Here is a 456,890-nt window from a genome sequence, read left to right on the forward strand (position 1 = left end):
ATTTCACATACATAAAGCCAAAAATTCAGTCATTATTCACCCTAATGCCATTTCAATGTCTTACTGTAACTCTCCATCAGTTATCTGGAGCACAAGAGAGGAATCTTTTATGGTAAAGTGTTAGGGGCTGACAGCCTAAGTCGCTCTTTACTTTTATTGAATAGATAAGAGTTGCAGTGAATGATGACTGACTCTCAGTCTCTAACATTCTGCTTTCTTTGTTAAAGAAAAGTTGGAAACATGCCTGTATGTGTATGTATTTCAAGCTCAGATTAAAATATATTTATATATTGAAGAGGTAAGTTACTTTTAAATCTATGCACCGTGCTTTACAAATTTATTAAACAACCATTTTTGTCTCAAAGACCATCCAGCATCGTGAATTGCTTTAATGCATACTCTTTCCTTTCACCGTTTTAAACAGAAGTGAGGAACGTAAAAGTAAATTTGTGTTTTTTTACCTAAATTTAAGCTGGCACATTCAACTTTTCTTAATCAGAAATGAATCAAGCTTAATATTCAACCATTAAAACTTATTTTTCTATTAAAGACTGCAAGTAAATCTGAATAAAATAATAATAAAGTGCTTTACTATGTTTTTCTGGATTTTATGTAAAACAGTAAATTAAAACAACAATTATATTTTAGCAATAGAGATATAATGTGACTAAAAGCTTACACATACTGGTAGATTAACCAATAAATCCAATTCAGGTGGTGGTTTAATACTATTAATTAAGCACTATTGTTTTGCAATAACAAAATGTGTGGATATATAGTACACATGCACATTGCAGGAACTGAAAAACTGCCTAACCAAAATAAACCTGCCAAGTCAATCGAGCCCTAAGGCAAGGACATGAAACCAAATCGAAATGAATAAACGTTGACAGATTTTCATTTTGGTTAAACTATCCCTTTAAGCATTTTGTCTTCACATTTTCATTTATATCAGCTTAAATTTTCATCTAATATTGTTTTTCTAATTGTATATGTTGGGATATTAAAATTGTTTCAGTTTATGACCTGCGCTATTAAACTTATTTAATAGATTAACCCCTCTCTAATTAATTTTCTCTCCATTTAAGTAAAGGCTTTTATCAGTTCACTGTCCTCATATTAGATGGTAATTAACACATTGTAAAAGTAGTAACTCACAAACCATTAAATGCCTAAGTGAAAAAAATCAATAAGCCTTGATAATCTTTCTGAGCGAACCCAATACAGCCTAATGACACAATTTAGGACTTACAGTACAGGCCTTGTTTAACAAGGCTCAGCTAAAGCCAGGACTAGGCAAAAATGAAAATTCTGTCATCATTTACTCACTCTCATGTTGTTACAACAAACCTGTATAAATTACGTTGTTTTGATGAACACAAAGGAAGATATTTTGAGAAATGTTTGTAAACAAACCGTTCATGGACCCCATTTACTTACATAGTAATCTTTTTTCCTACTACAGGAGTGAATGGAGTACATGAATGGTTTGGTTGCAAACATTTCTCAAAATATCTTCCTGTGTGTTCATCAAAACAACAAAATTTATACAGGTTTGTGACAACACGAGAAGTAAATGATGAAAAAATTTCATTTTGGGGTGAACTCCCTTTAAGAAGTTTAAGCATCTTTTATAAAAATCCCTTAGAAAAAGATGTTACTGGTGTGTGAGACAAATCAATTGCACTGGATTATTTTTAAGATCTATTAGTGCTATTTAAAGTTATTTTCTGTTTCTAAGATACTCCAGCTCCAAATATCAAAATTACCCCATGATTTACACACCCTCAGGCAATCCAAGATACATATATGTCCATCATCTTTCAGACAACCACATTTGGAGTTATTTTAGTAAATGTCCTTGCTTTTCCAAGCGTTATAATGGTTGAAAACTGGGATCAGGGAACAACTTCATGGCTCTAATGGGTTAATAAAGGTCTTCTGCGGGAAAAATATCCAGATTTCAAACTTTATATACTGTAATAATGGCGTCATCTTGCACTGTAAAAATTATTTTGTGGCTTAGTAAATTTAACTAGATAAAATAAGTAAATTTAATTAAAAAAAAAAATTATTGTTTTTTAACCAAATTTTTGTAAAAATAACAAAAAAGATGAGTAATTCTAAATGAACATATTATTTAGTAAATTCAACTACATTCTATCATGTAAACTTTGTAAGAAGGAAATTAAATTAATAAATTTTGGTTGAACCTACTTGAATTATTTTAGTAAATATAACTAACTAGACAGTGGACAAAAATAATAGGCTGTATTTACGTAAAAATATAATTTTTGCATCCATTTTTTAAAGTAAATTTTACATGGAATTTTAAGCAATTGCTTTTTTGGGCATCAAAGTCAGAAGTTGTTCCCTGGTCCCTGTTTTGTCCCATTATAAACTTAGAAGAACAAGAATATTTACCAAAATAACTCCAAATGTGTTCATCTGAAAGATAATATGGGATAATTTTGATATTTGGCTGGAGAATCGCTTTAAGCCTCGTCTGTGAAACTCTGGGAAAGTGTTGACTTTTAATCTTAGGAGGACAAAAGCTTCAATACAATTAAAAAATAACTAGCCGTGTTGTTCATTACAAATCCCTATGATTAAATTATAATATCATCTTTGTCATTAGACAGTTTAAATACTTTCAGTACTGTTATGAAGAGGTGTGGTCATATTAGTGAACTCTTATAAAGCAATTATAACTTTGATTAAGTATAATAGCTAAATAAGCTATTAACAATACACATATCTATGATAATTATTAATAAATAGCTATCAAATCTGGATCTAAGAAATTTGCTGGTATTAAAGCAAGTCTTGCTTTGCTGATCGAAATCTTTCCGTACACAACTGCAGGTACTGATTTGCAAACTGCATGAAAAGAAGTCAAATAATATAAAAGTTGTGAGATAAAGAATATGAAAGCAAATCTATACATGTGTAAATATTTATAAAGGGTAGTGTCTGTTATCAGTATTTCATGTTATGTGTCCCTTTCCTGGAGATAAGCTTTCTAAAGTTGTGCATGAGAATTATGGGTAAATTCCATACACGTATAATAATACAAGAAGCCTTGCATAATAAAGAGAGAGCATGAGAGAGAGAGGTGTACTGTGTGACTTATGACTTGATAAACAGTTAACTCGCCCATAGGCAACAAGTGAACAATCTGTTCTCATAACTGCTCTCCAAGTGGTATCTCCTACTAGGTTCTTTTTATGGTATTTGGGAAGTCTCCGCCTCTTCTTCACACTCGTTCTGCCCTTCCTCCCTCCCTTGTGTTTTCAAAACAAAGCTCCAGTCAGTGAGTCCCATTTGGTCCGGGCGACGCCCGTCAAACACAAAGCCCCTGGGCTCAGAAAGTTCCTGGCAACGCTCCACCCAAAACAAAAGTGTTTATTTACTTATTTGACATTTTTGCTCAATAAGAAATATCACATGCACAAGCATACACAATCATTAAACATCAACTATGACCACATGTGCATGCAGAAAACTGCAGCTCTCCACAGGATGTTTATGTTTAACTGCTATCAATACCAGCTTTAGTTAGGGCTTTACAGTAAATTACCTCTGTGACCTCACTTTGTCTTTTTCTGATTCGCTTACTGTAATGCCAGGGAAGAAATACTCTGCTGAGCTTCCCCCTTGAGCTTGCTCTGCACATGTCTAGATATGCTTATATTTCGACTTCCCTGAATTTTGCAAATTTACCGTAAGCCAGGCTATGTTGATACCCCTGATAAATCCGTTGATTATTACCATCAAAGATAAGTTATATGGCTAATCTGCTATCATAAATCCTGAGGACGTAATAAACAAATGCATGTGCGTTCGTGCGTGTGTGTGTGTCTGACTAAATGACTGAAAGTAACGGGACTCCGGAGGGGTTGTGTGTGCTGGGAAGCCGTCCAGTACTCTCGTGTGTCAGTCCCATATTGTGGTTGACTTAACAGGAAAAGAATGCGAGGCCATTTTTTATACATCCTGGCCCTCTGCAGGGGCCCAGGGAAGACTTTGCAAATGTGCGTATGCGTCTGTGCACATAGGCATACGTGTGTCAGAGATGGAGGACGATAAATACAGACCTTGTTGGGAAACACGCTTTTGCGCAAGATCGTTGTCAAGTCTGCCTTTAATCACACAGAATCCAAACAGTGCTCATACCTTTGGTAAAAGTTTGCTCTCTTTTTATCTCTCTGTTCTTTCTTCTCTTATTTCCGCTTAAACAAATGATGTCAAGTGAGTCTCTTTGTTTCCGAAAGTACTTTTGTTGCCCTATGGTTTTCACTTCAGCTTCATGACATCATCATTATGGAAAACTGCAGGTCTTTGGTCTACTGGCAATAGACAAACTTTAGACATCATGACCTCACACATACGCACTTGCATTAAAATTCAGCGTGTGAGTTTTCCAAATGTCAAGTTTTGTTATTTGCATATTTAACAGAAAGTGTTAGCTATAAGCGTACCACAGCTGCTTCTGAACTGTACTGTTATTCTGTAAATCAAACACTTTCTCATGTTTTCCCAAAAGAAGATATATTCATCTAAAAAGCAAAATCGCCATATCTTTAATATGAGTGCGCATATTTACTTCACTAAACAAGTTTGCATACACTTTTATTGGTAGCAATACAATAAAGTTAGTAAATGCATTAGCTAGCATGAACTAACAATGAACAATATATTTTTCAGCATTTATAAATCTGTTATAATGTTACACAATTGTTTTTGTTAGTTCATTGTGTATTAACTAATGTTAACAGGTACAACTTTTTATAAAAAAAAATGTATTGGTAAATGCTGAAATTTACATGAATTTAGATTATTATTGATTACCCATGAGCTTGATGTTGCTATAGTGGCATATTCTACCAAAAACTTCAAAACTTGAGAGTGTCTTTGGTAATGCTAGTGATGTAGAAATTATACAATTTAAATCTTCCCCTAAAGGTGCAGTGCGTAAATTGTAGCGGCATCTAGTGGTGAGGTTGGGGATGGCAATCAATAGCTCAGTTCACTGCTCACCCCTCGCTTTTGAAACGCATAGAGAAGCTACAGTAGCCACCACCAGACAAACATGTCATCTTCGGAGACAACTTAGTAAAAAAAGGTTGTCCGTTAAGGGCTTCTGTAGAAACATGGTGGCACAAAATGGCGACTTCCATGTAAGGGGACCCTCGGTGTATGTAGATAAAAATGTCTCATTCTAAGGTAATAAAAACATAACGGTTCATTATAAAAGGTCTTTATACACCCCTGATAATATAGTTTTGTATATTATTTTGCATTTCTGCCTTCTAAAAATTACACACTGCACCTTTAATTTTGGGATGTTTTAAGGGTGCATTGTGTAATTTTTTGAAGGATCTCTTGACAGAAATGCAATATAATATACATAACTATATTATCAGTGCAGTACAAAGACCTTACATAATGAACTGTATTGTTTTATTACCTTAGAATGAGCCATTTTTATCTCCATACACATCGGGTTTCCTTACATGGAAGTCAGCTTCATATTTCTACAGTAGTCCTAAGCGTACAAACTGTTCTACAGAGTGCGTTTCGTCCATACATTGTCTCAAACGACGACATGTTTGTCCTGTAGCGCTACCATATCCGCTTTGAAATTGAGGGTTGAGCTGTTGGTTACAATTCATAATCTCACCACTAGATGCCGCTAAAATATACACACACCACCTTTAAATACTTTGTATATTACCAAATATCTTTTTCAATATACATATTTGGAAAATTCAGTCCTTGATTCTGCTTGGTCAATATAGAGGGTTTCATCGGATGCACATGCGTTGTCGCTGTTACGCGTTTGAGTGGAACTTAAATGGACACTCCGGGTCTGGCGGTACCACTTTTAGCATAGCTTAGCATAATCCATTGAATCTGATTAGACCATTAGCATCGTGCTCAAAAATAACCAAAGAGTTTTGAGGTTTTTAAAACTTGACTCTTCTGTAGTTACATCGTGTACTAAGACAAACGGAAAATTAAAAGTTGCGATTTTCTAGGCAGATATGGCTAGGAAATATACTCTCATTCTTGTGTAATAATTACAGACTTTGCTGCCGTACCATGGGTGCAGGAGGTGCAATGATATTACGCAGCGCCTGAAAATAGTCCGCTTTGAAACTTTCAATAGCAGGGTACTATTTTCGGGCACTGCGTAATATCATTGCGACTCCTACAGCGATGATACGGCAGCAAAGTCCTTGATTATTACACCAAAATGAGAGTATAGTTCCTAGCCATATCGGCCTAGAAAATCTCAAACTTCAAATTTTCCATCGGTCTTAGTACACAATGTAACTACAGAAGAGTCTCTTAGGAAAAAAATTGAAACTCTTTGGTAATTTTTTAGCGTGATGCTAATGGTCTAATCAGATTCAATGGATTGTGCTAAGCTATGCTAAAAGTGGTACCGACAGACCTGGAGATCAGCTGAATGGATTCCAAAACGGTAAAAATCTAATTTTAAACTTTAGGGGAGCTTGAAAATGAGCATATTTTTTAAAAAGTGGAGTGTCATTTTAACTTCCGGTCTCTATTTGTTTAATGGTTTAACTAGTTGCTAAACTGAACTTTGAAACAAGTACCTTGTTGAAAATAACAAATGTTTGGTTTCCAAAAGACAAGGGAAGACGGCGATCATGGATCAGCGCTATTTGAAGGGACGTTTGGCAGCTGATCTGTAGTTAAGATTGCATACATTACACATTCTACACAATAACGTTACCTCAGTGTAGATTTTAATACGCATTAGCTATAATTTTAACTAAGGTAATCTACTTGTTATTTATTTTGCTTGTTATCAGAAATAAACTACTCTAAAAGGGCCACGGTCTGTGTGTCACAGTGCAGCAACATAAACATACAGTATGTGAAACATTGGGTTGCCGTTCACAATCGGTCAGGGACTATTTTTTCCTGCGGAGAGGAAGACTTTTAGTGATCTTACCTGATTTTTTTGTTCTTTAATATTTGTATTTTGTGGTTACTCAAGGCTAGTACATTATCGCGAATAAGTCACGGCTGAAGGGGTTGCATTGACCCTGCTTTGCGTCATGCACACAGCCTCTCGTACTTTATTGCTCACATATCATCACACCACCCAAACAGACTCTCAAAAAAGTAAATAAGTTTAAGTTTGGCCACTAAAATATTTAAACATTCCTAAAAATTGTTAGTATAAAAATATTTAATAGCCTACACATAAACTTGTGAATCAAGTCAACCCTACACTAAAGCCGCAAGTTATTTTCTCTTCTGCTTTACTGCAGTGCTTTCTCAGAAAGATGGCTTGAGGTTTTGATTAGGTAACAGTTTACATTGTACAAGGGTTGTTGTTTGGACCTGTGTTCTCTGTGGAGTGGCATGTTTGACTGAGTAGGCTATCGGTTGGACTCATTTTCCCTGCAGGAGAGAAGTCCTGTGGGAAGTTATCGAATGCAGGCAGGAATAAAACGGGCCTCGTGGGACAGATTTACAGCAGGGACTTTGTGGTCAAACAGCTAATGGCTTGAGGAATTACTTGAGTATGCCTGAGAGAAAAAGAGAGAGAGAGAGAGAGGAGGGGTCACTGTGCAGCGAGCGAGATTCCCCCTACCCTGCTTTTCAAACAAGTCATGAACGACATTGAGACCGAGAGCTTGTGTTTTGTCGCAACAAAGACTCCAGTCTTCCCGCCGCGTCTCTTTCTTCATTTCCATCTGTTCCAGTCTCGTTCCCTCGTACACACGCAGTTGCAAAGTCCAACTATCCCCCTCCCCATCTAACACACATGGTTCCCATTCCCTTCATACCTTCAGTGCCATCAGAGCCCAGTTTCCAGGAAAGAGGCTCTTTAATTGAGTTGACTCTTTACTGCTCTTGCAATGTGAGCGAGAGAGAGAGAGAGGACACATTTAGACAGGAAGGGGAGGTGCAGAGCGGGAGCTCATGCACAAACTCACACGTTCTTTTACTGTAAGAACTCATTTCCCCCCTCCTGACTGCTCGCTTTCTCCCTGCACCCTTTCCTACTTCTGCTCAAATTTGGCTTTGTTTGGGTGAAGGTCTATTTTGACCATGCACATAATCTGTGCACATTCAAAATTGTACTGACTGTACACAATGCATTGAGATGCAAAGAGTGCATGCATAGTTTACTATACTACTTTATACTATACGAATGGTTCGTCCATTTACTGCAAATTGCAGCCTTATTAAGATGCAGGTATGCGTGGAGTGATGCTTTCAGAATAACAATAGGATACCGGAATTCCATTTATTTTCTCAATAGAGGAATTGATTTTTGGTGATAACGTTAAAACGTTTCAAGACCACCATGAGCTCTGAGGTTGTTAAGTGATGAAATGTGCTTCTGTAAAAGGCACAAGCGAATCTGATTTCAGATTCATTAGTTAAAATTTGGTATCAATATGTACCTTTAAGGTACTAATATGAACTCTTTAGGTGCAAAGGTGAACGTTTTAAAAGGGTAATGCCCCAGTGACAACTATGGGACCAGTTTTGACCATTTTTTCTGACAATGTAGCCTAAAGATTCGTAAAGATCCACAAATCAGAGAACTTTAGCTTACACTTTAAAAAATATGCTGCATTTTTGTCAAATTAACAAATATTTTAGTGTTACTTTAACTTAAAAATTAAGTTAAACAAATTGATTTGATCAACTTTTCACAAGCCAAAACTTAAAATGGACATTTTACAAGACTTTTTCCACCCACAGAGTACATATGTGAAGTTTTAGCTCAAAATATCATATAGATAATTTATTATAACATGTTAAATTTCCCACTTTGTATGTGTGAACAAAAATGTGCCATTTTGGGTTTTTCCTGTTAAATGTAAACGAGTTGATCTCTACACTAAATGTCAGTGCCGTGGTTGGGTTAAGGGGCGGTATTACCCCCTTCTGACATCACAAGGGGAGCCAAATTTCAATGACCTATTTTTTCACATGCTTGCAGAGAATGGTTTAACTGGGTTGATCTTTTTCACATTTTCTAGGTTGATAGAAGCACTGGGGACCCAATTATAGCACTTAAACATGGAAAAGGTCAGATTTTCATGATATGTCCCCTCTTAAGCACAGAGGCTATTTTGGGGATTTCCGCCTGGATTTGGCCTACCCAAATTCAAAAGCTTCCCATACCCACATGCAGAGGTTTACATACAAAGGTTTGGTATCATTTTACAGGAAACCCTTTGAAATGACATAAAACATTGTTTAAAGTGTTAAACATGGTTGTATGTGTTGTCAGTCCTCTAATAAACACAAAAATAAAAAGGCGCTTTTTGATGTTTTTCTAAAGTCTGTATTTGATAGTGTATAACTCTGGCCCTGGGTGCTCCAGCAGAAAATTTTGTTGAAGCTAATGTCAGCTTACAGAGGAAATTTTTTTTCCACATCATAATCTATGCAAAAGTTATTCTATTCCAACTGAAGGGAGGAATAATACCCTTTTTGTATTCAATTTCCACCTAAAAACGTTTGAAGTGTCCCCATAACCACATACAGTGGAATAAGTGCAATATCTTTATATCATTTTACAGAAAACCCTTTGAGTTTACATAAAAAGCTGCTGTTTGTGACAAATATTTTTATTTATGTGGTTTTTCATATGATGAAACACCAAATTTTCTTTTTTTGTGTTGTAAATGCTGTCTTTGAAAGTGTATAACTCTGGTTCTGGGTGCTCTAGCAGACTGCAGATAGTTCTAGCTGTTACCAGACAGCAAACACCCAAATAAAGAATGATCTGTTTAGCTTGTCGAATGCAAAAGTTATTCTTATTTTACTGAAGGGAGTAAAAATACATTTTCATATAAAAGTACTTTGTTTTGTTTTGCACATACAATAAATAGCAAGGGATTATTCATGCACACAACCAAAGAAAACGCTGTGAATGGACACATTTTTTAGAGTAGGACCAAAGATAAAAGATGGTGTAGCATTTGTGGCTTAAACGTATCTGTGATACAGATGAAGAATTTGAAAGAAATGCTCAGGATATGTGTCAGAGATTTAAAACAAGAGGTTATCAAAAAAGAACTATACTTGGAGCATACAACAAGGCTAAATGCCTCCCAAGGGAACAATTGCTAGTCTCAAAAGAGAAAAATCAACAAAGATCAGACAATGTATACTTTGTGACACAATACAGTAATCATGCAAACAAAATTAAACAAATAATTGAAAGAAATTGGGACTTACTGAATAGTGATAGTGTTCTTAGGGAAGCTCTCCCCGACGCTCCAACCATTAGTTTTAGACGAGCACCAACCTTAAATGATAAACTTGTTAAAAGTCATCTTTCCCCTATACAACAAAAGACATGGCTCTCTACCAAAAAAGGCAATTATAAGTGTGGACATTGCAATTACTGCAACAACATGGTTAATTCTAATTTTTTCATTGACATCTCCTCTGGACGCAGATTTAACATAAATGCTTTCATTAACTGTAATACTCCATATGTAGTTTACAGATTGGAATGCCCATGTGGCTGCTTTTACATTGGGAGAACTAAGCGTAAATTAAAGGTAAGACTTGCGGAGCATAAATATGCAATAAGATCTGGAAATCCTCAATATCCTATGGCAGTACATTATAAAGATGCAAACCATGGAAATTGCAACTCTCTTAAAATTATAGGCATAGAGCATATTGAAAACTCAATTCGAGGAGGTGACAGGCTTAAAAAACTCTTGCAAAGAGAATCATTTTGGATTTACACATTAAAAGCTACATGCTTTATATATATATATATGTATGTATATTTTTTGTAGTTGTTATCTTATTTCAATTTATAATTTTTTTTTTTTTTTTTTTTTTGAATTTACTAGGATGGATTAATGATTATAAATAATTATTGTGACACTATTCATTTAATCATGTGACTTCCTATCTGTTCAATTTGTTGAATCATGTGACTTCCTATCTGTTACCTTAACAGCTGTTATTGATTACTGGTCTTAACTAGGAAGTGAGCTGTTTGTCAAACATTTCAAGCCCTGACGAAAGCCTTGTTGGCTGAAACGCGTAGGCATGTTTTTATTCTACTTAGCCATGTATTAATAAAGGCTTTTTAATCTTTATCCTCCTGAGTGCCTCAGACCCTATTTTAAAATATATGTGGATCCCTTCACTGAAGAGCACCGGAGGTACTTACATACTTTTTTACACCCGAGAAGCACTTCCAGCATTTTTCTGCTTTTTGTATCTAGCATTTGTGGCTATCTGTGCTATAGTTCATGCTTAAGTTTCACTTAAATTTACAAGAGACCATTTTTTACATCATTATTCATTCGACGATTGTTGGATATGTGATGATAATAGAACAAAAACAACAATGTAGCCTTATTCCTGAGAGCTTTCATTTGATATAAGACTTGCCTGCAGAATGTAGAGATTCTAAGCTTTCAAACAGTATCTCATACTGGGTCCATGACAGACCATTAAAAATTAAAGGAATGTTTTATATTAAGCAATAATAAGTTATGTTATACCCGGGGCAGGGTTTACAGAAGTTAGGAAGTTAAAATAGTAGGTTGAATTAACTTGCAAAACCAAGTTGTTTTAACTTCATGCTGCGTTTGTAACCGTCAACTCCCATAAAGTATTGCGAAACACTTTTAAACAACTTATATCTTTGCATATATTAAAATATTATAATTATTTTATACTATTTATATTGTTATTAAGTTTCTGGTTCATTGAAAGCTTCGTGGGAACAGCAGGTTTTCTTCAAATGAGGCGTTATATACACATACCTCAAATTTTTCAAAAAATGTTTAGCTTCAAATTGCAATGTTGTGATTTATCTTGGATCTAGCTGGTTCGTTTTAAAACAGGCCTTTAATGAAAGTATTTTAAAAAATGCTTGTGGAAAAAATTTTGTAAAAACAAATACTTCTCGTACAGGCCACTGAAAAGTAAACAAAGTAAAGTCTGTATTGCGCCCTATGGCAGTCAGCTGTAATCTGAGTTTTAAACATGTTCTATTGTTTTGGGCAATACATGCTTCCTGCTTTGCGATAAAACTGACCTAAAGTAATTTTATCTTTTATGAATGTACAAAGAGGCACAAACAACCCACCTAACATGAGGTGCACTTAAAAAAGATTCCTAAATAAATATTGCAACATATTGCACTCATATGTGTGCATGTAGCTCTAAAAGCTCAAACTTTTGCAGTCCAAAAAAATTCCTATCCATTGTTCCAGGTGTCACGGTACTGAGTTCAGGTGACACTTAACAGTTATTCTGAAACTCTTGCCACATTTTTTTGTTAAAGCGAAAGCTGCATCTTAAACTTAATTGGAAGACTAGTTCACTGAAAAGATGTAAAGATCACCGAAACACTGAAAAAAGCGTTGTGGTGATGAACTTTGCAACCCTTTAGCTTTGAATTGTAAACACGAACAGTAAAACACCAAAAGTTCAAACAAAGCCAAACAACCAAAATGACACAGACAGCAAAAAAACAGAAAGAGATTGCAGAGCGTTTGAAAGATCTGAGGACAGGAAACCAAAGAAATGAGAGAGGTTTCCTGTCTGCTCAGTTGGGCAAAGAAAAGGTAACACCTGAAGGTTTTGTATACGTTCTTTAAACAAACACACACGCGATAGTTTGAATCAGTATGTTTTCGTGCAGAGAACAGGTTACATGTAGGCGTATTTTAACTGGAAGAAATTTCACCAATGCAATAAGAATCGCTCAGCAGACTCCTGCACGAATGAAGCTCATGTGAGAGTTAAAGAAGGAGGGGAAATAGAGAGAACAATTTACAAGAAATAAAGTTTGACTGGGGTCAGTAATTGGCATTTTCTTTTCTGTTTTACTTTGTGACCTGCAGTGATGGATTGGCAGTTTACTGGAACACACCCGGCGGTGGGTTTCCAAAGTCGGCATAGCTTTTTTCGATTTGAAGTGATATCTGATATGGTGTATAAGACATTCCTATAACAGTGACCACAACCCACATTTACAGTTTTAAAGAAAAACTTGGTTTTAGCCCTGTTTGAATCCTCATATTTCCTGAAAATATGAAACCACATCACAATGTGCTTGAACTGATAATGTTATTTCAGTTAGTTTGCAGGGCCATTCTTACTTTTGCTGGTTTTTGCTTTCAGCCAAGATAATAAAACAGTTAGGTTATAAACAAAGTCATAAATCGTATGATTCATCAGAACAACTAAATTCAAAGAAATGTCCAAGACTTTCATACTTCATGTAATCCTGTTTAAGCGCTAGAAGACACACCTTAGTTTGTCTAGTGCTTAAAGAAAATAGCCTTATACACAAAAAGCCATGCACTGGCCCGACTAACCTGCCCTTTATACTAAAGCAGAATTATTATGCATCCAGCATATCATTTATCTCTTATAACCATTATGTTTGTCAGAAAAGACCTTTTGAACTACTGTATACAATACAGAGCTCGGCAGAAAATCAAAGTGAACCCACATTCTGTGGTTTTCATTCAACATTGTATCTTAAGATGTTACAGAAGATTGACTCATTATTGGGTGTTATATGAGTAAGCGCTGTTAACACTTACTAGTGTGCAGACGATCGGTGCTCATCTCATAATTATGCTCTTCTGTTTGTCTCTACTGGAAAGTGATAACTCATATGCAACCCTGGACCACAAAACCAATCTTAAGCCACACGGGTATATTTGTAGAAATAGCGAAAAATATTTAAATAATCAATTAAGTCGAAATAATCAATTTTTATTTTTGGGATAGGATATAAGGAAATATCATGATCCATGAAGATATTTGATAAATTTCCTACCCTTAATATATCAAAACTTTATTTTTGAGTGGATACGGATATCTTTTAAGGCGATTTTCTGAACATTTTAATTTTTAATTAGTTGTATCTTGGCCATCCTATCCTAACAAACCATACATTAATGAACATCTTATTTATTCAACTTTCAGATTATGCACAAATCTTCTCACAATGATGCAAACATTTCAGTAATACCACCAACATATTTTACTGCAGAAGAAATTAACCTAAAACATGCTTTAACATGTGTTAATGATGAATAAAGGAACTGACTAACCAGGAACAAATATAACTAAACTACAGACATAGTGACTACTTAAGATCTCATGTGTGTGACTCACGTTACCTTTAGCATACTTTCACTATAGCTTTGTAAAAAATGAATCATGTAAAATCTTATTTTTTATCTAAACCATCTTTTATTAAAGGAAAACACAACAGTTTAATATTTTACTATGTTCTTACCTCAACTTAGACGAATTAATACATACCTATCTTTATTCAATGCGTGCACTTTTAATCTTTGTAAAGCGCATTGTGAATGTGTTAGGATTTAGCCAAGCCTCATTCATTCTTTAGGATCCAAACAAATATTTTATTTTGTGCCACTCATGTAACTACTTATGTAACAGTCTTTAAAGCAACACTGTGTAGTTTTTTTACCTTTAAATAATGTCTCTAAAATTTTTTCAGTGATATAACAACTTTTAACTGGACAAATTGTACTGTTGCTGCAACCTGAGCAGCCTCCTAGCTGCTACAAGCACACTCTGAAAGTGGCGGTGGAGGATAGAGCACCTAGCCCCGCCCCTCCCCCTGCCTGCAGAAGAGTGTCTGATACCAGGCACTGTTGCGCTTTTTAACCGTCATTTTTACATGGAAACTACATAGTGTTGCTTTAAATAGGGGAAACATGGAAGTGTTTGGTGGCTTCTAAATTCATCCCTGTTTGATCCCAAGGAATGAATGGGACCAGGCCAAATGCCAACACATTCCCGACGCGCCGTACAAAGATCAAAAGTCGCACGCATTGAAAAATATATAGGTTTGTATTAATTTGTCTAAGTTGAGGTAAGAACATAGTAAAATATTTTAAAACTTTAAGTTTTTCTTTAACTACACTGTCAGAAAGAAATGGTCGCTAGCTGTCGCTGGCCCAGAAAAGTACACCTTACTTTATTAGTGCCTTAGATGTACACACTGATACCAAATGTATACATATCTGTCCCTAATGGAACATATTACGACATTTTTAAAGGGTACTGCCACATTGACAGCTTGGGAGCATGTTTTTTAACAGTGTACATTTGATTATACTCACCTCTGAGACAGCAACTGTAAAGGTAATAAGCCACTATAGTATTTTACCATACATTATAAAGTTTTTGTCTCTTTCTTTGGCTTTGACATTATATGTCGATCCGCATATGTACAAGATTATAGTGATAATACAATGCTGCTCTATTATGTTCTGTAAGATTAGTACCTGATAGTTAAGAAGCAGAATAGTATCTCCAATGAACTGACTTCTTTTAAAGGGGACATATCGTGATAATCTGACTTTTTCCATGTTTAAGTGCTATGATTGGGTCCCCAGTGCTTCTATCAACCTAGAAAATGTGAAAAAGATCAACCCAGTAACTTAGTTTTGTTAAACCATTCTCTGCAAGTACCTAAAAAATTAGGTCATTGAAACTTGGCTCTCCTTATGTAATCCTGTAGATTTTACATTTAGGTTATTTACTGGCAACCGTTTGTTCAAAGTTAAATGAACATGAAACATTTTTAGTCTTTATCTTCTACAGTAAGTTACTGGCAACCAGCTGCATAATTACAGCAAATTTTTTACAGTGCATGTAGGGAGAACGGTCTTTGTAGAGATGGTGCTTGGCTCGATCAAGTCAAATCAATACATGTACACTGTGAAAAAATGCAGTATGAAGTTATAACAACTTTTTTTTGACATAAGTTATAAAAACAAGTTAAAATTGTTTTACTTTATGGGTTAAGTTGAAGTAACTAAAAGATAGACAAAAATGCTTAATTTTTTGTATTGGCACATGGCTAACAGTGAGAACATCTTTTCTGACACATTAACATGCAATAGCACACACGCAAGCACACACACACACAAACACGCACGCACGCACACACGTAGTCAAAACAAAGACACTTTCAAACTGTATTAATGCTGTGTCAGTGTCACGTCATGTTTCTGATGCATTTGTGTTATTGTATTTTAGGTCATGCTTAACAAACATGTTATTTCACAAAAAACAAATATTTTACCAGAAATAAACCTGGGAGTGTATTTGAATACCAATTTTGTAAATGCATTCATGAAATGCTGATTTTTCTTTTTGTTAGGCATATCAAAAAATCAGAAATCAAAAATAAAGCTTCCAAAAATTTTCATTGTCTGGTTGAACCTACCATCCACAGATCCTTTCTGTTGCACAAAAGGTTCAAAAAGGTAATGTTTTTTTAAAAGCCTTTGACTTAAAATTATCTTTGGAGGAGGTTCTTCTATGAAATTGTTGCAAAGAACCCTTTGTCCAAATTTCGTTTTTAGAACTTTTCATGTAATCGACATCACCAAAATGGCCCAAAGACGCTTGTGTCCTTTCTGTTGTTTCCCAATATCTGTTCCTCTTCTTTTTGTACTCTTTGTACGGCCACTGGAAAAGCGATTGCTGGTGTCTACATCTCTGACGCAAACGGAACAGCCATTAAACAATGTATCTTCCTTCCTGTATATATTCCCAAATATCCTAGACACAGAAATCAAAAATAGCCAAGACCTTATTCTACACAACAAAGACAACAAAGCAAGCATATTTGGGGGGATATCACAGGAAACCAAAAGGAAAAACAAGAACTGCCTCCCATTAAGAATGTCTGTCTGGCCAAAAATGTCCACCTGCAGATCACATGACCAGATGAAGTCTACAGGTTTATTTTTCACCAAGACATCAGTCAGTTCCTGTAGCTCAGGTGGTAGAGTTTTCCATTAGCAGAGGAAAACATTGTGGGTTGTATACCAGGGAACACATACTGATAAAATCTATAGCTTGTAATGCACTATAAAGCCCTTTTCACACAAAGATTTCGGAAAATACACAGAAAATGCATCCAGGATTTGTTAGGGATCGTTTGATTCTTTGTTTATTCACACAGCCAATGATTGTCCAGAATCTGTGCATGCATTCACACACATACCATTAAAATCCTGTAAAGCATCTGAGCTTCAGCACGGATAGTGACGAGCTCTCTAATCTCTGATTCATTCCAGTTTGCTGACATTTCTTCTCATGAATGTTGAACTGGGTGATTCTCACGAAATTATACTTATGAGGTGTCATTAAACATTTTGATAAAAAAGTAAATGCAAAGTAAGAGTAATAAAATAAGAAGCATACAGTTACAAACATCTCTTCACGTATTATATTGCACATGATTTCAAATGACATCATACAAACCAATTGTGTTGCTTTTCCACATTTAAAGGGGAACATTTTCATTACCGCAATGTGTCCATGACTGGATTTGGGTTCTTTGACATGGAAATATTTATAATTAAAAAAATCTAAAAAATAAAAGCTTCAGTGCATGTTATACTATAAACATTTAAAGTAAAGAAACATGTAGTATTTGGTGATCATTGGTAAATGTAGTGACAATAATAAGGAATATAAATGTGTACAAGAAAAATTCTCTCATCCTATGCAACAATTTTCTTTGTTTGATGCCTAAAGAAACTAAATTTTTAAAAAAAAAATTGTTGGAAAGGACATAATTGACTGTGACACTCAAGATGGCTACCAGGTAAGCAGTTCTTATTTTTTCTCTCCAGATAAACTTTTTAGTTCTCATTACCGAAACATGAGTTTGTAAATGCATATATTTAATGTAATATCATGTTGCAGTAATCATAATTTTTAATTTTTTAAATAATTCTATAGGAAATATTTTTTAAATCCTCTTAAAAGAAAGTTATAGTAACTTCAGACCTTAATCTTATATGTGCAAAAAACAAAACAAAAAAAACAATTGGCTTCAAGGGCTTTTTAAAAAAAAAATCTGATGCTGGACACCTTCTAAGTCTGGATTTCGTGAAATTCACCCAACTGTGTTTAAATCCCTGCATGTCAAATAGCTGAACCATAACTTCTTGTTGCATTGACACAAGCGTCTTCACTTTGGCACACCCTTTACGACATTGTTTCTGTCTCTTGTTCAAACACAATGCTTTCTGTGAATGTTAATAGGTCCTCATTATGGGAGCGATCCCAGAACATTTACGGGACGTGTTTGTGAGCTAACAGAAGCCTCTCTGACAATTTTACGGAAATGTTCTGGGACCAAAGTGCTGTGTGAATGGGGTTTAAGTCACTTTGTAAGAAAGCATCTACTCGGTTTGCTTTGAAGTTCATATTTAAAGTGTCTTATTTTCTAATATTGATATGCTTCTTCTGTATCCCAGCCTAATATGCACAAACAATGTACTGTATGTTTGTTCCCCAAAACAGTGTAAACACTGTAGCTCTATCACAACATTGCTACACAGCAACATTTACTTAACCAATAGAGTAATTGGAAGATATAGTTACACTTTACAATAAGGTGTCATTCATCATTATAGGCTAACATGAACTAACAATGAGCAACATATGTTTACAGCATTTGTGTTAGTTAATACTAATGCAATTGTTAATTCATGGTACATAGTTAATGTAGTTTTATGTATTGGTAGATATTGAAAACAAAGTATTGTTCATTGTTAGTTCATGTGTAATGTAGTGAACAAAAATTAACCACTGGAATCTTATGGTTAAAGGAACAGTATGTAGGATTGTGGCCAAAGCTGGTATTGCAATCACAAAACTTGTGGTCAAAACTGGTACTGCAATCACACAACTGGTGGTCAATACACAACATGACAACATAAACATCAGTTGAGGGCTGCAACTCCACTTTTTAAATGACAATATCCTGGCCAGACCACTGTTGTCAGTGATATAAGTATTTGAAATGAAAATGATTTCTTAATGTCTAGTAACATATCAGGGCCATTTTATGATTAAGTGATATACATTTCTTACATACTGCTCCTTTAAGTATAAAGGCAAATACAGAAAGTGCTCCATTGTCACATGGTTCACAAGACTAAAGGGATAGTTCACCACAAAATGAAAACTATCCCATATTTTACTAACTCTTAAGGCATCCTAGGTGTATCTTTCAGCTGAACACAGTATAGTGCCCCATTTCTTTAAGTCTTTCGAGGCGAAGCAATGGGTTTTTGTTAAAGGTCCCATTTTTCCTGATCCCATTTTTTAAACCCTAGTTAGTGTGTAATGTTGCTGTTAGAGCATAAATAATACCTGCAAAATGTTAAAGCTCAAAGTTCACTGCCAGGCGATATATGAAGAGTTTGGTTCCAAAACGCGATAAACACCATTTTTGAAAAAAACGAGTTACTGCCAAAATCAGTATTATATCAGGTCACAATTTAAAAGTAAATAATTAATTTTACACAAAATCCAATATCCGCCGTGTTATTCTGTCATCTTTTCTCCCTTTTTTCCCAAAATGCGATAAACGCCACTCCTAATAACGCAATAAATCCGTTCCACATATAGCGGACCATTCACGCAATGTAAACAAACATGGCGGCGCGCTGAGTACACGGAGTCTTAGTCTTCCTCATCTACTTTGTACTTCGTGATCAACAAACAAAACAAAATAATACTTTAATGGCATTGATAAACCTGTGATGGTTTTCTGTGACGGGAAAGATTGTCATCAACATCTAATAATTTACGCGAAGCACTCGGGAGACTGGTGCTTATCTCCCGACAGCATCAAGTTTCTCATGCTAACACATTGACCCCAGGGGATCTTATGAATAACTTTACATTATTTTACTCAAAGTCAACGAAAATCGAGCAGGACCAAAACATTTTACAGCTGATTGATGTGAAAAATGCTTAGCAACGGTGTCAAGTATAACCGCAGCAATATGACAGTGATCTTAATATAGCAAAGTAAGTGTTTTGATTAATGACATTAATGTTTATTTTTTTATCCATGTATATCACTGTTCAACTAAATGAACATATAATGGAAAAGATGAATGGACATTTATACATTGATTGAATAGATTTATAGCATTTTGAAAAAAAAAACCGTCATGGATTTATTGCATTTTGTGGAAAAATGATTCGTTTTTATAATAAATCTTTGAAAATCAAGTTATGGATTTGAATTTTTTATGTTTTTATAACCTAAAGATGCTATGGGAAAGTTTGTAACAGAAAATAGTGGTTTTCATCTTGTCACTTTCTTCGTATAGAAAACATTTTTTACCGAAATTTGTCAAAATGGTTTTATTGCGTTTTGGAACCAAACTCTTCATATTTTCTTTAACAGAATTCCTTTTTCAAAGTCTACAGCGAATGGCCGCTTTGGACTACAGCCCTCTAATTCCTGATTGAATGATTTAAATAAAAAATTTTTTACTAAACTCCGCCCACACTAATACGTCAGTTGCTAGCTTTGGCTCAAACGGCTCTGCTAAGCTTACTTTTTCCGCCAAAATTCAAATTTTTCAACTCGCGCATTTCCCGCGCAACGTTTAATTCGCGCTGAACTAGACGCGTGAATGAGGCGGAATCGCATCTACCGCGACGTGCTAAACCAGGGGTGTCCAATACGTCGCAAAGGCAATGCCGGTAGATCGCACATAAGTTAACTGTATATGATGCTCCATGAGCATCGGAAAACAGAGGGCGAAATAGGCATTATGAGAGGGGCGGGCCAATCACACCAAAAGCGTTTATGGCAGTTGCAGGCGCCTTTTTTGAATGATATTCTATGGACAGGGAGCGTTTGCGCGCTGTTTAAAGGAATAGTCTACTCATTTTCAATATTAAAATATGTTATTACCTTAACTAAGAATTGTTGATACATCCCTCTATCATCTGTGTGCGTGCACGTAAGCGCTGGAGCGCGCTGCGACGCTTCGATAGCATTTAGCTTAGCCCCATTCATTCAATTGTACCATTTAGAGATAAAGTTAGAAGTGACCAAACACATCAACGTTTTTCCTATTTAAGACGAGTAGTTATACGAGCAAGTTTGGTGGTACAAAATAAAACGTAGCGCTTTTCTAAGCGGATTTAAAAGAGGAACTATATTTTATGGAGTAATAGCACTTTTGGGAGTACTTCGACTTGCCTGAAAAGTCCGCTCCCCTTCTCACTCTCATAATGGAAGAGAGAGGGTGTTACTGCGCCGAGTCGAAGTACTCCCAAAAGTGCTATTACGCCAGTAAATATAGTTCCTCTTTTAAATCCGCTTAGAAAAGCGCTACGTTTTATTTTGTACCACCAAACTTGCTCATATAACTACTCGTCTTAAATAGGAAAAACGTTGATGTGTTTGGTCACTTCTAACTTTATCTCTAAATGGTACAATTGAATGAATGGGGCTAAGCTAAATGCTATCGAAGCATCGCAGCGCGCTCCAGCGCTTATGTGCACGCACACAGATGATAGAGGGATGTATCAACAGTTCTTAGTTAAGGTAATAACATATTTTAATATTGAAAATGAGTAGACTATTCTTTTAAGCTATGTTTATGCACGTTGAGCGCCTTGCGGTTTTTGCCGCCTGCCGCAGCACGCGTCTTTGAAGGAACGCTGAGAGTGGAGAAGCGCCCGACGTCATTCGCGTCTTTCCATTGTCCAATCGAATGAGGGGAGAGGCGGGCCTTACGTTGTGGTAAGGGAAGTTTACAGTTGCTTTGAAGAACCGGACTCCACTCGCTCACTCTCTCCTGTGTTTGTGCACCTCTCATCCTCAAACAAGGTTAGAGCAAGCACCCTCTCTTTAAAGTTTCTGCTAATATGACAGTTAACAGCAAAAGAGCGCTCACGCTTTAATATTTGATTGACAAGACAGCTGACTCGGTGGTTGCCTAGCAATAGAAAGACGCATCGCACTGCTCTTTTTTTTAAAGAGAGGCTTCTGATACTGTTGTCTTTTCTAGTTTGTTTCACTAAACTGCATCTCCGCTATTTTAAGCAGTACTTGACATGTACTCAATGACTTTTTTTAACTCCTCAAAAAGAATGGAGTAGCCTAATGGGGACAGCCTTAAATTCAATGTAGAGATATGCAGTATAGTCCTAATACGCTTTTAAATTGTCATAAAAAAATGTAACTGTGTTTTTTAGCAGGTAGATCTTGTCGGCTTTATCATTTTAAAAGTAGATCACCACACAAAAAAGTCTGGACACCCCTGCGCTAAACGCCTCATTCGCGCCGCAAAACCTCCAGATGAGCGTCAACGCGTCTTTACATTGACTTAACAATGAAATCACTTGCGCTTGACGCCTCTACCGTGGCTGGTCTGAATGCAGCATTAGAGAGTTGAGGTTAGGCGGGAAGCTGACCTCTGACCCAACGTTTGCACTTTAAGGATCTTTAAAAATGGGGCACTATCCAATGCCATTTTGTTTTTGAGTCAACTATTCCTTAAGCAATGATGTGACAAGTTAAAAAGACTTTTGTTTTGTGTTTATTTTCTGTCTCTATGTACTATTATCCTCATCTCCGTACTTGGCAGTCTTTTTTATCTCTGTTTTGCTTTGCTTGCTCTTTCCCCTTCACCCTAACCCCACAATCCACAATAAACAAGACCAAAATACAACTCGAACCATGTGTTTCGGGAAACACTGATCCCTAACTTTACCTGGTATTCCTCATTTTCCCACATGTTCCAGAACTGATATGACCAACAAACAACTGCTTTGATCTTTTCCTGTGGGATAGGAGGTCAGGATGAGATCAGCTGCAATCTGAATCACTGTGTTCACATGGTCTGGTAATTTGCCTCTGTTTTCCAGAGTATTGTGTGAGGCTTTCTGGTTATATTATGTGTCAAGTTAGGGCAAACAGAATTCTGTAATCCCGTGGTTCTCTGTGTGTGCTTTTGTGGGTGTGTGTATTGGCAATGACAAACATCTGACTGGTCTGAATTACCAGAAACATGGTGAAATCCTGGCCTCAGGGACACCCGTGGCACGCTTACTAGAAAACGTTTTTCCTTTCCTTTTAGTGACAATAGACTGTAAGCTGGTTAGACAGCAATTTGTGTCCATTTTACTGCACTCGAATTCATTTTGCTATAAAGCATTTTTCTGATAAGAATGAAAGTAAACCACCTTTATCAGTTTTATGATAGTGGAAATGTCTCTAATTTGGGTGCACTGGCAAAGCTTTGCTCCAGACCGATCAATAGCAGTAAACATAATAACATCATCTAGATGTGTTTGACTGATACTTTCAAGAGAATGTATGCGGAAGACACAACAGTACTGGAACAGCACACACATACAGTATCACTGTTGGCCTGGCACAGTAAGGCATGTCATCAGTCACCTCCACAACACCTCAATGAGTTTTTGTAGGTCAACTTGCATTACACTATTTTGACACCATTGTTGGAGAAGCTCTGAAACTGGCTTCCAATTCTCTGACAAGCTACTCACAATTAAATGTAGATTTAAAAATGTGTTGTCTTTAGCTGTCACTGGGATGGTACTCTATTAAAAAATACACCTCTGGATCTAAAGAGTGTACCTCAAAGGTTCGTATTAGTACCTTAAAGCAGGGTCGTTTGAAGGAATTTGGGGGCCCCAAGCAAAATGGAGGCCCCCCAACCCTCTAGCGGCCGTAGCTTATACAATCTGTTGTTACATTTTAAAGGTGCAGTGTGTAATTTTTAGAAGGACCTCTTGACAGAAATTCAAAATAATATACAAAACTATATTATCAGGGGTGTACAAAGACCTTTTTCATAATGAATCGTTATGTTTTTATTACCTTAGAATGAGACGTTTTTATCCACTTACGTGAAAGTCGCCATTTTGTGCTGCCATGAAGAAGCCCGTTAACGGACACATTTTTTTTTACTAAGATGTCTCCATCAATTACATGTTTTTCCAGTGGCGGGTACCATAGCTTCTTTATGCGTTTCAAAACAAGGGGTAAGGAGTGGACTGAGCCGTGGTTGCAATTCACAACCTCACCACTGGATGCCGCTAAAATTTACACACTGCACCTTTAAGGTTTTTGCCTTATAAATTAGATTAGACCAGTGCTTCTCAATTATTTTCTGTCACGCCCAGGAAGAGGTAAACATTTCGCGTCCCCCGCCCCCCCCAACTCTCCGCCGCGACTGTAAATATAATTTGCCTATAAAATTACACATCTGCAAAACATTGTATCCTTATTAACATTGAGAAAACACAAAAAGAAAACACAAAAAAAGAAATATCGATCAACTTACAACAAAGAATAACTTTATTAACATTGTTTTTTAGTCTGTAACAGAAAAGACTTAAAATGCATCAATTTGCCTGAAATAAAAAAATCAATCCTTATTTAAAGTATAATATTTTTTGACCATTTGATACTGAAAAATTAAATATAATCAATAAATAACACAAGCGGTTTACAGCGTGATTGGCTTGTAATGTCTTTAAAAATCACTTCCTGAAAAAGTATTTTCCCTTGGTGTCGCTTCGAGCCCCCCCTGGGGGTCCCGCCCCACTATTTGAGAAGCACTGGATTAGCCACATTTAATTTTGTGAATTTGTAAATCTAGAAACGGTTTTATAAACATTTATCGTTTTAAAGATATTTTGAAGCATCTGACCCCACCCTCACCCTTATGCTAAACCCAACCACTTCTCAACAATATAAAACAAAACACGCAAGTAAAATTACAGTCACAGGTATTTATTGCATAAAACAGCTTAAAAGCATTACAAATCATTCGCGTTGCAAAGCTTGCGAATTGAAGTCATACGATTACTTTATATGAAGAACTCTGTGATCAAAACGCACAGTCAGATCTCATTCAAACATAAACCAACATGACGTAGTCAGTCACAAGAGCCAATAGCGCTTCACATTCTTAGCTGACGTTTCATCGCTGCTTCTGGCGGCAGTTTTTCGGATCTGATATTTACAGCGAATCACTTTTGCATCTTTTCTTTAAATAAATCGATAGTTTGACCTCGGTACACTTGGACTATTTTAAGTTCATTTAAAAAAAATTGTATGCTGTGTTATTTGCCCTAAATACTTGAATAGTGCAATGTGTAATAAATGTGTAATAAAATACAATTAATCCTGGTGGTTTAAATTGAAAATCTTATCCCAGTACATGTCATCATAGCAAAATTATACCCCAAATTATCATTTTGTACCCTTATATATTAAGTTTCACCTGTTGCCGGTAGAGACACTAATTTAGTAAATGGATCTATAGACCCCTTCAAGGTTTAAAAACATTGAATGACTATCGGGTGCGCGCGCGCAGCATGGGGTCAAACTGTTCATACAATTTAGGCTTTCTACACTGAAAAAAATGACTCATTGAATTCAATCAATTTTTCTAAGGTAAGTGGTTGCAATCAACTTATTTAAGCCACATCCAAACAAAAAAGATTAGTAACGTTAAATGAAATATAAAACTTTTGTTTAAATGTAGCTTAAATAAATTGATTGCAACCACTTACCTTAAAAAAATTGATTAAATTCAATGAATCATTTTTTAGTTTAATCTAACAGAGCTGAAAAATGATGACTTATCTGAAATGAAGTGAGCACTACAAACACAAGCCTCTTTGATCTTTGCATTGTCCCAGTCTGCACGTTTAATTGCTTGCAGCCACAGATGTTGTATTTTTTGTTTTTGAGATTCTGCAGGAATCCCAAAAACTTAACAGCAGACCTGGTGCAATTTTTAAAGCCCACGACGCAAGTAGGCTTTTTTGACGATAACGAATAATACGCGACTCAATTGGCTGTAATGACTTTTCTGACCCCGAGATGCGCAGTGGGAACCGCCTGTGACGTGAACTGTGAAGGGGTCTATTGGTCGTATTTGGATTGGGTTGGAGAATAGGTTGGTTTTGGGAGGGCCTTTTTCTGTGTACAAGTCATTGACGGGTTTGGGTGATGTCATACCAAAGGTGTTCAGCTGGGGTCAGGTCATGGTTTTATGCAGACCAGTCAAGTTCTTCCACACTAGACTGAATCAATCATTTCTTTTATAACCTCGCTTTTTGTTTTAGAGGCATTGTGATCTTAAAATAGGAAAGGGCCCTGCCCAAGGTAATACTACAGCATATAATTAGATGCACGCAAAAAAGAATATCATTATGTGCTATAGCATTAAAATTTGTGCTTACGGAAATGACTAATGAAAGTAGTCGAACCTGTTCGTAGAAAGGGCAGCCCAATTATTTTGTCCATAAAGTGTATCTTAAAGCAGCTTGAGGTGAAATTACGTCAAGCTGACATATCCAGTGAAGTCATAGCCGACAGCTAAGCTGAAAAGCTATAATAATTATTTTAAACTTACTATTGTTGTGCAACAGGGTAAGGTATCTCAGATAGATTTTTTTATGTACTTGCTCAATAACAAATTTTTGCTTATTTTTAATTTAAAATTACAAATTCACTTGGCATTAGGCTATTACATGCATAAAACATTGAAATCCTCTATTTTCGGCTGAACCCCCCCCCCCCCAAAAAAAAAACATTCACTTCATGGACTCCATTTCCAGCTATGAATATGAATAAAACACTTTGACAGTAATGTAGGAGCTGGATGTTCAGCCTGATTTCAGTACGTATTTTATAGGGATGCACCGAATCCAGATTTTTTGGGTTCGGCCGAATACCGAATCCTACTCGCATCCTTATTCCATTAACACAGTAAAACACATTAATGAAGCACACAACGTCCACAGCTGTAATGTTGGTGCTTAAGCAAGCAGGCAGAAACTGAGAATCCAATTGCAGAGTTTATTTAAGTTAAAGTTAAAACAATCAAAACAGGCACAGGCAAACACAGACAGGAACAAGGCATTACACATTCAACGACCGACACCAGACAACTGAGACACTGGGATTATATACACATGGGTAACAAGATAACAAGACACACCTGGGAAACAATCAACACAAAGACCAATGAACAAAAGAACTACAAAGGACTACAGATATGGTAGACATGGACAGGACTTCAAAATAAGAGTCAACACAGGGGAAACACAGAACAGGATCATAACAGAGCCCTCCCCCTACGAGCGGCTTCCAGACGCTCCCATGGGAACAAAATTGTCCAGGTGGGTGGATGAATGGAGGTGGAACCGGGGGAGGGACGGAGGGCCAGGTGTTTGTAATGACCAAATGGCAGGAGACCAAGGCGGTGCAGGCAGAGCAGGAGGCCAAGGCGGTGCAGGCAGAGCAGGAGGCCAAGGCGGTGCAGGCAGAGCAGGAGGCCAAGGCGGTGCAGGCAGAGCAGGAGGCCAAGGCGGTGCAGGCAGAGCAGGAGGCCAAGGCGGTGCAGGCAGAGCAGGAGGCCAAGGCGGTGCAGGCAGTGCAGGAGGCCAAGGCGGTGCAGGCAGTGCAGGAGGCCAAGGCGGTGCAGGCAGTGCAGGAGGCCAAGGCGGTGCAGGCAGTGCAGGAGGCCAAGGCGGTGCAGGCAGTGCAGGAGGCCAGGGCGGAGCCGCGGGCGGAGGCCGGAGCCAAGGAGAAGTAGGAAGCCAGGGTGGAGCCGGCAGAGCAGGAAGCCAGGGCGGAGCAGTGGGCGGAGGCTGGGACCAAGGCGGAGCCGCAGGCGGAGACAGGGACCAAGGAGGAGCCGACAGAACTGGCAACCAGGGCGGAGCCGGCAGAGCGGGAACCCAGGGCGGAGCCGGCAGAGCGGGAACCCAGGGCGGAGCCAGAGGCCAGAGAGGGACTGGATACCAGGGTGGTGCTGGTGGTATCAGGAACCTGGGTAAAAGAGAACAACAGAGAGAGGCCCTCTGGGCCAGGTTAGGCAGGGCAGTAGGTTCACATTTAGTCATCTCGGACCAGACAGTGAGGGCAAGGAGCTTGAGGACTCCCATCTTGGGACAGGCCGACAGTTCAGCACTGGCCATAGTCTTAGCGACAAAAACGAGTCTCTGGAGCTTCAGGGTGACCACACCAGCTGACCAATGTGGCTCAGATGACTCACTCGGCTCAGATGACTCACTCGGCTCAGATGACTCACTCGGCTCAGATGACTCACTCGGCTCAGATGACTCACTCGGCTCAGATGACTCACTCGGCTCAGATGACTCACTCGGCTCAGATGACTCACTCGGCTCAGATGACTCACTCGGCTCAGATGACTCACTCGGCTCAGATGACTCACTCGGCTCAGATGACTCACTCGGCTCAGGGGAATCAGAAGACTCACTCGGCTCAGGGGAATCAGAAGACTCACTCGGCTCAGGGGAATCAGAAGACTTAGGGAACTCAGAAGATTCAAGGGAATGAGAAGATTCAAAGGACTCGGGGAACTCAGAAGATTCACTCGGCTCTGAGGATTCAGGAGATTCACTCGGCTCGGAGGACTCAGGAGATTCACTCGGCTCGGAGGACTCAGGAGATTCACTCGGCTCAGCACTAGGCATACAAAGGACTGGACTAGACAGGATTAACGTAGTGCATTCAGGCGTCCGTGGCTGCTCTGGCTTCGCATCCCACGGACCCCGATGCCTACTGCCCCCCCCCAAAAAATATTTAGGAGCGCCGTCCACCTCGACCTTGGTCACGGTGAGAGAGGACCCGCCCAACAGTAGTGCAAGGCTCACATAGTCCGTGAAAGACCCCACTTCGCGGGTATTGGGCATTATATACCTGATATTGTCCTCCAGCCCCAGGCGGAAAATGTCCTTAAGTGCTTTATCCCCGAAATCCACTTGGTTATCGAGGTCCAAAAACACTTCCACATATTCCTCAACTGGGGAATCCTCCTGGCATAAACAAAAAAGAATGTCTGCTGGATCCATAGTGGTCGGTCGTTCTGTAATGTTGGTGCTTAAGCAAGCAGGCAGAAACTGAGAATCCAATTGCAGAGTTTATTTAAGTTAAAGTTAAAACAATCAAAACAGGCACAGGCAAACACAGACAGGAACAAGGCATTACACATTCAACGACCGACACCAGACAACTGAGACACTGGGATTATATACACATGGGTAACAAGATAACAAGACACACCTGGGAAACAATCAACACAAAGACCAATGAACAAAAGAACTACAAAGGACTACAGATATGGTAGACATGGACAGGACTTCAAAATAAGAGTCAACACAGGGGAAACACAGAACAGGATCATAACAACAGCAGTGTATTTTTCATTTTATTTAATTTTAACTGTAAAATAAAGGATAGGCAACATTATGCCAGGATGACAAGTTGGAAAAACTATTTTGACAATTACCATAAGCCTATATGCATAATGAAAGCGATGCGTTGCGACATGCTCGTTTTTCCAATAAGCAAGCAGCTAGCGGGTTTTTCCGCGCTGAAAACCGGCGCTCGGGTTTTTTCCGCGCTGAGTGCCAAGAGTTCAAAAATATTCAACTTTGAGTGAAAAGCTCCGCTCGTCAATGTCAGTTTTCACACGGCCGTCCAATTACAGTGGAGGAGGGGCGGGACATTACCACAGCAACCAACCGGCTCACAGCTGAAGCATCACAGCTACCAAGCGCTCGGCTGAAAAACAGCTGGCATTCGGTGTCCTCAAGGCATTTTCAGCCGTGTTTAAAAGTTTTGGTGTGTCCAGCCCTAAGGCTCACCGAAAGAAAAAGCTCATCTCCACGTCAGCACCCGATGTGTGTAATCAACATAGCGCAAGCCTAGGGTTCGGTTCGGTGAAAAAAAATCTAGGATTCGGCCGAACCTGAACCCCGTCAAAAAGCCCAGTATTCGTCCGAATCTGAATACTAGATTCGGTGCATCCCTAGTATTTTATAAGTTAGCTCATTCATAATTGAATCGTACAAAAACATACAATTATCATAAAAAACAATAACGAAAAAACAATTACGAAACCTAATTCGTATATATTCGTACAACCACATTTATACATTTTTGAACAATTATGGGTGGCCTAATCGTTCAAAAATTTACAAATGTGGTTGTACAAATTTATACGAATTAGCCACCTTGAAAAATACATACGAATTGTCATAATATAGTTTTGGGTTGTTATTGGATAAGTTCCTTTCTTACAGAAACTTACTGTTTAGGGAAAAGTAACAGTCCACTAAAAGCAAACATTTTACCTTATAGACAATTTTTCTGCTAAAATTGTGATTTGTTTGTGGGCGGATTTGGGTGGAGGCAGAAAGACCACTGACTGCTTCACTAACGCCAGCTATTTCTTGTTAGTGTGTTTTAAACAATGACTGGACAAAATCCAATGTTATCTCATTACATAAGGTCACACACTGTCCAGGAATGCTATTTGAAAAAAGTTAAATTTAAAGGATGGAATCGTACTGCCTGACCCGTACATGCTCACTTAATGGATGGCCGATGTGACAGGACTACCTCCAGTTAATTGGCCTGGCATCTACACCAATCTCCTTTTATCTCATATAGAAACTGAGCATGTTTAGTACCGATAAATGATGCCTGTAACTATGTGCTTGATGGACATGTACAGAATATGAAGTGTGCGCTGCAAAGACACAAGTATTTTTGATAGTTTCTGACCAGTCAGCTCATTTCATTGGATTTAACCAAAGCTGTTTTTTGGCTGGCAGTGGCAGCAGGTATGCAATAAAATGACAAACTGTAGTCTGTACTAACACAACAAGATAATATTTGCGTTCCTTGTGTAGCCAACTCTATGCTAATTTGTATTGGCCTCCAGTTTTTGCTTCCAGCTAGTCCCATTACGTAATTGTGACGTTGGCACTAGAAAGGGTCAACATACTCACCCTCATATTGTTCAAAACCTGAATGACCTGTATGAAACACAATAGGAGACACTTTTAAAGAAAAGGGTTAGAGACGTTGCTTTTACACAAACTGCACAATACATGTGAAAACAAATCAGGGTGTTGGTCAGTAATGTTATTCTTTGGGCACTGCTGTTCCTATGATTTTGGTGAAACACAATGCTCAAAATTGTGACAGAAGTCCCGCCATCCAGTTAAAAGAACCAATCATAAATTGATAAAGACTGCACTGAAAAAAATTATTCATTGAATTTAATCAATTTTTTAAGGTAAGTGGTTGCAATCAATTTATTTAAAGGAATATTCAATTTTCTTAAAAGAAAAATCCAGATAATTTACTCACCACCATGTCATCCAAAATGTTGATGTCTTTCTTTGTTCAGTCAAGAAGAAATTATGTTTTTTGAGGAAAACATTGCAGGATTTTTCTCATTTTAGTGGACTTTGGTAGACACCAACAATTAACACTTAACTCAACACGTAACAGTTTTTTTCAACAGAGTTTCAAAGGACTATAAACAATCCCAAACGAGGCATAAGTGTCTTATCTAGCAAAACGATTGTCATTTTTGACAAGAAAAATAAGAAATATACACTTTTGAACCACAACTTCTCGTCTAGATCCGGTCCTGAAAGCGTCAGCGTGACCTCACGCAATACGTCATGAGGTCACAGAGGACGAACGCGAAACTCCGCAACAGTGTTTACGTGTGTTGAAAGAGGACCGTTCCTACGTTGTTGTATGTCAACTGATATTAATTAATGTCTTTGTGTCAGTTTATTGTTTACAATGGTCCGCAAATGTGCGTTTTATATATGTAACACGTGACCTCCCTACGTCACTACGCATGAACGTTAGGTCGCGCTGGACTGGACCTAGACGAAAAGTTGTGGTTTGGGGGTGCATATTTTTTATTTTTCTTGTCGGAAATGACGGTCGTTTCGCTGGATGGGACCCTTGTGCCTCGTTTGGGATTGTTTGGAGTCCTTTATTACACGGCTCTCTGGAATGCTTGATTCTGATTGGTCAGTTGAGACATTTGCAGGTTCGTTCTTTTCAAATAATAACCGCTCCAAAATAATAACGCATAGCCGGACTACTTGAACGAGTAAAATCGCTCCGCGCCAATAAAGATCAATAAAGATTACTGTCTGTTTGGCGCCATCTTGTGACAAACACTCGACAACCACGACAAGACACAGACAGCTTACTGAGACTGAACTTGACAAAATAGAGCATGACAGCTACGAAGCCAACACACAAAAAAATACAGAATGGGGATTAAAACTTCTCAAAGACTGGCTAAAAGAGAAAAAATGGAGACAGACAAGTATGAAGCAGAGGATCTTAATAAGGTATTACGATCATTTTATGCATCGGTGCAAAGTTTCGCGGAAGGATAAAAATGTTAATTTAAAACAAATATGCCAATAAAACGTTTCAAATTCATATTCATGTCCAGTTTTTTTTTCTTATGTGGCAAGTAGCCGTGTAATAAGCGGGATAATGCAGAGGCAGTCGGTAGTTATTGGGAAATAAGCCCCTTCAGTGTGATACAAGACCCTCCGCTTCGCGTCGGGTCCTGATCACACTGTCGGGGCTTATTTCCCAATAACTACCGGCTGCCTCTACATTATCCCTTACTTGAAACTCTGTTGAAAAAAACTGTTACGTGTTGAGTTAAGTGTTAATTGTTGGTGTCTATTAAAGTCCATTAAAATGAGAAAAATCTTGCAATGTTTTCCTCAAAAAACATAATTTCTTCTCGACTGAACAAAGAAAGACATCAACATTTTGGATGACATGGTGGTGAGTAAATTATCTGGATTTTTCTTTTAAGAAAATGGAATATTCCTTTAAGCTACATTTAAACAAAAAAGATTAGTAACGTAAAATAAAATATAAAACTTTTGTTTAAATGTAGCTTAAATAAATTGATTGCAACCACTTACCTTAAAAAAATTTATTAAATTCAATGAATCATTTTTTTTCAGTGTGACCATTCACATTTTAGCTTAATATGTGACAAAATGGGCAAAATGAGTCGGAATGAGCAAATTTTCCCAAAATAAGTTATTTATCCTTTGACATTCTTCATAAAAAACTTCAAAACAATGTATGATTTGTTGAAATCTGACAAAAAATCAGCAAAGTAAATTTTGAGAAAAATCAAGTTGCATCTATACCTTAAAGTGCACCTATTTCATTGCTTAAAACAATGTTATTTTGTGAATAAAGGTTTTTGTTTACATCATGTGTGTGTACTGTGAATAATAACTTTGTATAAATAAATACACACACACACACATGCATGCATGTATATATATATATAAGAAATGTTTACATGTGTATATACATTTGTACAATTATGTATAATTTATATTATATATAAATATAAATACTTAATATATAAATATATATTTTTTCTTAAAATTATACATGTATGTTTACATATTTATATTAGGGCTGTCAATAGATTAAAATATTTAATTGCGATTAATGGCATGATTTCATGAGTTAACTCGCGATTAATCGCACATTTTTATCTGTTCTAAATTTACCTAAACATCAACAGCCTGTTTACATTTTCAACAGAACCATCAGCCATAGTGTTATAAATGTTTTTGCCTTTAGAAGACTTTGTTCTTTCTCCATTTCTGTTTGCTGCTGCATCATTTGTGACCTGTGCTGCAAATTTAGTTGGGATGAGCAAATTTTCAAAAATGTGTCATTTATATTTTAACATTCTCTATTAAAAAACTTCAAAACAATTGGAACAATTGTTGGAATCTGACAAAGCATGACAGAATGACAGAACTATACCTGTTAACGCAGAGCAAAAACAATATCAATATATGTTACATATATGTTTTTCTTTTATTGTTTAAATTTTGACATTGTGACAGACCACTTTAAGACTGTAGGATAATGCAAGGGTTTAATATAATGACACAACAGATACTTTTCCTTAACAGTTAACCAAACATTCACTTCAGATATAACAGATTTTAGGTCATACCTGCGTGAATTCTTGTCAAAACAGATATTTTTAAACCTGTAATTTTGTGTTAGATGTTTATATATATCAGGGTCACGCACTCGCGCGTTTGTGTGCATGCGCTTCAGACGTCTGCGTCAGATATCGCTTTTGAGCCTTGTCACTCTTAATAACCCTTTTAACATCAATCAGATCCCGAACTTTATCTCTCTTAATAATTATTTTAACATCAAGAAAGTCCTGCAGTTTATTTTCTATAATTTCTGAATGCTTTAAAAACGAAACTAAAAAGTGAAAGAAGACGCATCTTTGCTTTATAAGGATTTGGGACGGTACACCTCACAGAAAACGTGCAGATAAAGAAAACTGCACGTGCAGAAAACGTGCATTTTAGATGTTTAATGACCATTTAGAGCATTGGATTCGCTAGACGAGAGCTTAATGTTCTTATTTTTATGAAAGCTCCGACTCATCTAGACAGTGCCGGTCACTTGCTGCGTCTCAATTCATCCAGCTGTGGGTCAAACAGAAATTGCGTGTTGCGTTAATTATGCGTTAATAAAATTAGTGCTGTTAAAATGAATTTGCGTTAACGCGTTATTGACGCGTTTATTTTGACAGCCCTATATACATAATTATTATTCAAAGTTCACACAAATATATGATATAAACAAAAACCTTTATTCTGCAATAGATTAACCACGATTAATCGTTATGCAACCCTAATTAACATGTACTAATTCAAACTTACACACCAAAGGAAATGTAAAATCATGAATAGGACGATAGTTGCTCTTTAAAATCACTGGTAAAAATAATAGATTTGGCATTGGCACTCACAAAGTCAAAAACAATATCTATAGGAAAATATGTGTTAAACATTTTTATTTCTGGTAACACTTTACAATAAGGTTCATTAGTTAATATTAGTTAATGTATTAACTAACATGAACAAACTATGAGCAATACATTTGTTACAGTATTTATTAATCTTTGTTAACGTTAGTTAATATAAATAAAGCTTTATTTGCTTGTCCATGTTAGTTCACAGTGCATTAACTAACATTAACAAAATTTTAATAAAATACTAGTAATTGTTGAAATAAACATTAACAAAGATGAATAAATGCTGTATAAGTGCAGTTCATTATTAGTTCATGTTAATTAATGTAGTTAACTAATGTTAACTAATGAACCTTATTGTAAAGTGTTACCTTATTTCTTTTATTGTTTGATAGACATTGAAGCAGACAGCACTAAGATCTTCTGTAATGCAAGGATCTAATATGATGTTACACAGATATTTTTTTCCAAATGGTTCCCAACCAAACATTCACTTAAGACATAACAGATTATATCTGCGTGAATTCTTGTCAAAACATTTTGTAAAGATTCTTTATAAAACGGTTAGTTCCAATCCTTGATTCTGATTGGTCAATAGGTGTGCTTTATTCATGATAAAACACTGCTATGACCGCTTCACACAACGGTTCTATTTAATATCACTGCGCCCTTAGCAACACCCTTAGCAACACATAAACATATAATGAGACAATGGCTGTTTCTCAATATGCGTTCTTCAGCGATCTTGCGTCCTCGTGTCCTCGCTCTACGTCATCATTTACGGTCGAAGTTCAATTCCAATTCTCAAGAACGCAAGGACAGAGGACGCATGAAAATACCCGGATGTGTTCTTGATATCGAGGATGCATGGAGTGCAGACTTGCTGAAATTGCCTTACGCCCCAGAAGTCATTGCGGCAAAACTTCCGAGTTCGTTCTTCCAAGGTCGCCTGGCAAGACCGATCTCCATGAGGACGCAAGTCCGTTCTTTGCGTTCTTGGAATTGAGAAACAGCCAAAGTCTGAGAACAGTTTGTTTTTATTTGAGCTTTCATGTTGTTGTTCGCAGTCAGGGACTTTTTTTTAGCGGAAGGAATGCTTTTATTGATTTAACTTCATGAAAGTTGCACTAATATTTGTTTTTACTTTAATATTGTGTGGTAACCGTTTTATAAAAGCAATAAGGTACTCGAGGCAAGTGCTGTATCGTGAATAAGTAACGGCTGAAGGGTGTTGTTAGGCACGACGCGAAGCACAGCCTCTCGTACCTTATTGCTTACAAAAAAAAACAATCTGTAAAAAATTCTGTAATTCTGTGTATATATGTATATAAAGGGATTGCGTGCTGGATCTGTCAGTCAGTGCGAGCAATATCATTTTCATGTCCTGCACTTTATTTTCTCATTCCTGAATGTTTTAAAGCTGAAACCAAAATGTCAGACGCGCATGTTGATTGACGCGCATGTTTATAGACACGCATCTTTGAATAAGTTAAGCATTTAGGATGGAAACGTACAACTAAAGATCATTTTAGATGTTTAATTACTATTTAGAGCATTGGGATCGCCAGACGAGGGCTTAATGTACATATTTTTATAAAAACATTAATTTCAACTAAAATCAACATTTATACTAAGTTTCTTTTGCCTGCAGCTCAAAATTAGACAGTGCGCATTCTGACTCATTTTGCCAGCACTGGTCACAAATGAGCTTAAAAAAAAAAGTTATGGAATTATACCTGATGTGATGTTTAATTGTTGGTCAGAAATATGTTTTTATTGTGATTTTAGCACATGATTTTAGAAATAGCTGTAATTCCCAATTCAAGTAAGATCATGCATGACTGAAATAACTGCCCAAAGGCATTGCAAACATGGCCGCCTAGTGGCGCGACTCCCCTAAAGGGCATTTGATTGTAGTTAGTTGGTCTCCAAAGTTTGGTATCATAATAGAACGCTAGAATTTTCTACACTTTTCTTAAACTCAGTTCAGAAAATGCCCGCTGCTTGCAGGGAATTTCACAATGAATGATGGTGCCTCTACACTCCTAAAAATAAAAGTGCTATAAAAGGTTCTTCACAGCAGTGCCAAATAAGAATTGTTTTTGGTTCCTCAAAGAACCTCTAGTCAAAGAACCATTTTATTAGTCTGTGGATGTTAAAGTTTCCTTATGAAACCATACAGCCTGACAAAGAAGAACCTTTTACAATCCTTTATTTTTTTTAAGTGTAGTAAGCTGTAGTAGTTCAAAAGCTACAATGGTGAGAAAAACTCTGGCATGTTCTCTGGGACACTGTGGTGTGGACAGCCAACAACAGCTGTACCTTTCCTTAAAAAACATTGATCTTACAGCAGTGAGTCCATTTATCCAGGAAAAGATGCAAACGCTCCAAAACAACACCGATGTTTCTATGGCGACGGCAGTCCCGGGCCAACAGGAACAAATGAGTTATATTTTATGTATTCATGCAGGCTGAGATTTCTTAACACACGGTTGAAGTATGAGCAGGCAAATTACTTTGTTTACTTAACATTTTATTTCAAAATCACAAATGGCACAACTTTCCCTGAAAGCTTTCTGCTGGAAAATTACTGCATTGCAGCATGTTGTGATGTATGTCGCAACACTTCTACAGCACATTTATGGGCACTTAGCAGCATATCACATCTAGATGTTTAAAAGCAATCTCTAAACTCCTCATTAAGTTAATAGAGATGTCACAAAGCAGTAAATGCATGGCAGCATTCAAAAAACATTTGCCTAAAGGAATGTTTTCAGATGTGTCTGATAAGAGACATCACTTACATTTAAGCATTTGAGCGTCTTAAAGGTAAGGTGTACAGTTTTGAAAAAGCATAAAATAATAATGTTTTCAACATTTCAGTTTAGATGCAAAATCCTCTAAGTGCATTTGGCATGTTTCCTTGTAAATTTGCATTTTTATCTTAGTAATATCACTTTAATGACAATGAAAAGGTTATTAGTCAGTAAGTGAAATGCCTTATTTTCACAAATGTGACTGTGGTAATTTCATTGGTCTTTCACTGCAAAACTCCCCACACTAAAAAAAGTCTCTAGGCACTCTTCACTGTCCTTTATGCATAAAGGTAAAATGCTTAAAGTGCACCTATTTCATTGCCAAGAAACGTTATTTTGTGTATTTATTATAATACAATGTGTTTGCATGGTATTTTCCACATACCGTATTTTTATAACTCCAGATTTCCCTGTTTTCCTGAAACGCACACATTTGTATAAAACTGTCCCTGATTGGCCAGCTAATCTGTACGTTGTGATTGGTCTGAATACTTCTGACGTCAGCCGGAAATGTGACGCGCTTGGGCACGTTTGACCCCCAAAGCCTGGTTCGTTTGACTAGTGTGATTGCTCTGTACCTTGGTGTACGCCATTGTTCATCCAATTCGCTTTCCGTGCACTTAGAGGACTTTGCTGAAAAATTGTTGTGGTGTATTTGTTGAACATGATGAATTTGTGTTGAAAGCATTCAGTCAATATCATTATCAATATTAATGGCGTTTAGTGGCTTTTGCATCTGTGCTTCTCAGATATTCCTGTACAAACATCCTGCTACTGGTTGAGCCAATGCTGTTATGAGGTGGCCAGTCAGGCTGCTTAAACAAACAGATCAATGCTTGACCTTTATTATTTTTCGTTTGCATTTTCCCATGGCATCGAAATGTGCATTGACATTTATGCTGTGGGGGTTCCCGGACAGGGTTTAAATGAATCCCGGACTAGGCCTTAGTAATTTTAGGACATTTAAGTAGTTTTTACAAACATACCTTACAAAAAAACGATACTGGTGTGCATCTTGAGACAAAAAAATGGCACTGATATATGTTAAAATATGTCAGTACAAGGTGTTTTTAAAATAAAGTAACTCAAACATGCATTTAAGTCTGGGACTAGGATAAGCCCTGTCTGGGAAACAGCCCCTAGGCTACATGTTTAGATTATAAGAGCGTAATTTAGATGCTGGTAGAAATACGATTTAGTTATAATTTTAGTTATAACCAGTTAAAATTAGATTTCCCTTCCTCAGGGTAAAATTAAAAAAAGGTCATACATGATGGCATAGAACCATATTTGACTGTATGGTTCCATAAAAAACACTCTTATAAATTTCTGTAGAAATGACTGCAGCTGTGTGCCAGTAACTTACGCTAGATTTAAATTTAGGTTATTTACTGGCAACAGTTTATTCAAAGTGAAAATGAACATTAAACATTAACAGAATAAAACTAAAATAACAGCTTTATGCAAAGCATTCATGGGAACCAAAATCTGAAGGAAAGAAACAGAAAAAAGTTGATGAGGTTTCTGGTTCCCAGAATGCTTTGCATGAAGCTGTTGAAGACTTGTTAATGTTTAATGTTTATTAATTGTTGCCAGTAAATAACATACATTTAAATTTACAGTAAGCTACTGGCAAACAGCTGCATAACTACAACAAATGTTTTACAGTAAACATATGCAGTACTTTTCTGTTCAACAAAAGTTTGTTTATAGTAAACATATGTAAGTTATTTTTTAGACTATAAAAAGCCAAGAAATCCTTCTCTTCCTTTTCTCTTCTATAGCATCATTGTACAGAACATTTTGCTGCATCTTTATTTTTTTTTTTAGGAGAGCAGCAGCCCATTCGCACTGAGTGTGCAGTAAAATACAACAATGTAAAATACATCAAAACAAAATATTGTAAAATGTGCGTCATTTCTGCAATGGTTGGCATTATGTTATTTTTCGATTCCAGTTTAGAGGTGAGCTGGGAAGCCTTGAGGAAAGCAGGAAAAGAGGATTGAATGATTAACTGAAACAGAGAATTGAAAAGATGCAGTAGATAAAAAGAATAAGAGAGAGAAGGGGAATGGGAGGGACTTCATAATGTTGATGTTAACAATGGCAAAGTAAAGCTTTTCTCTGACTAATTCTCGCACATGTGGTCCAGAGGTTCCAGACTGTACTCACTGAGTTTCATTAAGAGCCGTTGGTTTGTGAAGACCATATCTAAACCACCAAAAAGAAAGCAACTACAGACACTTACAGTAAATGTGGCAATCTTTACCAGACCACCCACAAAGACCTAGACTTCTCTATTGATAAAAGTTTCAAAGTTGGAGTGTTGCAATAACTGTTACACACACAAAGAAAAATAACAGATTAAGCTTTGTGTTTTGTCCTCAAGAAGACTTTAGGAACATTTGAATGCCCGGATAGAGTCATCTCACGCAGTCGACTTTAAAAGGTTAGGAGACTGCATGCAGTGAGAGCTGAAGAAGTGAGTCACTCTCAGGACCAGATGTGTCCTCTCACGATATTCATTTCCATCACCAGCGCTCACCCTGCCTTACTCTTTTTAACCCATCAAACATCTACTAGGCTACTATGGAATTTCAGCCCTACTGTGAGTTAATGATTTGTGAAACTCATGTCTATTACAGTAAGTGTGTGCATGTGTAAACTGGTCCAAACAAGGTGCGGTTTAAAGATGTATTCACACTTTCGAGCTCCTGAGATTTTTGGGGGGTTGGGTGCTGACTACTATATGGATATAATCTGCATATTATTTTCATAACGATACAGTGTTTTTCCAAATAAAAAATCTATATGGCTATGAGCCATAGGTTTGCATACAGGTCACAGGTAACCTTAACAGCCACTGACATGCTATTCATCTAACCGACAGATGGTAATTCCAAACTGTACTGCAATTCTTTTATTCACATTTATTCAATTTAATCCAAAACAATTTAAAAATAAGAAAGCATTTAACATTTTGTCCTAAGAACCAATAGAAAATAAGAGTTTTTACAGCAATATAGTTTATATGTACTCTAAAAAATGGAGAGTTATTTTCCACCCAGCAATTGGTCAAAAACGGACGAACCCAACATGTCGGGTTGTTATTTTAACCTATGCTGGGTTGTTTAACACAAAATGCTGGTTTGTATAACCCAATATGCTGATTTGTTTAACACAATTTGCTGGGATGTTTTTAACCCATTGTTGGTTCAAATATAAAAATTATCCAGGGTCATCCTTTTTTGACCAAATGCTGCATTTAAAATAACCCAGCATTTTTTGGAATGTACAGTACTGTGCAAAAGTCTTAGACCACCACCACCAGACTTGTTTTTGTAGAAGTTTTAATGTCCATCCATATATTATTTTATTAATATATTTTATGAAGATACTACGGAGCCCCTAAGGGGACATGTAGCAAAAATTAATTAAAGTTTAGTTTCGTGTGCGCACGTGAATGTATCGCTTGTGCGTGTGAATGTATCGCTTGCGCGTGTGAATGTATCACTTGCGCACGTGAATGTATCGCTTGCGCACGTGAAACTATCGGTTGCGCACGTGATAGTTTCACGTGCGCACACGAAAGTTTTACGTGAGCATGCAAAACTAAACTTTATTAAATTTTTTTACTTAATGTGATAGCTTCACATGCGCACACGAAAGTTTTACGTGAGCATGCAAAACTAAACTTTATTTAATTTTTTACTTAATGTGATAGTTTCACGTGCACGCGCGATAGTTTCACGTGAGCATGCGAAACTAAACTTTAAAAAAAAATTCTGCACATGGCTTCGCCTGAGCACATAAAACTAAACTTTAATTTTTTTTACTCCAATGTCACCTTAGGGGCTTGGTAAGATACAAACAGAAAATATGTACAAAAATCTTTTAAAAATAAATTTTCAGGACTAAATGTCTTCTTTAGGCATTGTTGGTGTTTAGTGTGACCTCTCTAAACACATCTTGGGCGTTTTTGAGCAGAATGAAGTAAAAAGACTAATTTCTTTAAAATTAGAAATTAGGGTTTCATTTTATTTAGGTTTAAGAGATCCTGCAGTTTCCTGCTATTGCTCAAGTGAAAGGGGAGTTTAACTTAAAAACTTGACACATCAGTTTACATTATACAAATTTTAATACTATATACACATTTCATTTATTTTCTGGATGTATTCTATTAAAGGAACTGAGAAACAATTATATATGATCACACATTGCAAAAACAACAAATCTAATTCTGGCATGGTGGCCTAAGACTTTTGCACAATACTGTATATTTAGGACTCTTTAGGGGTTTTAAAAATTCTGATGTATCATATATACAAAATATTTGAGATTCATAAATGACATAAATTGTGATAAAAATATTGTATTCTATTGAAAAGGCAAGCATATCCACAAGCTGTCTCATGGTCTCCACTTTATTACCTCAGGTAAAATATTAAATTGTCTGTTTATGCATGTTTATGTTTCTTCATCTATATCACAATTGTGTTTAGTTAACCTTTCTCCCTTATCCTTTCTAGCTTATTAATTATCCCCCATTCTCCTGTCCACTGACCTCTCCCTCATTTACTGTAACCAACAGTCACGTGAAGTGGTTATGTTATCTTCAGTCTGTTGAAATTGGGTCTGGGGTCATGCCTGCCCACAGAATCACTTCACTGCTGTCCGGAATCAGACTACATGTTTACCCAAGGGGTGAAGGGTTGGTAAAATATGCTTTGTATTTTATCACACAACAGCAACATCCAGGAAACCATCTGGGACAAAAAACAGGCACTTCTCGTTTTCAGCAATGTGTCTCGGCAGTAGATAACAATAACTGAATCTGACTTTGACTGATCTGCACAAATAAAGAACAGATGCTCTGACGATAAAAAAGAACAACTACTGTTATTCCTCTAACTTAGACAAACGTCAAAGACTAACTTATACACACATTCCTTGTATTGTTGAAATAGTAGTAATACATTTCTCACAGTAAAATAAAAAATAAGGATATTGGAGATAGCTAGGGACTTCATTGCTAAGGACTCCATTTGGACAACTTTAAAGGCGGTACCTTTTCAAAAAGTACACTTTTGCATTCAAGGAGTTTATAAGGTAACACTTTACTTGAAGGGGTGTTCATAAGACTGACATGACATCTTTATAATCATGACATGACACGTGTCATGAACATGAAGGAGATTTTATGCACATTAAGTGTCATTTGTTCAATTATGTAATTTTTAATGCAAAGATGACATTGTTTGAGATGTCTTTGTTATGACAACTTGACCTTAACCAATACATCATAACTTGTCATGACAACTTGACACTACCGAGACAACATAACTGACCACTTTTTACCTGTAAGACAAATATAATTTGTCATTGAAATGTCATTAGGTGTTAATACTCTGTTAAATATTTTATAACAGCGTCATGAATATTTTTCTTGACCTCAACTACAGTGTAACACATATAATTAGTTATTAAAATGTTATTAAATGTTAATACTCCGTCAAATAGTTTTATAAAAGCGTCATGAATATTTTTCTTGATCTCAACTACAGTGGTACAAATATAATTTGTCATTAAAATGTCATTAAGTGATAATACTCTGTCAAATATTTTATAACAGCATCATTAATATTTTTCTTGACCTCAACTACAGTGGTACAAATATAATTTGTCATTAAAATGTCATTAAGTGATAATACTCTGTCAAATATTTTATAACAGCATCAATAATATTTTTCTTGACCTCAACTACAGTGGTACAAATATAATTTGTCATTAAAATGTCATTAAGTGTTAATACTCTGTCAAATATTTTATAACAGCATCATTAATATTTTTCTTGACCTCAACTACAGTGGTACAAATATAATTTGTCATTAAAATGTCATTAAGTGATAATACTCTGTCAAATATTTTTATAACAGCGTCATGAATATTTTTCTTGATCTCAACTACAGTGATACAAATATAATTTGTCATTAAAATGTCATTAAGTGATAATACTCTGTCATATAGTTTTATAACAGCATCATTAATATTTTTCTTGACCTCAGCTACAGTGATACAAATATAATTTGTCATTAAAATGTCATTAAGTGTTAATACTCTGTCAAATATTTTATAACAGCATCATTAATATTTTTCTTGACCTCAACTACAGTGGTACAAATATAATTTGTCATTAAAATGTTATTAAATGTTAATACTCTGTCAAATAGTTTTATAACAGCATCATTAATATTTTTCTTGGCCTCAACTACAGTGATACAAATATAATTTGTCATTAAAATGTTATTAAATGTTAATACTCTGTCAAATAGTTTTATAACAGCATCATTAATATTTTTCTTGACCTCAACTACAGTGGTACAAATATAATTTGTCATTAAAATGTCATTAAGTGATAATACTCTGTCAAATATTTTTATAACAGCGTCATGAATATTTTTCTTGATCTCAACTACAGTGGTACAAATATAATTTGCAACCCAGTATCGCGGGGTTGCGTGACTGTTTCGCGCGTGGACCAGCGTGACGGTGTCGCGCTTTGCCGCGTTTGAGCGTGAGCATGTCGCGCTTTCTGTTTGTGTCGCTGTCACGTGTTGGTTGCTCAACTTTTTTGTCCTAGTTTCTTGCCATTGTCGCTTCGGTTTAGGGTTAGATTTACATAAAATGACACCCTTACCTAAACAAACTCTAACCCCAACGTCAGGTGACAATTGGTTAAAGTTTAGAAAATATAAAAGAATAAGTATTGTATCTTTTTATTTTATAAACCAATACTTAAAGTGACAAATACTTAAAGTGACATATAACACAAGCACCAAATCTAACCCTAAACCGAAGCGACAATGGTTTGAAAATAGGACAAAAAAGTTGAGTAACCAATACGTGACAGCGACACAAACAGAAAGCGTGACATGCACACGCTCAAACGCGGCAAAGCGTGACATTGTCACGCTGGTCCATGCGTGAAATAGTCACGCAATGTCGTGATATAGGGTTGATAATTTGTCATTAAAATGTCATTTAGTGTTAATACTCTGTCAAATAGGTTTATAACAGCGTCATTAATATTTTTCTTGACCTCAACTACAGTGTTACAAATATAATTTGTCATTAAAATGTCATTAAGTGTTAATACTCTGTCAAATAGTTTTATAAAAGCGTCATGAATATTTTTCTTGACCTCAACTACAGTGGTACAAATATAATTTGTCATTAAAATGTCATTAAGTGATAATACTCTGTAAATATTTTATAACAGCATCATTAATATTTTTCTTGACCTCAACTACAGTGGTACAAATATAATTTGTCATTAAAATGTCATTAAGTGTTAATACTCTGTCAAATATTTTATAACAGCATCATTAATATTTTTCTTGACCTCAACTACAGTGGTACAAATATAATTTGTCATTAAAATGTCATTAAGTGATAATACTCTGTCAAATATTTTTATAACAGCGTCATGAATATTTTTCTTGATCTCAACTACAGTGGTACAAATATAATTTGTCATTAAAATGTCATTTAGTGTTAATATTCTGTCATATAGTTTTATAACAGCATCATTAATATTTTTCTTGACCTCAACTACAGTGGTACAAATATAATTTGTCATTAAAATGTCATTAAGTGTTAATACTCTGTCAAATTGTTTTATAAAAGCGTCATGAATATTTTTCTTGACCTCAACTACAGTGGTACAAATATAATTTGTCATTAAAATGTCATTAAGTATTAATACTCTGTCAAATTGTTTTATAAAAGCGTCATGAATATTTTTCTTGACCTCAACTACAGTGGTACAAATATAATTTGTCATTAAAATGTCATTAAGTGTTAATACTCTGTCAAATATTTTATAACAGCATCATTAATATTTTTCTTGACCTCAACTACAGTGGTACAAATATAATTTGTCATTAAAATGTCATTAAGTGATAATACTCTGTCAAATATTTTATAACAGCATCATTAATATTTTTCTTGACCTCAACTACAGTGGTACAAATATAATTTGTCATTAAAATGTCATTAAGTGTTAATACTCTGTCAAATATTTTATAACAGCATCATTAATATTTTTCTTGACCTCAACTACAGTGGTACAAATATAATTTGTCATTAAAATGTCATTAAGTGATAATACTCTGTCAAATATTTTTATAACAGCGTCATGAATATTTTTCTTGATCTCAACTACAGTGGTACAAATATAATTTGTCATTAAAATGTCATTTAGTGTTAATACTCTGTCATATAGTTTTATAACAGCATCATTAATATTTTTCTTGACCTCAACTACAGTGGTACAAATATAATTTGTCATTAAAATGTCATTAAGTGTTAATACTCTGTCAAATTGTTTTATAAAAGCGTCATGAATATTTTTCTTGACCTCAACTACAGTGGTACAAATATAATTTGTCATTAAAATGTCATTAAGTATTAATACTCTGTCAAATTGTTTTATAAAAGCGTCATGAATATTTTTCTTGACCTCAACTACAGTGGTACAAATATAATTTTTCATTAAAATGTCATTAAGTGTTAATACTCTGTCAAATAGTTTTATAAAAGCATCATGAATATTTTTCTTGACCTGGACTACAGTGGTACAAATATAATTTATCATTAAAATGTCATTAAGTGTTAATACTCTGTCAAATAGTTTTATAAAAGCATCATGAATATTTTTCTTGACCTCGACTACAGTGATACAAATATAATTTGTAATTAAAATGTCATTAAGTGTTAATACTTTGTTAAATAGTTTTATAAAAGCATCATGAATATTTTTCTTGACCTCAACTACAGTGGTACAAATATAATTTTTCATTAAAATGTCATTAAGTGTTAATACTCTGTCAAATATTTTATAACAGCATCATTAATATTTTTCTTGACCTCAACTACAGTGGTACAAATATAATTTGTCATTAAAATGTCATTAAGTGTTAATACTCTGTCAAATATTTTATAACAGCATCATTAATATTTTTCTTGACCTCAACTACAGTGGTACAAATATAATTTGTCATTAAAATGTCATTAAGTGATAATACTCTGTCAAATATTTTATAACAGCATCAATAATATTTTTCTTGACCTCAACTACAGTGGTACAAATATAATTTGTCATTAAAATGTCATTAAGTGTTAATACTCTGTCAAATATTTTATAACAGCATCATTAATATTTTTCTTGACCTCAACTACAGTGGTACAAATATAATTTGTCATTAAAATGTCATTAAGTGATAATACTCTGTCAAATATTTTATAACAGCATCATTAATATTTTTCTTGACCTCAACTACAGTGGTACAAATATAATTTGTCATTAAAATGTCATTTAGTGTTAATACTCTGTCAAATAGGTTTATAACAGCGTCATTAATATTTTTCTTGACCTCAACTACAGTGTTACAAATATAATTTGTCATTAAAATGTCATTAAGTGTTAATATTCTGTCATATAGTTTTATAACAGCATCATTAATATTTTTCTTGACCTCAACTACAGTGGTACAAATATAATTTGTCATTAAAATGTCATTAAGTGTTAATATTCTGTCATATAGTTTTATAACAGCATCATTAATATTTTTCTTGACCTCAACTACAGTGGTACAAATATAATTTGTCATTAAAATGTCATTAAGTGTTAATACTCTGTCAAATTGTTTTATAAAAGCGTCATGAATATTTTTCTTGACCTCAACTACAGTGGTACAAATATAATTTGTCATTAAAATGTCATTAAGTGTTAATACTCTGTCAAATTGTTTTATAAAAGCGTCATGAATATTTTTCTTGACCTCAACTACAGTGTTACAAATATAATTTGTCATTAAAATGTCATTAAGTGTTAATATTCTGTGAAATAGTTTTATAACAAAATCATGAATATTTTTCTTGACCTCAACTACAGTGGTACAAATGTAATTTGCCATTAAAATGTCAATAAGTGTTAATACTCTGTCAAATTGTTTTATAAGAGCGTCATGAATATTTTTCTTGACCTCAACTACAGTGGTACAAATATAATTTGTCATTAAAATGTCATTAAGTGTTAATACTCTGTCAAATAGTTTTATAACAGCGTCATGAATATTTTTCTTGGCCTCAACTACAGTGGTACAAATATAATTTGTCATTAAAATGTCATTAAGTGTTAATACTCTGTCAAATTGTTTTATAAAAGCGTCATGAATATTTTTCTTGACCTCAACTAAAGTGGTACAAATATAATTTGTCATTAAAATGTCATTAAGTGTTAATATTCTGTTATATATTTTATAACAGCGTCATTAATATTTTTCTTGGCCTCAACCACAGTGGTACAAATATAATTTGTCATTAAAATGTCATTAAGTGTTAATACTATGTCAAATATATTCATAACAGTATAATGAATATTCTTCAGTTCATAATGTTTTTAAGTTTCCTCCACATGTTAGAGAAATAAAATGAATCATCCAATAATAATACTACTACTAATTAAAATGTATAATTTTTAAATAATTTTTTATAATATAAAGTACATAATTTGTATAATTATTAATATATATGTCAGAAAATTTCAGAACTCTCTGTGTGAGGAAGAACAAGTTCTGTTAGTTGTCAGTTTTTTTGTATTGTGCACATATATAAAGTTACCTACATTTTTTATAGGGTACTGCCATAGCTTGGGACCATTTGTGTGACCGTTTGTTATGACAGTGTGACATTAGACTCTTACTAGTTGTACACTCTAAATTCTGCTGGGTTATTTTTAACCAAATGCTAGGTTGTTGTTAACCCAACCATAAGTTGAAACAGCTCAGCATTGCATTGAAACAACCTAGCATAGGTTTATTTACTAACCCATGTTCTGTCCAATATTTACCCAGCATTGAGCAAAAAATAATGCAAATCCGGTGCACAAAACAAAACACACAGGTTTTCTTGATCATAAAGACTTAATTTCTCCATTTATAGTCCCAAATTAGATCCTAATAAATAATGAACTTAGTCTCCAGACATTGTGTTGTTTAGTCTGGCCTGTATAATTAAGCAGCAGTTAAAATGTTTATTTTGTGGCGGATCTCAAATGTCATATCTCAAGCAGCTGCATGCGTAAGTTAATACACAGAGACGTTACGAGATGTTCAAACAAGAAGAATATTTTTTCCGTCAATGACAGAAGTGACGCATACATCCCATTAGTAAGACCTCCTTCCTCTGACCACAAAATGTGCTTCAAACAAGAAAAGCTTCACATAGCCTGACACCCGTCATTGATTCATCATCCCAGAGAGGAACCTTTCTCAGACCTTCACACTTCTTCAATATCTCTCCTAATTCATGTTAATGGAAGTATGACTAAGAATTCTATTACTAACGTTTCCCAATTTTTCGTTTTTAGATGACCTAAGCAGCCAATAACTGTTCGACACAATCACCGCACAAAAGAGGAAACGCAACTTGTGTGGGCAAATTATGTGTCTGCTTTGATCAAATCTTTGTTTTTTACTATAGTAGATGGCATGTGTTGAATTATTATTGGAATGCGTTTTTTAATAAAGAGGGCATGCAGACACATTATTAATATACACAACGCTCAGCTGGACTGCACACAGCAACAGGGTCACTTCAGTGCATGAAAAAGCTTATTTTTTTTCCTCATACGATGACTAAGGCTGGAATCTGGGCTAGGATCATTGGTGAGCAAAGTGAAGATTTCCCACTTCCCTCTGGGCCGACCATGACGCATCCTTGATAGTCAGTGTTTATTCTGCTGGTTCTTGGACCTAAGTGATGTTCACAGTTTGAATTAGCGGCAATCAATACAAATAAAATCACCACAGCAACATTACTGCTCTCACATTGACCGAGGTGCATGGAGATCTCTGATGGTCGGGGAAAGCCTTCACTTCGGGCTCGCACCAAATAGTCGACCAAGAATCATGACTCATGACTTCCCTGCACTGCACAGTTTTGGCAAACCGTTCCATCGTCTGTAACATCTCGGTAAATGATTACAGCAGCCAAGGGACATTTGGCCAAAATTGCAATGTCTCTGACAACATCGACTATAAAAGTGAGTAAGATTTGTGAATAACAGCGATGAATTACTCAACAACTGTTCCATTTTTTAAATTTATGTGATCAAAGAATAGGCAAATGTGTAGTATGGGAAGAGTATCAGGGACAATGTGATATTTCCAGTAAATGAGCTTGTGCACACAAACAACGGCTCCATCCCAAAGCTCTTCATATCCCTGGTGATAAATCCTTGGTTCAACACTGTTGTTGTAAATACTTCTGCATTAACAGCAGAATAAAAATTGGATCCACAAATAATAAAAGTATTCCTTGTGTCCCTGCTCAATGCTTATACTGTAACTAGAGATCATTTAAGAACATCTAGTTGCAGTGTTGTAGGACTCAAGACCGGTCTTGGCCTCTAGACTGGTTTTGAGGCATTCATTGAAGATCTTGGTCTTGCCTCGGTCACGACTGTCTTGTCTTAGTCTTAGACTTGGACTTACAATATTATTTCAAGACCAGTCAAGACCATAGACTGTAAAAATATATGGACGTAGTGTCCGTGACGTCACCCATTGGTTTCCGAAGATTGTTTATAAAGCTTAAAGTAGGTGGTGCCTGACGTCGCCATCTTGGCTGCGCATCACTCACAGATATCTGAAAATGGGTAAAAAGGTGGGACGTGGGTGAAGCTGAGATGGCTGGTGGCTAGCTCGACTCTAGTGACAGCAGAGGCTGTTCAACCCCCACTCAAGTGGCCACGCCCTTAATTATGCAGAACTTTAAGGCTTAATATAATTTAAACGGATGAGTTACAAAAGAATGCATCGCCCTCACGGTTGTCATGAAGAGCAAAATACAGACCAAAAACTATTTATGTACCAGGCTGTAAACATAATATTTTCTACCGTAAAGTTGGCCATTTTAACATGGAGGTCTATGGGAATTGACTGCCTTTTGGAGCCAGCCTCTAGCGGCCGGTCGGTGAATTGCAGTTTAAATCACTTTCGTATTGGCTTCATCAGAGATCGGAAGGTTGCCCCTCGGTCAAGACCCAAACTTTTGGGATATCACTAAACTACTGGTGCATTGTATGATTTATTTGTTAAAATCATCAATGTGACTGAATATTAAACTTTCTGCTTCAAATGCAGTCGAAATAAAGAAACACTATGGTCTTGGTCTTCTCTACATTCTCGGAAAATATGGTATAAATGCTGCTGCTGGTCTGGTACCTTTTCAAAAATCAAAATTTTTTACTTACAGCGAGCATTATTAGTCCCTCAAAGCTACATATCGATACCTTAAATGTACACATCTTTACCTAAATGGTATTGGGACCTCAGGATCAGATGATGGTTTTACTACAGTGGTTTTATGGATCCACAAATAAAACAAAAAAACATGGTTACTGTAGTAAAACCTTGGTAACCACAAAATAACCATGGTTTTGACAACTATGGTTTTCAAAAACTAAATGGTTAGAAGAGTAAAACCATGGTTTTGCTTATAGTAATCAATACACCAAAAACCCATGGTTACTACACTTTTACCACAAAAAAAAACATGGTATATTCTTGTAAGGGAATAAGCAGAGAGCTCAACAGACATTAGCTCCTTAAAGGGATGCTCCATCATCTGTCAGATGAGCACATTTGGACTTATTTTAGTAAATGCCTGTGCTCTTCCAAGCTTTATGGTAAAAAACTTCTGACTTTAAACCCCGAAAAGTGCATTCATCCTCACAGATGGAATCCACATGGCTCCAAGTGGTTAGTAAATGTCTTCTGCAGGTAGTTAAGGCGATTTTGTAAGAAAAATATCCAGATTTCAAACTTTAAAAACTGTGATAAATAGCATCCGGTAATGACACCATCTTGGTTTTAGCGTAAAGAGCAGTGGCGCTCGTGACTGCTCATCCGATGGGCGCAAATTCAAAATAAGTGTTCGGATTGTCATGTGTGTTGCTCGTGTTTTCAAAATATGTGTCATGTGAACCATGTGCATCACATGTTTTGTCAGAATGGGTGCCTGCTGCACATGTGTCAAAACCGTTTATGACAAAAGACACGCTCACATTCACAAAATACCCCCAAGACACTCGCTTAACAGTAAACTCTGATTACGCAAGAGATTGTGTGAGTATCTGGCAAACACGAGCATCTCTGTTATCATAAACCCTTTAGACGCGTCTGCAGCAGGCACTTATTTTGACAAGACACGTGATGCACATAGGATTACTCGACGCGCAGAACACATATTTTGAAATTACGAACCACACACATGACGGCTACATACGTTTTGACGAACTTCGCATCGAGTGCCCTCGAATAAGTCACCGGCCGCCACTGGTAGTAAGCATTCGTTGCCATGGGTACGTTGCACATTGATGGCGTCGTTACCGGAAGCTAGTTATTATAGTTTATAAAGTTTAAAATATGGATATTTTTCTGACAATGTTGCATTGATTACCTGCAAAAGACCTTTATTACCCCTTGGAGCCATGTGGATCTTTACCTAAATTGTACATATGAGGACCTTGTTAAGGGTATGCAGTGATAGCCTTTGTACCTTTATTTTGACAGTGTACGACTAGTTGTACAGCTTTTACAAAATAGGCATAAGCCAAAGTCATTTCGTCATTAGTGTGCATACACCTTGTTTCATTCTGATGATACAGACCTTTTTAAGCCACACTATATTATTTACATTTTATAAATGCTGATATTTTTATTTAAAATTAAACTTAGTCATAAGCGAAAGGAAAAAAAAAATGATGACCACTTCTAATCTCCTCAGCCTCCTTTTCAAAACCTAATAAAAGAATGATCTGTTAATGTTTGCGGCTGGCTCATTTACACACTACGTCCCGGCTTACCACTTCAATCGAATTCACTATAGAGACATCCAGACAGATGCTTACAGCAAAGAAATGTGCTCGTAATATCGACTCGAGTATATGCAAAAACATCATCCACCGCTTATACACGTGTCCAACCACCACAAGCATGAATATCATATCCGTGTGAGTGCTGTCAAAACAAAAGGGCCCTCAGCAGTTCCAGTAACCTCTCTTTGTGGGCCCGATCTGAGGTAATTCCATTATAGCCTGATAAAGCCAGGGGCATTCCAGGAACTAGAGGCTTTTCAGCCACATTCCTCCTCTGAACGCCTGCGTCTGCCTGACTGGCTCTGCTCTGCAGCTTCAAATCGCTATCGTCCTAAACAAGAAATCCTTTCAAACGTCGCCTAATTCTCGTAAAGGAGCATCTGATATTGTTTGTCAGATTGAATGTTGCCTCTTGTCAACATGAATTGTGCGTTATCTCTTGTTCTGTGGAATCTTGTGGATCAGATGAAGCTAAAAGATGTACAGTTATAAGCGCACAGCTCAGCAGACGTTTGATCCTTAAAGGGATACTCCAGCCAAATATCAAAATTACCTCATGATTTACTCACCCTCAAGCAATCTGAGATACATATGTCCATCAACTTCTGACTTTAAACCCTAAAAAAGTGCATTCATCTCTCACAAAGATAATCCACGTTGGATTAATAAAGGTCTTCTGCAGGTAGTCGATGCGTTTTTGTAAGAAAATATCCAGATTTCGAACTTTAATAACTAGCTTCCGGTAACTGCGCAATCTTAGACCTTTTAGCGTAGTGAGCGTTCATTGTACGTTGCACAGTGACTCTCATGAATCGTGTAAGTCCAAGATGGCGTCATTACTGGAAGCTAGTTATTATCAGTGTTGGGGACAGTAGCGGCCAGTGACTTATTTTTTCCGCGAAGTTCGTCACAACATGTATGTAGCCCGTCATGTGTGTGGTTCCTTTATTCAAAATATATGTTCTGCGCTTTGAGAGATCCTATGTGCATCACGTGTTTTGTCAAAATAAGTGCCTGGTGCAGACGCGTCTAAAGGGTTTATGATAAAAGAGACGCTCGCGTTTGCCAGATACTCGCATAATCTCATGCATAATCAGAGTTTACTGTTAAGGAAGTGTTTTGCGTGTATTTTGTAAATGTGAGCATCTCTTATCATAAACGGTTTTGACGCGTGTGCAGCAGGCACTTATTTTAACAAAACACGTGATGCACACAAGATCTCTCAAAGCGCAGAACACATATTTTGAAAAAATTAACTACATACATGACCCTCCAAACACTTTTTTTGAATTAGCTCCCCTCGGATGAGCAGTCACGAGCCACCACTGGTTGGGGAAAGTTACTTTTAAAAGTAATGCATTACAATATTAAGTTACTTCCCAAAAAAGTAACTAATTGTGTTACTTAGTTACTTTTAATGGAAAGTAATGCTTACGTTAATTTTAAGTTACTTTTGCGTTACTTTTTCTTACTTGGCTTGATCTCTATCAGGCCTTGCAGGTGTTTTTTATGATCGCAAAAATATCAAGCTGTGGCCTGCCATATTAGTTTCTGACTCAAATTGTTCCCGCATAGAGTGCGTAATTCTACGTTACTATGTTCAGATTAATTCAGTCAGGGCCGGAGTGGGACTCATTTTCAGCCCTGGAGTTTCATGCCTTAGACCGGCCCACTTTAGTTCACGACTGAGTATTAAAATAATATCTTTAAACCCTCAGTAGTATAAGTCTGCAGTAGTGCACTGTTCTCTGCAGCCTTGCAATTCACTGTATTTTTCAAATATATAATTTCATATTCTGTGCAAATGCAGTAAACAATTATAATTTTTGCCATAATCATGCAGCCCTGCCATAAGGCCATAATATTACTAAAGTAAACTTATTCAAAAACTAAAGGAAACAAATGGGTTTGTGTTTTCCTCTATATTTCTATTTCTAAAAAACGGTGAGTCTTGAGATTAACTGTTGGGTTGATAACGTTTGGAAACCCCTGATATACAATACACAAGCAAGATATATCAAGTATGCATTGGAAACAAATGGAAAAAATCTGTATCTTTTTTTAGTACTTAAATCATGTCTATTGCTAAATAACGTAGGCCTACATTGTGTTAAAAAAAAAAGAAAACATCATGGATATACTTTTGAAACTACTTTTTTCAAATAAACTAATGAGTTTTGCATCAAATAGATTTTTGTTCCTCTTGCAATAAACGATGAATAATGACTATTCATAGAGAATTTATCTATGACTTGGATAAAAAAACACGTTTTGTAAATTCTTTTCCTTTTAGAGGCCAGCCCGTTTGTATTAAGACGCGCTCAAGTTTATTTAAATTATAATAGACGCGCGGCCGGCAAGCGCACTCAAAAGACGCGCTCAAGTTTATTTTAAATATAGACGCGCGGCCGGCAAGCGCACTCAAAAGACGCGCTCAAGTTTATTTTAAATATAGACGCGCGGCCGGCAAGCGCACTCAAAAGACGCGCTCAAGTTTATTTTAAATATAGATGCGCGGCCGGCAAGCGCACTCAAAAGACGCGCTCAAGTTTATTTTAAATATAGACGCGCGGCCGGCAAGCGCACTCAATATAGACGCGTCTGAAACAAAACTCGTGTTCAAATAAGCGCTTTGAAAACCAGAAGACAGCGGCACGTCCTGCGTTTCCCATGCGTTTTAGATGTCAATGAACCCTAATGCAAGAATTCTTCCAATAAGTGGTCGGGACTCGGGACACAATCAACTTGTAAAGCGGCGGGGACATCTCTCACCCGCAAATACGCGTCATCCTGGTGGCATGACAACACCGGCCCTCGTGGCCAAAAAAACAGACCGGCCCACCGGGAATCCTCCCGGTTCTCCCTATGGCCAATCCGGGCCTGAATTCAGTACATAACATTATTTTTAAATTGAATTAATTAAACTGAAAAGTAACTCGCATTACTTTTTTTTTAAAAAGTAACTCAAATATTAATGTGTATGTTTATAAAGTAATGTGTTACTGTACTCGTTACTTTAGAAAAGTAATATTATTACTTAATGTGCGTTACTTACTTACTTATTCATTTAGCTGACGCTTTTATCCAAAGCTACATACAATTGCTATATATGTCAGAGGTCGCACGTCTCTGGAGCTAGGGGTTAAGTGTCTTGCTCAGGGACACAAGGGTGTGTCATAGTGGATTCGAAACTGGGTCTCTCACACCAAAGGCATGTGTCTTATCCACTGTGCCATCACCACGCCCTTTAAACGCATTACTTGTAATGTGTTACCCCCAACACTGGGTCTTATAGTTTATAAAGTTAAAATATGAATATTTTCCTTACAATATTGCATTGATTACCCCCAACAAGACCTTTATTAACCCCTTGCAGCCATGTGGATTACTTCTGTGAAGGAGGAATGCACTTTTTTAGGCTTCAAAGTCAGAAGTTGTTACCTGATCCCCGTTTTCTCCCATTACAAGGAAACGTGTTTGTCTGAAAGATGATGGACATATGTATCCCAGATTGCTTAAGGGTGATTACACCATGGGATAATTGTGATATTTGGCTGGAGTATAGCTTTAATATTTACTGTAGTATTGTACTGTACTTTAAAAGGAGTGGTCAGTTTAGGTTAATACAAACGGCAGAATTATGAGTCTCATTACACAAAAGTTACAAAAGCTGTCACTGGGACAGTACCCTTTAAAAAGGTCCTAATATGTACCATTTAGGTACAGATATGTATACACTTGGTACCAACATTAACATTCCCACACAGCAGACGACTCCAGAGCTTCTGACTCTGGCGCAGATCTGGTGCGGATTCGGCCCGGAGTCTGCTGTCGGGTTTGAGGTACTAACATGCACTCTTTAGGTACAAAGGTGTACTTTTGAAAGGGTACCACCCCAGTGACAGTGTTTTCGAGAGTAGAGTATACTGCATTGTTGTTTATAATCGTAAAGTGACTTGTTTTATCACTAAATGCATTCCCTGCAAATCAAACCCACACTGTAAAAAAATTCCGTAGAAATTTCAATGTTATTGCAGCTGGGTTGCCGGTAATTTACCGTAGATTTACATTTATGTTATTTACTGGCAAGAGTTTGTTTAAAGTTAAATAAATTTCAAACATCAACAAGTCCCTATCCCCACAGAATAACACCATACAATAACAGCCTCATGCAAAGCATTCCGGGAATCAGAAATCATCATCAACCTTTTTCTGTTTTTTGCTTCAGATTTTGTTTTCCAGAATGTTTTGCTTGATGCTGTTTTTTTTTTTACTCGGTAAAGACAAAGACTTGTAAATGTTTACTGTTCATTTAACTTTGAACAAACTCTTGCCAGTAAATAACACAAATGTAAATCTACGGTAAATTACCGGCAACCCAGCTGCAATTTCTACGGAATTTTTTTACAGTGCATCAGTTGCTATTGGTTTACAGAGAACTGATTTAGGAAATCAGATTTTACTAATTGTAACTTTATTTTCCTAATTATAGCTATTATAAGACTGCCAATAAAAGTAGGAACATATAATTGCACTTACAGTAAATGATCTCACATTCTTACGCTAGACTACAGTAAGCAACATTCTTAAAGATCTTGTTTTTCAAAACAGTAAGACCTGCCAGTAAATAATTCAACTTGTTTGACAACTTGCTATTGGAATGGTGTCACCAAACAGGTAACCAATTAAGAGAAACGTTTCATGTTTGACCAGCAGCAATTCACTTCCCAGAAGGAGACGGTTTTATGTCGTTCCCAATGACATGTTTTAACATTCTTGTCTTATTATAAATTCCACTGATCACACAGACTAGGTCATTATCCACTACAAACAATACATTAGATATCATAAGACACAAAACTATCTAATGACTTTTAAAGTCAGTGTAACTATAATATATAATGATTGATAGTTGGTCTTTATGTGATAAAGCACATTACACAACACAGAATATTGTTGGAATAAAAGTGGAATACCGCTCTCAAACCCCAGACCGAGGCTGAGAGGATGGGAGAGGGAAGGAAAGAAAGTGTGTGTGTGATGGAAAAAAGCCACTTAAGCATGTTGGTTTGCTGGACAAAATGTAGTTCAATCTGAGGAGCGACTGGCCGGAAGATTCGTAAACATAGGGATAAGCCAAAACCAAGACTTCCATGTTGGTCAAACGATACCTCATCACAAAACCACAGCCTATGGCCTGTCAATACTTATCAACAGGATATACTAAAGGCAACAGAAGCCTGCCACTGTGTTTACATGGTTCATATTTTCAAGTCGGTCTACACTGGATTTTTCCAGTTTATTAATTTAACTTGTGTTACATGGATTTTCAAGGTTGAAAGAAAAGAGTACCGCATTATAAAGATTTCATCGTAACCGCATGAAAAGCTAATAGTCCTATATTTCTGAGAACCGATTATAGGAGTGATTCAGGCAACATTCAATGGCATTGTTCACGTAATGATGACCATTACAGGCTGAACAATAGATAAAACGGGTGTTGGACGTCTGTGTAGTTTGTGGCCAGATTACTGCTTTTTAAAAGACACACAATTCCTGGAAAATATTTATTTGCCTTTGTAGTGGCATATTTGCATTCCCAGAATAAAGGTATACCTGTTATGGACAAGATAGGCAGTTCTGTGTATAACTGCCCATATAATGACAACAAGTCTTTTGAATGTGTATGTCCTTTGTGTTATAACCAGCCTGAGCCAATGAAAATTGGTAAATATTATATGAGGTGCAGGCAAATTTGTATGAATTCAAAGCATGATGTGAATCGTACAAAAATGTATGATTGTTATGACGCTTTTCCATTGCATAGTACTCCATGGTTTGGTTTGGTTTGGTTTGGCTCAGGTCAGCTCACTTTGGCTTGGTTAGCTTTTCCATCCAGTTTAGTAATGCTTTGGAGTGGGAGGGATTATAGGCGTGTCGTTATATTTGCCCTGCCTACTGCTGTGACATCATACTAGTGAGAGGGTCGTTGTACATTTCCATGGATTTATTTATTTCTCAGTCCTCCACAAAATTAAAATTGACCACCAAAAATAGATGTTTGCACATTGCGTTTATCGCTACCTATGTCTCACATGACAGTTTCTGTACAAACACCCGTGTCGTTGGTCGACGCGCTCCGCCTCATTTAAGTTGCATTTAAGCATATATGCGGATGTGCGCATCGCGAATGTTCTGCCACAAATTGCAAGTCTGGAAAAAAATTGGTATGGTTTTCCTGATTCTCAACCTGTAGATGTTTTTCATCGCTAAAAGGGGTTTGGGAACTTATAACAGAGCACAGATGACAACATGTTTGCTTGAGACAGCGCAAGCTAGCATGAAGGTAAAGCTAATCTTTTACATTATAGAGATGATGCTGGTAGTGACGATTCTCTCAGACCAATCAGTGATCTTGCGTCGCGTTTTGGTATCAGTTCAGGTGCTTGGAACCCCTACCGAGGTGGTACTAAAAAAAGTATCGGGTACTAAATACTGCACCCAGTGGAAAAGCTCACAAAAGTAAGCTGACCCAAACCAACCGTGGGGTACTATGCAATGGAAAAGCACAATAAGAAACAAAAAAGCTTGACACCTCATTACTGGGGTGAAGCAGATGAAAGGTACGAACTAGATCGTACAAATTCATACATTAGTTATTAAAATACCACAAGATTGGCGTGGTTATATTATGTTGGCTTAGCTCCAGACGTATTTTTTCGATAGGACTTTAAACCAATCCAATTAGCTCAAACGTAAATCGTGACATTACAAATTTTTATTTGAAGCAAAAAATTAGTAAGACTTTAATCAAGAAGATTTTAAATGATGTAATCAAATGAGGTAAATGCTAAATTATGCGTAGTGTAGTTTTTATCAGGACTTTAAAAAGTTTTTAAACTTTAAAATAAAACAGAAAACATAGAAAAACCCCAGAAACAAACAAGATAAGAGTTGAGATACAGTACAGTGAGAATATTGCAAGATTGAGTTCATATTCAAACCTCAGACCTTGGGCTGCAGACATAAACAAAAGGGAAATTTTAGCAAAGCCTGATACGTTGTTTTGAGTCAAGTCTCAAACGCATGAAAGCTTTCAGAAGCTCTTCATTTAATTTAATTGCCGTCTAGAAGAAACAACCGAGATTGTGAATTTCCATCCTATTGTTAAGCTACCAGCAATACCCTTCCGAAAAGCCATTTAATGCCAAATAATTTGCGCTGAGATGCAGAATTTACCGACATTCGTGAAAAGGTTTTGCTATATGCTGCATAAATGCACCTGGCAATATTACCTCAGGCCGGCACAAAAAGTCACATGACGCTATCCCGACCAATGAACAGACTCCTTAAGCAGAGCATGAAAATAAATGAGGGCAGTAAGCCCCCTGCGCTCCACGCTTTATGGTGCTCCACTTCAGGGAAACCATGTGACTTTCCAGACGGGGAGAGCGAGAAATGGGGGAGGGAGAAAGAAATAGGGGAGGTCAATAGGCAAAAAATAAGGTCAAAGAGGGACATTTGAAGATGGATTTCTTGGCAAAGAACGGATGAGGAGAGAAAGGTGAGAATGCGGTATAAAGGAAAGTACAGTATAAAAATGGGAGTAACAATAGAGTAACTCTACTCTATGAGACAGTACAACAGATGTGGATACGATTTCACATTGTATACAGCTGAAAAGTTTTGACACGGTTCAGGTGTGCAACAATAACCTAGACACAATATGCATTTGTATAGTAGCTTGTAGATGATAAAGCACATGTTGTACTCTGGATGTTGTTTTCCAACAGGCTTTTTCAGTTAAAGGTGCATTGTGTAACTTTTAGAAGGGTCTCTTGACAAAAATGCAATTTAATACTATATATACAAATTAAAACTATATTATCAATGATGTATAAAGACCTTACAAAATAAACTTTGTTTTATCACCTTAAAATGAGATGTTTTTATTTACATACATGCATGGAAGTCGCCATTTGCACTTCATGTTTTTACAGTAGCCCTAAACGAATAAAAACGTGTTTTACAGAGCACGTTTTATCACTATGTTGTCTCAAACTATGACATGTTTGTCTTGTGGTGGGCGGCTACCGTAGCTTCACTGTGCGTTTCGAAAGGAAGGGGTGAGCTGTGGACTGATCCGTTGGTTGCAATTCACAGTCTTACCACTAGATGTCGCTAAATTTTACATACTGGTCCTTTAACCAGCCAAGGTTTCAGTCTACTACCTACACCAGCCTTAACCCTGTGATAACTAGCTAATACCAGGTTGGCCTGCCATGGAAATTAAGTGTGGCCTTAACAGTATGGGTTTTTATTAAAAGGGACACATAAAAATATTCAACCCAGTATCACGAAATTACGTACCTATAGTCATGTAAATGTGTGAGTCTTTTGTGTGACACTGACACGGTTTTCCGCCTTTTTGCGTGAACATGTCATGTATTTGTTACTCAACAGTTTTGTCCTATTTTCTTACCATTGTTGCTTCAGTTTAGGGTTAGATTTACATAAAATGACATCCTTACGCAAGCCCAACTCTAACCCTAATGCCAAGTGACAATGGTTTAAAAATCATAAAATATAAAAAATAAATCATGAAAAAAGGTATAAACCAATACTTAAAGTGACATCCTAACGCAAACACCAAATCTAACCCTAAACCCAAGCATTAAAGCAACACTATGTCTTTTCCATGTAAATATGCCTTACAGCTCCCCCCTGTGGTTGACCAGCGCAACAGGGCCTGGTATCTCCTGCAGGCAGGGGGAGGGGCGGGGCTGTGTGCTCTACCCTCCACCGCCACTTTCAGAGTGTGCTTGTAGCAGCTAGGAGACTGCTCAGGTTGCAGCAACAGTACAATTTGTCCAGTTAAAAGTTGTTCTATCACTGAAATAATTTTATAGACATTATTTAAAGGTAAAAAAACTACATAGTGTTGCTTTAATGTTTTAAAAATAGGACAAAACTGTTGAGTAACAAATACATGATAGTGACACATAAACAGAAATGCGTGACGTGTTCACGGAAAAAGGCGGAAAATCATGTCAGTGTCACGCAAAAGACTCACAAATTTATGTGACTATAGGTACATAATTTCGTGATACAGGGTTGAAATATTACACTGCAATATTACTGTGAAACTACAAGACATAATGACATCTGACAACTAAAATAAGCAAAAAACTCCCGTGGTACCTCTTGTAGCAGAAGACCTAACTTACCTATTTTGTGCTCACCTGCTTTGCATTTAATCTGTTTGGATTTTGCAAGTCTGAGGTTTTGTTAAATGGAAGGCATTGGGAAAAAAATGTGCACATGCTGATACAAGTACACAGAAGTACGCTTTATCCACTTCCCAATTCACAAGAAAAGTGTCTGATGATTATGAAATGTATAGACGAGAAAAAAGGACACAAATCGCTGAAATTTTGACAAAGAGGAAATCGAGTGGATGTTTATACACTTTCTACAGTAGCTGATCTGTTCTAGGCTTGGCTAAATAAACCTTTGAACGGGTCAAAGATGGTTAAACTCTGTTTTGAAAAACAAAAAAGGAAAACAAATAAAAACATGCATTTATCATCTATATGGCTCGCCTAGCATATTATAGTTTTACAACGTTTTTAAGGTTATTAAATCTTCCCAAGTCAGGACGATTTTTGACTATTAACATTACAATCAGTGACTATCACATAAACATTGACAATGCAGTAATCCATAAAACCCGTTTTAGCAGTGCCAGTCAGACTCTGGGGAGACGCCAATCATTGTATTGGCAAACTTGAGTTTCCGAGAATTTCTGGGGAAGTAAAATTAACCCCGTAGCATGACCTAGAGAAACTATGCTTGCAAAAACAGAAATGTCATGATTGATATTGCAATCTCATTTTAGTAATAAATGTGCAAAAAATAGTCTAAATAGAGATTTAGTCTTGTTTAACAAAATGTCTAAATATCCTTGAAGCAAGACTTCGGTAATCAAACAGTTTGCTTTCCTCATTAGTAAGATTTATGGTTTATGCTTCTCTAGTTAATGCTATTTGATTTTGGGATGTATAAAATAAATACTAGAATACTAAATTATTTATCGTACTAAAAATTATTATGGTAACTTTGTTTAATTTTTTGATGAACCAACCAATATTTTTGCACACCAATTAGAGATTTAGCAGTTTGCTTTAAACCTTAGCATATATACAGTCACTAATGGAAAGATAAAAAAATCTTCATGTCATAGTCTCGGGTCTGTTGCATCAAATTGTGCTCATTGCAACAAACATTTATTAGCCAAGAAGTCACATGACTGTTTCTCGACATAATCTTCTAACCGTAAAAGTGTGAGAAAACAAAGGCATTCAAAGGCACTAGCACAATCCTTGAGACCTGATGACAAAACTACCAAAAAAGCTTCAGGGTGCCCTTGTGGGCTGTCAGGTCTCCTTGCATATTTGACCCTGAGTGGTTTATTTTTTAAAAAAAGTGAAAAAACATACGCAATATAAACAAGTCACCTTAATGTTGCAAGACTTATGGGTGTTCTAGTTTCATAAGTGAAAACAGTTGACCTTTTATAAAAAGTTATTCGAAAAGCAATTTTTATTTGGATTTTGAATGGGCATGTGCACAAACCAAGTACATAGACTGTGAAGATTTCAAACAGCCATCTTGTCTAAGAGAATGAAAGACTTTTGAAAGCAGATGCATCCAAGAGTCCGGAGCGGATCCACACCAAAGGTGCCGACTTATGCCGACCCAAAGTCCATTGCTATCTAGGATGGGGCTGCTAGATTTGACTTAGTGTTAAGTTTGAACTTCAAACAGCGTTCATTTACAACACCATTTGAATCGTATAAATGTAACAGGAAGGCCTGACCTCTCACATGCGTCATTACACAACGCCTTCCTACTAATTAGGAAATGCTTATTTGACTTGCTTCAAAAAATTTCTCAATGTCTTCTCAATACAGACCTCAGGCCACCGTTTTAATTGCGTGGCAATTCCAAGACAGAATTGAATTTTATTAGTTGTGCAATCAGCAAACTTTGTCCTGATGGAGTAACACCTCATTTACCGTATTCTTACTAAGAGTGTGTTGACTTAAGAGAGATAGATTGCACCCTTGAAACAGTACGTAGAGGAACACCACCCTCCGTCCGCAAACAACAGCAGCTCGTTTGTGATGTACACATTTGTATGGTCTATTTTCAGCCCCAGGGTTTATGGTTATTGGAAAGGCGTTGCCCTCTCTCTCTCCTTTCCGAGAAGGAGTCAATATTTCTCTGTCTCTGCCTCCATTCACAGCTAATCCAATTTAATGTCAGAAAACGGCCCAGCTGAGAGCGGAGCGGCATATTTGTAAGACCCACGGGCCGGCGCGTGCACACGCACATACGTGCGCGCAGCGACTGCGTCTCCTCAGCTGAGTGCAAATGCGGGTTGACAGGCAATTCATCTTTAAACGTTCGTCCTATTGTCTTTCGCTGCAGTTTTGCCATCCGGTCTTGCGTGCATGGTATAGCCTCAGAAGCCGGATGCATTCGTAACAGGCTGTAACACTGCAATATGCAGATGAGACAAAGATCTTGGATGAAATAGAGAACTATCTGCAATGCCGGCAGGCTTCCTTATCATGGACAGTGTAACACTGGATCATATGACAGACTCTCTCTCTTTCTCTCTGTCTGCCAGTTCAAACACGCAAACAAACAAACATATCATCATACACGCACGCGCACGCACGCACACACACTGGCATTCCAGTAAAACTAGAAAGGCGCGCATTTTCCTTTTGATTGTTCTTGAAATAATAGTCAGATTATGATTGACTTAAGCATGACTCTGAATTACAGTCACATGTTCACGTGAGACTCTCACAAAGCAGACTTGTGACATGTGATCCTTCCAGTGTTTACTGGAATACCTGTTGTAGGATTCTGCATTCTACCGGGAAGGAAGTAAAGGCTTTAAAAAATATATATGCAATGCGAGAACAGTTTGTAAAAAAAACTTTAAATATGGGAGTCTATGGCAGATACCTTAATACAAACAAACAAACAAACAAACAATATGTATATATATATATATATATATATATATATATATATATATATATTTGTTTGTTTGTTAAGGTATCTGCCAGAAACCATACACTCCCATATTTAAATGTAAATATTTAAATACTTAAATATTTTAAAAAATTATATATATATATATATATATATATATATATATATATATATATATATATATATATATATATATATATATATATATATATATATATAGTATGAGGTTTAGATAAGATAGCCATGTACACTGTCAGAAAAAATTTGCACCATTGTACCATAAGAGTTCATATTAGTATATACATATATTTATTTATGAAATATATAATAAATAAAAATAAATAAATAAATATATATTATATTTCTGACAGTGTACATGGCTATCTTATCTAAACCTCATACTATACTAGTGAGACCTTAAAAACAATACAAAACCACATACACTGACAACACTTTATTACCACCATCTGTCACTTCAACACAATACTGTCACTTTCTTGTATCCTTTATTTGATTTATTTTGTATTACTTATCCTGTTCTTGTGGGGAAAACTAATTAAGAATTTCATTGTACGTAGGTACACATGACAATAAAGAGGTTGAATGTATGCATCTTTAAAGACGGGTGGTTTCCTGGACATGGCTTATCCTAGTCCCAGACTAAAATGTCTGAGCTACTTTCATTACAAAACATCTTAAACTGGCATATCTTAACATGTATCAGGGCCATTGTTTTGTCTTAAGATGCATATTGGTATTGTTTTTATTTTTTTGTAAGGTTTGTTTGTAAAAACTACTTAAATGTCCAAATATAACAAAGGCCTAGTCCTGGACTAATCCGAGAAACTGCCACATATGTTGTAAATGAAATAATAATATTAGGCAAAATAATTTTATATTCACTCTTTTGTTCTATTTCTACAATTGGCAAAGGTTAATTTTGGACCTTGCATCCACCTGGATACACTCAACACCCACAATTAGAAAAATGGTGCCCATTTTTAATCCAAAGTTAAATCTGATCCAGACCGTTTACACTGGGTTACAGGCAGCATCCCATGGGTGTTTATGTCTTGTTGCCGTAAACATCACAAGAATAGAATGTACGGATTCCAGGCTCTGTGATATCACCGTTCATGACGATTGTGCTAAATCCTTCAGTACTGACTATGTTTAGCAAGGGCATTCAATTACTCTAACCGGGAAACAATGAGCCTTAGGCTGTATCTGTCCATTTTAGGTTTAATGGCACATGCTAAAAGCTTGCTGGCATTGCTGTTGGTACAGTATGAGGGTCAATGACATGACATGCATATTTTTGTGTCCAGGGGCGTGATGTGCTATAAAAAATAACTTGATACATTTATGACATGGGTTACTTTATATAGTTTAAATATATTTTCTTTTTTTGGTATCACAAACTTGTAAAATGGGAGGTGGGGCAACCGTCCATACAGACGGTTTAAAGGGATAGTTCACTTTAAAATGAAAATTCTGTAATCATTTACTCATTATCATGTTGTTCTAAACCTGTATGAATTTCTTTTTTCTGAAGAACACAAAATAAGATTTTTTGAGAAATGATTGTAAACACACAACAGATAGTGACCATTGACTTCCATAATAGGAATAAAAAATATGATGGAATTTAATGGGTATAGTCAACTGTGTGCTTACCATCATTTATCAAAATATTTTCTTCATCATTTATCAAAATACTACCAAAATATTTTTTCGTACTATAGATGTCAATGGTCACTATCTGCTGTGTGTTTACCATCATTTCTCAAAATATCTTCTTTTGTGTTCATCAGAAAAAAAGAAATTCATACAGGTTTAGAACAACATGAGGGTGAGTAAATGATGACAGAATTTTCATTTTAAAGTGAACTATCCCTTTAAGGCAACTTTTAAAAATGCAGTTTTAAATTATTAAAAATCCAAAATAAGATTTAGATGATTTTATGCTTACAACGTTTCCTATAAACAAATTTAGCAAATATAATTGTTAGGATAATTGAAAAAGTTTATCCATTAAAGGTGCAGTGTGTAAATTTGAGTGAAATCTAGTGGTGAGGTTGCGAAATGCAACCAACGGATCAGTTCACTGCTCACCCCTCGCTTTTGAAACGCATAGAGAAGCTACGGCAGCCGCCACCGGAAAAACATATCATCGTCGGAGACAACTTAGTAAAAAAGTTTGTCCGTTAAGGTTTTCTGTAGAAACATGGTGGCACAAAATGGCGACTTCCACGTAAGGGGACCCTCGGTGTAAGTATATAAAAACATCTCATACTAAAGTAATAAAAACAAAACGGTTCATTATGAAATGTCTTTATACACCCCTTCTATAATTTTGCATTTCTGTCAAAAGATGCTTCTAAAAATTACACACTGCACCTTTAATTTGGGTGTTCTCAAATGTCAAGGTAGCAATCATGGGCCTTTTATTAAGACGTTATCATGATAAACATCATCCAGTTAACCCCAGGTCGTTTTTATGCCTGAATGAAAAATAATTCTCTCAAAATATAATTTCTCTCAAATACTAAAAAATAGCTTTTTTAATGTAATGGGTACACTGGTGTCAGGTGGTACAACTAATGTAAAACTAGAAAAATGCTAATTTAAAATTTTAATTGTATTTTAAAAAAGTATATTTTTGAATTTATATCACAGTCAAAAGCTTATAGCAGCTTATGCTTATGTTTGTTAAATGTAAATTCATTGCAGAGGTCAGGTGGTGCAACCAGAAAGTCAAATGGTGCTGCTATGAATGCTTTAAGAAATTAAAAAATAAATAAATAAAGTAAATTTATTTTTAATTTTTTATTTATTTTTTTTATTTATAATTTTAATAAGCTGATGTATTAGCTAACTGTTTTAGTTTTAATAAATGCATGCTAAAGGTTGTATATAATTGTTTTTATACTTGATATTATACAACGATTGGTTGTACCACCTGACATTTGTTTGAATGTGGTTTTCAACAAATAAAAAAAAAATCATTAAAACGTACTAAAATGTTGTTCAATAAATACAACTTTTTACTGTTCCTGTCTCAAAAATATGCATACCATCCATTTCTTAAAAAAAGTTTTAGGAGCTTGTTTTGTCACTCACAACTAACCATACAATCTGCATTTTAAATAAATAGCAAACATGCTAGTCAGATGGTTTCCTGACATTGTTATTAAGGATCCAGAAAAGCAAAGCAACCACAACGTGAAGCCTCTGCCCCAAAAGGAAACCATTTTTACACTATTCACAAAAAAGCAAATGCCACAATGCACGGCTTATCGGCACAGATCTGAACATAATAATCCTCATTCAGAACATACAAATAAGAACTATAACACACAAACGTCTGCACTTGCTGAGTTTTACCGAAAACCCCATTTCCCATCCCACTCCAGTGTAAATATGCAGCATTTACAATAACATACAGTCCGATCATGCATAGTTTTGGTCAGAGAAATATGCAATGAAATCAGCATGAGAATCTTAGCGAGGCAAAAAAACAGAAGAATGAAGGGAACTTATTCAAACTGACTTCCAGTAAGCCCTCCTCTTATTGCAATTACTCTCTCACAACAGGGAGCTGTTTCTTCAGTCAGGAAAAAGTCATTTTTATACAAGGGCAGGAAAAAATCATGTGTAGCACATTTTTCAGGCACCGAGCCAGCAGCTGCAGTAAAAACTAATATATAAGTACACAAACTGATAGAGGAGGAATGAACCATGCCTAAAATCAATCTAGGACTCTGTTTTATTTCATATTCTGGACTGGACGTTCTGTGATGTATGAGGGCCATTTTTTAAACACCATGAAATAACAATAGTTCAGCATTAACTTAGTTTGAACCCTCCAACCATCTCCTCGTATCAATCTAGAAAATCCTTCAGCTAACCTCAAAAGCCATGCTTACTCAAAGCAAAATATAATGGATAATCGTACAGAATGGATACCAAAAAAATGAATAACATATTGGGAGTCATGCAATCTCGATATAGTAATGCCCACCAGAGTGCAGCATACCAATGACATCAATGACAAATGCTCTCATTTGAATATAATGTAAGAATCGAGTGCCAACTGGCACACCCTGGCCCCCATCTACCCCCCTCTTAAGCATCTTACTGGAAACCCAGACAGCTGCTGGACTCACTTTCACAACCTCTCCTGACACCTCCCGCAGGAGGTTTTATTAGAGTCAGCCTGGCAAGATCAGTCGCTTGAAACAGAGCCCGTAAAGGCCAGGAAACCTCCGCTCTTAACCGTATGACATCACTGGAGGATGGGCCTTACGGGTTTGAGGCCTGAGTGTAAATAAGATCACGTTACTCCACACATACTAAGTATGTGCGGGCCACACTTCATTTGTAGCTAGCATCTAGACATTCTGAACATATTTGCTGAGTTACTCTGCATCTCTCTTCTAAATAAATAGGTTGACATATGTCGTGATGTTATTTTTGAAATTAAAAGGTAATAATAGGACATGGTTACAAGAGTCAAAAAAAGGGAGTGTCTTCAAAAACAATCAGAGACATGCACATGAACTCAGCAAACATGTTGAGCATGTCTAGATGCTACAGGTTGCTACAAATCTGAATTATGCAAAATAGCATAAAAATTAAACAAGCCTACTGTGTATTACTAAGCATGGCATTAAATGGAGGAGTCAAGGTTGCTATACTTGTTTCCCCACCCTTAAATTTGTATAACATATAAACGTAATTATGTTGTAATTAGCCATTTTATACTTTTGTTTGGTCAAATTAACTGTTGAATAACACAAATGTAACTTTGGGAATTACTGTATGTTGTGTCTAAAAAAAATTAATATTTCAAATTATGTTACATTTTGGCATTGTCAGTGAGATGATTTTTAAAGAGAATTTAAGGAGCTTATATCTATTCTGGGGTCTACATGGCTGCTTTACTTTATTATTCATTATTATGCATTAGGCATTCATTATTACTGTATGTATATATATGTATCTGTGTGTGTGCATGTGTGTGATGTAGATACTGTATTGCTATTATTTTATAAAAATATTATTATATTATATTTTATAATAATGTAATATTTTGATATTATTTTGCTTTCCAAAATTGGTTCATTTATTATTTATATCCAATTCAATGCTATTCATACCAATGCAATCTCTAAGTGTCCCAATACATTTTAAAGCCAGCATCCAAGTAAATCCCTAAAATGTGCATTTATTTTAGATTTGGGGGAGTAACAGTAAAATAACTAATATTAGTGGTATTTAATAAATATTGCATTTAAAAAATATTTTTTATACAACAGTCCTATTTAAAAGCACAAATGTCCAGTCCATACTTCAATGCCTGCTGCTAAGCCTCCATATATATTAAACATGAGCGCCCACGTGTGGACAGTGTATGACACCACAATTCAATTTCATTTGTCTGAAATACATCAAATTATATTGTTTGTTTTCCTTTAGTAAAAGTTATTATTTCCTCCTTGAATGGCTTGGTTACAAACATTCCTCAAAATATCTTTCTTCATGATCATCAGAAGACATTTTTACAGGAAAATGAGGACAGAATTTTTATTTTTGGACGAACTATCCCTTTAACCTTCTAAGAATATACGTGGACATCACTTTTTTGCACAACCTGTTGTGCACAAACGTGGACAATTACATTGCTTTATGTTCAAAGAAAACTATTTGGTTATTATATTTATTGGTTCTTCCTCTAACCCCAAATAGCTGGAAGAAATCTAAAATGCAAGCCAAACAAAAGCTCGGATCTTAGGAAGTTCAGGGTACCGCCTGGCCTGGGTACTGATTTTAAATATTCTAATGCAAGTTGATTATAAAGTGTTGCCAGAAAAATTAAGCTCATACCTGCTGGAAAACAATAGAAACCATTTAATGATTATGATGGGAATTGTATCGTTTTTAATGGAAACTATAATGGCCTCTGTGCGTCCCTGGTAAGGTGAGAAGCAGGATCTGGCAGATGGGAACCAATAAAAACACCATTGAATACTGGAATAGTCACAATAAAATAATTGTTATCTGCAAGGTTTCATCAGTTGTTTTATTAGTAGTGTTTATTGGTCCCTGTGTGTTTTAGAGCACGTGCATACCTGGACTAATGCGGTTTTGAGTCATGTAACGTTTAACTGATCGATGTCAACGAAATCCATTATTCATGTCTGAGAGCAAGGGTCTCTGAATCAATGATTTGCGACTAGAGTAACCCAAAGTTCAGTAAAGTCCTGTGCATGAATACCTTACTGTGGTATATAGCATAAGTGAAAAGAGAGGACATGGCCTCCAAAACATTCACGTTTTCAGCTCGTTTACTCCGTTATTGCTTACAGAAATATCCGCGTGTTTTGCGCGTGGATCCGGCTCGGCTGTATTACGGATCCCCGGCGGTAACATCAGGGTCCGCAGTCCGCACAGTGGACCTCCGGAGCGACACGGTCACCAAACCCGGACCTGCCATGCGCAGAGCCATAGCGGAGGCAGAGGTCGGAGATGATGTGTTTGGAGAGGATCCAACTGTTAATGGTTAGAAATAGACACAGTGCTGTGTGCTTACACAATTTGTTTTTCTCTAATAGTGATCATAATGTAAACGGTTCCATTCGTTTAAAGAGAGAGGTCATGCTACTAACATGAAAACAGATTTGATAGATGTCCCGTTGCTTCTTGGTTTTTTTTATTTTTACGTGCTGTTCCTGTAATGGCCACTAGAGGAGGTCGTTACCATGTACATTACTGTCCGTTGCTTTATCGCATGTAGGCTGCATGCGTCCTCAAGACGTTTTATTTCAAAATATTAACAATTATAAAGTTGACAATTATTATAAGTTAATCGTAAATTGTTGTAAAATGATTATGAGTGGCAAATGTAAGGCTCAGTTAATTCAAATAAACCAGGCTTGATGACGTATGCAGCCTGCATATGCGACCTCCGGAGGCTGCAGGCTTCGGATTGAGAAACGCCCACAGACACCTTTCTGTACCTAGTTTATTATATTTAAACAACATTGGCCATATATCATGTTTTTTCTCACAAATTTAAGATATAACACCATATTTTGGAATTACTGAAATATTGCAATCCTTGTGATAGATATATAAATATTTGTGGTCGCTACGTGATTCCCACACGTCAGTTGTGCTACTTAAAGGTCCCATATTGTCGTAATTATTTTTTTGTTTAAATGTTAGACTACATATTTATTTTAATAATTAACTACATTTTCATTTATTTACTAATAAAAATAATTAGGTCTGTCCAAACATTTGGCTGGTAGTGTATAATATATTTACACACATGCATATACAGTACAAACATAATATACATGATGCTTTTTGCCATTTTGCAGAATTACAAAAAGAAGCTGCTGATATGTTTGGTATGGAGGCTGCTTTATTTGTCCCCACAGGAACGATGAGTAATCTGATTTCAGGTATGTTGATGCCCAGGGCTATTAATAAAACTTGTTTACAATTGTAACTTGGTTAAAGCTTATGGACACATATGTGACCCAGTGTGTGAAAACCCAGCTAAAGTCATTTTTCATCCTGCATAATGTAAAGAACATTTTGTGAATTTTGTTACCGATAGCATGCATATCTTGCTCTCTCTCTCTCAGTTATGGTTCACTGCAGAGAACGAGGAGATGAGATGATAGTAGGTGACCTCTCTCATATTCACATCTATGAGCAGGGTGGATGTGCACAGGTATGAAGAGCGAGTCTATGAGTTTATTTTCTAAAAGTCCACCACGGTCAAAGTGCTTGTAGTCGACAAGTCACTCATTATCTGTTAATATGGTCTTGTCTTCTCTTGTCTTGGTAGCTTGCAGGTGTCCATTCTGTAACAGTGACCACACTAACCGATGGCACTTTTGATCTAGACCAGCTACTATCCAAGATCCGTCACGGTTACCCTGACCCGCACTACACACGCTCTCGACTGGTGTGTGTGGAAAACACCCACAATATTCAGGGAGGGCGAGTCCTTCCACTCTCATTCCTGCAGGAGGTTAGTGACCAGAACATTAGTTTGTGAAATGTGTGTGAGATAATCCTGGGGCTACCAGACACCTCGGGCTGAACCGTGAGTGGCAAAGTCCTTCAATTTGCACCATGTCTGGGAACACTCATGTAGTGAATAAGTGGATAAACATAGGACTGCTACAGAAACAGTTTTATGCATTGCAAGATTACTGCTCTTGGTTCTTCCTACACGTTCAAAACATTTGTGTTTAGTGTTTTTGACTAAAGAGAAAATACACAATATGGCCCAAAGCATATATTTGAGTGAGAGCAAATACTAGCAGCCATGTTCAGACATCTAGTGGAAAACCATCCTCGAACAACAGAAGTTGCTATTAATGCCAATTAATTTGAAATTCACATCAATGGCCACATACGTCTGACCATACAATGTACAATTTACTATAAAGCATTTTGAATGTAAATGTAACTGTAAGTGTATGTTTCTCTTGCTGAAAGCTTCGCTCTGTGGCTGATAAGTTTGGTCTGGCAGTGCATATGGATGGAGCGAGGTTAATGAATGCAGCCGTTGCTCAGGGTGTTCATCCATCTGTTATACTACAACATTGCCACTCCGTCAGTGTGTGTCTGTCCAAGGTAAGTGGTATTTTATATATAATTATGTAGCTCAGTTGTTCTGCTTCAGATATGTACACTTCCTATAATAATTTTTAATATAAGTTTGAGTTTATATATAAAGTCTAAGGTAATAAAGTTAATTAAAGTTAAAGGGATAGTTCACACAAAATTAAAATTCAGTCATCATTTACTCACCCTTAGGTTGTTTCAAAACTGTATAAGTTTCTTTGTTCTGCTGAATACAAAGGAAGATATATGTAAAATAGGAACCAGAAGCACCATTGACTTCCATAGTAAGAAAAAAATTCTACTATGGAAGTCAATGGTGCTTAAAAATGGTTTGATTACAAACATTGCTCAAAATATAAAATTCAATTTTATTTATATAGCACTTTTCACAATTTGTTAAATTGTTCCAAAGCAGCTTTACATTAATAAAAACAAGAGGAAACACAGAAAAATCAGAGCACAAATAAAAATAAAAGTAGCAAAGTCAGCGGCTAAGATTAAACTGTACCAGTGAGCAGAGTAATAATGTAACTTAAAGGGGACATTTCAAAAGACTTTTAAGATGTCAAATAAATCGATAGTGTCCCCAGAAAACATATGTGAAGTTTTAGCTTAAAATACCCGATAGATAATTTATTAAAGCATGGTAAAATTGCCACTTTGTAGGTGTGCATGAGCAAAACTTTGCCCTTTAAATGCAAAAAAGTTGATCTCTGCACTAAATGGCAGTGCCGTGGTTGGTTGGTGCAGATTAAGGGGTGGTATTATCCCCTCCTGACATCACAAGAGGGAGGCAAATGGTTTACCAAAACTAATTTACTGGGTTGTTCTTTTTTCATATTTTCTAGGTTGAAGGAAGCACTGGGGACACAATTGTGGCACTTAAACATGAAAAAAGTCAGATTTCATGATATGTCCCCTTTTAGTTAAGTTGACATTGAAGGGGTTGAAAAAATCTCCTAGAAAAACCTGTTGGGGAATAAAAACCCTTAAGAGAGAGCCAAGCTTATCCTATAATATATACTGTACATTGAATATTACATTATAAAATTGTACAATTATATAAAATATTAAACATTTTAAAAATAAAGTAAGCGATTGGTTGTCACTGGGCAGACTTAGGTGATTCAGTAGAAAAAAATACTATATATTAAGTACTATATATTCAAAAATACTATACTATAAGATTTAATAAGAATTTAAAAAAATTAAAGGGAATCGGTTGGTTGTCGGTGGTCAGACTTCGGCTGGGCACCATGTATATTTTCCTTTGTGTTCAGCAGAAAAAAATATATTTATACAGGTTTGTAAGAACATGAGAGTGAGTAAATGATGACAGAATTTAAATTTTTTAAATGAACTATCCCTTTAACAACAACCAAAATATAGTAAATAATAGGGTCTTAATGAGTTGAGTAATTTACAGAAGCTCTTTACTGAAAAATAAGAACCAGTTACCAATAAACCAATACATTTTAAAGGTGCAGTGTGTACATTTTCGCAACCAACGGCTCAGTCCACTGCTCACCCCTCGCTTTTGAAACGCATAGAGAAGCTACGGTAGCCGCCACCAGACAAACATGTCATTGACAGAGACAACTTAGGAAAAAAAGTTTGTCCATTAAGGGCTTCTTTAGAAACATGGTGGCACAAAATGGCGACTTCCATGTAAGGGGACCCTCTGTGTATGTAGATGAAAATGTCTTATTCTAAGGTAATAAAAACATAACTGTTATTATAAAAAGGTCTTTATACACCCCTGATAATATAGTTTTGTATATTATTTTGCATTTCTGTCAAGAGATCCTTTTAAAAATTACACACTGCACCTTTAACTTAAAAACTTATTAAACATGAATTGAACAATAGTGTAATAATATAATATTCTCGTTATTGTATGTTACAGTAATGTATGTTAAGAGCTACAAAATTGCAATTGTAGTAAAATGTCACACTCAAGTAAAGAGTATAATGAGGTTTTTCTAATGTGTGAGGTGCTTTTCCAGTAATTTAATGTCTAAAAAGTGCCTCTGTAGTACAAAACCGTACAAAACTGTACCTTTTCTGTCACTGGGGCTGTACCCTAAGTTTCCGTTTGGTACCTTTACATGAATAAAAACAGAATACAATTTTGGGTAGATTACCCGACCCTTTAGGACCTACATTGTTAGAAAAAAGTCAAAATATGTACCCTACCTGTCAGTGGGGCAGCACCCTTTAAGAAGGTAATTGTATGGACCATTAGGTACAGATATGTAAATATTTAGTACCAATATATACATTTGAAATACTAATATGTATTTTTGAGGTACTAATAAGCTCGCTTTGGTCCTAGTATGTACCTCTGAGGTACTAAAATGAAATCCTTAGGTGCAAGGTTGTACTTTTTGAAAGGGTACAGCCCCAGTGACAGAAAAGGTACAGTTTTGTACCTTTATTTCTGAGAGTGTTCCATCATTCTGAACACAAGATCAAATCTCACTTCCTCATCTCAGTGTCGAAAGACATTGTCTAGAGTTTCCCACAGGAGAGTAGTTTAAGTGATGGAGTCAATGATAAATGACCTTGTTGAAGTCGGTGCTCAAATACTTCATAACCTGAACACTGAAGGTGTGAAATCTCACACATCCATACAATCAAGCCTTATTTTTATTCATAGGATCCAACGTGTAATCTTTTTCTCTGATGACACGCATGTAATCATACCTGGAACTTGAAACGACACCCCTCGTTTATTATTCCCTATCATATCCGAGATCATCACCACACACACACACACAAAAATTGAAGTAAACCTTAAGGAAAAAACGAATCATTCCCAACCCTCAACAAAATCCTTAGAGAAGATGTCAACATTTGCATTTTAATTATCCTTCTTGTTTGCATTGCTCAGGAAGCGAGCTTTTTTCTCTCAAAGAGTATTTATCTTTCCTTCTCACTGAAAGACATTAAATGTATTTGGGGCTTATAAATATGAATATGAATAATAAATCTGTTATTATAGATGCTACGGGAAAGACTCTCTCAGTCCATCACTATTCCAGTTATTCATACCCAGATGCTTGTATACTCATACATTTCAACAGGTGCTACATTATATATTAAGCTATAATAATATTATAATTTGTATGTAAAAGGAAGTTTGCATTTGTGTTGTGCTTAATATTTAAATGTATAAATTGTATGTTTGGGGTGTTTTCTTGCCTTAAGCCTTGCTTTTTGTAAATGCTGGTCTATGTACACACGTTAGGGCATACAAAATAAAACTGTTTTATTACTATACTACAAATAAATTATGGACTTGTGTAAAGGTGATGTGTGTAAATTTTAGCGTCATCGATTGGTGAGATTGTGAATTGCAACCAATGACATTCGAAGCACATAGAGAAGCTACGGTGGCCAACACAGTTCAAAGATTTCCTCGTCTGCGACAATATAGCGACAAAATGCATTCTGTAGAGCAGTTTGTCTGTTTAGGGCTACTGTAAAAACACAGCGGTGCAAAATGGCGACTTTTCATTTAAGGGGACCCGCGGTGTGTGTAGATAAAAAAGCTCATTATAAGGTAATAAAACACAATGGTTCATTATGTACTGTGCAAAAGTTTTAGGCCACCTGCACCAGCTTTGTTGTTTTAGCAAAGTTCCATCCATATTTATTTTCTCTCTTTTTTAAGATTCAAACAGAAATACAGGAAATATGTACACAAAATTGAAAACATAACAATTTTCAGAACTAAATGTCTTCTTCAGGCATCAGTCAGTATTTAGAGTGACCTCTCTTGGCACGAAACGCACCTTGAGCTTTTTTGAGGAGACTGAAGTCCTGAAGTCATTCGATTAGAATTAGGATTTCATTTCATTTAGGTTTAAGACATCCTGTAGTTCCCTGCTATTGCTCAAATGAAAGGAAAGTTTACCCTAAATACCTGACACTTCAGCTTACTTTTATACTGTTTTTAATACTATATACACATTTCCTTTATTTTCTGGTTGTATTCCAATAGAGAGACTGAAAAATAATTATATATGATCACTATACAATTGCAAAAACAACACATCTAATGGTAGCATGGTGGCCTAAGACTTTTGCACAGTACTGTACATCACTGAATACATATGTCTGCACCAAATTAGTATGGAAAAAGCCTTTAAAATATCTTTAAAAACACAACATAAAACTTATTTATTCAATTTGAGTTTGTACATACAGTATTTATCGATTTAAAATATGCATGAAGTACATGTAAGTGGCCGAATGTTTTGTGTATGAAATGCATTTGTGGCTTCTGTGAAAAATTTCCTTTCATCAAATGCAATGCAGGAAAAATGCTTGCGTCAGCAGCACAAAGCTTGTGGATTTGAAGGTTGTAAATGTGTACAGACTGAATTGTATGTGTTTCCTTTCAGATTTTGTTTTTACTATGTCACTACCTTAATATACAAAATACAGAGACTGAATTGCTGTTTGGCAGGGGCTGGGGGCACCTGTAGGAACCATGCTTGGTGGGTCAAAAGATTTCATAGAGAGAGCAGTTCGTGCCCGCAAGGCACTTGGAGGAGGAATGCGCCAATCGGGTATTGTAGCAGCAGCTGGTAGGATCGCCCTGTCAGACATGATTGGCAGACTGGAAGAGGACCACAGGAACGCCAGACGCTTTGCTGAAGGTGACAGAAACCCACAGAGTTCCTTAAACCTTCAACATTGCACAAACACAATTATATTATCCATATAAAAGACTCTTTTGACAGTGGCTGCAAATTATTTAATTAGCAATAATTAAATATAATAAATATAAGTGATTTGGATTGGTTTCTATGATGCTTTTAGAGACTTTCCTGCACACAGCAACTCCTTGCACTTGAAAGGAAAGGAAAGTGATCTTAAGGACTCACTATCTTTTGTTTTTTTCCTTGTAGCACTTATACAGTGTGACCCTCCTCTGTACCAGCTGGACCTGGCCACTGTGGAAACAAACATTTTAAAGTTTCATCTTCAGGACCAGCAGATGAGCCCAAATGAGTTCTGTGAGCGTATGGCAAGGGTAGATGAGCAGGAGGTGACTGCTTTGGGTCAGGGGGTCCAGGTGCTGATGTTTCCTCATGTTGGAGGTGCAGTCAGGGCTGTGTGGCATCTGGGTATCAGTGAGGAAGATACTGAACTGGCTATAGAAAAGGCCCGGTTTGTGTCCCAACAGCACAGATGCAAGTCCGTCAAGACAGCATGAAAACAATAACTCATACAATCAGTTTTCTTAGTGAGTTTTTAAATAAGCATTTTCTGACTTCTCACTTAAAGTTTATTTCTCTAATACTAAAACTTTAAATTGTAAAGCACTTGCACTCCGGTTTGAAAACCCAACCAAGAATTGCACATGTATTGTGTTACAACATTTCTGCTTGGTGTATGTATTTACATAACATGTTTAAAAGTATATTGATGCTTTCTTATATAATTAAGCCTTAGTGACATTTCAGTATTTTAATGTTTTTTTATAAATTGTGATATGATTGACATTTGAGTTCTGTTTAATTTCATACACTGATCACCAGAAGACGTTTAAAAAGTAAAGAAAGCAAACAAACTATGTTTTTTTTCAAGGCTTATTATTTTCCATCAATGAGTTTCAGAAGTAAAAAACAAAGCAAATGTGACATTTAAAGCCTAGGGTATAGCCCAGAGTATAGGCTATAGTTTTTACGTGAACTGTACAAAAACATACGGAGCAAGGTTGAACAGCCGAAGTATAGTCGCAGTCTGATTTGACGAGAATTTATACATATTTTACAAGTTGGCTCATTCGTATGAATTCATACAAAGTTAATTGTGCAAAAACGTATGATTTTCATGAAAAAACAACAACTAAACCAAACACCTAACCCCAACGTCACAGGGGTCAAGGCGCAAATCATACAAAAACATACCAATGTGGTCGTATGATTTAATACGAATTAGCCAACTCGTAAAATTGGTATGAATTCTCGCAAGATAACGTATTTTACGCTGAAGCTGCGGCAGTGTTGGGTAAGGTACTCAAAAAAGTTATTAGTTACTAGTTACTAATTACATCTTCAATCATGTAGTTAGATTACTTTACAAATTACTCTCCAAAAAGTATTTAATTACTTTCTAAATCCTATTTAGTACATGATACAAGGATAGGCTTGAAATGGCTCTAAGAAATAATATATAAAATTACATCAATAATTCTGGTCCCACTTTAGGGTCCAATTCTCTCTATTATCTATTAACTACTTTTGCCTCAATATACTCCAACTACTGATTATTAATACTAAAGAAGTTGTTCATTTTAAGTATTGGTAGAAATGGGGAGGGTTAAGGATGTAGAATAAGGTTTTGCAGAAGCAGACATTAATTTGTGCTATTAAGAATTAATAAACAGCCAGCATCTCATTAATATTAAAGCTCCCGTTCTGTCTGTGATTTTGAAGCTTTGATTGTGTTTATAGTGGGCATTATAACATGTGTTCATGTTTCACGTGTAAAAAACGCTGTATTTTTCACACAATTTACTTATCTGTATAGCGCTGTTTTCACTGTCCTCAAAACAGGCTGATGTCCTCCTTGTTAATGTGAAGTCCCTCCTTCAGAAATACGTAACAAGTTCTGATTGTGTAGTTTGTTTAGTGTGCTGTGATTCGATAGCAGCTTAGCTTAGCAGAGCCGTTTGAGCCAAAGCTGGTGACTGACGTATTCATGTGGGCGGAGTTTAGTCAACGAACTGTTTTACTGACGTCATTAAAGCAGGAAATAGAGGGCTGTAGTCCAAACCAGCCGTTCGTTGTAGGCTTTTAAAGAGGAATTCTATTGAAGAAAATATATCGCCTGGCAGTGAACTTTGAGCTTTATCATTTTACAGGTATTATTTATGCTATTATAGCAACATAACACTCTAACTAGGGTTTAAAAAATGGTATCAGGAAGAACGTGACCTTTAATGCTAATAATCAACCAGTTAATAGTGAGAATTGTAAACTTAAACCATGTTAAATCCACTATTGTATTACAGTATACATAATTGTTTTAGAGTCCATACTGTCACGACTCGTGTAGGTGAACTGATGAGGACGAAGGAAACGTTCTCAAAATACACTTTAATATAATTACTCACAGATGTCATGATCCTGCCAGTTTGTCATAGTTATTCATAGTTGTTCATGGTCATGTGGCAGGATCGTGGTGGTGCACATGTTTTGTGTGGTAGCACATGGCCTTTGCTGTGTGCTGGTGTATCTTGTCTTTGCCCTGCCCCCTTGTTTACCTGTTAATTACTCATTATTGGTTAACTCCCCTCACCTGACCTTCCCTCGTTATCTTGTTTAGTTTTCCCCATTTAAGGCCCCAGTGTGTCTTGTCCTGTGCTGAATCGTTTTGTATTATTTGTGTGTTCTGGTTTGTTGCTATGTTTAACATAGTCGGCATAGTCAAGTCAAGAAAGTCTAATCCCGTATAGTTTTGTCATAGTGTGCTGTTGTCTTGTCTTAAGCCGAAAGTATACTAGGGACGTCCGCGTATGCACGCCTCAGCATGACGTCATTTTCGTCATCAGGAGGGTCCGCAGTCGGCCACGCGGACCATCCGCGTGCAGCCCAAAATTTGAGACCGCGCGGACAGTGCATGTACAGTCCGCGTACAACAGCTCATGCGCGTGAAAATATTTAGACAGGACACTCCACTACAAACAATTATACAAAGAAAAAGGCAGCATTTGCACACACACTATTGTGTTTCTTCTTTAACTTTTACTTCTTCCAAGAACAGAAAGCTGTGTAGCATGTTTGTTACCATAATGTTCAATTCCTGTTCTTTGTTGTCTTGTTGTTTGTTCTAAACTGTGTTTGCAATGGTGGATCGGTTACTTTTCTTCACCTATCCTAATGTTTTAATGTACTGTAAATGTCGCCAAATCAGTGCTGCCCTGACGGCCTGTTAGAGTAGTAATTTGAATAATACATAATTTCTATTGCGTATAGTGTCGAACGCGGCCATCTGCTTGTAGCCGCGGGGAGTATACTTGGAAAGCTGCGCGGACGCGTGCGCGAGCCGTACACAGACGCGTGCACGAGCTGTACACAGACGCGGAAGAAAGGTATACCCCGGCCTTTAGGCTTGTAGGTTATTGTCATCGTTTTGTCTTTTGCCCCCTCGTGGGCTCTTATTGTTATTAAACCCTTTTGAGTTCACCTTTACCTTTGCACTTGGGTCCCTTCCTTTTTGATTCATGACAGAAATTCTGATTTGAACTTTGCTACGCAGCAACCTATGACATATCATTGCACGAGTTAGCATTTCTGGTCTGCCCGAAAGTAAATGAAACGAAAAGTCTAGTTAGACTGCAGCTATACGGAAGGGTTCGTGTTCTTGTGATGCATTTTTTGTCATCAGAAAAGTGCGCGCACATTGTATGCGCATACCAGATTTTTTAAACTAAATCTTAAATTTTATGCATTGGTCGCTTATGCGCCTATAGTAGAATGTATTATGTCACAGGTCGGAGCGGACCACTTCCAACGTGAGTCACGCCCCTCCCTCAGTTTCCACCCAGAGGAGGTCCCAAAATGCCCCAATGACCAAACAGACAAAAGAGCAAGATAAAATATAACAAATCTTTATTAAATATTAAAAGAAGGGGAAGAGGGGAAGGGATTCTTAAAAGGGTGAGTACGGGAACTTTAAATAACTCTGAGTCGCTTCTGACTCTCCGGGAGATCACAGGTAAGTCCTCTCAACCTGTCTTTACCGTCTCGTGAATTGTAGGGGGATATTCTCAACTTCTACTTTTTGTGTCTTTCAGGTGGGCTCCTGATGGACGCTCCAACCTCCCTTCCTGGACGTAAAGCAGAGACAGGTAAGTACACTGGGGGGTAGGTAGGAAAATACCTTAGCAGGCCACCTCGTCGTGTAGAGGGGTACGCTGAGCTTGCAGTACGGCGTCTAGAAGGTACTCCAGTGGGTGCCTGTACGTAGAGCTGGAGATGTCTAGAGGGTCTACAAGTGCGTGCCTAGACTTGGAGCTGGAACGTCTAGAAGGTATACAGGTGAGTATACAAGGAGGTACACTGGACACTTGGCTTTGGGCGTACAGGTGAGTATACAGAGAGGTACACAGGGCACTTGGCTTTGGGCGTACAGGCTAAAAATCTGTAAAACGATAGCTCCGAATTCTTGTTAATCTGTTTTCGCCGATGTCATGCTGTACTGCCGCTTTGTCTTTTGCCACTCAGTGGGCGTAACCGCAGTCCCTCTAGCCGACGATGACGTCAGGTGCATACCCTCTATAAACACCACAGTCTTTAATCATTTTTTATTTTTCTACATTTGCACAATTATGGCGATATCCAGAGCTTACAGTCACTGTAGATAAAGCTCTTATCGTTGGTGATTTTAATATCCATGTGGATAATCCAAATGATGCATTAGGACGTGCGTTTATGGATGTTCTAAATTCTCTCGGCATTAAACAAAACGTGTCAGGGCCCACGCATACTCGTAATCACACACTAGACTTAATTCTGTCACTCGGACTCAATATTAATGACATCGAAATATCACCCCAGAGCGATGCCGTTTCAGACCATTGCCTTGTGTCATGCACAATACTTCTAGATAGGACCGCTCAGTCTACAACATGCTACAGATTAGCCAGAACAATAATTTCCACCACTAAAGATAGCTTTATTAGCACTCTTCCAGACCTGTCTCAAATGAAACATGTAGCAGATAATCGTGAAGATCTAGATATTATAATAGAAAACCTAAACAACGTCTGCTCTAGCACGTTGGATGCCGTTGCTCCCACTCGAAAAAAGAGAATCAAAGAAAAACCGCCAGCTCCATGGTATGACCATCATACTGCAGCCCTTAAAAAATTAGCTAGAAAAATGGAAAGAAACTACCGAAGCACAAAGTTAGAGTTATGGCGTTCAGCATGGAAAGAGAGTGTTCAACACTACAGACAGGCTATTAAAACTGCCAGATCTACCTATCTCAGTACGCTTATTAAAGAAAATCATAACAACCCTCGTTTTCTATTTAGCACAGTTGCGAAACTGACTAGAAACAAAGAACAAACAGAAACCAATAGTAAACTCCAACACAATAGTGATGACTTCATGAACTTTTTTACTAACAAAATTATGTTTATTAGGGAAAACATAGAAACTACGCAAGCAGCCATCACTCTACCCAATAGTACATTTTCCACTAGATTACCAAACGAACATCTTGAGTCATTTAATCCTACTACAATAGAAGAGCTCTCTAAACTAGTAACGTCATCCAAATCATCGTCCTGTATACTAGACCCCGTTCCCACAAAATTACTAAAAGAGGTATTTCATGTAGTGTCAGACACGGTACTTAATATCTTTAACTCATCTCTAGAATTAGGATACGTTCCAACAGCTTTCAAACTAGCAGTTATTAGACCGCTCATTAAAAAGCAAAACCTTGACCAGGGAGATCTTAATAACTTTAGACCAATCTCAAATCTACCTTTTCTTTCTAAAATATTAGAAAAAGTAGTGGCAAGCCAGCTACGCACATTCGTAGAAAATAATAATACATATGAAAAGTTCCAATCAGGATTCAGGCCCCACCATAGCACAGAGACAGCGCTGCTTAGAGTTACAAATGACCTCCTATTAACATCCGATCGTGGTGAAATCTCAATCCTTATATTACTAGACCTTAGTGCAGCCTTTGACACAATAGATCACACAATCTTACTCAATAGACTAGAAAACTATGTTGGCATCAGTGGTCAGGCGTTAGCCTGGTTCAGATCGTATCTAACCAATCGATATCACTTTGTTTATGTAAATGAGGAAGAGTCATATCACTCCCCCGTTAAATACGGCATACCTCAGGGATCAGTTCTAGGCCCTATCCTATTCTCGTTATATATGTTACCTCTAGGAGACATTATCAGGAAACATAACATAAGTTTTCACTGCTATGCGGATGATACCCAGCTTTACATCTCGTCGCATCCTAGCGAAACCCACCAGTTTTCTAAGCTAACAGACTGCATTAGTGATATTAGGGACTGGATGGCACAAAACTTTCTTATGCTAAACTCCAATAAAACAGAGATACTTATTATTGAACCGAATCGCTACAAACATAATATGTCAGATTACAAGTTGCCCATAGATGGCTGCACGGTGGTGCCATCTTCCACGGTTAAGAATTTAGGCGTAATGTTCGACAGCAATCTATCTTTTGATAGTCATATCGCCAACATCTGCCGCACAGCATTCTTCCATCTTAGAAATATCTCAAAAATACGCCATATGCTGTCTGCATCAGATGCAGAAAAGCTTATACATGCTTTTATGACCTCTAGAATAGACTATTGTAACTCGTTACTCGGGGGATGCCATGCAAATCAGGTAAACAAGCTACAGCTGGTTCAAAACGCCGCCGCAAGAGTGCTTACTCGATCTAAAAAGTATGACCACATCAGTCCAATTCTGGCATCTTTACACTGGCTACCAGTTAAATATCGTATACAATTTAAAATATTACTAATCACCTACAAAGCCTTAAATGGCCTAGCGCCTTCGTATATTAAAGAACTACTATCAGAATACAATCCATCACGTAAACTGCGCTCACAAAATTCTGGTCACTTAATTATCCCTAGAATATCAAAAGTGTCTAAAGGTGGTAGATCCTTTTCCTACTTAGCCCCTAAGCTCTGGAATGATTTACCAAATAATGTTCGAGTATCAGACACAGTCGATCAATTTAAATCTAAACTTAAGACATTCTTCTTTAACAAAGCATTCACATAAAATGTCCAGTAAATGTACATTTCCCGCGGTAGTTAGTTTGTCTAGAACAAAGCACTCACATACCACATATGGGTAATATACTATTGCCGCAATAGTTAGCCTGTCTGGAACCGAGCCGACTTGAACCACTATAATGTTTGACACTTGCATTGCATGCGAACGGCCCCTACGCTAATAGAATTCTGTTTTTCTCTCCCTGTCTCGTCCTCAACCACGAGGACCATGAGACAAACAGACCCAGTTCCGGTTGCTGTGAAGATCATTGCATCACTGATCCACTGGCTGTCCTTCAACGTGATGACCAGCCGATGCCCGACCAACGACCACCGGCTAAACCAGTTTAATTCGCCTACCCGCCTCCTATCCCTACCGTTTCTATATATATATATAAATATATATTAATTCCTCCCAAGGGTTTTTGTCCTTCTAGGACTTTTTCCCATTGGGTTTTTTTTCCTAGAGGGTTTTTAATCCCAGGGAGAGTCAGCCAACTTTGGCTTAACTTAGCACTTTACAGTATATGTTACATTATTAATATGCTCGCTTGTACGGTTTAACCGCTTTCTCTACTTCTTATATTATCTATTGATTTTCTGTGTTCTCCTCTACATCTTCTCATGTAAAGCTGCTTTGCAACAATTAACACTTGTGAAAGCGCTATATAAATAAAATTGAATTGAATTGAAATAAATGTCACTAAATATTGTTGAGTCAATAAAGATAAAATGTTCTAAGTTTCTACCTCAAATTCATAGGTCTGCTATTATCCACTAGATGGCGATTTTACCCAACTTAATCTCTGACGCATTCACTCAACACTAAAAACATTGTGTAAGTTGATCAGGCTCTGAATCTGATCTCTTAAAGTTCTTCACAAAAATAGAATTATCTCCGCCTTTAGCTGAAAGTTTGAGAGGTGATAAGAGAACAAATGAAAGTAGTACGTTTTTGAAAGCGGAGTGTCTGTTCTTTCGTTTTTTGTTTATTTAAAGGAGATCATTTTTCTGGAAGCCATTAAACTAAAACTGGGTGGCAACTTAAAAAAAAAAAAATGCTGACGGGGAAAGCGTTAAGCATGCTTCCAAGCATATTTGATCCACTTCAACCGTTGCATGATATAAATATTAATGTATAAAGATGAATGTTGATTTATAAAAATAAAAACCAGTCTTTAATCACATTTTCATTGTGTCTTTGCTGCGTCTGTATTGGTTGGGAACTGCGCTCTGTTGCAGCCACACTTGATTCTGAGGAACTACTTTGTTTGGCGGAAGAGTAATATCAGAACTAATATAATTACAACTTATATGTGTTTTATTTTACGAAATCCTGCTATGCATATGAAGTAACCATTTTACAAAAACAATAAGCCCCGCAAAGCAGTGGAATTACAGTGCATTTTCCGCTTTGCGTTGTTTTCCCCTTAGCTGTTATAAAATGCACTGGTAACCCCACTGCTTCTTGGGGCTTATTGCTTTATTAATACACCTGTGTTTAACTGGCAGCCAAATAATCTTAAAGCATTTGCAACATTATTTTCCTACATATTTTTATTAGCATTTATGCAACAATAAAATAATCTTGATAATACTGTGAATGATGGTAGGTTTAGCAATGTATGCATGTTGCATTGAATTTAGTCTCCGGGCAGCAGCCAGGGACTTCCTCCGGCACCTGTTGCTACGGCGACATCTTGCATCGGCATTTCTAGCAGCCAGGGACTTTCTTCAGCACCTGTCGATACAGCAGCATCCTCAGCAGCCAGGGACCTTTTCTTCTGCACCCAGGGGCGCAGAAAGATGGTTTAAGTTGGGGATGCTGTGCTTTGGCTATGGCCGTAACCAGCTGACTTCACCGAGGTCCAAACCACTGTAAATCTTTATGTAGCCCAGTAATATCATTGCGTCTGCTGCAGCCATGGTATGGCAGCAAAGTCCTTGATTATTACGCCAGAATGAGAGTATAGTTCCTAGTCATATCTGCCTAGAGAATCGCAACTTTTAATTAACTGTCGGTTTTAGTGCACGATGTAACTACAGAAGAGTCTAGTTTTAAATTGGAAAAACATCGAAACTCCTTGGTTATTTTTAAGCATGAATCTAATGATCTAATCAGATAGTCTTTATTTCACTTTTAGAAGCTAGTATTGCATCCCTAAGTTGATATTTCGAATTATAGTGCTGTCCACCTCACAGATCTTTCATAAAACGATGCACCACATGCTCTTAAATAGGTCTAAGATCAGAGGATGATGGTGATATAATACCTTGATTTCTTTATTATTTAATGCCCATATGAATGAATCAGTGATGCTTTTTGCAGCATGGGATTGTGTATTATCCTCCATGAAAGTAAATTCATTTCAGAAGACATGAAAAAACATCTTTTTAGGAACTCTGCATATCTTCTAGAAGCTCTTTTGACCCCATCAGGGACCCTAAAGGGACCTACCATATTACTTCCACTTTTCCAGCCCAAATCAATACTCTGCCACCTCTCCCTAATGTTACAGTCTTGTTTGAATATAGTGGCTATTCACCAACATTATTCAGTGTATAATGGTATGTCAATGAATAAAACTATGTGAAAATAGTCTTCTTGTATTCTGAGCTCACACAAATGATTCATTTTTGCAAGTTTTGGTTTGTGGGAGGGCTAGAAATACAGCTTTATGCACTAAAGGATCCCGTGTTGAAGGGGTTTTGGGGATTTCAGAGAAACTAGCCCATTTAAATACATGTTTGCTTCTTAACGGTGGCTTTTAATTGCTGCCTTTTCCTAATATTTAAATATTTTAAGAAAATATTTTAAAAAGCCTTCATATAGTCAAATCTTTCTGTACTGTAAATCACTCACTCATAAATCTTATAACAGTTCAATAATTTCTGTTTAGATCCATCAAATATAAATTGTTATAGGAAGTAATTATATATAATGCACACTTTTTTTTGTATTTAGAAAGATCTTTTTTATACCCATATTGTAGGAGAACTACAACTTGCTTAATAATATGAAACAGAATTTTTAAAGAATCTTTTAACATTTTAATTTTATTAGATCACCACTGTTATAAGTGTTGAGGGTAAAATAAAATTTCTAAACTTACTGACTGTATTGGACAAATAAACAAAACATTTTTTGGAACCCGGTGTATTTGCAAAAAAGTGGAGTGTCCCTTTAAGCTACGAGTTACCAGCTACCAGTGGCGGCTGGTGCAAAATTTTTTTTGGGGGGATGCAAACAAACTTAAAATCGAACTTTTAATGCAAAACAGTAAATAGACATTTATCAGGTGATGAATAATCATTACTGCTTAGCTAAAATGCCTAAAATGTTACTGTTAAAGTCAACTGTTAAAGCATGAAATAAATGTACTATGAAGTATGAATCTGTGAATTTGTGTATAATATGGGTTTATTATCAGTAACAAACTAATCAAGGTAATCATTCAAACGCACTTATGTGCATACACACACACAAAAATGCACACCAAAGGTTGCGTAAGACGTTTTCACTTGTAAAAATTCTGCCATCAATTTATTATCCGTCAATTCATGTTTTAATGATAATAATTGTTTTTCGTTCACATGTTTATTTCTAATCATGAACCTACAAGACGAGCATACAAGTTAAAATGTTTTGTTTTATTCACTCTTAGAAAGGATGTGTTGAGTTTTTAACACATCTTTTTGTGTTAAGCTTTTAACACATTATGTGTAATTTTGTGTTAAAATAAAACACATGTTGTGTTAAAAGTAACACAAAATGTATTGTTCAATAATAACACAGAGATAAGTGGATTCTGGGACAACGCATTTAGGGGTGGTTTCCCGGACAGGGATTAGCTTAATCCAGGACTAGGCCTTAGATTAATTAGGAAAAATAACTAGTTTTAACAAACATGCCTTACTAAAAACATTATCTGTGTGCATTTTGAGGTGAAACAAAGAGCACTGATGTATTTTAAGATATGTCAGTGCAAGTTGTTTTCAGTTTGGACAGCTCTTAAAAATGTTTTAGTCTGGGACTAGTCTAATCCCTGTCCGGGAAACCGCCCCTTAGTGTTTATATTTAATGACATTTTAATAGCATATCAGAGCTCCATTGGTTAGATAGCGAGGGCGCCCTTTAACACAAAACAGGAAATCTGTTTTGTGTTCCTCAAGTGTCACATTATGTAAACTGCATTTATAGTAAGAAAATATGCAGATGTCCTAGCAAATAGCTGTAAAAACACACACCTTTCTCTTCTGTAGTTCACTTCTCACTCCGCACTAAAAACTAAAGACGTGGCACAGCGAGGGAGAGAGGGCCCAGATAATTGGGTTGTGCATGCGGCACAGTCAATGGCTGGGGACTTCAAATGTTTATGGGCCATTGGAATCGTCCTAAGCATCCCACCTTACGGTGCCCCCTCAACACAGGCAGGCTCTCCTTGTTTTGCTCGGTCCTGTTCGTCTTTGGTGAAGACAACGTGCAGTTAAAAAAATAAAAACAAACGACTTTGAAAGTGGGACTTTTATATCCCATTGTGAAAAAACAAAAATAAAGGGACCCTACCACCTTACTTCCCAATATTCCCAAATCATTACTCTGCCACCTCTCCCTAGGGTTACAGTCTTGTTTGAATATAGTGGCTATTCACCAACAATCCAGAATGGCATTTATCTACATTATTCAGTGTATTATGGTATGTCAATGAATAAAACTGTGTGAAAATAGTCTTCTTGTATTCTGAGCTCACAGCAAATGTGTCATTTTTGCAAGTTTTGGTTTAAGGGAGGGTTAGAAATACAGCTTTATGCACTAAAGGATCCCGTGTTCTTGGGATTCCAGAGAAACCAGCATGTTTAAATACATGTTTGCTTCTTAACGGTGGCTTTTTATTGCTGCATTTTCCTAATATTTTCCTAAGAAAATATTTTAAAAAGCCTTTATATAGTCAAATCTTTCTGTACTGTAAATCACTCATAAATCTTATAACAGTTCAATAATTTCTGTTTAGATCCATCAAATATAAATTTTTATAGGAAGTAATGCACACTTTTTTGTCTTTAGAAAGATCTTTTTCATACCCATATTTTAGGAGAACTACAACTTGCTTAACAATTTGGAACAGCATATTTTGCATATTTTTCAATAATTTTACAATTGTGCATGCGGCTGAGTCAATGGCTTGTGACTTCAAATGTTTATGAGCCATTAGAATAGGCTTTATGCCCAGCTGCACTACTTCCTGGACTTCAGCCAGCTCCTTGTTTCCTGTCTGCCATTATTGGACAAACTGATTAATCCAGGTGTGTCTGGTTATTGTTGTTGTGACTACTGAGGTCAGGCACACCTGGATTAATCAGTTTGTTTGTGACTACTGAGGTCAGGCACACCTGGATTGATCAGTTTGTCCAAAAATGGCAGACAGGAAACAAGGAGCTGGGTGAAGTTCATGAAGTAGTGCAGCTGGGCATAAAGCCTATTGTCCTAAGCATCCCACCTTACGACGCCTCTTCAACACAGGCAGACTCTCCTTGTTTTGCTCGTCCTGTTCGTCCTTGGTGAAGACAACGTGCAGTTAAAAAATCTAAACAAACAACTTTGAAACTGGGGAGACACGATCGTGATTTAAAAAATTGGGGGGACGTGTCCCCCTCGTCCCAGTGGAAATTACGCCCATGCACAGAGATGATCACGTCTGACTGGAGCTGGACAAACCGCAAGTGCGTCTGTGCTTACAGAAAACTGCTCATTTTAGCGCATTTTATGGTTAAAATGTGTAAAATCTCTTGAATGTTAACATTTGCAAGCCTTTGAAACATGATAAACTTTTCCCTATTTAAACATGGGTCGTAATCCATACGGATCAACTGCGATCTGTCACAGCACTGATCATAAGACTTACCTCTATACTGGGCTTCCTTCTTATCTCCTTCCTTCCTCCATTTTCGTCCGTGTCCGCCAGAGGGTTTAGTAGGCCGCTTCATTTTAGATCAACGCGCCAGCAGCTGAGGACCTGCCTAACGTAACGCAACTCCCCTTCCCCCCCAACACCAGAGTGCACCGGTGCCCCCCAACACATTTGTCCCCCTAGGCAACCGACTAGTACGCCTATAGCAATCACCGGCCCTGGGTGTTTTTCAAAATCTTTCGAGTAAAGAATTCTTCCGAGTTGGTTCTTCCAAGGTTGACTGGCAAGACCGGTCTCCATTTATGAGGGATGTGAGGGCATTTTCCCACTGTAAATCAATGTGTGACAAACCCAGTGATACCGGTTAAAATCGCGGCAGGGGGTTTAAATTGCTTATAAATACCCCTGTGCGCCTTTCATGTTTGAATTACCTATAACTGCAACCATTGGGAAGTATAAGAGTAGTTATAATTTGCCAGCAATTCATTTTTTTCAGCACAACAGCTTGCCTTGAATTCAGTGAAGCAAAAATTTATTGTGGGATATAGCGTAATTGAAGAGAAGACATGAACTCCAAAACATTTACTTGTTCAGCTCGTGTATTCCGACACTGCTTACCCAAACATCGGCGTGTTTTCCACATGAATCCTGCGCGGGTGTTTAGTGTACTACCTCAGGTGAGCCAGGGATTAGGTGTGCGCACCGTGGACCTCCGGAGCGACGCGGGAACCAAACCCGGACCTGCCATGCGCAAAACCATGGCGGAGGCAAAGTTCGGGGATGATGTGTTTGCAGAGGACCCAACAGTTAATGGTTAGAGATGACTTTACTTAATCTAATGTTTTACCACTTATACATTTCTGAAATACTTTGTTCATTCATTCGTTATTTTTATATAGACTTTTAAAAGCAGGTGACTCATATAACCGCTGAAAATGTGTTATGTTGGTTAGCATCTACTAGAAAATATCCCACCAATAACACCCATTGCATTAGAGACACCCACGAATAGTTTCCATTAAAACGAAAACAATTTCTAACCACTAAATCCAAATAAAATTTCCGTGATGGTTTCTATTGTTATTTTCAGCAGAGAATCTGATGACTCCTTAAGGGAATTATAAGGAATAGTAGTGATCCCCCACCATGCCGTTTTTATTGTTTTGTTTTGTTTGCCATCACACACAAAAGCTTAATAAGAAATTTTTTGTTTAAACATATAGGTTAAAGATACATTTGGCAAACACCTTTTAGCAAAAGCAACTCACTTAAGATGTACATTTAGGCAGTGACTACCGGTATTTATTTACACTAAATACAAGTAGCTCGCTTTGTTTGCAGAGTCAAATGTATGTATATACACTTATTACAGTGTTGCATCGTTTCAAAGCAGCTTTACATGAAAGAAGAATTCCCTGGAAATACAACCTTTGTGCTTTTAATACAATGCTTTACAAGTTGAGCTACAGAAACTTCATGTTTATACTTAAACAACTGAACAACATTCTTTTTCTACAGAATTACAAAAAGAAGCTGCTGATATGTTTGGTATGGAGGCTGCTTTATTTGTCCCTACAGTAACAATGGGTAATTTAATTGCAGGTAGGTTTGGAGCACGATGCCGAGAGTTATTAATATAACTTGTTTAATTTTATTCTTAAAACTTGTTTAATGTAACTTGGTAAAAGCTTCAGTGCTTTGTGGTCTTTGTCTTGAGCAGCATTACGCTAAAAATTACACTTACTTGTTTTAATTGAAAAAAGATTTTTCACAAAATATATATGTCCTTCAAATTAAATCAATTTAGTGGGGTCATGGTCACCACAATTTAGTTGGTTCCGGTTAAATTAACGTCAGGGCCGGTTAGATATTTGGAGATCCTAGGCAAAACTTATGTTGGAGGCCCTTCACACCCCTCTAATTTTCAGAATAATCTGAGAAAGTGTTTTTTCTACCCTGTAAGGGGCCAGTCACACCAAAAGCGTTTATGGCAGTTGCAGGCGCCTTTTTTGAATGATATTCTATGGGCAGGGCGCGTTTACGCGCTGTTTATGCGCGCCGAGCGCCTTGCGGTTTTCTGCCGCCTGCCGCGCACGTGTTTTTGAAGGAGCGCTGAGAGCGGAGAAGCGCCTGACGTCATTCGCGTCTTCCATTGTCCAATCGAATGAGGGGAGAGGCGGGCCTTACGTTGTGGTGAGTGAAGTTTACAGTTGCTTTGAAGAACCGGACTCCACTCGCTCACTCTCTCCTGCGTGTTTGTGCACCTCTCATCCTCAAACAAGGTCAGAGCAAGCGTCCTCTTTATCTGCTAAGTTTCTGCTAATATGACAGTTAACAGCAAAAGAGCGCTCACGCTTCAATAGTTGATTGAAAAGACAGATGACTCGGTGTTTTCTTTTCAATATGAAAAGCCGCGCCGCACTGATCTTTTTTTAAAAAAGGCAGTGCGTCGCCCCTTGCGTTTGCAAGCGTTTAAAGCGCTTTTGGTGTGACTGGCCCCTAAGAAATCATACAGTGATTAAATACAGTATGTTTTCCCCGTTACGTTTTTATCAAGTTGAAAAAATTATGCAAAACTACATGTGTTAAACATGTGTATCAATGAGGCTGTTTACACTTGGCATTAACATGTGTTTTCGTTGATCGGATCACAAGTGGACGACGTTAATGGCAGGTGTAAACGGTGTCCAAAACGTTTTGAGCTCGTCCATTTTTGACCACTTTCAACCACATCCAGAGGTGGCCGAAACCACTTTCGATCGGATAGCTTTGGAGTTGCGGAACGCACATGTGGTTGAATGCGTTCGAACAGCCACACGCGACCGCCTTCTCTCCGCCCATTTATCTAATCTGAGGTATTAAACACAAGTTTTACGTCTTTTTTTTTATTCTGGCGTGAACATTCGGTGAACAGCGCTATTTTTAGCATTTCATTGATAAAACTGAAGCGTCTGATCTCAGTAGTTTCGTTTTGAAAGCGTGTGAAAGTTGCGCGATCCTATTTCATCAATTGCGCTGAAAATTCAAAGAAAGCTCTTAAATACTCATGTACAAAACACTGTGCAGCATGTTTACTTGCTAAACAAGCAGTGCACTCCGACATAATATTAGTTTGCGCCATATAAACTCATAATTACTCCCGCTCGGGTTTGAATGACAGCAGAGAGACTCGCCCACCGTCTCACAGACCACCCCCTCATAGTATTCAGCACAGAAGCGGTCAAAAGTGGACAAAAGAGAAGGAATTTAAATAAATACCAGGTGTAAACGTCATGTGTCTCTCTCGTCCACTTGATCCGATCGACAAAAACACATCTTAATACCAAGTGTAAACAGCCCCTATTAGACTATGGATATATTCATTTGTATTTCAATACTCTTTTATACCTTAAATATCCATCAGCTGCCACTGGAAGTTAAACAGACAAACTTCTAAGCAGAAAAATAAAATAAAAAAATTCAATAAATATGCATCATGTTTTCATGATTTAAAAACTATAGTGTAGAGGACTTACAAGATATACAGACAGTTACTTTATGTAACGCCATTTTTGTTTGCTGTTAGACAATAAATAAAAACTTTTAAACTTGGCTATTTTGATAGTCAGCTACCCACACGATGCTATCGTGCACACGCATTCAAAGTGTCTAAACACAGAGTCAGCAGCGCTCATGTTTGATCTGTCCTGAAATGACGTTGATACACAGAACAAATCAAAGTTTATTTTTTAAATGCATTATTTCAATATTCCTGCATCATGTACTGAACTGTCTTTGCAAGCCGCTTTTGCTAAGCAGGAAGGACGTGATAGCCACTTTCAGCGTCACTCAAAGTCTGTCAGCTGCAGAGATTTGAATGCTGTTTTATCAAGGCTTCTTTAACTTCATGAGGCACTGCAAGAACCGACAGGTGGATGATATCAAAACACAGAGAGAGCGAATCGAGAACTCATACAGAGGATTGATGTAATCCGCCAGCGGTTCTTGCGGCGGCTGCACAGCATAAGATCGAACTCCTTAAAACGTTATTTATTACTGTCAGTAGTGATTGTCAGACTAGGGCACATGGATTTAGCAGTTATGGAGGCCCCCCTCCAAGCTTGAGGGCCTAGGCATTTGCCTACTCTGCCTATAGACGGTTTCATCGGACGCACGTGATACACGTCTGGATCCAAACCTTACTTCCGGTTTTGTTTTTTTAATGGTCTGACTAGTTGCTAAACTGCCTCGTCGAAAATAACAAATGTTTTGGTTTCCTTGGTAATCTATGTGTTGTTTTTTAGCTTGTTTTATATATAAAACTATGTTTAAAGAACTTTGTTGTTATTTATTCTTAGCGGAGTTTACCGGAAGTTACGTGCGGACCACGACAGCCGCTTGTTTATGTTGTTACTGCTGAAACGGTCTATAGGTAGTGTGGCTTTGATTGATGTATACACTGCACGACAAGGAAACACAAAAAAAAAAACACTTTAAAAGTTGGGTGCACTTCCAACAGAGTGACTGGTGTTGGCACATTGACACTCTCATTAGCGTGTTAACATCGACTCTGTAAAGAGTTAAAAAAAAGAAATTAAGTGTCATTTTCAGGAGGATCTATTAACATAAATGCAAAATGATATGTACAACTGTTTTCAGTGGTGTATAAAGACATTACATAATGAATCGATTGGCGTTATCACTATGTTTGGACACCAACTGAATAAAATACAATTGCTTAAACTTACTCTGCGTCCAAAATTGCATACTGTGACAGTGTACTGAATTAGATGACTTCATCAAATGTTAAAACAGTAGTAACCTACTTTATAGTGTGAATATGGATAGTATGAATACATCTGGACGTACTACGTCTGTATTACATTTTTGAATAACATCAGATTCGGGTACTCTCATTTGTCACCTATTTACTCGCTAGTGGCAGTTAACGCTAGTTTGTAACCCTAGTAACAAGAATGGCATAATAACTACCTTAACGAAAATTAACCATGTTTTTTGACGTACTGTTTTCTATTGGCAAATTGGTTTTATTACAGTTTTCATTGTGCATTTTACTACAGTAGCTATTCATGGTTTAACAAAAATTAAAATAAAATTTTTCGTTATGGTTAGAGGCCAAAATTTATACTAAGTATACAGTTGTGTTCAAAATTATTCAACCCCAACTGAAATTTATTGTTTTGGCCGGTTTGACATTGATTTTGATCATTCAGTCATCCTGCTTACAATTACATCAAAGAGGCATGTGTAGGTCAGACAAATATAACATAACATTTATAATGAAATAACCACAAATGTCTTTTCTGTGCTCACATCATTTTCAGTTTTATTCAACCCCCAAGTGACATTCAATCTTAGTACTTAGTACAACATCCTTTTACAGTTAAAACAGCTTTTAAACGTGAAGCATAGCTTGACACAAGTATCTTGCAGCGATCTACAGGTATCTTCGCCCATTCATCATGGGCAAAAGCCTCCAGTTCAGTCACATTCTTAGGCTTGCGCACTGCAACTGCTTTCTTTAAGTCCCACCAGAGGTTCTCAATCGGATTTAAGTCTGGTGACTGCGATGGCCACTTCAAAATGTTCCAGCCTTTTGTCATGGCCGGGGCGGACCCGAGATAGCTAACAGGCCACGCCCCTCTCTACTTTCCACCTCGAGGAGGTTCCCAAGACCACCCCAATGACCAAACAGAGGAGTATACTACAATTAAAAGGTATCTTTATTAAATATTTAAAAAGGGAAGGGAAAAAGGGGAAGGGCAGCTTAAAAACAATCTTTTCGCCTCCAGGACGAGTTGGACCAGGGGATGGGGGCCAAGGGTCTTCTTCCTTGTTTCTCTTGAACTCGTGGCGCCCTCCGCTTCCTCCTGGAGGCAAAACAGGGAAAGTACAATCAATGTTGGTCTAGCACCGGGTCACAACTTATCTGACCGTTATTTCTGTCTCTCTCTTGCCCTCAGGTCACTCCGTCTCGACCCCACTGGACGCAGGGGATCCACCACAAGGCTGCAGACACAGGTAAGTTACACTCTGTACAGGTAGGTTACTCACAACACTGGGGCCTTTGGTTCACTCCAAAGCCTTCGTGGAGACAGAGGGAAGGTGATACACTGCACAGGTAGGTTACTCACAACACTGGGGCCTTTGTCTCCACGGATGCTTTGGAGTGAACTAGAGGTAAAGGGTTTCTCACTACTGACACTGCTTGGTCCTCTTCGAGGCATTGCTGCAAACACAGGTAAGTGATATACTGCACAGGTAGGTTACTCACAACACTGGGCCTGTAATACACTCCAAAGCATTCGTGGAGACAGAGGTAAAGGGTTTCTCACTACTGACACTGCTTGGTCCTCTTCGAGGCGTTGCTGGAAACACAGGTAAGTGATATACTGCACAGGTAGATTACTCACAACACTGGAGCCTGTAATACACTCCAAAGCATTCGTGGAGACAGAGGTAAAGGGTTTCTCACTGCTGACACTGCTTAATCCTCTTCGAGGCGTTGCTGCAAACACAGGTAAGTGATATCCTGCACAGGTGAGTTACTCACAACACTGGGGTCTTTAATACACTCCAAAGCATTCGTGGAGACAGAGGTAAAGGGTTTCTCACTACTGACACTGCTTGGTACTCTTCGAGGCGTTGCTGCAAACACAGGTAAGTGATATACTGCACAGGTAGGTTACTCACAACACTGGGGCCTTTAATCCGCTCCAAAGCAGTGGGGGAGACAGAGGTAAAGGGTTTCTCACTACTGACACTGCTTGGTCCTCTTCGAGGCGTTGCTGCAAACACAGGTAAGTGATATACTGCACAGGTAGGTTACTCACAACACTGGGCCTTTAATACAGTTTCTCTCCTCTGGCTCGGGCCTCAACATGCTATTTTCTTCGCACAATTTGCACAGGGCCCGGGCGGCTTCGTTTACTGTCAATACAGCACACACACAGCAAGCTTAGTGAAACACACGATAAAAGTCACACTCACCACAGCACTCTGCACACGCACTCCACGTGAAGTTTAAGGCTTGGCCGCCTAGGTTTTGGCTGCTCGAGAGGCGGGTTGGGCGTTTGTACACGCCAGAGAAAGAGAAGATTCCACAGGTAAATGTTCAACAACGCCCCTCTATGTCTCCTGGTTACTTCTTCGGCTCGCCTACGCATTCCACCTCCGCAGGGCCGGTAACCTTCAACACCCCCAAAAAGATAACAGTAACTCCTCTTCTGGATAACACAGAGCGTTTTGTTGTGATTGTTTACTCACGTTTGGTTGTCCAACTGATTTCCCAATATGCATCCACCAGCGTCGTGTTTGCTTCTCCACATCCAAATCACACGATAACTTCCTTACTCCAACGTCTCCAACCTCTCGTCTTCCCTGAGGGATAAATGTGAGTCAACCCAGCCGATCTCCACCGTAACAACGAGCACAAGCAACGTATGCCCAAAGTGCCACCAACAACAACATCTGACATCTTCAAAGCTCTTTATATTCTCAACCTTCTCTCCTCTTCAGCCTATCAGCGATCGCTGTGTTGATCGCTCTCACCTGAACGATATCAGGCTTGATTAGAGTTTTGGGGAAACCCCGGGAATTCCGGTGTTTTGCCTCAGTCGTCCTGACGGAACCATCGCCGGGCGGAACCGATCTTACACACTTTTGGTTCCGCCCTCACAGATCGTCACTTGGTGACACTTTTTTCTGCAACCATGCTCTAGTGGATTTGGAGGTATGCTTGGGATCATTGTCCTGTTGAAAGGTCCAACGTCTCCCAAGGCTCAGGTTTGTGACGGACTGCAACACATTGTCATCCAATATCTCCTGGTACTGAAGAGAATTCGTGGTACCTTGCACATGCTGAAGTTTCCCTGTATCTGCAGAAGCAAAACAGCCCCAAAGCATGATTGACCCCCCACCATGCTTCACAGTAGGCAAGGTGTTCTTTTCTTCATAGGCCTTGTTTTTCCTCCTCCAAACATAGCGTTGATCCATGGGCCCAAACAGTTCTAATTTTCCACAGAACACTTTTTCCACTCTACGCTTCAGATAGCGCACAGCAGTCGCAGTTAGCATCTTTTTTCTGCCACGACCAGGAAGCGTTTCAACAGTGCCCTTTGCCTTGAATTTGCGAATGATGCTTCCTATGGTGTCTCTTGGTATGTTTAACATCTTTGCAATCTTCTTATAGCCATTGCCCTTCCTGTGAAGATTAATCACCTCTTCTCTTGTCTTCCTGGACCATTCTTTTGACTTCACCATGTTTGTAACCACACCAGTAAATGTTTAGAAGGAGTTGAGTATCACAGTCATTTTAAAGCTGCCTAATTGGTGCTTATTAGGCTTTATTGCTGTTCCCTGACATCCATAGGTGTTTTCAATACCTAATTGAAAACACTTCAATGAACCTCTGTTCTTCAGAGTGGTAGTTCTTTAAGGGGTTGAATAATTGTGTCAATGAAGAATTCACAAAAGAAACATTTACTACTATATTACAAAACCAATTGATGTCATTTTAGTTGCATATGGTTCTTTAAGAAGTCATTGTAGGATTTCATTCTGAATACAATTACAAATGTCCCCTAATTTCCCTAAAACCCTTAACAGCATTGGGGGTTGAATAATTTTGAACACAACTGTATATCTTTCCAACACATATTTTGATCTTACAGCCACATCTCTCTCTGTCCCTCTCTCTTAGTTATGGTCCACTGCAGAGAAAGGGGAGATGAGATGATAGTTGGTGACCTCTCTCATATTTATATCTATGAGCAGGGTGGAAGTGCACAGGTATGAATAACAGAGTGATACATTTCTTCTTAAACATCCATCTTCTTTTAAGTGTGTCATGAAATGACAAATCTAATTTCACTTGTTCTTTTGAAAAAGTCTTTGTATCATTAATACTTCCAAAAAGTCCATAGAGGGCCAAATGTTCTATAGTCGACAAATTGCTCATAAAATGTGCTCTTGTTTTTGTAGCTGGCAGGTGTCCATTCTGTAGCAGTGACTACACTAGCCGATGGCACCTTTGATCTAGACCAGCTGATCTCCAAGATCCGTCATGGTTACCCTAACCCACACTACCCACGCTCTCGACTGGTGTGCATTGAAAACACACACAATATTCAGGGAGGGCGAGTCCTTCCACTCTCATTCCTGCAGGAGGTTAGTGACCAGAACATATATGTTCATTAATTGTTTGTGAGAGAAAAGTTCTGCGTTGTCTGATATGATCATGTCTGGTTACATTGTTTTAGTATGTGCAAGTGCATAGTGGTGGACCGATATTGGTTTTTTTAGTGGCCAATGCTGACTGAAAAAGCAACATTGGGTAATAAGATTAAAAATATTTGTGGTAATGACTCCTCATCTTTATGTTCTAAGAGGGATAAGATGGATTGTAAAAAATCAATTTGAAAGCATACAGGGCAGTGGTAATATGCCAACTGGTCTGTGCAGCACCTCATAAAGTCAAACACACCTAGCGAAAACAACACGTGTATCTGAGGAAGAGCCAGTTATGGAATTTATGTTGTCTGTAAGATTAAATGTTTTCATTTTTTTATTATATCACATCTGTGTACTATGTGCTATGGACCCGATGGCAGTTTAAAAAGGCTTTGCATGCAAGAGTGTTCCTGTGTGTAACCAGTGTTGGGGGTAACACATAACAAGTAACGTGCATTACGTAATAATATTACTTTTCTGAAGTAACAAGTAAACGCATTACTTTTTAAATGTACGCATTAATATTTGAGTTACTTTTTTAAAAAAGTAATGCAAGTTACTTTTTTACTTTAATTAATTGGATAAAAAATATGTACAAAATTAAACTAAATGTACACATTATGCACTCTATGTGTACACGCCTGTGTGGGAACATTTCAAAGCAGGAACAGAAATGGCAGGCCATAGCTCAACATTTTTGTGATGAAATGTGCAATTTCTGAATGCAGAACTTTTCAGTCATAAAAACACCTGCAAGGCCTTAAAGAGATTAAGCCTTTGCCAAAAAAGTAACGCAAAAGTAACTCAAAAGTAACATAAGCATTACATTCCAGGAAAAGTAACTAGTTATTAGTTACTTTTTTAGAGTAACTTAATATTGTAATGCATTACTTTTAAAAGTAACTTTCCCCAACACTGTGTGTGTAACTGCCTAACACTAAGATTTTCCAGGATTGTTTGTTGCTCTAAAACTGACGTGAGATGCAGCTTTGATCTGACGTCTGAATAAAGTCATTTCATGACAGTGATTAAATGAATGAATGAAAAAACTTTAGCACTCAAACTAAAATGCACACCTATAATAAAATTCATTGAGTGGAGTTGTCAGTAATCGTATTTGATTAAAATAAATGCCTTTTATGTCCAGTAAAGTTTGGAATTATTTAAAAAAGAATGATATAAAGCGCTTCCACAAACGTGGGGCCATATTCTTTAAACATTTTATCTTTCTAGTAAGTTCTCATGAACAGCAGTAAAGTTTTCTTAGGTAAAAGTTAAAAAATTAAGATTTTCAAATGAATGTGTTTCCATATTTAAATAAAGATTTTCAAATGAAAACCTTGCCATATTCAAATAAAGCTAAAAAAGTTGCCATAGTAAAAAAGGGTTTAAAAATTAAAACAGCCAACATTGCCATATTCAAATAGTTGCTCAGTGGGTAGCATGTTGACCAGCAAGTAGGTCTCCGGTTCGAGCCTGTGCTGGGTCAGAAGATCTTTTCTTGTCAATTCAAGTGAAGTCTGTTATGTCAAATCTTAACCATAACTTAATCAAACCACAAGATAACTAATAAATAAGCATAACTAAAAAAACTAAAAAAAGACTAACTGTAAATGTATGATTCTCTTGCTGAAAGCTTCGCTCTGTGGCTGATAAGTTTGGTCTGGCAGTGCATATGGATGGAGCGAGGTTAATGAATGCAGCCGTTGCTCAGGGTGTTCATCCCTCTGTTATACTACAACATTGCCACTCCGTCAGTGTGTGTCTGTCCAAGGTAAGTGCTTCTTTATAGTCGTGTAGATCAGCTGTTCTGCTTCATACACTGCAAAAAAATTCTGTAGAAATTGCAGCTGGGTTGCCGGTAACATACCGTAGATTTAAATTTGTTTTTTACTGGCAACATTTTGTTCAAAGTTAAATGAACATTAAACATTCACAAGTCTTTGTCTTTACAGAGTCAAACAAAAAAAAAACAGCATCAAGCAAAACATTCTGGGAAACAAAATCTGAAGCAAAAAACAGAAAAAGGTTGATGATGATTTATGGTTCCCAGAATGCTTTGCATGAGGCTGTTATTGTATAGTTTTATTCTGTAAAGATAAAGACTTGTTAATATTTAACATTTATTTAACTTTGAACAAACTTTTGCCAGTAAATAACATAAATTTAAATCTACGGTAAATTACCGGCAACCCAGCTGCAAAAACATTGTAATTTCTACGGATTTTTTTTACAGTGTATACGTACACTTTCTATGCAAATTTAATTATAATTTTGAGTTTAAATATTATTTGAATTAAATAAGGCAAGTTAAGTTTATTATCCCCTCTGCTCAAGATTAAGAACAAAGTCAGTGGTTATATCCTTCATCATAATATTAACAACAACCAAAATACAGTAAGAAATAGAGTAAGAAATGTATTTAATTATTCAAGATTCAGGAATCTTTATTATCCACGAGGGCCAATTTGTTGTGCAGCAGCATGCAACACACATTACACAAACAACAACCATCAACAAAAATAAATTAAATACAGAAAATGGATCAAGGAGATCCTGGACAGCATTCATAAGTTCATCCTTCACGATCCTCTCTAATGTCTTCATATTGAGGGACGTGAGCGCCACAGGTCTAAAATCATTAAGAGTCTTCGGAGTTTTATTTTTCGGCACCAGAACAATAATTGAGTCTTTCCAAATGCGAGGGACAGTGTGCAGATGTAAGGACATTTTGAACATAAAACAAAATATGTCTGCCAGCTGTTCAGCACAGTTCGTTAATATACGGCCTCCAATGCCATCAGGGCCAGGACTTTTCCTTTCTTTAATACCTCTGAAGATTGTCACAACCTTGTTCCTGTCAACCTGTACTTTGCCATGCCCAGGGACAACGTTATTAAAAACTGACAGCTTCTCAATTAAATCATGAATGCTAAACCAATTATAAAAACTATTTAAGTCATATGAGAGAGCAAGGTCTGACGTGCTATTTAAGTTGCACTAATATTTTTTTTTACTTTAATATTGTGTAGTAACCATTTTATAAAAGCAATAAGGTACTTGAGGCAAGTGCTGTATCGTGAATAAGTAACGGCTGAAGGGGTTGCAGGCACTCCGCTTTGCGTCGTACCTTATTGCTTACATACAACCCAGTAAGCGCGCATCAGAATCTAAACTGCGGCTGATAAGTCCTTATCAATAACTTTGTATATTTTATTGTGCTTGTGAGGTTGCTCTTACATATGTAACGTTACATACCACAGATATAAGATAAAAAAGCTTTGTTGAGTGTTGGACCTTTCAAACGCAACTTGCCTAAAATTCTGTATACACGAAGTAAGCGGGCATCAGAATCTAAATTGCAGCTGGGAAGTTCTTCCTTATCACTAACTTTGTATATTTCTACCGTTATATTACAGTCGTATTGTTAAGTGTTGCACCTTTATTAATCGTTTAATGTTTTTAGTGAATTAAAACATACGTGTTTAGACATGGATGTTACAACAGGACATCTCTTACAAAGTGAAACGCACTAACGTTATCTTAAATAAAGTAAAAAATGTTTTACTTACTGTGTATACTGCTGTGTTATTTTTGTCAGATCCAATATTAGTGGTGCTTTTAATCACTGCAAATCCCGCCTCGACTTTTGGCTTCTTTAAATGATTCCGCGGTACACAAAGTAAACAAACACTCTTCTTCAAAAACAAACTTTAACCACGCATTCCTAATGTTATGTTCCGAGCATACGAGTTAAGGTATACAGCTTCTGTGTTGTTCCCACGTGGTTCTTCCACAACCGAAGACTCTATTTCCATGGTTACTCATAACAGATCACCGAGTCAAAATAAAAGTCCCTCAGGAAGAATGTATTTAAAAGTAATTTTGGTTACATCTGGCAATCTTTAAAGACATGTTTACTGATTGTTGAGACACTGCATGGTTTTCTTTGCCCCTGGCCCCCACATGTGTCACGCGAAGCTGTGGGCGGGGCTACAAAAGTGGTCGTTGTATTTGGGTTTGGGGAGGTTTCAATTGCTTCAATTCTACTCTGACGTCATATTTCTCCAAATTCCTCAGTCAGCTAAAAACTGTTATAATTCAGTAGCACGGATGTTTTCAGTTCTGAAACTTGCAGGACGTTTATTTAAGTATGATGACCTCTTATATAACAAATTATCAAGCTAAAATTGAGTATTTGATTCACCGCTCCTTTAAATCTCTTTATTAGAACCAGTCAGAGGTCTTTTAACTTAAAGCTTAACATTAACATTAAACTTAACATTAAAAAACATGAATTGCACAATAACATATTAATCATAACTCTAGTTATTATGTTACGCTGATGTATATTCATTATATACCGTATAAATTTAGGTAATTATTTTAAATGTAAGTCAATGGTGCCCTCTGTTGGTTTGGCATACCAATATGGCTGCTAGAGCACTTGGCTTGACCCCTTGTGGTTCCCATTGGCGCAATCCAGTCGTATAGAGATCAGTACCTAAACGCATGTTGGGGTGTATTTAGTCAAAATGCTAAATTATTTTCAGTGTACCTTTTCAAATTTCAAACATTTTACACCTTTAAAAACACATCTTGAGTCAAGACGTTGTATTCAGTTTTATTTCCAATGTTTTTCAGATGTTAAATGTGCATGCAGTTCATATTGAATGTTTTTGTATAAAATGCATGAATGCAGCTTGTATGGAAATGGATATCCATTTAATGCAATGCAAGACTTTCAAAAAGCTGTAAAACCCAATACAGCAGCGTAAAAGCTTATTTGATCTAATTTGCTGTTTGGCAGGGGCTGGGGGCACCTGTGGGAACCATGCTTTGTGGGTCAAAAGATTTTATAGAGAGAGCAGTTCGTGCTCGCAAGGCACTTGGAGGAGGAATGCGCCAAGCGGGTATTTTAGCAGCAGCTGGTAGGATCGCCCTGTCAGACATGATTGGCAGACTGGAAGAGGACCACAGGAACGCCAGACGCTTTGCTGAAGGTGACCAAACCCCACTGAGTTCCTTAAACCTTTAACATTGCATAAAAACTGTAAATGTGATGCACTACATCTTGATTAAGAGTCTGAATGAATATCTCTTGTTTTTTTCCTTGTAGCGCTTATACAGTGCCACCCTCATTTGTACCAGCTGGACCTTGCCACTGTGGAAACAAACATTGTAAGATTCTGGCTTCAGGACCAGCAGATGAGCCTACATGAGTTCTGTGAGCGTATGGCAAGGGTAGATGAGCAGGAGGTGAAGGCTCTGGGTCAGGGGGTCCGGGTGCTGATGTTCTCTCATGTTGGAAATGCAGTCAGGGCTGTGTGGCATCTGGGTATCAGTGAGGAAGATACTGAACTGGCTATAGGGAAGGCGTGGTTTGTGGCCCAACAGCACAGAGACAAGTCCGTCAGGACAGCAGGAAAACAATAATTCTCATCCAAGACAAATGTTTTTACAACAGTCTCAGTTTATCTCAAAAATACTCCAGAGGAACTTAAAGGGACACTCCACTTTTTTGGAAATATGCAAATTTTCCAGCTCCCCTAGAGTTATTTCATTATTTGATTTTTATGGTTTTGGAGTCCATTCGGCTGATCATTGGGTCTGGCGGTACCACTTGGTAACTTTTAATAGCAGGGGATTATTTTCGGGCACTGCGTAATATAATTGCGCCTCCTGCAGGCGTTACGGCGGCAAAGTCCTTGATTATTACATCAGAATGAGAGTATAGTTTCTAGCCATATCTGCCTAGAAAATCGCAACTTTTAATTTTCCATCAGTCTTAATACACGATGTAACTACAGAAGAGTCAAGTTTTAAATAGGAAAAATATTTAAACTTTTTGATTATTTTTAGCGCGATGCTAATGGTCTAATCAGATTCAATGGATTAGGCTATGCATAAAGTGGTGCCGCTAGACCTGGAGATCAGTTGGATGGATTCAAAAATGCTACAAATGTGCTCTAGGGGAGCTGGAAAATGATCATGTGTTCGGGAAAGTGGAGTGTCCCTTTTTACCCTCCACAAAAAAAGTGTACATTCAAGCCAAGACTTGCACTATTATATTATACTAAGTGGTGTTGCAATAATTATGCCTGTGTTTATTTACAATGAGCAGTTTTCTATACTTCAACCTTAATGACAATTCAGTGTTTTTAAATGTTTTTACAATAAAATGTGTAATGATTTGACTTCCGTTTAATTCCATACAATGAGCACCAGAAGTAGTTTATAGTGGTAAAAAAAGGAAAGCAAACAACATGTGACATTTTTCTAGGTTTGTTATTTTCATCAAGTGTTACATAAGAGCTTCCCATAATGATGAGACAGTGCAGAGAGACATCGTCATGATGACAAAGAGGCAATTGCGTTCACTACAATAGACATCAAAAGGGGACCAGGCCACTGTCTAGTCAATATACAGTCAAACTTTTTTCTTTAATTGCTAATGCAACCTTTTACACCACAGACTGAACAAAATTAGGCATTGCTTGGTTATTGGTTGACCTAAATTGGTATTCTAATTGTGTGCTTATATTTAACAGCTGACAGCTATTCAATTCATTAATGAGACAGTCTACTAGAAGGATAGCCAAAGTTAAATATTAAATCAAGTAGTTTAACTCTTGAGTTCGTATGATATTTTATTACCATTATCTAGTGAATAAACTTTGATAATGTGAGAAATGTTGAAGGTGTTTAAATAAATTCTGGTTTGACTGTATCTTTTAAACATATGTGGGTGGATAATTATTCTGTCACCTATTTACTGTATCTTTCGAGTCCAATGTTCATTAATATGAACTTTTAAGAAACAGTATCATCCTGTTAACAGAGATGTTTATGTGTTAATTGCATTAAAGCACGTTCTTACACCATGCATAAAGTAAACCCAACAACAACAAAAGTAATATGTTGATTGGACCATATGGTTTACAGCCAATAAAGTGATTTTAGGATTCTTTGGAGTGAAAAGTACATTTATAATGTAAACATTCACCATAAATCACCAATTAGTTTACTGTCGATCACTTCTTACATACCAGAAAGTATGTTGCCTGTTAAAAAACAAACAAGTCAGCATCAAAAGATGAAATATTGACGACAACTTTTGATCCTAAAAATGTAGCCTATTATTAAAGGCTGAACTTAGCATGAACTAAAATAAATAAATTGTAAAAACCCATGTCTTTATCTAAGGAAATCCAGTTATTTGATATAAAAAATATTTATACTAGTGTTTTGTGTAACCACAGTTCAATGTCATGTCCAAAAGGTTACATCCACAATTATGTTAAGAGATATTTAAGAGACTCTGACTGAGAATAATGTTTCATGATTTCCATGAACACGTTATTTTTCAAGAGTACTTAGCAAATAGATGACAACAGAATCAAGTTGACGTGAAGTGCAGTCAAGACTCAAAAGGTACTTTGTACTTGGAAATGGAGAAAATGACATCAATGAAAACATCTTATTAACAAGAACATTATTCAGCATTCACTAAACCAGCAACATCTAATCTCAGACATTGTGGGAGTTTTGTACTGGAGAGTCAGTGGGTCTCCAGGAACAGAAAATTACTGCACACTACATGATGGTTTAAGGAGTCATTTAAGCTGGAAATTGATCCCAACCCAGTGCAACGATGAGGTCTACAGAAAATCACATTCACATTTGGGCATTTAGCATTTAGCTTTTATTCAAAGCAATTTACAAAGTACAAAGAGTATGAAACAATATATAGTGATTTGTCATAGAGAGGCAATAGGGGAGAGCGGGGTAAGCCGTCACACTTTTCACACTGTCTAACATTTACTGAGCACCATACATCAAAATGGTATAAATCTCATACCAAATGAAAGAAGGAAGTCTTGGGCACATATGTTGTATTCATAACATCTTTATATCTTATCTCATTACAGAGTTGTAGACTGTTGAATAGTGACTGTGCACTTGTGACAATTTGCCCCATCGGAGGGTAAGTTGTCACACTAGGGCGGGTAAGTTGTCACACTAGATTATCTAAAAATAAGAACACAACTACTTAATTGTGAATATTGATTTTAATTTTTAAACTCAAACCAAACTGGAAATATAAACATCCGTGCCTGGAGAATCTGGAAAAACAATTATTTCAATCCAAATAATGCACATTTCAATTAAGTGGCAAGACCACTTTACTTTGAACTTTGGTTCAAATGTTCTATGGCTTTCACATAAAACCAGATAACTGAATGGAACGCTGCAGATAACTTGCTTAACTTAACATGTTTAACCTTTGAACAAAACAGATGCCCTGTATGACTAATAGGACTCATCTCCAGAATCACAATTCTGACACACATAAATTGCCTAGCCTGAGGTGCAAGCATCATGGGCCCAATTGTTGCATTTTACACATTTTACCCAGGTCTCCTTTGGACGACTCTTTGAAAATGGCTCTACACAGACGAGGCAGAAGCACTCTTCATCATCTGATGATGACTCTTGCATGATTTCTCTTCTTTTAGCTGCCTTGTTTTTCATAGGTCCAGATTTCTGCTTCCCTTTCTTTTGAAACAGCTTTTTGCTAGATTGAGGCTTATTCTTTTCTATATCATGTTTTCTGAGCATGTTCGATGTGTTTGTTTGTACAGGGGCAAGTTGTCAGATGTGACGACTTGCCCCAAAGTCATTGAGACAACTTGCCCCATACTTACTTGTGTGCTAATGTTGTCTAAATCTCAAGTTTAGCTCATCATATCACTTTAGCTAAAGTATCAAAAGACACTTTACGGTCTCCTCTATTTTGTGCAAAATAATCATTTTAAACATTCACACCTAACAAAGTTGTATTGCATAAAATGTAAAGTGATTTTTTTTTACTTTTTAAGCAGAAAAATAAGAAAATTGTGCTAACCTCAGATTACAGTGATCTTGACCACATGTGAACAGGAAGTTCACTATAGAAGAAGAAGTCACATAAAGTGGCTATTTGATTTTTGAGATAGAGCCTCTAGTGTTGGAGTTATTAACAGTGTGACAACTTACCCGTGTGACAACTTACCCCGCTCTCCCCTAATGCAAGTAGTGCTTATACCAAGTTACATGTTTTCACTATTCCAAAACAGTACCTGTTGAGAGAAATGTAGTAATTTTTTCATCTTCAGGACAAAATCTATTCATTTTTAATTCATCATTCAAATCATTTGTGACTACTGCATTAACACCATACAATGCATCCAACATGTGCAGATGCAGTAGACCTTTTGGTGAACTAGATAACCCAAAATAAAATCACACAGATAATAGCCCTCTCTTGTTATTTTTACTGTCTATTATTATGTGTATATTATTGTTTGTATAATATTATTGTTATTGTAATGATTATGATGATGATGATGATTATTGTATCAATATAACAACAACAATAATACATCTTGGCTGTAAATTTGTAGTCAGTATGTGTTTGTCGATTTTAATTAAAAGACTTTAAATCAGTTTTTTAACTTGATAACAAAAGGTTTAATCAATAATGCACTGTAAAAAATTAGGCTACTCTGGAGCTGTTAAATACAACCAATGAAAATTATATATAGTTAAGTATTTGAGCTAGCGAGTAAAATACTAAATAATGGGTACATTCGACCTATATATTTTTTAACAGTAATAACTGCAACACTAAAATTATACCCCAAATAGGTTACACCAAAACCCTAGCTTTGGCACCGCAAAGTGTGCATGCGTCAACATCCGGGACTCGGAGTCACCGTTTTCCATTGGCGTGGCGGCAGAACCGCGTTTTGTTGAGATACGGGTAAGTTTTTATCTAACTTGTTGAATGGAAATGTTAAGTTGTTTAACGGTAAAATCTACCAGAAGATTAGTCATTTGCCCGCTTCTCTGTCTCGGTTGTAGGGTGACAGATTGACAGGTTAAGGCCGGGGTATACATTTTTTCCGCATCCGCGTCCGTGCAGCTTTTCGAGTATACTCCCCGCGGCTACACGCGGACGGCCGCGTTCGACACTATATGCAATACAAATGATTTCTTATTCAAATTATTAGTCAAACAGGCTGTCAGGGCAGCACTGATTTGGCGACATTTACAGTACATTAAAACATTAGGATAGGTGAAAAAAAAGTAACTGATCCACCATTGCAAACACAGTTTAGAACAAAAAACAAGACAACAAAGAACAGGAATCAAACAAACATGCTCCAGGGCTTTCTATTCTTGGAAGAAGTAAAAGTTAAAGCTCACGTAACACACGCTGTTTCTGCATTTCTGATGTTAATCTGGAGTACCTATAGAGTAGTATGACATCCTTTATATCTCTGAAGAGTCTTTAGGTTAATCAGATTTATAAAAGAAAGATTAGCTTTACCGAATCTATCCGATAACGTACGAAAAAATGAAGAAGGAGGAGTTATATCGCGGGAGGAGCGAGTACGAGTCATACAACACTATACAACACTGTTTTAACTTATGATTCACTACATGTTCGTGTCATTTGATATAATATACACGCGCCTATTTCCAACATAAGACAGAAGTCTTACTTACCACGTGTAACTCGTCATGACCCGGTTCTGAAAATCCACCGCATCAAACACACACGCAAAACTCCGCTGTTAATCCGGATAATAAACTATATCCATTGTTTCCATAAGGCTGGATGTCTTCTCCTTACATCCAAAAACACACTTCTTCTTGTGCCATTGTTGACTTTTGAAATTAAACAAGGCTGAGTGGCGTGATAAGCTGTTAGCAAGCTCTAGCGTCTCCCGCTGACTGACGGCTGGGCGGGGTTTTCCGGCGGAAGCCCATATAAAGAAGTGATGCGTATCGAAAACCCCTGAAACGTCAGTTAGAACCGTAATCGAAAAAAATTAGCCGAAACTTGTACGAACCCTGGCGAAGTGCATTCGGCACAGAGATACTCTGAAACACGCCCAACTGCATTTTTGACACTTTGCCTACGTTTAGCATGAGGAAACAACTCTATAACTGTGTTAATAAGTCAGAATGCTTGAAATACCATTAAACCCCCCTCCCTTTAAAGAAGAAAAACGATAGTGTGTGTGCAAATGCTGTCTATTTCCTTTGTATAATTGTTTATAGTGGAGTGCCCTGTCTAAATATTTTCACGCGCATGCGCTGTTGTATGCGGACTGTACGCGCACTGTCCGCGCGGTCTCAATTTTTGGGCTGCACGCGGACGGTCCGCGCGGCCGGCCGCGGACCCTCTTGATGACGAAAATGACGTCATGCGGACGGCGCGAATACGCGGACGTCCCTAGTATACTTTCGGCTTTGCACTGTCAGGGATGGGGGTACGAAGCTGTCACTGGGGCAGAACCCTTTAAAAAAGGTCCTAATATGTACCATTTAGGTACAAATATGTACCTTTAAAGGTACATTTTGGCAGTTCAAAGTACTAATATGCACTCTTTGGGTACAAAGGTGTACCTTTTTGAAAGGGTACTGTCCCAGTGACAACTTTTGTACCTTTATTTCTGAGAGTGTATAATGGGTTGTCAGTCAGGTTAGCATTGAAATCGGAATAGCTACATTGTCCAGTTCTTGCACCTGCGAATACGAATTAAAATCTATATTTATGATTGAAATAAATTGGAGGATGGTTCCGGTGTTTGGCACTTTGGGTCTCGTTTCTGGTTTGTTTTGGATGGGCTGCAGTGGTGGATACGGGGGTTTTGACGGTGGGTCGGGTCTTGACTTTTCGGCTCGTTTAGAAGCGTCTCTTGACTGCTTCAGAATGGAAGTCAATGGCCATGCACAAACATGTCATTAAAACAACACTTAACGTTCATTTTCAAAACTGTACTACTCACCGAGTGGTTCGTGGTGTTCGTTGATGATTAAAAACAAATATATTGGCGCAATGTATGATTTCAATCCGTGTTATTTGCTATAGTGGAACTATTTTTTCAGATACCTCACAACCGCGTTTATACTTCCGCTCTATATTTGAGTCTGAAGCATGAATAAACGTAGTCCAACAAACTGTAATAAAACGGTAGCATACTTTCAAAATCAAGTTTATTTATAACAGTTACACCATCCAATATGTTTTTTTCATCGGCAGAACAATAAAAAAGATATTTTGCAGAATATTCTGGTCCAGCCCTACAAATATGGGAAAAATTTCTTCTGAGAGAAACCGAGCGAAAAAACAACAACCACATGTAAACAGTCCCTTTTCTGTTTCCCGGCGGCGGAGTGATATATCAGCGAGCAAACAGTCTTCCAAGAGAAGTCAATGGAATTTTACAAAATGCCAAATAAAACACGACAGAAACTGTATTTCGCTACACAACTTGTTTTTAATCATCAACGAACACCACAAACCACTCGGTGAGTAGCACAGTTTTGAAAATGAACGTTAAGTGTTGTTTTAATGACATGTTTGTGCATGGCCATTGACTTCCATTCTAAAGCAGTCAAGAGACGCTTCTAAACGAGTCAAAAACTCAAGACACGACCCATTGTCAAAATTTCTGTGTCCATCACTGTAGTTCATCCAAAACAAACCAGAAATGAGACTCAAAGTGTTAAATACCGGAATTATCCTTTAACTTCCATTAATTTATGGGGGGGGGGGGGGGGGGGGGATGGGATATTCTGCGTTCGGGCCCATTTCCGAGCAGAGCCCTCTCCCCGGACAGCACGCCAAATACGTTTACTAATTTAATCTATCCAATTTATTTGTAAGTGTAAACTCGTGAAACAACGGTAAAGCTATAAATAATTAACGTTACTGTTAAAGTTTTCTTGCATTATTCTGTTGATGAATTAAGTTTTGTGTTAGGAATCCATAAAGCCATTTTATTATTATTATCATTTACAGATTTATAATGAACGTTTGCCTTTCCAAGTGCGTTTTTAATTTAATGTCTGTTTAAAAAATATTTCGGGGTTGTGATTTGTATATGAAGCTGAATCACTTAAAATTGAATGTTAGTACGTTCTTGTCGTTCAATTTTTTATGTACATGTGCTGAGTGTGTAGGAAGTTGTATTTTTTGCACTTAATTAGTTTTATATGTTTGTTTGTATCCATATAGCATGCCAGTCTACTGAAGTAAATGAGATCAGTTTCTCCTCTCATTTCAGTGTCTCCTTTCATTTTCTAATGATAAAGTGACTGAGGAAACAGTATTTAGGAATATTGCTTCTAGGCTATTTTGACATCTCATGAAGACTTTGATTTATTTTTGAATGGAATATGTTCAAGAAGCTTTATGTAACACTATGATATGTTGTATTTTACTTGAAATGTATTGTAAGGGGTTATTTACTTACATTAATTAGTTTTAAATGTTTAGGCTACATACAATAAATAAAGCAATTTATGCAATCCTGTGTCTGACTATTTTTAAATTCAACCCTCCCTAAATAAGTAATGTGTATTTTTTTCTATACGGACCCACAGACAAATTAGTCAAAAGTTTGGATACATGCCAGGGTTTGTGCTATTATATGTTTACTTTTTTATTACGTTTCTTGGAAAAATGAAGGGACCTCTAGGCCTAACAGGTTTTTGCCGAAGGCCATTTAATGTCTAGAACTGGCTGGGTAGCTTGCATGCTTTTACAGTATAGGTCCAGATCTATCAGTTTGATAGCAGAAACTGTTACGCATATTCTTTACATTCAGAGCTCTGACTTCAGTAAAGCAAAGTTCACCAAAGTCTTATTGTGGGATTTTGCGTAACTGAAAGAAGACATGACCTCCTTAACATTCACACGTTCACCTAGTTTACTCCACCGCTGCTTAATTAACTATTGGCGTGTTTTCCGATGGATCCGGCTCGGCTGTAATATGGATTTTCACAGGTGACTGGGTCGCCAGGTGTACACACCGTGGACCTCCGGTCCGACGTGGGCACCAAACCCGGAGCTGGCATGCGCAAAGCCATGGCGGAGACAGAGCTCGGAGATGATGTGTTTGCAGATGACCCTACAGTTAATGGTTAGAGATTACTTTCCTCAATCTAATTGTTTTTAATTACTGCCATACTGAAATAAGCTTTCTAATAACTATTTTATCATTCATTCAAGTGTTTAAGTATAAAGGTTACACACTAGTCAAAAGTTTAGACACACTAGCCTATGTCTTTTGTGATCTTTAAACTATACACTGAAAAACACTTTTTAAGAAATATACGTTTTCTTAAAAATATTATTTTTTTACGTTTTTGGATCTACGTAATTTAAGTACACCAGTTCAACATAATTGAATCAAGTTTTCTTAAAATGAAATTAATGTTAATACACAAGCAACTAACAGAGGTCTCAAGGTTTACATTCATGCATGCTAAACATTTTTTTTTAAATTAACAAGTGAAGAGTTTCGTTGCAAAACGAGATAAATCCATTTTTTTACATTTTTGTCAAAACATGTTTATTATTATCTTATCATGTTATTATTTTGTTTTATGGTGCTACTTAGCTGTATTTTGTAAGTTATGAAGGTTTAAATCAAAACAAGCCAACTGCAGTTGAATTGAAATTATTTGGAATGCACAACCAAAAAACAAGATTTCTGAACAATTAACAAAACGGTGGTTATCTCGTTTTGCAACGAAACTCTTCTAGTTTAAAATAAGTAAACTGGACAAGGTGTATTAATGTATTATTTTGAATGTCTGAGCTTCTTGACTGAATCCTAGCCTTTTAAAATGAAAACATAAGACGAGTTAAGCCAAAAAGTTCTTGTTAAATCAAAATTAAACATCTAGGTAACACTTTACAATAAGGTTGTATTTGATTACAATTAGTTAATGCATGAACTAACAAAGAACAATACTTTTACAGCATTTATTAATCTTAATTCATGTTAATTTCGACATTTATTAAAAAAATTATTAAATATGGCAAGTGTTGTAACTGTTAACATTAATTAATGCACCATGAACAAACATGAATAACTGTATTGACATTAACTAACATTAACAAGAATTAAAACATCCTGAAAAACTATATTGTTTATTGTTTGTTCATGTTAGTTAATTCATTTAGGCTATATGTTTACTAATTACAACCTTATTGTAAAGTGTTACCAAAATTGAAATAAGTGAACAGCATAAAACAAACTTTTTTAACCTCCTAAGACCTGGATGTGCACCATAATAATTATTGATGTTTGCACCATAATAATTAATTCTGTGTGACTGGAACCTGTTTTACACAAACATGGACAAACATGTTCATTGGTGGTGGTTGAGGAGATTCCCGCGTTCATATGTAAAGCGCTTTGAGTACTGAGAAAAACGCTATATAAATGTAAGGAATTATTATTATTATTATTAACATGTATAATATTTGATTTATTATATTTTTTGGTTTGGTTCTTCTGAACCTCAAATAGCTGGATGCCACTTTTAAACTTTTGAAATGTGAATAAAAACTTGGCAACAAGAAGCCAGCAAACATGAAAAAAATCAGTGTTGTTTTAAACATCGCATGTTTGGAAAAATATACAGTATGAACCTGCTAATCAAGTTGTTCAGGGCTACCTACAAAAAATAGGTTGGGGTTGAAACCTAAAGGATAGTTGTCCTCCAGTAACGGGGTTGAAGAACCATGCTATAATACATGTTGAACAAATTTTGGATACATATTTTTGCCATTCTTTCTACAGAATTACAAAAAGAAGCTGCTGATATGTTTGGTATGGAGGATGCTTTATTTGTCCCCACAGGAACGATGGGTAATCTAATTGCAGGTATGATGCCCAAAGCTATTAATAAAATTTAGGAATAATATATAACACTATTCTCTCTCTCTCTCTTAGCTATGGTGCACTGCAGAGAAAGAGGAGATGAGATGATATTAGGTGACCTCTCTTATAGTCACATCTCTGAACAGGGTGGAAGTGCACAGGTATGAACAATGGAGTCATACTTTATTCCTTTAACTTCTGTCTCTTCTCAGAAAATATTATTTTATTCAGCATTCTTGTAATCTTATATCAATTTTACTTTTCATGACACCGGTGCCAGTATTCTTCTGTGTGATGCATGTACATACCGTGTTGAACCTTGTTTTGTAAGAAATGAAAGAAAATAGTCAGTGTGTTGGAAGTGTGTATTGAGAGTTCATTTTCAAAAAGTTCATCAAGTTCAAAAGCACTTGTAGTTAATGAATCGTTTGTAAATGTGTATGTAAATGTGATCTTGTCTTGGTAGCTGGCAGGTATCCATTCTGTAACAGTGACTACACTAGCCGATGGCACCTTTGATCTAGACCAGGTGATCTCTAAGATCCGTCACGGTTACCCAGACATACACTACCCACGCTCTCGCTTGGTGTGTATTGAAAACACACACAATATTCAGGGTGGGCGAGTCCTTCCACTCTTGTTCCTGCAGGAGGTTAGTGACCAGAACATTGTTTCATCAATTGTGTAAGAGAGAAAAATCCTAAGTGTTGTAACAACCCTGTCTGGTAACATTTGGTGTCCATCAAAGTGTTTTTTCCTGAGGCAAGCAGACTTGGGAGGGTAACTTTTTAAATGGATTCCGTTAGTTACAAATTACTTCATAAAAAAAGCATTCAGTAACTTAATCCAAGCACCAAAATATAAAAGTAAAGTAATCGGATTACTTTTGGATTCCTTCAAGGTCACATATATTATATATATTCTGTTTTATTTCTTAACATGTAAATAATTATAGTTTATTCCAACATTTAAAAAGTCTACACAAAGTCTTCACAATTTACAGGTAAATATGTTTATTTTAAAATGCTGACTGAAGCCGTAATTTGGCCTGGGACGTTGGCAGTGGTAGTTCCCCTACAGCTAACATCTGTTTTTAACATGTCTGGAAGAAGATATTGAGAAGGGACATCGTGAGTAGACTACTCATGTTAAATTAGAGTAATAAACCAAGTGAACCGATCAAAACGTTGTACTGAGCATTTTGTTTTGTGTAAATGTGTTTATATTTTTGCATTATTCTTTCTGTTCCACATTTACAATGCTATGAAATCAGCTGAAGTAGTAACTTAGACGTAACTTTATTGACACTTAAATGATTTAATGTCGACTTAATGTTGTAAAAAGGATTTTTTTTACAGAAATTAATTGAATTAGTAACCCAACAACTATAACAAAAAACATTCAAAAAGGTTTTGTCCTCGTTTTTTTATTCGTATGTGATAATAAATAAGATTTTATTGATATTTTAACTATTGAACTTGGGCATGTCCCCGATTTTTTTTTAATCTTGTCACAGTCAAGCAGTGCAGGAAAATCAGTGTAAACCTTTGTAATCCTGAAAGTATTCCCATTTTTTACTGAATGTAACTGTAATCTGATTACTATGTTTTTTACTCAACTGTAACGGATTACAGTTACTAGTTTTTTGTATCCTGAATCCCGTTAGATGTAATCCATTACTCTCCAACCCTGCATGGAGGCAAGCATATTTTTTCTTTTTCTCCAAACGACGAATGCAGCCTGAATCTGATGTTAAAAGCAGGATGTTACAGTAAATGCATTAAAAAACTTAATGTGGTGCTTTGGAGTGATTGTATTTTAAAGGGACATTTCACTTTTTTGAAAATATACTCATTTTCAAGCTCCCCTAGAGTTAAACATTTGATTCTTACCGTTTTGGAATCCAGATTCAGCTGATCTCCGGGTGGGTCTGGTGCTAGCTCTTTTAGCATAGCTTAGCACAATCCATTGAATCTGATTAGACCATTAGCATTGCGTTAAAAAATAACCAAAGAGTTTCAATATTTTCAAGGACTTTGCTGATGTAACATGACTGCAGCAGGCGCAATATTACGCACTGCCTGAAAATAGTCCCCTGCGTTTGAAAGTAACCAAGGGGACTATTTTTGGGCAGTGCGTTATATCATTGCACCTCCTGCAGCCATGTTACAGCAGCAAAGTCCTTGATTAATACGCCAGAATGAGAGTATAGTTCCTAGCATATCTGACTAGAAAATCTTAACTTTTAATTTGCAGTCGGTCTTAGTAAACGATGTAACTAGAAGAGTCAAATTTTAAATAGGAAAAAGATCGAAACTTTTTGGGGTTTTTTTTTTGCGTGATGCTAATGGTCTAATCAGATTCAATGGATTGTGCTAAGCTATGCTAAAAGTGCTAGCACCAGACCCAGAGATTAGCTGAATGGAATTCAAAATAGTAAAAATAAATCTCTAGGGGAGCTGGAAAATGAGCATATTTTCAAAAAAAGTGCAGTGTCCCTTTAAGAAAGAATTGCGTCTTCTGCCCCTAAGCACAGTGAAGTTTGGAATTATTTTGATCAACATGCTACAAAGCGTTTCAAGAAACTTATCACCAAGAGTTATCCTAAATCTCAGACCTATTCTTACTGACAGCTTCGCTCTGTGGCGGATAAGTTTGGTCTGGCAGTGCATATGGATGGAGCGAGGTTAATGAATGCAGCCGTTGCTCAGGGTGTTCATCCCTCTGTTATACTACAACATTGCCACTCCGTCAGTGTGTCTCTGTCCAAGGTAAGTGCTATTTTTATATATAATTACAAAATCAGTGGTTATAATATAAATTCCAGTTTAATAACATTAACACCACTAACAACAAAGAACAAAATACAATAAAAATCCAAGCCACAATAAGTCACTGAATTGAATATCTCATATCTCTTTATTGAACATATGAAGCAGTCAGAGGTCTTCTAACGTAAAAACTTACAAAATGTGAATTGAACTATAGTGTAATTAACATAACTCTAGTCATTGTATGCTGCAGTAATTGCTACAAAATTGCCCTTGTGAAGAAATGTCAGGCTCACCTTTAAGTCCAATACAGAGTAGTTAGGTTTTGTGTGAAGTGCTTTTCCAGTAATTTCATGTCAAGGAAAATCTTCTGTAGTTAGGTTAGGCATACTGAAAGGCTGAGAACCTTGGTCGCTTTAAAGCGCACATATAATGCTATTTGAAAGGTTCAACACTCGCTCCCTGGCCAATAAAGCTACACTTCTGAATGACTTTATCTTCGAAAGAAAGTTGGACATACTACTACTCACTTAATGACTTTATGGAGCTTAACCTGCTGACTTCTCTTCCCAGGTGAAAAATAATTCTATTAAAAATATACTTTTAAAAAGTGTACTAAGTACATTTTCTACATTTTGTCCTATTCATTCGTCAAATCCAAGTATAGTTATATATTTAAGTGTATTCAATTATGTATTAACTTCAACTTAACATCTATTTGACTCACTTTAGCAGTGGTGGCCGGTGACTTCTTTTTTTCGAGGGCGCTCGATGCAAACGGCTGTTTCTCAATATGCGTTCTTCAGCGATCTTGAGTGTTCTCGCTCTACGTCATCATTAACCGTCGAAGTTCAATTCCAATTCCAAAGAACGCAAGTACAGAGGATGCATGAAAATACCCATATGTGTTCTTGATATCGAGGATGCATCGAGTGCAGACTTGCACGCTGAAATCGCATTACGCCCCAGAAGTCATTGCAACAAAACAATGGCACAGGTCAGGTGACCAACAGGAAGGTCGCACACATCTCAATTCTCACAAGTGCATTCTGTGTTCTCGCGACCTTCTGAGTTCGTTCTTCCAAGGTCGCCTTTCAAGACCGATCTCCACAAGAGTTCTTGGAATTGAGAATGCATGTAGCCCGTCATGGTTCCTTTTTTTAAATGTGTTGTGCGCATTGAGAGATCCTGTTTGCATCGCGTGTCTTGTCAAAATAAGTGCCTGCTGCAGATGCGTCTAAAGGGTTTATAAATATAAAAGAGATGCTCGCATAATTCCATGCGTAATCAGAGTTTACTGTTAAGTGAGTGTCTTGGGTGTATTTTGTGAACGTGAGCGTCTCTTTTATCATAAACGGTTTTAGTGTGTGCAGCAGGCACTTATTTTGCCAAAACACGTGATGTACATGGTTTACATGATGCAACAAACACATATTTTGAAAACGCAAGCAACACACAAAACACTCCGAACACTTATTCTGAATTTGCGCCCCTCGGATGAGCAGTCACGAGCCGCCACTGATAAATAGTATACCCAAATAAAACAACTTTTTTAAAACTTCAAGTACTCTAAAATACACTACTGAAAATCAAGATTCATGAGCAAATTTACAGTACAATTGCATTGCATCGCCATTCTAATGGAAATACACTTAAAAAGGCATTGCAGCGCTAATAATAGTTGTTTTTAAGTACATTTTGTGCATACACTAAAAGTATACTTTTAAAAAGTACTTATTAAATACTCTTCAGGGCTCAACGCAAATAATTTTTTATACTGGTCCGGTCGGGCCAGTGGTTCAGGTTTTCACTTGCCCTGCCAAAATTTCAGTGTCTGTCACATATTTAAAAATAATAATTCATAAAAATGATAAGTCAAATATAATTGTATACATATACAACAGACATGTTCCAAATTCAATTCAATTCAATTCAATTCAATTTTATTTATATAGCGCTTTTCACAATACTCAATTGTTTCAAAGCAGCTTTACATTAATAAAAGCAGTAAAAGCACAGAATAACGACAGATAGCATAACATAATACACAATAGCATAAGCAGTCAAATTTGCTGCGGCTATGACGCGACATTATGAGCGAGCATATTACTAATGTAACGTCGAGAAGAAGAAGCTAAGTTAAGCCCAAGCAGGCTACCTCCCCGGGGTAAAAAACCCCCTAGGAGAAAAAAAACAAAAACCCCGGGTTGTTTACCCGAGGAAATAAAAATAAAAGTCCTAGGAGGGAAAAACCCTTGGGAGATATACATGTATATACACACATATTAACGGATAAGGAGCTTAAGCAGAGATTAAGCGGATATTAAGCGGATATTAAGCGGGTCCTGCCGGTGGTCGTTGTTCAGGCATCAGCTGGGCATCACATTGAAGGACGACCAGTAGATCAGAGGTGTGCCGACTTTCACATCTACCGGAACTGGGTCTGTTTGTCCCATTGTCCTCATGGTCAATGGGACCCAGGGACGAGACAGGGAGAGAAAAACAAAATCATATTAGCGTAGGGGCCGTTCACATGTAATGCAAGTGTCACACAGTGATGTGGTTGAATCAGCTTAGTTTCAGACAGACTAACTATTGCAGCATAATTATATTATCCACAGTTGAGGATTTTGCAAATTGGGGGCCCACTGCGACGGTATATATGGTAACTAAGGGTCACCTTCCGATTTTTAAGAGAAAATGAAACCTGTCGACCCGTTTGACTAAGACCTGTAACCCCACTGTCGTCGTTAATGCAGGTTCAGTGGTAAACGGGTCTATATTGCATACTATTTACAAGATCACGAAAAAACGCCAACATCGCAACCTGACCATACGTGTCAACCCGTTTGACTAAGGCTGGAGGCCCCACTGTCGTCGTTAATGCAGGTTCAGTGGCAAACGGGTCTGTATGGCATACTATTCGCAATAGAAAGAAAGCGCCAAAATCACAACCCAACCATACGTGCCAACCCGTTTGACTAAGGCCAAAAGCCCCACTGTCGTCTTTAATGCAGGTTCAGTGGCAAACGGGTCTGTATGGCATACTATTCGCAATAGAAAGAAAGCGCCAAAATCACAACCCAACCATACGTGCCAACCTGTTTGACTAAGGCTGGAGGCCACACTGTCGTCGTTAATGCAGGTTCAGTGGCAAACGGGTTTGTATGGCATACTATTCACAAGAACACGAAAGTTCCAAAATCGCAATCCGACTATAGGTTAAGATAAGATTTTTATTTATTTATTTGGTTGATCTGTGTTATGACCGCGAGTGCTTTGTTCCGTACAGATAACTATTTCGAGTTAAGTACTTTTACTAGACAAATTATGCGAATGCTTTGTTGAAGAGAAAAGTTTTAAGTCTAGATTTAAAATTATCGACTGTGTCTGATTCTCGGACATCGGTTGGTAAATCATTCCAGAGCTTAGGGGCTAAGTAGGAAAATGACCTTCCACTTTTAGACATTTTTGATAGTCTAGGGATAATCAAGAGACCAGAATTTTGCGACCGTAGTGTGCGTGATGGATTGTATTCTGATAGTAATTCTCTAAGATATGAGGGTGCTAGGCCATTTAAAGCTTTGTAGGTGATTAGTGATATTTTAAATTGTATGCGATATTTAACTGGTAGCCAGTGTAAAGATGCCAGAATTGGGCTTATGTGGTCATACTTTTTAGATCGAGTAAGTACCCTTGCGGAAGCGTTTTGAACTAGCTGAAGCTTGTTTACTTGATTTGCATGGCATCCCCCGAGTAGCGAGTTACAATAGTCTATTCTAGAGGTCATAAAAGCATGGATAAGCTTCTCTGCGTCAGATGTAGACAGTATATGGCGTATTTTCGAGATATTTCTAAAATGGAAGAATGCTGTGCGGCAGACGTTGGCGATATGACTATCGAAGGATAAGTTGCTGTCGAACATCACACCTAAGTTCCTAACCGTGGAAGATGGCACCACAGTGCAGCCATCTATGTGCAACTTGTAATCTGACATATGTTTGTAGCGATTTGGTTCAATAATAAGTATCTCTGTCTTATTGGAGTTCAGCTTAAGAAAGTTATGTGCCATCCAGTCACTAACATCGCTAAGGCAGTCTGTTAGCTTTAGAAAACGTGTGTGTTTCGCTGGGATGTGAGGAGATGTAAAGCTGGGTATCATCCGCATAGCAGTGAAAACTTATGTTATGTTTCCTGATAATGTCTCCTAGAGGTAACATGTATAACGAGAACAGGATAGGACCTAAAACCGATCCCTGCGGTACACCGTATTTAACCAGGGAGTGATATGACTCTTCCTCGTTTACATAAACAAAGTGATAGCGATTGGTTAGATACGACCTAAACCAGGCTAGCGCCTGACCACTGATACCAACATAGTTTTCTAGTCTATTGAGTAAGATTGTATGATCTATTGAGTCAAAGGCTGCACTAAGGTCTAATAATATAAGAATTGAGATTTCACCACGATCGGATGTTAATAGGAGGTCATTTGTAACTCTAAGCAACGCTGTCTCTGTGCTATGGTGGGGCCTGAATCCTGATTGGAACTTTTCATATGTACTATTATTTGTCAAGAATGTGCGTAACTGGCTTGCCACTACCTTTTCTAATATTTTCGAAAGAAAAGGTAGATTTGAGATTGGTCTAAAGTTATTAAGCTCTCCCTGATCAAGCTGCGGTTTTTTAATCAGCGGTTTAATAACTGCTAGTTTGAAAGCTGTTGGAACATATCCTATTTCTAGCGATGAGTTAAAGATATTTAGAACCGGGGTTGACACTACAGGGAATACCTCTTTAAGCAGTTTTGTGGGAACGGGGTCTAATATACAGGATGATGATTTGGATGATGTAACTAGTCTAGAGAGCTCATCTATTGTAGTAGGTTTAAATGAATCAAGATGTTCGTATGGTAGTCTAATGTTAAGTGAACTAACGGGTTGAGTGGTGGCTGCCTGGGTAGCTACGATGTTTTCCCTTATAGACGTAATTTTGTTAGAAAAGAAGTTCATGAAGTCGTTACTATTGTGTTGAAGTTTACTATTGGTTTCTGTTTGTTCTTTATTTCTAGTCAGTTTTGCAACCGTGCTGAAGAGGAAACGAGGGTTATTATGATTCTCATTTATAAGCCTGCTAAGATAGGTAGATCTGGTGGTTTTAATAGCCTGTCTGTATTGTTTAACACTCTCTTTCCATGCTGCACGCCATACCTCTAACTTTGTGCTTCTATAATTTCTTTCCATTTTCCTAGTTGCCTTTTTGAGTGCTGCGGTGTGATGAACATACCATGGAGCTGGCGGTTTTTCTTTGATTCTCTTTTTTCGAATGGGAGCAACGGCATCCAATGTGTTAGAACAGACATTGTTTAGGTTTTCTATTACAATATCTAGATCATCAGAGTTATCTGCTACATGTTTAATTTGGGACAGGTCTGGAAGAGTGCTAATAAATCTATCTTTAGTGGTGGAAATTATTGTTCTGGCTAATCTGTAGCATGTTGTGGATTGAGTGATCCTATCTAGAGGTACAGTGTATGACACAAGGTAATGATCAGAAACTGCATCACTCTGAGGTGATATTTTGATGTCATTAATATTGAGCCCGAGTGACAGAATTAAGTCTAATGTGTGCTTACGAGTATGCGTTGGCCCTGTCACGTTTTGTCTAATATTGAGAGAATTTAGAACATCCATAAATGCACGTCCTAGTGCATCTTTTGGGTTATCCACATGAATATTAAAATCACCAACGATAAGAGCTTTACAGTGACTACAAGCTCAGACAGGAAATCTGCTATTTCTTTAAGGAAATCTGCATGGTGGCCCGGAGGTCTATATATTGTAACTAAGGCAAAAGAGAGCTGTTTGTGGTTACGATCGGTTATTTCCATATTTAACAACATTAGTTCGAATGATTTAAATTTTACTTCAGATTTTTGGTTTACTTTAAAAATTTTGTTGTATATTGTAGCTACACCACCCCCTCTCCCCTTTAATCGAGGTTCGTGTTTATAATAATAGTCTTGTGGGGTGGATTCGTTTAAACTAATGTAGTCGTCTGCTTTAAGCCAGGTTTCTGTTAAACAGAGTGCATCTAAGTTTTGGTCTGTAACTATTTCATTGACAATAGGTTCTTTATTGGTAAGCGATCTAATGTTAAGAAGGCCGAATTTTAATATTCGAGGTTCATCTGTTAAAGTATTGTTGTCTAATTTTATATTAATCAGATTTGTACCAGATGTGGCAAGCGGTGCTCTGTATTTATTTGTTCGGGGAACAGATACAGTTGAAATGTGTTGATATTCTGGTAAGATTGACTCGAAGTGCTGGGCTATAAGTGATCTTGACATATCACGGCAGCTAACAGATGGACGGTTAAGCCGATCCGTCTGTTGCCTGACTTGTACCCTGGATAGTCAGACTGTATTCGAAGTTATGCTGAGGGCACCATTTTGCCCTCAGCATAACGTAGGGTTTATAGACAATTGGAAGCATTTTTGGGGGAGACCTGACCTGCTAAAGAGAGATGGCCTCCATCCATCTCAGGAAGGAAGTGCGATTCTCTCTATAAATCTGACCAATAGTCTTACTTCGAATACAGTCTGACTATCCAGGGTAGAGGAAAGGCTTTTCTGCTTTAACTGACAGCAAACAGTTTCTTTTGTCGTGTTTTATCCAAGTACATGTCTGCTTCTAAAATGTTAAATAATATATATATTGATGAAAATATATTTTAGTGATTGAGGGTGAAGCACTGACCCGATCGGGCAAGTGTCAAAACTTTTTACTGGCCCGAACGTCTCTCACGCTTGCCCCGGGCCACTGGGCTGTCCTTTATTTTGAGCCCTGCTCAATATCGACTTTCATGCTGTTATTAGCTTTGAATATCTGTCGTTTAAAGTTTCTGGTCCCACACCATTCTTGATTTTACTGATCTACAGACCACCTTAACATCATGCAAACTTTCTTTCTGATTTCTCCGAGTTGCTTACGATTGCTTGTGCTCAATATAATAATATTATTATGCTTGGTGATGTCAATACTCATGTGGATTCTGATTGTACTTCTGCTTAAGATTTTATGACTGTATTGGACTGTTTTGATTTAACACAGCACATTGATTTCCTTCACACTGTCATTCTCATACCCTTGACTTAATCTGCACTGTTGTAATTAATAATGTGTGTGTTCAGGGTCTCGAAGTTGGCATATCTGACCATAAACTCAATGAAATTCTTCAATATCATATAAAAACCTGAAAAACATAAATGCTGACAACTTCTCTGCTATTGTTGCGTCTTCCCTGCCTCTCCCTGTTAATCTCTGTTGTCCTGATATGATTCTGTCATCATATAATGAAGCTACATCTATTGTCTTGGAAGCTCTGGCCACAGTAAAGAGAACCAGAACTGTCCCATTAGCTTATTCTTCCCCCTGGTTTACCCCAGAGTTCAGATTAATGAATACGAAGGCTAGGCGTCTTGAACGCCTCTATAAGAAGACCTGTCATACTGTTTATTTTACCCTCTATTCTGAATTCACAATATAAAAAGCCTAACACTGCACACGCTACTTACTTGTCTAATATTATAAACAGAGCAAAGTGTAAACCCAGGATCCTTTTTTTCAGAGATCAACAAACTCATTAAACCACCATCTCCACCTCTTTTACACAAAATTGACAACATCTATCAATCATTTTCTTATTTTACTTCCTCAGAAACTTCTACTTTCCAGATACCTCTAACTTTACTCTCACCAACACGTCTGTGGTTGAACAGCTGATTATGAGCTCCAACTCCTCCACCTGACAGTCCTTTAACAACACATCTAATCAAAAACTTTCTCTCTTCCCTCATTTCACCTATCACCCAAATGACAAACAGTTCCCTTATGACTGGTTATGTATCATCTGGAACTCCTGTGTAATTCAACCAATCAAAGGACGGCTTTGAATTTGCTGTAGTGTGTAAGGGGAACAGATTGACCCCATCCATCCGTTTGGCCCAACGACGGAATCCAAACGAAGGGTTATAGCGCGTTCGGTCTTTTCCGGCGCTTATCAATGACGTTTTAATGTTACGCAACTTTACATCTGACTCCAAAGATATAAAACGTATTGTAATATGAATCAAATTGATGTAATTTTGGAATATGGATAAATGTTTGATCATTCTATTCACTCATGTTTACATTGAACTCATTCATTCGATTACCAATGTCATATCAGTCCACACCGGCCATTGTGTGGGTACTGAACACAAACTCGACCGTACTAGAGGTTGTAGCTAAAGCAATTTAACAAAGTCAATCTCTTGTTAAAAGGTCCCCATGTAGCTCTCAAAAATCGCCTATTAAATATAAACATAAGACCATAATCAGAGGTTCAATCTAGCTCCTTCTAGACGCATATAGTTGAATCATAGAACTATATAACAACTTAATTATGAAGAGGTAATTATACTTACCAAATGCGATTACAAAACAACTTAGTTAAGGTTAAATAATTAATCTGACCATACAAAAACTAGAGGTTATGGCTAAAGCAATTTAATGATACCGCTTCATGTTTACGTGCTCTCATTAAATAGTATCCATATAGCCCCCACAGTCGCTTACACTATAATCAGAGGTTCAATCTAGCTCCTTCTAGACGCATATAGTTAAATCATAGAACTATATAACAACTTAATTATAAAATGGATAACACTCTGGTAGTCCATGCGACTGCCCACCAACATAGTTAAGAGGCAGAATCTAATTAACATGAATTAACCCCGATCAAAGATTTGTGGTAACAAAGGATATCGTAATACTTTATAGTAACTTAGAAGAGTCAATGATACAGAGCAAATTAGAATGAATGCAAACGTAACAATTTATTAACCAGGTAGGTAGCACATAATTCAGAAGCCAATTTACATTCCAATTCAAATACGAAACAAACGAAAAACCGTTGCATACCTGGTAAGGAGATGAGGATCTGGTTACAGATTCCTCAGAATAAAATAAAAAGAAACATGATGCTGTATCAAAGATACAGCATCATGGGGGTGCATTTCTAGATATTGAAAGTCCCCCCTAAGTCTTTTACACATCTCCTTAAATAACCAGACAACAAAGCATATAGGAGTTTGGTATTGATTGGTTGTTGTAAAATCAGGGGTGTAGCCTAATATACATACAGTGGGTGATTGGTCAACATGTCTAAGTTAGGAGTTGTCTCCCAACATTAGGTTAAGTTTACTTATTTATTGTCACAGATTAACATTGAATCCTGTTGTCATATTAACAAACCCAAATGTACCACTTGCATTAAAACACTTCATATAACACCAAACAAAACCAGTTTCACATTCTTTGTACATGTAGAATGTATTGCTTTTATAAAACATGGGGAGAGGGGGACAAGAAAGTGTGGTCGGGTGTGACTCTGTCCCACACCAGGGGGTAACTGTCTTGGGGGGTAGATGTGAATTCTTTGAGGAAGGTTTCGGGGTAGATGTGAATTCTTTGTGAAGGGTTTCAGATGATAATTCAACAAGGAATTAGGAAGCGGTTTCCTGTGGATTCAGCCATTTGTTGCTGGCTTCAGGAAATACCTTTTGTCAGGGTTTGGCACCACCATTCAGCTCTTACAAGTGTATAAGTGTTCTGAATGCATCAGACATTCAGCTAACGCTCTGAGGTTACATCAGTCATTCTGAACACAAGCACAAATCTCAGTTCCTCATCTCAGGGTCGAAAAACATTGTGTAGAGTTTCCCACTGGAGAGTAGTTTAAGTGATGGAGTCAATGATAAATGACCTTGTTGAAGTCAGCACTTCACCTGAACGCTGAAGGTGTGAAGTCTCATACATCCGTACAATCAAGCCTTATTTTATTCATAAGATCAAACGTGTTATCTTCTCTGATGACACGCGTGTAATCATACCTGGAATTTGAAACGAAACCCCTCATTATCACCACACAAACACAGTCAATTGAAGAAAAACAAATCATTCTGAACCCTCAACAAAATCCTCAGAGATGTCGTCCATTTAAATATGGCGCTTGTTTGAATTGTGACAGAAAGAAGCTCGCTTTCTGAGCAGAGTATTCATCTTTCCCTCTCGCTGAAACACATTAAATGTAATTTTGGCTCAAAGACAAATATGAATATCAAATCTGTCACAGATGTTATGGGAAAGACTCATCAGTCCATCACTACTCCAGTTATTCATGCTTGAATACATTTTTAACATAAGTTATTATACACTCACCTAAAGGATTATTAGGAACACCATACTAATACTGTGTTTAACCCCCTTTCGCCTTCAGAACTGCCTTAATTCTACGTGGCATCGATTCAACAAGGTGCTGAAAGCATTATTTAGAAATGTTGGCCCATATTGATAGGATAGCATCTTGCAGTTGATGGAGATTTGTAGCGTGCACATCCAGGGCACGAAGCTGACGTTCCACCACATACCAAAGATGCTCTATTGGGTTGAGATCTGGTGAATGTGGGGACCATTTTAGTACAGTGAACTCATTGTCATGTTCAAGAAACCAATTTGAAATGATTTGAGCTTTGTGACATGGTGCATTATCCTGCTGGAAGTAGCCATCAGAGGATGGGTACATGGTGGTCATAAAGGAATGGACATGATCAGAAACAATGCTCAGGTAGGCTGTGGCATTTAAATGATGCCCAATTGGCACTAAAGGGCCTAAAGTGTGCCAAGAAAACATCCCCCACACCATTACACCATTGCATTAATGAGAAATTGAACAGGTGTTCCTAATAATCCTTAAGGTGAGTGTAATTGCGTGATTTTTACGTATATAATACAATACACAGCTGTAAAGGCTTATTTGATCTGAATTGCTGTTTGGCAGGGGCTGGGAGCACCTGTAGGAACCATGCTTGGTGGGTCAAAAGATTTCATAGAGAGAGCAGATCGTGCCCGCAAGGCACTTGGAGGGGGAATGCGCAAACCGGGTATCTTAGCAGCAGCTGGTAGGATCGCCCTTTCAGACATGATTGGCAGACTGGAAGAGGACCACAGGAACGCCAGACGCTTTGCTGAAGGTGACCGAACCCCACAGAGTTCCTTAAACCTTTGCACAAACACTGTTAATGTGTTGCACTGCTCCAATAGTTAACCTGCATATGGAGAGCTTTTATTACATATAATTATTATAATCTAAGAATAAGACAATTATATGGACAATATTAGCCACATAAAAGACTCTTTTGACAATAGCTGCGACTTATTGAATTATCAATTCCATCAGGATTGTGTTAGTCATCTAATTACTCTTAATTTCTTTTGGCAATAATGTTATTGAAAACTGGTAATGTATTTTGAGCAACTAAACAAAAGATCTGAATAAATCTCTCTTGTTTTTTCCTTGTAGCGCTTATACAGTGTCACCCTCCTTTCTACCAGCTGGACCTTGCCACCGTGGAAACAAACATTGTGAGGTTTCATCTTCAGGACCAGCGGATAAGCCTACATGAGTTCTGTGAGCGCATGGCAAGGGTAGATGAGCAGGAGGTGAAGGCTTTGGGTCAGGGGGTCCAGGTGCTGATGTTCCCATACGTGAGAGGTGCAGTCAGGGCTGTGTGGCATCTGGGTATCAGCGAGAAAGATACTGAACTGGCTATAGAGAAGGCTCGGTTTGTGGCTCAACAGCACAACAGTCAACAGTCCGTCAGGATAGCAGGATAACAATAACTCTCATCCAATCAGTTTTTGTCAACAGTTTAGATCAGTTTGTAAAAAAAATTTGGGAGGGGGCTCAAACTCGGGTCGCCAAAAGTGCGTCTGCACCATATGTCGGAGCACTGCCCACTACGCCATCTGTTTGTACGTTTTTAACAAAAAAATAAAACTTAAAAGTCTAATTCTCCGGTTTGCAAACCCAACAAGACTTGTGCGTTATACAGATATGTTACAATAATCCAGCATGTTGTATATATTTATAACATGGTACTTGGACATATTTTCCCATACTTCAGCCTTAATGACAATTTAGTGTTTTTTTATGTTTGCTTTTTTACAATAAATGGTGTAATGATTGACTGAATTTGACTCTGTTTAATTCCATACATTGAAACCAGAAGTAGTCTAAAGAGTTAAAGAAGACAGCAAACAACCTGTGACCATTTTTTAGGTTTATTATTTTGGAGTGTTATATAAGAGCTTCCTATAATGATGCGACAGTGCAGAGAGACATCGTCATGACGACAAAGCAGTGATTGCATTCAATGCAATGGACATGAAAAGGGGAACCAGGCCATTGTCTAGTCATAACAATATACCTGTAAAACATTTGGGTTGATGTTTATTCGGTTGCATAATTAACTGCTTCCTTCCAATTATTGTATCTTTTCAATTTCCACTGATGTGTTGTGAATACTGTAATGTATGCGTTAATTGCATTACAAGACAGAAAGCATGTTCTTACACCATGCATAAATGAAACCCAATGAGTGATATTTGGATTTGGACCATTTAGATTTACTGCCAATAAAAGCATTTTATTGGCGTTTTTGAGTCAAAAGTGTATTTATAATGTGCACTTTTACGATACTGTAGTGTAAATATTTAAAAGATTAGTCAATTAAAAAAAATCTAGATAATTTACTCACCAGCATGTCATCCAAATGTTGATGTCTGTCTTTGTTCAGTCGAAAAGAAATTATGTTTTTTTTTTAAAGGATTTTTCTCATTTAAATGGACTTTAATGGACCCCAACACTAAATAGTTTTAATGCAGTTTAAAATTGCAGTTTCAATTCAAACAAGATCTCAAACAAGGCATAAGGGTCTTATCTAGCGAAACGATTGTCATTTTTGGCAAGAAAAATAAAAAATATGCACTTTTAAACCACAACTTCTCTTCTTCCTCTAGCTGTGTGACCAGCCAGCGCGACCTCACGCAATTGCGTAACGACGCTGAAAGGTCACGTGTTACGTATATGAAACGCACATTTGAGTACCATTTTACACAATAAACTGACACACAGGCATTATAGGCGGAGTCCACGATGTTTGAAAAACGCTTTGGAAAAGGAGACGGGCCGACTACCAAAACACACTTATAGCCAATCAGCACAGCAGTAAGGAGCGTGTCTACTAACCGACATCCTTGCCGGGTTGCGTATTTGGGGGGCGGGTCTATCAACCGAAGATCCAGATTCTATTGGGGTAGGGGCGTGTTTGTTTAGGTGATTTCAAATATCAACATTGGCTTTCAAACATTGTGGACTCCGCCTTTAATTAGTATCATTCCACATACAACAACGTTGGAACGGTCCTCTTTCTCCACACTTGTAAACACTGGGGCATAGTTTCGATACGTCATCTGTGACATCTTTACGCGATGACGTATTATGTGAGGTCGCATGACCGCAGGAAGACAAGAAGTTGTGGTTTAAAAGGGCATATTTTTTATTTTTCTTGCCCAAAAATGACAATCGTTTAGCTAGATAAGACCCTTGTGTGTCGTTTGAGATCGTTTAGAGTCCTTTGAAACTGCAATTTTAAACTGCATTAAAACTGTTAAGTGTTGGGGTCCATTAAAGTCCATTAAAATTAGACAAATCCTGGAATGTTTCCTCAAAAAACATAATTTATTTTCGACTGAACAAAGAAAGACATAAACATTTTGGATGATATGGATTAATCTTGATTTTTTTAAAGAAAATGGACTAATCCTTTTAACAGTTACTTATGATCAATTGACTGTATCAGTAACGTTGTCATCTCATTAGGAGTAATGAATTGTTTAACATGGTGCCTTAAAGCATGTTGCATGTTTCAAAAAGCAGAGTCAATAGATTACATACATTTTATTAATTATGGAGGATGACTAAACAACAGAAAGGCTTCAGCAGAAATTGTGTATTGAGGTTTTAAGTGCATTGAGTATGATCTCTCGAAAGCATACTGTAGCATTTCTGTATAATACAATTACATATACAAATGTTTGAAAAGCAGTGGCTTAAAATGCATCTCACTGTTTCTTCAAAGGAAATAGGTGTAATTTACACAAATCATATCACAGCAAATCAACGATCATGAAAGAAGCATTGATTCCTGTATTTTGCTTCTTTGAACAAAACAAGGCATTTTAATGATTTTAAAAGATCATTCACCAATTTTCTTTTCACACATGAAACTGAATCTGAATGGTTTCTTGTCTCCACACGAAAGCAAAACCTCTGTCTATGGTCACTGTTTTCCAATTGTTAAATAATTAAACCCACTGCATGACTTTTATTAGACAGTACATATGATTTATAAAATGTCTCAAGAGTGCCAAAATGACCTGAATTCACCTAAATCACTGCCAATGTCTCTGTAATGTTACACTTGTGCTGTGGTTCTGTGTGTAAAACAAGAACTATTATAGCTGTCCCTGCTGTTACTATTTGTCTTTGTCAAGGGAAATCCAGCTGTTTGAAATATAAATGATTTATCTAACATTTTACTAAACAAAGGTGCACAAAGATCACATCTGAAAGGTCACATTCACAATTATATTTTGAGATAACTGACTGAGAACAGTGCTTCCTGCTGTTGGCATGAATCAATATAAAAAACATGTGACATGAAATTTCCATAAACACTCGTTTTTACAAGATCTGACAGATGACAACAGATACAAATCAAGCCAAAGTGCAGTGAAGTCTGGACTTAAAATAAAACCTACTTACTAAAGTGAAATAAAGAAAATAAAGCTGAAAGCAAAATCATGTTAACAACAGCAGTATTCACAAAACATTTCAACATCGGCATCTCAGAGATTGTGGTAGTTTTGGTAGTGATGTGATAAACAAATACGATTAGATATGATCCATCTTAGCACAGATTTTCTCAAAGCAGTCTGATCCTTTTAAATAAATTACAGATAGCCGGCAGCCACACGGTTGAAAAAGCAACATGTGGAGAACACCAGTCACATTGGCAGACTACATCAAAGCGATACGAACTCAAAATAAAGCATTTGAAAATGCAGGATTTCTTTCAGAAAGGAAATGCACTCATTTACCGAACATGCAGACATAAACATCTACAGTATTAACATACGGCACTGCTTCTATTCATAAAATGAATACAGTAATAACTGGAAGAGTGCAAAACATGAATACTTGAAAACAGAAATCCAGCAGAAAAGATTATACATAGACACACACAAAAGAGTTCATTTACTAGTAATTACAGTAGCAATTATGTACAAAAGGTATGAAAATGAGGCAAGTATATTTAGCTGGCCAATTAAATTATCTCATATGAAAAGACACAAAAAAATGGGAGTTCGGTGGGGTAACAGTTGAATGAGAATTTTCACAAATATCCTACTACAATATGTACAGAAGTGACAACCTATTCTCCAACCCATACATTTGCTTTGGTCGTTTGTCCATTTTCACCAAATACGACCAATAGATTCATTTACTAAATTAGCCCCTCTACCGGCAGCAGGTGAAACTTCTAAAATTTGAGAAAATCTCCGCTATAGCTTTAAACAATTGAATCTTACCATTTTGGAATCCATTCAGCCGATCTCCGGGCCCGGCGCCAGCACCCCCAGCATAGCTCAGCACAATCCATTGAATCTGATTAGACCATTTGCATTGCGCTAAAAAACAACCAAAGAGTTTCTATATTTTTCCTATTTAAAACCTGACTCCTCTGTAGCTACATCGTGCACCAAGACCAACAGAAAATTAAAAGTTAAGATTTTCTAGGCAGATATAGCCTGGATCCCAGCCGATCTTAGCCCCGCCCACAAGATTTTGAGAACAGGAAGATTGGTCTGGGGTTTCTGCGTTGAGGAGCTACTATGCTAGACCCAAAGCTGGTCGAACCAATCAAATTGTCAGGGCGGGCTTTATACGATGATGGACAGATGATCAACAGTAACGTAATGAACCACGTCACCAAAGAGCGCGTGTGTTGAATCTGTTTACAACGAAATGGCTGCAGCTGTAGAATTCAGATGTGTGGATTCTGACATTGAGTCTGTTGTAAAAAGATATCGACAGAGCATTAATTTTTAAAAGAGGAACAGAGAAACGCGAGCAAGGCATGATGTTTTTGCCGTCCTTCCTACGGGATTCGGCAAGAGTTGGTCGCAACTGAAACTGGTATCAAGGCGATGCAACTTGGCGTGCATGACGAGATGGATATAATTAGCGGTCGTTGCCAGCTTCTTTTCGGAAGCCCGGAATCGTGACTGCTGAATAAGTGGAGGGACATGCTAGGCTCCAATATTTTTGTAATGGGTATCATCGTGGATGAAGTTTACCTAACGTACAAATGGTAAGAGATAGTCTTACTGTATGACTTAGTAAATACTTAATGTTGTGATATAAACGAAATGTTGTAAACATAGTAGGTGTTGATGTACGTTCTCTTAGACTTAGTATAATCACAATCTTAGAGTCATTGTAGCGAAATAACTAGCAGTTCGGTCCCGCTGCAAAAGACGTAACGTACGTCACACACTCCGATGCTCTGATTGGTCATAGGTCTAACCAATTCAGTGCAGAGGCATTATTCCGTTGAGACACGCCTCATAATTATAGCTCAATGGAGCGGTATCAGACTCAAATTCTGACTAGAATTGAGTATGACAACGTCAGGCTAAGGCAGATATGCTAGGAACTATACTTTCAAACTGGTGCAACAATCAAGGACTCTGCGGCTGCAACATGGCCGCAGCAGGCACAGCGATACCACACACCGCCCGAAAATAGTCCCCTTGGTTACTTTCAATAGCAGGGCAATATTTTCGGGCAGTGCATAATATCACTACGCCCGCCGCAGCCATATTACAGCCGCAAAGTCCTTGATTATTACGCCAGTTTGAAAGTGTAGTTCCTGGCATATCTGCCTAGAAAATCTTAACTTTTAATTTTCTGTTGGTCCTAGCACACGATGCAACCACAGAAGAGCCAAATTTCAAACATGAAAAAAATTGAAACTCCCTGGTTACCTCTTCAGCGCGATGCCAATGGTCCAATCAAACCCAACGGACTGTGCTAAGCCACGCCAAAAGTGCAAGCGCCACACCCGGAGATCAGCCGAATGGACTCAAAAATGGCAAGATTCAAATATTTAACTCTAGGGGAGCTGGAAAATGAGCATATTTTCAAAAAAAGTGGAATGTCCCTTTAATATATTAGGGTATAAAATTATATTTTGGGGTATCATTTTGCTATGATGACATGTGCTGGGATAAGATTTTTTATTTAAACTGCCAGGATTAATTGTATTTTATTACACATAACAATATTCAGGCATTTAGTTCAAATAACGTACCCATTTATTTATTATATGATATAAACACAGCATACAAAACATAAAAGCATACAGTGTACCGAGGTCAAACGATCGATTTATTTGAAGAAAAGATGCAAAAGTGATGACAATCCGCTGTAAATATCAGATCCGGTTTACACCGATTCAAAAACTGCCACCAGAAGAAGCGATCATACGTCATCTATAATTGTGAAAAGGCTTTGGCTCTCGTGTGTCTCGTGACCGATTGCATTATTACGTCAGCTAAGAATGTGAAGCGCTATTGGCTCTTGTGACCGACTACATCATGCTGGTTTATGTTTGAATGAGATCTGACTGTGCGTTTCGATCACAGAGTTCTTCATATAAAGTAATCGTATGGCTTCAGTTTGCAAGGTTTGCAACATGAATGGTTTGTAATACTTTTATGCTGTTTTATGCAATAAATACCCGTGACTGTACTTTTACTTGCGTGTTGTGTTTTACATGGTTGAGAAGTGGTTGGGTTTAGGGTATTAAATGTGTCTAATTTGATGTATAAGGCAAAAACCTTAAAACATAACAACAGGTTGCATAAGCTACTGCCGCTAGAGGACACTAATCCCTTAATACGTCACTTTCCGTCGTAATAAGGTGCTTGCAAAAGACATTATTTTTGGAGGACAGTCTCCTCAGATGTCTGAGCAGTGCAATCTTACAGTTCTCACAAATTGCAACACAAAACAAGGACAAAAAGAATCAGAATAACAATCTACAAGTCAAAATGGTAGGTTTGCTAGGTGATGCTGACTGGGGGAATCATCTGTCAATCAATATATACAGTAAATAACCGTGTTCACCTTGGAAATCAATAAAAATGGTATAGCTGCAGCCTGGAAATCTCCAAATGGGGCTCCAAATCAGCATGGCTAATCCCACACCCAAACATACCCTCTTACATAGCTGAGTTATACCCAACAATGAGTTAAAACAACCCAGCATAGGTTAAATTACAACCCAACGGGTTGGGTTCATCCCTTTTTTTTAAAAATATCCCAGCATTTGTAAAGTGTGTCCTTAACCCTACCCCATTAATTTTAAACGTACCACATACTTTTGGAGTTCATGCACCCATTTGGAAATCGCCAGTCTGCAATTATATCTACTTGATTTCAAGAGCCATAACCGGTTACAGGATTCACTCTGCATTCGTATGAGCCACACAGAGTCAAATTAAAGAACCTTAATATAAACACCCCACTCACACAGTATGTGTGAGATTTTATAAAGACTTTTTTTTACATATACACCAAATACACATGCGTGGGTGGCAAAGTGGCTCAGTCGGTAGCACTTTGTTCCCTCACAGCAAGAAGGTTTTTTTCCAGTTGAACCCTGACTGGGTCAGATGTCAAATTTCCTCTCCCCCAACATGTGTATCAATTAACTTGTGTAGGATTAAGCAGTTCTAGCAGTGAATATATAGATGTTGGAATAGCGTTAAGAATAAACAAACTCTACTTTTTTGGCACAACAAACACACAAGTGGAGATGTTCTCTTTGTAATAGTTTGAGCACGTGTCTATTTCAGGTAAACAGTTTATATGGGTGCGACAGAATCTTCATATTGGTATACAGGCACCAACCTTGCAGCCAGCAGTAGGAGCAGCCCAGTTATCACCTCCAGAAGAAAGGAAAGCCAGGCCATGTCCATAGACCAGCCGAATGATGTGTGTACCTGAGCCATCTGTTCACGCCCCATCCGCTTTTCTGTCTCCTCCATAGCCGTCTGAGAATACCTGATGTACAGACTCACCCCAGAGAGAGTCAGAAGACCTGCAAATTCACATGCGGGAGCACGTATGAATCCATCCACACGACCAAAACCAATTAAGTCCAATCATTAAGACTGCATCTTGTTTTAATCAATGTTAATTGGAATATGGCAGCAAGATGTTCTTTATTAAGTACCACACCGATGCATATAAAAAGACATTTAACAATTAAGTCTTGGATTGCTTACAACTCATTCGATTTAATTTGGCAGATCTGACGTGACCACTTAAATGGCAATCAAGATCTTTATTGCACATACTAATATTTTTTTTAAACAATTACATGCAGCTGACAGTACATTTACAATGAATGTGATATGTACATCTATAATGCCCCATGTATATCCATATTTAGTTAAATTCAGTAAAAAATGAATCATAAGAGCTATCCAGGCATGTAGGCTTTTTGTGCATCATCTGGTATAAAAAAGAAACAATAGCTTGAGCTATTTGGTGAACACTTTTGAAAAAGCATCCTAAGAGGGTTATTATCAAGCGGCATGGTTCCATAAAGAAATTTTACATCAGCGGCACCTTTCTGTTGCACAAAAAACCCTTTATAGTAAAAAAAGGTTGTGCAGAATATAAAAGGTGAGAAAGAATTGGTTCTTTTTAAGAATCTGAAAGGATCGTTGGGGAACCAAAAATAGTTCATGACACCGAAGAAAAAAACCTTTTATAATCTATTTCAGAAATCAAATACGCACATGAAACAGAACCTCTGTGTGCCTGACGTCGATTTTAGGACTTGAGGCAATATTACCAAATCTTCATTAAAACTGAATGTGCTAATGTGGATCCGCAGCAGCAGAAATCACATCTAATTAAACACTGACAAAATGAGAATGGATTTCTCCATTGGCCATAATGCGCACATAAAATTAAGAGCCAATAACGAGAGAGAGAGAGAGTGAGAGAGAGAGAAAGAGCGAGAGAGAGAGAGAAAGCGAGAAAGAGCGAGAGAGAGAAGAGAGAGCGAGAAAAATCGAGAGAGAGAGAGAGAGAGAGAGAGAGAGAGAGAGAGAGAGAGATTTCTGCCAAGAGTCTAGACAGTAAGAGAGTGATGTGTTTTTTCTCTCACATTTGCCGGTTCATTTAGAGTAAACAGCTTGTTGTATGCATAAACTGCAGATGAAGTTTCTTACAGAATTGCAAACATCATCAAAAGTCCAAAAATATTTTTTGTAGTGACAAACATACAGTATTTGACTGACAGTAGTGATATCTTCATGTCATCTTCCATGACCCATCACTTGATAAAGATTGTTGCCCATTTTAATGCAACACAATTCTTCATATTTTCTTGCAATCCAACTGTAAATATACAGTAGCAAGAAAAAGTATGTGAACCTTTTGGAATTTCATCGGTTTTTGTCATAGGATGTGATTAGATTTTTGTCTGGGTCAGGGTTATTGGCAAACACAATGTGTCCAAAAATAAGTATGTGAACCCTTAGAATTAATAACTGTTTGCCCCCCTGGCAGCAATAACCTCAACCAGGTGCTTCCTGTAGCTGTGGATCAGACCTGCACATTGAGGAGGAATTTAAGCCCATTCTTTGGCAGAACTGTGTTAGCTCTGTCATATTTTTTGGACGTCTCATGTGTATGTCCCTCTTCAAGTCAATCCATAGCAAATCTATTGGGTTGAAGTCTGGGCTCTGACTTGGCAACTCCAAAAGGCTTTAGTTTTTCTTAAGCCATTCTGTTGTGGACTTGCTCCTGTGTTTTGGGTCGTTGTCCTGTTGCATTGCCCACCTTCTACACAGTTTCAGCTGATGTACAGACAATTTCACATTATCCTGAGGAATTGTCTGATATATTTGGGAATTCATCTTCCCGTTAATTATTGCATGCTAGAAAGACCATGATGCAGCAAAGCAGGCCCAAATCATAATATTTCCTCCACCATACTTTACAGTTGGGATGATGTTTTCATGATGATATGCCATGCCCCTTCTATGCCAGATGTAGCGCTGTGTGTTTGTTGCAAATAGTTCAATCTTAGATTCACGGGCGGCAGTGGCTTAGTGGTTCATGTAGGTCAGTGTTCCCCAAATCTTACCCTGGAGGGCCGGAGCACTACAGAGTTTAGGTCCAACCCTAATCAAACTTACCCACCTGTGATTTTCTAGTGATCATGAAGAGCTTGATTAGCTTGCTCAGGTGTGTTTGATCAGGGTTGGAGCTAAACTCTGCAGTGCTCTGGCCCTCCAGGGTAAGATTTGGGGAACACTGATGTAGGTTGTCTACAACAGTGGTTCTCAACTCCAGTCCTTGGGACCCACTGCTTTGCATATTGTGCATGTCTCCCTTATTTAACACCTGATTCAGATCATCAGCTCATTAGGATAGATTCCATGAACTGAACTGAGTGTGTCAGATATGAGAGACATCCAAAATGTGTAGAGCAGCGGGTCCCGAGGACTGAAGTTGAGAACCACTGGTCTACAAACCGGAAGGTCCCCGGCTCCACCTGACCAAGCGTCGAGGTGAGCAAGACAACTAACCCCAGCTGCTCCTGACAAGCTGGATGGTGCCTTGCATGGCTGACACCGCTGTCGGTGTATGAATAGGGGAACTGGTGAATGTGAGGCAAACTGTAAAGCACTTTGGATGGCCATGGGTCTATGAAAGCGCTATATAAATGCAGTCCATTTACCATTCATTAGATCAAAAAAGCATTTTGCCAATACCACTGTGAAGTGTCAATGTGCTCTTTTGCAAACTTCAGGCATGCAGCAATGTACTTTTTACCAAGCAGTAGTGGTTTCCTTCTTGGTGTCCTGTCGTGGATACCCTGCTTGTTCAGTGCTTTACTTGTAGACTCATGAACAGAGATGTTAGCAAGTTCGATGCCTTCAAATCTTTGGCTGTCATTCGGGGTTGTTTCTTTACCTCATTGATGAGTCTTCGTTGTGCTCTTGGTGTCATTTTGAGTAAGCGCCCACTTCTTGATCGAGTAGCAACAGTCCCAAAGAATCTGCATTTGTAGATTGTTTGCCTAATTGTAGACTGGGGAATTACTAAAGTCTTTGAAATATTTTATGTAAAGCAAGAATTCTTGATCGTAGCTCCTCTGAAAGCTCTTTTTGGTGAGGCATGGCTCACATAAGCGTTTTCTTCTCGTGCAGAGCAAACTCCAAAAGTTTGAAGGGTTTTTATCAGTCAAAGTAGCTGTAGTCCACACCTTCAAACTTATTCTCTTAACAAGACTCCAGGTGTGCCAAACCTGACTCCAAATAGCTCCATAACTCAAGGGTTCACATACTTTTTCCAAAGCACTATGAAGTTTTTTGGTTTATTTTCAATAAAGACTTGAAGGATCAGATTTTTTGTGTTTTATTTTTAGACTCATCATATTTGTCAATACCCTTGACTTAACAGGAAATGCTCCCAAATATACCAGACAACTCTTCAGGACAATGTGAAAATAAAGCTGAAACTGTGTAGAAGGTGGGCGATGCAACAGGACAACGACTCCCCTAAACACAGGAGCAAGTCCACAACAGAACGGCCTCAGAAAAACAAAACCCGCCTTTTGGAGTGGCCAAGTCAGACCCCAGACCTCAACCCAATAATGATGCTATGGATTCACTTGAAAAGGGCCATATACATGAGACGTCCCAAAAAATATGACGGAGCTAAAGCAGTTCTGACAGGAAGAATGGGCTAAAATTCCTCCTCGATGTGCAGGTCTGATCCATAGCTACAGGAAGCACCTGCTTGAGGTTATTGCTGCCAAGGGGGGGTCAACCAGTTATTAATTCTAAGGGTTCACTTACTTATTTTTAGACACATTATGTTTGCCAATATCCTTGACTTAGAGGAAGATCAGATCACTTTTTATGAGAAATGTATTGTGAAAACTATGAAATTCCTAAAGGTTCACATACTTTTCACTGTATCTGCCATTTTACTATTCACTATATTTTTCTGTGAACTTGAATCAAAGGAAAGACCAATACCTGAATAGCAGTACACAAGAGAATAACAAGTAGGGAGATTTCACTGATTCACATTTCAACTTTTACTGTATTAAAAACACCTTTCATGTGCTTCCTATTATCACAGTAGTAACAACAGGAGATCCTTGACTGACTCTTTTCTATTTAGCATAAGGAAGCTTTTATTCAAGTTATAATCCTTCAGGATACCTAGAGAGAATACTCAACTGAAGGCTTTTACATGCTGTATGCATTCAAGGTAAAGTGCAAGCCAGCTGTGTCTCAGTTCATACACAAGAAAACAAGTCTGTGTGCAAAAAGATAAAAGCGAACTTCTTCTGTCTTTGATATTTATATTGATTTGGGATCACAGCAGCTGAGGCTGGTTGTGTTCAGCTAAAAGGATTCTTCTTTAATCTATATATTGCCTTCATATTTTTTTCATGAAGAACAAAAGCAATAAAATAAGTCGCATTTAAATAAGAGTCTGATTCATGATTTATTTCTGAGTAAATCAGACTGACTGGAGGCTGTATTATCATTCTCGTAAATCTTCCAAAATCTTTTTTGGTTAGTCGTCGCTTTCACCTTTAGATTGCCTATTTCAATCACTGAAATTGCTGGAGGGACGTTCTCCATTATCCTTTCTATTTCACAAGAGGAAAGCGATGAACCGCAATAACTTCAGTCCCATAAGGCGTTGACATAAGAATTGCTCAAGGTGAATTTTAGCCCTTTTATGCCCTTTATGACATTCACAGAACTGCACAGCCAAAAGTTTTAAGATGAGGTGTGGGATAATTGTGCCAGTATAAGCAAATAATTTTATCAGACATGCTTCCCATCAACCTGCAAATGAATGCATGTAAATGACATAATGAGACACAAAAACTTAAGAAGAGTGCAGATGCAAAATCCTCCAAGTGCGTTTTCTTGAAAATTAGCATTTTTTTTATCAGGCTCTAATGTTAAAGTTCAGTAATTTCACTTGAATGGCAATGAAAAGGTTATTAGTCAGTAACTAAAATGCCTTATTTTCACAAATGTCACTTTAGTCATGGTATTAAAATTTTTTGCATGCACTCTAGGATGTGTTCATTTTTTACACATTTTTGTGTTATGCTTTAAACACATTATGTGTCATTTTGTGTTGATTTTGTATTAAAATAAAAGACTAGTTGTGTTAAAAGTGCAACAAGTCCTTTCACCTTTCCTCAAATACGACCAACAGAGGCGTTTACTAAATAAGCGCCTCTACCGGCAACAGGTGAAACTTAATATATTAGGTTATGAAATTATATTTTCGGGTATAATGATGACATGCAGGATTTTCAATTTAAACTGCCAGGATTAATTGTATTTATTATACACATTAGACTATTCAGGCATTTATGGCAAATAATGTAGGCCTACCCATTTAATTATTATATGATAGAGTATAAAACCCAGCATACATCACAACTATTTTTTTAAAAGTACTTCAAATATTTAAAGGTTTACGGAGGGTGGGGTTAGATGGTCCAAAATATCTTTAAAACCATACATGTTTATGATTTCTACATTTACAAATGCAGAATATAAAATGCATCTAATGCAGTGGTTCCCAAACTTTTTCAGCGTGTGGCCCCCCTTGTGTACGGTGCATTCCTTCGCGGCCCCCCAAAATAAATTTGTGACAAAAACTTGTTCTAAAACTCAACATTTTAAAGGCGGAGTGCACAATGTTTAAAAGCCAATGTTGATATTTGAAATCACCTAAACAAACACGCCACTACCCCAATAGAATCTGGACCTTCTTTTAAAAGACCCGCCCCAGACATACGCAACCCGGCATTTGATTTGATTTGATTGGCTATAAGTGTGTTTTGGTAGTCGGCCCGTCTCCTTTTCCAAAGCGTTTTTCAAACATTGTGCACGCCGCCTTTAATAAAAAAAACATTAAATTATACAAAAAAGTAGTGCTTTTGGTTAGTAGCCTTATTTTTTTAGGTTTAATTACAAAGAATTCATAATAAATTAATGTATTTCATAAAATATCATAAAACTGGGGCCCCCCAGTTTGAAAAGCACTGGTCTAATTTGACTTATAAGGAAAAAAACTTAAAACGTAACCACATGTCATATAAGCTTTGGCTGCTAGAGGGCACTTATCCCATATACGTCCCTTGATGTCGTATCATTATGCTTGCACAAATCAACTATTATGTTATTCCAATAATAAGCGTGTATTCTGGGACAACACATTTAGTGTGTTTTCCCTAAATTAACACTGATTAACACATCTGTTCTAAGAGTGTGCAAGTGCATGCAAGCTTTTTTAATTAAAAACATCCACTTCTTTGGACAAGACATGGTAAACAGTTGCAAAATCACTAAAGATGCAACTATGAACATTGCAAATAATGAAAATCAGAATGTAAAAATAAAGCACCGGACCAGAAATTGGGGCGCTGTGATGCAGGACAGATGCCTGCCACATTCTGGTTGTATTCAGGTCCAAGTACTCATAAGGAACCCAGGTTCAAATGTTGTCTACAGTTTAAGAACTTGTCATGCTACAGAAATGCATGTTACACATTCTTTATGGAACCATACAGCCTAACAAAAAGTTTTATTGAGAAAACTTTGTTTAGTGTCTTCATTTTTTTCTTATTCACACTGTATATTGACTATTGTCTACAGAGGAATAGATAAAAACAATCGTCTGTGAATACAGATGACAATAAATATGAGTCAGACTTACTGCAGAGCAGGAAATATGAAGCAGATGCAATCAGCAGTGTGCGACTTCTGGCTAGAGAACTGACAAGGCTACAGATGCCTCCAAACACCAGCATCACGAGACTCAAGGGTAGTAAAATGGCAATCACCCTGTGCATGACTTAATGAAGCAGAGTACATTAAATGTCACACTACAAAGAAAATAAAAAATCCACAATCTTTAACTTAATTGTTATGTACAATCTTTACAAATTGTTTTAGAGCATTAAATGGAAATAATGGCTGTTGAGTTGCTGCAGCCTAAAACACTCACTCTCCATCTGCTTCTCAGATTCTGAATGTCTTGAAGGGTCTTTTGTATGACTTTGGTCATCTTCTACAAAAGAAAAACGGCAGATAAACACTGTAATTTTCCCCATGCACACAATAGCTTTCAGTGCCATCAACTGTCAATCAATCAGGGCTTCATCACAATTTCCAGATAAACAAGTTAGATTTTTAACCCATTTTCAGTTCTGCATGATGTCATTGAAATGAATAAAATCCTAAAAAGTCATGATGTACTCTATAGTTTTTTTCTATTTTACATTTATTTAGCAGACGCTTTTATCCAAAGTGCCTTATAAATGAGATAACATTATTGGACATTTTGTTGTAGCCTAAGCTAAAATAAAGTGCCATTTACAGTCATGTTTACAAGTATTATTAGAGACTAGCTGCACTGTGAGAAAGATTTTCAAAAAATGGTCCCTTAATGTCACTGAACTGAGGTCAAAAACTACACAGCTCATACCTCAAAGGTTCACTGCAATTTGGAACCAAATAATTCATATTAGTACCTCAAACATACATTGAAACCAAATGTGTACATATATATAGGCTACCTAAATGGTTCATATTAGAACTTTTTAAAGGGCATTGTCCCAGTGACGGCGATGGGGCAATTTTTTTTTGTGAACCACAAGGGTCAGTCACAAGGGTCAATCATCTGAAAGCCGAATAAATAAGCTTTCCATTGACTATTTGTTTTGGCATTATTCTTTCTGGCATTATATAGGACGATATTTGGCCACCTATTTGAAAATCCGAGGGTTCAAGAAAAAAATTTAAATATTGAAAAAAAAAAAACTTTAAAGTTGTCGAAATTAAGTCCTAAACAACACATATTACTATAAATAAATACACACATATACATATATGGTAGGAAATTTACAAAATATCCCCTCAGAACATGATCTTTACTTAATATCCTAATGATTTTTGCATTAAAATTCGATACAATGTATTTTGGGCAGTACAAATATAGGCTACCTGAGCTACTAATGGTTTTGTGGTCCAGGGTCACATTTTTTCTGACAGTGTAATAGTACGGCGAATAACAGAGATTCTCGCGGCGCGCGCAAAGAGACAGATGCGCAGTTAAACAAAAACAAATTGAGAGTTCAGATTTGCACCTTATCTTAATAGAATGCATTTTAAAATTACCCTTTAACCTGAAGACCGAAATTGTTTACTCAAAAGCTTTGTGAGCCTTCCTCAATGATGTGCATTGTGCCACAGGTTCAGTTAAAGCTCAGCGCATCTGACTTCCCGATTATAATAACTCAGTAACTTGCAAGACAAAGGTAAAAGATTGAAAATCAGCATCATACCATCTGTAACTCCCCAAAGTCCAGAGTGCATGTGCGGTGGGTCAGTGTGGTTTGTCCGTTTGTCTTCAATGATGTACCAATATTCACTTCCAATGGCGAGTGTCAGACAGCTGAAACTGAGCACACCCGTTAAACCCGCACCGACCACAACGTACCCGAATGTCATTTTTATACGTATATACTGTTCCGAAGGAGTGACCCAAAAATTAAGCACAAAACGATATCATTGCCCTTGCGTCGCGATCGGACGCTGAAGAGTCCCAAAAGCAAACGCTTAGAAACCTTTTACTTTCCAACAGCTGGAATAAGTGATGTTGTTTGTCCGTCAAAAACGATAATATACGTTTCTATGATGAAAGAAAAGGGACAGTGCATCCAAAGAAAGAAAGGTCTGCAGTCTGAACATTCAATCATGTGTGTGCATTCGGTGCCCAACTCATACTAGGCGCAAGATTACGCATGACTGATGGAGACATGACGTACAGTACATAACCAACACCCCTCATTACAGTATGCAGACATTTATCAATTTATCTTTTTTATATATAAATAATTAAACAAACATCGTATGCATTAATCATCTATATATTTTTAATTATGAAATAAAACGTAATTCAGCATACAGGCACAAAGCAATTTTGCATCTATTTATGGCACAGGCACATTTTCCCCAAGTGAACAGCAATTCGTTGTTTATTAAAATGTAACAAAACATCCTTGTTACAAAACACATGCCATCGGAGAGTTGTTTCAGTAAGCTTTTAGTTTAAAATAAATACCATCAAGTATGAAAACAGTCTATGTAAGATGATTAACATGGGTGATGTAGTTTACAGAATTCAGTATGGAACACATTTACAAAGGACAGACAATATGATAAAGATTGAAAGATAGGTGAAATGAAAAAGTAAAAGCAGTTCTTTATTCTTCCTCCATCGCAGACTGGACGATCTGAGCCCTCTTGAGCTTCACAGCCTCTTCAAATTTATCAATGGCTTGGCCACACTTTTTTTTCTGAAAGAGCACATAGCATCACTTAATCTATATTTATGTATATACGTGAAATATTAATAATAATAAACATTATTAGAATATCTATATGAAGTTAACTACAACAATTAACACATATACACATAAACAGTGAAAACAGTCATTTCTCAGTATATTATGGTTTGCTATATGCATGGGCCGGTTACCGATTTCAAGGTATACCGAGGTTTTAAACAGTCAAGGTTTCAAAACCACTAAAATGTCCTGTGATACTGTCTCCAAGGTATGAGCTGTTTATACAAAATTCATTAAATCATTAAGTCATGTGACTGATTTGATGTTTACATTTAAAGGTATTGCGGAGGATTTTCTTTTTCCGGGTGGATCATCAAGACTATTGGTCCTCCTAGTTGTTAATCAGGAGTGTTCAGTGGCGTAGCGTCTGGGCATGCAGGGTATGCACGTGCAAATGGGCCCGGGCCAATAGGGGGCCCAGCCCTGTGCCCGCCCCAGCTTTTAATAAAAAAATAAAATAAAATTTTTATTTGTGGCAGCAATAAATATATTTTTGTATGCATATCATGTGTAGTGATTTCTTATTTCTTCGTAATGTCTAATTTCTCTGTCATTTCTTGTTTGCGTTTATTATTTTTTTGCACTCTGCGGATAATTTTTTTACATGACGCATCACCGCGCCAAAAAAAGGACAACACAGTGTGAGAGGTTACTATAGCAGCTATCTACATGAACATTAAGGATGGACAATATAATCATAAAAGTGGGGCCTCAAAGAGAAAAGAGAAGGCGGAGAAGTTAGTCACGAGTCATAAACTACCCAAAACATTTCGTTTTTCTTTATTTAAATCTACCCTTTAAAGTAAAAAAGTAAAGTAAAAATATTTGACTACCTTATTAAAAGTATATGTTCTTAACAGACCTGCGCGCCACAGTTAACAGTGCCAACAGGCGAGGTTGGGGGGGCTTTGGCTTAAGGGGGCCAGTAATTTTTTTTTGCATATGGGCCCGGGACTCACTTGCTACGCCACTGGGAGTGTTGCACAATTGCATTTTTATAAAAAGTGGAGAAGGCGGTTCTTTTTTTAAAATTTGAGAAAATCCTCCACTACACCTTTAATATACATTACGAAAATATGTATAATTCAAAGGCTTTATTTTTACCTGCCATTTGAAAATAACACATTTTAGTGTTGCAATGGCAATACCGCAACACTGTGAAACCGTGGTATTTTGCCAAAGGTTATCATACCACCAGAATCTTATATTGGCCCATGCCTAGTTTGCTACATAAAATCATCCTACATAATGTAAAGGGGTTCTCAAAGACGGACCAGGGACCCCTGGTGGTCCTCAATACTTAGCCTGGGGGTCCGTGATTTTTTAAAAATAAATTATATAATTGTGTTGTATTATGTTAAGGGGATATATGCATCTAAGAACCAGTAGTCTTGCTACTGTTGATTTCATGAAAGCTTTTAAGATAATTTAAAAAGTGTATCTGTTGAGTCCAAATGTATTTGAACAAAACAACACTACAAAGCACATAAGTTGAATCACTATAAAACAATTGTAAAAACGTACTTTAGGTAGAAATATACTTAGTAACAGTTAAAATTTTCAGGGATGCTTGGAAATGTTCTCCCCTGTAAAGGATTCCCTGGCCACAAAAAGCTTGATAATATAACCTTGATATCTTTAATATTGACCTTACGAGTAAGGTCATGCCAAAGATTGTTTTGGTTACGCTCGGCGCAACTTCGGAGTTCCTCAGGCGATGTGCGGAGTAAAAACATTCTTGAAATTGTAAGACATTTAGTTTATTTGCTAAACTACAAGTGAACGAACAACGACCACGGTAGTTTTACCACTCACAAAAAGGAAAACAAGGGACAAAATAAAATGATGACTTTCAGGTTTCAAATGGCCAGTATTTTGTTGTTCTTGAACCCATAAACATGGTCTTGTTGTCATTTTAAAGGAATTTTCAAGCTCTTTCAATCTGAACAACTAGTTTTAGGATTTAACCATGATGCAATATTTACTCACATACCTACTTAGACGCTCCTTATCTCATAACTAGTTTATGAGACTGCACTCACATACAGGATCATGTATGTATGTATGTATGCATGCTTGCATACATATATTTGTGTATATGTATGTATGCATGTGTGTGTATGTATGTATGTATGTATGTATGTATATGTAAGGAATAATTGACGACGGGCCATTGAATTATAAGAAAATAATGCACACCAAGGTGGTAATGCATATATATACATACATACTTCTATATATTCTATACATTGTTCTGTACGTGCTCATTACTTACAATAATAAACTTCTGTCTTTCTTTCTGAAGTTTGAGAAACTCTTCCACTGTCAGGCTCTCCATTTCTTTCTTCAGTAAGATAAAATCACACGTAGGTGAATGTGCTTTGTGCTCTTTCCTGAAAAACAAGCAACAGTACGTCACATCATACACAACTACTTGAAATACACAGTGAGCTTACTTCATTATATTATAACACATTAGAAGGAGGCGTCGTCTCCTTAATGTGTGAAATGATGAAAAGACATGAGCTTACTCAGGGTCATCATCGGGTTCCCATCCTTCCAGCTCTTTCAAACAGAAAAAACACTGCGCTATATCTGGACTATTGTCCGACGGAGTGTGAATAAATCCAGCTTTGGCCATCTATAACACATTATGACATCCATGAAGCGAAAATCATCGCATTTAGGTACTTATAATATAAAAGAGCCCCGTGGTGTTTAATGTACTCACGTTTTCTGGAGTGCAAACGCAACCCTCTTCAAACGGCCACCCGACAAACGTTTGCAGTCTGTTCTCATAAACGTACATTTTAGTTGGATCGTCATTTGTACAATCCATTTTCTTTGAATGTGGGTTAATGTTGAAGTACAAAAAGAAAGAAAACGCTGCGTGACTGTTTGTTGCTATCGATTCTTCCGGTTGGAGTTTCAAATTTAGAACGCACGTTTTGATTGGCTATCTGTGGCACGCATGCGCAGATCGAGCAACATACGCCGTACTCAAATTACTTTCCAGTGAATTATTTAGTTTTTTTGTGAATGAAGTGTTTGAAATGTCACCCACAGAAATAGCTATTTCATTTGTAATTTCATGGACTGTGGTGAAGGGAATATAGATATATATATATAAAAAAATGTAAGCATTGGCACATGCTTTTATCCAAAGAGACTTGCATCCCCTGGTGGTTCGCAAGGAAGTTGCAGGGATACGTCAGTTGAGGAAAAAATAATTAATTAGCCTACCACAAAATTTTAAAAGACACGTATTTTCTTGTAAAATTATTTATTTTGCTAGCCAAGTTTTTTGTACAGAAGTGTATATTTTTATCTGTCAAACCTCTTTTTATTATTTTCTGCAATGACTTGAACTCTTATTTGAGTACTATCTCTTCTTAAGCTTTAAAGTCAGATACATTGTGCACAAAGTATAATTTTTATTCTTTTCTCGAGGCACTTTTATCTTTCTCTAACTTATTTCAAATTATATCTTTTCCCTGGCTAAATTTTATTTTATATTATTATTATTTTTTTATTACTTTTTATCCTTTTACTTAATTTTTGTCTATTTTATTTGCTTTTCACTGTACTCTTTCTTCATCTACTGTTTATAATTAGTATTGTTTTTGTAGTTAAAATTGTATTTGCTGCTATGCTTGTTCAATAAAAAAGCCTACCACAAAATCATAAAATACAAAAAAATTAAATGTAAGAAAACCTAAATTAAACACTTACTATAAAAATATATATTTTATTTGTTTAATCTGCATGTCATGTGACCACTACACAACACTGGAATAGCCTATATCAGAAAACTGCCAACTCACACAAAATAGACAGATACGTTTTATGTATAAAAGAAAATTATCAGATGAAGGTCCAATAATAATAATGTTCATGTACGAATGATAATATCTATGTAAAATACTAGTATTACTATTAAATTATTGAAATATTTTCTCAGGGGGTATACTTCAAGTAAAGTATTGAGGTAAGTGGGCTTTGGCTGACAAAAAAAGTTTAAAACTTCTGATTTTAGGTATAGGCCAACATTGTTTAGTAAGGCCCATATACACATATGTGAGGTTTCCCGGACAGGGATTAGACTGATTCTAGAATAAAATAAATATAAGAGATGTACAAACTGAAAACAACTTGCACTGACATATTATCTTAAAATACATCAGTGCCCTTTGTTTTGCCTCAAAATGCACACAAGTAACTTTTTAGTAAGGCATGTCTGTTAAAACTAGTTATATTTCATAATTAAAATAAGGCCTAGTCCTGGCTTAAGATAATCCTTGTCCAGGAAACCACCCCATAATGTATATTTTCACTGGGGTTTCAAACCCGCAACCTTTGCTAATGCTACATCAGTGGTTCTCAAACTGGGGTCCGGGGCCCCGAGATGGTGCCAGGGGGGCCCCAATTTTATGACATTTTATAAAATACATACATTTATCATAAATTCTGTGTAATTAAACCTTAAAAAAAACAAGCTTACTAACCAACATCACTACTTTGTATAACTTAATATGTTTTGTTTAATTAAAATGTTACATTTTAGAACAGTTTTTTGTCATAAATTTTCTTTGGGGGGCCGCGAAGGAATGCACCATACACAAGGGGGGCCGGAAAAAGTTTGAGAACCACTGCGCTACATAATACTATTTTGTATTAGACTGTTGTTGTGTGGCTGTTCTGAATTTTGTTTGGAATTGCAATTCAGTAAATTGCACCCTGTCTGTTAATTTAACAACTTGATGGCTGAATTTTCCAAATCACAATTCTCTCTCTCTCTCTCTCTCTCTCTCTCTCTCTCTCTCTCTCCCTCTCTCTTATATTAATACCTGTCTCTCATATTAATACAGTGGTTACTATGCAAAGCTCATGATGCCAAAACCAGCTGACAATAGCCATTCAAAATGGAAATTTGAAGATCTTCTATCTGAATGAAGCTACTAGCAGACACTTTAAATTAGTCAAAGACGACACTTAAACCTTAACAAACAACGCTGTGATCTCTCTGCTGGTAGCAATAAGTACCCTGCTCCCACCTGTGGAGTACACATGGCAACAGCACACACTGCTGGGACACAATTCTGAAGCCAATTAAATTTAAAACAGAATCAATGAATTTAATTTAAAACCAGGATACAGTAAATGAGATTAATTCCCACAAAATTCAGAGACGAGAGTTTATTTGTAATCATTGTTAAATCTTTCCAGATGGATAAAAGAAGAAATAAAAGGAAATAAAATGGATTAATACTGATTCCTCTCATTAGGACAGACTGAAGTAATTACTGTGTAGCCTGCTTTTGCCCTGTTGTTTTATTTCTGTGTAAGTTTATTTCTAGAACGCCTAAAGAACACTTATATATACTATGTCATTATAACAAACACAGCAGTCTGTCACCCCAGAGTACAAAATAAGCTTTCCTGGAACTGACATACATTGACAAAAGGTAACAAATAATAAAAGACAAAAAGACAACGGGTTATAAATAACATAAACAAAGAAAAACAATACATTTAAATTTCCATGTGTAATACATTAATGGTTCAATTCACATTCTCCACAAACATATAAGCATGTAACATGTACATACTGAAACTACATCAAAACGCTGACTGATGAAAAAGACAGAGATGTCCAAACTGTAAAACTTCATTATACCAAAGGGTTGCCCCACAACTGTACATCCAAAATGTGACACAGTAACAGTTCCTTAAATGTCCACATGGTGTCAGTATTCCCAGAGAGAAGAGCTGTCTGCCATCTCCCCATCCCCTTTCAAGTTGCCACCTTGGTCTCCGCGGAGGTATTTGCCATTTTTTGCCCTTATAGCTATTCGTCCGTGCTCTAGGAATTCAAAGCAGAAATCTTCTGGTGTGTCTCCATCAGAGCACACCAAACCACTGTTGGACACATACCAGAACTTTCCACCAACACCTGTAAGAGAACAATGCTGGTTTTTAAGCAATATATAAACTATTAACTATTGTATCTGATGCATGCACTTTGCGCTCACCTTTAATGTGATATGCACCGTCATTGAAGTCCAGTGTAAATATGTCATAAACCGAACGATTGGCGTCCAGTATATTTGAGTTCTTGTGGTTGCACACATAGCCGTTCTCTCCTCTAAGAATCAGAATGGGCCTATTGATCAGTTTAAGAACCAGTTGCTCATCTTCACCTGAAGCAAAAACAATATAATGCAAATGAAGAGACGCGTGAGACTTCCAATGCCCAAAAGTACACGTATGAACGATTAATTTTAAAACCATTTGCATGAATTCCTCCCATTGCTGCTATAATAGCTTCCACGTTACTGGGAAGGTTTTTCCACTAGATGTTTGAACATGTCTGCTGGGATTTGAGAGCATCGGTGAGGTCAGGCATTGATGATGGGTGATGGCAGAATGCATTCGGCATTCCAATTCATCCCAGAAGAGTTCAGGTTTGGGCTTTATGCAGGTCATTCAAGGTGATTTCCACACAGGAATCACTCAATATTTTCTTTATGGGGTTGTGGCGCTTTGTACACGGAGGTATTTTTTTAATGCATGGAAAGAAAAGACTCCACCTCACAAGCTTGAAAGCACACAACTCTCAAGAATGTTATTGTATGTTTTAGCATTAAGATTTGTCTTCACTGGAATAACAGGAATAGTCAAAGCTGTTTTTAGAAACGGGTGTCCACATACTTTGAGAAATGCATTGCGTGTTTCTCCAACTCGGCTTCAATAAACATTGAATTTTATTTCTTCCTTTTTTGTTTCATTCAGAGCATTCACGGCTACATACAGCACTGTATTATTGTACATTTTATAAACACCGTTATATCTGATTTATGGGTACAGTCGGGTTTGTACTCACCCACAGAGTCGCTGACTGCAGCAAGCTGGCCGTTTTTCTTGGTGCAAATATATTTTCCATTGCTGGCTCGCAGTGCCACCCGTCGACCGAGCCACACTATGTCAAACATTGTGTTGGCACCACTACACACAGATGGGGTAGAGAGATTGTGTGAATAAAACATTGACATAGACCCACCCATACAGATATAGGTTAAGCGAATGTTTCTGTGTTAAGCTGCTTTGGATGTTCATACAAGCATGCAAAGTGTTTACACTTTTAGGACAATCAACCTATAAATGACTTACTAAAAGTTATCTCTGTTTATTTAGCTGGGATACAAGAAGGTTGCATTTACCTAATTTATCACTCGTAGACACATATTAGGATTGTTTATGTTTCATTTAAAGGTCACCTAAAATTGCAATTTTTCTAATAAAGGTCATTCCTAATATGGTGTCCCCAGAATGTGCCTTTGAAGTTTCAGGATCAAATATCGAATAGATCATTTACTTTATCATGCTGAAAAGGCCTATTTTTGGGTGTGCAGGAAAAAGTGTTGTTTTTGTGTGTCTCTTTGGGTACTTTCACACCTGCCTTACTTCTACCCAGCCTCACAAGGTTTCGTCATGTCTCACAAGGTATAGTCACGTACATTTTTGATTCTTTTTTCATATTATCACGAAGTTCCGTGTTTTTTCGTGATCTTATAACGAATTCATGTTTTCGTGTGATTATCACGTATTGGTTACTCAACTGCTTTCAAACCATTGTCGCTTCGGTTTAGGGTTAGATTTAGCTTGCATTAGGATGTCACTTTATGTTTTGGTTTATACAATTTTTTCTGATTTATGTTTCCGGCGTTAGGGTTAGAGTTGGGTTTGGGTAGGGGTGTAATTTTATGTAAATCTAACCTTAAAGGACAAGTTCGGTATTTTACACTTAAGCCCTGTTTTCAGATTGTTTATGATGAAATAGAACGGTTTTGACTGAAATTTCGACATATGATGCTGCCCCGAGAATTTTTGGGTGTTTGTTGTTTCACCTCCCACCTCTACAATGGCTGTAGAGGTGCACTGGAACATTCCTTCCTAAAATGCATTAAACTTTCATTTACAAAGACGTGAAACTCACCGAGGGGTCAGGGGTGTTCACTGATATGCTCACACAAAAATCACTGCAAAATACGCATTCCAACAGGTTTTATTGTAGTTTTTGCCAACTCCATTGACTTGTATTAGATGTGCTGTAAGGTACGGTATTACTCCGTGCCGGGAACGCTGTTTGTATTCTTGCAATTGGCGAAGGTGGATTATCGCCACCAACTGGGCTGGAGTGTCTTTTATTCAAGCTCTCAATGGAAGGATATACGGGTGTGTGGCGTTTGGAAAAATAGGTCCACAAGTTTACAACGAATGCTAAAACACCTGTTGAAAAGCATCTTTTGCAGCGATTTTTGTGTGAGCATTTCAGTGAACACCCCTGACCACTCTGTGAGTTTCGTGTAAAATACTGAACTTGTCTTTTAAACCGAAGCAACAATGGTAAGGAAATAGGACAAAACAGTTGAGTAACCAATACGTGATAATCACACAAAAACAGGAATTCGTTACACGATCATAAAAAAAAACGCGGAAATTCGTGATAATATAACAAAAAAAGAATCACAAATTTACGTGACTATATAACAAAATTTCGTAAGACTTGGCTGCTTATTGAGTTCGGTTGGATTGTACCAGAGTTGTATAGCTCACTTGGTGCGGTTCGTTTGGGCAAGTGAGAATGCAGCAATCGAACTCGGGTGTGCACCAAAAGCGGACCAAAAAGCGGGCCGAGACCTCCTTGAAGAGGAGCGGTTTGTTTGTTGTGAGAACACGATCCGAGATCTACAAGACCAAACTGCAAAAGTACTGCACATTTTTGGACTAAACCAGCTGCTTAGTCAGCTGCGCTGTGCATTATGGGATGAGGAAGTGTTTGCTGACGTTTTCTATTACCAATATTAGCACAATGACAGATCGCGGACATACCTGGAGTTGCGAGGAGGTGCGAAGCCTCAGAAATTTGTTGGCTTCGCAATTTGCAGTGCATTAAAATGTTGTTTTCAAGCCACATCCGTGCTTTATTCTGTAAATTAACAGTTTGTCTAGAGTGCTGTATACAAACTATGTAGTATATAACAACCACGAACATAATTACACATGCAGTCATCTCTCCATGGTGTCTGCTGTAATTTCCTCTTTATTGTTTACTTCAGAGGTTCTGTTGGAATTTCCTACACGTTGATTCTGAAAAATCGAGGATCAGTTTAGGAAGGCATGTGGCCAATAAGTGATGTGGATGTTATCACATGACTGCATTTTGGTTCGTCTCAACTGGTGCGGACCAGAGCAATCAGTGTGGTGTGAAAACTTAAAGATACCAAAATTGCTAAAAAGCTACAATGTATTTTTTTTTCTTTGGTCCGGACCAAACGAATTGAACTGCAGATGTGAAAGCACCCTTTAAATGCAAATAAGCTGCTTATTTCCACCCTGTTCACTTTTATCTATACCAAAACATGCACTGTTTTTAACTCTTTTCCCGCCAATGACAAGTCATCATCTCGTCATACAAGAGAAAATGTTCTCCTGACAAAGACAAGTTTTTACAACAATCCATATTTCCGCTGTTATGCAGTAGGTGGCGCTCTTACCTAACTTATAAAACACCACAGCATATACCGGTGATTCTCACGAAAACTTGGTTTTAAAAATGTCAAGCATGAAAATGTAAAAATTGCTTAAATTTACTTTTTTTCTCCTCAGACATTGAAAAACAAAGTCTGGAGTAAATGGGAACATTAATTTAAAAACTTTTACTTATCATTTAACACTTTTTGTAACATAATTTAAAAAATTAGTCCTAAAAAATCTCATTACCGCAACAGTCAGAAAACATCAACACTGACATATTTTCAAAATGACATGACAAACCTGAAAGAACATAATTTGGAGATTGTGCACATGCATTTAAAATCAAAGTATTATGCTTCTATTAATTAAATTAACATTTAATAAGCATCTGTTGCGGTAATGATAATCAAAATGTTGTGTAAGCATTCTGACAAGACAATATTTCAAATTAACTGTAAAAATATGATCTTAGTTACCTGGTAGCCATCTTGAAGTAACTGGTCCATGTGCTTGGTCACTCAAAATCAAACTTTATTAAAATTCTGTATGTGTGCTTAAACTGTTCTCAAAAAGTGTTGCGGAGGATGAGAACATCAGGCATGGACACATCATTTTCCTAATTTTTCTTCATTATTATTATACATGAATATTCAGTAAATACTTTTTCTGTCATCTAAAGTAGTCTAGCAAAACATCCATTTATTTTTTTTCTTAATATTTTTGTGTCAATATGATTAAATTACAACATAACGCATGTTCAAACACAGCCGGACACATTGCGGTAATGAGAATTTCAGCAGAAAATGAGATAAAATTTACAATTATAAATTCTTATGTTGAAATCACACATTGTGCAAGGTAGAACACAGTATTGTGTTAATTCTGATGCTTTTTAATGTTACTATATTACACATTTTAAAGCTAAAATCATTAGTGCCGTGGTGTTTCAATGGTTTCGTGAGAATCACCCATACGGATCCATAAGCAGTAAATACTTTGTGTTTGTTTTGTTTTGTTCTGAATCTGATCTTTAACAAAAGATCTTTGCAAAAATGCAATTATCTTTTTGAAGAAACCTACCCATATTAAAAAGAGAACAAATTAAGATATAATGAAGCATTTTTTGTTCATAAGCAGAGGGTCTGTTCTTTCATTTTATATATTGTATGTTTAAATATTTAAAGAAGAACATTTTCTGGAAGGCATTAAACTTTTGTGAAAATCATAAAAAATGCTGTCTGGTAACTCAACTTTAATCCATGAAGATTGAATCATTGATTCGTGAAGGTTTAAAATAGAAATTATGACGTAACTGGGGTTTTTGAACAGTAGTGGGCGGGGCCTGTGCAATATGTCATCAGCTTGCTCAGAAAACAACAGCAGCTCATTCATTTTTTAAAAGGAGCGGACAGATTTTATCATTATATGGTGTTTGTGCACAATTATGTTCAAACAACATATTAAAAAAACATTATATTAGGTGACCTTTAAAGTGTTTTTAGAGAAGAAGAGATTCTTACACTTCTGTGGCTGTTGACTGAATGCCTCCATGAGCGACCAGCGTCCAGTAATTTCCTTCGTTCGTTCTGAACGTGCACTTTTTCGAATCCTTGTCGATTTCCATTTGAAACGTCTCCATGTCGGTCTCATCGTCCTGATTGGCCAAGACGCTCACTCCTGCAGCATGCAGACAAACGCACATGACATAACATTGCAAGTCTTTGTTTTTGATTAAAAAATACATTACGTATGCATATACAAACAATAATGAAAACAATCATTCTCGTTACTGCGCTCGTACTACTGTGCACACTAACGCAATCCCACTGATTTTGATCATTAGAACAACGTGCATTTCGAAAACCACTTCAAATGGATCTGCTTAAACAAAACAGCATGTGTTTGTCCTGAACTTTTCCCCAGTTTGCAATCCTGGCTGGAGACAATGCAACATGATTAATTTCCCTGCCACACACAACAGGCACAAACCTGACTCTGAGCCCTGCTTTAGCGTTTTACAGAAGACCGTGTTTATTTAAGACTCACTATCTTTAGTTAATGGAACCCAAACATGTCACTTTAGTCTGTTTACAAACATCCTTTATTTCAATTCAACCCTCAGTTCGACCATTGTTGTTTTAAAATGAGGCGTACTCAATATTCGCGATGACAGATTTATTCTGCACGGGATTATTTGTAACATTAACAACAATTACATAAGAAGACAACTAGCTGCGGTCTAAACATTTATATATCCAAGTCATTAATCTTGATTAAGCATTGCTTGTATAACATATGTAGACTCTTATAGACCGTGACAACCAGAAATTTTGTGTATTTTGGCCTATGTAGGTAAAGTATATTCATGCATTCATAGTAAAAACAAATCGTGTATTACAATTCAGTGCAGTAGGGCAAAGATACTTTTTTTAGGGCACCAGTAAAACCCTGCCACAGAAGTCCCGACCTTGGCTGGACAGAGGCCTTGTTGCACCCAACTGCGTTTCCATGCCAATTAGTCCAGGGATTGTGTCATGGCCGTTTATTGGATTAAAATGCAATGCATGGCCACATTTAAAACACGTCTTGAAAACAGGTGATAAAAACTATAGTATAATACACAAGAGTTCACATGTCAGCCGTAAAGGTATGGTCAAATTCATGCTGTCTTTGTTCTCTGTTCATTCCTTTTTATTTTTTCATTAAGTTTTGTTTATGTTGAATGTTACCGGTTAAAAACATCACATTTACATCTTATATTTATGCATTTGGCAGACGCTTTTGTCCAAATTGAATTACAGTGCATTACAGGGTATTCATTTTATCAATAAGATCAAACCCATGACCTTTTAGCTTAAAGGTACAGGAGATTAAAGCTCTGCACACCCTAGTTCCTATGTATGCTGGTCACTTTGTAGGCTACATATATGTGTGCAGTTTATTTAAAGGTACAATGTGTAAAAATTTTTATCAGGATCTAGCTGTTTTTATCTATATACACCGAGGGTCCCCTAACATTGAAGTCACCGTCATGTTTCTACAGTAGCCCTAAACAGACAAACTGTTATAAGAGCGCGTTTTGTCACTACGTTGTCTCAAAAGATGAGATGTTTGACTGTAGCTTCACTTTGCTTTTTTGAAAAGGACAGGTGACCTTTAGACTGAGTCGTTGGTTGCAATTCACAGTCTCACGACTAGATGCTGCTAAAACTCCCTGATTGCATCTTTAAAGTCGCCATGAAACAGAATTATTGATTGTCTTATTTTCCCCGTCATGACGTATATATCTGAGTGTAAGGCTTCTGAAATGAACAAAAGGTAGGGTGGGATTTGAATTCGTCCGTCGAGAATGTTGCAAATTGCTAATCGCTGCAATCTTTTCCCGGACCCCACCCAGGTGCCATAGCTCCTGACCGGAAGTAAAGAGAGATCGTTTTGAGAAGGGGAGGAGATTAAAGGAATAGTCTACTCATTTTCAATATTAAAATATGTTATTACCTTAAATAAGAATTGTTGATACATCCCTCTATCATCTGTGTGCATGCACGTAAGTGCTGGAGCGTGCTGCGACGCTTCGATAGCATTTAGCTTAGCCCCATTCATTCAATGGTACCATTTAGAGATAAAGTTAGAAGTGACCAAACACATCAACGTTTTTCCTATTTAAGACGAGTAGTTATACGAGCAAGTTTGGTGGTACAAAATAAAACGTAGCGCTTTTCTAAGCGGATTTAAAAGAGGAACTATATTTTATGGCGTAATAGCACTTATGGGAGTACTTTGACTCGGCGCAGTAACACCCTCCCTCTCCCATTATGAGAGGGAGAAGGGGAGCGGACTTTTCAGGCGAGTCGAAGTACTCCCAAAAGTGCTATTACGTCATAAAATATAGTTCCTCTTTTAAATCCGCTTAGAAAAGCGCTATGTTTTATTTTGTACCACCAAACTTGCTCGTATAACTACTCGTCTTAAATAGGAAAAACGTTGATGTGTTTGGTCACTTCTAACTTTATCTCTAAATGGTACCATTGAATGAATGGGGCTAAGCTAAATGCTATCGAAGCGTCGCAGCGCGCTCCAGCGCTTACGTGCACGCACACAGATGATAGAGGGATGTATCAACAATTCTTAGTTAAGGTAATAACATATTTTAATATTGAAAATGAGTAGACTATTCCTTTTAGGTTTTGATTAAAGAGTAACTAAACCTCTGGTCAGAGCCTGACTCCATCCACTGGCAATATTTGAAAAATGCAAGAAAGTGGGCAGACCCCAACGGAGATAGAGGGGACGAACTGAGCTCGTACCAAGGATGTGGTGAGATGGTAAAAAGGTGAGCTTGAACTTGCTTACGTCACGTTGTACCGCTTATCTCACGTAGTACCGCAACATCCAATAGGAAAATTCAACTGCGATAGCCACCGTTCAACCTAAAGAGGGCAGCACTCAGACGTTTTTACACCATATATTGTAGCATTGAATCCCTTTATACCCAAATGTCAAAAAAGTTACTCAAATCAATGAACAGCACTAATAAAGCCCCATTCTTACAGATCATTAACTAAAAAAGTTGGTTTAGCTAGGGGGCGTGCACACCAAAGCTGTTACGCCTGCGGCCAGCGCATGTTTTTAATTGATTCCAATTGAAACTCTGCGCTTTTCAAATAAGCCGGCGCTCTGCGTTTTTTCCGCGCTCGGGGTCGAGAGTTGAAAGAGATTTAACTTTGGGTGAAAAGCTCCGCCAGTTCTCACATGTCAGTTCTCACATGGCCGTCCAATCACATTTCAATTAAACTTGTTTTTAACTTTTTTTTCAGTTTTTAATTTTATTGTATTGTAACTTTAAATGTACAAAATAACAGAAACACAATAGATTTCAAGAATATACTAAAAAGCATGAGCATTTTTTCACAGGTAGTCTATAAACAAAAAAATAAACACTAAATATATAAGACCACATACATTTTCTTGTGTTCCTGTAGCTCAGTTGGTACAGTGTCAGGAAAAATTGTAAAAAAAAAATGGTATCAAGCTCAAGTACTGGGGAAGTAGCCTTTAAAAAGGTCCTAATACTGTAGGTACATATATGTATACGTTTGGTACCAATATGTACCTTTGAGGTACTAATATGAACTCTTTTGCAAGAATATCGGTCCAGTGACAGCTAGGGAATTTTAAAAAAATTCTGTCAGTGTAGAGTATTGAACTAGCATCCTAAAAGTTATGGGTTTAATCCCATGGGAACACACATACTAATAAAAAATGTATAAATTGAATGCACTGTAAATCGCTTTGGATAAAAGCATCTGCCAAATGCATAAATAGAAATGGTAAATAGAAACCTAAACGTCTAAAACTAAATGAATGAATGAAAATCTTAAACAAAAGTGCTGGTATCGTGCATCGGACAGATTGTAGTGGCTAAGACTTAAAGTGGATATGTCTCTGAAAATATCCCTTGATCGTTATCTTAATCCTCTAACAGGCGTGATCCTGCAGTCTTATTCCCTTCGACTTTGTCATCCTTCCTGCTCCTCCCGTCCCAGGCTGTGACCTCTCCTAATTCTCTGCATGTAAAAAGACACAAAGCTTCGTTGTAGGGCCCAATAAGCAGCTTTTTTGAGCGCCTTATGTACAATCACTGCTGCCCAGAGAGGGGTAGAGTAAAATCAGTGGGGAGGCTGCAGTAATACCTCTGTTTCTACGGGCCGCCGTGGGGTGTCTGAGACACACTGGGGAAAAAATAACAAGACTATCAGCAGAATCTGCAGGCATTGATCACTCCAGCATAGATTGCATTTTTTTGCTGTGATTTAGTGCTGCATACTAATATTTTTCTTTAGTTTCTTTTGTTTGTTTGTTTTTTAACTAATCATTATGATCTTTAAATAGATTTCTGTGTTTGTAATAAGGTTGCAAAATTCTGGGAATTTTCAAAGATGGAAACTTTACATGGAAATTAATGGGAATATATGGGAATTAATGAGAATTGATGGGAGTAAATGGGAATTTGAAAAAAATGCAGAGTTGCCTATAACAGGGAACTTAACTCTTTCCCCGCCAGCCTTTTAAAAAAAAGTTGCCAGCCAGCGCCAGCATTTTTCATGATTTTCACAAAAGTTTAATGCCTTCCAGAAAATTTTCTTCTTTAAATATCTAAACATACAATATATCAAATGAAAGAACAGTCCCGCTGCTTTAAAAAAAAAACCTTTCATCATACCTTCGTTAGTTCTCTTCTTATCACCTCTCAAATATGGGTAGGTTTATTCAAAAACACCAAATTTTGAGCAAAAAGCTGAGATAATTTAATTTTGTGGATAGTAGCGGTATTGCTGAAAGCCGGAAATACTCGTCATTGTCAGGGAAGCGTTTTCTCTTAAAGGTGCTCTAAGCAAATTCACGCGTTTTAGACCATAAAACATTTTTTGTTACATACAGCTAACATCTCCTCACTATCTGCTTGCTGCCTGTCCGCTGATCAAACTGTAAAAAAACGCGATCTCTGTAGACAGCCTAGGCTCCACAAACTGCAATACAAACAAAGTGGCCAAACCTACTACCAGAAACGATAACAAAGTGTTCCAGCCAATAAACGACAAGAATGATTTGGGGGTGGGGGTTAGGCACGTTCATGAAAGCACGGAAGGGAGGGGGAGGAGTTAGCTACGCTCCGCTTGTATGAAAACAGTTCAAACATCAACAAAAAGTAACGTCACACGGATTCGCTTAGAGCGCCTTTAATTGAATTAAATGTAGTTTAAAAAAATCTTGCAGCATAATTTTGTTTAAAACAAAAAGATTTAATGCACTTTCAGTTGAATTTCTACCCTGTACAGTTCTCACATGCACACAGCACACTGCTACTGAAGGGCGATTGAGGCCACACACCCTGCACGTACTTGCATTCTTCCATAACATGCACAGATAATTTCTTGATAGTTTCTTCTACATTCTGCTAGCCAGTTTTCTGTTATCATACAAAATTACTGTACCACCCAAAAGTTTGAATACATTGATATTTTTTATGTTTTTGAAATAAGTATCTTATCAAGCATGCTTTTTTTGATTAATTAAATTGAGGCTTGATGAATGCAAGTATCAGGATTCTTCAAGATTTGTATTACCTTGCATGCATGTCTGCGTTTAACCAAACTAAATGTTTATTTATGTTTGTATATGATATAGTTTATATTAATTTCCCCAACTTTTCAAATAATTACCTTAAATTCCTCTTAAATGTCCAATTTGGAATATTTCCAAAATTACCCAGATTAAATTCCCATTGAAAGTTTCTCGAAATTTCCCCAAAACGTTCCGCCTCTCTGGAACCCTAGTTTGTAAATTGGACTCTACAATCTGATTCCTAATGTCTTTAAGTAATTGACACATGATCTGATATTAAAGGGATAGTTCACCCAAAAATGAAAAAAAAAATGTCATTAATGACTCACCCTCATGCTGTCCCAATTCTGTAAGACCTACGTTCATCTTCGAAACACAGTTTAAGATGTTTACAATTTCTGACCCTTAAGGTATACTGTCCATGTCTAGAATGGTAATAAAAACATCATCAAAGTAGTCCATGTGACATCAGTGAGTCAGTTAGAATTTGTTGAAGCATTGAAGATACATTTTGGTCCAAAAATTATGACTTCGTTCAGCACAGTCTTCTTTTCGGGGTCTGTATATCGTACATAGTTTTTCAATGCTGGTTTAAACCTGTACAAGAAGATATTTTTTGAAAAATGATAGTAAGCACACAGTTGATGGGACCAACTGACTACCGTAGTATTTATTTTCCTACTATGGAAGGCAATAGGTACAGTACAGTACCATCAATTTTGTACTTACCATCATTTATGAACATATCGTCTTGATATGTTTCTTAAAGAAACACATACAGGTTTAAAAAAAAGCATCAGGGTAAGTAAATGATGAAAGAATTTTCATTTTTGTGTGAACTATCTCTTTAAGACAATAATGAGAAAACATAGTATATGCGCACCCCTACCCTTACTACCAAATCTCAATTGTTTCTCTTAAATAGTAATAAAATCATCACAGACTTGAACTACAGTGTTTTTGAAGAGATCTCGGGAATGTCTCAAGCTGTGCTCAGAACAAAAGTCAGACTAGAGTCTGAAATCAAAAGCAGACATTTCAAAGCAAAATTATTTGAGCTATGCAACATACTTAGCTTTGTACTGTATAAAAAAAGTCTAATTTGTTTCTATTTTTACTCCTCGTGGCGAATTTTAGGAGAAATATAGGAGACTCAAACAGAGAATGCAAAAATCTCCCGAGCTAAGAAAGAGCAAACCTCTAAGGCTCCAAAAACAAAGTCAGCTTTCTAATCAAGACAAAATCAGAGGATAAAAAAGAAACAGCCTCAGATGTTTTTTTTCCAGATCAAGCATCACTCTGCTGCAGTGGTTTTCATTTCTGTGGCCCGTTACACTTTATTTTCCAATTTCACGTCTGACTCTGCTTTGGTTTTGCACCAAAGATAGAAGAAGAGAGGCCAGCTGGGCCAGGACACTCTATCTCCTCTTCTGATCATTCCTCATCCACGGCATTGTGATTACTGAGCCCAATCCTGAACTCCAGAGAGTGACCTCACTCCCATCACAGGACGCTCCCTCTCAATTTACCAACCCATTTCTGTCTAATGTAACAGTATCCAGAGACATAGAGACAGATAAAACTGGGGCATGTAGATCACTGCATGCGGACCTGGTCAAATACCTGCGGGAGTACACAAAACAACCCAAAAGGCGAAGTTTGGTTTAACCTAAACGAGTTCATGGGTCAAGATATGTTTAGGTTTAGATGAAAACTGGTCAAATCGATTCTTCTCTGAAAGGTCATCATCATATAGTATTATTCAGCCCAAAACTAAAGCGGTACTATATAAATGTACAACGACAGTTACTTGGAGATTAATTTTTAATGGTAAAGTGATATCTCAATCCACTATCGCTTGTGGATCACTGTTGCCTTTCTTTTTTTTCTTGCCTTCCTTATTTTTTTCCTCTCATCTCCTTGTTACTCTCCTCCTGATCGCAATTCTCCATGGAAGATTGTGGAGGTGATGAAGAACATGGTAACAGATATCTGACCGTATGCCATCTTTACGACTTAACTGCAACCGTGCACACAATCTGTTGCAAGAAATCGTTACTCAACAGGCACCAAACTCTGACCCAAACCAAAATAGTTAGTGAAAATACTCATTACTGATAAACAGATCATCTGTGTTGCGCCCTTGGGTGAGGGCTTACTGAAGCTCAGACTTACAGAGCTGATTGGCAGACCTGTCTGAAGTCATCTCTTGTTCCCTTCATCATGAAGAGACTCCGAAAGAAATGAACTGCTTCATCCATTAGCAGAATTACTTTACCTAATTGCTTTTTGCACAAAATGAATGTGCAGTAGATGGAAAGAAACGCAGCTCGCTCATTAAGAACAACTGTTCCATCTGGTCTGTGTCATTTTGACTTGTCTTTTTTTACCCATAATGAAATGCCTAGGTTTTGGTAATATGTTGATCTATTACAGTCCTAATGTAATACTTTGGGATTCAGTGCAGTTACATTGTCACTTGAGATCTAAATTGTTCTTATTAAAATTGTGAATAAAAATAATGGGTAAGATGTTTAAAATTACAATGCATTTGGTAGATGCTTTTAACGGGACAGTAATAGGGTTTTAAGTGTTTTATTAATCAAAATCAATGTCTTTATTCATAAATATGTCCTTGTTGGTGTCAAATGACCTCTTCCAGTGATCTGACTTTTCTTTGTAAGCTTAGAATGTCTTCTATTTACTTACATTGAACGGGTAAGTCCAAAGAGGCTTCCATGTCGTTCCGCCATATTGATAAACTATAATAGCAGAGAGGGACAAAAAGCACCAGCCTAGCAACGCATTTCCACAATGCGTTTTCATTCAGAACACGCGAACTAGCTGACACGGACAAGGAGATCAGTGATTACATAACAGCTACCTAGTTGCAACACGCATTTGGAAAAGCGAGGCGCTAGAGAGCCCTATTCGTTAAAATGCAAAATACAATTTCACCACTAGATGGGGGTAAATCCTACTTATTGTCCCTTTAAACAAAGCTACTTACATTAAAGCTATACATTTTTTGTGCTCACTGGGATTTGACCCACAACCTTTTTGCACACGAAGTTACAGGAACACCTGGCAAAATACATTTAAATAGTAAGCAAAATGTGTAAAGTAAAAACATTTGAGTTCATATTCATTCATTTCACTGCCATTTTATAAATTCTATGTATCAGATTTTGAGAGGTTTATGCTTAAAAATGCCAATGATAAGAAAAAGACACTAAATATAAGACATTTAAAGACTTTTTTAAGATGTCAAATAAATCTTTGGTGTCCCCAGAGCACATATGTGAAGATTTAACTCGAAATACCATATATATAATTTATTATAGCATGTTAAAATTGACACTTTGTAGGTGTGTGCAAAAATGTGCCGTTTTGGGTGTGTCCTTTAAAATGCAAATGAGCTGATGAAATTCAAACACTGATCACAATGATGGTGGTTTGTTGCTATTTAAACTCAATTGTGCTTTTCTCTGCAATAAATGGCAGTGACGTGGTTGGATAGTGCAGATTAAAGTGTGGTATTATTATAATAAGAGCTCCTTATGACATCATAAATGGGGCCAAATTCCAACGACCTATTTTTTCATGTACTTGTAGAGAACGTTTTGGTAAACCAAAGTTACTGGGTTGATCTTTTTCACATTTTCTAGGTTGATTGAAGCACCCAATCATAGCACTTAAACATGGAAAAAGTCAGATTTTCATGCCATGGCCCCTTTAAACGGGTATAATTGGCACAGTTTTGGTTATCATACAATCTTTTATTTTTAAAAGATGTTTGAATAATTTTTGATTAGTGGCCTTTCAATTTAGGTCACATATTTTTTATATAATAGCTGCCTTGTAACTAAATCATATTCTTTATGCTCTCAATAGGCTCGAGGCTACTACTTTTGCTTTGAATGATCTAACTTTCTGCTGTTAAATGTCTTTATCCCATGGGTAAGCTAAACACACCATACAACATGATGTCCTCCCTGAGGATTTGCAGCAAACCTCTATGATTTATGAACTTTTAACAGTGACAACGACAAAAAGCGGTACCGTCCACCTGTCCACACCCATAATGCTTTATGTCTCAGTCCATTGTGTACTGTATCTGATCATTCTTGTGCTCTTTTCTGGTTTACTTTCACATGCACTTTCCATTGTCTATTTTTCTCCTTATTGGGTTTTGACCCATCAGCCTAAAACCCAACTGCTCCCTGATTTTGTGGCTTTCTGATTTTGCATCCAGCTCCCAAGATAAAGAAAAGCAGCGGAAGGCTTGTGTTTCTGAAAGCAGACTCCTCCATCATTGAAATGCCCCACTCAATTATTTATCACACCTTGCCACCAGTGTGTGCGAGTCTTTGCATGTGTGTGTGCGTGTACATGTGCATATATCAGTGTTTGATGTTTTTTCTAAATAAGGCCAAAAGGAGAAAATTGTATTGGTCTGTGAAAATGTGAGATATGTTACTGAGCCAGCTTCCCTATTGTGGATATTCAAAGCCGTTCAGTTTTCCCAGTAATTTATGTATTGCAGGTGGCTTTAAATGCTTACCAAGAGTTCTGTTCTGGAGATAATGGATAACGTTACAGCATGCAAGATTTACATTTCAGAACTTAGCTGCCCAGTCAAGACAGGAAACTACAATTATGCAGTATGTTTGTTAGCCAGAGGATAAGATTCGGCTATGTGTGGCGGATTAATATTGGCTTACTCAGCTGAAGAGACAGCTGCCGTATATTATTTCTGTGAGGTCATGCTCATAGGCGTGACTCAGTGGTCACCTGCTCTCCACACTGGTTTCCATACATCTGACTATGTGTGCATAGTTTGCCATGCAGCTGCAATTTTGCATGCAAGTTATTTTCGTGCCATGCTTACATACAAAACACAAATGGGGGGTGAGATTGATAGGGGTTCAGTGAAGATTATGGCCAGACTACAATAATCTAATTTATTATACGGTAAGTCTATGAAGCAATTGAGATATATTTATACTTTTCACCTTATCTTTACATTGAAGGGAAGCCATGGTGGAGCACAGATGCATGCGTATTTTTATTCATTCTACGTGCCTGCACGCCATACTCTAGATTTCTAGATTTGGTTATCCAACAGGTATTAGGGATACTTAATAGGTGGAATGAGGTCTCTCATACATCTGTTACATAAGACACCACAGGAGTGCAGAAAGAGAAAGGGATAACCCCTTGATTTGTTTAATGTGTTTATACAATATCTAAAAGATTTTGCAGTATACTATACTGCTGTATCTGATTCTAGAACAGAATTATAATGCTAGCTCCAGTGGTGTCTCTGTAACCAGGGGCCTGCATGTCTTTACAAGGCAATGTCAAAAACTTCAAAAATGTCAACTTACCCTGTCGAATAGAGACGAATCTGTTGTTGGCAGACTGAAACACTACTTGTGGATGGCTCTCCTCAAGATCAAACAGTTCATCTTTGCCAGGCTTGGAGCAGCGTCCGGAACGCAGGGTTCCAGTGGGACCCATGGGTGTCAAGTATTTCCCCTCATAGTCCTTGAAGGCCAACTTGCCTGACTTGAGTTCCAAGGTGTAACCTGTTCCACGGCCGCTTTCGTTGGACAGTTTCCCATCATTGCTCAAGAAACGGCTGTCACTGGTCTTAAGACAGTATTTGCCATTCATGTACACAAGAGTAAGAAGAGCATCCACACCCCATGGGATGTTGCTGTCCACAGCGATCTCTCCCTCAGGGGCCGCCAGATGGGCATAGCGTTTGCGGGCCACGCTGAGCAGATTGGCCTGGGGGTGAAGGGCCAGGTGGACGGCCCATAGTTCTGCTTCGCCGATGGTCTGAGCAAAGCAGGATAGGTAGTCATCTGAACCTCCAAAGAAACGCAGATATGGCTCGGACTGCAAGGCCCAACGTCCATCCGACTGAGCCACGATTAGAAAGCGGCAGTCGTTCTCTTTCGTCTCAGCCTCGCAGCTCACTTTTCCATCTTTGTCGGAGGCCAGGTAGCGACCTAGGTGACTACGCAGGAAAACCACCTGGCCGTCCCGCTCATCCTGCTCCAGGGTCCATATCTGCTTCTTCTTGAGACTTGAAGCTGAAGCATTTACTTTAAAGCCGAAGGCTTCGGCCGTTAAATAGCGATTCTCGTGGTTTATAAGCCCGAATTGCAGCTTGAGGGCTTTACTGCCATTGGGGGGCATCCTGGCTTAAAAACCCAGACCGAAGTCCCAAGAAGAAACCGAATCTATCAAAAGCCTGCAGACTTACAACGTTAGACCTCTAATGTGTCCTGATTTATTTGCTTCGTGTTAGGGACAGCCAGTAAGAAGATAAAGTTCTCTTCACTACAGTATAGACTCCTTGTCTGCTATCCGTAACTTTTTAGATATAGGCCTAAAGTTTTCTTTAGACTCCTAAGTAACTCAGGTCCTTTGGTTTTGTTGTCCTCTCTGTAAACGACGTCCTGCTCCCCGGGGAGCTTGCAAATGCTCTGGAGATTTTTTCCTCTGTTTCCTAATCAGCTCAGATTATAATCAGGAGGACTCAACGCCTCAATCCAGAGGGCCGTTGACGTCACCCTGATCCCAATGGTTCCACTTCCTCTGTGCCTCTTTCACCCCCTTCCTTTTTCTCATTCCCTTTGCTTCTCAATTTACCTTCGTTTCTCTGTCTCTCGTCCTCTCCAGTGGCCGCCGTTGGGATTATGGGACTTCTGATCTCTTAAAGAGATGTTGCTTCCAGACCAAGCTGCTTCACGATGCCTCGCCTCGGCCCTCCTGTTTGACGTTTGATTAATTCGTCTCCTCCTTGTCCGCTGCTAAGTCATTTCACTTCAGTCACATCTTGTGTCCTTTAGAACGGATGTCTGGCTTTATTTGTGTCTTTCAAATAGACACATCATTTAAATGGCTTTCCTTTGAGATCTCAAGGAGCAGTGGCATGTCAGTGCCAAAAAAAATGCCCAATAAGACTCCAGGTTGGGATATGCAAACACCTCTATCTTCTTATCTTTCTTGTTATGTCTTCTCTCGTCTCTCTATAGTCTTATACTGTAGTCTCTTTCTAGAGGCCCAGTAATCCACCCGCTCTATAGTCTGCCAGCTTTTGTCCTCCACCCAGTCTCTAACTCTTAGCTGATGCCGTTTTGACACAAAGCTGGGTAACCAGAGCCCTCCCCCAGCACCAGTCGTAGTGGCCTGAGAGGGGATCAGCTTTCTAGTGCACACTCAGTATACAGTTACATGACTTCTCTGATTGCAAGCTCTGTGGGTCATCTTTATTACGGCAATGTGTGCATAAGTGTGTGAGTGTATTTGAAGGTTATGTATACAAACAGATGCATGCCTGACTTTTTATTTACAATTTACAGTGACTGATGTTGCGTGCTTAGCATTTCAATGGCTATATTGTTTGAATAAATGCATATCGACAATTTATTTCAAATCCTAGAGATGTCTGTCTCCTATATGGCCCCTAATCTGCCTTTCAATTAACCAACTCTTTTATTAGACCAATCTAATCCATAGGAGCCCCCAAACCCCTCCTTCTCTCCTTGGGTGCGTCTTGGACGCAAAACCTTCCATCTGTTAGGGACTGACCGCATGCGAGACGGGTAAGCCTGCAACACACACACACACACGCGCGCGCACACACACACACACACACACACAGACTCGTCCTAAGCACAGGAACAATAAGACGTTCATTAACCATTATTGGCTTTGGCAAATCTATTCTTTGTTTACTTTTGATCGAGATCCTCTAAGCAGAGATGTTAACCTTAGACATGCCCTCTGACCTGTATAATTTTATTTACACTTTTATGTGCTTGGCAGGCAGATGCTTTCATAAAAAGCAACTTAGAAGAAAACGCATACATTAAATTTGATTGCTGCTGCTCAAAGCTTCAGACGAAACTGTAAAACGTAGCCATGCAGAACACAGTAGTCATGCTGTCAGTTAAGTGCTGGCATAACACCTTCCAGAAAACAAAATACAAAACACATAAACTAAAAATGATGTCCTATTAGGTTCAGAATAATAGTCAAATTAACACAGGGGTGATCGAAGTGGTTCACATAACATGCCCCATAATAGCTCCAAGAAATATGTTTTATGTAAAGCGGCTTTGAAACAATTGCAAAAGTGCTAATTAAAAAACATCAAATTAAAATAAGTTTTTGTAGATTATTCATAATTAAACCTATTTAGTGCCAGCATTAAAGGTGCCAAAGAATACATTGAAATAATAAGTTAAATTGTTCTCTGATATCTACTGTACATAGACGGTTTGTGGCTTTATTAAGTGCAAAAATTATACAGAGATTGTTTTACATGTCAATTTACAAACATAGGATTTGCCTTAAAGGATTAGTCCATTTTCTTTTAAAAAATCCAGATAATTTACTCACCACCATGTCATCCAAATGTTGATGTCTTTCTTTGTTCAGTTGAGAAGAAATTATGTTTTTTGAGGAAAACATTCCAGGATTTTTCTCATTTCAATGGACTTTAATTGACCCCAACACGTAATAGTATTAATGCAATTTAAAACGTTTCAACGGAGTTTCAAAGGACTCTAAACACTCTAAAAAGTGCATTTTTTTCTCGTCAAAAATGACAATCGTTTCGCTAGATAAGACCCTTATGCCTCGTTTGAGATCGTTTAGAGTCCTTTGAAACTGCAATTTTAAACTGCATTAAAACTGTTAAGTGTTGGGGTCCATTAAAGTCCATTCAAATTAGAAAAATCCTGGAATGTTTTCCTTTAAAAAACATAATTTCTTCTCGACTGAACAAAGAAAGACATCAACATTTTGGATGACATGGTGGTGAGTAAATTATCTGGATTTTTTTTAAAGAAAATTGACATATCCTTTAAAAATGAAATGGTATATTATTACCTTATTTGAAAGGGTCATGAATAATAATGTTGAGCTCTGCACTGATTGGCTGTTTCACAGAGCAGCTCCTTTCAGTAGCTTTGTGTGTGTAAACAAACCTTATGTTTGAGCCTGTATAAGACGAATATATGAAATTTTAGGAATAATCAATTGTTTGGAGATTGTTTATGGACATATCTCAGTGTAAAGTTTGTGGGTTTATATATATATATATATATATATATATATATATATATATATATATATATATATATATATATATATATATATATATATATATATATATTTATTTATTTATTTATTTATTTATTTATTTATTTATTTATTTATTTATTTATTTATTTATATATAGCATCAACTAGCATATGGCACTAACTCAGCAGTCAAAACTTTAGCATTATTTAACATTGTACTTAATTTAATGTGAAATTTCATGTTGGGGTGTATGTCTTATGTTGAGATTGTCCTGTTTTCCAGCGGCATGCACGAGATTTACATAAGAAGGAGGAAACAATCGTGTTTAAGGCTCAAGATATGTTATAACCATGTACTCTTATTATTCATTTATGCCTAGATAAATACAGTTTTACATTCTATGGCACCTTTAATTAAGATACCCGTAGAAAGCATTAAAGCATTACAGTAGTAGTGCAAAGGCCATGGATTTGATTCCCAGGGAGCACATATACAGACAAAATGTATAGCTTAAATGCACTTTAAATTGCTTTAGATAAAAGCATTAGCTAAATGCATAACTGTAAATGTAAAAATCAGATCTCCTTTCATTTAGGTTCTCTTAAATGAGTTGAGAGCTTGTCAATAGCAGATAATCCATTCACAGCTTGACTGACAGTTTGGAGCTTTGCTCTTTCAAAGTGAAAAGCTATTGTAACCTGGGAGACAGGTTCATTCTTCTGACTGCACGTACAGTGGACATAAGTCACAAAACACATATTTGTCTATACAGCTACATCAAGAATAAAAAAAGGTCTTCATATATAAGAATTTGTTTAGAACAGAAAGTGCAATAAAATTGAATGTTGAGTATTATGCCAACCCCTGAGCAACTTTCTGAATTAAAGGAATATATGTGTGCCAGCAGAGGGCGGCAAAGTGACATAAATTGACCAGAAAAAAACACAAAATGTTGTAAGGAAAGTGAAGTGTGGTAAAATTTGATACAGTAATCTGTAAATATATAGCACACAATATTGATTATCACCATTCAACCTATGAACATATACTTTAAAGACCCAACTTGAAACATTAAAACCACATTAGATACAATGTTACAGACTATGGGAACACAAAAACGGTGGTCTAATTTGAATTGCGGGAAATACAGGTTAGTTATACTACAAAAGAGAACTATCGTAATATAAACAGAAGAAAATAACACATTGAGATCAAATATACATGCAAGTCTGCTTATTAATAACCTGATTTCTTATGTTTGTCTATTTCCAGTCTCCAGTCCTTATTATCATTTACTGCTTAAAACAGCTACCCAAACCTCAACATTATTACCACTTTTTTATTTGTATTGGTATTCAGCACACAAGTTCATTCTCATGGTCCATTACCTAAGTCAGGCATAGCTCTATGCACTGAGCGTGTCCATGCATGAGTGTGCTTACGTGTGTGTAGTGTGTGCAGTGGTACCTCTTGATAGGCAAGCAGATGTTTTTGGGAGGCCAGCGCTGCCAGGTTGACTCTGAAATGGTTCTTTAGAGACCATTACCCAGCTCTTCTGATGGCAGTCAAATAGCTATCATTACTACCCAGCCTGGGGAGGGAACACGATTGTCAGAGAGAAAGTTCGAGAGAGAGCGAGGGAGAGAGAGAATGGAGAGGGTGGAGGGAGAAAAGAAAAAGCTTGAGTTTAAAAATGAACATTTCGGATTTAACAGCCCCCCCCCCAGCTTTTTCTACCCTATTAACTGCAATGCTGCTATTCCACTGCTCTGTTGGGAACAACCCTGCCACTCTTAATACCACTACTAACATATGTAACAGTCTCTTTTTCTCCTTTCCCTCCTTCTTTATCTATCTCTCACTCTTCATCATCCCTGCCATTCTTATCCTGTCTTCCACTCTCATCTTAATCCGTAATCTTCTCTGTCCCTCCTTTCTTAGTGTATCTCGCTTTCTTCTCCTCCTGCCCTTTCCACACCCAATGCTCAGTCTTCTTAATTCTGTATCAACCTTGTTATATCCTGCCATTCGCATAATAATATTGTGTTTTTGTGATGATGTGGTGGTGTTCATTAGTTTGCATGAACATCCATTTGGCTCTCCTTTCAAATGCTCTGTGATGCATATGTATATTCAGTCAGTATACCATCCAGATGATATTTGCTTTTATTCAATTTTTTCCCTTACCTTGTATATTTCTAGTATTTAAATGAAATTTGGTAGGAATGGTAGCACTTAACTGACCATCTATCCAGGGTATTTCCTGCCTGTGGCCCAAGATGCTGAGATAGGGTCCAGCCCTCCTGTGAACCTGCAGACGATAAGTGGGTTTCGAGAATGAAAGAATGAACGAATGGATGAATGAATGAATGGTAGCAGTGCTGTTTTGGAAAATGACAGCTTAATCTGGTGCTTTTTCCAAATAGACCTACTGTTGTTTTTACAGTGGTGGTGCACTTGCCATCGTATATGGCGAATGGCTGTATCTATTTAGGTCCTCTATAATGCAAATAAAATTAGTCCCAGATCTAATTTTGCATTTACATTTAAACATATATTTAACTGAGAGGTCAGCATGTGATTTTGGACCAATATTGTGTTTTTATGCACATGTAAATTTCAATTTTATTTATATAGCACTTATTTTGACAACGTTGCATTGTTTTATATAGAATAGAATAGAATATTGGAAATGTTATTGTATATTGCTGTGGATAAAAGCTAAATGACCGTATGTTAATGCAATGTCATTTGCTTTCTTTCTAACGTTACCCAAGCAATCCAAACAAAGACATCACCTGAGCCTTAAAGTACAGCTGTGGTAGCCATGCGGCTGTGGGTGACCTCTGCGTCCACCATGGGAGCAGCTAAACTGTACGTCTGTTGCATAATTCATCGAGGGTAAACGGGAAGGCGCACCTTCCTTCAAACGTAGTTCTTCATCTGACCTCTAGGTGTCACTATCGCTTTACGCGTTGACTCGCAAGGACCACCAGAGTCCCTTCATAAGAAAATAAGAGATTAATGCTCGGTTTGTCAGACGTGGTGCCTCTGTGACTGTTTGCATGATGGGATTATACTCTCTTGACTATTTTTAATCTTTGTTTTATAGCCCCCCCTGCCCAAACGGGACTTTCCGGTTAAAGAAAGGTGCGAAACGGGATTCCAAATGGTTGCAACATGTACCTAAATCATTAAAGCAATTAAAAGTCCTCAGTGTGGGCTACTAAATGAATCGGTCTTCTTTTAGATCCGCCGGTCATTTTCCCACGACTTTGCTGAATTTATGGGGAAAACGCTAGGGAGGTATGGCGCTAAATATTTCCATCAACAATTTGGCCTGTTATTATTACAACCTAGGAATAGAGCCATGCTTCCCCCTCAATCGTGGGGTATTTTTAGACCGTACATCCGTCTATTCAATCAGTTTATTAAGAACATTTCATTTTGTGCGTGGGTTAATTCACACATCCGTAACAACAGGACTTTTTTTAGCTCAAGACTCGAGCTCATGTAAATTTCATCCAAATGTAATCAAGCTAATGGTTTATGGCCTAATAGATGCTGATTATAAAAGAGAGGATGGATGTTTTATATACAATTTGCACCTAAACTTCGGGACATTTATTTTGCTGACAAGAAAATGCCTCTCCCAAAAAGGGACGTGGATGAGGAATGTGAGCCAAAGTAAAAACGCGTGGTAGGAATGAGTTAACAACGGGATGAATAAAGAACTGTATGAAACTGCCAGCCAATCCGCGTTGAGATTAACACTTCGCACCCGCGTGATTGGACAGAGCGGATGCGATGCATGTTCGTTGATAAGTACAACATTCTCGACCCACGTGGGCCGTGTGACCGTTGCGGAGCTGTCATTGGCTAGGATAGGTTCGCGAAACCCCTCCTCTTCGCTGTGATTGGTCGAACGTTCCAGCTTCGCGCTTCTCTCCCTCTCTCGTGCTCTGTCTACGGAAATACCCTTGCGCGAGCTGGGAGTCAGCGCGAGCGCCTTCGGCTCGTCGCTTCGCATCTATCAGAGAGCGCGTGAAACTAACACGGTTCTGACATTTGGTGCCGCACCTCTTAACAACCTTAATATGATTTCCTTTAAAAACATGATTATTAGATATGATATTTAACTCTGTATCCTTTCCGCCTTTGCCTGTCTGGAAAGCCCATACGTGTAGCCCGGAGTGTTTTATTTTAACCCGCAATCCTTTCGTTCTTGGCCAGTTGCTGGTTATATTTTCTATATAACCAACAAATTAAGTCGGACACCATTGAATGCATCACTGTGCGTGCACATCAACGTTAGACAGTCGTTTAGATTTAACTACATATTGAAAACACTCATCCCACGTCATCCATCTGCTCCATCCATCCAACCATTTGCTGGACAGCTCTGCTTATTCAATGCTTTGTACACCGGAGAAACCCTATTGGTTGTTGCTTGGGGTCAATAACCCGGGCCGGGTATCCAGACTCGGTCAGTCCTAATAAATGATGCTGTTCTGTCCGTCATGCCTGTCAGTTGTAAGGCCTATCCCAGGTCTCATACTATGACAGTATTATAGTGCTGGTGGGATGCATGGCCCAAGGTCTACAATGTACAGTATATTTGCTGTGATGGTTGCCGTGGTGATCATGTTCATTTTTTTCCAGTGTCCACTGGCCAGCAGGGTTTACATCATGTCCAACCAGTGGCGATGGTCCTTGCAGAAGATTTTAAAGCCATGACTTCCTGCCATGTGGGTAAGATTTTATATATATATATATATATATATATATATATATATATATATATATATATATATATATATATATATATATATATACTGTGACTTACTATATAATATTGATGAGAAAACACTCATATTTACATAAACATCTATTCAGAGGTACACATGATAGTCTGCCTCATTATGAAACACACACACAACACACACAGTCTCTGCCCATGCATTATCCATATCTTGGCTTAGACACTCACATACAGTATACACACATATGCGCACACTCCCAGATGCTGCCCTGCTGTGATGCCTGAAGCTAAGCAAGCCCGCAAGATTAATAACGACCCCTGCCTCCCGAAAGGCAGGGCAAAAAATACACTGTTTGCTGAGGGTCGAGGAGAGAAAGAGAGAGAGAAAAGAGAGAGACTCTTTTTGTTGGCAGGTTAGTGCCATTCACTACCTCTAACACTCACAGATCCCCACACCCCCTACCTCCCCGGGGGCCGTCGACATGGATTAATGTGTTTAGTACAATTATTTCATTTATTACTGTCTGGGGCTTTTTTCAGATAAGAACATTTTTCAGGTTGCTAACCATTATTACCTCTAGGACTTGCCGAGCGCAGGGGCTCGCGGTCAGAAGCTCGGCTCTTTTGTTAATGCTTCTCGCCAGCATCTGTTTCACAGCTTCGTTAAAAGATTGAGAGGACGAGAGCTCCATCTTTCTTTCTCATCTTTTTCTAAGACGTCTAGGCGTTCGCTTTTACAGTACGTTGAGCTGAACGAAATCCCATTGTTGTACGTACTGCACAATTATTAGAGCGTTTCTCTGACAAACTCTTTCTGCTCTTTATGCTTTCTCCAGTTTCAGTAGTGTAGTGTAGATTATGATTATTTGGAGCAGCTGTATTACTGCGGGAATCTCAGCAGGTAGCACTATAGCGCTCGCCGTACGACTGCCACTCTGAATGATGATACCTGCTTCAGAGAGTGGCACAGTGCTTAATCTATCACCCTATCTAGCCAGCAAATGTTCTCCTCCTCCCGCGTGTGTCTGTGTGTTTTCTGCCTCAAACCATTTCCAGTATTTGGCCCTGACTCTACTTGAAGTACCATGTTGCTTGTTGGGTTCCTACAATATATTAATTTATATTCACCTGAGCGAAAAGTTTACCGTCTATCGGCATCTGACTGTCAAATCAACCGTCCTACCAGCTTCATTGACTAAGATTGGTGATGACGCTCCTCAACCCTTCCCCCTTCATTCAACCTCTCTTTATCAACATTCATTCTTTTCATCTGCCCCTTCTCCTCATACCATACAAAACACTAAGAATGCACAGTGGCCTGTTTTTACAGACACCTCTCATCCTGAGGGGCTTGATGTGGTTTCGCACAATCCGCTCTTCCTTATGTGCTAAGGAAAGTGTTTATTGTGAGGAGAAGAGAGTACTGTGAAGAAAAACAATTCGAATTAGTATGAATGGAGATGGAAAATCCAGCTGGTAAGTATGGGAAAAGTGATGTGATGCTCTCCTCCCCCTGAATTGATGACATCATCAACAATGGCTATGTCTGGGCTAAAATAGCATTTCTAGGCGGTGTACGAAAGGTAGGAAGACAACAAGGTACACACAAATCTAATGTTTGTGTCGCATCCTGCTGCGGAGATGCCTTCATCACGTCAAACTAAACAGACTGTAATAGTAGAGTGACCATACGTGCCATTGTTCCCGGATGCGTCCTGTCCAGGATTTCGGGTGCGTCTTACGGAAGTCGTATTGCTCGACCGCATACTTGCTCGTATAACGACTATGTTATAGGCTACTGAACAAATAAAAAAATTTACTTGCACAGATCCAATAAAATGTCTAATTGTCTGACATCTACTAAGTAAATGTATGTTTTGATAAAACATTTATATTCATGAATATCAGTTATGTGACCTTTTACGTCATTCCAGTTGCCTGCCGCCATCTTGAGTACCTACCGAGTACCATAGGCTACTGACAAGCATTGGCTAGCTTGCTACGATTTACGGATTTCTTATCTTTTACTGTCTATGATTCTTACGGAAATGGCTACGAAAGACAACATTTCGCATCTCGACTGTCATGAAAAGAAATGCTATTTAAAGGTGTGATGCCTACTCGATCAATGATGCGTTCTTCCAGCCGCTGGAAGTTGCTACCGAACTACCACTATTTTTACAACACTAAGAAGGCATGACACAACATGAAACTTTGCTCGAAGTATCACCTGGATTTCTATACATGAACGTGAGCATTGAGAACATTGTTTGTGTACACAGAGTTTACTAAAAAGAAAGCTTTTGAACTACTGACTTTGGCTTTTATCGTGTCCGCTCGCCATCTTTGCCAGACATAAAGAATCAATTTCCGAATACGAATGAATGAATCTCATATGAGGCTCCTTTTTCAACTAGAAGGTCAATATTGTCTTTCACTTGCGTCAAAACAACGAATTATCTTTGCATTTATAAGGAACTATGCTTTAGGAGCTATCCATCTTTACTCTCCTCGCTCCTTACGTCGCATTCGGAGATCGATACATCTTGACTGGCAAGATGGCGGCGAGCGGACACCAAACAACTAAAGTCAGTTGTTCAAAACCTTCTTTTTAGTAAACTCTGTGTACACAAACAATATTCTCAATGCTCGAGTTCATGTGTTCGAGCAAAGTATCATGTTGTGTCGAGGCTTCTTAATTTTGTAAAAATAGGGATTTTGATGCTCACAACATATTGAAGGCATAGCTTCTAGTTCTTTTGCGACCACTTCAGGTACTCAAAATGGCGAAAGACAAGTTTTAGATGTGAGTGACGTCAGCTGATATTTATGAATACAATTTGCCTGCCTGTTTAGTCATTGGCTGGGCAGTAAACTACCTTTGGTTTTGGACATAGCCCATGATTTAACAGCGTTTTGCTATGGCTTCGATGGCACTTGTAGTGGCCCCCTTTTTTGGATCCTAAGGGTAAAGGGGCATGTCCAGTCTGGGGTCATCTCATCGGTGTGCATGTGAGGTCATTTGTAGGGTAGAGGTGAGTTTTTAAGATAGATATGTGTTTGCACATTAAAAGAGGGGGCATTTGAGTGATGTTGGGATAATGCTTTGTCCTGTGCTTTGGACTGTGGCCGTCTTTCCCCTGCGTTGATTGAACAGGGGTCACTGATAATGAAAGACACACAGTGCCACCATCTATCTCCCTCTGTTGTTTTGAAGAACCCCTCAAACTATCTGTCATGATCACCCCGTCCCCTCCCCTCTCTCTCTTTTTCTCTCTCTCGTCCATCTTTTACATTAATCTCCCTGAAAAGCCCCATCATATAACATTAGCCGCTAAAGGGTCATTCCAGGCCTGTGGAAATAGTTCCATATCTGTGCCAGGGGTATCATGATCGTTGGCATACAGTAGCATACTTCGAGCACTATAATTAGAGTTCTTGTTTTCACGTTCAAACAATAAAAACTGCTTACCCACATGGCAGGAAGTCATGGCTTTTGCTCTGAATGAGGAAAACGGATTGCAGAACACGAAAAACAGGTATTACCCAACAATGGAAACATTGACATGACACTGGCTTTCACCACACTCCCTGCATGATTAATTTCCTTTTGCAACATACATTGCAAGAGTTGACTTGCTCAAAAACCAGTAGATCAATCTTCTTTAGTTGATACTGTATCAAAATTAAGGATGTATGCTGTCATCCCTGCTATTTGTTATGTAGATGTATTCACTAATTTATATAACAGGATTCTTATTCCAAATGGTATCGCTTGGCGTCATGAAATGCATTTTTTAAATAATGTTCTTTGAGGTCTACTTGTAATGTAAGCAAGATGATCAAAAAACATCATAATGGAGAAGTAAAAGGCTCTTTTACCTCTATACTACACTTGACCCTCTTTAAAAAATACCATTTTGATAGGCGTGTCGCATTCAAGTCTTGAAAGGAAATGATCATTGCCATGATTTGCATATTTAATGCTGCCATGGTGTATTCTGAACACGGTATAAAACATTCGACCACATGTGCGTTTACACTACAAAAGCTTGTCAAGCAGCATCGACGATTCTATTTTTTAATTCGAAGTTCGAGGTTGTGACTTAATTTTGACCGATTTGTGTCACCCTTAGTGTACGCGTGTATTGCTTTGGGGATAGGGTTGTATTAGAGGTAAAAATTTATATAAATACTGTTTGGTTTCTCGAACAAACCGATCGTTTCGTGGCCTGGGATTGAGCTTTTAAACATAAAATTTTTTTTTTTAAGATGAACCAACGCTTTAAAACGTCATAAAAAACCTTTTCCTAATGCACAACGCTATTGTTTGTTGCTCGAGTAATCCTGTGCTTGTGTCTCTTAGTGGGTGGGGCTAAAGAGACAATGATTTAGAAGTAGGCATTGATCACCTTTAATGCTACGTACACACCAATCGCGGGGCATCACATTACTTGCTCTAGATTACTCGCGGGATTTAACTTCGAATTTTTCGCACGAGTTGAATATTTTCAACTTGGGCGAAGATGCGTTTGAGGCGGATAGCGGGTGTTTACGCGGCAAACGCACCACCCATATCGCATCATTCGCATTGCCCCGCGTGAGGACGCGTCTGATCGCGTCTTTGCATTGACTTTGTATGTAATCTACTCGCGCAAATCGTTAAACTCGCATTTGGGGTGTATGCCCTATTACAGTGTCTTGTCGCACTATGATTTCATACTTAGACAAAATCTGACAAGCGTTGATTTCCATAAAAGCTGTTTTTGGACGACCAAGACAGTTCAGGGTGATCTCTTGTCAAAATTTGATTTCTCAATTCATGATCCCTTTAAGTACAGTTTCTCAACAAGGAAACGGTAGGATTACACGCCAATAGAGAATTAAAGCACATTCCAATTGTCACAACCCCGTTTGCTTACTCCCACATGTACATCTGGCTTGCTGAACAACAGCAGTTTGAGATAATGGCAAGAAAACAAGCGTGCCTACAGCACAACAACGCTTTTGCGTGGACCTACTAGGGTTTTCTTTTCCCATCCTCTGTTTTTTCCTTTCCGACTTGCTTCCTTTTCCCTTTAACTCTCTCTCCAGGCTTGACGTCTGTCACTGTGAGGTAGATAGACTGCACTCGTGTCTTCTCGGGGGTCTAAATGCCACCTGGCACCATCCGCGAATGGGCCAATCTATTCTCATTTTCCCTGCATATGCAGGGGGGCAGGTGGGTACAGCGGGAGGGCCGCTGCCTAAAAATTCAACAGATAATGATGAGAAAATGGCGTTATAAAAGAAAAGGTAGCAGAGGAATGAACAGACATTGGTTTTTCATATGCGCACACTTTGTTGCATCGCCGGATGATTTTATTGGTATGTGATTATTATGACACGTCATGCAGTTAAACTTACATTTAGCTTACACTTTTTAAAACACCTGCTCATATAAGGTGTCTCTCAGCTGCTCTGTGTGGAAATCAAACGTAAGATATTATTATTATTATTATTATTATTATTATTATTAGAACCAAACTGTCTGATAAGAATTTAGAGCCATCGTATTTCTGTAAACGCCGTGAATGAGAGAGAATTGTAAGCATGCGATTTCTGTTTATACTTTTCCATCTGTCGTTCTGAGCGAGATTCTCGTTCAACACTCACGCGGAGACGCTTGACTGAATTCCAGCACTTGCCACAGCTGACATGCTTGTGCCATTCAAGACCACAAGCATATGGGTGATGATAGCCTATGAACACGCTTAAAATGTTCTCCATACTTTTGGCCCTCGCACAAAAAAGCATCGGAGGCGCGATCCACTCCACTTCCATTGAAAACAGAGTTACGGTGCTGAAAAGCAGCATCTACCGTCAGCCCTCTGACAGCTAATGGCCGCCAGCTACAGTCCCTCAATAGGCAACACCGTTGTGCAACGCACACATTCAGCATTTATGCACCTCGCCGTAGACTTACAAAAGGTTCCCTGCCCCCTACTCAAATATCTGTCTTTTTTATGCATATACATGTATTTATTTAGCTGATCAATGCCTATGTATGTTCATCAGTGCAGAACACCACCCGACCTCACACACAGAGACGCAGACGTGCACTTGCTGTAAAAGATTTATTACGTGGTGTAATGGGGTACCTGGCTAACAGCATGAGCTGGTAATTAAATACAGGTCTGTAAATGTCACCGTTTTTAATACCATGGTAGCAGTGACGCTGTTTTATTTTTGTTTGGTCATAATTGTCACCGGTGGTACGCTTGTTAGGGCCGTCCCTGCATTATACTACTAGCTCGTCCTCTCTGCCTCTGAATGACAGAGTGTTTCAGTCATATTTCAAAAAAATCTGTTCAAAGGCCTTTGTCAGTTTCACACAGGGAATATAAAACGGAAAACCGAGGCTTGAGATGGAAGCAGAAATTTGAATCAGCCGAGTGATTATATTAGAGCTCTGGATGTCCATTAAAAGCGAGAGACAGGGCTCGAGGACCCTAGATTATCTGGTGGGGAAGAGAAACAGGTTGTGGAGATGAGCGCTTGTAGCTTTGAAAAGCACACTGAGGTTTGTTTGTTTTTAGCCGTGGACCTGAGACAGAGCTGGCCATTTGCCCGGCATCAAATAGAAATGGTAACCTGCAGCATGTGTTGTGTGTTTAAGGGGCAGAGCGTGTAAAACAACCTCGCATTGCTCAGAAGGTCTCTCAATCTTTTCTTCATAGACATTTCTGAGATGGATATACTGTATATATACATAATTAAGACGACCCTGTAGCTCAGTGCTTCTCAAATAGTGGGGCGGGACCCCCAGGGGGGGCTCGAAGCGACACCAGGGGGGGCGCGGGAGACCCCAGGGAAAATACTTCTTCAGGAAGTGATTTTTAAAGACATTACACCCCAATCACGCTGATAAGCCGCTTGTGTTTTTTATTATTATTTATTGATTATATTTAATTTTCAGTATCAAATGGTCAAAAAAATATTATACTTTAAATAAGGATTGATTTTTTTTTCAGGCAAATTGGTGCATTTTAAGTCTTTTCTGTTACAGACTAAAAAACAATGTTAATAAAGTTATTCCTTGTTGTAAGTTGATCGATATTTCTTTTTTTGTGTTTTCTTTTTGTGTTTTCTCAATGTTAATAAGGATACAATGTTTTGCAGATGTGTAATTTTATCGACAAATTATACTATTTACAGTCGCGGCGGAGAGTTTGGGGGGGGGGCGCGAAATGTTTACCTCTTCCTAGGGGGGGCGTGACAGAAAATAATTGAGAAGCACTGCTGTAGCTCAATGCAAAGTTATGGGTTCGATCCACAGGGAACACACATACTGATGAAAATGCATAACTTAAATGCCAACATTTTTCACCTGAGCGCTTTGGTTGCTCTGCTTTGTTGATCAGTCGCTGATTGGTTATTGTAATATTTGTCCCACCCCTCCTCAACTGTAATTGGATGGCCGACTGAGAAGTGACATTGAGGAACTGAGTGTTTCACCCAAAGTTCAATTCGATTCAATTCAATTTTATTTATATAGCGCTTTTCACAATTGTTAATTGTTGCAAAGCAGCTTTATATGAGTAAATGTAGGGGAGAACACAGAAAATCAATAGATAATATAAGAAGTAGAATATTGCGGCTAAGGATAAACATACAAGCGAGCGTAGTAATAATGTAACGTATACAGTAAAGTGATTAAGTTAAGCCAAAGTTGGCTGACTCTCCTGGGGACAAAAAAACCCCTAGGAGAAAACCCAGTGGGAAAAAGTCCTAAGGACAAAAAACCCTTGGGAGAAATTAATATATATTTATATAAACACGGTAGGGATAGGAAGCAGGTTAAGTGGATTAAACTGGTTCAGCCGGTGGTCGTTGGACGCTGAGCGCGGAAAAAAACAGCCAGCTACTGGCGTTTTTGAAAAGCACGGCACTTCCATTGGAAACAATTGAAAACATACGCTAGCGTAAACGCTTTGGTGTGCATGCTACCTAAGTCACTTTGGATAAAAGGATCTGCCAAATGTGCACTTGAACATTTTGGTTTTCAGTGATGCATTGTAAATGATGTAAATACTCAGAAAGGTAGTTTTAAATTGACACATGAGGTTCATATTATGATAGTCTTGGAAGTTTTGTTTATAAAAGGTACTAAATGAAGTCAATGAGCAATGTTTAAAGAGGACATTTCACAAAACTTTTTTAAGATGTCAAATAAATCTTTGGTGTCCCCAGAGTACATACACTCTTAGAAATAAAGGTACAAAAGCTGTCACTGGGGCAGTGCCCTTTAATAAAATTACACAATTGTACCAAAAGGGCCCGGTGCATATAAGTATCTTAAATTAACATACTGGTACTTCAAAGATACATATTATGCATTAAAAGTACATATCTGTACCTGAATGGTAAATATTAAGATCTTGTTAAAAGGTCCCATCCTAGTGACACCTTTGTACCTTTATTTCTGACAGTGTATGTGAAGTTTTAGCTCAAAATATCATATAGATAACTTATTATAGCAAGTTAAAATTCCCACATTGTAGGTGTGAGCAAAAATGTGTCATTTAAAGTGCAAATGAGCTGATCTCTGCACTAAATGGCAGTGGATAGTGCAGATTAAGGGGCGGTATTATCCCCTTCTGACATCACCAGGGGAGCCAAATTTCAATGACCTATTTTTTTCACATACTTTTGGAAAATATTTTACCAAAACTAAGTTTCTGGGTTGATCTAAGCACTGGGGACCCAGTTATAGCCCTTAAACATGGAAAAAGTCAGATTTTCATGGTATGTTCCCTTTAACATCATGCCATAGTTTTCCAGTAAAAGTTTATAAATGCTACTACTGCAAATAAGAAACAGTTTATAGACACTTTCATCGGACGCACGTGCAGTCACGCGATTAAATAAATACCTTGTCGAAAATAACAAATGTTTTGGTTTCCTATGTAATCTACGTGTTGTTTATTTTGCTTGTTAAATAAATAAACTACTTTAAAAGGACTTTGTTGTTATTTATTCTTAGCGGAGTTTACCAATAAAGAAACAATTGAAAAACATTTTTAAAAAATTATCAAAACAATGTGCTTTTTTATGGTGCAGCAAGAAAAAGGTTGTCAGGACAACTAAAATGAAAACTGTAATATATAAACATGGCCAGCAAAAATTACCCTAAGGTTAAAAACATTAAAGACATTTGTTGATGGTAATGAAGAGACATGTCTTCAGTATGGTTCATAGGCTTAGATACCTCAAGTTTGACTGATCCTCAGGTTGCTAACCTGCTCGAATTTCTCTTTTGCCTGCCGGTTTGCATTGTGTGTCTGTTTGCCACATATGTGCCTCGCTATCATAAACAGTATTAACCCTCCATTTTGTATTTGTTTACTCCAAATGATAATGTGATTTTATATGAAACAACATTATTGAAGCAGTCTATATACCCATCCCTGTGAAAGACATCAGAAGCAAGAAAGACCAAATGAACTGCAAAATATTTCAGAATATATTTCTAACATTACATCACCACCCGTTTCTGTCATTGTCCTGTGCAGCTTTGTCCATTGTTGTCATATGACAATATAAATCATTACAAAAGAATCGCCGTGTTCCGCCATCTCAAACCGGCGAAAAGACAAGATTGCTTTTGTCCGCTCCCCCCGCTCACGCCTAAGCCCCCACCCCATGCCAATTAACTGTGTGACCATAATGGATGTTGTTTGGCATGTTTTGCTGTGGGCAGATTGAATTAGCAGCCGGGTGGGGCTCGACTCTGAGCGATTTGAATGATTATCTTAACGTCTCTTAGAGCTGTACTGAAACACAGTTATACGCCGCCTCGGTTCTGTTAACAAAAAAAAAAACACACCTGAGAGCCAATTCCTGATAAATCAAGCCTACGTAGTGAAAATGAGAGGTGAGGGAGGAAGGGGAGGGGTGCTAAGAGAGGCGAATCAGAGGATATACAGAACAGATGGATCCTTCGTTCAAGCACTTGAGCTCCTGATGAAGTGATTTGATTATGAAATACCCCTTTCTTCAAGCTTTGTGAAATATCCAATTGAATAAATATATCTTTTGGGGGTATCTGTCTTTTTTCTCTGCTGGTTTAAGTTAAACTAACTGGTCATAAGCTGGTCCATAAGTTGATCATTAGCTCAGATGATGTGATGTCTTGCACAAGGATTTTTTTCAAAGTGAAACAAGTATTGTTGATGGATGGTAATTTAACCCTCTATACTGTAATTAGATCTTTGCTGTGTCTTTCCTGTGTGCTGTTTGTCTACCAGCATGGACCAGCTAATGACCATCCTGGGCCAACTAATGACCAGCTCAAACCAGCTAGCTACCACATCCTCAAAACACAGCTACCAGCTTTAACTAAATGATCCCGCAGTGATGGCTCTCTAATCTTTCTCTGTCTGTTTCTATTCCCCTCTCTCTTTATGTTCAGTCCCTTGTCTAGCCCTGAAACGTCTACTCTTTCTTTCTTTCTCTCCCTCTCTCTCTCTCTCTGGAAGAGAGGAATATAGCGATGGCTCGGAATTGACGATAACGCAGCACCAGACACAGTCCAACAGCTTTTAACTTAATTTTGTTTGCATATGAGATCAATTAGCTTTTCAACAGAGTTGTTTCACTGATTATTCATCCCTGCTTCCAATTACACAACGCTGCCACAGGATTTGCAAAAAAAACAGCGTATCCGTCAATGCTGAGTATGATTTTGTACCTTATGCCTTGATTCGAAGGAGCATTATGCCTTCTTTACGTTGACAAGTGTCTGCTTTCTCTTTTTTGTCATCCGCAGTATTGCTAAAGGAGAAAAGTTGCCTTGAGCGAGAGCCCAGCGTTGCGTGCTAATTCAATTCACTTTACCCAGGATAGTATGCGGCTGTCTCCTGGGTATTGGGATAATGTTGACACTTGTTATTTTATGATTAAAGCAAATGTTGATATTTTGTCTATTAGTTTGCATATCATTTTTACCATCTTCCAAGTTTAAATAATTCATTTAAAACAGTAATAAATCATCACCTTTAATGGATCTATAAAGAAATCAATCAGCCGTGTTGGCAAGTTTCCATACGAAATTCCGAGTTTCATCCGTTTTTGTCATGCATTAAGTGCCTCTGTTCGACATAGTCTCACAGCTCGTTCCCTGGCTTATAAAGCACACCATGTTGCAGATTTAGAGACCCGAAACATACTACAAATCAATCGTTATGAGCACACCAGACCTTTCATGGCCTCCCGTGCATATCCTTTCTCACATTACGCTGCGGGCCAAAACGACAGGGTTGAGAATGAGTTTGTGTAGATGCGCACTTTGAAATAGTCATTTACCACTGATAACTGTATAGAGATAAGTTTTGTACGGGCATTTGCATAGGTTCAGGGTTTATCACGTGCTTATTTTATGAAGAAAAAAAAATCCACGTAAATATGTGTGAGGTGGGTGTATATGTACATATTCAACAAAACCATGGCAAAGGTCGACAACTGAAAGTTGGTTTTGCTTTTATGGTTTTGGCTGAAACTCAAGGAGAGGATTGGGGGTGCAGTTTTGAATGTGTAAGCCGGCTGCCCGGGGCATCGCTGCCATTCTCCTTTGGCGTGCCCGCAGTTTCCCGACTGACTGTCGGTTAGGAATATACGAATGGTTCGTATTTCTTTAGAACTGGAGCGTTTACTAGCCTCTGGCTCTACTGTCATCAGACATTTTTTCAAAAACAGCTGTAAATCAAAGCAGTGTTTACTCGTAAGAAGCCTTAATCATTGAATAAAAGACAGAGACAAAATTATGAGCATGTACGTCTCATATTCTCATAGAGTTCCATCTTGTGGTCAGACATGTGGGCTTACTTTGCCAGTGGAGAGATTATGTGTGCATTTATTCCTGAGGTTTGATAACATTCCTTTGAATGAAGGTGTGTGTGGTCAGTAAATGTGTGCATTGTTGGTTTCGTCTACTGAAAGCCGACCGCACTATCAAGATGTAATTTTCCATTGAAGTCACCTGTCCAATGCTGGGTCTTTGTGCAGAACAAAGTGAAGACACCCACAGTCCCTCATTGTGACGACATTTGAAAAAGACCTGCAGAAATAGAGTATCAGGACGTTCACCCAGCCCACATAAGACACTAAACAGGTGTAATGATCCAGTACTTTTCTCACTGCTGGCGTGTTGAACAGCATCAGAGCTGCTCGATACCATGTGAAAACAGACTGAGCGGCGACCGGCTGGGACACAAAGGCTCAGAATGACAGTAACAAGTGGTGGCGTGGACAGTTGGTGTTATAATTACATCACGAACAGATCATTAGCAAAAGGTCAGCACGTTCCGACACCGCACCTGCCGTCGGACCTGCTGTAAAATGACTGGGAATGATTAACGCATGCTGAACGCACCTTGTTCCAATTCATTGCGATGAATCTTAAAGATTCCTCTTTAAAAAATCATTAAGACCAAAATTAAAATACTACGATTATGAATCATCAAGTGTCTAAAGGTGCTCTTATTATGGGCAAAAACAACCCACATGCATCCTACTTTACTTTTATAAACAGATGCCCGGTTTATTGGATGCCACACACCATTAAAGCCACGCCAGACCTGACTGGACCCATGAAGGTTTATTGGCATCACTAAATGAAGAGATAAAGGTAAATTACACATGCAAGGATGCTCTCAGTGGACCTGACATCTGGATCTGAAATGGTTTTTATTTGATGTGAATTTGTCATTTGATTTATGCAAAGTGATAATCATGGTCATCCATATCGATTTAGTAGCAAGGTTAATATTCTAAAAGAACAAGTATCGTCCATCTAAAACAAGAAGTTGAACAAAATAACTTTGTAAATAAAAAAAACTAAATTGTCAAAAAAATCTAAAGAATAACCAGAACTATTCTGAAAAAAGTCTTTAACAGCTTAAAACCTGAATATATTGGTATAATATACATTAACACTTTACAATAAGGTTGCATTTGTTAACATTAGTTTGGGAAAACTAACTGTGGGTTCACACCAGATGAGAGTTCAACGATTTGCGCGAGCAGATTACATACAAAGTCAATACAAAGACGCAATCAGATGCGTCCTCGCGCGGGGCGATGCGAATGACGTGATATGGGTGGCGCGATTGCTGCGAAAACGCGCTATTCGTCTCAAACGCATCTTCGCCCAAGTTGAAAATATTCAACTCGACACGAAGGTAAATCCTGTGAGTAATCTAGAGCAAGTAACGCGATGCCCCGCATTTGGTGTGTACGTAGCATAAGGGATTAGTATCTTGTATTGACGATTGTAAGACATATCGCAAATAGCAGGCTTTCATGACGGTAGTTGGCGATGGTTTCACATTAACATGCGCATTGCGTGCTTTTCCTAGCATGAGATGGTTTGTGGGTTTCACTTTGCGCAAGAGAGCCTGTAACGCACGCGGATACCTTCTCGCACGCACCTGGACTTAATGCGCGCGTCTTGGACTCTTATTCGGACCTGAATAATGACAGTGTTGCCTTTGCTTCTTTTTTGTCTATCAATCAAGCGACTAAACAAATAAATACATGCGTAAGTACTGCCCCGTCCCCCGATACTATCGCGTATCTCAAATAATGTAATAATGTAACGCATAAAAAAAGTTAAGTTAAGCCGATGTCAACTAACTCCCCAGGGGTTGAAATCCCCCCTTAAGAGAAAAAAACTCCTGTTTTTTAGACAGGTAGGGAAAAGTCCTATGAGGGAATAAAAACCCTTGAGAGAGAGACAGACATAGCTGATTGTATAGCGAATATTATATAATAGGTATGATTATAATAAAGATTTAACGAACTGATAAACTATATTAATTAATAATAAATATTAATAAACTGGAACTATGTTGCTCATTGTTGGTTCATTTTAGCTAAATAATGTTTACTAATACAGGCTTTTGTAAAAGATGTGAAGGAAAATCAGAAACATATATCAGAAATATTTATATGAAATGCATTTTTTTTTTCTTTAACATACAGGGCAGATGTGTATTCTTTTTTTACGAGAGAATGGGGGTTAAAAATGTATTTACATCAACAAAGCCCTTTAACCTGAACATTCCCTTTAGATTTGGAGGCATGGGTTTCCATGGAGACACACAGTTGAAGCCACAGGAGATTCCTCAATTGTGATAGCGCTATTAAAATGGTAACGTTCCCAAACGGTTACATTTCTATTTCGCAAAGGTTATGGTTGTTTAATCTGAATCTCCTTTGATGGACTGCGGTGCGATCCAAATTATTTCATCTTCCCCTACCGTTCCAGAAAATGTTGTGATCGCTCCGTCATAAAACTGCTTGCACAACATTCACGCCTCCGTATGTGATAACATTTAGTGAAACCAGTGACGGCTTATGGATCAGGCCTGTCATGTTGTTTCTGTGAATTAATTCTTTGGTTTCACACATATGCACAAATGCTCATCAAGGTTAGTGGTTACACAAACCCATAGCCCAAAGTACTAAGCTTCATTTAACCCACACTGTTTTTGTTACAGATATGAATGACAGGTCAAATCATGTTGCTTTGCAGAGTAGCTGTGCGCATTTTATAAGATCTGAACCACATCTAACAACCAGAATGTCATATAGACAAGTGGGTGTGCTCTTTTGATTCTGCCAAATAAGCAAGCACACCCAATAGCAACAAGACAAGGTTGCACCAGAAAACACTTAAAAGATCTTTAGCCACCTTTCCATTGTACATGACATTCAGACACGACTGTCAGAGTTCACCTCGTAATGGCAGTCGTAATTAAATTTCAGTTTAATCGTAAATCCATGCCAACATGGGAGAGAATGCGTGCCATATTCACCATAGTGGAATAAATAAATGAATGCAAATGAATCAAACAATAAACAGCTATATGTGACAAAGACCGCCAATTAAAAAATGACGTATAAATATTAAATAAATAATTTACTACTTATCAGCAATCAATCGTTTTTTAAAAAAAAGATTCAAGTGTTACTGATAAAAAGAAGGATGAATAATTTTCACCTCGTAAAGTGTTTTGATTAGCCTGGGTTTCCCCATGCTGCCTTGCTCGCAAATTTATTCACGCTGCAAGTCTAGCATGGAAACCATGGACCTATTTTCCCCCTGAAATAGGGAACCAATCACAGAAAGGGGAGGGGGCAGCAAGACGATGACGACGTCTATGCGACACAACGAAGCAGTTTTGTTTATCCAACACGGCAGCAGACACGAAGTTACTTTTCAATGTAGCATTAAGGGGGTCGCACACCGGACACGAAGCTCAGCACCACGCAGCGCCACGTTGAGGCCACGTAGGACAACTTGGAGGTATCGTAAACCAGAAGTGCACATTAAATAGCATGAGCTTAGTCATATAGCGTTTACTTCAAGATGCAAAATATACATTAGCAGGCTATGTTAATCGTTAATGATTTGTGACAAATATGATGTTATTTAATGTTAAACTATGTGCCGCTCTGTGGCGCGACAGGGATTTGAGCAATTTCCTAAGTCAAACTGGGCGCCGCGGACAGGCGCCACCTGTTGGCGCCAGTGTGCGTATACTTATATAAAACAATGTATTAGATTTTTTAGGCTTTTTTTAGGATTTTTTTTAATGGCGCGGTGCTGAGCTGCGTGTCCGGTGTGTGACCCCCTTTAGATAGTGTTCTAAGTACTTTTGAACACAAGTTTATTTTAAAAAAGAGCAACTTTTGGCGTTAAACAATTTCATATCCAAGAAGGATGTTTGGATATGGCAAGACATGATAGCCACGGAGTTTTATAGGACCAACCTGCTAGGCATCGTCGTTGACAAAGTACAATTAACTTAATATCATATTGTCATTATGCCTGTACTGTGGTTTTCACAGAGCCACTAAGTTGTGTTGCTTTTCAATATCAATATACAGCTACCGGTTTAGTTGCGTAGTTTCAGCTGTGTGCACACGTACCGATAAAAGATGTTGATGCTTAAATTTGTGTCGCTCTACATACGTCATCTGGTATAATTGAAACGATTGGCTATGAGCTACATACAGATGCATTTCATAGACATTCGTCGCGCCCAATAAACGTCTCTGAGCATTGGTAAACCACGCCTCAAATACGAGAAAATTAGCATGTGGTTCCCAGACCACGTCTCATTCTCTATTAGACTGGTCTGGTGTTAGCCAGGCTAGGTTTTGATTGGAATACACTGAAATACATCACTTCCAGTCGGTGTATTGCATTGTCGTTTAATTGTTTTAATGCATCTAAAGCTCAAATTGGATCTGAAAATAATGCATCCGCAAATGGTCGGTACCATGAAGCCCCTTTGCAACTCTCCATAGGGAATGAATGACTTCCGGTTTATTGGCGGTTGTTTGTTGTGTATAGTGGAAAGGCAGCTTTAGCAATTTTATAGCGGAGTAATGGCAATTACCCCCTGAGACCTATTGTCTGCACCCTTTCTCCCAAAGCAGACATCCTAAAAGTGTTCACATACTTCCACAGAGACCAGACGCGCAGACAGTGGGATGTACAAGTGCTAGGTATACAGGGGATAATGACAGCGCAGCAGCAAACTGGTTTAGTTTGTCTGTCTGTCAGCCAGTGCTGCCTCAGGCCCCTTGACACACCTGTGTTATGGTTAAATGTAAAGCCTGTTTTCGGAGCGCGAGCGTATGCGGGGATTTGCTTAAGGGGGTTTGTGGGTCGGTTGTGCAGGAACTGCTGAAGTGGCAGGTGGGAGCTTTCAGTGACAAAACAAATTCACTGCGAATGTCTCGTCTCAGCAGTCCATTCGCTCTCTCTGCACCTTTCACTATCTGTCGTAAGCCTCCACGTTTCATTACTTCTCTATCTTTCGTCTCTTCGACTCCCCCTTTTTCTCTATAGTGTATGTCTATCTTTCCTTCTTCTATATTGTGACTTAATCTTTGGCTCCATCTTTTTTAACTGTTTTGTCTTGCTTCTCTCTCTCTCTCCGTCTCTCTCTCTCATTGTAAAGCCTGAGGAGGACATTGACAAAGAGCGTTTACGCTTCCCCACCACCTCCTCTCTTGCCTGCGCCTCCCTGAGGCGATCTCCTCCGCGGTCACCCCCCTCCGTTTCTTTCTCCATTTTCCAGCACCACTCCCCCTGCCAATCTCACCAGGGTCCTGTCTCGCTTCTTCCCCTTTTTTCTCTTGTTCATCAAACCCCCCTCTCTCCGTGTGCCCCCTTCCCTCCCGCAGGTCTGTTGTTCTCACCATCTCACGCCCTCCGTATCTATCGTCTCTCGCCCCGTTCCTCACTCAGTGTCACCAACACCTCTGCTCCCTCTTCTCTCTCTCACACACACAGCTAAGGGCAAGACATACAGTAGATGTACCATTTAAGACGCAGTAAAATAAATACAGACGCAGAAATTGTTTTTTCTTTCTTTGGTTGACTTTTTTTGCTAAAACAGGCAGGATATACTGAAGGGCTAGGATACAATAAGCTAGTTAAAGAGATAAAAATTATGTCATTATGTACTCATCATCATGTTGTTCCATACTTGTATACATTCCTAACTTCTGCTGTACACAAAAACATTTGCTTGTAACCAAACTTGTTTTTAGAGCACCATTTTTCAAAACTTGTTTTTGGGGCACCATTGACTTCCTGCTTGATTACAAATATCTTCAATTGTGTTCAGCAGAAGAAAAGAAATTTATACAGGAACAACTTGAAAGTGAATAAATGATGACAGAACTTTTTTTAGGTGAACCTTTAAGTCGCACCCTCTGTCCCAATAAAAACAACGGTATATACCCTACTGAAAAATCCAGCTAAGACCAGCATAAGCTGGTGAGCTGGTTTTAGCTGGTCTCCAGCTTGGTTTTAGCTGGTTTTGCTGGTGTAGGAAGCTGGTCTAGCTGTGTTTTGTTCACATTTTAAGCTGGTCTAGCTGGACTTAGCTGGTCAGGTTGGAATACCAGCTGGCCTACCAACATGGCCAGCTTTGTTAGGCTTGGAGGACCAGCGTAAACCACCTTAAACCAGCTAAAACTACAGCTTATGCTGGTTTTAGCTGGATTTTTCAGTAGGGTATACTGTTTTATATCAAAAACACATGAGATTAAGAAAGTTAAATGAGTTGTAAAGACCATTTCAGTTTGCATTTTAAAGAATAGTTTACCCAAAAATAGTCTTGCGTAGCTGGGAACCATAGCCACATTAATTGGCCATGGACCAAGAGGCAATATGATGACACGTAAAGCAACTAATCACGTTTCACTTTATGCCATGTCATGTTTAGAGGTGTGTCGACTCCACAATAACAGATAACGATGTGCAACGCAACCAATAACCAATAACAAATGACAAACACATTTAAAAAAATCAATTTTAGATTATATTAATGGCTTTAGGCTAAACTCTTGGATGTTGGTCTTTTTAAAGGGGGCATTTCAAAAGGATTTTTAAGATGTGAAATAAATCTTTGGTGTCCCCAGATGTGAAGTTCTAGCTCAAAATATCATATAGATAATTTATTACATCATGTTAAAATTGCCACTGTGTAGGTGTGAGCAAAAATGTGCCGTTTTTGGGTGTGTCATTTAAAATGCAAATAAGCTGATCTCTGCACTAATGTCAGTGCCGTGGTTGGATAGTGCAGATTAAGGGGCAGTATTATCCCCTTCTGACATCACAGGGAAAGCCAAATTTCAGTGACCTCTTTTTTCACATGCTTGCAGAGAATGGTTTACCAAAACTAAGTTACTGGGTTGATCTTTTTCACATTTTATAGCTTGATAGAAGCACTGGGGACCCAATTATAGCATTTAAACATTAAACATAACATTTTCATGATATTTCCTATTTAAAGACTTAATATTTTAAGGCAGAAAATAAAATATTTTAAGTAATGTCTCAGTGGTTTCCATAAAATGGAAGTCAATGGGGGACAATTTCTTCAAAATATCTTTACTCATGTTCACCAGAAAAAAAGTCATACATGATTGGAATATGAAGGTGAGTTACTGATGAATTTTTTTATTTTGGGGTATCCACAACTATCCTTTTAAGCTATACCTATATCTGTCAGTTATTGATTAACTGACCAGCTGTCCATCCTTCAATGGATGACACCTGAATGAATCAAAAGTGTGAAAAAAAAGGAAAAAATCATCCAGGCACGCCATTACTCGTACTGATCAACAGTTTGGGTCATATTTCATCACCTGCACTGTAAAAAAAATATTGTGTGCCTTAGTAGATTAAACTAAATAAAATGAGTAAACCCTATAAAAAATTTTAATTCTTATTTTTAACCAAATTTTGAGTTAAAAATAATATAAAAATTTAAGTAATTTGAGTAGTTCTAAACACATTATTGAGTAAATTCAACTTAATTTTATCATATATAATCCACTTAAATTTGTAAGAAGAAAATTAAATTAATAATTTTGTGTGGAAACTCCATGAAGGATTTTGGTAGACATAAGTAACTATGCAGTGGACTTGTAGTTCCCATTTGTATGGGACTGCATTTGGAGAGTAAAATCAGGGCTCAACGCAAATAATTTTTTATACTGGCCCAGTCGGGCAAGTGGTTCAGGTTTTCACTTGCCCTGCCAAAATTTTCACTGGCCCCAATAAAAAAATGTCAGTGTCACATATTAAAAAATAATAATTCAAAAGTCAAATATAATTGTATACATAAAACAGACATGTTCCAACGAAAAAAGGCTCCAAACCTTTCAGCTTTACCTGTAAACTGACAGCAAACTGTGCAAAATATTGCATAATTTCTTTCATCATGTTTTAACCAAGTAAATGTCTGCTTCCAAGATGTTAAAAAATATACATTGATGAAAATATATTTTAGTGACTAAGGGTGAACCACTGGCCTGATCGGGAAGGTGACAATACTTTTTACTGGCCCGAACATCTCTCACGCTTGCCCCGGGCCACCGGGCAGTCCTTTATGTTGAGCCCTGAAAATGTTTAATTAAATGCTATTTTATGTGTTTTTAACTATAATAAAGACTTGTTAGTGTTTAATGAAGAGTTTCTGTTTCTTCTTTGAGTTTTGTAGTTACCATTGTTTAGAAGAGTGGTGCTTGTGTTTAGACTGTAAGTGACACAATGGAAATCATGATGTGTTTTAATTCACTCAATGAGCAATAACTGTGCTAATGCCAGAACTGAAGAAAAGTCTTTTCTTACTCGCTTATCATAATGTGGTATATAATAATAAATATGTAAAGAAAAAAGGGTAATTTTGCATGATTAAATCAGGAAGATTCCATTAAAAATGGCAAGCCTTTAAAAGTACATACAAATATTATGTAGTGGAGCAAAACTACATTTTAAAAGATGTTTTAGAAAGAAATATATTTTTACTGTGGTCAATAACTCACAAGTGTGGTCTATCAATAACAAGTGAAATTTTGAATAAATACAGTATAAAACGACTTCAGTATATTTTCACTTTGAACATAAGTAGTGCATTGTTGCTTTCTGGACCTACACACGCAAAACAATAACAAAATAATGTGATATTTGTCAGCTCTGTCAAAGGTTGCGTGCTAAGATGCTATCATATTTCGATTGCAAATGTAGTCAGGGCTCTGAGAAAATGGCTTTTTTACTTTCGTCCCGACAAGAACTCCTTACATTTAATACCGATTTACTCTTATTTGAAAAAACTTTAGGATGTGTCACAGCACTTAGTAACCTGTATATTGATCAGTACTGCAACACATGAAACGAAAATGCGTTAAAAATGTTAGGAATTTACTTATTATAGTCGAAAAACCCTACTGAAAAATCCAGCTAAAACCAGCATAAGCTGGTAGCTGGTTTTAGCTGGTTTAAGGTGGTTTACGCTGGTCCTCCCAGCCTGACAAAGCTGGTCATGCTGGTAGGCCAGCTGGTATTCTAGCATGAAAGTCCAGCTAGACCAGCTTAAAATGTGACCAAAACACACCTAGACCAGCTTGCTACACCAGCAAAACCAGCTTCCTACACCAGCAAAACCAGCTAAAACCAAGCTGGGGACCAGCTAAAACCAGCTCACCAGCTTATGTTGGTCTTAGCTGGATTTTTCAGTAGGGAAAGCTTTCTGGACCTACATGCGTGAAACAATGATGAAATAATGCGATATTTGTCAGCTCTTTTAAGGGTTGCGTGCTAAAGATGCTCTCATAGTTTCTAATGCACATGTAGTCAGGGCTCTGAGAAAATGGCTTTGTTACTTTCGTCCTGTGTTACTTTCGCCCCGGTTCTCCCCTATAATATTGTTACCAAAATTATTTAAGTAAATATCACTTTTTTTCAAGTGTAATTTTACTTACCTTTGTTAAGTAAATTTACTTAATTTCCATATGTTGCAAAATTAAAATTAAGTAAATTCTACTTATTATTTTGTTAGTGTGCTTTATTCCACAAAGAAGATTGGCATGTTTCATAGCACACATGAATATATTATAGCCTATGTTCTAAACAATATTAAAAAAAAATCAGTCATTGTATAACATTGACATTTTTTAAGGTATCAGTTTGTGCCAGGTGTGCCTTCATATCCACAGCATCATTTAGACTTTATGGATTTAGCTGACAATTTTATCCAAAGCGAAAAAGGAAAAGGTTTTATCAATATGTGTGTTTCCCAGGATAAAACCAATGACTTTTGCACTGCTCTAAGGCAATGCTGTACAATTTAAGCTAACCCATTCAGATTGCACATAAGAGTGACACAGATGTGGATTTTTGCATTTGTCTGAGGACTTGTACAGTAGCTGAGCAGAAGTGATATTTTAAAAACTGCTGTATAAATCTAGAGACTGTACAGCAGTTTAATTTAGACGTGTGTTGGGCAGAGGGGAGTGCTGAGATGGGCTACACTGGGCTCAGACAGCGCCAAGACAGGACAGGACAGGAGATCAGCAGGTGGTGTGGGGTCTTAGTTTCAACCCCCTGAGAGCAAATGATTGACAGCTTAACGTACTCCCATTAAAAAAGCTGTGTGACATGTTCCACATGCTTGCTGTTGGGGGTGGAGGGAGAGGGGGGCTGTGTTTGTACGGGAAGACAGACTGAAACCCTAGGGATGGCCAGACGGTTTGAAAAGACGAGAGCGCCGAGTGGGGGGATTGAGACAGAATAAGCCATGGTCAATACGAAACCCTATCACCCATTTCCAAATACTGTACATAAAAACTGAGACCACTGGATGTTATGTTAAAAAAGCACAATTTAAAGCCCACACACAGAGATGCTATTGTTTACAGTCTGCAACTATTGGCATATTAATAACTCCGGATTGTAAAATCCTGTATAAAGTTCAGTCAATAAGAAATATGATCATTACACCCACATGTATTTCCAGACTTTGGCAAAGTTTACCCTTTATTTGAAACACGAGACGGTAATATTGGTAACATTTTGAAAGCTTAGCTCCAAAACACAATGCCACTTTGTTACTCGTTCATATTTACCAAGTCTCTGGGGAGAGATGCTGAACAATTTCAACGTAACAGAATTATTCCCAGTGTCCCTATGAGGGGTTTCTACAGTTTTTCCTTTGTTCTCATTTAGTTGTGCAATTTTTTGTTCTTGTGCTTCTTTGTGGAACCAAATAAATCATTTTTAGTATATGTATATGAATGCTAAACATCATGTGACAGGGTTAATATAATATAAGGTTTAGGAATGATAAATAACTGTTATTTTGCAAGGATGTAACCACAAAAGTAGGGGTTCTAGTTTAAAAGCACATATTTGGGGTAATAGTTTAGCAAACAGCCATTGCAAAACACATAATGTTTGACCACTAATCTGAAGACTAATCTCCTTCTTAATGTCTGTATTACAGGCAAATATGTTTTCTTTAATGATGAGCAATAATGTTTCAAATTGAACTACGAAAATACAGTGCATTTGGAAAGTATTTAGAACCCATTCACTTTTGTGATCTGATACAATAATTTAAATGCATGCACCTGAGGTACATTTCAAGTGTTGTTGCAGAGGGTCTGACTACTTTTGTAAATGTGTAAATGTCAGTTTTTTTCTTTTTAGTACATTTACAGACACACTGTAAAAAGTGAAAGTTGGACTTAAACAAATTACTTCAATTGGTAACACCTAAAAAATTAAGCTTTTTAACTTAAATTTTCCACTTAAAGTAAAAACATTTTTAGCTGATACCAACTGATCCCAAAAAATCCCAATAATTTACTCACCCCCACACTGTAAAAAATACTTAAATTTTTTTGTTAAATTAACTCAGATTTATAAGTCATATGATATCAACAAAGATGAGTTGTCACAACTTATAAAATTAAGTTGACTTTTCTCAATTATATTTTATTAGTTGTGACAAAGTTATAACAACTTATCTCTAGCCAAGATAAATAATAGTAAGTTGAAATGACTTGTAAATCCGAGTTGATTCAACAAAAAATTTTAAGGCAGCAAAGTATTTTTTCCAGTGCATGTCTTCTAAAATGTTAATGTCTTTCTTTGTTCAGTCGATAAGAAATAAAAATTTTTGAGAAAAACATTCCAGGATTTTTCTAATTTTAAAAGATTTTATTGGACCCCAACACTTTACAGTTTCAATGCAGTTTAAAATTGCAGTTTCAACCAGTGGCAGCTCGTGACTGCTCTTCCGAGGGGCGCAAATTCAAAATATGTGTTCGGAATGTTGTGTATGTTGTTCGTGTTTTCAAAATATGTATTTGTTGCGTCATGTGAACCATGTGCATCACGTGTTTTGTCAAAATAAGTGCCTGCTGCACACGCGTCAAAACCATTTATGATAAAAGAAACCCTCACGTTCATAAAATACACACAAGACACTCCCTTAACTGTAAATTCTGACTACACATGAGATTATGTGAGTATCTGACAAAAGCAAGCGTCTCTTTTGTCATAAACCCTTTGGGCGCGTCTGCAGCAGACACTTATTTTGACGAGACACGTGATGGACACAGGATCTCTCGACGCGCAGAACACATATTTTGAAATTACGAACCACACACATGACGGGCTACATACATGTTGTGACAAACTTCGCATCGAGCGTCCTCGAAAAAAGAAGTCACTGGCCCCCACTGGTTTCAACGCAGCTTCAAAGGACTCTAAATGATCCCAAAGAGGCATAAAAGTCTTTTCTAGCGAATCGATTGTTATTTTTGCCAAAAAATTTAAAATATGTACTTTTAAACCAAAACTTCTTTTCTCGCACTATCTGTGTGACGCGCCAGCGCAATCTCACGTAATTCATCATGACGTCAAAAGGTCAAGCATGACATATGTGAAACTACCGCCCCAGTTTTTACAAGTGCAGAGACGTTCTGACATTGTTGTATGTGGAATGATACTAATTAATGTCCTTATGTTAGTTATATTTTTTCAAATGGTCCGCAAATGTGCGTTTCACATATGTAACCCATGACCTTTCGGCATCGTGACGCATTACGTGAGCTCGCACTGGCGCATCAAAAATTTTCTTGCAAACAATGGCAATCACTTTGCTAGATAAGACCCTTATGCCTCGGTTGAGATCGTTTAGAGACATTTTAAACTGCATTGAAACTGTAAATTGTTGGGGTCCAATAAAATCTATTAAATGGAGAAAAATCCTGGAATATTTTCATCAAAAAACATAATTTCTTCTCGCCTGAACAAAGGAAGACAGCAACATTTTGGATGACATGGGGGGTGATTAAATTATCAATTTTTTTAAGAAAGTTGCTTAACCCTTTACAGTGAAACATTTTTTAGGTGTTACCAACTTAAGTATTTTTTTAAGTTAATACAAGTTTCACTTTTTACAGTGCATTTCTAAAATTATGTTCATGATGGGGTTCTGCGTGTGGATAAATGAGAAAATAATGAATTTAAATGATTGTAGTATAAGAAATTTAAAAAAATGAAGTGGGTCTGAATACTTTCTGAATGCACTGTACTATTGCTACTGTAAATAAAGGATACAGAATAAAGAATAATAAACTATTTTAAATAGTCTCTGATGCTAAAAACCCCAGGGGGACATTTTATAAAATACATTAATTTATTAAAAATTCTATGTAATTAAACCTCAACAGCACAATATTTTATAATTTAATGTTTTGTTTAATTCAAATTTTAAGTTTTGAAATGTTTTATGTCATACATTTTCTTTTGGGGGGCCATGAAGGCATGCAGCCTAAAGGGGGGCCGCACGCCAACAAAGTTTGAGAACCACTGATCTAATATGATCTGATGAGAATTGTGTTGCGATTTAAAACTCTTCTACAAAAAGTGCTTAATTATTTTGTCTGACACATTGCAAACGTCAAATGTACTCTTCACAACATCTCTGGAATCCACCAAGCAAGCCCAACCTGCAGAAAGGAAATGACTCATAAATTAATGGTAAACTATTTGCGTGAGAGATATGACACTCAGTCGGTCTTGCATCAAGAACAGTCTCACACTCCCTGGTGAAAGTACGAAGCGTGATATACGAGAAGGTTACACAGATTACGATGATGACAGAAATGCTGTTTGTTTAAAGGCTGACAACGGCTCAAATCAAGCTGACAAAGTTTTGTTCTAATGAATAAACAAACTCGCTGTAGTCTCGCTGCAAACTCACGAGCTAATAGATTTGATCTAATGAATATAAATGACAGCACACAATATATACATTTACATATACAGGGGACACCTGAAAAATGTTTGGATGTTATTTGCAGAATGCATTAGTTTTTTAGTATTTCACAAAAGAAAACAACTAGTATTTAGTAGCCTTCCAGTGATCAATCTTTGCACAACATGTACATAGTTAATGTAATGATCTACACTTAAAAGGACACCTGTGTGAACTGATCTTGGACGGCCACTAAAATTAAGACCAGCTGGTTAAAAGTAATTGCAAAAAATGCTGAAATAACGCATTTTTTATTATGCGCAGATGCTGTCTGGTTTGACATTTACAATACCCTGACTGACATGTGCTGTACACATCCAAATAGTTGCTGGGAGTCACTCTATTATACATTAAACTGATTTTTTCCTTGGTCTTATAAAGGAATTACTGTAAAACTATAGTAAAGTGTATGATTTGTGTAATAGGGGAGTTAAAAAGTTAAAGTATAAACCAGTTTATGGGCCAGCCGTGGTCACACCACCATTACAGCAAAATAAAGAAAGTGTGTTTCCTTCGGAGGGGAGATGGCTAAAGCCCCATGAGGGATCTTTATTCCTACCATCATGTTTGCTGGTATGTTGCCATGGAAACTGCTCATGGTGATGGCCACTGCTGAGTGGGAGTTTAATGAAGGAGGGGGGTGCAATGGTTTCTCCCATACATTACAATGCAAGCATCATAACAACAGCACAACATAGAACATCTCTACCAAGAGCTTGTGTGTGATTGTATTCATGCACGTCTCTGGTGGTAGTTCATGTTTAGGTGTGTTTGTTCATTGTGTGAATCATGTGACTGAGTATTGTGTGTGTGTGTGTGTGTGTGTGTGTGTGTGTGTGTGTGTGTGTGTATGGACAGATCTTATCATTCAAAGCTGGACCCTTTGTTGATGAGAAGACGTCAGAAGGAGTGATTGATGGAGCTGTGAGTGATTCAGTAAGATGAAAGGATGGAGAGTCCTCGCTCGCCACACACGCAAAAACATGCACACACACACGGTGGAGAGCGCACACACACATGCACGATGACTGATATGGTTCAGACCTGTGACCAACTGCAGCTTGCGGTACCGATAATCCTGTCGTAAATATAGCTGTTTCGTTCTGATGTTATGAATTTAAAAGATAACATTTCCTCACACTTACATGGTTTTGAAACTTCCTGTTTTGTAACACAAAATTAATGTTTATTTCTAGCAAAAAGTGAAAAGCTATGTGAATAGTAACCACAGCTGTCTCATGTCCTCATTCACTTATATTGTATGGAAACATCAGCATGACAAAGACATTTTGTCAATTATCGTTAATTATAACTGGCATGATTTTTTAATATCATGTTAAAGGGACACTCCACATTTTTCGAAAATAGGCTCATTTTCCAGCTCCCCTAGAATTACACATTTGATTTTTACTGTTTTGGAATCCATTCAGCTGATCTCTGGGTCTGGCGCTAGCACTTTTAGCATAGCTTAGCATAATCCATTGAATCTGATTAGACCATTAGCATCGCACTCTAAAATAACCAAAGAGTTTTGATATTTTTCCTATTTAAAATTTGAATAGGAGGTGCTATGATATACCAAAGTTACCAAGGGGACTATTTTTAGGTGCTGCGTAATATCATTGCGCCTGCTGCAGCCATGGTACGGCAGCAAATCCCTTGATTATTACGCCGAAATGAAAGTATAGTTCCTAGCCATATCAGCCATAATCGCAACTTTTAATTTTCCTTAATTTCCTTAGTACACAATGTAACTACAGAAGAGTCAAGTTTTAAATAGGAAAAATATATCAAAACTCTTTGGTCATTTTTGGGCGCGATGCTAACGTTCTAATCAGATTCAATGGATTATGCTAAGCTATGCTAAAAGTGGCACCGCCAGACCCGGAGATCGGCTAAATGGATTACAAAATGGTAAAAATAAAAGGGGAGCTGGAAAATGGGCCTATTTTCGAAAGTAGTGGAGTGTCCCTTTAAGAAGTTATCATTTCTTAACCCTCGTTTTTTTTTCAAAGCTTTTATGTTTTGTCACACAAAATTAGTTATGTAGCAGCGTTGTTTTTCATAAATTAATGTGAATAGTAAAGATTGCTGTTTCCAGTCCACATCTACTTATACTTTCCACCAGCATAGAAATTTTGCTAAGCATTTCTTTTAATATTTTATGCAAGGTTTTGAATGAGGGGTAGTAAATGAAAACATATTTGTAAATCATTTCTGGAATATGTTTTCAAGGTCAGTAATCTTGCCACAATGCACACACACATATATATTTCTATATCTATATATCTATATATCTATATCTATCTATCTATCTATCTATCTATCTATCTATCTATCTATCTATCTATCTATACACACACACACACACAACAGCAACCATACCATGCTCACCTGTCATACTGATACTGATTGATTATACAGCCCGAGAGTGAGTCTACCGACACCAAAGAGCGAGAATGCATTTGAATGGCTGAGGGCTTTACACGGTCTGTACTGACTCAGCATGCAGACAGAAACACACACACACACACACACACACACAAACACATAGCCCACCCTTGTCAGCTGAGAGCAGAGCGAACCGCAGACGACTGGAGGGTTTCTACACTGATGCTACTGCCACATTCTTCATTAGCTCAGTGTCAGCTGCATACAAGCGCACAGATGCAACAATACACGCTATTCTCTATCTCTCACTAGCTACTTGTGTGCACTAGCTATATTTACATTTATGCATTTTGCAGATGCTTTTATCCAAAGTGCATTACAAGGTATACCCCGGGGCATTGCTAGACATAAAGTTGTACTGGGGAACGTGCCTGCGTGCAGAAGTGCTGTGCAGCACAATTGCTTAACCCACTATCCATACACTGCAACGAATACTAGAAAATTTTACATGTATGCATTAAAAATAGAGGTTCTCGGTCATATATAGTTACTGCCAACTGTTAATGCAGTGTTGTTAAGTGTTTAATTCTTAGTGAATTAAAAATTTCTTATCTAAAAGATTATGCGGCTCAATCTGTCATCTGGACTTCTGTGTGCGCGGCTGCGTGGGTTGCGAGTTCTGCGTAACAAAACCAACCCGATGGTCTTTAAAAACTAGCCCAAATGACCATTCACAACCCAAATTCCAACTTTAATCCACTGAAACTCACGAAAACACTTTAAAAGTAGCCCAATTCTTAACTTCGCCTAAAGGCTGCAGCCCTGGCAACCCACAGTCGCACGCGAACATTGGGTCTCATTCACTAAGCATGCGTATGCACAAATTTGTGTGTGAGATGTGCATACGGATGTTTTCACGAACAAATCGTGATTCAACAAATTGTGATCTTCTAAATCTACGCAAAAATTTAAGAAAACCTAAAAACCACTCGTACGCAGTAATCAAGTACTTTACTGTATAATCAAATACTAGGCTATAATTATAATGTGTATGATAAAGTTGATATATAAAATTTACTTGATTATATTTGATATTATAATATTTTCTGTATTATATATTATTATACATGATCTATATTATAAACATATATACATTATATTAAACATTATTGTAACCTACAAATTTTTTCTACACATATAAAGAAGATGCACGTAATGACACATCTTCACGCTTTCCTTCCTCACTTTTTAAAATTTAAATCTCTATATAAAAGTGTCTGCTTAATGTAATGTAAACATCATGTAAATGTAATGAGAAGTCCACACGTCAATCACTTGATCTCCTGTCTGTTTTATTTTAGATACAGATGCACGTCTTATCTTAATTAAACGTCATATTAATTAAATGTCATATTTGTTAACGCATTAATACGAAAAACGTACACAATTATAAGTATATGAGATCCATTTAATTTATCTGTCAGTTTTTGTGATGTGATTACTACTATTTTTCAATGCATACAGATTCAGTTTTTTTGTGCCGCGATTATCAATGTAAATGAATACACTGACAATTAAAGCAAATTAAATAGTTAAAATTTAAACTTCAGATTTACACTGGGGCACGTGTCCCAGTATAAGGGGTCTAGCGACGCCTCTGGTCAAACCCATGATCTTTTGCACTGCTAATGTAATGCTCTACCAACTGAGCTACAGGAACACCCATGAAATACAGACTATTTTGGCGCTTTTTCATTGAATAGTACCCCACGGTTTGGTTTGGGTCAGCTTACCTCACCTCAATTGGGCTTGGTTAACTTTTCCATTGAGTTTAGTAACACTTTAGAGTGGGAGGGATTATAGGCGTGTCATTATATTTGCGCTGCCTACTGCTGTGACATCATACAAGTGAGAACGTCGTTGGAATGCTATACATCGTACATTCATTTATTTCTCAGTCCGTTGCAAAATTAAAATTGACCACCACAAATAGATGTTTTCTGTACGAAAACCCATGGCGTCAGTTGACGCTCTCCGCTGAGCCTCATATAAGTTGCATTTAAGCATATATGCGGACGTGCGCATCGAGAATGTTCCGCCACAAACTGCAAGTCTGAAAAAAACTGTTATTGTGTTCCTGATTTTCAACCTGTGTATGTTTTCATCGCTAAAAGAGAGTTTGGGAACTTATAGCAGAGCACAGATGGCAACAACATGTTTGCTCGAGACAGCGCAAGCTAGCATGAACGTAAAGCTAATCTTTTCCATTATAGTGATGACGCTGGTAGTGACAATTCTCTCAGTGATCTACAGTGTTTTTGCATCACGGTTTGGTATCAGCTCGGGTCACTTGGAACCCCAACCGAGGTTGTACTAAAAAAAGAATCGGGTACTATGTACTGCACCCAGTGGAAAAGCCCCCAAAAGTAAGCTGACCTGACCCAAACCAAACAGTGGGGTGCTATATGCAATGGAAAAGCGCCATATATATATATATATTCTTACAGAACTGGTTTTGGAATTATAACGAACATCTCAAGCCCCATTTATACCTGATACACAGATCCGTCTAGGGTGACATCATCATCACATGTGGTCAGGTGAGACACATGATCATTTTACAAGGTTCTGACTATCTGACGGCATAATATGTCAATGCAAAAAAGTCAAAGTGAGCAATTTAAAGGGATGATCACATAATTTACGTTATAGCAAAATATTTTTTGAAGTCGTCCAGGATGCATCAAAACGGATTAGCAATAACACTACAAATGCGTTGTGGTCAAATGTGTTTTAAACTACATCTATATACTGTATGGTTTTAAAGATTGGATCATAAAATGCTTTAGATCCTTCTATTTATCGCTGTCCTTGTAACAGATCCTAACCAAAGAATATTCATACATCAACATGAAAACATTCATAAGCTCAATTATATTAAACCATAAGGATCTTTTATAGAAAAAATTATCTGTATGTCACTGTTGAATCGCTTTAAGAAGATCCTTATTACTTTCAATCAACACTCTCTTAACACCTACTCATTAGTCCGGTCCAGATGTTCTACGTATTTGTTTTCTGTTTGCATACATTTCTTTCCTACACATGCATCACCAGCAGCCATCTGTCTCTCATAAGGGGACTCGTAGGTCCATCTCTTTTCTCCATCACACACACACACACAACACGTGACACACACCCTGTCCCGAAGAATGCGGTAAGTGGAACAGGATAGCAACAGCTGGATACACGGGAGAGAGACAGTAAGACAGATAAACATGTGGAACGATAAACAGAGAATATACAAATCCTTTTAAGGCTTACAAACACAGAGACGGTAAACAAAGCCAAGATGACCGGTTTATTAGCCTTTTCTCCAATGTGGAAATTCACGCAAGCAGACTTTGATCAGTCTGGACACTTATTTACAAAAAACTGATTGCTAGTCTGGTTTTGTTGTGACAAGTGTAAAAAAAACTTGCGATTCGTCCACACTCTGTCAGCTTAACCTAATTATGTTGTTTTGACACAACCAATCAATCCATCCAAATTTTCGAATTGTAACTTTTAAGCTATCTCCACCAAACTTGGCATAGTCCTTTATCCCATTTTGACTGAAGCTGCTATGACTTTTCTATCAGATCGCATTTATGGTTTACTTTAGCAAATATCTAGTTGAACTTTTATTGAAAAGTTCTGATCTAAACAATACTAAAGCCTTCAGGCCACGTCAAATTCAGTAAAGTGCTTCGGCCTGTTTTGACTAACTGAGCTGTATTTTTATGTTGTATAACAGCACTTAGACATTTTAGTTCGTATCACTCCACTTGACCGTATTCACATCCCAGAAAGCCCAGCAAGCAATGTTGCATTTTAAAGACGTCTAATAGCCATCCAAACACAGCCTAGACGTCTAGGCTAACACAAGGCTGTCAGTGAAAATTTAACAGATGTCTAACCATAGTGCAAAAATAAATGAAATGAAATAAATAAATAAATGAAACCCCTTGTAGTCACTGTTGACTTTGCTTACATCATCAAACATCTCGCAAGTTATTTTTGCAAAAACGACATGTAATCAAATTCAAGTTTATTTTGGCTAGAAGTGGTTTACTCATACATAGCCAGACTATATGTGACCCTGGACAACAGAACCAGTCATGAGGGTCAATTTTTTAAATTGAGATTGAGATACATCATCGGAAAGTTGAAGTCCATTGAAGTTTGATTTGTTAGGATAGGATAATATTTGGCCGACATACAACTATTTAAAAATCTGGAGTCTGAAGACGCAAAAAATAAAAATTCGAACAAAATCACCAAATAAAGTCATTAGCAACTGAAAAAAAGTTTTGATATAGGAAATTTACTAAATATCTTCATGGAACATGATCTTTACATAATATTCTAATGATTTTTGTCATAAAATATAGTGGCCCATACACTATATTGTCGGCTATTGCTACAAATGAAAAGTTTGGTTCCAAAACGCAATAAATCTATTTTGACTAATTTCGGTAAAAATGTGTTTTCTATAGACGGTTTCAGCAGTAAGAACATAAACAAGCGGCTGTCGTTGTCCGCACGTAACGTCCGGTAAACTCCGCTAAGAATTAATAACAACAAAGTACTTTAAACGTAGTTTATTTATACAACAAGCAAAAAACAACACATAGATTACCTAGGAAACTAAAACATTTGTTATTTTCGACGAGGCATTTGTTCAAGAGATCAGTTTAGCAACTAGTCAGACCATTAAAAAAACGAAACCGAAAGTAAAGTTCGGATCCAGACGTGTATCGTGTCAGCGCACGTGCGTCCGATGAAACCGTCTATACCAAGAACACTGAAAAAAATGATTCATTGAATTTAATCAATTTTTTTAAGGTAAGTGGTTGCAATCAATTTATTTAAGCTACATTTAAACAAAAAAGATTAGTAACGTAAAATAAAATATAAAACTTTTGTTTAAATGTAGCTTAAATAAATTGATTGCAACCACTTACTTTAAAAAAATTGATTAAATTCAATGAATCATTTTTTTCAGTGAAAGGGATCAAGATGAAAAGCACTATTTTCTGTTACAAACTTTCACATAGCATCTTTATGTTATAAAAACATAAAAAAAATTCAAATCCATAATTTAATTTTCAAAGATTTATTATAAAAACTTATTTTTTCCGCAAAATGCAATATATATTTTTTTTAATTTCATAAATCTATTGAATCAAATGTGCATTCATCTTTGCCATGTTATATTCATTAAAATAAAAAAATAATAATAATAAAATAAACATTAATGGCATTAATAAAAAAAACACTTACTTTTTCATATTAAGAACACTATATTGCTGCTGTCATCCTTGGGATGTCGTTGCTGAACTTTTTTGACAGCGATCAGCTGTAAAATGTTTTAGTCCTGCTCGATTTTCGTTGACTTCGAGTAAAATATTGGAAAGTTTTTCATAAGGTCCCCTGGGGTTAATGTGTTAGCATGACAGAAGCTTGATGCTGTCGTGTGAGAACAAGCAACAGTTGGCATTTTTCCGTCACCCGAGTGGCTTATGTTTCTTCCCCGCCACAGAAAACCACCACAGGTTTATCACTGCCATCAAAAGTATTATTTTGTTTTTGTTTATTTGTTGATCACGAAGTACAAAATAAATGAGAAAAACTAGGATTGTGTATTCAATGCACCAAGATTGTTGTTGACAATGCGTGGAATGGTGCGCTGTGATTTGTTGAGCGGATTTATTGCATTCTGCAGAGAATGAGGACTGGCGTTTATCGCGTTTTGGAAAAATATGGAGAAAAAAGATACATGATAACACAGCGGATATCGGATTTGGGTAAAACTAAGAATTTATTTTTTAATACTGACCTGATACAATACTGATTTTAGTGGTAACTCGTTTTTTTTTTTTTTTTTTAAATGGTGGTTATCGCGTTTTGGAACCAAACTAATCAGATATACCCGAGCGACTTAAGAAATAATGGTCTATAGTTAACCTAGAGGGTGAAATGACAGCTTTGCTTGCTGTGTAGTATATGAGTGGTGTGGACTATAAGCACAAGTTTTCCTGACAGTTGGTGAATCTGTATTTTTCTTGCCCTGTCTGTCCACCTATTGATTTTCCTCTTAACATTGTATATCCTAAAATATTAAATGCACAAAGCGTATAAAACCCTCAACATTCAAAGCTTCTTAAGTGTTTTTATATTTCATTAAAAAAATCTCAACAAACCTTTACATTTTCTAGTTTATTTCTAAAGGGTCTGCATTTTGTTAAGTGTATAAATCAAGATACGCTCTTCTCCAATGTGAACTGTTGCACCAGCAGCAATGTGCTGTTCATAGGCAGACGTCTGGGAAAGCTTATCTGGGCCGGGTCGAGAGATACTGTGTTTACAAGATGCTTTTGCCCCCACTGAGCATCGCATGGCACTGCTGGGGTAGCATCTAGGCGTAAACTAGACTGTACCAACATGTGTAAGTGGTTACAAAGATCAGCTACCACCAGATGAGCTTAACACGGGTAGTACTGATGCCAGAGGCAGACGCTTATGTACACACACACACAGATGCCCCGTCACGAATGTTGACAGATTTGCACCCATTTTGTCTATATATTTTCTCAAACCCTCAAGTAAACAAACTCTCTTTCCCTTGTCTGAGCAAACAATATGATATACTTGTTAGTGTATCAACACAGATAAGATAAAATATACAGCAGTGTAAACAAATACAAACAAACACAGTACGGCTTTCCACTTGATCCTTTTGACATAAAACTGCTGTGGGACGTTGTGTCCGTAGAAAATTTAAAGACTAGAAGATAAGATTAGATTCATTAATATACTGTATATTATCTTTTTGCAGAGTACAGAGCCAATGAAATGCAGTTACCCGATTGATATCTGTGTCATGGTACAGAATAGACTGTGTTTTACTGCAAAAGTAGTTTCAGCTTCTTACACACAGCTTTGGAGGACTGAAAAATAATGTAGGTCTAAACATCACATGGACTACATTTATGATACCCTAATGATATTGTTGCAGAATTTTTGGAGCTTAACACTTGCATGTAAAATCATTGAAAATATAAACATCCTTAACACATCTTCCTTTGTGTTCACGGAAGAAAGAAAGTCATACTCGTAACGATGTAAATAAACAATGTAACTAACGCCAAAATTAAAATTTTTGGCTAAACTCTGTCTTTAACCGAAGACAAGATATTTAAAAATAGTCATATCTGTGATGTCATGCGCATTGTTTGCTGCTTCCTGTGGGGAGTGTATTTCCAGTCTAAGTTTACGATCAATTTATTTTTAGCTTCAGAGATAAGCGAATAGGGAGGGGACAGAAGCAGAGGGCCAAGGTGTGTTGATGGAGCTGCAATTCTGACCATCCCCTGGGTAGCATGTGGAGTTACAGTTACATGGACGCGGAGTGTGAGCGAGATCAAATATTCACTTGTGAAAAGTCCGCAGAGGCTCCAGCCTCCTCCCGTTAATATCGGCTTCCGTCTGGATTTTGTCAGCCAAACCAAGTGGGAGGAAATCGTCTGTCATCAGGCACGTACACATGTGTGCTCTCATATACAATCACGAGCACACACATACACACAAACTGTACGCGATGAAAGGAGAGGCATGTGGCGCGCAACGTCAATTTGAGAATTTCGCACTGTCAGAATTTTATATGCATGATATCATTCAGCTGTCAAATGTAGGTGGTGTGTCAATGCAGACAAGCCCCGCCCCTTCCTGTCACTACAATATCAGGGGGGGTCATGATTTTGGTTACTATTGCCAGTTAGCCCTTAATGGTAGATGTTGAAACTATAACAATATTCTAGTAAAAAATATACAGTAGCCATGTTTCTGAAGAAATACATGAATACATAAATATGTGAATCAGAGGATACTTAAAAACATGCAATAAACTTATCAACACTCTAAAAGTTATTTTTAACTCGGTGAGCCAAAAAGGGACTAACCCAACCTGTTGGGCTGTAATTTGTTGGTTGTTTAAACCTGGCACGATTTCCACTGTGGCTCCCTCTATTGGCCACAAGAGGCTTTGCTCCTTGTACTAAGACTGATTACTACCACACCTGTTTCCTATTACATGGACTAGGTCTTATTTCCTAGAGCCTCCTGGACTCTCTGCCTTGGCCAAGATGGCCATACCCTGGTCCCTTGCTCCGCTGGCTCCTCCTCGTTTTCTTTCTCCCCCGCCTCCTCCTTGGTCCCTTGCTACCCGGGTCCTCCCTGGTCCCTTGCTCCGCCCTGATCCTTGGCCTGTTGGCTCCTCCCTCAGCCCTTGCCCCACCCTGGCACCTGGCTCCACCAACACCACCCTGGCTCCCTGCCCTGCTGGCACCACCCTGGTTCTCCACCTTGCAAGTTCCGCTCTGGTCCCCCACCCTGTTTTCCTGCCCTGCCGGCTCCGCCCTGGTCTCTAGGCTCTATCCCTTAACATGTGCCTGGCCATGCGTTCCTCCACCTGGTCTGCTTCCGCTCCACCGCTTCACCACCCACCTGAACCATTTACTTCCTACAAGCCGCTCTTAAGGTGTGTGTGGGGGAGGCTCCTTGTACTAAGACTGCCACACCTGTATCCTATTACGTGGACTAGGTCTTTTTTCCTAGACTTAGCCAAGATGGCTGCTCCAGAGCCTTCTGGACTCCCTGCATTGGCCAGGATGGCTATACCCTGGTCCCTTGCTTTCTCCGGCTCCTCCCTGTTTTCTTGCTCCCCTGCCTCCTCCTTGGTCCCTTGCTATGCCGGGTCCTTCCTGGTCCCTTGCTCCGCCCTGATCCTTGGCCTGCTGGCTTCTCCTTGGTCCCTTGCTCCACCCCGGGCACCTGGCTCCACCAACACCGCCCTGGGTCCCCGCCTTGCTGGCACCACCCTGGCTCTCCACTCTGGAAGTTCTGCCCTGGCACCGCCCTGGCCTCCTGCCCTCGCCGGCTCTGCCCTGGTGTCCCGCCCTGCCGGCTCTGCCCTGGTCTCCAGGCTCTATTCTTTAACATGTGCCTGGCCCTCCGTTCCTCCACCTGGTCTGCCTCCGCTCCACCGCCCACCTGTACCATCTACTGAGGAGTGTCTGGAAGCTGCTTTTAAGGAGTGGGGGGCTCCTTGTACTAAGACTGCCACACCTATTACCTGGACTTTTAAACCATGCTCACACTTTCACTGCAAAGTACTGTTAAGCATGTTTTCTGTCTCGCGTTCCTGTTTAGACCTTAGCCTTGATTATGTTTGTTAGTTGGATAGTGTTTGTTGTCTGCCCTGATCTTAGCTCGGACTCGTGACTCTGATTTTTGGATTACCTTTGATGCAGTGTTTGACTGGATATTCAACCCATGCTAGTTTATGTTATATTTTGTAAATAAACCTTATTTAGAATAGATATTACCTTGCCTCAGCTGTCTTTTTCTGTGTTAATTGAATGTGTCTCTATTCGACAAAACAACATTTGCACTAGTGTTCATTTATGCTCAAGAAAGTGCACGTTTTTGTTGCCTTCAGCCAATCAGTGTTATTATGACATCTTTCTGTATTTATGACTGAGGTGCTCTGGAAAATTGAAGTGCTCATGAAGGTCACATACTTCTGGGGCACAAACTCCAGCTGACCAACTGCCATACAGATGGACGTAAAATCTAATGGATAGTTTTTTTTCATTATATAGTCCTGCTTTTTCACTTTAGGATGAAGAGTGCAGGATAAAAGGACACGTGTAGAGAAGAACTGTAACAGTAGGTCTGTAGTGTTTTATATTCCTCTCTCATCCTTCCTTTTATCCATAACTCTCTTGCTTTAACCCACTACATGCAAACATATATATATATATATATACACACACATACAATGAGTATCAGATGGTGCATTGGGGTTTTGCCTGTCTGATAAATAGTCTGTTCACTTATGTCAGAAAAAATATGATGGATTGCATTAGCCACCCTTAAGCATTATCTATAAGATACCTGCCAAACTCACACAAAGCATGTTACTTGCTAGAGAAAATGCTCACGTTGCACACGTAATGCCATAAATGCACACTAAAGGTGCCATTCGAAATATTTTTAATTAAATCAATTATTTTGATTATTCTTATATATCATAATCTTCTAACAAACGAATGAATGATAAATTGTGTTTCTTTATAATATTACTAAATAAACAAGTTCATTGACAGGCCTAATAAACACAAAACATCCAGTGGACATCACATGCATTACAACGCACCTGCACACCTGATCTGCCGCCTGCCCGCAGGAAACAGACTGCTGTGCTTTTATGCGTCTCCACAACCTGAGAACACACACAAAGAATAAAGAGAAATAGTTAGAAATTTATCGCTTTGTTTTTGCATCTCTTAAAACGCAGAGCGGTGAGCAAAGCTGAGTGAGGTTTCCGTGGTCACACTCATATTGTCACAGAGACAAAACACAGTCAGCGCATGCTGGTCCGTCTGACGCCCACAGTTACTGGTTGAACGAGCAAACACATCAGCGGAGAGACGGAAAGATGAGACGAAATGAGACGAGATGAAGAGATTATGCTGGACTGCCGTTGGCCTCTTGTTCATAATTTCAAGAAAACAAATCCTGAAGCGCACACTGAAGGCAGCCCGAATTGTGAATTGTAAAAATACATTTCTGCCATTTACTATACTTGCCCTCATGACATTTAAAACTTTTGATTTTCCGTCGTCTGTGGAATACAAAAGGAGATATTATGAAGAATGTTTAAGGCACGCCACTCTTTTAATACAATTCAAGTAAATTGGGACACACAGACAAGCTCAAAAGATGGCTAAGGTTATACTGTAGTCTGTCCTCTGTTGTAAAAGTTCACAGCGTTTCTCCAAAACATGTTTTTGTTTCCCAGACGTAGGCGAATAACAATACTAGACGTATTTCTTCATGCGTAATAAGCATATTTGTATTTAAGCAAATAAATTAACTTCTCCTTTCCTTGTCCTTCACCTTTATCAGTTCCTGTTGCCCTCCAGTCATCTGCTCCACACTATCAGTAAATAATGGTCCAAAAATGGTCACTACCCTTCAAATGCAGTAGCCTTTAAAAGGTCCTAATATGTAGCATTTAGGTACAGAGATGTATACATTTGGTATACAAATATGCACCTTTGAGGTACTAATATGCATTTTTTGGTACCAATATGACCTATTTACTGTAGGTGCACTGATGTACTTATTTGAAAGGGCAGCTTTAAATATCCAATTGTTTTGACAGTGCAGTTCCCATAGAAAGACCCCTTCACACCATCTCTGCACCCTTCGCTGTCTCAGCGGGACTTGAACCTCCTGGCCGAGAGACATGGGAAAATCTGCAAAGCTGGTTTGTCTGACAGACGGATATGTGTGTTGCTTGGTCAAAAGTGGCATGTGCAAGAGTGCCATGGCTGCGCTATTGCTGCCCGACTGTGCCAGCTCCCTAATTTCTGCGTGACGCCTGCCTGATTTACAGCCCCCTGCAGGGGTTCCCAGCTGCCTGACGCCCACCCTGATACCAGTGTGCCTGCCCAAGCTCCATATAGAGTATAGGAACAAACACCTGCTTATATAGAATGGTTGTAAAAATTTAGTAGGAATGATGTTTACAGCAGGGGGTAGATATGCACATATTTATATAGGTCTTTTATTATGGGAGTTGTTGGCAGACGTAAAGAGTTATGGTGGAAGGGATACTGAGGATGGGGGGAGAGAGTCTCGGATTCCTGATGGATTATGTGTGCAGGTGAAATCCCAGCATGGTTCTTAGATTTACACATATACTGATAACTAAGATCATTTGTGTGGGGTTGGAGAAGTGGTCTTTCCAGAAGTGCTACTCTGCCTTGGAGACAGCATGTAAATGTGTATTTATAAATGCAGATTGTAAAAACGGTCTGCCACAGATGGATGCATACAGGCATACTTCAGCTACAACCTGTGGTGATTCCAGGGTGTGGATTTAAATACACTCATATCAAAAGGACACGGGAAAATGATTCACCTGGAGACAGGCGGCACCGGACAAGTGTCCATCAGATCACCTCAGTAAACAGCAAATTAGTTATTTAAACAAGATGTAAAATCCAAAAACAGTTGACTGGTCTCTTCTGATAAAGTTGCAGAGAGTAAAGCAGAAAAACAATGCCACAGTAAATGCCCCAAACCCTATAATTGTAGTTAAGATAACATTTTAGATCAAAGTTCATGGTAATACTAAAGAAAAAGTAAATTTCATTTACATTTGTACAGTAAACAAATTTGGGTTAACATGATGTCCAATGTACAGTCGGGTGAACATAAAAAAAAAACATACTGTAAGAGCGCCTGATCACCTGTTCACTTTAAATCAAGTATTACTCACTTGAAAAACGTGCGACAGCTGAGGGATGGCAGCCATGGATAAAAAATAAAAACAGGAAAAAAGAAAGGGGGGCAGAAACATCAACAAATGCAGTTTTGTGCAATGGCAGCATGCAATATAATTGCTGGCACGTCGTTCAGCGCACTGACCTAAATGTGCACCTTGAATGTGCTGTGGATGGATATGTTGTGTGTACAGGGGCCAGAGGGGCCCCGGTTGTATGAGGGATGGATAAGGTGAGCTGGATGGGTTCCATGCCCTTAATCCCTCCCTCAACCTCAGCAGTGTTGGTCTGGATCAGCGTGTCCAGCATTATCATGCATGCAGCTGACAGCCATTTATTTACACATGTGGCTTTAAGAGATGACACACAAAGTTGTGCAAGCTGAGAGAGAAAGAGAGAAAGAAGAAATTTGATTTTGGCCTGTCCCATCACTGCAAAAAATGACTTCCTTACTTAGTATTTTTGATATGTATACAAATATCTAAAAAATCTTAAAGGATTAGTCCATTTTCTTAAAAAAATATGCACTTTTAAACTACAACTTCTTGTCTATCTCCGGTCCTGTGACGCACCAGCGCAACCTCACGTAATTGCGTAATGACGTGGAAAGGTCACGTGTTGCATATATGAAACGCACATTTGCGGACCATTTAAAACAATAAACTGACACAAAGACATTTATTAGTATTATTCGACATGCAACAACGTCGAAACGATCCTCTTTCTCCACACTTGTAAACACTGGGGGGTAGTTTCGCATACGTCATCCGTGACCTTTATGATGACGTATTACGTGATGAGGTATTACGTGAGGTCGTGCTGGCGCGTCACAGGATCGGAGGTAGATGAGAAGTTGTAGTTTAAAAGTGCATATTTTTTATTTTTCTTGTCAAATGACAATCGTTTTGCTAGATAAGACCCTTATGCATCGTTTGGGATAGTTTTGAGTTCTTTGAAACTCTGTTGAAACTGCAATTTTAAACTGCATTAAAACTGTTACGTGTTGGGGTCCATTAAAATGAGAAAAATCCTGGAATGTTTTCCTCAAAAAACATAATTTCTTTTCGACTGAACAAGAAAAGCATCAACATTTTGGATGACATGGTGGTGATGAATAAATTATCTGGATTTTTTTTTTAAGAAAATAGACTAATACTTTAAATCAAGATGCATTTTCTTGATGAGCAAAATAAGTTAAGAAAGTAAGTCTAGTTTATAGACAAAAATCGAATTAAAATGAATTTGTGCATAAAACAAGCAAAAAATCTGCCAATAGGGTATGCAATTTTTTCTTCAAATTTTCTTAAAATGTTTAAGAAATAAAGTGCTTAATTTACCTTACTGGCAGATTTTTTGTGCTTGTTTTATGCAAAAATTCACTTCAATTTTATATTTATTATATAAAAACTAGGCTAGGAAAGAAAGTCATTTTTTGCAATGATCCTGAAACATTGTCATACTTTTAAAATAATCTGTTGAAATAATATTCCGCTGAATTCCTATAAGTGTGAAATTTAGGCTAAAGTCTCAATCTAATTATTAGATGAGGATTATCAAATCATAAAAATTTACTTTAGCTGGGGTTTTACAGACAGGGTCACATATTATATATACTTATTGTAGTAAAACCAACATTAAAAACTTGCATATTTATATAAGGTCTGTATCCCAAATGTTTTGCACCAACCCAATGCAGCATGATTACACCTAATTACAAAAAATGCACTGTATTTTTACACTAGTACATGAAACAAAATTTTCGCAAATCCACAAAAGCCTAAAAAATTATCAAATGACTCTGATGTGCATATAACACTCTAGAAATGTCTATTCAAGCATTAAAGAAGATCTAGCCAGCATATCTGCTCAGGAAACAGCCTAATCCCATGTAATTCCAGGTTAAAGGCATTCAAAAATCCGGAGCATCAGAAATTCAGTAAATGTCAGAAGTGATAAGTGGCAGGTGGATAGTGGATTTAGGGAGTTAGCAGTTTAGTGAGAAACAGTGTGGCTTGCATGAAGCACTATGGGATCCCTCAAAGGCATGGAAAAGCACTATTTCAAAATATTATAAAGCTACAGAGAGTGCTGACAGATGATATAAGGATTGGGGATTTTTTCTAGTTTAGCCGGCCAACACATGCACTCATGGTTTTATGCCTGTGCATTCACTGTACCATATTTAACCTCTTCATTTCAAAATATTGGAGATATACTGATTACAAAAGCATAATTTGTGCATAAATCGAATTTACAGTGTCTGTATTGTTTTCTGCTTGGTATGAGAGTATCCAACACAAAATACTTTCAGGAAGCTGATATGTCTTGTGGTGTGACATGCTATAGTCCAACCAGTTGAGCAATGGGCTTTCCTGTCGCCCAACTGGTGGAGCTGCTAACAATGCCAAGGTCATGGATTTGATCCCAGGCACATGCTTTTAAAAAGTAAAGTCTGAACTGCAAGCCGCTTTTGTATATAAGGCGCTGCTAAATGCCAAAAATCAAACATTATTATTATAACTAGTATGCATACAGCTTTAAAGGTGCCAAAGAATGCATTGAAATAATATGTTAAATTGATCTTTGATATTTAAATAGAAAGTATGTAACTTTTTGAAGTGCAAAAATTATCCAGAAATGTTTTTACATGTCCATTTACAACCCTCGGATTTGTCCTTTAGAATTAAATGGTCTGTTTTTACCCTATTTATAATGGTCATGAATAATAATATTGAGCTCTGCTCTGAATGCTCTGCTCTGCGGCTCATGCCAGTAGCTAATATAAGTAAACAGATCTTATATGTTTGAGCCTTTATCAGACGAAAATCCAGATTTTGAAAAACAAAAATTGTTTGGAGATTGTAAACGGACATTTCTGAGTGTTAAGTTTGTGTTGTTTTTTTAGTTCGAACCTGCAAAATGTAACTGTAACTCTAAATAGCATATAGCATTAATTAGCATGTATAGCTAACTCAGCAGTCACAACTGTTTTTAGCATTTATCAACTTTTAATGTGCAATTTAATGTTGGGGGCGTACATCTCGACTGTGACATCACGATATGTCATTACCACAGACCTCTTATTATTTATCTATGCCTAGATAAATACAGTTTTACATGCTATGGCACCTTTAATGACTTCATATGAATTGAGAGACCTGAAATACAAAATATGAAAGTTTTGTCACTCTGCCGTAAATGGTGATGACTGGTTACAGAACTTCAGATGCCCAACTTAAAATTGTGATGCTTATGGACACATTATGCATCATTTCCCCTTTTGCACGTATTTGAATTGCTGTAACAAACATAAAGTAAAAGGCTTTTCTGGTTCACCAAATTTCACTAGCTCTGTTCAGGTCACATGACATTTGTATTAGTCCAGAAAAGAAGGATGTGAGCGGCCGTATCTGCTTCCATTGAAAGCATTGAAAGAAAGTGACAAAAAGAAAGCATTGCTGTGTGCCATGATGCGATTCCTCTTTTGCCCTTGGTGCATCTCTCTTTCTCTCTCTTCCAATGCTTCAACGTGTTTTACTGGCATGACAAATTATGCTGTATTTGTATTGCACAAGCAGGTTAGACTCTCTCTATCTTCCCCCGTCACATTCACACACACTCTTCCTCACATCCATGTGTAGGTCTCTGAGCTTTCACACACAGACTGGTTTGGGACCCTTTAGCAGCAGGACACCGTATGATGGATGAGCTCTTGGACCTTCAAACCAACCCCACCATAGGAGGGGTCTGCGAGGGCTCTCCTTCTCAGCACCAGCACCTCATTCAGAATGCCAAACCCCCCACCCGTTCCCCGCTGCACATACCCGATTCTCGTTCTCCTGAGAGCCACTCAGCAGGCGGGCCAGAGGAGGTCATGCCGAGGGCAGGACATTTATGAGGTGTAGATATTTACCTTCTCCCACAAAAAACACCTTAGCGCTGACACGGCCCGGCCTCTGCACCGATACCAAGAAAGAGGTTTCGGGTTCAGGATGTTATTATGCTTTGTCTACTACACAACTACGAAAGCACAATATTTGTGTCAGTTTTCATGTCAGTGAGCTGAATCCAATCTACTTTTGAACATAATATGTATCATCAAAAAATTTCAAGCTGTTTTAGCTCAAAATAACATATAGATAATTTATTATAACATGTTAAAACACATTGTAGGTGTGTGCAAAAATGTGCCGTTTTGGGTGTGTCCTTAAAAATGCAAATGAGCTGATGAAGTGCAAGCACTGATCACAATGATGGTGGTTTGTTGCAATTGAATCTCAATTGTGCTTCGAATTATTTTTTCTCTCTTTCTTTTTCTCTTCAGTAAATGGCAGTGCTGTGATTGGATAGTGCAGATTAAGGGGTTGTATTATTATAATAAGAGCTCCTTATGACATCATAAGGAGAGTCAAATTTCAACAATCTATTTTTTTATGTGCTTGTAGAGAATGGTTCACCAAAACTAAGTTACTGGGTTGATCTTTTTCACATTTTCTAGGTTGATAGGAGCACTGGGGACCCAATTATAGCACTTAATCATGGAAAAAGTCTCATTTTCATGCCATGGCCCCTTTAATCTCTTCCTAAAACCAGGGATTTGAAAAGCTCTCTTTCTCTGATTGGACAGCTAATCTGTACATTGTGATTGGCCTAAATACCTCTAACATCAGCTGGAAATTACGCTCCTTGCCATGTTTGAAAGATTCGGTCACAATGCAATGCTAACAGGAGTTAACTTACAGGCTATGAGTCCAAGCGGGAGGAATTATGATAATGTCGGTCTTGTCTACATCACCAGGAAGTAAACTGTTGCCTACAATCCGTGTGTTTGTTGTAGTCCAAGAAAAGAGATTTACGTTGGAGACGATAATTCGCGCCATTGTTTATTTTGGGGTTTGTAACTTTTGCATATTGTAAACATGTACTAATACACACTTACACACCAAAGGAAATGTAAAAACGTGAATCAGACAATAGGCGCTCTTTAAGAAAACGATTACAATATTATATATTTTACTACTATATTATTTTTATTACACTTATTTTGTTAGCATCACTAATATACATTTTCCAAACCTACAATTAATTGTACAGCTAGTATTGATATTAATTTACATCGTATGAAAAAGTAGCAATTTGTTTTTTTCCTTATGTCTACACAGTCTTCTTTACTAATATTTATTTATTTATTTACTGTAAAGCTGCTATAGAATAAACTGAAATTAAAGAATGTCTTTTAAACTTTATCTTTTTTTTTTACTAAGGTAAACATGTCATGAGTAAGAGTCACACTACACTATGTTAATACTGTACTATGCAATATACTATAAATAACAACAACATTCGTTCCTAAAACAGCTACTAGCCCAGTAACTCCGTTTTATTTACTTGTCAATGACATTTTTCATTCGCATTACCTGAAAACACACAAACTAATAAAAAAGTCCTCGCCAAGTGGTTTCATACCTGTGATGCATGGACGGCCCTGCGGCTCTGCGCATGACAGATGTTGCGGTCAGTCAGTCTGGTGCTCCAGTACCAAAATAGTATTGATAGTGAAAAGAGTACCTCATCCTTTCACCTAGTGTAGCTGACGTGTGTCTGTGCTTTTTTCTCATACCCACCTGGGAAACAAAGGTTAAGTGACAGTAAATGGAAAAAATAAAACAAAAACAGCAGTCTTATTGACTTTTCAGGCTTGTTAAGTCGTGTCATACCCAAAATGAACGTAACTCAGATTTTCTTGTTCCAGGTTTCACAGCGTTTACACGTAAGTAATTAATCAGTGGTAATCAGGGCGTTTGAACGCATGTAAATTATTGTTTTTGGTTTAATTTGCATATTTATAAAGTTAACGTACAACGAACAAACGACCTGTCACCAGATTAACCGCTTGTCCAGCTGCCTGCCACATAAATACCCGTCTGTCATGAATCTTCTGAAATGAATAACAAATAATATTTCTCTTCACGTCTCTTCTTGTTCGACATTTTAACCTTTTGCTTCAGTTGAGAAGATGCTAAAACTGGCTAAAATCTTAACACAGCGCGTCACGGAAAGCTTATGAATATTTGATGAGGCAAGGATTAGGACGTGTCTGATTGGTCGCTAGCCTAACCTTGTAAATAGCGTGAAAAATTGTTTTACCCAGGCTTAAAAATAACCGTCTATTAATATACGCCTTTTTTATTACATCAATTTATAAAAAATAAATTATTTTTATATAACATATATGACTCTTATTTTCAGAACCATTGTTTTTTTTTTTTCATTTTATGTTTACATTGGGGTTACTGTAACACAAGCACATCGTTAAATATTAAATTTGTAAACAAACATATATATATATATATATATATATATATATATATATATATATATATATATATATATATATATATAATTATATATAATTTAATATACCTGTTGTACGCCGTTGCACACCGTTTCCAAGAATGTCGTTCAACCCGGAATCCGTAGCAAACCGTTGCGCACCGGTGTGAGATTGAACGTGCCCCAGGTTTGCTTAGTTTTGTTGGTTTGATTATTCGGACCACACGTTAGCGATCGCCTATGGCAGATCCAATAGTTTTAAACTTCAACAGAGGACCCTCCTTAACGGAAGTAACGCTTTGCAATGGAGCGTGGCCAGACTCTCTGTACAAATTAAATTAATGTACGAGAGTCTGGTTGGACCAGGCTAGTAATGTACCACTATGTGTAGTATATTTTCAGTGTCCTCCGTTTCACCTTACCTTTCTCTCTCTCTTCTCTAGGATATACTGAAGTAAAATGACCTGAATGTTCATGACCTTATAGTATAGCAGCTGTCTGCTCTTTATTGTATGTAGCAAAACTGCTGAGCACAAATCTGACAACAATGAATCAGTACACTGTACAACGTTTCACAGATTAATGGTGATTGTAACAAAAATACTATTTGAAGACAAAGATCTATCTAATAATACTCACCTATGAGCAAGATACTTCTATTTTTAGAAATTTTTTCAATATATGCATCAGTCAAACTTGAGAAAAAAATACAGCGAGGCATGGTAATTTAGATTTTTTTAATTAAATGCAACATGAATGCAATAAAATTAAGATAAATAACGTTTTAAGAGTGGAAATATCTCAGAGTTATATTTCCCACAAGGTCAAAAAAGATCATCCACCATAAAAATCAGTTCCAAGTGGGTCTCAAATTCAGGTTACACAATGATTCAGTTTCCTTTGAGGCTGAGCCAACTTCCTGGCACGCTGGTGGTGCCAGCGTCACCATATCAAGAGTTGCGTCAATCCAGTGTTTGTTACAAAAATACCATTTTCATTTTTTTTTCTCATTTTTTATAGACCCAGAAAGTGACGTTACATTTATTTTCACATCATATTACTTAAAGCTTTAGCTTCTGCAGTGTAACAGCAACAATGTCATAAAAAAGTAAGTCATCCTTTAGGATTGAAGGCATATCCTTTCACAATTCCAACAAGGAACAATCTGTACAGGCTTGCATATCGAACAAATAAAAGTACAACATTGACAATGGAAAAAGAAAAGATTTTTGGCAAAGCAGGAAGAAAAGTGACGTATTTTAGATTTGATCTGTTTTAAACTGCCCTCACTAACAGGTAATGATTGTCCTTCATGATCACGTGACATAGGACAGCAATAGGAAGTGCTGAAAATTCTCCTCTAAAACGTAAAACCCTTGCTGAAACCTTGCTACAACATTTCTGAAACATACTGACAACGTTTCAGGCAAACATGAAAGCTATCTGCAAAATTAGCTGTTAAAAACATTGCAAGTGCCCCTAATTTATGATTCAGTCTACATATTTATTGCAATTGGGTTTATAGTAATTCCACAGACATACTTTGGTTTGACACTTTGGAGGCCTGATTTCTTCAGTAAGGTTTGTTTAAATGTCATTTCAGGATGGTCATGCCACCTCTAATGTGCATGCTGTATGGTCCGGGTACTACCGACTTCAAAAAGTCTTTAGCACAGCCGAGAGCTTTTCGTTTGATTGGTTAATGATTATATCACAAAAAATAACGCAATGGAACATGAAATATTTCAAAATAAAATTAAACAGCACAAGAAAGAAACAATGACAATAATGAAGTGGACACAGACCGCCTGTTTCCTCTTTATCACCTCATTGCTAACTACTAGACTGCATGGTGTCGATTCCCCTCCTAATCCTCCTCATGCACAACAGCGAAGAGGATATTTGGAAACTAAGGTGTCCGAAATCATGCCTGTCTCTAAAGCAAACTTCCTAAACAATTTTTAAAAAAATAACACGATCAAGAGCAATAAAGAGGAATAGAGTTCTCTCTTCATTTATATTATATTTACAGTTTGTGGTTTTTATATATATATTTATATATTTATATATGTACACACATCAGATAAATCAATTGTACAACTATACACCTGAATGAGAAGATAAGCAAGAGGTACAGACGTGTATGGCTTGACTGGAAAATCATTCCTTTTGTGTTTGTTTGTTTTCGCACAAAACTCAGTTCATAAGCTGACGTTTTAATACACCGACTTTCCGTTATCTCTTCGTCAAAAGAGTGAAAATAAACCAATAAAAAAATCCCTGGAATTGTCAAAAGAGGTCATCAGACTGTACACGTGTGAGAGCATCGTTCACTTTAGAAGAACGGAGCTCTTCTAATCTTCAGGTCAACACCCGTTCCTGTTTGTTTTTCTTTATGTGGCTGATCTCTGCATACGCACATGGTTTTTCACATATTTGCATACTGCAAAAGTACCATCTCATTCACATCTCTCACGCAAACACACAAACAAACAGATCATACCACATCTCGTAGTAACAGTGTATTTGGTCCTGCTGGGATAGAAGTCCTGGAGACATCAGTTTGATGTGAAGATCTTTCCTAAAGATCTTTCGGCAATAAAGTCAGTGTTTCACACCTCCCTACGATCCATGTTTGTAAGTCTAAATATCCTTTTCCCAACAAGTCCAGTGCTTTACCATTTCTCAGTAAAAGATTTCAAATGTATTCCATGACTGTGAAGCCTTCATTGATCACCACGAGTTGTTCTCTTCGTAACATATGCTTACTCCATAGAGATAAAGTTGCTGCATAAACCCACGGCTCCACATCGTGCTAGAGTTGTATATCTTCTAGAAGACTGGCCTGATTGTCAGCCATTTCTTATATCCCCCATAGAGAAACTGTGATTTCAGTAGTGCATCCAGCCATTTTCAAACCCTAGCAGACGATGGACTCCCCCTCAGCGGTCACGAGCTGGCCAGTGGTGGGGTCGTAAGTTCCAGCCAGGTAATAGAGATCTTGACTGTTACTGTTAGGCTTCCTGATACGACTCAGACGCTCGTATTCTGCTCGACTCACCACCTGGCACTTATGGGAGATGGTTTGGACGTCATTCTCATCCTCATGGGAACTTTGGTATAGTGCATGCTGTAAAAGACAAGAAATTTGAGTGTATCTACATTTAAAGAAAATCAACAGCTCTAGGCCAAAGCAAATATGCAATATGGTGATTACCTTCCCATCCCGGTGCCTTTTTCCAAGTTTGGTCTCCTCAGGGTGGTAGAACCACTTCACCTTGACTACCATGTTGCTGGACCAGGATTCCCAGAGACTCTCAATGCGACCAACAAAAGGAAGGTGGGGTCGACCGGCAGAGAGAAACACGGCACAGTCACCGACTCGGACTGTGTCTTTGCCACGAACGATGGCCTTGTAGAAGAGCTTCCTAGCTTTACCTTTCAATCCCCGTCTCTGATGACATCGAAAAGAAAACAGCACAGCGTAAAGGACTTGAAGAAGATGCATACAACCGTTAATGTATCACACTCAATGACAAAACGTACCTGAGTAGGGTTACCCGACCATCTCCACAGCTGCCGTCCCGGCATCAATGAGGATGTGTTCAGTGGACTATCTGAAGATGGTATCTTCTGTTTTTTAGGAAAGTCTTTGGAAGATTTGGATTGGACCACAGAGGCAGAGTTGTTGGCAATGTCTTTTCGTCTCGGAGGTTTGCCTGTACTACTATTGACGGCGACCTTTGAATTTGAGATGCCGAAAGCATGACGTGGAGGGGCAGTAGGAGGTTCAGAATGCTGCTGTTGCTGAAGCAATGAATGATGAGAGGACAGACAACCCTGAAGCAGAAGCCGTGATGCTTCTTCTTCATCTGAACTGTAGGAAGAGTCATTATCAGATGAGCAAATACTTGAGCTGGACAGTGATCCCGAGCTTGATGCGCTGGAGGACCCCGAGGACGATGATGAAACAGAAAGACGAGACAGAAAGCGTCCGGTGGTGCGCATCGCTGCTCTTCTCGCATCTTCTTCCTCATCTTCATCTTCGTCCATTTCCGAGTAGGAGCTTAGGCAGTCGCTGTGGCAGTTAGGTCCATAATCTGCATATTCTCTGAGCCCAAGACCCTGATGGTGCTTACGGATGTCTGATGAACCTTTGAGAAGATTTCCGCTGTTTCTTTTGGCATCTTTAACTAGGAGAACAGACTGGGAGTAGCCCATACTTGAGGTCAGTTCTCCTATTCCTTTGGCTCCAAAGCCTTTCTCCATCCGTCCGGCTCTAGAATTATGCACTTCTGGATTTCCAAGAAGCAACAATGCTTTTCCATTCTTAGTCTTAGGGGATGTTACCCCTTCGTGGTCCAGTTTGACCAGAAATTCCTTCCTGTCTGCTATCTTTCTTCCCCGTAAACTAGAGGTTCCCTTGTGACTGACTGACAGGCCTGTTGTCAACTGCTGATTCCCGAAGGAAGTGCAACCATTTGCAATGCTACTGAAAGAATCAACCTCAAAGGAAGTGCTAAAGATGCCTTTGGCTGGGGTGGCCATGGTGGAGCTAAGTAATGGGAACATGTCGGACTCCTTCCCCCTAAGAGCTTTCTTGGTTAACCCGTTGAACTGGAACAGATCCATGGAGGGCTTCCTTCTGGACGTGGTGGCAACCGGCCAGCTAAGAAGCGGAGATGCAGTTTCCATCACATTCTCAGCCACACAGCTCTTTGATGAAGAATTGGCGGATTTTGGCCTTCCTGGAGAGCGAGACAAACAAAGATATTATGATGACGACACCCACCCTCCAAGTAGTCAAGACAAAGTATTGGCGTATTGCATCTACCTTTAACCCCTCAGAGAAAGCAGATACAAACAGATAAGCCTAACAGCTTATACAACAACTGATGGATTTATGTCATCGTACAGATAACATCTGCTGAGTTGGAGCTGTTGGACTGGTAGCTCCAAAGTTTTGAGTCATATCTGCATCAGTTAGACTCTATAGTTAAGTGGCGTTCAACCTTGACGCCTGTTACCCTCATCCAGCTTACACATTTGTTTAAACACATCTCATTCCATTAGTCAACTGAACATTGATCTCATCAACACTAATGTGGGCAGTCATTTGAAGAAAATGTTTCTTATATTAATCGCACTAAATTTCACCTTTTCCCTCCTTTATGAGATAAGATTTCTTGAGAAACATTAAAAACATCACTGTTTGGTGTGTTCCAGGAACCAGAAGCGGGAAGCTAATGATGCATGTCCTTTTGAAACACGTTAAGAAACACCTACCCAACAAGGCCGACCTTGTGTTTTAGCAACTAAAAATGAGTTTGGACTCTTGATTGATAGATATGTCCTAATGTGTCTGTTGTAAACAACATGTTTACAACCTTCAAACCAAGTTAACTGATACCTTAAGCCCAGAGTATAGACAGTTTTTTACGTGTATGCGAACATACATGCACGATCAAACGCACAACCTTGCAAAGTATAGTTTATTTGACTCGTACGTGCACACAGACGTTTGACGCATACGCATTGCGACAAAATGCAATGCATCTCCTGGGCTACATACTACATTTTCCTGAAGGCGCATTCATGACCTGTGCGGATTCGAAAAAACGGTGGTGTGCGTACTAGGGCTGGTCGGAAGACCAATTTTTGAGCTTCGAAGCTTCGGTAGTAATCAACACAGAATATTCGAAGCTTCGGAGGGAGAGGGCTGAACATATTCTTCTCTCTAATAAAGGCAGGAATCTCTGTAGGGCTTTTCACACTGAGCTTAACCCTGGGTTATCTTCGTTTTAACACTGCTTTTAACCCTAGGTTAAGGATCGTTTTACACTTGCAATTTAGAAGAACAAAAAGAAGATCTTGCAGAAACCGTATTGCTCTGTCATATAATGAAAGTCAACGGATATGCCACTTTGAGAGCTCAAAAGCAGATGTTTCCAATACAAAAGTAATCCCCATGACTCCTGGTGACATACTCAAGTTTTGTGAAGCAAGTTGATCTGTTTTTGCAAGAAATATTACGTTATTGACAACATTATTAGCATTAATGCAGAGCCTCTGCCAACAGCCTCTAGCCAAACATGAGTGCGATCTTGTTCTTGTGGTGTTTGGTGTCTCTCAGCACCACACCGCCACCTATAGAGTGGGAGCTTAAAGCGCACTTTCTGCTTGGCAGTCTCTGTATATAATGTTGAAAGAAAAAAATTTTCGAATCTTAAAATTGAAAATCGAATGTTAACCCAAAGAATGAATATCCGAAAAATCTAATATTCTGGTCTTGCCCTAGTGCGTACAGTACAGTACTTGTATAATGCAGAAAAATCTCACTTTAAGGTGTGCAACCTATTTTTTTGTTAAATTTAAATGAGGCTTTGGTAGGGATTTGGAAAACTGCGAATGTGTACAATGCAGCTGTTGTCTCGCACCTGGCTTGTTTTTAATAACATTCTTCTTGGTTTCTGTGTTAGCAACATCAGCCTGCTGAGTTATCTTGTCTTGAGTGGAGCTCTTCCTTTTGCGGCAGGTAGGCGAGACCAGATGGGCTGGTGAAGGCTCTGCACCTGTAGTACAAGAACAAGTGAAGAGCAAGGCTTACAGGTAGGCAAGCACGAAAACTGCAATGTCTAGCATTGTAAGCATGAGACGCTTTCTTTATGTTGCTGGTTTCACGTACAGTGAATTTGGTAGCCTGGTGGTAGCAATCGGATGTTTTGGAGAGAAATCCATCCCCGGTCTCCATCATCAAATTCAACCATGACACTGCCCTCCCTCTGTTCCTCACCTGGTCCACCTGTAAAAACACAAACATTGAAATGTAATGTAACCAACTTAATTAATTTTTTTTGGCTTTGGATGGGCATTTTTTCTGTGCATGTATGTGTGCAAGGTCTCACCTCTACGGACATATCCAGGATAAAGGCATCGTGAGCGTTCACTCCAGTAGGCACACACTCTTGTGCCGGCCGTCAGTGTTTCCACCGTTTCCGACTGCACATCCAAAACCTAAAACATATGGATAACTTTAAAAAAACAACCTGTATGGACAGGAAGCTTATGCATGTTCAGATATATGTCAGACAATGTTGGAAAAGTGCCACTACAAGCAGATGTTGGAGACCATAAGTATTTAGTTTCCATATATAGCCTCTCATACCGAAGCAGATTAAAAAGATAGGAAATCAGGATCAGTGAACAGAGCATCTGCCAGATCTCCTCCCACTACACAAGGCACTGAGGACTCTTTAGGACCCAGTTCAAACTGCCTCTTTTGACAGCAAATGGGGAGCTGTTTTTTGGCCTGGATACTGTTCACGGATAGTGGTACTAAAAGCGAACCAAGTAATAAGAAATTTGTAAGGTGGCACAGGATCACTATATTTGTCATTTTTGGTGGTTTGATCAACACTTTTGCTGTGTTAAAATATTGTCATCTTAATGTGCATTGGGAATTGCGTTTGCCAAAAACTGTAAACAATGTGGCTTTTTGGCCAGAACAAAACATTGCTTCGATATGTTTGTTTGAGCCAACACAAGCATCCAATGTCTGTACACCTTTTGTTGGGCGAAACAATGAAAGTAAAAGAAAAATCTGTATTTCTTTCGGTCGGTGACATGAATGGTGCAGAAATGAAATAAATTTACATCACATATTATCATATATACCGTATTATTTCAAAGTGAGTAATTCAAAACGGCAAAGTGGGTGTGGAATCAGATGAGAGAAATTACACCGACATCTGTCTGTGCATTAAAATGTGCGCGTGGGAGTGTATTATTAAGTTTATGTATGTAAACCATATTCCCATTTCTACTTCCAATAATGCTGCTATACAAAAACTCACATCACAGGGATCAGACTACAGCTGCATCAACAGTAATATGGGTTCATGTGTTAGTTTATGAAGCGAATGTTACACATAACTTTATCTCTTCTCTTTCTCCCAAAACTACACACACATCCAGTGCTGACAAGAATGACGGTCTCCTTATAAGCAGGATTGTATCAAGAAGAAATCTCTTTAAAAAAAAATGGGAAAGCTGGGATGGAGCGGGGCATGCGTTAGGCGGCCCTAGGCAGCGAGGCACTTTTTCATTCCCGAAACAGAGATGCTTCATGTAATGTATTCAAATGAATGCATGTCGACAAGGAGCTGTTGGTTTACAGTGTGTAATCAGCTTCTACTTTCCCCGTCGGCTTCGATAAACTATGCGTGTAAGTGTAACCAGCGATTCGGGCTCAAAGATGTTCCTAAATAAGAAGATAAACTACTATAAAGGGATAAAACATGTTTTTCTTTACGTCTTCCCGGAAGGGGTGGGGGGGGGCGCAATGGAATAACAAGAAACAGTCATATTCAGTCATATCCTAAAACTTTATATGGAAGAATGAACTGATGGACTGCATTAGGCATAGCTAACAGGCAATTGCAATTGGCAAAGGCGGATTATCGCCACCAACTGGGCTGGAGTGTCTATTATTCAAGCTCTCAACGGAATGTACGGGTGTGAGGCGTTTGGAAAAATAGGTCCACAAGTTTACAACGAATGGTAAATCAACTGTTGAAAAGCATCTTTTGCAGCAATTTTTGTGTGAGCATATCAGTGAACACCCCTGACCACTCGGTGAGTTTCACATCTTTGTAAACGAAAGTTTAACGCATTTTAGGAAGGATTGTTCCAGTGCACCTATGCAGCCACTGTGGGGGTGGGGGGTGATACAACAGAAACTGAAAATTTTCGGGCCAGCATCATATGTCCAAATTTCAGTCAAAACCGTTCTATTTCATCATAAACAATCTGAAAACAGTGCTTTAGGTGTAAAATACCGAACTTTTCCTTTAATCATTTTCTCCCATAATTCTATGCGTGTGTGTGTGCACGCGCGGGGAATGTGATTGGTCGAGCCTGGTCGAGTTCAAAAAAATAAAATGGCGGCCCAGAAAGTGGCTGGAGTACAAATTTAGTGTGAATAAGGTTATATTTTCACTCTGGTTTGCATTTCTAGCAAGAAATTAGTATTGCAGTTTTCAAATATGGGAATAAGTTTTGACATTTCACTGTAACAGCAAAATAATTCAGTGTTCCCCTATGACAAACGTCTTTGAGTACCTGTAACGATGCTGAAAAGTCAATAAATCATAAATCATAAATAAATAAATCATTAGTTATCAGAAAAGTGCTCTCTGTTTATATTTTAAACAGAATTCCATTATGCTGCCTGTGAAGGCTGTCTGAATGCGTTTCCCTGAGCTGCCTTCATGCTACCGAAGTCATTGCCTCATGAGGCAGCGAGGCAACCAGTCAGCTTCCTTTGGGTTATTACATGCATATTATCATTATTATGATGACGAAATTTGCTTCATGCACCCTGTTCGCGAACTCTCGGGCATGAATAAAAATGGGACTATACAGTACTTCTAGTGTTAAGAGTACACTGTGTGTATATAGGCTCGAATCTTTCCTATTACTTTTTGCACAGATCACTTATACAAATTTGAAAATGCAAAGAACGTCTACAATTTATTCTTTAAAGCAAGCCCTTCAAAACAGTAGTAGTTTACGTGTGTCATGGCTAAGCAACTTTGGCAAGCAACTCTATTGGAGCACACTCGCGCACACGCACAAAACCCAGATGATATATTGTGAATTGTTCTGGCAGTGAAAGTCAAAGAGCTGGGTTGAGTCCAGCCTTGAGCTGACGGGAGTCTCGAGGGGGAAACATGGGGTCTGTGAGGGTGGGCTACAGGGCTTGTTCGGCTCATAGCGGGAGGGATTCACAGTGCTAAGTCTCCAAAGAAGCTTTTAAAAGGGTCTCACCGCTTCTTTCAGCAGCTGCTCTAGAGAGTAGATCCTCGGTCTGTTTCCCCGCTCCCCCTCGACGACAACACTGTATCTGAGGAGAGAGAAATATCCCTTAAAATGCTGGCAACACAAAGCTTTTCAACAGTATGGTACTGTATAAAAATAAGGAGCAATGAAAATATACGGTAGTGACTTACATATCAGGCAGGTCCAGTGTATGTACATAGGCAGCATACAGTAACTCATCCTCCTTTGAGATTAACACTTTCAGTCCATCCCTCAGGATTTCTTTGGTGAGAGTACATTTGGGCAGGGCTGGTAGTGACAAAGACAGATTAAAGTGAGAGGTCATCCTCAATTTTACCACATGCATATCTTGCCCCAACATGCAATACAGCATTTCTCACCTGGCGGTGCATTACCCAACAGCTCCAGTTCATCTTCTTCCTCCTCCTCCTCTCCTTCCGAAAAGCTGCTGTCGTCATCCATACGGAAACCCTCGTCGGCAGCAAAGCTCTCCAGCAAACGACTGACTGCTCGTCCCTTAGCCTGCGAACAGCCAGAATAGGTGTGTGAGTGGCACACATACACTCTCGCACACCTCTAACAGCCCCAGAGAGAGCGATTCGGGACTCCAAGAATCATTCAAACTCCCATACAAATATATCATAACCTCTCACACCCTTAACAGGTCACACAGCCTTTGGTACTGAACATTGCTCAACAGAAGCTGTCATACATTAATGCGTTTAATGCGATGGAGGGTTTGGATGATGCTGTTGCGCTTACATTTTACTTGCGTGTCTGACAGGTGAGCCGCGGGTGAAGAGTGATGTGCGTTTTAATATCATTCTTTAACAAAGTGGGAAATTTCCCCACCTTCTTACTAGGCAACCAAAGTCCCTTTTGCATGCCTCGGCGATGACCTCACAAGGGCCGACGGTGACAGCCTTGACACCTATGGTGTAAATCTTTTCAAAACTATCGACTGTTTTATTTAGACGATGCATGATTCAGCCTGTGAATTAGCAGGCGGAACCCGTCTTATCTTTTATTGCGAGCAGATTTACGAGAGGTCTTGGCAGGACAAACCACACGAGATTGCATAATCCCTCTTAGTGAGTTTTTATAGGTGCCAAGAGGGCAAACCAGATAGATCTGGACCACTACGGTCTAATTCCCTATGTGGCCTCGATAGTTCAGACTATCGTTCAAAAATAACGCTAAAAATGACAGCATGGTGAACCATCCTGTACCTGCTTGTTTCTGATTCGCCTGCTCCAAGTGATGTCATCATACTGAGACGACAGCGTTTCCAACCAGCAGCTTCTGACCCTCCTCTGCAACAACACGTGAGAACATGTTAAACAAAATACACCTTCAAGGAGCAATCAGAATTGTTAACAAATAGACCCAAGCGGTACCCTTAAAAAAGGTCCTAATATGAACAATTTAGGTACAGATATGTATACATTTGGTACCAATATGAACCCTTAAGGAACTAGTACATACTATTTGGTACCAATATGTTAAGTCGTGTGGAAAGTGTTGGCCCCCTTCTTGATTTTTTTATGTTTTTGCATGTTTGTCACACTTTAATGTGTAACACAAGATAACACAAGTAAACACAACATGCAGTTTTTTTTATGTAGGTAAAACAAAATCCAGAAACACATGGCCCTGTGTAAAAAAGTGTTTTCCCCCTAAACCTAATAACTGGTTAGGTAACTTAACAGCAACAACTGCAATCAAGTTTTTGCGATAAAGTCTGTTACAGCACTGAGGAAGAATTTCGGCCCACTAATCTTTGACTAATTGTTGTAATTCAGCCACATTGAAGGGTTTTCGAGCATTAACCACCTTTGTAAGGTCAATTGGAATAGGACTGAGGTCCGGCCACTCTAAAGTCTTAATTCAGTTTTTCTTCAGCCATTCAGAGGTGGACTTGCTGGTGTGTTTTGGATCAATGTCCCTGCTGCAGGACCCAAGGTCACAAACATGATGGCCGGACATTCTCCTTCAGAATTTTTTGGTAGACAGCTGAATTCATGGTTCCATTTATCACACCAAGGTCCTGAAGCAGCAAAACAGCCCCAGACCATCACACTACCACCACCATATTTACTGTTGGTATGATGTTCTTTTTCTGAAATGCAATGTTACTTTTACGGCAGATGAAATGGGACACACACCTTCCAAAACGTTCAACTTTTGTCTCGTCAGCCTACAGAGTATTTTTACAAAAGTCTTGAGGATCATGAAAATGTTTTCTGGTAAAACTGAGACGAGCTTTTATGCTTAACAGCGGTTTTTGTCTTGGAGACCATTTTTGTCCAGTCTCTTTCTTATGGTGGAGTCATGAACACTGACCTTAACTGAGGCAGGTGAAGCCTGCAGTTCTTGTGGATGTTGTTGTGGGGTTTTTTGTGACCTCTTCACTGCGCTCATGGGGTAATTTGGGTCGGCAAGCCACTCCTGGGAAGGTTTACCACTCTTCCATGTTTTGCCATTTCTGGATAATGGTTCTCACTGTGGTTCAATGGAGTCCCAAAGCTTTAGAAATGCCTTTATAACCTTTTACAGACTGATAAACCTCAATTATTTACTTTCTCATTTGTTCCACAATTTCTTTGGTTCTCAACATGATGGGTAGCTTTTAAGGATCTTTTGGTCTACTTCACTTTGTCAGGCAGCTCCTATTTAAGTGATTTATTGATGGCAAACAGGTATGGCAGTAATCAGGCATGGGTGTGGCTAGAAAAAAACTGAACTCAGGTGTGATAAACCACAGTTAAGTTATGTTTTAACAGAGGGGCAAGCACTTTTTCCACACAGGGCCATGTGGGTTTGGATTTTGTTTTCCCTTCATAATAAAAACCTTAATTTAAAAACTGCATGTTTTGTTTACTTGTGTTCTCTTTGATTCATTTTTAAATTTGTTTCATGATCTGAAACATTAAAGTGTGACAAACATGCAAAAACATAAAAAAATCAGGAAACGGGCCAACACTTTTTCACACCACTGTACCTCTGAGGTACTGATATGAACTATTTTGTACCCTTGAAATAATAATATAAACTATTTGGTACCTCTGAGGTACTAATATGAACTATTATGTACCCCTGGGGCACTAATATGAACTATTTGGTACCTCCGATGTACTATTATAAACTATTTTGGACCTCTGGGGCACTAATATGAACTATTTTGTATCCCTGAGGTACTAAAATTAAGTATTTAGATGCAATGGTGTACTTTTTGAAAGGGTACCACCCCAGTGACAGCTAGGGACCATATTTTGACCAGTTTTTGACAGTGTGCCCAATGACCATGCTACAAAGACCATCATAAACAAATATGACTTTATAAAGAAAATGCTTGTGCTGGTTTAGAGCTTGTGTGGCTGGTGGACAAGCCATGCTGTTTACTACTAAAACATATCTAGTAAAGCTGATAAAGCTCTTTTGATGATACTAGTTACCCATGGACAATTACAACATTTAAGTAGTTATTAAGAAACCTGATGTTGTTTTAACACATGGTTGGGTTAATTTAAACCAACTCTTGGGTTTGTCCATATTGTACCCAACAATGTGTTAAAAAAACAACCCAGAATGTTTTCAAATGTACTGTAGATATACCTTGCCAAAAAGCATTGCACTTTTCCTGGTGGTTCTTTCTCGTGGAGTAGGTGAGCTCTTGAGGACCCTAATGTGGTCAAAGGTGTTCTCCCTTGACCCCTCTCTCCACCTGGGTAATGTCAGTCTCCTATCTTCCTCCATTTCTGAGTGGCTATTGTCAGCACTGACCAGGGCTGGCCTACACGGGGCTTTCCTTCTCATCTTCGTGTCTTTAGTGCTGGACTCTGGAGGCAAAAAATTAAAGACAATGACTGACAGGAAGACAGTGTTAGTAGTTTACAGCAACAGTTCTCAGTTTAATGTACGCATCTGCCATGTTTTTTTCCAAAGTGACTTACAGTACATTCAGTCCTACCTTTATTATTATTTTTGATGGCATTGGTGTGGAAAGCAAACTAAATATTTCATTTTACAGTAGAGGGAATTGTGCATATAGCAACAAAGGCTTTGAATCTATACAATTTATAAAATTTCCCTGGGATTGAACCTTTACCTTTATACTGCTAAAACACAATGCTTTACCAGTTGAGATACAGGAAAATGACACCTTCCAAGTCATATGAAGTCAGCTTTTAAACACATACAGCATATAAATGCTATTTTACACACCAAAGATTTTTTTTTAAATAATATTAAGCTGACTACAAACACCATTTTCATTTTTAGGTGAACATTTCCTTTAAACCCCCTCAATCCCAACCGCCTAATTAAATAAGGATGTAACATTTACCGAATCCTTGTCTTTCCGTCTTGTTCTTGGCTTTCTGATTGGCTTCAAGCTTCACAATGGAGCAATGTGAAGGACGGCTGGCTCCAGACAGCTGCTCTTTAGATGATAGATTCTTGATGCCCTCTGCCCCTTCCTCACTGTCATACATGCAGTCATCATCCTCCTCTGTGAAAATGATGGATCGATTGAATACATTGACTTCTCGACTGGACCACAGTTCACTGCGGACATCTGAATCGGTCTGACGGTTGCTCACTGTATGATCTGTTTGATATTAAGCAAAGTTCATGCGTTCGGTGCCAAATGGCTGTGACTGTCAACGTTCGCAGGAACTGCAGTGGTCAGAGGTCCAGTCACTCACAGGTTTGGCCATCAAAGTTTTGCTACAACTATCAGCCCTGACTTCTGCGCATACGGACGCACACTTCCGCATTACGGATCTGTATCGGCAGATGCCGTCTGTGGGCTGCGTGTCTCTCATAGAGCGGAGATGGCGTGGTGGCAACAGTGTCGGATGTCAGCATAATGCTGACACACTTGTCACTTACAGGGTGCTCGTCAACACTCTCGCATGCTTGCGAAATGTGAAAAGGATAACTTTCAGGGCAATTACCAGAGCGGCAACAACACCGACTAGCTTAACCGCAGGCTTAGCTTACATTAGACTGTTGTGACAAACTCTACATTTGTTCACTTACAGTAATGTGTCTGGGTTTAAAACAAGTAGTGAAACTAGGGAGAAGGAAAGAGTGTACGCTTTCGATCACGGAGGTGGGACATTCCAAACGTAGCTGGAATCAGGCTAACATTTCATCTCGGATTTTGGCCAGTGCGTGTCTGAGGAGGTGACGGTAATTTTTTATTGGCACAAAAGCCGAGCAGGGAAATGAGAGGGTCCCTCGCTCTCTGGATGGCCCATAACTCACCCGTGTCACTGTCGGAGGGAGAGATGCCCTTCTCGGGAGCTTCTAGCTTGCTGTCGGTCATGGCCTTATTGCGCTGAAGCTGCTGAGTTTGAGATGGGAGGGGTGAGGAGGTGCAGCTTAGGAAAGCCTTTGACTTCGGACCTCTCCTCACTGTGGTCTGCTTCCCGTCTGATCCTTGGTGGACTGCTGCCCCACTACCTGCTGGGAAACATTAAGGTTTAAGATTTTAAGGTTTTAAAAGAAAGTTAACAGCTACAAGAAAAAACGCCTGTGTAACATTATATTTGATCTGGACTTTGGTCTTACTGTGCGTTCACACCAGACGCGGTAAAGACGGCAAAAACAAGCTATTCGCACGTAGTTGGGCCCTTGAACATTTTGAGTTGACTCCCTTCATTCACGTGTAAATTCTAGTCATTCGAGACATTCACACGGAAATTCGCATCATGGGAGGGGCTTCTGCGACTCTGCTCGCTTTCTGTAATCATGTCACTATTAGAGCAAGCTCCTGATTGGTTAACACGGCGCAATTTTCCGCCAAAGTTCAGTTTTCCAACTCGCGCGTTTCACGCTGCAACGCTCAATTTGCCTAATTCGCACGCTAAACTCCTCATTCGTGCCGCAAGACGTCCAGACACGCGTAAACGCATCTTTACATCTACTTAACATTGAATTAATTCGCGCCAGACGCTCTATTCACGTTTGATGTAGGCGCAGCATTAAAGACGAAGTTACCTAATTTTGCTCCTGTCTGTCACTCATGTTTATCATACAACATTGAAAGAAAATCTCTTACTGCTCTTGACTAAACACTTTTCTACCTAAATTTTTTAATAAAAACATATCTTTATCATAATATAAAATGAATCCTTTCGTGATTTTAATCATATCGCCCACCAAAGCGATTTTAAATCAGACTGCCTTTGTCTACTTAGTAATGGCATTGAATGGTTTTAAAGCATATTAAAAACACCACATAGATACTGTATATTATGAACAACATCAAAAACTTGACTTTCACCACAGGAAGACTTTAAATGCCATTTATGACAATGTCAAAATATGCCATTTTGTCCCTTTTAATCTGGAAACCAACTGGCATTGATATACTGTAATATTCTGGAAATATAATGTGCATGGTACCTACACGAATGGTATGTGTGTACTGTATTATCTTTACCCGTGTCACTGTATTCTCCAGTTTTATTACGAAGCGCATGTTCTTCTTTTCCACCATCAGCTCTTGACAGATGTTTTGTTGCGTTACTCTCTCGGTGACATAACAGCTTCACCAGTCTCGATCCACGCTTGGCTTTGGCTTTCTGTTTCAGCTGTGAGCAAGCCTTCTGCTTAAACTTAGTGCTCAGCAGTCTCGGTCTTCCTCTCGGCCTGCAGTGAGCCTTCAGAAAAAGAAAGGAAGAGAAATAAGTCTATGAAAACATTTAGTTTGCTTTATAATAACACTTGCGGGGCAGCTCTGACTTGACACAGTGTTTAATTTACAAAGAACCAAAGTCTATCCAAGCACCCGTATTTCCTTTAGGAAACGCATGTTACCTAATGCCCATGCGTATGCATTACCCTTAAAAAAAAACACATAAACAACTATTGTCAGCAGCGAGAAAGGATTAGCTACGAACCTGTGCGCTGCCGAGATGACGGTAAGGGCTATTAGACATCCTCTTCCTCTTCCTGTCTCCGCCTCCAGCCAACTCCTCAGCTGTAAGAAGGCCTGGCCCCGCCCCCATCCCAGCCGACCTGTCCATCACAACAGAGAGGTATTCATGAGGGAAGAGAGGAACGAAGGATGAAAAGGAGAGATCAGAGGCGAGCAGAGGGCTTGCCTTCCCTCTCCGTGGCTCTCTAATAACCTTCTTTTCAAGCTTTGATGAATGGAGAGGCAGGGGCCTGGTTCCCCGCTGCACGCTTGAAAAATTGGGATCTGACGCCAAAGCGAGAAATATCTGAGGGAAGTGCTGGTAAAGCAACCTCCCACTCATAATTTTGTTTGTTCTTTTTTCTTCCCTCGCGCTCTCGTTTCAGTCTCTCCGTCTTTGCTTACTCTTTCTCCATTCTGTGCCAATGGTTTCAGGGCTGTGAATTCCAGCATTACATTAATAAAAAACCTTCTCTGACTTATTACCATATCAATGCATCTGTTCCTGCACAAAGCAGTACAATGCATTGGCCTTCAGGGGGGCGACTGAGAGTGTGCGAGCGAGGGAGTGCGTGTAAATGTGTGTGCATGTGGACGACCATCCAGCAGGCTTATTAAACTGAAATAAGGCAAATGCATTCGCTCTGTGACTACCGGTCTCGAGTTTTGCATCTGTGTTTTTACTTCTGAGCAACAGACAGTGACTTCAAACCCACCACGGGGTGCCTTAGTCAGTGCCTGGGGCGAGGGGCGGAGCTACAGACATCAGCCAACCGTCAGTCACTTTGATGACTGACAGGTGAGTGTCTGAAGCGGTGACAGTGTGTGGCTTTTGAATTAAAGCCGCTTTTTCCTCTAGAAGAGGAATCGTAAGAAACACAATGATTCTAACTTCAATTCTTATTCAACTTATTTCTGATTCCTTAGCACTTTTGAAGAAGGGGGTGTGTAGAACAAAGCGTTTAAATATGGCTTACAAAAGGCAGTCGGACGCCAACTGCTTGCTACGCCCTTTGGTTGTTATGACACTTCCGTTTTGTTTATCAGTCGTTGTACGATGCACCGGTTGGTTGTTGCGGTATTTGTCCCGCCCATCATCCACTGTGACTGGACGGCTGAGTGAAAAGTGACATTGGCGAGCTAAGCGTTTCACGTTGAACATTTTTCAACTATAGGTGCTCAGCTTCCATTGGAAACAAGTGAAAACAGACACCAGATGCAGGAAAAACCGCTTTGGTGCGCACGCGTATATTTGGAATCATATTTTCTTTAAATACTATTTATTACGGCAAATCTGTTGCTACATCCCTTACATCACTGGTGCAAAAGCAGATTATTAGATTACGAGACTTTTGCCTGGATTTTGCCAAGGTCACAAATAGTTACGAATTGCCTAGAGATTGTACTATATGGCAGAATTAATGACTTGAGTTTCAGTAAGTGAGATGTTAATAGCCGACTAATTCATTGAGCGAGCCAAACATTTGGGACCATTAACAAAACAAAATGTTCTGAAATCATTCTTCTACTTCTGAGCTAATTCTTGATATTAGTCACAGAGATGGTGCGCGTTTAAAAATAAATCTTTTTTGGCTGTATGGTTTTAGACAGAGCCTTTAACATCCTAAGAACCTTTTTAATTTACAAAGGCAAAATTTTGGGAGTAATTCCGCTAAATGATCGTTCCATGTGTGGACAGAACAAGACTTACTCCCGAAACCACAATGATTGACAAGGAGGTAACCATAGCAATGTTCTGCTGTCTCGCGTGGTTATCATTCACAGCTTTGACCAAAATATTATTACATCGTTATGTTGTGCAATAAACCACTGTCTTGGCTTTGTGTGTTGTGCGCATTTGTGAGGCTGCTTCTCTTAACACTGTCTTGCAGTGTTGCCAGGTCCTCTTCTTTTTTGCACTTACACACCGCTGTGGCCTCCAACCGTTTATGGCTGTTGGCTCATAAAGCGAAACAAGTCCCTGGTGCCATTCAAGTGAGAAGCTGCCGGCCCCAACCTTTCCATCCTTGAGGCAAAGCATTTGGATTTATTTGGATTTATTATTGGATTTTTCTTGTTCGCTGTATTTTTTGTGAAAGATCTGGCAACATCAGTCAGCAAACACTTGTCCCTCTGTCATTTTCTATAACGTAAATACAGAAGACTTTTCCCCCTTCTAGGCATTTATTTCTCCAGAAGAGAGACCCGTCATGTCCACGACGCACATCCGAACACTGTACCAACAACTAGCTGTTCAGTTCGGCCATGAACACACCACGCAAAGCCCCTGCAAATCCAGTGGAATTTTGCGAGAGATAATTTGGTTGATGAATGCGGTTATCAGTCCCGTAAATTACTGAAGTGTGTGTACACAACAGGTTTAAACACTAAAAGGTGAAGTGAAAACCAAATTTAAATGCATTGGTCCTGTACACACTGCATATTAATTCGGTTGTCACTTCACCTTTTAATGCTTAATCCTGTTCTGTACACACAGAGTTCAGTAATTTACGGGACTGAAAACCGCATTCTACAACCGAATTAACTCCCGCAAAATGCAGGTAGTGACAACCGCATTTACAGAAACTCTGCGTAGTGTGTACATATCCGAACCGAACAACTAGTAGTTAATAAAGTGTTTAAATGTGCATCATGCACATGACGGGTCTCTCTTCTGAAAAAAGAAATGCTTAGAAGGTCTTCTGTAAGCGCGGTGCAGAAAATGACAGAGGCACGAGCGTTTGCTAAATAGTGTTGCCAGATCTTGCACAAAAAAACCAGCGAACAAAAAAAAATCCAATAATAAACCAAAACAAATCCAAACGCTTTACCTCAGAGATCAAAACATTGGGACCGACAACTCCACACCCCAACAACACCAAAATCCTGATCGCTTCATCAGCCAAAAGCTTTAACGGTTAAGCGTCAAAACGGTATGTACGTACAAAAAAGACGAGGACCTGGCAACACTGCAAAAATGCATACAATGCACAACGCCAAGACAAAGGTTTATTGCAAAACATAACGCTGTTGAATTATTTTGGTCAAAGCTGAGTGACAACCACGCGAGACGGCGGAACGTCGCCACGGCCACCCCTGTGTCAATCATCACATTTTCTGGAGTGAGTCTTGTTCCGTACAAACATGAAACAAACATTTTGACTAAATGTTTTTTGGGAACTTAAAACTTTTTTAAATTGCAGCGCAGTGAAGAACTTTTCAGAGGGCCATAATTTTTAAGAGTATGCATGTTAAGAGTTTCATATAAAAGTGCTTTTACATTGCATGGATATGAAAGGTGCAAAGAGAAGTTAAGAAAGCAGTCATATAAAATGTCTAAAAGACCTGTACCAAATTTATAGCACGTGTATAAAGATCATTCATGTACACATTAACCGCAAAGATCCTAGGCAGAACTAGCCGTGTTGTGTTCCCCTCTTCCTTTCAGCTGTCTGAACACTGGCTGTTTGCCCTTTACTCTGGCCAACGCTGTCAGAAAGAATCAGTGTCCTCAACACACAGACCCCATCCCTCCTATTCAACACAAAGAGCCCCTGCTTCAGTTAGAGATGGTGGGGTGCCCAGAGAGAGAGAGCGAGAAAGAGAGAGAGATACACATCACCAGGACAGATGGGTGGAGGGGAGGGAAAAACCTGGACCATGCTCCAAAACCTCAGTAATAAAGCTCCTGTTCTGTTTAGACGAGTTCACTTTCAGAAAGCAGTTTGTTGAAGAGGATTAAACTTTATGATGTTCAACAAAGTGTTTGGACACTTCTTTAACCCACAACTGAAGTATAAAATTTTAGAAATTTAAAATGCGCTTCCAAAATCGTGCCTGCTCAATTACAATATTTATGAAACCTCTGAGCGATTATTATAGAAAAACACCCCTCTATTTCTCTATCATGAACACATCCAAAAACGTTACACCACAAATTAGAGATCAGGATTCAGTAGTAGACCCAAATAATACCATAGAGAAAAATAAATAGCACACAATAGAGCAAGTAGAGCGAGAGAGAGAGAGAGAGAGAGAGAGAGAGAGAGAGAGAGAGAGAGCTTTCCAGTAGGAGCCAGACGCCTGACCATAGCTTCAGGGCTTGATCGATGGACACTAACCTCTATCGACTCAAGACCACATGTGACACGGACAGACCCGTCTACAACCCTTTCTGCACATCTGCATCCAATGAATACATCCAAAAATTACCATATTCCCCGCAATGCACATTCCTCTCTTAAAACACAACTGGAGATAAATAATTGCTTTCTGGGAGAAGATGCTTCAAGCATACATGGATTTCTCAGACATAACAGACCTGAGGGGAAGTGAAGGAAAATCTTGAAGAACAAAGCATTACTGAGAGTAAACCGCTCAGCTGAACACAGTAAGAGTTTTGAGTGCACTTCGGTTTCTCCTCCTTGTGGCACAAGTATATCTATCTACAGTTCCTCAACCACAGACCAATGAACTCATTAAGGACCTTAATAGAGGCCCTGTTTTGGTCAAAACAAAGAATAAAGCCTCGGTCTGTAGCGGGAAGGTATTTTCTTCCTGACTGTGTGCATCTGCAATTCACTTCTTCTGCATTCAAATGCCACATAGTCTTTTAAAGCCCCCGAGGCCTGGGGAACAGGTAACCGTGGAAACCTGATTAGCAACCTGACACTGGGTTCGGCGTGGCTTGATGAGGACTGTTGCACGGGCGAGCTGAAGTTCCCCCCGCCCTCCACTCGGCTCTGCCTGTCGCCACCCAAAGATGACCCTTTCACCTCCCGACCCTAAAAGGCCGCTCTAGTCCTTGTGTCAACTCCATGTCACATTCCTGCTGTTAAGAGAGAGAGTGTGTGTGTAGACTGGTAAGAGAATTCACAGTCCTCTAATTACAACCCCCTTCCCCTCGGAGGGGTCAGGATTACACAGTAATGCTATTCAGAGAAGGGCATCGATTAGCAAGACACAATCATCAAGCAGAGAGAGAGAGAGAGAGAGATAGAGAGAGAGAGCGCGCAAGCAAAAGGAAGACTACAGAAGTGTTCCTGTAGCTCAATTGGTAGAGCATTAAAGGAATACTCCACTTTCATAAAAAAATCCTGATAATTTACTCACCCTCATGTCATTCGAGATGATGATGTCTTTCTTTGTTCAGCCAAGAATAAATTAGGTTTTGAGGAAAACATTCCAAGATTTTTCTCATTTTAATAGACTTTATTGGACCTCAACAGTTCACAGTTTCAATGCAGTTGAAAATTACAGATTCAACGCAACTTCAAAGGGCACCAAACGATCCCAACGAGGCATAAGGGTTTTATCTAGCGAAACGATCGTCATTTTCAGAAATAAAAATCAAAAATATGTACTTTTAAACCACAAGCTCTCAATGTGTGACGTATCTGCGTGACCTTACGTTTTTACGTAATCACGTCGAAAGATCACGCATGGCGTATGCGAAACTACCGCTCCAGTGTTTACAAGTGTGGAGAAAGAGGACCATTCCGACGTTGTTGTATGTCGAATGATACTAACTAATGTCTTTGTGTCAGTTTATTGTTTAAAATGGTTCGCAAGTGTGATTCGCGGGTCAATGTATAAACAACCCGCACCCGACCAACGTTTTCACCTAACCCGCCCGCAACTCAGACCGCAAAAAAATAAAAAATAAATATTGTAAACCGACCCGCTCCCTGGCACGCATTTTTTAAAAGTAGTAATTGTTTAAAATAGTTAGTTGGCATCTTCATTTCAAACAACCCGACTGACCGCGAAAATATTTTTGAAGGACTCGTAACCGCGGGAGACCGAAGGTTGTGATTAAGCAATGCGAAAAGGTCGCGCTGCCGCATCACACAGGTAGTGCAAGACGAGAAGTTATGGTTTAAAAGTACATATTTTTTATTTTTCTTGCCGAAAATGACAATTGTTTTACTAAAAAAGACAATTTTGCCTCGATTGGGATTGTTTACAGCCCTTTGAAGCTGCAATTTTAAACTGCATTGAAACTGTGAACTGTTGGGGTCCATTAAATTGAGAAAAATCTTGGAATGTTTTCCTCAAAAAAAAAAATTATTTCTTTTTGACTGAACAAAGAAATACATAAACATTATCTGGATTTTTTTATAAAAGTGGAATCCTTTAAAGTTAACAGCACAAAATGTCCTGGGTTTGATTCCCAAGGGAACATAAATGCTGATAAAATGTATAGCTTAAGATAAAAGTGTAGGCCAAATGCATAAATTTAAATGTAAAAAAGCTGAAAATAATTGTGCGTATTTCTGTCGAAACAAGTAAAATTTTAGCATGCTGCTAATATTTATCAGCAAGTGAACACAAGCACAGTGGCCATCATAACCGACGTCAAGGTGAATTTAGGGGGTCTACGCATTGACCTTCCCTTGTTTTCATGCGGTCACAGATACCTTATAGTCTACTTTTTGGGCTCCTCATGCCACAACAACCCGTCAACACCCTTAACCTTGTCTAAAGACCCCTGACCTCTCACATTCAGCCTAATGTCAAAGTCTGCTACACAAACACATATGGAGAGTGAAGAATTTATAATGACCAGCTAACAAACAAAAAAGCCTCTCCAACACGAAACCTCAAATCCAATAGTGGTACGGACACGCTAGTAAATGCATAACAATTCATGGTGTCAACCATCCAGCTGATGTAAACAATGATTGAAAAGTCAAACCCCGGCATTGCTCCGACATTCCCTATAGGCGCTCTTTTTACAACTCGGATAAATTCTAGTGGCGGGAAGTTGTCATTTGTTTTATTTGGCAGGGGGGGCTTTATTCACGACAGGGATAAATGCGTGCTGGGTAAAGCGTGTGTAATTAAGCTAAGGCCCCTGCTTTTCATTAGCACGCTGCTAATCAAACAGGTTAGTAATAAAACGGGAGTTTTGTTAATCAGGTAGGGTAAACTTGATTTGACTGAGTTTATCAAAATGTCTGAGGCCCGGCGTAAACAGAGATGCATCTCAGGGGGGTTAAGCGCTCATCCGTCAGGATGATAACTTAAAGCTCTGACTTTGTGCAGGCAATTGGTCTCCGTGTTTTATCAAATTAATATCGCCGTCGCGGGTTAGAAGGGAATCGCAACACTTGTAGATAATCAATGGAAGTTGTAAATATGATTAATGACGGCTCTTTGCACTGATTAAGCACTTAGTCTGCCTTGTTTGAACTGATACGAGCCATCTACACTTATTTACGCACATACACAGAATCAGATCGTACATACGCAAGTTCCCAAACATAATATTTCACCACCTATCTACACTTCATTGTTTCAATCTATAGCTGGGTTTGAATAAACAAATGCTGGGATGTTTTAAAGCAGTGGCGGCCAGTGACTTCTTTTTCGAGGGCGCTCAATGTGAAGTTCCTCACAACATGTATGTAGCCCGTCGTGTGTGTGGTTCGTAATTTCAAAATATGTGTTCTGCACGTCGAGTGATCCTATGTGCATCACGTCTTGTCAAAATAAGTGCCTGCTGCAGACGCGTCTAAAGGGTTTATGATAAAAGAGACGCTCACGTTTGCCAGATACTCACATAATCTCATGCTTAATCAGAGTTTAATGTTAAGGGAGTGTCTTGCATGTATTTTGTGAACGTGAGCGTCTCTTTTATCATAAACGATTTTGACGCGTGTGCAGCATGCACTTATTTTGACAAAACACATGATGTACATGGTTCACATGACGCAACAAACACATATTTTGAAAACACGAACAACACACATGACACTCCGAACACATATTTTGAATTTGCGCCCCTCGGATGAGCAGTCACGAGCCGCCACTGTTTTAAAGTAAGGTAAGTGGACATTTTCTAGGTTAAATTAATTCAACTGTTGCGTTTGTCCTTATTTTACCCAACCAGGGGTTGGAAACAAACACTTATTTTAAGAGTGTAGACTTTATTATAAATAAATGTCATGCGTTTACAGGTCAGGAATTGTTTTCTCAAAAGCTAGCCATATTATTGGTCCCTAATTTAATCTCCACTCTTTCTCTGGAAACACAGATGAACGTGTTTATATTACTCTGCAGGATAAGATCCTGAAAAACAATGAAACAACAACACTTTATTTGCTGTTTGTTGAGATTATGCGATTATACACACACCAGAGGCGTCATGCCCATTCAAACTGAGGGGGCACGTGCCCCCTCGGTTTGTTGAGCCAAATGGATTTTGCATGCAACCTCAAAATCAAAGAAGCGTCTATTAATCTGTTACTTGTCTTTTAATCTGTTTAATATGCACAATATTATCAATTCTGTGCTGCATCCTTGTCACTTTTTAGAGATTTAGCGGTTTTGATAGTCTTTTGATCATGTTACATTACTTTATTCTGGCGCCAGGCGCTGCAGTCAGCGCAGTCGCTGCAGTCAGCTCAGTCGCAGATGTCATCAGCGTCTGAGCGCGCTCACGAGCTCTTTGCTGTTGCTGCTGCATTTTGCTATCTGAGGAATTAAAACGTGTAAGAAACGCTCACAAAATTTCCAAACCCCAATAATGTGCAGTTAACCTCCTCTGTTTAGAAAATGTATGGTTCAAAATGTGACCGTCTAAAATTCGCCAGAGATCACGGGGGCGTGGAATCACACATGCTCACATATAAGGTACATTTAATGCAAAAATCCATACCTCTAATAATTTTATCGAAACATATATTAAAATCAATCACGTGGCTAAAGCTTATGTCATTTTCGTGTTTATATACTTTATGGATTTAAAATTACATTAATTTATATGATAATGCAGTTGTTGTGCAAAATGCATTAAAACACAATTAAACAATTCATTAAATAAAACGTAAATAAACACAACATTCCATTTCAGATGTAAATATGATGCCAATATGTCATTATTCCAATTGAATAGTATTTTAAGTTGTTACAAACCTGTTTCAATTTCTTGGTTTTGCTGAACATCAAGGAAAATATTTGTAATTAAACAGGAACCAGAACACCATTGACTTCCATAGTAGGAAAGAAAAAATACTATGGAAGTCAATGGTGCTCAAAAATAACTTACAATGCTTTAAATATCTTCCTGTGTGTTCAGCAGAACAAATAAATGTATGCAGGTTCGAAACAACATGATGGTGAATAAATAAAGACAATTTTTGGGTGAACTATGACTATCCCTTTAACTTGTGAGAATTCATACAGCCGTCTACGTTCGTTTAATTTAGAATAAAGAAAACTTTCTAAATTTAAACAAGCAAAATGTGTGTGAGGCTTAAAAATCATTCATTGCCATACTGTTAGTGTTACTAAGTGTCAAAATGTACCCCCCCAAAAGTATAAGGACAAACACTCACTTGATTTTTTTAGGGGCGTCTGTTGTAACAGGGGGCGCCGACGTGGACTTGCGTTTCCGCGGCCTTCCGGGTCCTCGGCGAGCTGGACTGCGAGAGGTTTCGTCTTTCCTATAAACACACACACACAGAGCCGTCAATCACGCTAATTCACACTAATGATTTTGAACGGTACGAAACGCTAAGCCACACTAATTGTGAGAGTGGACTGGTGGGAAGACTTAAGCCCGGCTCAAGCTTCTGCTAAGAGGTCTCAGCACACACTGGGTGGTCTCAGGAGCGCGATACGGGGGACAGAAAAGGCGCTGGAGAGAGAGTATGTGTATGTGTGTGTGAGTTAGAGATCGAAGAGCTTTCGATTTCAGCGCACGTGTGTGTAAATGGGTTTTAAAAGGTGCGCAGAGGTGTGGGCGAGTCTGTGAAAGCGGTCTGTGGTTCACTCACTGGTGGTCATGTTTTCTCTGTAGCTTTGCCAGCTCCCTCTGTTTTTCCTTGTAGAGCCGCTGCAGTTCCGCCAGTCGCACGCGCATTGCTAGCTCCTCGCGGTCCAGCGTTTCCATGGTACCCTTAACAGGACACACCTACACCGACAAACTCCAATCAGTTTACAGTATGTGCTTTTACTTTGATACATAGAAAATAATATGAACAATGATTATTTTTACACAACAAAAGCATTTGTCAATTTGAGAATGGACTTGTGATATACAGTACTATGCAAAAGTCTAAGGCCAACTATTAAATTTGTTTTTGCAATAGTATTATAACATAATATAATGTTTATAAGAATACAACCAGAAATACAGTTAATGTAAAAATAAATTTTGTGTGAGCTCCCCTTACGCTTGTGCATTAGCAGGAACCTGGAGGCTTTCTTGAATTTAAATTAAAAGAAATCCTAATTTCTAATCTAATGACTTCAAAACTCTCCTCAAAAGAGTTTAAGATGTGCTTAGTGCCAAAGGTCGTCACACATAATACAAATGTTTTCCAGAAGTAACTATTTTGTTTTGAAAATCGTGTTTTTTATTTTGTATACATATTTTCTATGAAAAATAGAAAGAAAAACAAATATGGATGATCATAAAGCTTTGCTAAAATAACAAAGCTGGTGGTGGCCTAATGCTGCGTTCACACCAGCCGTGGTAGAGGCGTCAAGCGCGAGTGATTTCAATGTTAAGTCAGTGTGAAGACACGTTAACGCGCGTCTGGAGGTTTTGTGGCGCAAATGAGGCGCTTAGCGCGGCGCGGTAGGCGGGATTCCGACTCATTCGCACGTCTAGATAGCGTTTCCGCGGCAAATGCGCGAGTTGAAAAATTTGAACTTTGGCAGAAAAATGTGCCGCGTTAACCAATCAGGATCCTGCTCTAGTAGTGATGTGATTACAGAAAGCGAGCAGAGTCGCAGAAGCCCCTCCCATGATGCGAGTTTCCGTGTGAATGTCTCGATGACTAAAATTTCACGCGTGGCTTTCATGTGCGAATGAAGCGAGTAACCTCAAAATTTTTAAGCGGCAAACTAAACGCGGTAGACACTCAAACACAGCTGACGTGAACCCACGGTAAGACTTTTGCACAGTAGATCAGTGGTTCTCAAACTGGGAAACCGTGAGATTGTGAAAGGGGACCCTATTTTTATGACATTTTATAAAATACATTAATTTATCAAAAACTCTTTGTAATTAAACCTCAGAAAAATAAGGCTACTAACCAACAGTTTTGTTTAATTCATTTTTTTATGTCATACATTTTCTTTAGGGCTGGCACGAAGATATGCACCTACATAAGGGGGGCCACATGCTGAAAAAGTTTGGGAACCACTGGTGTGGCGTGCGGCCCCCCTTGTGTACGGTGCATTCCTTTGCGGCCCCCCAAAGAAAATCTGTTCTAAAACTTAACATTTTAATAAAAAACCATTAAATTATACAAAAAAGTAGTGCTGTTGGTTAGTAGCCTTATTTTTTTAGGTTTAATTACACAGAATTCATGATAAATTAATGTATTTCATAAAATGTCATAAAACTGGGGCCCCCCTGACACCATCTCGCGGCCCCCCTGGGGGCCCCGGCCCCTAGTTTGAAAACCACTGGTGTAAATCACAAGTTGATGTACAGTATAAATGTATAAACAACCAAACGTATAAAATAAACATACCGGTTCAGGTCGGGGCGTCCACTTGCATTTCCTGCGCAAATTGAGGATTTTGCGGAGGGGTGGGGTGGAGTCTGTTGTTGTGGGCGGGGCCAGCTCCAACGCACGAGCGGCAGCTAGGGTTGCCAAACTTTGAAGATCAAAGGTCAGCATGTCTACTGAACAAAATAAAGGAAAAAAGCTTGCATTAAATATTAAATTATTTATTGATTGATACATCTTCTGCATACTACACATATTATAGATTTACATCATATTTTGCAATATGCATGTTTTAGACCACCTCCAAAGGTGATGAGATCCTAAAATGTTGTTTATATTATCATTGTCCATATTTAAATCAAATTACTTGTGAGACATGTCAATATTGGGTGTAAACGTAACCGCTCCCTATGTACATTTAAAGCAATTCAGACATCTAGTCTGTCCCTACAGATGCAAGCAGAGAGGCCTTAAAAAAAGAAAAAAATAGAGAGAAAGCCTAAAACGATACAAGGCCGCTAAGCACGCCGCTGTTTCCTGACAGCACTTTGTGCTTTCAGAGCCCGAATGAGCAATGATGATAGCTATTAACCAGAGAGCTTATCTCTGTACATGAGGCTTAGATGCCAGGAGCCATGTTACAGAGAGAGCGAGAGAGAGAGAGAGCAAGAGAGAGACAGAGAGATGAAGAAGGGGAATTTCTAAACATTTATCACTGTCATTAGGGCAGGCCACATGCTCCGACTCCACACAGCCAATGAGGCTTGAATATTCATGACAGCCAAAGCTAGCCTGGGGACACTGAGAAGACTATATGAGCGAGAGTGTGTGAGAGAGAAAGAGAGAGAGAGCGCTTGTGTCCGTGTTAGAGAGCGAACGCGGCTCACTATTCAGTGGCGTCACAGGGGGCACAGAATGGGTTCGTCAGGGAGAGACCGCAAGGGGGAGGGAGGACAATAAGAAGTAAAGTGCTTATTGAGTGTTTATCTATTTATTCGCAAACATCTCCTCATTACCAACATGGAAAGAATCCAATTTTCTCATCCGGGGAGAAATGCACAGCGCACGAGGAAACCCGCACGTGGAGGTCAGAGGAGAACGAGACTACAAGAAAGGACTGGAATGAAGAACATTTGAGGGAAAACTCGTGGAAACTGTCAAGAACAAATCCATGTTTAACAAAAAAAATTTTGCATTATAAAAAAATGAAGCCAACTTTAGTGCCATTAACATTTACATTGTGAATTATGGCAATTAAGCACCCACCCCCGATTTCTCATTATCAAAATGCGTCTGGACATTTTACTGTTGAGTTGTTTTGGAATTGCCTTTCTCAATGCTTTTTATTTAATTTGCATAATCTAGGCAGCAACACAAATACTTTTAAAATTGCACATGACATACTTCTAGTATTTATTTCTAGTCTATATAAAAAATTCCACTAATGTAAGAAGAATGAGATTTTCTATCACAACTGTCCAGATATTGTTTACCACTACTGTAATAAAATAAAACATTTTACTAGTTTTTTCTCAGTACTGTAACAAGAATAAGATTTTTACCACTATTGTAATAGAAATCTGATTTTTACCACTACTGTAATGAGAATGTGATTTTTTATCTCTACTGTAATAAAAATAAGATATTTTACCACTACTGTAAAAATGAGACTTTCTTTTAACACAAGAATGATTTTTTAGCACTACTGTACAGACAATGAGTTTTTTATCAGTACTGTAATGAGAACGAGATTTTTTTACCATGACTGTACAGAAAATGGACGTTTTATCACAACTGTAATGAGAATGAGACTTTTTAACCCTTACTTTAATAAGAAGGAGATATGTTTTACTAATACTGTACAGAATTTTTTTTTATCACAACTGTAATGAGAACAAGAATTTTTTACCACTACTGTACAGAAAATGCGGTTTTAATCACTGTAGTAAGAATGAAACTTTTTTACCCTTACTTTAATAAGAATGAGCTATTTTTACCACTACTGTACAGCAAATTAGTTTTTTATCAGTACTGTAATGAGAACGAGATTTTTTTACCACTACTGTACAGAAAATAGTTTTTTTATCAGTACTGTAATACGAATGAGACTTTTTTTACCGCTACTGTAATAAGAATGAGCTATTTTTACCACTAATGTACAGAAAATATTTTTCTTAATCAGTACTGTAATGAGAACGAGAATTTTTTTAACACTACTTTACAGGAAATTTGTTTTTAATATTAATGTAATAAGAATCAGATTTTTTACCACTACAGTAGAGGAAATGGGTTTTCATCAGTACTGTAATAAGAATAAGACTTTTTTACCCCTACTGTAATAAGAATGAGATATTTTTACCCCTACTGTAATGAGAATGAGATATTTTTACCACTACTGTACAGAAAATTAGTTTTTAATAAGTACTGTAATGAGAACGAGAATTTTTTACCACTACTGTACAGAAAATGGAGTTTTAATCACTACTGTAATAAGAATGAGACTTTTTTACCCTTACTTTAATAAGAATAATTTAACCACTACTGTACAGAAGAATGTAGTAAGAATCAGATTTTTTACCACTACTGTACAGAAAATTAGTTTTTATCAGTACTGTAATAAGAATGAGATATTTTTACCACTTATGTACAGAAAATTAGTTTTTTATCAGTACTGTAATAAGAATGAGATATTTTTACCACTACTGTACAGAAAATTAGTTTTTTATCAGTACTGTAATGAGAACGAGAACTTTTTACCACTACTGTACAGAAAATGGAGTTTTAATCACTACTGTAATAAGAATGAGACTTTTTACCCTTACTTTAATAAGAATAATTTAACCACTACTGTACAGAAAATTAGTTTTTATTACTACTGTAGTAAGAATCAGATTTTTTACCACTACTGTACAGTACTGTAATAAGAATGAGATATTTTTACCACTTATGTACAGAAAATTTGTTTTTTACCAGTACTGTAATATGATTGATACTTTTTACCCCTACTGTAATACGAATGAGATATATTTACCACTACTGTGCAGAAAATTAGTTTTTTATCAGTACTGTAATAAGAATGAGATATTTTTACCACTTATGTACAGAAAATTAGTTTTTTACCAGTACTCTAATATGATTGATACTTTTTACCCCTACTGTAATACGAATGAGATATTTTTACCATAACTGTGCAGAAAATTCGTTTTTTTATCAGTACTGTAATAAGAATGAGATATTTTTACCACTTATGTACAGAAAATTAGTTTTTATCAGTACTGTAATAAGAATGAGATATTTTACCACTTATGTACAGAAAATTCGTTTTTTATCAGTACTGTAATAAGAATGAGATATTTTTACCACTACTGTACAGAAAATTAGTTTTTTATCAGTACTGTAATGAGAACGAGAACTTTTTACCACTACTGTACAGAAAATGGAGTTTTAATCACTACTGTAATAAGAATGAGATATTTTACCCCTACTGTAATACGAATGAGATATATTTACCACTACTGTGCAGAAAATTAGTTTTTTATCAGTACTGTAATAAGAATGAGATATTTTTACCACTTATTTACAGAAAATTAGTTTTTTACCAGTACTGTTATATGATTGATACTTTTTACCCCTACTGTAATACGAATGAGATATTTTTACCACTACTGTGCAGAAAATTCGTTTTTTATCAGTACTGTAATGAGAACGATAATTTTTTACCATTACTGTACAGAAAATTTGTTTTTACCACTACTGTAATAGGAATGAGATATTTTTACAACTACTGTACAGAAAATTAGTTTTGTATTAGTACTGTAATGAGAACGATTTTTTGTTTACCACTACTGTACAGAAAATGGGGATTTTATCACTACTGTAATAAGAATGAGATATTTTACCACTACTGTAATAAGAATGAGATTTTTTCCCCGCTACTGTACAGAAAATTTGTTTTTTATCAGTACTGTAATAAGAAAGAGATTTTTTACCACCATTGTACAGAAAATGGGGTTTTTATCACTACTGTAATAAGAATGAGACTTTTTACCCCAACTGTAATAAGAATTTAAGAATATTTTACCACTACTGTAATAAGAAAGTGATTGTATTACCACTACTGTCAGAAAATTGGGTTTTTATCATTACTATAATAAGAATGAGATTTTTCCATTACTGTAAAGAAAGTGAGTTTTTATCAGTACTGTAATGAGAACGAGATTTTTTTTACCACTACTGTAGATAAAATGTTTTTTTATCACTACTGTAATAAGAATGCAAAATCACATACTACTATACAGAGAATACTATACCATATATATTTTTACCACAACTGTACAGAAAATAAGTATTTATAAAATAAAGCCTGTTCTTGATTACTTTTAAGAGTGAAATTTGACCCAGACATGTCCTTGACAAGTTTCAAAAGATTCATTCAAAAGGAAACGAGATGAGAGAGAAATACGAACAAGTATAGGCTTTAAAAAATTATAGCAGCATGACGAAAACCTCTCAGCCGAAACGGACAGAGATGTGAATAAAACGAGAAAAAGCAAGACAAGATGAGGAAAACTGGATTATGCTGGCCTGGGAGGGTCTTTGGTTTCCCACCTGGCTGAAATCATCGTGCCACTTTTAGCCTAGTGGTGGTCTTTGTGAAATCGATGCCCATCCCCTACTGTAACAAGACCAGTGCGGACAGGAGCCATGCAACGCTATAGCGATAAAAAAAAATACTGGATGAAAGCAAGAATCACGAGACAGATGGAAGAATAGAGGTCCAATAAAAGAAAAAAAAAGATAGAGGATGAAAGAAAGAGGGGGGGAAGACAAATTATGCTCTCCGAGTGATAGCTGAGAACATTTAGCCCAGATAGCCAGGAAAGACTGAGTGGTAATATTGTATGCTGTGGTATCACTGACCAATCAATAACAACTACCAACAATACTTCAAAGGACCTCTCAAAATCCATATAATTTTATCACACGTTATTTGTCCGCACTTCACGGCGTCCGTAACACCGCGAGGAACGTTAGCAGAGCGCTTGAGATGTCTGCAATAGATAAGGTCCTTGCAATCAAATCTGTAAATCACTGAAGACTAAACCCGATCGCATATGAAATCTTTAGCCGGCGAGGGACCTGGTCCTGACAGCCAGCGGGGGCTGTCTCACCTCCAGTTCTTTAATAATTCAACGCCGGGCGTGTTTATTGATGGCTTCTTTCCTGCTGCATCATATTCTCTTATTAGTCCCTTTAGTCGAGCTTTCATGGGCAAGAATTACACAGCAGATTGCATCCCTGTTTTAATAGGGGTGGACAAGACAGCGTAACACAAGCAAATACACGTCTAGAAAATCCAGCTTAAGCCGGTAGAAGGTGTTTTGGAGCATTATAACTGGTTTCTAGATGGTCTAAGCATGTTTGCAGATCAAAAAAAGCTAGCAGTTGAAGACCATATGAAACCACTTGACAAGCACAGTTTTCTTTCCACTTATAAATTTTTAATTTTCTTTAAAAACAGAGACCATAAATTTTACCATAAATGCATGCATCTTCTAAATGGTAGCATGATAGCTCATACATATAGCCTGCCAAATTTACATTTCATTGTCTTTAAAGGAAAACACCACCTTTTTTCAATATTTTACTATGTTCTTACCTCAATTTAGACAAATTAATACATATCTATCTTTTTTTAATGTGTGCACTTAATCTTTGTACAGCGTGTCGTGAATGTGTTAGCATTTAGCTTAGCCCCATTCATTCCTTAGGATCCAAACAGGGATGAATTTAGAAGCCACCAAACACTTTCATGTTTTCCCTATTTAAAGACTGTTACATGAGTAGTTACACGAGTAAGTATGGTGGCACAAAATAAAACTTTTGTTTGGAGCCATAGGAATGAATGGGGCCAGGCTAAATGCCAACACATTCAAGAAGCGCTACACAAAGATTAAAAGTGCACGCATTGAATAAAGATAGGTATGTATTAATTCATCCAGTTGAGGTAATAAAATAGTGAAAGATTGAAAAACTGTGGTGTTTTCCTTTAAGCTGGACTTTCAAACAGGGCACAACAACAAAGTGCCAAATGCATTTAAAAAAAAAATTCAACAAGCGTTTGAAATTCCTCAGCTGCTGGCTTAAATAAAAACATCCTTTGGCAGCGAGACCCTAACTGCTCCCTGGAAAAGCAACAAGCGGTGCTCACAACAATGGAGCCTAATTAGTCGACAAAACCCGCTGTCGTCCTGAGAGGAAAAAGATCAGCTGCTTTTACTGTACTATTTCATCAACTTTTTACCATGGGACGTCGGTGAGCTGCGGGAAAGCGTGGGGCCTTTTTTCCATCTAAAATGAGGCTTATAAAAGTGATCAAACACAGGTTGAGGAGCAGGGGCAGGGGAGGCATCCCTTAAGATGACTGAGTGGACACAGTCCAATCCGGCAGACCCGGGGGGAGCCAGCGATCATTAGAGCTGCCTTTTAAGACAGGCTAAAGCCCTTTAAAAACACTGCCCCCTCCTTCCAGCTGTCTTAGTCTCTCCCTTAGGAAGAGCTGAACCCCGAAAGGCTGAGGAGCATTTGATCTTTAGGCAGGAAAAGAAGCCAAGACTCAGTCAAGTGAGTGAGTAAGTGTGTGTGTATAAGCTATAGGAAAAATGTGTGTGTATGTGTGTGTTCCTATGAAAGTGTTAAGGATGACAGCCAGGTGAATGTATATGTATATACTGTATGTGTGAGTGTCTGGGGGTTTATAGTTGGAAGGGGAGGGGTCCGTGTTATCTTTATTTCACACAAAGCCTGGAGATGTGGCTTGTCTGAAAGCCCTATTTTTGCATCTCTTTAAGTGGAGGAGAGAAAAAATGAAATGAAAGGCTTTTCCGTGGCCTTCCGATGCTCCCTGTCTTACAGCGCTATAGCATAGAAAGGCGACAAATAAGAAAGGGCACAACTGCTTTTACCTCACTCATGTAAACCTGTTGGAAATGTTACAATATGAAGAGCCATCAAAACTGTGGGTTCATGAAATGTTGCTATATGTCAGCAAAAAGGCATCTTAAAGGGATAGTTCACCCAAAAATGAAAATTATATCATCATTTACTCACTCTCATGTTGTTACAAACCTGTATACATTTCTTTGTTCTGATGAACACAAAGCAAGATAATCTGAGTAGTGTTTGTAAACAGGGTTTAAAAAATTAACTTTCAAACTCACCAGCTAATTTGGCTACTAAATTTTTAAGTTACCGGCCATTCAGAACGTCTAGCCAAAAAATAAATTAAGAAAATAACCAGATGTCACATCTTATCTTTATTCGGCTGAGCGCCAAGAGTTGAAAAAAATTCAGCTTTATGTGAAAAGCTAATCTCATCAATGTGAGTTCTCACATGGCCATCCAATCACAGTAGAGGAGGGGCGGGATATTACCACAGCAACTAACCGGCTCACAGCTGAAGTATCAGAGCTACCAAAGCGCTCAGCTGAAGCGTCCTCCTGGAAGTTTCAGCTGCGTTTAAAAATTTTGGTGTGCACGCCCCCTAACACATTGCTCTACCAACTGAGCTCCAGTACAACTACCGCACTGTGTACGTGTTTGTGTTTAATATATTACCTTCATTCTCCACCATGTCATTTCTTTGTTGTTGGGTTCGCTCCAGCTCAGCCATTTCACTCAGTAATGCTATGCCGTAATTAGGGGCCACCACATTAGCAGACACAGACGCAGGGGCCGCCATGCGGGCATCTCTCGTGGCACACAAAGCTGCTGCGATGAGCAGCTCCAGACTCCAAATGCAGCTGCCTGGGTACAGATTTCCCAGGGCTGAGGGCACGGGGCAGGGGGACAGGGGTGGCGATGGGTGGGCAGTCCCTAGGTCACTGGTTGATCTGCACTCATCTTCAGCCTTCCTCTCTGGGTCATTCTCAATAGACTCCTGGATGGTGGTCATAGTAACCTTGACTGGGTCTTGTAGTTCCTCATCATTCTCCTTGTTATCTGGTTCTGAAATCTCTATTTTACTAACTTGGCTGTTGGGTATTACAGTCGCTGTAACTGAATGAGGGTTCGAAGGAGAATCGGTACCGGGGCAAAGGTGACCACAGGTGACCCCCGACTCTCCTTCATCAACCTCACTTCCTTCTATTACTCCGACATCTTCTTCGACACGCTCGACTTCCTGGGACATAGTAGTAGGAGAGCCCACTCCAGTGTGACTAACAGGCTCCTCCCCTTTTGGAGTAAGGGGGTGGGGCTGAGGTGCAGGTTCAGCAGGTTCCGCTTGCTCCGCCTCCAAGTCTGCATGCTCAGCCAACTGGACTTCTTGAGGGGAGGGGCCACCTTTGTAACCCATGGCGATGGCTGGGTAAGTGTAGCCGGGAGGGAGATCTAAAAGAAAAATAGAAATAAAACTGATTGAGTGTTTCCATAAACACTGATGTTGGTTTAGATTTCGCAGCCTTGTTTGAAATCATCCTATAACAAGCATGAAGATTTAACTGCTTCTGAAACGCACTTCACTGCACACTAGCAGCAAGCCATTACCATTCATTTGTTGTACACATCACAATATGACCTTGTCAGTTAAGGGGCGCAGACCCCTGCCGCTGAAGTGCGGAGACGGGGTGAAATATACTGTGTATGGAGAAGCATTAGCCACAGCGAGTACCATTCACTGCGTTTATCTAGTATAGCACACACATAATGGAGCCGGCGCCATAAAGACTATAACGCAGGCATGAGCGAATTTTCCATGAATATTGAATTATGTTCGAGTTGTTATAGATGCTGTGTGCCAGTTAGCGAGAGAGAAAGATTGCACATAGGAATGTTTGTGTATAAATTAGTCTTAAAGTGAGAGTGTGAATTCAGATCACAGCCATGCGAGAAAAAAACAGTTGTGCGTTGTCTGGTTGTGTGTGTGTGTGTGTCTATATGAGATTCGAGGTTTATTGATGACAGCGTGGTGTCTGAGTGTGATTGCAGAGCTAGCCCTGTCACCTCCGCACCACATTATTGATGTGTCCGTCCGCCAGATGAATGCATATCCCTCCGCCAGCCAGCATTCAAGGACCCCTGAAGGATAAGAGAGGCCCTGTCTGCTGTCTCACTGACCTTTCTCTCACGGCTCACCGTGGCCCCTTTAGCTTTTTTGCACATACAAATACATTGATACAATTGTCAAAAATGCGAACGCAAAGCCAAAATCATGAGCTTGCGCTTTCGTTCACATTAATAAACTGATTGTCTTCTGTGATCAAAAGTCCTTCAAAGGCCCATTGTATCTCACTGTATCTGTGGTCTACTATCTCTCTCTTCATGACCATGAGCTTTTTCTGCCCCTCTATCTCTTCTTCACTTCATCGCCTCTCCCCCAGGGGTTTTTGGAGCCAGGCGCAATGGCAGGACCTTAACCTTGAGAATGAAATGTTACAGTGTCGCTGTTTTTCTGACTAAAATGCTCGGGCGTAGGAAGGGTAGAGATTTAGAGAAAGCACTGCTCTGTTTTGTTGTTGTTTTTTGGCTTGTGCAAAAAAGAATTATCCTAATCAGTATTTTGCCTTATTTTAATGCTGCGTTCACACCAGCCGCGGTAGACGCGTCAAGCGTGAGTGATTTCAATGTCAAGTCAATGTAAAGACACATTAATGCGCTGCGTGATAGACGCGATTCCGTCTCATTCACACGTCTAGTTCGCGCAAATAGTGCGAATTGAGCGTTGCCGCGAGTTGAAAAATTTGGCGGAAAAACGCGCTGCGCTAACTAATCAGGAACTTGCTCTAGCAGTGACGTGATTACAGGAAGCGAGCGGAGTCGCAGAAGCCCCTCCCATGACGCAAATTTCCACGTGAATGTCTCGATGACTAGAATTTCACACGCGGCTTTCACGTGAGAATGAAGCGAGTACACTCAAAATGTTCAAGCATCCAACTACGCGCAGTAGACGCCAATTTGACGCCTCAAACGCATCTGTTGTGAACCCAACATATAGATGTTTAAATATTTTAAAGAAATATAAGAAGTTAAGTGTAAGGTAATAAGATTTAATTCAAGAGTTCCTTGAATTAGGGGATTTTTTTCTACCCATTGGCAAATTTACAAAAATTCTCACAAAACTTTTATTTAAATAAATACCGCTCTTTCCGGAATATAAGCCGCACCGGAGTATAAGTCATAAAGTCATTAAGACGAAATAACATATATAAGTCACGGTAGACTATACGTCACGTTTATTTAGAAAATTATTTCACAAAATCCAAGCCGAAGAACAGACATTTAATCTGGAAAGGCAAGTTATTCAACTAAACAACAGCAGACAGAACAGCAGGCTGAATAGATTAAAGGTATATTATCAGTTATTTAAACGATAAAGCATAGCATACAGAACTTACCTGGAAGGTTGAATACTGTAGGCTAAATTAACCGAACAAGCCAACTAGCGTGAAGTTCACATACTCGTCATTCCACATTACTGAATCCATTGAATTACAAAAATACAGAAGCAGCACATGGCGGACTCTCACGGCTGTAGACGGTTATGTTGCCTCTTGCCTCATAAATGTCGAAATTAATTCATACTGACTTACAAGGCGAACCTGACTATTAGACGCAGCACCAGCCAAGTTATGAAAAAAATGCGGCTTATAGACCGAAAAATACGGTAAAAAACAAAATATTGTTATAACTTTCACTAAAAACTATTTATTTTTTACAATTTACCTAGATCATTTAGTGCCTTCTTTTATTGGACCTTAATTATAACATTAGAAGAAATATGTCACCAAATTAATATTTATGAGCCAATCCAACAGGTTTGGTGATGGGCCCGTCCCTTCATTTTTCAGATTGTATTCTCCTCTGCCAAATACTATTTCCCACACACACAAACGCATACACATATCTGAACTTTAACCTCATTTCTGTATACATTCCCCTCCATACATCTTTGTTTCTAAATGTACACTATCCACCATATCATCCTCTGAATCCTCTGTATAAACATCATTACACACAGAAAAGCCAAACACTAGTGACAAGACCCAAATGTTGCAGTTTTCTCTTACCAGGCTCCAGAGACTGGGGGTAGTCCTGCGGGGGCTGCCCCTCGCCTCTCTTGTCCTGGGATTCGGCAGGCTTAGGCAGGTGGTGTGGGGTGGCGTGGGGGCTGAGCGCCGGTGAGCGGGGAGCAGCCACGGCCGGGCTGGGCTCGGGACAGGGCGTGCTTTTGAGGTGGGACCGTGGGGCTGGTGAGCGACAGCAGGGTGAAAGACGAGAGGCGCAGCCCCCCGGGGACGAAGAGGGGGGAGGCGGTTTGCTGGAGGGGCCAACGGAGAAGGGCTTGGTATGCTTGGGCATGCGAAGCTCAGACGATCCCTCAACCAAATCGATGGGGGGATCCTCGGGTTTCCTCTGCAGAAAGACAGGAAAAACAGGAGATCCAAACTGTGTTACTTTATAATTCAGGCAACAACAATGGGCAGTCAAACACTATATATGCTACAGTAATACTGTTTACTAGATTAATTACATGAAAAACATAAAAACTACATGGCATTGCTTTAATTTAACTTGTTTATATTATATAGATATATAGGTGGGTATTGTAAGTAGGTAGGTAGGTAGATCACAAAACGTTACTAACATTCACAGCCATTGTTTCTTCTATTCTCACATCTGTATCGCATTTTTATTAAAAACTTTGTAAGCTATCTAGCTAGTTGTAATTTAGTCGTCTCAGGTTTCCCAGTACTATTGCATAAGTAGACACCTGACATGTCATACAATGGGTGCTAATGATCCTCAGTTTACTTGCATTCTGCTCTTTGACTCTTTATAAAGCTCTGGGATAAAAGCTTAAATTTTGGCCTGTAAAACTGCACTTGAAATGTGCTTTAAAAGTGAAAGTTGGCTTTTAGTACAACTGCTATACATTTCTGAAAAGCAGGAACAACAGGCCTTTCACAACACTGGGCGCTCCGGGTAGGCCTGTTGAAAGACACATGGGCTTCGGTAAAGCAATATCCATTGAGAAATCGGCCTGTGGGGTATGAGGAAATGCATCTAAACTGTATTAACAATCATGTGTATCATCTAAACATTCATGTGTGTCACCTGTGAATGGCTGTGTCTGTGCGCTAGCTCCAAAGCCTGCGCCGCACGATGCTGCTGGTGCTGATGCTGCTGCAGCGCATAGAGCTCCTGTTGCCGTAGAAACTGGGAGCGGGAATAGACGGCGTGATGCTGCATGTGTGAGGCGGGCCCTCGGGCTCCATAAACAGGGGGCCACAAACCCTGCTGCTCCATTACATCTACAGAGAGAAAGAGTTTGGAGAAAGAGTAGGAGAGTGAGAGAAAGGAATGAGAAAAGTACGAACAAAGGTTTTTTCTCTCTCGCCCTAAGGCAGGTCTCACTTATCGCTCTGAAGGCCTATTGATTTACGGCTATAAGATTCTCTTTTCTTCCACTCTTTTCTTCAGAAAAGTCATCCGCCGTCCCCAGGGCAAAAACTCCCATACTCACATTTCCACATCCCTTTCCTCGTCTCTCCGCGGAGGCCGAAACGCAGCTCACCCAACCCACGGGCGGACCGAGAATGCAAACCGCTTCCTCTGTCACATGCATTCACCGTTTGCTCATTCATACCTCAGCGGATTAACGCAAAACGATGGTCACCGGCGAGCTAACCAGTCGTACTCGCCTGATCTGTGGCTCGCGCGCGCCGCAGTAGCAGTCAAAACGATTCAGCACCGCTGTCTCGAAATGTCACATGAATGTGGCTTTTCTGACAATCCCTGCCTGACAGCCTGCTGAGAGTGGGCAAAGTGAGTCTATTCCCAAATGGCTCAGTCAGTCAGCAGAGTTTGGGTTGGGTTATTATGGCTCTAATAAGGGCTAGGTGATGGGTGCGCAGATGTTATATCGAGGGACAAATTCTTAAGGAGGGAAGATACTGTCAGCATCAGATGCAAAATGCACATTGCTAAAATTATTTTAATGAAAAACTAATCACTGGATTTTCCAAAGCTTGCAAAATAATTGAAGAAAAAGTCAAGTTTTCTAGATAAAATCATCCAACATACAGTAATATAAAGAACATTCTGTAAAAGCTTTGTTTAGGAAACTTAGTATCAAGCTATCCAGATGCCCACCAAGACACACAGTGCACTTTCTATTCCGATTTATCTTTTAGGTAAATCCTAAATTGTGATCACAAACTCTGCACGCATTTTTTAGTCATTTTATCTGTGTTTGTTGCACAACTATTTGCGGAGGCTGAAGGAAAGCGAGAGAAAGAGAGAGAGAGAGTGTAGAAGGATAAAGCACAGCTGTGTAAAGCACTTAGTCTCAGCCTTGAGCCTCAGCCCACAGAAATTTCAACACAATATGTTTTTCTTTCAGCCATTGGGTTTTGCATGCTGCCGATTCCCCGCCCCTCCTTCCCTGATGTATGGCAAGGACCTTTGTTTGGGAAAGATTACTGGGACAGGGTTATGTTTCCCTAGGGAGGGATCCAGTGGATGCACTTCCCCTCTTTGTTGCGGAAAGGTAGTGTGACGCTAAGGAGCAGAGAGCTAATTAAATTTCACAGCCAGCGTGGGGAGGAGGAATGCCAAACAGAGGCGCACAGCACAGGACAGCACAATACAGCGAAAAGCCATGCAACGATGCGCGGCACAGCACGGTTAAATATAACACGGTGGAATGGCACAACAAATCAAAGCACAATGGCAAACTGTGCAGATACGATGTCACAGCAGAGCGCAGTAAGGCACAGTTTGAAACATAAAAAGCGTTTTACAGCAGATTCTGTTATATAGCAAAGAATAATGTGTTAAATAAAAACATGGATAAGAACAACACTGCTACACGAGCCTTGAGTCCTATAGTCCTTGTATAGCGTGGCGCTAGCTTTGAAAAGAATTAAAGTAGTGATAAAATGTTTATCTTTTTTATTGTACTGTAGGATGCTTTGGATAAAAGCATCCACCAAATGCATTAAAGTGCAAACTGTGTACCGTGAACGAATCAACACGTTTATCTTAGTAAATAATATTTGCCGTTGTGATCTTTCATCAAGATGTGACAACGTGCTTCGTCTCTAAAACGAATTTCCTTATTTGAGGCAGTCGGATGTGTTAACATTCCCTTGGACGTTGTTTAAGCAAATTCGCATTCAGGTCTGTCTTTACTTCTCACAACCTAAACAATTCCCGGCAGATAAAGTAAAGTCTTATCCTCCATGTATTTTTCTCAATGAATATCCAAAAAGGTTTGACGTTACGTAAATAAAGTAGGTCGAAAGGGACGTATCATGTTGACTTTAAGCAACCGACTAAGAAAAAAGCAAACAAAAGAAAACAAAACCACAAATTGTGCCCCTAAATTGCTACCCTTCCCCGTGGCTCTCACCTCCTCAGGCTCCACGTATTGACACAATGGAGACAAACGCCTTAGGCCCACCTGGAATAATTTTACTGCTGTGCAAACAGTAACATATTCATACAAATTTAATCTAAACCAACAGACCCTGAAAGCACACCCACACAGTGCCTTTACATCACCATTTCTACCGCTCGTGCACGCTTATCTATCCCCCTCCCCGCGCGCACACACACACACACTCAAAGTCAAATACGCAAGCTATCTACTTGAAATGATAATTTGTTTAAACAGTTTGAATAATTCCACTTTGCGCATTCAGAGTGTGCATTAGGGTCGCTTGTGAAACTGCTCCCATTAAGTCTATACTACAATGTGCTGTAAATGCCTGCTTGGCTTAGTGAAGCGTTTCACAATAATGATTACAGAATGATACAGGGCAGAAAGGGGATGAGATGGAACCGTGCATGGGGGAAGGGACACGAGACCCAGGGGAAAGAAATTTAGCATTGGAACAACGGATGGACCGGCCGGAGCTGCTGTGGCCGGCAGTTAAAGTCTGGGTCCATTGTGACTAAACCACACAAAAGTGTGAGGTTTTTGTATACAATTTTCGTACCAAAACTTTTTGGATATCTGAATGAATTTTTCAGACTCCAAAATAAGTATTATTCAAAATTATTATTATTTTTACTGGCGATCCGAATTTAAGTACCGGCTCCTGTCCCTCTCTCTTTCCTCCCATATCACTTATACAATAACATCACTCTACACTCTACTAATAAAATAAAGCTGTAATGGCCAAAAATATATATTTTTAATTGTAATAATTAAATCGGTAACCCGTAACTTTTTTGGACAAAACGAACAAAAAACATTGCACAAATACTTAAAGGATTAGGCAATTTTCTCACCTCCATGTAATCCAAAATGTTGATGTCTTTCTTTGTTCAGTCGACAAGAAATTATGTTTTTTGAGGAAAACATTCCAGGATTTTTCTCATTTTAATGGACCCCAACACTTAACAGTTTTAAATTCAGTTTAAAATTGCAGTTTCAAAAGACTCTAAATGATCTCAAATGAGGCATAAGGGTCTTATCTAGCAAAACGATTGTCATTTTTGGCAAGAAAAATAAAAAATATGCACTTTTAAACCACAACTTCTCGTTTTCCTCCGGTCCTGTGACGCGTCAGCGCGACCTCACGTAATACGTCATCGCGTCAAGAGGTCACGGATGACGTATCCGAAACCACACCCCAGTGTTTACAAGTGTGGAGAAAGAGGACTGCTCCCAAGTTGTTGTATGTCGAATGATACTAATTAATTTCTTTATGTCAGTTTATTGTTTAAAATGGTCCGCAAATGTGCGTTTTTATATATTTAACACATGACCTTTCGACATCATTACGCAATTACGTGAGGTCGCGCTGGTGCGTCACAGAACCGGAGGAAGATGAGAAGTTGTGGTTTAAAAGTGCATATTTTTATTTTTCTTGCCAAATATGACAATCGTTTCGCTAGATAAGACCCTTATGCCTCTTTGAGATCGTTTACAGTCCTTTGAAACTGCAATTTTAAACTGCATTAAAATGTTACGTGTTGGGGTCCATTACAGTCCAGTAAAATGAGAAGTTTTCCTCAAAAAACATAATTTCTTCTCGACTGAACAAAGAAAGACGTCAAAATTTTGGATGACATGGTGGTGAGTAAATTATCTAGAAATGGACTAATCCTTTAAAACATCAGTGGTAAAAATGGTCTCAGATTTTACCCTGTTCTTACCCTTATTAACAATGGTAAGTTTATAATATGACAAATAATTTATTTGCAGAATTTGTCATTTTTACATCATTTAACTTTAACCAAGTAAATATGAGTAATCTGCAATTTTATGTTTCAGACAGAGATGGGGATAGAGAGTCAAAAGTTACAAATTGCAGCTTTAAAAATAATCAACATATTTGTTTAAAAAAATATATAATTGAACATTAGCGTGAACGAGTTTATAAAAAGTTTCATTTAAAAATGTGCTAATTGTTCTAAAAGCTGGTGTAAATATTTCAGCACGGATGCTAAAATATATCTAAGCCTATATGACAAAACATATTATATATTTAGAAATGACGGATAACATACCAAGGTGGTGGGTGGCAGGGTGGGCTGCTGGCTCGGTAGGTAGAACCACCAGGGCAGCAGAAGGGTCCTGAGGCAGAGGCAGGACTGGTTGCAAGGGGCTGGGCATAGTTGCAGAAAAGCCTGGGGTCAAATTCTGATGTAATGCTGCATGACTGAGACCTTAACAGAGACAGAAAATGCTTCTTAATGATCAAATATGTAGGTTTAAGTTTGAACCCTAAGGGGCATTTCATTTATAATTTAATAGCGTAAACTTATTTACTAACTTATTAACTCAGAGTATTTTATGCTTATATAATGAGACGCTGTAAATACAGATGGTGATCGACTTACCATAGGAGTGTCCCATCCAAAGGGAGGGACTTCCTGTCCGAGGCATCCAGTGATGATGGGAAGGGTGGGCATGAGCAGATGGCTCAGTGCCTAATTGGCTGCTGCCTGGCACAATAAGGTGTGAGGTCAAATCTCCATGGCAACTACTGGAGGGGTGGATCCTGGCAAACTCAACTCTGTCTTTGTTTTCCCTGAGGGGATGCAATAAAAACGGAAAATTTGAGTCTCTAAGGTATTAGCCTCAGCTCTGTTGACTTGGTAAAGGACTGGTTTTGTTTGGTTACAACATGGCAATTTTAAATTAAACGCAATAAAAAAATAATGAAAGGTAAAGTGTGAGAGTTAATTAATGTGCTCAGATCATCCGGTCTTGGAAGATGCACAAGATTGTAAAGATTGTATCCAAGATTAAACTATAATTCATGATTTTTCTATCCTATGAGAAAGCATCTGTAATAGGGATTAATATAGCACTATGGGGCATAATGAGTTGAGTACCTGAGGAGGAGATCTCTCTCTCTGTCGAATGGAGGCAGTCCAAGATGTTCCTCACACACTCTTTTCCTTTCCTCATCCACCTCCCGGTCCATCTGGTACATGGGCCGTCCAATACCTACATGTAACCCAAGTTAGGACCACAAACTAACAAAGTACCAAAAAAAGTCTGATCTAAAACAAATTCAGCAAAACTTAAATTAATATTTAATGATTCAAAGTCCAAAATCAGGAGCAAAGACACATCTACACTGCTTTCAAAAAAATATATATTAATAGACAGGGTGTAAATCAAATATTGAATTGAGGCGCTGAATTGCCTTGATGTTTTCCCTTTTCCAAATCTTGCCTGATAAAGTAATGTTTAGGATTATTTAGGGTTTGGAGCCAAGGTGAAAGCAAAGCAGTGTTTTAAACAGGTGGCTATTAATTGTCCTCCTACATTCATGCAATTTTGGCATGTGCTCAGCTGAACAGATATTGTCTATTATGGCCTACTGAAGATATAAGAGTAATTTGGCAGTCACTGTAACACCTAAAGCATGCAATCTGGCAAGGCCATGCTTACAAAACCTCAAAATAGATTTCCATGTTGATAATTATGTGATTTGGATTAATAACCAAGAATATTTCATTGGAGACTATTTCTATAATCTTTTTCAACAAGTTTTTAAAAGTTCTTCAAGAATCTCCATCAAACTGCAAACTATATATAGCTTGCTAGAACACACAATTATGTACACACGCACACACACATCAGACCTCCTGCTGGTCGCCGCTTACCCTTCATGCTGGGCATCACTCTGCTGTGGTGGTTATGGGTGGGATGCCCGTCTGGCAGGCGGCATGGGGGCTCTCTCTGCCTGGCAACGGCCACTGCTATCCCCACAGGGGGTTGCCGCACCTCTCCCTCCCCCTGAGCCTCCCCTGAGTCTTTACCCATCCGCTCCGAGCGCTCGCTCTCACCAGATGATGAAGATCTCCTGGGGGGCAGGGTCTGCTTTGCCTCCTGTAAAGCACAGCTCGAACCGCTTCCACTTTTGTCATTTCTCTCGTTCCTCTCGGTTCTCTCCCTAGTTACCCCCTGCTTGAGGCAGCCCAGGCCACCAAATGGAGTCTTCTGAGAGAACAGCAAGGGTTGCTGGGTGCTGTACTTCATCAGACTTCTCATGGCGTTGCTTTCAGGTCCTTGAGGGCCCAATGTTTCCTCTTTATGGGCCGTTAGAGGTTCCCCTTGAGAACTACGGGACCCAGCAGCGAGAGAGTTGCACGCCTTGTGCTGTTCTTCATCTGACCGAGCCTGGTGTCCCCAGGGGGGATGAGTGCCAGTCTGATGCCCGCTGTATCCCTGTGATGCTGTCTCCATTTCCACCTTCCTCTTCTCCTGTGCAGTGTTGCTAGTCTCCAGTTCTGGGCCTTGTCCCCCAGAGCTAGCCCTGTTTCCATGTTGCTGATGACGAATCCGAGCAACTCTCTGACTGTTTCTCTGAAGAGTACAGTCACTCTCAGCTCCATTTTTACCTTCAGATGAAGCCCTGTTTGATGGACCTGAGTGGGAACAGTCCCGGAAAGGTGGAGTGCTGGCATATATGTTACTTTTACCTTGGTGGCCACCCTTTGTCCCTTGTGGCAGAGAGGGCCGGAAGGCATCAGATTCGTCACTGCTGTCCAAGCTACATGAACGAGCCGAGTGGGAATGCTGAGTATGACTGTGCTGAACCTCGTGCATGCCAGAATGTGGGCCTGAGGGCCAATCCGGGCCTTTGTCTGCTTTGCCATATACGTGTTGCTGTTGGGAAGATTTTCTTTGGCAGCTACCAGGAGGATGCAGTAGGGGAGGTGCAGGAGGAGGTGCTCTACTTCCACTGCTGCTTCTCTCAGGAGTTTTGGTTTCTTTCCCTGTACCTCCTCCAACAGCCACCATCCCACCTCCCACACCTCGACAATGAGAGTTTCCCAGTTGAAATGGTCCACTGGTTTTGTCCCCCAGTGGACCCACGGAGGGAACAAAGGTGGGTCCCGTCACTTCGGAGTCCCTGCCTGCTCCGGAAGCTAGGCTCTTTTCCTGAGCAGTGGGCATGGTTAGTGGAGCAGGGGGTGGTGGACAGAAGAGATCTGGATGGGGATGATGAGTATGGTGATGGTGTGGATGACTTGGATGTAACCAGGACCCAGAGGTAAGGGCCAGGGGAGGGGGCATGGAGTAAGGTACTGGATGGGCATGGCCCAGCATGGCACTGTGCCGAAGACAGTCTGAGGGTGGCTCGCTAATTCGCATCTCTCCACTTACCCCCTCCTTACAACAGTGACTGTCTCCACTTTGCCGGCCAGTTCCCAGACCTGAGGCCCCTGGCCCCACACAACTAGGCAGTGAGCCCCTAGCTGTGGCTCCTGGGTCAGAGCCATTTTGGGTCTTTGTACTAAGTAGGCAGGAGCTAAGGTGCTTGGGGTCGTCTTTGTGCCGGAGGTCATCTTCTAGGCTTGGATGATGGTGTTGTGGATGGTGATGGTGGTGAAGGGTGGGTGGTGCTGGTCCATGGTGCTGGCGATCCAGCTTGGACTCTTGTTTAGTCTTTTCTTTTTCTTTTCCTCCAGGTGTTACTCTTCTCTCTGCTACACCTGTCTCTTTTGAGCTCTTCTGGGATGATGTGCTCCCAGACTCCCTCTCACGGCTGCAGGAGTCTAGTGGGTGGGTACGGGCAGTTCGAGATAGAGACGGGAGACTGTGATTGGTGGAGAGAAGATGGGGCTGCGACGGAAGGCTTCGTAGATAGAAATCTTAATGAAACAAATACACAAAAAACATTTTGGTTACTGTGCCTGATGATGATGATGTTAAAGCTATACAGATACTTCTGTATTTTTACTGGATTATATGTTGACTGTTTGCTGAAGCCTGAGAGGAATTGAACCTAACACACCTTTCTGAGTGTCATAGAAGCGATGTTGTCCATAGAGTACGCTGCTGTTGCCATGGTGATCCAGGGGACTCATGGGTAGGAAGGTGGGGGCTAGACTCCCTGAAAAGCGGGGATACCCTGGGGCTGAGAGAAAGAGAATGGAAAGGGAGAGAGAACAATGTCAGGATAAACAAATGTAACAAAAGAAAGTGACAGTTTTGGCCTTTCCCTGTACTATTGCTGGACGTAGGTTCATGAAGCCCTACAGCATGGCACAACCTTTTCCAAAGAGCCCTGCAACTAAATTCAGTTATTTACTCTGCATTTATAAGTACCTTAACTAAACAAGAGCTTTATAACTCCTGTTTACAAAATTATAGCCTTTCTTATAGAATTTTACTATTGGTCATGCATAGTGTTGGGGATTTAAAGAAACCCAAAGTACTACACTTTAATGGACTAATCATATACATAAGATATGTTAAACTGAGGTAATCCAATCTTGGAAAGAATTTAGTCAATTTCAAAGATTTAAAATAGCCACACAAACAGTAATACAAGATATTCTTTTCTAAAACTGCCCACATCTTGAGGGTTCAGAGAAAGGATAAATGTCTGCTCTGCTTGACTCCGCATCCTCAAGGACATTCAACTGTGTCCTGGGATATGGAAGGCTGCAGTGAGGGCAGCAGTGGGGTGTATTTATGTGTAAACTAAGCACACGGCTGAAACCCAACCACAGAGAAGCAGAGGTCAATGGCTAGGCAGACAAGGGTCATGCTCTTAAGCCGCCCACAACACACAGCTATTACAGCCATCTGTGGTGTGTGTATGTGTATATTTTTTGTGAACTGGTAGCCTAAGTGAGTGTTTCTATTCTGCCTGAATATTCTAGTATTTTTCCAGTGTGTGTTAGTGGACATGTACTTGTTTGAGACACCCTGTAGTGTGTCCTTGCTCAAAGTTTAATTGGTTGCAGTTAAAAGTTTAACGGTCTGGGGCCAAAGTAAACAGCAGTCCATAATGCTCATCCTCAGCACTCCACAGAGCCATTGTCCCATAGCCTACAAAACACACACACACTGTCATGACCTCTGTTAGTCCTAACACAATGGAAACCCCTGGATGACGACAAACGGACATGCAGACGCAGGGTAATGAAAGACCAGTATAACTGAGCCCAGTATTCGTTGTGTTTTGGATATTGGTGAACTAGCAATATCAATATAGGGCGGCAGTGGTTAATGTAGGTTGTCTACAAATCGGAAGTTTGGTGGTTCAATCCCCGGTTCCACCTGATCAAGTGTCGAGGTGTCCTTGAGCAAGACACCTAACCCCAGCTGCTCCCGACGAGATGGATGGCACCTTGCATGGCTGACACCGTAGTCGATGTATGAATGTGTGAGTGAATGTGAGGCGCTTTGAATGGCCATTGGTCTATGAAAGTGCTATATAAATGCAGTCCATTTACCATATGTCATCAAGCTTACCAGTTAAACTCTGCTAATAAACTGGTATGTAGTACTGTCACTTTTGCATGAGCATAAAGGAGTCAACAATAAGCATAGTCTACACATCTTAAACCACACGTGTCTAAAAAATTTTTGGCAATACTTCTGTACAACTGGCATCATGTTGTTTAGTCAAAGGTCTGGCTTAACCAGACTAACTACATTACTATATTGAACTTGAAAAGCTAAAACAACTATTCATTTCCTTACGACTGCTGGAAATATGTTAACGCACTCTTCTTTGAACTTTTAAGAATTACACTAAGAGACATTCAAAGGCATGAATTAAACCTTTACGTGACACGTACATCAATAACACGCGAGAGGGTGAAAGTGAGAAATACACGAACGATGTGCGATAGTGACAGAGCGTATCATTTCGAAAGGCGAGACAGACAGTAAATGTCTGCGTAGGTACATGTGTGAGTTTGTCTAAAAAAAAGAAAGAGAGGGAGGGCGAGAGAAAGAAAGAGAGAGAGACAAAGGGAAGGAGATCTCCCCCACTCTCTGCCTCTCCTACTAATTGACACCAGCCGAGCGCCCCGCTGACAGTGACATCACAAGGGAGTCCAGATGTGTAATATCAGGCCTTCTGGCTGCACCTGTTTCCTACTGCCACAGAATTTTAATTTCATCGACGCACACATGTGTGGTGCTCATATGATCTTACAGCGAATGCAGATGCACACGATTGCTATTAACACACACGATAGATTCAAATGTGTAAACTTGTTTTGTGCACGCATGTACTGTATACTCTCTTGTCCTGAGGAGGCTATAGAAAAGAAGGCGAGAGATCAGGAGATGAAAGGTGAAGAAATCGGATCAAATGAAACAAGGTAAGGTGCAAGACAAGGAGATGAGAAATTAATATTCATTATCTTCACACACCATAATGATATTTATTGTATATATTAATTTATCTACATGTTCCTCCAATTTCCACTGATATTTAGCTGTTATAGTTTCATTTGCTATGCGTGTGCTTTGCACAAGTAATCTAAAAGACAAAATGAGACAGGAGGCGGTGAAAGGAGACAAGGATGAGAGAAGGCAAACAATCACCACAATTAATTTAAATGCCAACAATTAGAGCAAAGCAGAACGGCAGTCTGAAAGTAATCACGCTGTAATGATGAGCAATAAACACAGTCCAGCACATCCTATTGCAGGTCAGATAGACACAACACACACACACACACACACACATATATACAAAAACAGTCAAACACATAAACCGATAAAAAAGGCACTCTGCGTTCGCAGTCAGAATGAAAATTGTATTCGTCTAAATGACGAATGATAGAGCAACAGGTCAAGTAACAGTGCCAGATCAAACTGAGATGGAGGTAAGAAGCCAAGACACTGTTTTTGTTCAGTAAGATTGAGAAGCACTGATGGGGAGTGTGGGACTGTGTCCAAACAAAGTTAAAACGGAGCTGTGGTTTCCAGAGAGAGAAAGACCAAATGGAGCCACATAGGACATATTCAAAATCACACAAACATTTACGTTTGGGTTATGCAGGATCATTTCTCTTTGGTCACTTCATTGCTCTCTCTCTCTCTCTCTCTCATTTTCAAACTACTTCATTGTTATACACACTATAATTCCAAAGCATCGATTCAAATAACAAAAACGGTGAAAATAAAACTTCAAACTTCACAAAGCAAGCATCTTTCTCTCATTCCCCTCTATGCCATTTTCTTATTCAAACATGTAATTGTGCACTACCTCCAATGTGCATGCATCTGTCCTGTTTGATTTGTGTTGAATGGTAATAACGGCTCGAATTTTTAAGCGGAGTTTGTGGTGTAACTCTATATCCGCTCCCCCAGCACCCCAGGCACAATCATATAGCTTTACATTCAAGGTAAAATACACCCTACCAGATTACAGCCCAGTGTGTGCATGACAAACACACTCGCATGCAGGTACAGTACAAACCCCAGAGCACGCTCGGCATCTTAATGGAAGACAATGGACTCACACACAAACACACACACACACATTGATATCATACAAACATTCATGATACAAAAGAAAAGGCGGGTATCAGTTGCTTAACATCTGTTCATTACAATGATTTGCATATTTACTTTATACATTTTTATAACGTACTGTTTAATTTATAACGTTACCACCATAGTTTATTATTTTGTGAATTTTACTTGCTAATTGTTTTATATTATATAATATGCGACCATGTGTGTGACATCCACAGTAAAGTCTCAATCTAATTCTGAGATTACATGCTTCAAAGTTTGATTTCAATCATTGATTTCAATATTTGACATGCCAAAGATATATGTTTTATACATTATGTAAGATGATTTTATGTAAAACAAAAACCAAAAATGACTTTAGCTGAGTTTTCACCGACTGGATTACATATTCAGGGTTCCCACACCTTGGTTAACTTCAAATTCAAGGAACTTTCAAGGACTTTCCAGGTCCAATACCCTCAAATTCAAGGACTAAATGTGGGAAAACGTTTTCAAGTGAGAGCAAGGTTACATCATGTTACCTTTTAAGATACATTGTTACAGTTCCCATTTGAGGGAACTCGCGCTGCGTCACTGCGGTGACACTTTGTGGACGCCTCCAGGGGTAAGTGCGTCTGAATGTGTGTATCAAATTCAACCAATGGTGAGGCTTAACGACAAAGACAAGGGACGCGGGAGACAAAGTATATCACTATCTGAATTATTGCCAAAGACGGCGTTACATGGACGGAGAAAGTATGGCAAAGAAGACGCAGCGTCTCGTTCCCTTCTCAGGGAACAACAGTTTCATAAACGTAACCCGAGACGTTTTCATGGGTCAAACACAACTATGCAAAAAAGCATTTTGGTATGATTTGCACATACAGAGAATAAAAGCATTTAAAGCGAACAGTTTAGCACGTGTGCTTAAAAAGTCTAGAATTTTTATCATATCCTACACTACACAGGGAATAATATGGATTTTTTTCCAGGCATAAAATAGATTCAAGCACTTTCAATGACCTGTATCTATGTATGTACATTTTCAAAAACTTCCAGTGCCTTGAATCCCCCCCCAGATTCACAAACTTTCAAGGATTTCAAGTACCCGTGGGAACCCTGCATATTATATTCTATATTTTATTTGTTGAAACAGTTGCACTATTGACATTTTTATTACATATCTATTTTGCACTGCTTTGGCAACATCAATGTACATTCATGCCAATAAAGAACAACAAGCCGTAGTAATTCATATGGGGAGGCTACAATATAGAAAAGAAAACAATGCAGAATAAAACGTGCTCGTATAACACTGTAATTGAAGCGAAGCGACGGAATGAAGCAGGCAGACGGAGGGAGGAGAGAACAGAACAGAGAGGCTGAAGAGAGGGAGGAGATCTTGTCAGCTCTGTTAATTGCGAGATGTGCTGAATCAACGGCTGCAGAACGCGGCCACCGTGACGGCAACAAAGAACAAAGCAATAAGCCACGAGAGGCTAGGCGCCGAAGAACGCCCCATTATCGGCCTTAAAAATCCCAGTTCGCATGGCCTCAAGTGTCTTTGCTTTTATAAAACAGAAGCGACTGGAATATAAGACACTCGTTTTTAATATAAGGAATATTTATTATATTAAAAAATATATTTATAATATATAGAAATAATATAATTATAGCACCAATACAAATGTGCAGTCAGTCCCAGTAACACGGCTATAGGCTATATAATAAGGAATAAAAGGTAAAAGAGATGAAAAAGAGATAATGAGGGATAATGGGTTATCGGTAATCAATAGTAAAAAAGTGATAGATCATCAAAGGGACAAATGAGGTAAAAGAGGCCGGATGAAGTTGAAGAGCAGAGAGGGTGAACAAAAAAAGAGCAATATAGAGTAAGAGTGGACTGGAACATCAAGGAGAGAGTAGTCGGGTATGGAAGGAGTGAGAGATAAAAGAAAAGGACAATGAGACAGTGAGAGAGTGTGTTTGCGTATAGAGAGAGAAAGAAAGAGAGAGATTCGGGTGGCAGATCTGTGTGTTGGCTGGGCTCCAGACGCTGGAGTTTAGCCAACTGGCAGCACGCCGATTGGGGCTTCCTGGATTCAATCCCTAAAAACAATCATTTGGACAGAGTGTGTATGCGTGCGTGTGTGTGTGTGTGTGTGTGTGTGGGAGAGCATGAACATATATTTGAGCGGGTGTACACAAGCTACTGTAACCAATTATTTTCCTCTTCCACTCTCATTTATTATGAAATATACAAACTGTCTCCTTGTCTTTTCCCAGGCTAAACACCCTCTCCACACACACACTAATAGTCACTTCATGCAACGTGCCAAGCCGAGCCTGGCTTCCTCCACCAGCTGGGACTTCAAAGGTGATCCCCTCTCTGTAGCTCTGAGCCAACTCTCTCTCTTTATGTCTCTCTCTCTTTCTCTCCCTTAAACCAAGTGCGCAGACCTACCTACACTTACACACGTTTGGAGTATAAACTCTTAGTGTTTTTGCAGTCTGACTTCTGTTCTACCTGCTCCAGGCGTTTTACATTAACACCCAGTGAAACATTCAGCTGTGTGGTTAATGTCTCACACAACACTTGTTTAGAAAATTTAAAGAGAGCAAATGTGTGTGCGAGAGAGAGAGAGAGAGAGAGAGAGAGAGAGAGAGAGAGAGAGAGAGATAGAGAGAGAGAGAGAGAGAATAAACATGAGCATCCTTTGGTCAGGCACAATCAGAACCTGATGTTCCTTGGAGAGCTCACACAGATGGGAAAACAGGTGTCCAGTTTGCTTTCAACTTGTACACATGCATAAACACACAGCATAACGGTAGTTTTACACAAGATCATTTACAGATAGAGAAACAATATTTATTTGTTAAACACTCTTAAAGGGGGGACTTTTTCCATGTTTAAGTGCTATAATTGGGTCCCCACTCCCAGTGCTTCTATCAACCTAGAAAATGTGAAAAAGATCAACCCAGTAACTTAGTTATGGTAAACCATTCTCTGCAAGCATGTGAAAAAATAGGTAATTGAAATTTGGCTCCCCTTGTGATGTCAGAAGGGGAATACCGCCCTTAATCTGCACCTTAATCCAACCACGAAGCTAGGGCTGCAACGATTAATTGTGTGTCCAATTAAAATGCCTCTGAAATTGATTCAGAATCAATTCTGTGTTTCATGCACAGCTTGTGCGGGTACTACTGCATTTGGTCAGTAGGAAGTCCTTATCAATCTAATATCATTATGAGTCGTTTATAACGTGCATTTAAAAAAGCAACACAAATCATTCAAAATATTCTTTATTATCATGAAAATACCTGAAACAATTCAAAGAACAGCGATATAAATAGTCCCATAGTAATGTTACGTTTCCGTTTGTAATGCTACTTCTTCTGTGGCACAAAGGGAGTTTCTGCACGAGAGCACCCCCTGGCTTTGGTGGGATTTCACCGTAATTCATTAAAATTCATTCATTGAGAAAATGGACATTTGCACGATTAATCGTTACAGCCCTACATGGCGCTGCCATTTAGTGAAGACATCAGCTCATTTGCATTTTGAAGGACACACCCAAAACGGCACATTTTTGCTCACACCTAAAAAAGTGGCAATTTTAACATGCTATAATAAATTATCTATATGATATTTTAAGTTGAAACATCACATACGTTGGGGACATGAAAGATTTATTTGACATCTTAAAAATGTATTGTGAAATGTCCCCTTTAACACACATTGACAGGTATTACAATCAAATAGTTAGCTTCTCTGCAAATGGAAATTTTGTCACCAAAGAACATGGAAAACGCTCCAAAACTGAAGTTGTACAATATTTTTAAAATCTGGTAAAAATGGGACTAGGGATGGGACGATTACCGGTTTCACGATTAACCACGATTAAATGTCCTGACGGTTAGTATTAACGTTTAAAATTTAGTTTTCATTACAACCGTGTTTGATTACCGTGATTTTGAAAACTTGCGGTAAATCCCATCCAGCCACAATCAGCTGGCGCAGGCACGCACATGCAACATAGTTTTTTGCCCAAGAAGGCACACTGCAAAAAATGATTGTCACGAAAACATTTTCAGTAAAAATATCAAAAAATTTAATTAAGATGCTTTTTCTTGATGAGCAAAACGACCCAAGAATATAAGTCTAGTTTTTAGACCAAAAATATCAAATTTAAGTGATTTTGTGCATAAAACAAGCAAAATAATCTGCCAATGGGGTAGACAAAAAAATCTTGAACATTTTTCTTAAACACTAAATTTAAAAAAATTAAAGAAAAATTTGCTTACCCCATTGGCTGATTTTTTTGCTAGTTTTGGGCACAGGATCACTTGAATTTGGTGTTTTTGGTCTGGACACTAGACTTATTTTCTCGAGTTGTTTTGCTCAAGAAGAAAAAATCTTTTTTGAAAATCATTTTTTGCAGTGCATTTAAGAGATAATGTAGTGTATTCATTCACCATAAACTTATTAGACAGATTTGTTTATTTTTTACCACAGAAATAATTTCATGGACATGAAAATAAAACTTGTTCAAATGTTCAAATGTGTGTATTAGTTCTTTTCTAACATTTCCATCTCATTTTAACAAAACCTTGATAATACTGATAACCGTGATAACTTTGGTCACTATAATCATGATATGAAATTTTCATACCGTCCCATCCCCAGACACAACATGTAATTTCATATCTTGTGTTTTTCTTCCTTCTCTCACAAATGCATCTCTGGCTAAGTTGTCTTTCATAGGGCGGTTAAGTGCAGTTATCTGGTCATCAGTCAGGCTTGGCCAGTGTGTGGCTCATCGTTGTCCTATTTCTATGAGAAGACTACAAAACATCTATTATTACACACACACTAACACAAAGACACACACCTGACTGAGAGAGATAAAGCAGGCCCCAAAAAGCGGGGCCTGACCACAAACTGTTCATAGCCAAAAGAGGAGCCGAGGGGCCAACAGACAGGGAGGACACACACAAACACGCTCGGCAGGTTCCGGAAGCTAGCACCTCCCTGTGGTGATGCCTCTAACCCTCGGCATCTCTCAGTTAAAACCGCACGCACGTACCCACAGAAATACACACACAGATGCACACCACGTGTGTGTGTGTGTCTCTCAGTTGTCTGGGGAGGAAGTAGACCGTTGCAGATGGGTTTAACCGTGAGGGTCACAGGACCCCTAGCTCTGGCTGAGGAAACCCCACATCATCCACCGAAAAACAGACAACATCATAGCATTCCTGATGTTGAGCGTGTATGTCACTGAGGTATCGCAAACGTTTCTCGCAGCGACCACATTCCCTGTGAAATCCCTTCACAAAGACATCTGCATGTCTCCTTTTATTTAGCTTTTAAATGCAATTTACTAAATTGCCAACAGACATTACCATGCCACCCATATAAACTTGATAAATATTAATTAACAATTTCCCGGACCACACAAGAAATCCTGCCGCATCAAATCAACTAAAGCTTTTCTCTCGTGTCCTCCCCATTTAACCCCCCTGGCCTAATGGGTCAGGTGGGGCGTCACTTCATCGGGTAAGCTGGACTGTCTCCCGGGGAACGGGGCTGGGGTAATTGCTAGGCTCGTTTTGATGACACGCTTTTTATGCAAATGAGACGGGGAGCACAGAGACGCGGCTGGGGGAAATCGCAGCCGTCCAATCAGCTGCTTCGAGGGGCTAAGCACAATTAAAGACTGATTTCGATAATGAGCTCTTATCATCACGATGGGCCCATTTGCATCATTATAGACACATTCTATTATTAATATTATTGTTATTATTAGTATTTTTATAGTGACAATCAGGACCATCATCATTACAGCTATGATTATTGTTATTGTTTCACATTTATGTAAAGCTGGGAGTTATCCGCTAAGTCAACTATGGCTCGGTATTTCTCTCTCGCTGCGTCTCGCGCGCAGATTTGTTCAGTCATTCAGTTACAGTAGCGCTCAGTGCCAGCAGTAACACCACTGTGTCTGCTGCCAACCACAATTACTGTTCCATTCTGCCAGCTGCCAAGAGCTTCGCAGATACAGAGCACTTAACCCGCACTGATACACACACACACACACACATAGACACACACACACACTTGTGAAAATACCGATAGCAAGTGCTCAGCTATTTAAAAAGAATAAACTTGGACACGTACACACACAAACTTAAGACATTAACATTTATATAAAGATCTATAAACCTTCTGTGAACCCTTTAGTCATTTATGTGCAGCCTATAGATTAAAATATAAGCACACAGGGTGAAAAACACAAACACGCTCGTATATAAAAGCCAGAAATGTAGGAAATGTAAACAGAGTGACTGATGTGAATTAGAGTAACAGATATGAATAAAACAGCACAGCAATATAGCACAGCATAATGCAGTCTGTGTGCGTTTGTGTATGTTTGCTTATAACAACAGTAGAACGCATTGTGATATAGAAAAGAAAATGACATTATATAGACACAGCACAATCCAGAACACTTAAAAAAATGAATACATGTGACCCTTTGTACATATGGAAATACAGGAAGGATACAAAAAATACAGATAAAAGCTGCATTTCCATTGCGCACAACTTTAGCGTTATTTTCTAAATTGCAAAATGAAGGTGTTTCCATCAACCAATGATATGCAACTGAAACATAGTTTTTCCTCTCGTGATAAGTCTTTCCAAACATCACGTCGACTGATGTTGGTAGGTTTACTAATATCACATCCACCGCACTAGGCGTTATTTTTAAACCGAAGGAGACGTAAAAGTATTATCCAAATATTAATGTAGAGAAAAGCTCCTTATACTTAGGAGGGGATCCTTTTTGGTGTTAATAATAAAAAGAGATGTATCCAAACATTATTGGCAAGGAAAGGCTCATACATGTATACTTGGGAGCAGACACGCATTGAGGTGTTTCTGGGAGGTTTTAGCACATAACTTGGTAACACTTTACTTGAATGGGTGTTTATAAGACTGACATGACACCTTCATAATGATGTCATGACACGTTTCATGAACATGAAGGAGATTTTATGACAACTGTCATTAAGTGTCATTTGTTCAATTATGTAATTTTTAATGCAAAGATGACATTGTTTGAGATGTCTTTGTTATGACATTACCAAAACAACATAACTGACCATTTTTTACCAAGGATACAAATATAATTTGTCATTAAAATGTCATTAAGTGTTTATACTATGTAAAATTGTTTTATAACAGCGTCATGAATATTTTTCTTGACCTCAACTAAAATGCTATAAATATAATTGGTCATTAAAACGTCATTAAGTGTTAATACTATGTAAAATTGTTTTATAACAACTTTATGAATATTTTTCAGTTCATAATGTTTTTTAGTTTCCTCCAGGTGTTTAAAAAAATTAAATAATCCAATAATAATACTTAAAAATTGATACAATTATATTTTATTTCTTATAGAGACCGATTCACCTAAAATTAAATGAAAATAATACAGTAATGGGTTAAGCCATGCAGTGTTGGGTACATATCGCTGGAAAAACAGTTAATTACATTAAATGAATTAAATGTTTTGTTTTTTCTTCTGTCAGAAAATTTCAGAACTCTCTGTGTGAGAAAAAACAAGTTATGTTATTTGTCAGTTTTTTATGTATTGTGCACATACGCAAAGTTAAGTATAGACGGTTTCATCGGACTCACGTGATACACGTCTGGATCCGAACCTTACTTCCGGTTTCATTTTTTTAACGGTCTGACTAGTTGCTAAACCGATCTCTTGAACAAATGCCTCGTTGAAAATAACAAATGTTTTGGTTTCCTAGGTAATCTATGTGTTGTTGTTTTGCTTATTATATAAATAAACTATGTTTAAAGTACTTTGTTGTTATTTATTATTAGCAGAGTTTACCGGAAGTTACGTGCGGACCGTGACAGCCGCTTGTTTATGTTGTTGCTGCTGAAACCGTCTATAATCTTATGGGGTGTCTCTTGCATTTTTGTTTAGGTATTTAAAATTATTTGACATAGTATTAACACTAATTGACATTTTAACGCAAAGTTCAATTTGTACCACAGTAGTTGAGGTTAAGAAAAATATTTATGATGCTGTTATAAAACTATTTGACAGAGTATTAACACTTAATGACATTTATTGATTTAAGGATAATTTTTCTGCTAATTGATACAATTATATTTTATTGCATTTGGAGAACGATTCACTTAAAATTAAATGAAAACAAAACAGTAATGGGTTGCAGCGTTGGGTACATATCGCTGGAAAACAGTTAATTACATTAAATTAATTAAATGTTTTGTTGGTTTTTTCTTCTATGTCAGAAAATTTCAGAACTCTCTGTGTGAGAAAAAAACAAGTTCTGTTATTTTGTTGAGGTATTTAAAATTATTTAACATAGTATTAACACTCATTGACATTTTAATGCAAAGTTATGTACCACTATGTACCACTGCAGTGTAGGTCAAGAAAAATATTTATAATGCTGTTATAAAACTATATGACAGAGTATTAACACTTAATGACATTTTAATGACAGTTTAATGTAATGTTAACACATAAAGCTAGGTCATTTCTTAAATTTGAACAATTTTCTGCTATGTCGTGTTTATGACAGAGTTATGATGTATTGGTTTATGTCAAGTTGTCATTACGAGAACATCTCAAACAATGTCATCTTTGCATTAAAAATTACATAATTGAACAAATGACACTTAATGACAGTTGTCAAAAATGTGCATAAAATCTCCTTCATGTTATTATTATGAAGGTGTCATGTCAGTAAAGTGTTACACCTAACTTCAAATAATAATTGTGTGACATGACCTGAAAATGTAATAAAAGCAGTTAAGCGAAATATAACTTTTTCGCCTAAAAACCACCTCATGCGAGCGTAAAAACTTTTTAGCGATATTTGGTAGTTTTTGCACAATTGATGTGTTTGTTTCCATTGGCTGTATTTTCAATTCGCAATGTCAATTTGTGCAATTTAAAGTGTAATGGAAACACAGCTAGAGAGAGGAGATGACATAGGAGATAAGAAAGCACTCACCTTCATGTGAGTGGGGAAACCAGATCTGTGACGGGGCCGTGGAGTGGGGTCCGGTGCGATAGGGTGGAGAAGAGGGGGATGATGGCGGTCCGGAGGGGTGCGAGGAAGGCGAACCCAAACTGCTGGCCAAAAATGTACCCATGAAGGAGGCAGAAGAGTTCCCTATCAATCCACTCCCTAAGAGGAAAAGAATAGGAATTTAGAAAGAACAGACAAATCTTCACCAGTACCAAATTATTAAATTATTAAAAATTATTAAATGTAACTGCCATAGAAATAGTCTTCCAATTTTAAAGAGGCAATAAATGAGGGTTTGATAAACGTCTGTGATTTTTACCGTCAGACATCACTCAAAAACCATTTCAACAAAATTAAGACTGCAAATGTGGGGAGAAGACTAAATGAATTGGAAAATTGAAAGAAAAAGGAAGAAAAAAAGAGATACTGTTCAGAAAAAGTAAGTCGGGGAATGGGAAATGGAAGAGGAAAAAAAAAAAAAAGATTTTGAACATCTAAGTGTGCAGCTTGTTATAAGACACGGTTACAATAATTAAGTCTCTGTGATCTTTCTGCAGTAGTCTATCAACCCTCTCTCTCTCCCTCTCTCTCCACACATACACAACAGCGCACACACACACACACACACACACGCACGCGCCACACATACAGTCATTCACACAGGACACCTACATCAGCCTCACGCTGCTAAAATCACAGAGAAAATAAAGAACACAAATTTGACAAGATGGTGTGTTAGATATGGAGGAGAAGACACCCGTCCAAAAACCTTAGCAGACTTGCCTTACGCAATACACCCGATACACTGAACAAGGGTTAAATCCAATTCATTACATTCATTACGCATTACATACATACAAACATATGGCCAGTCATTGGATTTCTGCACACATAATCTATCAATTGTTTTCTCACCAACAAAAGAAACAAAACAAATTTGCAACGCTCCAATAAATTTGATTAACCTGAATGCTGCAGAGGAATGGCTTTAATAAACTTCAGTCAATATAATTTAAATATGAAGCATTCACCAAAGACTATTTGCACATGGTGTGACACGGCATATAGAATAATCAAATCAGTCCATTAAACAAGAGTTTAATAGAGCGATTTGTGCTTAAGATGTCGAGGTACCATCTGAATAAAATTTACAAGATTAACAACACACTGTGAATTCGTTGCAGATGAAAAAAATACCACGCGCACGCGGTGTGTTGTTCGTTTCGCCGCATGCCGCTGCGGTTTCCTGTGCGTCTCGCCTGACAAAGACCCTGCCCTTGTGTCCCTGAAACAACAACAACCACCACCAATTAAACATGGAGGTGAGGGCAAATGCGGTTTCATTTCCTAAACTGATAAAAGTTAATTAACGTGGGTGAGAGCGATGAGGTTAAGGAAGACGTTTATGGGTGTGAAATTACTAAATGACTGCTCTTACAAGATAAACAGAGCACAAGGCCACAGCTCGAGCCCCGGGCTGAAACCCCAGTGACTGACGAGGGCGGAAAAAACGTGGAGAAACGGCAGAATTACAGGTTTGAGAAGACGTTACGCCGCCGCTGCCGGGGCGGATTCTGGCTTTTTTGGGATCACAACTGACAAGACACTTCATCTTTCACCCACTCGCTCATTCCCCTTGAAGTGATGGATGAAAGTAGCCTTTTGCGCTAGGAACCGTTTCCTCCATCATGGAACGGTATAATCCAAGCCACGATATTATTCCCACAGTATAATTCCCAGCACACATTACTGCTATCCTTTTCCTCCCAAGTGTCCCTACCACCTTCCCACGGGATCCAATACTGAAATAAAAAGCCTGTGTTCTCCAACGCACTGCAGCAAGCATGCAATGATGTATTGTGGGTGTGGTCTCCTCAATTTTGGTAACACACACCCATAAATTTAATTTTTTTTCAAGAAAGCAGAAACGATGGGTGCCGGTTAGTGATGTGCAACTGTGGTATTAAGTATTGCTTAAAATATTAACAAATAGAACTATAAAATAATATAATTTACAAATGATCTACTTATGGACTTCAGATCACAAAGTCTAAACACCATTTAATTCGATCCTGCTATTAAAAGCTTTACATCAGTGTATTATTGCGCAATCCTCTAATTCAGTGCTTCCCAATCCTGGTCCTCGATGACCCCGTAAACATGTCTCCCAAACAAGCTTATGAGTTAAATCAGGTGTGTTAAATAAGTAGACATCTAAAACTATTTAGGAGGGGGTCCTCGAAGACCAGGATTGGGAAACATTGCTCTAATACAGCACCAAAAAACCATAAAAAAAAGTAAACCATGCTTGGTCACTTTATATGTCTATCATGTGCTTTCTGTAAAGAGGAGAGTGCTTCATTCAGTGATTTTTGGATAAAAGCATCTGCTAAATGCTTAAATGTAAATGTTTCGTCCTGTCTAAGCGGGTGAATCTTGGCCGGAATGAGCTGCAAAGTGAACCAGACTATGCCGCAAGTCAAACGTCTGGCTATGATCCCCAGCCGTACACAGCCTTCTTCTCAAGAGCACATAAAAGCTCTCTCTCCTCCTCTACGCCCTCCGCCAACTTCCCTTTAATGAAACGTTTCCTCTTGTTTGCTTTTCTTTATTGACTTTTTTCTTTCTTTCTTCCTCCGTCTCGAGTATGCCGGTGGGCCGAGCATCAGCTGCAAAGGGTGAAATTATTGCCTGCACCCACCTTACCACACTCCCTTCCCTCTACAATCTCTAATAAACCAAACTGGAGAAATGAAATGTCGTTGATCCTGGAGGGAAGGGTGAGGTTAGGAAAGAATGGCGGGAGGTCTATAGACTATCCCCACGAAAAGACACCCATGTGCCAAGGAAAGCTAACAGCGTGGGGCGGCACGCTGAACCTGGGGAAGCCCAGTCGAAGAAGCGGCGGTTGAGTCATTGCGCCTGGAATACTGCGAGACATAAAAGGATGATGCAGTCTCATCAGACGGATCCCCAAAGGGAGCATGTTTATTTACGTCCGCTGCGCGAAACTCGCCTGGAGGGAGAGACCGACTCCTGCGCGAGCGCTTAAGGAAATCGGGTCATGTGCATACTAATCGCCCGATTCCAGGCTCGGAGCGACATTAATCCAATTAAGGAATTAAAAGGAAGAATCCAGAAGAGTAGAAGTCCCGAGTGTGTTTGCCACACACACTTACGAAACTGCCAATTGCACAAGTGCATGTTCAGCCTTGTCATCAGATGAGAGTCCCCGAGCGCTGCACTTCAGCTGAACGTGTGCAAGATAGAGAGAGAGAGAGGGAGACAGACAGAGGGGTTTATGAGGGAAGTCAGAGGTTTGGATTATGTGTTACTTGTTTAAGTTCAGTCTTACAGAGGTCCAAATGAAGTGCAATCCATCAGCACGTAGAACAGCTCTGGGTTCTAATGGGACTGTGTGTGTACATTACAACAGATGTCTCTCGCTCTCTCTCTCTTTCTCTTCACAGGAGGATGTTTATGTCTGCCAGCGCTGAGTACTCGGTTCCACACACAGAGATAACACAAGTGCCGCTTTAGCCACGGCGGAGAAAGACGAAACATTGAGAGTAACACAAACAGATCTAGATTTGATGTTTGATTTGGCCAGTTGGTAAGAGGGTTGCGTATATGCGACCTATGAATAAGAACATTGTGGGTACTTACAAATAATTTACTATATTTTATCATTTAGCAGATGCTTTTATGCAGAGCTGTGGGTCCATTTAGCTCAATTGGTAGAGCAAAAGAACATGGGTTCAATTCCAGGGAACACACATAGGGTGTTTTAACACGTAGTTCGTTTGAGCCCTCCAAATGCTCTCGGAGCAGTTCAGGGTGTATATGTGAACAAAGTGATCTCAGACCCCCCTAAAAGGACCCACAAGTGAACCGAACTCAGACCACGTCCAGAGTATGGTTTGCTTTTGGGTTCTTTTGTGGTTCGATTTCTTTTTAACATGTGAAATCAATGAGGTCCCGGTCTGCTTCATGTGTCGTTTAGACATTATATCAAAATAAGCTGATGTGCACAGAAAACTGGGGTCTGAGTTCTTATGAAGCTGTGATGTGAACAAAAAAAGGGTCTGAGACCACTTCAGTTCTAAAAGGGACCAAAAAAAGAACTGTGTCCTCTTTTGAGTCCACTATATACCAAAAGGACTGAGGTCACATTCGGATACTTCCTTTACTGGTTCACTTTAAGTGAACTGGGTTTGGTTCTTTTAGGGTGTTTTCACACCTAGTTCATTTGAGCCCTCCAAACGCTCTCGGAGCAGTGTGTATATGTGAACAAACCAAGTGATCTCAGACCTCCCTAAAAGGACCCAAAAGTGAACCGAACTCAGACCACGTCCGGAGGTGGTCTGAGTACCGGTTAACTTTTGGGTTCCGTTTTGGTTCGATTTATTTTTAACAGGTGAAATCAATGAGGTCCCGGTCCGCTTCGGGTGTCGTTTAGACATTATATCAAAATAAACTGATGTGCACAGGAAGCTGGGGTCTGAGTTCTTATGAAGTTGTGATGTGAACAAGAAAGCGTCTGAGATCACTTCAGTTCTGAAAAGGACCAAAAAAAGAACTGGGTCCTCTTTTGAGTCCACTATATGGTGAACACCAAAAGGACTGAGATCACATTCGGCTAGTTCCTTTGGGTTTGCGTGTTGTTTGGGCATTGTATCAAAATCAACTGCTGCACAGAAAGTTGGGGTCTGAGTTCTAATGAAGTTGTGATGTGAACAAGAAAGGGTCTCAGATCACTTCAGTTCTGAAAAAGACCAAACTGAAAGGAACTGGGTCCTCTTTTGAGTCCGTGAACACCAAAAGGACTGAGGTCACATTCGGATAGTTCCTTTACTGGTTCACTTTAAGTGAACTGGGTTTGGTTCTTTTAGAGTGTTTTCACACCTATTTCGTTTGAGCCCTCCAAACACTCTTAACAGTTCAGGGTGTACATGTGAACAAACCAAGTGATCTCAGACCCCCCTAATAGGACCCAAAAGTGAATCGAACTCAGACCACGTCTGGACCAAAAAAGAACTGTTATTGTGAACACCAAAAGGACTGAGGTCACATTCGCCTAGTTCCTTTTCTGGGTCACTTTAACACCCATAGGCTGTGTCCGAATTCGCATACTGTGATGGTACTGAATTAGATGAAGTATCTACTCATCAACTGTTAAAATTTAACCATAAGCGACAGCTGTTTAATCTATGCATTTGCATTTGAATAGAGCAGCTTTACCACTTTTGGATATTTTTGAATAAATCAATGCATCTCCTTCTTCCTCATTGGATAACTCCTCTACTGTACCAGTGGCTCAGGGGATAATAAAGGGTCCATCGAATGAACACTTCGGGATCTTGCCAGAGCAATAGGTCATACGGGTACATTTCACATCCTATTTTTGGAAAATTATGAATTACTACTCGCTCTACTGTTTTTCGCCTATAATATAGTATGGAAGTAGGTGGTTTCGGATGCAGCCATACTGAAACAATGTATAGCTTGAATGCACTTTCGATAAAAGTGTTGCCAAATGCATTAAATGTAACATTTTGAGGAGCCAACAAAAAGCATAGTCTAGTCTACAAAGCCAATTAGTCAAATTGTGGCAATGTAAGGTCAAAAATTTGAACATTTTCAAGCAATATTTCACATCCACAGATGAACAGCCAGCCAATTATCATAGCAAAATAAACCACAGCAGGATAAGGAGTGTACATTATCTCTTACCAAATGTTAATGGAAAGTTCCCATTTGCGCATTTAGACAAACGTGTGTATGTGTATGGAACATGAACAAACTTTACAATGCGTCGAAAAGACAAATTCAAAAGTCCATCTTTTATCACAACAATTATCACTCACATGCGTTCCCACACACACACGAATGTTACAGCTGCATCAGCACGAAAGCTGGAGCATGTCATAGATCACGGTGCGAGTGGAGGATGGGCGTGAGAGACTTCATATTAAGGGTTTCGTCAGGGGAGTGGTTACCGCATATGTGTGTGCGACCGGGTGTGTACAGAGGGGGAGTCTGAGACTGTTTACACAGCTGGGTTCAACACTCTCACACAACCCCACGTCTCGTTGTCCCCCAAAAACATGTGCCACTCCAAAAGCAGAAAACCCCAATATTTTCTCTCTTCACAGTCATAATAAATAGGCTTTGGGAGGGAAAAGGGGGGCTGGAGAAACAGCGCACTTTTCTCACTGCGTGTTTGTTTTGTGAGTCAGAGAAAAAAAAAAACGCCCTTTTGGGTTTCTGCCGTACGAGAGGATATTTTTGAAGCCTCTTGGTTTTGGCCCGATCGCCTGTGTCAGTGAGTCTAAACCAACATGGGACTATTTAGGGTAATCCACATGTAAAAGTAGCATTAGTCATTAATCATTTCTGTTTCTAAACACAGAGAAACGGCAGAGACAGGAAGGATTTAAATGAACGTGGCATTGAACATATAACGCTGGAGGTCTATCCCCCGGTTGCGCTCTAAAATTACATCCGTCAGCGTGCCGCTGGAAGGGTTTTTGGCCAGGTGTTACATGTGCTGCGTGTATAATGAGCCCTCGGATTTCTGAAGAATTTAGCACATCCCAAATTGTTTTTCTGTTCCAGACTGAGTCTTAAAGGGATAAGACATTTAAACTTGAACATTGAGGCATCATGTACTTCCTGTGACAGTTTCTGTCAGCATTTACTTTTATTGCATATTCTTATTTTACTTAATACAAATTTTTTGTTATTCAGAGTGAGTAAATCAGGATGATTTTCAATTTTCAATAGTTAATTTCGAATGAATTATCCCTTTGAGAACCAAATAGAGAAGATCCGTTTTTGTTTTATTAAAGGATTAGTTCATCCAAAATAAGTATTTTTTTATTATTTACCCACCCTCATGTCATTCAAAGCCCATATGGCTTTCTTTGTTCATCAGGAAAACTGTAAAAACTGTTTTTTTTTTTAGGTTTTATGGTTTCAATGGGAGTGGATTGGAACCAGAGGAGTAAAGTACTTAAGTATTTTAAAAGGATAGTTCACCCAAAAATGAAAATTCTGCCATCATTTACTCACTTTCATGTTGATCCAAACCTGAATAAATTTCTTTGTTCTGATAAACACAAAGGAAAATATTTTGAGGAATGTTTGCAACCGTTCATGAGCCCCATTCACTTCCATAGTATTCTTTTCCTATGGAAGTGAATGGGGCTCATGATCGGTTTGGTTACAAACATTCCTTAAATCTTCTTTTGTGTTTATCAGAACAAAGAAATTTATACAGATTTGTAACAACACGAAAGTAAGAAAATGATGACAGAATTTTCATTTTTGGGTGAACTATCCCTTTAACTTTACTCAAGTAATTATTTTGAGTATCTGTACCAACATGTAAGTTGTTTTTTTTTACCTTTAATACTTAAATGCTTTAAAATCTAGCACTATACACTTTTACTTTACTATATAAACTTTTACCTAAGTACTAGATTTATGTATTATTATGTTCAATCTGGAATGTGGTGGAATAAAAACTATGATATTGTGTTTTAAAATGTATTGAAGTAAAAAAACACTCTAATAAAGTACAGACACCTAAAACATTTTTTTTAATTTATTAAAATAAAAATACTTGAGTACTTTACACCTCGGATGGATCTCTTTTCAAGCTTCAAACTATGCAAAAGCGTCATTAAATAACTTGTGTTGTATATTTCAAATGTCCTGAATGCATACAAATCTGTTTGGTAAAATCCATTATTTAACAAAAGTCTTGATCTGTTCCTCTTTTTTAAAAAAAGACTTGTTCCTTTAATTTTTCTATTAATTTTAAAGTAGTGAAACTTCAGAAAATGAAAAGGATCTTAATGCCAGTTTTGCAATATTACAATTTTTATCAAGACAAATCCAGTTATCGTAATTGTGTTACTTTCACTACTTGTGTGTGTATAGATGTGGCATTCTTGGTATTCCTTCATCATGAATTAAATTATAACCCTTCCCCTGGGAACCCAAAACAGCCAGCGTGTGGATCTGCAAATGTGCAACACTGCATCTGTGTATTTAAATACATGAGGTCAAACTGGAAGTGAGTTAATTCCCGGAGGACTGGAATAAGACACACCCAAGAACTGCCAAAGATTTTTGGCAAAGTGAAGAGGACGTTTGCAATGTTGCATGCATGCAAATTTATGTCACGTGTGACTCATCACAGGTTCATTAAACAGCTATGCAGCATCTCTGGTGAGACACATCAAACTGCACTAATAACTCACAGAGAAATATGAAATGTTGCAGAGGACGAAAATACAAAGAGTAGGAGGTGGAATTTCAAACCAGCACGGCACAAAGCACAAAACTAAAAGCCTAGAGATCTGTGGCTCGGGGTGTTTGTGTAGGCATGGACACCACAGCTGGCGGGAACAACGGAGCACCGTTTGCTGGACAGTAAAATTGCATCGTGCATGTAAAGAAACGGAGGACTGCCAGCCACCCAAAGAGAAAAGGAAAACAATGACGGATAGTCTGAGAGCAGCACCATGAAGTGAAGTGAGAAATGCAAATTTGTAAAAATAGAAATAGTACGATGGCCAATTTTTAATGCAATGCAAGTACACGTTGCATCATTCAACATCGAAGCAGGGGCTACACTGGGCATTACCGCATACGGTATGCTTTTACCGTCAGCCCTTTTCTTTTACCGCAACAGCTTGAAAGAATCTTACAAGCAACTACTTAAGGTTAGGTAAAATGTTTAAAGCTAGCAAAACTGATTTTTTCCAGTTTAAATGGCACATGCATTGGAAGGTAACTCTATCGTCCTCTCGAGTCCTGAGGTTTGTTAACGCCACAGTGCCGCCAGAAAGCATGTACGACAAGACTGGATTTGTGCCTGCGTACTTTCACCGAGCACATTTCTGTAGACCACAAGCTAAACGCATTAGTTAGCTGGCATGGCCACAATACACTGCTGAAATTAAAAGGTTGTCTGACTGTTTTTAAAAATTAGCGGGTGCTTTTCATCACCTCCAGATGATTCAGACTACATATAATTTTGGTTTGGAAAGCAGGAGGACTTGTCCGACCGCATTTTCAGATGTGACAAATAGCTGTTCTGTCTCGACTGCGGATCAATTAAAAGCATTTCTACCGGTCGGCGCTCACGCAGGTTTCACTTTAAATCACAGACACGTTTTCAAGGGCCTTATTAAAACCTCTAATGAATTCAAAGGGGAGCCGTCAATCAAATAAGGAAGCTAATGCAAATGCAAAAATCTGTGTAGGTATCAAGTGCGTATATGCAAGGATAAAGTGCGATGAGAGTCAATCATTGCAGGCTAAACAATAGCGGTGATGAGCAGACATACACACTTCATGACACAACACACACACACTGCACCCCGCTGGCATTGCCGCCCCTCCGTTTCCACGTATAAATGTTTGAATCAACCCCCCGTGTGTCAAAACAACCCTCTATGATCAGCAGGTCTTTAAAATCACACAGAGAGAGGAATAAACACAGTAGTGAGAGATCACAAAAACTATACACACATACAACACAGAGAGACACACAATGCTTTACAATGCAAAGGCAGTCTGGGTCAACCTAGGGTTCACACTGGTTTCACACATACATACACACTTACACACAGACAGAGACTTGTTCGGAAATGAGTTTGCATAGACATATTAACACACTGACTAAACGTTTTCACTGCTAACCACAATATGCAGAGAGAATACTAGGTTAGGAGAGGTAAAATCATCTTTAAGGTTTAATGTTATACAAAACAAGCAAAGACCAAAAATATAAGGGGTTTTATTTTGTGTACTTTGTGTAATGCAATGTGCCATTATTGTTGCTCCTCTATGTGTTACTCCAAATTTTTACAAAGCTTTGTTTTAGAAAAGCATGGTGTGCTCCGATTGGCCAGCTATTCAGTGCGTCTCCGCGACATGGCTGCGGTGGAAACGATACTACAGCGAGAATAAAAGTTACGCCTTCTGTCTTTGCGTGTAAATTTGGGCGGTGTTATGCAAATCTTTCCACACAGTGATCAACACAGATATGTGGAGGCGTGTTTGAATGAGGTGTTTTAGGAAGGGGTAGATGAGCCTTCACTTTTATGCAGGGTTCACACCAGCCGCATTTGAGGCGCCAAAGTTCAAATTTTTTAACTAGGCGCACAAATTAGGCGGAATCGCATCTACCACGCCACACTAAACGCTTCATTCGCATCGCGAGACCTCCAGACTAGAGGTCTTCACGGGTCCACTTAGATCTGAAAACCCGAGGTCCGACCCGAGACCCGATCGGGTTGGGGTCTAAAAGTTTCACATGTGCCTCGGACACGGGTCGGGTACAATAATAGCGGCATCGGGTCTCGGGTAATTTAAAAATGAATGTGTTTTTTCTGAACGGACCCGAGAAGACCCGAACTCTCTCGTCTGTGTGCGTCAATGTCCTTTTCAAACCTCTCATCTGTTTGCCAAGAGCGCTTGTGACATTGTGTGGTTGTCGGAAGGTTCATTTTCGTTGAGACAAACATGTCAGTCAATTATAAATGTACATTTTAGCGGTTACGTTGGTGTCGTCGTCAGATAACAAAGTAAAACGAATGGAGCAGCTCGCCAAATTGGTGCAAGGCCACCGGAGTTTCTTTCTGTCTGACTGCTGCGCGTGGGTCTGCAGAATGCACACACGTCAGTGCCGTTTACATTCGGTTCCAGTCGGGTTAAAAAAAATGTCACTAGTTCGGGTCGGACTCGGGTCTAATTTTCTCGGGTTTGTCTAGGGTCGGGTCTTTCTTTAAAAAAATATTATTTATGCACGTCGGGTTCGGGTATGAAGTGATTCGGGTCATTTCGGGTCGGGTACATTTCTTTGGACCCGAGAAGACCTCTACTCCAGACGCGCGTCAACGCGTCTTCACATTGACTTAACATTTAAATCACTCTCGCTTGACGCCTCTACCCAGCTGGTGTGAACGCATTAGAAAAAATATATTTTTGTGTTTGCAGCTTTAACCAATGTGACTTTACTTTGGGATCTACTATATGCACAAACATCTTTTAACACTCCAAAGACAAAAAAAACATGAAATCGCATCATATGACCCCTTTAAAATATGCCGATGTTTGGTTATGACCTCGATAATCAACATAAACATAAACATAAACTCCCTTACTTCATTTATTTGCCCCTTTCTTTTTACTACTAGGTGTTGTTTTTGGTCTCTTTAAATATTTTGTTATTCTTTTTTCCTGACACATTTACATATTTTGCAGACGCTGCATTAAAGGTATTTTCAGTTGTATGTGTGTAAGAATCGAACCTACAACCTTTGCGCACTTATAACATCATGTTGAGTTGTTTACCTTTACATTAATGCATTGGGCAGACTTATCCAAAATGACAATAAATTCTGTACATTTTATCAGTACGTTTCATCCTGTAATCGACCCCAAGGCCTTTGTGCTGCAAATGCAATGCCCTACCAAGTGAGCTACAGGAACATCGTATGTGACACATATTCAGATCAGTAGGTCTACTTGGCCATCACCCTCCCTCCAAACCATCCAAGACCTTAATGAGGAAACTGTGCCCTCATCCTCTAGTTATGCATCTTGTCCCCATCACTTCATTGTGCTACCTCACCAAACAGAAGTGATGTTGTCATTTTTGCTCTCCCTACCTCATTAAATCTCCCTTCCTTCCCGCGGCTCCTCTCCTGCTAAAAATGCTGCGCTGGTGGCTAGCGCTCTCCGCTCCAGCGCTTACGGTAAACTCGCACACGCTCTCGCGCCCTCGCAGACATATGGATGCTGTCAGCCTGCCTCGGCTAGGCTAATTACATGCAACAAGCAAAGCCACCATTTGTTCCAAACAGGGAACGATTCAATTGTCTGCTACGAGCATTTGTTTTCATGCTAATCGGCCTGTTGTCACGAGAGCACTTTGGCTCAGGGGCCGAATATCATTCCACGTCCCCCTCCAACCACCCTTTCTCTCGTTCACCCTCTGTTGTATCCTGAGTGTCGGCATGGGAGAAAGTGAAGGATGTATATCAGATGGGGCTCCACGGAGCTCTCGGTATTAACTAATGACAGGCTGCTGTCCAAAACCCAGGGCTCAGCGAGAGCCACTTCCAAACCCAAGGGGCCGGGAGCAGAGAAGCTGGGCGGATTTCACATGGAGACTAGCCCTCTGGATTGCCCCGGCATTCAATGACTCCAGAGCTCGGGGCAGCGAGCGCAGCCTAATAGATCTCAGTGGGCCACCGGACAGGCCAAACAGGTTCTGGACGGGTGATCGAAAGACGTTTCTAATCGGAAAAGACCTGCTAGCAGCGCTATGGCATTCCCAGTACAGGATTTCTGGAATCCCAGTCGAGGATTCGTAATGTAAAGACCAGCAAGTGCCGTCTTCCCAGACTTCTCTCTCTCGCTCCGCTCCAAGCTGCTTGTTTTGATTCCAGCTCTTATTTTTCCGTTGGCGCTGTACAGAGAAAATCATATTCCCTTTCCCACTGGGCTCATGCAGTTGCACTGATATGGAAAATTATTTCAGATGCAGCCTGAACCGTAAACGCTATTTTTTCCCCTTTCTTTTTTCCCCTCTCACACCCCCTTTCTCTTACTCTTTCTCCATTACTTTCATTCTCGGTAGGGAGGATATACTCCAAGGCCTTGAGAGCGCACTCAGCAAGGGCGATTTGGCGGCTCTGTCCGTTTCACAAAGAATGAGAGGTGAGAAATCCATTTAGCATGTACAATACCCTTCAGATACACCTGAATCACACCAGGTGCGTGCTTTTAAATCGACCGGCTCTGCTGACGCTCCTCCATTCAGCGCATTCATAAGGCGAGAGTCGGTCTTGCCGTGCCTTTCTTGGCTGGATTATGTTTTATATCATCCACGCCACTGGTGGAGAGTTTGACCCACCGTAAGCAGAGAGTCTATGGCAGGTCAGAGCCGCCACCCGTGGGCAGTCAGACTCCGAGACTGGAGAAAGAAAGCCGCTCTATTTCATGGGTGGAAATTCACACGGCATCCAGCGAGACTGGAAAACAGGCCCAGTATGAGACTTATTCCTGTAATAGATGACTAATGCATTTGCTTATCCTCACGCCACTGTGTGTTTGTAGATGTTGGCAGGTCTCTCTTTGGTTTTAGCTCAATTGCATGCGTGCATTAAATTCCTCCCTCTGGTTTTATGAGCATCTTTGCACATCGATTTATCTCTGCTGCAACCATTAAAAGGATGCCATGTGAAGCACCTCCTATAGGAAAATCACATGTGAGATCTCTTTAATATCTCAATTGTTTCCATTTCGACAAGATTCATTTGAGAGCAAAATCTTTGTTTGTCAAATTATTCTACTTAAATTAAAGGCAATTGGACATTTCCTGTACATTTTCAGAAGAGATCTTGCTACAAAATTGTGCTTGGATTTGCCAAAGTCTGCAAAGAAAATGTAAAAATGTACAAAGACCAAATTATGTCACAGTCGTGGCAACAGAGCTTTGGGCAACCCGAGACTGAGTCTCTCTCTCCTAGCCTATCGATTCCTGACGTATCAACTGTCCCCTCACAATAAAGGCAAAATCGTTTAAAAAAAAAATTATCTAAGCTACACAATTCATATTCATTTTGGATTCATTACATCCAGGTAGAAATGTTAAGAAATAATTTATTCAGAAAGTATCATGAATTTTCTTCTAAAGATGCACACAACAGAGACATCCCAAATGAATACCCACATTAGCCCACTTTGCCTGTCATATCTAAAGTCTTGGGATCAGGTGGCTGGGTGGTCTAGCTGGGGAAGCTGGGACTTTGAGATGGGCTAGACTGTCAGCTGGGTGGGCTCCCAGCATGAAGCCGCAGGGGCCAATCAGACAGTACACACACACACACACACACACACACACACACACACACAGTATGTCCAGAGCACAGGACTTAATTCTCCCTAAGGAACAACATGTTTCAACAGCAAGGACAAACTCAGTCTCAACAAAGAGAGAGAGAGAAAACAAGTTTGATTGGAGGCAAGGAATTAGAGTTTTAGTAAAATATGCAAAGAAAAGTGTTGGCACGTAACGTTACAGTCAGAGAGCGGCACTGATCAATTTATCTTTAACTTCCTTGCTGTCTGTTTCATTATCATTTCAATCTTTCATTTTATTTCTTTTTTCCCAACAGCCCTTGCCCTTGCCATCAGGCTGACTCTCACACACGCCATATCATCATTGTTTTTAATCAATGTCCATCCTGATTATTATCAATGTCTCTGTTTGTTTCCTTTACCAGTCCTACCAAGAGCTTTGGGTGCATATGCCCTCTTTCTTAGTACTCGTTATATATTAAATACTTATAGAATTTCCATCCATCTTTTTTACAGTCTATGGTTCGAACCCATGACTTTTGCAATGCTAACGCACTGCTCTACCACTAAGCTATTCAGGAGCAAAGCTTGACTTGCGCACAACTATCACGAAGATTCAAAATTTTTAAGACAACACATAATATAAAGAACCAAGTGTATAGGAATAATTTGTTGTATAAATTCAATTATTTTGTCTTGTGGAACACATACAAGCATATACTTTACTACTACAGATTCTGCAAATAGTATATAACCATATAAAAAGTGATCTGTACATACAGAATAAACCATGCAAGCATGCAAATATGGAGACAGGGAATGATTTATAGAGCAAATAACAAAAATCATTTTAATCAAAGCAGGGGTCTACGAAGGAACATTTTATCATAGTTTCCCAGACCTCTTTTCTTTGACCCTGGGCCACGTCATCACTCCAGAGGCCTTTCTGCAAGTCTGCAACCTCACAGAGGAACCAAAGATCCCACACTGCATTGACAACTCAGTGAGAAGTCATTCCTACCCTTGACTCACAAGACCTTCCAGAACTTTCCATAAAGCTGTAAAGACTGATACAGGTCAAAGGAATCTTGAGGGAGTCGGTACGCCTGTGGTTTAAACCCTTGACAAATCACCATCGGCCAATATTTACCCGAGCAACAAAAATCCATGAGCAGATGTAAAATAGCACAGCCACTTCCAAAGACCAAAACGTTAAGTTAATGAAAACCCATCGTATCGAGAAGTAAACAGGACATGAGACGACTCTAGAGTTTTGTCAAAGTAATGACCAATTCCCACCATTAACATAACATTTACGCAACTTTGAAGCCAAATCAGTTTTGAACCGACAGTTAACATTTACATGCCCTGCGCTGGTATCAAGACCCGAGCGTTCTCAGGGCTGCTCTCCCACTTCTGTGAGTGAGAAGATCCAGAGCAGGCCCGCAGACAGAAGACAGAGCTGACCACGACTGCGTCTGCTCAAAGCCCAACCTTCTCCCCAGGGGCGAGCTCGGATTGAAAGCAGAACTGAGAAGATAAGTCCTCGGGCTGCACTGGCCAAGGACTTTCCGCCCCGTGGTGCAAGGCCTTGTGTTGGCGTTTACTCTGGGGGAGGTGAGGGAAGATTCTTGGAGAAAGAAATATAGACAGGAAACGGGACAGAGGAAGAGAGAGGGAGGGTAAGAACAAAGAGAAAGGAAGGGAGTAAAGGTGACCCCTTGGGCAGGAAGATGACCAGGTGCAGGAGCCACAATCGCTTGTGGCGTAAATGTGAGTGCATGCTTGCGCTTAAATGAGAGTTTGAATTGGAAAGTTATTGTAGCTTTTGTTTGTATGCATGAGCTTTTGCATGCATTTGTATATGCCCTTGGTAAGAATATACAAAAAAATTCAAAGAGAGATCGCTTCAGTATCTCAGATGTTTCTTTTAGGTGGCAAAGGGAAAAAATGCAGACTTTACAAGTCTCACGCTTCAAATTTATCAAATGTATCTCCTCTAGAGTTTCAGAGACGTTCTCAATGTCACAGACTGTGCTGGACAATTTTCTCAGCAGATTCAAATGCTATCCACGTTTCAAGTTTTTGCTGTATGTCAGCAACTGTCTCATTGTCGGCTAGCCTACTCAATTTTGGATACATCTGAGATAATGCTGCCTCCATCTAATCTACTTATCCCTGTATATATACATATATATTATGTTTTAATCCCCATAAAATTGGTAAAAATCATACTTATTATATAATATATCCTCTATAGAATCAGCTATGTCTGGCTCTCTCTCAAGGGTTTTTCCCTCCTAGGACTTTTCACCCACAGGGTTTTCTCCTAGGAGGTTTTTTTTCAACCCCTGGGGAGTCTGCTGACATTGGCTTAACTTAGCACCCTCTTACAATTGTGAAAAGTGCTATATAAATTAAATTGAATTGAATGTTGATGCATATTAATAAAATTTGTACCTTGAATGCATTGTTCATAACTTTGTATAAAGCTTCTGCCGAATATATGTCGTGTGCGAGAGGCAGGTATGTGTGGAAAGAAGCCATACAGGTTAAACACATGCAGAAGAAAAGGTTAATGTATTGCTTCAGGATGATAGAGATCAGTCGTCTTATCTTTCTCTCATCACCCCTCTGCTGAGGCCTAAAGATCACCCCCTAATCCTTACAGTGAAGCAGTCCTCTTTCATGTTATTCCAGCCACTGGACTCTACCACTCAGGGGCCGAAACGGGGTGGGGGGATTGGATGCTGGTAAAGCATTACCAGAGACACATATGAATCTACCTCACACTAAAGTTGAATTACGCCCTCCATCACACAACCGCATTCATCCGTGGCGTTCTGATGTCTGCTGGACATCTGGTGAAATAAAGCAGCAAGCCTTCCCAGCTGGGGAGGGGGTAAAATTAGGGAGCACTTCCTGTAATCTGTACTCTCACAGCAAAGGTCATCTTCACAGGAGAGCGCGCACAGACAGAGGCGTCATTTGACCCCGTGATGTCAGTGTCGGAGAGATGTCAGCCAATGGCTGCACAGCTGACTGGGTCCAAAGTTGGCAGCTGATCAGGTCAGCATAAAAGCTCTAGGTGATAAAGAATGAAGATAGGACAACATTACGGCTCAGAGATGGTTTTTTATAACATAATAGAGACATAATGGAGTTCTCAGTTGTAATTTAATTATCAACCTATTAATTAACTTTTTCATCTGTACGTATTTAACCTGTGTGGTTTCCACACATATCTGCAATCACCCAAAGACAAACGAAGGAAATTGCATGTCTCCGAGGTTGCGCTTTCATTACTTATGAGACATTTTACACTAATTTTGGATTGTTTCAACCCATGGTTGGGTAAAATATGGACAAACCCAGGAAAGTTTAAACAAACCAGTATTTTGGGTTGAAACAACTCAGCAAAAGGTTATTTAAACCAACAGTTGGGTTTGTCCAAATTTATGTTGAAACACCCACGCATTTTAATATTAATTTGTCAGTGATGTTCTCCTTACAGTTAAAAACGAAACAAATGAGACAACTGTTGACATATAGTAATGCACGTTCTAGACAAAAATCCCGGTTTAAATGACCCACCTCTGACCTCAAGGCATTCCCATTTAAAGAGCACAGAAACAATGATTTTTTTTATTAATACAACTTACAAGAGAGACATAGTTTCATCATTTTGTGTTGTGAAAATACTTTGACGTTTATCATTAAAGATGCACCGATATATCTGCCAGTAATAGGCTTTATGCCCAGCTGCACTACTTCCTGAACTTCAGCCAGCTCCTTGTTTCCTGTCTGCCATTATTGGACAAACTGATTAATCCAGGTGTGCCTGACATCAGTAGTCACAACAACAATAATCAGACACACCTGGAATAATCAGTTAAGTCCTTGATAATTATGCAGAATGAGAGTATAGTTTTAGCCATATTGGCCTAGAAAATCACAACTTTTAGTTGGTCTTAGTACACAATGTAACTACAGAAGAGTCAAGTTTTACATAGGAACAATATCGAAACTCTTTGGTTATTTTTTAGCGCGATGCTAATGGTCTAATCAGATTCAATGGATTATGCTAAGCTAAGCTAAAAGTGGGACCGCCAGACCCGGAGATCGGCTGAATGGATTCCAAAACAGTAAAAATCTAATGTTTAACTGCAGGGGAGCTGGAAAATGAGCCTATTATGGTCCTTTAATGGTCATTATATGAATGAATAACATTCTAAAAATGTAATCTTAAGAATTTAGTTACTGTACGTATAAATTTCCTATCTATCGGTATAGTCAGATATCAGTCTAAATAATCCGTATTGGTGGAAAAATGTAATATCAGTGTAATATCACTTAAGTTTTCATGTTTTCACCATAGACTGTAAAAAATATGGACATAGTGTCCGTGAGGTCACCCATTGGTTTGTGAAGAGCTTTTTCGAAGCCAATAGTTGGCGGGGCTTGCCGTCGACATCTTCGCATCGCGTCACCGTGCATCATTTGGATAACCAAAAATGGGTAAAGAGGCGAGATGTGGGTGAAGCTGAACTGGCTTGTTGCTGAAACCACACCCACCTACCTTAACGATAGTGACAGCAGTGGCCACACCCTAATTATGCAGACCTTTAAGGCTTAATAATAGATGAGTTACAAAAAAAAAAAATCACCCTCTCACAGTTGTCATAAAGTGCAAAAATGAGCTATATAGACCAAAAACGTCTATGGGAATTGACTCACTTTTGGAGCCAGTTAATGAATTAAGTCACTTCCGCATTGGCTTTACGATAGAGATCGGAAGGTTGCCCCCTTGTTCACATAAGGTAGCTAATTTCACTGGAAGCATCTTGAACACGTCAAATGAAGCGTTTTGCCTAGGTCAGGGTTAATCGAGTTCAGACGTCAGATATCGGACTTTGACATTTGAGGTGGGGGATATTCAAAATGTGTGCATAAGAATAAAAAATCATAAAATTATTGTGAATAGCAAAGCTCTTCTTGATAAGTCTGAAATTTCAATTTGAAAATGAACTTACGATTTCTTAATCTTACAAACTATGCTTACATTTTTTAAGATCTCATCTAACATGATGATAAAAAGCCTTTAATTCTCTATGCTACTTGAAAAGTCTCAATTTGTTCTCCATTTAATCTTACTGCTGCCTAGAAGAATCAGTTGAGATATTAAACCAATCTCATTTATCATTTTCCTTCCTACAACAGGACTGACTGATCAGACATCAGTCATTTAAATGCACAAAGTGGGAGTTTTGAGAAAAGACTGGAATTGTGAAATTCGAATGGATTCGCTTGCATCACACTGTTCAAAAGCTCAGCTGTGTCATCGTCAAACTGAAGCTGTCTGAACTTTTAGACAAATCCTCTCTCATTTGTAAGTCACTTTGGATAAAAGCATCTGCTAAATGAATAAATGTAAACCTAAACTGACTGAAACCAAACAAAGTACATTCACAGGCAGTGCATGCATGCACACACACAAACACACTCTCACTGTGTGCTTAGACGTGATGGCGAACGATACTCTGCATATTCGATCCCCAGCCGATCTGGAATCAATAGCTGCCAACGTACTATTGTCACAAATGCCAATGAACAGGGTCTCTACAAATGCTGACTTGTTCATACAACCCTCGCTCTCTTGTTCTCACACACAGACATGCAGCACACACACACACTACCTGTGCCGAGTTACCGCATGCTTCCAGGCTTGCGAGGAAAAATAAATCAGATGAAATAAAGTGGGAGGACTCGAGCTGGTTGCAGTAATGAAGAGAAAGCGCTGCCATATTTCACCGGAAGAAAATCTCTGAATCTCCTTTACAACGTATAAAAAGTCAATTGAAAACACAATAAAAATTGGCGTGTTGTGCCTTTATAAGCTTTTCCGTACCTGACCGAAGATATGTGTGTGCGTTACAGACTGACAGCCGAGTACGGTGCACTCGAACCAGCAGCTTCCCCAAGAGTTCAACCTTTTAACAGGCTGAGCTCCGCAGCCACCCAGAGACTTGGCAGCGTGCTGCGTATAGACAGTGCGTGTGTTAAGAGTCAGAGCGCGGTCCCTGCGTTGAGATGTTTTGACATAGAGCAACAACACAAGTGACGGGTACTTACACACACAGACACACAGAGGAAGCCTGATCTCATACGCTCATACACACACTTAACGCAATAGACTTGTCAACACCGGACTGAATTCCTATTAACACCAACGAATCCCTCTGTTAAGAACACATTTGCTGGAATCGAAACAAAGATGTTAAGACAATACGTGATACAAAAACTGTGTCCAAATATTGTCACAACGACATCAAAAACCTCACGCGGGCCTTTACGCCAGATAAAAGAGCTGGTTCGGATCCAGCGCGGTTCAGATTTGTTATGTGAAGCTATTTAAAAGGATGAGCTGTGCTATCAGCATGTTGCAGGTTTTGAGCGTGTTGATCTGGCTGGGTTGGTTCTGGCCCGTAGCCCTGAACGGTTAGCTAGATCATTAACTAATATCAGCATGGGTCGCACGCTGTATTCACTATATGGACAACTTTTTCTCACACGCATACTCGTGCACACAAAGGATTCCTGTGTTAGCGATGTTTATTCAGGACTGACCGTGCGCTGTGCTCTCTGATAAGGGAGCAGTTAAGTCAACAGTGGACAGCGGGTCTGCCGTGAGCATGCTAGCCGCTGTTTGTTCAACAATCTGCTTACAGTAAACACTTTGACCGCAAGTCTGACCTTCTCACACCTTGAAACCTACAGAGCCCTCTGGCAGAGTGTCGCCCCCTATTGATAACAGCCTGGATTTGCACGTAAAAACGAGGGAATGTTTAAATTTCCAAATTTCCAAGAAAAATGCTATGCACTACCATGATGACTTTAAAAACCATTTAATCTAACTGCTTATGCTTAAACAGACCAGGGTGTAAAAGAAGAGTAATCGGCGAATGTAAAAACAGATCGCCTCATGAAGAAAATGTGTGCAAAGTGTTGAAAAATCCTAATTATCATAGTTATTTCATAGTTTATTAAATTTACATTTATTTATTTATGTACATCATTCAAGACATCTCTGTTCAAAGCAAATGACAAATATCATCACAAGGAGCCTTGACATCGTCTTCGAGTCTAAACTGCCTAAATTTATAACTTTCACACATGTTAAGTATAAACAAGTGCATCAATGTTTGTAAATGGTACATTTCATTATAGCTGAAGATAGAAATTATTTATGAAAACAGCAATACGGATTCTGTCTAGTCATGTCAAGTCCAACCAAAATACTGACATACACAGAAATAGATTAGATGACTTTGCCCTTTGGTAAACAATTCAAGAAAATGACTGGGGGACACGACATTGCACCTGTTTGTTATGACATGACATGTTTATATGACTCACATTTAGGAGGCTCGCTAACATTCAAGTTGAACATCTTCACAAAAAAAGCTAGATAGTTTTTGGACGAAACAAGCACAGCTGTGGATGCTGCAAACAGATGTGCATGCATACAACAAGGCGGTGAAGCCAATGCATTGGGTCGGCCGACTACGCTGCATTTCTTGGGTAAAAAGAAATCAAAGAAGAAGGGGCGAGAGAGAGACCGAGAGAAAAAAAGCACTACTGTTTAAATAATGTAGAGACGAAATGAGAGTCGCTAACAGGACAATATCGCCCAAATAAACACACTGGTTCGTGTCAAAATTGTGTTCTCGTCAGCCCATTTTTCCCATCAAGCCTTTTTATACTTTCCAGTCTTACATTCTCATAGTCACTGAGAAAATAAAACAGGAGAAAAGAAATAGGAGGCAGAGAGTAGCAAAAAGGCTAGAAACAGAAGAGAAACGAGAATGAAAGAAGGAAACCGAATAAACCATTGCAAATGACAGAATTCCTATGAATCTAGAAACGCATACAATCAGCCGTAAAGCTCCTTGGAATTTGATTTTGACAACACAAACATAAACACACAGGCGGTTCCTGTGAGGGAGGGCATCCCAAAGGGAACACATTTTCCCTAGCACTGAGACGAGGACTCATAAAATCACTCTCTCTCTTAGAAACAGCATAAAGTTTAAAATCAGTCATCAGGGGCCTCCATAAACAGGGGTCCGGCTCCCATGTTAAACTAACACAGATACACTTAACTCAGGGGATGTTTACATAAACCCAGTTTTCAAATAAAACTAAAAACATTTTTGCATTATGGCCGTTCATTTGCACAAAAACAACGTTTTGAAGCCCTGAAAGGCGAACTTTTGAGGTTTCAAAATGCAAAACGATACCATCTCTGTGAAACTTACATTTCTGAAAATGGTGCCGTCACATGCATGCATATTATGTGTTCAGGTATTTTGTGACATTGCCAAATACTGGTCTGTCATGCATAATACAACATTTTAGAAGGTTTCACGGATCAGTGTGAACGACAACAGTTTTGACAACATTGTCGTCTGTATGCGAAACAGAAATTTTTTTCATATTTTAGTACACTGTTGTCGTGTAATCTTTCCCCTTTAATATTAGGAGGAAGCAGTGGCGGCCGGTGACTTCTTTTTTTTGAGGGCGCTCGATGCGAAGTTCGTCACAACATGAATGTAGGCCGTCATGTGTGTGGTTCCTTTTTTCAAAATATGTGTTCTGCGCGTCGAGTGATCCTGTGTGCATCACGTGTTTGTCAATATAAGTGCCTGCTGCAGAAGCGTCTAAAGGGTTTATGATGAAAGAGACGCTTGCATTTGCCGGATACTCGCATAATCTCATGCGTAATCAGAGTTTACTGTTAAGAGAGTGTCTTGCATGTATTTCTTGAACGTGAGCGTATTTTATTATAAACGGTTTTGACGCATGTGCAGCAGGCACTTATTTTGACAAAACACGTGATGCACATGGTTCACATGACGCAACAACACATTTTTAAAACACAAGCAACACACTACACTCCAAACATTTATTTTGAATTTGCGCTTCTCGGATGAGCAGTCACGGGCCACCACTGGGAACAAGTATTTTAACATTGAAACAATTATGCGCATCACCTTAAAGTGCATATAGTACTCCAAAAATCAGATTTCATATCAACAAGAAGTTCAAACATCATCATGCTCACATTTATAATAATAGATGGGATTGAACGTGATTACATTGTTTATGTGCATCTAATATTCACTTTTTACCACTGCAACACTTAAACAGTTCTTTGTTCCCAATCCCCATTAATTCTTGCTCTCCATCTCGATAGAAATTTGTATAGGTTCAACAGCTGTCAATCAAACCTTCCTGGCACCAGATTGGAAGTTGAGAGAGTTCACTGCAGGTATCCGCCCCTACACTCTCACAGACTGCTACTGAATCCATTCAGTCCTTCAAGCGTTCATCTGTCTGCCTGTCAACAGACTGAAGACACCCCAGACTATAGAGCTCAGAATTCTCCAGAGAGAAAGAATGACAGAAGACAGAGAGAGAGAGAGAGAGAGAGAGAGAGAGAGAGAGAGAGAGAGAGAGAGAGAGAGAGAGAGAGAGTGAGAGGTGAGTGCCAAAGAAGGGAGGAGTCAAGGGTGGATGAGTGTGTCTGGGGAACGCTCTCACATCATCAAGGGCAGAAGTGCATGCTGCATCTCTCTAACACACACCTTAAAGTGTATGTGTGCCTAGACGTGCATGCACACACACACACACACACACACACACACACACACACACACACACACACACACACACACAGACACGAGAAGCGAGTCAATTTACACTATACAGAAATGCAAAGTTATGCACTTACAAATACATCAACATGCAGGCAAATGGGCACACAATGCATACAAACCTAAAAATTCACCATTCAAAAAGAATAAACATGATTCATGCAGTAAACCCTACGCGCGCACACACACAAGTACTCCCAGTGGCCATAAAGAGATGGTGATTGGCTGACGAGCCAGCTGGGTTTATGTTCTTCCTGTGATGGCGGAAGAGGGGAACCAATCAGGGGCAGCTGCGGGGGGCCAGGCACCAGGGCTGATTAGATTCAGCAAAATGACAGTTAACACATGAAGGTAATCATAACTAGTCCATTTCCTATCAACATGACAAAATTCACTGCACATCAACACGACCGTGATGCAGGCACGCATCATATGTTCACAGGAACATTGCAACAATTCCGCATGTTTTTAAAGTTTATGGCTTTTATTGAAAGGACGGATGGAGACGGAAAGCGGGAGGAACCGGGCTGGAATGCTTTCCGAGTCCAAATAGCTGCGTATCAGCATTACATGTATGACACACCTCTGACAATGACCGCAATTTGTAATCAAAGGTCATACAACTTTATACCGTCCCATTGATTGTAACAGAACCCTTATACAGTGCCTTAAGTGCAACAAAAAGGAATTGTGGATGTTAACGGTTCATTATGGAACCATAAACTTCAACAAAACCAATTCTTTATTTTTAAAAAGCACCTATTTGATTGCTAAAAACAATGTTATTTTGTGTATTTGCTATGATACGTGTTCACGTGGTTTATAAAACACATTATTTTCCACATACCGTACATTTTTGTAGCTCCAGATTTCACTCTTTCCTTAAACGCACAGATTTGAAAAGCGCTGTCCCTGATTGGCCAGCTAATCTATACGCTATGATTGGCTTGAATACCTCTGACGTCAGCAGGAAATGTGATGCTCCTTACCATGTTTGAAAGATTCGGTTGCTAACAGGAGTTAACTTACAGGCTGTATTTCAGAAGCGGGAGGAATTATGATAATGTCGGCCTTGTCTACATCACCAATCCCAAGAAGTAAACTGTTGCCTACAATACGTGCGTTTGTTTTTGTCCAAGAAAAAAGATTTACGTTGGAAACGATAACTCGCGTCATCGTTTACTTTGGGGTATGTACCTTTTGCATATCGTTAACATGTACTAATACAAACTGTCACTGGGGCAGTACCCTTTAAAAAGGTCCTAATATGTACCATTTAGGTACATATATGATTACATTTTGCACCAATATCTAATTCTGAGGTACAAATATGAACCCTATACAGTCCTTCCAGAAAAACACAGTTTTTTTTCTTGTGGCACGTTTTCTTAAAAAAGCGATGGAATATGCGTGATATTTACCGTATTTTTCGGACTATAAGCCACACCGGCGTATAAGCCGGCGTCATTCAAAAATGCGTCAGTCAGACGAAATAACATATATAAGTTGCAGTGGACTATACGTGGCATTTATTTATAAAATTATTTCACAAAATCCGTGCAGAAGAACACACATTTCATCTAGAAAGGCAAGTTATTCAACTAAACAATAGCACACAAAACAGCAGGCTGAATAGATGTTCGTACGTAATCGTAACATTATCAATTATTTACACGATAAACAATAGCATACAGAACATACCTGGAAGGCTGAAGAGGATAAATTAACCGAACGAGCCACCGAGCATCAAGTTTGTGGACTCGTCATTCAACATCACTGAATCCACTGAATTACATAAATACTGGAGCAGCATATAGCGGACTCTCGCAGCTTTAGACGGTAATGGTCTCGCTTGGTTTATAAATGTCAAAATTTATTCATACTGACTTACAAGGTGCACCTGACTATAAGACGCAGCACCAGCCAAATTATGGAAAAAACACGGCTTATAGTTCGAAAAATACGGTATGCAAATTTATGCAATAAAATTGCGGAAAATTACAAAAACTGCGGGAACTTGCAAAAACTGTTTGCAGCTTTTGCAGCTTTTCAATGCGGGGATTATGAAACATACAAGCATGCCCCGCATTGGCTGATTATGCATTGAATCATGCGATCGCATAATCACGTTTTTCTAAAGGCACTGTCTATAGGTGCAAAGGTGTACTTTTTAAAAGGGTTCCACCTCAGTGACAGCTAGGGATAATTTTTTGACAATTTTTTTCTGACTATGTAAAGTGAAATTATATATGTATGATATAAAAGTGATTAATATTTTGGGCTTTTTGATTTATATTTAGGTGAACTTATCCTGTAAGTCTGTTTGTTCTATCAGAACCTGCCAAAAAGAACAACTACATATTCTTACTTTCATCAGAGATGCTGTATACATCTGTCCAACCCATCTCCTTCTCGTGCAATCCAGCCAGCTAATTTCACGACTCGTCTGAACATGCCACAAGAATCGGCTATCAGAATTTACACCGGCAGACATTGCCATCTATCACAGCGTTGGCAAAAACGACCAGAGAGAGGCAAGACAAACATCTGCCTTCGTTTCATACGCTTGAGTCATACGAGCAGAATGTAAACCCTGCGGAGATGCACCTACAACACATTCGAGACAAACGGCAAAAACAAAAGGAACTGTGGGAGAAGTCGCATTCAGCGTGTGTGTGCATGCGTGTGTGTTATGATAAGACTCTGATGGTGCTGAAGGCGACCAGGGGTCAGACACCTCATTAAACCAAGAGGAGGGGGAGGAGAAAGGGCAATTAGCCTTGATGGGGGAGAGGAGAGCAAACACACTTCATTCACTCATACTCGCACACAAATATGCACACACACACAAAAAAAACCCAAACAAAACAGGAGTGGCTGGATGGGCGCTGATCATTAATGAGTAATCACAGAGACAAATGACTTTTTCCGCTGCCCTAGGTATGTGTCCACTTACACACGCACACATCCAGGGCTTGTACAAACAGGCATGCGGAGACCTGCAGATGAATTACTCAGAGCTTGTCTCATTCAGTCGCACTAGTTAATTCCTTTAGGTTGTGCTTTTACTGCTTTCTTCTTTGCTTTTTTATGCCAAAATAATATTTCATTTATCATCTTGATGTATTTGCGTTTGCACCAAATTTGTTTTTAGTGCATGTGCTTAGGTTTCTCAAAGAGGAACTTGCATAAATGTTCTAAAAAATTTAAAAACTTCTAAAAATGTTCTCAATGGAATATTTATATTCAATTCAATTTTATTTATTTAGTGCTTTTCACAATTGTTTAAGTATTTCAAGCAGCTTTACATTAATAAAAGCAGCAGAAAACACAGAAAATCGATGGACAACATAAGCAGCAGAGTACAGCGGCTAAGATTAAACCATACTAGCGAGCATAGTAATAAAATGTAACGTATAGAAGAGGATGCTAAGTTAAGCCAATATCAGTTGACTCCCTATATAATTATAATGAGTAATGGTTTCAAATAAAAACTATTTAGGTACCTAAGTATATTTAAATTCATGCAATTGTCAATCTATATTTGCAAGGGAATTTTAATTTGCCTCTCCAATTCACCTAACCAGTATGTTTTTGGACTGTGGGAGTAAACCCATGCCGACAAAGGAAGAACGTGCCAACTCCAAACAAAAAGACTTCACAATACCAGTTAAAAAGTCAAAAATAGACATCTATATTAATATTAAATATTATATTACATAAAAATAGATGCTGTGACTTTCCTCACTATTATGATGAACCAACCATGAACCTTAAAGGTACCAAAGAATGCATTGAAATAATGTGTTAAATTGTTCTTTGACCTTTCCATAGAAAGTATATAAATTTATTAGGAGCAAAAATTATCCAGAAACATTTTTACATGTCCATTTACAACCCTAGGATTTGTCCTTTGAATGAAATTGTCTATTTTTGCCATATTTGGAAGGGTCGTGAATATTGAGCTCTGCTCTGATTGCTCTGCTCTGAGGTTCATGCCAGTAGCTCACATTAGTAAACAGACCTTATATGTTTGAGCCTGAATCAGACAAAAATACAGATTTTTGAGGAACAACTAATTGTTTGGAGATTGTTAATGGACGTTTCTGAGTGGTAAATTTGTGTTATTTTTTAGTATGGACCTGCAAAACGTAACTGTAATGCTAGCCTAAACGCTAGCATATAACATTAATAAGCAAACTAAGCAGTCACAACTTTGTTTTTAGCATTTTATCATCTTTCTAATTAATTTAATGTGTAAGTTAATGTTTGGGGCATACATCTCGACTGTAACGTCACAGTCTGTGTTATGTTGAGATGGGCCTGTTTTCCAGCAGTCTTTTACATGCACGAGGTTTAGAGAAAAATTAGGAAACAAACGCATTTAAGGCTCACGATATGTAATTGTCATGTACATACAGAGCTCTTATCTTTCATCTATTCATAAGTAAATACAGTTTTTTTATTCTATGGGACCTTTAATATACACAATACACTTTCCCTCCAATCTGTACAGGAGTGGTTCTCATACACATAAATTGGACAAATCTTATTATGTTATATATTACAATCTAATAAATATTATTATGTTAGTATAAATAGCACTGATTCTATGGGAAGCTCTCACTGTTATAACACTGTGTGTGTGTGGGGGGGGGGGGTGTAAAGAAAAGATATCAGTACAGGCCAAAAGCTGAACATGATATTAAATTGCCCATCTTCTAACCATAAGCGAAACCAAACAATGGTCGTTTTTGCAGCTCTGTAAACAACTGGGAGAGTACAACAATGTAGAATGAAAAGAAGAAATGAGAGACCACAGAGAAACAAAATATGGAGAAAACAACAGCTTCTTGCTCTTTGACTCCTGTTAGTACTGCTCACTACATCAAATATGCACACACACATCCTTACACACAAATTTCTTTCATTTCAACATTAATGCATACACCGTAAAATCAATTTATTTTATCTTATTTACATTAATTCATCTGCAAGGACATCTCAAAGGATATCTACTTTTTCATACCAAATTAATGATATTTTCTATCCACTAATGCTTCCTCAACTCTTACACAAACTGATTGACAATCAACAGTTCGACTGTATCTGTGCATTTTCAAAAATGTACTGTAGCCAAACCTGTACACACACCCACCACACAAACTCGAAACCCCTTGCTAAGCTAAAGCCGCATGGCTGGTTTCCTGTTGGAAAGTGAAAATAGCAACACTTGTTTCAATGGGGTCTAGTCTGGTCTGGTCTGGCTCCGTTATGCAGCCGCACTAGTACAAACCTCTATATTTGGCTTTTGCAAGCGAGCGTGAAGCACGCTTAAAACCCCAAAGCTGAGGTACGGCAAAGCCCTCGCCCTCCCACGTTCAAAAAGATGATAGGGAGGGAGAAAAGAGGAGCAGTTTTTTGGGGAGAGTTTTGACAGACGGGTAACCCAAAACCACATCTGTTTGGCGCATTGAATACGCATGTAAGCTGAAATCAGATGGAAAGCGGCTGTTTTGAGTGGGGGGGGGCACATTTGAATTGTTCTAGTGTGGTTTAGGGTCAGAGAATGAAGGAGAAAATTGAAAAGTTAGAGTAAAACAGTTACACAGCAAGCCAAAGTGCCTGATTCTATGCTAAAATACAATTTTTTAAAATAAATATTTTTTTTTTATTTTTAACATGATCTTTTAAATGTCACTCATCATATCAGAGGCACCTGAACAGGTGATGCTCCTAAGCTGATCTGCACCTGCCATGATCATGAAAAGTAAAAAAATACACATTGCCACTTTTTTGCATTATTGCATGAGGCCTATTTGTCATTAAAAATGGTCAAAAATGGTCCCTGTCACTGAGGGGGCACCCTTTCAAAAAGTACAGCTTTGTACCTAAACAATTTATAATAGTACCTCAGAGGGTTCCAAATAGTGCATATTAGTACCTCAAAGGTACATATTGGTAACAAAAGTATACATATTTTGGTATATGTACCTAAATGTTACCTATTAGGACCTTTGCAAACAATACTTCCCCCTTTGACAGATAGAGACCACTTTCACGGGATAAAAACGTTAACCCTTGATGGAAGGCTTGTCTGAAGACTTGCCAACAGCCAATCACAGTGGCCGCAACACATGCTCCAGTTTTCCATAAACGTAATTGGATGGCTCTGCCTAGGTTATTTGCATAAGGCTATCTGATTGGCTGACGCACACATTGCCGCTTAAAAAGTTGAGAACTTCTGCCGCGAGCAACAGCACTGACGCGGCGCAGACGGATCCACAATTCAGTTCGGCAACATATGACGTCACCCATTAAAAGTGAATGGGATGCGTTAACGTTTACGCCCTGTGTGAATGTATCGTAAGTCCTTGTAGCCACCCTTCATCATCTCTTATCCTGTTTCGTAAACTGTCATAAAAAAAACTGTTTAAAAGTGTGGTTAAGTGACTTAGACTTAAAAAAGGTATCGCTCTATATATTAATAAAGTCTGACACCTCATTTCTGTTTTTTTTTTTTTGCTTTTCACGCTAAGGGAAGATCAAGAAATTACAAGGAATGTCAATATTTACACTGACGTAAAAATGTATTCATACTTGTTCACACCGAAGTCACTTTGAAAAAAAGAAATGTATCTGAATTATTTTAACATTGTCAGATTTGAACATGATCATGTGGGCTGTGTCAGATATGTGCAACATGTGGGGGGAATCCAAGATTTGGGACACATTCAACTGTAGCATGTGAATGTGGCGAGAGAAAGAGAGAGAGAAAGAGAGAGCGAGAGAAAGAGAGAGCGAGAGAAAGAGAGAGAGAGAGAGAGAGTGAGAGCAAGCGAGCGAGGGAGAGAGAAATAGAGCAGTCAGCAATCTGTGGTGTGAATCACTCCTGATAATTCTGTCTCTGCTTTTTGAGACTGTGTGTGCGCGTGCGTGTGTGTGTAGAATGTGTGTGTGTGTGTGTGTGTGTGTGTACAGTGGTTAATAAGGGTCAGGCTACAGTTGAGTGGTGACGGTGAAAAGGTGAAAGTTTCCACTTTAGACCACTGCTGCCTCTGACAACCCAACACCATCCTACTATAATCACACACACACCACACACACACACACACACACACACACACACACACACACACACACACACACACACAAGCCAAAGTCTTAACCAACTTCTCGCAGTCTAAAGCAACCTCTCTCTCCCACTTTCTCGCTCTCACTTTCACTGAAACAGTTCTGTAAACTATCCTAATGCAATGCACTACAACCAATCTTTCATGCATGTATTTATGTTGCCTATAAGTATACACATCACCACACTACAAATGACTCCTAAAGGTACAATGGTATCGTGCCATAGTACTTGGAAGTGACATTCAAACATTAACTACAGATGAATTTATATCATTTTAATACAAATTCCAGCAGAAACCATATGCAAAAGTGGCTGATTTTTAATTTTGTAATTTGTTATGGCATTTTAGGTCAGACTGGTTAGAGAGGAGATGACAACTTGTGTCAGCAGGTCAGGGGCTTGTTGACCCAAGTTGTCAGGGTCAGCAGCAGTGCTCAACGCACTCTGTAGAAGACTGTACACATAGGATGTGTACTTTATTTAAAAAGTACACAAAGCACGACTGAGTGGAACAGAACACGGTTTATGACACCTTCAGCTAACCTGTACTTTTTTCTAAAGACAATTCTAGTTTGTTGAACTCTGACCTGCAATAGCTAAAAGATTATTGACCAATGAATGATCATAATGAGATAAATTATTTGCTTACAACATAAGCTTAAAAAACATTTAATATACTATAATGTGAGAACATATCGCTAAATCACTGTTTATTAAAAACAAAAGCCCAATACGTAAGGAATAATTGACGACGGACAGTTGAATTATTTGAAAATAATGCACACCAAAGGTGGTAATGCGGCATGAGTGGAGTGTGCATTATTTTTTATATTAATTCAAATGACCAGAGTCAATTATTTCGCTTATACCACGGTTACCACAGACATTGCTAAGAGTGTGGTAGTTATCTTAAGACATTTGACAGGTTAAGTGTGCTTTTGGGGTGCACCGATAAATGCCGATATACACTAATAATACGTGGCTGATACCCATTCACAGCTATTTCATGTACTAAGGCTTTTGATCAGTAAGTCCTTATCGATCTGAAATCACTTTTAGTATGAGTCGTTATAACATGCATTTGAAAAAGCAACACTCGTCAAACAATCATTATACATATTCTTCATTGTCATGAAAATACCTGAAAAGATTTGAAGAACAGCAATATAAATATATCCCTAAGCCATTTCCTGAAGCTGCGTATGGTTCTTCGTCTGCAGCGCATATTAAGTTTCTGCATGAGAGCTCCCTCTGGCTTTTGGATGTTGCTGCATTTCACCGTATTTTGTTGAAAAGCATAGCAAGCATCATTGGCCATATCGGTGCACCCCTAGTGTGCTTTATTGAAAAATAATGCATACCCATGGAACATCTCTCAACCAATCAGAATAAAGCATTCAACACCCCTGTGGTATAACTTAATATCCTGTTGCTGATATTCATTTCAGTGCACCTAATACAGAGACGTAAGCAAGAGGAATCTGCTCTTTCCTCCAGCACGTCCCAATTTTCTCAACATTTCCTCCTTTATTCTCCTACGTTCATTCCTCTCTCCATCCGTCCACTTCCATCTATCTGCCTTCTAAATCAATGTGTCTAATAAAGCCATCAGCTGCACTGAAATATTGGGCAAACATGCACTCAATCAATGCATGCAAATGCCAGCCATCCATTCAGGACCCTTCTGAATATCGACAACGCTGTATGGGCGCGCCGTGCCGGAGGTTTGTGTATGCGTGTGTTCGACAAATAAAAGCAGAAGGAAGGACATATGAAGGGTTGAGAAAGAAGGGAAACTCAAGATAGATCGGTTTCTTTGCTCCAAAATGGAGAGCGTGTACAGCAGGAAAACGGACTTCCTCACAATTCAACCTGCAGGCCACAGACACTGCCCTGTTTGAACTACTGTTAAAGCAAAAAAACTACCGTTTCCTGTACAGCTATGCACATCTTTTCTGTTGAATGAGGACGGGCAAGGCCAATCCCAGAATCTGTGGTTGAAAACTTTGCCAAGTGCAGTTTTCTCTCCCGTGTTGACGTATTTCCTATTGAAACTGGAAGTTTAGACAGGATGTATTGTAGTGCATGATGAGTCATCACTACATTTTGGTACATTTTCCAGGAGGAGTATGTTTTAAATGTGTACATCTGCCGAAAGTTCATTTCATCATGTTTCAGAAGTGCATTAGGGTAATGGGCATAGACTAAAAAGCACTTTTGTGGGTTTATTTACATGCATCTGAAAATGTTAAAATTGGAGTGTTATGCCACCATTCTAACATTGAGCAAACCCAACCACAAACACACACAAATCGCTTCATGTAGGTAGGAAATATGAGGCTGTGTGTTCGGCTAAGCACTAATGAGGTAATTTCTTCCCTCATTCAAACATAAACCTCCTCTGTGATTGTAAAGAGCAAAGTAAGATTCATTAAAAGCAAGGGGAGCTCAAACTGCGGAAATCCACAAGAATACTCCAACAGCATTTGCCCTGCCATCAAACACCAAATATCATGTTTAAGATACATTAACCCATTGTAATCTTTGCATTTTACCATTAAACATTATAGCCAAAAGTAAGGACTTAGGTTTCAGCAACCCTATGGAAACCCATAGAAGCAAAAGCCAATGTAAGAACTCTTTCCGAAACCCTGACCCAGAGTCAATGGCTGAGAGCTTTCTACAGTAAAATCCAGCAGTGCAATTCATGGCAACAAAACTAGATCGCTTTTCTGCGAAGCTTTACTACAAACGCAAAAAAGGCCTTTTAGGCTATCTCAATGTTACAGTCAAGATGTTCGCACCATTTTGATACCAAACATTTGCATCATTTTTCGCACCAAACATTAAATTACACATTATATTAAATACAATGTTGTTACAATGCTAAAAACAAAGTTGTGTCTGCTATGTTAGCGTTATATGCTAGTTAATGCTAACGTTTAGGCTGAAGTTCTACTATTGACGTTGCACTTACGTTTTGCAGGTCCATACTGAAAAAAACAAACTTACCACTCAGAAACGTCCATTATCGCCAAACAATTGATTATTTCTGTATCTTCGTCTGATACAGGCTCCAACATAAGGTCTGTTTGCCATATTTTCCAGACTGTTTTTTTTTTCATATTTTGGCTGGTGCTGTGTCTTATTCTCAGGAGGGCCTTGTAAGTCTGTATGAATTAATTTTGACATTTATTAGGCAAGAGAGGCCATTACCGTCTACAGCTGCGAGAGTCCACTATATGCTGCTCCAGTATTTATGTAATTCATTGGATTCAGTGATGTAGAATGACGAGTCCGCAAACTTGATGCTCGGTGGCTTGTTCGGTTAATTTATCCTCTTCAGCCTTCCAGGTATGTTCTGTATGCTATTGTTCATCGTGTAAATAACTGATAATGTTACGATTACGTACGAACATCTATTCAGCCTGCTGTTTTGGGTGCTATTGTTTAGTTGAATAACTTGCCTCTCCAGATGAAATGTGTGTTCTTCGGCGCGTATTTTGTGAAATAATTTTATAAATAAATGCCACGTATAGTCCACTGCGACTTATATATGTTATTCCGTCTGCCTGATGCATTTTTGATTGGTGCGACTTATACTGTGGAGCGACTTATAGTCCGGAAAATATGGTACACACACACACACACACACACACACACACACGTACTGAAAAATAAAACTAAAATAATCTGGAAGGTATAAGCAGGAATAATAGTAGCAATATTAAGAGGGAAGAAATTGAATCACTTTTGTAAATTGTAGGTTAAGGAACAAGGCTGTAAAATAAAGGTGTGTTTGTGTCAGCACATGTATTAGAATATGAAAGTGAGAGCGATAAAGCTTTTAATTATGAAATCCAACACATGATGCCCCAGATATCAATTTCAGATATCACTGAAACTGGTGTCAAACCCATCTTTACAACAGCTCTAAAAGGTGTGGCATATTTTAGCCAATAAGAAACAGTCAGTGCTCGTCCATTATTTTCCAGGTTTGTCTTTGGACCCCTGGGATTTTTATCCGAGAGTGCACATACTGTAGCAGAAATCAGCGAAATGTAATTATTAGACTAACAGTTGGAAGTGAATAGAATAAAGGTAACATTAGGCAACATTAATACAGCAGAGAGAGAGAGAGAGAAAGTGAGAGAGAGAGAATGAATGTATAAAGTGTTTCCCTTACTGGAGTCACAAGGAGAGTTGACTCGGAGCCAAAGGGAAGTGTGTGTATCAGCCAAAGTGTAATCATAGGCCGGTCTCTCGGCTATTAGGAGAATTAAAGGCTGATTGAACGATTTTTACAGTGGAAACATAACATTGGGCTGCCTCACCGTGTTTGTCTACTTGCTACAACAGCTGGCCGAAACACTCCTCTGCCCCACCGAGAGCAAAAGAGAGGAGAAGAGCCAAGCTGGGAAAAGAGTTTAAATCATTAAAAAGACATGAATCACTAACTTTCCCCGGACTTGTACCAACCAACATTCGTTCTTGTATCCTGCTGCACATTTGGACCGTCATTCCTTAGACATCTATCAAGGAAAAAGAGAAAACGCTTTTGGCACCCAAGTTGAAGAATCACTATAGCCTCGATTCAAGTCTCACATCTTAGTCTCTTTTTTCAGCCTGGACCGGTTCCACGTCCGTACCGTTCTGAGCGCATTTGTGTGTGCGTGTGTGAGAGGGGAAAAGGATAGTGGAGGACTGTGAGACTCTGACTGCTTCTGTGTTGTGTCCACAGCTGTGTGAAAGGCTCCTGACCTCCAAACAAAGCCTAGCACTGAGGAGCCACTATCTGGCAGGCATTATAGAGGACAGGCCAGCCAAGCCAGACGTGCCGAGGGCCCGACCGTAAAGCCGGAGAGACAACACAGCACCCGCAAGGCCTTTGATAACCACTACTGACTGAAGCCAGCACGACAGGAATACACTGACTGAGATTCACCGCGGTTTTACAGACAGGCAGACACAATAAATGCCTCTGAAACAAACGCATTCATAAACATACAGACCCTGACTTTACTTTTTACAAGTTTGTGTCATGTTTATTGAGCTATTTGGAGAACAAATGAAGACTTTGTCCTGAAATCATAGGAGAAGCAGGAGACTTCAACAAACTTATCTGAGTGAGGTAGGGTATCCGATTTGAAAGTCTCCTCACATCCTGATAGTATTGTTAAACTGCTTAAATGTATTTGTATTATATGTCATCTGTGAAAGGTGTAGGACCAAAAAATGTTCAACAAATCATTGAACTCGGACCAAATGCAATAATTGGACGCATGCAATTTTTGCTCCTCTTCTGTAAATGTGTTTTGCATGCCACTGCGCACCCTGTTTACGCAGACATCATGCGTCATCAGCGCCTTCACGTGCGCTCTGTAAACTGAGGCAAACAAACTTTCCTACTAAATTGACAACCTTCACAGAAGCCACAAAACGAAAGACATCTTTTAAAACAACAACAAAAACCGTCTGGATCAGCAGAATTAACATTGATAACTTTAGTGCGTTTCCACGAGATGCAAAGGAAAAGGGGCAAAGGATCTTTGCAGTGTTTCTTTTGGAAGGGTAGGTACGCGGTATGATTCTATTTAGAATGATTCAGATATTTTGGTAATGTTATTTACTTTGTACTGGGCGGGATCGTGATTTCAGTGCTTGTAGGCTAAAGTTAATTTTTTTTTAAATCAGATACTCTGCCTTTAATATTATAATGTGTCGTCTCATTTGTCTATTTTAAATCACACTTGAATGAAACAAGCGAGTATCCCCTGAGCTGTGAAGGAGTTAAACTGTGGGTTCACACCAGACGTGTTTGAGGCGTCAAATACGCGTCTACCGTGTGTAGTTGGATGCTTGAACATTTTGAGTGTACTCACTTCATACGCGCGTGAAAGCTGCGTGTAAAAATTCTAGTCATCGAGACATTCACGCGGAAATTCACGTCATGGCAGGGGCTTCTGCGACTCCGCTCGCTTCCTGTAATCACGTCACTACCAGAGCAATCTCCTGATTGCTTAACAAAAGTTCAAATTATTCAACTTGCGCGTTTCCTACGGCAACGCTCAATTTGCGTCATTTTCACGATTGAGGCGGAATTGCGTCTACCGTGCTGCACTAAATGCCTCATACCCTGTACACACCAAACGCAGGGCATCGCGTAACTGGCTCTAGATTACTCGCAGGACTTAACTTTGCGTCATGCGAATTTTACACTTGACTTGAATATTTTCAACTTGGGCAAAGACGCGTTTGAGGCGAATAGCGCGTGTTTTCGCAGCAAACCCGCCGCCCATATCGCGTCATTCGCATCGCCCCACGCGAGGACGCGTCTGATCGCATCTTTGCATTGACTTGGTATGTAATCTACTCGCGCAAATCGTTAAACTCGCCTCTGGTGTGAACCCACAGTCATCCGTGCCGCGAGACCTTCAGATGCGCGTCACGCGTCTTTACATTGACTTAACATCGCTCGCGATTGACGCCTCTACCGCGGCTGGTGTGAACGCAGCACAAGGCTCAAAGACAAAACTATAGGAAAAACAAGGTATGCAGCTGGGTATTGTCCTTGCACTGTAAAAAATGTCTGTAGAAATTACAGTATTACTGGGTATTACTGGCAACTAGCTGCCAGTAACTTACTGTAGATTTTACATTTATGTTATTTATTGGCAAAAGTTTGTTTAAAGTTAAATGAACATGAAACATTTTCTGTCTTTTTCATCTACAGTAAGTTACTGGCAACCAGCTGCATAATTACAGCTAATTTTTTACAGTGTGTACACTGTAAAAAAAGAAGTGGGTCAACTTAAAAATGTAAGTCACTTGGTTTTGAATATTAGTTGACAATTTTACACAATATTCAACAAATATTTTTAATCAAATCAACTCAACTCTTAAAGGCAACCAAGTAACTTAATGTTTTAAGTTGAACCAACAAATCATTTTTAACAGTGTAGTGGTGATTGGCAGGATTTTAAAAGCGCACATTTCTTGTCCTAAACATTTTATTTCAGGACACAAACCCTACCGCACACAATAATTCACTAAACTGCAGACAAACTACTTACACTCTTATTGTATTTCATTTGTACCTGTTTTCCATCAGCTCCCTAAGAACCACCTATTTTCTCCATAATCATACGCAGGATGTTTATTTGAATGAAGAGAAACAGGAATACTAGAATTAGAAAATCCAAATTCGCCTGATGAATGCCATAAAATGCAGATTGCAGTGGGTTTTCATCACAGTAAATGTGGCATTATATGAAGTGACAGAATGTAAAAAGCATCTCACGTAAAAGCATCTCATAATTACATTAACATTTTAGTAATAAATGAACACTGTGAGAATAATGGCAAAAGGGGTAAACCCGTGAACAGGACGCCTCGCATTATTAAGCATGCACTGCTGCTGATGTCATCTGTGCCAGAGATTAGAGAGTCATTATTCTTTCTACTGTTTTGCCATTCTGCTTGTATCTCCAGCTCTCTTTCTCTCTTTCTCTCATTCATTCTTGTTATGTCTGTACCTCATCTTTCACAGTTTCTGTTTCATTGTCTTTTTGACTATATAGTCTTTCCTACTTTCACTTACATGTTTTTCAGTACCCCATCCCTTTCTCTCTCCCTTTCTCTCTCTCTCTCTGCAGTGTTTAATGTGCCGGCAGCGTTTACACCCCAGACAGCGGGTGCAGCACTTTAATCTTGGTAGTGTCTACATGACATCAGCACTCTCGCTGGAGCATAAACTATAGTCAAGGGAACACACACATATTCACTTACATATACAATATACTCACACATATCTTATCTGCTTGCTTGCTTTCTTTCATTCTCGCCTCTTCCTTCTACTTATTCTTTCTCTCTGTTCATCTTGCCTTCTTCATTTTCACATCACTCACTTTATCTTCTTCCTTTCTTCCCTTTAATTTTATTCAGCAGTTCTTTATCTCCATTCTTCTCTTTTCTTCTTTATTCTTCATTCACTCTTTCCATCTTCCTTCTTTGCTCCCATGTCCTTATTTCTTCCTTTCTCTCTCCTCTCACCCACATCCCTGGTTTTATTCTGGGGTCCACTAAATGTTAAATTCCTCTAATCCCACTAACCAGCCAGTATCAGTGTGAGACCGAGAGCCCAGAGAGGAATTACCAGCAGCCCTGAGTCTAACTCTTTTCCCTGTGAATTCAGACTCGCAATTCAGACATATCTTTCATGTGTGGCAACCCCATAAGCCATACCGTCTTCTTAATATATTAAGCAAAGCATCTGCGTATAATTAGTTATCTGTCAATGAAAAGACGCTCCTCATTCATAGCAATTCACAGCATATTAATTACAGGTACAGTCCTGTTAGAGCAACCCGGATGAACTGCCCCGCAGTAATTCTGCACCCCTATCTACCATCACACCTGTTTGCATTACCAGCCCACAGCTATACGGTAATCTCCACGCTACAAACACCCTCATATAGGTGTACGAGTGTGAAGCTTAAATTCATGTAATATTAAAAACAAGTTAAATGACGTTAGTTTATTCACTTTACATCCTAGATGTCTGTTTATAAGTAAAGAGTGGTAATATACGGGCAGGCTCATATAATGTGTATTCATGCGTATGTATTCATGCATTCTTCTTTAATTCAAATCATACTCATTATGTTGCCATGCTGATGCACAGCATGTTTGTATCCTAATTGGGATGACTGTGACCACAGACCTGCTCGCATCTATAGCGCACCTGATCAGAGATCAGCATCATGGGCTTAGCTACATAAGTAAGGTGAATGCACATGTCTATGCAATTTAGTGTTAAATCTGTGAGTTTGGGGCAAATTGAGGATTCAGATTACTGGTATGAGACCCGCATGTTTTGACATGTCGCTCACTTCGCAGACTCTTGGGAGGAGCGAGGCTGAGAATTCATGTGGTCAAATAAGGCTTCGTTTTTCTGTGCATTCCGGGTAAAAAACGGCAAGGTCGGGGTCCAGAAATAGAACAGAGGTTATTATGGGATGCATGGAAGGGTGGCTCTGTGTTCAGGCATGACTGTGTGGTCACGGCGGTCACGGCAACTGTCTTTCCCCACAGCTAACCAACCTCCTGCCGAGTCTGAGAAACACTAATCAGAACCAGAGAGAGAGAGAGACTGTGAGAAAGAGAGGGAGAGAGGAAAACAAGCAAGTTCCTGCCCCAAAAAAAAAAAAAAAAATCAGGAAGACGATTAGGGATGGATGAAAGTGAGCAAGGAAATCTCAACGAGCAATCAAAGCACGGGCCAAAGACAAAGACGACACGTCAACCGTAGTTTTGTTTTAATCAGGGAACATGAAAATATTCAGACATGTGGCTGGTAAGCAACAAGTCCCACTCGAATTAAACCCGCAGCTAGAGAGAGACGAGAAGAGAGGCAAGAAAAGAGATAGCGTGTGTCCCTTGAGACTGATTAATATTGAATTCCTGATGCTAATCTTTGTTTTGTGCCTTTTCTCTTTACTGGTGTGGAAGCCGAAGCGTCTTTAAAAAGCATGCTGTATGTATATTTAATGAAGGCTCGGCATACATTGGGAGCGCTAGTCTTGCTGTGTGGCATCCCACCCTGGTAACATGCTTCAAACATTGCACTATACGACACGCCTTTTGTAATCGTCGTATGTAGTGTGAACTAAATTTATTTTTACAATGCAAATTTGTGACAGGCGTAAAACACATACTGATAAGTGCGTGAATGACATATAGTCATTATCGGGTTGCATGGATTCTTGGCACGGAGATGGGTGTACACCTGGTACATACAGGTGTAAAATGTAAATGCAGCAAGATACTTGATAATAAGATGTGATATAATCTGTACTTGATGTTGATGAGCAACAATGTGTCCTAACTATACGCGGTGCGATGATTCCAGCAATAGGCAATTTGTCTGTACACACTGAACGCGATAAAGTGACATGCAATCAATCACAAAACAATTATTTGATCATAACTCTAATTAACATTTAAAAAACTATTTTAAGGACAGGGTGTAATGGCTTAAAGTTGCCAAGGAGAGATAATCAGACCTCATGGAGGACGTGCAGATATTGAATAATTATTGATCACTGGACGCACATACATTACACACACATGCATAAACAAAACAATGTAAAAATTATGCAGCTCTCATGATTCAGAACACACATTTCAATAAAAAAGTCCATTTGATAGGTTCTTCTAAAGATCCTGCAGTGTACGAACCGAGTGGTTCTGTTTTTGCAACCCATTTAAAATGACATTTCTCTCTCGCTATCAGACATCAAAGCCCATGCGGAGGGCTTTTATTTTCTAAGCCAAATCCCAAAATTGTTTCTGATTTACAAAAGCTGGCTGCAGGCCGAGTCAAAGTTTGGACTTAATAATGACGGCGATGCAAGAGACACTGTGAGCCAAGGAAAAAAAGAGAGAGAGAGAGATTCTCCACATGGTTCAAATATGCTGTGTTGGTTGAGTCCATCAGTTGGGGTGTCACAATAAAAACATCTCACAGGATGTAGCAAGCGGCGTGCAAGCGCACACATACAAGAGAGTACATTTATATGCATAACTGTATATTGTGTATAAAACCAATGAATATGGATCAGAGATCTCTCAATCACTTTCATACAGCAGCTCATCACACAAAATTCAAAACCTTAATAATAAACATATAACCACTTTTAAGGACACCAGTCGAAATGAATAAGACAAAAGCAAGAATGAAGACACAAACAAAACAATTAAAAAATAGAAAAGATAAAAATCCCTGGGTGTTAAACTGATGAAATCCAGTAATGTTGACAAGTCAGGAGGGCTGTTTGCTTGTGAACATGTGAGCCAGCAGGAAACAGAGAAGAAAGAAGAGGAGGAGATTAAGAAAGGGAGGGAGAGAGAAAGAGAGAGAGAAGGGGGGGTCTGACAGCTGTATAAATGAGATCTGTAGCTCATGGCGCCCCAGAGTACTGCCTCATTGTTGTGCTGATCCAATGCACAGCAGATGAACTCAGGGTTTAAAAGTTGAACTGCGGTGTATGTGTGCAAGCGTCTGTGTCTGACCGCTGCTCTTTTGCATCCTTTATTGAGAAGTTTGCTTCAATGTGTTTGTGTGTAAATGTGCGTCTGTGTACGAAATACAAACTGTCTTCAGTTTAAAAACGAAATCAATGAATAAACAAAAATGTGAAAAATCTATATAATAAAAAGCAGTTATTCTAAGTATCATGCATTATAAAATATTTTTGATACAGGGTTATATGTTAGATGTAGAGAAGTGGGCCAAAAAAGTCAGAATTTGAACAATTTTTATAAAATTTTTGCTTTTTATTTAAAGATATTATTAAAGATGCATTTTTAAAAAATTCTGTATTTAGTACAAACTGTAGCTCAGCTTTGAAAAGAATTTAGGGAGGCTTGGCAAAAACAACACGTGCAACGTTTATAAAAATGAACTACATTGTACAGACAATGACTACAAAATAACACAAATTAGGATCAACAAATATTAATAATAAAGGATAAAATTGTAGTCAAAGTATGCTTTATTACCTGTAAGGCTTTTTGTTTTTCTATTATTTTTTTGTGCATTCTAATGAAACCTAAATTTGCCTTTTTGCCAAATTATTTTTAATAAAATTATTTTCAAATTATTATTGTTATTTAGTATTATTTTATAAATACCTAAAGCGGCAGTTTCCAGGACAGGGTTTAGATTAATTCAGGACTAGGCCTTAGTTATATTAGAACATTTAGGTAAACTGTAAAAAAATTGCTGTAATTATGCAGCTGGTTGCCAGTAACTTACTGTAGAAGACAAAGACTGAAAATGCTTCATGTTCATTTAACTTTGAACAAACTGTTGCCAGTAAATAACATAAATGTAAAATCTATAGTAAGTTACTGGCAGCTAGTTGCCAGTAATTCCCAGTAATACTGTAATTTCTATAGAAATTTTTTACAGTGTCGTTTTTACAGACAAACCTTACAACAACAAGAAGAAAAAACAATACTGGTGTGCATCTTAAGACAAAACAATGGCACTAATATATGTTAAGATATGTCAGCACAAGGTGTTTTAAAATTAAAGCAGCTCAAACATGCACTTTAGTCTGGGACTAGAATAAGCCCTGCCCGTAAAAGTTTAGTAAATTTGCCAATTTTGTACACCTCATATTTTGATATCTATTTGGTCTAATCTAATCTGAGGGTCTAATCTAATACTGTACAAATTTCCACCAGACATCAATTTTGGTCACCACTGTACTGTATGTCTATGTGCTAATGCAGTGAATATCTGTGTTTGCGTGTCGAGGAAGTGTGTTCTGTGCCCTCGCTTCCTCATTCAAACCCTCCTGTTCTGCATTAAAACTTTAGTAAACTGTTTTTGTTTGTAAATGTCTCGTACGCTTGTCAGCACAAAACAAGCACATTAATTAAACCGTATAAACAACACCAAAACAGACTTAAAACAACACATCCCAAGCTTTAAGAAGACCGCAGGTGAGCATATGCGGCTAAACGACTCCAGCGCATTTGGAAAGCACCACGCCACCCCTCACGAGGGATCTCATGGCACTGTGCCTTTGGGAAACGCAAGCCTGATCAATAGTCACAGCATAGAAAGTGATGATATTCTGGGAGCCACAGCGGGTGATACATATTTTATAGAAGCACATAAGAAGGTGTACGTATCAAATATTAATAAATGATTTTCTGCCGGCATTAATGACGTGTGGATGTGTTGTTTGAGGGACGGCCGTGATGGGTGCAGCCGGGCCGCTTGGACTCTCTCGGCCTACTGAGGCACATCAAACGGTGAAAGAAGAGACTGTGGGGTGTAGGGAGGGGGGAATTATACCACTACTGCCAACAAGGCTGTGCTAAATCACACACACACACACACACACAGAGAGCGTCGTACAATCGCACACAGCACTCAGCTGGCAGGCATAGTGAGTGGCGAAGGAACACGCCAGGCTCTGTGCTACCAAGCAGAGGTAATTGGGCCAGATTACCAACCAGGTGGAAACATTCAGCGGCTCTTTTTGCTCTTCATTCCTCTTCCCTCTCTCTTTTAGTGCCTTTTTGTACATATTTTCCCCTATTTCGGAGCAGCGGACCAGTGGCGTGCTATTTAGGATGTCTGAGGACAGATCTGAAATCGGCAGCTTACTGAACAGCGATGGAATCAAACAAAAACAGTAAATTCAATAAGAACTAGAGGACTTAATCAATTTTCCATTTATAAAGACAAGTGATACGTTAGATGTCTGTGATGATACAGAGACAGCTAACAGTGAGAGAAGGTGAATGAGAAAGACAGAGAGATACTAACTAGACTCAAGCAAGTGTACCGTACTAATTTAAACTACAAGCTCTATCAAAGGCAAATGGCCCGAGGGCAGCAGCACCTCTGTGCTGAGCAGAGCTACACCACAGGAACAAGACGACGACTGGACGGGGAGAGTGAGACAGGTTTGGATCAACAGCAGCGCAAACACAGCATTGTTAAATCAGGGCTCAAGGCACGTAGAGGAGAGAGAAGAAAAAGTGATATGAAAGAAAGCCGACCAAGTCCTGACAGGGCATACCACTGCTTTCTCAGAAACATGACTGCTACGGCACAAAGATTGTGCAGGCAACAAATAACTCCCTGTAACGCTGAAGTTGGGGCCAAACGGCCATATGGATGTGTGTGACAGACAGGCCAGGGTCCCACCTAACGCACTGCTGTTTGTTGTATTAGGCTGCAACTGAAAGCATCCTGTTATTAATAGCATTCTTTCTGTTTACCAATCTATACGAATTTTTCTGATTCAAACAGCGGCACTGGCTTCAAGAGTAGCACAATGCATTTCATATTGATTTTCACAAACATTCAAGGCCTTTTAAACATTCCTCCTCCATCCACATCTCCACTATAAGGATATCTGTCTGTCTGTCTGTATGTGTGAGTGAGTCTCTGCGTGCTTGTGTGGGTTTGTGTTTGGGGTGATGGGGTTGTGGCCAATGATAAAGACAAAAGTGATAAAGCCGACGCAATTGAGGAAAGTGTGTGTGAATAACTATAAATGTATGACTGGCATGTTTAAACTTGATTTGTTTTGCAAGAAAGGCGAAAAAGAAACAATCTCTAGTATGTTCATACGCTCTAAAAATACTGAATTGTTTCAGCCCATGCTTGGGTTGTTATACAAACCCAAACAAATTTTCTCGGTTAATTTAACCCATCGGTTGGATTTGTCTATTTTTTTTCCCATTGATGGGTTGAAACGGCCAACATTTTTTAAGAATTTATTTTAGATTATAGTCGTTGTTGTGTTTAAAATATTTGATTTTAGATATTTCTTAATTTAATTTTTGGTTCATACTTTTTTATATGCTTATTTCTTTTAATAACTGCCTGGTTGTTTCAACCCATAGTACTTAATTTAACCCAACGGTTTGGTGTGTCCATATTTTACATAATCCTGGGTTAAAACAAGCATTTTTAGATTGTATGCAGATTAAAAATGTCAAGATCTAAGATCTAAAATATAAATTAATTTTATGGTGCAAAATAATACACACAGTATCAGCTCATACTACCTGGTCTGTATGAGCAGAAAAGACACCTGTGTTGATAAAAAAACCACAGCGGAAGAACAAGAAATTGATACGCGCGCACACACACACACACATACACACTGACACACACACACACACACACCGAGAAGCAATGATGCACCTGTATGGCATGAGCTGGCGTCCGCCTTCAGGCATACGTTACAGACATCTGCTGAGGATATGGAAGAAAGAAAAGAAAGAAAGAGAGGAAAGAAGAAAAGAAAGGGAGAACCTACTGTACACACTATCACCGCGCGCTGCCGGAGCAGCATTTGATGTGCACGCGAGACCGAAGCAACACAACACAATCCATCAATCTCCGGCGGGAGCGCCTGTATTCAGCTCTACGACAGTCGTTGACGAAACATACGCGATTCAATACATTCAAGTTGATAAAATAGGCTTCAATAAATACTATGTGCATTTGTTCGAAAGCATATGTAGTGAATGATATCGTGTTTTATAGTTTATCGACTATAGTTTATATTTGTGTAGTCTTTACGGCACGGTGTGAGGTAATTTTACGTAGTAACTCAATAAATAAAACTACATTTGGAAGGTTGTCTGTAAGGGTACAACAGGGGCCAATGAGAAAGACAGTCGCCAACAGACTCGATGGTACAGACGCATTCAACGGGAGCCGCGCGTGCAACCATCGGGGTTACGCATTCTGAAAGAACTCGCTACTAGTAAAAAATATTTCAGCTGAGTATAAAATAGGCCTACTAAAAAACAGCGACTGTTAACTTTTTATTCCAAATCATCTCTAATTTGAAATCAGCTAAAATGTAACTTAAGAAGAATGTCAATTTCTTGATATGAATATTGAATGGTATGTAACAACAAAATTATAGGAATGGATAAAAAACATTTGTCGCGTAAAGTCATAATGTCTTTACTCTTTAAAAATGTTGGGTTGTTTCAAACCATGGTTGAATCAGCAATGGCTTAAATCTAACAAAACATTTTAAATATTTTACAGGAACAACACCAAGGGGAACATTTATTTGTCCATTTATTGTTCAGAACTACTGAAATGTTGAAATTGCTGAGCACATGCTTTAAAACCTAACGTCAGCCAAAAAGTGTCTCTCTCTCAACCTTGTGAAACGTTGACAGCATAATAATATTAATACTCACTCATATCTAAACGTGGACGTCTTAATGCACTATATTTTATGCATAAAAAAGACATTAACATTTATGAATGAATGTATGATGCATTTTTAGAATTCTTTGCATTCAGGTAATTGTTTTATCACGTGCACCTATACGAACTTGTATTCCATTAAGACCCAAAATGCGAAGTGTACCTTTACCCCAAAGGTACTTTGAATGCTGGCGACACTTGGTAAATCTAATGCATGCACTGTCAACTAATTCGCACCCCGACACATCACCGCTCAATATAGAAACCGGATTTTCTGGTATTACAGACGCCTCTTTTAGCACACACACATACGCATAGAGCTACTGACCCTAATCTTGGACATTTCTCATAGAACACGGCGCAGACACATACACAAAGCCAAAGCTTGCGTTATTAACTTAAAGTAGGCTACCTGCGGCAGCAAAACGCTCAAATATGTCCAATCATAATTAACAGAAAATCGTGTGGCATTACACTGAAATAGACACTACAAAACAAGTTTTCTAAGCAAAGCAACACATATGAATGAGTACGAAACAAAGAGAGTCACCCATCCATAAACGCACAGACATCCGCGCCTAAATAGTTTATAAATACCAAGCCGTGTACGTTAATCATCATAGACAAATCAATACAAAGATCTTAATTAACATTTTCTTTTAAAAAAATGCTGAAGTTTTAAGATAATTTTCTTTCTCCGCATTCATAAGAAATACATTGCTCTTAACAAGACGAGAAGCCTTCGTGCAGCTCATGTTAAAAATTGCACAGTTAAATAAATGTTAATTCCGTCAGGTTTTATCATATGGAGTTCATATTAATTGCGTATTTCCAGATTGCCCTTAATTAACTGTACAATAAAAATATAGAGATGCTTATATGTGAAGTTAGTGAGACTTCAAAGCAAACATTTCTGCTCAAAGTATGTTTTAACGCACAACTTGTCGACAGAACAACACAAACATTACACTTACCTGAATGTGAGGGCATCGGTATGTGCGATGGGTAATATTTCCCAGGCTGGAAGTGACCGGGATGCTGCACTGTCGTATGCCCGGTAGGAGTGATCCTCGAGGCGGCTCTGTGAACCAGAGCGCCTCGGTCTGCCAGAAGGTGCGGCGGAGGTGCGAAATCCCGGCCTTCCATCCCGATAAAAAAACGATAAATCCGAAATCCAGAGCGGGAAACCAAGAGAAAGAAACCGAACGCCGTACAGATGTTATAATCCCGTTAAGAGTTTCTCCTACGTCTTGCATTCAGCACAGTTTTGGCTTTGACGGCCAAAAAAGTATGCCCGAGTCATTTTTTCTGCAACACACAAAAAATATATGTTTCAATTACAAACCAGTTACTCGAGAGTGATGCAAATCCAAGAGATCGTATCATATTAGTATCCTTTAAATGTGCAACGATAATCCTTCATTGAAAACACCGATATAGTGTTATAGTCCATTGCTGCGCCTGCAAGTGCTGCCTAAACAAATTCTGCGCTCTTTTCTCCCATCTCACCACAATTGAGCGAGCTTGCAGCACACCTCCAGATTTACACAGAAGACTCACTGCAGGCTATGTATAGACCAATTCACAGAGACATGTCGGGATCAATACAATTTTACTGTATCCTTACGCTTATATGGAAAATTAAGGACGTTTTCAACAAAACGACAATAGACAAAGCCAAATTAGTCTTTATGTATTTCATTGGCAGGGATGCATAACATTAAGTAGCCTAACCTATATGATCATTAGTATTCGTTATGGCTGCTTTCATCACAAACTCTTATTTATTTAAAACGTTATATAATTTAGTTTTTATGTTAATTTTTGGTGCAATTGAACGCTTAAACTGCTACGCTCATTTGAATTCTTATTTTCTGTAGCCTTTAAATTTTGGGGTTTGGAATGATGGAGAGTGTATATATATATATACACAAAGCAATAATATATGATCTTACTCTGGTGCAAATAGATACATTTGTCATGTTAAAATTGTGTGTGTGTGTGTGTGTGTGTGTGTGTGTGTGTGTGTGTGTGTGTGTGTGTGTAACTAATGCATACTTTTGTTTAAAAACGCTCTAATAAACAGGTTTGCATTGAGCCTCCCCCAATATTGGAAAGTCTGCCCCCCAAAAATTAAAAGCGCTCGTGCGAATTGTGTTAAGTACATTCCTTATCACACTGCATCACATAAGACAAAAAATGCCTTTTAAACAAGTTTAAATCTCCAGCTGTGTTTTATATTTATTTTTAATTTCAAACTAGATTAAAGACATTCAGGTTGTATCTTCTGATATTTGACGTGTAGGTCTGTGGACGTCTCGACGTATTGGTGAACGAGGCCTTAAAACATTGAAAGTTCCCCATTTGGAGTGTGAGACAAATAGCATTACCAAAATTCTGTCGTCCTACAGCTTTACTCAAAACTGAAAGAGAGAAAATTTGCAGAAAACTGAGCTAAATCACGTGCCCTGAATTAGTAATAATACCAAAAATACTTACGGACGGATGGGAGGTGAGGAGGCGCGGAGGACAAAACAGGTTCCCTTAAGATTCATTTTAAATTAAAGAAAATGTCCATTCAAGCTCTGATTAAAGCCAGATAATTTTATTTCTTACAATTGTATTATTATTCATCATTTTGCATGTCTGTATAATATAAATACAAGAAAATTTACAATATTTGCCTAACAATCCAGTAGGCAGTTAAAATTTCATAAATTACCCATAAAATTATACCAATTGCAATTCTACATGTAAACTGCAAATGTAGAACGTATAAACCTTTGTCATCACGTAGTATATCATGCCGTTTACAAATGCATGCCGATTATATTACTTTAAAAATTTTATTAGTCACATATGTTTTTTTTATCCTTTATTAATCAATAAGTCAATAAGGTTTAGAAAAAAACTAAGCAGTTTTCCTTTAGTGAATAATAAAATAGTTGGCTAGTAGGCTAACCCTACTTTAGACAAATCTCTAAGTAATATTATTTTATTGATCTTACAAATAAATATAAATTACAAAATAAGACGGATGCAAATTAATGGTTATTGCTTTCACTCAGTCTCCATAATTTTGTATAACGCCAGATGTTCTTAAAAAAGGTAAGAACAGCTCGTGAAGGCAAATGTTTATTATTGCACGCAAATAAATGTATACAATATAAGCGAATTACTTACTGGTAAGTTATTCCTTGCAAAACAATAAACGGGTTTTTAAAAAAAACATTATATAAAAAGAGGTAAAAGAGATCAGAAGCAAAATAAAAACATGTGGAAATGGTTACATCCTAGAGTCTGCTGATTGCAGTGCGTGTGCAGTGCAGAAGTTCGAAGATGCACCGTAGTAGTGTGAGCGTCTGCTGAATCGAGCCCCGTACAGGCAGTCACAGCTCTTTCCTGAATCTGCTAGTGCCACTCAAGGAGAAGAGGGGGAGGTGACTGGGGGAGCAGTCGCACCCATTGGTCTAATAGCTACATGTCAATAAGCTCGTGCAGCGCGCCCCAGGATAAACAGTGGCTCCGATTGGATAGCGCTCTGAGCCAATGGCGTATCAGCTGGATCAACTAAACAAAACGGCGGGCGCTTTATTCGAGTTTTCCTGTCTCGACGAGTTGTGCGCGAGGCACGACCACATGTCTGCTTATGCAGCTTGGAGTAGCATTATTTTGATGACATGTGACAAATAAGGACACGCATTTTACAGCATTAAAGTTTTCGAAGCGGGACAGGCTGAAAGGTAAACCTAAATGCTGATGTTTATTCTCGAATCATATATAAATCATTTTAAATGGCAGCTACAATACGTCTTCTGGAATAAAAGATCTTTAAGTGAACAAACAGAAAAGAAGGCAACGAACCAGTCAAATGTCAACAAACTCGAAACCAATGAGAGATTCCTGAAGTTTATAATAGTATGCAGTATTAATCAATTTAGATATTATTTAGATTGCACGTAAGGTTTAACGAGTTAGAAATCAAAGAATGTTCTAATCACACAACCACATTAAAGAACAGTCACATTAAGCCCAAACGTAAAACCCAAACTATAGTTCATTGGCAAATGAAGGGTTAAAAGCTTGGGCCTCGTTCTGAAAATGGTTTGATTGGCTGGCGTGTTGCCAGAGCCCTGTCAATCATAGAATGTAAACAAGGCTCTGATTGGCTGCTGTCCAGTCCGCACTGGGCTGCCTGAAAAAAGCAATTACTGGCCTTGCGGTTTCAAGGCGGCCCAGAGCTGGATGATGAAAGGAGATAAGGAAGGGCGGTTTCAAGGCCTCCCCTAGGCGAACCTCGTTGGCCCTAAAGCTAAAGGAGAGTCAAGAGTGACTTAATCAAAGGGAATGCGTTAAAAAGGGGGAAATTACATGTTGTATTAAATTTAAAGTATAGATTCTCGGATTAATATCGCCTAATTCAACAGTAACATGATAATTCGAATACATGGAATCTAATACACTCACGCGGAGGCTAGAATCGAAGACAAAACCTACAAAAGAGTACGTATTGAGAATTATTTACGCTTGTTTTAAAACGATCACCGTAACTGCGACTTAAATAGACCTACTTTATTTTTTTTGAATTGCTATTTAATGAAGGTAAGTCGATGCGCGCAAAACTAATATTAATTTCCTCGGTTTAAATTCAGGAAAGCCTTGGTGAATTAAAAACTGAACAAATACAAACTTACATTTGTATTGGTATATATATTGTTGTTTTTGCTATGTTTGTCATTTAATAATATAGTATTTTATTTACAATAATATATAAAAATATTCTATAAGAATAAATACGAGGTTCCCAACTTGAACATTTTAAATAAATAGGCATTCAATTAAATAATAATTTATAATTAAACTATGTTTGTTTCTCAATTATTTATACGAAGTTTTTTCTATTTGTTGTCTTTAACTTCACCCCAAAATCCAACCGGCAAAACCTTCCGCACCATCATAACACAACCTTGATGGCGAATTTAATTAGGCCATTGGAAGACTGGAATTTTATAAACGTGTTATATGTGGTGTATTGTTACTATCGTTCCATACAGGTTTTCTTATATATACTAATCATTAAAAATAACTAACATCACTATTTCTAATAGAAATATTTTTAATTTTATATATATATATATATATATATGGATTTACAGACCTAGGGTAAAAGACAACTTACCTGGATTATATATAATGTAGCCAATATACCCCAGCAGGCTTATCCTATAGTTTAAATAATAAATAAATAATAAAATGTTCTACAAAATAACAATCAATTATTAACAATTCTAAGATTCCTATAATTTGTGATCATGATCATGTGTGGGGCTTGTCGTGACACAAAACACACACAAAGATAAAAAGAGAAGGCCAGTCTGTCAAAAATGTACCAATGTACAAATTCAACAGAAAAAAATCTCAGCCTTAAAAGTATGAAATTTGCCAACGACCCTTAATCAAAAGCCCATAATATGACAAAGTATCCAGTTGTTGTTTCAACCAACGCTGCAGTACAGAGGGTGTGATATGCCCTGCCACCGACCCTCTTGTCCAAAAAAATGCTGCCTGGAAGAAAGCAATAACATTGAGGTAATAAAGAATCCTGTTCTGCAATATACAAAGAGGTGCAGCGCTTTAAGCAGATATCGGCACTTAATTTATTTAGTGACAAGAAAGACTCTTTTATTGTTGGGTTTTTATTGGTTCCTTTTCGCAATTTGAAAGGTGGGGGTGGGGTACATTTTTAGTGGCGTACAGATAACACACACACACACACACACACACGCACGCACACACAGTCAAGCAGCTAACGCAAACACACATTTACACACGACAGCATGTAAGCAGTTTCTTTCGCCCTCTTTTGTGCATAGGCTGCATCTCGCAAACATACACGTATTGAACACAAACTCAGAGTTTCTATCTTTCTGTCTTTCTCTCTTACACACATACATACATACACACACGATCTCCGCTCCCCACGCGCACACTTACATTCTTTTTTCTTTCTTTCTCTCTCTCTCACACACACACACACACACACACACGCGCACAAACAGACACACACTGTCCATGTGCCAGCGCGAGCTGCCCCACTGTGGGACGCAGGGATAATTAATGCGGAGTGACTGATTGCTCTCGAAACAGACCAGTCCCGCGAACGGCATTGTCCGTGATCAATGAAGCGTCTCTGATTGACACTTTCCCTCCATCTTCCAGCCACATTCAAACTACCGGAACGGGGCGTTTGTCACCAGCGTATAGGCCAAGGGTGCGCCGAGACCCAGTTATTGTCAGGCCGAAGTTGCACACCAGTTTAAGACAGTCCCTCCAGTCTGCCTTTGGCAAAGAATAACACATACAGTACGGCTGAATTCAAAGGCCACTCTGATGTATAAACGGTGCTTACTTGCCCCTACATGTCTATATGTAACTTAGGGTATTTATTTTATGTACGCGTCCGATGGATGAATCATTGCGACAATGCACTCAGTTGCTGGTGACGAGGACGAAGCATGTTCAGTCAAGACGTGCACTTTTCTCACAGCTTAATAATACGCTATAATCACACCAAAGAGATTTCTCCTGAGAGAACTTCACTATAATACTTTATTTCAAAACAGCTTTGTATTAAAATATTAACTTATTATTATAATTGTATGTTATACCTACACTGACAGTGCAAGATTGCTTCAATTAACAACTACGTCCAAATGAGCACTAATAAAAATTCAAGCAAGTCATTGTGTGCAACACCTATGCAATTTTATTAAACTGAAAATTTTTTAACTGAACAATATTTAAATTAGCCTATAAATATTATTGTACTATTTTTGTAAACTGTTTACATACTTGTCTGCCCTGCGTCTCAACGCAATCTAAATTAGATTGATTTTTATTTTGTTACCTCTTTTATCTTTTAGACAAAGACCCGGGTCCTTGTAAAATAAAGATCTTGGAACCATATTTAGATCCACCAGACTTTTAAAAGTTATTATACCGTTTTGTGAAATAATTTGGGCTCTTTTAACTGTTAGGCAAGTTGTATGTTAATTGTCTCACAGCGCGTCCAGTGGGTCACAGGCAAATGCGGGACATGTACACACACACACACACACACACACACGCCTAACATATGTAGTTAAAGACCATACCTCTTTAAATTAAGGTATTGAATATTATTTGTATGCGTGAGTGTGTTCGTTATCATACTTGACTTTTATCTATGCCCAAACTTTACAAGAAACATCAGTAATGTTTTATGAAATTGTGAATAATGAGACGGAAATCAGTGTAACAACTCGCGATATAAAATAAAGGTGCTTCACGATGCCACAGAAGAACCTTTTTTTGTCTAAACGATTCTATAAAAACATCCAAATAGTCATTTTGTTTCACTTAAGGTTCATTGTAGTAAAAAAAATCTTTATTTTATAAAAAAAAGAAAATATGGTTCTTTGGTAAACCAAAGATGTTTTTATTATGAAGAACCTTTTAATAATCTTTATTTTTAAAAGTGTAGGACAGTTGATTTGTAGTCCTCCTAATAGTCCCAGTTGTGGCTTTACTGTCATAAACGACAAAGTTGTTGACTTCTAACCAAAACTTTAACTTAAACTGTTAGGTTTTTGACATGGATGCATTACATAAACGTAACTAGATTATAAAAAAAAGTGTCTATCAAGACTACAGTTTAAGGTGGTACAAGCCCAGGGATAAATTGTGAATGATAAAAACACAACTCCCAATACCGACCAGCTGCCTTTTATAAAGTCCAAGGAATGGCGTTATCGATAGAAAAAGCCCATCTGTGTCTAATTAAGGGAAGTACTGCTTCACCCCCATAAATGGCACAAACCTACCTCATTACGACCTGTTTTATTGTAAAAGCTAGAAGTCAAACTATAGAAAGGTAAATAAGTGTAACAAATGACAAAACTTAAACTATGTTGATTTGTTTAAAAACAAAACGATAAAAAAACATTGGCATTACCTTGCAAACATTTCAAGATAACAGTGACAGAAAACGGAAAAGATGGGGCAACTGAGATAATATTGAATCTGGGGGGGGGGGCATGACAAATATTGTAAGGTAAATATACAGTAAACGCGATTTACTTTGTGTTTTTTTGCGTTTATTATACGCCAGTTCTTGACGGCGTATTAGAAATAAATAAGAGTTTTATAGCCACCTCGTGGTGCTTCATTAATGAGATTGTCTTATACATAACTCCGTGAAAAATCTTTGATAATTCATGAAATTGTCATTAAATGTTTATAGCCAAAATAAATTTACGTGACTAAAGAAATTGAAATTTAAGCGGATGAGTGAACTAATTACTCGTTACCAATATGGCACTAAAAATTGTGACTTATACTGTTAATACCCATTGCATAAAATCTTCGCGTTGTATCGTTGTAGTAGTCAGTGAGTAAAACTGCAAATTTTGCGAGAGTAAATCACAAACACATCGTCTACACTGCATGCATTATCCTTAGAATTGTTATACAGACTCAATACCTAAGAAATCCTTGGGGGGATGCATCTAAATGCTTTTAAAGAATTGTCAGTGGCCCTCTCAGTTTTAATATGGGACACGGTGCTGTCTTGCCCCGAATGTAGCCGTGTATATAGAGTATATGCTTGTATCACAACCTCGTGAGTGTCAGATCCTCTCACAGGTATGCATTAAATGTGTTGCACGTTGTTATTAATCAGCGACACAAGCAAATCTACGTTTCAGGTCCATCCGTAAAAGCTGAGGCCCACCATACGTGTTACTTATTAATGCATTAAACCCAAATGCATTTAATTTGGTTTTATAAGCAAACATATGGTATTAAATTTCTGTAATTGTTTAATCTAAACAGACTGAGAACAGAACATTAAATCAACTAGCATCATTACATGTTTCGTAGGACAGCAATAATGTTTTGACCTTACGACCTAGTAGACTTGCTGAGCAAAGCAATATAAAAAACTAAAATAAAATTAATTTATTGGTAAATTAGTTAAGGACGATACTAGAAATACACTTGCAAATTCTGTATACTGGTCGTAAAAAATTCACTTGATTTCTTAAATGTTTTTAAAACTATAAAGACTTACATGTATGCAAACTTTTCTTGTTCAATTTACAGAGTTCACCAATAATATCAAAAGTTCAAACTATTTATATTTTACTTTACGTACTTTCTGTAAATTAGAAAAGTTAGATTTGATGTAAAGAAAAAAAGATCTGAAACTGTAACGCAAACAATGTGGAAATGTCAGAACAATCAAATATCCGGTGAAAAGGCCTTGTAAACAGCTTTTTTATATCGATAGTACCCCAAAACCTTTGAGAAAGAATCATCATGTCTATAACCAAATCCAGTGTCAACCGTACATACAAGTGTTTAGTTCTAGATTTAAAAAGTTAAGTTTAAAGCAAATGTAATTACCCGTTCTGCTTTTTGTTGTTTTTGTGGTGGTTGTTTTTTTGCGTCATTGTTCAAAAATGTGCAATTAAAGTCACCTTTCCACTGACCGCCTTGGTCGAACGACGTAAATTTGACAGACATAAGGGTGTATTTTAAAGTCAAAAACAACCCTGTATGAGGCCACTATTAATTTCTGACAAGCCATATATCTTCTGCATAAAGGACACAAACAAACGAGTAAACATGTCGAGCCTGTCCTTAATACTTCTGCAAAAGTCTTGGTGGCTGCGATAAATCAAAATCAGATTAGCAAAAAAACACCTACCTATACAAATGATAGTCCATCCGGAGAGCAAATCTTTTAAACAAGGACTGTCTATCGATTTATGCAAAACTGAGCAAAAATGGGAAAATGCGTCAGTGCTCTGGATTCATATCTTTGATAAAGAGAAAGCCTTCTGTCGTGTAGTCTTCAATCCTAAAAAAAATCTAAAAAAAAAAAATCCCACAATCTAATTATGATCTATTCCGATATATAAAGAAAAACTCTGTAAAGCCTTTAAATTTTGTATAAAAGATGACTTGGCGTTTGTCTCTCGTTCGAGATCTATCTGAAGGTGCGGAGCATATCCGTCCGAATAGAGCCAACTGCTTCCTCGAGCCTCTATAATCACAAATTTATGGCTGGATGACGCGTCCTCTTCTCCCACAATGGAGCTCAGTGACATTAAACAGAAAATTGATGGAGAGACGAACGAAATTTAATCTGCTTTCATATCCAGACCATTGCATTTTGCCTCATTTAATTAGGGGAGAGGGCACGTGTCTCGCGAGCATACCCCAACTCCTTAACGCACATTGAACTATTCTACTTTTTGCATGTTTGGGACCTTAAAGAAGACTTGACGACCCTATATTCCCTCCTCTCCGTGTCGTGAAAACATTGGTTGTACTTAATCGGGTCTTATTCAGAATATACGAATTTAAAAACGCGCTTTTAAACAAAAAACAACCAAAAGCATTTTATTTGATATTTTAAGGATATTGAAATGCATCGCCTGCAGACTCGAGATGATCGTGAGCGCTAAGACTTTAAGACACTAACGAAACGTTTACAACCGACTGTAACAATTTTGTACATTTGTGTTTTTTATAAAAGGATACATTGGATGTTAAGATACATTTTGCGATGACGGTGAACTTACGCTATGCAGTGCATTTGTTAAATGTAATGCCTACGAGCCGAAAGCATGTAGAGAAGTGGTAAGATCAGTTGCAGAAACAACACAAACACACATTCGCTTCGAAAAATTGTTTACTTAAAGAACTACAGATTTACCTTGAAGAAACGGTCAATCCATTACAAAACACACACACTGTCCTGAAAGAAAAGCAATGCGCTACTTTTATAAACAATTCAGAGCAGAATAAGTATGTTTTTACATCCAAAACAGGCTATTTGCTTAAACGCGAGGCGTATTTCCCACTCATCCCTGGAGCAAAAATTCGCCCACCCCCACCTTTAAGGTCACGCCCCGGGAGCGGTGACGTCATACATTTAACGCTTTCGTTCCCGTGAGCATTGCATGAGTAAAACCTTCTTGGTAATGTAGAAAAGCGTTCGGTGGTGTAGTATTAGTGTTTGATATAAGTCACAAGTGGCACTATAAGTAAAAATACAAAATACAAACATTAAAATGGGCAACAAATATGCTGCTTAACAGGCTAGCACTAAAACATCATTCTCGTATTATTAGCAAACTGAAAAGTATTATTGGTGATCTATTATTTTTTAATATTTACATATTTGTTATGCATCTTGGCAGTGGAAATGTGTTTGAAAGACATTTAGAACTAAAACAACCTTTCTCTTAGATTTATTGAGTTCAGGAAGTACAGGAAGGTGCTGAACCGAAGAGTTTTACTCATCACAGTCGTCACAGCTTATTTATTAGACGTAGACCTCAGTGATCAAGTCTGCCACAAATGGCACACACTTCACAGACTATCCTCTAGCAGTGCTTACAGTGCAAACCCATAATTAACAGTCAAAGGTGTCTAAGTGTATTTAGACAGTTGTGACATAACAGACAACACAGCACAAATGCACATTCCAAGATATGTGGCTTTTGTGGATGCTCACATACTTACATGAATACATCTTGAAAGGGAATCAATCAGAGGACAGGAAAACTCAGTGGTCATAAACTCATTACCCTCAAATGACCTTAAATGTTTCATTAAAAAGTGTCACTGGCCCGCAATGCTAAAAATTATAACTATTGTTTCATTTGGCGCTGAATATTCTTAATGAATGTTTTGGATATACCTCTATTTGTTGCCTTAACATAACTGCATGTATGGTTTTGAAGAAAAAAAGACGGAAATAATTAACACTATTGTCTGTACTATAAGCAAGCTTCAGGGCAGCTATGAGAAGATTAAAGCATGGTGTACCTGAATCTCTCTATATTCATGAATAAGAGTACTTGCTAGAATCTCTTGACCTTCTTTCAAAGTCTTATTGTATGTAGTGTGTGTTAATTAAAATTACAGTATGACATAAGACTTAAGATGCATGCTTCATAAATTTTCCACAGTATTAGGACAGAGTCCTACGGGAATTTTATGTCAACTCGAGTGTCAGATGATGCAAATATGTGACTGATATTAGAATGCTTTAAAGCACACGCTCATCTATTTCAATTGGAATGTAATCTAATCAGTTCCTCCATTCAAAGTTTTATCCTGCCCTCCCCTCATATATTACATATTTGAAACATAATGCATAAATCTATTTAAGATGCTATTTAATATAATAATTTCATATAGGAGAACAAATTCTCATTGGCTTTTCCAATAATTATTTAGCCTCTCTTGTCCAGCACTGAAATGATGAGATTAACCGATTATTGAGAATGGTGGGTTAAAAATATATTTTTTAAAATAGGCAAATAAGAAACAACAACATTTTATACTTTTAAAATCAGGCCTTGGACTAAATGTATATGTGCAATAGCTTTAATAAATATAAAATCAATAGTATGTGAAGTAATCAGGGAAAATAAGGAAATCTTTTAAATTTGCTACAAAAATGTACAGTGCACTTTCTCTACTCTGGTTCACAAATTCGCCTTCGGACAATTTATCATGTTAAGGGTGCATATCCCCAGTGTCCAGTGTGGTCATGGCTAAAATATATTTTGTAAAATAAATTCCTACAGCAAGCTTTCGGCCTGAATCCATTGACAATCAAGTGAATGGAGAACCTTTTAAAGGCCATGTCTAAAACACATGTATACAATCACTAAAAGGGAGGAAGAAGTCGGTTAAGATAAACCCGTATGGTAAAACAGAAAATTACTCTTTACAGTAATCCACTGCAAGAAAAAACACCCTATGTCAGGTTTTCCAGAAGAAGTAAAGCAACGTGCAAGCAAATGACAAACGCTTATGCGCAATTTATCCATATAAGTATGGATTAAAAAAGACTGATAAAAATGAGGGTAGAGCAATGCCCATACTTTCATCTTGAGATCAGAGCTAGAGGTCTGATTTAAACCCTTACATACATATGCATGAAGCATTAGATGTAGTACAGAGAGAATGGCAAACAGAGACATCTCTTAAAAAGTCTGAGGCCTACAGTTTCCTTTTTTTAGGTTTTTCAAATAAGCTCTTTATTGCAGCTGTTAAATACAGCAGCTGGGACAGAGATACAAGGACAGTATTGTGACCCTCACTTCGTATCTGACGCATTTGCTTTTTGCCCTGGTTGTTGAACGAGTTCTCTCACCAAATCTGTAGCGCCATCACGTGGCAGGGCAGGCAGCTCCTGTGACCCCCGAAGCCATGGTTGTTGTCAGGAAGAAGAAAGACAGTTTGTGAGGGCATCAGAACCCAGCTGCAGGGTTGAGGAGTGCCACAGTCATCAAGTGATGGGACTGGCCATCCAACAATGAACCATCTCTTTTCCTCTCTCTCCCCACACTATCCCTCGCTCCTTTATTTTTCACATTCTGCTGCCTTTTATCAGTTCCTATCTCCAGGCCTTGGGCATCGCTTTCTTTTTAAAGATGAGCAGAAAGAACTAGACGACCCTGTGTTCACCCTCTGATATACGGCAAGGTCCCGAGACCACTGCTGATTTGTTTTTATGAGAAGAATGAATAACTGAGTCCATCAGCCACAAAATGGATGGGAAAGACAATGGGAAAAAAAGGGAGAGAAAAAACTGCTTGCACCTCGCATGATCATCCTGTGAAGGTCACTTAAGCAAAAATCTATACTATAGTGCTAAATATTATTGTTTTATCATTTATTGGTTACTTGTGGCAGATATAAAACAATAAAGTCGCAGTGCTGTTTCACTTCTATATCAACACACTCATGTAACACCTATCATCCAATCAGATTGAGGACGGGAACTAACTGTTGCATAATTGCTTATATCTCACTTTAAAAACCACAAAGTGTCACTTTAAACACCAAAATGGGCTTTCGCATTCATGCATTAAAGATTACGGCTAATGTAGTGTGCATGAAGTTGTTTTTAATATTCACCTAAAGGAGAATTTACATGACGTGGAATATTAAACACAGCAGAGCTTAAATGATGATTCTTGTTCTACATCACTTGTCCTCTGCAACAGGTGTCCAATACTTTAGATCGGTTCCAAATCCTGGCGCCTCTTTTATCACTGGACAGCAAGAACTCGGGTGATATTTCATAAGGAAGGCTTAAAGGGTGCCCAGACACTGAGTTTTACAAGCTAGATCAGCAAATGCCCCCCTTGGCAAAACGCAATGGTGCTGTTATACACATATGCGCGCACACATGCACACTCCATATCCTGACAATGTTAGCTGGAAATAAAATTTTAGTACCCCTGGTAATAACACACAAGTCGTGCAGAAGACCAGGAGACAATTGTACACACACGCAAAAGCAAGCTCTCACACGTCTTGGTCAAACAATAATTTACAAATAAGGTTTCTGCATTTTACTACAGGTTTGAAAGTCTCAAAAACACTGCATTCAAAAACAGATCTACTGTCTGATCCTGAAACTTCAAATCAAATCCAAAATGCCTCCCCATGCCCCTCTTTGCACGTGCTGCTGTGTTCTTTATAGCTTTTAAATGGGGCTCCTTACAGACCACCACAGGGGGTGTGCAGCTAGCTCTGGGGTAAATGACGGCCATGTTGTGTTTATCAGAGTTAAAGTAAGAGAATTTTAATCCAAAAACCTTATTGGCTATTTATTGTACTTCAATGCTAACCTGCAGAAATGTTAAAATGCTGCCAGAATTTAAAAAAATAAATAAGAAAGAACTAATACATTGACAACTTTAATTGAGATTCTTTACTGACTGTTTAAACAAATGAATGCATTAAAGTGAAAATTATACCGATTTTTAAGCTCAGATCGTTGCGCTCTTTCCCTATAAATGCACTAATAGCTGATTACAAAACTAATGTTGGAGGATCACACTGTCGACTGTCTGTGACTGGTAGTAATTCTCACATTTAGGGGGTGCACCAAATGTGCATCAAATGATCAATTGTCATGTAGCTGGTGACAGACGGACTACGAGAAAGGCAGATCAACCCGAAAGTCGAGTAATCGCCCCACTACGGAGTTATCCATTAATTCAGGGTTAAAGTCTATTTGCATTTAGACAAAGAGAGATCGTCCATCCATCACCGAGTCAAGGGTACGAAGGAGGGGTAAAATAGTTCTCTTGCAAATAAATCTGTTGCCCTCCGGGGTGCGTTTACATAGGTGTGAACTGCGACTGTTGGAAAGCCGAGAGTAATTCATTTGAAATGCGAAACCCCAACTCACACAATACTTTCCAAAAGAACCGAGGCTCGGCCTTTACAAAAATAAACTTTATAATAACTCTAACTTGCATTGATATAGCCTATAACGAATGAGATGGATTGCGTTATGCACTGCGTAACGTAACAGATAATCGTACGTAAGCATTGTTCACATTTTATTTATGTTAATATTTGAATGTTTACTACATATAGACTGTTATTGTAGTAGCTTGTAAAAACTTGTACGTTTTTAAAAAGAAACAGCTTTTTTGGCCAGTGTACTTTAATTATAAACAAAAATCCTACAAATACTTTTGGTTTTCCAAAAAGCGTCCAAGCAGAACATCTTACCAAGACACTAAACACCATCACGAGCTCTCTCCATTTAAAGGAGTACGACCTTATGTTTTAAGGTGGACACGATATTAATCTTCAAAGCAGTCACATGTATATTTAACACCTGTCAAGTATTAATACTGCTGCCACACTAACTCCTTTAACATTGGAGATTAGCATTGGAGAAACGCGCGATGTTTTGGGGTTTTTTGCAGAGAGGGAATATCTTAGGCTATTTCTAAATTATGTTGCTACGCGATTCATTCACCATTATCTCTGCAACAACCTCTGCAACGTTGTGTTTTTATAGGTCTAAATAAAATTCACGCACAGGCGAAACGCACACATACGCGGCAGTTGTTTGCGTCGATCGAGTCTGCGGATCCCCCTTAAATCTGCGCTAGGTTTGGTGGGAATTCCATGTAACGATTTTTGCGCGCCTGGCCAAGGGCTCCCTCCTGTAGTTCCAATGGGTTTCCCCTCCCCCTCTCCACCTCAGCTGCTGGGCTGGGGAGGGGAGATCCCCTTGCACCACTCTTTCCCAACCCTGCTACCTAAAGGCGCCCGTGAATTTGCGTTAAGAAGAATGGCTCGCCTCCGGTGCATGTGCTGTGAAAATGGATGACGGTGCACCCACAGTGGATGATAGGCATCTGGGGATATGCAGCACGCACAATGCCATGCGTTTTTTTCGAAACTTATAGGTCGTTGTTGTGGAATACAGCAGTAAAGAGGATTACAGAGCGGACTGTATCGTACGACTGGAACAGAGGAATGGCTACATAGCTTACTGCACTCTCTCGGTCTTTTCATTTTAAAGCGTTCAATGGCAATACATTGCAACTTCTACCGCTAACATGAACGCTTTTAACCGCGTTGCACACTTGTGGCTTCACAGTCTCGACCCGATTTTGAAGCACGGCGCTTACGAATGTCCACTATTTGTAAATGCTTCCAAATTGCGCTATGAGATAAGCTCGAGCCACAGCACTGCTGCGTCATAATGACCAACAAGAGGATGACGAATCTGGCGCGAGTTTTGAATGTCGCCCTTCTTGTTTTCTTCTACGTGAGCTCGCGCAATCATATAATAGTTTATCTAATCGCACCAAGTTTGAAAATTCGAGTTTTTGTGTTGTTAATCAAAATCGTCGTACTCACATTGAGGACGTTGTACATGGCGGGAATATCTCAGAGGTCGCAGTATCATCAAGGTGGGCTACAACGTTTTATTTATTAATGTAACTTATTTTAAATACAATGCAGAGTATTGTCAAAAGCACATACAACCCATTGAGTAGCCACAGGTTTTATAGAGGCCAATTGTTTAAAATTGTTAAAATTGTTTAAAATTGTTTTTTCATTTACATATGCTTTAAGCAAGGGTTTTAGACACGACCTAATTTTACAGTCGTACGTAGATTAAATCTAGATTAATTATTTGTGGAGTAACGTTAAGGTAAGCACACTGCATTGTATTAGAAACATGTAAATTTAACGTTAATTACTATTTTTACCTTTCTACTTCCACACGATAAATTTAAAACAATGTGTTTTTTTTACTTTTAGATCGCGCTTGTTTTACAGTTCTGTTTTACAATTCACTGTATTTTAAATTAATTAAATCTATCTACATTTAATCCATAAACGTGTGCAGGAACGAAAAAAAATGTAATCATGTGTATTTTTTAGTTATCTGTTTTGTTAACCCACATTCTTTTCTCTAAAAGAAATAAAGTATTGCATAGTATTGTTTCGTTATATTTATTTATTTACAATTTTATATGCCTTTAAAAAATATATACGGATTATTTACATTTTTAGACAATCTATTAAACGATGCCCTTTATGTGAGTGGACTTTATTTTTCTTATTTGTATGTATAAAATAAATCTGAATAAAAAATAACTTTTGTTGGTGAAGTTCTTGCTAGCCAAAGCATGATGTTTTAAAGCTGGCAACATTTAAATTTGGTTATGTGGTTGAAAAATAGCTAAAACAAATAAAATGTATTTCCTCGTGTGTGTGTTATTTGCCAAACTTTAGATCATATCTGAACATAGGCTATCTAAACATATCGCCTATATAAATATATATTGCATATAAATTAAAAGCAAATATTTACATTTTATTATGTAAACCTTGATGAAGTAATTGTTTCTTTTCCAAAAATAACATTTAGAATATCTCAGATGTCCTGCCCAAGATATGTTTAGCCTACTCTATAAGCTTGGTAGAATATTCAACCAACTGTTATATATTTATATTACAGCTATATATATATATATATATATATATATATATATATAATGCATTGCCTACATTTTGTGCAGTTTTGTAAATAGAAATTTTGTAGATTATCTTTATAGTTACCTTATTCACATCCTTACCGGTTTACAGCACAAACTTGGCGAACAAAAAAGAAACAAGCAGACAAAAAAATTATATTTTTTCATAGTTAACTCTTTACTATTTACTAGTTACTATTTTTGTCAATTTAATTTAAACTGACTTGAGCAGAAGGTGTTTTTATAAATATGATGACGGAGATATCACGAGCATGTACTTGAACTAAATTAATATTTTTTTAATAAATTAAAACAGTAAATATAAGGATTTTTGTTGTGTCATTATGGTTAACGCTGTGATTCCCAATTGCTTAATCTATTCTATAGGCTACCTAAAATCGCCAGGCCAAAAGCCTCCCCAAGCCACAAAACGCCAATGGCCAAAATAGGATTTTTAAAAAAACAAAAAACACATCTGTGTTGTGTAGATTTTCCAGATTGACGTAGTTACTTAATGTACAAAATGTTCATTAATTTATGCAGCCCACTGGCCAGTGGGGCCTTCACGTAGTTCTATCGGCCTTTTCACTTATTGACAACACGGTCAACTATAAATTTAGGTATTTAAAATACAAAACACATTTTATTTTCATAACATTAAAAAAAATCGAATTTGTGTAATGAGCTGAATTTATGTAAAAATATAAGCATGTGGGCCATTTTAGATTCGCAAGAGGCACACTTAAATTTATTTGTTTAGTTTTTTCTATTCTAGTAGACTGTTAACACGTGTATAAGATAGCAGAGGAGTTAATGTGTGACATTTCATATAGACCGAGTCATATAACAGGCTATTTGTTATGTAAGCGTATGGATCCACGCTGGCCTTCCACACTTATTACTAAAGACTTAAATAAAAAAGCAATAAATTGTATTATGCTAATAAATTATAAAATACAATACAAAATAAGGAGAATCTTCACTTAATTTATTTTTTACTTTTGGCGTTAGTACAAATGAATAACTTTTTTTCTCAATTAAAGTCTGCTTCCCCAAATTTTAATTATGGCAAATTCAATTCGAATGAAACAATTTATTTGGTAAATTCTCAGAATATGATACATAAATTGTATACGTAAAACTTAAGTACAACTTGTGCAACTTATCATCTAGTCTTTAAAATTTGACAGCTACAACAACTGATGTCATATAGGCTAATTTATAAAATCCCCAGCATTTGTAATTCTTTAATGTTTCTTGGTGATATTTGTCATTTTAAAGTATGCAACGATCGGATAATGTAGCCTACCATATACATTAAAGCCAGCATACAAGAACCTCGGATTTATAGGCTTACTTTAATTTAAATTCAAAACTGAATGTGCTACTGATTTGTTTGCTAATTAACTATTATTTAAAGTTAGTTTAAAATGTTATAAATACATTTCAGTAGGCCTGACAGACAGATTAAACGTATCGTGAAGTACCCAGAGAAGCACTGAACTTTCACAGGAGACTCTCTCGCCCCCCTGAGGCAGCTTTATACATACCTTCCCCTTTGTGTCTGGGATGCCCAGCTGAGAACTAAACATATCACGTCAAAATGCTTTCTAAAACTCTTTTGAATTTCTACAAAATTTAATGGACAACAGAAAACAAGCAGCCTGCAATAGTTTAAAGTAAAATTACGACTGAAAGCGTCAAGCTGAAAATCTAATTTAGTAAAAGCCTATCTGAGAAGTTAAAAAACATGATATGTTGATGGAATATCAAACCAAATTGTTCAAAAATGCAAACATGAACATAGGTCTTTTCAGCAAGTTGTCATATGTCATCAGCAACGTCAAACACAACAATACTAGGAATTGCTTTGTATATTATTTCAGCAACTTTTATTTAATGTCGCTGATAATTTTTTATTTTGAATGTGTTTTATTTACACAAAATACAATTACAAAATAACAAAATATATAATATAATAATAATAATTATTTAAAAACTCTAAAAAATAAAACATAAAATCTAGTTAAATATAATAAATAAATAAATACTGTTAATAGTAAATTCAATAATTAAAAATACAAATATTTGTATTAAATCTATTTAATTAAATATATAATTATATAATTAAAGATAATTATTCTCCAGGCACATGACTTTTTCTTGATGTTTGAATGTAGACTACACCTAAATGCTAAACACATAGGCCCTATATCACTTTTGTCCATAAGTCAACACAATCCTGTGTTGCAAAACAAAAAAGAGCCTGTTAAACATAAGTCCAAAGCCGCCATGCTCATTTAGTTGGCTATTTAAAGTGAACCGTTTTCTGAAAACATGTTTCTTTCATTATTTTGGCTATGGGTTTTAAACATCTTTGAAGCAACATGACTGAAAATTGTAAGAAAAAGAAAAACTTTTAATTAGAATTATGTGTGCATTCAGTTTTCTGTCAAATAAGGTGTGAGTTCAGATTAAATGCTAATAAAGAAAATGGCCCACACAGTCACAACAACTAGTAACAACAAGTCATAACAAAGTCTGTTTACCCAATAATGTTTATCAGTAACATACAACAATACATGGTTCGAAATAAACTTTTTAGTGGATATTGAGGGTTTATTTTGTAAAAGTTTTCACTGATGAAAAACAAGCAGTTTTATGATACTGTCAAAGAGAAAATGTGACCGAGTGATGCACACTGAACATGTTTTCTCTTGTGCATGTGTGTACGTTTTCTCTCTTCATAGTATTTAGTTTCCTGTGGTTGTCTGAGCTCTGTACGTAATGACCAATGAGAATCTGAAAAGACTAACTGCAGGGATTCTAGCAGTGCAGTGGCAATGATGAATGAAGATTCACAAGCCCTAAATTCTTTCACTGTATTGATACAGACTATCAGATGCTGATCTGGGGATTATTACATGTAGTGATATTTCTTTTCATCGGCATCTCCTTTCTTTTCTCTTCCTCCTTCTCATGTTTGTCTTTTAAATACCAGAAAAGGCACACCTTTGTGTGGCATTGTAGGCTTTTCTGCACAACAATTTATCATGATTTGGATGAGTAATAAAAACAATTATGTCAATCCTTGAAAATTTAGTTTTGCACTGATACTTAAATGGAACGATAGTAAAAAGTATTTTTTAATTTTATATAATGAACAATTGTTGTAATTCTTATCATATCACCAATAATGGGCTGGGGTCCATTGTTTTCTCCATCTCTACAGGTGTCCCAGCAGATGACTGTGCCCCTGATTTTTTTTTTTTACTAAATTCTGCCCTATGCTGGGTCCCCACTGAAAATATCCCACAGGCCTGCAGAGACTTGCAAAGAGTCCCAGACTTGTAGGGTACTGAACACATCCAAAGACTCAATGCCTTTTCGCTGCTCTTTGGTCTCGCATCTCTACCTTCAAGGCCTATGGCTATGACAGACAGACAGTGATGACAATAGAGATTTCTCTTTCTCTCTGTCTCTCCCTCCCTTTCTCTTTTTTCTGTTTGCCTCTCTGAGTGAGGAATGAGTGTTGAATAGGAGGTGCAGGGGGTCCTGGAGAGAGGGGTGGGTGGGGGTAGGGTGGAGCTGGATTGGTGCTTATTTAATTGGCTGTCAGACCTCCTGGAGTTTCAGCATTTCCACAAAATGGGATGAGCCTCCTTCTCCACAACCTCCCACCCCAAACACACACGTATGTACACCCCTGACATCTTTTCAAACTAATGTAATTATGATTCCTGGGGATGCATTACGATATATTGACTCAACGTGCATGCACAGAACAGAGAGCAGTACAACAGAGAATAAAAGCAAAGCATAGTTTGACCCGCAAAGTGATATGACTTGTATGCTATGACGATACAAATTCTAGCCAAAGACACTGCGTGCAGGTTCAGGAACGATTCCTGTGGCATGTCAACCGAATATCCTAACATTTGTGATGTTAAAGCTGTTACTTTATGACTATTCGTAGTTAGGCCATTATCTGCGTGTTTATTAAAAATATACTATTAAATCTTATTAAAGTCTGTCACATAAAAAGTTTTTTAATCTCTTCAGTCTAGTTCACCTCTAGGGTATTTTGTGTTAATTAATTTCTTTAACACTATAATTGCCTTCACAATGACGCCTTTTCTTTTAAAAGCAATAGGAAATTTACCTTGATCTTTAAACAGTGTAATCACGGTTTATTATAACGTTATATGCTGTAACTTTCAGAACTAAAACTTGACTATTTATTAATGCAGATTCATTGCAAATTCATATTTTCATGTCAAGGGCCTTTTTTAGAAAGCTGGGGCACGTTCAATCTCACACCGGTGCACAACGTTTTGCTACGGTTTCCGGGTTGAACGACATGTTTCCTGGAAACGGTGTGCAACGGAATGCAACAGGTTTTAGAAGCGTTTTCTCTTGTTTGGTGGGTGTGTCGGAAATGTTGGCCCAATCAGCGGCAAGATGTATAAGCACGCGGTAGTAAAGAGACAGCTCGCTCAATGGGTTCAAGTTGGAATGTTGTCTTTCATTCTGGACGGCAAGGTCAGTGACTGTAACATTGAGTGTCTTTTACAGTATTAAACACACATTTATAACGATTTCATCAGGCTTCAGAAACATTTAAAAAGGACACAAAGAATGGCCTCTCAGCTACCGTAGTTGCAACTCTTGCGTCATCACAACAGGGCGTTCAACACATTACCGTTTCTGTTTAATAAACATTGTTCAACGTTGTGCAACGTTTTGTCGGGGCTGAACGCAGCCCTGGCCTGCTTAGTCACGTGAGGTTGACGGCAAACATTAGAACATATAAGGACAACATTTTAAATTTAAAAAGCTTAACTAACCTTGCTCGCCTCAGCCTCGGCACCTGTGGCTCTGTACATCCTTCCGGAAAATGCAAAAGAGTGGCCTAAGTTTAAGGTCCCCGATCATTTCTATGTCTATATAACTGTTACCTTAAATAGCAGGACTGTTTTGAGAACCTGTCACCAGTTTAACTCAGGCTTCACAAATAGGTCGGTATTGAAGGACGGGCCAGCCAACTATAGATTTGAACATGACAGTAACAGAGCATCCATGAAGCAAACGTTAGAGCTTTCGAATCGTTCTCGCGATACTTTGATGTCATACGCCGACCGATCTGCGCAACGCTGCGTGCAGTCAAACACCTGTAGCGAATAGTGTTTTACATTTCTTCGAGGAAGACATTAACATAATCGCGTTTAAGATTTTACCTCATGTAAAATTAAATAATTACACATTTTTTTACACGCGATATGTTCAAAATGTGCATGCAGGCGGAGCTGCCTACCTACGTCACTCGTTAAAATGGGTAAGTACATTATCAAATTATTATTTTTACTATTTAACATTATTAAAAGTACAAACTTGGTGACTATACGCAATCTTTGTTATGACAGTATACAGTTGTTTGTTCTCTTGGTTCACAGTTTGAACATTCTTGTTTTTTATCATTGTTTTCAATATCTGAGGTAAATATTTTTAATATTCATTATGCGTAGAACATGTGGGCGGAGCTTTCATCCGCAACGTTACAGAAATAAAAATTAAATAGAAAGACAAAACTTTAATTAACACAAAAGGAAAATATTCATTTTAAATTTGTCATCTTTTTAGAATACACATGATTTGTATAATTAAGGTTTACGTTTTCAGTATGTGTGTACAGGGATCAAAACCATGACTATGAGCTGACAACACAAAGCTTCACCATTACCAAAACATGTGTTCAAAAATCACAAAATATATATTTTTTTGCCCATGAGACTTTTAATATGCATTTGTGGTGCGCATCAGCTTAATTTACTTAAATAAGTCACCTTCATTAAGTTATTGTGTTGTGCTCTCAATTATTACAGCCAATGAGATTTAGGGGACAGAATTATGGCTGTCTGAGATCACTGTTCCATAGTAAAACTGCAGTGGTGTGTGATGTTTTCGGGCTAAGAAACAGCAGTGTGATTGCTCATGACAAGATCGCTGAAAATGAACCTCATGTTGTCTTTTGAGACCACAGTTAGTTGATGTTTTTATTTTTCATAATGACAACATAATGCTCCCACTTCACAGAATCATTACAACACACTGCACTCCTGCGGAAAAAAATATAATTACAAAATCCAGCATGTCAAGATTGTTTATACCTGACAGCGAAACGAAAGCAAAGTGATATATGGTAATGGGCCTTAAACCCTTAAACATCAACTGCATTTACAGTAAAACACAGCTCATGAGGTAGTGACATCCTTTAATTTATTTATTTTTTAGATTCTCTTTCTAACAAGGCTTTGGCTCAGATGCTTTCAATAAAAAGATGAAAAACTCTGGCCTGTAAACCACTGTGACATGTCAGAAGGACAGGTGTGTCTCGCCTATTGGGAGGAAGGATTTTCTGGAAGAAAAGAGGACTCCTTTGGGGTGGGGGGTGAGCGAGGCCTGGTTGGAGGTTGAGGTCCTGCTCGACTGTCGTTTCCGTAGTAGAGCAGCCCATACATCATTTTAACATCTTGGGTTTACTTTACCAATCATGGCGAAAGCAGAGGGCATGATATAGCTGATACGATTAATGGACGAAGGGCAAGAGGTGGCACGCATGTGTGTACACATTGTAGCATAGGTGTGTGCACGTGGCTTTTGTTGAGGTTGCATGTGTGTGTTGAAGCTGGAGATATGGATAACCAAACCAGATGTTGAAGCAGAGGAAGAGGGGGTGGAGAAAGGTCATGTGCTCTGTGTCCTTTGAGTCTTAAGTCCGAACTCACAACTGCACAGACCTGGCGTGTGGAGGACCCCAAAGGATGCTGGTGTGTGGTGTGGTATGTGTGCGGTGTTCAGGTTTACTTGACTGTGAATGTCTTACAGGAAGAAAGGAAAATAGGGATAGGGCAGCGCATGTGTGTTTAAATGTGTGAGTACACGCGAATCTCGAGGCAAATCTGTCAGCAGGGGTAACCTGTGACTGATGAGCTCTGGACGGGTAAGTTTCAGGAAGAAAGATGTTCTAGGGGAGACCACAGGGGAATTGTATAATGAGTCGAACAATGAGGCCTGCAACATTATGTCCTTATTTTTACAATTCACGGTCATATTACACTAAACGCAATTGGAGAGAAGTAGCGACAGAAAGAGTAATTATACTTCCTGGAATACACAGTAGAAAGCAAAAGCTGCTCTAGTTAAAAAACGTACTTCAGTTGGTAACACATAAAAGAATTACGTTTTATAAATTAAGATTTTCTTACTTTAGGTGAAAAAACTTTTTAAAAATTACTTCAATTTGTAACACCTAAATATTTAAACATTTTCTACTTAAAATTTTCACTTAAAGGGATTATTCAATGTAAAATGGAAATTCTGTCATCATTTATGTTGTTCTAAACCTATATGAATTTCTTCTTTCTGATAAACACAATTTATAATTTGAGAAATGATGGCAGTAGATAGTGACCATTGACTTCCATAGTAGGAAAAATACTTTGGAAGTATTGTGATAAATGACTAAGAAAATATTTTGATAAATGATGGTAAGCACACAGTTGACAGTACCCATTAAATTCCATCATATTTTTTTATTCCTACTATGGAAGTCTATGGTCACTATCTGCTGTGTGTTTACCATCATTTCTCAAAATATCTTCATATGTGTTCATCAGAAAAAAGAAATTCATACAGGTTTAGAACAACATGAGGATGAGTAAATGATGACAGAATTTTCATTTTAAAGTGAACTATCCCTTTAAAGGTGCAGTGTGTAATTTTTAGAAGGATCCCTTAACAGAAATGCAAAAAATATAGGGGTGTATAAAGACCTTTTTATAAAGAACCGTTATGTTTTTATTACCTTAGAATGAGGTGTTTTATCTACAAACACAGAGGGTCCACTTACGTGGAGTCGCCATTTTGTGCCGCCATGTTTCTACAGAAGCCCTTACAGAAAATGCTTTTTTACTAAGTTCTCTCAGACGATGACATGTTTTTCCGGTGGCGGCTACCGTAGCTTCTCTATGCGTTTTAAAAGCAAGGGGTGAGCAGTGGACTAAGCCGTGGGTTGCAATTTGCAACCTCACCTCTAGACGTCGCTAAAATGTACACACTGCACCTTTAAAGTGAATTTAAAGCGTAACTAAACCCCTGGTCAGAGCCTTACTCCACCCACTGGCAATATTTGAAAAATGCAAGAAAAGTGGGCAGATCCCAACGGAGATAGAGGGGACGAACTAAGCTCGTACCAAGCATGTGGTGAGATTGTAACAAGGGCGTGGTGAGCTTGACCCTGCTTACGTCACAAGTTACTTTTTGGACCCAACATCCAATAGGAAAATTCAACTGCAGTAGCCACCGTTCAACCTGAAGAGGGCGGCACTCAGACGTTTTTACACCATATATTGTAGTATTGAAACACTTTATATCCAAATGTCAAAAAACTTACTAAAATCAATGAACAGCACTAATAAAGCATCATTCTTACAGATCATTAACTAAAAAAAGTTGGTTAAGGGTTTAGTTACTCTTTAAAGAATTAGGCGTTTACCAATAGAAGTCTTTTTTAAGTTGATCCAACGTTTACTTTTTACACGTAAATACACAAATGTAGTGTTTTTGCCATGCTCAAATGTGTGTTTTGAGGTATTAAAATAGCATACTGTATAAAGGGGATCGCACACCGGCCGCGCAGCTCAGCGCCGCGCAGCGCAGCGTCGCGCCGCGCAGCGCAGCGTCGCGCCTAGGAGAACTCGGAGGTATTGTAAACCGTAAGTGCACATTAAATAGCGCGAGCTTCGTCAGGTAGCGTCTACTTCAAAATGTAAAATATACGTTAGCAGCCAATGTTTATCATTAATGATGTGGGACACATATGATGTTATTTAATGTTAAACTAGTTGAGTGGCGCTGTGTGGCGCGACAGGGATTTGAACAACTTCCTGAGTCACAGCTGGGCGGCGCGGACAGGCGCCACCTGGCAGCGCCGGTGTGCGTACACTCTTAGAAAACAATGTGTTAAATTTTTTTTAGAACGGCGCGGCGCTGCGCGGGCGGTGTGCGATCCCCTTAAGACTGTTCACAAACTCAATTTTAAAATAAAAATATTGGTTAAAAATTCATAATCTTTACAATAACATGCACAGATTAATTTCAAAGACAATCGTGTCAGTAAAAGGGTAATTTTTGATTGTATGTTGCCTTTAATAAAATCAAGGCTAAGGTTAGAAATACAGAAATCACCAGATGAGAAAGCACAGTAAGGTTGCATAGGAAGTCTACACGGGCTCAGTGGTGAGTACTGAGGACATACAGGACCTTTAAAGACACCCCTTCCAAAGATGTAAAAGCACAGTGCACACACATACAGAACATCAGTTAAAACCAGTTAAATGTATCCAAATCAACTAACACTGTATTCAGGATATAAGTTTTATATAGATGTTTTATATAGATGTTTTCTGGAAATTAAATGTTTGACTTTGTTGTTGCAGGCGTCATCGTCTGCCAGAATTACCAACAAAGAGGTTTATGAATAGTCTGTAATATGTAACTTATGGACTGGTTTAAATAAAAACAAAATATTCAGCCGATATAAAATAATTTAATCAAATGTAATGTTCATTTTATTCACCAACCTTTAGCAGTCCTTGTTTTTCTGCAATGGGGTGTTTAAAAGTGGGAGGGTGGGACTCAGATTGTAAACGTATTTTTGCCCGTGCCTGAACGGAACTGAGATGATATTGCCACGCCTATGATGTATAACCCAGGCTCAAGGCTTAGTGGTAAACAGTAACACCTGCTGTATGTATAATTCATACAAGACTCTCTCTAACACACACACATGCACAGGCGTACACAAGCCTGTGTATGGATTGCAGAGAAAACATCTGCAAGGGATTTGTAGAGTGAATTGATACCTAATCATAAATAACATGAACATTTGAAACTCATTTGGTAGGTTGACTGTGACCTCAGAGGAGCTGAAAAAAGCAGAGTTTTCGTCTACGGCACAGGAAAGTTTAGGGCAGGGGAAACGGATTCAGCGTGGAGTTAAGTGACTCTAAATGAGATGGGAGATGAGCGGTACATGACTGGTGATTGGTGGGGGATGCCAGCAGGGTAGGGCCCCACCTCACGTTGATTAGAAAACCACGGGATCCATTCGAATACATCGTCATTCCTGGATGTAACGCAAGCCCCTTGTGCCCCCAAATTACGTTCGGATCAGTTCGGGATTACACAGATTGTAGTCAGAAAAAGTATGAGTTTTCTCATTTAAAAATACCTAAATGAGACATTTAGAGATTGTGAGGATATAGATTTTCCTCCGCTTGTTTTTGTCTCCATTTTTTTGCAAACATGATGTTTAACAAGGCTGTCTCGGAATTAAAAATGGAAGTATTTGGAGCCCTTAAGCATGTAGTATGTCAGTGTGCAGAATGCATTTTATGTGACAGATTTGGAAAAAACTGTGCATAGCAATTACCAAAAAGCTTCCAAGAAAATCTCAAATCTGTATCTCGTGAAGGGTCGCTTGTTCACATAGACCGGTGGTTAGTTGAAACCAGCATGAATGAAACTTGTCAGCAGGTTTTTCCCCTCAGACACATCTATATATAGATGTAAAAATATCTAGTCTTTACCTCTGCTAGTGGTAACACATAACAGGATGTTCCTTGTATGAAAACAACAGTGCACATTATGTCTGGGCAGGCTGTTAGTGAACAGTAGAAACACGGATGACCTTTAAACAGTAAGGGGTTCAAAAAGATTTGAGCAATAATTGCAAGCATCATAGGAAAATCTCTATACCTGTCTATAAAAATGCAGTGCATGGTTTGCAGCAACACATCAAGGTCATTTTAACACAGGCTGTCTTTTTTAAATGGTTTGGCTGATGAAAATCTGTCATATTTTTTCTTACACTTTACTGTTTTATCTCTCCATAAAACAGTTTTCATCACTTGCTTCTGTTGCCAGATCAAAGAGTCTTTGTGCCGAGCATCCATGCAGGTATCTCAGAGGGCACCGGTCTTGTTTCTGTTGAAATCGGTTCAGGCCAGGTTGGGTGGGTTTAAATATTTTGACACTGGGCTTTTTAATTTGAATCGGCTTGTTTATGTTCTCGCCTCAGCGGAGGGAATCATACAAGAGGAGTCTCTTTGTCCGAATTGCATGTGTTTCTTATCAAGGCAGCCAGGCACAGGCATATTTCCAAACTGCACACAGGGATCTTGTGTGGCCAATGAAAACTCAGGCCCTATTGCGCCCCCTACCTGCGATTGATGGACTTGGTGTGAAATTCAATTTGACCATTTTTACTTACCTAATGCATGGTCATGGTCTTAATGTGCACAGATATGCTTTATTGAAAACAGTCTGGGTTGAGTGTGTAATGTATAAATAATACAAATTTAAATGTTATAAAAGCTATTTTTCTAGAACATTTTTTCTTGTTTCACTCAAAAATATTTCACGTAGATTTAAAAAAAAAATTACATTGTTTTCTAATTGGTCTCAAATTAATTATTTACTGCATGCCCTCTATCAATGCAACTCACTATATTTCTCTCTCTCTCTCTCTCTCTCTCTCTCTCTCTCTCTCTCTCTCTCTCTCTCTCTCTCTCTCTCTCTCTCTCTCTCTCTCTCTCTCCCAATGTCTCCCTTCCTCTTGTCAATGTGATTTGCTGTGTTTCTGTCAGTAGCTGACTCAAGGCAGGTGGAGGGGTCTCCATGTGCTTTCCATTTGCCCTGGACTGAAACGGCCGCAATTAAAACCAAATGTGCAACCTGTGGCTCGCGCATGCAGCGGCAATCTGACACACAGACGCACACACTCGCTTGCAAATAGTAGGCTGAACAATAACAATCTAGATTTACTGCCTAGATCCAAACGACCGGCTTAACTGTAAAAGACGTAAGAAAAGGTCTGTGTTATACCGAACTCTCCAAACAGAAGAGAACTGCATGTAAAGTTTTGGGTCCGGCGCTACACAAACATAGGCCGGGAAAACAAGAGTCCATGCTGGGGTCATCGCGAGATTCATTTAAAAACAGAGAAAATTATGCGGGTGGCTGAAGTTTCTCGGCCGCAGCCAGAATGTCTGCTGACCACACCATGTAGCTCGAGGACATGAAGGCTATGATTAGAGAAGCCCTGGTAGGCCGGGCTGGGGTGACTCTGGTCAGGTCGTATATAAGTACACCCACATGTTGTAGAAGTCCAGATCCATATACCCTGTGGGCATACGCACCCCACCTTTGACACCTCAAGGCTTCACCGTGACCTCACCGAGCTGATAATCATATTATTGACAGAATAGACCCTAAATGCACCAAAAACGTCCCTGTGGACAAACCGAAGGCTGATTTTACCTTCATCTGAATATAGGCGATGGAAGTGGTAGGTCAACGTTGCTTTAGGGCGTTTTGAATTGATCTTGAGATTTCAGGGTGTAATGTTCACTACACATTGCTGGCATTCATGAAACCTATTTGATTTGTAGAAAGTCAAGCATTGCTATTGCTTTAGCTTATTATTGTAATATAAACAAAAAGTCTATGTTTTACATTTTTTAATAAACTCTTCTACACATATCCTTAAACAAGACACATTTACTTTATTACTTTTTTTAAAGACATCTAACAAAATGTGGTGAGATTTGTACTTATGAGCAAATAAGACTAATAAAGGGAAGTGTGTTTGAGCTATTTTTTCTTTTATGCATAAACCTCACTGTTAGATAAAACGGTATAAAGTAGATGGTTTTGCAGCATTAACCATAAGTATTTTAATGTGGCTTAAATGTGGTTTGTACAGATAACAATGATATCTCAAATCGTGTGGTTTGTTGAGAACTGCCATGTCACTACATTTCAATACGTTTTTCTTTATTCCTGGCTGTAGACTTGTAATAAAAAGAGTCAGGGGATATCTAGGGATCATTGGATCATCAAGATTTGGGGTGGGCTTTTGTGTCTTGCCTTAGTAACCAACCACCCAAAGCACCTTACCAACTCCCTAACAAGCAGCCACAAGATTCAACAATACTCTAATAACATTGTGGCATCAACATACACATGTTCACAGACTATACAAAATCTATGTATACATTCCAGCCTGACCACTTCCCTGTAGGATCCTCAGATATGGACAACAACCCTGAACTGATTATTGTCACCACAAGCTTGTGTGTAGCCCGGTTATTACTCTTGTGGTCTGTCTTTGGACTTCTAATTTCATAAGAGCTCATTAAGAAGTGAAGGAGAGGTTGGTAATGGGTCGGTCCCTGCGCTAGAACACAGAGGGATTGATTTTTATCTCACTGTGTCCAAGGGCACTTCCACTCCTCTCGTGAACACAAAGTGCCACCCACTATTTCGTGGCCAAATATTTACACTCGCTGCAGGAATGACCCCCCCGCCCCTCTCCTCCTTTTATGTGGTTTACATAGCTCACGATATACTGGAAAATGTGGTTTTGGCACAAAGTGAATTACTCGCGGCAAATGAGCATCACCATTAGGGAAATAAAGAGTTTCAAGACGATTGAAAAAGGAAAAAAATGTGGCTGTATTCCTCTGCCACTTTTATGCCACACCACCACATCCCCCTGCAGCCGGCTAACGGATCAATCGCAGGGCCCCTTTTTCATTTACCTGGAAAAAGCAGAGTATTACGGAGCTAAATTTCAGAGAGAGGGAAGAAAGCGAAGGAGTAAACGTGGAAGAGAAATATCCCCTTGAAAGTGCGTTCAGATAGGGCACAGGGAGCTCACAAAGACTGCCCTTGATCACACCAGCATAAGAACAAAGGCTAGATTGTGGGGACACTGAAGGCTTTTATGTGGATAGCTACTGTCTGTGTGCAGAATACTCAGTCGTGTGCAGACAAGCACAAATCTAGGGCCATTCGCAAGGCAAAATGTACACTGGCACCAAACAGTTACACTTAAACTGTGTGAATGTCATTGGAGATCCCAAAATATGAATGCATAAAAATTGTCCATCAGGAAATGTACATTATATTACATAAAAGCCAGATGCTTTTATACAAAGCAACTTACAGTGCATTTAATATATGTGTGTGTTATCAGTATGTGATCAAACCCATGACCTGCTAACGCAAAGCTATACCTATTAAAGGGGACATATCATGAAAATCAGACATTTTTCATGCTTAAGTGCTATAATTGGGTCCCCAGTGCTTAGAAAATGTGAAAAAGATCAACACAGTAACTTAGTTTCGGTAAATCATTCTTTGCAGCATGTGAAAAAGTAAGTCATTGAAATTTGGCTCCTCTTGTGATGTCATAAGGGCATAATACTGCCCCTTAATCTGCACTATCAAACCACGGCATTGCCATTTAGTGCAGAGATCAACTCATTTGCATTTTAAAGAATTCGTCCATTTTTCTTGCCGTTTCAAAGGACTCTAAACGATCTCAAACGAGCCATATCTAGGGTCTTATCTAGCGAAACGATTGTCATTTTTGACAAGAAAAATATGCAAAAATATGCACTTTTAAACCACAACTTCTCATCTTCCTCTGGGCCTTTGACGGCCCAGCGTGATCTCACGTAATACGTAATCACGTCAAGAAGTCACGGATGACATATGGAAACTACGTCGCAGTGTTTACAAGTGTGGAGAAAGAGGACCGTTCCGACGTTGTGTATGTCGAATGATACTAATTAATGTCTTTGTGTCAGTTTATTGTTTAAAATGGTCCGCAAATGTGCGTTTCATATGTGTAACACGTGACCTTTCGGCGTCATTGCGCAATTGCGTGAGGTCATGATGGCGCATCACAGGAGCGGAGGAGGACGAGAAGTTGTGGTTTAAAAGTGCATATTTTTTATGTTTCTTGCCAAAAATGACAATTGTTTCCCTAGATAAGACCCTTATGCCGCGTTTGGGATCGTTTAGAGTCCTTTGAAACTGCAATTTTAAACTGCATTAAAACTGTTAAGTGTTGGGGTCCATTAAAGTCCATTTAAATGAGAAAAATCCTGGAATGTTTTAAGCAATAAACATAATTTCTACTCGACTGAATAAAGAAAGACATCAACATTTTGGATGACATGGTGGTGGGTGGATTGTCTGTATTTTTTTTTTAAGAAAATTGACAAATCCTTGGCAACAGCCAAAAGCGCTCACACCTACAAAGTGGCAATTTTAACAGCTATAATAAATTATCTATATGATATTTTGAGCTAAAACTTTACATATGTACTCTGGGGACACCAACGATTTATTTGACATCTTAAACAGTATTGTGAAATGTCCCCTTTAAGCTAATATAAAAGAAAATATACATTTGTTAATCAGAACCCATGACTTTATGTTTTTTTACATTTGTTATCTCATGCAATGACATCCGTATAAAGACATTCAATATTCCTCAATAAGTTGAGTTGTGTTAAGTTAACAACCAAAAAGGGTGTGGGTTTGATCCCAGGAAACACATACTGTATATTGAGAAAATAAATGTATCGATTAAATGCACAGCAAGTTGCTTTGGATACAATTGCCTACCAAATGCATAAAATGTACCTTTCTATTCTCATTGGATATATTTTAAAAGCCCAAATATTTTAGGGAGCCCACTGTATACAAACACACATGAATGTAAAGAAAAAACAAGCACAAGAAACAATGTCTTCACAGCATATCCAGGTCACAAATGTACTCTGTGCTACGAGGACATATACTGTATGAAAGGCCGACTGTGAGCTAATAACTGTTTGGATTTATGTGTGATTGTGTTTACATATGCCGGGTTTTGACATGAAATAAAAAATTGTGTTTCCAGGGCCCAACTGCGCAATGAAGTCTTTACTTATGGCCATTTAAGAAGACATTTCCTGTTTAGAACAGGATAATGTGTTTCTCTTTGGCCCGAACCTGTGGACCCTGCCGGCAGCTGCTCTGTAGCGATCCTCGCACATTGCTCGACCACAAAACGGGACAGAGGAGGAAACGGGGCAATAAAAAGTGTGAGTGAGATAGGAGGGGGTTTGAGATTCCTGAGGACCTGCAGCAAGTGTGAGACACTAGTGTGTGTGTGTGTGTACCTGCCCGTGCGTTTGTTTTAGTGCACGTATGTGTGTGTGTGTGTGGCAAGCGTGAGTGTGTGTGTGTGTGTGTGTGCGTGCCCGAGCACATGTTCGTGTAGGGTGAGTTAGAAACAGATGCAGAGATAATGGATGGATGTTGATTCTACACTGTCACCACTGTATGGCCATTTGGAGCCATTTGAAATCCCCAATGTCTCTTTGATTTCTGCTCACTTCAGCTGCTGTGCTCCTTCTGAATGGTGTGTGTGTTTGTATGTATGCGCGCGTGTGTGTTTGTTTGATCTAGGGAATGGACTACAGAACGACAAAAAGGAACATACAGGAGTGGATTGAATAAATGAAGCATACAGAAGTGTAAGGTATGATGAAAGCGGTTAAAAGGATGTGATGTAAGCAGGGATGGGTCAGCCATTGGTAGCACTCGGGCTTTAGTCTGCTGGTTGTCGAAACAATTTTAAATATACAAGGCAAGTATACACAGTGAAAAAACATCATGACATTCAAAGGCCGGCCTATTAAAACTGCAGTGGTAAATCCAGGGATGATGGTGTCCCCGATGGCTGCACATGGAGGCACACCCCCATTTATCTTCCTGTGTGATGGATGTTACATTGAAAGCACAGCATGCATTCTGTTACTACATTTAGAAAAATTAAACAATAAACTCAATCAAACTTGCCACTGTTACTTATTTTCTTGAAAAAATATGTTTTTGGAATGACTTTTTTAATAATGCAATGTAAAAAATTCTTTGCTGCCTTAATTTTTAATCAACTCAGATGTCATTTTAACTTACTATTATTTATCTTAACTAGAGATTAGTTTAGTTTATTTATTTATAAAACACAAATTACAGCTCAATGCTGCCCAAGGTGCTGTGCAAAGAATTACTAAATAGCAATTTTGTAGTACATTTCACACATGCATTTATAAAAAAAGAAACTATATAAAAACACAAATAAATCCAAAAAAGAAATACATTTATTTTGAGATGGAAATTGTAATACAGAGCTATCAGCGGCAATTTTCATATAGATGAAAAAGCATTAGATAGCAGAGATGAGTTGTTATAATTTATAAAATATAGTTGAAATAAGTCAACTTCATTTTATAAGTTGTAAGAACTCAAAAATAAGAGGTTTCTTGTTGTCTATATAGATCACTTTATTACTTATACCTTTATGCATTTGACAGACATTTTAAATAATACAAATAAAGTTAAATTAGCCAAAATTATGTTAACTTCATTTTAAAAATGTATAGCAACTCATAGTCAAGAAAAGTTTAAATGAATTGAAAAAAATGTAAGTGCCACAATAAATTTTTACACTGTAGGAGTTGAACCCACAACCTTTTCACTGTTAACCTGATGCTCCACCAGTTAAGCTAGCCCAATAATTCACTAAAAAAATCCATGTCAGTGGCAGTCCAACTAAAAATTGGACACAGGAATATATTTCCGTATTACCAAGCCCCTAAGGTGACATTGGAGTAAAAAAATCTAAAGTTTTGTGTCATGTGCTCACGTGAAACTTTTGCGTGCTGACGTGAAACTTTCGCGTGCTCACGTGAAACTTCCACGTGCTCACGTGAACTTTCGCGTGCTCACGTGAAACTTTTGCGTGCTATCGAAACCTTCATGTGCAGAATTTTTTTTTAAGTTTAGTTTCGCATGCATACATGAAACTATCGCGTGTGCATGTGAAACTTTCGCGTGCGCACATGAAACTTTCGCTTTCACATGCGCACACAATAGTTTCATGTGCACGCGCGAAAGTATAATGTGCGCTCGAAAGTTTCGCGTGCGCACGTGAAACAATCGCGCGCACATTAAAATATTGTGTGCGCATGTGAAAGCGCAAAGTTTCACGTGCGCACGCGAAACTAAACTTTATTTAATTTTTTTCTCCATGTCCCCTTAGGGGCTCCGTACTTATGGTAGTAAATGACAGAAAACATATGCTTCAAAGTCCTGTATTGTGCATGAGCAGTTTGTGTTCATTCTGCTATGACATCAACTAAGCACTTCCTTTGAATGTCAAAAGAAAATCTAAAATATGCAACTTTCCTTAAAAACAGGAGCCTTTGAAAGCATCTCTGTTGATGGAAAGATTAGGGGTGGGCTACAGTCTATAAAGTTGCAGGAGTTTATATGTTTTTTTATGGAGGGATAGAAAGACTGATAAAAGGAGAGGAAAGGAGGGGTTAAACCTCATCCTATGCCCCATCTGTTACCCTCCATCACTATGAAGGAAGTACGTGGCCTACGACGGGGTCAATCAGAGGGCAGGGGCTGGGTAGCCCACTTGCTGCATGTAAAGCCATGAATGTCATTGTAAGGGATTCATTATTAATGTTAGGGGAGCATTGGCTGTACCCCACTAAGTAGCAGCTGTACTAAGCCATGCATCTGTGTGGCAGTGATTGGCAGTGTTTCAGTGGGTGGGACCCTAAATGGGAGGAGCCGCTGAAATCATGAGCGATCTGTGCTTTTCACTTTAAAGGCACTGGCTTCTCATTTTTTTCAAAGCATGAAGGTTATAATTAGCGTATGGTTGAAAAATGCCCGAAGAATTATTGAGGGGCAGAAAGATTTCCAGTGGCATGTGGCTGTTGCTTGTGTAAACCGAGGCTAAATCAAAGCTTTTATGGCATAATATATTATATTTCACTTTCATCAACTAAGGATCCTTTAGTTTCGCAAAAACCCACAACCTCCACACATTCAATTACGGCCCACCACCGAACAGGCTTGAGAAGGTTTCCTTTTTAGCCCCCACCCAGACTGTATATCAAAAATCAGTCAAGTGTCGGCATTCGCACATAACCGTGTCTCAAAAAAGGATTTTAATTGGTGGAACTCGGCGGGAGCCAACACAGGGGCTCTTTCTGTGCTTGTTGCATGTAACAGGCCTCGTCATTGATCGGACCCTTCATCCCCGGTGGCTGATATACGGTGGGCTTGTAACTTAGAGAAGGAGAGGCCGCATTGATCAGCCCATCAGCGCAACTCTTGTCACCCTGCGACTTTACGAGCCTGAGGGTTTTTCCCCCCGTAAAGATTTATGATGAGTTTTTTCTGCTATTTCATGGACGTTTGAGCGAGGTTAATTAAGCCCAATTCAACACGAAGACCTGATTGAGACATACAGACGCTCCTGTAGTATCACAGGAGGCAGAATGTGGTTCGGGTACAGAAAAGGAAAGAGGCACAGGAATGTTTCAGACCTGTGAAATAGCCGCCTGTCAGGCTGAGACGCTTGCCATGTTTGGGTGGAGAACGCTTTTAATGGGGAAAGACAATTTTGAGCTCTTTCTGAAAGACTGACTTTCATGGTGTACACAACTGATAAATGGACAGGACAACTAATCTGAAAGGAAAACATTTTTACTTTAATTACCACCTATCTTTTAAGCTGTGTGAAAACCAAAATTATAGCTGTCAGACCAAGTAAATACTGAATGCACGGTTTTTCCTTTTTCACAATTACCGTCTTGTGAGTTTGAGTGTGAGGTCTTTGCCCGGTGCTGTAATAGCAGTAACATGATATAGAGAGATTGAGTTGTTCTAACGGTGTAAATGTCATTCTGACATTTTTACTGTCCGCATGCACATGCCAAGGAGCTGCGCTGTGCCTGTGCATGCGTTACTGCCGGAAAAATTCCCAACAATGTTTGACCCCCACACAGTAATGTCTCAATGTGTCTCAGGCTGCGTTCTGCTTATTTAGCAAGAACTATCAATGAACAGTGAACTCTTTTCAGCCTCCAACCCGTTCTATCAAGTGAAAGATGGATTCCAGCAACTGATCTTACAGCCTATTGAAGCTTCAGTCTCAGAAAAAAAGATACAAACGTTGTACTTGGATGGTACCTTTTAAAAAGGTCCTAATATGTACCATTTTGGTACATATATGTACCTTTTAGGAACCAGTGTTTTCCTCAATAAGGTACCATTATGCACCTTTTAGATACAAACGTGTACTTTTTGAAAAAAATGCCACACCAGCAACAGCTTTTGCACCTTCTTGTCCCTTTATTCTGATAGTGTACACATTTCATTAGTACCTGTACTTTTTGGGATTCGAACCATGACCCTTGCATTGTGACCACCATGTTCTACCAGTTAGGCTACAAATACGCCTTTTCTTTTATTTTTAAGTTTTAATTTTGTGCCTAATTGCTTAAAATGAAATGCTTAGTTGCATTTTAGTGTACACATTTCATTACTATCTGTACTATTTGGGATTCGAACCAATGACCCTATCATTCTAACCACCAAGTTCTACCAGTTGAGCTACAAGTACGCTTTTTCTTTCATTTTTAAGTTTTAATTTATGCCTAATTGCTTAAAATTAAATGCTTAGTTGCATTTTAGTGTACACGTTTCATCAGTACCTGTACTATTTGGGATTCGAACCCATGACCCTTGCATTGTAACCACCATGTTCTACCAGTTGAGCTACAAGTACACTTTTTCTTTCATTTTTAAGTTTTAATTTTGTGCCTAATTGCTTAAAATTAAATGCTTAGTTGCATTTTAGTGTACACATTTCATTAGTACCTGTACTTTTTGGGATTCCAACCCATGACCCTAGCATTATAACCACCAAGTTCTACCAGTTGAGCTACAAATATTCTTTTTTTAATTTTTAATTTTTAATTTTGTGCCTAATTGCTTAAAATTAAATGCTTAGTTGCATTTTAGTGTACACGTTTCATTAGTACCTGTACTATTTGGGATTCGAACCCATGACCCCTGCATTGTAACCACAATGTCCTACCAGTTGAGCTACAAATACGCTTTTTCTTTCATTTTTAAGTTTTAATTGTGTGCCTAATTGCTTAAAATGAAATGCTTAGTTGCATTTTAGTGTACACATTTCAATAGTACCTGTACTATTTGGGATTCGAACCCATGACCCTTGCATTGTAACCACCATGTTCTACCAGTTGAGCTACAAATATGCTTTTTATTTCATTTTTAAAATTTAATTTTGTGCCTAATTGCTTAAAATTAAATGCTTAGTTGCATTTTAGTGTACACATTTCAATAGTACCTGTACTATTTGGGATTCGAACCCATGACCCTTGCATTGTAACCACCAAGTTCTACCAGTTGAGCTACAAATATTCTTTTTTTAATTTTTAATTTTTAATTTTGTGCCTAATTGCTTAAAATTAAATGCTTAGTTGCATTTTAGTGTACACGTTTCATTAGTACCTGTACTATTTGGGATTCGAACCCATGACCCCTGCATTGTAACCACAATGTCCTACCAGTTGAGCTACAAATACGCTTTTTCTTTCATTTTTAAGTTTTAATTGTGTGCCTAATTGCTTAAAATGAAATGCTTAGTTGCATTTTAGTGTACACGTTTCATCAGTACCTGTACTATTTGGGATTCGAACCCATGACCCTTGCATTGTAACCACCATGTTCTACCAGTTGAGCTACAAATATGCTTTTTATTTCATTTTTAAAATTTAATTTTGTGCCTAATTGCTTAAAATTAAATGCTTGTGCCTAATTGCTTAAAATTAAATGCTTAGTTGCATTTTAGTGTACACATTTCAATAGTACCTGTACTATTTGGGATTCGAACCCATGACCCTTGCATTGTAACCACCAAGTTCTACCAGTTGAGCTACAAATATGCTTTTTTTCATTTTTAAGTTTTAATTTTGTGCCTAATTGCTTAAAATTAAATGCTTAGTTGCATTTTAGTGTACACATTTCAATAGTACCTGTACTATTTGGGATTCGAACCCATGAACCTTCCATTGTACCACCATGTTTTAACAGTTGAGCTACAAATACGCTTTTTCTTTCATTTTTAAGTTTTAATTTTGTGCCTAATTGCTTAAAATTAAATGCTTAGTTGCATTTTAGTGTACACATTTCAATAGTACCTGTACTATTTGGGATTCGAACCCATGACCCTTGCATTGTAACCACCAAGTTCTACCAGTTGAGCTACAAATATTCTTTTTTTAATTTTTAATTTTTAATTTTGTGCCTAATTGCTTAAAATTAAATGCTTAGTTGCATTTTAGTGTACACGTTTCATTAGTACCTGTACTATTTGGGATTCGAACCCATGACCCCTGCATTGTAACCACAATGTCCTACCAGTTGAGCTACAAATACGCTTTTTCTTTCATTTTTAAGTTTTAATTGTGTGCCTAATTGCTTAAAATGAAATGCTTAGTTGCATTTTAGTGTACACGTTTCATCAGTACCTGTACTATTTGGGATTCGAACCCATGACCCCTGCATTGTAACCACCATGTTCTACCAGTTGAGCTACAAATATGCTTTTTATTTCATTTTTAAAATTTAATTTTGTGCCTAATTGCTTAAAATTAAATGCTTAGTTGCATTTTAGTGTACACGTTTCATTAGTACCTGTACTATTTGGGATTCGAACCCATGACCCTTGCATTGTAACCACCATGTTCTACCAGTTGAGCTACAAGTACACTTTTTCTTTCATTTTTAAGTTTTAATTTATGCCTAATTGCTTAAAATTAAATGCTTAGTTGCATTTTAGTGTACACGTTTCATTAGTACCTGTACTATTTGGGATTCGAACCCATGACCCCTGCATTGTAACCACAATGTCCTACCAGTTGAGCTACAAATATGCTTTTTATTTCATTTTTAAAATTTAATTTTGTGCCTAATTGCTTAAAATTAAATGCTTAGTTGCATTTTAGTGTACACATTTCAATAGTACCTGTACTATTTGGGATTCGAACCCATGACCCTTGCATTGTAACCACCATGTTCTACCAGTTGAGCTACAAGTACGCTCTTTCTTTCATTTTTAAGTTTTAATTTAGGCCTAATTGCTTAAAATTAAATTTTAGTTGCATTTTAAGGTACACATTTCATTAGTACCTGTACTATTTGGGATTCGAACCCATGACTTCTGCATTGTAACCACCAAGTTCTACCAGTTGAGCTACAAATATGCTTTTTTCATTTTTAAGTTTTAATTTTGTGCCTAATTGCTTAAAATTAAATGCTTAGTTGCATTTTAGTGTACACATTTCAATAGTACCTGTACTATTTGGGATTCGAACCCATGACCCTTGCATTGTAACCACCAAGTTCTACCAGTTGAGCTACAAATATGCTTTTTTTCATTTTTAAGTTTTAATTTTGTGCCTAATTGCTTAAAATTAAATGCTTAGTTGCATTTTAGTGTACACATTTCAATAGTACCTGTACTATTTGGGATTCGAACCCATGACCCTTGCATTGTAACCACCATGTTCTACCAGTTGAGCTACAAGTACGCTCTTTCTTTCATTTTTAAGTTTTAATTTAGGCCTAATTGCTTAAAATTAAATTTTAGTTGCATTTTAAGGTACACATTTCATTAGTACCTGTACTATTTGGGATTCGAACCCATGACCCCTGCATTGTAACCACCAAGTTCTACCAGTTGAGCTACAAATATGCTTTTTTTCATTTTTAAGTTTTAATTTTGTGCCTAATTGCTTAAAATTAAATGCTTAGTTGCATTTTAGTGTACACATTTCAATAGTACCTGTACTATTTGGGATTCGAACCCATGACCCTTGCATTGTAACCACCAAGTTCTACCAGTTGAGCTACAAATATGCTTTTTTTCATTTTTAAGTTTTAATTTTGTGCCTAATTGCTTAAAATTAAATGCTTAGTTGCATTTTAGTGTACACATTTCAATAGTACCTGTACTATTTGGGATTCGAACCCATGACCCTTGCATTGTAACCACCATGTTCTACCAGTTGAGCTACAAGTACGCTCTTTCTTTCATTTTTAAGTTTTAATTCATGTCTAATTGCTTAAAATTAAATGCTTAGTTGCATTTTAGTGTACACGTTTCATTAGTACCTGTACTATTTGGGATTCGAACCCATGACCCTTGCATTGTAACCACCATGTTCTACCAGTTGAGCTACAAGTACACTTTTTCTTTCATTTTTAAGTTTTAATTTATGCCTAATTGCTTAAAATTAAATGCTTAGTTGCATTTTAGTGTACACGTTTCATTAGTACCTGTACTATTTGGGATTCGAACCCATGAACCTTCCATTGTACCACCATGTTTTAACAGTTGAGCTACAAATACGCTTTTTCTTTCATTTTTAAGTTTTAATTTTGTGCCTAATTGCTTAAAATTAAATGCTTAGTTGCATTTTAGTGTACACGTTTCATTAGTACCTGTACTATTTGGAATTCGAACCCATGACTCTTGCATTGTAACCACCATGTTCTATCAGTTGAGCTACAAATACGCTTTTTCTTTCATTTTTAAGTTTTAATTTTGTGTGTAATTGCTAAAAATTAAATGCTTAGTTGCATTTTATTTATTTATATTTTTTGCATTTAGCCACAACTAGAACTGTTGCATTAGACAGTACAGTTGAAAGGCCTTTCCAACCAGTGCCAAGTCTGCTGCATGCAAAACACCTCCACAAATTCAAAACAAGTTAAGAGACGTGCAAATAATTTGAAACTCATGGCCTCTCCATACACATATTATTTGATGCATTGCATTTTATTAAAAACAGGTGACATCGGAGTGAACAAAACTATTTATAATACTTAGTAAATCATTGATTAGAGACTATTCAACGGGCGTTGACAGATTATTGGCAGAGAATCAGATATGTGTTTCTTTTATCGAATCTCACCCATAGTTTCAACCAGGCTCCTGTTTTAAATGGGTCCGACCTTTGGTTGAACGGTTGATTGAGGCACGCCATTCTCATTGCACAAAAAACATCTTTTGTTCCTTTTATTCACAATTATCAACATAATGGGCGTTATCTGGAGTCTTTAGCAATGCTGATGGTTAATAGAGAGGGCTTTAATAGATTTTAGGAGGACAAAGGTAGGCAATGTTTAGCTGGACATGTCAGTCTTTTTGTGTGTAGGGAGGGTCTGCATTAAAAACCTCATTCACAGAGCTGGTTGATGTGTAATTAAATGTGATTACTGCGGCAGTCTGTGTGTGTCCTTTCTGAGGTCACTCACACACAGACACACATGCACATACACACACACACACACTCGTCGTCGCCAGGTTTTATCCCCCTTCCTTGGCTTCCTAAGGAGCCTGTGACTTTGGTGGCTGATGGGAAATTTTGTACATGCCTGAGCTCACAAAGAGCCCCTTTCAGCTGCATGCATGCTTGACCTCTCGCAGTTCATCGCTTTGCTTTGTGCTCCCGTGACCTCGCACTGACCAGGGGTTTCCCCTTGAGGTCAGCGGTTCAATCGGGTGCCTGTGTCTAATTTCTTCCTGGCTACAGAATCCCCCTCAACCCATCAAATCTGCCCAGCAATCTGCCCACCGTCTCCCCTTCTGCCGCCCGGGCCTAATTCCAATCTTCAGGGATTAGGTGTGGAGTGACAAGACCCTCCGGCCAATGGTCTGACTTGTCAGTTTGGTTCGAAGGCCGGTGGTACACAATAGCCAGACTTTTCCTTTTCCCCACCTAAAACCAACCCCCCTAAAACAACACACGAAAATCCTCTCCCAGGAGATGCATGCCTTGCTAGGGGATGCTGTTTGTAACCTCTCCTGCAAACACACCAGTAACATAACATAACCTGTAATGCCCGGTTTCCACAGGGCTCCTGTTGCACATCAACATCCCTTGCAGATCAACTTCCTGTTTCCCTTTCCTGCTCAAATCTCTGTCCAAATGAAACAACACCGTGTTTCGTGTCCGTAGAGACTGCTGACAGGCAGAGGTATTGATATGATCTCTGCTCTGCATGCATACATCATACGCTGTGTGTGAAAGGAAAGCAAAAAATATTGCAGGTTTTAGTTCCTTTGAAAACAAAATGAACAAACCGTCAACGAACAATTTCTGGTAAATCTAAGAAAATTAACTTGAGCATCTGTGACACGGTGGAGGCAGTGTGTAATTTTCCTCCTGTCCGCTAGGGGAAGCAGGTGGCGCTAGTTTCCATTGGCAGCGTCACACTGGCAGTGTTGTACTTACTTCCTGGTTTCATATGGAAACAACAAGGAAATTTAACAAATTTCGTGAAAGTTCGCTGTAAATATTTATTTAATCTCCTGTAACTTGATCAAAACGTTATAAATATCATCCGAAGCGTATTAACAATCGCATGAAAACAATGAGCCGATGATGACTTAGTAATGAATGACTGAGGGGAAAAGTGAGGACGTGGTATGTATACAAACTTTTGAGTACAACCGTTTTTACTATTTTTTAAAAGACTTGTGTTGCTTCAATATATTAATGGACTAACATTTAGTAGTTTTGTTTAAATGAGTTGAAATGTCATGTTTGGATTTGGATGTGTTCCTGAAAAGATCACTCCTGAAATTATTAATGATTTGCTTTACTATTGATGCTAAGTTACTTTGACTTTGTGTTGGGTTATATTTGTATAGTTTACTCTTATACATAGTATTAGGTTTGTATATATTTTTAATTTTAAATGCGTTGATTTCTATTGTTTTCTTTATATTGTGTACATTTCCTTTTCCCTCCATAAGCTAGCATTGGATTCAGACAGCTTTATTGCCACGTGTACCTACAGTATACACACCTCTAAATATAACAACGTCAGCAAGACATGCAACAGTTAATAACAAAATTAAAGAGTAAGATATTAAAAATAAAAAAAAGTATTAAAAGATATGTTCTGTGCATATGCATGTTTAGTTTACATATGCTATGCGAGATGATATGTACAGGAAATATGAATAAGTCAATATCAGTTTACAGAGCATGTGACATTAACTTTTAATAACTTAAAATAAACACTTTTATTGATTGATGAATGGTAATTTTGCCTTTTTCTTTTGTTTTAGATGTAAATTATTATTAATTGTTACTTTTTTAAAAACAACAAATTTTAAATCTTAGAGTTAAACAAGACACTTAAAGGAATATTCAATTTTCTTAAAAGAAAAATCCAGATAATTTACTCACCACCATGTCATCCAAAATGTTAATGTCTTTCTTTGTTCAGTCTAGAAGAAATTATGTTTTTTGAGGAAAACATTGCAGGATTTTTCTCATTTTAATGGACTTTAATAGACACCAACAATTAACACTTAACTCAACACGTAACAGTTTTTTTTTCAACTGAGTTTCAAAGGACTATAAACAATCCCAAACGAGGCATAAGGGTCTTATCTAGCAAAACGATTGTCATTTTTGACAAGAAAAATAACAAATATACACTTTTAAAGCACAACTTCTCGTCTAGATCCGGTCATGATGCGCCAGCGTGACCCCACGCAATACGTCAAGAGGTCACAGAAGACGAACGCGAAACTATGCCCCAGTGTTGAAAGAGGACCGTTCCTTTCCTACGTTGTTGTATGTCAACTGATACTAATTAATGTCTTTGTGTCAGTTTATTGTTTACAATGGTCCGCAAATGTGCGTTTCATATATGTAACACGTGACCTCCCTACGTCACTACGCATTTACGTTAGGTCGCGCTGGACCGGATCTAGATGAGAAGTTGTGCTTTAAAAGTGTATATTTGTTATTTTTCTTGTCAAAAATGACAATCGTTTTGCTAGATAAGACCCTTATGCCTCGTTTGGGATTGTTTATAGTCTTTTGAAACTCCGTTGAAAAAAACTGTTACGTGTTGAGTTAAAGGTATAGCGGAAGATTTTCCCGAATTATTTAAAAGAACCGCCCCTCCGTATTTTTTAAAAAATGCACACGAAACTCTCTACCTCCTCCCGAGAGGGAACACCTGTTAAACGCGTGCACGAGACAGAGAGAGAGAGAGAGAGAGCATGCAGGAGCCTAGTTCTTCTATTCGCTCTGTTTACAAGTTGCTGTCGGCATGTTTACCGTGTCTGTGCGGTTCGTGACTCGTGCCAGGGCTAGCATTGCTAATCATAACTTACATCAACTTTACTAGCAGTGATTTTAAATGGATTTCTCCAAGTAGCATGACAAAATGTACCTTTCCTGTAGAAACTTCGCGTGGGAAGCCCAACCTGTCCTTTTAGCTCACACCAGCAGCCAGCGTGTGAAATAGTCTCCCATAAACAGTCTGGTCTTGTTTCTTTCTTTATACGGTAGTCCTTTCTCTTCTTGTCATACAATTCGTAGACTTTTTCTCTTGCGACCCTCAGACATTTTGAAAAAAAAAACACAGCTAGAACGCGAGCTTCAATGGTTGAAACCGTAGCACAACACACATACACGTGAAAGTGCGCATGTGCAGAAAGTGAACCGAGAGGCGAGCACGTACGACGGTTATACGTCAACATATAATCAGAATGATTGACATCTGGGATGACCAATAACAGAGGTGATCCACCCGGAAAACGAAAATCTTCCGCTATACCTTTAAGTGTTAATTGTTGGTGTCTATTAAAGTCCATTAAAATTTGAAAAATCCTGCAATGTTTTCCTCAAAAAACATAATTTCTTCTCTACTGAACAAAGAAAGACATCAACATTTTGGATGACATGGTGGTGAGTAATTTATCTGGATTTTTCTTTTAAGAAAATGGAATATTCCTTTAATCAAAAAAAAAAAAAACTTTGTTGAAGAGTTGTATAAGCACTGCAAAAATGTCTTTCTAATTTAGTATTTTTGTCTTTTTTCAGTAGAAATATTTAAAAATTGCTAAATCAAGATGTATTTTCTTGATGAGCAAAATGAAAATAAGTCTAGTTTTTAAACAAAAAAAATACACAATTTAAGTGAATTTGTGCTTAAAACAAGCAAAAATATCTGCCAATGGAGTGAGAAAATTTTGCTTGAATTAGGTGTTTTAGAAAAAAAGACAACTTATTTCAAGATTTTTTTTCTTACCCCATTGCCAGATATTTTTGCTTGTTTTAAGCACAAATTCACTTTAATTGTATATTTTTTTTGTCTAAAAACTTAATTTTGCTTATCAAGAAAAAGCATCTTATTTTAAGAATTGTTAGATATTTCTACTGAAAACAAGACAAAAATACTAAGTAAGAATTGAAAGTCATTTTTTGCAGTGAGTGTAGGTGTAACCCAACGTCTGTGATGGTGTACTGTGTAAAACTTTTGTAATAGTAAATGTGTATGACAATGTTGATTGTAGTTAACATTGTACTGTCATGCAAGAAAAAAAGTCTGACAAGTATCTATTCGTATCGAAAGTTGATGTTGTTTTTCCTTTCTTCCTCTCTATAGAGTGCCACGTCACAGAATTTCTGCGAGGTGAAGGACTGTTACATCAAACCCCCTTATCTCACTTCAACCTTACACCATTGTACAAGCACCTCACACACCTGTGACATTAGAGATTTCATCTATCAGACGGCAAAATGACGGCATCAAATTGGGGTCTGATCATGAACGTTGTGAACAGTATCGTGGGTGTGAGCGTATTGACGATGCCCTTTTGCTTCAAACAGGTAAACAATGGGTTCAAGGGGGTCATGAGAAAGTGCTGTGTTGAGCCGTGTGTGCTGATAGGATATTTAGGTCTACCATATCTGCTTGTTTACACCCTACCTTTACTAGTTAATAATCTAGAGCGAGTCAAATAATAAGTCACGGTTTTAGTATGTTCACACTGTTTGGTTTCAGTAAATAAGCAACTGTGCATTTACATTTAGGCATTTAGCAGATTCTTTTATCAAAGATTAGGAAACAAAAAAGCGATTTGTCATATGGAGGCAATAGTACAACTCTCATCAGTCCTATAATGTAGGACGCAGTCTTGTAATACACTTATGATTAATTCAACTCTTTTTCTTTCTCTTTCTGCAGTGTGGATTTGTATTGGGAATCTTATTGTTGTTCTTCTGTTCGTGGATGACCCACCAGTCCTGTATGTTTCTGGTCCACGCAGCCAGTAACACCAAACGCAGGACTTACGCCGGACTGGGTGAGAGTGACCAAAAGTGACAGACACACCACTGGTTGCCAGATTGTGTTTGAAGTATTAGCGTGTTACCCCTTGCTTGTGAAAACTTGTTTATTTATTGTTTTCTTCATAATATCATCCTATATAATGTAAAGAAGATTCTTTTAAATAAAAACCTTGATATCTTTAATATTAACTGAGTAAGGTCATGTCAAAGATTGTAATTAAAGTACAATCAATGAATGAAATCAGGGTTATGTGTAGATCTGTTAACCAACCTGTTTGCTATCCTCCAGCATTTCATGCTTATGGAAAAACAGGCAAGGCGCTGGTGGAACTGAGGTAAGCTGTTTTTGTGAAGACTTCATGATGTTAAAAATATCCATCTAATATTGACTTTTTTTCTCTTTGTCCCTTTTCTTAAGCATGATTGGCCTGATGCTTGGGACATGCATTGCCTTCTATGTCGTAATTGCGGATCTGGGATCCAACTTTTTTGCCCGGTTGCTTGGACTGGAGGTAAGAAATATGATCCCTGTAGCAGTATATGTGTAAACTAGCCAGTTAAATAACACTTGTTGGATATTTTCATGTAGTTGACAGATCAGATTTTAAATGGTCACATGGTTGTAAACTAAGCATTTAGTATTGGTGCACAGCACACAGGGCCCAAAAGGAACGTTTTGTCACATGGCAGGTGAATTGTAAAAAATATACAGGGCATGAATTATTGCTGTCCCTAATAACTATATTGCATTGTTTTTATTAAAAAATTAACATTTTAATGGCATTGACTTGTAAGGCATTAGTGACAGCACATGTCATTGTGTAACTTACATTGTTTCATCATGTTTTTGCTTTGGTGGTTTTAACGTAGAAATATTAAACGTGTCATCTGGATTGGCTGATAACTCCTTTTCTTCTGCCCCCCTTCAGGTGACGTTCACCTTTCGTGTCATGCTGTTGATTGCTGTGTCGCTGTTCATCGTGCTGCCGCTCAGCTTGCAGAGGAACCTGATGTCAACCATCCAGTCTTTTTCAGCCATGGCTCTGATCTTCTACACACTCTTTATGTTCACGGTGAGCCGTTACCCGTCATGCAGTTTTGTCCACAAGCAGATCAGGCTGAAATCATTGTTTCTGTTCTCACTGTATTTGTATGTACTGAGCTTTACGAGATATTAAAAAACAAAAAAGTTTTTGTAAAGCATAAGAGTAAACGTCAACATGAAGTTCAGATACTTCCAATTACCATCCTCTTTTATTTGCATTATGTGTGCTGTAAGGTCATGTCACACTGTTCAGATTCACTTCTGGGCTGTTATTGGTCAATTTGGACTTCTAGTGAATTGTACACAGTACCACCATAATCTGTGGATTTCTAAGAAGGTTATAGTACAATGCAAGCTTTGTTGCAGCCAGCTGTTTTGAAAAATTGTGAACCAACACAATACATTGTGAAACCCGTTACGTTATGAAACGCTGGGGTAAGGTTGAGGTAAAGGCTTGTGAAACCAAATTTCGTTATAAACAGTGCGGTCCAAATGTCTGAGACCATTTTTTTTTAATTCAGTGTTGGCGTTTAAGAGTTATAAAAATGTTTAACAAAGGAAAGTGTTATGATGTGAAATGAACAAGAAGTATTTGTAATTTTGCACCATTTAGGTCATCAGTCAAATGTTGACAAATTTATGACTTTTTATAGGTCTGATTTCCACACCGGTTTTAAATGGATACTCCAGCCAAATATCAAAATTACCCCATGATTTATTCACCCTCAAACAATCTGAGAAACCTATATCTTTCATCTTTCAGACAGGCACATTTGGAGTTATCGTAGTAAATGTCCTTGCTCTTCCAAGCTTTGAAGGAAAACTGGTATCAGGGAACAACTTCTCACTTATGATGGGTCGTTCGCGAAGAACCGATTCTTTTTAGCGAACGACTAGAGCCGACTCCCATCAGCGAGAGAGACGAATCTTCATTCGTAGGCAATGGGCGGGACGTATTTTGTATGTGGCATTTGATGCGTCCAATCAAATGGGAAGACAGAATAGGATTATACCATTATGTGAAAGAAAGAAAGGGAAAGTTAAGGCATTTACCAAAAAGAAGAAGAATGTTAAGTCATGAGTGAAAAACGAAAAAGAAAATTTTTGCCTTTATTTATTAGGTTTGTTTGCTATGGTTCTGTGTTCATTTTTCAATTATTTAATTAAAGTTTTATTATAATGTTAAATACTACTTATACTAAAATAAGTCTCCCAGTGATACTTAATAAAGAGCCGGAGTCGGAGCTGTAAGAGTCGGCTCTTCTGCGTTTACGGTACATTCACACGGTGCGTAAGCATTTACGCTTCCCATTCACTTTTAATGGGTGACGTCATGTGTTGCCAAACTAAATTGTGGATCCGTCGGCGCCACATCAGTGCCGTTAATCCCGGCAAATGTTAAACATTTCTCTACTTTTCAAGCAGCAACGCATGCATCAGCCAATCAGATTGCCTCATGCAAATAACCTAGGCAGGGCCAGCCAATTACGTTTATGGAAGACCGGAGCATGTGCTGCGGCCACTGTGATTGGCTGTTGGCCACGCTTCAGACAAGCCTTCCATCAAGCGTTAACACTTTCGCCCCTGTGAATGTACCGTTACTGTGGGTTTACACCAAATGCGAGTTCAACGATTTGCGCGAGTAGATTACATACAAAGTCAATGCAAAGACACGATCAGACACATCCTTGCGTGGGGCGATGCGAATTACGTGATATGGGCGGCGCGTTTGTCTTGAAAATGCACGCTATTCGCCTCAATCGCGTCTTCGCCCAAGTTGAAAATATTCAACTCGAGCTTAAAATTCGCATTACACGAAGTTAAATCCCGCGAGTAATCTAGAGCGAGCAACGCGATGCGATTGCACGCTTCGCGTTTGGTGTTAACCCACAATTACACCAGCCGCGGTGGAGGCAGCAAGCACGGGTGATTTACATGTTATGTCAATGCAAAGACGCGATTAGGCATCCTGCGGTGCGGTACGCACTGTAGGCGCGGCGCGAATTGAGCGTTGCTGCGGGAAACGCGCAAGTTTAAAAATCTGAACTTCTGCGGATTTCCACGGCACGTTAACCAATCAGGACCTTGCTGTAGTAGTGACGTGATTACAGGAAGCGAGCGGAGTCTCAGCAGAGTCGCAGAAGCCCCTCCCATGATGCGGATTTCTGCGTGAATGTCTCGAATGACTAGAATTTCATGCGCGAATGAAGTGAGTAAACTCAAATGTTCAAGCGTCCAACTACGCGCGAATAACGCGTTTTTGCCGCCTCTACCGCGGCTGATGTAAACGCAACATAAGGGAGCCGAGCTAGAAGAGCCGAATCCATGAAAAGAGCCGGACTGCCCATTTTTTCACAGAAGTGATCAGCATGGCTCTAATGGGTGAATAAAGGTCTTCTGGCGATAATTGACTCTTGACACTCCTGAGTGCAAGTAAAAATAAGAGCATTTACTAAAATAGCTCCGGGTGTGCTCCTCTGGAAGATGATGGACGTGTGTGTCTCGGATTGCTTGAGGGTTAGTGACTAGTGGGTTAATTTTGATATTTGGCTGGAGTAGTGCTTTAAGTGCATGCTGTCATTAAAGCAAGTGGAACTAAGCAAATATTAGGATTTATGTACTGTACTGATCAAAAGTTTTGAAACAATGTTTCCCATTATCTCATGAATCTTTTAATCTGAAAGTGCGTGTTTAAATATTTGAAATTACTTTTGTAGACAAAAATATAGTTGTCAAACTTATTCATTTTTTTCTTTAAAAAGCTAAATATTTATTTTTAATACTGGATGACGGCCTGAATAATGAAGAAAAAGCAACCAATAAGAGTCCAGAATAGATGTGGACTCCTTCAAACATGCATTTCAGGGTGAAACCTCAAGAAGCTGATAAAATGCTACAAGTATGATTTTGCAAATTTGAGACAAAGGATGACTACACTGCAGATGATACAATATTACAGTGTTTTGATTTATTCTGTATGCTTTTAGTCACAACATAATTTCGATTCGTTACATTGTGTTATGCCATAGTTTTGATGACTTTTCAATATAATATGGATATAATATAAATAAAGTGTTTCCAAACTTTTGACCGGTACTGTAGAATAAAGCATAATACAACAGAGGAATTTTCATCAGTGTGCTCAGACATTTAGACAGCATTGTATGTAATATAAATGTTTAGATATGAATAATCTTGCCATTGTTTTCAGTCCACTGCATCATGTTGTAATTACCTTTAGTTTCCATCAGGATTTTTTCCCATTCTTTGCAGCCCAGCAGTTAACTCTCTAATCTTAATGTATACTCCCCTTTGCTCCTATCTGAACCTCTGCCCCGGCCCCATCCCTGATGCTGACCTCCGACCGACCATCTGATGCTCTGACTGGCTGACCAATAGATAGTGTTGTCTTCTCTGCGTTACGGATTAATCAGTGGCTCCTGGGTGGAGCACGTACATCTGTGGCGCTTCAAGGGTGTCATACAGTGTCTTCCAATAATTGCCACCACCTTCTGCTGCCACCCGCAAGTAATCCGCCCTGGAGAACGGACCGTACGAATGCCATGGATTCAACTACATTACCCGAAATCCTCTCCTCTTCTATCCACCTTCATCCAATCCAACCCTCTGTTTGTCGGTACCATCTGGTTCAGGGTATGAGTGAATGTGTGTGTTTGAGGTTACTGCAATGATGGCAGAATGCATGCGTGTTGTGTGTCATCAGGAGTTGCCGTGACTTTTTAGTAATACCCAGCGTCCCATGACAGGCACCTGCCCTGCGACTGGGTAAACAGATACAATAGGGCCTACAGTAGAGCGTTGGGGATTCTGATGCTTACGGTCTCGACTGAAGAGAAAGTGGAAGTAAAAAATGAACAAATCAACAAATAAATCACAGGTCTGACAGCAGCACCCGATGGGTTTTATTAAAGCATCATCCCTGCCTTCCCAGTCTTCTCTCTCTCTCTCTCTCTCTCTCTCTCTCTCTCTTTTTCTCCACCTTTATGGGAAGATCTGTAACCCTCCTGCTCTCCCCTCCATGACAGATCGTGCTCTCCTCCTTCAAACACGGCCTCCTCAGTGGCCAGTGGCTGAACAAGGTCATTTACGTTCGGTGGGACGGCGTCATTCGCTGCATCCCTATCTGTGGCATGGCCTTTGCCTGTCAGTCGCAAGTAATCCCCAATCCCTTGCGCTGTCTCTATTCCTTCCTTCGCCTTTAGTAGGATAGTTAGGTTTTGATGTAGGGATCCATTTTCATAGTGCAAATGTAAAGATGGCGGGACGGTTTCAAGATTTTTTGATATCTTAATATTCTAGAGCCGATGCTCCTGATATGAGAACGTAGGATTAGAAGTTAACTCGGATAGTTATACATGTGTGTTTGCTCTGGGAAAATGGACCCTTATTGAACATTTGTGGAGCCACTTTTTTTCTTATCTATATTCTCCTTGCATTGTGCCACTAACTTGTGTGCAGTGCCTAACTTCTTGCCTTCTGAAAACTGATTTCTTCAAAGTTTACATGTCACTCACCCTTGTTTTTTTTTTATTTGGGGTGTATGTAACAAACTTTGTGTAAAAGCTGCATTCCCTTTGTAAAATTGCTCTCATAACAAGTTAGCAAAATACCATCTAAGACAAATCCACGGCGGTTTGAATCCACACTAAGTCATTTTATTTTTGTTTTTTGGTCAGTTAATGTCCCCTTAAACCGAAAGTTTGCGATTGACTTAACTTCTGTGTTGTGACGTATTTCCGTGTAAAACAGAATATAACGGAAATTAGTGGCCATGGCCGTGTTTTCCACTGTGCTTAGATCGGATATAGCATTCAGAAATGGAACTGGCAGCAGACTGACTGTGGGTTCACACCAGACGCTAGTTTAATGATTTGCGCGAGTAGATTACATACAAAGTCAATGCAAAGACGCGATCAGATGCGTCCTCGCGTGGGCGGCGTGTTTGCCGCGAAAACATGGCTATTCGCCTCCAACGCGTCTTCGCCTAATTTGAAAATTTTCAACTCTAGCGAAAAATTTTTATGACACGAAGTTAAATCCCGCAAGTAATCTAGAGCGAGTAACGTTATGCCCCGCGTTTGGTGCGTACGTAGCATGACTGTTGGAGGGGACGGAGTTAACAGATGCTCTTGCCTAAGCAGTCTAACTGACGTCATCAGAAAATGTTTGCCATAAGAGAGCGGAAGAACATTTTCAGATTTTGATTGAAGTTTATGAGGGCACATGAATAAAAGAAAGACTTGTCAGTTTTTATTTCATTGGAACTTTAAGATGCGTGCACAGCGCCAGCGACTAGCAACTATGGAGCGACGCAACCTCGCTCATTTTAATAGATGCTTGGCGACTTCCGGCAACACGAGCAACAATGACCGTTGGTGACAGGAAGTGGGCGTGTCCAACCTTGCAACAAAGTTAAAAAAAGTTTAACTTTATACAAATGATGAACGACTTTCGGAGAGGAAGATTACTCGTACTTGTTACTAGGACAACCTGAATTAGAAACGCCTCCTAACGAACTCATTGAAGGAGTCGGGTGACACCAAAGATATTTAATATTAACAGGATGCATCACTAGTATTGTTTTAAATGGGGGAGATCGCAATGGTCACTATGGCCGCTCTTGTCCCGCCTCCAGTAAAAGAGCCAATCGTCAGTCGTTAAAGAATGACACAATTTGGGGCAGGTGTAGCCTCTGACATGTCTTGTTTCAGCAAGACCTGGAGACACTGCAAATATGTCAGCGACTTTCTTAAAAAGACTGGCTCAAAAGACAGCGACAAAGTCATTGGCGGTGTGCACGCAGCATTAGTATTTCACAAGCAGCAAACGGTTGAAGTGTTTATATTAATAGGGCCATAAATTATGCAATTCATAAACATAAAATTATGAGTTTTTACAGCTTATCATAGTTTTTCCATAAAAGGCCCACCACAATCTGATCTTCCCCTTTTAAAGTGAACCGCTGTGCATTGACAGAGTCTTTGGTTGTTTGCATTGCGTGTTGAAACTGAGATAAGTTTGACTTTTATGATTGCGGGAGTGCCATAAACTAACACTGACATCATAGTTAACATTGTTAGAGGTGAGAGCCTTCAACATTTGTCCAGCTATTATCCACTTTGATAAGAACTTGCATTCTTTTTCTTCATCTTGACCTGCTGTCGTGCCTTTTTCTCCATTTTGCTGGCTCAGATATATTAACCACACAATGAAGTTGGTAGATGAACTCAAGATCAATGGAGAAGGAGTGCTGTTTACTCCATCCATCCATCTTACACTCATGGTTACTACTGACCTGATCTCTTCTATGTTACAATGGTGATGTGTGTGTGGAGGTAAACAAAAATTGAGTGTTGGGGTGGAGGTGTAAGGGTGTTGGTTTTGGATTCTGGTGCGGATGAGGTAATTAATCCCCCATTAACACATATACACATAAGAGCTCTTTTTCTCTGATGGGTGATGAGTGATATTTGGCTCATTTGAAGCATTTGACCAGCATCACAACTGGACTCGCGAGACACAAAACTTCTGATCCAGCCGCAAACGGTTCTGTCATGTCCACATTTATTTACCCATCAACGTATATTTTCATCAGTAACATCTGGTGACATCTTTTTTCGAGGGTGCCCGATGCAAATTTCATCACAACATGTATGTAGCCCGTCATGTGTGTGGTTTGTGATTTCAAAATATGTGTTGCAGGTCGAGTAATTGTATGTGCATTACGTGTCTTGTCAAAATAAGTGCCTGCTGCAGACGGGTCTATGATAAAAGAGACGCTCGCGTTTGCCGGATATTAGTATAATCTCATGCGTAATCAAAATTTACTGTTAAGGGAGTGTCTTGCATGTGTTTTGTGAACACGAGCGTCTATTTTGACAAGACACGTGATGTACAATGGTTCACGTGACGCAACAAACACATATTTTGAGGACGCAAGCAACACACATGACACTCCGAACACATATTTTGAATTTGCGCCCCTCGGATGAGCAGTCACGAGCCGCCACTGATTTTTATTATTGTTTTACATATCCTGCCACTAGAGGTTAATACTAGTTAGCAAAGACCGTTACATCCACCTTTTATTTCTATTAACTTCTGTTTTATTGCTTCTTTACAGAAAATGATCTGATGGCTTTTGTGTCTTTACTACACAGCAGCATCTTAACTCACCGACACCTTACGTGACTCCCGCTAAATGTGCAAATGCCTCTGTAATGTGTAAACAGCATAATGGTGTTATTCCTGTCGTAAAATTGTCATGTCAGCTTACACAGCATCAAGTCTCAGATTCACAGCATTAGGTGTTACGACCGGACCGTTTTAGCAGTATTACAAAGTAATTACTATGTCAACACTTCATCGAGGTGCAGAATGAGAACAGTGGAAAGCATTGAGCTTAATAGTTTCATGCTCACTGTAATTACATTATTGATGGGTTTTCTCTGCATCTCCTGAGAAGGTTTGCATGTCTGAATCCTATCTCTATGCAAGTCTGTAGTCATATATCTAAATTCTATTATGCGTTCGTTTCGTGGCTTTATACGTTAGCAGTTAGCAGAGCCACTCAGCCAAAGCTTATTATCTCCTATTCACCTCCTTTTATTTCTCCCGCTCTCTCTCTCTCGATCACTCACTTGATCACTCGGTCTGTTTCAATTCAGATGTTTATTGGCTTGATTGACTGTCTAGAAGCATTTTCAAGGACTTTAAATAATTCAACCTGAACAGAAACAGGAAGAATAAAACTTAATTTGCATTTCCTTAAAGGGATAGTTCACCCAAGGATTAAGGTTCTGTAGTTTGCCCACTCTCATGTTGTTGCAAGCCAGCATGCGTTTCTTTGTTCTGATGAACACAATGAGGATGTTTTGAGAGATGTTTGTAACCAAGCCATTTGTGGACCCCATTCACTTCCATAGTAACAAAAAAGAATACTATAGAAGTAAATGGGGTTCACAAATGGTTTGGTTACAAAAATTTCTTAAAATATCTTCCTTTGTGTTCATCAGAAAAACTAAAATGAATATAGGTTTGTAACGACATGAAAGTGAGTAAATGATGACAGAATTTTCATTTTTTGGTGAACTATCCCTTTAAGGAAAAACTAGTTGTTGCAAAGCAGCAAAAATGGCATTGAAGTTGTAGGTTAGCTTAAGTTTTAAGCTTTGGATCTTCATGGCTTTCCTGTTAATCAACTAGTAACTATTTACTTACTTATTTACTTAACTGGATCCGACCAGACTTTCTTTACGGTGAACAGCAGTGATGATTAATATTTTTTTTCACGGAGCGTAAAAGATTAAGCCCGAGGTCCGACCCGACTCATTTGCTTATATTTTTGACCTGAACCCGTCCCGACCCGTTGAGAACTCTAAAACAAACTATATCTATGGTTTCCATAAGGCTGGCTTTCTTTTCCTTACATCCAAAAACACACTTCTTCATTCATGCCATTGTTGAGTCTTGATATTAAACAAAGTTATCGCGTGAAATGATGTTTGTAAGTTCTAGCGTCTCCCGCTGATTGACGGGTGGGCGGGGTTTTCCGCTGGGCCCGTAGTTGAAAAAAAACTTTCTGAAACTTGTATGAACCCTGGCAAAGTGCATTTGGGATAGAAATACTCTGTAACGTCCAACTGCTTTTTTGACACTTTGTCTACGTTTAGGATGAGGAAACAACTCTATAACTGTGTTAATAAGTCAGAATGCTTGAAATACCATTAAACCACCCCTTTAATTATAATTCAGTATGCACATGACATCACTGGACCAGGTTTTGTTTTGGAATAGTGAAAATCTGTAACTTGGTATAAGCACTTTTTATATTATTTCCTCATTTATAATTCATTATGCATGGGACATCACTGGACAATCATTCTATGGCTGTGTCCAAAATAGCTCCCTATACGCTTAAATAGTGCACTTTTTAAGGGAACAGCTATTTTGTTGTGGTGTCCAAAACTATAGTGGACTGTATCAAGTGCACTTATTTAATTTCATAATGCACTGCAATAATGAGTGTACAACCAATGTACACTAAACGGTTAGCCGTTACCCCGTCACTGTGAGGTGCGTGCCAAATTAACTTGTTAACTCTCATTTTCATTTGCTCATACAAGGAGGCTATATTAGTGAACTAATTTAGAGAATAGTAAATGAGGGTATATAGCCTAACAGTGTATGTCAGGAGATTTTAAAGTTTTTAATCGAAAATTTGTATCTCCGCTTTAACGCTTATTCAGAGATCTGGAATGAACCTTCACCCTAAATGTCTCTACAGTGCAGTCTTGCAAGCACAGTAATGAATAAGTGAGAAAAGTCTACTACTTTCTGTGCTGGTTTTTATTGCAAGTGGGTTGCAGCTACGAGACAAGCTGCTCTTTGGTGTGAGATCAGGCATTTGGCTAAACAGCCCAGAATGCGGTACTGTATTTCCCAATAAAAGCAGGAATGGGCTCCGTCTATGTCTGCTAGAGCTGTGAGTGGGCCGCGAGCAAGACAGCCTGAACAAAAGCCCATACTGCCAAGAAATTTTATAACATGCTAAAGTCTGACTAGCACTTGTCGCTAATATATAGTGACTGTAAATTTCCCATTTAATGTTTCGCTGGCGTCTGGTTTTATTGGTTGTCCTGATGACAGACATAGATTTTCTTTTAGCTCCTTTTGTGCCTGTTTTTTTTCCTCGATGATACCTTTTTTATCAGTATATGTTCCCTGTTTCCCACTCGTCCTCCATTTTGTCTTATGTTTGTCTGGAATGAGTGATGGTCTTTCTATATTAAATTCTTGCTTCCCTTGCTCTTGCATGTTTATGTCTCTCTAGTGCTTTACTGTACGGTTTAAAATGTTCTTATGCTAAATAATGACCAGTCAGTTTAAGTTAACCCATAAATCAGCATTTATGGGATATCAAATGTTAGTTATGTGCTATATTTTGTTATGAAGTCACCCATACACAAATACACATAATCATATTCCCTTTTCTAATTTAATGTTTTTATAGACTCCTCTGGGTACATGAAGAACATGATATGGACAACTTTACAATAACACACATTTTGTATAGAAAAGTTATTATAACTATTACTGTGGGTTCACACCAGCCGCGTTTGAGGCGTCAAATGCGCGTCTACCGCGTCTAGTTTGCTTAAAATGCTTGAACATTTTAAGTTTACTCGCTTCATTCTCGCATGAAAGCCGCGCTTGAAATTCTAGTTATCGAGACATTCGGGTCATGGACTTCTGCGACTCTGCTCGCATTCTGTAATCACGTCACTACTAGAGCAAGCTCCTGATTGGTTAACGCAGAGCGTTTTTCCGCCAAAGTTCAAATTTTTCAACTCGCATGTTTCCCGCGGCAATGCTCAATTCGCGCCATTCGTGCAAACTAGACGCGCAAATGAGGCGGAATCGCGCTAAATGCCTCATTCGCGCCACGAGACCTTCAGACGGCGTCAATGCGTCTTTACATTGACTTAACATTGAAATCACTCACGCTTGACACCTCTACCGTGGCTGGTCTAAAAGCAGCATTAGTCTCAAAATTTTGCTTTCTAACCTTTCTGTTAGGGCTTTACTGTAAATGTGATTGCTTTTATAATATAAGCTGTGCTTAGCTTATCTTTTTTTTAACCCAAAACGTTCATCTTGGGCACGATGTATATAAAAAGTTCTCTTCTCTGTAGGCAAGTATTACCCACTTACGACAGCCTGGACGAGCCTTCGGTGAAGAGGATGAGTACCATATTCAAATCCTCACTTAACGTGGTCACCACCTTCTACATTACAGTGAGTCACAGTTTTACATTTGCATGAATCAATTTCAGTTAGCGGACACCGCTGGGAAACTTATAATTGGTTCAGGTTGCGTAGTGCATATGTCGCCAATCAAATTAAGACGACTATTGTTATTTGGAACCATCATATTTATAATTGTTTATTTATTTATATACCCAGATTACCTTTTGAGCAATTTAAAGGGGACATGTTATGAAAATCTGACTTTTTTCATGTTTAAGTGCTATTATTGGGTTCCCAGTGCTTTTATCAACCTAGAAAATGTGAAAAAGGTCAACCCAGTTTTGGTAAAGCATTCTCTGCCAGCATGTCATGTGAAAAATTAGGTCATTAAAATTTGTCTCTCCTTGTGATGTCAGAAGGGGATAATACCGCCCCTTAATCTGCACTATCCAACCGCGGCACTGCCATTTAGTACAGAGATCAGCATTTAAAAGGACACACCTACAAAGTGGCAATGTTAACATGCTACATTTTAAAAAAGTCTTGCGAAATGTCCCCTTTAAACATTTGTAGACTCAGGCACTTGATACACCTGGTATTGATTTTTATATTTATATATAATTAATATTATGTATAAATATCTTACATATAAATATATATGTACATGCATGTGTATGTATTTATATATACATTATATAAATGTGTGTACTGTGTACAATAATTATGTATATATAAATACACACACATGCATGTACATACAGTCTTGTTCAAAATAATAGCAGTACAATGTGACTAACCAGAATAATCAAGGTTTTTAGTATATTTTTTATTGCTACGTGGCAAACAAGTTACCAGTAGGTTCAGTAGATTCTCAGAAAACAAACAAGACCCAGCATTCATGATATGCACGCTCTTAAGGCTGTGCAATTGGGCAATTAGTTGAAAGGGGTGTGTTCAAAAAAATAGCAGTGTCTACCTTTGACTGTACAAACTCAAAACTATTTTGTACGAACATTTTTTTTTCTGGGATTTAGCAATCCTGTGAATCACTAAACTAATATTTAGTTGTATGACCACAGTTTTTTAAAACTGCTTGACATCTGTGTGGCATGGAGTCAACCAACTTGTGGCACCTCTCAGCTGTTATTCCACTCCATGATTCTTTAACAACATTCCACAATTCATTTACATTTCTTGGTTTTGCTTCAGAAACAGCATTTTTGATATCACCCCACATGTTCTCAATTGGATTAAGGTCTGGAGATTGGGCTGGCCACTCCATAACATTAATTTTGTTGGTTTGGAACCAAGACTTTGCCCGTTTACTAGTGTGTTTTGGGTCATTGTCTTGTTGAAACAACCATTTCAAGGGCATGTCCTCTTCAGCATAGGGCAACATGACCTCTTCAAGTATTTTAACATATGCAAACTGATCCATGATCCCTGGTATGCGATAAATAGGCCCAACACCATAGTAGGAGAAACATGCCCATATCATGCTCCATGCTTCACTGTCTTCACTGTGTACTGTGGCTTGAATTCAGAGTTTGGGGGTCGTCTCACAAACTGCCTGTGGCCCTTGGACCCAAAAAGAACAATTTTACTCTCATCAGTCCACAAAATGTTCCTCCATTTCTCTTTAGGCCAGTTGATGTGTTCTTTGGCAAATTGTAACCTCTTCTGCACATGCCTTTTTTTTAATAGAGGAACTTTGCGGGGGATTATTGAAAATAGATTAGCTTCAGACGTCTTCTAACTGTCACAGTACTTACAGGTAACTCCAGACTGTCTTTGATAATCCTGGAGGTGATCATTGGCTGAGCCTTTGCCATTCTGGTTATTCTTCTATCCATTTTGATGGTTGTCTTCCGTTTTCTTCCACGTCTCTCTGGTTTTGCTCTCCATTTTAAGGCATTGGAGATCATTTTAGCTGAACAGCCTATCATTTTTTGCACCTCTTTATAGGCTTTCCCCTCTCCAATCAACTTTTTAATCAAAGTACGCTGTTCTTCTGAACAATGTCTTGAACGACCCATTTTCCTCAGCTTTCAAATGCATGTTCAACAAGTGTTGGCTTCATCCTTAAATAGGGGCCACCTGATTCACACCTGTTTCTTCACAAAATTGATGACCTCAGTGATTGAATGCCACACTGCTATTTTTTTGAACACACCCCTTTCAACTAATTCAACTAATTGCCCAATTGCACAGCCCCAAGAGCGCGCACATCATGAACGCTGGGTCTCGTTTGTTTTCTGGGAGTCTGCTGGACCTGCTGGTGGCTTGTTTGCCACGTAGCAATAAAAAAATATACTAAAAACCTTGATTATTCTGGTTAGTCACATTGTACTGCTATTATTTTGAACAAGACTGTATATATTTATATGTAATATATTTATATATAATATTAATTATATATAAATATAAAAATGTATATACACATGTAAATATTTCTAAAATATATACATGCATGTGTGTGTATTTATATATACATAATTATTGTACACAGTACACACATTTATATAATGTAAACAAAAACTTTTATTCTGCAAACGATTAGTCACGATTAATCGTTATGCAGCCCTTATTTCATCAATTGCTCTGAAATCTGAGAACCTAAAGACTGCTCTGAACACCTTGGGTTCATGTAGAAGTCGGGATCAATGGAAAAACATTGTGCTCGTTACATCAAATTAGATCAATAGGCGGAGAGCAGGCGGTCTTTTGTGGCGGCTTGAACAAATTCGACCACATGAGCTTCTAAACCACAAAAGCAAACCGGTCGGATGTGTTTTCGACTACCTCTGAATACGATCAAAAGTGGCAAGCTTAAAATAATTTACACCTGTATTTAGCGTTGGCCACTTGTGATCTGATCGACTAAACACATATTAATACCAGGTGTAAACAGGGCCTCACTGATGCCTTTTATGCATCATCTGCTGCATGCATTTGTAGATAGGCCTCATAGACTCCTGAAGGTTGGATTTTCACAGACATGGAAAAAGAGAAGAGGCATAAATGAGTTCCTGTCTGCGCACATTTTTGCTATTAGATCCATGTCTAACCCCACAAGCATTTGCCCTTCCCCTGTTGTGGGTGGCGACTACACACCGATATCCCGGAATGTTTTTGTGATTGCAACTTTTCCGAAACCCATGGGCCGGGGTGCTCCATCGACATCAAATGCCAGAATTCCTTCATAAATATTCTCAGGGCCACTTTGTGTTGAATGTGTGTGTTAAGAGATCATCAAAATGTTCCTGGTGTCTTTTCTCCTTTCTGAAAGCTTCAGTATAAACGTTGCCTTGAGAGACAATATTGCTTAGGATTTTTTCCTCAGCATTCTTTGTATTCTGCTTTTATATTTCATAGTCTTTTGCTTTTTCTCGCTGAAAAAAGCCTGAATTGATTCAGGGGAGAGTTTTTTTTAAGAGAAGAATAGAAAGGGTTTTGTGGCAGGCTCAAGGACTTCTGCCTGGTGTTGCTACTGAAGGGAACCTTTTCCTCTGTGGATGGATCAAGGCTATAGAGGTCGGAGAAGGAAGGCACGGCTTTGTTTCTCTTCAGAGCGGGCCTTCAGGGGGCCGATAGGCTTTAAAACCTTTTGAAAAAATGTGTTGCCTTTCTCTGTTTTTAAAAACAATATCATTGCACAGTCAGGAGGGGTTGTGAGTTCATCAAAGTGACAAGGAAAGAGATATGGATTTCTATTGGGACAATTCTTTATAATTCCATAAGAAGGATTACTGCTGATCAGTTCGTGTAGGGTCAAGTTTTGTTCTGATGTAATCTAGGCCACATATGCAAGGAACATAATATCAACCAATGACATCATACCTTACCTTATCATGATCCAATCAAATCCTGATTAAAATCCAGTCCCACCCTACATTATTTTTACTGCATCACAAGAATAAAATGCCTTGTTGTTGAAATGTGTTTTTTTTGTTCTGTTTTCTGTACTGTACTCTTTCAGGTGGGTTTTTTTGGTTATGTGAGCTTCACCGATAACATTGCTGGAAATGTGCTGATGAACTTCCCATCCAACCTGGTGACTGAGATGATCCGTGTGGGTTTCATGATGTCCGTGGCTGTGGGCTTTCCCATGATGATCTTGCCCTGTAGGCAGGCCATCAATACCATGATATTCGAGCAACAGGTAAAACTCAGTGTACTTATATATTGTAAGTATAGCTTTACAACGTCCTAACCAGCCATAACTAAGTCGTGCTGTGAAGTATTTTGGGGCGTCTGGCAAAAAGACAAAATTTTATAGACTCCATAAAAACCTTATTGAATATAACAGATTTATACAGAACTGATGACAGTGTGGTCTTTGTCAGACCATCCCCTGAGATCCAACATCTCTTGCCGCCACCCAGACACCGGTGATCCAGCATCTGCTGACCGCATTCGACCGGCCATTCTGCTGGGGCAGTGATAAAACCCTGCCTAGATACAGGGGGAAATAAAAAGGGCTGGATTAATGTGATGGTGTCTAGATCTCCTTCATAAAGCAGCCAAGACTTTGGCTCGCGGTTTCCCTGGAAGTGCTACGCTGAATCAGCTCAAATCATGCCGAATGGCTGGCTCTGTATCTGCGGACGGCTTTTACGTTGTCGTTAAATCTGGCATTTTGACAACAGAACTGAGGGGGGTTTATGAACCTTGCATGCCAAACCCAATTGCCCTGCATGCATTTCACTTGTTTAAACACAACAGAGGCCTGGGGTACTTTGTGTGCTTGGAATTTTGTAGCAGGTCCTGCGAGGTTTGCGAAGGGCGTTCTGTTTATAGCCCGACCAATTTATTTTTATTATTATTATTTATTTAAAAAGTCTGATAATGATATATCGGCCGATATTCTTTGTGTATATTTTTATGCACAGTATACATATACTACAGAATGTTTAAACTACAGTATGGTATTTTATACACAAAAAAGTTTGGGAACACAAATCGTAAGTGTGTCCAAACGTTTGACCGGTACTGCACATAGAATACACTATATACATTAACAGAATAATACTCAAATGTGGGGATCAAACACTTATAATGACTTGACAAATATATGTAATATAGGCAGGGTGTTTAACAATAAACTTTATTATTCAAAATGAGTCTGACATCAGTGCACTAAACTGTAAACTTATTATTAGGGCTATCGATCGATTAAAATGTTTAATGTAGATTAATCGCATGATTGTCATAAGTTAACTTGTGATTAATCACAACTTAATTTAATATATGTTTTTTTTCTTTCTTTTATTGTTTGATTGACATTGGGACAGACAGTTTTAAGATCTTCTGTAATGCAAGGATATAATATAATGTTACACATCAGATATTTTTCCCAAGTTAAACAAACATTTACGTAAGACATAACAGATTGTATCTGCGTGAATTCTTGGCAAAACAGATATTTTTAAAACTGTAATTCTGTGTATATGTCTATATATCGGGGTCGCTCGCGTGCCTATGTGCATACAGATGTTTCAGTCAGCACGAGGAAGATCGTTTTCGAGTCTTGTCGCTCTTAATAACTCTTTAAACATCAATCAGGTCCCGAACTTTATCTCTTTTAATAGCTATTTTAACATCAAGCAAGTCCTGCACTTTGTTTTGTAATTCCTGCCTGTTTTAAAACCAAAACCAAATATATGCCCAAGTGGATGGACACACATGAAGCAAGGATGGTACACCTCTCACAAAACTTACAAATAAAGATCATTTTAGACATTTGATGACCATTTACAGTCTAATGCTGAGTTTACACCAACCGCGTTTTGGGCGTCAAAATCGCGTCTACCGCACCTAGTTTGCCGCTTGAACACTTTCAATGCATTCGTGCGTGTAGAGCGGAGTAGACGTGCGGAAAAAGCAAGCATTTGACGCGCGTCAGAGGCAAACTCCGCTTCTTGTGGAAGGGGCAAGTGCTATGCGGTTGTCTGTTTGCAAGATGACTGATGTTGATTGTGCATTTATCGAGAGAGTTACCGGTTTGTATGTGGTAACTTTACTATAGGGGGAAATAAACAGCGCGGGTCGATAAACGTCACTAACTCAAAAGTGAAATATGTATTACAGCTTACCAGGTTGCCCGATGCCCGATGTCTCATCTATAGAAATAAGAACTTGTGTCGTATAGCTCCGGGTGACTGCTTATGGACAATAACAAGCGTTGGTTGAATGAGTGACTCCGGGCGGGGCTGCCACCGGAGCAGCAAGCAGGCTCCTGATTGGTTAACGCGGCGCAAAAAGTTAAAATTTTTCAACTCGGGTGTTAGCCGCAAATTCGCGTGAACCACAAAATGCACAAAAAGCACATTCGTGCGTACCGCGCACAACGCTCAATTCGCACCAAAGAGGCGGAAACGCGTCTTTCGCGCCGAACGCCTCTTCCGCGTCGCGGGACCTCCTGACGCACATTGACTTAACATTGAAATCACTCGCGCTTCACGACTCTACCGCGGTTGGTGTAAATGCAGCATAATGTTCAGTTTACACCAACCGCATTTTGGGCATCAAAATCGCGTCTACCGCGCCTAGTTTGCCGCTTGAACACTTTGAATGCATTCGCGCGTGTAGAGCGGAGTAGAAGTTGGTTGAATGAGTGACTTCGGCGGGGCTGCCACCACAGCAGCAAGCAGGCTCCTGATTGGTTAACGCAGCGCGAAATTCCGCCAAAGTTCAAATTTTTCAACTCGGGCGTTAGCCGCAAATTCGCCTGAACCGCAAAATGCACAAAAAGCACATTTGCGCGTACCGCGCACAACGCTCAATTCACGCCTTCCGTGCGAGCTTCAAGCGCGAAAGAGGCGGAAACACGTCTTCCGCACCGCGCCGAACGCCTCTTCCGCGCCGCGGGACCTCCTGACGCGCGTCAACGCGCCTTCACATTGACTTAACATAGAAATCACTCGCGCTTCACGTCTCTACCGCGGTTGGTGTAAATGCAGCTTAAGGCTGCATCTCAATTTATCCATCAAGGGTCAGAAATTGCGCATTGCGTTAATCGCATGTTAATAAAATTAGTGTCGTTAAAATTAATTAACACGTTAATTTTGACAGCCCTACTTATTAAATAACACAAATAGAACTAAATGTATATAACATTGTTATTATTAACATTGTCATCAAACAATGTCATTATTTATTAGCTTTACAGTAAGTTACATACTTCACAAATGAGTTTGCAAATTACGGTTAAGAAGACAATGCTTGACTGACAACAAACTGTTCTATGTATAATGTACTGCACAACATTTTCATATCAGTCCTGACTTCTAATGCAAATCCACAGTGTCTGCGCAGACTTTTGACTATTATTAAACTAAAGCGTCTGCTCTCCGCCTCTTTATTTTTTGTTTCATTTTGCGAGGGTGTGAAAGTCGCATCAATTGCTATGAAATATATGAGAAAGCCCTTACATTTGCATGTACAAAAGTATGAGTATGTTTAGTAACAACACAGGTAGCTGTACTCTCACATACTGTAATATCGCCAGTAGCAACCAATGCATTGCGATGCTGGACAAACAAGTACTTGCATCATTTACAAGTATTTTATCTGTGTTCTGTAAAAAAAACCTTTCATATCGGCTGCATATCTGTGTCATATATGCCAATACAAATATATTTAATATATTGCAAAATAGGGATGCACCGATTTTTTGGGCCGATACCGATTTAAACAGACAACTTCTGGCCGGTACCGATATTAAACACTTGTATACAATACTATACAGTTGGTCTATTTGCTAGTTTATTTCTGCATCAAATTATTTTTACTGAACATGGATTGGATCTAATTAACATTCAACTGACCAACATAATAAGAGAGGCACAAATTAAGCTTAAACAAATATAATAAGATATGACAACCTTCAAAGGTGGTTTTTGCTATTCAGCATTTATTTTATTAACAACATTAACTCATTTTTTACATATAATGGATTTCTTTATGCAGTTAATTAATAAACAATCTGTATCGGCCTTTCTCGTGCTATTGCGATATGCCGATGGTTTCAAATTCATCAAAAATCGGCCGATTAATATCGGCGGCCGATACATCGGTGCATCACTATTGCAAAATGATAAATTGGTCAGTCTCTAGTTCTATTAACTGTGTTCCTGTCTCGGCTTCTCAGCAAAAAGATGGCACCTTTGCGGCAGGCTATATGCCACCCCTTCGCTTCAAGTGCATCACTCTCTGCATCGTCTTTGGCACAATGCTGGGTGGTATCTTCATTCCTAATGGTAAGATTGGATTATTGAAACAACAGCATCAAAGTCTTTGAAATGTCCATAATGAGTTGAAATTAAGGATATCAAGGCTATATTTTTACAGGATGTTCTTTACATGATTGATTGATGATTTTATGTATAAAACAGTAAAATTACCTAAGCTTGTTTTTCACAAGCTAGGTCAAATATAGAATAGTGTAAAACCCAGCACTACATTAATCCAGGTTTAAAAATGCCCTAAAGTTAACAATTTCAAGTGTGAATACTGCCATGATATCACAGCCCACTTCATCCTCTTTAAAATATCTCTCCATCACTTCTTACGGTACTATTCATTCATTATCAGCGAAACAGGATGATAAAGACATGTTTTAGGCAGTGCTGGGGTGGGACATGTTTTATTCATTCTTCGTAGAGATTGGCTGTCGTTGGCGCGGGCTCCACTTGGCTCAGCGGGCCCAATTAGACTAATAGAGAAGGGAAGGTGAGACCCGCAGAGACGATTGAATGGAGTAAGGGAGAGCTCTGTCCTCCATGACGGTTCCGCTGGCCGCCGGTTCCTCGCGGCCACAAATCCAACCATAGGGAAGTAGACACTTCAGGCATAAATTTGAGTAAAACAATATGGCCGCTCTCAGGATGAAAAACACCCACTGGGCCAAGTGCCCAGACTTGCTGCACAAGGGTAGCGTTGAGAGAGGATGGTAGGAGGCAGATAGGAACGTGTGACTGAGAGGTCTGATGGACGATGGTGATTGAGGATATGAGATGGTGTAGATTGCTTGTGCTGTTCGTTCCAGTTTAATGGGGTCCTGAATGTCGTGCAGGCTGAAATGGATTTGTGTTTTCACTTGTAGTATTTATGTAGTTGACATTGTGATTTTTAACATTGTTAGGCATAATACAAAGTCATCTGTGCCAAACAACTATTCAGTATACCCTAGCTACATTACAGCTACAGCTCAACATACCTAAAACTTGAAAGCAACATCCTCCCAGTTAGTGCAACAATAGAAAGAGAGTTTGTCTCTCAAAATGTCACTCAGATTGTCTTCAGAAAAATTCATTAAACAAGTGTGTGTGTGTGTGTGTGTGTGTGTGTGTTTGCGTGTGTACCATAGTGGAGACCATCCTGGGTCTTACTGGAGCAACCATGGGAAGTCTGATCTGCTTCATCTGTCCAGCTCTCATCTATAAGAAGATCATGAAGAACGCCTGGACTGCACAGGTGAGACACACGTCACATCTGATGCTCACACACGTACATGATTTTTTCAACTGTCGGTTCAATGTACTTGATGAAAACTACATTAAAGGGTTTGCATAATTGAGATAGTCTTTATGGCCAGATCATAGGTGTCTATGTGTCTCCTTAGACTTCCACTGTTAAAAATCAAGCCAAAATATCAAAAAAATGTTTGTTGATATCTTGCGCCGATGACGTAATTTGGAGCCAAAGTCTGCATAGTAGTGATAATGAGGTGGAGCCGTGGTATTTAGGCCGCCCATTTTCCAGCTTGACTCAAACATACAAATCTAGTCGTCACCAGTGTTGGGAGTAACGCATTACAAAATATAATATATTACAGTAATCTATTAGTTTTTGCTGTAACGCAGTAATATAACGCATTACTAATACAATTTTGGTAATATTTTGCTCGTTACAGTCTTAGTAACGAGCGCGTTACAACAATGCATTTCAAAATTAGACCGTGTTATTTTTATTTTTTTTATTTTTGACCAATGCGCGCGACCAGCATCCACACATGAAAAAGCTGCGTGGCTGCGTCCCAAACCGCATACTTCCATACTATATAGTGGGCGAAAAGCACTACTTCTCGTACTCTTTGCCTACTATATAGTATGGAAGTAGGCGGTTTGGGACGCAGCGTATGCCTGTTTCCACGTGCTGTATGCAACATGTTCATTTTTACTTTAACTTTGTATTTGAAATGCGATTTTGGACGCGGTGCGCGTCAAATATAGACATGTTTCTTAAAGAGCTGAATCTGGGAAGTCCGCGGCTGTTTAAGCATTGACTAAAGTGGTCGCAATCAGGTCCGGTAGCGCCGCACACGCATACTTTGCGAATAAGAGCACTAAGTAAAAGCAACAGAAAGTTTCTATCGGTCTCCTGTGCTGCTTGAACCTCAGAAGTAAAGATACTTTTACAAATGTTGCCAGTATCCATATCACACCAGCAATGACAAGGTAAGCTAACGTTGCTATGGTTACAGTCCATTTACATAATAGATTGCTATTTGCTAGGCTATTCCTATGCTATCTACAGTTTTATTACAAACAGCAACCTAAACTACAACATAACATAGTGAAGACTTAAGCATGGTTATCTAAATAGAACATTTAAACATCACTGTTTAAAGTTTTTACCAGCCTTTGTATGGGAACCTATATTCATTGTTTGGCAAAAAGGAGTGTTCCTCTGTTTGGCTGTGTTTTTTATGTTAGTCTACATGTAATCCTTATATTGTACTGAAATGAGCTGTATTCCTTGAGACCTAATCCTCTAATAGCACTTTTTGATAAGTTGTGTCAATCCAGTGCATGCCAGGTTTGTGGTGTGAATCTGAATTAAAAGTGAATTAAAGAATAGAAATGAAAAGAGGTTGCGTGTCTTACCATGTTATTAGTATATAGGTTGCATTATAGTGGGCTTTATTGTGTTTGGTATGTGTACCATAATTTACCAGACGTTTACCAGATCATTTGTCTATGTTTATGATTCTGACAGTGATTGTTACTGTATTTTGCCATAAGTCTTCACTGTGCCTATTCAAAGGTCGAGGACCAACACATAACTTCTAGATTTATAAGCAGCAACAAACTACATTTTAACATTTTATAATGCCTAGTCATACTTCTGTTCTTTTGATGAAAGTAACTCAAAAGTAACGCAAAAGTAGTGTAACTCATTACAGTTCAGAGACAGTAATATTGTAATGTAACTAATTACTTTCAAATGACAGTAATTTGTAATATATAATGTATTACACTTTGGAAGTAACTTGCCCAACACTGGTCGTCACACCACTTTATAATCTCATTTAACTCTTTCCCCGCCATTGATGAGTTAACTCACATTTACTAACTGGAGCCACCATGGGAAGTCTGAGGTAAATCTTCAATGAAGAGAAAATGACTAGAATTTCATTGTTTAAAAGCTGGCGATGAAAGAGTTAATTTACAGGGTTCCCACGGGTCCTTGAAATCCTTGAAAGTTTGTGAATCTGGGTGTGGGATTCAAGACCCTGGGAAGTTTTGAAAACATACATACATAGATACAGGTCATTGAAAGTGCTGAAAGTTTTCTGGAAAAAAAATCAATTTTATTCCCTGTGTAGTGTAGGATAATATCATAAAAATTCTAGACGTTTTAAGCACACGTGCTTAACTGTTTTCTTTAAATGCTTATATCTTCTGTATGCGAATATTGATTCATACCAAAATGCTTTTTTGCATAGTTGTGTTTGATACATGAGAATGTTTCAGGTTACATATGTAACTGTTGTTTCCTGCGTCTCCCTTGCCATACTTCCTGCGTCCCTGTAACGCCGTCTTTGGCAATATTTCAGATAGCGATACACTTCCTGGTTCCCATGTCACCCTGTCTTTGTCATTAAGCCTCACCATTGGTTAAATTTGATATACACATTCAGACGCACTTACCCCTGGAGGCGTCCCCAATGTGTCACCACAGTGACGCAGCACGCGTTCCCTCAAAAGGGAACTGTAACAATGTATCTTAAAAGGTAACATGATGTAATCTTGCTCTCACTTGATATGTGTCCCCACATTTAGTCCTTGAATTTGAGGGTATTGGACCTGAAAAGTTTTTGAAAGGTCCTTGAATTTGAAGTTAACTAAGGTGTGGGAACCCTGTTTTTGTTAGTTGTGTTTGTACAGTTTTTATGTGTCAATGTATATTACAAGATAACATGATGTAACCTTGCTCTCACTTAAAATGTGTCCCCACATTTAGTCTTTGAATTTGAGGGTATTGGACCTGGAAAGTCATTGAAAGGTCCTTGAATTTGTGGGAACCCTGAATTTAACTTACTAAAAGTCACAATGAAATTGAAATAAAAAATTGGTATACTTTTGTATTTTTTTTTTTTACAAATAAATGATCTGTGAGCTTCATTATTTAAAAAATAATAATGTGCCCTCATAATCTTTCATCAAAAACGCAAATCTCCTCCCCTTCTCGAAACTTATCTCTCGTTACTTATAAGTACTATTAAGATATGGTGGGTGGATAAGGCCCAGGAAAAGTCACAGCGATAGCAAATAGCAACATGACTTCCAACAATCCAATCAGAGGGATGGACGAATTCAAGTTCTGCCCTACTTTTTATTCATTTCAGAAGCCGTTTCATTTGGATATTCGTGGAAAATAAGACAATTGCTGCTTCCATTTTATTGTGACTTCAAACTTATTTAAAAAACAGAAATAACTGGAATAAAAGAAACCAGAAATGTATTTCAATTGGAATTTGATTTTTATGTTTGGCTTATGTCCTATTCCTTTACATGGAGAGGGTGGGGTTAATAACCTATATTGCAGTCAGCCACCAGGAGGCGATCTTATATTGCTTTAAAAAGCTAAAATAAGAAAAATGCATTAGGGATGTGTGTGAGAGAGGCAGCTGCTGTCCTCTTTATAATGGAGTTTGTCATTAATTTTGATATCCTGCGAGTTCATTGATCGCTCTCATGACATGTGCATGCTGGCACTGTGTGTGGGTGATGTGCCTCAGGGCTCCGCCCCCCTCCCTCATCTTCTGCCCAAATTACAGATGCTTTTTCTCCTTGACAATAGAGTGAGTTTACATTTATGCGTTGGCAGACGTTTTTATTTAAAACTATCTACTGTGCATTCAGACTGCGGTATACATTTTATTGTGCACTATACCAATGACCTTGGCATCGCTAATGCCAACTGAGGCTTTATTTTAAGTGAAGTGTAACCACTATGTTGACGTATTCAACACATCTTTGCATCGTGTGGTTTGTAAGCAGCTTTGATGTTTATTGTTCTCTCGTGCCAGTCATGTCCACGCCACACTTTCGTTCCCATGAGCATTAGCCACCACCAGTAATGCACAGGGTCACTTCCCAAACACTGAGGTCTGCCCAATGGAGTGTTTGTTCATGATTTGGGGCACGGCGGTTCATTCCAAAAGAGATTTTTGTCATAACGAGTACAGCAGATGTTTATGTTGGCATGAGCCTGTAGTGTCACTCTGCCATCTCTCGTGCCAGACAGTTCGACGCTTCCAGGTTTGCCACCGCACAAAGGATACCCACAGATCAGTGCGAGTGAATCCGGGAGGGGTCTCCTTTAATAGATTTCATCAGCGTTTTGGGCACATTAAGGACTGTAGGGTCATCACTGTAGAGCGAATGCCAGCGAGACTCTTGCCAGCTTTGTGTATTGCATTTTAGAGCACTAAAATTTAATCTGCATCTATTGGAATTTAAACTGTTTAGGGTTAGTGACAATTAGGGATGGTTGGTAATACAAAATTTTTTTAATGGTTTACTTTGTGGCCTACATGAAGAAATATTCAATTTAATTTTAATCTATAAATTCAAAATATAATTTTATTTATTAGTAATTGGATAAAAGTAATGTTTTGTAATAGATCTAAACGAAAGGAACGTCACATCATTTTCCTGAAAATGATTTCGGATAACCCAATACACTAATATGCTTGTATCGTTCTCTTTCTATTTCAGCTGGTTCTTTGGGTCGGCCTTTGCATCCTCGTCATCAGTACCTTCACCACACTGTCCATTTCCTCAAATGAGCCCCAGAAATTCAAACTCCCTCCCATCTCAGCCAAGACAGAGGACAAAATTCCCATCCTGGACGTTCCTGACCTGCCTAAAGTACCTGGTATATTGAATGCTTTATATTTATGCAGAGTTATCAGTAAAAAAATTCAGAAATTACAAGTTATAATGAGATAGAGAATGAGGAGAAAAAAGATAGTGAGGGAGAAAAATGATTCGCTCCAGTAGTGGGCCTCCCCCTTTTTGAATCGGTGACCTGAATGGTGCCCTTCAAACCTGAGTGCTTTGCATCCCAGAGCGGCAGTGACACGGCCAGTGGCGTTTTCCCGTTATGGCTCCGGTCAGAAGAAGCAAATGGGAGGGCGTCCAAATCTGAAAGAGGGCAGCGCGAGTTTGATAAAATGGATAAAAGCACAGGGACATCCCAACAACTTCATCTCTTCTTTTTTGTTTTACCGCTCCTCCTTCCTCTCCCCATCTCTCTCTCTCCCTCCTGTCGGCTGACACTGGCATTTATCACCAGGCGGACACCCACTTGCACTCCTGTTTCCTGTTTATGGCAGCTGTGTGAAAACGGGGCTCCGCGAGTAAGCAAAAGGATCTTGGTGCCCGTGGGCCTGTGTGAGGACAGGCGCGTGCTGTGCTTTACAGAATTGTAGATTAGTGCATCCCTGGTGCTACTTTAGGGGACGGGTATACTTTTTTCCACGTCATGTCCGCGCAGCTTTCAAAGTATACTCACTTGGGCTTCACGATGGCCGTGTTCGACGCGTACGCAATACAATTGATTTCTTATTCAAATTATTACTTTACTAGTCCGTCAGGGCAGCACTGATTTGCGACATTTACAGTACATTTAAAAACTTAAAGCCAATTTATACTTTTGCGTCGGGGTTACGCTGTAGGGTACGCCGTCATGAGCATTTATACTTCTGCGTTTGTGTTGCTCTGCAGTTACACCGCCGAAATGCGTAGGAGGAAACATAATACATTCACGCCGACCAATCACAGATCTTGCGGTCCGCGTCGTTTCGACGTGTAGTTACATTTTTGAGGAGGTGCACGTCAGGTACTGCGAAGGCTACGGCGATAGGGTTCGCGTCTATGCGTATGTTACAGCGTACCTATAACGCGCACCTAACGCAAAAGTATAAATTGGCCTTTAGGATAGATTAAGAAAAGTAGCAGGTCCACCACTACAAACAAAGTTTAGAACAAACAACAAGAAAATAAAGAACAGGAATCAAACATTATGGTGACGAAAATGCTCCACTGCTTTCTGTTCTTGGAAGAAGTGAAAATAAAAGAAGAAAAGACGATGGTGTGTGCAAACCCTGTCTATTGCATTTGTATTATTGTTTGTAGAGGAGTATCCTGTCTCAATATTTTCACGCCCATGTGCTGTTGTATGCGGACCCTCCTGATGATGAAAATGACGTCATGCGGATGACCCTAGTATACCTTTAGCTTTACTGTACTTTAGAGATGGAGTTGTCATTTATTCCCCTACTCAGAATCTAAGCCAACCCAGGGGCCCCTAATGTAAAAAATACTACTTTGTTTATCAGGGCTGGGTCATATATTGAATATTATTGGAATAATAGTGCTGATTTTAAATGTCCGAATATTGTGAATATTGAATGATTTTCAAATGTGCCAAAGACAGGACCAATAGTAGGATTGCACGGTATTGAAAGAAAAATAAGCATATGACCATATTTTCAAAAAAGTTTGTCAAATCAATTTAAATACCATTCAAATATAATTAAAATTTGAAAATAATAAAACAAACATCAATTTTGCACATACTTTTTGGGGGAAAAGCATAACTTTTTTGTCCCCTGTTGTTCTTTCTGCTATCTGCCACTAGATGCGACAACATGCATACGTCTGATGAAACCGTATATACACAACTTTAAAGTTTTATTCACAATTATTTTATAAGTATTAAAGTCAATTAGTTATTGCAAACCATTGCAGTATTCCGATAAAGTACTGTAATTTGTATGTGTGAGAAGACTGTAGGAATAATTTTAATATTTTATTTTATAAAATACTAGGGCTGTCAAAAGATAAATCGTGATTAAACACATACAGAATAAAAGTTTGTTCTTGTGTGTGCACTGTGTGTTATTATTTTGTGTATATATATATATATATATATATATATATATATACTGGAAATATACACACATGCATGTATGTATTTAAGAAACATTTACATTTATTTATTTATTTAGATTTTGATTTATTTTATATTTAAATAAAATATATATACATAAATCACATGTTTACATATACATATATACTTTTATTTTGTATGCGATTAATCTCACTTAATCTTTTGACAGCCCTATAAAATACGTAATGTGTCATTTTGATAAAAAAAACACTAAGTGGTCACTAAGTCTATCTTTTCTTTACTTAATTTTTGCACTAAACATTTTTGAAAATATTATTCTTGAGCAAAAGCAAATTTATTCACCGTCAGGTTATGGATAGATTTCGATAGATTATATATATTGTTGATGGGGACCAGCTTGCCGGCAATTATATATATATAATTACATGCAAATATATTATGCAAACACAAACATTTACACAAACTTTTATTTTGTATGCGATTAATCTTGCTTAATCTTTTGACAGCCCTATAAAATAAGTAATGTGTCATTTTGATTAAAAAAACACTAAGTGGTCACTAAGTCTATCTTTTTTTTACTTAATTTTTGCACTGAACATTTTTGAAAATATTATTCTTGAGCAAAAGCAAATTCATTCACCGTCAGGTTATGGATAGATTTCAATAAATCAAATTTTAGGTGTATCATCCAGCCTTATTTTCTAATAAAAATTCCATTAATGATAGTTAGTTATCATTTTTACTTTGTGTTAAATTTGTGTTTCTCATTTAACTAGTACAGCTGTTTTCTTAAAGTGGTATGTTGAACCCCGAGAGAACTCTATAAAGTTTTCGACTGGGAAAGATTTCGATTTTGCTATCTTAAACTTATGAAATTGAATCAGTGATGCCAAAAGGTTAAAATAATTGGTTAAAAGGAGCACATTTTAGGCTTGGTGCCTTAAAGGGGTCCTCAGCGGGAAGCTCCTTGACCCATGGGCGGTCTGCGGTTGTGCTGCAGGGGCTCTGCCAATTACTGTTTGAAGGCTTGAGCTCAGGCTTAAAATGCAACACTCATTTTTATACAATGCGTAACAGGTGCTGCTCCATCTCTGTATTCACCAAAGGGCCCTTGGCCTGAAAAAGATTAAAGGCCCTACTTTTCGAGTATTCTCTACCTCCATCTCTTTCTCATAGATAACATTTGTCAAGGCTGCTATTCTTTCTCATTTTTTAATGTTTAATGTTTTTCTGGCTATGTATGTATGCTGTCGCACAGTAGATTATCTGTTACATAGAAGTATGGTACAGGTTAAAGGAATGTGTGGACATTGTAAATATTCAAAAGCTGTTTTGCACAGGACGAATTGCAAGGTTATATGGAAAGCGGCAAGCATCCATCTCGCACCTTTGTTGGAAATATCTGGGATTCTGCTAAAACGCTGTGTTTTTTCATACTCTGCTGCCCCCTACTGGTCTTTATGTGACTCTTTCATATCTGTACGATTGGTCTACTGTAAAGATTTAGTTTCGGGCTTCTTACCATGATCTTGATTGGTAATAAATGTTGTATTTGACAGATCAGGAACCCGATAAAGCCAAACATTGTTCTGAACATTATGATTGTTTTCTATCTTACAATAGGAGAGCATAAGGTGGATCCTGATCCAGGTGAGAAGCCGGACTTTATCAAGCCCCCTATAGAGGTGGAAGAACCGAAAGAGAAGGTACTGGCAGAGCCTCCTCAAATTAATGTTCCAGTCAATGAGCAAAAAAATAAGGAGGAAGAGGTACAGCTGGACCGTCCTGAAGCAGGTAACTTCACAAGAATGTGCAAGTGTGATCTTTTAGTTTGTGAAGTATGACAACTTGTGAGAAGTTACCCACTTTAATTTTACAGCAGTGCCAGATGGTGAAGCTCACCGTCATGAGCCGCCCATCCCACATGACCGAGTTCAGGTAGATGAGATTAAAAACAAGGAGGAGCTAGAGGATGAAAAGAGGGAGGAGAAGCGGCACCTTGCCAAAGAGGAGGAGGAGCTTCTTGCTGAACAAGGGGCGGGGCAAGCACAAGAGGTGGAGCAGGAATCTATTAAAAAGGAGGAGCCAAAAAATGATCCGGTGAAAAGGGGTGTTGATGGGGACCAGCTTGCCGGCAATGAGGTTTTGGAAAAGGTTGATAAACCAGAGGATCAGAAGAAGGTTGAGCCGGTGGTGGTGGTGGTCCGTAAAGAACCAGAGAACCAACCTGTCGTTAAAGAACATGGAGAGAAAGATGCAGTCGCAGAGAAGAAACCCGAGGAACCCGAACCTCAGGCTGAGAACCGTAAGTCTCTATGGAACCTTCTCAGAAAATGTAGGGGAAAGAGGGGCACAACCTAATGCTTTTTGGTTTTGGCCCAATCATTCAAAAAATATTTGAGTTTGATTAATTATATTTTTACACAAGCAACAAACACATCTATGCTTCAAATTACCATTCTTGGACAATTACACCAAACGTGCCAGAAGTGCAAAAGTTACAACTTACCCCATAGGTGGGGTTTATTGTAACAGGCAGGGGGTTAGTTGTAACACTTGCTAAAAACTAAGTTTGCACGCAGATATTTCAATACTTTTATATATACTTGAAGTGGATATTGTTTATATATCCGTCTATAATAGACATGTATCCACGCTGTATTCATTCATCCAGCCTTTTTTTAAAAATAATTCAATTATAAATGGATACAAATGTCAAATATGTGAGAAAAAGCAGCACAGTTATGACAAAAAAATGTGTTATATGTGACCCAGTCTGTAATAACCATACTACAGTTTCAAAATCAAATTCTGAGATAATGAGCATCAAAGTCTGATTTAAGCCATTTATTTCATTATGATTTCAATCTTTGACGTGACCTTATTCAATCTAAGATATGAACAAAAATAAATTTGACACACGATTTTTGATAAGACAGACACATTTATTTTGTTGGCAGCCAGCAATCATTCGTGTGTAGCCTATTTAAAACAACGGCAAGAATTACGTTAACGTTAGCGGTTTTCATAACGTAAGTGTTGAGGGGTTAGTTGTAACACAGCGTTACAATTAACCCCCGCTGGGTCAAAATATTTTCAAGCTCACCATAAAAGTTGCCAAGAGCTGCAGACATATTTCAAAACGATGCTATGTTTTAGTCAACAAGACACTGATTAATATGACATAGGATTGGATTTGGTATCTTAAACACCCAACTTAGAAACAAAAAATGAGAAAATTTACTTGCATGCCACCAAAACACTCATTCATCAATAACTCTTTGGAAAAACATTATACATTTACAATAATTTGCAGGAGATTGTCTTTTGGCAGCGTGAAATACCGGAAAAACAAAACACTCAACCTTGTGCAACAATGTAAACAGTCCGTGTTACAACTAACCCCACGTTAGTTTTTGCCCCACGCACCCCTACTATTGTAGTTTTGGGGCAGATGACTGATTATAGCGTTAAATAAAAGATTAATGCTTATAAGATTCAAACACGTCCTTTTTGCTGTGTGGTAATTTGTTCATTTATTGACTGTGCAAATTTTTCCAGCAGAGAAGGAACAGGTTCCTGTGCTGGAGCACAAAGAAGAAAAGGTTCTGGATGGAAAAGATGGAGGAGCGGTGAAGGATGGAGATGGAGATAAGATGGAAGGTGAGTGGTTAATCCATCACAATACTGAGTCCAGAACTTATAGGACGGCATCAAAAATGATGTGTCCTGGTTTATCAAATTTCAGATGATTAAGCTCACAGTTTTATTCAAGGTGCAATCTTTGCCTTCTTCTGTACCTTCTCCAGCCTAAATGGTGATACCTTGTTATTCTTTGTGGTTTGATTTGAATGGCTTATTTTACGTACATCAGTTAGGCCCAGATTGAATTGCTTACGGTTTAACTAAATATCAACTGCCAAGTAAAGAATTTAACAGTGTTTAATCATTTTTATTCTCATTTGGGATTAAAGGGATAGTTCACCAAAAATTAAAAACTTGTCATTATTTACTCACCCTCATGTTTTTACAAACCTGTATACATTTCTTTGTTCTGCTGAACACAAAGGAAGATATTTTGAGCAATGTTTTGGCGTTTTTGAGGACCATTGCCTTCCATAGTAGGAAAGAAAATACTACTGAAGTCAGTGATGCTTCTGTTTTATGTTTGATTACAAATATCCTCCTTCGTGTTCATCAGAACAAAGACGTTTATACAGGTTTGTGACCAATTGAGGGTAAATAATGACATAATTTTTGGGTGATCTATCCACTTCCTGTTTTAGTATTAAAATTATTTCTCTGACTTTTGCTAAACTTTTTCTTGCCCTTTCTTTCTCAGTGATGTCATCATTAATAGTCGTATTTTCTCAGCAAACCGGTCGTCGAATGTCACATTGCTTCGGCATGCTCAGATATACTGCAGAGACGCGCAGAATCCTAAATCTCGGCCTATTTCACTTGGCTTGGTTTTTCATTAAGGCACTTTGCACTTTTTCTCTGTCTTATGCTCTTTCTCTCTTGATTTCTTATCTTCCTCTGGCCTTCTGTTGTGCCGTGGACTCCTGTCTTCTGCAGTGATTAAAAAGATTGTCGCAGGTATGAGATGCTCTGTCTTACTTCTGCCGTTTTCACTGTCCTCTATCATCTCATTTGTAAAGCCCGGAGTATAGTCCGTTTTTTCTCTCCTTATTTACGTATGTGTAAAAAAATGGACCATACTTCGGCATTAACAGTTGTTTTCTCTCACACTTGAACCTTTGATCATAGTTGTGAATAACCAATACAGTGTGACTCATGTAATCCAACGTACATCATTGATGTAGTTTATAGATGTGTTTAAACTACACTAGAATTCCAAGTTAAAGGAATATTCCACTTTCATAAAAAAATTCTGATAATTTACTCACCCCGATGTCATGTCTTTCTTTGTTCAGTTGAGAAGAAATTAAGTTTTTTTGAGGAAAACATTCCAGGATTTTAACTCTTATCTAGCAAAGCGATCATCATTTTCGCAAAAAAGAAATTTATTTACTTTAAAACCACAACTTCTTGTCTTGCACTAGCCGTGTGACGTGCCAGCGCAAGCTTACGTATTACGTAATCTCATCAAAAGGTCATGCATTATTATGTGAAACGCAAACTTGCGAACCAGCTTAAACAATAAACTGACACAAAGACATTAATTAGTATCATTCCACATACAACAACATCGGAATGGTCTTTGTAAACACTGGAGCATTAGTTTCGCATACGTCATGCGTGACTTTTCGAAGAAATTGAAACTTAACCGCTGAGGTCCACCTAAAGGGACACTCCAAATAGAAAATGGTTATTTATTTTTATTTATTATTTATTTTTAGCATGATGCTAATGGTCTAATCAGATTCAATGGATTATGCTAAGCTATGCTAAAAGTGGTAGCGCCAGACCCGGAGATCAGCTGAATGGATTCCAAAACGGTAGAAATCAAATGTTTAACTCTAGGGGAGCTGGAAAATGAGCATATATTGTTAAAAAAAGTGGAGTGTCCCTTTAAGTCAACTATATGGAGAAGAGTCTTGGAGTGTTCTCCTCAAAAAAACGTTTTTTCTTCTCAACTGAACGAAGAAAGACATAAACATCTTGGATGACATGGGGGCAAGTGAGTTATCGGATTTTTTTGTAAGTGAAATATTAATCTAAAAGCAATTCCAGTTTGCTACTATTTTAATGGAATAATGTCTAATATAATCATTAACATGCCAGTAAAGAACTTTTATATGTGGACTTTATTTAAAATGTTGCACATGTATAAAATGAATAACAGTTTCTTTTTTATAAATGTGATCCTGTCTGTAAAATCCAGACATGACTTATTTCAGTAAATAATAAAGATATCAAGGTTACATTTTCGAAGAATGTATGTAGAAAATGTGTGTCAATGCCTGTCTTCTTCATTGGTTGGTCTGCAGAGGGTCAGCTGGACCACGCTGTCCTGCTGCAGGTTATTATGGAGCAGCAAGAACAGCAGAAGAGACTTCTGGACCAGCAGGAGAAACTTCTAGCTGTTATTGAGGAACAACACAAGGAGATCCACCAAATCAAAGAGGGTGAAGAAGAACCAAAGGCAGCAGAACAGCAGAAAAAGCACGGGGACCAGGATGAGAAACACGTGGCTGTGCTTGAGGAGCACAAGGAGGTCAATCAAATAAAAGAAGCTGAACAGAAAGCACCAGCAGGTAAGCGTAGAGTTAGGGAAGATTGTCTACATGGTTCCAAAATGCGATAAACACCCTTTTTTATAGTTACCACCAAAAAGTTTTGCATCAGGACAGTATTAAAAAGTAAATTGTTAATTTTACGCAAAATCTGATATCTGCGTATTTTCGGTCAAATTTTTCTCTCTTTTTCCCCAAAATGCGATAAACGGCAGTCCTCCTTTTCTGCAGAATGCAATAAATCCGCTTAACCAATGACAGGGCACCATTCCACGCATTGTAAACAATAATGGCGGCCCATTGAATACACACAGAATCCTAGTTTTCCTCATCAACTTCGTAGTTCGTGATCATCAAACAAACAAAAATAAAATAATACTTTTGATGGCATTGATAAACCTGTGGTGGTTTTCTGTGGCGGGGAAGAAACGCAAGTCATCAAAATCGAATAATTTACGTGATAGGGCACGTGGGCAAAGGAAAAATGCCGGCTGTTGCTTGTTCTCACACGACAGCATCAAGCTTCTGTCATGCTAACACATTGAGTAAAATAATGTAAAGTTTTCCATAAGATCCCCTGGGTTCAAAGTCAACAAAAATCGAGCAGGAGCAAAACATTTTACATCTGATCGCTGTCAAAAAAGTTCAGCGACGACGTCCCAAGGATGACAGCAGCAATGACAGTGTTCTTAATATGACAAAGTGACTGTTTTGATTAATGCCATTAATTAATTTATTTAATCAGTGTATACCACTATTCAACTAAATTTTGCGGAAAAAATTTTCCGTTTTTATAATAAATCTTTGAAAATTAGAAAACACATTTTTACCAAAATTAGTTAAAATGGATTTATTGCGTTTTGGAACCAAACTCTTCAAATACTTCCAAACTGTCCAATCACCCACATCCCACAAAATGCTTATGGGTCAACTTTGGATAAAAGCATGTTTTTTGTTTACTTGTACTTGTATAGTCTATTTACATTTTGTTTAGCGTCCTGTTTTAACATCATTGCATGCAGTGCAGTAATAAAAGCATCATGTCTTGTGTATAGGAGATGGTGCAGGTGAGATGGACAACATTGTGCACAAGCAGCCGGATGTATTAGAGACGGCAGAGAAGCCCAAAGTTGCCGCCGTCGATCCAGACCAAATGCAGCAGGCCCGGGAAGACCCTGCGCATGTTGCTGCTGCTGAGCTAGCAGCAAATCAACCCGGGCTTCCCCACATCGAGTCGGTGAAAGAGGGAGGTGTTGTACTTTCCAAACAGGAAGAGCTTCCACTGAAAAACGTTGTAGAAGCAGTTCCTGCGGATAAGGAGCTCGGAGCCCGAGGCGTCCCGCTACGCCAGCGCGAGCCAGACCTGCCCAGAGACAATCCCGACGCTATAGCCGAGGAGGAGGAAAGGCTAAAACAGAAATTAGCCGAACTTGAAGCCGAGAAAGAGAGGAAAGAGAAAGAAAGGCTGGAGAAGGAGAGGATCGAAAAGGAGGTCCAGGCACGCGTAGAGAAAGAACGGAAGGAGAGGGAAAGACGTGAGGAACTGGAGCGCGAGCAGGAGCTGGAAAGCTTGCGTCAGGAAAAGGAGCGGATGGAGAGGGAAAGGCTTGAGGCCGAAAAGTTGAAAGAAGATCGGGAGATCATGGAACAGGCGGAAAATAAGAAAAAGGTGCTTGAGCAACAGGAGCAGGTAGACCAACTACAGCAGAAGGACGACGCCCCCGAACAGGGACGCCCACTTGAGATGAAGAAAAACGGAGGTAGGGACTTAAAAGAAGAGGTAATTGCACCGGAGGAGAATGTTAAAGAAGTGAAGAGGAGCAGAGAGGATGGAGGGATGGATCTCAGGAGGAGGCGCAGAGATGTGGACCCTGAGGGGGGCGGAGGTGCTAGACTGGATCCTCTGATGGACTTGGGAGCATCAGACCTAAACGCTGCCCTGGAGGGACGGCTGCTGGCCGGGGTTCAGGTGCACATGCGCCAACTTAAACAGACATTTAAGAGTCAGGAGAATGAGGACTAGAGTTGCAAATTGATCCAGAATGAAGATCTCAGACAAATTTACACCCTGAACTCTTGGATGTCTCACTGTACGTCTCAAATGGACATGCGGACAGGTGCATTTAGTTAAGTAGGAAGCTACCGTGAGAACATCTCATACCTTTCATTCTCATTTTAAAACTAGATGCCGTCGTCACAGCATTCCTTTATTCAGGACTCATGATGACAATGAGCGATTTGCTTTGATTCCGTAGTGTTCTACAGGGAATGCTGAGTCCCTTATAATCTTCTGTTGTTATATTGTGTGAGATTTTGCTGAATCTGGTGCAATAAACTGAATGTCTGGTGTAATAAACTGAGTGGCATTACAGTTAAAAAATATTGTAATTAAAAACAGGCCATGATGGACACACAGGAGATTTTACGATATTGTTTTTTTAGACGATTGCATATTAGGACAAACGCGCCCTCTAGTGGTTCATATTGTTGGTTGCAAACCAAAGCGAAATGCAATTATTGCATTCTGGCCTGTTTAAGTTTAACCTTAATAGATTTGTGATTATTTGGTACTCTTTAAAGGTCAAGTTGATGCCCACCTATCATATACTGAGTTGTTAGGTTTAATGGAGTGTTAATGTTATTTTGGGTTCAGTAATCCGATGTCTTGAAATGAAACCTTTTCTATCATTTGTATTTTTCAAGTGTACTTTTGCTCTTAAGTATTTAAGAGTCTAAGATTTAAAAAGATTGTTTGTATTACCGAAAAATAACCGATTCTTAATGATTTTGAGAAAAGGCTTTAAATATGTAATATAATTTTCTATATATTGATATTGCATTATATTAGATAGCAATTCCTATTCATCCAAAGCCTTTTTTACAGAAATTATATTTTTAAATAGTATTTGCTTCTAAACAAGTCCTTATGCAGTTTTCTCACAAAAGTCACTTTTAATAAATATCGCATAATTCCTGATGCTAAATGTTTCATATCCATTCATGTCTATTGCTAGCTGGGTCCATTTGTTTTGTGTATATAGTGTTTCATGCGAGTCTTTTTAAACATGTTTTGACTTTGGACCCTACAAATAATCAGTTCTGTAAATTTATGGTTTGCTGCTGAACATAGCATGACTGTCAAGTTCAGTATTTTACTGTGGAGGTTTTGATTTAAATATTGAGGTTACATTATTCTGTTCTTACATTCCATGTTTTTCCTATGAATATTTCATTCAGGTCAGGTGCCTTGTGGTTTATTATAATGCAATAATGAAGACTGTTACACCCACACTGTGTGTGGATACATCTTTCTTTCAAATCTCCTGTACAGTTTTCCGCTTTGTCTTTGGGAACTTTCCAGTAAAAAAAGGGTGTGAAGTCAAGAGGTTCATGGAACGCTGCCTTCTTATTGGTCTGTAACATGGTTCACATAACCATATGCATTTGTTGAAAAGTTACAAGAGGATGTGTAAATTAAAATGTATCTTGGTTAAAAATATTTAAGACATGTTTGGCTTAAACAGAACTGTTAGTTAAAATCTTTTGTATTTGATGTTTAATTGAATCAAATTAATAAAGTTATTTATGAAGCGGCAGTCCATTGTTAAATATTTGTGTTCTAATCCATGCATACATTATTAGTCTTTAATTAAACAAAAACATTTTAGTTTGTTACTAACATCGAGGTTAAAATGTATGTTGATGTATGGGCCAGTGTATTTTCCTGTGCTGGTCAGCAATAATTTAATACAGCAATGCACAACGTGTTGCCGTAAATTCCAGACAAAAGCCTCTCTGAACCTATAGGTTTTTATAGCCAATTTGGACCAAACGCAACCATTCTTTTTCAATTAACACCCTGTAGGGCTTGGAAAACGTGCGAATGGAGCCCACATGAAAGAAGGCCACAAACATTGATCGTGACTAAGCTCAAACATAACCTGTAGCACGTGTTTGCCTATAGATAGTCAAGGCACTGCTTTGCAACACTTTTATTTATATGCCAGAGCTGTTCGCCCTTCTAATTGGCTGGTTGAATTGTTTGTTGATCCCAAGTTATTAGTGGCTGTCTTTATAGCCCCTTCTATCAATTAACATCTGGTTAATGAGGGTGCAGGAAGGGTGTATTTAACAGAGGCACAGCTTTATGTTCCATACGGGACGAATAAGAGCCCGTAATCTTTTGTGGTGCCAGTGACATGCACCCCATGGATACACATTATTCAGCTGGCCTTTCATGTTTCACTTCACTTTTGTCTGATTAGAAACAAAACCCCCTGAAACTGCTGACCGCTTTCGAGTCCAAATTTAAAGTCTGACTTATTGCTGATCTGCAATCAGTGAAAAATGGCATGATAATGACCACCCATCATGTGACACCTCATATCTTATGGTCACTCTGACTCTCCAAACAACATGGGATGTCTGGTTATCATTAGGCTGCCTTTTTACTCCCAGTTCTGATATAGTGAGATGATAAAACAACTATATAATGATCCAGATGGTGGTGATATAATTCAAAGTGTCCTGATGCATTACTTTGTATAACAGTTTTCTTCAAAAATAAATGTATTACACCTTTGCGTTGAAGACAATCATGCATTTCAAACACTTTATATAGCCTATATATATTTACAGGAAATTAGAAAATGTACATTTTATGGCTACTCGTATTTTATCCAAGATGTTCTTCATTTTGCTGCCTTTTTCACCTGTAAACAAAACAAAATTAGTTAGAAGAGATTAAGAAAATAGTTAAATATTTTAATAGTGCATTAGAGACTTATTTATTTTGTTTTTAGATGACAGACAAAGACTCACAGCTGATTGAAAGCAGGTCTTTAATGCTTCAAATTCTTTAGCACACATATTTTTGGTCAGCTCCTGTTTGCCAGTCGTTGTGGCGGCCACGCATTTACCATAAGCGGTTGCCTAATAAAATACACAATTATTTATAAATTACATTACAGAGATAAACTCATCATATGCGTTATATACAATATATTATATAACCATAATAAAATAGTATTTTAGAAGTACAATTTAAAGTAATATTTCAGTGAATAGTGAATGAATGAAGTACCTCTGCTGAACACTGAGCGAACATCTCCGGAAAAAGTCTCATTCTCGCTCTACTGCGAGTCCAAACATTTGAACCAGGCATGATTCTGCAACGACTTTATTTTTAAATGACAAGAAAACAATAATTCACTAAGAATAATATCTGTGAACACATTAAGTCTAATTCAAAACTGTCTCCGTTCATAGCTATCTACAGAATTTTGAGCCTTATCGTACATATTCAACATGGACAGCGCCATGATGGTGACCTCTGAGACAACATGCCTGAACCAATAGAAACTCACATTGGCGATAGCTGACCAATCGGTGCATTCGTCGATAATACCCGTTCTGATTTTTGATTGGCTCTATATATTTCTTACGCATAGCAAAGGGCCAATAGAAATACCGACCAAAGATATTTTAGGAGAATCAAGAACATCCTCATGGATTAACGTCTGTTTTTAGTCACGTGTGGTATAGGTCAGCGTCCTATTGGCTTAAACAACATAGTGCTCAATCGCACTTAAATGTTATTAATTTAGTTAAATATTGAATTTTAGATTGTAACTAAACCATATACTGTATAAAACAAAGCTATAACTTATATTCTGAACTTAAATTAAATACCGTAAAAAAGAAAAAACAGCATATATATTAAGCCCGAGTGGATGGACTATACATAGGTTTGTGTAAATGTTCTTGCGCAGGCTGAAGCTGCACGGTCATCCGCCCTGTGAGAAATGAAACATAGACCGGCCAAAATACATCGTACTGCGCGTCATGGCCACTTTACTGGAACGCTTGGTTTTCCTACAGAAAGTACGTATCTGTGTCATTGGGAATATCACGCCAGCTGAGCTCTTTTACACCCATGAGCATTATCATATATAGCTGGAGCTAGCGTAGCAGTTGAAATGTTTACATGGAGTGTGTGATATTCGTATGCTGCTGCTGTTTATAAACACGTACGGTGACAATACGTTTTTTGAACATGGTTTTCAAAAATCATGGTTATTTTGTGGTAACCATGGTTTTGCTACAGTAAACCAGGGTTGTTGAACTGTAGTAAAACCAGGGCTATTACCTGTTTAGTAACTGTAGTGCCTTTAAGTGTAATGTAAATACTATTGTAAGTTAACCTACGTGAATATCTTTAAATACCACGATATATTTGGAAAAAAATAACCATGGTTTTACCACAGTGATCATAGTTACTATGGTATATGTTATAAAATCATGGTGACCCCAAATTAACCTATGACTGTACTATAAAAGGGTCAGATATATTAGATGGTTTTTGAACAGGTTATCCTTGTTCAGCTCTACGCTGATTTTTTATTTAGGTGCCCACGCTCATGCGGGCAACAGCAGATGACGAATCGCCATGTCCAGGTTATCTCTTTGAGGAGATCAGCAGTATCCTTTCTAAAGCTTCACAGTTTTGTCTATATAGGACAGAAAAATGAACTTGTGGATTTTGACTCTCATAAAACCTCAGATATTTCCCACGAGTCTGTGGGCTGCTGCCAGTGTCTTTTGGAGTATCTCTTGGAAAGACTGCAGGTTGAGTCCTGCCACGTCAAACTCAAGGTGAGATGGGGCTCAGTGCTGTAAAGATATTGGTTGATAACTGAAAGTTGTAGGTTTAAACCTCGTAGTAGAGGGTAAAAACAATTTGGTTAAAGGTGTAACTTTAAGAAGGATCTCTTGACAGAAATGCAATATAATATACATAACTATATTATCAGTTGTGTATAAAGACATTACAAAACGAAATGTATTGTTTTAATTACCTTAGAATTAATCTACGTACATCGCGGGTCCCATTACATGGAAGTGGCCGCCATGTTTTTACAGTAACCCTAAATTGACAAACTGTTCTACAGGCCGTGTTTCGCCTCTGTTTTCTCAGGTACGACATGTTTGTCCTGTGGCAGCTACCGTAGCTTCTCTTTGCATTTCGAAATTGAGGTTGGTTATAATTTGCAATCTCAACGCTTGATGCTGCTAAAAACCCACACCTTAAATCAATTTTGAAGCAGCATAAAAAGTTATGGGTTCGATCCCCCTATCAGTACACATGTACTAATAAGAATCTGTAGTTTGAATTCACACGTTGCTTTGTATATACACTCACCTAAAGGATTATTAGGAACACCTGTTCAAGTTCTCATTAATGCAATTATCTACTCGACCAATCACATGGCAGTTGCTTCAATGCATTTAGGGTTGTGGTCCTGTTCAAGACAATCTCCTAAACCTCCGACTGAATGTCAGAATGGGAAAGAAAGGTGATTTAAGAAATTTTGAGTGTGGCATGGTTGTTGGTGCCAGACAGACCAGTCTGAGTATTTCACAATCTGCTCAGTTACTGGGATTTTCACGCATAACCATTTCTAGGGTTTACAAAGAATGGGGTGAAAAGGAAAAACATCCAGTATGCGGCAGTCCTATGGGCGAAAATGCCTTGTTTATGCTAGAGGTCAGAGGAGAATGGGCCGACTGATTCAAGCTGATAGAAGTGCAACTTTGACTGAAATAACCACTCGTTACAACCGAGGTATGCAGCAAAGCATTTGTGAAGCCACAACACGCACAACCTTGAGGCGGATGGGCTACAACAGCAGAAGACCCCACCGGTTACCACTAATCTCCACTACAAATAGGAAAAAGAGGCTACAATTTGCATCAAAATTGGACTGTTGAAAACTGGAAAAATGTTGCCTGGTCTGATAAGTCTGGATTTCTGTTGAGACATTCGGATGGTAGAGTCAGAATTTGGCATAAACAGAATGAGAACATGGATCCATCAGGCCTTGTTACCACTGTGCAGGCTGGTGGTGGCCCCTTAGTGCCAATTGGGCATCGTTTAAATGCCACGGCCTACCTGAGCATTGTTTCTGACCATGTCCATCCCTTTATGACCACCATGTACCCATCCTCTGATGGCTACTTCAAGCAGGATAATGCACCATGTCACAAAGCTCAAATAATTTCAAATTGGTTTCTTGAACATGACAATGACTTCACTGTACTAAAATGGCCTCCAGAGTCACCAGATCTCAACCCATTAGAGCATCTTTGGGATATGGAGGAACGGGAGCTTGATGCCCTGGATGTGCATCCCACAAATCTCCGTCAACTGCAAGATGCTATCCTATCAATATGGGCCATTATTTCTAAAGAATGCTTTCCGCACCTTGTTGAATCAATGCCACGTAGAAAAGGGGGTCAAACACAGTATTAGTATGGTGTTCCTAATAATCCTTTAGGTGAGTGTAAGTTTCTGCGAAATGCTGTTGTTTATTGTACCTTTTTGTCATCCTTTAGGTCCTGAAGATTCTCTTACATTTATGTAGCCACGGACCACCTCACTTCCTCACAGAGCTGCGACGAAATGCTACATTTATACAGGAAGTGATCGGTAAGGAGGTCTCAACTATTCACAATACACACTGTAGGAATGTAAACGATTGATATCCGTATCATGTTGAGTTCTTACGTGACGAATATTGTATCAATGATAGTGTACAGCGGCCCTCCGGACCCTATCCACGGCAATGCCCCATTTCAGAAAGTCAGAAGCGGCGCTCAGGTAAAATTGTCTTCTTTTATAATTTTCTTTCAATTGAAATCTTTTTCATACTTCTGTTAAATATTGAGTTTTGAAATATATGACACATAACTGCACTTACAATTACATTGCATTTGGCAAACGCTTGTATCCAAAGTAACTTACAATGCATGTTACTGTAGGCGGTATACGTTTTATCAGTATGTGTGTTCCCTGGAAATCAAAACCACAACCTTTTGATCGCTATAATGTTAAGTCCTACCAATTTAGCAAGAGGAGCATGTCATTTAAAGAACATTAAATGTACCACACTTAAATTATATCATGAATATAGGATGTATAAGAGTAGTAAGAAGTAGATAGATATGTATGACTGTCCATACATGTTTCTAACTGTTATTGAAGTCCAGCATTTGTGTCATTACAGGAATTGGCCAGTCTGCTCTTTAATGATACCATGTCTTCAGATTCTGGAGTTACCTCATGCAAAACAGTCAAAACATCCATGGGTGAGTGGATTTAGTTTATACTTAAAAATACCTTTCAATGTAAAAGTTGTTTTAAAGATGCAATGTGTAATTTTTAGAAGGATATCTTGACAGAAATGCAATATAATAAACATAACTATATTATAAGATATCAGATTTTTTCTTTGTGTACCTTTGTATTTATATCTTCATAAATTGTCTTATGTAACTGTATGTTTATTTTGAATGGACCAATTCGCTTATTGCATAATTATGTATAAAGGGTAGGCAAAATAAGCATAAGCTTCGGCATGCACCTTTTTCGGTTGATATGTATGTATAAATTTTCTTTGTTTTGGAAATTTTGTGTGAGGACCGAAATAAATTTTGTTGATTGATTAATTGATTGATTGATCAGTGGTGTATAAAGACCTTACAGAACGAACTGTATTGTTTTCATTACCATAAAATGAGCCGTTTTTATCAACATACAACGCAGGTCTCTTACATTGAAGTTGCCATTTCACAGCATCATGTTTCTTAAGTAGCCCTAAACTGAAAAACTGCTCTATAAAGCAAGTTTTGTTACTACGTTGTCTCAGACGATGACGCGTTTGTCCTGTTGTGGCTACCGTAGCTTTTCTATGCATTTTGAAAGGGATGGGTGAGCTGTAGACTGAGGCCCTGTCCCAAATGGACTCTTTGGAAGTCCACAAGTTCAGAGTGTGCCATTTGGACAGGGCATGTGCCGTTGGTTGCAATTCACAGTCTTACCACTAGATGCCACTAAAAACCTACACACTGGTCGTTTAAAACAAACTTTTATTATTCGACTTGTAATTAATTCATAATAAAATTGTCTTTTTTATAGGAATGGGCTCTGAGTCGCTCAGATCTGGCATGCAGGGGTTTGGAAACAGCCCAGGAAAGACAGAGTCCAGTAAGAATCAGCCAATTCATGCCTCTCATCCAAGTCCAGAGCTGAAACTATTTACCATTTGCAAGTCATGCTGATGTGTTTGCTCTTATTGTTATTATCTCATTAAGATGGAACGACTTTATTGGACAAAATACAGAGAGCTGCAGAAGCGGTTGCCAGCGCTGTCCTTCCTCCAGCAGAGCATCCCGGAATCCGTCTCCACGACAACTACTACCACGCCGTGGTGGCTCCATCCGCTGCCGTGGAGATGGCCGTGCCAGCGTGTGCCTACAACATCCGATCCCACGACCATAGAGGTGAGGCGAGCGCAAGGTCCGATCAGAAGTGCATTAATAATAAAATTAACTCTTTTCCTGCCAGCGTTTTTTAAAAAGTTGCCAGCCAGCCGCAGCATTTTTCATTATTTTCAAAAAAGTTTACTGCCTCCTTCCAGAAAATGTTTTTCTTTAAATATATAAACATACAATATATCAAATGAAAGAACAGACCCTCTGCTTTCAAACAAAAAAGTTTCATCCTACCTTGATTAGTTCTCTTCTTATCACCTCTCAAATATGGGTAGGTTTCTTTAGGAACACCCAAATTTTGAGCAAAAAGCTTTTAATACTTTTAATAGAGATCAGATTCAGAGTGATCCTCAAAACATACACGGACATACAGCTGTTTGCTCTAGGGCGATACTTCCATGTTTTATAAGTTGTGGAAGAGCGCCAAATGGTGGATAATAGCTGTATTACGAATTGCCAGAAATACTCGTCAATGGTAGGGAAGCGTTAACTTGTCAATGGAGGGGAAAGAGTTAACATCTCTAATGTCTCCACGCCTTGCAGCATCACACAGGTGTCCAGGGCAGGCCGGTGGAGGCTGGGAAGAGACGGACAGCGGCCACAGCTCCTCCCAAAACTCCTCCCAGGAAATTATGCCGGTCGGCCAGACCTCAGTAAGCAGGAGTAGTAAGTCAGGTGGCTCGGGCAGCCATTCGGGGGCGAGTCGGGAAAGCGGTGATCTATCAGAGCGGTAAGATTTAGGTGTATTTTTTTCTTAAAGAGGTGAAATATGAGCCAGACATGATTCACTTGGCTGTTCTGATGCATTTGTGTTTATTGAAATCAGTGTGGAGGCCATGCAGCTTGGGGACTGTGGTCAGGAGATGGCACTTATCAACAGTCTGACCAGCGGTTCCAAAGTCTTCTTATCCAGAGATGAGAGCCAACACTTTATCAAAGAGTAAATGATTCATGATTGCATGTGCTCTTGATTTTGGCATCAGTTTGGGTCAGTGCAGTCAAACTAAATATTGATTTACAAATATTCATGCTGCATGCATTGCAATGCAAGTAAATACATAGATTTACAGTATTTCAGCCATGACATTTGTGACCGTAGACCGCAAAACCAGTCATAATTTTTTAAAATTGAGATCTATATATCATTTGAAAGCTGAATAAATTAGCTTTCCATTGATGCATGGTTTGTAAGAATATGACAATATTTATGTCTGAGACTATTTAAAATCTGGAATCTGAGGGTATTGAGAAAATCGCCTTTAAAGTTGTCCAAATGAAGTCCTTAGCAACACATATTACTAATGATAAATACATTTTTGATATATTTACTGAAGGAAATTTACTAAATTTGCTTGAAAGTGCTTGAAACTATTTTATGCAAGACGTTTTCTGGGGGGGAAAATCCATATTCCCTGTAGGATAATATAAAAAATTCTAGACTTTTTAAGCACACGTGCTAAACTGTTTGCTTTAAATACTTATATCTTCTGTATGCGAATGTTGATTCATACCAAAATGCTTTTTTGCATAGTTGTGTTTGACGCATGAAAATGTCTCGGGTAACGTATGTAACTGTTGTTCCCTGAGAAGGGAACGAGACGCTGCGTCTCTCTTGCCATACTTCCTGCGTACCTGTAATGCAGTCTTTGGCAATATTTCAGATAGTGATATACTTCCTGGCTTCCACGTCACCCTGTCTTTGTCGTTAAGCCTCACCATTGGTTAAATTTGATATACACATTCAGACACACCTCTGAAGGCGTCCCCAAAGTGTCACCGCAGTGGGGGAAAGGGAACTGTAACAATGTATCTTAAAAGGTAACACAATGTAACCTTGCTCTCACTTGAAATGTGTCCCTAAATTTAGTTCTTGATTTTGAGGGTATTGGACCTGGAAAGTCCTTGAAAGGTCCTTGAATTTGAAGTTAACTAAGGTGTGGGAACCCTGGTCATTGCGTTTATGTATTTGGCAGATGCTTTTATCCAAATTATCTTGCATAGCATTTAATCTGTATATATTTTTTATCAGTATGTGTGTCCCCTGGGATCGAACCCAAGACTTTTGGGTTGCTTAAGGGAATGGTCTACTCATTTTCAATATTAAACTTTGTTATTACCTTGACTGGGAATTGTTGATGCATCCCTCTGTCGTCTGTGTGTGTGCGCGTGGGCGCTGGAGTGCGCTGCGACACTTCGGTGGCATTTGGCTTGGCCCCATTCATGGTGCCAATCGGAGATGGAGTTGGGGGTGACCAAGCACATCAACGTTTTTCCTATTTAAGGGCGGAGTCCACGATGTTTGAAAAACGCTTTGGGAAAGGAGAAGGGCAGACTACCAAAACACACTTATAGCCAATCAAATCAAATGCCGGGTTGCGTATGTGTGGGGCGGGTCTATCAACAGAAGGTCCAGATTCTATTGGGGTAGGGGCGTGTTTGTTTGGGTGATTTCAAATATCAACATTGGCTTTCAAACATCATGGACTCCGCCTTTAAGACGGGTGGTTGTGCGAGCAAGTTTGGTGGTACAAAATAAAACGTAGCGCTTTTCTAAGCGGATTTAAAAGAGGAACTATATTTTATGGCGTAATAGCACTTTTGGGAGTACTTCGACTCGCCTGAAAAGTCCGCTCCCCTTCTCCCTCTCATAATGGGAGAGGGAGGGTGTTACTGCGCCGAGTCGAAGTACTCCCAAAAATATAGTTCCTCTTTTAAATCCGCTTAGAAAAGCGATACGTTTCATTTTGTACCACCAAACTTGCTCGTATAACTACTCGTCTTAAATATGAAAAACGTTGATGTGTTTGGTCACTTCTAACTTTATCTCTAAATGGTACCATTGAATGAATGGGGCTAAGCTAAATGCTATCAAAGTGTCGCAGCGTGCTCCAGCGCTTACGTGCACGCTCACATATGATAGAGAGATGTATCAACTCTTCTTAGTTAAGGTAATAGTTTAATATTGAAAATGAGTAGACTATTCCTTTAATGCAGTGCTCTACCATTTGTGCTACAGAAACAGATTTTTTTTAAAAATTGCCTTTATTTGGAAGACAGTAGTTTTTGGAGAGGGTAGGAAAGTACAAGGTAGAGAGAAAAGGACCTCAAGCCAAGGAGTAAAACTCAGGTTGCCGAAAGCACGTCTGCGCCACATTTTGAAGCACTGTCCACTAAAACATTGGCTCTGACCAGGAACACATTATTAAAATATTTTGTCTGATCTTTTAATCTGCTTTTAGATGTTCCACTCTCAACTGTGAGGTGGTGGTTGAACTTCTCTCTCGCAAACTCCAGGACCACGCACAAACTGTCCAAATGGTAAAATGTCTTTTTATTTTTACATCATTTCACTTTATTTATTATGACTCAAGTTGTATACTTAAATGTTCTGATTTCTTTGTATGAATTCAATATTTGGCTTGATGGATACATCTGGTATAAATTTTGTGTCAATAGCCCACTTAGAAATTCCCTTACTGGTAAAAATACTGATGTGTCAAATACTTATTTTCCCCTCTGTATACACACACCTAAAGAATTATTAGGAACACCTGTTCAATTTCTCATTAATGCAATGGTGTGGGGGATGTTTTCTTGGCACACTTTAGGTCCCGTAGTGCCAATTTGGGCATCGTTTAAATGCCACGGCCTACCTGAGCATTGTTTCTGACCATGTCCATCCCTTTATGACCACCATGCACCCATCTTATGATGGCTACTTCCAGCAGGATAATGCACCACGTCACAAAGCTCGAATCATTTCAAATTGGTTTCTTAAACATGACAATGAGTTCACTGTACTAAAATGGCCCACACAGTCACCAGATCTCAACCCAATAGAGGATCTTTGGGATGTGGTGGAACGGGAGCTTCATTCCCTGGATGTGCATCCCACAAATCTCCATCAACTGCAAGATGCTATCCTATCAATATGGACCAACATTTCTAAAGAATGCTTTCAGCGCCTTGTTGAATCAATGCCACGTAGAATTAAGGCAGTTCTGAAGGCAAAAGGGGGTCAAACACAGTATTATGGTGTTATAGTTATCCTGACAGCATAACTTAAAATGCTCCTTCTTGCCTACAGAGAGCGCTATGTGCTCTGGTTTGTCTGATGTCATCAGACTTCCTCTCCCTGGACCACATTTTCAATATCACACACAAACGCCTTGCACAGCTTAGTGAGGGACCAGCAGGCCCTGTTGCCAACAAAGCCACCAAGGTACTGTAAGCCAAACCATGTGTTTTAAAAATGTATTTACTATTTTACATTCTCTTAGAAGTCATATACACAGATCATTACAAATATAATTCACCATTGCATTCACATAAATGCAAAATTTTATTGTGTAATAACTAAACAATATGTTTGTTTCACTAGCTCCTAAGGCAGTTTGAAGCCTTGCTCGGCTGTGTCACCCATCCCAGATGTCCAGCCTCTTCCACCTCTTCACTTTCAGAGCAGCCCTCCAAATCCTTCACCTTCCTTCTTGGACAACTAGAAGAAACAGCAACTTCATATGAGTCACCACCGTCTATAGATCTCTCAGAAGGTAACGTCACCGCACCCGAGATCAAAAGAGTACAAGAAGAGGAGAGAAACCACTCCAAGCTCTTAGAAGCTTCCAGACAATCACTGTTCAGTGGGATGGAGCTGGTGAACAGAAGCAAACCTGTGTGTTTGGTTGAGCCTGTTCCCGTCGAGACAGATGTCCAGACAGGTGCGACTGAGAAAAGATGTGAGAGAACTAAAGAGTCTAGTGGACCTGAACAATGCAAAGAGCAAACGTCAGCCTTCTCCTTCCTCAATCTCTGATGCTAACTTTATTGTTTATATATAAGTGTTCTGATGTAGGGTGAAATACTTAATCCTTTAATCTAAAAAAAGCATTTCTTACCTGTAGCTACTGTTCTTGACCATGTAATTATACAATATAGAAATGAAGTCATATTTCAGTTAAATATAGATATGTCTCTGTGTTAAAGGGATAGTTCATTCAAAATTAGAAATTCCTCAAGTTATTACAAACTGGATAAATTTCTTTGTTTTGCTGAACACTAAGGAGAATATTCGTAATCAAGCACCATCGACTTTCATAGTAGGAAATACATACTGGTGGTCAGAAATGGTTTCATTGCAAACATTGCTTAAAATGTCTTCCTTTGTGTTCAGGAGAACAAAGAAAGTAATACAGGTTTGTAATTTGAGGGTGAGTAAATAATGACAGAATTTCAATTGTTGGGTGAACGATCCCTTTAACTTGTGCAATAACCTAAATATAAGCATTCTTTATTGGAAAATGATCTGTGTGTAAAACAGGTCATTGTCTTAACCGGTGCCTATGGCGATTAAATCTTTGAAATATAACAGATGCACACATGAGGATGAATTCTGACTGCAGTTTACTCTATGCACTGTGCACCTGTGAAAATGCTGCTAATGGTGCAGGTTACGGATTGAGTTTTGATGATCAGTAATGGTACGTGTAATTCTGCAAAGTCATTTTGAGATACAGTAATATATAGAAAACTGAATCATTTTTAATTGTGGTGTCTTCAAAGGTGCAGTGTGTAATTTTTAGAAGGATCTTTTCACCGAAATGCAAAATAATATATAAAACTATATTATCAGGGGTGTATAAAGACCTTTCATAATGAACCGTTATGTGTTTATTCCCTTGAGATATTTTTATCTACATACACAGAGGGTCCCCTTACATGAAGGTCGCCATTTTGTGCCGCCATATTTCTACAGAAGCCCTTAACGGACAAACTTTTTTACTAAGTTTTCTCAGACGATGACATGTTTGTCCAGTGGTGGCTACAATAGTTTCTCTATGTGTTTCAAAAGCGAGGGTTGAGCAGTGGACCACACCGTTGGTTGCAATTCACAACCTCACCACTAGATGTCGCTAAAATTTACACACTGCACCTTTAAGAGATGAAGTGTGTCACTTTTTATTATTTAACAGCTTGCAGAGACAAAAAAAATTTTGTGGATTGATTTGTGACCCTGCCTATGAAACCCAACTTAAGTCATTTTTTTGTGATTTACTGATTTCTACATAAACTCATCCTACAGGTAAAGAACATTCTGTGAAAAATAACCTTGATATCTTTAATATTGACTGTGTAATTAAAATCAAACTTTGATGCTCCTAATCTCATTAGATTGAGACTGAATTTCATAGTCAGTGTCACATAATTGAACACAATGAGCGGTTTCCCGGACAGGGCTTATCCTAGTCCCAGACTAAAATGCGTGTTTGACCCGCTTAAAATTAAAAACGCCTTTAATTTTAACATATTTTGTTGACATTGTTTTGTTTTAAGATGCACACCTGTAGTGTTTTTTTGTAAGGTATGTTTGTAAAAACTTCTTAAATGACCTAATATTAATAAGGCCTAGTTCTGGATTATCCTAAACCCTGTCTGGGAAACCGCCACAGTGAGTCTTATAAATGTTGCTATTTGTTGGAGCGATCTAACACAGGTTTTATGAACTTTATGATGGCAGGAACCTCCACATAAGATGGACCTTCACCAGGAGACCCCTTTTATAAAATATATATCCATATTTTGTATAAAAAATAACATTTAACCCTAATAAGACCCTTGGGGTCAATCTAACCCCAAGCTATTTTTTTTAGTTTAAAAACATGGTTCCCTTCATCTCAGTGAAATAAGATTTTGTGACTTTTACAGATCATCTGTCAAGATTCATATAAAAACACTGGGCTTGATTCGGTCGTTCTTAAGAGGCGTTAAAAATGTTACTTAAATAGTCCCTTTGGGGGTAAAAAGAACCCCATTTGAAAATAAATGGGAAATGCAAAAATAAAAAAATCCCAAATCACAGCATTAATGTATAGATGGTAAGTAAAAAAATTTTTTTATTTGAATACTTAAAAATGTATTTATTTTTTGTAATCACTCTTTTAATCTCTGGGGTCATTTTAACCCCCGCGTAACTATGACGTTAAGGAAAATCAGGTCTTATTAGGGGTTAAACTGTGTTAGATAAATAGTAATTGTTATAAAAAGACATTGTTTACAAGCTTAAATAATTAGCTACAAAGTACATTTTTTGCTTTGTCCCTGGACCCCAGCTTGAAAACCCCTGATCTAACCAAGCCCATATAGCAACATTGGCTCACATGCTGTATGTTTATCTGACCAGTGACAAATAGGAAAATGTTCATGAAAAAGTGTTTAAAATGTATTATTTTACTGTAGTTATTTTTGCAACTTACACACACTTAAAGGGAACATATCATGAAAATCTGACTTTTTCCATGTTTAAGTGCTATAATTGGGTCCCCAGTGCTTCTATCAACCTAGAAAATGTAAAAAATAACAACCCAGTAACTTAATTTTGGTAAAGCATGTGAAAAAACAGGTCATTAAAATTTTTCTCCCCTTGTGATGTAAGAAGGGGATAATACCGCCCCTTAATCTGCACTATCCAACCATAGCACTGCCATTTAGTGCAGAGATCAGCTCATTTGCTTTTAAAATAACACCCAAAAATGGCACATTATTGCTCACACCTACAAAGTGGCAATTTTAATATGTTATAATAAATTATCTATATGGTATTTTGAGCTAGAACTTCACATATGTACTCTGGGGACACCAAAGATTTATTTGACATCTTAAAAAAGTCTTGTGAAATGTCCTCTTTAAGTGTTCCCACAATGGTTGATCTGAAATTTGCACCACAATCTTTCTTTATTTTAAATCACTTACAGTATGTCTTTCAGTCTTTATTTTACAAGTACAAACATTAACACCCACAAAATATAGCTTGATGAAAAAACCTTTAATGTCTAACTTATGTGCAGATGTGTAAAAAGCAAAAGTATTTGTGTGAAAGAAAAGTATTTAATTCTGATAAATGGGTACCAAACTTCTCACAACAAAAGCCTTAAAAAACAAGTGTCTTATTACGCTCATGCACACATAATAAAACATTCACATATAGACACATATATTAAGAAATCTCTTTATTTTCATTTACATTAAAGCAATGTTTCATAAAATAACAATGATTTCAAATATTGTATATATGCTAGCTATATATTACATACAAAACAGAATGTTGACCGCTTGGATGATTCGCATCATCTAAAGCTAATAGACTTTCACACAGTGCCTGGATTGAACAGTATTGTGCACTGACATGTGGCTCAGATGAGACCGTCTTGAACTAACCTGTCTTGCCTATGCTGAAACTTTAAGTTAAGACTAAATATATCTGCATTTTATTTTAGTAAGACCAGTTGGTCTAATTCACTAAGCATGCATACGCACAAATTTGTTCGTAAAATGTGCGTTCGGACGTTTTAACTTACAAATCGTATTTCACCAAAAACTATCTTTAAATGTTTGCAACACGTGTACAATAATCATGAACAAGGAAAAGAACCCTATAATATATATCTGTGTTATATATACATATATTTTTTTTCCTTGTTCATGATTATTGCATACATGTGGTCTGAGTTGTTCTTTTGTATATATTTAAAATACATTTTAGTATGAAAATTTTTGTTGAATCATGATTTGTAAGTTAAAACGTCTGTATGCATGCTTGGTGAATGGGACCCAATGCTTGTTTGTTATAAGCATTCTGAAATTATATAATTCATTGTATATGTTGGTCAGACAATGCGTAAACAGCAAATGGTTTGTACAAATGTGTAATGATCAAGTATTTCTTAGGACTTTGAAGTCAAGAGTGCTATGGAGAGCTTAGTTGGGTGCAGGCTAATTTTAGGTCATTTTTTATGTTGCGCCCATAGAAGACGAGTCCTCATGTTACACAGAACTGACTAAACCAGCATATTTCAGAAGACTTTTAAATTGTATATTTATAATAACATCAGATTAGCAATGATTTCATCTAATGCAATGATTTACTGTACCAAGTCCAAATATTTTTTAGTTCAACTGTAGCTGTCATTTAGTAACATCATAACCCAAATCATGATTCAAAGAGCTTCATTACACACATCAACAGACTTAAGTCTAATATGCATGAAATTTTGGCCCAATAGTCCAAATGCCTCTCTCTCCCGTGTGATATTGGTTTTCTTGAAGGTTCAAGTAAAGACAGGCTATAAGGGCTTTCTAAAAATCTGGCACTAAGTTGCTTGTTTATAGTCCAAACCATAGCTCCAAAATCCCCACTTCATGGCACGTAGACAATCCTCTAGACCTGAGTTTTGGTTATTTAAGAAATCTAAAGCCACACGTACTTCCTGGAAAGGTCTAAAATACCAGTGAGAACCAAACCAGCATGGTTACATTACAGATCCTCTGTAAACACCCACCAACAGCATTAGTAATCTTTCTAAAATGACCGACTCTTCAGGGTTGAGAATATAACCACACGGTTCAGTTTCATTCCTTCGGCTTTCAAAGGCCTTAAGATAATTATTTAACTGGCCAAAGAGTGCAAAACATGAACAGCACCATGTGTGACGGTCTAGTTAGTAGAATAAATGGGACAGAGCTTGTATAATCTTGTATGAATTCGAGATATTACTTTTTTATAAAGCACCTATGTGACGTTCATGGTCAACACGATCAAGTAGAGTCCCACATAAACACTATGAACATGAAAAAAGTGCTGAACACAAATGTATTTAGAGGGCATCTATTTGTGCCAATGTCCCTCTCACAGGTCCACTGCATGTCATAGGTCACTCCCAATCACGTCGGCCCCTGCTGACCACGAGTTTGCAGGCTATTAAAATGGGCCTCTCTCAGGATGCGGTTGATGTTGTGGTACGAAACGCCGTTTTGGCTCAAGGAGGTGGCTGGATCTTCTGGTTGGGCGAGGATTGTAGGGCTGCAGGGAGCCTGGGAAACAGGAAGTCGTCTTTGGTCAGTGGTCTGAATGGAGGAACTGGCCCCTATTATCTGCTCTGGACTGCTTATCCCACTGCTGTCACTGCTGGAAGACTGTTGAGAAAAAGGGAAGTTGATAGAACACCTTTCGTTCAAGGTTGGCCTACAAAAATACGTCATCCATGCAGCTCTCTATACACTCAATTCTAGCAAATTAAATACCGCCTTCAAGTAGATATTACAGCCAATAAGCAAAATTCTCTAGTGGAGGGGCTCTGTATAGAAGGTTACAACGTACTTGCCAGCATCCATGCATACACAGTAGCTGGAGCAACATGGATAAAAAGGATCTTTTAGGGCTGTCAAACGATTACTCACGATTAATCGCATACAAAATAAACGTTTGTGTTTGCATATTATGTTTGTGTACTGTGTGTAATTATTATGTATATATAAATACACACACATTCATGTCTGTATTTAAGAAACAATTACATGTAAATATATATTTATTTTAGGGCTGGGAAAAGATTAATCGCATACAAAATAAAAGTGATTTTTGGTATAATATACGAGTGTGTGCTGTGTGTAATTATTATGTACATATAAATACACACACATTCATGTATGTATTTAAGAAACAATTACATGTAAATATATATTTATTTTAGGGCTGGGAAAAGATTAATCGCAAACAAAATAAAAGTGATTCTTGGCATAATATACAATGTGTGTGCTGTGTGTAATTATTATGTACATATAAATACACACACATTCGTGTCTGTATTTAAGAAACAATTACATGTAAATAGAGCTGGGAAAAGATTAATCACGATTATTCGCATACAAAATAAAAGTGATTTTTGGCATAATATACAAGTGTGTGCTGTGTGTAAATATTATGTACATATAAATACACACACATTCATGTCTGTATTTAAGAAACAATTACATGTAAATATATATTTATTTTAGGGCTGGGAAAAGATTAATTGCGATTAATCGCATACAAAATAAAAGTGATTTTTGGCCCTAATTTATTTCTATTTTTATATAATTTATATTATATATAAATAATTAATCTTAAATGTGTGTGTGTGTGTGTGTGTGTGTTTTATATATAAATAATAATTACACAAAGTAAACAAACATACAATATGCAAACACAAACCCTCATTTTGTATGCGATTAATCGCGATCAATCACTAAGTGTAATTTAAGTACAGGAACAAAAATAATAGTACGGGTTTAATTGTTAGCTCGAAATATGTTGGTTTAGTGGGACCTTAACTTGCAATTTTTTGAAGATATTTATAATGCTTGGTCTTGCATGACTTAAATAGCTACTCGGAGGCGTTGCAAATATGACCGCCAAGTGCTCTGACTTTCCATAAAGGGACTCTAAAGTCAAATACATTGAATTGTGGCATATACAGTTTTGTACAACGCATATTTTAGCAAATGGCATCACCTGCATGCCTGCAAAGCACAGTATGCATGCTAGATATGAATAATAAAAAGAATAGTATGGTATAATGATTCGTTTTATAAGTTTTACAATAACCTAAGCGTCTCAGTTTGGTCAACATACCTCAGAGTCCCAGACATCACGGCCAAGTTCAGGTAGAAAGGTATAACCTCCTGATCTTTTTGCCTGGGGTAAGGCCTGAGTCTCCTCCCCTTCACAGCTGCGCCTACGCTTCCTGTAGACAAAAATCATCATCATAATAGTTTCCTGTACAAGGTCTGTTGTACGCATGGATGCCATCGTATATTATTATTAAATAACCGAGCCTGTTTGAGGCGCTTCAGAGACTATTGCAGCCCATGCCGAGCACTGCAAGCAGCTGTTGTAAATGTGTGTGCATTGGAGGGCTGCAGATTTGATTGAACCGTTAGTCATCAATATGCCCGCTGCAGGATTATGACTCAGATTTGAGATTTAATAACAATATAGATGTCACCAACACAAGAGCTGTCGAGCTTGATGCTCAGCAAAGATTCATATAACCAATATAGCAGCTAGTCAAGAGGATCAGACTTCTGTAAGAAGATCTAAAAATAACCAACTGACATCAAGTGCCACAGCGGATCTGCATAGACTGACAGCAGAAACCTTGATGTTTTGTAATGCAGGATTCCTGCACATTGCAACAAAAGCATGCTAATGGAAGTGAGGGTGGTCCTTACCTGCTTTCTGTCAACATGGTGTGCATTTGACAGCCAAATATGGGCAGATCGCCGTCTACCCTTTCAGCAATATGAGGGAACCTGCAAAGATTTCCTCCCTAATAATGAGCAAAATGGTGCTTGTTTAAAAAATGCATGGAATTACTGAACCTATCAAGATAGGCTGCAGTAACATTTACATCGCAGGTGCACGAACACAACGTTAACATTAACGACAAATTCATATGTATTTGTATTCAGATGTAACAATGAGCAATACCGTCGTGTAACTAAATGAGTACTTTGTGTGTAGATACGCAGCTTTATTCAGTTCATACATGCTGACAACATATCTGCATACGAGTGACAAAGAACGGCAGCTCCACCTTTTTAGCTTTCGTTTTCGTATTCAGATTTGACATGATTAAAAATGATTTGCATATTAACTGCTTCGATCGATCCATAACGATATTAATATTGTCATGCAAAATAGCGATAGTTTGTTGATACAGACAAACACAGAGACGTAGCACAATGCTATGCGTGGTTGACTTTACTTCCTCCTCGCGATCTGCCGTTCACGCCACAAAATGATCGAAGCGAGTTCGGTTGAATAAAATCGTGTATGAATAGAAATGAATGACGCGATGAAGTACCTTTCTATTTAATAACTGACGCCCGCTGTCTGTTTGCTCTTGAGTTCAGCCATAATCTGAAGTTATAATGTATCGGTCTCGCCGGATCGCTCTCGTTCACTCTTCCATCTGTTGCTGTCGCGATGACGTAACACGCACGTCGTTGTGACGTGACACGCAGTGATGTAAAATTCTGATGTGTAACGTTTAATGGGTGTGTTTGATGCAAGACTGACGGCAAAGTACCGCGAGAGCGATTTGAAATTAGACTAAACAGGAGGATTTCTCGCGGTACTTTGACGTCAGCAGACTGCCTGTTTTGCTGCGCCACATGAAGTCGCATAAGCCTATTTCTACCGTTAAATTTTTGTACTGTATTACCTTTGTAGGATACCCACCTCGTAATGACTGTTTGTCCCTGTTTTTGCGGTTGTAATACGTATGTTTAAAATAAAAATCGGAATAAAATAAATAAATAAATAATCAACTTTCAACATTCAAATAGAACTGACGTTTTGTTAAGATTGAAAGTAATTAAAAGAAAACTGCAAAAAATTAAAGTTAACTTGCTAAAGACTGACTTTACACAGTTTGTGGTAATTATATAACGTATTTTGTATTCAATTTAATGTTATCCCAATTTTAAGCAGAAAAAAATCACGTGCGTTCCATAAACTGTATAAAACGGGTATATTCACATGTAACGCCTTTTCAAGTCGGTTCTCGCGTGTAGCAGTTCACAGGTGATTGCGTTATGCAAACATCATTTAAATACAGGCATTATTGAAGGCAGCTAACGGGGTCTCAAAATAAACCAGCATGGCCTCTCGCGAGGTTTACTGTATTGCGTGCGTGCGTGCGCGCGTTGTTCCTGGGGTAACAGATGGCAACTTTCAAGTATGTCCACGTGAGATAATTAAATGTCCTTGATATTAAGTTTGCTTACGTACGTTAGCTAAGTTTTAAATAATGCTAAACAATAATGCTAATGCTTTCTCAGCTAAGTTTTAAATAATGACATACAGGCACCAGATACGTTTTAACTCTCTTCTAAAGAAAAGGCGCAGGAAAATCGTTAAATATGAGTGTGGGTAAGTGTCAAATATTTGTTGCAAGGTTAAATTATATTAAGTAATATAGTCGTATGTTGCTAAAAGTTGACAAAATAATTTTCAGTAGATAAACTAACAAAAATATTGATGTCTCTTGCACTAATCAGCTTGTCCAATAAAATGCAGAATAAGAATGTCCCTCCCACTAATATTTCCCATATTTGAATGACAATAGCAAGCAACAACTTTGCATTTGTGATTTAAAGACTATTAACTAGTTAAAGGCATGAGCATTTTGACATCTCCCACCTACTTTCTGTTTTAATAGAAAAAGCTGAAAGTACAACTGTGATGCAGTGACTTTTCTTCATTGCGGTTTATTCCTTTAATGACTGACATTTCTTCTTGTTTGTATTCTGGATGTCCAATCCCATTTAGAAGAATGTCCATATTGTGGAAAGCCATTCAAACGGTTGAAGTCTCACCTTCCTCACTGCAAAATGGCACCAATTGCCCAACCCACGAAAACCTTTAAAACACCCCAAGATCTCCCCAAGAGTGCAACCACTTCCAAACTGAAGAGCAGCACAGCAGATAAGAATATGATTTTTGATGAGAGACAGGCTTTCGAAGACAGAAGAAATTCCAATAAATTTATTCCAAATAAGTCTGTTCACAATGCAGAAATTTTTCAAGCGACTACTGAAGTCACACCCGTTGCAAGCACACAGAGACCCAAAAGCAAATGGTCTGCTAAAAGACAGAAAGAGCGTGAGTCGATTTTACAGAAGTCAAAGAGCACTACCTCATTATCAGATCATGAAGGAGATAAAAGCTTTTGTGAGATCACTAATGGACAAACACAAACATCTCAAACTAATGGAAAAACTACTAAAGCCAAAAAGAAGATAAAAGTGCAACCATTATCAGAACATTTATCCATCACCAAGAATAACATCACAGTCCCAACCATTCAAAAAAACACACATCTTCCATCTGTACACAAAAATCCAAAACTCAGAAAAATTACTTTCTTGGAGGAGACCGAACCAAACGGCCAAAGCAGTGATGTTCATCCAGTATCAACAGTAAAAGAGCTCAAAGCTCCTACTTTCTTCACATCCAAGACTTCTGTGTGGGACCACATCAAAGACAGTTTGTATAATAAAAGATCTTATAATCTGGTAGTGCCTTGTCTCGTTTCGGAACCTCACAAAGGTTTTGCTTTTGAGACCCAAGATATTTCTGTTAACATGCAACAATCAAATCAGCTTGAAACCGCAAAGGTTTCCTCTACACCCTCAATCTGTTTCTTTGAAACGTCCATTCAACGACCAGTAGAAGACGCGCATGGATCAAGATTGCCATGTCTAGGATTGAATCCCGAGATAATGACAGCCTACAGGATACTGATCTCCACTAAACCTGTCAGAAACTCCTCTAATGAGAATATGTGGAACAAGCATCGGTTTCCTCGTCCATCATCTTATAGTAAAGGTGATGTTTGATTTTTAAGTACTGTTTATGATGGGTTGGATCAGGGGTTTTCAAACTTTATGATGGCAAGGACCTCCATTTGCATACATATATATATATATATATTATAAAGACAGCATATAACCTTAAATATTTTTTTGCTTTGTATTTTTTCTATAAAATATTCTGGGGAAAATCCAAAACTGGTATAGAGGATTGTTTTTAAGTAAACAAACAATGCCTTCAGGAATCAGTTTAACACAATCTTATGACTAATGAATGGCAAACTAGTGGAATTTTTAAACTATATGCATAGATATATGTATAATAAAGGCTAGATGTCTCGCCCGCGCTGCTGGCCAATTGTGTGGAACGTCGGCATTTGGTGGCCATCTTACCACAGGCAGCTCACTCACTCGTAGTGTGCTTTTGAATGATCATGACTTGCTCGATTTTCTACTGATCTTCAAATGTTTGGTTTGTTATAAACGTCAAAGATGTACCTATGACACTGCATACTTATACTAAAAAAAAAAATTCATGAAACATGTTACAGTATCCACAATTATAGAAACCAATCATTAAGAAACCAAACCATTTGAAAATCGGTAGAAAATTGAGCAAGTTATGGTCATTTAAAAGTACATGCATCATTAAAACACAATGCTTAGAGTGAGCGAACTGTCTGTGGTAAGATGGCCGCCAGGTGATGGCGTTAGAGACTCTGCCTTAACACATCTAGCCTTTATTATACATATATATGGCTTTATGTATGTGATTATGAACCACATTCTTTTATTTAACATTTAAATTTGGGTACCATGACACTATTATGTACAGTCCTCGGTGTCAAAAATATCAGGCTGAGCTACACTTGCATCAGCTTGAATGGAAAAGGGCCATTGGTCCATTGGATGTAATGAAAGTTGATCCTCGTTGTGGTTCTTCATGGTTCATTACATCCTCAAGTTGAAATGCAAGAAGTCTAAAAATGAATTTTGTTTATTGCAATCATGCAAGTTTAACCATATGTGAAGATGTAAATGATGTTTCTGTTCATGCAGTGCCTCTCATACAGCAGAAACTTGGAGATGTGAGAATAAATGAACTCTGTGTCTGGCTTGGAGCTAAAAGTCCAAAGTCATCCAGAGAGACTGTGACCATGTTGAAACAAGGTTTGTGCCCATACATCCACAACATGCCTTAAATTCACTTGTAGGCTTTAAGTCACATTCACATTTGTGCATTAGAATTACGGTGCATAAGAAAGTATACATTTTATCAGTTTGTGTGTTCACTGGGATTCGAACCCACAACCTTACAGGAACACTAATGTCTTCTGTGCGCGTTGTGTGGTGATAACCACATTATTATATATATTATTATAGTTACTGAAAACATGCACAAGTCAGATGGTGTGGTTTAGCTTCTGTTATTACATGTGTGTGTTGCTTTAATATGATTGATCAGGTTGGCAGTGGTACTACCGAAAGTATATTGATGTTCGTAAAGGAGGAATGGGTGGTATATCTCTGCTGTTTGCTGGCTACTGTGTCCTGTGTTATATATGGAGATACCCACATCTAAGTAAGTCAGATTATGAATGGAAGATTATGTTTATCAAAGAAAGTTTACAGTGTTCATAATTGAAATTGTATTTTAATATGTTGTGTTTTGCAGAGAAAGAACGATGGAGGAAATACCATTAAGGATATCTGGTATTTGTTCATCTGCCCGTAGCTTGACATTTTGGAAATGAGGCACGCTTGGATTAACATTCAAGGTTTGGAGGAACAACTTTGCTAGATTATACTCACAGCAACTGTCACCCCGAAATTGAAGTTTGCCATGCAATAATTGTTATGAATTAATAATGTTGACGAAAAAACAAACTTATCTGAAAGCTCATATTTATCTTGGAGGAATATTCCATTTTCTTGGAAGAGGAATCCAGATGATTTGCTCACCACCATGTCGTCCAGGGTGTTGATGTCTTTCTTTGTTCAGTCCAGAGGAGGTTGTGTTTTTTGAGGGGAACATTGCAGGATTTTTCTCGTTTTGATGGACTTTAATAGACACCAACAATTAACACAACACGTAACAGTTTTTTCAACGGAGTTTCGAAGGACTGTGAACGGTCCCAAACGGGGCGTGAGGGTCTTATCTAGCGAAAGGATTGTCTTTTTTGACAGGAAAAATAGAAAATGTGCTCTTTTAGACCACAACTTTTCGTCTAGGTTCGGTCCAGCACGACCTAACGTAAATGCGTAGTGACGTAGGGAGGTCACGTGTTACATATATAAAACACACATTTGCGGACCATTTTAAGCAATAAACTGACACAAAGACATTAATTAGTATCAGTTGACATACAACAATGTAGGAACGGTCCTCTTTCAACACACTTGTAAACACTGGGGCGGAGTTTCGCGTTCGTCTTCTGTGACCTCTTGACGTCATGACGTATTGCGTGGGGTCACCTGGCGCATCACGACCGGATCTAGACGAGAAGTTGTGCTTAAAGTTTATATTTGTTATTTTTCTTGTCAAAAATGACGGTCGTTTTGCTAGATAAGACACTTATGCCTCGTTTGGGATTGTTTATAGTCCTTTGAAACTCAGTTAAAAAAAAACTGTTACGTGTTGAGTTAAGTGTTAATTGTTGGTGTCTATTAAAGTCCATTAAAATGAGAAAAATCCTGCAATGTTTTCCTCAAAAAACACATTTTTTTCTCGACTGAACAAAGAAAGACATCAACATTTTGGATGACATGGTGGTGAGTAAATTATCTGGATTTTTCTTTTAAGAAAATGGAATATTTCTTTAAGTATATAAAAAAAAAATGCAAACATACATTGCAGTATTTTATATTTTGTAATTATGTACCTAAATGCATGAAGAGGATTTACTGGAGTTCTAATTCATATTTTTACAGTATTATTATGCTTTTTTTTAAAGTTGTGTAAACATGATTTATTTGAAAACATGAAATATTTATTGTCACTGTGGACATATTTTCATTTTCAGTTGTTTAATTTAACCGTACTTCCAAATAATAATTAAGCAATAAAAATGCAAACATTACGAAATATTTTCTGTATTCAAAATTGTATTTAATATTGATTTATCTTTGTTGCTGTAATGAACACTCACAAAAACAACAAATAAAGAACTGATCACATACAGTATGACGTGAGCACATACCTAACATAATAAAAATAACTTTAACATTATTTTCCTTTACAAAAAGTATAAATATTTGTGTTTCATGTTTCTATTTTGTAATACAAACATTACAAATCAAGTTTCGAGTGATGCAGAAAATAAAAGGTTGAAAGCAACGAGTGTTACAATAATCAAAGGCCACACTCGCACAATAAAACGCAGTAAAAACAAATGATACTAGTTGTTTTTTACTCGCTTTGTCCTAAGGCAAAGAAGCTCTTCAAATGAAGGTCTTCACAGTTGCTCCCTTATACGTTACCAAATGCTGAAGCTCAGATCAGGGAGGATATTTAACTTGGGTAATGCTTAAAAACATAATTCAACCCTTTAACATTGGGTATTATGACCTTACAATGATCATTTTTCTTAGATTTATTAATCTAGGTTAAAGTTTAATAATAAATATACTATTGATCATTGCTAATTCATACAAAACGTTAACAATATATTAAAATTGAATCGTAAAATAACATTAACCAGGATTAACAAATTGCATTACCTAATGCTAACAAACTGAATTATGTTGTAAAGCATTGCATCTTATTTATTTTCTGTCTATTTTTGGTTGCATTGCTGGAAAAAAGACAGTGGAAGTTAGTGTTCATGATGCAAAAACAATGCAATAACCTGGCGACCTTGGGCTTTTTAATGGATGTTAATGGAAACTCCTCGCTATGTTTAGTCACATTACGATTGTTGTAGCTGACAGACTTTGTAATGGCACAGATATGTGAACAAATGTGTAAATATTCTCCTTTTAAAAATGATTTAGTACTTTAGAAATTAAAATGGGGCAACTGTGTAGCAGATCTGAACACATCCTTCAACAAAACTTCACAAATCTGTTATCTCCTATTAGAGACTGATGAAAATGTGATTATGCGCTGATGGCACCAATTCTGCCTACACCAATTGAGTCCCATAAAACTTAAATAATGAAAAGAGATCTGCAGGGTTTCTCTAAGTGTAAAATTACCATAAAGGTCATTTTCACCTGTGCAAATAAAAGACGCCACTAGGGGCAGAAACTGCAAACTGCAGACTACAACCTGACCAGCAGGGGAAAAGGTTTTAAACAATTTGTGTTGATGAATCTCCCAAAACCTGCAAAGAATCAGTCGTGGTTAAAAAGAAAAATAAATAATAAATTCAAACATAATTGTACCGAGACCCTAAGGTGACAATGGAGTAAAAAATCTAAAGTTAAGTTCCACTCAAACGAAACCTTCAGGTGCAGATTTTTTTTTAAAGTTTTGTTTAAAGTTTTGTTTAAACTAAACTTTATTTAATTTTTGCTCCATGTCCCCTTAGGGGCTCCGTATTATTGACCATTGCCTTGTGACATTATTTTCATGACAGATAAGCAAAAAAAATATGTGGCCATAAAACACAATAAATTGCAAAGTATAGATCATATTTTTGGTACCGTTTTTAATTTATGTTGATTCATATCAACTTAAAACAATAGTACAGTATTTCTTTTGTACAGTATAAAGTACTGTATGACATTACTCTCTTGGGGTGTGCCTAAGTGTCATGACAGTAACATCACAAAGTCCTTTTTTTTATAAAATCCAATTCAGTCCATTTTTGTCTTTTGATTTCACACTGAAATGTGACTTGGACGTTTTTTGAGGTGCGCAACAGAACATATTTACTCCAGACAGGGAGCAGGACAAATTAGCAAAAAAGCATCATTAAAAAAAATGAAGTCGAGCGGAAAAAAAAAAGATAAAACTGTAACATTGTACCCTCAATCTGAGGACTTAACTTCCCCTCCACAAAACCATGCAAGTTTTGCCTCTGTGGAGGGATCACATACCTGTAAGGTACAAAACTAAAACAAAAGTAAAAAAATGAGCACAGCGAGCTAATGCTCAAAAATAACAAAACGTGCCGATGTGTTCGCGTGCCTCGCCTGGTCAAAATCTACCTCAAGGATATATTGAGCAACCTTAAGTGCGGACAGACTATCAAATGTATTTGATACAGAATAAGCTACGAATACCAATGTCTACCTATGACATTCCAAACTTCACACCAAACGTACTGCATGATTGTGTTTATGTGAATATATTGATGTATGTGATTGCAAATGCATCCTGTGACGCATTGTCAAAAAAGGCTTTCTCGTGTAAACTGCTCTAGAACAACAGGCACAGTATTAGAGTATCACCATCATAAGTCCTATATTCCTCGACCCGCCGTTGCATTTTGTATAATGCCAACTCATGAACTTCATCCTGCACAGAAATGGCATGAAATGACACGCGGCTAACATGAAACTAACGTAAATATGGCACTGTCTAACATTCTAAGATGCTATTCACGGCGGCTTCCAGCACAGAGTCCGTGTCAGCCGATGACGCGTGAGACTGATCCGAGGGAGGTTGCTGTTCGTGACTCCGACCCCTGTCTGAATGGTAGCCTTGGGCAGGGCTATGCTGTGATTGGCTGGGAGATGCAGGGTAATGATGATGATGACTGCTGCTGATGAGGTTTCTTGCTTTTAATTTTTTCATGTCCAGGATGAACTTGATAGGGCTTCTTCTGTGTTCCTCTATTTCTTTATCTGGTTGGGAGTCTGTCCTATAGGCAGGTTCCGTGTGGCTGTTCGTTCCCTGACAATCCTTGTGAATTGTGGAATGTTGCGGGGATGATCCCAATTCGCTGGGGTTTTCCTCATGGCTGGCTGCGGTCATCACCTCAGGACTTGGACACCTCCTCTTAGGGCCACAGCAGAAGTCTTCCATGAAAGCATCTGCATTAAAAAAAAACACGGTGTTAATCTGTAATACCGCAATTATCCACTAGATTTTATAAACTTACCCAATTTATAAAAAACTTTTTTTTACTAGTTTTAAACTAGGTGTGTGTTTTGATAATCATTCTGAATCTGATCTCTAAGAAAATTCCTTTACAAAAATGCAATTATTTCAGCTTTTTGCTATAAAAGGTTTCTTTTTTAAGAAAAATACCCATATTTAAGAGTTTATAAGCAGAGAAAAAAATATAGATCAGATGAAACTTTTTTCTCGTTTTGTTTGTTTGTTTGTTTATTGTTTGTTTGAAAGCAGAGTGTCTGTTTGGTTTTTAATTGATATATTTGTATGTTTATATAATTTTAGAAGAAATTTTCCTGGAAGGCATTTTGTGAAACTTTTGTGAAAATCACAAAAAATGTTGGCGGCAGTTAATATTGACTGAGTAAGGTCTTTACATTATGTAGGATGATTTTATGTAGAAAACAGTATATCACAAAAAAATGACATTAGCTGAGTCACATTTTCTTCATATAAAAACTATTCACAAACATTCACTGTTCATATAAAATTCCTCCTCCTGCCCAATTACTAACCTGGATCCACTAATACCGTTCGCTTGTCTTGGGTCAAGTTGCCCCGCTCCTCTTGGTTAAACGTCCTGTCAATCATCACCATTTCTGACGAAGGGCTTGACCTCTGAAAAGAGCATAAAGAATTGAAAGGATTTGCAAATGATTCTCGAGAGACTGCTTACAAATAACTGTAACTAATGTACAGTGATTTCATTCAAATAAAAGCGTACCTCTGCCTCCACCATGAGAAGACGCCTGTACTTGTCTACCATGGTCTGCGTCTTTTTCAAAACCTGCGTGGCAACTTCCTCAAACTCCTCGTCAACTGTACAATGAAAAACCACTTTTAGCATAGCTTAGCACAATCCATTGAATCTGATTAGACCATTAGCATTGCGCTAAAAAAATAACCAAAGAGTTTGGCTATTTTTCTATTTAAAACTTGACTCTTCTGTAGTTACATTGTGTACTGAGAACAACGGAAAATTAAAAGTTGCAATTTTCTAGGCAGATATATCTCATTCTGGCGTAATAATCAAGGACTTTGCACCATAACATGACTGCAGGAGGCGAAATGATATTACGCAGCGCCCGAAAATAATCCCCTGCCATTGAAAGTTACTAAGGCTTTTTTGTGTGTGCTGTATTTTAATAAACAGACTAAGAAATATATATGGTCACTATACCATTGAAAAAACAACAAATCTAATGGTAGCATATTCAGTTTCTCTGTTAAGCAAAGGGTTAAAAAAGTGTTAAAACCACACCTTTGGTAAAATCTTCATCCTGTGGCTGCGAGCCTTGGAAAACATGATAGGCCAGTAATCTCTCAATGACATCAGGGAAGGAAAAGAAGGGCGTCCGCTCTGGAGACATGACTCCATTGTGATCTTTTCTGAGCTGCTGGAGGACCCTGTAAAAGCAGGCATGTATAAGAAACCTGGTCCACAGTCATCTGTACAGTAGTCGGGTAAAAGGTTACGGTTTCAGAATGAACAGATGTATGCCACTAACATTCCTCCTCTGGTAAGCTGATAAGTTGCAGGTCGCTTCAGGATGAGAGGTGATTCCAGATGGGCAGGAGTTAGTGTTTTCATAGCTAAGATTAAAATTATATCATTAGTTGCAAAAGCAAATAGAGTGCATACTGTATGTGTTCACTGATGAATAGTTTAAGAAGCTTAATAATGCTTAAGAGTTTTAGTCTTACCTTTGGTACCAAGGAGATTAACTAATTGCGTCTGGCCTGCTGTGGTGTCCTGAAATTGAAGAAACATTCACATTTATGAAATATATAATTTTGTAAAGTACAAAATTTGAACATATTTCATGTGTTTACCTGAACTCCAGAAGATGCTGGGCTGCTCTGAGCTACAGGCAAAAGGATGTGTTGTCCAGGGGTGACCGATAACTGCTGACAAACTTGGTGGACACCAGAATTGACCATGGTAAGGGGGACTGAGCTCTGTGATGTCTGCATGGGAGTCGGGCTAGGCGATGCATTGGCGGTCCAAACTTTGGTGGTTGCACCCTGTCTTTGTACAACAGGTGTCGGAGAAGCCTGACTTCCACTGACCAAACCTTGATTTACAATCAACTGTCCTCCAGCTGAAAAGTTCTGGCCTGATATAAGCTGCACTGCTGTGCTCTGATTGGTCAGGATTGAGTAGGTGGTAGTGCACACTGATGACGGGTCACCCACTTGAGTGTTCGTTTGTATCACCTGTCCATTCACAGCCTGGAAGCTGTGAACAGTGGTACCAGTAGTTAGTGAAATAGTACTCGGTACCAAGAATTGACTGGATTGGGGCTGTGCTTGTTGCCCCAGGGGTGAATGCATTACAATGTTGCTGGCTGGATTGACTACACTGGTCGTGTAAGGGCTACTGACTAAATTTGTAGCAGCAGTGGAGCTGGGCTGAAGCCCGACGTTGCTGATACTGTATACAGTTTGTGCCCCTGTCTGTAGGGGTTTGGGCTGAATGGATCGAACCAAAGTTTGTTGTGTAGGGCCTCTCTGGATGATAATGTTTTGGACTGGTATTGTCCCTTTATTAAAGGACATTGACATCTGATTTGTTGTGGACGGTGCAAACATGGCACCCTGCCCACTGTTGTTTGCCACTACATTTCCACTTGGTCTCAAAAGTATCTGAGGTTGTTCCAAACTATTGATAGTCATCATAGAGGAGGCACTGCCGTTAAAGGACCCCACCACCTGGATGTGTCCGGTGGGGCCGTTTGACAGCTGGGGAACCTGCTGGATAAAAGTCTGAGGTTGCACCCCAGCAGCCACCACACCAGGACCTGCAACACCTCCGAACCCTCCAGAGACCAGCTGCTGAGGGAAGGCATTAGCTGTGGGAATGAGAGATGGTTGGGAGTCCAAAAGGGCTTCTTGAGCCAATGTCTGCTCTGTAATATCTGCTTCCAGCAGGGACTTCTGGAGGATGTCAAAGGGTTGGTCTTCACCCTCAAGGTCGACATCACCCGGTGAAGGTCCACCTTCAAGCTCATCATCCATGAATGGGAGACTGCTTGAGAGCTGAAGCTCAGCTCCGCCAGCACCCCCAAACTCTCCCAAATGATTGTGGTCATCTTTGAGTCCTTCATTTGAGCCACTCTGAGTAGAAAACCAAATCAGGTGCTGTTTATTACCTTGATGTTTTGCAGTAAAGGTCTTTATGATGCAACATAAAATGGCGAAAAAAAATTTAAACTCATAATAAATTTAAGATCCAAGTAGATCAGTTATTATCCGGATGTTAATATATAAATTTAATTGTTTTCAATGTCAAATAATACATAGGGGTGGTTTCCCAGACAGGGCTTTAGCACAGTCCCACACTAAATTGCATGCTTGAGTTGTCTTAACTGAAAACAGCTTGCACTGACATATCCTAAAATATATCAATGCCACTGTTTTGTCTCAACATGCACACCAGTAATGTTTTGTAAGGTATTTTTGTAATACTACTTAAATGTCCTAATATAACCAAGGCTTAGTTTTGGCTTTTTCTAAACCCTGTCTGAGAAACTGCCCCATGATGCAATAACCTAGAAATCACTTTATTTCCTGTTTATAGCCCCAGCTTTTCTACGCACGAAAACACTGTCAGTGCGAAAACATAGCACCAGTATGCTTTTTTAGATGTAATGCTTATGCATGCAGTGTGAAGCACACATAGACTTCATCTGAAACTCGTTCTTGCGTCACCTTAACCCTATTCACACAGCACTTTGGTCTCAGAAAATTTCCATAAAATTGGCAGAGATGCTTCTGTGTGAACACAAATAGTCCTATAAAGGTTCTAGGATTGCTCCCGTAAAGGGGACCTAGTAACATTGCCGTAACATTCACAGAAGCATTCTATGTAAACAAGACGCAGAAACAATGCTGTAGGGGCGTGCCGTAGTGAGGATGCGCATGCCATTGCAACTAGAAGTTATCATTCAGCTCTTTTCCATTCCTTCCAGAAAAACACGGAGTTGCTTTGTGATTGTTGGGGGCAAAAATCCTTGATCTTGCGGCACGTTTTCTTAAAAAAATGTGATGGAATATGCGGGATATTTATGCAATTTTATGCCTTGAAATTGCGGGAACTTGCAAAAATTGCGTGACATTGCGGGAACTTGGAAAAACTGCGGGAACTTGGAAAAACTGCGGGAACTTGGAAAAACTGCGGGAACTTGGAAAAACTGCGGGAACTTGGAAAAACTGTTTGCAGCTTTTGAATGATGTTCGAGTTTTTCTGGAGGGACTGTTTTACACAAGGATTTAAATGCAGATCAACATTCACGAAAAATAAACTAAAATGCACGCATGTGGTTTCTCGTTTCTCACGAATAATTAGCAAACTTCAGATGCTGTGGAAAAATAAACGTCTTTAAGGGATCTTTACATTATGTGTGGTATGCATGCACAGATTCCGGAAAATTATTGCCAGTGTGAATGAACCAAAAATCAAACGATCCCGGACAAATCCCAGATGCATTTTCCGTAATCTCTGTTTGAAAAGGGCTCGTGTGACATATGTTGATTGGTCTGCACAGCACTGCATGAAGTCAAACACGCTGGTTAAAACTGTGCCTAGAATTTATAAAATGTCACCAGCCAACTGGTGATTCACAACTTTTTATATAACACCATCACTGACGATTTTTACTCACATGGCTCTTGGTGAGTGTTAATTTTAAGCCCTGTATCCACATATCAACCACTGCATGCAAAATTGCAAAAAAATACTTACAGTGTCACCAGTAAAGAACTCGCTGGCAGATCCATATGCTGCATTTGTCACATCATCTTCTCCGATCTGTTTGAAAGTCAAAGGCAGGTGTTAATACTAAATTAAATGAATATAAATTACTAATGTTATACCTTGTTGAGATACTTACAGTTTTACTATTGGAACCATGAAGATACTCATTCAATGCTTGCACATCTCTGTTAAAAGATTAGGGTTTTCACAACATGGTCATGTAATAGAACAAAGCCTTAAAAAAAAAACATTCAGACCCTTTTTAATTATGGTGAACCACTTCAAAAGTTCCTCACCCTATAAAATCCAGAAGACGTCGATCGTCTTCATCATCCATTACACCTGTGACACAGCAATGACACATTTTGAGATTTCACAAATGAAATGTTTCTTTCTTTTAGCCCTGATGATTTGTCTACACAGAAATATAGGGTCAAAATTCGCTCTAAAGCTGAAGGACCCTACAGATGTAGTGTGTAGCATCCTGGAAACTGCAACAACTGAAGGGTATTGTGCATACAAAATCAAAGCATAGCAAACATCTTAGTTTTATTAAAGGAGCTGTATGTAAAACTGACTTCTAGCGGTTTAACTTTGTACCGCAGTCTAAATGTAAAATATTGGAGATGGGTTTTATTCCTGCCCCCTTTTGTGTTGCCAAACACAGGCGCACATCTGACAATGGAAAGCAGAATTTTATCTGCTTGTTTTACATTTGCGATGTTTTTTGTTGTCTGCAAATTACAAACCCGCTCATGTGCATTGCTATAACTTAATCTGCAACTCATTTCGGAGGTTGCGTTTAGCATAGGTCGCATTTATGTGCCATTGCGGTCTTATTTAAGCAACTGTGATAACTGGCAACCAAGCTGTCGAAATACACTATTGGGTAAACTGGCAGTGGGCAGGTGCAAGGGGTGGGGACATAAAAAAAGAGATTAACTAGCTACAGCTGTGTTCTTCAGAGACATACGTGAACTTGGCATGTTTCCTAAATACCTACATACAGCTCCTTTAATGAATACTCAGAGATATAGTTTGTGAATTGATCTAAAACATTAAATATCAAGCAAAAATGTGCATTTTATGAACTTACAGGCCAAGAGGCCAAATTTTGTCACTAGGTCGGAAGACCAAATATTTGTAACACAGAGCAAATTCAGGTACACTGGGACACTTTATGACAGTCGTCTCAATGTCAAAAGGTGTCCTAGTTGTAATATATTTTGAGATGAACAAAGTTGGGGTGTTTATATTAAAATGTGGCAGTCTTTTTTAGTGTTTTCTTTCACTTTTCCACTGAAGACCAAACCAACCAAAAATATCTCTTGAACTAAACAGTACGAAATTGTTGGGCTTCAAATGCAACCTAATCAATTTTTAAACTAAATGTGACCTGCATTGATCTTTATAAGAGTAAAGTTATATAATATGGACAGCACCGCATTTAAACCACTTATATAACAATATTTGATGGATAAAAACATTTCTGTCACAGAATGAAAGCCTGCTTTGTTTTATCTTTTGTGTTGTGAGAGCAGCTGCGGAGTGCGGATACACAGCAGTGTCCTAAAGAGACTTCAAAATGGCGACTGGTGCTTGATAACTGCGCCACTGATATCCAGTCGAAAGATAAAGGGCTTTTGACGCAGACAATACACTTGCGTTTTAAAACATGTTATTTCTGAGAACCTTTCCCAAAATTACCCCAAAAAACATGAATTGCACGACTTGAAAATGCACGTGTGGAAGCGTGTGAAACAAAGACATGTGGGGGATGGGTGAAACTTGTTTGACAGGTTTGGTTGTTTACCCTCACTGTGTAAGCGTATGCTGTCTTCTAACAAATATTATGTTTGAGACAGATAAGGGCAAGACGTGTCTTCTCTATGTATTACCCAAAATGTTATCCTTTTTGTGATAAGTGTTTAAGGGGCTTGATATGTTTTTGTCCTGGTATCAAAGATCTAGGTTTAGTCAAAATCGTGCTTCAATGAGTTTGAAAAATTGCAGAAATCAATCATTGGGATTTTTACCCTTTATTTGGAGATTAAACCGCAATCGCATAACAAACTGAGGGAGAAACACGCTAATGTGGCAAATAAACCACACACGAATGCAAAGATTTATCATCAAAATGTCAACACGAGGATATCAAATATGCTGTTTACTTATTCAATTGCTATCTACATTAGCCATATACATTTCCCAAACCGATTGTGTTTGCAGTATCTGTGTTAAGTTAGTTGCTAACTGCATGTAAAAAAAGAGACAGAGTATCCGGCCCTATTACATGTTCTTGATAAACAACCCCAAATGAGTAACAAAACGTTTATTTAAATCAAAAGCTCGTTTTTATTACTATTAAACCATGCAGTGAAGATATCAATTTTATAACACGCATATATTCATACAGGCGAGATAACTTAGAAAGCCAAATGAGGGAGGAGATGAATTATTTTTTCTCTTCCTCTCTGCAAGAGAAAAAAACCCTATCTATCCTCTCGCATGTTAAGTCAAAGGGGCGGAAAACAGACACGTACAAAACCAGCAAGCCTTCCAAAATACAGAGTAAAACCCTGTTGAACTGAGACGACGGAATTTTACTGATTCACTTCTCGTGTCAAACGGGCGGCTGGGAGGACTACGGGCTTTCTATGGCGCAAGGGCAGGACGCACCGAACCCGCCTTAATCTCTCAAAGTAACAGCTAGAAACAGACAGGGACTTTGTCCATAAATAGACGGAATCGAGAGGCGACGGCTGACGAGGATCGCTTTATCGCACGGCTTGAAAATGCTCTAATAAAACCGAGTTTGCGCAGCTATGCGCATTGCTGTTGTGCGGCAGCAGAGCAGCGCAGACGGGCGCGTGGCTCGAAGAAGCGCGTATTTAGGCTCGGATCGCTGTTGTGGTCTTTAATTTTGTGAAGGGGTAAAATCGGATCGGTTGGCGAGTCTTGTGTATAATTCTTTCCCGGATTAGTCGATGGCCTTCTCGGAAAAGGTCGGCGACGTGGACGTTTCCCCCCACCTATTAAGAAACTCGTCGAGCTAAAAGCGAACGGAGAACAAATCGTTGGCGAAGCATAAATATTTATTTCGATTTGCATGACATAAAGACGACTTGAAAAGAGGCAAACCCTTACTCCTGTCTCACTCCTGTTGAAACCCAATATCTCCATTTGGCAACTTTTAATTTGCTCCCCCTCCTCCTCCTCCTTCTTCTTTCTCCCTCTCCCACTCATATATTTTTCCCTCACTGTCCTCGCTGCTCAGTCTCAGATAGATTTTTCTCTCTCCACGCTTGCTCTTCCCTCCCCGAAGGAAGGGGAGGAAGGAGGTTGTGTGTGTTTTTTCCTTGAAATTTTTATCACAAAATTATAATACACTCAAAGGGGAAACTCACCGTCATGAAAAAGCAGTGCCGTGTCCACGGGGTTTCCTCGCCATCTCTGCACGGGCCGGTGAAGCAGTGCAGCACCAGCAGAAGGCAGCATCACTACCTAGTACACTACACACTACAGGGCTCTTTACTTGCAATAAAGTGGTTTAAAAACTTTGAAACTATTTGTTTTTAGTTTAAGTGGCAAATCTGTTTCCTAAAAGTAAAAATTATAGCTATAGATTTCAAGAATCAATCCAAATACCAGTCATGAATTATTGAATAAAAAATGTTGGCAACAAGCGATAGGGGGCGGGGTTTCCACTACGACCACACCTTTGGTGCCCTGAGATCACACATTACTCAAAAGTGTGAACCTGTCTCCTGAATGCAAATTTCTTGTAATACATACCGTAATAAACAAAACGCATCCTTGGGTTGTTTTTTGTTAGTACTGATAGAATGTGTGTCTCACAGTATTGTTTCCACAGCAAAATTGTTTATTATTGCTTTGTGATTCTATGTTTTCAAGTAATGTACTAATATTGTAAACTAAAGTTCAGTATTCACTTTTTTATTTATTTGATTTATTTGGATTAATTTATATACTCCTATTTTAATGGGCAACAAGAACAATAAACACAAAATAATTAATAAACAGTAAAACAATAAATAAAAACAACAAAAAGAAGTATGTAAAGAAAACAAAAGAACGTTATAAAATGCAATTTGAAAAAAAAATTCCAACCGTTTTTTTACACACCTCTGCACTCAATTAAGAATGTTTAAATTTATTAAAAAATATATTTTATTAGTTTAAATATTTTTAAAACTTATTACAAAAAATTGGTTGTCATTAATTCATAAAGGCAATATTTTTTTATCTTAATTCCGTGTAAAAGTCACCACTCATTTGTAAACGCACAACATCTAATTTGAATCCACCAATACAGCGCTGCATAACTAACTGTCGTCATTCCATCGACCAATCATCGATGAGTTTACTTCCTCCCGTCACTGTAAACGTGCCTTCACCACGCCCGTCTCGCAAAGCAACATGGAGGCACTCAGAATGGAAGTTACTGTGGAAAACGATGACGGAGATGTAAACACCGCCGTTAAAGTTCCCGAAAGGGTGTTACGGAGGGATCAAGCGAGGCTCGAGGAGGTCGAGCGGCGTAGAAACGTTAAAGAAAGTCAAACCGTGACGGAAGAAAAGAGCGATTTCTTCACGTCCACCTTTAATGCTGAGAAGGCTGCGTTGGAAGCGAGCATCTCCGGCTGTAACCACAGCAACCGCGACGAAGCCTCAAAAACATTGGAGGATGCTACTGTCAAAATCCAACAGCTCCAGAAATTTCTTAACGACAGCGTGATGTTTCTAACGCAATATGAAATACGACAGGCCCAAGCATCCCTACAGAAACTCCAGAGCTCTCTTGCTGACAAAAGGGAGGTGGCTTTGCCTAAAAAGAAGTTCGCCTTTAGATCCAGAAACACAGGGACAAGTAAACAGCCTGAACCCATTCAAGACACAACAGTAAAGTCTGCATCTGTTGTGGATGGTACTGTGATGCTGGATGCTGCCATCTCTGTAAACCAGTGTGGATTCTCCAATGTCCACGATCAAGTTTTGATCAAGCACGCTGAAGAAATTCAGCAAAGGGATGTGCTGTTATCCAATCTGACAAACTGTAAAGTGAGACTTTATGGGTGCCCGAGCACCGTCCACATCAAAATGGTCAGCAATTGTGAGATCCTCTGTGGCCCGGTTTCCAGCTCTGTTTTTGTTGACCAATGCACTAAAAGCATTTTAGCAGTTCCCTGTCAGCAACTGCGCACCCATAATACTTCAGCCACACAGATATACATCCATGTTACCAGCCGGGCGATTATTGAGGACTGTCATGACGTCAGGTTTGCCCCATTCACATGGACTTACCCAGAGATTCATGATCATTTTAAAGTTTCTAGACTTGATCCAGACCGGAACAACTGGGAACAGGTGGACGACTTCAACTGGCTTGCTGCTGGTACACCATCACCTAACTGGACTGTCATTCCAGAGTCTGAGAGAATATCTAGTTGGGATTTAGTAGATCCAGCTACCTAATAGTCATAGTTCTTCAACGTGTCATAACAGTAAAAACGAAGAAAGTGATTTCTGTTCCACAAATATGACTTTAATATAATTATACTATTAACATTAAATGTTCCAGAATCAATTTCTTGCAGAATTTATAACTGTATGCCTAATAAAATACCAAAGTTGAGCATATTGATGACATCTTATGAAGATTGTGTTTAAAATGCTTTACTCGCCAAGCATTAATATTCATGTAATCACAATCACTGAATGCTTTGCACAGATTTAGAATGTATTTAGTTGCGAGAGAATTTAAATAAGAGCTGAATAAAGTTTGTTGGGGTAAAATGTTTGGCTGTCAGTTTTTGCCTTTAAAAAGAAAATTTGCAGATAAGTGACATACTGCACTATAAAATTTGAAAGATAAACTCGTACATAAACATTTTAAAAGTAAACAGATGCATGTACTTTTGAATAAAATTAACATATTGTTACTATTAAAATGTTTGTGTTTCAATAAATGTTAGTACATTGTAATATAGTAAATACTATAGCATGGAAGCAAGTATCTTCTGTAAAGATTCCTTGTTGCACTTAAATGTTTACATTGTATTAAAGGGATAGTTCACCCAAAAATAAAATTCTCCTTCTCATGTTGTTCTAAACCTGTATGAGTTTCATTTTTTCTGATGAACACAAAGGAAGATATGTTGATAAATGATGGTAAGCACACAGTTGAATGTAACCATTGACTTCCATAGTGGGAAAAACAAATACGATGGAATTCAATGGGTACTGTCAACTTTGTGCTTACCACAGCCCACAGGGTTCCCACGGGTCCTTGAAATCCTTTGTGAATCTGGGGGAAAATTCAAAGCCCCATGGGAAGTTTTTTAAAAATATACATACATAGATACAGGTAATTGTAAGTGCTTGAATTTATTTCAAGCCATATTTTTCCCTGTGTAGTGTAGGATAATATCATAAAAATTCTAGACTTTTGAAGCACACGTGCTAAACTGTTCACTTTAAATGCTTATATCTTCTGTATGCAAATGTTGATTCATACCAAAATGCTTTTTTGCATAGCTGTGTTTGACACATGAA

At 38.4% G+C, this 456,890-nt stretch overlaps 14 protein-coding genes across 31 annotated transcripts; 7 read left to right on the forward strand and 7 right to left on the reverse strand.

Annotated features, from left to right (window-relative positions):
• Positions 1-70,520: 70,520 nt before the first annotated feature.
• Positions 70,521-81,985, forward strand: tha1 (threonine aldolase 1). Of its 2 annotated transcripts, XM_073867098.1 has the most exons (8): positions 70,521-70,952; positions 71,777-71,860; positions 72,047-72,135; positions 72,253-72,438; positions 72,912-73,049; positions 77,515-77,707; positions 77,960-78,297; positions 81,856-81,985. In XM_073867098.1, the coding sequence occupies exons 1-7, from the start codon at positions 70,706-70,708 to the stop codon at positions 78,265-78,267; spliced, it is 1,245 nt and encodes a 414-aa protein (XP_073723199.1). In that variant the 5' UTR covers positions 70,521-70,705; the 3' UTR covers positions 78,268-78,297; positions 81,856-81,985. The 2 variants fall into 2 exon arrangements, with proteins under 2 accessions (XP_073723199.1, XP_055033175.2); XM_055177200.2 differs by lacking the exon at positions 81,856-81,985 and having other exon boundaries at positions 77,960-78,554.
• A 9,164-nt stretch (positions 81,986-91,149) lies between these two features.
• On the forward strand, positions 91,150-105,941 carry LOC141348970 (uncharacterized). Its single transcript, XM_055177198.2, has 7 exons — positions 91,150-91,574; positions 92,280-92,363; positions 99,463-99,551; positions 99,744-99,929; positions 101,629-101,766; positions 104,803-104,995; positions 105,112-105,941. The coding sequence occupies exons 1-7, from the start codon at positions 91,328-91,330 to the stop codon at positions 105,426-105,428; spliced, it is 1,254 nt and encodes a 417-aa protein (XP_055033173.2). The 5' UTR covers positions 91,150-91,327; the 3' UTR covers positions 105,429-105,941.
• A 3,772-nt stretch (positions 105,942-109,713) lies between these two features.
• Positions 109,714-131,035, forward strand: LOC129421565 (uncharacterized). Its single transcript, XM_073867099.1, has 8 exons — positions 109,714-109,797; positions 113,839-113,974; positions 115,646-115,729; positions 115,799-115,887; positions 116,193-116,378; positions 118,360-118,497; positions 129,379-129,571; positions 129,901-131,035. Exons 2-8 carry the CDS (start codon positions 113,908-113,910, stop codon positions 130,212-130,214), a joined length of 1,071 nt encoding a protein of 356 aa, XP_073723200.1. The 5' UTR covers positions 109,714-109,797; positions 113,839-113,907; the 3' UTR covers positions 130,215-131,035.
• Positions 131,036-135,541: 4,506 nt separating this feature from the next.
• tmem235b (transmembrane protein 235b) lies at positions 135,542-146,382 on the reverse strand. 2 transcript variants are annotated; one of them, XM_055177204.2, is made up of 4 exons: positions 145,931-146,382; positions 144,592-144,651; positions 144,301-144,438; positions 135,542-137,611 (listed from the first exon to the last, which is right to left on the reverse strand). In XM_055177204.2, the coding sequence occupies exons 1-4, from the start codon at positions 146,094-146,096 to the stop codon at positions 137,376-137,378; spliced, it is 600 nt and encodes a 199-aa protein (XP_055033179.2). In that variant the 5' UTR covers positions 146,097-146,382; the 3' UTR covers positions 135,542-137,375. The 2 variants fall into 2 exon arrangements, with proteins under 2 accessions (XP_055033179.2, XP_055033178.2); XM_055177203.2 differs by having other exon boundaries at positions 144,592-144,654; positions 145,931-146,380.
• Positions 146,383-146,499: 117 nt separating this feature from the next.
• Positions 146,500-149,952, reverse strand: birc5a (baculoviral IAP repeat containing 5a). Its single transcript, XM_055177205.2, has 4 exons — positions 149,727-149,952; positions 149,527-149,636; positions 149,271-149,388; positions 146,500-146,944 (listed from the first exon to the last, which is right to left on the reverse strand). The coding sequence occupies exons 1-4, from the start codon at positions 149,832-149,834 to the stop codon at positions 146,852-146,854; spliced, it is 429 nt and encodes a 142-aa protein (XP_055033180.1). The 5' UTR covers positions 149,835-149,952; the 3' UTR covers positions 146,500-146,851.
• A 2,224-nt stretch (positions 149,953-152,176) lies between these two features.
• On the reverse strand, positions 152,177-224,054 carry fscn2b (fascin actin-bundling protein 2b, retinal). The gene is made up of 10 exons (XM_055177194.2): positions 223,713-224,054; positions 223,462-223,619; positions 215,859-215,924; positions 175,010-175,076; positions 174,233-174,356; positions 169,048-171,285; positions 158,053-158,209; positions 153,879-154,000; positions 153,028-153,195; positions 152,177-152,948 (listed from the first exon to the last, which is right to left on the reverse strand). The coding sequence occupies exons 6-10, from the start codon at positions 169,865-169,867 to the stop codon at positions 152,743-152,745; spliced, it is 1,473 nt and encodes a 490-aa protein (XP_055033169.1). The 5' UTR covers positions 169,868-171,285; positions 174,233-174,356; positions 175,010-175,076; positions 215,859-215,924; positions 223,462-223,619; positions 223,713-224,054; the 3' UTR covers positions 152,177-152,742.
• Positions 224,055-225,051: 997 nt separating this feature from the next.
• bahcc1b (BAH domain and coiled-coil containing 1b) lies at positions 225,052-333,209 on the reverse strand. Its single transcript, XM_055177190.2, has 28 exons — positions 332,882-333,209; positions 285,383-285,559; positions 272,838-272,960; positions 270,700-272,694; positions 269,920-270,034; positions 269,422-269,612; positions 269,089-269,247; positions 264,682-264,878; positions 263,634-263,979; positions 260,185-260,958; positions 252,589-252,743; positions 250,879-251,015; positions 250,438-250,545; positions 241,080-241,197; positions 240,620-240,839; positions 239,440-239,640; positions 238,514-238,678; positions 237,784-238,007; positions 235,398-235,481; positions 234,549-234,690; positions 234,339-234,456; positions 234,157-234,232; positions 231,234-231,342; positions 231,014-231,130; positions 230,766-230,900; positions 227,875-229,076; positions 227,546-227,782; positions 225,052-227,458 (listed from the first exon to the last, which is right to left on the reverse strand). Exons 1-28 carry the CDS (start codon positions 333,051-333,053, stop codon positions 227,249-227,251), a joined length of 8,007 nt encoding a protein of 2,668 aa, XP_055033165.2. The 5' UTR covers positions 333,054-333,209; the 3' UTR covers positions 225,052-227,248.
• Positions 333,210-355,094: 21,885 nt separating this feature from the next.
• On the forward strand, positions 355,095-417,566 carry slc38a10 (solute carrier family 38 member 10). Of its 11 annotated transcripts, XM_073867102.1 has the most exons (19): positions 375,841-376,071; positions 376,404-376,511; positions 379,061-379,284; positions 379,643-379,760; positions 380,036-380,081; positions 380,165-380,258; positions 380,676-380,819; positions 384,191-384,315; positions 391,507-391,609; positions 395,541-395,723; positions 399,714-399,822; positions 400,932-401,038; positions 405,571-405,730; positions 409,394-409,564; positions 409,629-410,075; positions 411,332-411,433; positions 412,349-412,369; positions 413,725-413,991; positions 415,026-417,566. In XM_073867102.1, the coding sequence occupies exons 3-19, from the start codon at positions 379,195-379,197 to the stop codon at positions 415,991-415,993; spliced, it is 3,255 nt and encodes a 1,084-aa protein (XP_073723203.1). In that variant the 5' UTR covers positions 375,841-376,071; positions 376,404-376,511; positions 379,061-379,194; the 3' UTR covers positions 415,994-417,566. The 11 variants fall into 11 exon arrangements, with proteins under 11 accessions (XP_073723204.1, XP_073723206.1, XP_073723203.1 ...); XM_073867103.1 differs by lacking the exons at positions 375,841-376,071; positions 376,404-376,511 and adding an exon at positions 355,095-355,115; XM_073867105.1 differs by lacking the exon at positions 376,404-376,511 and having other exon boundaries at positions 375,840-376,071; positions 415,029-417,566.
• Positions 417,567-418,399: 833 nt separating this feature from the next.
• ndufaf8 (NADH:ubiquinone oxidoreductase complex assembly factor 8) lies at positions 418,400-419,324 on the reverse strand. The gene is made up of 3 exons (XM_055177208.2): positions 419,054-419,324; positions 418,792-418,902; positions 418,400-418,682 (listed from the first exon to the last, which is right to left on the reverse strand). The coding sequence occupies exons 1-3, from the start codon at positions 419,132-419,134 to the stop codon at positions 418,662-418,664; spliced, it is 213 nt and encodes a 70-aa protein (XP_055033183.1). The 5' UTR covers positions 419,135-419,324; the 3' UTR covers positions 418,400-418,661.
• A 376-nt stretch (positions 419,325-419,700) lies between these two features.
• Positions 419,701-432,293, forward strand: tepsin (TEPSIN adaptor related protein complex 4 accessory protein). Its single transcript, XM_055177192.2, has 13 exons — positions 419,701-419,853; positions 420,378-420,450; positions 420,533-420,624; positions 422,365-422,458; positions 422,562-422,629; positions 423,036-423,117; positions 423,947-424,015; positions 424,123-424,311; positions 424,846-425,032; positions 425,129-425,242; positions 427,542-427,620; positions 428,390-428,524; positions 428,684-432,293. Exons 1-13 carry the CDS (start codon positions 419,815-419,817, stop codon positions 429,116-429,118), a joined length of 1,656 nt encoding a protein of 551 aa, XP_055033167.2. The 5' UTR covers positions 419,701-419,814; the 3' UTR covers positions 429,119-432,293.
• LOC129421568 (protein VCF1) lies at positions 432,294-437,779 on the reverse strand. Of its 3 annotated transcripts, none has more exons than XM_073867111.1 (4): positions 437,660-437,779; positions 436,348-436,445; positions 435,749-435,860; positions 432,294-434,271 (listed from the first exon to the last, which is right to left on the reverse strand). In XM_073867111.1, exons 2-4 carry the CDS (start codon positions 436,371-436,373, stop codon positions 434,020-434,022), a joined length of 390 nt encoding a protein of 129 aa, XP_073723212.1. In that variant the 5' UTR covers positions 436,374-436,445; positions 437,660-437,779; the 3' UTR covers positions 432,294-434,019. The 3 variants fall into 3 exon arrangements, with proteins under 3 accessions (XP_073723212.1, XP_055033182.2, XP_055033181.2); XM_055177207.2 differs by lacking the exon at positions 437,660-437,779 and adding an exon at positions 437,360-437,377; XM_055177206.2 differs by lacking the exon at positions 437,660-437,779 and adding an exon at positions 436,983-437,166.
• LOC129421563 (uncharacterized) lies at positions 437,769-441,403 on the forward strand. 3 transcript variants are annotated; one of them, XM_055177196.2, is made up of 6 exons: positions 437,769-437,858; positions 437,987-438,052; positions 438,452-439,510; positions 440,554-440,664; positions 440,960-441,076; positions 441,170-441,403. In XM_055177196.2, the coding sequence occupies exons 2-6, from the start codon at positions 438,043-438,045 to the stop codon at positions 441,196-441,198; spliced, it is 1,326 nt and encodes a 441-aa protein (XP_055033171.2). In that variant the 5' UTR covers positions 437,769-437,858; positions 437,987-438,042; the 3' UTR covers positions 441,199-441,403. The 3 variants fall into 3 exon arrangements, with proteins under 3 accessions (XP_055033171.2, XP_055033172.2, XP_073723211.1); XM_055177197.2 differs by having other exon boundaries at positions 438,455-439,510; XM_073867110.1 differs by lacking the exon at positions 437,769-437,858 and having other exon boundaries at positions 437,905-438,052; positions 438,455-439,510.
• A 2,723-nt stretch (positions 441,404-444,126) lies between these two features.
• On the reverse strand, positions 444,127-453,997 carry bicral (BICRA like chromatin remodeling complex associated protein). 2 transcript variants are annotated; one of them, XM_055177210.2, is made up of 11 exons: positions 453,722-453,997; positions 450,611-450,656; positions 450,451-450,499; positions 450,303-450,368; positions 447,392-448,675; positions 447,263-447,311; positions 447,067-447,151; positions 446,820-446,965; positions 446,283-446,377; positions 446,074-446,176; positions 444,127-445,476 (listed from the first exon to the last, which is right to left on the reverse strand). In XM_055177210.2, the coding sequence occupies exons 1-11, from the start codon at positions 453,810-453,812 to the stop codon at positions 445,022-445,024; spliced, it is 2,469 nt and encodes an 822-aa protein (XP_055033185.2). In that variant the 5' UTR covers positions 453,813-453,997; the 3' UTR covers positions 444,127-445,021. The 2 variants fall into 2 exon arrangements, with proteins under 2 accessions (XP_055033185.2, XP_055033186.2); XM_055177211.2 differs by lacking the exon at positions 453,722-453,997 and adding an exon at positions 453,462-453,653.
• A 671-nt stretch (positions 453,998-454,668) lies between these two features.
• Positions 454,669-456,448, forward strand: tbcc (tubulin folding cofactor C). The gene has a single exon (XM_055177212.2). The coding sequence runs from the start codon at positions 454,755-454,757 to the stop codon at positions 455,808-455,810; it is 1,056 nt and encodes a 351-aa protein (XP_055033187.2). The 5' UTR covers positions 454,669-454,754; the 3' UTR covers positions 455,811-456,448.
• Positions 456,449-456,890: the final 442 nt, after the last annotated feature.

This window comes from Misgurnus anguillicaudatus, chromosome 4 (genome assembly GCF_027580225.2).
Source record: "Misgurnus anguillicaudatus chromosome 4, ASM2758022v2, whole genome shotgun sequence".
NCBI lineage: Eukaryota > Metazoa > Chordata > Actinopteri > Cypriniformes > Cobitidae > Misgurnus > Misgurnus anguillicaudatus.

What these genes read in the sequence shown, in the direction of transcription:
- ndufaf8 (XM_055177208.2), bottom strand. Translation starts at nt 419,134, where the DNA reads ATGCCTGGTTCAAATGTTTGGACTCGCAGTAGAGCGAGAATGAGACTT. An exon ending in TCGCTCAGTGTTCAGCAGAG is followed by an intron (nt 418,903 to 419,053) that starts GTACTTCATTCA and finishes GTATTTTATTAG; the next exon opens with GCAACCGCTTATGGTAAATG. An exon ending in AGACCTGCTTTCAATCAGCT is followed by an intron (nt 418,683 to 418,791) that starts GTGAGTCTTTGT and finishes TTTTGTTTACAG; the next exon opens with GTGAAAAAGGCAGCAAAATG.
- slc38a10 (XM_073867103.1), top strand. Translation starts at nt 379,195, where the DNA reads ATGACGGCATCAAATTGGGGTCTGATCATGAACGTTGTGAACAGTATC. An exon ending in CAGGACTTACGCCGGACTGG is followed by an intron (nt 379,761 to 380,035) that starts GTGAGAGTGACC and finishes GCTATCCTCCAG; the next exon opens with CATTTCATGCTTATGGAAAA. An exon ending in GATTAAAAAGATTGTCGCAG is followed by an intron (nt 412,370 to 413,724) that starts GTATGAGATGCT and finishes GTTGGTCTGCAG; the next exon opens with AGGGTCAGCTGGACCACGCT.
- LOC141348970 (XM_055177198.2), top strand. Translation starts at nt 91,328, where the DNA reads ATGAACTCCAAAACATTTACTTGTTCAGCTCGTGTATTCCGACACTGC. An exon ending in AGAGGACCCAACAGTTAATG is followed by an intron (nt 91,575 to 92,279) that starts GTTAGAGATGAC and finishes CTTTTTCTACAG; the next exon opens with AATTACAAAAAGAAGCTGCT. An exon ending in CACTCTCATTCCTGCAGGAG is followed by an intron (nt 99,930 to 101,628) that starts GTTAGTGACCAG and finishes TCTTGCTGAAAG; the next exon opens with CTTCGCTCTGTGGCTGATAA.
- tepsin (XM_055177192.2), top strand. Translation starts at nt 419,815, where the DNA reads ATGGCCACTTTACTGGAACGCTTGGTTTTCCTACAGAAA. An exon ending in CCTGCCACGTCAAACTCAAG is followed by an intron (nt 420,625 to 422,364) that starts GTGAGATGGGGC and finishes GTCATCCTTTAG; the next exon opens with GTCCTGAAGATTCTCTTACA. An exon ending in CCGATCCCACGACCATAGAG is followed by an intron (nt 424,312 to 424,845) that starts GTGAGGCGAGCG and finishes CACGCCTTGCAG; the next exon opens with CATCACACAGGTGTCCAGGG.
- LOC129421565 (XM_073867099.1), top strand. Translation starts at nt 113,908, where the DNA reads ATGCGCAAAGCCATGGCGGAGACAGAGCTCGGAGATGATGTGTTTGCA. An exon ending in AGATGACCCTACAGTTAATG is followed by an intron (nt 113,975 to 115,645) that starts GTTAGAGATTAC and finishes TTCTTTCTACAG; the next exon opens with AATTACAAAAAGAAGCTGCT. An exon ending in TCAGTGTGTCTCTGTCCAAG is followed by an intron (nt 118,498 to 129,378) that starts GTAAGTGCTATT and finishes GCTGTTTGGCAG; the next exon opens with GGGCTGGGAGCACCTGTAGG.
- bicral (XM_055177210.2), bottom strand. Translation starts at nt 453,812, where the DNA reads ATGCTGCCTTCTGCTGGTGCTGCACTGCTTCACCGGCCCGTGCAGAGA. An exon ending in CGTCTTCTGGATTTTATAGG is followed by an intron (nt 450,500 to 450,610) that starts GTGAGGAACTTT and finishes ATCTTTTAACAG; the next exon opens with AGATGTGCAAGCATTGAATG. An exon ending in ATGGTTCCAATAGTAAAACT is followed by an intron (nt 450,369 to 450,450) that starts GTAAGTATCTCA and finishes ACTTTCAAACAG; the next exon opens with ATCGGAGAAGATGATGTGAC.
- tbcc (XM_055177212.2), top strand. Translation starts at nt 454,755, where the DNA reads ATGGAGGCACTCAGAATGGAAGTTACTGTGGAAAACGATGACGGAGAT.
- tmem235b (XM_055177203.2), bottom strand. Translation starts at nt 146,096, where the DNA reads ATGACATTCGGGTACGTTGTGGTCGGTGCGGGTTTAACGGGTGTGCTC. An exon ending in ACTTTGGGGAGTTACAGATG is followed by an intron (nt 144,655 to 145,930) that starts GTATGATGCTGA and finishes TTTCTTTTGTAG; the next exon opens with AAGATGACCAAAGTCATACA. An exon ending in TTCATATTTCCTGCTCTGCA is followed by an intron (nt 137,612 to 144,300) that starts GTAAGTCTGACT and finishes GTGAATTTGCAG; the next exon opens with GTCTTCTGACTCTCTCTGGG.
- birc5a (XM_055177205.2), bottom strand. Translation starts at nt 149,834, where the DNA reads ATGGATTGTACAAATGACGATCCAACTAAAATGTACGTTTATGAGAAC. An exon ending in GCGTTTGCACTCCAGAAAAC is followed by an intron (nt 149,637 to 149,726) that starts GTGAGTACATTA and finishes AATGTGTTATAG; the next exon opens with ATGGCCAAAGCTGGATTTAT. An exon ending in AAAGACAGAAGTTTATTATT is followed by an intron (nt 146,945 to 149,270) that starts GTAAGTAATGAG and finishes GTGCTCTTTCAG; the next exon opens with AAAAAAAAGTGTGGCCAAGC.
- fscn2b (XM_055177194.2), bottom strand. Translation starts at nt 169,867, where the DNA reads ATGCCCCCCAATGGCAGTAAAGCCCTCAAGCTGCAATTCGGGCTTATA. An exon ending in ATTCGTCTCTATTCGACAGG is followed by an intron (nt 158,210 to 169,047) that starts GTAAGTTGACAT and finishes TGCATGCTGCAG; the next exon opens with GAGTGAGCGTCTTGGCCAAT. An exon ending in CAGTCAACAGCCACAGAAGT is followed by an intron (nt 154,001 to 158,052) that starts GTAAGAATCTCT and finishes ATCTGTGTGTAG; the next exon opens with TGGTGCCAACACAATGTTTG.
- tha1 (XM_073867098.1), top strand. Translation starts at nt 70,706, where the DNA reads ATGGCCTCCAAAACATTCACGTTTTCAGCTCGTTTACTCCGTTATTGC. An exon ending in CACTCTCATTCCTGCAGGAG is followed by an intron (nt 72,439 to 72,911) that starts GTTAGTGACCAG and finishes TCTTGCTGAAAG; the next exon opens with CTTCGCTCTGTGGCTGATAA. An exon ending in TCAGTGTGTGTCTGTCCAAG is followed by an intron (nt 73,050 to 77,514) that starts GTAAGTGGTATT and finishes GCTGTTTGGCAG; the next exon opens with GGGCTGGGGGCACCTGTAGG.
- LOC129421568 (XM_073867111.1), bottom strand. Translation starts at nt 436,373, where the DNA reads ATGCACACCATGTTGACAGAAAGCAG. An exon ending in ACCATGTTGACAGAAAGCAG is followed by an intron (nt 435,861 to 436,347) that starts GTAAGGACCACC and finishes TTTTGTCTACAG; the next exon opens with GAAGCGTAGGCGCAGCTGTG. An exon ending in GTGATGTCTGGGACTCTGAG is followed by an intron (nt 434,272 to 435,748) that starts GTATGTTGACCA and finishes TTTTCTCAACAG; the next exon opens with TCTTCCAGCAGTGACAGCAG.
- bahcc1b (XM_055177190.2), bottom strand. Translation starts at nt 333,053, where the DNA reads ATGGAAGGCCGGGATTTCGCACCTCCGCCGCACCTTCTGGCAGACCGA. An exon ending in GACGCCCCTAAAAAAATCAA is followed by an intron (nt 241,198 to 250,437) that starts GTGAGTGTTTGT and finishes TGTGATGGACAG; the next exon opens with GTCGGCTGGGATGGGGGCGG. An exon ending in TGTTATTAAAAACAAGCCAG is followed by an intron (nt 229,077 to 230,765) that starts GTGCGAGACAAC and finishes CTCGCTCTCCAG; the next exon opens with GAAGGCCAAAATCCGCCAAT.
- LOC129421563 (XM_055177196.2), top strand. An exon ending in TGTGACCATGTTGAAACAAG is followed by an intron (nt 440,665 to 440,959) that starts GTTTGTGCCCAT and finishes ATGATTGATCAG; the next exon opens with GTTGGCAGTGGTACTACCGA. An exon ending in ATGGAGATACCCACATCTAA is followed by an intron (nt 441,077 to 441,169) that starts GTAAGTCAGATT and finishes TGTGTTTTGCAG; the next exon opens with AGAAAGAACGATGGAGGAAA.